General features: G+C 46.6%; 2 protein-coding genes, 3 long non-coding RNA genes and 3 pseudogenes across 20 annotated transcripts; 4 read left to right on the top strand and 4 right to left on the bottom strand.

The window, feature by feature from the left end:
* Positions 1-19995: 19995 nt before the first annotated feature.
* On the top strand, positions 19996-26271 carry LOC135918286 (piggyBac transposable element-derived protein 4-like). Its single transcript, XM_065451945.2, has one exon. The coding sequence runs from the start codon at positions 24494-24496 to the stop codon at positions 26114-26116; it is 1623 nt and encodes a 540-aa protein (XP_065308017.2). The 5' UTR covers positions 19996-24493; the 3' UTR covers positions 26117-26271.
* Positions 26272-26959: 688 nt separating this feature from the next.
* Positions 26960-423140, bottom strand: LOC139047307 (ribosome-binding protein 1-like). 14 transcript variants are annotated; one of them, XM_070521124.1, is made up of 25 exons: positions 422985-423106; positions 421232-421323; positions 381056-381258; positions 374879-375062; positions 330777-331001; positions 303830-304046; positions 298242-298489; positions 284740-284808; positions 277696-277793; positions 277180-277402; positions 247604-247771; positions 242127-242303; positions 241571-241657; positions 229471-229548; positions 193722-193931; positions 174451-174597; positions 151625-151741; positions 119849-119923; positions 110667-110750; positions 99450-99479; positions 89762-89863; positions 86523-86708; positions 82487-82588; positions 54539-54619; positions 26960-27476 (listed from the first exon to the last, which is right to left on the bottom strand). In XM_070521124.1, exons 2-24 carry the CDS (start codon positions 421244-421246, stop codon positions 54584-54586), a joined length of 3081 nt encoding a protein of 1026 aa, XP_070377225.1. In that variant the 5' UTR covers positions 421247-421323; positions 422985-423106; the 3' UTR covers positions 26960-27476; positions 54539-54583. The 14 variants fall into 14 exon arrangements, with proteins under 14 accessions (XP_070377225.1, XP_070377229.1, XP_070377222.1 ...); XM_070521128.1 differs by lacking the exon at positions 421232-421323 and having other exon boundaries at positions 422985-423140; XM_070521121.1 differs by lacking the exons at positions 421232-421323; positions 422985-423106 and adding an exon at positions 422308-422379.
* LOC139047630 (piggyBac transposable element-derived protein 4-like) lies at positions 163714-165119 on the bottom strand (annotated as a pseudogene).
* Positions 188809-189805, bottom strand: LOC139047479 (uncharacterized; annotated as a pseudogene).
* LOC139047478 (piggyBac transposable element-derived protein 4-like) lies at positions 269299-271161 on the top strand (annotated as a pseudogene).
* Positions 423141-429366: 6226 nt separating the features above from the next.
* LOC139047629 (uncharacterized) lies at positions 429367-430871 on the top strand. The gene is made up of 2 exons (XR_011507273.1): positions 429367-429493; positions 429558-430871. It is a non-coding gene; the product is annotated as an uncharacterized lncRNA (long non-coding RNA).
* Positions 430872-442371: 11500 nt separating this feature from the next.
* LOC139047306 (uncharacterized) lies at positions 442372-451735 on the bottom strand. Of its 3 annotated transcripts, XR_011507084.1 has the most exons (4): positions 451290-451729; positions 450469-450813; positions 450042-450337; positions 442372-442473 (listed from the first exon to the last, which is right to left on the bottom strand). It is a non-coding gene; the product is annotated as an uncharacterized lncRNA (long non-coding RNA). The 3 variants fall into 3 exon arrangements; XR_011507083.1 differs by having other exon boundaries at positions 450042-450813; positions 451290-451735; XR_011507085.1 differs by having other exon boundaries at positions 450042-450813; positions 451609-451728.
* Positions 451736-452485: 750 nt separating this feature from the next.
* Positions 452486-466456, top strand: LOC139047305 (uncharacterized). Its single transcript, XR_011507082.1, has 3 exons — positions 452486-453014; positions 453146-453441; positions 466091-466456. It is a non-coding gene; the product is annotated as an uncharacterized lncRNA (long non-coding RNA).
* Positions 466457-482636: the final 16180 nt, after the last annotated feature.

The following is a 482636-nucleotide window of genomic DNA, read 5'->3' as shown; positions in this document are numbered from 1 at the left end:
ACCTGTGCTGCTCGTAGTGGAGTAGTGAATTGTCATCGAATGAGCCCGACCATTTGTGCCCATTTGTACACATCTGGGTCACTTCACCACTTCGCATCGGTCGAATTATTAATTGTCGTTGTGGCAGGGTCTCGAATCGTAAATTACCAGCCATGCCTGCTGCTATGTCGGTCTGCTGTCGGTGCAAAAGACCGAAATTTAGAACGCAGATAATCAAGCAAGTTTCAAGACAGGCGAATCGGTCAGCATGGCGCGAAGTTTCGCTTACTCAGCGCGACGAACTGCAGCTATGCAGCGCGCCCGACGCTCCACTTCGTGAGGCCTTGAAGGAAAACGGTAGAATCTGATGCTGGGGATTCAGGCCTTCTTGTTCATGGCAGCCCACGACACAGAAGTAATGACGGTGACGCCTTTTCGAGGCTGGGCTAGGTCTCTCCGGATCGGCGTCACCGATTCCGTCTGCTCCCAGCATTACGTCCCACGGCACACGGAGAGTCCGTTTTCGTTAAACTATAGGCTGCGGCGAGCTCGCAGCGTGGTCGGCGTGGTCTGTGAGAAGTGACGAGCCTTTTCGCACTCGCAACAGGGCATAAAAAAGTGCGAATCGACGCAAAACTCGGCCTAGAAACGTGCTTCGCCACAGCCAGGGCTCAATACGACCCAAGCTGGTACGACCCAGATGTCGTTTCCCGCGCCGCCACCAGGCGCCGCTACTATACCTCAAACTCCAGCGCAAGACGCCCATGGGGCACCTCTATTATTTTAGGTTGTTTTGATGCATCAACACCGCATCCGGAGGCCTTGAGTGTATTGCTACAAAACATTTTCAGTGTAAGGGTCATGTTCTATTGTAACTGGTTTCCACATGTCAAGTTTGACTTTCTTTACAATAATGAAATGACGTACCGTCAGATAATAGAAGCTTGAGAATTGGAGGGTTTTGATAGCGGCCTTTCAGTGCCCTTTGCCAAGACGTACTATTGAAGCACTTATTGGAATGTATGGGAGCAGCTCATTTGCATAGTAGAAGAAATTTATAAACAGGTTATTTTCACAATTTATACACTTCGTCACCACACAAACAAAAAATAAGATTGCAGTTTATTGTTTTCAGCCTGCTATGATCTTTTGACTGAGAAAGAAATATTCAATTTGTTCTGCGAGGCACGCAATAATTGCTGTGGCATATTATTTTATTGCACAACACTGTATACAGTAGCCAGCCATTATTAAAGCTCAGAAGAACAGCACAATGCATATTATCAGGCACAAAGCATATTATTATTGCACTTTTTTAATTCATGCCCTTTTTTTAATTGCACGAAAGCTACTGCACTGAAATATTGCCACATCCTATATGGTCACCACGGGTATGTGCCAGGCGATGAGAACGACGCTGAAGTAGCGCGCGAGCGGAAAAACGGAGACGACGCGTTGACTGCTCTCATAAAAGTGCTTTTACACATCCTCTATGCCGGCTTTCCCGTCTCTTACTGGGCTGCGACACTGGTGGAGGTGCTGGGTTGGATTGCCTCATGCTCAGCACCCCTTCGCGGAGCCATACCTCGAAAGTGGAATCACCTTCGTTCGTCGAAACTCCAGTTCACCGGTACAGTCGCCGCCTGCTGGGCCTGACGCCCGAGTTCAACCCTTTGCAGGACCCTGCTGGAACGCATCAACATACTTCCGCCATGGCTACTGCAACTCCATCGCAGGTGACGCTGCAGAATCCTAAGATACCAGAAAGTTTCCATGGTGACGGTTTTGAAGATGTCCAAGATTGGCTTGACCAATTTGAGCGTGTCGCCAGTTATGACTGGGGCTCCCAGCAAAAGCTGTCTAATGTCTATTTTGCGCTTCAAGAGAGTGCGCGGACGTGGTTTGTGAACCGGGAGAGAAATTCGACCACGTGGGATGGCTTCCGCACCCAGCTGCTAGACACGTTCACTAGTAGCGACAGAAGAGACAACGTGCAGCGCCTACTCGAATCCCATATTCAAAAACCAAACGAGAGCGTTGCCATGTTTGCAGAAGATATGGCCTGCATTTTCCGCAGATCAGACCCTGAGATGCAGGCACGTACCCAGGATTTTTTTTCGGGGGGGGGGGGCCCAACCACCTCCATCATCATCATCATCATCATCCTGTTTTATGTCCACTGCAGGACGAAGGCCTCTCCCTGCGATCTCCATTTACCCCTGACCTGCGCCAACCGATTTCAACTAGCGCCCGCGAATTTCCTAATTTCATCGCTCCACTTAGTGTTTTTCGTCCTCGATTGCGTTTTCCTTCTCTTGGTACCCATTCTGTAACCCTAATGGTCCAACGGTTATCTAACCGGCGCATTATATGACCTGCCCAGCTACATTTTTTCCTCTTGATGTCAATTAGAATATCGTCTATACCCGTTCGCTCTCTGATCCAAACGGCTCTCTTTCTCTCTCTTAACGTTATGCCTAGCAATCTTCGTTCGATCGCTCTTTGCGCGGTCCTTAACTCATTCTCAAGTCTCTGCCCCATATGTCAGCACTGGCAAAATGCACTGATTGCACACCTTACTTTTCAATAATAATGGTAAGCTTCCAGTCAGGAGCTGGCAATGTCTGCCGTATGCGATCCAACCTATTTTTATTCTTCTGTGAATTTCCTTCTCATGATCAGGGTTCCCTGTGATTATTTGACCTAGGTAAACGTACCCTTCACAGTCTCTAGTGGCCGACTGGCGATCCTGATCTCTTGTTCCTTTGCCCGGCAATTTATCATGATCGTCATCTTCTGCATATTAATATTCAACCCCACTCTTACACTCTCTCTGTTAAGGTCTCCAATCATTTGTTGTAACTCGTCTGCATTGTTGTTGAATAGAACAATGTCATAGGCAAACCGAAGGTTGCTGAGATATTTGCCGTCGATCTTTATTCCTAAGCCTTCCCAGTTTAATAGCTTGAATTCTTCTAAGCATGCAGTGAATAGCTTTGGAGAAATTGTGTCTCCCTGTTTGACCCATTTTTCTATAGGTATCTCCCTGCTTTTCTTGTGTAGAATTAAGGTAGCTGTAGAACTTCTGTATATATTCTTACGCGAAGGACGAGTCAGTAAGACGAGAAACTATTTACAGATTATATTTACAACAATGGTTGCAGCGCTGACCGTTTAGATTCACAGCGCGAGCCCAGTTCGTTCTTCATCCTCTTTTCTGGAGTGATGGCGCCCACGCACCTCGTTCAAACAAACAAATACCACACGCATGTAGCAATATTTTCCAAGCCTTTTACGTGAGCGTTCTGTAGTCCTTGATTACATAGTGCCTCTAGACTGCTGGTATCTCTACTGAATCAAATGCATTTTCGTAAACTATATAAGCCACATAGAGAGGCTTATTGTACTCTGCAGATTTCGCGATAACCTGATTGATGACATGGATGTGATCCATTGTAAGGTATCTCTTCCTGAAGCCAGCCTGTTCCCTTGGTTGACAAAATCCAGCGTTGCCCTTATTCTATTGGCGATTATTTTGGCAAATATCTTATATAATACTGGGAGCAAGCTAATGGTCCTATAATTTTTCAATTCTTTAACGTCTCCTTTTTTGTGGATTAGTATAATGTCTGCATTCTTCCAATTTTCAGCGACCCTTGCAGTCGATATACACTTCGTATAAAGAGCCGCCAATTTTCCAAGCATTATGTCTCCTCCATCTTCGATTAAATGGACTGTTATTCCACCTTCTCCTCCCGCTCTTCATCGTTTCATGTCTTGCAGGGCCCTTCTGACCTCATCGCTAGTTATAGGGGAGTTTCTGTATCCTGTTCATTACTGTTTCTAAGAAAGGTATCGTGACTCCTCTGGGTACTGTATACAGATAAGCTTAGAATTTTCCCGCTGCTTTTGCTGTATCTTCGAGATTGCTTATGATATTATCCTTCTTATCTTAGTGCATTTTTTAGTGCATACATCATGGTTTGTCCTACGCCAGGTTTCTTTTTTACTGATTTCAGGCTGCGTTCATTTTTTTACGGCTTCTTCAGCTCATGTTATAGTTTCGAATATCAGTTATTTTCGTCTTGTGGATCAGTTTTGACAGTTCCGCGAATAGCGTAACGCTGTACGGCCGCCAGTCCCATACAACCGCGTAGAGCGCAGGACTCTGCGATTCTAGACGTACTGCGCTCCCTGAGAAAGGTTAGAAAAACACCCACATAAGCACAGCAGAGAAGTGGCTACGTGAGGCGGTTCGACCGATAACTGTAGAAGCGTCATTCAAAGCAAGTAATTATTCTCCACTTCCGGCGGCGTTTCCTCTACTTCCTTTTTAAAATAAAAAGATGTTGATCCATAAATATTCTCATAAACAACGGTCAACATTTTTGGTTGTTCCGTTGGCTCTCTCCCTTAGTAGATCGCTTAATTTCTCAACTCCTTGCGATTTTTGTTTCCAGTTGCCAATTTTGCACGAAAAATTAGGGAAAAACAGACGAGGTAGCGGGAGACAGTCATCTTGCTTATGGGTTTAAGGGTTATTCCAGGGTTTCATGATGGACGCTCTTTCACATTATTTTATTTCCCACCTTATCTAACTCATATCACGTGTATATGATTCCGGGCATCTGCCAGCGTCGCGGCGAGCCGTAACTCAAGGAAATAATGAAGCAAAGGGAAAAGTTAAACGCAATTGGCGTTTTCTCCGGCCGCAACTCGTTCCATGAGAGTATACAGACCAGCTAAGTAACAGCCGCATCTCTCTCCTGGTCCCAGGATCAGCCTAAACAAAGAAGGTTGAACTAACAAAAGCAACAGCTATGCGCGTGACGGTTGAATAGATGGTGACAACTGAACGCATCTCGAGTTAATCGCGCGGGTGCGGAATCTATGAGAAAACTGTCCTTCACATTACAAGAGGTGCCGATAACTACCGGCATCTAAAAGGAGTGAAAAAGGCAGCATAAGGCTGACCGATAAACAGCTGCCAAGTCTTAACATTAATCTGGCGGCGCTTTAGGAATATGTGAGGAGTGGTGGCGTGGGTGGGGATGGGGGGGGGGGAGGGTATGCCACTTGATTTCGGGGGGGGGGGGGGCCCGGGCCCCCCCGGGTCCCCCCTGGGTACGTGCCTGCTGAGATGGCTGAAGAAAAGAAGTTGCACTATATCTTGCGCGGAGTGAAGGAGGAACTGTTTGCCGGGCTCGTGAGGAACCCACCGATGACAGTGGCCGAATTTACCAAGGAGGCTACCGCTATAGAACGGGCACTATACAGCAACGGTACCGCCAATATGATCGCAAGAGCTTGCCGGTGAATGCTTCAATTCTACGTGAGAGCTGCAGCACGTCTCTGTGTGAAGTCATCCGAGAGATTGTGCGAGAGGAGATCCGGCAGCTCGGGATCTCTCCCATGGCTTCTGTCGCTGATATCGTTCGGGAGGAAGTTCGAGAGGCCTTTTCGTCGCCCGACCGGCAGGCGGTGCCGCGACGATTGATCTACACAGAAGCTGTCTGCCGTCCACCTCCCGCCACTTTGATGCTGTTGACACCGTCGACCACTACGACGCAGCCATCACCGCCGCCAACTATGCCGAATCGCCGCCAGTCGATCGCTGCGATTCGTTTCTACAGTGATTCCCCTGCCGGCTACCCGCTTCGAAAGACCGATTTGTAGCGCACCGCTGACCGCCGGCCGCTATGCTTTCATTCGAAGCAGGACATGTTTACCGCGCGTGCCACTACCGCGCGGCTGGGTATCGAAGATTTCCCAGCTGCAATTACCCTGTGTCTGATGCTTCACGTAGCTGCGACGGAAATTCTACAAACTTTCGGCCAGAAGGCTCAACGACGCCTCAATCACGTTCCCCTTCTCCGGCTCGTTACACCCCACCGACCCGTCGGGATTTCTCTGACGCCTCTAGGGGCAGGTCCCCTAGCCTGCGCCGGGGAAACTAGATGCAGTAACCTCCGAGGGAGAGGTTGCAAACCGGCTAGCTACCCAAGAGCCCCCATCAACGACGATCGACGACTCCAACAACACCTCCTGTAACCGACGCAGTCAGCGCCGATCTTGTCGTTTCCATTGACGGCCACGAAGTGGCCGCTCTCGTCAATACTGGTTCGCATTTTTCGATAAAGCTGGCCGACAGGCTGCGAAAAGTGAAGATGCCGTGGACTGGGGCCAACATCAGTACTGCCGGTGGCCAGTCGAGGACACCGATCGGAAAATGCACAGCCAGAATAGTAATCACCGGTGCAACCTTCGTCGCCACCTTCGTCATTCTCTTTGAGTGTTGTAAAGAACTTATATTGGGGATGAATTTTTTGAGAGAGTATGGTGCAGTGATTAATGTCCATGACCTCGTCACATTTTCTACGAGTTCAGACGACGTCGGCCCCACGGACCAGCGACCCCGTTACGTATCGTCGACGACGACATCACGCTTCCGCCCTGAAGCTGTTCCCTCGTGCTTCTAATCTGCAACAACTTGAACACCGGGACTGGCGTCGCTGAACACATCGAGGCACTGGTACTGATTCAAGGCGTTTCCATCGCCAGGGCCGTAATTAACGTAGACGACGTACGTGCTGAACTCCTGCTGACGAATTTTACCAGGGAACGTCGAAACATCGTCAAAATCACGGCTGTTGCTTACTTCGACGAATTTACCTCAATACAGGACTGCCTCTCAGTGGAGCACGCGACGTCCACCGTGGTTAGGCCTGCCCCTGTGGTTGACATCATTCCCGCCTTATCCCCCCCGGAATGCAACAGCCTTCTTGAGCTCATCGATGAGTTTAAGAGCTGCTAATTCTCATCCATATCACGAGTTAGCCAGACGACGCTCACTAAGCACCGTATTGTCACCGAAGCCGACGCGAGACCAATTCGGCAGAATCCTTATCGTGTAGGACCTAAAGAGCGTGAGGCAATACAAACACAAGCGAAGACCATGCTTGAGGACGGAGTTATTCGGCCCTCTAAGAGTCCTTGGGCATCGTCTGTTGTATTGGTGAAAAAGAAAGACGGCAGCCTGCGCTTTTGCGTCGACTATCGAAAACTCATCCAGATCACAAAGAAAGACGTTTATCCGCTACAGTGTATCGGCGATTCACTGGACAGGCTACGAAACGCACGTTACTTTTCGTCGATGGACTTGAAAAGCGGCTAATGGCAAATAGAAGTTGATGAGAGAGACCATGAAAAGACCGCTTTTGTGACGCTCGACGGACTTTATGAATTTCAGGTGCTCCCCTTCGGTGTGTTCTGCGCCGGGAAAGTTTCAACGACTAATGGACACGGTACTCTCAGGCCTCAAATGGAACCTGTGTGGTGTACCTCGACGACAGGATTGTTTTCTTCGTCACATTCGAGGAACACTTACAGAGATTAAAGATGTTCTTTGAAGCAATACGCTCAGCTGGTTTAACTTTGAAACCTGAAAAGTGCCATTTTGGTTTTGAAGAACTTCAATTTCTCGGTTACGTTGTTAGTCGTGAAGGTGTCCGACCTGACACTGATAAAATCTGTGCCGTCACTAATTTCCCAACGCCATCAGATAAAAAGGCAGTGCGACGTTTTCTGGGCCTTTGCGCCTACTACCGACGGTTTATAGCGGAATTTTCGCGTATCGCATGGCCATTAACACATCTTACCAGAGAAGATGTCCCCTTCATGTGGGTTGAAGGACAGCAATGGGGTTTTGATGATCTACGGCAACGGCTGCTGACGCCTCCCGTGCTCGCACACTTTGATGAAGACGCCCCTACGCTTCTCCATACCGATGCTAGTAATGTCGGCCTCGGCGCAGTGCTTGTACAATGGCAGGACGGCACCGAAAGAGTGATTGCTTATGCCAGCAGGACGCTATCAAGAACGGAGGCTAACTACTCTACTACAGAAAAAGAATGTCTCGCACTGGTGTGGGCCGTCCTGAAATTTCGGCCATATTTGTATGGTCGGTGTTTCACCGCTGTCAGTGATCATCATGCACTTTGCTGGCTGACTAATTTAAAAGAGCCAGCTGGTCGGCTTGCGTGCTGGAGTCTTCGGCCACAAGAGTTCAACTTCACGGTTGTCTACAAATCGGGGAAAAGACACACCGATGCCGACTGCCTTTCTCGGTCTCCTGTTGAGACTGCAGTGCACGACGATGACACGGCTTTTCTAGGCGTGCTAGATACTGTGGCTGTTTCACGCGAGCAACGCAAGGACGCAGAACTTGTTCCTCTTTTCAATTACTTAGAGGGAAGAACAAGCAGCGTACCGAGGTTACTCGCCAGAGGGCTGCCTTCATTCTGCTTATGCCACGACGTTCTCTATACAAAGAACTTTTCACCTAGTGGCAGCAGCTACCTACTCGTCATTGCAGCATCTCTTCGCGATGAAGTCCTACATGCCTGTCACAATGAGCCGAGCGCTGGTCACTTAGGCTACACTCGGACATCGGCAAGGATTAGGCTAAAGTACTATTGGCTAAGACTTGCGTCGATCGTGAAACGTTACACACAGACATGCCTGGATTGCCAGTGCCGCAAAGCCCTACCCGGCAAGCCAGCTGGACTGCTGCATCCTGTTCAGATACCGCAAGTGCCGTTCGAACAAATTGGCATGGACCTTTTAGGTCCATTTCCACTGTCTACTGCCAGAAATAGATGGATAATCGTCGTCACGGATTATATTACTCGATACGCCGAAACAAGTGCTATCCTATGAAACGGCTGCGTTTCTGGATATCGTGTTGCGACTAAGTGGTACCACTCACCGAAAGACCACGGCTTATCATCCCCAAACCAATTGGCTGACAGAACGTATGAATAAGACTGTGGCAGACATGATGGGTATGTACATCGACGTCGACCACAAGAACTGGGACGAGATTTTACCATATTGTAACAGATACGAAAGGCACGGACAATAGAAAAGAAGGGAAGACGAAGAGGACGAAGAGTTGGAGAGGCCGAGCTGCGCTACTATCACGCTACGATCATCATCCATCGCCTGTAAATAAAACCATTTTTTCGCAACTCTTCGTAACAGTCCCTTCGCCGGAAGATTGGACGAAGACGTCGAGGAATGGCTCATCCATTATCACCGGGTGAGTGCCGCCAACAAGTGGAACAGCGCTGCTCAGCTTTTGAACGTCGTGTTGTTTCTGACGGATACTGCATTGCTGTGGTTCGACAATAACGAGGAAACCTTCACAACATGGGGAAGATTTGTTTCCGAAATCAAAGAGCGATTCAGCGACTCCGCGACGAAAAGGAAAAGGGCAGAACAGACGCTACTGCAACGTGCGCAAATGCCAGGCGAAACCTGCACGACCTATATTGAGGCGGTAATAAAACTGTGTAGGATGGTGGACTCTGGAATGTCTGAGGAAGATAAAGTTGGGAACATCCTGAAAGGAATTGCCAAAGACGTCTATAATTTCCTCATCGCAAAGGACAACCTGGCTTCCGTCACTGACATCATTCGGCACTGTCGTACTTTCGAGCAGCTGAAAACGAGGCGCATCACACCGAAGTTTGGCAGGCTAGCCAATTAACAGTTGCAAGCGTGGACAGCAACCAGCCCCTCGATCTTGCATCAACGATCAGACAAATAGTTCGGGAAGAGCTCAGCCTGCACGCACAAGCGACACATACAGCAGCCACGTCTCTACGACAGAGGCGCTACTTATGACGCTCGGCCACAACGACAGCAGCCGCGTTTTTACCCCCGAGGCCCTGTGACTTCTGTCAGGCCGCGACAAGAAGAGCACCGACCCTACTACCACGACGTGACTTATGAACGATATAATGGATTTCAGCGAGGCGCACAGACACGTTATCCACATGACAACGAACTTTCTCGCCGCCCGTAGCAGCCTAGCATCCCTTTCGAGGAAGATGCTGTGAACCGCGACCCTCCCGTGTGCTACAACTGCGGTTCCACAGGCCATATAGCACGGTATTGTCGCCAAGGCCGTCAATCACGAAGGACACCACCGATGTTCTCGCCACCCAAAACCCGTACTTCATATGACTTGCGGACGACCGATTCCCTTCCAATGGACCACTTCCCACACGAGACCAGATGCAGCGATTTGCCAACTTCTGAGCGGAGTTTGACGCCGCCAAATAATCGTCCCCGTCGCTCTCCGTCCCCTCGGCACCGTTCTTCGTCACCGCCGCCGGGAAACTAGCATCCGCGGCCAATGGAGGTGAGGTCGCCGGACGGTCTTTGCCAGAAATTCCTCTGCCTGTTGTGATGCTCAAAAACAAAGTGAATGTCTCGATTGACGGAATACCGACCATGGTGTTAGTTGATACTGGAGCGACTGTGTCTGTGATATGAGTCTCGCTTTCAAGAACCGTCTAGGCCACAAAGTTATGTTTTCTTGGAACGACGGTATTACCTTTCGTGGAGTAGGCGGCGAGTGGTTTCCTCCCCTTGGTGTTTGTGCTGTGAGTGTTTTGTTGGCTGGGAAAGTGTTTGTGTCGGAATTCCTTGTTCTTTCTCATTGTTCGCACGACGTTATTCTCGGTGTCGATTTTCTTGAACAGTGCGGCGCTTCCGTGGAATGTGGTTGTGGCGAAATCTCATTGAACAAGTTATTTATATCAGCACAATCCGAACAAAGCTTGGGTGGTGAAGACGGGGACACAGACACACTCAGTGTTCTTGATGAAGTGATTGCACCATCGTGGTGCCTGACGCCCGTTCGTGTTTCTACAACACTGTTGATGTTGATTGTGTTGACCTTGTAGTTAGGCCTCTCCGCGTAAACTGTGCTAAAAAAGATATACTCATGCCCTGCTCTGTCGTGTGCATGACGAGAGGAGTCGCCACATTGTGGGCGCTGAACTGTTCCGCCACGCCGGTTGTCCTTCCTCGCGGTATGAAAATCGCTCTTTTCGATGAAGCCGCATGTAGCTCAATAGCGGCACTAATTATACGGACGTCTCTACAGCTTGCTCTCCTTGCGATAATCGCCATTCTGAAGAGCTGATGCTTGGCATGATCAGCAAGGCTCTCAGTACATCGGAACGGCAAGCACTGGTACAAGTCCTTGCCAGGCATGAGGCTGCATTCGACTTCACGCATGGAGATGCACCCCTTCATTTACCGTCGTCCCGCGCTCGTCACAGAATAGACACCGGCTCAGCACACCCCATCCGCCAGAAGCCCTACCGAGTGTCATCGTCCGAGCGCAAAGTTATTGCCGAGCAAGTCAAGGAGATGATGAACAAAGGTGTCGTTCAAGAGTCATCTAGTCCATGGGCAGCCCCAGTAATCCTGGTCAGAAAAAAAGATGGCTCCTGGAGATTCTGCGTGGATTACAGACATCTAAACGCAGTGACGAAGAAGGATGTATATCCACTACCGCGAATCGATGACGTCATTGATTGCTTACACGCTGCTTCTAACTTCACTTGATTTGCGATCGGGGTATTGGCAAATACCTATGGACCCTGCCGACAAGGAAAAGACCGCTTTCGTGACTCCAGATGGCCTATTCGAATTTAATGTTATGCCTTTTGGCCTTTGCAATGCTCCTGCCACCTTTGAAAGATTCATGGACACAGTACTACGTGGTCTAAAGTGGGAGATATGCATGTGTTACCTCGATGATGTTGTAATCTTTGGCCGCACGTTTGAAGAACATAACGAACGCCTCAGCCTCGTTCATCGACTCCATAGAGAAAGCTGGATTGCTCCTAAACTCAAAAAAGTGTCGGTTCGGCGACCGTCAAACACTGGTCCTGGGACACTTATTTTTTAGTCGACAAGGATGGCGTCAGACCCGATCCTTGTAAGATTGAAGCGGTGAACTCCTTCAAACTACCGCAGTCAGCACGAGAACTCCGCTCATTCATTGGCCTATGTTCGTATTTTCGTCGTTTTGCTCCCTGGTTTGCCGACATCGTTTACCCGTTGACAAGTATTTTGCGACAAAATGCATCCTTCCATTGGACACCAGAGTGTGACGCATCATTTTCTCAACTGAAGCTTATACTAACGTCAGCACCCCTCTTGCGTCACTTCGATCCATCTTGCCCGACTGAAGTTCACACTGATGCTAGTGGAATCGGGATAGGAGCGGTGCTTGTACAACGTCACAGTGGCGCAGAACATGTTGTCGCATATGCCAGTCCTTGTCTGAGCAAATCTGAACGCAATTATACGGTTACGGAACAGGAATGCCTGGCAGCCGTTTTCGCCGTACAAAAGTTTCGATGTTATCTTTACGGTAGACCATTCAAGATTATCACCGACCATCATTCTTTATGCTGGCTGGTTGGTTTGCGTGATCCCTCTGGTCGCCTCGCATGTTGGGCGCTGCGCCTCCAGGAATACGACTTTGTGGTATCGTAAAAGAGTGGCCGTCGTCACGCTGACGCAGACTGCCTCTCTCGGATTCCTCTTGCGACTACCGACTGCGATGCTGAGAATTTTGACGACTGTCTCGCTGCTGTTACTCCTACGTTCCCTGACGCGGCAGACTTTGAGCGAGAACAACGGGATGATGTTACCCTTGATCCGCTTTTCGTCGCCGCCCGTACTTCTAAAGGCAGCGGTCGCTTTACTGTCCGTGATAAATTGCTGTACAAAACTAATTACTCCGGGCATGGAGCGCGTTTTCTGCTTGTTGTCCCCGAGAGCCTTCGCCCCGACGTTCTACGCGCCATGCATGACGATGTGACATCCGGCCATTTCGGTTTCGTACGAACGCTACACCGCACGCAGGAGCGCTTTTACTGGCCTAAGATGTACGAAACAACCAAGCGCTATGTCGCTAGTTGTGAAACGTGCCAACATCACAAGCGACCGACCACCGTAGGCCTTGGGTCCCCTTCGGCCATTGACACCGCCCAGTACGCCGTTCGAGCAAGTAGGCATTGACCTTTTGGGTCCATTCCCGTTATCTAACAACAAGAACCGTTGGATAATTGTCTGCGTAGACCATCTTACACGGTATGCAGAAACTGCAGCCATACCGTCTTCCACCGCCGCTTGCGTGGCGGTCTTCCAGTTGTGTTCCGTGGTCCTTCGTCATGGCCCACCACGTGTCATCATCAGCGACCGTGGTCGCCAGTTCACGGCTGATGCCATTGAAGAGTTCCTTCGTTTGTGCACTTCCCAGTTCCGTCATTCCACGCCGTATCATCCACAGACCAATGGCCTCGTTGAAAGGACGAACAGAACGCTGACCAACATGCTTGCCATGTACGTCTCCTCCAATCATAAGAACTGGGACGACGTGCTGCCCTTCATCACTTACGCATACAACACGGCGAAACACGAAACCACAAACTATAGCCCATTTTATCTCCTCTATGCAAGGTTACCGCGAAGCCCTCTGGACACTTTCTTACCCTTCGTTCTGCACAGTGATGATTCTGTATCGAAGACCTTGTGTCTTGCCAAAGAAGCCCGTCGAATAGCTCGTCTTCGTACTCTGGCCTCGCAAAGTCGTTCGAAAGAGCGATACGACGACCGTCACGTACAAGTATCGTTGAAAAAAGGTGACTTGGTCCTTCTTTGGACACCGCAACGCAAGCGTGGATTGTGCCAAAAGTTCTTGTCACAATATTCAGGCCCATTTGTAGTTGTGGACCGTCTGAGCGAACTCACTTACGTAATAGCTCGCCTCCTGTGCAATGGTCGGCGATCAAGCAGAACTCAGCTGACTCATATTGCTCGCCTGAAGCCTTTCTACACAGCTTGTGCATCCTGACTCGCCCCACGGGCTTCGTCTGCTTGCGGGGAAATGTAACAGACACGAAAGGCACGGACAATAGAAAAGAAGGGAAGACGAAGAGGACGAAGAGTTGGAGAGGCCGAGCTGCGCTACTATCACTCTACAATCATCATCCATCGCCTGTAAATAAAACCATTTCTTCGCAACTCTTCGTAACAATATGTTACATTTGCGTATAACACGGCTCGCCAAGAGACAACACGTGTGACGCCTTTCAACCTCGTTTATGGACGCGAAGTGACAACAATGTTGGACGCAATGCTGCCACACGAGTGCGGTGACAACGGGACTGGTGCCGAGGAGTTTACGCAACGCGCAGAGGAAGCCAGGCAGCTTGCACGTTTGCGAATCCAAGAACAACAGGAATACGATGCCCGACAGTACAATCATCGGCACAGACCCATCACATACAACGTTGGTGACCAGGTGTGGGTCTGGACTCCGATTCGTCAGCGGGGGCTGTCTGAGAAGCTCCTGCGAAGATACTTCGGCCCGTACACAGTTCTGCGCCACATCAGCGATGTGAATTATGAAGTTGTCCCCGAGAGCCACAACTGCTCCAAACGCCGGCGGCATCTGCCCAAGGTTGTGCACGTGCTTCGTATGAAGCCATACATTTCCTCATGACCTCAACTTTGCACCGTCTGTGTACAGCCGTCGGCGGTTGGTGCATCGGGACGATGCCTTTTTTTTTTTTTTCACAGGGGTGGCAAATGCCACATACTATATGGTCGCCTTGGGTATGTGCCAGGCGATGAGAACGATGCTGAAGTAGCGCGCGAGTGGAAAAACGGAGACGACAACGATGTCGCGCTGACTGCTCTCATAAAAGTGCTTTTACACGTCCTCTACGCCGGCTTTCCCGTCTCCTACTAGGCTGCGACAATATTATGCTAGGACATACTTAAATAGAATGATTTTACACTACGATAATAATCAATAATTCAAATGTTTATTGTAGTGCCCAGGAACAGCTAGAGAACCTTTGTACTGGTGCACTTAACGAGCACTATGCGAGAAAATATGTACAGAAAACATGAATGTGGTAGACAAAAAAATGGAAGATAGAGAAACAAATAGGGAAAAAGGAAACGAAGAAAAGTAAAAGGGAGTTAATCATACGTGGTTATCTACAGATACACAAAACACGTGAAATGAACTCTGAAGTATGTTTTGGAGTCGAGTCTTATATAGCACAATCTTGCAACAAGGCCAGGCAATGAATGTGGAATGCTACCTCACTGTTGCGGCACGAACAAATGCATATGATCAAGAAGCTTAAGGGAATGTATAATGTCATGGACCACCTTATACAGGAACAAAAGGTGTGGTTAATTAAGTCTTGAACCTAGAGGTGCGAGTTGAAGTATATTTGAGAAGGCTCAACTGTGGTCACCAGAATGGCAAAAGTGGTGCTTTAAGATAGATAATTTATTCTGGATGCGTTCAATGAGGTCAGAATTAGATTTGCTCGTTGCACCCCCTGCTACAGAGGCATACTCTAGTAGTTGGAGGCACACAGCGAAATTTCAGGAACACAACAGGTGAGTGGAAATCATGTAATATAGGGCATGCAATTCCAAGAGCATGAAGGGCATGTTGTGTAATTATCTATGTGAAGAGAAGCTTAGCATTTTGTCAAAGTACACACCAAGATCTTTCATTTCATCGACCCTAAGGAGTGGAGCATCACGTAGGGTGTATCAGAATTTCACCATGGTGCGTTCTCCATATAACTTAATGCCATAGTATGGGAAGCATTCAAGAGTACTTATTGTTTATGCACCAGTTTGACAGTGGAAAAAATTTCTTTTTGAAGTCGATGCACTGGTGAACACTGTTGACAGTCTCAAGTAGTTTTAAGCTGTTGGCACACAAAGTCACGCTGTTCATTTATTAAAATGCTCTTGGCACTAACAGAAAGCAAGGAATCCAATATCGGTTCAAACACTTTTGGCGCACTGCAAAGGATACATATAGGTCGGCACTTAGTAACTGCGCATCTAGCACCTGATTTGTGCATGGGCAATGTCCATGCTACCTTCCAAGCGCTAGAAAAGGTACTAGACTTTAGGGAGCTATTGAAGATGCTTGTGATAACAGGGAACACTTATGCTTCCATACGTCTTAACCCTTTCAGGCACCACTTTATCCCGTTGATTTAAAAGTTGCTTTCACCACATCTCTTGCATCTTCAGAATCGTAGAAAGTGTACAGCTGCAGAAAATATTAAGAATTTTCAACTGTTTAGCGAGTTTTGTCAAGTTTACAAAAACTTTCGACTCCATGTGAAAACTCACTACAGGAACACAAAATATGAGAACATGTACTATTTCGTGTTTTCAAAAGCTTGAAAAGCACTTATCCAGCCAATTGAAATTTATTCCTGGTGCATGACATTGTAAAAAACAATGAAAGAAGTGAACCCGCTACATACAACATACTGAGAGTAAAAAACACCCAGCCATCTACCTTCCCACTTGTCTTGCTAAAACATTCTGCACGTTATTCAAAATTGCAGCACAGTTCCAACAGTCAGTGTTTCAAGATGTATGAAACATTTTAAATACCATTACTTTCATCAGTGCTTTTGCTATTGATGCACTCTCCCGTCATTAACTCACGTTTATTCCCTCACCCAATCTGCTCTTTCCTTATCCCTTAACGTTACACCCATCATTCTTCTTTGCATAGCTCGTTGCGTTGTCCCTAATTTAGGTAGAACCCTTTTCGCAAGCCTCCAGGTTTCTGCCCCGTAGGTGAGTACTCGTAAGACACAGCTGTTATACACTTCTCTCTTGAGGAATAATGGCAACTTGCTGTTCATGATCTGAGAATGCCTGCCAAACGCACCCCAGCCCATTCCTATTCTTCTGATTATTTCAATCTCATGATCCGGATCTGTGGTCACTACCTGTCCTTCCAGTGCTTCGCTTCCCATCGTAAACTGCTGTTGTCTTCCAAGACATTTAAACTTTAGTTTTCTGCAGATTAATTTTTAGACCCACCCTTCTGCTTTGCCTCTCCAGGTCAGTGAGCATGCATTGTAATTGCTTTCCTGAGTTACTAAGCAAGGCAATTATTATCAGCAAATCACAAGTTACTAAGGTATTCTCCATTAATTGTTATCCACAATTCTTCCCTATCCAGGTCTCCGAATACCTCCTGTAAACACGCTGTGAATAGCATTGCAGAGATTGTATCTCCCTACCTAATGCCTTTCTTTATTGGGATTTTGTTGCTTTCTTTATGGAGGACTACGGTGGCTGTGGAGCTGCTATAGATATCTTTCAGTATTTTTATGTACAGCTTGTCTACACCCCGATTCCGTAATGCCTCCATGACTGCTGAGGTTTTGACTGAATCAAACGCTTTCTTGTAATCGATGAAAGCTATATATAAAGGTTGGTTATATTCCGCACATTTCTGTATCACTTGATTGATAGTGTGAATATGGTTTATTGTTGAGTAGGCTTTACGGAATCCTGCCTGGTCCTTCGGTTGACAGAAGTCTAAGGTGTTCCCGATTCTATTTGCGATTACCTTAGCAAATACTTTGTATGCAATGGACAGTAAGCTGATCGGTCTATAATTTTTCAAATCTTTGGCATCCCCTTTCTTATGGATTAAGATTATGTTGGCGTTCTTCTAAGATTCCAGTATGCTTGAGATCATGAGCATTGCGTATTGGCTTATAGGCATTGCGGTGGCCAGTTTTTCTAGAACAATCTGCCCACCATCCTTCAACAAATCTGCTGTTACCTGATCCTCCACAGCTGCCTTCCCCCTCTGCATAGCTCCCAAGGCTTTCTTTACTTCTTCCGGCGTTGTGGGATTTCAAATTCCTCTAGACTATTCTTCCATTATCGTCGTGGGTGCCACTGGTACTGTATAAATCTCTATAGAACTCCTCAGCCACTTGAGCTATCTCATCCATATTAGTAATGATATTGCCGGCTTTGTCTCTTAATGCATACATCTGATTCTTGCTTATTCCTAGTTTCTTCACTGCTTTTAGGCTTCCTTCGTTCCCGAGAGCATGTTCAATTCTATCCATATTATACTTCCTTATGTCAGCTGTCTTACGCCTGTTGATTAACTTGGAAAGTTATGCCAGTTCTATTCTAGCTATAGGGTTAGAGGCTTTCATACACTGGCGTTTCTTGATCAGATCTTTCGTCTCCTGCGATTGCTTAGTGGTATCCTAACGGAGTTACCACTGACTTCTATTGCACACTCCTTAATGATGCCCACAAGATTGTCGTTCATTGCTTCAACACTACGGTCCTCTTCTTGAGTTAAAGCCAAATACCTGTTCTGTAGCTTGATCTGGAATTCCTCTATTTTTCCTCTTTTGCTAACTCATTCACCGGCTTCTTATGTACCAGTTTCTTCCGCTTCCTTCTAAGGTCTAGGCTAATTCGAGTTCTTACCATCCTATGGTCACTGCAGCGCAACTTGCCGAGCACATCTATATCTTGTATGATGCCAGGGTTAGCGCAGAGTATAAAGTCTATTTCATTTCTAGTCTCGCCATTCGGGCTCCTTGACGTCCACTTTCGGCTATCCCGCTTGCAAAAGAAGGTATTCATTATCTGCATATTATTCTGTTCTGCAAATTCTACTAATCACTCTCCCCTGCCATTCCTAGAGCCGCGCGTCCGTGCCGTGCGGCTGCACGGCAACGCATAAAAAGCTTTGCCACCTTCCGTGCGATTTGAGTAGTTTCGTGCGCTGCAACCCGTCATACTGGAATACAAGTGTCAAAATGACCTGCTCCGTAGCACTTCACCGAAGTCATTAACTTAATACCCTCGAATCCCGTACCTGCAGCCCGGGGCCAATCGTTGCTACACACGCTCGACGGTCCACTGATTGCGATTTCGATGGCATTGACAGAAACGAGTTGGCGCCGCTTCCGTAAAGTTGGCTTCGGAGAGGGCAGTCGATCATGTGGCGTCATTTTGCACCACGTGATCGCGCTCGGCGAATAGCGGTGCGAGCGCGGCCAGAAAAGTTATGCGCAACTGTGCTCCCGGCGGGAGCGTATACAGAAACACTAGTGGTATGCATGGGAATGCTAGTATATTGTGACTTCGGATGGGCATCGCTTTCGGAGAGTCAGGCAAGCATCGTTCCGTTTGTCACAATGATTCATTTTCTACTAAAACAGCATGTGAAAAGCTATTTTAGCTTTATTATCACAAAAAGTTTTGTTTAACTATGAGAACTTGTTGTTGCGTGTACAATTATAGATGTAAAAAGTATCAGCGTGCCGCTAATGTTGGAGGACAGACAGTTTCTCCAAGAATTATGTTATATCATGTCTGCAGCTCGTATGTGTTCACTACATCGCATATTTTCTGAAACAATTCGCTTTTGAAACTACCGTTCATTTAATATGCCTCTTGTGCCCAACAGGTCTGGAAGCACATTGCACTTTCTGGTGCATGTGCCATTGTTACGATCGGCCTGCGGGGGCTGGCGATCTTCGGAGAAGCAACCTCCGAACCCTTCCCAACCCGCTACGACTCGCTTTGCAAGGACAACAATGTGCCACCTGAACAGCCCAACGACGCCGGCATGTCTAGTGAACGTCGGCGGACCGAATATTGTCGATTTTCTGTCGCCTTCACGGTTTGCTTGGAGCAAGAGAACCCCTGGTACAGGGTGTTTTGCGGTGCGATCTCACGGGCACCAGAAGTCGTCACAGCCAATGGACAGACGCGGCGGCTATTGATTGCGGGGTCAGCTCTGGGATCAGACCTGTGTGCAAGAACCCTCACCTTGGTGTGTTAGGTGAAACCAAAGTTTTACGGCTGGTCAGTGTGCATTCTCTTTCAGTCATGCTAGACTGATGAACTGTAACATTCTCCGCCCTTCGTGTAGATATTGTAAATAAATCCCATATTCCTCGTTCTCGAGGAGAACAAGCCCTTCCCTTCAACAACGTCCTTAGCGTGGAAGAGTCGGACGACGGAATGTGCCAGCTACCATCTATTTCATGCCCGACCCCAACTCTTACAACATGCACAACAAATGACAGCTGTTTGTTGGTTGTGGCGACATTGATTCTTAGTACAATTATTAAAATAATGCCACATAGATGTGTCATAGGTACAACCAAGAACATCTCGTGGATGTTAATGCAAGATATTTGATTTACTGGGACTTTGATCTCAGCAGTGCAATGCCGTAGCCACTAAGCTACAGTAGTGGGCCCTTGAAATCGGCAGTGAAATGACCACACAAGAGTAGTAGTTGCGTACTCTGTTTATTAGCATATATCTCCGTGCCCACTTGTCCAACAGCATGAGTGAGCAGCAGCATCTCTGCCAGTGCCAACCTGAAATTGCCTTTCATACATGTTCACACATGCACACATACACACCTTCACTCGCTGTCAAATGCAGCCTTCAATCGGCAGCCACGTAGAAGGGTTGTTTCAGCGAAGGGCAAATAAACTTAGCACAAAATACGGGACCTGTGAAACCTGCAGTGAGCTAGTTACTATTTCATTCTAGCAAAATTCTGACATTGTTTTACGGCAAACAACGAGCAGCTAAATCAGTATTGGCTGCAGAGCTCATGCAGACAACTGCAGTTCAGCTTTAAAGAACACCAAATAAATTGGGCCAACAGAATTTTCCAGTAGTCATACAAGGACGTCTTGTTGGGCAAGTTGGTCACAATTCATCTTGGGTACTGGTGCGAACACACACAGAAACGAGAAGGAGACGGGACAGTGTATACGTTCACACAATGGGCACTTGACTCAAGTCCTCAATTTACGCAATACTTTGCCAGGATGTGTTCTGGCCTGCACAATTTTACAGACCTAGCATTGAAATTTGAACCACAGCAACAGTTGGGGCACCCAATTATATTCCAGAGAGTGATCCACGATTATGTGCTTTTCCACACACCGCGGCCTAAACTTGAAGCCCGCCTGTAATCTCCAGAGTTCTGGGTGGCGTCATTTGAGCTTTGCATCAACCAAATTTCATATGCAGTGCAGTCTTTATGTTACACATTTTGCTTGAATGTCAGATGGAAAACCTTGCTGGGCTGGCTTGTCAAGCACTGCTAACTGGATGCAAAGTGCAAAAAATATGCAGAAAGGCAGATAAAACAAGCACCTTCAGTACATTAAGTTGCTCATTTGTATGCTCCTATTGTATATGTTTCTCTTTGAATGTAACGCCAACTTGGCAATAGACTGAAACCATTGCAGCAGACACCAGACAGCTTTTTTTCCCAACAGCCCGCTACCCTCAAAACCATACCATGACAGGGCATTAAGGCCTTGGAGAGCTGCAGTGTGGGAACTGCAGGTGCAGCACCCACACTGGACCGTGGGTGAGGAGAAGACAAGGGCTCTTGGAGAATGGGAGGAGAAGACTATCAAGGAGACCACTAGGCTATTAGAAACATGCAGAAAGTCCAAGTACTATGACCAAAAGGCAATTCTTCCTGCCTAGTGTAAGGAGTGAGCATTAGTCTGGCCAGCAAGAAAATTTCATCGAGTCATACTTAGCTAGACTTTCATAAACATTTAACAACACAAAAATCGCTGACACACCTAAGCTGTAAAAGGGGCACGGAGTGCGAACTGGTGCTAACAGTTGCTGACACGAAACCTGCACCTCTGAAAACACTGTCCCAGTCACTTGTGTGCCTTGAATATCGCTTCTGCTGCAACAATTTGCCACTTTGGGACATTCCCGACTACAATATAGGAGTGGCTCGCAGGTTTGCCAGTTTGCTTGGGAAGGCTTGGGAAAAATGTTGTGGACCGAAACTAGAATGGTGCCATGTTCAGATAAGTCACCTTCACAGCTACGCCTTATGCAGATCCACAGTTCATATCAGTGCATCATCCAGCAAACTCAAAAAGCTAAGGTACAACTAAACACTGTTAAGGCCATCAAACAGGTACTGTGCGTTAAACGTGCTGCAAAAGAACGCTACAAAATGAAAACATACTTAGCTGCACGTGATGCAGTAGAGGGCACTGTGCTTCACTTTGTCAACTTTAAGCATGGACCAATACGTCCACACAAAGGAGTTTTTGCATTTTGGATCCTTTAAAATGTAGTCATGTCAACTTGAAAATTGAGAAGCAAACTTTCGCAAGCAACCCATTGCCGCCAAGCCATTACAGTGGTTGACAGCTTACGCTTGTCAGCAAAAGGTAAGCATATATGTGAATACTAGTACTTCAGTAACTGCCAGCAACTCATTCTTTGCTGAAATGAATGTCAAATTGTACGAGGTGGCCACCTCTCAGAATTAGATAAGTAGGCTCCAATTAGCAACTTTATGGGGCACATTGCAGTTGCGAAATTCTAAGTGAGCCAGCATGCCAAACATACCAGTTTACAAGAAATCTTTTCCCTTCCACTAGTTTTGAGAAATATACAATCAAACTTTGCAGCCAAACACATTGGTGTTCCAGCCATAACATTTGCACATAGGAAAAAAAGTGCAGATCTCTGTACTGGCGCTACTCAGCTGGCTGTAAAAGAAAGGGGCGCACTTTGTGTTCTGGCTGACTTCAACATTGCAATCACAACAAGTTCATTTAGATGGTAGCAAGGAATTTATGGTTCAACTTTCCTGCCCATGTGCACAGATTCTGATGTCAGCTGCTGTAACAAGTGGTTTTGTTCTTTTGTGTTGTGTTCAATAAACACTGCGATAGTGAAACACAGAGTCGCAACAGTGCATGCAGATTTTTTTCAAGATGACATTTTTGCCTTACCAACAAATAGCCCATAGTATGCACTGCGCGTCATTCGACCCATACTGAAGAAATTGTCTGGCAAAAGATTATTTTGGGGACAGCCTGCGAAATTGTACGTGCAGAGATGACACCACAAATTCGGAATTACTAATGAAAGTCCTAATTATAAACGGCCTGTTTTGTTGCGCCAGCTGGCCACATCATGTGCAGTTGCATATGCCCCAATCTCATACCGCCTGCACTTCTCTTCCCTTGGCATGCATTTAGTTTCCCTAATAGGCATCCAGTTATCTAATATATGCACTGCATGCCTACCTACACTTTTCTTTTAGTCTAAAATAATATTACCAACACCCATTAGCTCTCCAATCAATACCACGGCCTTCCTGTCCCTGTCAAAATTATTGCTTAAGCCCCAGAAAGGTCTAACACCATACCACATAAAAGAATTAAAAAAAAAGACAACTAAAAACAACTAAAAAAAAAGACAACTTATATTTAAAAGACAAACAACTTAAAAGACAACTTATATTTGTGGGCACAAAGAGCAAATTTGTAAAAAAAAACGAAAATGAAATGATAATCGAGTAAAAATTGTTTAGTATAATTAGCAATTAGTTTGCTGAACTGCCTACAATCAACTGAAAACTTCTTACAGGTTATCAGAAATGCCACTATGTGCTTAGCATTAACTTTCCACCACTCAGAAGTTTGAGTTATCAAACTAGGTGCATCAAAAATAATAGACTGAATTTATCTCAACGCCCTTTGACTGGACCTCTGCTCCAGAATTTTGTTGAATGCCACAAGTATATATTTGCCAAAACATTTAATTTTCTTGTTATGCAAACATTGTTATCAATGAAATCATCATAGTTATGAAACTTAGCATGTTCTTTCATTAATAACAAGTGGTGCGTGGATTCAAATGGTGCATTATTTGAAATTTGCCAAAAGTGGGAGATCTTTATTTTTTTATATTTCTGGTGATAGCACACTTGAAGCTTACATGGCAAACATTCCAGTTAGTTGCACAGCTTGCTTATTTCCCTACACTACTTCACAAGTGGCCACTGCTCCAGTGGCCACTTGTGAATGCCGATCATATGCAAGGACGTGGGATCATTCCCCACCTGCCGCAAGTTGTTTTTTCATCCACTTTCATTGGCATTATTTTATAATTTCCTTAATTCAATAATTATGTACAAGTAGTTTCCCCTATGCTGTCCATGGTGTCTTTGTCTGTTGGCTCTCGTCATATAATTAATAAATATCGGGCCCTCGGTTAAACCCCTTTATTCATGTCTACATTTATGTAACAGTTCATATTAACAGGTTCTTTCTAATCAATAAAGTTATTTTCAACATTGTCATTATTCAGCACACTTAACCCTTTGTGGGACAGTGGGACACATACGTCCCACATAGTGCTCCACTCTAAAGGGCTCGTACGAAGCAGAAGGAAACCGGAATCATTCTTGTGATGTGCTACCACCTATTGAGAGGTTTCAGTACTTCTTTTAAATATAGTTTCAGCAGCCTCCACTAGATGAGGCAGTGAGTCCAGAACTTGAAACTTCGTTCTTTTTTTCTGATGCATTGGAAGTTTTCGACTATATGCGATCCGGCAGAAAAGAAAATCAACATGCCTGGTAAGTAATTCCTTTTTTCTGCATTCAGAGAAACAACCCTGGATTAAAATCAGCTCGTTTCTGAGATTTGAGCTTACATATAATGAGATAAATGCAAATTTTCAATACCATGCTGAAAAAAGTTGCACATTTTGCTAAGCCTAATGGCAGAATTTTGAGCGGTAATTTTCGAATTATTTGATCTAGAACTTGTCGTTGCTTTCTAATGCAGGCAAGCGATTTCTATCACAAGAAGAAGCTCTCGAGCTCTATTTTAGCATATCGGACGATCCGGACTCCAATGATTCGGATGGGGAAAGCACAGACGAGAATGTCATTCCCGAGCTTGCGCCTCATTGTACAGATGAGGATGCCAGTGCAGATGAAATGGCTGCGTCAACGAGCAGACAGGCAAAACGCAAGGCAACCTATACAAAAAAGAAAACAAAGAGGCGGAAAAGATCGCTAGACCTGTGCGACAACATCGTGGAAAATGAGGAAGAAACGCCGGGCACATGGGGTTGTGATGAGCCAGACCATGTTCTGCAAGTCCCAAAAACATGGGATCCTGAGATGTCACAAAAGTTGCCATCCAAACCGATTGAAGCTTTTTCACTCTACTTCGACGACGAAGTAATGCAGCTCCTTGTAGAGGAAACAAACCGCTTTGCAGAACAGAAAAACCGGCGAAAATGGAAAACGATCACGTTAGATGAGCTTCGGGCTTTCTTCGGCATTCTGATTCTCATGAGTGTAAACCCGAGACATCAGCTGTACCTTTACTGGAGCAGCGATAACTTTTTCAATGCACCAGAAATCTCAAAAGTCATGTCGTTCAAGCGATTCCAATCCATCATGAATTGCCTGCATTTGAGTGACAACACGAAAGAAAAAAAAAGAGGCGAAGATGGATATGACCGGCTGGCAAGAGTACGCCCTCTCATCGATGCTCTGAACAAACGTTTTCAGAAAGAGTACACGCCATCGGCTCATCAAGCTATAGATGAGAGTATGATCCTATTCAAAAGAAGATCGTCTCTGAAGCAATACATGCCAATGAAGCCCATCAAACGCGGCTACAAGGTGTGGTGCCGGGCCGATTCAGAAACCGGCTACCTGATTGCGTTTCAGGTGTATGAAGGAAAAAATGCGAAGCGTCCTGCCAACCAAGCACTTGGAGAGTACGTCGTATTGTCTCTGGTAGAAGGCGTTGAGCCTGGCACGCAACTCTACTTTGACAATTTCTTCACTTCCACTCGCCTCATGGAGGACCTTGCACAGAAAGGAATTCTTGCTGTTGGTACAGTCCGGACAAACAGGAAGGATCTGCCTGATGAATTGAAAATGGACAACAAACTCCAGAAAGGAGAATATATCTGGCGATCAAAAGGAAGCATTGTTGCATATCAGTGGCGTGACACAAAAAATGTGCATGCTTTATCGAATTTTCACCACCCAAAGGACACAGAAGAAGTTGTCCGCAAGCTTGCAAATGGGTCTTCGGTTTCCGTCCAGTGTCCAAAGGCTATATCCGACTACAACACTTGGATGGGAGGAGTAGACAAATTCGACCAAAAGCGCAATGCATACCGAGCTGACAGGAGGTCCAAAAAGTCCTGGTACAGAATATTTTATTTCTTGCTCGATGCAGCCATCGTCAACGCGTTCATTCAAGTAAATGCTGTGAATCCAATGACCTACTTATGGTTTCGATTGGTTCTTGGACGGGAACTCATCAATGGCCAGACATTCAGAACCACCGGCAGCAGGAAGCCGTTCAGAATGAACAAGGAGGGTAGAAAAAATGGCCACAAAATGGTTGGCGTATCGGATGAAGTTCGGTTCATGGGAAGAGAGCACAACCCTGTGAAAGTGGAAAATAGGCGCAGATGCCGTTGGTGTTCCACGAGGGGGAAAGAAGTGCGAACAAGTTTCTTGTGCAAGGCATGCTCAGTCCCGCTTTGTGTGACCTGTTTTGGACCATTCCATGAAGTGGTTAGTCAGAACTAACCTAGTGTGGCACCCGTGTAGGTCAATGGGATAAATACGTCCCACATTTCATTTTCCCATTTAGTGTCAATGGGACAAATGCGTCCCACATTTTTTTCTTTAACTATACATAATAAAACTGTGAAATTTGTTTAGAATCATTTCTGTACACCTCATTTTCAAGTGTAATAAAAATTTTTTTATAATTCTTGCAAAAAATATATGTTGTCCCACAAAGGGTTAAGGGCTTTTCAGACATGCATTTAGGAAACAAAATCATTTTAAACCTTACAGCTAAATTGAGGACTTTCTAGGAGATGGCAGCACACACCAGACGATGGAGGTCCACCTTTTTACATGAATAAAACTGCAGTGCCCTTCTACAACAGTTCACTCATAAGAACCAATAATACATACTCGCAGAAGAGGTGTAACACCGAGTTGCACTTTCAAGCATAGCATGATGTTCAAAGTATGGCATCAATGCTCATCACTAAAGCAACTGCTTTGTGTTAAACCTCCCAAGCAACTGCGTGTTCTTCGCAGACCAATGGCACGCAAGGAACTACGCAGGCAGCTCAACATACCGATCAGCTGAGTGATGCAATTTGTTTTGCAGTGTTTTGGGCTTGAGGCATTGCAGGAAAGCTAGCCCATTGTATAATGAAAAGGGGCCTACACAGACTTGCTGCAACTATGCACGCATCCTGCAACACCCACACTTGGCTACGCGACTAGGTGAGTGGTACAGCTACAGAGCATTGCTTTGAGGCGAAAATCAGCCATTCAGTAGCCAAGGGCACGGCCACGTCATCCTCGCACATGGAAGTAACCAAAGAAAGAAATAAAATAAGAAGCACCTCGGAAAAGCACACTGTGTAGAACTTTATGCAAAGGCATGGGGGTTACACTATAAACAAATCAACAAGGCAGAAAAAAAAATTGCACAACAGAGAAAAGTAAAAAGGAACATTGGTGGAGTAAAAAACTTCACAGGAAAATTTGGGTGTGAGGGCACAAGAACCTGCAGGCGGCGGCGGCGACTGCGGCACTTTAACAACAAGTGACAAAACATTTAAGACGGGAGACGCTCGACAAAGAAGAAGCAACCTAATCCGGACAAGATGTGCACACACCATTGCGTGGCAGAAGAGTTCTCGGGTGGGGTACGTCGTCCCGCGTCAAGTGGTCCCAGGCCTGTGTCGCACGCACGCACACCTCATTGCACAAAGCGGGAGGTGAAGCAGCAGCACGTCGAAATCTCACATCTGCCAGGGCATGCTGGGAGCGGCAGCTGCCATCCGCAACGAATACTGGGGAGCACATGGTGGGGCGGTACTTCGCTCTGGCTGGAGGGCCTTTACTTCTTGTTCGACGAGCCCTGTGAGTAGGCAGTGGGATGAGAGGAGATAGAAGAGGCTACAGAGACCGTGCAAGAAGGAGTGTGGCAGTTTCTGCGCTTCGCCCGTTTCAGAGATTTGCAAGCTGGGTCGACGATGCATTGCAAGTATCGGGACGCAACTGCAGTAATCATCTGCATTATTCGGGCAAAAAGTTAGCAAAAGGAGCTTTGTCTACAACACGCGCAATGCTTTTATCTTGTCTTCTACTACAGCTAGCATGCGAATCACCTCCGCAGCATGCCCGCAGGGGACGCACCGCCACTTTATTGCCCTACAGGGTGGCATAAAGCTGGCAAGCTTGTTCAGATTGAAGCCAAAGGTACTGTACAATGAGGGCTTGCAAATGGTGCCAGAGAACGGAAAAAACAAACGGGGAGACAATGAGATGACCACAAAATGCAATTCAAAGGTTTTTTTTATTGTGCTGGATGCGCTGACTTGAAAGCAACAATATGAGGTGGTATTCTCAAGCAATAACTTTGGCAAGAACGCTGCCACAGTTGGCTGACAGCGTTCCTGGTACTGTGCCAAGCTTGCCCTCACTGAGAATTGCCAGAAGGGAAATGCTGTCATCCATATATGTCCAGAATACCACCTGAAAACACTTCAGAAGTGTACAAGGAAAAGAAGAAGCTACAACTACAGCATGTCTGTCAGATTTTAATAGGAAGCATACATCCTTTGCTGATAACATCATGGAGGGCCATGCTAATGATTCTCCCAACAGTTTGATACCTAGAGCTTCCATAATTTCTTGTATTCAGCCAATAAACAATCCTTCGGAGAATACTAGTTCCTTTTTTTCCAACAAAGGTGGCTTTTTGTTTCCTTTGGGCCCTTCTGCTAATGTGCACATCTTGTTTATCAGTTCTTAAGCTAGTGCACATTGTGATTGTCTCAATGTCTCTCTATTTCTCCACCGAGATTTTTCAAGGAAAACTTAGTAATAGGGAACAAGTTCTCAAAAGCTACACAGTTTTACTGGGTCTTTTATTTTTCATTACGCCATGAGGGCGAAGTGGGGCTGGCACAGAACCAACCAAGTTAGCCAATTTGAAATCAGATGTACAACAGTTAATAAGACCGACAAGTTCTCCATTGCACTGTTACAGTAGTTGTGCAATGCTAGAGCTACATGTACGTATTTGTTTTTGGTCTTACTCCTTGAAGCCAATGCATTGAAATTAAAAAATGAAGTACTGCAAGGTAAAACCTGAGCATTCAAAGGTTCTATTCCTAAAAGTAAACACATGCTGAAACATGGTCCCCTACCAAAACCTCTTAGCTCACACTGAGCACTGATTTGTGTAAAAGTTAAGGACATCAATTTTACTGATTTGCTGCCTTACGAGAATTTCCATTGGTTCTTACTAATTGCATGTATGACAAATAGCAAACAGATTTTGCAATTCACTATAGCTCTGACCTGATGCACTGTGCAACTAAAACTTGCTGCAAGGTCAAGAAGCAACCATGGTAGTAATGGCTCTTCAAGCCACCAAAGAAAAAGGGAACAACACCAGCAACAAGGGTCAAAACTAGGGTTGCCAACTCTCAAGTGGGCAAAGACAGAGGGGGCAAGGATGGGGGCTGGGTGGCGATGACCAACCTTGCCAGGAGTATGTGCAACAAAGTTTAACACATATTTTGAAGGCAATGTCTTCCAGGCACTGATGTTTTTTTTTAGTCCTACAATAGGACACTAATTGCCTACCAATACAGATACCAGATACCAATACAGATAGAGGTCAATGGTTAGGGCCTACAACAGAACTGGAACCCCATCAAAATCAAAACAGCCTAGTTATGTTTGTAACAATACAACAGAACACAAAAAAAAATGTGCAAACAAGCTGTCAGGCATTATAAAAAGGAAATCTGGTCAATTTATTGTTGTATATGTAGTAAGAAAAAAAAAAAAGCAGGAGTGGGGACATTTGGCCAGCCATCCAGTCAGAACATTGAACATTTATTTAAACATCGAGTCTGTCCAGCTAAATTCAGCACGGTTGGCCAACCTAGTTAGAACACAGGCTAGAGGAGTAACTTGGAGTTCAAAGCCCCCATCTATTTTGCCCAGAAGAAACACTATACAAGTCAGTATAAGAAAACTTTTTTAACAGTGCACTGCAAAATCTGACTGCGCAGAAACAGGCACTTTATTAATTTCATAGAAAAAACAAAGGACATCCATTTACCACTGCTCTGTTCTTGCTACAATTTGGCAGTATTGCATTTTATGCTTCGAATCGTTCTATGTAATGCTTGGCATTGTTACTTGCCTGCTTTGTAAAAAAAAAACTGCCAGTTTCACTTTGTCTGCACTGCTCACAGTGAGCGATGATGTTTCAAACATAACGGCTATGTCACCTCCTCCATCTGCAGTACAGCAAAATGTGACCTCTGAGATTGGGCAACTTGGCATTTTTTTTTAAACAATCAGGCAAGTCATCATGCCAAAAGCTACACTGAACATTCTGGACCACAAGATGCCATCTTCCTAAAACATTTGATTGAGAAAACATCAATAAGCACAAAATATTTCTTGGAGAAAAGCACACACCTCAATTTGTATTCATTTGCAATCACTATTACCCTGATAAAGGGCAATAGCCCTTTATCAATTGAAATTTATCTATTGGAATTTATCAAGCGGAATTTTTCTTCAACTCCGAGGCTTTTCTTTCGAGGAACCCGTACGGGTTTCCTTTGTAGCAATTGCTACGAACGGGTGGATGTCCGATTTTCCCTTTATTAATTACTTCTCTCAACTTTGAGGGTTTTCGCAGAACTATTACGTCAAACTATTGCCCTGATCTGGACACAACTCCCTTGTAAAATTAAGTGTCACCACAAACATTCAAAATCAAGCATTTCAGAATGAAATTGTAAAGGTTGCCGGGTTTAGGCTAGAGATGCATCTTTTGCATGGCTAGACTACGAATGGGAAAATCATGTACGTGTCACCAGAACCTAGATCTTAGCCTATTGCAAACATTCACTAAGCCAGAATTACACTGTTTGCCCTTGTGTAGTGTCTTGTTCGCTGGTTCTGAGCTTAGCAAGCGTGTCGGAACTTCTCTGCTTTTTAGCCTCAACAAAAACGCAGTACAGAAGGCATTGTGAACTGACACACCCGACATGCAATACAGTGCCAGCATGGCCACTGCACCTTGTGCCACACTACATAAGGACGCACTGCCAGCATCAAGGCACAAGCTTTTCTCTGACAACTTATTCAAAAAATTGCATAAAACAACATTCATTACAATTTTTGATGCGTAAAAAAAATAGCCAAGGAAATTACCTAAATTCTCAAGTGTGCAATGCATTTCTAGTCAAGTGGCAAAGCCACTCGACTGCAGCAACGTTCTCCACTTTTAACGAAAACTGCTGAAATGCATTATATTAGCTTTACTACTTTTGCTTGAAGGTGCATTTCTCTTGTGTAAACAAAAGTGCTGTATTAGGAAGGAGCCCTGTCCATTATAGCACCCTGTACTGTAATGGTGTGAGCCAATGCAAATAAAATCAAGGGTACTGGCATCTTTTCACAGGCTCATTAGACAGCAGGTGCATTGTACAACCCCATGCCAAACAAATCAGTTACAATGCTCTTTTTTTCCCCACACAGAGCTTTGATCTTGTGAACCTCTTTGCACCTACCAAGGAAGCATGAACAGTCATGTGATTTACAACATGCATGTGCTTCACCACGAGTGCTGTGCTGCCTAAAAATGGCAAGTGCTGTGTCCACACGGACAGTGGCACCAAACTAGGAAAGAAGGCAGAATACATGACTTGAGGCTTTTAACAATTTGCAGGCATGCCATCAACGGTTTTAAGTGTGTAAGCATTATGCAACAAATGAAATGGTTGAACCCCTTGTGGCTTCCAGTAGAGAAATCTGCTAACATCATTTGCTTGCATCACTAGAACCACAGCACTAATACCAGCATCCTTAGAGACCGCACCAGTGCAAACAAACAAGGAAGTGCTGTTGCAGTCTTTTAAGAATGAACCCCGATGAACTAGCCTGACATTTCGGCAACAGCGCAAACAGTTGACCACAAAAATGGAGTAACTTGCACGCAAGCGCTTGTGTGCACGTGTCTCCCTTTTTTCTAGTCGTCTGTTTGTGCTGTTACCCATGTTTCAAGATGAAACAACTCGCCCCAAAAAAAGTATTGCTGAACTAGCCCAATCTGTGGCATTTTCGCTATTGTGGGAAATGGGAGTGTCATCCCATATGAAAGTGCAAAAGAGGGCTCAGTCATTACCGGCTATCTAGATAAGTGGTTGCCTTCTCAAAAGAAAAAGAGCTAGAGGTAGACCCACAGACATAAAAAGTACTTACCTTTCTCGTCTGATGTCAAGAAAGAAAGAAAGAAATAGAATGCACACTGCGTGTTATTACAACAGCTGTGGTAAAATGCAATGCAAGTTAGCAGAGCATGGCCACCATTAGAAAGCACAGTGCGCAGCTGTCACAGGCAATACGCACACACACTCAGAACCGGTATTCACCAACCATCAAAGCAGGCACAATTCAGCAGGTGCGATAAACAGAAATGCTCTGGTGATCCCAGGTCAGTCTCACAAGAAAAATAATGAGCGTGCCATGAAAATGAAAACAGTGCACATCTGGTGCTGAGGTTCATGCTGTTATTTTCAGCCTTTACGCATTGTTGACATATCTACAGCAAGAAATCTTCAAAACAGTTTTCACTGTTCAGTCTTTTTGCGCAGCTCCCATCAAAGCACATGCTTGTGCAGAGTTTCAGACCTTGTTATAATAAACATGTCTGTCAGTGAAAGTGAAGATGGTTGTTTTGGCTCCATGATGGTTGTTTAAACCTACTATGTGGTACGACACGTTTTCCAAGTTTGATGCCATATTATCTTATTCTTTTTATTTATGGAGGCCAATTTTAGTAGGCTTCACTGAGCTTCTATTGTTCTGTTTCATTTTTTTAACGCAGGGGTGTTTGGTTTCTGGTGCCTGATGCGGTCTGATGAAACTCCTATGCCTGCCCACCCACAAGCAATTGCTCGCTTAGTTACGATATATATATATATATATATGTGTGTGTGTGTGTGTGTGTGCACTACTAAGAAAGATAACCACTATGATCATATACCACAAGGTCTGGTCGTCACAACCCACACTGAGCACCAGTGCAACTGGATAGCCAAAGCCATCGGTGAAGCAAGTGAGGCCTTGCTTACCAACCATAGTTCCAAGCTGGGTGGGGCACCACATCACCAACATCGAATGTATTCTTTTTTGTCTTAATCCAAGAGCAAGAGCCAGGCAGTGTGTCTGCCTGGCTCATGGAAGGGGCCCTCAAACGATTTTGACATTTTGTACAAATGTACCAAGTCGTTAGGGTAGGCCCTTCTAATCATTAAGTGGCATGATTAAGTGCTCCAATTAAAGCATCTAATGTATTATCAGCTTTTCAAAATGTGCATTGCAACCAATCACATTGGCACCACTCCCCCCGAGTTTTCAGCCGCCTGTCACCTTCTACCTAGCGGTGCATGTGACGTCTGTCGGGCTAACTATCCGATTAGCTACCTAGTTTCGTCATCGATAATTTTTCCAACTTTACAGTGAACAAATGTTTTTGAAATAGTTGGAATTGCATTAGCGCAAGCTCTTAGGCCAGTTGGTGCATGCTGAACTTGAAAAAGGGGTTACCAGAGAAACACAAACGACATGCACACAAGGAAAAGGCATTAGACACGAACGGATGCATCTATTGAAAAAGGGGGTACTGTTAGATACGGGACCTTTTTCTGTGCCCCCTTCGACTTCACCAAACCACATCGAATCACACCACAGCTAATTGAGAAGCGCAGAAGCACGGATGCCACATTCCAGAGGCGTGCATGTGCAAACAAGTTGAAGGCCCCCACTTCGTACGCCGCCAGTGGAGCTATTCAATGCTTGACTCTTCCAGAAAACGAGGGGATAGCCCGGCACTGTAGCAAGTGAAGTGGGTCCCGAAGCAAGACGGCTGTGACGTACCGGGAAGGCCTGGCAGCGTAGCCCCCATATGCTCATTGTACCGACGCGTTGCAAGCCAGCGAGGCAAGACCGCAGGGAGAAGTAAGACACCGTGAAATTCTGCCCGCCTTGGTCCGCCGTCGCCCCCACCTGGCTATTGTGACGGCGCGTAAGTCAGCAAAGCAAGACCGCAGGGGGACGAAGCGGCAACTCTCTTCGCCGAGTAAGACACCATCGCACGGGCGCCTACCATTGGCTGAAAATGGCGTCATCTGAGCGGGCTTACCCATTGGCCGAACATCGTTTTAAGCCGAGACACCGAAGGGCTTAAAAGACGCAGACCGGGAGCAGCAGGAGAGCATTCCAGAGCATTTCCTGATTCATTTCTCTCGAACTTCTTGCGACGGGCCGCAGCGTCTGAGTTGCTGCCGGCCCGTAATGACTTTAAGACTGTTAATTGACTCTCACTGTAAATAATGTAACTAAACCTCCCAAGTTTTTCATCTCGACGTCCTCCTCACCTCCTACAACTGGTGGCAGCGGCGAAATCGTCCGACGACTCCTACAGTACCAGCGAAATACAAAGGACGCACACACAAGGAAAAGGTGTTAGACACGAATGGACGCATTCAACTCCGTGTGTCTAACGCCTTTTCCTTGTGTGCGCATCCTTTATGTTTCGCTGGTACCCCCCTTTTCAAGTTCAATAGTTGGAATGTTGGTTGATTTGTTTCTGTAAACAAAAGTAACAGATAGAGAATACAAAACTAAAATTTATCACTACACTCGAGTCTTCTTGTGTTCTCAGTGTTGACGCGAGCTGCGCATTCAGTATTGGTCTCAAGCTTTCTTCTTTTTGCGAGCACCATGGTTTGCCCTCGTAGCATTGCGGGTTGCAAACACAGCGTTTGGCGATACGTCAAGCTGTGACATTGTGTTCATGTGCAAGGCAGCCCATGAGCAGAGTGGCTGCAAGTGCATTGGACTGCTGGTATCCGATCAGCGCCAGGATCTATGTGTTTGCAGGTGTCACTTCCTGCCAAAGGACTGCTAGCGTAGCAGAGTTTAGCATGTCCGGTATATGAGTAAACGCAAGCACAAATGGACTGGGCATTTTAACAGATGAGTGGAGGTGCAAACATGGACGGCCTGGACAGTGCAGCCACCTGGTGGCACAGAGCTCAACCAGACAAACAGAGAGGTAATAAGGCAGTAACCAAGCGTATTCCACTTTGCTGCTGGTGCAAATGCTTGGCAGCCGCGTAAATGTGAACACTTTGTCTTCTTAAATGTATAAAATGTTTTACACTTGGTTACAGCAATACTAGCTCTGCGCCACTAGGTGGCTACGCCATGCAGGCTCCTTCGCTCATTCGTCGAAATGCCCAGACTGCCTGCCTTTACCGGAATAGCGAAACACGCTCTGCGCTGCAACAGAACACTCGCAATGCAAGCTCCTTGGAGAGCTCTTGCTGGAGATCGACGACCAGGTGGCTAATGGAGAGGTTGGAAAAACTTCGCCCGCTGGCTCCAAGACACCAGCAGTAGATGACATGATGTTACATCATGACGCAAAGCCAGTGAAGGCAGAGCTTAGCCCGGACTGCTTGGCGAATGAGTAGAGGAGGACATGGCTAAGGGGGAGGGTTGCTTCTAATCATTCGTAGCTCTCGTAATATGAGATGCTTCACTTAAATTGTGGCGCAAATGTTTTATTGTATTTTTACCCTACGCATCTACAAAACTTGTTCAAACTGTTTCAGGGACTCTAAGGGGGATCAGTATGGTGAGAAGTGAGCTTCCAATTGCAGGTAATGAAATACTTCTGCACGAAATTCAGGCACGTGGAAGAAATTTTACTTTATAAAACTGCTGCAGCATTGCATATTCCCCTGAGGACACCCAAGAAAATATAGTGGAAAGCAGATCACATGCTCAAAGTTCCTTCATGAGGAGAATGAATAGTCCAGATGACACGCATTGAAATATTTTGACCCTCTGACACTTAGCATCACTGTTTTCCAATCATCCCGTCTCTGTAAATAGAGTTGGGAGATTTGAATTCCATGTTAAGCAGCATAAAAGATGGGAATGCCCTGTCCCGTATAATTCTGTGCACACTGCCTATCACCTGTGGTGCTGTTTAATCACAGTGCTCTGCTTTATTATAAAAACAATGTGTAAATGTTCCTTTTGCAGCCCAAGGCCGCTGACTGTGTCTTACGCAAATGAAAACCAGTACTCAAGTGTTTATAAATAATAATACTGTGATGCAGATACAAACAGAAAGTCCCCACTGAAAGGCAAGGACTACACAAGACTACATTACCACAGTTTTAAGAAATACTACCTACAAAAAAACCTGGCACCACCATCTATGAACACTATGATATGGCAGAATTATGAAAAGCAATATCGCAATAGAATGTGGGATATAAAAGGTTGGCTTCTATTGAGGGTGGCTTAACCATAAAACAAGTAGGATCATGCATGTGTAAATAAGGTTATCTTCGTGATAAGCCTTCTTAGTCCTCACGATTCCACTTTTATAATTTGCCGACTTAAAATTATAACAAGCACTTAAATTAAGAAAATAGAAATGCACGTCAATGAAGGCTCACCACTCTAACCTGTTGGCTCTTTCATTCCGTCTGCGCGAGCCTGTCCATACACAACACAGGCCTCACACCACACATATAATACACATATACGCACCAAGAATCATGCCTTAAGGGCAAGTCTTTATCACAACAACAAAAAAAAAAGCCTGTCCATACTACACATTTTTTTTCTGCTCCTAATTGTGAACACTGCATCTCTGCATGCACATCCCGGCACATTGTTCATCCCTTTCAAAGTCACTCATCCATGTACTTTCTCAGTTTCATTCTTCTGCTAAGCTGCCAGGGACTAACAGCCTTCCCTTTCACATTAATGGAATCACCAGACCAATGGCATTTTCAAACTCTGAGTGCTCATCTTTGTTCATGATGGTTCTGTGATGCTGACGAGTTATTTTACACCCCACCCTTATGCAATAAGCTCTTCTCACAGGTTTCTAAGGTAAGAAAATAAAATGAAATTAACGTTGTGCACAATGATCACAGTTTCTCTGTCGCAACAGAACTGCCTGTTGGCCTAGTTGGTGCTTGCTAAAAGACATGTTATTTGCCGCAAGTTCGTGTGTAACAATAGTTTGCGTGTGTTTTAACTTGCGGAAAAAAACATGTCTTTCTCTCCTCCTTTCTCTAACTTCAGTGACCTGTCAATACTCCTATATAACTCACCTACATGGTGCTCACTGGCGATGTAATTCTGTGCGCCTGAAAAGCTATACACTAAATAGTTTATATATTGCATTATATTGACACATGTACATGTTTATCTTTCTTGGGTGACCACATCTCACCGCTTAACAAATGTTATCACGAAGGGCAGGACGCGCCTGCGTGTATAGGAAGTTTCTGGAATGTTATCGATGGTTCCATCCGTTGTCTGTCACCAAACCTTGCGTAATCTAATTGCATGTATGCGTGACGCGAATAGTGTAGAACATTGCGGAATACACGCGGGTCCCAGCGATTACTCTTGAACATTTGACGACTAATGTATAAAAGCTGACGCGCTTGACCTGCTGATCAGGTTTTTGACGATCGCCAACCGTGTTCGCCGCTATCATTGTGCTGTAAGTGTAGCCTGTTTTTGTGGGCACAGGTTCGCCCAATAAAAGTTAGTTTTGTCTTCCACAGTATTGCTACTGTGTTCTTCAACGTCACCATCACGTGACATCTGGTGGAGGTGCTGAGTACGTTCATGTATTAAACGCCCCCGCAAAGCCACGATCCAAGCCCGAAGCCCGATGACAAAACCAACATCGCCCAAGACCAGCGCCCTAGCCGCCGACTGCAAGGACTGCCCCCAGGGCACGGACTTCCGAGACAACAAAGAAGATCGTGCCCAAGACAACCCCAATGGCTGCCTCAGCGTCCCCCATTATCCTGCAACATCCTCGGGACCCACTGACTTTCCATGGAGCAGCTACTGAAGACCCAGAATCCTGGCTGGAGACCTATGAACGAATCGCGACTTTTAACAACTGGGACTCCGACGACAAGCTGCGGCATGTATACTTTGCCTTAGAAGATGCCGCCAGAACGTGGTTGGAGAACCGGGAGTCGACCTTGACGACATGGGAACTCTTCCGCACCGGCTTCCTGCGCACCTTTACGAGCGTTGTGCGCAAGGGCCGAAGCTATGCTGGACGCCTGAGTGCAGCTAACTAATGAGAATGTTGCCTCTTTATGGAAGAAATGAGCTGTCTGTTCCGCCACGCTGACCCGGATATGCCTGAGGAGAAGAAAGTCCACCTACTGATGTGTGGTGTAAAGGAGGAACTTTTCTCCGGAATGGTACGGAGCCCACCGAAGACCATCGACGAATTTCTTCGCAAGGCCACTAGCATCAAGAAGACACTGAAAATGCGGAACCCGGCAATTCAACCGCCGCACAGACTCGACAAACTACGCCGGAGTTCACTCACTTGCTACCGACGATCTGCACAAGACTATCCGAGCAGTCGTGCGGGAGGAGCTACAGAAGGTGTTCCCTTCATCACAGCCTGAAGTGGCCGCAATTGCCGATGCCGTCCATGAGGATCTCCGACAACAATTCGGAGTAGCCCAAGCAATGACATGCGCCGCTGTAGCCCGCCATCACGTTCCCTCTCCACGCCCACGGCAGGGCCCAGTGACAACGCAGTTCCGTTGTTCGCCGCCACCCCCACCGCCAGCATTCCAACCCATCGCCACACGCGGCATTCCAAGGAAGACTGACGTTTGGCGCGTCCCCGACCACTATCCGCTTTGCTATCACTGCGGAGAAGCCGGCCACATCTACTGCTGATGCCCATACCGTGAGATGGGACTTTGAGGGTTTGCCATTAACGCGCCGCGACCACAGATTGGCAAATGACCTCACGATATCGCCAACTACCTCGCCGCCACTCAGTGGAGCCCTCGACGACCGTCCCGTTCGCTGTCACCAGGCCGCCACCTGTCGCCACAGCACCGACCATACACCGGCCCAGCCCGGGGCTGCTCTGCGAGCCCATATCCGGAAAACTAGAAGCAGCAACTGATGGAGGTGCAGTTGCTGTTCGTTGAACTGACGAAGATCCTCCGCCGCCGCCGAAGACAATGAAGAGACCGTCTCGATGACTTGACGACACGCCGCAGCTGTGATCGACGCCAAGACCTAACTGCAACGCCAGACAAAGAACCATCGACCTCGACGCGCTTCTCGACGGTCACGCAAAGAAGGACGTGCATCCCCTTCCACGTATAGACGATGCATTCGATCGGCTTTGCAATGCTAAATACTTCTCGTCGATGAACCTCAAGCCTGGCTACTGGCAAATAGAAGTCGATAAGAGATTGCAAAAAGACTGCCTTCGTCATGCCAGACGGCCTCTACTAGTTCAAGGTCATGCCATTCTGGCTGTGCTCGGCGCCTGCAACGTTTCGGCGCATCATGTACACAGTGCTAGCAGGATTGAAGTGGCAGACGTGTCTTGTTTACTTGGATGACGTCGGTGCCTTCGCCGGAAATTTCGACGACCACTTCAGGCGGCTTGCGACAGTATTAGAGGCCATCAAGTCATCAGGGCCTTATCTGAAGCCGGAAAAGTGCCGCTTCGCTTACGATGAGCTTCTGTTCCTAGGCCACGTCATCAGCAAATCTTGACGCCTCGACCGCAGAAGACAGCCACCATCGCAAAGTTCCTGCAGCCAATTGACAAGGCAGTGTGCAGATTTCTTGGAATGTGTGCCTACTATAGGTGCTTTGTCAAGGACTTTTCACGCATCGCGGAGCCGCTAACACATCTAGCCAAATGTGATGTCGAGTTCAAGTGGGAAATGCCACAGGCCGACGCACTTCAAGAACTCAAATGACGCATGCAGTTGCCGCCGGTACTTGCACACTTTGACGAGGATGCCGATACCGAAATCCACACGGACGCCAGTAGATTGTGCCTCGTTGCCGTCCTAGTCCAGAGGAAAGACGGACTTGAACAGCTGATATGCTAGCCGGTTGCTGACAGAAGCAGAAGGCAATTATTCTACGACTGAAAAGGAATGCCTTGCCATCATTTGGGCTACAGCGAAATTTTGCCCTTACCTCTATGGCAGGCCATTCAAAGTCGTCAGCGACCATCACGCGTTGTGTTGGCTAGCTAACTTAGAGGACCCTTCAGGACGGCTGGCGAGGTGGAGTCTCAGACTGCAAGAACGGTAACATACAAGTCCGGAAGAAAACACTGTGATGTCGACTACTTATCACGCGCCCTCATTGATCTGCCTCCGCAAGACGACGAGGACGATGCCTTCCTTGGAATAATAAGCGTGGAAGGCTTCACTAAACAGCAACGAGCAGACCCGGAGTTAAAAGGCCTCGTCGAGTATCTAGAAGGGAACACCGACGGTGTCCCTGGGGCATTTAAGTGCGGGTTGTCTTCATTCCCGCTACAAAAAACCTGCTTGTGAAGAACTCACCAGTTCGCACCAGCTACCTTCTTGTTGTACCGTCAGTGCTGCATCCAGAAGTACTGCATGCCCTACACGACGATCCAACCACTGGGCGCCTCGGATTCTCCTGGACGCTGTCGAGGATGCAGGAAAGGTACTACCGGCTGTGTCTGATCGCCGACCTCGCCTGTTACGTCAAGACATGCCGAGACAGTCAGCAACGCAAGACACCACCGACAAGGCCAGCAGTATTACTACAGCCAATCGAACCTCCTCGTCAACCATTCCAGCAGATTGGGATGGATTTGTTGGGGCCGTTACCCGACGTTACCCGACGTCAACATCCGGGAATAAGTGGATCGTTGTGGCGACGAACTACCTCACCTGCTTTGCTGAAACTAAAGTTCTACCGAAAGGCAGTGCAGCCGAAGTGGAGAAATTTTTCGTCGAGAGCATCCTGCTGTGACGTGGTGCCTTAGAAGTCCTCATCACCGAAAGAGGAACGGCTTTTACAACAGAGTTCACCCAAGCCATTCTGCAATACAGCCAGACAAGCCACAGGAGGACAACTGCCTACCATCCGCAAACGAATAGTCTCACGGAGTGCCTGAAGAAGACCCTCGCCGACATGCTAGCAATGTACAGTCTGTTTCACACTTAGGGGAAAACTCTGAGCGCATTGCATCGGCGATGCGGCGAGCGCTGGAGTCAGACTGCGGAAGCAGTTCGCGCAGGCGCAGACGCTCTAGGGGTGGAGTCGTGATCTGCGTCGTCTGCTATGGCGGCGCGCGCTGGCCGCACTGTCGGGAAGAGTGCTACGGTCTCAGGCAGTGCGCGTATTCCATTGTTACTGCGCGAACTGAGCCGATATTCCTTATTAAGCGTTGTGCGTTGCCAAACTCTGAGCTTTCATTGGCCACGTTCGAGTTCTACAAACTTCTTTTGACAGCATGCTTCTTTCGTTCTTTCGAAAGGCCGTGGTACTTAGTGCGTGCACGTATCGCATGCAGCGACAAGAAAGGGACACCGAACTGCTCGGTCTTTATTTGACGCGAAAGGAAAACAAAACACTCAATATAATGAATATGCGAGTCGAACACGATGAAACAAACGGAGAAGAATAAAATGATGTTTAGGTTAAGGTATTGAGCTCAAAGTGTTTCTTCTCGACAATAGTTCATTACACAAAACAGGCTCTGCCAGCTGACGAGGAAATGCACGCGTCACGCTCCGAACATCCCTTAGTATCTCGTCATGTGTCCAGCGGCAGCGATGACAGCGCTAATTCTGGAGGGCAGTGAGTTGCAAATTGAGTCGCTAAGTCATGTGTTCATTCGCAGCACGTCCCACTGGCTGACGATGGTCGACTTTGGGGTGATTTGGCGCTCTTTAAACTTCTGAAGATAAAAAAGTAAATCACCTTGAAAAGTCAATGCAGCGTCATTTCCTTCCGTCGCTCATTGGTGATCGAAGAACGGTGCGGCTCTCTACAGATACAGGAAGGTTTACAGGATTCAAGATTGATCTGAATAAAGCTGACGCTTGACCGTCTTAATTCAGTCCAGCTTTTTCATCTGATAAGAACGGTGCTAAATCGTTAGCCTTGTTCACATGGCCCGTGTACCGGAGAAAGAACAACTGAAGATTACTGAACTGTGTTCTAGGAACTATAGTCAAAAGAAGATATCAGAGATGACAAGACGGTCGCTTAAAACTGTGAATAGGATACTGCAGGCCTACAAGAAAGAAGGGTGCATCAAGGATGCACCTCGCGGACGTCCACCACGGCAGTGCCTGTCTTGTGTTATGAACTATTGTCGAGAAGATACACTTTCAGCTCAATGCCTAAACCTAAAGCATTCTTTTATTCTTATCCATTTGTTTCATCGTGTTCGACTCGCATAGTCATTATATTGAGTGTTTTGTTTTCCTTTCGTGTCAAATAAAGACTGAGCACGTTGTGCGCACAGTTCGGTGTCCCTTTTTTGTCGCTGCGTGTTACGGTAACACACACAGCGAAGAAATATACGTGCACGCACTAAGTACCACGGCCTTTCGAAAGAATGAAAGAAGCATGCCATCAAAAGAAGTTTGTAGAACTCGAATGTGGCCAATGAAAGCTCACAGTCTGGCGTTGCACAACGCTTAATAAGGAATATCGGCTCAGTTCCCGCAGTAACAATGGAATACGCGCACTGCCTCAGACCATAGCACTCTTCACGACAACGCGGCCAGCGCGCGCCGCCGTAGCAGACGACGCAGATGACTCCGCCCCTATAGCGTCTGCGCCTGCGCGAGCTGCTTCCGTCACGCGACTCTAGCGCTTGCTGCATCGCCAATGCAATGCGCTCCGAGTTTTCCCCTAAGTGTGAAACAAACTGTACATCGACGTCGAGCACAAGACGTGGGACCCGGTCCTGCCATATGTAACCTTCATTTACAACACGGAGGTGCAAAAAACAACACAGATCATGCGTTCAAGTTGGTTTACGGCAGGAACCCGACGACTACTCTAGACGCCATGTGGCTGCACGTCACTGATGAGGAGAATCTTGACGTCGCTGCCTATCTCCAGCACGCCACTGCTCGCCTGTTTACGGATCAAGAACCAGCAGCGTACCGACAGCCGACACTACAACCTCCGACGATGCTACATTTAGTACCAGCCCAGTGACTGTTCAAGGTCACCAGGCTGGTACTGGTGGAGGGGGTTTGAATAATAATACCGGTGACCTTGTTTGGGTTTGGACCCCAATATGTCGACGAGGACTCGGTGAGAAACTATGGCGATGCTATTTCGGACCCTACAAGATCATCCGACGTATTGGCGCACTAGACTATGAGGTCATGCCAGACAACATTCCACATTCACAGTGGCGCCGCGCACGATCTGAAGTGGTCCACGTGGTGAGTCTTAATCCCTTTTACGCACGCTGACGAACTTCCTTAATTTGTTGTTTCTTTGCTACGGGTGTTTTTGTTTTCGTTTGTTTGCAGCATCAGGTCGATGCTTTTTAAGAGGGGGGTATTGACACGTGTACATGTTTATCTTTCAAGGGTGACCACATTTCACCGCTTAACAAATGTTAACACGCAGTGCAGGACGCGCCTGCATGTATATGAAGTTTCTGGAATGTTATCGATGGTTCCATCCGCTGTTTGTCACCGAACCTTGTGTAATCTGATTGCATGCATGCTCGACGTGAATAGTGTAGAACTTTGTGGAAGACACGCGGGTCCCAGCAATTACTCTGGAACATTCGACGGCGGATGTATAAAAGCCAACGCGCTTGACCCGTGGATCAGTTCACCCAATAAATGTTAGTTTTGTCTTTCACAGTATTGCTACTGTGTTATTCAACGTCACCACCACGTGACAATAGATACATTGGTTGAACTCAGGAAGAAAGCACATCAACCTTGGGAATCTACAAAATTTTATGCCAGCCACTCCATGATACCAAGGCACAGTCTGGGATTAGCCAAAAATGGGCCAAAGCAGTCACTCCTATCCCTGATAGTTTGGTGTTCACATAATCAGAGCGAAAGCAGTGCCTTGGCAAGTTAGAAATATACCTAATCTGAATATTGCACCAATACCCTAATAATACTTGTTGCTAGCCTCCCTTCTGGATCTGCCACTGCGTGGAGATTTAAGGATGGAGATGGTAGACTGATGTGCCTAAAATGTGCCTAAAAGGCCACCGAAGGATTAACTGTAAGCCATTTCACCACTAGACGACACATTTTCAGTGGCAAATGATCAGAAAACAAAGCAAGAGGTGCTGGCGACAAGGTAAACATTGTAGTCGACCTTGTAGATGAGAAGCGCAAGAAATATGCCCCTTCAGTTTACTGCTGGATAGCTTGTTCATGCACATTTTAGTACTTGAATTAGAGCTAGCTTATTTCCACAAGATAGTCCAGGTTATGGAGCAATATTAAACAGGAGAGACATACAGCTTCAGCAGAAATACCCATATCAGAAAGCTCCTAGGGCTCTTTCTTGTGCCAGCATTCACTACCTCTCGACAATGTGTCAGCACCGTTCGATTTCTGCCGTTACGGTTCCATTCCATTTAATTGACCTTAAGGGCTCGTAGAAATTACATGAGTGAGTGTCTGGGGAGTGTGGGGTGGAGGGGGTACATTTTTGGTTGACATGGCTTCCTAGCGAGAGAAAAAGCGGCCCATAATGACCACCGTCATCACCAACCTGCCGAGCACGTATTACTTGCTCTGCAAGACAAAGGCCTCTTTCGAAGATCTCCACTGAGCAGCCTACTGCTCATGTAGCAGCTACATGAGCAGTACTCGACATGAGCAGCTACTGCTCATGTCGAGTGTTCTGCACTGTGTGCACACACACAATGCTCGTTGCTGAGCTGCTGCATGGATGTGCTGCCTTCCGAGAACTGCCGCTAGAGTTGCATAACCTTTGTTCTTCTTTTTCCTCGTACACATTTTATCAAACGGCAGGTCGTTACTGTTGACACCACTGAGAGAAGCATCGTGCAGTTATTCCTCAGTGACAGACGCTCACTGTGCACCCACTGAACCTGACTGCATTTGTGGAAGCTATTCAGTCGTGGGGTCCAACGTCCCAAATGAATCCAGATGGATTTTTTGCTAGCTATAGGGTTTGTTAAACATGCACCCATGGCATAATGTGACTACATTCCACTCCAATCACAGTGCAGCTGCCACAAGTAAGAATCGAACCCATGACCTGTCGCATTGATGCCATAGCCACTGGTAAGTCCTGGTAGGCACCAAACCTACCCCTTTCACCACCCTGCTGCCCACTATGCCAGGAAACTTGTCACTGCATGCCCTCCCAGCGCAACTTAACTTCCTCAGAATGCACACAGCTTATCCACCAACATTACAGAAAGCATGAATTTCGTATGGCACAATTTCTATTCCTGTTCGCCACTTTTGCTTGTCTAATGAAGTGTTAATAATACATTTGCATGCAAATATACTTGCAGGAGAAAACGTTCCCAATTTCAAGGCAACCATCAACTTATTTTAGCAACAATTCACTACAAAACCAGCTTTTCATTACTGGCCGACGCTCAGTGAAAGGACTTACTCCAGATAAAAAAATGTCAGTGCACTTAGTTTTAATAGCAAACATTAAAACTGACTGAATCACTTCTTTTCAACACCTCCAGTTCTCTAAACCCCAGCATTAACTAAACCCTCCCCGCCTATTCTTTTTTAAACACCTGTGACAACCTTCCGTTGCGATTTTCGTTTTTGCACAGTTAAATCTTGTTAATTCGAACCCGCTTAATTCAAACTAACTGATGCTGTTTACCTGTCAAAGTTAAGTGAATTCTGATGGGCGAAAACAACTGGCAGTTGGAACGCGCAAGGATTTACAATGGTTAATTCGAACATACCGTGCTCCAACAATGCTCTCAGCAGTGCGCCAAATCATGCGGCAGTGCCGCTGACCAGTCTTGCTCTGACCCCACCATAGAGGAAAAGCCTGGAAGAGACCCCTCAATGCCACATGCAGAGAAAAAAAGAAGAGAAAAACCCATGGCAGAGATTCCACCCTCTCGACGCAGAAACGGCGCGCGGCCAGAGCGCCGTTTCTGCGTCTACCCCAGCCACACTAATGGCAAAACACTCACAGTGGGAGAGATTGCCACGGAGGCAAGCGAGCCATCAGTGGAGGAGACCAACAAGAGGGCCCTACAGTGGCATACTGGTGTCATGTGGACCCACCCGACTCTCTTCGTACTCGCGTCTGGTTCAGCCGGACCACTTGTTTTGCACTATCGTCTGCTTGCGTCAGCTCTTGCTCGCGCTTCTTTTGGTTGAGCACAATGCGTTGGCGGGCTAGTTGGTGCGAATCCATGAATACTTTGTTTAGCGCAAAACAACAGACACAAGAAAGACGACAGGACAAGGCGCCTTGTCCTGTCGTCTTTGTTGTGTCTGTTGTTTTGCGCTAAACAAAGTATTCATGGATTCTTTTGGTTGGCTTGGTTTGGTCTCGTTCGTGCATGTTTATTCACAAAGACAAGTTTATACCGAGACGTCCAGGTGAAAAGGTTGTTGGAGACAGTGCACCATATCCAATTCTGTATGGCAAGACAGACCCCGAAGCCCTTCCAGCCATGCGCCCCCGCCGCTTTTGCTAGGTAGCGGCAACCTTTGCTGTGCGCCGCTGTTCAATCTATTTGTCGCCTTCCGCAATTTACATTCTCAGGGTTTCTGGTTAAACCACTTCCGGTATTTCCAGTTCCCGAATTTTTGCTTGCTGTATGCTCGCACCTCTATGCAGCAATGACGTCGCTTCCGCTGAAAATTAAACTGGGATTATGCAAGTTCTGCTTGACGCTGGAAGCTAAGCGAGGGAGGAGCACAGAGAAGGAGGGTAGGTTGGTGATACTAGTATGGAGAAAGAAATTCAACAAGAGGGGACACTCAGTGAAAACTGGCAACAGGAAACCATCACGCCTAGTGTCATCCCCATCCGTTAGTTGACGTAAGCACGAATTCCGAAACACTGGGTGCTGAAAGGCCTAGCTGCATGTCCGAGGATTCCGCGCACGAATCTTAGTCGCGAAGTCCGCGTCGCCAATGCTCGGTATGCTTAGCCACGTGTCTGAGATGGCCACAAATGTAGGGATCGGCCACGCTACTGCAATGTCCATGTAGTGCCCATTTTGACATGTCGAGATTATGGCAAGTGGAGACTTCCAGGCTCGCGAGGTTCAAAGAGCCAAGCAGACGGCGTGAATGCTAGACCGATGGTGAACCGCGCTGGAGTCACGTGGCGGGTGCGGACAATCGCAGACTACGGCATGAGCTTCAATCATTTGCTTTTTGTGTGCTTGTTTCTGTACAAAGAAGATAGCTGAAGGGCACGTTTGAAGATGGAGAAATTCACCTTTCAACGAGACCAAGATGGCGGCGCTCGGTTGCGCCGTTCCAGAGATATTGTGGCTTGAAAAACGCTGTTCTTTCTTGATTTCCGCGAAATTTTACGCCACCTTGGCTGATAAAACAATTTCTTTAGAGCACTTCTACATGGTTTATACGGATGATATTTCGGAATCGGATAGAAAAAGAGCTATAGAAACTGAAAATGTGATTCTCAAAAAGTTGATTTTTTGGCTATTTCTCGCAATGTGAAAGCCACATCCCCCTTAAATTCTGCTGTGACTGAAGTTGCCTTGGAGGACAATTATTTTGCTTGTTCTACAAGCAGCATGTGTCTCGTGCATTTTTGCGCATAGAGTTTTCTGTCAGTAGTTTTTGCAAAATGCAGATGAAAGAAGAAAACTAAGCTTGCTGCTTGCCGCTTTAACAAATAAAACATATCTGCCTCATCCAGCAGTCCTGCTTGTTGCCCTGTTATCAGACTTGCATTAAGTATACTGAGAGAAAAAAAAAAAATCCAGTGCAACATTCCATTCATTTTTGCGACTTCCCCGCCTAACAGAATGAGGAGTAATTGGTACAGCGTCTTTTATTGGGTTGGACCTCGGGCGCTGAAAACAGTTTAATTAACTGTTCTATATACTAATATTTGGCCCGTAAGCCACACTAAATTTTTTTTGTCTGTCCATGCTGAAAAAAAAGAAAAAGAGAAAAAAAAAAAGAGATCTATGCAGTAGCTTAATTAGTGGAATAGTGGCTATGGCACTGAGCTTTTAAAGTTGAAGGGTTCAATCCAGGCTGCAGAATTTGGTGGGGATCCAATGGAAAAACACTTGTGCACTTATATTTAGGTACATGTTAACCCTTTCAGGGTCGAATTATATTGAAAAAAACTTTCCCAGCTGGTTAAATTACTTTATTGCAGATCTTGAATGTACAAAATGTATAAAGTCGGGAATAAATAGTAAAAAATAATTAGGAACAGTATTTTGGTGTGGGCATCATTCAGAACTGCAAAATGTTCAATAGTATTTCCGAGCGTGGTACTCCTTGAAACATGGGTTTATGCGCAGCGCCTTATCGCAGTCTGCACACCTAAAATGCGTGTCTGTTCGCTTGAAACGAGGAGTTGTGTTGGCGCACACATGACACCTCTGCGTGCGGCTGCCTTGGGCACAGGTCTGAAGCACCCTCTCGCGAAAGCGCGTTGCCACTGAGAGCGAGAATACCTCGCGAACTGTGCTGATAAGTAAGCTAAGAGCAGCGCCAATCAAGATAGAAATCAACTTCCACCGCCGTGCAAGAGAGTGCCGACAAAGAAAAAAAATGACGTTTCGCGCGCCTCCGTTGCGATCACGCAGCGAAACGGAAACCGCCAAAGGGGCGTTGCCGCAGTCTGAGCGACGTGCTGAAGCTAGCAATCAGCTCTGTTTATCTCCCCAAGAAGGTGGCACCAATTTCAAACGCATCATGTAAGTGCTAAGAGGTGGCAGCACCTCCTGGTGAGCACGCATCGTCATTATGGCGCGAAATTTCAAACGGACGGTCGGAACCGTACCCGTACGGCGAAGACCTTGCGGGACAGAAAACTGCCACCATACATGTACGGTGAAAAACCTTCAAGGGGTTAAAGAACCCTTTGTGGTGAAAACTCAAATGCCGCGGGTACCTCTCATAATCGTATATCGTTTTGTCTCATAAGAACTTAGAATCTGATTATTAAAAAAAAAAAAGACGTAGCTGTGTCCTTTCTCGCATTTGATTTGAGAAAAACAGGTTATGCTTATCTTATATTTCAAACTTGCATGTAATGTCATTCCCAACTGTACAACATGCTCAATTGAGCAGCTTGTATATATAAACAGCCGCTTTCAGGTATCCACTGCACTATCATAACGACAATCATGACGTAGTTAGAGGAATGGCACGTTTCACATAGACATAGAGAGATATACAGCTTTGCTTTGTTTGTTGAAGGAGATAGGTGTGCTACAACATGCAACCCTCAAGTTTTAATGGGACGAAAACATGGTGACTGTCCCCCAAAATTTGCTTACCTGAATCGAGTTAGCAGGTTTACAAGCTGCTCCAAAACGGGGTGTTTATGTTGACTGACAGCTAGGGAGATGTTAAGCAGAAGCTATCAAGCCCCATGCATTAATATGCCCGGGAACTAGTGAGCCTCTGCATGACATCCGCGACACGTCAGCAGCAGAATCATTCAGAACAGTCCTCACTTGCATCAGACAGACCCTCGAAAATACAAAGTGCTGCTATGCCTTAAATTTGCACAGAAACAACCATTTGATGATATCCAATAGTGAAGTGAGGAATAGCATTTGATCTGAATAGCAAATAGCATTCGATGAGACTTGTATGTTTCTACTTCATTTCACATGCTGGCATATTAAGAAGGTTACCAGACCAGCCATGGAGATTACATTGGCCTTTACTTCCAAGTAGCCCCAATTCAGTCTGAGTATATGTTAACACTGCTTTTCATATTAACATCCAATAATTTCAATGATTCATTCTCTCAGAAAGCACATTGGCACACTTGGAGTCAGTTCCATCTAGAGTATACTAGAACTGTCGTACACTAGTTCCATCCGCGATAAGACTCCAGCCACGAGCTGTCGATCAACCTGACAGGTGCGCTCCGATGAGCATGGCACCACCATGAAGTAAGGTATGGTGGTGCCACATTTGTTACTGCAAACACACTTACGCCGGTCGAGATTTATCCCTTTTTCAATCAGTGCATTTACAGTATCTCATAACTTTCTATTACATATATGTCATGAATATCTCTACGTACCATTTGATTTGCCGAGAAGTGTAGTCATGCACTTCTCTCATTCATGCCAAGCACTTTATGAACCTGGTTTATTTCGCTATAATATTGTTTTCTTCAATTATTATCTGTGTTTTTTAATATTCACCAACAAGAAGCGGGTGTGAAAGAACACAATGAAATTTTCTTACGTAGCTTGATGTTGCAGTTCGGTTTCTGCTATGACGAAATTATGTATTACTTTTAGAAATCTATCAGGCTAAGATTACATTTGGTAACAGCCGACAAGAGCCACAGAGGTGCACCATAGCAAACAAAGACATGAAAAAAAATAATGTACCATAGAAGTTATCTACAACAAAAAAAGGGCGTCCATGCAACAAATGCGCGCTTGCTAGCAGACGACACACTTCATAATGACAGCAAGATTGAAAACATCCGAGTTGTATAATCGATGCCTTGAATATATATGTTTGGCAACATTGTGTAAACATAAATAACCAGTTGAAAAAAAGCATTATTTTATGAGTGCACAATGTGCAATCAGCCTCGGCACCGAGAGTGAAAGTATGTTGAATATGGTGCAAAGTGTGTCTCCGCCCCAATCCAGTTCGCTCGCAGCAACCTCGCACAATTTTTCCACATGTGGCGCCTCGGCAGGAGAGCACTGTTCGGCCCACTCGACCTCACCCTAGTATGCTCGAATGGCACTTAAGCTGGGCGGCGAAAACGTGCAAGGAGGGGCTTTAGATTAACCCGATCCCTGAATTTTTGTTCTTATTGGGAGGCGAACGTTGGCTGGCGGGGCTGCAGTTTTGTGGTCCTTGCTCACCGTGTGCTTGCATGCCACGATATTTCACGACTCGCACCGTCTGTGCATTGTGCTATGGAGAACAAATACTTCAAGAACAAGTCCTTCTTTTACCTCACCGAGCTTATGTTTCTCACAGCTGGAGGAGTGTGAGCTACATATACACCATGTTTATTCGAATATAGGTTGATAGTATTTATTACGATAGCAATTACATTGACACTGAGGCGCATTCGCCATGCTGTCGTTATATCGATGACCCAGATGCAACCTGTGCACGAAGGGTTACGAGGTCTCCACACACACGTGGTGAGACTGGCTGCAGAAACTACAAAGCCGAGTGGATGCACTACCAATCCTCGTTTGGTTTTGCAGCAGCCGTTGGCTGCGCTGGCATGGTGCAGCTGCGTGCAGGCCACACCGACCAAGAATCGCCTCTAGCTGCCGAGGGGAGCCATTCTTGCCCAGACGACGACAGGTCACTTTGTCACAACAGTTTCAGCCAGAATTATCGTCCAATGTCTTCCGTTTATTTGCAAGATTATTGAAAAAACAGAGAGACAGCCAGAAAGATAACCTGAGTACATTGTCTCAAATCGGGTACAGTTCGTGACACAGCAAGTCACGGAAAATTTTTAAAAATTTCAAATCAGAAAAATACGATTGTACCCTACAGAAGACCTAGTCCCGCAATCTATGTCACGGCAGCAGAGCATGTATGGAATGCTAGGTCTCTTCAGCCCAATGTTGCAAAATCGTCCCAACAATAAGCAACATGTACTGTTCCATCCTGGGCCTCAACAAGGTTATACAGTGAAACTAATTCGTTACTACAAAAACCACATTAATGAACTTTTAAGAAATCCCCTGCTGACTGCTTATAGTTTCAATGCAAAAATATTTCAATACTGCGAACTTCAGAATACTGAACTTTCAGAATAACGATCCTTCTTCAGTTTCCGTGCCATGTTAAAAACGCCTCAGTACAATGCCTCAGTATATTTCAAAATCTGGGTATTTCCGTGTACCCTTTACGGCAGGTGGAAAAGTAGGCTATTAGATGACAAGGCACTAAAAGTAGATGCCGTGGTGCATGGTTTCGGAAAACCTGCGACTGCGCCAGAGGGAAATAAAAAAAAACAAGGACGCCAGGAGGGGCTTTATTGTGGAGGCCACGACATATCAGTTTTTGTGAGCGCATGCTCCGCCCAAACAAGTGTTGCCTAGCGACGAAGGTGCACCTCTTCCTTCTTTCAGCCCGCTTTCTGCACAGGCCTTTTCTTTCCTTCTGCAGCTGTACCAGCTATGCGCGCGAAGAAGTGTAACTTCCATGCTCGCGAGGATGCCACGCAGTCGCACTTTCCGGACGGTGTCATTTACAGCACTTGCACTTTGGAATAGTTGAGGTGTCCACCTTGAGCAAGACAGTTGCGGTGTCCACGGCAAAGAATGTGAAAAAACAAACAAACAAAAAGAATCATTACGCTTTATAAGCAACATGGAGCTTCTTCATTGTCGGTTGTTTCCTCGGCGTGAGCCTCTCTTTTGCGCATGCCATTCTATTGCGGGAAGTGGAAAATAGCAACCTCGTGGGCCAAGAGCCCATAGCAACATTTTCATGGATAGCTCAAATGGTGACAAATGATGAACTGATGAGTTGATGGGCGAAATGGTTAATATTGAGGCTTTCACTATAACAACCTTCCAGAATAGCGAACAATTTGCCACAGTCCCCCGAAGTTCGTTACATCGATATTTCACTAACATAGTGTGATCTTGTTTGCTAACATTATAAGGCTATACCGCTGATAGACACATATATTGTGATGTATTCTGCATAACTAATGCAGATTATCTATTCAAACAATTTGCAGAACCGATTTCCACAGGGAACTGCAGATCCTTTGAACTACAATGACATTTTTTGAACCTAGGCTTAAGTGAAGATGTTGATTGTGGGTCACGCATGGAGGAAGGGAAGGTGGGAGAAGCCCCGGCTAGCACGGATGTGTTGGAGAAAGTGCTTAAAGAAGTTTAAAAGGAACCTCACCAGGCCCAATAGCATATTTTTGGGTATACGCTGGAAGTTGTTACGTGTCCTCTAGGGAGCGTTTTGCCGCAAGAGATTGTCAAAACGGTTAATTAATAACAGAGATAGAAATATTTAAGTGCCGCAAACCCATGACTTCACAAGGTGAGCGTCACCGCTAACATAGACACTATTTAAGTGCCGCAAACCCATGACTTCACAAGGTGAGCGTCACCGCTAACATAGACACTCTCTCCACTTGGCTAGTCTAGCCTCCGCAAGTGAAATTTCTTCCCTGCATTCTCCCATTCCGGACCTGGAGGATTTTGTGATGTATATGTTACAGGCCCTGCCTTCTTTTTTTCTCGCATTTTTGCTGCATGGCGCACTTTCAGTGACAGTCTCGTGCATGAGCTGTTATGCTTGCCTCATTTTGTGCAGTGCACAATTTTGCACGCTGTGTACAAGAACTCTTGACTACCAGTAGAACAAGTCGATGGATAAAGCGAACAGTGGCGGAACAAAAAAATTTTAGGCTTCACCTTATAAGAAGGGAAGAGGTGTGGATCAGATACAAAACGAGGATAGTCGATATTCTAGCCGACATTCAAGGGAAAAAAAATGGAGCTGGGCAGACCGTGTAATGCGTACGGCAGATAACCAGTGGACCATTAGAATTACAGAATGCGTGCTGAGGGTAGGGAAGCGCCATTGAGGATGGCAGAAAATAAGGTGAGGCGATGAAATTAAGAAATTTGCAGGTGCCAGTTGTAAAAAAAATTAAATTATGGGGTTTTACGTGCCAAAACCACTTTCTGATTATGAGGCACGCCGTAGTGGAGGACTCCGGAAATTTCGACCACCTGGGGTTCTTTAACGTGCACCTAAATCTAAGCACACGGGTGTTTTCGCATTTCGCCCCCATCGAAATGCCGGGATTCGATCCCGCGACCTCGTGCTCAGCAGCCTAACACCATAGCCACTGAGCAACCGCGGCGGGTCATGTGCCAGTTGTAATCAGCTAGGGCAAGATAGGGGTGATTGGAGATCGCTGGGAGAGGCCTGCACTGGGCATAAAAATAGGCTGATGCTAAGTCAGCACCACACAAGCATTGGGAGAAATACAAGCGGATCAACGAGAACAATCATGTGCTGGAACCCGGTAGAAAATGGCGGAGAGTTTCGTTTTCCACATATGCAATTGCATGACGTGGGAACAAGCAGACGAAACAGAAGAACCTAGCTCTTGCTATGGCACGGAGTAAAACAAAGACTCGCACTCACTTGGTTTGTAGATTTTACTATTTCTCTAAACTTTAAATCGTCTAGCGAAGCAACAGGTTAAACAAATACCTGCGGTACCCTTGAATAATTCTCAAAGTCACATGTTGCGATCAGTAGTTTCAGCTATGCGGATTACGTAGGTGCATTCGTGTGTTTGACCTCGACTCTCCAGTTGGGACCGCGGCTCCCTCGAGAAGTAGGGCACGGAGCGTTTGGGTTGAAATTTAAGCTGTTTTTATGGCCCACAGCGGTGTAATACTTTGCAGACGCGATAGTCAGCATGCATTGTATACACTGTGCTTGTCTGTTTATGAACACAACCTAAAGCAAAGACCTTGCATTGTCCACTCACTGTGGAGTAACCAAAGGTTTCACAAACAGTAAGAAATTAATGTGCATTGCTGTTGTCGTACGATGCCCCCTCCCCCGCACACATACAAATAGAAGAACCACACTATGTGCATAGCCAGAGCAACCTGTTTTACTAAGCCCACAACAACAACAGAGGCTAAAAACCCACTAGTGCAAAGGAGTATTCAACTGCCACCACAAGCAGCACCCCTTGAGCCAAGCCAAGTCCAAAAGCCAAGCTGAAGTTGCAATGAGTAGCCCAGTGTTGCCAAGTTCCCACATAAGCAAGTGCACATGTGTGGAGGGGGGATAGGAATGGCACAGTACTAACATCAGCCGACAGGGGGCGCACAGACAGCTGGCATCCAACGGTGCTTCACTTTTTGCTCTTCTTCCAAAATTTCAGCCGTAACTGAAGAGGCAAAAAAAACGAAAACAATAACGAACAGGAAGTAGGGGATGCAAAAATTCTGGAGGTCCAACAGTCTCGTAGGCTGCACACGAATATTTACTCATTCCGAACAATAGCACCAGAGGTGAGACCACGCTATAAAGAACATGCACTAAAGCAGGCTGCTTTTAAGAAATAGTTCACCACATGAAGACCAAAAACATGAACACATATGCACATGCTTGGTTCTCATACGCATAACATTAATGAGGAAGTGAATAACTGAACACCAGCTGTAAATAAGTGACAGCTACACCAGTACGAACATTAGCGAAGAACAGAAGAAACAAAAAGTGATCATCAGTCAATAGATGTAATGACTGAGGCACATCAGCATATACTGCCAATCCATAAACAAAATTACAAAAATGATGTACAGGCATTCATCAGTATGGCTGCTCAAGCAAAAGAACAAAATGTCACAAATTCCCACTTCTGACTTCATTTACTGACATGCAAGTTGCATATACTCCATGCAAAGAAGTTTAGTAGGAATCACACTCTGGCTAAAACAATGCTGAAACATGATGCATATATGCATGGCAGGCTAGCAAGTATGAATGTACGCGCAGCACCTTGACAACACTGGGCTCCACAGTTTCAAACAGCTCATGGGCACACTTCTCACAACCCAACCGATCACAATACTTCCGGCTCCCATGCCATCAGCTCTGTTTACAACTTTTCACAAACGTCTCACAGACACCCCACAATGATAATTTACACATCCCTGTCACACAGACTAGGCATGTACAACATTTAATATTTATGCAGTGCTGGCACACAGGCACCCACAACAAGTCAACTGGGATCTACACGAAGCCTTCAAGGATTAAAATGACATTTCGTAAAGTTTTGCAGCAGTGTCAATGCACACTGAACAGGTATGTGATATGACAAGAAAAAAAAAAAGGCCTTACTTTATTACGTAAACTCATAGCCAGAGTCATCATTGAAAAAAAAATTATTTTTCTCTTTAAAAAAGTGAAGGGTGGCCATGCTACACTGAACAGGCACCCTGCACCCTCTTTGTAAATCCAGGCATCTAAATTTTGTAAGATTTCAAGTTTTCTGCAAATGTAATATTCTATAAACTTTCCAAAGTACATGCAAGTCATAAATGTTCAAGGTAAAATTATTGTATAACACACCTCCAAATTGAAAGGCACTGCAATTAGAACACAAACCAGTTCATTACAGAAGCCTCGAGCCAACATCTTAGGTTGTGTACAATGAACCAAAGTTTTGTGCAAAACTATTTCATGGAAGACTGTCTTACGCTTTATTTACAGTCTTGGTGGAGTAGTAAATACACCACACGCTGTATAGCACGGAAAGATTTAATCAGTGGAGGTGTGTTAACAGGCCTTGAAATTTCACCGAGAAGCAGCCTTTCACGCACACTACGAGAGCCTATGTGACCACATTACGAGGTGGTATAAAAAAATCTCGAGACTGGCTCTGTTTCAGAGATTGTAATTTATATGTGTATTCAGATGCTGTCACATTTGAAGTAGACCCCTTTCACAGCAATACTGGGCTATCAGCGTTTCTTGCCACTCTGTGAACATCGCTTGATAGTCATCTTGTCAGAATGAGTTGATCACTTTCTGGGATTTAGAAGCTTGATTTAAAGAGCCCCTTGCCAAGTTCCATTGCAAGTTTCGGTTATAAACTGGAAGCTGTTAAATGCCATCTCAAGGAGTGCTCTACCAAAATTATTGGAGGAGATAGATGAAATTGACCTCAGTAGGCGAGTGCCCCTGCCAACCCTCTCCGCCTTGACTAGCTTTTGCAAGCCTTCCCAGCATTCCCCCACACCAGACCTAGCCATATTCACGTGCGGAGCCTCACCCTGCCGTCTGCATTGGACGAGCAACCTAAGTCATGCGACATGGTGAGTGATGTAGCCAAGCAGTGTGTCACAGGATTCCGGCTGGGGATGGAGCTTCCTCGAGAGGGAGGATAAGCAGTGTTTGGTCTGAAATTGCAGCTATTTTTGTGCCGCACACAACTGTAAAACTTAGCAGATACAATTGTCAGTCGACGATATATACGCCGTGCTTGTCTGTTTAAAATGGCAAAACTTAGTGAGGGGGCCTTTCAACTGCTAGGCTTTTTTACATGCTAGTTCAGCGGACATTTCCTGCAACACAGGAACTGTTTCTTGGTTGTTGCTTTCTTCCGACGCACAATTCATCAACGGTTTACAAATGCAAAGTGCAGACAGACCTGCTATGCTGGTTTGCCACGGTTGGTCTCGCTGAGGCACCGAAAATTCACTCCACCTTTCATTAGAAATTTAATTTCCAAGTTCTAGGTTTTTTTTCAAACCTCTCTATCGATGTTAAAACAGGTACGACATGTCATTTATGCACGAGTTGCTTTTTGAGAGGCAGGGAAATCACTGAAAAGACAAAACGAGTGTGCTTGGCAGTTGCAGTCATAGGGTTAAGCAGCTGTGTCAGAAAGGTGACTTTATGGCTCGGCTTTTGATTCTGTGAAGAGAGGCAAATACTAAGCGGAAGCCAAACCTGATGAGTAGCGCAAAGGTGAAACAGAAATCACGTTGTTTCCGGTGAGAAACTCACATGTGCAGTGCTCTGTCCTCTACAGCATTCAGTTCCTGGTGTGCGAACAAAGAAAAACTGCGCAAAAAAAGGACAAGACAGAGAAAGAAGCACACGTCGTGTGCTTCTTTCTTTGTCTTGTCCTTTTTTTTGCACAGTTTTTCTTTGTTCTCATTACGTCATACCAACTAGCCCCTCACCGTACGCTTCGAGACTCCTGGTGTGCTCCAGATCAAGCTGTTTTCACACCAAACGTCCTCCCCCTCAGAAGCCCTAAAATTTCGCAGTAGGACTCGCCATTCATTGGCTGGCCATTAGGGACGAGTTCCTGTAGTACAATCCCTGAAGCACAGATTAGCACATGACTCAAGTTTTGCACCAAGCCAGATGTGGGTGGCACAGCTGACGCATTGTGCAGTCGTGAGAAAACAAGCAAATGTTTTCATGTCACCTGCAGTGCTTCCTGCAAGAGCACACATGTGCGGCCTGGCAGCTCCCAGTCGGGCCTTCTCACAAAGTGGCATGTGAAGCGCAGCATGAGAGGGGGTGGGGCTCTACTGTTGTTTTTTTCCTCAGGTGCGAATACAAGAAAGCATGCTAGAAACATATCAAAGAAAGATTTCTATCAACTCGCCATTCTTCGCAATGCTGAGAAAAAGTTCTTGGCACAGGCAATATTTACTGCCTACTATGCTTAGTTTTTATTAAAAAAAAATTTTGTTGCTTCTTTGCTTCTTATATGCACCAGATGTAACAAATTTGTATATAGCAAGCATATCTTAAAAGTTTGTTTAAATTTCTTATAGACGAGTTTAGTTGTTTTGAATTACAGTAAACGTCCATTAATTCAACTCTGCTTAGTTCAATTTTTGCGGTTCGTTCGAGCCTGACGGGTCCTGGCCAGCGCCGACGCATTTGTATGGGCCGAAGCATTCATTATTTTGATCCTAAATTGGCCTTTGCTGGATAATTAGAAATGTATCACTCAACTTGACCTAGGGGATGGCGAGACCAACATTACTAGACTGGGTTCAGTTGTTTAACTCTCTGTAGGCGCCGTATATCGCGGGCGCCCCCGAGCCTTGGCTTGCCACCAGAGGGCGGGAACGCCGCAGGTAGCTCTACTTGGGCACAGCAAGGGGGGGGGGGGGGAGGGGGGCCTTATGGGGCTTCAGCCCCCCCCCCCTTCCCGAAATTTTTTTCGTACTGTCTATGCACCGCCGACCAAAGCAACGCCTGGTGCCGGAAATCATTCTGGATTTTGTCTAAAAAAATATGCGCATGCCAGTTTAAAATATGCGAATGCCACGTAGCTGGCCAGAACCAAGGTAATGTTATTTGCCGTCGCTTGGAGATACTCAAATTATTGTTTTATCACACCTAATTAGATCATTAGTCTTAACTATTTAATGAACTTCGCAAACATTATAAACAGATTACAAGTGCCAATGAGAAAGTTGTAGAGCGATATGAAAAACTCCAGACACCGCTTTTTGTTCCTCAGTACGTGCTACAAAAAAGTATTTTTCCGAGCATGAAAGCAGCCCGGGAATGCATGCAGAGTACCTCGAGCGGCGGGATTCTTTCACACTCGGAAAAACACTTTTATGTAGCCCGTATTGAGGAACAGAAAGCTGTGTTAGGAGTTTTTCATGTTGCGCTAGAATTTTACCATTGACACTTTTCATATAATTATATATTTCAGAAAGTTATGAAATAATTAAGGCTAATGACCTACCTAGGCGGAATGAAAAAAAATACTTGAGCATCTCTAAGTGACGGCAAACAACATTACCTTGGTTTTGTTCAGCTACTTGGCATTCGCATATTTTAAAACTCTGGCTAAAGTTAGCTGAGACACCCTGTACATACAAACTATCAGAACTTCATTTCGGGTTGGAAAAAGAAATGAAGCTAGCGCCATTTCTTTCATCAGAGCACCACATTCACAAGTGCAATGTTAAAACCTACATGAGCTTTGTTCGCTTGAGAGCATACTTGTGCATTCAAGGCAGGTTCTCGCTGCAGGAACAGAGCATAAATATGCATTCGTGTCACCAAATAAAATTCGATAACATGGGCCGGGCCGTAAACTCGTCAAATTGCACACGGCATTGAAAATGCACAAGAGTGTCGCAAAAAGTACCGAGACTGCGGCAAAACATGTGTGTAATAAACACGGCTAAAATGCATGAACAGCCGTGGACAGCACTTCGCCGCCTCATCCACGCCGTGCTGACCGAGCAAAGTGCGACAGCAGCGCCACGAGATGCGAGGATAGGTGGTGGGTCCACGCAGTCACAGGAGATTGGAAACTGAACCTAGTCTAGTAACGTTGGGCAGACCGCATGTGGAGCAAGGGAGACCCCTAGGCGAAGCACTTGGGAAGGAGTAACATTTATTAAGCTGGGATTTGATACAAACACGAGTTTTATCAACACGGCCACTAACAGCGCACCGCGACAGAGAGAACACAGAACCCAGCAGTAAGAAGCTGCCTATCCTTCAGTCAGCGCCTGCCATTGTGCGGCCCACAGCAGAGGAAATAGAAACGACAGACGGACAGATGGTGGCATGATTGGAAGACGCTGCCTCTGGGCATCGAGACGACGGAAGACTGCGTGCGCCCGCCGAGCCGAAGTAACCATCATCCAGCGGGGGACAAAAGGGGCCGCCGCTGGCAGACAGGAACACGTACGCACCTTCAGACGCCCCGATGTGGTCTCCCTGCACCCCGTCTTGCGCGTGAGTACCCAGAGCGCACGCAAGCAAGGTCCGAATCCCGCCAAAATGTCGGCCAATAGGGAAAGCCTGTTGACCTTCCCGTGGGCAAGATGACAGCAGAGCGACAGCGCTGCCACCCCGTCCAGGCAAGGAGGAGAGGGACACGGAGCCTCCGGAAACACAACGCAACGGCACAACCACCGTGAGAGCCCGAACCCCAGAAGGGCTACAGCAAGTTCGTGCAAAGGACAGCCCTCCTCCCCCCCCTATGCTGTGTTCTATATGTGCGTAGTACAATGCTATACCTATGCATGGGACTTTCGAGGAGATCTTATACCTGTTGAATATACACTCGAACTCGACTATATCAAACCCGCTTACATCACATTATTCTATATATCGAACAATTTCAGGACACGGTATGGTTACAATGAGTATATATAGCAAAACTTATGCTTACATCGAACAAAAATAGCAGCGCCTCCCGATGTATCGAACGTCAGGCGGTGGAAAGTGCCCCCTGAAGTTGGCTTTCCCTCGCGGTGGCAGGAAGACCCAGCGGCGCGGCTCCATCTATCAGCTCTCCCTACCGTTACCGTTCTGCCTCAGATGAGCCATCGACAACCCCCTGCAAGAAATGATCCTGGCCCGCCCGCAGCGCTTGCTCAGACACCCAATCAGAGGCTCTTGTGCCCTCGCCGTGCAAGATGGCGAAAGTGCGAGTTGTCTCACTGCTTTTCTGGTTCATTGTGTGTGCGCCTTGTGGGCCTTTTCCTGCAGTGTTGCCATGATGAAGCAGCATTATTCGCCTTTTGTCGTGAAGCTTTAAATCATAAATCAGGTCGAATGCAGAGAGAAGTCGGATGTCCCCGCAGCATGCAAGATTCCGAGGAGCACTCTCAGCATGATCTGGAAGAATAAGGGGGAGACCAAGGCTAAAGCGGCCAAACTCGCAACCCGGTGCCTGTGGCGCCCGACGCGTACGCATGGCTGTGTACGAGTGGTTCATTCGAAATTGCTTCAGTCGTGCTGACTTCCGCATGCTCGGTGATGACTTAAGTTCTGATGAATACGACGAAGCCGTTGCCGGTGTTGCTGAAGTTTGGAGCAAGCTGTCAGAACTTCCGGAAGCTGTTGACAAATCAATGGTGGATGAGTTTGTGAGCACAAATGATGGTGTCGCGACCACAGGAGAGCCCGGAAAAAAAGACTACATTGCCGACATGGTACCGAGCACAAGTGAAAGTGGGCACAATGAGGAGAGCAACGACGGTCTTTGGCCCACATCCTCCGAAGTGATTGGTGTGCTTGCAGTAGTCCGGTGCTTCTATGCGAATGCGTAAAGTTGCGGCCTTAGCTGCTCCAACCCCTTAGACAATGCGGAAAAGTGCGTGCACTGCAGGCAGCGAAAATGCCCAAGCAGAAGAAAATACAGAACTATTTTGTGCGAAACTAAGCTAGTTTCATCAATAAAGTGTATGTGCTTTTGTGACATCCAATTAAATAGCAGGCTTATATCGAATTATGCTCTATATCTAACTGATAGGCGTTTTTCTGCAAGTTTGATATAGCCAGGTTCGACTGCAGATAATAATTGGATACATTCAAGCTTGATATATCTGGGATTGACTAAATCTAAACTATCTGGATTGACTAAATATATCTGGAACACAACTAAAAAAAAGCTACAGTAATGAGTTTCAAATACCATTTCAGCATTCAATTATCACTGTCATCTATTCTGGATTATGCTCAGTTTTGCAACATGGCACTGAGATGACACTAAATGAAGCAAAGTGACATTCACTCACAGTGAAACTACATTTCTCAGTCCGGCATGGGTACCAAATGTTCCACAGTCTATGTAGCAAGCTTGTGACGCCCCCTCCGGCATAATGTATGTTCGCCGCCAGGCTCGGTGGCCTGCTAAGCTTGGCAGGAAACATTGATCACCGCACCGCAATAAACACCGACGAGCATGGCTGCTCGGCGGTCAGTCATCGTTTAGCACCACCGCGCTGCAGAGCGTCTGTCTATCGGAGGGTGCCTCGAGCCCTCCCTTGTTCATGAACCCGGGTGGATTGTGACACTGGTGACGAGGATGGTGACAAGTACCCGTGGATCGTCCCATGCTGCCGCGAGCGGTGAAACACGGCCCCCGTTGCTGTCGCCATGCCGCTGTACGGAAGGCTCTAGCCGTTCGAGGGAGATGGGTCCGCCTGGCAAATTTACGAGGAGCAAGTCCACGTGTTCTTCCTGGCAAACGACACACTCGAGGCCAAACAGCGGGACATTTTCCTGGCCAGCTGCGGGATCCGCGTCTTCAGCCTCCTGCTCGACCTTCTCAAGCCAGCCACGCCGCACGTTAAGACGCTGGGTGAGCTGCTCGCCATACTGCGCTCGCACGTCAACCCAGCACTGTCCACACTAATGGAGCGTTTCCGCTTCAACAACCGGAGCTGCCGGAAGGAGACACCCTCGGGCAATTCGTTGCTGCGCTACGAGGGTTAGCGAGTGCCTGCGCCTTTGGGGACCAACTGGACTTGCTGCTCCGGGACCGTTTCGTCTGCGGAATCAACAACCCCGCCATGCAGACGCGACTCCTGGAGCTTTCCGACGCCTCGCTGGACGACACCGTAAAGGCAGCGCTGGCAATGGAAGCTGCCGCCAAGGACGCCGGCAAGATTTCCCGTGCGACTGGCTCACCGTTGGCGGAAGTGGCGGTCAACGAGTTGGTGACAAAGGGCAGTACCTGTGGTCACTGTGGTGGTGCCCACTCCCCTTCAAAGTGCCAGTTCTCTCAAGCGCAATGCTTTATGTGCGGGAAAACTGGGCACCTGGCATGTGTATGCCGAAGGGGGAGGACGAACAGCAAACAGCAGCAGCAGCAGCCTGATTCAAGCCCAGGTACCACACAAGGCCGCGGCCAGGGTAGCGGTCGCAAAGGTACGCGGCGGAGGCGTGCGGCAGCAAGCTCAAGTTCTTCCGCGGCCAGGCTCCACGTGGTGGCCGAGAACCCGCCGATTTTCGACATGTGGCACACAGGCTTTGTACCGTCGTCTGTGCTGCCGTACATACTGACCGTCAAAATCTGCGGGCACCCCATTTCCATGGAGCTGGACACAGGGGTCAGCATGTCAGTAATGGCTGGGAAACTCTTCAAGCGTACTTTTCCCGGCGTGTCTGTCGAAACTTCGGGCGTGATGCTGCGCAGCAAATCCGGGCAACTCTCCCAGGTGCAGGGTCAGGCACAGGTCAGCGTTCGCTTTGGCGACAGGGAGGCAACCCTTCCCCTTTACTTAAGGAAGGCCTCCTCGCCGACGCTGCTGGGCCGAAACTGGATTCATTCACTGGGCTTTCGTATGCCAGAGTACCCGAAAGCCAGCCTGCATGTGGTAGAAGACGTCCCCAGCCTCCTGACCGAGTTCAAGTCCCTGTTCCAGCCAGGGGTGGGCACATTTGCCGGCACGACGGCTGGCATCTATGTACCTGAGGGAGCCCCGCCACATTTTTCAAGCCTCGCCCACTGCCGTTCGCCCTGAAGGATGGGGTCACCCGGGAGCTGCAACAGTTACAGAGAGAGGGCATCCTGGTACTTGTCAAGACATCTGAATGGGCCACTCCCATCGTATCAGTCCTCAAGCGAGACGGCAGTGTCAGGATTTGTGGGGATTTCAAGGCTACCATCAACCCCATCGCTACCATCGAGAAGCACCCGCTGCCCCGGATTGAAGATCTCTGGTCAGGATTGTCCGAAGGACAGAAGTTTACCAAGCTCGACCTCAGAGATGCTTACCAGCCGCTGGTGCTCCAGGATGCCTCCCGGAAGCATGTCACAATATCAACAATTTTGGGGCTCTTTCAATACATGCACTTACCGTTTGGTGTGGCCTCAGCCCCAGCCATATTCCAGAGGAAGATGGACAACCTCTTCAGAGCATGAGGCACATGGCGGTGTACTTGGACGACATCCTGGTTACTGGCAGCGACGACGGGACCACCTGCAGAACCTGCACAACGTCCTGGCACGACTGCAGGACGCCGGCCTCAAGCTCAAGCTGGAAAAGTGCGTTTTCCTAGCCCCCCGCATTGAGTACATGGGACATGTCATTTCGCAGGCAGGCCTAGCCCCGGCTCCCCGCACAGTTGATGCTGTGCTCAAGGCCCCTATAAGCGTCAGAACAAGAAGGAGCTGCAGAGCTACCTCGGCCTCATAAACTTCTATAGGAGTTTTCTGCCGAACTTGTCGCAGCATCTACAGCCACTCCATCTTCTGCTTCGAGATGGTCAGCAATGGGTCTGGAAGGAGGAGCAGGACTGGGCTTTCCAGAGCAGCAAGGAGCTAATCACCAAGGCTCCAGTGCTGCTGCACTTCGATCCTGCTAAGCCTGTCGTCCTTACTGTAGATGCGCGGCCGTACGGTGTGGGAGCCGTCCCGGCACACCAGGACAAAGATGACCAGGAACGTCCTGTGTCGTTTGCTTCTCGACGGCTTCATGCTGCAGAGCAACGTTACAGCCAGCTGGACAAGGAAGGTTTGGCCCTCATGTTCGGTGTCGAACGCTTCCCCCAGTATCTGTGGGGCCGGAAGTTCGAGGCGGTCACAGACCACAAGCCGCTGTTGGGGCTGCTGTGGCCTGACAAGACAGTTCCTGTGCAGGCATCACCTCGAGTGGTACGCAGGGCCTTGAGGCTGGCAGCTAACATTTACCAGCTGGTTTACCGTCCGGGAAAGGACCTGGGACCTGCTGATACTCTGAGCCGCCTGCCCCTGCCAGAGGTGCCCGAGGCTGTTCCAGAACCTGCTGAAGTGTTGATGCTGGAACACGCGCACCCGGAGGTGCTCTCCAGATCTGCGGTATCTCAAGCAACCAGCCGGGACCCAGACTTGTCTCAGGTGGGCAAGGCGGTGTCCTGTGGAGAGGAATTGGTGCAGCAGGCCTATAGCCACAAGGCCGCTGAGCTGAGCTTGCAGCAGGGCTGCCTACTGTAGGGTTTGAGGGTGGTGATCCCAAAGTCTCCGACCCAGGGCTCTGCAGTTGCTGCACGCGGGTCATCCGGGGATAGAAAAGACCAAGATGGTAGCCCGGTCCCATGTTTGGTTGCCTGACCTGGACCAGGACATCGCTCACTTGGTGCAGAGCTGCCAAGTCTGCCAGGAGCATCAGCAAGCCTCGCGTCATGTGGAGATCACCCCCTGGCCATTCCCACAGAGACCGTGGGCCCGCCTACATGTGGATTTTGGGGGACGCTTCAAGGGCCATTACTTCCTGGTGGTGGTGGACGCCTTTTCAAAGTGGGTTGAGGTTCTACCTGTCACCACTCCATCAGCAGGCACGACCATTGCAGCGCTACGACAGGCCTTCGTCGCCCAGAGGTTGCCGGATGTCATCGTGTCCGACAATGGTCCTGCTTTCGCCAGCAAAGAGTACCTGGTCTGGCTGACGAAGAACAGAATCCGCCAGATGATGGTTCTACCGTACCACCCTGCTTCAAAGGGTGCAGCCGAGCGAGTGGTGCAAACCATCAAAGACAAGCTGAAGAAGCCAGACTGGGGATTTCGGGACATAGATTGCCCGTATACTATTTCAGTACTGGACCATGCCCCACGATGTCACTGGCCGTGGCCCCTGTGAGCTCCTGCTGGGTCGGATGGTCAAGACATCCTTGGAAGTCTTGCATCCGAACCTCCAATCCACAGTGCTCTTGAAGAAGCTGGCTGCTGACCAAGGATGCCGTCCCGAGCCTTTGCCAGAGTCAGGAGCTCCAGTTTCCGCCAGGAACTTCTGTCCTTGCCCACCCTGGTCTGCCGGACAGGTGGTGTCTCCTGCCAGCGCCTCATCGCTGCTCGTTTGCATGCCAGACGGGGCCATGTGGCACAGACACGCCGACCATGTCAGGCCTCGCCTTGGGACCTGGCCAGCACCCTCGACTGCCATTTCTGAGTTCCAGCCCGCAGGAGGACTAGCGGCAGCACCAGTCGCTTCCAGCAGAGCACCACCAAGCTCGGATGCAGCAACCGTAGCCAGTGGTGCAGCACCTGTTGCACCACTCATGAGGCCGACCACTACGGACCCTCCGGTTGGAGGGAGGCTGGCTCATGTAGCACCCGGCGTTGCCATACCCGACCTATCAACACCGGTGCCCAGGCGGACTACTCGACGGCGGAGGCCACCGGACCGTTACTCGCCTGGATAGCAGGCACCGTCGACCCAGCTAGGGTGGAGGCAGAGCCTTGTATTTTGTACATGGACGTTTGTTTTTTATTTAACAAACAAACTGAGATTAAGGGGGTGTAGCAAGCATGTGACGCCCCCTCAGGCATAATGTTCGTTCTCCGCCAGGCTCGGTGGCCTGCTAAGCTCGGCAGGCAACATTGATCACCGCACCCCAATAAACACCGACGAGCACGGCTGCTCGGCGGTCAGTCATCGTTCAGCACCACCATGCTGCGGAGCGTCCGCCTATCGGAGGGTGCCTCGAGCCTTCCCTAGTTCACGAACCCGGGTGGATCGTGACAGTCTAGTCATTTAATCACTGCCAATATCATCATCATCATCAGCAGCAGCAGCAGCAGCAGCAGCAGCAGCAGCAGCAGCAGCAGCAGCAGCAGCAGCAGCAGCAGCAGCAGCCGGGTTATGCCCACTGCAGGGCAAAGGCCTCTCCCATACTTTTCCAACTACCCCGGTCATGTACTAATTGTGGCCATGTCGTCCCAGCAAACTTCTTAATCTCATCCACCCACCTAACTTTCTGCCGCCCTCTGCTACGCTTCGCTTCCCTTGGAATCCATTCTGTAACTCTTAATGACCATCGGTTATCTTCCCTCCTCATTACATGTCCTGCCCATGCCCATATATTTTCTTGATTTCAACTAAGATATCACCAACTCGCGTTTGTTCCCTCACCCAATCTGCTCTTTTCTTATCCCTTAATGTTACACCTATCATTCTTCTTTCCATAGCTCGTTCCGTCGTCCTCAATTTAAGTAGAACCCTTTTCATAAGCCTCCAGGTTTCTGCCCCGTACGTGAGTACTGGTAAGACACAGCTGTTATAAACTTTTCTCTTGAGGGATAACGGCAACCTGCTGTTCATGATCTGAGAATGCCTGCCAAACGCACCCCAGCCCATTCTTATTCTTCTGATTATTTCAGTTTCATGATGCAGATCCGCAGTCAATACCTGTCCTAAGTAGATGTATTCCCTTACCACTTCTAGTGCCTCACTACCTATCGTAAACTGCTGTTCTCTTCCGAGACTGTTAAACATTACTTTAGTTTTCTGCAGATTAATTTTTAGACCCACTCTTCTGCTTTGCCTCTCCAGGTCATTGAGCATGCATTGCAATTGGTCCCCTGAGTTACTAAGCAAGGCAATATCATCAGCGAATCGCAAGTTACTAAGGTATTCTCCATTAACTCTTATCCCAAATTCTTCCCAATCCAGGTCTCTGAATACCTCCTGTAAACACGCTGTGAATAGCATTGGAGAGATCGTATCTCCCTGCCTGACGCCTTTCTTTATTGGGATTTTGTTGCTTTCTTTATGGAGGACTACGACGGCTGTGGAGCCGCTATAGATATCTGTCAGTATTTTTACATACGGCTCGTCTACACCCTGATTCCGCAATGCCTCTATGACTGCTGAGGTTTCGACTGCATCAAACGCTTTCTCGTAATCAATGAAAGTTATATATAAAGGTTGGTTATATTCTACACATTTTTTTATCACCTGATTGATAGTGTGAATATGATCTATTGTTGAGTAGCCTTTACGGAATCCTGCCTGGTCCTTTGGTTGATGGAACTCTAAGGTGTTCTTGATTTTATTTGCAATTACCTTAGTAAATACTGTGTAGGCAATGGACAGTAAGCTGATCGGTCTATAATTTTTCAAGTCTTTGGCATCCCCTTTCTTATGGATTAAGATTATGTTGGCGTTCTGCCAAGATTCCGGTACGCTCGAAGTCATGATGCATTGCGTATACAGGGTGGCCAGTTTCTCTAGAACAATCTGCCCACCACCCTTCAACAAATCTGCTGTTACCTGATCCTACCCAGCTGCCTTCCCCCTTTGCATATCTTCCAAGGCTTTGTTTACTTCTTCCGGCGTTACCTGTGGGATTTCGAATTCCTCTAGACTATTTTCTCTTCCATTATCGTCGTGGGTGCCACTGGTACTGTATTAATCTCTACAGAACTCCTCAGCCACTTGAACTATCTCATCCATATTAGTAATGATATTGCCGGCTTTGTCTCTTAACGCATACATCTGATTCTTGCCAATTCCTAGTTTCTTCTTCACTGCTTTTAGGCTTCCTCCATTCCTGAGAGCATGTTCCATTCTATCCATATTATACTTCCTTATGTCAGCTGTCTCACGCTTGTTGATTAATTTCAAAGTGTGAACGTGGGAATATGAACCTGGCAACGTTTAATGCTAGAATGCTATCTAGTGAGGCGAGTCTAGCAGTGCTATTGGAGGAATTAGAGGGCAGTAAATGGGATATAATAGGGCTCAGTGAAGTTAGGAGGCCAAAAGAAGCATATACAGTGCTGAAAAGCACTGCGGGCTTAGCGGAGAGACGAGAACTAGGAGTCGGATTCGTGATTAATAAGAATATAGCTGGTAACATACAGGAATTCTATAGCATTAACGAGAGGGTGGCAGGTCTTTTGTGAAACTTAATAAGCGGCACAAAATGAAGGTTGTAGAGGTCTACGCCACTACATCCAGTCATGATGACCAGGAAGTCGAAAGCTTCTATGAAGAAGTGGAATTGGCGATGGGTAAAGTCAAAACAAAATACACTATACTGATGGGCGACTTCAAAGCCAAGGTAGGCAAGAAGCAGGCTGGAGACAAGGCAGTGGGAGAATATGGCATAGGCACGAGAAATAGCAGGGGAGAGTTAATAGTAGAGTTTGTGGAACAGAACAATATGCGGATAATGAATACTTTCTTCCGCAAGCGGGATAGTCGAAAGTGGACTTGGAGGAGCCCGAATGGTGAGACTAGAAATGAAATAGACTTCATACTCTGCGCTAACCCTGGCATCACACAAGATGTGGACGTGTTCAGCAAGATGCACTGCAGTGACCATAGGATGGTAAGAACTCAAATTAGCCTAGACCTGAGGAGGGAACGGAAGAAAGTGGTACATAAGAAGCCGATCTATGAGTTAGCGGTAAGAGGGAAAATAGAGGAATTCCAGATTAAGCTACAGAACAGGTATTCGGCTTTAACTCAGGAAGCGGATCTTAGTGTTGAAGCAATGAACGACAATCTCATTAAGGAGTGTGCAATAGAAGTTGATGGTAACTCTGTTACACAGGATACTAGTAGGCTATCGCAGGAAACGAAAGATCTGATCAAGAAACGCCAGTGTATGAAAGCCTCTAGCCCTACAGCTAGAATAGAACTGGCAGAACTGCCAATATATCACTTGGCAAAACCTGTATTAAAGGACACAGGCCAAGCCAGGATGACTTTGCCAGCAATTGACTTGACACACACTTACTGGGTACATACGAGGTCAGTCTCATGTGGTTTTTCAAGCCTAGCATTGCGAAGCCAATCTGAAAAAAATTGTGTGTGGATGATGCAGTGAAGGTGCTGCCACTTTGCGAAAAATACCCGTACACCCCACGCCCGGGGCACATGCCAAGAGGCAATGCATATTTTCTAGCACTGCCTCACTATAGGGCAACCCAGCTGACCACTACGCCACCATAGTATCCATTCAGTATTCAGAACTCCAGATTGCACTGCAATGCAATCCTGAAACACACGGTTGGCTGACCAAAGCAGCTGACTTTCCACCTCAAGTTGCCACAGTTTCCAGGTGGCCTCCCTTAATAAAGCAAACTCACCGCCTATGGCTGGTTAGCAACAGTAACTAATTCATAAACAATAAGCCGTTGAAAACAGGGACAGATAAGAACATGCGCCAACTGGGGCAAACAAGAAAACAGCCACACACGAAAACATCTTTACAGTTCATCATTTGCATCATGGGTATGCCATGATATTGCCCACTTCTGCAATTTTTACTGCCTTTTCTTTACCAGCCTTTTTGCCTTTAATGTTGCAGTGACATTCTTGAATGCCATAAAGTGCTGCTTGGCAATTGCAATTGTTCTTTAACCAAATTTCTTGCTGGGCTAGTTGGTTCATAACAACTGAATACTGGTAAGCACAATTTTAAGATGGGACTGAAAGCACAATTTTAAGATGGGACTGAAGATAGACACGGAAGCACAGGACAAGCACTAACTTACAATTCAGCTGCGAGTCAAACCTTGTCATGTGCTTCTGTGTCTGTGTTCTGTCCCGTCTTAGAATTGTGCTTACCAGTATGCAGTTGTTTTGTAACTGCTGCGCACGCCCCCCCCCCCCCCCCCTATGTAATACCCTCCTGCGAGAGGGCCTTTAGGGGTATTCTGAATAAATAAACTGCCATCATGGTTGCAAATGAGTTTGTTACACTGAATGCACGGCCAATGAGCATTCCCAGAGCTTCTTTTGCTTGGTGCCTGGTCGGAAAGAGACAGAGTGCATTGCAGTCAGGTGACCACCTCTCCTTCTATAACACCTATGCCACAAGGGTGTTTGCACAGCTGCCCCCGCCAACTTGCCACAGCTTCATCCATCACAGTGACGCATTATTTCACATGCTCCAGTGCGTGCACAGGAAGAGTGTCACAGGGTGCCAAACCACTGCACACTAAGCTCACGTCTGCAGATGCATTACACATCGTACCAAATCAGTTTGCTTATAATTGTGACATTCTTCTCTCTTCTCGATTGTCTCCCCTTTTGTCATACTCAGTGAATAAAAGAACATATTGCTGCCAACGTGAGTGCAATTTTTGAGGCCTTGTGCACCCAGTTCTTGAACCCTGCTCACAGTTTAACTAAGAGTGCATTCAGATTTTCAGTTTTGCCCACCGATGAGCCCGTAATTATCATGCAGACTGTCAATGCTATCAATCCTGCAAATGTTAGAAAAGCTTCAGCAAACGAAACCACATCAGTATGCTTGTGGTCTAGGCCTAGGTCTAGGCGATGCTCTACCAATTGAGCTACTGCACTGCTGTCTTCCCATCCACTTTCCAAGGTATTTATGTGTTACTACTAGAACTAAAACTGGGAGTGTTAGGCAGCGTCACGTCACCACTCACAAACCATGGCGGTGGATGTGGAACATCCTTTCTGTTGCAGGCATCATGAGTATGTGACCTTTTTGGGTGAAGGCCAATAACCCACACATGCTACCTGAAGGCATCAATGTTGCCGGATTCTATACCCTCATTATGTAATGAACAAGAACAAAGGGGATTAATTGAGGGACGTGATTTTTGGTCAGGTGGCACAAGATTGTCAACAAGGGTCTGCCAGTAATGCAGCCCCAATCTTTCTTACTAATCACAATGCAATAAACCTTACACATTGTTTCATGTAAATCAGCTCGAGATTGTAAAGTTCTCTGAACCGCAGAAAAATATCACAGCCAGGGTGGTACAGGAATGCCAAGCAAATTTGCTCAGAAGCTACCTAGTCACATTACAAGGTAATTACTGTATGCAGAAGAACCTCATTCATAAGTTTCGGAAAAGAACTGCAAGAAAAAACATTAACCGAGAAAACGTAAAACCCGAAGTAACTAAAAAAATTTGACACTCAGCTATTGTTGACATCTACATAATGCAAGGCGCCCTGTGGATTGTTGCGGCAATATATGTTGATGCATGTGAAGCTGGTGGTGCTCTGGCTGCTCGAGCCGTGTTTTGTTGTTTTCTTATTGCGTGGTGTTTTAAGAGAATGACGCTGGATGCTACCGAAGGGATGCCCACAATGCACTGCCTGCAGCAGGGAACGGTGGCGCATTTGGATTATTGCCTACTAAAAAAAGTGCAGTGGGCTACCAATGGCATTACGCACTATAAAACAAGATGGGTGAAGACGCTTATCGCGATAGGTTTGCCGACGATAGCTGCGAATGCGGCATGCATTTACTGCAATAAGAAACTGTGCATCCCGTCATTTTCACATGAGACGGGTGGCTATACAATGTTGTCGATGGCATGCACTTCGCGCCTATTCTTGTTCACATGAGATCTAGCGGCCGGAAAATGTAAACGATCGCAGTCAGCAGCAGGGAACGGCGGTGCTTTTCTGTTATCACCGATGAAAAGCGTGTGCTTCTGACTGCATCAAGCGCTGTAAAACAGACAGGCGAAGATGCTTACTGCAATAGGTTTGGTGGTGATATCTAAGAATGCCACGTGCTACAACCCCAAAGATTTGATGGCACCAAAATGAGAAACGGAGTGTGCGCAAGCGTTTTCACGTGAGACGGGCGGGTGAGTATTGCGGTGAAGCTGCCATGTCGGGCAGCTATATACTGTTCATACGATGTATCATACTATCACAGTTTGGCGATGTACTGAAAGTCGGTGCCGAAAAATTGTGTTTTTCGGGAACGTACGAACTGGTAAAAGATAAGCGTAACTCTATTGGGTCGTTTTCTTTTTGTTCTCGTTGCAAACGTTGGTGCTGGGAAAACGTACGTAACCAGAATGTGTCAACGAGGTTCTACTGTATATATTTTCTGTTTCATCTTTATCATGCGCTTAATGATTACACACGTGATCTCCCATCAAAGACACCGAGTGCACCTAAGCACTTATAAATTTTGAATGTGAAAGCATTAATGTCCAATGAAATGCCACTGAGCAGTCCTTTGAGTGTGGCGCTGTGAATAATGTTTGCGTTAATACTTGTTCTGTCTGCCATGTGTTGGCACAGTTGACAACAATGGTGGCTTTCACTGCCTGCCTCATCTTGTTGTGTTCTTCGACTCCCTCACTTCCGTCTGCGGAGTACTGGCGTGGACGGCCACGTTTCACTGCTGCCGAGGATGCAGATGCTTCAGACTGCATAGTGGTGCGCGAGACAACAAGCGTGAACCAGCGCCAAGAGCGCGCGAGGTGTGCTCGTGACAGGGCATCGCTGCTAACGGAAAGTTAGGTGCCGCTTTTCTTTTTTGCTGCTACAGACGCCACCAGTTCTTTTGCTCAATGAGCCATTGGATACTTTCGCATCAAAATGGCTATTTTTCAACCAGCCCTAAAAAGATTTTCTAGCAATAATGTTAGCTCACAATGTCCGATTACAGTATTTACCCCCATTATAATGTGCACTTTTTTAAAAGAAAATTGGGCTGAAAATTGCCTGCACAATGCAATGAGATATGAAATCAAAAGCGCATTTGTGGCACTCATGCGCTTTACAGCATAACAGAGCTGTACAGCCACAAAGCTAGCTTTACGAAACCAGCCGTTATTGTGCAACACATATTAGGCCCTTGCCCATTGTTCTTGCTAAATGTTCGGACGCACATTAGATTTCTACTTTTTCATAAAAGCATTCATAAAATTTCTACATTAGTTTTCTACTTTGGACAAGTAGAAAGTCGATGTGCAATAAATTCAGAGGCACATTAAAATAGGGCAAATACTGCCAAATTAATCAATGGTGTGTTTTGACGTACTTTCTGCATCTTGTTTAATTTGACCCACAGGATAATGTGATAAATTTAATCAGTCCCATCAGGGTTGCAGTAGCGGAAGTTGACTGTCCTGCGTTGATGTTCCGTATTTTGCATGCCCGCCCTGTCATATCTCCTGTTGTTGAGCTGGCAGACTATGTAGTTCATTAACAAATGAAAAAAAAACAGTTACAACTTGCAGCTGCTTTTGCTGGATGCAATTACTGTATCAGAATACACAGTTTTTTAAGCAGAAGAAATGCACAAGGTCATTGTGCACCCATGGCCATTGGATTTTTCTGCATTAGAGTACAGTAAAGCCTCGTCATAACGAAGTTGAATGGGGGGTCGTAACTACTTCGTTATAACCATTAGTTCGTTAAAGCCACTATCCATTTTTATCCACAATTAGCAAGCTAGAGAGGATGTACTCACCACCAAATCTCACAGCAGCCCGTCGCGCGAAAAAGAAAACGGGCATCGCACAGAAAAAAAAACATGAAAAAAAAAAGACGGCAAGGAATTGCTACTTTATTCTCGCCAAACGGCTCATCCCTGATGGGTCAACAGAACACCAGCTAGCTCACTTCACCACCACTTCTTCACCAGCAGCTCACTTCGCAGAAAAAAAGTCCTTGGTAGATTTTGGCGCGCCTTCTTCAGGCGAATGATGGCTCTTTCACCTGCAGCCGCTATTTCGAGTCCATCCTCGCCGTCATCGTGAGCGCCAAAGAAGCGGCGCAGCAGGTCTGTAGCATCCAGCGCTTGTTCGGGCGTCTGTGCATAGGGTTCCCCAATACTAGGCTCCGGGCTATCATCTACACATTTGTCACTGTCGTCATTAGGAACCCCCGTCACCGCGGGCACAATTTTTGCCTCCGTTAACTCTTCTGTCGTCATCACATCAGCACTGGCACTGACATACGTGCAGAAGGTGTCACAGTCGGGCACAATGCCGGTGTCAAGGAGAACATCCCACAATGCTAGGGCTTGGTTGCCCATGGCAACCTCACAAGCAGCAACTTGGAGATCTTCAATGTAACCGCTGCCACGCACGCCAAATGAGGTATGCCGGAAGCAATTGATGATCGTGCTTGCTGGTACAGCCATCCAAGCAGCCTGTAGCATCTCTGTATTAAAGTGGAAAGTTGGGCTAGTTGGTATACGTTCATAATGGAAACAGCGCGAACGAGACGACGATGGAGTAAAGGACACAGGGCAAGCGCTGTCCTGTGTCCTTTCACTCCGTCATCGTCTTGTTCGCGCTGTTCCCATTACAAATGTAGCATTTCGATCGCCACGTAGAAGTCGATCGTGGACTCGCGCTTCATGCTCATATTGAGCAGAATCCGGTCTATCACATGCTTGCAGCAGCCTGACTTAAAGTTCATGATAACATCTCAGTCGAGGGGTTGCACAACTGCAGACCAGTTTGGCGGTAAGAAGCACAGCTCGACGTTTTTGAGCACAGCAGCAGTGTGGTGGGCTGCGCAGTTGTTCAGTACGAGGCATATCTTTCGGTTCAGCTTGCCCAGCTGCTAGTCCCACTCCTGCAGTCATTGTGCGAAAATTTATCTCCTCATTCAAGCCTTATGGTTGGACACATAACTCACTTGGAGCTTTGGCTTGCCTTTGAAGTATCTTGGTGATGCACTTTTGCCGACCACGAGAGCCAGCCCCTTTTCCGACCCATCCAAGCTGGCACAGAGCAACACGGTTATGCGAACCTTGCGCTGCTTACCACCCTGGCAGCGTTCACCTTTGAGGGCCAAGGTTTTTTATGGAAGTTTTTGGTAGAACAGGGCTGTCTCATCCACGCTGAACACGTCCTTGGCACTGTATTTTTCTAGTAGCTGTCCAATGTTTGTCTCCACCCGCGCCACTGCAGCTTCGTGGTTGACAGATTGAGTTTCCCCACTGACAGCCCTGCCGACAATGTCGTGGTGCTCCTTGAAGCCCTGCAGCCAGCCAACACTCGCCACAAAATCATCGTGCCCCACGATGCACGCGAAGCCCCTTGCTTTGCGCTACCGCAGTGCCCCACTCACAGGAGTTCCGCTTGCTCTTGCATCCAAATACCGCTTGGAGACCGCCTTCTCTACAGCTTTGAAAGAGGGGGCTCGCAGCATCTTTCTGTCACCTCTTACGCCACATACAACAGCACTGGTGACGGCTTCTTTGCTACTGAAAATCGTGAACAGCGTGCTCAACGCTATGCTGAAATCTTCGGCCACTTTTTTTTCTTATTCACGCCGGACTCGACAACTTTCAGCATAGCCACCTTCTGCTCGTTTGATATAGTTTTGCACTTCCATTTGCTGTCGTCCATCTCTTTTCTGGTGGCGGGAACTCGCACGAACGAACCAATAGAAATACTGATGTTGATGCGCAAGGAGGTAACGACAAGCAACAACAAAACTGCAGTCGGCGCCACTCTACGCACGCAGCGGAAAAGTGGACGGGTCACCAGTTCCACGGAAAAGGGAAGGCCGGGAGACGCGCACGGGAGACATGAACGTCGCGTGCTATAAGAGATTGACCTGACAGGTAGCAAAATGGTCAGTAAATGCTCGTTGTGGGAAAAAAAAAAAAAAATTGCCAATGATTACGTTACTTCCTAATGCGAAATTTGAGCGTAGCTCTTGAGCTGTTCTATATACTAATAATTTGAGCAAGACATGTATGTACAGTTACAACTTTTTATTCTTCACTTCTTCAAAAAACACTCCACTCCCAGTTCTTGATTGTCATGAAGGTAGCTTTCTGGTCAGAGAAATGGATGGGTATATGCTAGACTTGCTGCACCAATGCCTGGTTTGGTGTAGCGCACCTCTGGATTCTGGCAGCGATGGCGCTGGGCCTCTGCTCAGGCAGCTCATTTAGCAGCAGGCACAGACGAAGGACTTCCACTGGTTGTATCGCTCATGGCTCAGAAAGAACTGGCTGAGAATAAACTACTTATATAGGCAGGTGGATTATATTATAATATAAACCGTCTGTGAGCCTCCGACAATCCGTCTGGTACAGAACACTTCACACCAGTCACCAAAAATGCAGCACAGCTTGGTGCAGCTGCCTCGCTTATCGGGTGGTTGCGGGAGGCAGCGCGTAAGCGCATAAGAACGTTGTGCACCGAAGAGATCACAGCGACTGACTGACGCCAATGACGCTGCTTAGCGAGTCAACTGAAGGTGGCTTTGTGTTTCGGCTTGGGAAGCGCGCACCGTGATCCGCTGACACCGAGCCGGTGCTTTGGCAACCGGAGAACACCGTGTGCTCTCGCACGGCCGCCGCCATGGAGGAGAGCACAGGGGGAAGGAGTACACGCAGGGCCGAACGGTAGCAGCTATTAATTTCGGCTTGGGCAGCAGCACATCATCGAGATCAGCCAGCATCGAGCCGGCTGTCCGATTGCCGCTGCACGTGGGTGGCATTGGAGGAGGAGCGAAGAGAGCAAGGCTCACGCCGTGCGCGAGAGATGGTGCCAGGAGCAGCGCGCTGGCCCCAGCTACGGAGATGGTTGTGGCGAGGCACGACGGAGCCGCGAATCGCAGTAACGGGTGCCAAAGAGCTGCACTCTAAAGAAGGTTCGTTATACCCACGGCGAGAAAATTTTAGTTTCTTTAAAACAAGGTTTTCAATACATGGGCATCCACCGGAATTTCAAGGGGAAACACGACTGCTGCGGTATATACATTAGTTCATTATAACGATGTTTTACTGTAATCGTGTCTGCCAAGTATACCAGAGTTCCGAAACAAAAGTCACCCTTATTAGAAGCATCTTCATAGCTGTTAAATTTTTGCAACAGCCTCGCAGTACGGTTCAATCTTGCGAAAGAAACACATGTAAAAGCTTTTGAAACATCACAATTCTGGAGATACGCAATGAAATGTGTCCATTTCATTGATCAACAGGAACAAATGGCATGACAGCCTAATAAAGAGCATGATGCAGTGCCTCAGCTACATTAGAGGTCTTTTCGAGGACTAAAGTACGGTTGCCAAGTTATTTTTCAGAGGGGACTGCTAAAACGTTAGAATAAGAAGGTGCCTAAATTCTGGCTTGATCATTACCGCAGACTGCTGCAGAATTAAGTGCGTGCCACAATGACACAGCCTAGCAAATGTGCTGTTGACCCTAGGAAGCTTATCAAACTTTGACATCATGTCCAGAAAACCGAGCATACTGCAGTAAAAGCTTGTTAATTCATAATTCGTTAATTCGAAATTTTGGATCATTCGAAGTAGCCGCCGTGGTCTGCCCAGCAATGTTTTGAAAGCAACACGTAACACCTCTCGCTAATTCACACTGAAATCCGCACTGTCACCAACAATTCAAACTCCGTGCCATCGTGGGAGCATGTTGGCGGAGCAGTGTGCGGGAGCATGTTGGCGACGTTTCCATCGGCGGCCCTTTGCTGAGGCCCGACTGGAGAGAGATGCATTTGCACCTGGTCAGGCATGGCCAACGCCTCTGTTGCAGGTCACTCAAGCTCAAGAGCAAGCTCAAGCTTACAGGCTGCAGGTCCAAAGCTGAAGAGTGATAAAATTGTCGCCATGTGGATGGATGGATGGAAACAACTTTATTCTGAATCCGGCAAATTTGACGACCCCGGCTCAGGTCTCCCATGAGGGGACTTCGAGGCCTTGCCTCGTCGCCGCCTCTCGGGCTTGCTGGACAGCCCACTCTTGTGTCTTGAGGTTGGAGCTGCGCAGAGCGGCGGCCCACTTCGACGCAAGAGCCTCCGGAGCTACTGCCATTGTAGCTGATGTAACCCGACACTCCCACAACATGTGTGACAGCGTCGCTCTAGTTGCCTGACATAATTTGCAAAGAGCAGTCGGGTATTGCGCGGGGAAAATGTGCTGCAATCGCACCGGACTGGGGAAGGTTTGTGTTTGCAATTGTCGCCAGATGACTGCCTGGCGACGTTTCAGCATGGGATGAGGTGGGGGTAGCAACCGCCTGCCTAGCTGGTAGTGCTTGGTGATGTCATTGTACCTGACCAGGCGTTCTCGCGTGTTTTGAGCCAGCAGTTCTGAACTCGAAGAGGCGGTCTCCGATTCTGCGCGGCGGGTCAGTTCTCGCGCAGAGCGGTGTGCTACCTCGTTCAAGTTAATGAGGCCCTCATCGGTGGGGGTGGCGACGTGCGCTGGAAACCATATGATGGCGGTGTTATCGCAGTGCTGTCGACCAGCTTTCCTTAGAATCTGGAGAGCTTCGGAGGAAATGCGCCCCCGCGCGTAGTTGCGAACTGCAGATTGTGAGTCGCTAAAAACTACCTCGCAGAGGGGGTCGGTAAGCGCAAGCGCAATTGCTACCTCTTCTGCTGTTTCGGGGTATTCTGTTGCGACACTACACGCGTGCGTAAGCCGGGAGCTAACGTCTACGACTACCGCCGTGAACCGGTGTTCTCGTGTGTATTCTGCGGCATCTACAAAGCGTGTAGTCCTCTTTCCACCCAAGGAGCGCAGCAGTGTCTTGGCACGGGCCTGGCGTCGGCCCCGATTAAATTCGGGGTGCATGTTTCGAGGTATAGGGGCGACAAGCAGCGTGTCGCTGAGGTCAGGTGGAATGACCTGTTTCTGACTGTGTTGGACGTGGTAGTTGAAGCCGAGTTTCTGCAGGATGTAGCGGCCCGTGGCTGACAGAGACATGCGTTCGAGTTGAGAGGTTCTTTGCGCATCCACAATTTCCTCAAGCGTATTGTATACCCCCAGCTGTAGCAGACGAGCAGTGCTTGTGGACTCCGGTAGGCCAAGGGCGATCTTGTAAGTCTTGCGTATAAGGGTGTTGATTTTATCCCTTTCAGTGACATTCCAGTTGTGGAAGGCAGCCACATAAGTGATGTGACTGATTGCGAAAGAGTGTATGAGGCGCATGACACTGTCCACAGCGCCACTGACACTGACACAGCGCCATGTGCTGTATGCTGTATGTGCGAGCAAAAGCATGTGAGGGCGAGCTGGCGTTCGTGGCTCAATCTCGCGTGCCCGAGTGAGGAAGGCAAGGCGGATGCACGCCCTCCTCTGGCGGCTGCTGCCTACAGTGTGGCCATGCAAGTGCCATATCTCGAAAAAGATCTGCGGCGTGCACGCCCGCGTGGGCCTCATCTTCAAAGCGATCTGCGATGTTTGCAGAGTTCGCATAATGCCGGTACCTTCATATGCGATGTGCTTTCTACGTTTCGTTTGCGTTCAAGCGATAGCTGTACGAAGGTCAATCAGCTCGTTGCTACTAGTGCGATTCTCTCACTCCAGCGTCTTTCAGCAAGTTTCCGCAGTCATCAAGCGATATGTGTTCACGTTCACCTGTGCACGTGTCATACCGTACTTGTTAATTTAGTTAGTAAGCGAATTTTTACAAGTTTATACAGTCACCGACCGTTTATTTGAACTTCACGGGGACTGTGGAAATGTCCTAATAAACAGGTGTCCGAAAAAGCAGATTAAGGAAAAAAAAAAAAAGAAATCCTTTATTTCTATGCACTTATTCGTGCTCGGCAATAGGCTTGAAGAAATCGTGAATGCGCCGTTGCACACTGTTCCGTTTACGTGTAATCAGATAAGCCTGAATCTCGGAGAGCGTCGTACGGTCACTATAGGTGGCTGAAAGCACAGTCACTGCTTGTACACGCTCCGCATGCGATGGCAGCGTAGCACATGGTGCGTAACCTTCTGGCTCGGAGTCACCGTCCAGCGGGGCAGCAGAAACCTGGCGAATGATCTCGCCATCATCGAGTTCTGCGCATGTGAGTACAGCAGCGTCAGCACCTGTGAAACTGTTAAATGAGATGGCGTCTGGAATCGCAATGCAACCACTGCGCAGGTCTCGGCAGAACATTTTCGACGTCAGTAGGGAGCACATAGGAAGGCGACAAATCCTAGGCCTTCTGGTGGCCCCCACTTGCCAGCATTCCCCAGTGCAGTCTGCACAGGCATTGTTGGCGCCACTAGACACTCGACGCGATGTTTCCGCATGCCGTGTTGGATCACCACCACCACGCCGTCACGCTGACACCAGTCGCACGAACGAAAAGCGTGGCCTACTCGCAGCGTCGTGCACGAAGAAACAAATCAGCTGCTGGATTGTCTTGACATGGCTTACTAAGCTGATACTGGAACTGCTGTAGCCACTCTATAGAACAAGGCAGAAATGATGATGATAGAGGGGATTTGCAGTAGCGCCACTTCGAGGGGCAGAAAGGAGGCTCCATTCAAAACAAAAATGGCGTTCAGCAAGTCGAACCATGCACCCATGCATGTACCGGTCAGAGTCGGTGCATGGTGCTTTCGATCGAGTTGGCTCAAGGAGTGTCCGAAATCAGACGAGAGGTTGCAAGGTGTCCGAACTTTTGGCAGTTGTTATAAATTATGGTCTATAGGGAGAATGGCGGTGCCGCGAAGCAGACCGAATAATCAAGCATGTCTGAATTTTTGGAGTCCAAAAAAATCAGTCGGCGACTGTACAGCCAATAAAACTGCTACCCTTACTTCGTACAGCTATCTCCTAATTTGCTATCGCTATCGATGCTTCGCTTTTCAGGCGAAACTGTGACACTTTTTTTTCTCTGCACTAGTCGGAGCGACGAACGTGCGGATGGAGCAAGAGTCATCTTGACGGTGGACCGTGTTGGCCCCATCCGCTTTCGTTGGCTGTGCCAGTGCTTCGGAGTACAGACACTGTTCATGCCAATGTGACGTAGCATGTGTGCGTGCATGGTCAACCTATATTGCGTTATATGTACGCGCCTTAACCGAGCGATTTTTTTCTCTGGTTTTCTTTAGTTTGAATTTCGTATAATTCAAATTAACGAGCTTTTACTGTACTGCGTCTCTGAGCTGAGCTGTTTTATAGGAAGCTTCGTTTCCCCCTATGGCAAGTTGATCACTGAAGGCAAGGGTTTGGCAATAGGCTGACCAAGCTTTTTTCCTTGCAAGCCTTAGCAACCGAAATAACATACAGAATGCTGAAAAATTGGATTGCCAATAAAATCAAAGCACAGGAGGTAATCAATACGCCTTCGTTCCCAACACAGATAATTGTTTCGTTGCATGTAGGGATCTTGCCTGAAAAATTATTATAACTATGAGACTGCATCCAAAGACAGTTGCCATTATAGTCCAGCATGACAGTGCTATGACAAGTCAACAGGTCTGAAAAATTGGTCGGGGACTGTGTACTAGTGAAGTGTCCAGGCAGCCCCTAATGCTGTGCTGTGAATAGTATGTTGTTCAGTGTACTTGTTCAGTGTAGAGTGAATTTTCAAACCCAGCCTATGCCCCTTGCAATCGTCCTTGCCCAACAGTGGCAGTAAAAAGGTGACCCTAGAAATGCAAGCATGTTAATTAAGCTCCTCACTAGCACCACTAGCACTAGCAGCTAGCAGCACCACTAGCAGCTTTGTCTGCAGTGGCTCTGCGTGCGTCGTGATTCGGCAGCAATACACTGCCAGATCGGCAAACCGTCCTGCTTATGAATCAAACGATGCACAGCCCACGTGGCAGTGCACATTTGGGCACCAAGGGTGCACCACCACTGTTTGACCAACGCCTCCTATAACTATATGCCTGGAACGTCGCTCTCTTTTCCATAGGGAGCTCTCTGCCGAGTGTTGCGACCATGCGCCGCAGGACGGCGCGCGCCACCGTACCGGTCCCCATGGCAACCACCACCGCCGCCGCCGAAAGCTCACGACGCGCCAGCCGCTTGGCTGCCGACGTCGCTCCCGGTAGCCGCGCCACCGGCGTGTTTACAAGGGCTGGTCGCAAGAGGCGCTCGCCACCGTACCAAAAGGAGGAGAGTACAGACGAGGGAAGGGCAGCACGTTTGCGGCTCACGTTCCAGGCATAGTACATTATAGGAGGCGTTGGTTTGACACTGCCCGTTTGCAACAAGTGACAAGTAGATGACAAGGCGTTACAGCGAAGGTGTTGTTAGCAAGGACAGGGCGAAGAAAAGGAAGATGGCGACTCACCCGCACCCGCTTCTTAGTTCGGTTGCCGTTAGTGTTTTTAGAGCAGGGTGCGTCACCCGATGGGCGTGCAATGGTGTCGCTACCCAGCTCAGAGCACTCCAGCTTCACGGGGCGTTAGCGGCAGCAACAGCAGAAGAGACAGAGAGAGAAGAGAGCCCAAGCAGATGCACATCAGTGGCAAGAAGAGAAGACAAAAAGCACAGACGAAAAGAAAGCCAAGCTTGTTTCACCACCCTCTCATCAGTGCAGAAGCACTTTATGGCCCCTCCCCTGCCAGGCAACTGTGACTTTGCTAGCGATTACCAGTGGTCGAGCGAGAGATGTCCCAGGAGTCAACGTTTTGACCAAGCAACTTGCCTATGTCTGGATCAACAGGCACATTCCCACAAGTCCCCTTATCGAAACGGTTGCTGCACACACATCCTTTGTTCAACCAATGGTCAGCACGTCAAGACTGCACCTTCCCGTGAACCTCTGTCTTTAAGATTTCTGACTTCAATAGCTTTGCACCCATAAACTGCTGGACATAATTTTAAAAGAGCAAGTCTGATGCTCTAAGCTCAAGACATAGGGACAACCAGCTTGATTGCCCTGAAAATTCTTGGGTGGTGAAAGAAAGCATCTTCGAACGGGACACAAAGCAGATGATCTGCACAAGTGCCTACTAGCAGCTGTAATATTTACAATTAGGGATGTACGAATACCAAATACAGTCTACGCTTGTTACAAAGGACCCGCACACAATAGACTTTCGGATATAATGGGCTGTATTTCAGCCTTAGCTTGTTCTACCTATTTTATTTATGCAACGAAGTTCGCTTTTATTGGACCGGGATACAATGGACTATCAGCTACAGTGGAGGAACTTAAAAGCAATCTTTTTTCAAAATCGGGCGAACAAAACATACGACACGGGCTGACAACAGTCTTGTGAGGGTCAGTTGACGGCTCAATATTGCGCGCACAAGGGAGGAGAGAGGCTCCACTCCGGTGGCTTATGGCGCAGCTGCCGTATCTTGAAAGCGATGTGGACAATGTGCATCTAGTGCTGGTGGCCTCTGTAGGTGCTCTGCTTTTGACGTTTAGTTCGCGTTGAAGCGACAGACAGCATGAAGGTCAATTCACTCGCTCCTGCTGCAACACTTATTTTGCTTAATTGGCTATCACAAATGATGCTTCACCTTTTGGGTGAAACTGCAATGCTTTTCTTTGTTTTTTACTTTAAAAATTCATCCCCACTCTTTGCAATAAAGTTGTTTGACATCCTTTGTAGCACTTAGCTATGTTTGGGTGGATGTCTCATTTTCCCTTTATAATTGTGACGAAAGATTCGGTAGTGAGGCATTTCAGATAGTACAAACTTTGGATAAAACGGACATTCTTTTGTCAGATTATCACGGTCCGTTGTAATGAGAGTTGACTAATACATTTTGAATCGAATATCGAATTGAATCAAGAAAAAAAGAAGCAAAATATCAAACATCAAAAATTGCTTCACAATATTTAATGCTTACACATTTTTACAAAAGCTACAGTGCTGTACATGCTCAGAAGTGGCCTAGCATTGTATAAAAAGAATGCAGCAAGCCATCAGTAACCTGGGTGCACTAAAATCAAGATATGCAGTATGGTCTACTCTTATGAAAGTTAATGCCAAATCAGTATGCCAGCACTGGTTACAGCTTGGTTCTAGTATATGAAAATCTGGAAAATATGCTTTTTTATCAATAGAATTTCTGTCAAATAGAACCAAGTGACACTCTGTCAACTAAATAGTTTAATAGTGGATCTATGTTTTGTGGCAGTCTCTTATTTATTGCATAGAAAGTTTTGCTTTCCAGTAGTTCTTTAAAATGCCGGAGGGCTATCTAAACTTAACGGTAGCTGGTTTATCTGCGCGACAGACGAAATGACCACGCATCATGTGATTGATCCCTGCTCCACGCATCACCAGCGCAGCCAGTAAAGAGCAGGCACCATCTAGTCATGTGACCGGTTGTTCGAAGCTACAAAAAGAGACCGGCATACGTCTACTAACGCTGCCGAGGCTTGGGAACGAGAGACCGCCGTACAATGTGTCTCAAAGATGGTGGCAGTGAACAACTTCGTTGCCATCCCGAACACTTGCTTTCATTTGTGAAACGGTTCCTGGGCGTTCCGAGTGTCGTGCGGCTACTGCGAATAGATCTACGTCGATCCGGCACCAAGCCGCAACTTTAGTTGCCTACATCTGATAAAGCAGTACTATTAAGCCTAATGGCCTAGGCAGTGCTACAGTCCATTACCACATCAGCCAGCAGAGCAGTTTTGTCACTGCAAGCTGTCGCGGAATGCTTGCTGCTAATATGTTCATATGGTCAACGCGTCCCCGATTGTCCCGAGACGATGCATGTGGGTTAATACGACAGTTGTTGAAGCGCGTGAGGTTCGTCGCCGTGTATCGAACACAATCAGTGTGTTTCAATCAGTGTGTTTCAATCAGTGGCTAATCAACTCTATCTTCGCACATGCCTTCGCGCTTGACGAAGTACGCGCTGTTCGTCACCGCGTATCGAACACGATCAGTGTGTTTATCGGTCGCTAATAAACTCGATCTTTGCACATGCTTTCACGCTTGACGAAGTACGCGCTGTTCGTCACCGCGTATCGAACACGATCAGTGTGTTTATCGGTCGCTAATCAACTCGATCTTCGCACATACTTTCGCATTTGATGAAATACGCACTGTTCGTCACCGCGTATCGAACACGATCAGTGTGTTTATCGGTGGCTAATCAACTCGATCTTGGCACATGCTTTCACGCTTGATGAAGTACGCGCTGCTCTTGCTGCTATTTCATTTGCCTGCACTGCATTATCATTTCGATCGGTCCTGTCAACGGGGACGATCCTTGTACCGATAGAGGGAGCCTTGACCATTGTGGTTCGGGTGCCGCCGTGTGCGTGATACCGGCATCGGGCCGATGCCTGGAAGCGCTCACAGTGACCAAGTTCGTGCCAGCCGAGGTGGCAGCCCATTCGGGCAGTGTTCAGTGCTCCTTCTGTACTGAAGTGCCTGCTTGGACGGCATGCGGGGCTCTGTGGCACACACTGTGCGGGCCTTTAAACCGAATACATTGAATAGTCGAAAAATCGAAAGTATAGATATTCGAATCGATGATATTCGAGTATTCGTACACCCCTACTTACGATTCCTAAAAGAGTTTGTGTGTGTGTGTCGTTTGTGCTATGTACCGTTAAGTCCAGATTAGTGCATCTACTTATTAGCATTTCTTTCCAAGTGAGAGACTCTTGCAGGCCTACAAGTATTTTGTCTGACCACTGCAATGACATCACAATCTGAATTTCTCTCGCTTAAGTGTCCGAATTTCAATGTGCCGCAAGATCGCCACAACTAGCCAGGACAGGAGTAGAGGGAGCTGGCACTTCAGCACTCAATATTGCACAGTTTGAAGTGGGTGATGCGCCTATCTCAAGCTGCTAATTCTGGCCACTACCCTATGCTAGAGGCGAGTCTTTCCCCAACCAATGCTTGGACCAAGGACGCCTCACGTCCCGGACACGAAACATTGGTCAGTGCAGCCAGCAGCAACAGCTCCACTGACAGGAGTGACGCACAACATTCCACAAGTACAACCACATTTTGCAGCACTGCCAGAAGGTAATGCAGAAACACTCCCTTCGTAAAACTTCAGACGTATTTTCTAATGCTTAGTGATGAAATTTGAGGCAAGATGCAAAGGAGATGGAACACACAAAAGAGCTTAAGAGTTTTTCAAGTAACTCAAAGGTCTGGTCGCTGCTTGCCGGCAAATGCCACCGACTTTTTTCGTCTCTGTTCTGACCAAATTTGGCAAGTTTCATTGGGTACACACTCCAATTTAATGTGTGCTGTTGAGATCAATGTGACATCCGATCCATGGGGATGACTGCGTACAAATGTTATGGCAAATGCACACGCACCAGTGTGAGCATCCAGGCACGCCCTGCATGGTGGCCCACGAGGAGACAGCGAGAGAGATCAGTGCGTGCTCACCTTGTCGTCCTTTTCGGCGGGAGAAGGTGCAGCTGAGGGGCCATTGGTAGCCAGGGATACCGTGTCGGGCGTTGCCTTGGCGACGGGCAATTGTGCCGAGGGGCTGTGGTTTGCTGCCCCTTCCTCGTGTGCCTTGGCCCCGGTGCGTCGGGCCTCCACCAGCTGGGCCTTCACGTTGGCCAGCTCCTGTGGAGAGTGCAGGGGCAGAGCGGCTATGGTGATGTGCGAAATTAGACCACTGGAAGTTTCAAAGATACACTAGGGCATCTGGGCTATGTGCAGTTGCCATGCGGCACCACCTGTGGTGAGCAGTGCAACTGTGGCATGCAAAGCAGACACTGCAATGTAGAAAACCTGGGGGGCATATTGCAATCACAATGTTTTCCCATGTTTGCCTCAAGTTACTTTTTCAGAATAAAAAAAGCTGATAGCCTGGCTGTACAACAAACCATGCATTCATCAGGCCAAGGTATATAAAAAATGAATTAAATATAAAATCTGTGGCAAATAAAAAGCACAATTCATAATCAAAGGTGAAGCCACGCATATTACTATTGAGATAATGCCACTAGCTTCCATAACAATCTACACATATTGTTCCCGACATAATCGATTAGCTTCCACATCACTTTGCCGCTCTTGCTTGGGCCTATCAAAGCTGTTAGATACGGGACCGTTTCCTGAGCCTACTTCGAGTTCACCAGACCACATCGAATCACACCACAGCTAATTAAGGAGTGCAGAAGCATGGATACCACATTCCTGAGGCGCGGCACGTGTAAACAAGTTGGCGGCCCCCACTTCGTGTGCCACAGGTGGAGCTATTCACTGCTTGACTCTTCCCGAAAGTGAAGCGAGAGCCTGGCACTGTTGCGGGTAAAGTGGGTCCCGAAGCAAGACGGCTGTAATGTGCCGTGAAAACCTGGTGGCGTCGCCCCCATCCATCTATTGTGACGGCGCATTGCAAGTCAGCATGGCAAGACCGCGGGGAGAAGTAAGCCCTCGCTGATTGGCCGAAAATTGCGTCACCTGAGCGGGCTCTCCCATTGGCCGAACGTGACGTGTCTTCGAGACACCGAAGGGCTTAAAAGACGCAGACCGGGAGCAGCAAGAGAGCATTCCTAGAGCATTCCTTGATTCTTCTCTTTAGAGCTTCTTGCCGCGGGCAGCAGCATCGGAGTTGCTGCCAGCCCGTCATGACTTTAAGACTTAATATACGCTCACTGTAAATAATGTAAATAAACCTCCCAAGTGTTTCATCCCCACGTTCTCCTCAACTCCTGCAAGGCCTGCAGTAGGATGTGGACAAAAATAAATGTACTCATAGCAATACTTCTTTCTTCTGCTTAATTAGGTAGCTGCTATCTTTTAACGACGATACCAAAGTTTATTTCCTTGGAACAAATTTAAAATGGGTACAATATTAAATACTAGGGGACTGTTAGCCTCAGCCAGAAATACCAACATGCCACAGTACTTGTGGGTTGTGTTAAATGTATGAAACACTGCATGGTTCAAGCCACCATCCTCACTTTATTAACGTACAGAGATGAGCAGAATTAAGGGGAACCGGGGTGAACACGCGAGCGTGTGGCACGCCCTATGGAGCGTCGATGCAGCCGTGTGTTGAAGCAAACTTGCACAGGTGCTGTAACGCCTGCAGGACTAAATTGAGTCAAGGCTGCGTGCACTGAATCTAATGTTGCTTGCAGCAGTGCTGCACGACAAGAGTCGTAGCCCCAAGCCAGTCTCGCATTTTCACGTTGCATGTGAACGATCGGCAGATGCTCCACTCTGAGCCCTGTGAAGCATAGAGTTTCCTACAAAATTACTAGAGGGAACTCTGGCGCTAGTGTCTTTGTGAGCTACAATGGGAGCGGTTGTCCCAGCATGGGAATTATGGGAAGTACATGGATTTGCCTAAACTTCGTCATTTTGGCTTCAAACGGCTTTGTGACTTTGTAAACTCGTCATTTTCAACAGTTTATTGCGTAATAAATAATTAAATAAACATCATTTAAATTGCCCGACGGCAGGATTCGAACATAGGGACTCTAGTACAGAAGCCTGATATTGAAACCACTAAGCCACGGATGCATGTATCGACAAGCGAATGAAACGCACTTATGAACTTCTCGCAGGCATGCCAGTGCTTTGAGACGCTTGGCGCGTTTCGATTTGGGCACATCACAGACAAGCTCAATTGTTGCAATTAATAGCAATTGTACGCGTTCCCGGCGTCTTCTGCACTTCGAAGAATATAGATTGCGCTGAAATATACAACAATAAGATTTATATAGCGTAATATAGAAAGCCACAAGAACGTTTGAATCCATAAGCACGAAGATCAGACAAATCCATGTACTTCCCATCATTCTCATGGTAGGACAACGACTGCAGCGCCAGAGTTCCCTCTAGTAATTTTGTAGGAAACTCTATGCTGTGAAGTGCATCGACTCCAGCCATAACCAGTGAATTAAAAAAAAAAAAAAAAAGGTGCATCTTGCCACATCAAGTGGGCTGCAATGGGAACGAACGTGACAGTTGTGGTTGCATTCTCGGCCACTTGGCTGGTCTGAACAGAGCTAGCTGCAGGAAACGGGGCGCATCGGGCGACTGTGTTCCAAGCGCATTCCGGACGCATTTTCTATGCCAATCCCAGACAAACAGTCCAGACAGGTTGCGTGGTGGTGAATGACACCATTTTCGAAGCACGCGTCAAGCCGCACCTTTCTTTTTATCCAGCGGCCGTGCTCCAGCAAACAGTCTTGCCTCGAGAGCAAAAGATTTGGTGCCTTTCGTGAACAGCCCGAGATGACGAAAGGGGCCAAATGGTTTATGGCATTTGTGCAATTCGTTTAGGCCCAAAGTGGCGTACCGTTTTAAAGGCTGTGCACAAACACAAGGATGGCTTCGCAACAACGGCAATTTGGTACTGGAAGTCGAACTCGTCCATGTAACACAGGCTTGGTGAGCCTAAGAAACTACAGCAGGTGATACACGAGGCCAGCAACACTGCACTTGTGCAGGTTTGCTTAGACGAAGGAAGGCGGGGATTTTAGTTTGGGTAATAAGTTTTGTGAAATAAGGTTAAGCGCACATACTTGTGGTGCGACTGAAGTGTCAGCAGACCTAAATTAGCACCCTTTGATGAAACGTCGTTAGCACAGTGGGAGAAATTGATGCGAAACACCTTGCTGTGCCATTGTAGGAACCCTCCCAACAACCTGTGCACGCACCTGTTTCAGGAGGTCATAGTCGTCCCGCATCAGCTTAACCTCCTCGAGCTCACGCACTCTGCTCTCAAGGTGAGTCCTCACATCCTGGGCATTGCGACTCACCTGCAAAGGTGTTGGTGGTCACAGTGAGCCAGCGAAAGATGCACCAAATGCTACCAGCAAAATTCACACCCAGAGTTTGACCAGTCCAAGACAACAGTCAACGTCTGTGCACTAACTTGTCAGACGTAGATGTCAGCCAACTTGATTCTCTATTCTGCTGCTGGTTACTCCATATTAGGTTAATGTTGCTTTCACTGCTCCCAATAAGCTAGGTAAGATATGCGGTGTCGTACAGAGGAAAAAGGAGCAGGTAAAAGGCAGAAAAAGAACAGATATTTGTCTAGAGAAGCACAATAAGCACAATAAAAAATAAGAATAAGAGGTTTTACTGACTGTCATATGGGTGTGGTTTATAAGATTCCCCTTAGCTGTGGCCAGTTCTACGTAGGGCAAACGGGACGGTGTATCAATCAGAGGCTAATGGAACATAACAGGTCGTTAACCGGTGGATCGCCTTCTGATCTTTCCCTACATTGCCAAGATTGTAACTGCATGCCAGAGTTAGATGAATGCGCAATATTGTACAGGCATAAGAATGAAGATACGCGTCTTATGGTAGAGGCATGGCATATCTGTAATGGTGGAAGTGCATGCGCGAGTCAGCCTTCGATGCCTTAACAGTTATCTCTCACATAGACTGGCGCATGTACCCGACTGACATGTGGCGATACCATTCCTGAGCTTGCGCAGTTGAGTTTTGTGTCTTCTTTCTTTTTCCGCCTCAGTGCTCCCTTCAGCTGATAGTTGGCGTATGTGTTGTCCACTTCTCTACTCTTGTGTACTGTCTGCACGCCTCACCTCTTTTTTGAATAATGACATTTCCAAATTTCCAGAGTTTTCCAGGTTTTCCCTGAGTGCCTTTGCAAAATTCCTTGAGTGACACAGAACTTCATTTTATGTCAAGACGGGTTCACACTGTCGGCCGATGCTGCCACTCTCAAGTAAGTATATTACAAAATATAAAAATGACTTAATACAGTTTGAATAGAAAGGACTAGTGTTTATTTATTATTATTAGTGTTTATTTTATTTAAAAAGAAGGCAGAATGGAGAGGTTAGTAAAACGTACACTGAATAAAATATCGTTAAAATATGGTAAAAACTATTGCAAATCAAGTCGAAAATATTGAAATATGAACAGAAAGGAGATCCGTACGGAAGCAAATATTTTTGAACATGAGCTATATTTATCAACTGATAGCAAGCTCATTGGTACGAGGCCTGAACGCTGTCACAAGTGAGATTCTCTCTGAACAGTTGGTAAGCCAACCTCAACTGTCCTGACATACTCTCAGCCTGTGCACAACATCTCAGTGTTGTGTTTCACTCCTTTAAAGAGTTTATTTTGGTTTGGATCAGGGACACCTGCATCTCGGCATCAGACAAAGTTTGTTTTTTTGAGCTCAAGCTCCTTCACAGAAGCAGTGGCACGCTTCCTTTCCTGTTTATTCTTCATTGGAAGGTCCTTTCTGTTCTCATCATCCTTCTGCCGTGCGTTAACCCCACGGACCATTTGAAGCATCCTCTTAGTCAGTTGTACAGTCAACGTCCGATTTTTCAGACTAACTAGGGGCTGCGAAAATGACCGAAAAATCGGGCAGTTCGCAAAAAATGAAGGTATGTCTTTTACTGTCCGTAAAGGGCCCCTTACCAGGCCACATAGCACATTTCGTTTGTACTCTGGAAATTGTTACGTGCCCTCTAGGGAGCGTTCTGCCGGAAGAATTTTTCAAGTTTGTTCATTATTAGCCGAGATAAACATATTTCAGTGCTCCAAACCCATGATTCCAGGAGCCAAGGGCCACTGCCAAGAGAGACACTTTCTCCACTTTCCCCATCTAGCCTGCGCAAGCGAAATTGCTTCCCTGCATTCTCCCATACTGGAGCTCAAGGATCGCATGACGCATACGTCACGGGACCGACCCTCTTTTTTTCCCCCTTGCTTTTTTACTGCAAGGCATATTTCTCCTGACGGCACCGCGCGCAAACTGTTGCATTCGTCTCATTTCGTGCAGCACACGATTTTGCAAGCTGTGCACAAGAACTCCTGCTGACCAGTGGTATAAGCCAGTGTTATGCAAATACCGAGGCACTGTCTGACACAGACACATGCAGTTCATAGAGCATGATCGCGCGATGGAACATGGTAGAAAATGACATACTTTCGTTGTCTGCGCTCACAACTGCAGGATGTGGGAAGAAGCATACAAAACGAAATTACATCTCTCTTGCTGTGGTGCGAAGTAAAAAAAGAACACATGTGCACAGGCATTCAGTTTGCATGTTTTATTATTTCTCTAAACTTTAATTCGTCTATTTGAAGCAACAAATTACACAAATAATAGCTGTTGCTTTGAATAATTCTCAAAGTCATGTGTCACTACGAGCGATGTCACAGCAGGGCGATGTACGTAGCCATACCTGTGCGATATACGTCGACTCTCCGGCTGGGAGCGCGGCACCCATGAGGAGGAGGGCAGACGGCGTTTCGCTTGAAATTTCAGCTCTTGCCGCGGCGCGTAACGATGTAATACTTAGCAGATGCGATTGTTTGCGAGCATAGTATGAACGGTGCTTGTCAGCTCAAAATGGATAGAACTGGTGAGGGGCCCTTAACCCTTTGAGGGTTTTCGCCGTACATGTACGGCAGCGGTTTTCTGTCCCGCAAGGTCTTTGCCGTACGGGTACGGTTTCGACCCTCCGTTTGAAATTTCGCGCCATAATGACGATGCATGCTTACTGGGAGGTGCTGCCACCTCTTAGGTCTTACAAGAAGATAAACAGAACTGACTTCAAGCTTCAGCGCGTCGCGCAGACTGCGCCCACACCCCTTTTGCGGTTTCGGTTTCGCCGCGTGATCGCAACGGAGGCGCGCGAAACGTCATTATTCTCTTTGTCGGCACTCTCTTGCAAATGCTGTGGAAGTTGATTTCTATCTTGATTGGCGCTGCTCTTAGCTTGTTTATAACCCCCGCTCGCGAGGTATTCTCGCTCTCTGCGGCAATGCGCTTCCGCGGTTTCGGTTCCGCCGCAACGGAGGCGCGCGAAACATGATCTTTATCTTTGTCGGCACGCTATCGCAGGGGCGGCGGAAGTTGATTTCTATCTTGATTGGCACGGCTCTTAGCTCTTTTATCACCGCCGCTCATGAGGTATTCTCGCTCTCTGCGGCTACGCGGAGACTCGTGTTTCAAGGAGTACCACACTCTAAAATACTATTGAACATATTGCAGTTCTGAGTGATGCCGACACCAAAATACTGTTCCCTAATTTTTTTTACTATTTATTCCCGACTTTATACATCCTGTACATTCAATATCCGCAATAAAATAATTTGACCACCCGGGAAAGTTTTTTTCAAAATAATTCGACCCTCAAAGGGTTAAAAGGCACTCAAAACGCCACAGGCGCACTCGAAAAAGCTCTGAAGGCCTGCCAGTACACTTATTAGGCACATCGGTGCTCATACTGTGACAGGACGTGGAGGGTGCACTCGTGTATAATTAAGGAATACACACCGTGTCCAATGACAATTACCCCTTGCCACTCTTGTTATGCGTCACTGCAATACTTTCGGATATGCTGCACCACGCAACATTGCTGTACTGAGGTGAAGCTGACTTTCAGGAACCGGCACGCAATGCGTTGTGTTTTCCGTGCGAGAACCACAAAGGCAGAGTCGGTGCCTTTGCAGACAGCGGCAAATTCTTTTAATGAAAAACACAGCGCAGAACTTGACAGCGAACATCGAAGCAGCTAGGCCTAGCATTGCCGTGGTAATGGCTATGGCTGCAAGCAGATCCGTATGCGAGAGCGCCGGTTCGAGGTGGCAAGGTAATCAAAATGGTGGTGATGATGGTGGCTTTTATTATTGCCATTTTGGACCAGTGATCATGGCAGAAAGTTTAGAAAATGGGACAGTGAAGGGTTCTCACGTCTCAAATTTCAGACGTTTTTATACATTGACTCTATGGGGGAGGTGGTTGTGCCACGAAGCCGTCCAAACTATCAGGTGTCCGGAACGTCTGCCGCTAACAGTACACTGGCAACTCTCCAGCTGACGACACGGCGTCAAAGAGGATTAGTTATGATTCCTCTATGTTACTCGAGACAGCATTACCGTGACTTTCCTTCCCTTTCAATAAAATCACTGCTCAATTTCCCTGATAGAAGCAAAAATTCCCTGAGTTTTCCCTGAGTGTTTTCAGACTATTGAAACTCCCTGAGAATTCCCAGTTTTCCCAGTCGGTAGACACCCTGGGCCTCCTCTGGAGATGGTCTGCGATTGGATACAGTAGACTTCCGTTAGTTCAACTTTAGCTAATTTGATCCCAGCTGAAAGTACCAGCCTGTATCCAAGCATTTCCATGGGCTCAAAGTTGAGTTGTTTTGATCCTAAAATTGGCCTTCACCAGATAATTTGAACTTCACTAGCCTAATCCCTACAGTGAAATAATAGGGCCCCCTTAAGTGGCAGTGTCTGCTTCAACGGACAGTCAACATGTTCAAAACGCGTCATCTGTTGAAAATAACCATTTTTGGCCTGCCTGAGGAAGATTTTAGATCAATAATTGTAGCTCACCATGTCTGACTGCGGTACTTACCCAATTCTAATGCACATTTTCTTTTTTAATAAAGATGGTCCAGGAACTGCCTGCGCAGTACAATGAGATACAAAACCACAATCGCCCATGGGATGTGCATATGCTTTAATGCACAACACTGATGCACTCAGCGAAGCTGACAGAAAACTGGCCACCATTGTGTAACGGATATAGGAAGCCTGCACATTCCCCCCAAAACATCAGGTGTGCGTGGCATTTCTACTCTGCTTAGGAGCTTTGTTAGTTTTCTACTTTGGACAGTTAGAAAATGGGCACTCCTTTGGTTCAGAGATAGGGAAAATAGTTAAACCTGTATATAACGAATTGGATAAAATAGGCAATTTGCTTCATTATACTGACAATCAACCTTTTGCGAAAACACGTACAGTGCCCAATAGATTTTCATTTACAGAAGGGGCTGCCAGATTTTCCGAATTATAAGGCATTTAGAAAAAGCAAATCTCAATGAGAAAAAAAATTCATTCTGTTGAATTTGAGTCAACGACAGAAGAATAGTTTTGTACTGCATTGACAATATCTTTAACCTTGGCGGTATGACGTGAAGCCAGCGACGCTTTCGTGTCCATTCTGCACCTACATATCCCTGTCGGCCGCGGGCGACAGTGGGACACAGCTACTGGCTGGCATCAGGGAGCCTCTCCAAAACTCGAGGTTAGGCAAGCTCCAGCATTATAACGCACGACGGTGCACACGTTACCATGACATCCCCGACTACCCACTCCCATGCGCTCAGCCCCGCCAACAGCCATGCATAGCCAGAAAAGGAGACGGGCGCCAGCAGCTGCCAGAAGGCAGGGCTGTCGTGTGTTTCTTTCTTGCATGTTGTTAAACTAAGACGTCGCTAAATTTTCGCTAAATCTTGCTTCAATGTCGCTAAAATTGACACTAAACTGTTGAGCGAGGTTTAAGTAACTTAGAGATGTTGGAAAACTATATGAGCTATATAAAATATGAGCTAATGTAGCGTAAATCATCTACCAAAGCATTTCATGTCTAGGGTCCGTGCAGGTGAGGGTCAAACAGCGAATTTACCGATAGTGTGTCCACATAACTGATTAATTAAGTTCGCACCTAGGATGAAAAAAAAAAAAAGAACAACAACAAGAGAACTGATTTTCTTAGCATGAAAACTGAAGACTCAGACCAGATTACCCAGCCAATTTTGTAATTCTCGGCGTTTGTGAAAGGAGAGCAAAATTCTTCGGCTAGTGCTTGGTCGTATGCTTTTATACAGAAATAACAATGACATAATCCTTATGTGGTTCAAATACTTTGATTCTGCCCCTGGACTCACTCGAATGCTTTGAGCAGCCGAAAGCTTTGCGATATTATCGAAAGCCATGAGAAATGTGAGTGGTGCATTTGGATCAGTTTCACCGCCCCAATATGTGCAACTTTCTACAGTCGATCTGTGATTATGCACCTGCTGCTTTCTAGATCTCACAATGCGCTTTATTCCAATAGCTTTGGTAAATTAGTTTACTGCTATGGTTGCAAATGTTAGCCGATCAAACATATTTATTGAAGCTACAGAAACTACAATGCTAGGACCCATTTAAATCACTTTTGCAAAAAAAAATTTTCATTTTCTGAGCTGAATATGATGGCTGCTTAGATTACTGTGCTGTGAAGCACAAGCATCATGCAAACACCACTGCTGTTGTGACCACCGTTTCTTTATGGTGGTCACAGAGCAACCCGCGCTGTACAGGTTATTTGGGCCGCTAACTTGTAGTTTTTAAATAATAATGTGTGCTCTAGAAAGCCATCATTGAAGGAATGTTCCTAACTAAGCAATGGTTAAAATGACCCCAATTTTTCTGTAATGTTGCTAGTCCCCGGTCCCTGTACAGAAAAATGTTGCTGAAGAATGAATGAATGTGTGTTGTTTAGTGGCGCAAAGGCCAGGTATCGCCAAAGAGCGCCATGACGGTGTTAATGATTTCGCAGTGGAATGATGAGTTCTGTGAAGTTGATGTGACGTAGCTGTAAAGGGGCCTAAAAGATAGGCGCTGTAAAGTGCGTAAAATCTACGTGCAATAAGATTATGGCGATGACTAATGACGAGTACTACGAGCCTTACACTACATCGCGGAAATGATATGATGTACAAAACATGTGAGATCCAAAAATTGGCTACAGCACAACTGTTTCACTAGAGCCCTTGAAACACAAGGGCCTGGAGGCATGTGCTATACAGTATGACTATTACAGCGGCATCTTCTGAAGAGAGGAAGTGCTACGAATGTATGGGACTAATAACATGCAAGACCACAGACAAAGTTACTAAATCCAGTGACAAAATCACTAAATATGGCAACACAGCAGGGCTGTGGAATGCACTCGATGCAGGATGACGCCATTTGGGTTCATAGTGGCAAGTGTGGCAGTGCCTCTTGCAGCGACTTCGACTAGACACACACAGCTGCACTGTGAAACGTAGATTCTCAGTTTGGAGTGTCACACTTATTTTACTCGTTTAAGTGCGTACCATACTTACCTACCACTATGGCCAGAAGATAGTCAAAATTTATAAGCATGGTCTTATTGGCCCTTGTCATAATTCGCTGCCACTGTTGGTCCTCCATTTTTTGGTTAGAATTTGTTGATTTTTCTATTAGAACCAAGTGAGCATGATATTTTGCGCACCCCGACCTTAGCAGACATTATTTGGGACGTGTTCGTGATACTTTCGCCTAATCTGCACACCTCCCATTTGAAGCTCTATATTAAAGAAGAAAAAAAGGTGCACAAATTACGCGAGTTAATACGGTAATAAGATTATTAAGAACTGATTACACCTCAAATAAATTTTCAATTAGACTTAGGAGAAATAATGGCACTATAACCATTAAAATATTTAAAGCCAATTGTAATGCCAAGATTTGTGGTGTCAGCAAAGTAATCTTAAATTCTAAACTATATTATATCAGACACAATTTGACGTCAATGATGGCTCAATGCTAAGTGTGCACTTGTAAAAGGCTGCTAGAAAAAGAGCTAATGCTTAGCAAGAGGCCTAATGTGTCAACTTAATGTGAAATTACACAAGGAGGAACTCAGAATGACACGTGAAACATTCAGACATGATCATTGCCACTAACTTCTTGGGTAAAAATTTTCAGAATAAGTAGATAGTCAATGACCGATTTTTCTGACATGCCCGATAAAGAGGATGCCCTTCGCTGCACACCCACATACTCCACCGAGCCAATGTAAACGACGTCTGAAATTTCAGACGCCAAAACCTTTTCCTGTCCAATTTTCCAGACCTTTGTGTGACCACAGGTTTGAAATGGCATTATTTGAAGTGCCCACCACTGCTGTTTCAATTACTTCACAGCCTAAAACCAACATTTTCGCACGCCAATCTGCTGGCAGCCGTAGCCACCACATCAACTTTAGGCCTAGCTGCTTTGAAGTTTGGTGCAAAGCTTCTCGTTATTTGATGCAGTGTTTTTCATTGAACGGACTCGCCACTGTAAACAATGGTGCCAACTCTGCTTCACTGATGGCTTCGAAGTGCGGAAAGCACAGCAAGGGTCAATCAAGTTGGTCATAATGCCAGTTCCCAAGAGTCTGCTTTGCTGCAACATGACAATGTTACTTCGTCAAGCGATGAAGCATAACAAGAGCTAAAAGGGGGCCACCGTTGCGAGACCCAGTATGCCTTCCTCAATTATACACATGTGAACCCACTGTCGCTTGCCACATTACGAGCATCGATAGAAGTGTACTGGCAGGCCTTCGGAGCCGTTCTGGATACGCCTGTGTCAAGCCTTCGGGGGCAACAAAAGGCCCGCATTGAATTTTTCAGACTGCCCGATTTTTGTTTTTGCAGTACCTAGGGAGTCTGAAAAATTGGATGTTGGCTGTATTCTTATTTGTGTGCAAAAAAAGAAAATGCTCATAAGATGCTGCTTTCATTAGCCTACCTCTACTGACTGCATCCATTCTTACCTTACTTTTTTTTTTTTCAAGGTTTAATGTTGTTCTGAGTAATTCCACTTAAAAAAAAAAACTTTCTCTGCCAAGTCCCTCGCCCTCACTCACTCTTGAAAACCACCATAATTTCTTGATATGTATTAAATAACAGATTCTTTCCGAAAAGCTTTTATTGTTTCAATAGCAGCAGCTGATTTGCTATTTTTTAGTATCTGTTAAAGTGCTTGACATTTCTTGGAGCAAAAGTCAACATACTTTCCTTATCCTCCATGCGAGGCATACAAGGAAATCATAGTGGCAATGGCAGCAAAGTATTTCGGTTTCGCCCTGTTCATATGCGAGAGGCCGCCAGAGGCTTCTTTGCAATTGGTCAGTACTAAGCAAGCTTAAGCTCTGAATATGATTCACTAAGCTTCATGGGTTTGGTGGTTTACCTAAGGAGAGAAAACATCCAAAAGACACGTCATTCTCGGCATTAAAGGAGGGTGGCTGAGGTTGCTAGAGCTGCTTATTTCTGTTCAGTTATTTTTAAATCCTATGGGAGCCAGACTTTCACTGGGTTTTTTCCACCCGTGCTCACAAAAAAATTTTCTGCGAAGCTGCCGCCATCTAGCAGAGTAGCATTCAACCCAATATGATGAAACGACTGCCACTTGTCTGTGGCACTGAGTAGATAAAAGAAAATCCCAAAACAAGCAAGTCTCATCCTTGGCACACAAGGGTAAATAAACTTTGAATGTAGAGAGCAGACCTAATCAGTTGCTTCATATTCACGATAAATGCATGCTCCCACCTTAATATTAGGTGCAACGTGGCCTAGTTGCCTTCACACGAAAACAGCCAATCTAACAGTGTTCTATCGAGGTTTGGCTCTTAGTGTATATGGCGTGCAGTTCTACCACAAAGCAGGCCATCAGGCAGGCAAGGAAAACAGTGACATACCTAAGCAAGAAAGCAAGCAAGCATGCAAACAAGCAAGCAACCACGAGAACACTGAACCCAAGGTGAGTGGTTACCTTTTCAAGAAACTCTCCGTAGAGATTGGCCTACAAGCACAGAGAGGGCGAGAGGAGGAACAGTGTCTTAGCGCAAACCTAGAAGACCACTGGCACTACTCCGCAGATGCACAAAGCAAAGCATCCCAGTGCAGCAACATCATTTCACCAGAGTTTCCCTTTAAACTGAACACAACACACAATGCCGCCTCTCCAACAAAATTTCATACAACAGTTTAAGTGGTGTTGCCATGAATACTTAGTGCTTCTATTTGGTAGAGTAGCTACAAGTAATTTGAAATGTACACATGATGGGGGCATTCAAGCTGTTGGACCTCTGCATCACCACCTTCACTCTGATGTGCTACCCGTAGCCAATAATCACTCATTTGCCAATGAGCGCCTCCTGCCATCGACAGGAGCTATGTTCCCTCACTGTTGCTCAATAAGCTCTGCTGCTGGGCAACTGTTCAGTTGACCAACAGCAAAGCTTATTTGCAGCACGAAACTGCGGGTGAAGACCTCTCCTCACAACTTCTTCCTATAAACCGTAGCATTTCAAATGCTACCCTTCGTTTGTGTCCTGTGCACATCATGTTCATGCAATACAAACTGACCCAATTTTCTGTACTAAGCAGCATTCTGGTGTTGGCAGGTGCCAATTGCACATGAAGACAACCGAGCCTGCATTCAGAGCGTTGAAAGCACGAGGTTACCGTAAAAAGTGTGATTGCAGTTTAGACAAAGATGCACTAAAACGAAATCACATCGGTAACGACACCCAGGTTCATTAATTGGTAGTGCGGCCAAACTGATGTTAGCACTAAGTACTCATCATCATCATCAGCCTATATTTGGTCCACTGCAGGGCGAAGGCCTCTCCCCGCGATCTCCAATTACCCCAGTCCTGCGACAGCAGATTCCGACTAGCACCCGCAAATTTTTTAATTTCGTTGCACCACCTAGCCTTTTGTCTTCTACTGCGCTTCCACTTCTATTGGTACCCATTTTGTCCCCCTAATGGTCTAACGGTTATCTACTCTACGCATTACATGACCTGCCCAGAGCCATTTTCTTCTTTTCATGTCAATTAGAATGTCGTCTATACCCATTTGTTCTCTGATCCAAATCGCTCTCTTTCTGTCTCTTAAAGTTATGCCTAGCATTCTTCGTTCCATCGCTCTTTGTGCAGTCCTTAACTTGTTCTCAAGCTTTTTTGTCAGTCTCGAAGTCTCTGCCCCATATGTCATCACCGGTAAAATGCAGATTGTATACCTTTCCTTTCAATGATAACGGTAAGCTTCCAGTCAGGAGCTGACGATGTCTGCCGTATTCGATCCAACTCATTTTTATTCTTCTGTGAATTTCCTTCTCATGGTCAGGGTTCCTTATGATTAACTGACCTAGGTAAACATACGCCTTCACAGACTCAGGAGACTGACTGGCGACCCTGAATTCTTGTTCCCTTGCCCGACTATTCATTATCTTTGTCTTCTGCATATTAATCTTCAACCCCACTCTTACGCTCTCTCTGTTAAGGCCCTCCATCATTTGTTGCAACTCGTCTGCAGTGTTGCTGAATAGAACAATGTCATTGGCAAGCCGAAGGTTGCTGAGGTATTTGCCATGTGATCCTTACTCCTAAACCTTCCTAGTTTAATAGCTTGAATATTTCTTCCAAGCACGCAGTGAATAGCATTGCAGAGATTGTGTCTCCTTGTCTGACTCCTTTCTTTATAGGTATCTTCCTACTTTTCTTGTGTAGAATTAAGGTGACTGTGGAATCTCTGTAGATATATTTCAAGATATTTGCGTAAGCAGTCTGTACTCCTTGATTACGTAATGGTTCTTTGACTGCTGGTACCTCTACTAAATCAAATGCTTTTTCGTAATCTATGAAAGCCATATTGCGACTACGGCTACCCTTTCATGAATGCTGTAGAATTCGTCAATGTAGCCCGCTATGTCCTTATGGATTAAGAATCCTATTTTGTATTGCTTCTTATCAGGGACACCTCTATGGCAGAGGACATGGCTGTTATTCAGCAATGTATAAGCCTCACCAGTTCTTCTAATCGCACTAAGGCCGATGATATTCCAAACAATGTCTGATAGTTCCTTGAACAGTACTGCTAAGCTAGCCTCACTCGATAGAGTTCGGCAATTAAAACTTGACAGGGTCAGTTTCCATCGGTGGCCTGTCCGGACCCAGAGATACTTAGCACCTTCTGCTGCATTCTGCTGCGGTCTGACCGCCGCCTTGAACAGGTGCTCCACAGCTGCTGGGGACTGAGGGCCGTGAGTAAATTGTAGATATCAGTGGGGAGGTTGTGGCCGGATACAGCAGCAGGGAGGCCAATTCCTGTTCTGGTGAGGGAGTGTCTTTGTTCGAGCTTCCTATTTGGTTGTACCTTGATTAATATAGTCCCATTCACTCTTGGCATCTTTCGCCGGTGTCAGGCACCACTCCAAGCCTGCAGATGTAGACTGAGTAATAATACAGTATAAACTCTGTTTCTGAAAAAAAAAATGCAAGAAAGAATGTTCTAATGGGAAATCATACGACACGACACAAGTCGCTAACAAACTTGGCATACTCAACTACAGCCGACACCTACGCAACGTAAAACATTGCCCAAATTGTTGCAGGGCGAGATGCTGATGCGTGGCCAACATGCTCAGCTAGTGGGGCCCAAGAGGGACATTGTGATTTTTGCCGCTTCTGCAAGCTTACGTTCGCACTCCTCGAATTCAGCCTGGTTGAGCAGCTTCGTTGGGAGGGGCACCTAGGCAGGAAGTTGAGATGTGCCTACTGATCGAGAATTGTTGCAGTAAGAGACCCTGACGTCAAGCTAGTGGATCCCCGAGGGATCCGAGACGCACTCTCTTGTTTTCCTATTGTCTCGTGTTTTAAGACGACGACGAGAAACCGAAATGAAATCGAGGTGGTGAACAATGCTGGAATGCAATGCTGCCAAAACGAAATATGACACTTACCTCACGCCACTTGGAGCAGGGAACAGCAGCGCGTTACTGCTAGGCATGTGCACATACCCAAATAGCATTGAATCGAATCAAATAGGGAACATCTGAATAATTAAATTCGCAAATTGAATACCTATATTAGATATACAGAATATTCCATATATGCGGTGGAACACTGTGTAATCTGTGCTTTGTGTGCGCAGCCTTTTCGTGGTGCACGGGGTCAGTTCAAGGTTCGTCAATCGGCAGGGCCAACTGAAGTGATAAGGATTGAGGACAAAAGCAGTGCGTCTTTTGCAAAGCGCAGAAGCATGTGCGATTAGATGCCAGAAAGCATGCAGATTACATCAGATACACGTGCTCACACAATTCAAAGCTTTCTGTCCACACACGAATTTAAGTGCACAGGCAAACCTGCTACGCATGTCCGTGGACCGGCACGCCACTTTAACAGCCATCAGTCAGGCTCTTAGACCCGATTGATGCTACTTCGACCATCAGACGTTCATGACATAAGTTTTGGTTTGGTGCTGAATTGACACAGATATATCCAAAGCATTTGCACAATATTTGGAAAGCAGACAAACAGCCTCTAACAAAAGCGAGCGTACGGGACGGCACCAACATTGTTCCTGGCCACCATCTTTGTGACACACCATAAGGTAGCCTCTCGCACCCGACACTGTTCGCAGACGAACATCAGTTTTTTTTTTTTTTTGCCTATTCGAGCAACCCCTCACAAGACTAGCTTTAGATCTACAAAATGGGTGCGAAAGTGTATGCTACTACTAGTGTGCTGACCGCCAGTCTGCAGATGTCTGTGCGGACGGCCGGTCGACACGGAGGGAAGGGTGTGATTGCCTCCTGCGAGCTTGCCATGGCTCTCCCAATTTCTGAATGTTTGCCAGGTGGCAAATGACGCTGAATCCAACAATGAAAAGGCCCCTGCTCTTTACTGTCGGCAGGACCATGGATCGACCCAGGCTGACGGCAAGGGAAGTGGTGAATGAGTGATGTGATCTGTGGCTCACACTTTCGTCTGTTGCAGAGCCTGACCTTCACGAGCTGGCGATAACCCGCAAAACTCATCTGCCCCTAAAGCTAGGAAAACCCTTCTGTATTTTGGAGAAAAACGGAAAAGGAAAGCCTTGTTTGCAAGAAAAGATTGCCACGAAACAGAGGTCCACTATAAAACTGAATATCTTTTAAAAAATTTAGTACAAATTCACTTCTTCAGCTTCAGAGGGCTTCGGATAGCATTTGATCAAATACTACAAATGTTCTATCGAAAAAAAAAAAAAAATCCAGATCTTCACGTGTTTTAAGCTTCATGTAGAGCTGAGCTGTAATTACAGGGTGAGGTGTGTATTCTCTAAGCGTCCACCTAGTGGACATGCCCACTTTGTCTGATGCTGAAATTCTGATTGGCTGGGCTGAGGTAGAAGTGGGCATGTCCACTAGATGGATGCCTAAAGAACAACCCTCCAGTACTGACATACTAGTTTGGTGTTCTCCTTAAGAGTAAACCTCTTAAGGGGAACACCAAATTACTGTCTACACTCGTCACGACGGAACCAGGTACAACAAGGTTTCGGATATAACGGACCACATTTCAACCTTAGTTTGCTCTACCTATTTTATTAATGCAACAAAGTTAACTTTCAAAGGGCTACAGCAGACAAAATTAGCTGCAATTTTTGTCAAAATCAGGCGTATGAAATGAACTTTTGCCATGTCGACATGGCCTGACAACTGACTTGCGAGAGTCAGATGACGATTGCGGCTCAATGTCGCATGCACGAGGGAGGAAGGAGGGACGGAAGCGAGCAGTCTTCTTTCACGCACAAGACCTGGGGGGAGGGGGATGTTTCCACTCCGGCAGTTGCTGCTTACAGCGCGATTATATTGAAAGTGATCTGCGATGTGGACAAAGTGCACCCAGTGCTGGCAGCTTTGTATGTGCTGTGCTTTCAACATTTAGTCCACATTAAAGCGAGATACAGCATGAAGGTCAATTCCCTCGCAGCCCGTAAGTCAACCTCAACTGCCCTGACACGCTTTCAGCCTGTGCATAACGCCTTAGTGTTGTTTCACTGCTTTAAAAAGTTTATTTTGGTTTGGATGAGGGACACCTGCATCTCGGCATCAGCCAACACTTCGTTTTATGAGCTCAGATGGGCGGCAGCATGCTTCCTTTCCTGTTCATTCCCCAATGTGTAGGTTATTCTTGTTCTTGTCCTCCTTCCACCACTTGTTCGCCCCACAGACCATTTGAAGCATCTTCTTGGTCAGTTGCACAGTCCAAGCCCGATTTTTCGACTCCCTAGGGGCCGCAAAAGTGTCAGAAAAATCGGCCAGTTGGAAAAAATAAATGCATGTCATTTACTGCCCTTAAGGGCTCAATCTGCCACAGGCACATTCGAAAACGCTCTGAAGGCCTGTCGGTACACGTATTAGGCATATTGGCGCTCGTACTATGACAGGAAATACCGGGTGCACGCATGTATAATTAAGGCATACATACTGTGTCCTGTGGCAATAGCCCCTTGCCACGCTTGTTATGCTTCACTGCAATACTTTTGCGTATGCTCCACTGCATAACATTATTGTATCGAGGCAAAGCTGACTTTCGAGAACCAGGATTGTATGCAACGCATCGTGCTTTCCTAGATTCGAAGCCAATCGCGAGGACCACAAAGGCAGAGACGGTGCCGTTGCTGACAATGGCAAATTCTTTCAATGAAGAACATGGCACCTAACGGCAAGAAGCTTCATAGCGAACGTCGAAGCAGCTAGGCCTAGCGTTGCCGCAGTGGTGGCTACGGCTGCCAGAGGATCTGTGTGCGAGAGTGCCGGTTCGAGGCGGTGAGGTAATCAAAATGGCAGCGGTGGTGCCTTTGATTAATGCCGTTTCGGACCTGCGGTCAAGGCAAAACGTACTGAAAATCAGACGGCGAAGAGTTCTTGCGCCCGAAATTTCCGACGGTCTGATTCATTGACTCTATGGGGTACGTGGTGGTGCCACGAAGCTGTCCAAATTATCAGGAATCCAGAAAGTCGGTCGTTGACTGAACACTGGGCTTCTTCGATTTTCAACTTCTGGCTACCCGCGGCCTGCCAGAGCTAGCCAGAGCGTCTTCGTTTTTCTCGGTTTGCTCCGCCCACCGCGCTACGCACTTCAGCCGGGTGTTCGTTTTGCTCGCGCTGGACGGTTCTGGCTACCCGCGGGCTGCCAGAACCTGCCAGGACGATTTTCGTCTGGCTGCTGACTTCACAAATTGCAATGCGGGTGCTTGAGGACTTAAATTTACCTCGCTCACCCAACTGTCTACGGTCATCTTCGGATTTCCTTACTTCTAATGTTATCTTTTTACGTGCTAACGCTCCGTTCCTCATCACGAAGCGGTGTGATACGAGCCTTGGTGAACCGTTTGAAGCTTTTGTGTGTGTGTATATGGGTGTGTCCCCTGATTGCTTCTTTGCGGCGGTGAACAGCGCGCCGCGCTCTCATGCGTGCATGTTATCTGCATCGTGTTCCACGCAAGTTGTAGACGCTCATTCACACATTGCGGTACATTTTGGGTTCGTATTTCTCTGGTGGCGTTCCTTTTGACATATCTCCTGTACGTATATCTTTCCTTTCTCTGCAGTTAGCGAAGGCTTTGCAGCTAGCCCGTGTTCGCTCCGCCTCTCCGTCGTATGCTTAGGTGGCAGCTCAAAACCGATGTGTGTTTGAACTGCAGGCCGTTGATCTAAGAATACACCAATTGCACTCGGTACATTTAGACACACGTACATTGGCTTATTGCTCTCATGACTGCGACCAATGTTGTTTTTCGTGTAGAACGTTTCGCTGGTCACAGGCGACGTGCATTTTCATGCGCCAGCCGCGTCCCCAGCTCCTTAAATGAGAAGCACCATAAGCCGCAACAAACTTTCTGAAATCGAAGCCCAAGCAGGTTGGCGCGAAATCTTATGCTTATGAGACGTACCCGATAACCTGCTTTTTCATGTCTTGTGATGACACAACGCTAACTCATCAATGTCGCCGGTGGTCGACGTGATCGCTGCGAGCAGGGATCCTCCAGCCATCGCTTTCGAGTATACAATCACGATTTCGTGTCTTGTCATCCGCCGCCTCAGAGGCTATCTGTTGCGCTGCGCAAGGCGAGGTTGTCCGAGTAGGCATCTTGCGCCGAGTCGCGCGAAATTGATCGTATCCCCGAATGCAACTATATATATTCAAGCTGGCAACGCATAAATAGGCCGACTAGGCCAAGCGTGCACCAGCCTCACCGGGCGCTGCCATGCTGGTAGCATGTTTACATTTGGCCAGCTGTACCAGCGTTCGATTTTGCAAACTTAGGGCAGGTTCGGGTTATCTTGGGATCCCAGCCCATGTGACTTCCTGTCAGAACCGGAACTAGCTGGCTGCCATCTGGCTGCCAGCGGGGGGCCAGAACTCCGAAAATTGAAGAGGCCCACTGGCAACTCCTCCAGCCGACGACAGGGCGTCAAAGACGATTCACTATGATTCCCATCTGTTACTGAAGCCAGCATTACCGCGACTTTCGACCCTTTCAATAAAATTACAGCTAATTTTCCCTGATAGAGGCATAAATTCCCCAAGATTTCACAGACTACTCAAAATCCCTGAGAATTCCTGGTTTGCCCAGTTGGTACTAGACACCTTGTTGATATGTTCGTACCCTTAGGCGATTGCATAAAGGTTGCCATAGGCATGCGAGATCCAGCACACAGGCTGCACTGATGGATGCGCGAGTGAAACGGTGTTTGAGTTTGAAGGCGATCAGTCGTCAACTATCGCGAAAGTTCTCACGTGGACAAAATGAATGGCCTGAACTGAATTTGCGGAACCAGCTTACATTGACAGCGTCGTCAAGATCGTACACGTGACATTTGCACTTCTCAACGACGCGCATAGTGACAGGCGAATGCAAAATGCACTTGCTGCCTCAACCGTCACGAAATTTTGGAAATTCATTTTTTGAGCTTGCCTGATTATTTACCTGCTTTTGCGACCCCAACATTGTCGGGAAAAATCAGTAGGTGACTATATTGCTTTCTGCACACAAGCTGAACAGCCAAAGAGCGATAACGCTAATCCACATTCAGTGCGATGTGTGCACCACTGACAAGTGACTAGAGCAAAGGCTTCTCCCTCGCCTAGGGAACCCACATGTGCCCGTCAAGTGGACACGTACAAGGCACTGCTGCCTTGCTCATCTGCTCCTCGTCCGCAATCCCCTCGGCCACTCTTGTCGGCCAGTGCACCCCGCTGAGAAGGGCACTTGCCGCCGCGCATTTCTGCGAGATTTTGCGGCCACCGCATCATTATAACTGGTATTTTGCTCTTGCAGATGCACTATAAGCGGTATGTGTACACCGTTGAACCTGGTTATGTCAAACTTGGAAAAAAAAAAATGCCCATTAGTTCTATATAGGGTATAATTCATAAAGGGAAAATCGGACATCCACCCGTTCATAGCAATTGCTACAAGGGAAACCTACACGGGTTCCTTGAAAGAAAAGATTTGCAGTTGAAAAATTTGTCCTGGTCCAGGACACCGAACCTGGGACCACCACCTTTCCGGGGCAGCCGCTCTACCATCTCAGCTAAACAGGTGGCTAGCAGATGGAAGGGTGCAGTCGAATTTGTGAACAACTCGAACCAAAGGCAAGATCTGGACCTAATAGTTCTGCAGAAACCCGCAAGGTGGAGAGAAGCAATTAAATAAGGTAAATCTTGCCTTTGCTTCGAGTTGACAAATTCAACTTCGCCCTGCCATCTGCTAGCCACCTGGTTAGCTCAGATGGATGGATGAATGGTTTATTTAAACATCAGCTCAAGCATACATATCCAGTGGTACAGCAGGGAAAGGGTGGAGAAAAGGCAACTGAATGCCTGACAATGCGCCAATCCCCGCCCAGATGGCACAGCGTCTGCCCCGGAATGGCGGTGGTCCTGAGTTCAAGTCTCGCACCAGGACGAGTTTTTCTTTAACTGCGAGGTTTTTCTTTCGGGAACCCATATGGATTTCCTTTGTAGCAATTGCTACAAATGGGTGTATGTCTGATTTTCCCTTGTTTAATTACTTCTTTCCACCTTGCGGGTTTCCGCAGAACTATTACATCAAAACCTTGCCTTTGCTTCGGAGTTGTTGAAAATTTGACTTCACCCTGCCATCTGCTAGCCGCCTGGTTAGCTCAGATGGTAGAGCGGCTGCCCCGGAATGGCGGTGGACCCCGGTTCGAGTCCCGGACCAGGACGAGTTTTTCTTCAACTGTGAGGTTTTTATTTCGAGGAACCCGTATGGGTTTCTTTTATAGCAATTGCTACGACTGGGCGGATGTCTCATTTTCTCTTAGTTTCTTCTCGCCACCTTGCAGGTTTCCGCAGAACTATTACGTCAGGCTAAACCACACTGAGGATGTGTCGGCGGGTTTCCCAGCCGCTGTGAGGGAAAGTCAACTTCTTGGGGCACTTTTGCTTTTTTTGCTTCACATTCAATATAACGGGAGTCACTGCTATTGTTATTCGACGTAAACAGGTTCGATACAGTCCGGTTCAGCTGCACATGGTGTTCTACAAAAGGGTAAACGGGAGTCAGAAAAGTTATATAGTCAAACCTCGATATATCAAACAGCACGGTGATTGTGAAATAGTTCGATATTACCAGAATTCAATATAAAAAAATCACATAAAAAACGTGTCGGGACCTTCTGGAAATCAATGAACCAAGGGCACGATTGGGATCATTGTTCAGAGTGTGCGTTCGGTTGCGCCGCACACAATTGGCCTAGGCCGCTTGCTTTGAATGTGTATTCCAAACAACGATCCCCGATCGCGCCCCAATCGTGGTGCAGTAAATGCTCACTCGAAGCTTCACACAAAGTATTTATTTGGCTGAAAGTACTGCAGCAGTGTAGCCTGCTTCTTATTGACAGCCACATGCTTAAACAAAGAATCCTCAACATAGTGTAAACGATCCACAATATAGGCCGGTGCTTTCTACTGCGCTACAGTAGTGGCGTAGAAGGGCCATGGAAACATCAGTGCTTGCAGGATCAACCTCGGCAGTGTCTTCGTTTGGCCACTACTGCTGCGATCTCCAAGTCCATTAATCGAAGCATTTTGAAACACTGTCAATAACGAAGTATTAATTGGCATCTGCTAAGGCCTATCTATGAGTGAGCCCAGTGAGCATGTGCTTTCACACGTCTCTGCGGATGTACACTGCCACTCCTCGCGAGGCGCAGCAGGCACAGAGCGCGGCACCAAGGAAGAGTCAGTGTGGCAAATGCAATGCGTCGTTGTCGTTGCCGAACTAGCCAAGCTGCCGCATGCGTACACCGCTACGTTCAAATGGTGCCCTCAGCGCAATCGATGTGCACAGCTATAATATGTAGGAGTCAGGAATGCCCTTCACGCCACTGCTATCTTCGAGGATGTTGCGGTAAAGCTCACCGCTAGCTAACAGAGCGCACGTGGTCTGGGGTGGCGGAGTTCGATAAATCTATTTTACGTCCGACCCCGTTCGAAATAAAAATTTAAAAGGCATGCGATTTTCCAGGTGATATAGAAAGTGTTCAATATATGCAATTATTAAACATATCTGTGTTCGATATATCGAGGTTTGACTGCACTTGGTCCTGCACCATGAACGATTACATTAGAAGTGGTCCGTACTGTAAGTGAAGATGTTTATTGCAATAGGGTTTGTGGCGATAGCTGGGAATGATAACCTGGGATCTGCGAGGGGATTTGCTGGTGCCAAAAGAGGAAATTGAGTGTGTGCCGGCATTTCCCCGTGACATGGGCGGGCGAGTACTGCGGGGAAGCTGCAGTGGCAGGCACCTACACTGCTCTTGATTGTGGCTGCCCTGAGCATTTTCTAAATCACATGGGATCTGGCAGCCAGAAAACTTGTACAATTGCAGTTTGGCGATGTACTGAACATTAGTGCTGAAAGATTGTGTTTTCTAGGAACATAACAACTGGCAAAAGAGAAGCATAACTGTATTGGGTCATTTCTTGTGTTCTCGATTGCGAACGTTTGCATGGGGAAATCGTATGAAATGGGATCATATAAACAAGGGTCTGCTGTAGTTGAACTTGTCTCAAGGAATTTAGTGCTATGTAGTTGAGGTAGGTTAGTTAACAAATTTGCACTCCGCTGGCAAGGTTCAAGAAATAGTGCTGCCCCAAGAATAACCAAAGTGTGCACGTACCTCGTCGTACTTCTGCTCCAGCAGCTTCTTTTCCCCTTCCTCATCCTGCAGCTTGGCTTGCAGTTCCTTCAGTTTGGCTTGCATCTGAATGTACGTTGCAAGGTCCAATAGAGCGGCAGCAGCCGAATAAATACAAGAGTTTAACCGATCAAGACGCAATGCGAGCCTACTTCCAGCTGCTGCCTCCACCTAGAAACTTCCCAAATGTCCTTGCAATGTGACTGCATAGATTACTGCTCAGGTTGAAACAAGGCAGGACCATGCTAACCAAATGAGCTTCCTTACAGACAACATTTTTGACCGACTGTTTTCATGTGCGCTAATTAAGTCAAAACCCTCTGAACACTAGAAAAAATATTGGTAAGCTTTGGTGCACCCTAATAATGTAATACCATGAAGCAGTTTCAGTCTGAATACCAAGGAGTTCAGTCTTTAGACCCTTCAGAATACAATGCACAGTTAAACCTCGACATAACCAAGTTGCTAAAATCAGCAATCTGCTTACGTTAATTACGTTATACTGAAACTTAATGTTCCATACAAATAAGTACAGTCGCCAATAGATTTTTCTTACATGGAAGAGGCTGCAAAATTTGCCGACTTAATGAATTCAAATGAGGAAAAAAAAACAAATTTTGTTAACTCTGAGAGGCTGCGACGAAAGATAAGTGTGTCGACGGCATCTTCACATTGGAAGTCTGATGTGAAGTCAGCCATGCTTTCGTGCCCACTCTGCCCCTGCTGCTGATAGCCTGCAGTGAGATGACGCTATCGTAAAAAGCCTCAACAGTGGTAGCAAATGCTTCACCTGCCTCCCGCTTCAACATGTCTCCGAAACTCTAGATTACACAACCTCCAGCACTAAAGGCACGGGAAGGCAGCGCACACGATGCCAAGCCACCTCGGCATGCCCGTGCTTGGCAGACAACCTCCAAAACAGGGTGTGCAGGCTGCATGGCTGCTTGCAGGCAGCTGCTTGTAATTCAACCATTTGGCCATCTGCATCCGCGAAAGCTTGAATTTGTTGTCTTGGTATTCCTTCACAACGGCACTGAAATTTTGTTATACTGAAATCGTGCACAAACACACTTCGTTTTAAATACGTGGTGTTCTATGGACAAGAAGTTATAAAAAAAGTGAAATTCTTTGTTATTTCGAGAACTTCATTATATTGAGGTTTAACTGTCCTACATTTCCACAAATAAACAATAAGCTAGGCTCAAGTTGGTTCCCTAAATTCACAACATTGTGGCACCAGTGTGGAAACTTCAAGGCCGTGCCGCTATCCGTCTTTCTCTGGTTACAAAGACTCCCATCGCAGTAAGGGCTGCCGTTTTCGTATTGTGGAAGCATAATTTACTAATACAGCCCAGATTAAACTCATATGTAAGTCGTTTTTGCACATGCAGACACACACAAAAAAATATCCAGTGTACTTCAGAAGTTTTTGAAATTTCTGCATTGCCTTAAAAGGCTTATTGAAATTTGAACATTTTGGCTTCTGCCTGCAAAACGCCTTTTGAACATTGTTATTCTCACTTTTTTTTGGCAATAATCCCACTTCTGACGAACTTGCTACTACCTGGTCAGACATGTATATTCCCACATGGCCTGATGTTAAAAAAAATTAAATTATGGGGCTTAACGTGCCAAAACCACTTTCCGATTATGAGGCACGCCATAGTGGAAGACTCCGGTAACTTTGACCACCTGGGGTTCTTTAACATACACCTAAATCTAAGTACACGAGTGTTGTCGCATTTCGCCCCCATCGAAATGCGGCCACCGTGGCCGGGATTCGATCCCGTGAGCTCGTGCTCAGCAGCCCACCATCATAGCCACTGAGCAACCACGGTGGGCGCTGACCAGATGTGACATCAAACCACAGAGTTCAAACAGTTGCTCGCACCAATAGATGTCCTACAACAGTCTGACAACTCTGAGCACTGAAGAAGTAAAACGAAGCACTATCAGGTTAATCCGAACTGCACTAAGAATGTACATCTCCAAGAAATTGAGTTCACCTTATGTTATGAGTAGCATAGCAGCTACATCAAAGTCACATAATGACATGCTACAACGTGCTGTGCATCCTTGAATAACTGATCAGCAAATGCAATTGGAATGCATTACCCTCAGAGTTTCATACCAGGATTGCTAAAAAGAAATCCACTGTTCCTATAGGTCAGTCACTAGAGAATCACGGGTGGTACATGGATTTGTCGACAATTTCTGTATGTCAAGTCCCAAGCTGTCGAGCTTAAATGTTTCTAAATGTCATCCACTGGAGGGTAGCATGAAGCTAGAAAGGAAACCAAAGTTAAGGCATCTTCAGATGATCTCTGTGATCCTTCGAATTCGAGTGCTGCAATTCTGGAGGCACTCTGCATCCAAGTACAAGATATCTTGTGCCAATTTAACAGCCGGTTGCTTTTAGGAGTAGTGAAAAGGGAGAAAGCGAAAGCTGAAGTGAACTGCTGGAAACAGACCCCATGCCATTTTGATAATACAGTGAAACCTTGTTAAACCGGAGTCTGTCGGAGCTCGAAAAAAGGATGCATAAACGGTAGTACTGCTTAACTGAAATAGCATGAGATCGCCCACTTACCTGTCAAAAACGCAACTCACAGGGAGTGTGACGAAAGGAAAAAAGACATGCAGTATTTATTCACTTCGCGCAACAAAAGTGTTATTTTCGTTTGATGCCGCCGTGGCCTAACAGCGACAACCGTGGCCTCAAACTTACTGAAGCTGCGAGCCATCGTTTCGGCCAACCCCCTGTTCTTGGCAAACACACGCATGGCATATTCCTCATTGGCATTGAATATACTGTGTGCAAGGGAAGCATAGCAGAATATGAATGCGCTGGGGTGTGTTTGGGAGGCACTCTGAGATCATGAACAGCAGGTTGCCATTATCCCTCAAGAGAAAACTGTATAATAGCTGTGTCTTACCAGTACTTACCTACGGGGCAGAAACCTGGAGGCTTACGAAAAGGGTTCTACTTAAACTGAGGACGCAACGAGCTATGGAAAGAGGAACGATGGGTGTAACGTTAAGGGATAAGAAAAGAGCCGATTGGGTGAGGGAACAAATGCGAGTTAACGACATCTTAGTTGAAATCAAGAAAAAGAAATGGGCATGGGCAGGACATCTAATGAGGAGAAAAAATAACCAATGGTCATTAAGGGTTACGAACTGGACTCCAAGGGAAGGGAAGCGTAGAAGGGGGTGGCAGAAAGTTAGGTGGGCAGATGAGCTTAATAAGTTTGCAAGGACAACATGGCCACGATAAGCACATGACCGGGGTAGTTGGAGAAGTATGGGAGAAGTATGCCCCGCAGTGGGCGTAGCCAGGCTGATGATGATGATGATGATTCTCCGTGCATGGGCGCGGTAGCGCTGTAGATGTCATGGGGCGCCTTTTCCATTGCAGAGTGCTGTTCTCGTCATGATGACTGAATTCATGAGGCTGATGTAACGCGCAGCTCCTGCCACTGTCAAGCCTGAATTCCCTGTGCTGTCACTTTCCGTGTCGTGCTCATCACTATCGCCAGGCGACACTTCGGCAACAGAGGCAACGATGGCGAAAAGTCGAACCTCATAGCTGACATCTCTTCGCAGTCGCAGCAGCGGTGCCGAGCAACTTTGCATTCCAAATGCCACACACCGTAGTCAACAGTAGATCCCTGTCGCATGCCAGCGTCGACTTCTTTGTGTCATGTTCGATAGCACAAACAATGTCTAATTTTTCTTCTAATGCTGAGCATCCAGCGTCTTTTTTTTTTTTTAATCCAAGCTTCGGCATGACACGAGTCCTTGTTTGCACGATGCCACAATGCTCTCTGGCATGGCACAGAAATGATGGTGATGTTGATGTGGCTTCACGTGCAAACCAACAGGGCACCTGGAGGCCGTTGTTCTAATACGCAATTCTGAACTCTGAGGCTTGTTGTTCTGCTGGGAGACCAGTTGGAGATAACACACTGTCATGTTTGCGCGTCAAAAAGTGGAAACCGATGCAAAAAAGTTAACCGATGCATTTGCAATAAGCTGGTACGGTTTAGGCGGATGCAAAACACATTATGTTCAATGGCTGCTGAGTCGGGGATTTGACTTTACTACTTTTAAGACGAAACTACTGTTTGTCGATACAAGATGTGGACGTGCTCAGCAAGCTGCGCTGCAGTGACCATGGGATGGTAAGAACTCGAATTAGCCTAAACCTGAGGAGGGAACGGAAGAAACTGATACATAAGAAGCCGATCAATGAGTTAGCGGTAAGAGGGAAAATAGAGGAATTCCAGATCAAGCTACAGAACAGGTATTTGGCTTTAACTCAGGAAGAGGACCTTAGTGTTGAAGCAATGAACGACAATCTTGTGGGCATCATTAAGGAGTGTGCAATAGAAGTCGGTGGTAACTCTGTTAGACAGGATACCAGTTAGCTATCGCAGGAGACGAAAGATCTGATCAAGAAACGCCAACATATGAAAGCCTCTAACCCTACAGCTAGAATAGAACTGGCAGAACTTTCCAAGTTAATCAACAGGCGTAAGACAGCTGACATAAGGAAGTATAATATGGATAGAATTGAACATGCTCTCAGGAATGGAGGAAGCCTAAAAGCAGTGAAGAAACTAGGAATAGGCAAGAATCAGATGTATGCATAAGGAGAAAGCCGGCAATATCATTACTAATACGGATGAGATAGCTCAAGTGGCTGAGGCGTTCTGTAGAGATTTATACAGTACCAGTGGCACCCACGACGATAATAGAAGAGAGAATAGTCTAGAGGAATTTGAAATCCCACAAGTAACGCCGGAAGAAGTAAAGAAAGCCTTGAGAGCTATGCAAAGGGGGAAGGTAGCTGTGGAGGATCAGGTAACAGCAGATTTGTTGAAGGATGGTGGGCAGATTGTTCTAAAAAAACACACCACCCTGTATACGCAATGCCTCATGATCTCGAGCGTACTGGAATCTTGGAAGAATGCCAACATAATCTTAATCTATAAGAAAGGAGATGCCAAAGATTTAAAAAATTATAGACCGATCAGCTTACTGTCCATTGCATACAAAGTATTTGCTAAGGTAATCGCAAATAGAATCAGGAACACCTTAGCCTTCTGTCAACCGAAGGACCAGGCAGGATTCCGTAAAGCCTACTCAACAATAGACCATAATCACACTATCAATCAGGTGATAGAGAAATGTGCGGAATATAACCAACCCTTATATATAGCTTTCATTGATTGCGAGAAAGCGTTTGATTCTGTCGAAACCTCAGCAGTCATGGAGGCATTACGGAATCGGGGTGTAGACAAGCTGTACATAAAAATACTGAAAGATATCTATAGCAGCTCCACAGCCACCGTAGTCCTCCATAAAGAAAGCAACAAAATCCCAATAAAGAAAGGCATTAGGTAGGGAGATACAATCTCTCCAATGCTATTCACAGCATGTTTACAGGAGGTATTCAGAGACCTGGATTGGGAAGAATTGGGGACAAGAATCAAGAGAGAATACCTTAGTAATTTGCGATTCGCTGATGATATTGCCTTGCTTAGTAACTCAGGGGACCAATTACAATGCATGCTCAGAATCAGGGTGGGTTTAAAAATTAATCTGCAGAAAACTAACGTAATGTTTAACAGTCTCGGAAGAGAACAGCAGTTTACTATAGGTAGCGAGGCACTGGAAGTGGTAAGGCAATACATCTACTTAGGACAGGTAGTGATCGCGGATTCGGATCATGAGACTGAAATAATCAGAAGAATAAGAATAGGCTGGGGAGCGTTTGGCAGGCATTCTGAGATCATGAAGAGCAGGTTGCCATTATCCCTCAAGAGAAAACTGTATAATAGCTGTGTCTTACCAGTACTTACCTACGGGGCAGAAACCTGGAGGCTTACGAAAAGGGTTCTACTTAAACTAAGGACGCATCGAGCTATGGAAATAGGAACGATGGGTGTAACGTTAAGGGATAAGAAAAGAGCAGATTGGGTGAGGGAACAAATGCGAGTTAATGACAACTTAGATGAAATCAAGAAAAAGAAATGGGCATGGGCAGGACATCTAATGGAGAGAAAAAATAACCAATGGTCATTAAGGGTTACGGACTGGATTTCAAGGGAAGGGAAGCGTAGAAGGGGGTGGCAGAAAGTTAGGTGGGCAGATGAGATTAAGAAGTTTGCAGGGACGACATGGCCACAATTAGTACATGACCGGGGTTGTTGGAGAAGTATGGGAGAGGTATTTGCCCTGCAGTGGGCGTAACCAGGCTGATGATGACGATGGCTGTTTAAGCGTATACGGTTTAACAAGGTTTTACTGTGATAGTATCTGCAAACGAAACGAGACTCCTCCATTTACAAGCGCGCAACTGTGGAAAAGGGCGGAGTCATTTGATTGGAAAGCGACCAGATTTTTTGCTGCTATGAAGGCCATACTGGTATCGCCGACACTGATTGGGCAAACGGAAACGAACATCTGAATGCAGCTGGAGCGCCCCTTCTAGACATGAATGCAGCTTTTTGCACACAAGACGAGGACGAAGAAGAGGCTGAGACACACGAGCACAGACTTGCTTTATCTTGACGCAGGTGACCACATATACAGCAGAATCTGTGACACAGCATGTGTGCGCCGTCCGCAGAAAATGCCTATTACTGCGCAAGAAGGATAGCTCCTTGCTGGAAAGGGCGATGGACGGTTTTGACACACAGGTGTCACCACACCTGTCAATCGATTCCGCTTCAATGATTTCCAGGGTTAACTGATTACGATTTCTGCCGGCGATTGAGCATGCACTATAAACCAGTTTACATGGGACCGTGTTTGCGGCGTTTGCCTGGTCACGCATAAAATTTCTATAGAGGGCGTGTAAAAACCCCCTTTCATTTCTAGCACACTGTAGCGATGCTCCCGTAGGCAGTCATCGTCCACTCTGACCAACAGTTATACCCACAGTTCAAAGGCAGATTCTAAACTATTCCTTCTGCCCATTAAACGAATTTTGACTAACGTCTCTTTTTGCAAGCAGGCTCTTTGGGGCACACACAATAGTCAATCTGCACAAAGATTGCAGTTTATCGGGAGCGAAAAAAAAAAAAAGAACACTTTTACATTGGCCTGCTGGCCAATCCTTTTCAGTCGGTGCGATATGCCATGGATATACGGAACAACCACGACGTTTTTGTAAAGCGTGGAAGACTGAGTGCAATTACTTGGCATTAGTTTGCAACACATTTAAAGTACCTTAGCAAAATGAGTTGGAAGGTGGGTTTTCGCTCTTAGTGTTGTGTAGCGGGTTCACTTCCTTTCATTGTTATTGAGAATTTTTAACGCTGTACATATTTCTCAACAGATTGGATAGGTGTGTTTTAACGTATACTAGACGTGAAGTAGCTGATGTTTTTGATGCGAGTACTAGCATAGAGAACACACTCTGTAAGATTCAGAAAACTCACTAAAGAACTGAAAGTTCTAAATTAGTTATGGTGCTGTTCACTTTTAGTGATTCCGAAGATAAAACAAATGTAGTTAAACTAAATTTACAATGACAGAATTATTGGCATCCAAAGGCACAAGCTCATAAGCTGTTCCTTGATGAAGTTATTCAATCATTCCAGTTACAGAACTAGCCATAAAACCCACATTTCAGAACCTGAGCATGGTGAGCAGGTGAAAAGCATGGCTACCTGCAGATTAGTGCATCGCTTATCGAAAACAAAGCTAACTACTTAATGGCAACTTCTTTACCAAGCATTGCCAAGGGCATAAGAAAAAGAATGTGAATCTACGAACACAATGCAAGGAAAACCAAATAAACAGCATTTCTCATTAGCACCTTTTTTTTTTGGTACCAGTCAGATTTTGCCATTTGAGTATAATTTATCAGGTGACAGACTGGAGAAGCAATCGGTCAGTTTAGGCTTAGTTGGTGCTTGTTGAAGAGTAAATGTTGCCAAAACATGAAACCAAATGTTGCCAAACATCGACAGAAGTGACTCACTTTTCTTTTTTCCTGTCCGTCTGTGTTTCTGGCAGCAATTATATCCTCTCAGCCATTTTTTAACTGGTTATATGCAAGTCAGAACAACCACCTGGACTGATACTTGGAGCACATGCGAAACACAATGCAGAGCTCTGCAACTGGTACAAGCGAACAAATATGGCTATTCAAGCCCTTCCTTGTGTTGAGAGAAGGCAATTTTACTCAAGAGAGAATGAGAGTGTGTAGACCCACCTGAACATCACCGCCTTCTAAGTTGTCTGTTTTTTTCCTCAGAAACCTTCACATGGAATGTCAATGCAGTTATCTTTCTTGGGAAACCCCAGTTTCTTGCTTGTGCTACTAATCTCGTAGATTGCACATGACCTCTCTCAATTCCATTCGTCCTATTCATCTACATCACATGATTTCTGTTAAAGGATAATCAATTTTTTTTTATATTACTGCTGCTACTAATACTACTGCTGGTATATACACCCTGTTTAGGGACTACAAGGGATATTTGAGAGTTTCAGCGCTTCTGTAAATGTATCGCAGTTTAGTGAGTACAGTCAGCAGAGAAGTCTGCGCGAGCAGCCGAGTTGGTGGTGCAACTTGCGGCCTAGAGTTTAAACATACCGGACACAGAGCTATTATTGAAGCAACATTCTACTTAGAAGTTGGTGTAATGAATTGACAGTGACATTATATTAATAAGCAGTTATTTTTTTGCATTGCAGACAACACTTATGTAAAAGAATGATTTCTACCATACTGTGGATGGACACAGTGTAACAAGATAGCAACTGCAGTACATAGGTCAGGTATTCCATAAATGGTAATACATTTACATAGAAGCTAGAACTATCCATTGGTTTTGTCCCTTACGATTCATGAAAAATTTAAGCATGAAAGAAAAAGAAATTCATCAGTGACAATGAAAAAAAAAAGGCCTTAGGAGACATGCAGTTGATTTCCCACCGTCTGTGCAAAACATGACTGCCCAGCGTGCGTGCCATTCCCCCTTAGCAGCCAACACAGCCTCCTGCTCGTCCATGCGATGCCATCCAGCAGTCTAAAGGCGACAACCATCAGTCCCAGGCAGCCCCGCCTCCATGTGCCGTCCACTGGTGCGTCATCCCTCACCTCAGGCACACAAGGTCACTGACCCTTGATAGCAGTGTACTACCTCATTCACTAGGCTGGGCAATGTCCGCTCTACGCAGGAGAAGGCAAACTGCACACCACATACCTCGGACGTCGTCTGCACACAGAGAAGACCAGAAGGCATATACATACACACTTAGGCGCACTGCATACTTTAAAGCTCTGAGAGATGTTACAAATGGAGCCGAAATATTTAGTCAGCAAGAAGGACAACGAGCAGAAAAGTTGAAATCTGAGTTGTCTGCTTTATTGCTGTTAACTTGAAAACGGTGTGAAATAACAATAAAAAGGTGATGTTAGGTGCGCAATTTTTATTGCGACAGCAATTATATGGACACTCTAGGTGAATTTCCTTCATCAGTATCCCCGTGAGGCTCCATATAAAGTCCAAGTGCGATAAGATCATGACCGCAGGTCGTATGCTGCAGGTGCAAGGAAAGCATGCAAGGGTGAGCCGCGAAGGCTTTCTGCAGCGGCGTCTTCTCGTGCGCGTGGTTGGAGGTCAGGGTAGTGTGCACCTCTACTCTGGCTGAAGCTGTGCACATTTTATCTTGGAGGTAATACGAGCTGGGTACGAAGGCTAGCCAAGCCGAGATAGCTGATGGCTTCGTATGCGCCATGTTCTCACGTCTAGTGCGCACTGAAGCAAGAGGTGGCGGCACGAAGGGGAATTGGTTCGCTGCTGATGCCGCTCTTCATCACAGAACGTTCTGAAGGGAAGGCCCATGGCCATGTTTGCCTGTGCCAATAAGATATCGGGCAAATGTTTAGAGCAGTTTACACAGTTGGTAAAACAATGTATAGCTGCATATCACTACAGCAATTAGTGCTTTGCCTTTTGAGTTTATATTTTGTTAGTTATAACCAGGGTGTCGAACCGAGCGCCAACAGAAAACTGTACCGAAACTGAAATTCTCGGCAGAACTGAACCCAAATCAATAGAATGTGCCTGAACTTGAACTGAACCTGAACTGGAAGAAAAATACGGTTACCAGTTCAGCATGAAACACTTCAAGCATACAACGCAACAATGGGTGCTTGATAGTTTGCATGATCATTCGAATAACTGCTTCAATCAGAGCCCCCCCAATTAGCAGATTGTCACAACTCTGAAGTTGTGTGCAAGAATGGGGATAGACGATGAGTCATCATCATCATCAGCCTGGTTACGCCCACTGCAGGGCAAAGGCCTCTCCTATACTTCTCCAACTACCCCGGTCATGTACTAATTGTGGCCATGTTGTCCCTGCGAAATTCTTAATCTCATCCGCCCACCTAACTTTCTGCCGCCCCCTTCTACGCTTCCCTTCCCTTGAAATCCAGTCCGTAACCCTTAATGACCATCGGTTATCTTCCCTCCTCCTTACATGTCCTGCCCATGCCCATTTCTTTTTCTTGAATTCAACTAAGATGTCATTAACTTGCATTTTTTCCCTCACCCAATCTGCTCTTTTCTTATCTCTAAACGTCACACCCATCGTTCTTCTTTCCATAGCTCGTTGCGTCTTCCTCAATTTAAGTAGAACTCTTTTCGTAAGCCTCCAGGTTTCTGCCCCGTAGGTAAGTACTGGTAAGACACAGCTATTATACAGTTTTCTCTTGAGGGATAATGGCAACCTGCTGTTCATGATCTCAGAGTGCCTGCCAAACGCACCCCAGCGCATTCATATTCTACTGATTATTTCAGTCTCATGCTCCAGATCCACGGTCACTACCTGTCCTAAGTAGATGTATTCCCTTACCACTTCCAGTGCCTCACTACCTATCGTAAACTGCTGTTCTCTTTTGAGACTGTTAAACATTACTTTAGTTTTCTGCAGATTAATTTTTAGACCCACCCTCCTGCTTTGCCTCTCCAGGTCAGTGAGCATGCATTGCAATTGGTCCCCTGAGTTACTAAGCAAGGCAATATCATCAGCAAATCACAAATTACTAAGGTATTCTCCATTAATTCTTATCCCCAATTCTTCCCAATCCAGGTCTCTGAATACCTCCTGTAAACATGCTGTGAATAGCATTGGAGAGATCGTATCTCCCTGCCTGATGCCTTTCTTTATTGGGATTTTGTTGCTTTCTTTATGTAGGGCTATGGTGGCTGTGGAGCTGCTATAGATATCTTTCAGTATTTTTACATACGGCTTGTCTACACCGATTCCGTAATGGCTCCATGACTGCTGAGGTTTCGACTGAATCAAATGCTTTCTAGTAATTAATGAAAGCTATATATAAGGTTTGGTTGTGTTCCACACATTTCTCTATCACCTGATTAATAGTGTGAATGTGGTCTATTGTTGAGCAGCCTTCACAATAGACCATGTTTACACCATATTCATATCGGTATGTGCTGTTAACTACGGCCACCTCGACAGAGACACTTGCATTTCTGAATCGGCCATGCAGTTGTGTTCTGCAGCTGAAACCTTGCTTTAACGGGCTCCGTGGAAACAAGATTTCTGGTGAAGCTCCCGATTTGGCTGTTAGGTCTAAGCTAGATAAACATTCAGAGTGGAAAAGACAATGTCATTGAGAAGAGATATCAATGAGATCAGCTGCTCGACTTACTGCAACCATACCACTGCGGTTGCTAATGAATGCTGTTGCCTTTTCAGTGAGCAGTAACTGCAGCTGTAAACGGCATGCAAAATCTAGTTTTGTTACATGCTATGGTTCAAACCATTTTTAGTGCTTAGCCATGCAGAACACAATGCTCTTTGAACTGTAAAAATTGGGGGTGTGCGTATACAGAATAGTAGATTTCGAATCAAATCAAGAAATAAAAGCCAAATATTGAATCAGAAAATTTTTCATGTAATTTATTGCTTACAAATTTTGGACAAGCAAATATGGTGCTGTACATGCTCCGAAGTCCACTAGCATTGCATAACAAAAATGTACAGCACGGTCTGCTTTCATTAAAAGGAACATCAAATTAGTATGCCAGCACTGATTACAGCTGAGCTCTAGAACAAAGGTGTGGAAAATATTTTTTGTTAATGGAATTTCTGTTGAATAGAATCAACTGCTTTCTTTTCCTCTAAAACTAATGAATTAGTGACTTTCTGCTGTACTGAATACCAGTGACATTCTCAGTTTATTAGTGGACCTGTGTTTTGCAGCAAGCCTTTATTGTATAGAAAGTTTTGCTTTCCAGTTTTTCCCCAAATTGGAGAAAGGCTATTACAACTTTACAGCAGGTGAGTAATTTTAAGGAAAACGATTCCTTTTGTGTCAAAGACGCATGCGCGAGTGAGATTTGCAAACCATGATGTTAGGACCACTTAGAATCGACATTATATTGCGCAACCTATGACGATCAGCAAAATGCGCAGAGAGTGGCTAAATCAACAGATCTCTTAGGCATCAAAGCTTTACGAAAAGGACTTTGCAATACACTAGTGACACAGCCTGCACATACTTTCTAGTGACAACACTAGAAAATATAACGTGGACAAATTACTAACATCTGCACATGCCAAAATTGTCTCTCTGTAAGCCTACATACATACAAGCTTGCTTATAATCTTGCAAACGTATTCGGGGGACCTAATACGTGAAATAGATGTTAGCACTGCACACTCCCTAACACTACAAATGTTCAAGAAAATATCTGCAGAAACTTACAAAGGGCGTTGCCAAAACGGGCTTTTTTTGATGATGCAAAATTTTCACACAACAGGAACAGAGAAAAGTGACGAGAAGGTTTCGCAGTATTCATGCAAAGAATAAGGAACAAAAATGCACGTAGCGACACCACTCGTAAAGTTAACACACAGTTTTTGATCACGCCAGAACGACCGTATTTGTGCCCATTCCTTTCGTCTACATTTACAGTTAGTATTTATTGCATATTTTTGTTTGTATTCCCGGGAATTGTATTGCGAGCGCGGCGGTAGCAGGGCCGTCAATTGCTTCCACGCACGAAATGTTCAAACCATATCTGACTGATCGAAGACGGCACTACTGAAGGTTAAATGAGGCATACCATTTCTGACTTCCTAACGTATGTTCAACGAAGTCTGTTGAGTGAGACTAGCTTAGCAGGGCTCTTTGTGGAAGTATCAGATACTGTTGGGGATATCATTGACCTTAGTGAGATTAGAAGAACTGGTGAAGCTTATACAGTGCTGACTAACGGCCATGTCCTCTGCTATAGAGGTATCCCAGATAAGAAGCATTACGGGTAGGATTCCTAATCCATAACGACATAGTGGTCAACATTGACAAATTCTACAGCATTAATGAGAGGGTAGCAGTAGTCGTAATCGAACTCAATAAGAGATATAGATTAAAGGTAGCATGAAAAAATGAATTGAGTCGCGCTGATGATGAAGTAGATCAGTTTCAAGAAGATGTTGAATTAGCGATGAGAAAAGCGCAAACTCAATATACTGTAGTAATGAGTGACTTCAATGCAAAAGCAGGGAAAAAGCAAGCTGGTGAACAAGCAATTGGCAACTATGGCGTTGATTCTAGGAATGCTAGAGGAGAGATGCTGGTAGAATTCGCAGAAAGGAATAAGCTGCGAATAATCAACATTTTTTTCAGGAACCGTATCAACAGAAAGTGGGCCTGGAAAAGCCCTAATGGTGAAACAAGAAACGAAATTGATTTAATATTTTCTGATGATCCCAGCATAGTGCAGGATGTAGAAGTGATAGGTAGGGTAAAGTGCAGTGATAATAGGTTAGTGAGGGCTAGGAATCACCTCAATTTGAAGAGAGAAAAGGTAAAACTGGTCCAGAAGAAACTGGTCAACCTACAGGCAGTAAGGGTAAAAGCAGAAAATATATATTGATGAAACTGGAATACGGTCTCTTCTTGAACGTATAGACTCCAGTAAAGCAGGGGGGCCTGATGGATTGACGGGCGCTTTTCTCAAATTGTGTGCGTCGTTCATCCCTCCCTTTCTTAAGATACTGTACTCGAAGTCATTGAACACCGGGGTCCTACCTAATGAATGGAAGATGGCGTGCGTTGTTCCAGTGTATAAATCGGGGCCTCGCGAACTGGTCGGCAATTACAGACCGATATCTCTAACAAGTATTGTCTGCAAAGTATTAGAGCACATCTTGTGCAGTAACATAATGACACACATTACCAATCATAACCTCCTGAATCAGAAACAGCATGGTTTCAGGCAAGGGCTTTCCTGTACAACTCAATTAACAGAATTCGTTCATGAAGTTTGTGGTGCACTGGATGCTCGTTCTTGTGTTGACTCGGTGTTTGTAGATTTTAGAAGAGCTTTTGACCTGGTGGATCACAAATTGCTTGTATGTAAACTACGCTGGTTTAATATCAATGAACAAGTAATTGCATGGATTCAGGAATACCTTTCTTTGCGGTTCAACATGTAGTGGTAAATGGCGCAGAATCTAGTGCGGCCCGCGTAACGTCTGGCGTCCCCCAGGGCTCGGTATTGGGCCCATTGCTTTTCTTATTGTTTATAAATGACCTTCCCAACACTATTGTTTCTTCCGTAAGATTGTTTGCTGATGATCTGATAATATATAGAGAAATTACAAGCATTGCCGATACTGTTATTTTGCAAAATGATTTAGTTGAACTACAAAACTGGTGCAGAGAGTCACATATGCAAATAAACACACAGAAAACTGTCCACATGCGCTTTACTAAAAAGTGTATGCCAGAAGCCGTATATTATCTCTCCGGTTTCCCCATTGCAGATTGTTCACGAGTACAAGTACTTGGGTGTATTCCTCACGCCGTCCATGTGTTGGCACAGGCATGTTGATTTCATTACAGCAAAGGCATGCAAAGTGTTAGGATTTCTACGGCGCAATACAAAACTCTTTCCCCAGCAGGCTCGCGATCTTCTATACAAAAGCTATGTTAGACCCATTTTAGAATATGGATGTACCGTATGGGACCCTCCTACGTGTACCGACCGAGATAAACTTGAGAGAGTTCAGAATATAGCAGCACGGTACGTAATCGGCAACTATGACAGAAACCTTAGTATTACTAGCGCAAAACAAACATTAAAATGGGACACCTTAGAAAAGAGAAGGCAGGCATTACGCTTGCAACTTTTTCACAATATATTTTATGGCCAAATCGGAATAGACCGTAATAAGTATATTCTTCAGCCACATTATATATCCAGACGAACAGATCACGAGCTCAAGGTTAGGGAATACACTTGTAGAACTAAACTTTTCAAAAGCACCTTTTTCCCCAAAACCATTTTAGAATGGAATCGACTGCCTGCTGCCGTAGTTAGTATACTTAATAATGAACATTTTGCAAATGCTCTTTGAAATTTTCTTCTTTATTTTTCAGTATGCAGTAATTGCAGAGTTTGCTATCATTATATAGTGCTTTATTACTTAATTCTATGATGCCGTTTCCTGCGTGCTGTACATTGATATCCTGATGTACCATTTTTGTCATGTCATTTTTGCGTTTTTTTTCTCTTTTTCTCTTTCATTGTATTGTATAGCATAATACTGTTTATTCGATGCCATAAGCTGCTTACATTGATGTATGTAACCCCCCCCACTGTAATGCCTAAATGGCGCTGTGGGTATGAGAGTAAATAAATAAATAAATAAATAAATAAATAAATAAATAAAAAAGCAGATAAATTCAGGCTGTTACTTACAAACAAATATGCAGCTTAGAACAAAGAGATGAAGAAGACATAGAGGTAATGAATGATACCGCAACTAGGCTGGCTTCAGAAGCAGCAATTGAAGTTGGAGGCAAGGCACCAAGGCAACTGGTAGGCAAGCTCTCCAAAGTAACAAATGACCTAACAAGGAAACAACAAAACATGAAAGTGTCCAACTCAAGAGATATGATAGACTTTGCATAACTGTCAAAACTGATCAGCAAGGCAAAAACAAGGGATATTTAGAGTATAACTTGAGAAAGACTGAAGAAACCGTAAAAAATGGACGCAGCCTGAAATCGGTGAGAAGGAAACTTGGTATAGGACAAACCAAGATGTTTGCACTGAAAGATAAGCAGGGTAATATCATCAGCAATCTCGAAGGCATTGTAACAGCAGCGGAAGAATTCTATACTGACCTGTACAGTACCAAGAGGAGTCAGAATGTTTATATTGGAAGCAGTAATAAACAGGATACAGAAACTCCTCTTATAACTAGCAATGAGGTCAGAAGGGCCTTGCAAGAGATGAAACGGGGAAGAGTGACAGAAGATATAGAATAACAGTCGATTTAATCAAAGATGGAGGAAACATAATGCTTGGAAAACTGACGGCTCTCTAAACGAAGTGTCTAGTAACTGCAATGGTCCCAGAAAACTGGAAGAATGCAAACATACTAATTCACAAAAAAAAAGAGAAATTAAAGAATTGAAAAATTATAGGCCCTTTAGCTTACTCCCAGTATTATATAAAATATTCACCAAGATAATTTGCAATAGAATAAGGGCAACATTAGACTTTAGCCAAACAAAGGAACAGGCTGGCTTCAGGAAGGGATACTCTACAATGGATCACATCCATGTCATCATCAGCTAATAGAGAAATCCGAAGACTAAAATCTGCCTCTCTATATGGCTTTCCTAGATTACGAAAAGGAATTTGATTCAGTGGAGATACCAGCAGTCATAGAGGCATTACGTAATCAAGGAGTACAGAATGCTTACGTAGATACTATGGAAAATATCTACAGAGATTCCACAGATTTCTGCACAAGAAAGGTAGGAAGACACAATCTTTCCAATGCTATTCACTGCGTGCTTGGAAGTATTCAAGCCACTCAACTGGAAACGCTTAGGAGTAAGGATTAATGGCGGATATCTCCGCAACCTTTGGTTTGCTGATGACATTGTTCTATTCAGCAATACTGCAGACGAGTTACAACAAATGATTGAGGACCTTCACAGAGAGAGTGCAAGAGTGGGGTTTGAAGATTAATATGCAGAAGATGCAGAAGACCAAGATAATCATGAATAGCCGGGCAAGGGAACAAGAATTCAGGACTGCCAGTCAGCCTCTAGAGTTTGTGAAGAAATAGGTTTACCTAGGCCAATTCATCACAGGGACATCTGATCATGAGAAGGAAATTGATAGAAGAATAAAAATGGGTTGGATCGCATACGGCAGTCATTGTCAGCTCCTCATTGGAAGCTTACCATTACCATTGAAAAGGAATGTGTACAATCGGTGCGCTTTACTGGTGCTGACATATGGGGCAGAGACTTGGAAACTGACAAAGAAGCTTGAGAACAAGTTAAGGACCGCGCAAAGAGCGATGGAACGAAGTATTCTAAGCATAACTTTATGAGACAAAAAGGAAGCGGTTTGGATCAGAGAGCAAACACGTATATCCGACATTCTAATTGACATTAAGAGAAAAAAATGGAGCTGGGCCGTTCATGTAATGCGCAGGTTAGATAACCGTTGGACCATTAGGGTTACGTAACGGGAACCAAGAGAAGGGAAGCGCAGTTGAGTACGGCAGAAGACTAGGTGGGGCGATGAAATTAGGGAATTCGTGGGCGCTAGTTGGAATCGCTTGACGTAGGACACGGGTAGCTGGAGATTGCAGGGAGAGGCCTCCATCGTGCAGTAGACATGAAATGGGCTGATGATGAAGATATCATATAGCCAATCTGCACGGCAGACAAAAGGACCGTGCATCACATGACTCACGTAACCGGCACATCCAGTAAAGAGCAGGTGGCATACACATTGTTTCACTGTCAGGTTCGGCACGATTTGCCACATGTCAAAGATTCTGAAATCTGGAGGATCAAGGCAAGCTTGCGCAGCATTTTCTTTCCTCGTTCATCTGCAATCCGTACTAATACATGCAACCAGGTCATGGCACTTCTGTGCCCGCTGTGCAAATCCAAACCAAGTGTTCAGACAGGTTGCGTGAAGCTGAAAAATATATCTGAACATATAAATAAATGTATAAAGATTGATGGGCAGCTACAAACGGTGTGGGTAAGGAGAGACCGCCGTTCCGTATGTAACAAAAATGTTGTCTGTGGACAATTTTGTTGCCATCCCATGCATTCGCTTTCATTTGTGAGGAGGTTCCTTCGCTTTCCGAGTGTCGCATGGCTGCTGCCAATAGATCTGTATCGATTCGGCCCCAAACACCAACATTCACCGACATTCAATGGTGGTGCCAGTTTTCAACGCTGATTAGGCCTAATGGCCTAAGCGGTGTGTCCATGATGAAAATTTGCCACTGGCCCACCATTTTTATTCACATAATAAACAGACTTGCATAATGAATGCAGCCCCTACTTTTCCAGTCAAGAAGTTAGTTTTTCGTTTTCTTTCTTCTTGCATAATGATCGCACCCTGAACTTGCTGCCATGAAACAGGAGACATATGGTACGATTCGGCATCTGATACGGCGTCCGGCGGGTGCGATTGGTCGCGAGGCAGTATCGGATGCCAAATTGTACCGCGTCTCCTACTTTCATTGCGCTAACAAATATACGGACCTTTCAGGTGCATTTTTGCTGTCGTCGTGTGCCGCATGGTGTAGGTGTGAGTAAAAGTACGCAAGGGAAGCCAACGAATCTCGCGTGCCAATTTTTGTCGCCCAGAAGGCCCCGGGGAAGAGGGGTGGCAGCATGGTACTCTGGCAACTGCGTATTGCACAACTGCGATCGAGGAGCGCCAACGTTCAGCTCAATCCCCCACATACAAGGGATTAAATCGGGAAGGAAACATGCAGTCTTCTGTCGCGAGCTCAGCAACGTGGAAGGGGGGGGGGTTACTTTGGCAGCAACTGCACATTGTGCAGCTGCAGTGTGCCCTGTCTTCAAGGCGATCTGTGTCGGGGCCGAGTCAATGACGGCTCATACTTTTGTGCGTGCTGCATTCTCGCTGCTCAGTTCGCGTTGAAGCGAATGTTTGCAAGTCTTGCAAATTTATACAGCTGATAAAACTACTATCCTTACTTCGTGTAGCTGTCTACACATTTGCTATTGCAATGGGTCGCAAGCAGTCACGGAATGCTTGCCGCTAGTATGCTTTAGTGAAATGTCAAATGCAGGCTTCTTTCTTTGCTACAGACTAGAAGTTGTAATACAGTCAAACCTCTATATAGTATGGACATATCGAAGTATTGCATATATCGAACACTTTCTATATCCCCTAGAAAATCGCATGCATTTCTTTTTTTTTTAAATTTCGAATGAGGTCGGACATAAAATGGACATATCGAACTCCGTCATTCTAAACCACGTGGGCTCTGTGGAGAGGTGGTGAGCTTTCTCGCAACACTTTCAAAGATAGCGGTGGCACGATGGGAGGACTTACGGAGTCGCCATCTGTCGGAAGCGCCTCCCTTGCGTCGTATAAGGGGTCATGCGGCACACTCCTCACAGGTTTGGCTTATGGTGCTCAATAAGAACACCACATGGCAGCCCTCCTGGACATTTATGTAAGCACTCTCAAAACGAGGGAAGTTCTTTGCTGTTGAAATAATAATCTTGGGCAAACTGAAAGCACAGAATCATTTACAGACCCTATCTCTTTACCGAATAAGTACAGTGAACACCACTGTGTGCGGTCGCCACGATGGAGCCTCCCGAGCCGGCTTCTTGCGTGAAAGGTTGGCAAATGCTGAAAGTAAACTATGTGAAATATGTTCTTACAGTGGGCTCTCTGTATGTATTTTTAAGCGGAGCATAATAGAATGAAGCCTCAATGCAGCGATTGCACGGGTTCACAGCAACTGAGAGCGCGTCTGCATGCATGTCCGCGCACAATGTTCCGCTTTCGCTGTGTGCACATTTTCACACCATGGCGTGAGCTTTAGGCCACAGAATATGAGCATTTGACAGTACACAAGCAACCATTGTTACGTGGACACTATAAGAGCTGCTCAAAAATAATTTCACTACAGAGACTTCGATGTCTACGGCGGCTGTGATGTGCCGTCGCGATGAATCAATCTTCTTTTTTCGTTGAAATTCTTGGATATCTTTCATTTTTCAGGTTGCGTCGCACTGCATGTTTATCAGTCTTCTCGGCATGCCATTTCCCGCTGCTTCTTTTTCACAATCCAGTGCATTAATTCATAACGCCAACATGAACATATGCCACACTTTTTTTTAATGTGCTTCTTACTGCTCCCTTTCCATTTCAGTGAACTTGCCAGAATCTAGTATCAACGAGTTCACAGACCAAACTGTCATGACACTAGCCGGGCAGCGGGCGCGGGCGAGCGTCTCAGTGCGCGTTTTCTGCTACTCACCGAACATCGCAGTCCCACTACCTTAGCAGAAATCTTCCTCGCGTCTGTGGTTGTTGCATACCCGAGTTGTAGCTGATTGCTTCACGCAGTTATCGGCACCGGCGGTACAAAGCTCACAAATGGGGTGGACCATGGCAGGTTCACAAGACAGTCATGCGGCAAGTTCGCTGGCCTATGCGATAACGAGCCACAAACCGTCACGGAAAGCTTGTCACTAATACCGTATTTACTGACGTAATGAATCCACCTTTCTTCCAAAAACTTTAATTTCCATTTGAGGGCAGGCTTCATTACCTGGGAGAAAAAAAAAATAAATAAAGTTACGACTAAGAGTTGAAATTTCCTACGACGATGTAGATGAGATACTCGCTATAAAACTTTACCCTTTTAGTAAAAGCATATGCAACGAATTTTCTTTATTCATGTCACTAGCCGTCGTTTGCTGGGGCTCCTACTCGCAACTAGAAATCACTGACATCGCTTGCTGCTTCTCTGTTGTTGTTGGCCATTTCATAGTCTGATACCAACCGTTGGCATAATGTTGTGTGCCTTCAAAGGCACAGCCATTTTGGTACATGAATCTCGTCCAACCACTGCTGGCTCTAAAATCGCAAGCAGGAATGCCGCGATTTCTGACTGTGGCCCACACATGGTGCTGAATCGGCTCGTGGGAGAATGCACAGCCCAAACGAGCCTCTTGACATAGTCCAGGAGTTCGTTCTCCACAAGAAAAAACTTGCTTTGCTTTGGCCCTTGAAATGCGTGGCAATCTTTTTAAAGTGAAGCTGTATAGCTCTACCTCCCAATGCGTCTGCCATGTCAGTAGGCAAAAAATCTTGAGGCACTTCGTGCATCTGCGGCTGTGGCAGCTCCGACCTTGCAGGGGAAAGAAATAAAAAAAAAGAGCAGGCCTTCACGCATAGCGTTCGGTGCAAGTGTTTCCCGGTAAAAATTGCGGTTGCATAAGCTGCAGCTTTCCGGAAGTGGCAACTGTAGCATACAAAGCAGGGAGTGATGTAACTACACTTTCATATGTAAAGAAAGAACTTGCCTAGCTATATATATATTGGTACGGAAGGATGAAAGAAGAGAGAGGACGAAAAAGATCGGAGACGCTGGCTGCTGTGTGTTTTTGGTCAGCCCTCTGACTCGGCCTGTATATATATTGCCAGCCTCAGCCGCCGATCCCATGATACAGAAAATGGTTGCGACGGACCTGTCTTCTGCGCAGGCTGAAGACCTTTACCAAGTAATATCATCCTAGAAAGATATTTTTGACTTCGACGATCGCCCTTTAGGCCAGACGCTCGCGGTCAAGCATCGGATTCTTACTGGCGATGCTACTCCTACTCACCGATGACCGTATCGAGTTTCTGCATCGGAACGACGAGTAATTCAAAGCGAAGTCAACAAAATGCTAGGCAAAAACATCATTCAGCCTTCTTTGAGTCCCTGGGCGTCACCTGTAGTGTTGGTTAAGAAGAAGGATGGGACATGACGTTTCTGTGTAGACTACTGCCATCTGAACAACATTACTAAGAAGGACGTCTACCCGCACCCACGTATACATGACACCCTTGACTGCCTCCACGGTTCCAGCTATTTCTCTTCTATCGATCTTCGTTCTGGATACTGGCAAATTGCTGTTGACGATATGGACAGAGAAAAAAACGCGTTCATCACACCTGATGGCCTGTACCAATTTATAGTAATGCCGTTTGGATTATGCAACGCCCCTGCCACCTTTGAGCGTATGATGGACTCCTTGCTCCGTGGTTTCAAATGGTCCACGTCTCTGCTACCTCGACGACGTCATCGTCTTCTCGCCCACGTTCGACACTCACCTTGAGCGTCTAACAGCTATACTTGATGTATTTCGAAAGGCGAAGCTGCAATTTAACTCGTCGAAATGTCATTTCGGCCACCGCCAAATTACTGTTCTGGGCCCCCTCGTTGATGCTTCCGGAGTACAGCCTGATCCCAACAAAACTCGCGCTGTCCGAGGCTTTCGGGTTCTGAAGACAGCCGCAGACATTCGAAGTTTTGTCGGGCTGTGCTCGTACTTTCGTCATTTTGTTCAAGATTTCGTGGCAATTGCTAGACCCCTCACTAACGTTTTGAAAATAGGCGTACAATTCTCATGGGGTACTGTAGAAGCCGCCACCTTCTCTCGTCTCGTCACTCTTCTCTCCTCAGCAGCCATTCTCACCCACTTCGACCCTGATGCCCCTACAGAATTACGTACAGATGCCAGCGGTCATGGCGTAGGTGCCATCTTAGCCCAGCATCAGCGTGGCCAGGATCGCGTTATTGCTTATGCAAGCCGCCTCCTCACACCATCGGAGCGCAACTATTCTGTTACGGAACGAGAATGCCTTGCTGTAGTCTGGGCAGTTGAGAAGTTCCCTCCTTACCTCTACGGTCGCCCTTTTTCTGTAGTCACTGACCATCATGCTCTCTGCTGGCTCTCATCCCTAAAAGATCCTACAGGCCGGCTTGGTCGATGGGCTTTGAGACTACAAGAATTTTCGTATTCTGTGGTCTACAAGTCTGGCCGCCTGCACCAAGATGCTGACAGCCTGTCGCGTTACCCTGTTGACGACCCTGACTCCTCCAATATTACCAGTGCTGCTTGTGTATTCTCTGTGTCGCAGCTGCTTCATTTCGCCAACAAGCAATGTCGTGACGCCAACATCAGAGGACTCATCGACCGTTTTGAACACTCTCCGGCCGACGCCACTCCACGCCTCTTCGTCCTCCGCGATGGTACTCTGTATTGTCGTAACCTTCATCCAGACGGCTCTGAGTTCCTACTTGTCATACCTAAACACCTCTGCTCAACCGTTCTAGAACAGCTCCACGACGCACCAACGGCAGGACACCTCGGCGTATCTTGAACCTATGACCGTGTACGTCGCCGTTTTTTTGGCCGGGCCTTGCCCGTTCCGTATGACGTTACGTGGCTGCTCGCAAACTTTGCCAACGACGCAAGAAGCCTTCCCAGCCCTCCGCTGGTTACCTGCAGCCGCTCGACATCCCTGCCGAGCCCTTTCATCGTGTTGGCTTAGACTTTCTTGGCCCATTTCCAGAATCTACACCAGGAAACAAGTGGGTTGCAGTCGTGGCTGACTACGCGACCTGCTCAGGGTGTCTACCAAGTTGACATTTCCAAATTCCCCGAGTTTTCCAGGTTTTTCCTGAGCACCTTTGCGAAATTCCCTGAATGAGCCAGAACTTTGTTTTATGTCAAGACAGGCTGACACCACGTTGCTCGATGCTGTCACTCTCTAGTAAGCATGCTGAAACAAAAAAATGACTTAATCCAGTTTGAATAGTAGGGAGTAATATCTATTTTATTTAAAGAAAACAGAACGAAGGTGTTAGTAAAATGCACAGCGAAAGAAATGGTAAAGCCCATTCCAAATTGAGTCAAACATTTTCAAATACGAATGAAAAGGAGATGCATACATAAGTAAATATTTTTTAATATAAGCTATTTCTATCAATTGATAGCAAGCTCATCTGTATAAGGTCCTGATCATTGTCACAACTAAGGTTCTCTCTCAGCAGCTGGGAAGTCAACCTCAACTGTCCTGACATACTCTCAGCCCGTACACAACATCTCAGCGTTGGGTTTCACTGCTTAAACAATTTATTTTGGTTTGGATGAGGGACACCTGTGTTTCAGCGTCAGCCAACACTTAGTTTTTTTAGCTCAAGCTCCTTCAAAAAGGCGGCGGCACCCTTCCTTTCCCGTTAATTTCTCAGTGTGTCGGTCCTTTCTGTTCTCATCCTCCTTCTAGCACGCCTTCACCACATGGATCATCTGAAGCATCCTCTTGGTCAGTTGTACAGTCAAAATTTGATTTTTCGGACTTTCGAGAGGCCACAAAAAAAAAAAAAAAACGAAAAAAAAACACGGGCAGTCTGAAAAAAATTAATGCATGTCTTTAACTGCCCCCCCCCCCCCTTCCCCCCCGAAAATTACCACAGGCACATCTGAAAAAGCTCTGAAGGCCTGCCAGTACGCTTATTAGGCATATCACGGCTTGTACTGTGACAGGAGATGGGGTGCACGCATGTGTAATTAAGGAATACATACTGTGTCCCGTGACAATTGCTTCCTTCCCACGCTTGTTATGCTTCACCACCTAACACTAATGTACTGAGGCGACGCTAAATTTCGGAGAGTGGCATTACGCAACGCGCTGTGCTCTGCGAGCTTCAAAGCCAATCGCGAGGATTACAAAGGCGGAGTCGGTGCCATTGGTGATAGCGGCGAATTCTTTCAATGAAAAACACGGCACCGCACGGCAAGAAGCTTAATAGCGAACATAGAAGCAGCTAGGCCTAACGTTGCCGCGGTGGTGGTTACGGCTGCCAGCGGATCTGCCTGCGAGAGTGCCGGTTCGAGGCGGCGAGATAATCAAAATAGCGGCTGTGGCGGCTTTGATTATTGCCATTTCAGACATGCAGTCAGGGCAATATACATAGACTATATGAAGCACGTGGTGGTGCCGCAAAACCGTGCAAATTATCGGACATGTCCGAAAAATCGGGAGTCTAGAAAATCGGTCGTTAACTACTCTGGCAATACATCGTGCCGATGACACGGCATCAATGACGATTCGTTGCGATTCGTCTGTTACTGGAGCAAGCATTAACACGACTTTCGTTCCCTTTCAATAATGTTACAGCTAATTTTCCCTGATAGAAACACAAATTCCCTGAGTTTTCCCAGAGTTTTTCGAGACTGTTCAAATTCCCTCAGAATTCCCGGTTTTCCCGGTTGGTAGACACCCTGCTGCTGCGCCGTAACCCACGCTCTTCCGACCAGTTGCGCAACTGCCGTTGCGGACTTCCTTCTACATGATATCATTTTGATGCATGGTGCTCTGCGCCAATTGCTAACAAACCGCGGCCGTACGTTTTTGGCGAAAGTCATTGATGACATCATGCAGACCTGCTCCATTCAGCATAAATTTACTACCTCCTACCACCCTCAAACGAACGGCCTCACTGAGCGTTTGAATCGCACCCTTACAGACATGCTATCCAAATACGTTTCAGATGACCACCGTGACTGGGACCTGGCTCTACCCTGCATTACCTTTGCATACAATTCTTCCCGTCTTGAAACTGCCGGCTTTTCCCCGTTTTACCTCTTGTATGGCGACGAACTGACGCTACTAGTAGACACCGTGCTTCCGTCCGCCACAGCTTCAACTAGCGCTTATGCCCGTCATGCAATCGCTCATGCTGACCATGCTCGTCAACTTGTGCGCGTTCGTCTACAAGTCTCTCAAGACAAACAGAAGCGACGCTACGACTTCCGTCGCCGTGATGTCCATTTTGCGCTCAGCACCCTTGTGTTGCTTTGGTCACCATCGCGTAAAGTTGGCCTATGTGAAAAACTGCTTTCCTGACAAGCCCATATTGCGTGCTCCGCAAAGTGACCGATGTCACCTATGAAATCGTTCTAGCCACGCCCACTACGTCCTCCGGTGTGACAACCAGTGACATTGTCCACGTCACCCGACCGACTCAAGCCCTACAACTCTCCACATGCCTTGGATATTTAAAAGCACCGTGACGGCGCTTTTGCCGCCAGGGGGTAGTATTACGATATTATCGGTAGATACCCAAGAGACGAGCCGCCGCAAGAACGACGACGAAGTGGGTCTGTGCCCTTGGCGCGAGAAAATGTCGGCCTGGCGCTCTGGCCCCAGTCCAGTGTAAATAGCTTGTAAATAGCCTCTTCCGTCTGTACCTTTCTACACGTAACAATATTGTAAATATAGTCTTTCTATACTCGTAACATCCCCGTAACACTATATTATGGGGCTTTACATGCCAAAACCACATTCTGATTATGAGGTGCGCCGTAGTGTGGAATAATTTGAACCAGCTGGAGTTCTTTAATGCACACCTAAATCTAATACACGGGTGTTTACGCGTTTCGTCCCTATCGAAATACGGCCGCCATGGCTGGGATTCAATCCCACGACCTCGTGCTTAGCAGCCCATTTCCATAGCCACCACGACAGGTGCCTCACCTAGCAAACCATTTGTGTTGCGACAGTGCTATGGGAAGGCCACATATAGGACTCCTGAAGAGCAGCGTGCATACTAGGCACCTCGAAAGTACGGTTAGGTGCATTCCTCCACTATCTGGTCTACTCTTTGTAGGTGCGCGAAGTGACGGCGCAAGTTGCAGGCTGTTGAAGTGTTACAGGCTAATAATCAGGTAAAGTGCATGTGAATGTCACCACGTGAATAATTTCAAGCTACGTCATAATAGGTAATTGTTCTAGCAGTTGTTTACAGCTTCGCTGTCCAAACACCTTCAAAGCGAGGACTGGCGACCAATTTTCTTTGTAGCGTGAAACTTGTACTGTTTTTGCCAGTAGTGTACACACATAGGATTGACAATGAAATGCCATCCAGCCACACAGTTGCCAGGCTGAACGATGCTCAATGACCTTGAGTTTAAAACTGGCAACATAGCTAGTGTACTGGCCCATCGTAGCTTACGCAGCAGGTGCCTCAGGATGTTTTCCGATAAACACAAACAGAAGAAGTAAGTAAACGGTTTATGTTACATACTGAAAAGATTTTGCGCCAAAAAAACAACACACACAAGAAAGACGACGACACCTTGGTGTCGTCGTCTTTCTTGTGTGTGTTGTTTTTTTGGCGCAAAATCTTTTCAGTATGCAAGATCACCAACTAGCCCAGCAGTTAACACTTCTAAAGGTTTATGTTACTATTGAACACACAAAAGTTTGTGGTGGGGCAGCTCTACCTTTCAGATCGGATTATTGTAAAAATTGGTAATGCTATAAGCAGGCTCAACTGCAATTCTTCGTCTAAAATCTTCAGATATTTGACCATTCCAGCTATTTTTACCTGAAAAAGATGTCGGACTGAAAAAGATGTCTCAATTAATTGAATGCCAAATTATCGAGGGTGCCAAAAGAACTAAAAACAAATGCTTACCAGGTTAACGTGCTTTCATTTACTGAGTGAATCAGCAAATCCGGGTCGTTTTGCACAAAGGGAGTGTGGAAGCTGCAACTATCATCATCTCATGATAGATCGGTGCTTGCAGTGCAGTGGCTAAGACTTCGAGACTTCCTCCGCAGCATGGTCACGGCCCCAGCCGAGATCACTACTGCACGCACATCCCGATTACTTTTTACCATTGTCACTAACGGATCATCTGTCCATCACAGTGTAGCCAGCCCTCTTCACCTTTGACAGCTTCTGCCATACTTGTGGCATTGTGCACTCAGCCAATGCATCAAGTCAAAACGAAACTTGCCACAACCGCAGCGGACCAAACCACAATTGCTATAGACATTGTGATGAATGGCAACCATGCAGTTCAGAAGGCTGACACGGTGCTATGGGCTGTGGCAAACGTAAGAATAAAAGCTATAGGAAACGCACAAATAGACACAAAGCATCCTGGCATTCACGAATGATTGCAGCTGACGGCTATGGTGGGCTGTGCCGCTTTGTTTCAGTGTTGGACACCAGCGCCGCTTTCACTCTATAGCGTTGCCCATTTATTTATTATTTTTTATTTATAGAATACTGCAGAATGGATCGGTCCAAGCAGGAGAGGGTACATACATTTGTTAGTAAGCACTATGCTTTAGGATCAGCAACAATGGTGAAGTTACAATTTACATCCAGAAAATATAATAACAAAACTAAACAAGGTTACAAAGCAAATACACCTTGTAAGAGTACATGCCCCAAATACAGCTACATAGACAAAGAAGCACACTATGCACAGTTAATAAGCAATCACCATTTCTAACCATACATATACATACTTCTATACAGGCTCTCAAAAAGTTGAAGAAAGGAAAGGTACGTCATGAGGCAGGGAATTCCAGTTGGATATTGTTTTCGGGAAAAATGAATGCTTGAAGAAATTGGTGTGGGCAAATATTGGCTTGATGCTATGACTATGTTTATGTCGTGAGGGTCTGATTGTGTCCCGTTCGAAGTAGTCCTGTGGCTGAATGCGTAGTTTTTGAAAATACAAGGAGTGAAAAAAATCGCAGCCGGGCAGCCTTTCTTCTTTCAGCTAATGGCTCAAGGGCTGCCTGATGTAACATAGCGGACGGAGAGTCCCTCTGCTTATACCGGTTATATATAAACCTTACTGCTAATCTCTGGATTTTTTCTAATTTATCTATGTTGATTGTGGTGTGTGGGTCCCATACTATGCTGGCGTATTCAAGAGAAGGTCTAACAAATGATTTGTACGCTTGAAGTCTAAGTACAATTCCCTAATTTATGTTTTAAGAAGCCTAGCTTTTTTCCTTGCAGAGGAGCAGATGTTGGAAATATGGGATGACCATTTAAGATCAGATGTTAAGTCACGCCCAGGTATCTGTATTCTTCCACTTGACTAATTAGGTTGTCCCCAATGCCATACAAAAATTTGATTTTATTGATCTTTTTCGTAGCACATAAATAGACGGTTTTGTCATAAATAATTGTCATATCCCACTCGTTACACCACTCTACAAGGAGCTTGCCGCGCTTGCCGAGCTCTGAGAGTTGTCTGAATTAACGCGAGTTTGAACCAAAAAATAACACTTAAGCCTGCCAGGACCTGCAGACGAGCCCAAGTTATCCAATCTTCCAAATGAACAAAAGTACACTTAACGAGGTTTTACTGTACAAGTGGTTTCACCTGCTAATTATATGGTCAATAATCTTTATGGTTTATTATACTTTAAGGGCTCCAGCAGGGCCCTTAAAGCCCCAATTAAAGGTAGCAAAAATAACATACTTGTTGTCGCTAGCTGATAAAATAAGATCTAATCCTAAGGAGCTATGGCGATATGTCAAAAGCAACAGAAAAGACAGTGTCGGCGTTCCGGCTCTCCGGCATGAAAGTGATATGTTAACTGATCACACAAAGAAGGCTGATTGCTTTAACGAATATTTTCACTCCGTTTTCACAGCACGTCGTCATACTCCGATACCTGAATTACATGAACAATTACCTCAAATGCATGACATCGTATTAAATGAGGCTGGAATTAGGGCTCTGTTGTGCCACATTAATCCTCATTCTGCTCATGGTCCGGATGGTATATCAAATCACGTCTTGAAACGCTGTTCCCACAGTATTGCTCCTATCTTGGTTGAATTATTTACCAAGTCAATAAGTTCTCAACAATTACCTAATAACTGGAAAATGGCCAATGTAACTCCTATATTTAAAAGTGATCGTCGTGATTCGGCAAGCAATTACAGACCGGTGTCTTTGTCATCTGTTTGTTGTAAAACACTAGAACATGTTATTAACGCTGGTCTTATTAAGCATCTTCATGACCATAATTTTTTCATCCCGAACCAGCATGGATTTCGCATGGAATTATCCTGTACCACTCAACTTGCTGAATTCATACATGACGTTGCACTCGGCTTTAACAATAGTACAGAGATTGATGCTATAATTATTGATTTTCGAAAGGCGTTTGATGTAGTCCCGCATGACTTACTTTTGCACAAACTATAATTTCTTGGCCTCCCCGATTCACTTTACGGTTGGATTAAAGATTATTTGTATAAACGGCAGCAAAAAGTGGTTCTGAATGGTGCGACGTCGAGAATGGTTAATGTTTTATCAGGTGTGCCTCAAGGGTCGGTCCTTGGGCCGTTCCCGTTCCTCATATTTATCAATGACTCAAGTGAAGGCTGTGTTTCAAATATCAGACTGTATGCGGATGATTGCGTTGTGTACCATTCTGTGTCTTGTGCCGAACATACGAGTGTGTTGCAGTTTGATCTCAAAAACGTTGTTCCTGGTGTGCTAAATGGAAAATGGATTTGAATGTAGCAAAGTGTTATGTTAAATTTAGGAACAAAAAGAAAAAGGTGCCCAGTTCACACTCAATAAATAATGTTTTAGTACAATGCGTTGACGAAGTCAAATACCTGGGCGTCACATTAACTGCGGGATTAGAGTGGACATCCCACATTGACACAACAAGCGCTCAAGCGTGCCGCCTTTTGCACCTTTTCCACAGAAACTTCAAGTATGCGCCAAAACCATTGAAGGAAGCTTTATATCTTACAAATATTAGGACGGCGTTGGAATACGCTTGCGCAGCATGGGACCCCTTCACAAAAGTGCTGCAAGATTCGTCACGGGCATTTATGACTACACAATTAGAGGTTTGCAAATCAGGGAAAATCTAGGATGGAAGTTGCTGTCCACACGCAGAAATATATACAGGTTAAAGCTTTTACACAACATTAACAGCAGTAACACAGGAATCGATAAGAACTTATATTTAAAACCACCTCATTATTAATCTAAAAGACGCGACAATTCGAAGAAAATAATGGCCTACCAAAGTCGTATTAATGTATTTAAGTTTTCATTCTTTCTGCGAACAATTGCAGAGTGGAATTTGCTCCCGGACGAGATAGTGTCTGCACCCAATTTTTCATCTGCTATAGAGAACTTAATGTGAATCTGTTTTAGACAATATTTCCAGTGTGCCATTTTATGCATTGTGTAACAAATTTGACAACCGGATGTTGTTAGTATTGGATGTGTTGTCTTTCTTTACTAATTACAATTATTGTATTTCTAATACCACAGATGATATGATGCCTGTGGTATCCTGTGTTAACTTCTGGTTTCAGTTTTGGGTCTTTACATCAGGGCACCACTCAGCGCCAAACGCTGTAAGTTGCCTCCTGCTTCCCCTCGGAGAAATAAAAGTGCATTCTTCGTCTGGTCCCCGACTGGAGCAGTCCGGCTCTTTCTTGCGGCGCTGCGCGCCCCGGCCGTTAGGCCTCATGCCGTAAACCTTTCATCCGGCCGCCCCGTCGAAGCTACAACAAACTGGCGACGAGGTAAACCATTACTCTGCTTCCTACGTGCCCTTGCCATACTACTTCTGCTCCTCCTCCTGCTACCGGCATGCAAGACGCTGCAACTACGTCTCCTCTGTCGGCCGCAACTCCTCCGCTTATGTTTTCGGTGCCCGGCATGGCGTTCGTACCCCACATGCCGCCTTTCCTTGCATTACCCGGTACTCCTTCGGTACCGTCGTTCACATGGAAACATTCTTTTTGCACGTTTCTTCAGGCGACCGGATGCGAAGCATTACAAGACGAGAGGAAGAAAGCCATTTTACTGAGTAATTCAAGCTTTGAGGGGCAGCGTCTCTACTATGAGATCGTGTCGCAAACGGACCAGACTGCCGCTACGTTCGAAGACATTCTTCGCATCTTCGACCAGCACTATGAAGAAAGCTCCAATCCCCTGGTGCACCGCATTATCTTCCAGGACAGGAAGCAACTACCTGGGGAAACCTTCCAGGACTCCGTCACTGCGCTACAAAGGCTAGCGCCTGCTTGTGCGTTCAGCGCTTGGCACGACGAGTCTCTTCGCGACCAAATCCTCCAAGGCGTCGCATCAAAAAGAGTACGAGAACGGCTACTTTACAAAGGATTGTCCCTCACGCTCAAGAAGGCCCAGCAAATCGGACGAACCGTGCAACAAGTTCACAAAGAACTTCAAGTCTTTAACAGCTCGTCTCGACACAACACCAAGATGCCGTCGACAGCCATCACCTTCCTCGCCCGGGCGTGCAAGATGGCGGTTCCCTTCTCCCTCGACCTGTCGGCTTCAAGATGGCGCTCGGCGGCATGGCGAAAAGTCGCGACTTGGGGAGACCGGCCAAAATGGCGCGCGGCCCGAACTTCGCGAAGTCAGTCGAGACATTGCAAGCCATTGCTACCGATGTGGTTCACCTTACCACATCGCATCTGATCCAGGCTGTCCAGCCAAAGCACGTTTCCTGCCGTGCGTGTGGAAAAGTAGGACATTTTGCTTCAGTTTGCCGTTCGAGGAACCGAGAGCATCGACAGTCGCCTGCTCGTACGCAGCTTGATTTCGCTACATGCCAACAAGTGTCAGGAGTTCCAGCTGACCCAAGCGTTCAGTTTCCGTCTCTTCCGCATAATGCTCCCTCGGAGTTCGCCCAGCTGTACTCAGGACAATCGGGACTTGTAAAGGACTTCATCCACGTCATTCATCTTCGAGCTTCAATGCAACCAGTCTCGGCGAAACTGCGTCCTCAACCTCGGGTTCTCCGTGAACAAGCCTGCGCTGCAAACGGTATTTCGCCGCTGGAAAACAAAGTTCAGTCAGTTGCTGAGGCACTGCAGCCAACTGAAAAGAAGTCGCTGCATTCATTTCTTGGTGTCACGCGATACTACGCTAAACTGATCCCGCAGTACGCTGAATTGGTAGAGCCGCTTAAGAAAGTGCTAAAGCAAGGAAAACCGTTTGTCTGGGATCAGGATACCGAGCATAGCTTCCAGACTATTAAGGAGGTAATTGCATGCGAATTCGGCTCTTACGCCAAAAGGGTTAAGACGTACGTGGACCATCGTCGTGCATCAAAATGCCCTCAATTTCGTCCAGGAAATCTTGTCCGAGTACGCAACTCGAGAAAGTCCGATCCTAAATACTCGGGACCATTTAAGATTTACCATAGGGTAGGTCGCAATACTTTCACGCTTGAAAATGGCAAACGATGGAATGCATCCAAACTTGTGAAATGCCCTACACAACAGGATTTTCTTGGAAAATTCACTGAAAAGAGTCGCTCCAGTGGCTACCCTTCCCTTGATTATTGTCTCCCACTTTTTCTTCCAGTTACTACTGGTATAGAGGATACATTACGTTTTTTGTAGCGTAATTGTGCAGTACGCACATCATTACCATGGTGCTGACCGCAATACTAACTTGTCTTTCATGCCAAAAAGTTTTCAGCATTAAAAGTCGTTACCATTCTTACGGGGGGACTATGGAGTGTAAAGTGCTTTTACGCACAATGCCAAATCCACGACAGCCACAGAGACTGTCTCGAGTCAGGCTCAGGGCGAATGAGCCACCCATCAGTGCTGTCCCAGGGGGCACACAGATGTTTGTTACTGTCTACTTTTGTAATTTGTGAATTCTTTGTGTTATCGGTGTCTGCAAGGCTGCATCTCGTCATCCGCCCAAGACGGGTACTGAAACTGCAGAACTGGAGTGCAATACAGTGAAATCTCGGTACAACGAACTTCAGGGGACCGCGGGAAAATGTTCGTTATTCTGAAAGGTCGTTATAGTGAAAGCCCAAAAATTAGCCATAACAATAGCATTTCAGTAACGCAAGCGACCTGCCTTTGAAACGGTACCTCCTTGAACTCGTTTCTCACACAATGCACACGTGATCGTCAGACAAGGCACATTTATTTGAAATAGTCCGTGATCGTCTTCTGACGGGTGCAGCACAGACTCTGCAGCACGAACGATTCCAGACCGTCCGCATTCTTATGCACGCCTTCGGTCGCTGTGCCGCTTTTGGCTATAAATATGCGGAGTTTTCGCAAGCAGTCCAACACATCTGTGGCCGACACGGACTCGTCGCGGTCTTCGGGTGCTGCCGTAACGTGCAGCAAGATTCTTGCTGGTGCTTAAAGATTTTCTGCTTATCTTTGAGAATCGTGGCGATCGTCGACCGCGCCACTCCACGTTCTTTAGCCACGACGGATTGTTTCTTCCCGTCTTCTATCTCGCGAAGAATCTCTACTCTCTCGCTCAAAGAAAACTGCTTTCGCTTCTTCGCCGTGGTTAGAGTTGTTGAGCTCATGGCAACGCAAACGCCGGCACGCACTTCTAACACAATAATATAACCAGAAGAAAAACAAGATGGACAGGCCTGATACGGGTGACAGCACGCGAACAACTGAGAAAACAAGCAAGAAAAACGTGATGCATCGTCACCTTTGCAACAGGAAAAAAAAAAAAAGGCCCACTTCAGCGTTAATTACTACTTTTTTTTTTTTCTTCTGCCGCACCGTCTCAGGTTTTACGAGCCCATGCTCCCCGCCTCTCCACTCAGAAAACCTGGTGCGTCGTTGCCTCCACAACGGAGAAGGAAAAAAAAGAGTCTCCGCCCGCATCTTTCTCCTTCCGCGCCATCTCAGGTTTTTGCGGGAAGCAAGTTGCAAGGCGGCCCGCTCTTCGCGCTGCGTCGTCTGCTAGCTTAGAGCTCCGACTGCCGTGACGGACACACTGAAATCTAAGAATCCTTGCATTTCGGGATATGCGTTCGTAGTACTGAGGTGTTATTAAGATGACACGGAAATTAAATAACGATCGTTATTCTGAAGTTCGTAGTAGTGAAATATTTTTACATTGAAACTATAAGCAGTCGGCACGGGATTTCATAAAAGTTCGTTAATCTGAAATGTTCGTTAATGTGGTGTTCGTTGTAACGGGGTTTGACTGTAATTCATATTCAGTTTTCATGTTGTGCGTTTTTTTAAATGGGGAAGCCAAAGATATCATTTTCTATTGTGCAAACATGTGTTCTTTGACTCGTGACTTACTTTTGTTGCAAGGAGAGCGAGTAGAGCATTTTTCCTTTCAAGGGAGAGGTGATGTGGTATCCTGTGTTAAATTCTGGTTTCGGTTTTGGGTCTTTACATCAGGGCGCCACTCAGCGCCAAAGGCTGTAAGTTGCCTCCTGCTTCCCCTCGGAGAAATAATAGTGCATTCTTCGTCTGGTCCCCGACTGGAGCAGTCCGGCTCTTTCTTGCGGCGCTGCGCACCCCGGCCGTTAGGCCTCATGCCGTAAACCTTTCGTCCGGCCGCCCCGTCGAAGCTACAACAATGCCGTTGTTCGCGAAGTTGACATTTATGTTTGTTATTAACCCCTCTATGGTAATGCCCAACTCGGGCGCTGTAGGTATTTGTAATAAATAAATAAATTACACGAGGAGGGTGGTGATGTGGCAGTACAGACATTTTAGTGGAATTTCTGAAGTGGGTATGGTCAGTCATGAACAATACAAAGAAAACAGACAACGAAGCCTGAGAGTCTGCATAACCGATCGTGTACTGACTATGCCATCGGAGCAATGTCATTTGAAGCACTTCTACCCGTGTCACCACCGCCGCAAACAAAGCATTTCTAGAGGATGAATCAACGACTACTGACTTGCAAGTGCTCCTAAACAAACTCGATAACAAAGGCCATTGCCTCACTGAATTAACGCCAAAATTGTAGAGCTCGTGACCAACGGTGACAAATATGAAGCCGAATTCACCTATGTGCTTGATTAGCACGAAAAGATCCACTACGCCATCAGCCAGCCTCATTTTCGTCTTCATAGCCACACCGACACTAGGATCACTGTAGACTGCCCTTTGCGAGCACAGCAGGCAGTACATCCAGTCTGTCAATCTGGTAAGCAGGCAAAAGTCAGCGCAAATGCCAGACCACCGACCCTGTGCGTACAAAAACGGAAACTCCAAACCAAGGCGAGGGTACAGCGTCAGTTCATCCTGAACGAGAAGGTGATCGCGGACACGAGCCTCCAGATCACAAGCCAAAAACGAAGTGGAATAAAAAAAATCTTGCACTATCACCTAGGTAGGAGGATTTATCCTCCCCCTCACAGCAAACTGGCTAGACCTCTGGCATCCACTTTACGCATGCTTCAGAATAAGTGCTATCCAAACCTGGCCCTTTTCCACACGGTCACTCCAGGGGCTTTTAGCTCTACTTTCCCCGACTGTGGGGCTGTTAGCAATCTCGCACACACGCCCTGGCGATGTCCCTCGTTACAGGGACCCAATCGCATCACAGAAGAATGGAGCTCTGCCATCCAGAGCTCAGAGCTTTCACGTCAAACCTGGGCTGTTCAGAGAGCCCACGATGCGGCGGTTAGGCTCGGCCTAGCCGTCCCCACGTGGGAGCGGCCCGCAGCTCTACCCTAGGGCAAAGCTTCTCAGGACCTTGTAATTAACGTTCTTTGTCTGTCTGTCTGTCTGCAGAGACCGAGAAAGATGCCTCATGCCACTTGAATGACCTGCACGAAGTAGACGACATCAAGGCTCCTGACAAAATGCACAAGCAGAAAGACATCCTGTACTTCCAGATGACGTCTCCTGAACGACATGACATCTCCCGAACGACATGACGTGATCACGTGCAAGCCGTTGAGCCTTAAGCAAGGAGATCAAATACAAAACAGCGAACCGAATTGTCACTGCTCTTGCTCCTCTAATGACCACCACTGCAGTGCGTAGACCGACCATCGCCAGCTTAGCAGCTCTCTGAACCACTGCTTATTAACAGTGTTGAGGTCTTCTAAAGCATTCTTTTACATTAGTGTGTCACTTGTGCTTTGACACTTGTGTTTGTTTATCTTTCTCTGGTGACCATTGTTTCCTGGCTAGCAAATATTAAACGTTATCGCTCGATGATTGCACGATTTGGAATTTACACGAATAATATCGTTCATTCTATCTGATGTGTATGTCCGCGTGAACCCTTGTACTTTCAGATTGCATGCACGATACGAATTCTGTAGCAGTTTCTGGAAACCACGTGGGCACCAGCAATTACCCTAGAATCTTCGACGAGTGATGTATAAACCTGACGCGCTTGACCCGCTGGTCAGATCTCGACAATCACCGAGTGTGTTCGCTGCTGTCATTGTGCTTTTAAGCACAGCCCGTTTTTGTGAGTACAGGTTCGCTCAATAAAACTTAGTTGCATCATTCACAGTTTTGCGACTGTGTTCTTTACCACTACGTGACAACGTTCAGTGCAGAGACCTGCACAGTGCCACATGTTGCATGAGCCCCTTGTACTTGATGTTGCCCAAGCAAGCGTTTCACTTTGTTTTCAGCACAGCAGGAGCGCGCCTCGTATGGGCTGCCCCGGCTGACGTGGCTGCAGACTGTCACTTCGAGTGCTCCCTGACCCAGTGTGGAGATCGCACACGCGCACACTGTGCCCAAATGCTGCAATTTAGAGAATGGTGCCGCAATGGCCGGTGCGCTTCTGTCGGTACAAGGTCTGTCCGGGTCGACAGGATTGATCGAAAATGACAAAACGACGCGGACAGAGAGAATGGCAATAAAAGCAGTGTTTTTTGTAAAGTGCGAAGATCGGGCCGATTAACCACCATTAGGTATATAGATCCCATTGGATAACACGGCACCGAAGTTCACACAACTTCAACAGCCGTCGGTCACCGATTAGCCACTGGCATAAACATATTAACCCTTTCGCTGCCACGGACGTACCGGTACGTCTTCGCGCTTCCCCCACAGAGTGTCACTGACCTGCCGGTACGTTCTCTATCGTGCGTTCAAAATTTCGCGCCTGAGCGCAAAGCTGGCGCTCCTGGGCTGGCCACGCCATCTGCTGGCTCTTTCTACAAGTTCGTATTTTCGCCTCGACCTGTGTCAGTACATGTATTGAAGAGTATGGTGCAACTGCCACTTGCACCTCTCTCTTTGCTGAGTGGCGCGGTGGCTCCGCGTTCGCTGTATCATGCATCGCGCGCGTGTGGTTATGGGTTAAAGGGTTGTCTGCCATCTCCGCTGGTTTGAAGGTTTTTATTTTTCTTCTGTTGGTGTGTCTGGTACGGCACGTCAAGTTCAGAGGCACGCCCAACGCCGTTGCCTCTCCGAATAGAGTGACTCGATTGCTGCTTTCACTCTCTCGCCGCACCCTCGCTTCTGACTTGCAGCAGTAAACAAAGCCCTTTGAACTTTGTTTTAGCCTTTTTCTATCTCCCTCTGTCTTCTTGATCACGCAACGTCCCATTTCTCTCCGTTGTGCGGGCGACAAAGCGCATCCTCTCTGTGCGCGGTTACTTTCGGATGGCTGAGCGCGCAGGCCTTCGTCTGCTCATTGGAGCGGTGGCTCAATTCCAATTCAGAATACGACCCGAGCTCGGATTCGAACTCGGACAGTCTCATGCGAGGAAGAGGAGAGTTCTGCATCGTCAGATTCGGATACTGAAACGGATGTTACAGTCAGGCTGATGATGATGATTACTAACAACAGCTGCAGAACACTGAAATGTGCATATTGCATTGACTATATTGTTTGTACACCAATCATAATCAAAAATAAATTGCTATGTTCATTCCCTGTTATGCTCGTTCCCTGATACCAAGCTGACACTGGGGGGGGGGCATCACGGCCAGAAAGGTCCGACAGCGAAAGGGTTAATGGCAAGCATTCTACGACAGCTTGTGAACCCCGTTACCACATCGGCCAGCGGTGAATTTCTGTCACAGCCACAATGCCTCAGGCCTAATTAACACTGCTTCATCGGGCGTTGGCGACTAAAGTTGCTAAATTGACGTAAATCTATTCGCAGCAGCCATTTGACACACGGAAAGCAGAAAAACGCCTCGCAAACGAAAGCGAGAGACTGCAGATTAGCGAGGGGGAGAGGGGCAAGCATCGCGAAATCTTGCCACGACCCCCCCAGATTTCATTTTTTGACACGCGGCAAATCACACTGAACCTGATCATGAAAAGGCACAGACGGTACCAGCTCGTTACCGTCAGTGCTATGCACAGAGCGGTGATTGAGTCACGTGATGCACGGTCCTTTCATCCGTCGCCAAGATTGGCCTTGTGATACGCCAACTGCCGTAAGGTTGATTTAGCCCTTCTGTATTTTAACAATTGAAAACCTTTAGTGTAATAAATAAAATATTGCTGCAAGACACAATTCCATTATCAAACTGAGAAGCTCACTAGTATTTAATACAATAGAATGTCACTAATTCATTAGTTTCAGACGAAAAAAAAAAGCACTTCATTCCATTTAACAGAAATTCTTTTGATAAAGAAAATGTTTTCCAGACCTTCATACATCAGGACTGAGCTGTAGTCAGTAGCGCACTAGTTTAGTGTTCCCTTTAAGAGAGTAGACTGCACTGTATATCTTGATAGCTGTGCTAGATTCTTGTTATGCAATGCTAGGAGACTACCGAGTATTTGCAGCACTGTATTATGTTGCCCAAAGCTTTCATAGAATAAATTTGGCGAAGCATTTTTTCATACTCGATTCAATATTCAATTCGAAATCTACTATTCGGCATTTGCACACCCCTGGTATTTATGTATGCATACGAGATTAGCACTGCGAGTGTCAGTGCCACTCATGGCAGTGGACTCTGAACATCTTTAACTGCAGGCAAGAAATTTGGTGACAAATACTAAAAATTGTTTCATGACCAAAGGTGTTGACGGTTTACAAAAACTTCACAAACGTTCTTCTGTAAGGACACTCCGTTCTATAGTTGAGGCCAGAATGACCTAAGTAACTGACAAACGGAAATTTGTCTGAAAATTCAGTTTTTATGCTTCACCCCAAAATCATGGCAATTTACTTATAAAAAGTTAATGTACCGTAAAACCTGACTATAGGTCGGACCGGAATATAGGTCGATCCCCCAACTAACGAATTCTAAAACTGAAAAAAAAAAAAACTTTTTTAATGGCAAAAGTACTGAAAGACACCCTTACCTTGAAACAAATGCGACTCAGCCGGTTGCACAATGGTGACAGTATTTATTTAAACACTGCTCGCATGTGCACCTGGCCAAGTTTTTAACAGTATCGCACGACCATCGACCCGCGTGATTGTCAGCACCTTATTAACGGTGCTGAGCGGCAAAACCAAAGAGATACGCGCATGTGTACACATGCGCTTACTTTCGCTATTTCGCCACTCCGTGCCGTGATGATAAGGTGCTGACAAACACGCGGCTCGATGGTCGCACGATACTGTTAAAAACTTGGCTGGGTGTACAGTACACAGAAGGGCACGAAGTGCACAAGCACTACTCTGAATCAGAGCAACGCCTTTGGTCGGAGTCATCCGAACTAAAGTCAGATGACGAGTGCTTCTCGCTGCCCAGTCCAGAGGTGCGCACGATCTCTACCGCTTTCAAACGGATCATTCGGCAGTCACAGGCAGCCATCTTACACGCAGCTCCCGCACGAACTCTGCAACCTTGCCTTCCTGTTCTGCGGTCCGCCCACGAAATGACGTTTTCTTTTGGTTGCTGCAAGTTGTAATACGTTACTTCTGCCTCCGTCAGTACCGAATGCCCTTTTCGGATACTCCGAATTTGCGCTGTGCCGCCAGGTTGCCGTGGGCGTCCGCGCACTCAATCGGCTTTTTCTTGAAGGCGACGGTGAATTGCCGTCGGCTTCCACTCATTTTGAACCAAAATGTGAAAAAGCAACCTTTAACCAATATAACTTTGTGACAATGGAAACGCAAAATGCCGGCGATGTCGCCATGCCGTGCTGCTGCTGATTGCGGCTGTTTACTTCATCCGCCCATTGTTGCAAGACTTCCGTAGTTTTTCCGCCAATGTCCGGTATACAAGACGAGGGTCGACTTTTCGCAATGGTTTTTTGAAAAAAGTTAGACCTATATTCCGGTTTTTACGGCAGGAAGTTCCAAAGCTTGGTATGCAAGCGTTTTCGCATTCTACCCCTATGCAATTTATGTTGCCACAATTTAGGATGATGATGTGTTTAGTGGTGCAAGGGGCCAAAAAGCACCAAGCAAGTAGTCATGAGTTGTCAGTGGAGAAATGAACTGCTATTGGTACATGTGACAGAATCAGTGGCCAGAACTTCAGTTTAAAATTCAAGCCGTCAATCCGTGGCGGCCCCGAAAAAGTCTGCAACACCCACCTCCTGGAGTCCATGCAGTTGCCGGAGGTCTGCTTCAAGGACAGCACAGCGCTCTTCCAGCCACTGCTCCCGCTCCGTTGGGCCAGTGCTCTTCTGCTGCGATGCCTCAGCTTGGGCCTACACCATACAAGAGCCATTAGAACTCATTCGAGACTCATTCAGGACCAGCAAGCAGCATTGCTGACTAGATCATCAAGGTGCTCAGATGAATAAGCACAAACTCTGAATGATTAGTTTGACGAGTGTGTAACTTACTTATGTTGTTTCTGCAGCCCAGACCAATGTTACGCTGCACATGTATCCTTATAGGGTGTCGAGTTGCACCTTCCACATCATTAAACATATGCACCAGCGAAACGGATTGGGAATTTGAATCTTTCAGCTACTTCTACGGTGTCTGGTGTGATGTCCTGTTTCGGTATAAAGTTTTGGTTTTGAATGGTTATGACTGCTAGTGCCACTCAATGCTGTAAGTGTACCCTGCCGTGTTTGCTTCCTGCTCACTGGAATAAACGCGTTTTTTGTCTGGTCCCCGACTAGACAGTCTGGCTCTTCTCTTGCGGTGATTCGCGCCCAGCTGCTAGGCCTCAGTTGTAGGTCCCGCATCTGGTCGTCCCATCGAAGCTACCACTAACTGGCACTGAGTCCTTTCGTGACCATATCTTGCAAGGCGTCGCATCAGCAAGAACACGCAAAAGGTTAGTCTATGAAGGACCTTCTCTCACGCTCAAGAAGGCCAAGGGAATCGGACGAAGTGTGGAGCAAGTTCCCAAGAAACTTGAAGTTTTCAATGGCTCGCACGCTTATCGCGTTTCGACACGATGGTGCCAATAACCATCACCTTCCTTGCCCGGGTACGCAAGATGGCGGCCCCGCCAGCCTTCTCCTTCGACCCGACGGGTTACAACCTCTTGTTTCACACCCAGAACCGGGTTCACCCGATGCAGAAGAATCTCCTGAGCTTCCGTCTGACACTCCCTCTCAAAACAGTGCTCCTGAAAGCACTCAGGACACCAACACGCATTCCAATTCATTTACGAGTAATAATTTCTCTGGCCCTACTCCACAAACCAGAATCAGTTCTCTGTAGGTCTACACATACCAGACAACCCAGTACGGTTTAAGGATTATGTTTCCAAGTAGCTTTACTGCCTTGATTTATTTTCTAGTGAAGTTTCAACCCTCCCATGCGAATTCGGCTCTTACGCCAAAAATGTGTTTCCTTGCATGTTTGTTAGGTATATACTAATATACAAGTAGTATCCTTCAAAAGAGGGGTACATGGATGTGTGCATTGCCAGTTTTTCGTGTATTCATTGAATTCTTATTATCATGTATGATGTATTTGCAAGTACACACCCTTTCGTTGTCCTCCCGAGACAGGTACTTTTGTGAACTTCAGTGCAATTGTGTTGATGAAGTTGTGTGCATTTTCAGTGTCTTAATATTGTATTCTTTCTTAAAAAAAATTATTCATTGTATATCTGCTTACACTTCTGTGTTCTACAAATTGTGATGCTTGCTTTTTTTGTGTGTGAGGAGAGCGAGTGGCGCATTTTCGTTTAAGGGAGAGATGATATCCTGTTTCGGTATCCAGTTTTGGTTTTGAATGGCTATGACCGCTAGCGCCACTCCACGCCCAACGCTGGAAGTGTACCCTGCCATGTTTGCTTTCTACTCACTGGAATAAACGCATTTTTTATCTGGGCCCCTGACTTGAGCAGTCCAGCTCTTCTTTTGCGGCACTTCGTGCCCGGACGATAGGCCTCATGCTGTAGAGGTCCCGCACCCAGCCGCCCCGTCGAAGCTACCACATCTGGCACACAAATTAGTTAAATGAGAATATACTGTTAACAAAATTTTTATGCATATTCATTTTCATTATTATTTATGATTCTGATGCATCACCTTGGTGTGTACAATTGTACATCAGCTTCTCATGCCTGCATAAAAGAGCAAGAAAAAAAGAGAAGCCTTTTCGGGGGTGTAGCTAAGGGGCTCTATACAGCAACCGACAACCGCTCTCTAGGCAGGCAACCCTGAGGGGCTGCAAACCTGGATGTAGAAGAGGAATAAAGAAAAATTACCATTGTGCACACGCCATTGCAGGTGGTGTGCACCGGTTGCACGTTACTGCTAGTGTTGTGGTCTTGTCAACGACTCTCAAGGAAAACATAGCTTGTCCATACAGCCCAACAGCTACCACAATACACCACTCAAAAGGCTTTTCTTGCTATTTCGCATGTTTTCCTTCAAATTTTCTGGGAAGGACGTCTGGTAAAACACGTCTTTGAACGATTCTGCTACTCCAGAAAAGCCCATCTTGCTTTTTCTTAGCATGCGCATACATTTATGTTCTCACTTCTTGCAAGCAAGGTCAGAGCACTTGCTACAACTGCACTATGTCTTGAAGGGCTGTTATACCCAGACTGATTTCAATAAGCCATCTCTCACGCCATCATCATCAGCCTATTTTATGTCCACTACAGGATAAAAGCCTCTCCCTGCGATCTTCAATTACCCCTGTCCTGCGCAAACTGATCCTAAGTAGAGCCTGAGAATTTCTTAATTTCATCGCCCCACCTGGTCGTCTGCCGTCCTTGACTGCTCTTGCCTTCTCTTGGCACCCATTCTTGCAACTACAATGGCCCAATGATTATTTGCCCTACGCATTACATGACGTGCCTAACTTCATTCTTTTGTTCTTAATGTCAAGTACTGCTCTCTTCCTGTCTCTTAATGTTACACTTAGCATTCCTATCTACAACTATGTAAACTTGGTTGTTATATATGGGTTTGTTACTAGTGGGCTTGACTGTACTCCTATACTGCAAGACATGCTCTAGCTATATTAGAACTTCGCAAATGTATTCAATACTTCAAAAGTGAAGCACTTGTCTAGCGAGATTGTAAGCATAACGCTAACAGTACCATCAATCTACGAAAGCACCACTCACTGCTTTAGAATGCACAGCGATGCATGTATATCATGTCAACAGACCTGAGCAGTTCGACTTGGTTTAGAGACTACCGATTGTTCTGGCTGCCACTGTCACCCCTAAGGATTCCTGTGCTCCCTGAATTAAGGAATACATACAGTATCACGTGGATATAGCCCCTTCCCAGGCTTGTTATGCTTCACTGCAATACTTTTGCGTATTCTTCCCCAAGTAACATTTCTGTAAAGAGGCTAAGCTGACTTTTGGGAACCAGCATTATACAACGCACCGTGCTTTCCAAGCTTCTAAAGTCAATCGCGAGGACCACAAAGGCGGAGTCCGTGCCATTGCTGACAGCAGCGAATTCTTTCAATAAAAACCCAGCACCCAACGGCAAGAAGCTTCATAGCGAACATCGAAGCAGCTAGGTCTAGCGTTGCCTCAGTGGTGGCTACGGCTGCCAGGGGATCTGCGTGCGAGAGCGCTGGTTTGAGGTGGAGAGGTAATCAAAATAGCAGCAATGGTGACTTTGATTAACGTAGTTTCGGACCTGTGGTCCCAGCAAAACGTCCAAAAAATCAGACGGCGAAGAGTTCTTGTGTCAGAAATTTCCGACGTTCTGATACATTGAATCTATGGGTTACGTGGTGGTGCCACGAAGCTGTCCAAATTATTGGGAATCCGGAAAATCAGTCGTTGACCGTACACCAGCAACTCCTCCGGCCGACGACAGGACGTCAAAGACGATTCATTAAGATTTCTCTCTGTTACTCGAGCCAGCATTACCGCGACTTTTGACCCTTTCAATAAAATTACAGCTAATTTTCCCTGATAGAGACACAAATTCTCTGAGTTTTCCCCGAGTTTTTCCACACTTCTGAAAATCCCTGAGAATTCCCGGTTTTCCCGCTTGGTAAACACCCTGCTGGCTATATTGGCTACAATCTGTTGGCCAAGCTGGCACAGGGCCAAGCCTGTCTGCACCACTTATTACAGCCAGACAGGAGCATATGAGCGCGAGCGTGCACTCTAGCCTTGTTGTGCAAAGCAAATGCTGCAGTTGCATGTAGCTGTAATCTGCTACGTAGTATAAACATCACGGATGCCGCGGGGTGCCATGACGAGTCCACTGGCTGAGCGAACTGCGGCTCGCTGAGGACAACCACGTTTGGCTTGCATGTGGCGCATCGCAGGCACCAAAATCAAAAGTTGTGGCATCTACGTTAACATCTAAAATCAAATTTGAACTGCCTGCCATGTTCAGTAGGCTCCGCCGCAGCCTTCACAGGGCAAATCTTTTAAGAAGGAGCAGAAGCACTGCGTAGGGGATGTTTCATTGCCAATAACTCTGTTTCTGCTGAACGCATTGAAGAAATTTTGTGGGAAAGTATTTCTGAAAGAGTGTAATTTAACTTCAAATGAATTTTTCAATTTCGATAAAAAGTGGTTCAGGGCTATTTTAAATAATAGTAGACTGCATACAGTAAAGCATTGTTAATACATACCCACCTAATAAATAATTCCAGTGTAAATATCGTTGCGATGAATCTCCTGCCCTCTCGCTATTGAAACTAATATATTGGTTGACCGCTTAAGAAGAGACCCGAGTTTTTGGTACCAAAAATCAGACCAAAATTCGAATTTAAAATTGTTATTTTCTGCGTTCCTGACGTGATTCCGCGCCTATCTCCAAAATTTGTTTACAAAATACTGCGCAGTTGTTTTGTTATCGTGATATAAAAAGATGAATCCGTAAGCGTTGCCCTTTAAATTGGGAACAAATCACGCCCGATTTTCATCGCACATAACTCGGTAACTAAGCACTCTGCCAGCGCCATATTGGTATCATTCAAAAGCTCACATTTCTGGCTTTCTTTACCTATCAGTCGGCAACATTGCCGGCACTGTGGTCATGAAAAAAACAACTGAAATGATTGGCAGTGCCTTAGCTCGACTATGTAAGGATACGCATAGCGAAAGCTAACGCATGGTTAGCCTTGGTTGATCTTGATTGCAAGTTCAGGTTAGTCTGGTTGTCTAGCTATGTTGCGGTGTTTAGCCAGTCGTTCGGTGTGCTGTTCGTCTGTTTACGGTGAGATTCGTTTCCCCTTCATCTCGTTCCGATGTCGATTCCAGGCCTCCTCCTGCTTATCAGGATTGTTGCCGTCCATACTGCCGCCTCAACTGTGGTTGCAGCACACGCGAGCTCTCCTTTTCAATTCACCGACATGTTATCAGGCATGAGACGCAGCCGATGAAGCGAGCGGAGGCGAGCACGACGACGAGGAATGCGGCATGAGGTCCTACCAAACGGCGGCGGTGTAAAGCTGCGGTGCTGCGCAGCGCCGGAACATCTGTAGCTTGGTGCTACTAGCGGCGCATGCACAGTAGTGACTAGGGAGCGAGAGAGAGAAATATCTGCGGCGAGGCATGCACTGTGACGCATGCCTCGCCTCCTGTGCCTCCTTGGAGCACCGCCACAGCGAAACCGCAAGTTCGCGGCCAGTAAAGCTTTCACTTTAACAGAAATTTGGGGCGCGTGCTATTACTGGCTAGTTTGAGCATGTGACCAAGATTGCGAGTCATGACTGCTTCCAAGGACCACGAGCGCTGAAACGACGAAAACAGCTGCCATTTTGTCTTAGTCTCGCAACTGCGACACTGGAAATGCTGGAGGTCTGACGAACTTCCATTCCCCAAATCATTACGGGCAGAAACGTACGAGATGCAATGAACTTCCGAAAGAGATTCCGTCGTCGCAGTCGGCACAGGATAACCGGCAACTCGCCGCTCAAGTCATACTGCCACCGAACGTCGACGCCTTAACTGCTTTGCAGAATCACGCATATTGACATGCGTATTTGTTTATCTTTTCTGGGTGACCGCTTGTCACCGCCCAACAAATGTTATTGCACTGCCGACGACGCGCCTGCATGTATAGGAAGTTTCTGGAATGTTACAGATGGTTGCATCCGCTGTCTGACACTGAACATTGTGTAATCCGATTGCATGTATGCCAGGCGCGAATGGTGTAGAACCTTGTGGAAGACACGCGGGTCTCAGCGATTACTCTGGACCATTTGACCACTGATGTATAAAAGCCCGCTTGACCCACTTATCATATTTTGACGATCGCCGACTGTGCTTGCCGCTGTCGCTGTTTTTAAAGTGTAGCCTGTTTTTGTGGGCACAAGTTAGCCCAATAAAAGTTAGTTTCGTCTTCCACAGTATTGCTACTGTGTTCTTTATACGTCACTCACAGGACATCTGGTGGAGGCGCTTTTCGCTCATGTACCGCACGCCCCCAACAAGCCCCCAACAAGCCCCCAACGACAACGTAGTCCTGGACCATCGAGCAAGCAGCAGCCTACAACAGCTGCCCCCAGAGCATGGACTTCTACCTGAGAAGACCAAGATTGTGGCCAAGACAACCACAACGGGAACCCCAGTGTCACCCATCGTACTTCAACAACCCAGAGAGCCCCCTACCTTCCATGGGGCTATGTTGGAGGATTCGGAAACCTGGCTCGAAATCATTGAAAGGATCTCGACCTTCAACATCTGGACCTCTGAGGATAAGCTACGACATGTGTACTTCTCCTTGAAAAATGCAGCGAGGACTTGGTTTGAGAACCGGGAGTCCACCTTTACAACATGGGACCTGTTCCACAGTAACTTCCTGAGGACGTTCACGAGCATTGTCTGAAAAGAAAGGGCCGAAATTCTGCTGGAAACCCGAGGGCAACTACCCAATGAAACCACTGCCATCTTCACGGAAGAGATGACTCGTGTTTTCCAGCACGCCGACCCGGAAATGTCCGAAGAGAAAAAGTTTGCTTCTTGATGCGAGGCATAAATCAAGAACTTTTCGCTGGACTGATCCGAAACCTACCGAGGACCGTAGCCGAGTTCCTGACAGAGGCAACAACGATTGAGAAAACTCTAGAAATGAGCACTTGGCAATAAACCCACCCAGTGCTCATGCCGCAGTGTGCCACCCAAGCACTGGGCTCCAGTGATCTCCAAGAGACCGTCAGGGCCATCGTGCGCGAAGAACTGTGCAAGATGTTTCTTTCGTCGCAACCTCACGTGTCCTTAGTCACTGACATCGTCAAGGACAAAACTTTGACGGTCAATGAGCGTTAACGAAGTGCAGCCCAAATCGTCGCTTTCCGTGCCGGAAGCGATGACCTACACCGCCATCGCCCGTCATCAAGATCCCCTTCCGCAGCCGTGCCAGGGCCGTGTAACGCCACAATTTTGTTGTCCACCGCCGCCAGGACGCCCACCGATCGCCCAGCTACGCTACGCGAGGAAGAGACATTTGGCGCGCCCCCGGCCATCGCCCGCTCTGCTATCACTGCGAGGAAGCCAGACATATCTACCGCCGATGCCCATACCGCGAAATGGGACTACGAGGGTTCGCCGTCAACGCTTTGTGCCCGTAGCAAGGTAAACATTCTCATGACATCGCCAACTACCTCACCGCTACTCATTGGAGCTCTCGACGACCGTCCGGTTCGCCATCACCAGGCCTCTACCTCTCGCCGCAGCGCCGGTGGCACAGCCTGGGGCCGCTCTGAGAGCCCATATCCGGAAAACTAAAAGCAGCAAGCGATGGAGGTGCGGTTGCTGTTCGTCGAACTGGCGAAGATCCTCCGCCACCAACGAGGACGCTGAAGAGACTATCTCAACCACATAACAATGACATGCCGCCATGCCGATGAAGTCTAGAAGCAAAAAATACACCGACACAAGACAACCTGACGACGCCACGTACCAGCCACAGGTCAACGCGACGCAGCCGTGATCCGACGCCAAGACCTAACTGTAACGCAAGACAAAGAACCACCGACCTCGGCGTGCTTCTCAACGGCCACGCAGTCACCGCCTTAGTGGACACAGGGGCCGATTACTCCGTCATGAGAGGACACATCGCCACCAAGTTAAAGAAAGTTAAGACTGCATGGGCAGGCCCTCAAATTTGCACCGCTGTAGGACACCTCATTATGCCAACTGGAATCTGCACAGCACAAATTACCGTTCCTGATAGAACTTATGCTGCCACCTTCGCTATCCTCCAACAGTGTTCACGAGACGTCATTTTCGGCATGGACTTCCTGAACCAACACGGTGGAAATCGATAAAGATAAAGATAAAGCATTACCGCCGGAGAGCTCTCGTATCCACCAAGCCTTGAGTGTGCTCAAAGATCAAGTGAGGATCCCACCACGCTCCAGGAGTATTATTTCCAACTGCACCGAAACACCCGCTGACGCAGAAGGTGTCATTGAGGGTGACCAACATCTACTACTAGACCGTGAAATTTGTGTCGCAAGAGGGATCGCTGGACTGCATGGACGAAAAACGAAGGTGTTGCTGACAAACTTCAGTCAGGAGTTCAAGTACGTCAACAAAGGCACTACAATCGCATATATCGAGGAAATTGCGGAAACCAGCAATGCGTTTGTCCTCTCAGATTCTGCCGCATCTACCCTGACGAGCATAGTTCCCGAAGCAGACTTCGACATAAATCCAAGTCTCCCCATGAGTAAGCAGCAACAGTTCAGAAGTTCCTCTGGCAATACAAAGAGTGTTTCTCGACGTCATTGAGGATTTGACCAACACCAGTCACAAAGCATCGCATAATAACTGAAGAGTGTGCTCGAGCACTCTGCCAGAGCCCTTACCGAGTTTCGCCGCGAGAATGTGTTGCTTAAGACAACAAGTCAACGAAATGCTGTGCGACGACATCTAGCCGTCGAAAAGCCGGTGGGCATCTCCTGTAGTCTTGGTGAAGGAAAAGGACGAAATCCTACGTTTCTGCGTCGATTATCGTCGACTGAACAAGATCACGAAGAAGGACGTATACCCCCTTCCACGGATACATGGTGCTTTGGATTGGCTCTGCAACGTTAAATACTTCTCGTCGATGGACCTCAAGTCTGGCTACTGGCAAATAGAAGTCGATGAGAGAGACCGTGAAAAGACCGCCTTCGTCACGCCAAACGGCCTCTACGAGTTCAAGTGCCATTCGGACTGTGCTCCGCACCTGAAATGTTTCCGCGTGTCATGGACACAGCGTCGGCAGGATTGAATTGGCAGACGCGTCTTTTTTACTTGGATGACGTTGTCTTCGCCGGAAATTTCGACCTTCACCTTAGGTGGCTTGCGACAGTATTAGAAGCCATCAAGTCATCAGGGCTCACTCTGAAGCAGGAAAAGTGCCGCTTCGCTCATGATGAGCTTCTGTTCCTAGGCCACGTCATCAGCAAATCTGGAGTACACCCCGACCCTGAGAAGACAGCTGCCATCGCAAAGTTCCTGCAGCCAATCGACAGTGCGCACATTCCTTGGCATGTGTGCCTACTACAGGCGCTTTGTCAAAGACTTTTCACGCATCGCGGAGCCCTTAACACATCTAACCAAATGTAACTGCGAGTCGGCCAAGTTGGAACAGATTCATCTTAAAACTTTTTGTGCGCAAACAAACAGGGACGAAGAATAGGGGCAACACAAGGACGAGCGCTTTCTAACAACTGGTTTTATTTTTGAAGAACCACCTGCTTAAAAACCCACAGACCTGTGCAATCTAGTCAACTGAGCATGCCTATAGGACGTATGATACCCGCAGATCTGCGCGATCAAGAGAGCACATCAATAGTACATATAACACTTGTGATAAAAAAAACGTGGACAAAAGCCACCCGGTCAACATAAAAACAGCAAGGTGCATAAAACAACCACTTACAATAAAATGCGTTAAAGATGTGATGATAGAAGCAAATTTTCTTTATCCAACAATGAAACAGAAGGATGGCTGATGCATTTTTCTTTTTGTTTTTCAATCCAGTGTGCTTTCACAATTCCTCTAGCGGTTTGATTCCTATGCCTATACAAAATGTCTGTGCTACTAAGACAAGGTGAGCAATCATGTTCTTGGCAATGCATTGCCAAATGCGTACTGAGGCGACCTTTCAGACTAGACAAATGCTCCCTTAACCTCGTGTTAATACATCTCGCAGTCTGCCCTAAGTACACATGACCACACGTCATGTGGTCATGTGTACATGACCACTGAATAGAAGGCGTCCAGAGGGACGCCTTCTGTTACTAGTGGGTGCAACAGTGGAAGAACGGCATCAACAGGTTCTCAAGTTGGGGCCAAAGTTCTGCGTGGAGCCAAGGATCGACATCGTCGACAGGTTAGCACTTACAAGGGACATTGCCAGGAGCGTACCAGAGAAAGAAAAAGAACGATGTGTGGTGGAATGTGTCGACGTGGTGGCCAAAGCTTCGGTAAGCGATAGATCCAGACCCAATGTTGATAGGACTGCTAAGTATTTGGTTGAGAATAATCTGCATGTTGTTCAAGCAGACAAGGAAGGCTTTCTGGTTGTTCTACCAAATGATTGTTACTTAGAAAAGGCTTTCCTAGTGGTGAACAAGTGCTTTAAGAAATGTGATGTGAATGTAGAAAACGTAAAAAAGAAAGTGTTGGAGCTATTGAAAAAATGTGACCAAGATAAGCTTGCGTCACGTGTAAAGAACTCAAAAGGAATGAAATTGGAAATATTTTTTACCGCAAAAACCCAAAAGCAAGAAATTCCGTTTAGGCCAATTGTGTCCGAGCGAGGGTGTTGGCAGGTTCTGGTCGCGGAGTTCCTGCAAAAAATGTTGAATTCTCTAGAAGTACAGGATCCGTACTTATCGAAAAACTCTGAAGGCCTTGTGAATTGTCTGGCATCAGATAGTACAAGCTGCAGCTGGGGATTCAGCATAGATGTTCAAGATCTCTACTATTCCTTACCGCATGGGCCCCTAATGTGCAGTGTTAAAGATTGCATAACAAATGAGAATGACGAGGTGTCATTCCGCAATACGTGCGGCATGGCCATTGAATCCTTTCTTGAACTTGTGCATTTTTATTTAGCGAATACACATGTAGGATACTGTGGTGAAACGTATATACAGGCAAGGGGTGTGTGCATTGGGTCAATGGTAACTCCCATACTAAGTAGCATTTTTTGGGGAAGCATAGACAGAGAGTTGGCCAAAGATTTAGAAGGTGTAGTAAGTAAGGTATACAGATATGTCGATGACTACTTGATTTTAGGCTGTCGTCATGTCGACAAGGGTGTTTTCAGGAATAGGGTTGTAGAAGCCTTCAATTCTCTGGGCAAGTGCTTAACATTTACTTTGGAAGTACCGGTAGATAATAAGCTACAGTTTCTTGATGACAAGTTAAAATTCCTACCGGAACATGTGTGTTGGTCATTCTCACCCCGAGCTGGAAAACCGCTAATGAACTATGCCTCAAACTATTCCAGGCTTGTGAAGAATGGGATAGTCATTTTGTGTTTCCGGTCAGCGTTGTTGAAGTCATGTCACCACACTGTAAAGATTGCATTTTTTGAGCAAGTTGATAGGTGGAAAAAGGCTGGGTAGCCGCTCGCTGTGATGCTGGCGTCATGAGCTAGACTAATGAAAGAACTTAAAAAGGATAAAGGACAATGCACAAAGAATCAAAGGCAGAAGGATGTAGCTTTCAAGGTTTCAGTGATTCCGTATGTGCACGGCCTTTCACACAGACTTAAAAAGGTGGCTGGTAGTTATGCCATAAAAGTGGTATTTTCGGCAAAAAACAAAATAGGTAGTGTGTGTTCTAAGGTTAAAAAGAAGTTCGAAAGTAAGGCTGATGTAAAGAAAGAATGTAGTGTTAAACGTCCATGCAAGAACCAATTTGTTGATTGCGCGAGGAACGTTGTTTACCAGATTCCTATGACGTGTGGTCATGTTTACGTAGGGCAGACTGCGAGATGTATTAAGACGAGGTTAACTCTTTCCTTACCGCAGAAAACGGCCGTTTTTGCCATGTGTCTACATATTTTTTTTTCTTGGGAAAATTTTGCTGTACAATGGATTGTTATATATGAAAATGTAGCTGATTGTTTTGCTTTTTAATTGTAATAACACACAAAGTAATCACTGCGACATTTTTTTAATATTTTATCTCTGAAAGTTGAAGAAAAGTAGGGAAAACATACATGCGAAGACACAAAATTGACACTACACTTCACCACACATAGAAGAGAAAAAAACTGGGATAAACAAATGATTGTCCGTGAACTCAAGTACACTTGCTGAAAATCTGAGCACTCTAGGTAAAAAATTATATTTTCTAGCGACCTTTGAACTCAGCGCCCATGACGCATGTGCCAATCGGCGAAACAGTTGCGCGTAGTCGTAAAACAAAGGTGCGCTTCACAGGTGCTGCAAAAAACATTTGTCTTCACTTCTTTCTTGGTTTTCTCATAGCACTGCTTACAGTTCCTCCTATTGTCAACTTTCTCAGGCTTGTGGCGAACCCAGTCGGGTGGCAGATAAGAGATGCTGGCCGGTTGATCATCATCAAGATTCAAAATTTGCTTGATGAGCATCTCTCAGAATGAAAGTTGGTCAAATCGGGCACTCAGACGTAGCTCAGCAATATCGGTGTGCCCTTTCCTAAGCTCTTGAAATAGGATAAAACTATTTACACAAGCAATATCTATGCAGTGGAAAAAGAGTGTTTTCCACCAGCGCACACATTTACGAAGCACGTTGTACGTTCCAATAATCTGGTCAGATTTGTCAACGCCCAGCATACCTGCATTGTACTCATGTACCAACAAGGGCTTTCTTATGGTTCTCTCGCTCCACTTGTTGCCCACTTTTGTACGTCTCTTTGCAGGCACATGTTCATTGGCTGTATGGATGGTGCTCATAAGACTTACAGCCTTACTGTCCTTCCACTGAAGAAACAAGACGTTTCCATCCCTCATCCAACGTATGTCTCCACGTTCAGCTTTCTTTTCCCATTTTGAATCTTTCAGATCACCAGGGAAGCCTCGACGATCTTTTCTCGTTGTTCCACATGCCAGCGTTTTGCACTGAAGAAGGTGTTCGAAAAGGTGCTTCGAAGTATAAAAATTGTCCATGTAAATTTTGTTTCCCTGTCCTAAATATTTATCACAAAGCTTACCCACTACATCAAAAGCCAATCCATGTGGTCCCGGTGTCTCCCGCTTGCCCGTGTACACGAAGAACTGTAAGGTGTATCCAGTTTCTGATTCAGCTAAAACCCACAATTTATAGCCCCACTTCGTCACCTTGTCCCGAATATATTGCCCGATTCCCGAGCGTGCTTTCGATTTCACCATCCTTTCATCGACTGAAATGGCTTCCCGTGGCTGAAAAAATCGTGCCAACGCCTCGTTGATCTCTCGAAGAAGTGGGAGTACCTTCCGCAGTTTGCCAGCTGAAGCAGCACTGTCATCCTCAGGGTCCGAGACATGCAAAAAAGCAAGCAGGGAGAAGAAACGCTTCCTGCTCATGATCTTCCCTGGAAGTAGACCGCCGTAGAGTGTTCCAGTGTTCCAATACAAGTGGAGTCTAGGAAGTTGCACGATGCCCATGTAAATCAATAGCGCAATGAAGCGCAACATCTCAGGGGGCGTGACCTCTAGCCAGTAGCCATCTGGCTGAGCATAGCTTGGTTTCTCAAAAATTTTCATCCACGCGTACTTGTTCGTGTGTGCAAAGAAAGCGGAAATCATGTCAGCCGCAAAAAACATCATAAACATGTCCAGTGCACCAAGAAACCTCCGCGTCTCACTCCGGCGCCTCACGTCCAGGTGTACGCCAAGTGCGCGATTCGGTGAAAACCTGACTGGGCACGGCATGTTCGGCAAAATATCGCCTCCATATGTAGTTGACACCCTAAAAGAAAAACGTAAACAGGTGTGGTCATTTACAAAGCATACGCATCGTATAACAACAACACTGACATCCGAAACTATGCTTACCTTGCAACCCTAGTTGAAGGTCCGGGCTGCGTAGACGAATCATCACTGTCGGAGTCGAAATCCGATGATGCAATGTCCTCTACGGACTCCTCACTACTGCTCATGTCGATAATATGAGCATCAGAAGCAGCGGAATCACTTAGTGAAGACTTCTTTTTCAGCGGCGCGCCACGCGTTTTCGGCGGCATGTTGCGAGAACTCCGCGCTACCTTCTCCGCTGCTTTTTTTTTTTCTCGCGGGAGCCTTCGTGCTAAAATGCAAAAAAACACAAAGAAAGTGCGCAGTAGTAGTTCTATTACTTGCCAGATGGCGCCACATGTCCGTAGGCGCGGAGTTATATTTTTGGCGGGGCATTCAAAACCATCGATCCATAGTGATCGATGCTCTATGGCGTGGTAAGGAAAGAGTTAAGGGAGCACTTGTCTAGTCTGAAAGGTCGCCCTAATACGCATTTGGCAATGCATTGCCAAGAACATGATTGCTCACCTTGTCTTAGTAGCACAGATATTTTGTATAGGCATAGGAATCAAACCGCTAGGGTAATTGTGGAAGCACACTGGATTGAAAAACAAAAAGAAAAATGCATCAGCCATCCTTCTGTTTCATTGTTGGATAAAGAAAATTTGCTTCTATCATCACATCTTTAACGCATTTTATTGTAAGTGGTTGTTTTATGCACCTTGCTGTTTTTATGTTGACCGGGTGGCTTTTGTCCACGTTTTTTTTATCACAAGTGTTATATGTACTATTGATGTGCTCTCTTGATCGCGCAGATCTGCGGGTATCATACGTCCTATAGGCATGCTCAGTTGACTAGATTGCACAGGTCTGTGGGTTTTTAAGCAGGTGGTTCTTCAAAAATAAAACCAGTTGTTAGAAAGCGCTCGTCCTTGTGTTGCCCTTATTCTTCGTCCCTGTTTGTTTGCGCACAAAAAGTTTTAAGATTAACCAAATGTGATGTCGAGTTCAAGTGGGAAACGCCGCAGGCCGACGCATTTCAAGAACTCAAACGACGCATGCAGTCACCGCTGGTACTTGCACACTTCGACGAGGAAGCCCATATCGAAATCCACACTGACGCCAGTAGCCTAAGCCTCGGTGCCCTCCTAGTCCAGAGGAAAGACGGACTTGGACGGGTGATATCTTATGCTAGCCGGTCGCTGTCAAAAGCGAAAGGCAATTATTCTACGACAGAAAAGGAATGCGTCGCCATCATTTGGGCTGCAGCAAAATTCCGCCCGTACCTATATGGCTGGCCTTTCAAGGTCATCAACAACCACCACGCGTCGTGTTGGCTAGTTAACATAAAGGACCCTTCAGGACAGCTGGCGCAGTGGAGCCTCAGACTGCAAGAATATGACGTCATTGTAATCTACAAGTCCGGACGAAAACACTCTGACGTCGACTGCCTATCATGCCCCACCATTGATCCCCCGCCATAAGACGACGAGGACGACGACGCCTTCCTTGGAATAATGAGCGCGGAAGACTTCACTAAACAATCAGCCAACCCAGAGCTAAAAGGCCTCGTCGAGTATTTGGAAGGGAACACCGACGTTGTCCCTAGGGCATTTAAGCGCGGATTGTCTTTGATCATGCTAGAAAACAACCTGCCCGTTAAGAACTTCTCACCAGTTCACACCAACTACCTTCTTGCTGTTCGGTCAGCGCTGCGTCCAGAAGTACTGCACGCCTTACATGACACTCCAACCGCTGGGTACCTCGGATTCTCCCGGACGCTGTCGAGGATAAAGGAAAGGTGTTACTGGCCGCGCCTGACTGCCAACGTCACCCGTTCCGTCAAGACATTTCGAGACTGTCAGCGATGCAAAACACCACCGACAAGGCCAGCAGGATTACTACAGCCGGTCGAACCTCCTTGCCGACCATTTCAGCAGATCGGGATGGAGTTGTTGGGACCGTTTCCGACATCAACATACGAAAATAAGTGGATCGTCGTGGCGACAAACTATCTCACCTACTTCGCTGAAACTAAAGCTCTACCGAAAGGCAGTGCAGCCAAAGTGGCGAAATTTTTCGTCAAGAACATCCTGCTGCGACATGGTACCCCAGAAGTCCTCATCACTAACACAGGAACGGCTTTTACAGCAGAGCTCACCCAAGCCATTCTGCAATACAGCCAGACAAGCCACAGAAGGACAGGTGCCTACCACCTGCAGACGAATGGTCTCACGGAGCGCCTGAACAAGACCCTCGCCGATATGCTAGCAATGTACGTCGATGTCAAGCACAAGACGTAGGATGCAGTCCTGCCGTATGTAACCTTTGCTTACAGCACGGTGGTGCAAGAAACAACACAGATCACACCATTCAAGCTGGTTTACGGCGGGAACCCGACGACGACTCTCGACGACATGCTGGCGCAAGTCGCCGACAAAGAGAATCTTGACGTCACTACCTATCTCCAGTGCGCCGAAGAAGCCCAACAGCTTGCCAATTTACGGATCAAGAACGAACAGCATACCAACAGCCAACACTACAACCTCCCATGAAGCTACGTCCAGTACCAGCCTGGCGACAGTGTTTGGGTTTGGACCCCAATACGTCGATGAGGACTCAGTGAGAAACTATTGCGACGCTATTTTGGACCCTACAAGGTCATCCGACGTATTGGTGCACTGGACTATGAGGTTGTGCCAGACGGCATTTCGCCTTCACAGCGGCGCCACGCACGATCTGAAGTGGTCCTCGTGGTGCATCTTAAGCCCTTTTATGCACGCTGAAGAACTTCCTTAGTTTGTTGTTTCTTTGCTACAGGTGTTTTTGTTTATTAGAGGCTTGATTGCGCAACATTTGGACGACACACAGAAGAGAAATTACTGTTTATTACTTTCATTTGTTTGCAGCATCGAGTCGATGCTTTTTAAGAGGGGGTATTGACACGTGTACTTGTTTATCTTTATCAGGTGACCACGTTTCACTGCCTAACAAATGTTACTGCACTGTGCAGGACGTGCCTGCATGTCCAAGAAGTTTCTGGAATGTAATCGATGGCTCTATCCGCTGTCTGTCACCGAACCTCGTGTAATCCAATTGCATGTATGCGCGACGCGAATGGTGTAGAACTTTGTGGAAGACACGCGGGTCCCAGCGATTAATCTGGAACATTCGACCACTGATGTATTAAAGCCAACACGCTTGACCCGCTGATAAGATTTTGACTATCATCGACTGTGTTCGCCGCTGTCGCTGTTCTTTAATGGGTCCTTAAAATTTTTTTAAAAATTTTTCGACATACGTTGCTTAAATTTTGTGTGGAGATATATTGTAGAATGCTGATTTCAAATATGTGTTTAGATTTAAAATATCTCACCTGGAAGAAAACATATGACAGAATAAAATACTCATATAATTAGGTCGGTCCTTACGGACCTTTTAATAATTTCTCATTACAAGAAAGTGTTGTTAAGAATGTGTAGACATTTCCAAAGGCCCATTGCATATCCTAAAGCTAAGCAAATACCAATAAAGTAATTGTGATTATCACAAATAAATCGCAAAGTTCAGAAATAAAGAACAATGTGGCAGTAATTAGCCCTCACATTTATGAAGAAAGGGAAAGCTTTAGGATATAGGCAAGATATCAATAAAAAAAAATGATACTTAGTTCACTGAAATCAGTTGACGTAAACATCATCAAAACTTCCGTAAGGCGAAAGCACTTGACGAGAAAAAGAAAGCTGAGAAAATTGCATTTACAGTTTTTTAAAGTTTTACTGCCACTAGCTCTTTTGTCTACTGAACAAATGGAAAACCTCAGGGCTCTAACATGTTGCCCAGGAGTTGCTGAGCATAAGAACACCAAATTTACCGAAATCAATTCATGGAAACTTTATCAATATAAGGCAAACGGATTTGACGAAAAAAAGAAAAACACCCAGAAAGTCAGTTTTCGAATGCTCTCACAAGTTCACACAAGACCTGGGCAGTAGTCTTGCGTCCTGTCAGGCTTGTGCTTTTTCGCCATTCTCTTCTTCATCTTTTCAGTCTCTTGTTTGACCTTTCTTAGATCTGTAAAGCCTTTGTTTATCCTTTTCAAGGCTCCTTCGAATGAGGGAGCTGCCAGGACTATAGCCAAGCTGCACTGCAACAGCCTTGATGGTTTGCGTCATTCCCTGATCGTAGCGTGACACTGCTTCAGCAACACCCCTTTCCACAGCCAGCAATGAGTCGCGTCTGTTTTTGGAGCTTTGGGCCCCGATCACAAAGTGCAGGCATTCAATGGCCTTTTGTGTCATGTGATCACTGCAGTGCTGTAAGAGGGCCTGGTCACCTAGCCTTGCAAAGACTGGCTCTAGTGCATTGCGAATAAACCTTGGCAGAGGGTTTTTATGCGGTGGTGGCTCCTCTTGGTTGGCCAGGACACGATTGAAGAAGCACCAGGACAATGACTGATCAGGGGATTTCAATAATGCATCCCACAGCTATGTTAGAATTGTGGCCACGGGTTTTCCAGGTGCCATCAAAAATGACGTCCACGTTTCCTACAGGGTTGAGGAAGTCCTTGTAGACGGTTCTGACTACTTCCACACTTGCTGCATCTGTGGCTGTAGCTACTGTCTGGCAAGCTCACACCATGGTTTCCATGTGTCCCCTGAAGGTCTTGTGGTGAAGGCCCCAGTGGGAGAGGTTCAGGGTGGCCCAAAAGTCCGCGAGGGCTGTAACTTCTTTTCCTATATTTTGTATGCCTTTTATTGCCCTGAGGTTAACCTCAAAGGGCATGATGTTTGATGGTGCGGTGACTGGTGGCGACGAAAAGTGCCGCTTCACGAAATCACAACTTGAGCACGTGAGCAGTAGCCTCACCGCTAGGCCGTACTGTTTCTCATTGCACTTTTTGAGCTCGATAGTAGCCATCCCATACTTGCTGCACGTTGCGGACGCGAAAAGCGTTTGCAAAACTTTCATGTCCACAATGATGTACCCCATGCCGCGATCATCGTCGTCACTCACCGCGCCGACGCCTAGAAGCTCGAACTTCTGTCAAGGAAGACTTCACGTTGTCTGCACGTTTTTCGCACTCCGCACACTCAGCCTCCATGTAAAACGTGTTGATGCGATGCGCACGTGAGCTTGGTCCAGCTGGGCCCACCAGCGATGCTGAAGTTAACGGTCTCGAGGAGCTCGAAGCAGCCGCATCGACCCGGAGTGCCATGGCTTGCGGCAACACCGAAGTTATCGAGGAGCTTGGAACAACGGCGTTGATCTGTGATGCGATACTTTGCAGTAACACCAAACTTGACAATCTGGGTGAGTGTGGCGCAGCAGCCCAGGGGCAACACGGTACTGCGGCTTGCGACAACACCGAAGTGGCCCTTCCCGGTTAGCCCGGCACAGCGGCGTTGATAGGTGGTACTGTTGCTTGTAATGAAAGTGAAAGTTTATTTTCTTTTCAACGAAAAGAGGGCGCCAAGACAAAAGGCAAGAGCCTGGCAAGGTCCCAGTCACTGTAAAACAGCTGGCATTGTGCATAAGCACTTCACAACAAAATACGCAATGAATTTCTCAAGCATTGTAAAAGCATGAAGCAGTAAGTTAACATGCACAAAATTTGTATAAGAAAAGAATAAATTGAATACACAACTTATCGTATTAGTGGTGTAAAGACACAATATCTTTGGTGTCAATTTTAGCACCAATAGCTTTGGTGTCAATAATGACACCAAAGCTGCCGTAGTCGTTTTCGACGATGCAGTTATCTTGTTCCAAGCATGTCTCTTTTTGCGGACCACTTTCCACCTGCTTGATTTCAAACGCGAGTCCCGCCCCATCAGAACAGCACAAAAACATGCACGCATGTACGCACGGCAGCCTGGCTAATAAACGTAGTAATGAAAGTGTGAGGTAAAAGGGAGCGAATTAACGATGAAAATATTTACATGAAAGATGCGAAAAGAGACGGTGGGGCGCGAAACACTGCACACCAAAAAGAAGCCTTGGGTGCACGCAGATGACGCGAAGGCACCACGCCGTCAGCACGCGGCCTTGCTGGCTCGAGAAGGAGAGGAGGCGCGTGCCAAGGCCAATCGAAGGGCTGCACCTCGGAGAAGCGTGCACTTCGCCCAATCAGTGTCGCTCTTTCCGAATTTCACCCTTCAAAAACGTCACTGATACCGTCGCTCACAGAATGCCTTCGTCGTGTTGAAAGGTGCCAAAATGAAGTACGGGAAACCAGCTTTCAAACGAGACCAAGATGGCGGCGATCGCCCTACATCGTCCGGAGCTTTGGTGGCTTGAAATTAGGGCACATTTTAGCTGGGCTTTCAATTCCGGCCCACCGACGCTTACAAATTTCGAATCTCACGCAAGAGTATTTTGTCCACAATATCAATTCATAACATTGCTGTGAGCTGAATTCCATGCAAAAATATCCCTTTTCTATCGCAGTACGTAGCTCTTTTTCTATGCGCGCGATCACAGCCATCTTGGTCTCAATGGGAAGGAGGAGCCTTCCTTCTTTAATTTCCCGCCAAAAGTGACTCCGTCGGTACGCCAGTGACGTTGAAATCCGGAGAGAGAAAAAAAGCCAGAATGCGCGATCCGATTCATTGACTAGTGCACGAGACCAAAAACGCGTGCTGTGGTTGGCTGCGCGAGGTTCCCATCGTCTGCTCCACTTCGCAGGCGACACGACGGCGCATCTCGTAGGTTTGTTGGCACATGCCCAACTATGTCCGATCCACCGGGGAAGTTCACCAAGAGGCACAAGTTCGGCAAAAAGAAGAAGCGATCAGCTTATAACTTTCAAAAGCGCTCTATTCCTTCAGAAAGCATCAAGAATAGCTCGCTGCCAACCGCAAATGATGCCGAAGCCGCGGACGATATGCCGAAGTAGGCCTAGGCAGCTTACAAATTAGTGAAATCGTTATGGACAGCGGCCGCATTCCGCGTGACACTGCAATGCTGCAGCTTGCGGATTTGTTGCAGAGGGAGATGAATGCTCAAAAAACTTCAAGTTCTTGCATCAATGCCAGCAACAAAGCGAGTGTTGGATTTGCTCACTCGCGCCGACGTTGCAACTGGCGCCGACTCGCGCCAGTCGACGCTGGGGCAGGCTTCGCTATACTCAGTAGCACTTCGTGAACACACTGATGTCGTTTGTAAAGTGCAAGGTGTGCGGCGGCAGCGTCGCAGTAGGCAAAAGCGAACGGTAATCAGGCCTCGCCATAAAGATTGTTATCACGTGCGCGTGTTGCGGCGATATTGCGTCGGCGTGGAGCTCGACCCGCGTGAACGACAACTTTGCCGCGCGCGCGATGCAAGCCATCGGAAATCGGTGAACGGCGCCTAACTATGTTTTTGCCGCATTTGGGTGGCTGTGGTCAGAGCAACAACATTCACACAACTAGCATAAAGCTTGTAACAGACTGTTTCCTAATAACATCATCTTCATGATGGGCTTCTGCGAATATAAGAAGCGAAGTCAAAGCAAATAGTAATTACAGTTGAATAATTTCAATACGAAACGGTCCTCAGTCTAGCCTGTGTGCTTGATCTGGAGCCACATCACCAATGAGTGAAAAACTTCTTGCAGCAGTTTGCCTTTTGCCCCAGCGCCCGTCTTGGCTCTTAGGCCTAACCAGCGCTCTTTTGCCAGGTGTCGGCCACCGAAGTTGCAGGTTAGTGGTGCATGAACGCAAATCTATTCGCAGAGGTTGTATGGCTCTTGGGAAACCGTGCGGCCGTCGTAAATAATATGCTTGAATAATACAGCGGGTGCAGAAAGCCTTATTTTTGGCTGCGAGCTATGCAATGCAACTTGCTCACCAAAACCGAAACTTGATTGTTTATAAGGTTTTTATTGATATGTGCCAAAAAGTTACACAATTTAACAGTAAAATTGGGATGCAAGTTACATGCGAATCTTTACTTGAGGCGTGGCTTCATGGTATTGCGAATTTCGCCTCGAGGTGTGGTTTCACTGATCCGTGAGCCCCACTGCTGTGAAACCACCTTCAGGGCAAAGTAATGCACCCTCAGTATCGCTGAAGAAATGAGCAACAGAGCTGCTGGCCAAAGATACGATGTAGGCGATTTGTGAATTCACGAATGGAGACTGTCTCTAGAAAGATTTGGGCATTGTACGTTGTTATTTCTGCAGTTTAGACACACGGATATTTTTCTCTTGGGTTTTTTTAATTGGGGGTACAGCTTATAGGAGGAAAAATAAGTATATTTGTTCATTTTGAATATTTTGAGATCTTCAAATACTGAAATTCGAGCCGGAGCAAATATTGAGAAACATGATATTCAATCAAATATGCAAAAATAATGAGTATTCCCACAAGCCTACCTTTTTGAGCGACTTTGCTTTGCAAATTTCACACACTTCAGAAAGTTTCATTATGCAAAAAAGTGTTGTCCACTTCTTTTGTGTCCTGTCTGCACGCCTCACTTTTTTTGCATAATGAATCCAGACCAACTAACGCAGCTTTCTGTCGTTTTAAGCTTCAGAAACTTGTACAAATAAACTTGCTCAAACCAAGTACTCGTCTACTGTCCTTTCAGAGATTACTTCTAAAGGTATCGACATATTGAAGAGCGACATTTTTAGTACAAATAGCTTTCTTTGGCTCTTTCACCCATTTTCGTGCTTTGGTGGCTGGCGGTCAGAGGCTAGAAGAAAGGTGCCAACGCAAAGGGCACGCACACCGATGTTGCAGGGTACGTTTGGCAATGACTGCTAACTGTCGCAGCTCTCACATGCATGTTATGTCTACCTATACTACTGCTAGGGATGTGCTGATAAGTGGCTGTGTTCTCTGTGTAATTACACGAAACAACAAACGCTGCCTAAATATCCTCACTGCAACAAATTCATGTCACCGAGCAGACTATTCCTTTAATCGAACAGCTTTTTGGAAGTCTCTCGCTATTCGCTTCTATTACGAATCTTCGAAATGTAAATTATACCTTACATGTGTAATTTGCAGGTACACCTTTCAGAAAGTTTGGATGATCTCCGATAACAGGCCTGCCGGCATTACAAAAAAGTGCGATGCTGAGACCTCTCCCCCACCTGAGTGAGCTGCTGTTGCCAGAGTAGTCGCTCCTTGTGGTGACCTTCCTCCTTCTCGTGCCACCGCTTCTCCTCCTCCTCAACCGACCGCTGAAGGTTCTGCAAGATGTCCTCGGTCTGAGACAGCACCTGCTTGTAGTGAGACACCTGCACATCGATGAAACCATTGCCTTGTTCACAGCCTGAAAGCAGCCCCGACCGATTGGTTGGTGGGGCTTAAATAGAAATGCAAGGGAAGGGAAAAAAAGGAAAATGTGCAATTTCACGTTTGGTTGTTGTCTAGTGATATAGGAGCTGAGACTACTACTAAAATAAAATTGGTTCTTCTTGTGCACCTCAACATCTATTACCTGAGTAAACCCTCCAGATTATAGTTCTAGCTATCTTTCTTTCTACTATCTATCTATCTACTACTATCTACTATTCTACTATCTATCTTTCTACTTTCTTTATGCCTGGAATTACACACACCGGGCATTCGCACGGTTAGGTGGCACCGCACGGCCTGATGAAATTAGGCGAGCAGGCACACCATCGACACCTGCTGTGGTGACGCTAAAGGTGTACTGAATCATCAGTGTTATGGATGCGTGCGTGGCTGAGTATCCCGCTCGTGCAATTTGTTTATTTGTTAGCATGGGTGCATAGCTTGGGGACGGGTTTTAACCAATTGCAAGGTGATGTGCTCGTTTCATATAATGGATACACAAGATTGCCCATTTTCTCATAGATCAAGTTGGCAGAGGACACGAACTCCACCAGAAGGCAATACTAATGACAGGAGTCTCGACGATGACAATAAGTACATATACTGACTTTGTGGCACACCGTCTCTGATTCCACGGGACTAGTGATGACAAGACAAAAAGTGCAGTCACTCCAACCCTCTTACAAAAGAAAAGATGGAGTGGGCGAAGACATTAGGAAATAATGAGTATTTGAGGATATGAAGGAGCACAAGAGGAGACTGCTCCAAAGCAGAGTGGCCTCATCCGTGAAAACATTCCTAGTGGCGGAGAGGAGGAGTCTTGCAAAACTAGTTCCAGCGGCGGGCGTTAGCACGAGGGCGCCTGGCACTGGCCACTAGTAAAAGACACACGGCAGAGGTGCTAACAACCTAACTGTAAACGACAGACCATTTCCACATGCTTCAAGTGCAATGTTTATTTCCACTTCAAAAAAGACATCATCTCCTTAAATTTCCATCAACACTTGAACCAACGACACCATCATTACAAGTTTTGTTGTGAAGAAAGCTTTTCAGAAGACAGAGACGAGGCAGCCTTTTAAGTATGTGCCCACTGGCACAAATTTTCAAAATTGTTGAAGCCTGAACCTAATGTCGTATATCAGCAACGTAGCAATTTTGAGAAATAGAGTGGTGCCATGAAGTTTTCAGTGCAGTTATTGGTGACAGGTGTGGAAGCTAAATAAACCATCAAGATTAAAATAAATCAGGCATCAAGAGGCTAAAGCCAACTGCAAGGAAATGTTGGACCTTACAGAAAATACAGTATAACTTTTTCCTTGCCGTACCACTAGGCATTGACTAACGGCAAACAATGTTTGTGAGTGTCTATTTAAATAAAAAATGAAGACCATTTCACTCTGTGAATACAGAATGGCCGCGAAAGCTGATGACAGTTGAAGCTCTCAAATGAAAAGCAAAGTGGAATGTTTGTGCGTTCCATGAGGATGCACAGTCTCTCCAATCCCGGCTCCAGGATGTCGATGTACAGTAGACTCGCGATAATTCAAACTCTGATAATTCGTACTTTCAATTATTTCAAACAAAAATCAAATTTTTGGTTGGTTCGCCATGTTTTCAATGTATTTTAAGGCCGCTTAATTCAAACACCGCAATTCGGTTATTTCGCACTTTTTGCTTGTCCATACTGGAAAATTATCGGCTATCGTTGCCACCACTGGTGAAAAATCTGACTTCTTATATCACCACAACAGCGGAAAATGTTAAAATAAGCGCACTATGGCCTAAAAAAATAAAAGAAAGCGAACAAGAGCGTAACAAACAAACGTTCGAAACAAAACAAATGAACGCATGCAACGCTGTACACAATGTACCGCACCACGGCAATGGCTACGAACGAAAGAATATCCGCGGGAAATTTTGCTCTCTTTCGCGGAATCATGCTCACATGCTAACGATTGCTTAGTATTGCTGCGGAGCGTGGCGTGTTTTCGCGAGAAATGTAAACAAGAGAGGAGAGCTGGCCCGATAGGCGGAGTAACGCCACGAGCAATGCCAACTTCCGGCTTCACTTTAGCTTCACAAAGAGCGAAGTCAGGGCATCTTCTTAATTTTTTTCCTCCGTGGCCTAGATACATCTTTCTTTTACTTGGCAAACAAGGAACTACATCAAATGGACTCGTGCAGGAAAGCAGCACAGGAAGAACAGTGCCAAGAACAAGTGAAGAAGCGAAAGTGTAAAATAAACATTTCTATAGTGGAATACAACTTAAAAAGAAAAAAAAAAAAACACGGCAGTTAGCCTGTGGACCTCACAGGGTTGTGTTACTCCGCCAGCCAACCACAGAAGCAAAAAAATCGTCATGCGGCCTTTTCAAAATGGCGTCGAACTTGATAGCTCCGGAGAGTCTGCTGTTCTTGAAGAGTATTTTCATCGGCAGAAGCAGTGAGGTGCGTAACAGACATGGACAAAGTGTATGGAGTCTGAGAATTTCTCTAAAAGTCTGTGGTACAGTTCATTTCACATCTGAGCCCATTTTACTCATGAAACTTCACTACATAATGAAGTGAAACATGACAATAAATAGTTGCAGTGAAGCAAAGATTTTATTTCAGCTCAATAAAGAATAAGGCTTTCACCATTCCACTATAATAGGCAAGGAAAACTGTATAAGAATGCACTAATAATTTTATTTTTGTTGTCTGTGCCTTATTTGGGTAACAGGAAAAGTTTGTACGAATTATTTGCAGCCTCGCAGAGGAACAATGACTCGTGGTTGTGAGGGCGTGGGCGGGGCTTCACTGCAGACTTAAGTTGTATCGGACTATAGTAGCGTCTTTTATATTAGCTCTGAAAGAATTATAGATAAACAAATATTTGTGGAACAATCACAGTTCTTTTGGATCCCTTGTTTACTGCTCTACCTAGTGCCAAAATCAACTCCTATTTTTATTCAGGAAGTTGCGCAACGATCAGTGGCCACATGTCCCGTACAACTGCGCAGAGCGCAGGACGCTGCAGTTCTAGAGGTTCTGCGCCCATCGCAAAAGGTTAGTAAAACACCCACATAAGCACAGCAGAGAAGTGGCTTTGTCAGGCGGTTCGACTGGTAGCTGTAGAAGCGCCATTCAAATCATACGGAATTGTTCTCCACTTCCGGTGGCGTTTTCTCTACTTCGTTTTCAAATAGAAGGATGTTGATCTATAAATATTTTCATAAGCAACGGTAAAATTTGTATATTTTTGCTTTTCCTTCCTGTTTGGCTGTTGCCTTGGCTCTCTCCTTTCGTAGATCGCTTAATTTCTGAACTCCTTGAGACCCTTGCATCCAATTGACAGTTTTGCACGAAAAGTGCTGTACAATTAGGGAAAAAACAGATAAGGTAACGGGTGACCGCCTTGTTGCTTATGGGTTTGAAGGTTATTGCAGGGTTTGATGATGGACGCTGTTTCGCATAATGTTATTTTCCACCTTATCTAACCCACATCGCAGGTATATGGTTCAGGGTATCTGCCAGCATCGCGGCAAGCCGTTACTCAAGGAAATCATGAGGCCAAAGGAAATGTTCAATGTATTGGTGTTTCCTCCAGCTGGAACTCGTTCCACGAGCACACAGACCAGCTGACTAAAAACCGAATCCCTTTCCTGCTCCCTGGATGAGTCTAAACAAAGAAGGCTGATCTAACGAAGCAACAGCAATGCACGTGGCCTTTGCAATACATGGTGATCAACTCAAGGCATCTCGAGTTAATTGCATGGGCACCGAATCTATGAGAAAACCGGCCTTCCCATTCCAAGAGATTCCAATAACTATCAACATCCAAAAGGAGTGAAAAAGGCAACAATATGTTGACCGCTGAATAGCTGTCGTCTTAACACTGACTTGGCGGCGCTTTAGGAATGTGTGAGGAGTGGTGGCATGGTCGGGGAGGGGGCAGGCCCCCCCTGGGTACCTGCCTAGGGTTCTTCACCAGGTCTGGCCAACAGGAGCTGACAAGCAAAGTGCACACAATGCGCACTACCGATAGCGTCTGCCAAGTCTCACATTCCCGTGCGCTGCGAAAAGAGCTTAGCTTTCATACCAAACCCCGTTTGCCCTTCTTACGGGTGCAATGCCCCCAGCTGGAGAGTCCACGTTTATCGCACAAGTGCGCCTACACAAGTGGCAGTGCTGTGACGTCGCTTATAGTGGCACGTGACTGAGAATTGTCCAAGGCAACGTTTGTTATTTGTTTGATCTGCTGCTTCAGTAGATGAATTAAGGTTTAGAGAAATAATGAAACCTAAAAACCAAATGTCTGCATGTTCTTGTTTCACTCTGCACTGCAGCAAGAGAGATGTACTCGTGCTTTGTCTGCTTGTTCCCATGTAGTGCAGTAGCGCGTCCAGACGCAGAAACTGTGCCGTTTTCTACCATGCTTGGGATCAGGCTCTAATCTGCTTGTGTCTGCCTCAGTATTTGTGCGGCACTCACCTATGCCGCCAGTCGTATGTTGCCGTGCACAGTGTGCAAAATCGTGTGCTATGTGAAATGATGCAAATGCAACGGCTTGTGCGCGATGCCGCCAGCGAAAGTGCGCTGTGAAAAAAAAAAAAAAAAAAGAGGGTGAGGAAAAAAAAGGGGAGGTGGTGCCCGTGACGCATGCATCACTCAATCCTCCAGCTCTGGTATGGAAGGAATTTCGCTTGCAGAGCCTAGATGGAGGCAAGTAGAGAGAGTGTTATGTTGGTGGTGACGCTCGCCTCCTAAAACCATGGGTTCGCGGCACTAAAACATTTCTATCTTGGCTATTAATGAACCAATTTTAAAAATACTTGCGGTAGAACACTCCCTAAGGACACACAACAACTTCCAGCATAAAACCAACATTTGCTATGTGGTCTGGTGAAGGGCCCTTTAAGAAATGGCTGATACCCCTGTAAGCAACCAAAAAAATATTACGTACCAGAGAGTTTACTGATCTTGAAGATGGTGCCTATTGATAACTAATCCGCTGAAAATGCACATCCAAGTGATGAGGCGTATAAGCTTTTGCGCAGAATGAAGTGATTTTGCATCAAATTTGGGAGTCGAGTTGTTGCACACATACCGTATTTACACGGTTGTAAGTTCATTACATTACAGTCGCTGGAATTACATTCCAGCGAATAACGAACAACAGACTGACTGTGTATTCTTAGATTTTTCCAACGAATTTGATCGTGTCGCTCATTGTCGCCTCATCTCAAAAATATCTGCGCTTTGACTGGACTCATTAACTTTATCTTTGGTCCAAAACTTTCTCTCCTTGCGGCAACAGTTTACTGTTGTTAATAACCACGCACCGCTTATTTCTGATGTTACTGATGTTACTGTTACTGTTACTGATGCAGTGTCCTTGGTCCTTGGCTTCTTAATTTTCATTAATGACCTTCCACAAAACATATCATCGCACATAAGGCTTTTCGCAGACGATTGCATTTTATACCGTACGATAAAAACATTTGATGAACATTTAGTATTACAGAACGACCTTAACCTTGTCAGTTCCTGGTGCAGTACATGGCAGATGACCCTGAACTCACACAAATGTAAAGTTATGTCCCTCTCGTGAAAACATTCAAACTCTCGCTTTTCTTGCATCCTAAATAACACCGCCGTACCTCCGACATTGTCCTGCAAGTACCTTGGCATTGAACTTGCTACTCATCTTTCCTGGAGTACACACGTAACAGCTATCTGCGCAAGAGCTTCAAGAACTCTGGGATATCTTCGACGGTACTTGCGGGAATTCCCTGCTACAGCTCGTAAATTAGCATATGAGACTTTTGTTCGTCCACAGTTAGAATTTGCATCATCTCAAAATTATTTAGTTGATATGCTATAATCAATTCAAAACAGAGCATCGCGCTTCATCACAAGCAACTACGACAGAACTTGCAGCGTAACTAAGATTAAAGCAGATATTTCGCTCCAGCCACTTGAAGCTCGTCGCACAATAAGTCTTCTTTGCCTTTTCCATAGATACGTCCATGGTAATCGACCTCACGTGTTGCCGCTTGAAGTACCAGCGCGCATGTCACGTCGCCTTAACAATAGCCATAGTTTCAAGTGCATATTCGGCAATACACTCATTTAATGCATCAGCACTGCCACGTGCGATAACCCTATGGAACAGTCTTCCTGATAACATTGCGTGCTTAACAAATCGCGACTCCTTTTGCGAAGAATTGCAAAGCTTCCCGTAGAAACATTGTATAAGGTTGTTATTTGACCTGCTTTCCTTGCCTGGTTTTCACACTTGTATTTTTGTATTTTTTGTGTGTATGAGTATATTATTGTGTTTACGCTGTCTAAAGCTTAGCCTACACAAACATTTTTTTTGAACTTTGCTTTACTTATCTTGTGACTGCCTGTATTGATATTTATATTGTTTACTCCTGTTGAAATACTCTGTGTACCCCTGTCAGGAGTGACAAGCGCCAACAAAGAAGGAAGACGAGGAAGAAGGAGTGAAGCGGGCGCGTGGAGCCGCCATCTTGGAGAAGGGGCGCGCGCAGAGAAGGACGTGGTGGTTCAGCGGCACGTTCAGCGGCACAAACGCTGACATGACCTGGCAGGTAGGTCCGGGCCAGCTGTAGTTCCGGGGACGTAGGACTTCTGCTCGCCGAGCCTGGTACTCGGGCGGGACGTCCATGTGTCGCCCAAGATCTAGGGCAGGACCCAGACAGGCGATCTCCGGCCGTCTTCTGGAACGCTGCGCCCTGACCACCACGTCCTTTTCTGCGCGCGCCCCTTCTCCAAGATGGCGGCTCCACGCGCCCGCTTCACTCCTTCCTCGTCTTCCTTTTTTGTTGGCGCTTGTCACTCCTGACACCCCCCTTACCCAATGCTTTCAATTGGGCCTGTAAGGTATTTGAAATAAATAAATAAATAAATAAATAAATAAATGCGGGCACATTCCATTCCATAAAACCTGCGGGCACATTCCATAACGAAAATTTATTAGTAGCTGGCATGGTCACTGGACTACTCATCTTCACTTGTGCCATCGACCTCACTAGTGCTGCCATTGTCATTGCTGCTATGGTCCTACAGCACGCCGTCATCCAGCGAAATTCCGCATTTGCATACATAAGTCCACGCCGGAAGCACCCAACCATACACAGCCATCAGGGAGGCTCTATTGACATGTCCGGTAGGCATAAGTTCGGGGTCTTATGCCGCCAGCCACTCGTATTCACGGTGGAGCAGGTTCTTAATAGGCAAAGATTGGCTTGTCTCATGACTATGTCGCACGACACTGGCAGGCACCGATCACAGATTTCAGCGACGTGCGCCATAAGCTTGGCGTCCAGCTCCGGAAAGCGTCCTAACTTCGGCCCGCGGAAACCTCTTCACTTGACGTCACAGGGGAAAATTTTGCTTCGCTGCAGTCGCCACTATTAATAAACATCAAACTTGCGGCCCACTGCGCAGCTATTTGTTTCTTCAGCATAAAGGATGGCAGCCCTCTTGAACGCTGCTAGGACCGAGTGCCGAATGTTTAGCGGACTCTGAGCACTCGTGACGACTGAGGAAGCACAGAAGTAGCACGTGGCCAGCAGCCAAATTGAACGCATGAAGCTAAAGACCTACAGGGAACTACAGGGAAAGAGAAACATGTGAGCGATGTCTGCCCTTCCATGAACTATCGGTACTCCCCGCAAGCGCCACTGTTCTGAGGGTGCCGCCGCAAATGGAACAGCGCCACTTCTATGAACTATCAACCCTGCCCCCATGAGTGATGTGTGAGCTGTAAAACACTCAAACATGTTGAAAAACCCTTCCAAAAAGCGAACAAATGCGTGGGATAGCGGAAAGCTACGGGTAGGGCCATAGAATAAAAATGGTAACTATGTTGCAGCTCCCCTAATATCTCGTTGGTCTTGCCTTTTTCGCGGTGCCATTGTTTGGTTTCGAGTGCAAGTCAACCCCCTAATTCAGATTTTCCTATTAAAAAAAAAAAAGAAAGGTCGACTTACAATCATGTAAATACGGTAGATTTGTCGATGGACACAAAAAATCCACAGAAATCTAGCATAAACACCTTCACTGTGAAAGTGAGGTTTACACACAAATCAAGACGCCGACTACCAGAAGTAAAGCAACACGACAAATTGCAGTCGCTGCCTGCAGGGCACCACTTTCGGCGTTACAGGAGGAGTCGAAGAAAGACGCAGCAGAAAGTTGAAGTATTTGCAATTAAGGCAAAGCTATGACACACAGGAAGACCTTTTGACCAGTTCTACAACTCAATCCCAATGCAGACATCTGAAGAATACTGCACTTCAATGCAGCTTTGTTGCAAGACTGTTAGATGGGATCTGTGCCCATGCCGGAAGCACTGCTAAAAATGACCTTGGGCACCAAACACACAAACTGCATTTCTGGATCCTCCTTGAACACCTCGGTGCAGCTATTCAAAGCATCTTCACGGACGCTGACGTTCGGTTGGACACGACCGGAAACAAGTGCGACACGTCAGGTACGATGGGCCACCGAACACGAACGCAAGCTGGGACGAAGGCTGTAAGCGAACCTGCACATCTCTCATGTCACTGCCTGGCGAGAGGCAGGCAGTGACATACTGTGGTATTGACCGAAGGTGGAAGTCAGACTCCAGCCGTCCCGAAGTAAAAAGCCGTTTATTTAGCATATACAACCAAATATATAATGAAGAACAGAAGCGCCCCCTGGGGAATAAAGAACTGAAATGAATAACGAAACTGAATATAACATACTACCTCCCTTATTTTTAGTGGTTAGTTGTTAGTAAGTATTAGTAACGAAAAACCCCAAAGCATGCACACTGTACTTATTTACACATATTTACAAGCTATGTACACAGTGACAGAACACATATTTACAACACAATGTCAGACCGCGAACTAATTGGTCTGATAGTCTCGGAGCCAGGCCGGTGGCCGGCGCTCTCGGCTTGGCCGCGATGGACGTCGCACTGGCGACGGGCTCCTTGACTGCTGCTGTGGTATGCCAGGAGACAGCGCCTGTGTACTAGGAGAAGGAGGCTGTAGCACAGCAGGCTGCAACACATCGGGAGACAGCGGCTGCGGCGTGGCAGGCTGTAGCGCCTCGGGAGACCGCGGCTGCGGCGTGGCAGGCTGCAGCGCCTCAGGAAGCTGCGACGTGGTGGGCTGCAGCGCATCAGGAGACCGCGGCTGTGGCGTGACAGGTGGGCCTGGTCCCCAGGTGCCCCTCTCTGGAACCCTGGAAAGCTTGGAGGCATTCCACGTACGGCCGTCTCCAAGTCGGAAAGAGGCTGGTCCGCTCCTCTTGACCACCTCAGTTGGTGAAGAAAAGGCGCAGTCTCCCTTGAACCGAACGGACGGTTTTTTGATGCGGACAAAATCGCCTACGGCTATCTTCGTCTTCTTGGCGGCTCTCCTTTTGTCCGTGTAGTGCTTGCTGCTTTGCTGCTGACGCCGAACCCTTTGACGAAGTCGCGTCAACTCCTTGGCTGGATCTTCCGCAAATGCTGGTGCCGAGAAACCCACAATATCCAGCCTGGTTCGGGGCATTCTACCATGCAGCAGAACTGCTGGGGCGACCCCGGTGGTGGCGTGTGGAGTACAGCGGTAAATGCCATGGTATTCTGTGACAGCTTGTCGGAGTGGTCGTCTTTCGAGGAGTGAGACTTGAATGAAGTTTTTCAATGTGCGATTGAAACGTTCTATTTGCCCATTGGCTTGGGGGTAGTATACCGAAGAATGTGAAAGACTGATGCCTCAGTTTTGCAGGAAAGTTATGAACTCACGCGAAGTGAACTGAGGTCCATTGTCACAAACAATCTCTTCCGGGTAGCCTTCACGGGCAAAAACACTTCTTAAAAAGTCTTTCACGGTGCTCGTGGACACTTCGCTGCAAAAGTACACTTCTGGCCATTTAGAATGGTAGTCAACAAGCGTTATAGCAAATCTGCTGTTGTAAGCTGCATGCTCCAAAGGACCAACAATGTCTAGGCCAAGCTTTTGCCATGGTCGCTCAGGCCATTCAACAGGTTGCAACGGTGCTGGTGATGTTTTGGCAGACTTATCTGCCTCCAGGCAGATATGGCAGTTTTTTACTGCCGTTTCCACTTGCTGATCCATTCGTGGCCACCAGAACCGCTCACGCAGTCGCGCCTTCGTGCGCGTGATACCTGGATGTGTCTCGTGCGCAGTGCCGATGATCTGAGCCGTGAGGGAGGACGGAACAACGAGGCGCTCTCCACGCAGAAGCAGGTTATCGACAATAGAAAGTTCTTCCCGAATGGCGTAAAATGGTTTCGCCTCTTCTGGTATGAACTTCTTTGGCGGCCAGGAACTCAGCACGAATGACTTGACAGTTTCTAGGCAACTGTCGTCGAGGGCGGCCTGCCTGAACTCCTCCTTTGTCACGCAGGCTGGCTCAATGAACGAGACAATTTCTTCCTCCTTAGCAATCTCTGCCTCCGAGGTAGGTGCTGGTAGCCGAGAAAGTGCATCTGCTACAGTGTTTGTGGACCCCTTGCGGTATTCAACAGTGAAATTGTAGCAAAGCAGTCGTGCATTCCATCGTGCAATTCGGAGTGGGCGTCTTCCATGTCCTTGTGACGACAGCAAGGACACCAGTGCCTGGTGGTCTGTTCGAATTGTGAAATGGCGACCCCACAAGTACGTGTGCCATTGCTCACACACCCAAATGCACGCAAGAGCTTCTCGTTCACCGACTGAATATTTTCTCTCTGCAGGCGAGAGTGTACGAGATGCGAAAGCGACTGTGCGGAGCTCGTGGCCACTTTGTTGCTGCAGGACTGCTCCCAGCCCACAGTCGGACGCATCGGTCGATACAATTACTGGCAATGACGGATCGAACATCTGGAGGACTGTACTTGACGAAAGCATTTCCTTGACCCTCCGGAAACTGCTGTCTGCTTTGGCAGACCAGAAGAATGGCTCATTTTTGCGAAGTAAGACTCTCATAAGCTCAACCACTTGTGCCAAGTGTGGAACAAACTTGGAGTAGTATTCTACCAGGCCCAGGAACGAACGAAGGGTGGCCACATCAGTTGACACTGGTGTGTTAACTATGGAGTCTACTTTCTCTGGAATTGGCGAGATACCACGTGCAGTGACCTTGTGCCCTAGAAAGGCAAGTTCTGGAATGTCGAAAAGGCATTTGTTGTTCAGTTTCAGACCTGCGTTCTTGATCTTTTGCAGCATAGTCTTCAAGTTTGAAAGGTGTTCTTCTACGGTCTTGCCAAAAATGATGACATCATCAATGTAAAACAATACGCCAGGGCAGCGGTCAAGGATTTTCGCCATCATCTTCTGAAATGCCGCTGGGGCAGAAACTAACCCAAAGCAAACTCTTTTAAAACGGAAAAGGCCATTATGGGTGATGAAAGCTGTCAGATCCCTGCTGTCAGGGTGCAAGAGAACCTGACGGTAAGCGGAAGCCAAGTCAAGTTTGGAGAAATGTGTAGCGCCTACCAAAGCGTGAAGCAGCTCCTCTGTATGGGGCAATGGGAAACTGTCTGGAACAATAGCTTTGTTCGGCTCTCGAAGGTCTACACAGATCCTGATGCTACCATCTTTCTTGTTAACAACAACAATGGGGGACACCCATTCAGAAGCATCGATGTGCTCGATGATATCAAGGCTCAGCAAAATAGAAGTGAGGCGTGCAGACAGGACACAAGAGTAGAGAAGTGGACAACACGAACGCCGACTATCAGCTGAAGGGAGCACTGAGGCGAAAAATGAAAGAAGACACAAAACTCATCTGCGCATGCTCAGGAATGGTAACACCACGTGCCAATCGGGTACACGTGCTGGTCTACGTGAGAGATAACTGTTAAGGCACTTAATCTCTTCCTTATGTAAAGTAATCGAAGGCTGACTCACGCACGCACTTCCGCCATTATAGATATGCCATGCCTCTACCATAAGACGCGTATCTTCATTCTTATGCCTGTACAGTATCGCGCATTCATCTAACTTTGGCTTGCAGTTACAATCTCGACAATGTAGCGAAAGATTAGAAGGCGATCCACCGGTTAACGACCTTTTATGCTCCATTAGCCTCTGATTGATACACCGTCCCGTTTGCCCTACGTAGAACTGGCCACAGCTAAGGGGAATTTGATATACCACACCCATACGACATTCTGTAAAACTGTTGTTCTTATTGTGCTTCACTGGACAAATTTCTGTTAGTTTTTTGCCTTTAACCCGCTTCTTTTTATTCTGTACGGCAGCGCATATCTTACCTAGCTTATTGGGAGCAGTGAAAGCAACATTGACATCATATCTACTAGCAACTTTTTTAAGCCTGTGCGACACTGAATGAATATACGGAATAGCCACTACTCTTTTTTTGCGATTACTGCTTTCTGTAATTACGTCCGTCCCCTTCGAAACCGACTTCTTTAGGCGCTCAGCTACAGCGGCCACCGCTACATTAGGATAACCTGCTTCTAATAGGCGCCGGACCTGCGCATTAAAACTGGCGCTCATTTTGTGCATGCAAGATCTTGTGAGGGAAGACTTAAGGCACGACATGGCAATTCCGTTTTTTACTAATTTAGAATGCTTGGATTGAAAGTTTAGCAATGGCTTCGAAGATCTTGGGGAGTACTGCCAACAAACATGATTTTGTTCGAAGATCAAGGAAATGTCAAGAAACTGAATTACGTGTCTCTGAGGTAATTCCTTGGTAAACTTTAATCCTCCCCCATAAAGTTTAAATTGCTCACTTACTGAGGTAGCAGCCGAGTCTAATTCTTCCCTATTGCAGAAAATCAGGTAATCATCAACGTAACGAAATATCTTGATAATGCTATCACCTAAGGCTTTTTCTAAGCAGTTGTCAACCTTACTCAGGTAAATGTTGCTAAGAATAGGGGCAACCTTTGAGCCAATGCAAATGCCTGATTTCTGCAGAAAAACGCGATCTCTCCACCCAATCAGCGTCGACTTCAAGTACATTGAAAGAAATTTTTTTTACAGGCATAAGAATGAAGATACGCGTCTTATGGTAGAGGCATGGCATATCTATAATGGCGGAAGTGCGTGCGTGAGTCAGCCTTCGATTACTTTACATAAGGAAGAGATTAAGTGCCTTAACAGTTACCTCTCACGTAGACCAGCACGTGTACCCGATTGACACGTGGTGTTACCATTCCTGAGCATGCGCAGATGAGTTTTGTGTCTTCTTTCATTTTTCGCCTCAGTGCTCCCTTCAGTTGATAGTCGGCGTTCGTGTTGTCCACTTCTCTACTCTTGTGTCCTGTCTGCACGCCTCACTTCTATTTTGCATAATGAATCCTTACCAACTAGCTCAGCTTTCTGTCGTTCTAAGCTCAGCAACCTCTGCAACCTCTGAAGCTCATTTGATACTGGTGACCGGAGAGAATACGGCAGACGGCGAAGCTTCGAAGTTACAGGCTGCACGCCTTGCCGTGTCTTCATGCGATGCGTGAACCCCTTAGCAAGACCCAACTCTGGACTGAAAAGTGAACTGAACTCATTTGCCAAGGCTGGCGGAAGAGCTTTGTTACGGGGCTGCGTGCTTGACGGTGTGGAAATAGAACAGGATAGCGGGTCAACAACAGTCGGCTTTGGAGCAATGGACGTGTACAAGCACTTGAGAGCAGAACCCTCAATGCGAAGATCCAAGGCTTTAATGCCGTCAAGACCGATCAGAGAAGTGCCTCGGTGAACAACATAAAAACGTAGCGACGCTGTGCGGCCTTTAAATCGAACGTCTGCTTGGAAACAACCTAGCACTGGAATCGGCCGCTGAGAGTAGTCAAACAAACTAACATGCGGAGCAGGTAGAAGCGGAACACTCTGAAAATATCGACCGAATTCTTGGTCCGACAGGATTGAAACAGACGACCCTGAATCAACAAGGAATGTCAAAGTGACATTCGCGACTTGCACTTGAATATGAATACCGCTACGCGCGGAACGTTGCACAGTCAAAACTTTCTCAGCACTGCTGGAAGACGAAACATCTTCATGAAATTCAACTTCACGGACTCGACCTTGCATATGGGTTAGCTAGCGGTTGCATACCCTTTGAAAGTGGCCCTTGCGACCGCAAAATGAACAAGTCTTGCCATGCGCTGGGGACTGCGGCGCTCACGCGATGTGGTTCCGCGAGCCGCATCGGAAACAAAGTGGCGAGCCGGAGCGGCTACTCTGTTCTCGGTTCCGCTGAGGGGGGCGGTTCCGCTGCGGCGCACGAGAGCAGCCCGCGCTCCTCGTTAAATTCTGCTCTAAGGTGGCTGCCGGTTGTGAATTCCTTTTTTTCGAAGAATGCGACGATGGTTTTCGACGCTTCCACAATGAAATTGCTTCGACCGAAGCAGAAAGCTCCTTTAGCTCTTCAGCCGCCTGCTCAAACTGAAGTGCAATTCGAACAGAATTCTCGAATGAAAGTGCGGAACCCTCGAGCAGTAACCGCTCACGTACGCGAGTGGAAGCTACACCGGCAACGAATTGGTCTCGCAGAGCATCATCTTGCGAGGCAAACGAACAATGTGACGCTAGCTCCCGTAGAGCGGCAACAAAGTCATGAACGGACTCGCCTGTGTGTTGGCTGCGGCGGTGAAAGCGATGACGCTCGATGATAACGTTTCGCGACGTCGAAAACTGGTTCCGTAATGCGGCGAGTGCAGAGTCGTATTCGTCAGGAGGGGCCACGACAGACTTGTCAATGGCGAGGGCTGCGGCACTTGGCGCGGCCGGTGCTGCGGCGCTGGTCCCTGCATGTAGCGTCTGATAAATACGCTGGCCTTCCGCCCCCAAACAATGCAAAAGAATAGCCTTGCGTTGCTTCGGCTTGAATGCGGCGGCTCCGGATACCAGCAAGTACACGCTGCTCCCATGGCAATGACGGACGGCCGGGCGTCGGAAGGAAAAACGGTGGCGGAGCAAGCCCGGTGAAGCTCATGGTGGGCGGATACGGACGGCGCAGCGGGGCTGGAGGTACGTTCACGAAATCCTCGTCGCCAATGTGGTATTGACCGAAGGTGGAAGTCAGACTCCAGCCGTCTCGAAGTAAAAAGCCGTTTATTTAGCATATACAACCAAGTATATAATGAAGAACAGAAGCGCCCCCTGGAGAATAAAGAACTGAAATGAATAACAAAACTGAATATAACACGCACCTTTGTTCTAAACGTTGATGGCACTCCACACGGACAACATGGTATAGAGTGCTACACTGCAGCAAGTCGCAGTGCACACCATCTCGCCAAAGGGCAAGTGCCACAGGTGCAATCCGACCTCTGGCCAATTCTACACTTGGGCCTGGCTAGCACCATGCATTTTTCGTGCTTGGACAAGAGATTGTGGTACAGCATCGATACAGAACTGAACTGCAGCCCCGCTTTGTGCAGTGCAAGCTGCATACCTAGGTTCGGCTCTTCCTGCGCCCTAGCTTCTCTTCTCGATGAGCCAGTTGCTGCGGCTCGTTCACCTCGGGGCTACACTCATTGCACACCCCAACGGGTGGGCACGTGCACCATCAGCTTGGATTAGAGCCAAACCAGCAATGGCATCCATGGGCTTTCTTAGCTGCTGTTCTCCCATTCGCGACATACTAGTCATTTATAACACATTTAGCCAAAGTGAAATTTTGTTGCAGTTGGTAATTGAAGTGATCGACCTGGCCAACATTTTCCATTTTAAAATCTTAAGTTCAATACAGCTCGGTGTCTACCAAGTTGACATTTCCAAATTTCCAGAGTTTTCCAGGTTTTCCCTGAGTGCCTTTGCAAAATTCCCTTAGTGATACTTGATGTTTATGTTATATGTTTCATGTCAAGATGAACTGAAACCAAATGGCCTGATGCTGTCGCTCTCTGGTAAGCATATAAAAAAAAACTAAAAAAGAAGGAAAACTACTTCATCCAATTTGAATACTAAGGAGTAGTGTTTATGTTATTCAAAAACAGAATAGAAGGGAGGGGTTAGTAAAATGCCCAGCAAATAATATGTCTCCGAAAAAAATTGCAAATGAAGTCGGACATTCTCAAATACACATAAAAAGGAGATGCATAAAAAAGAAAATATTTTTGAATATGAGCTATTGCTATCAACTGATAGCAAGCTCAGTGGTATGAGGCCCGAATGTTGTCACAATTGAGATTCTCTCTCAACAGCTCTTTATTCAACCTTAACTGTCCTGATATACTCTCAGCCCGCGCACGATGCCTCAGTGTTGTGTTTCACTGCTTTAAAGAGTTTATTTTGGTTTGGATCTTGCATCTCGGCATCAGCCAACATTGTTTTTTTAGCTCAAGCTCCTTCAGAATGGCAACAGCACGCTTCCTTTCTCGTTCATTCTTCAAAGCATAGGTCCTTTCTGTTCTTGTCCTCCTTCCGCCACTCCTTTGCACCACGGACCATTTGAAGCATCTTCTTGGTCAGTTGCACAGCCCACGTTTAAGTTTTCGAACTCCTTAGGGGCCGCGAAAATGTTTGGAAAATTAGCCAGTTGGAAAAAAATAAGTGCATGTCATTTACTGCCTTTAAGGGCTCAAACTGCCACAGGCACATTCGAAAACGCTATGAAGGCCTGTCGGTACACGTATTAGGCATATCGGTGCTCGTACTGTGACAGGAAATACCGGGTGCATGCGTGTATAATTAAGGAATACATACTGTGTCCTGTGGCAATCACCCCTTCCCATGCTTCACCAAGTAACATTTCTGTACGGAGGCAAAGCTGACTTTCGGGAACCGGCATTATACAACGCACCGTGCTTTCCAAGCTTCTAAGCCAATCGCGAGGACCGCAAAGCCGGAGTCCGTGCCATTGCTGACAGCAGCGAATTCTTTCAATAAAAAACACGGCACCCAATGGCAAGAAGCTTTATAGCGAAGGTCGAAGCAGCTAGGCCTAGCAGTGGTAGCTACGGCTGCAAGTGGATCTCCATGTGAGAGCACCGGTTTGAGGCGGCGAAGTAATCAAAATGGCAGTGGTGGTGGCTTTGATTAATGTCGTTTCAGACCTGCGGTCACGGCAAAACGTTCGGAAAATCGGATGGCGAAGAGTTCTTGTGTCAGAAATTTCCGACGTTCTGATACATTGACTCTATGGGTTACGTGGTGGTGCTACGAAGCTGTCCAAATTATCAGGATTCCAGAAAGTCGGTCGATGACTGTACACTGGCAACTCCTCCAGCCGACGACAGGGCGTCAAAGACGATTCATTACGATTTCTGTCTGTTACTCAAGCCAGCATTACCACGACTTTCGACCCTTTCAATAAAATTACAGCTAATTTTCCTTGATAGAGGCACCAATTCCCTGAGAATTCCCGGTTTTCCTGGTTGGTAGACACCCTGCAGCTACCTTAAATGCTCGAGCAGGCAAAGAGAATGTCAGCTCACAGTAAATCTAAGCTCTATAAAAAAAGAGGGCCTAGTTAGGCCTTGTCACCCATTTCTCTCGTTCTTAAGTGCATGTGTGGTGAAACCTCGCTAAACCCGAAACTCACTAGTTGCCCGGAGCTTGGAAAAAGTACATACTAAACGGTAGTACTGCTTAACCAAAATAGCACGAGATTGCCCACTTATCAGTCAAAAATGGAACTCTGAGTGCGATGAAATGGGAAAAAGACATGCAGTATTTATCCATTTTGCGCGACAAAAGTGTTAACTTTGTTTGATGCCGCAGCAACCTAGCAGCGACGACAGCAGCCTCAAACTTGCTGAAGCTGCAAGCCGGCTTTTCAATCAGCCCCCTCACCTCGGCAAACACTCACACGGCAAATTCCTTGTTGTTCGTTGCATATCCTCCGTGCACAGGCAAGGTAGCGCTGTAGAAGTCAAGGGCACCTTTTTCATAGCAGGTTGCTGCTCTCATCGCGACGAATGCATTCATGAGGCTGACGTAACCTGCAGCTTCTGCCACTGTTGGGTCCGAATCACCCATGCTGTTGCTTTCCACGTCGTCGTCATTACCGTCGCTAGTTGACACTTCGGCAACAACAGAGGCAAGGATGACGAAAAGTCTAACCTTGTAGCCGACATCACTTCGTGGTCGTAGCAGCACTCCCGAGCAACTTCTTCGCATTCCAAATGCCACACACCGTAGCCAACGGTAGATCCCTGTCGCGTGCCAACGCCGACTTCATTGTGTCACGTACGATGTCCAATTTTTCTTCTATGATGAGCGCCCGCCGTCTTTTTTATCTGAGCTTCGGCATGGCGCGAGTCCTGTTTGCACGATGCCACAACGCTCTCTGGCACAGCGCCGAAACGATGATGTGGCTTCACGTGCAAATGCACAGGGCACTTGGAGGCCATTGTTCTGGTCTCTGAGGCTTGTTGTTCTGCCGGCCTGCCCGATGGAGCCAACGCACTGCCGTGTTTGCGCAACGAAAAGTGGAAACACTACGTGTTAACCGATACCATAGTCCTTCCATTTTTTTTCTGGTCACGAAACTGCCGCCTCAGTTTCATATAGAGCCAGCACCCGCCGCTAGAGGCGCAACCGTGCATGAGAGGGCATGCGAACGCCGCTACCGCTGTGGTTGTGTGTGGGGCAGCCTCGGTATTCTAGCTTTCTCAACTTCCTCAACCGCCGCTTTAGTTTCACGTAACTATTTTTAACATTGAATATGCGTAAATTACTGCCTGAGCGCGTCTTCTGCCATGATATGAGCGCCCGGGAGGAAAAAAAATCACTCAGCTCGCCTCGCACTGCGCACGCGTTTCGGCACGCGAACGATGCCCTCTGTGGCACAGTGGCGCCGCATCGTGGCACCTTTGGGCAGTATATGAACCTCTCCCATAGCGTGACGGTGGAGTTTCGTGACCAGAAAAACATGGAAGGACTCTGCCGATACGTACGCAATAAGCTGGTACTGTTCATGCTGATGCAGAACCCATTATGTTCAATGGCCTCTGAGTCATGGATTTGACTTTACTACTTTTAAAACGTAACTACTGTTTAAGCGGGTACGGTTTAACAAGGTTTTATTGTACTGTCACACACTCGAATAAATTTCAATGTGAAAGATGGCGGCAGTGGGTACTGACCTCCTTGTCAAGCTTGGCATTGGCCTGTGCAAGCTGTTGCAGGTGCTCTACGTCTTCCAGGGCTCCACTGGTTTGAGACTGTGTAGAGGCAGACAGCGGCTGGTGGTCACCCATGCCTCGATGCTGCTGCTGCTGCCTCTTCTGCTGCCACTGGTGCACTTCCCTTTCAAAGTGCACCAGCCACTCGGAATGGCTTAGTCTAGCGTCAACCTGCAGACAAACCGTCAAGCTAGATTAAGAGATTAGGCTTCTGTAATAACCAATTGCCATTCGTAGCAATGACAAAAATTAAAAATCCGGGTGGCGCCCCGGCTGGGGACCACTCGGCCACTTTTGTGCATCAAAACTGGCTGATTTGCAGAGAGCGGCGCAGAGGAAGGTGATGCGGAGGTTCAAAATAAGGAGCAGCAGTAACCTTGGCGGCAATTTTGTATGCAACAAAGCGATATTTTGGCACACAGAAAATGATGACAGCATTCTATGGATTGCGGCAAAAGTTTTGCACTCAAATAAGAACCCATACATGTTCTACACTCACAAACCTAAGTCTGCTTTTCGAAAAGTCTACATTTTTCTTGCACGAATACAAGCCTCAAGTTGCTTCAGAATGCATTGATGATGGCACAGATGTAGTCTATGTCTAATTTACTCCACACTTTTTCCAATCTGCGACGAAGAGCAGCCAAACTGCCATGAAAAGTAAAGAAGACTGCGCTTTTTAACACAGACCAGACATAATAGTCAAGCAGATTTGTATTTGGGCTGTTTGGGGGCCATATTGAGGAGGGAATGAAATTGGGTAAGTTTTTAATGTACCACTGTTGCGCCACCTTCGCATTGTGAGCGAGCACGGAGTTCTGTAACTACGTCCACTGATGGTCCACAGGCAGGTACCCCGTTTTCACGACTAGATAGGCTGTGCTTTGGCTCCCTGTTCCAACCAGCTGTACATTTCCATCAGAAGTCATCATCATCATCATCATGGTTACGCCCACTGCAGGGCAAAGGCCTCTCCCATACTTCTCCAACCACCCCGGTCATGTACTAATTGTGGCCATGTTGTCCCTGCAAACTTCTTAATCTCATCCGCCCACCTAACTTTCTGCCGCCCTCTGCTACGCTTCCCTTCCCTAGGAATCCATTCCGTAACTCTTAATGACCATCGGTTATTTTCCCTCCTCATTACATGTCCTGCCCATGCCCATTTCTTTTTCTTGATTTCAACTAAGATATTGTTAACTCGCGTTTCTTCCCTCACCCAATCTGCCCTTTTCTTATCCCTTAATGTTACACCTATCATTCTTCATTCCATAGCTTGTTGCGTCGTCCTCAGTTCAAGTAGAACCCTTCTTGTAAGCCTCCAGGTTTCTGCGCCGTACGTGAGTACTCGTAAGAAGTGATCGCCCTCAAAACCATCACCGATTGCAGGCGAGGAAGCCTTCATGGAATCTTTCGCCTGATGCAAACTTTTTTCGAGGCTTCCCGTCAATACCCTCTAGTTTAATGGTTTAAAAACTGCCCGATTCTGAACACTGCCTCGTCTCTGAAGAGACTGCTGCGTTGACATGCCACGCTGCCAAAGCATTTGAGCAGGTCTGTGCATCTTATGATCCTGGTGGTTGAGTAGAACTTGTTGCTGAGCGAGTTGGTTGGGATCTAATGAATACATTGTTGCGCCAAAAAAAGGAAAATAAAGACTTGGGAAGGAAGAGTACGCTCAATCTGTCGTTTCGTACTCTTCCCTCCCAAGTCTTTACTTTCCTTTTTTTGGTGCAACAATGTATTCGTTAGACCCTGATGGTCTTTCTTGTGCTCTGTGAGCTTTCTGAAGCAGCTTCTCTTTCACACTTCTTTGGACAGAACACTCAGAAATTACTTCGGTTTGGGCTTTTCTGGAGAGTGCAGGAACTTTTGCACTGCTTGAATCTGCTTTTTGCACTGAACGTAATATTCGAACTTATGTAAAACATCACGTCAACGAGACTATATTTCTTACGCCTACGTCTGAAACAGATTTTTTCTGTTCTTAATTCCTTGAGTAACAAATCAGCTGCTGGCGAGGATGACATTAAAGCCCTGTGTAGTATAGTGTCGCCCCCTGTCAGATCTCCGTGTTATCGCACATTTATGTTTCATAGTAGTTTAGTACATTTATGTTTCATAGTAGTTTAGCTAGATGGCGCACCCCCCTTCTGTCTTGTGACGAGCTGGGACCAATCAGGAGGTGTCATCTGGCATGTGAAGTCCTTTTTAGCAATAAACGGCCGCGGGTCGGCTGAGTCTTCATCCGGTTTTCATCAGGAGCAGTTGGCTCCACGTCTCCTTTACTGCGTCGGCGCTCGTCGCGCGTTCGCTGGCCGGGGGCCCCCACTTGCCTGCTGCTGCCGACACAACATCTTTTGGCGACGAGGATGGGATTCCCGCAGCGGTTCCGACCGAAGCCCCGGGAAACCAACGAGCTTCGCCCACCTCGAAGCGGCTGGCGGTGGCAACTGGACGGATGCACGACGAGCGTCCGCGCTCGTCAGCGTTCTCGGGCGTGAGGGACAACGAAAGTACTTTGCAGACGAGGAGCAGGAAGCAGCAAGGCAGTTAACCGGCGCAGCGTCAGCGTCAAGCGAAGCAGCAAGGCAGTCAACCGGCGCAGCGTCAACGTCAAGTGATGCGGCCCCGCCAGCGTCAGAGTTCCAGAAACTCTTGCAGCGGCTTGACCGGCTGTTTGCTGCATCAATAAATGTTCTGGCGGAGAGGCACGAATTCACTAGTCGAAGGCAGTTCGAGGGAGAAGGATTCCTGAAATTCGTGACCGCATTGAAGGAGAAGGCGGCACAGTGCAACTTCGGCACAAGCTACATTGAGTGCGTCCCAGACCAAATAATACATGGGGTAGCGAACGTCAGCGTTCGTGAAAAGTTGCTGGCTCGTGGCAAAACCCTGACCATGGACAAGGCAGAAGAAATTGGAGGCTCGTTAGAAGCCCTGCATCGAGCGAACCGCGCGTTCGGCTCCGAAAATGTACGAAGAATCGAGGCATCTTAACTTGGCATTCCCTCGACGGGCCAAGATGGCCGACTTCTTCCGGGGAGCTGCCAAGATGGCCGACTTCTTCCGAGAAGCCGCCAAAATGACCGACTTCTTCCGAGAAGCCGCCTAGATGTCCGACTTCTTCCAAGAAGCAGCGAAGATGTCCGACTTCTTCCGAGAAGCCGCCAAGATGTCAGACTTCTTCCGAGAAGCTGCCAAGATGACCGACTTCTTCCAAGAAGCCGCCAAGACGACCGACTTCTTCCGAGAAGCCGCCAAGAGGGCCGACATTTCGCACATGGCTCCTCCGGGAACCGTGGTGCATGCGATCGGTGTGGCAGCACGAAACATATTGCAACGTACAGGAATTGTCCAGCAAGGAACCGGCGGTGCAACGCCCGCCACACGTTGGGCCATTTTGCATCAGTATGCCGAAAAACCCGTATTGTTCAACACGTCTCTTCCGCAGAGACGCTGTCTTCAACTACCGCAGGGCAGCCGTCCGCGTCTGTTTTGACGGTAAGCGCTTTTGAAACTAAAAAAGATTTGGAAGTTCCCGTCGTAGTTAACGGCATCTCCATGCGACTGCTGGTGGATACGGGAGCATCTGTGTCATTGACGACGGCCGAAGATTTTAGAAATCACTTTGGTCGACAGCACAGGCTGTCACAAGCAACAGTGGACTTGAGAAACCTATCCAAGCCACGCATCGTCATTCAAGGCCTGTTTCAAGCCACTGTCCAGTTTTTCCAAAGGTCATGCTCCGTCATGTTTCACGTAACGACTACAGCAACATCACTGCTGGGTTTAGACGCCATCCAACACTTGGGCATACAGATCGACGGTACGTCGCTGACATGTCTACCATCGCTTCCTTCAGTACAGAGCCCCACAGGTGTGCCTCCAGGTTTTGATCACCTCTTCAGTGACGAGTTGGGTCTCGTCAACAACTTTGTGCACCGAATTCATCGGCAGCAATATGCGAAACCAGTATCTTCAAAGTTGCGCCGACTACCCCTGGCTCTTCGTGACCAGGTAATAAATGAATTGCGACGTCTCGAGGACTGCGACGTCATCGATCGTGTCGAGGCTTCTGAGTGGGTGTCTCCACTCGTGGTGCTGCGCAAGAAGGATGGAACCATGCGGCTCTGTGTAGATCTACGGGAACAGGACAGTCTTGTGTCTCAAGTTCAAGAAAGGGTCTTGGAGAAACAGTGGCAGACTCTACAGTACGTAGACAAACGTAGAGGTGCTCAGGCAACTCGTGTCAAGGTGGGAGACACCGTCAGAATAAGATTTAAGAGGAAAGGATTTTTTAAGTACAGTAAACCTCGTAAAGTTATGGCCCAGATAGGACCATCTATTTTTGTACTCAGTGACGGGAAGACGTGGCATGTGTCTAAGTTAACTCTAGTGATAAAGGATCCAGCAGATAGTACATTGCGTACAAGTGATAGAGACTTTTTGTATTCGTATTCAAATCTGGATAGTCATTCCGATGACTCGTCTGTAGTGACAGCGTCTTCTCATAGTTATGAGCATCAGCTAAGTAGTTCGTCTGACTGTATTACTTCCGAGTCTGCACAGTCAGCAGTCGTCTCTGATTCCGTGGGGAAATCGGTAGCCTCCCAGGACTTGTTGGGACGTCGAGAGGAGCTTAATGGGCAACTCTCTCCAGCTTTGAGCGACAACCACATTCAGTTTTCCAACCAGGGGGAGGGAAATAGTAGTGGGACGACTAGGTCTTTAAAGTCGACCGATACACGTGGCAACTCCCAGAGTTCTTCTGAGGTACGCACGCGTCCTCATCGTGACAAAAAACGGCCTCCGTGGCTCGATGATTTTGTTTCTATAGTGTAGAGTGTATTGCCGTCTTCGAAATGCCACGGCTAGGGGCCACGCTGTGACATTTAGGAGACAGTCCACATGTTTCAGTAACACAGGTATAAAGTGCTCCTTGTTGCGGTGCAGTGAGGTTTGTGCCGTGTTCCTTGCCAGACTTTGTTTGAGTGACTGCCTGTATTCTGGTGCCCAAGACTGGTGCGCGTATATGTGAACTTGGGCGGGGACGGACCGAATTTGTTGTGGACTTAAGTGAGTGCTCTGTGTGCGACTGGTGCGCGTGAGTGAACGTGGGGGGGAACGAACTGAAATTTGTCCTTGGACTTAAGTGCGCGTTTCACTGTATGCTTGTTTTGTTTCCAGGGGGGGATGATGTAGTATAGTGTCGCCCCCTGTCAGATCTCTGTGTTATCGTACATTTATGTTTCATAGTAGTTTAGCTAGATGGCGCACCCCCTCTTCTGTCTTGTGACGAGCTGGGACCAATCAGGAGGTGTCATCTGGCGTGTGAAGTCTTTATTAGCAAGTAACGGCCGCGAGTTGGCTGAGTCTTCGTCCGGTTTTCATCAGGAGCAGTTGGCTCCGAGTCTCCTTCACTGCATCGGCGCTCGCCGCGCGTTCGCTGGCCAGGGGCCCCCACTTGGCTGCCGCTGCCGACACAACACCCAGCCTATTAAAGCAGTTGCTCACATAATCTGTGGCCCCATGGCACACATTTGTAACAGTATATTATCAAGTGGAATTTTTCCTAAGACAATGAAAATAGCTCGGGTCGCTGTAATCTTTAAGGGTGGAAAACACAATGACTTGAATAATTATAGACCAATTTCGGTATTGCCGGTATTTTTCAATGTGGCTGAACGTATTATATATAAGCGTCTAAATAGTTTTTTTCTGGATAAAGGCGTTATCTTGGATAAGCAGTATGGTTTTCAGAAGAGTAAATCGACCGAAATGGCATTATTAAGAGTCGGAGATACAATAATAAACAACATCGAAGAAAGAAACTTTACCATTGGTATATTCCTAGACTTTCGCAAGGCTTTTGATAGCATAAAACAATATATTACTAGAAAAACTCCAAGTTTATGGCATTAGAGGCATAGCATTAGAACTTATGCATAGCTACCTTGAATCTAGATTTCAGTACACTTCCTTGAAAGGTTACAGTTCTGAAAAGAGCATGATTAAATATGGGGTACCACAAGGCTCCATTTTAGGGCCATTATTATTTATTATTTACATAAATGACCTAACTAACATTCCATTGACAGAGGAAATCATACTGTACGCTGATGACACTAATGTCTTTTTTCCGGAGCAGACCTTCACGAACTGGAAGTTACTGCAATCCATTGGTTACAAGAACTTAGTGAGTGGCTCTATCTAAATAAACTTGACTTAAATGCAAAAAAAAGAAATTTAGTTTTTTATTCCAAGAATAAGCAAACAGATTACGACGTAAAGCTTTTTTATTCTGGATCGCAACTTGAACATTTCTCAAGCCATTCGTTTCTGAGTGTTACATTTCACAAAAACCTAAGCTGGACAGAACACATAAATAAGGTACGCACTAAGGTTGCAGGATCTGTTGGCTTGTTATAACGGATCCGATACATTGTGCCTATCAGGCTTCTCATACAATTGTACTTTTTGTTTGTGCACTTGCATCTTAGCTACTGCCTCTTAGTATGGGGAAACTGTAATAAAACAGATATAGAAAAATTGGCAGTTTTGCAACGGCGAGCTGTCCGGTTGCCGAACTTCTCGAAACAATGCATAGGATCTTCTATACTAATGATGCGCTACAACATTCCCAATATTACAGACTCTTACAAAACAAAGATCTGCATGCGGCTATTTAAGGAGATCTCCAGCAACAGGGAACTATTTTCAACTCTTTACCTGAGTAGGGACACAGGATACAACCTACGTCACACATCAATAGTAATAAAGAAACCAAGGACAAGATATGGCACGCAAACGATCGAATATGAAACCATTTCTTTATGTAATGTGTACCCTAACATTGTTGACGAAACTATAAATTCTAGAACAATTCACAAATTTAAACATGCATACAAAACATAATATTTTCTGATCACTGTGTGTTTAACGAATGTTAATAAAGTTTCTTTGTTTAATATCGACAGTAATGTTATATATGTTCTATTCTGAATGTATAACTTTTATTAATAACAGAATGTTCTTATTTTTCCTGTGCTGTATTTATTCAGTTATTTGCTATTTGGCAAACGGTTGATACTTTTCATTGTGTTTAAAATTTTGCTGTAAATAGTTTTGAAGTTCTGTGTCTTATTAGTTGTACTATGTTATCAGTTGACTGCTACTTCTGCTGCTCCAGCGAGGTAAAGGCCTTAGTCAGGAGGATTACGCCCTCCTTTTGCCTTACCTTGCCGGCAAACCTTGTATTTATGTTGCCCAAATAAAACTTTGTACTTTGTACTTACTTTTACCACACCCTGTAGTTGAATAATGCATCTATCTCACACAGCAATGTTTTCTTTCAGTGTACCTCTAAAGTTTAGTGTTGTGTAGCATGTTACATACTTTTTCTAAACCAGCTGCCAACTGAAAACAGCCTTTAATTCAACCAACCCACATACATAATTGTGCACTGATGGTGCCCTCTGTTGACAGCAACATAAACCTTATACAGACACACCTGGTGTCTGTGTTGGTGACTCGCCTGAAGCAGGTACGTAATGCACAACAAGATTTAGCAATGATTTAAGCATACATCCCACAGATGATGTGTCATTACTCTTTCAGGCCTAGTAGACAATCTAAAGATGATGTGGAATGCATTCTGAACAAAGCAGATAACCCTGCTCAGTCACTGTATCCCGACTCACAATTTCTTAGAAGCACAGATAAGGCTACGAGGCTCTGCACAGAGGTCAGTACTGTACACGTTCATAGGATCCCTTCTACAGTTCTGTGTGATTTGCAGTGTACCACTATTTATATTCATCACTAAGCCAAATTCCCTCGGTTTAAGAAATTCCGTTCCTTATTGCATCTTTTCCGTCCACCGTGTGCTACTGGTGCACCCAACAGCCGAAGAGACACGAACAAAAAGGAAAAAAGGAGAAAGTACCTGCGAGCGCTATTATGAATGTCACGAAACCCAAACACTGCCAGGATAAGTGCAGCAAACACTCTGCAAGGCTACCTACTCACTTGTCCAGTGCTACAAGACCGAGTTTTGGTATTTTCCTCTCGGGTGAAAATAAAAATAAATGATTTCAGCACCAGACCATTCACCAAATATTTACAGAGCGCTGACATATCCCATGGTTCAGAAATTAGCACAATGCTGATTGATCGTGAATATATGCAAATAAAGATATCTTTCTACCTTTCTTACATTGAATTGAACAAGACAAAGGTAAAGCTTGCTGTGGGCAAAAATAATTTCATACCACGGTGAATGTTTTCGAGAGCACAGGATGCTCCGCTGCAGGATGACGAATGGTGTCTACTGCAGACAGACAGAATGGATTTGTGGTCGGATTCTCGATTTGGTGCCACCTACTGTACAAGAGTCTTGGAGACAAAAAAATCACTAAAGACACCTATTTTTCAATCCTGGTATTTTTATAATTTTCATTTCATGACGCACCTGCCAGGCACATGCCAGGCCAAACTTAGCTTAACCCTTTCGCTGTCACGGACGTACCGGTACGTCATCGCGCTTCCCCCCCACGGTGTCACTGACGTACCGGTACGTTCTTTATCGTGCGTTCAAAATTTCGCGCCAGAGAGCAAAGCTGGCGCTCCTGGATTGGCCACGCTATCTGTTGACTCTTTCTACAAGTTCGTATATTCGCCCCGACCTGTGTTACTCCATGTAGTGAAGGGTACGGCGCTTTGCTGAGTGGCGCGGTGGCTCCGTGTTCGCTGTATCATGCGTCGCACGCGTGTGGTTATGGGTTCAAGGGTTGTTCTGCCATCTCCGCTGGTTTGAAGGTTTTTATTTTTTCTTCTGTTGGTGTGCCTGCTACGGCGCGTCAAGTTCAGGCGCACGTGCCGTTGCCTCTCCGAAAAGAGTGACTCGTTGCTGCTTTCGCTCTCTCGTCGCACCCTCGCTTCCGGCTTGCAGCAGTAAACGTAAAGCCCTTCGAACTTTCTTTAGCCTTTTTCCATCTCCCTCTGTCTTCTTGATCACGCAACGTCCCATTGCTCTCCGTTGTGCGGGCGACTGAAAGCGCATCCTCTCTGTGCGCGGTTACTTTCGTATGGCTCAGCGCGCGGGACCTTTGTCTGCTCATTGGAGCGGTGGCTCCATTCCGATTCAGAATACGAGCCGAGCTAGGATTCGGACTCGGACAGAGTCGCATGCGAGGAAGAGGGTTCCGCATCGTCAGATTTGGATGTTGAACGGATTTTATAGTCAGGCTGATGATGATGATGATGTTTACTGACAACAGCTGCAGAACACTGAAATGTGCATATTGCATTGACTATGTTATTTGTATACCAATCATAATAAAAAATAAATTGCTACGTTCATTCCCTGTTATGCTCGTTCCCTGAAACCAAGCCGACACTGGGGGTGCGTCACGGCCAGAAAGGTCCGACAGCGAAAGGGTTAAAGGGCAACCCCGGCGATATTTCAATGTCGATAGATCTCGATAAAACTTTGAATATATGTTCTCTTTTGCACTCCGATTATCTGTGCCAAACTATATGGCTGCAAGTAATTTAGTTTTCCTGAAAATGAATTTTAAAGATTAGTTGCGTGCATGACTCATAAGTTTCTGCTGGCCACCCTGTGTTTAGGACACCCCAAGACTACACCACCACTGCCGTTGAAATCCTTACTTAAATCATAGGCTTCGCTTCTTCGGCATTAGGGCCAGTGTACTGCATGTTTAGCACGCATTTTGTGTATCTACATTATGGTAATATAGGATTTGACGTCATCGACTCATCGTGCCGTCACACGAATCAGCTACACGTTTCGGTCTGTTTCACTTTCTCGTTTGTTGGTTATTTAACATTATTGATGAATTTCTAAGCAAATTGAATCACCCCACCGGTGACAGGACTGTCAGTGCCATCTGACATCCTCTGTGGCTCCTAGGTGGTCCTCTAAATTTCTGGAGTGGCACTGCGTCCCTGCTACTCATTCAGTTCTCTTCATGTTCCTTTTTTCCATGATTGCAGGCAAGCTGGAGAGTGCATGAAAACTATAATATAGCATTTAAAAACACTTCAACATTTAAAAATCTTGTAGAAATCAACAAAAATTCACATTTCTACAAAGTTGCAACCTTGGAATTTCATAACTTCAGTTAAAATACAGATACAAACATTTAAATGCCAACTTGCACTCAGGAACATATCTGCTTAATTTTATCTTTCTTTCTGCAGTAGGTTTTCTGCAGATCCCATCGCAAATATTTAACAAAGGAATTTTAACATTTTTTATCATCATCAGCCAATTTTATGTCCACTGCAGGACAAAGGCCTCTCCCTGCAATCCCCGATTACCCGTGTCCTGTGTCAACCGATTCCAACTAGCGCCCATGAATTTCCTCGACTGCGTTTCCCTTCTCTTGGTACCTATTCTGTGTCCAACGGTTATCTAAGCTGAACATTACATGACCTGCCCAGCTCCATTTTTTTCCTCTTAATGTCAATTAGAATATCAGATACACCCATATGCTCTCTGATCCAAACCGCTCTTTTTCCGTCTCTTAACGGTATGCCTAGCATTCTTCATTGCACCGCTCTTTGTGCGGTCCTTAACTTGCCTTAACTCCCTTGCCCAACTCTTCATGATTATCTTTGTCTTCTGCATATTAATCTTCAACTCAACCCTTGCACTCTCTCTGTTAAGGTCGTATATGCTGTAACTGGTATGTTGTAACTAGTCCACAGTATTGCTGAATAGAACAATGTCATCGGCAAAGTAAATGTTGTTGAGATATTCGCCGTTGATCCTTACTCCTAAGATTTCCCAGTTTAATAGCTTGAATACTTCTTCCAAGCATACAGTAAATACCATAGGAGATATTGTGCCTCCATGTATGACCCCTTTCTTTTATTGTAGAGTATCCCTTCCTGAAGCCAGCCTATTCTCTTCGTTGGCTAAGGTCCAGTGTTGACCTTATTCTATTGGAGATTATTTTGGTAAATATTTTATATACTACTGGGAGTAAGCTAATGGGTCTATAATTTTTTAATTCTTTAACATCTCCCTTTTTGTGGATTAGTATAATGTTTGCATTCTTCTAGTTTTCTTGGACCATTGAAGTAAATAGACACTCCATATAAAGAGCCGCCAGTTTTACAAGCATTATGTCTGCTCCATCTTTAATTAAGTCAACTGTTATTCCATCTTCTCCTGCTGCTCTTCCTCGTTTCATGTCTTGCAAGGCCCTTTTGACCTCATCGCTAGTTGTAGGAGGAGTTTCTGTATCCTGTTAAATACTGCTTCGAATGGAAGCATTCTGACTCCTCTGGGCACTGTACAGGTCAGTATAGAATTCTTCCACTGCTTTTACTATACCTTCAAGATTTCTGGTGATATTACCCTGCTTCTCTTTTAGTGCATATTCTATCTTATCTCTTAAGATGGACACTTTCATTTTTGTCGTTTCTTTATTAGGTCCTTTGTTACTTCGGAGAGCTTGCCTACTGTTTGCCTTAGAGCCTTGCCTCCTCTGAAGCCAGCCTAGTTATGGTTTCATTCACTGCCACTATGTCATCTTCATCTCTCTGTTCTAAGGCTGCATATTTGTTTGCAAGTACCAGCCTGAATTTGTCGGCTTTTATCCTTACTGCCTCTAGGTTGATTTCTTCTTGACCAATTTTACTTTTTCTCTCTTCAAATTGAGGTGAACCTTAGCACTCAGTAACCTATGATCACTGCACCTAACCCTACCTATCGCTTCTATATCCTGCACTATGCTGGGATCACAAGAAAGTAGGAAGTCAATTTCATTTCTTGTTTCACAATTAGGGCTTTTTCCGGTCCACTTTCTGTTGCTACACTCCCTGAAAAAGATGTTGATTATTCGAAGCTTATACCATTCTGCGAATTCTAGAATTCATTCCATTCTGCGTTCCTCGAATTCTGAATTATTCTGTGTTCCTAGAATTGACGCCGTAGTTGCCAATTGCTTGTTCATCAGTATGCTTTTTCCCTACCTTTGCATTGAAGTCGCCCATTACTACAGTATACTGAGTTTGCGCTTTTCTCATCGCTAATTCAACATCTTCATAGAACTGATCTACTTTATCATCATTGTGACTGGATGTTAGAACATAGGTTCATACTACCTTTAATCTGTATCTCTCACTAAGTTCGATTACAACTACTGCTACCCTCTCATTAATGCTGTAGATTTTGTCAATGTTGCCCGCTACGGTATATTGTCACGTGGTAGTGACGGTGAAGAAAGAAGCAGTACGGTGGAATACAAACTAGCTTTTATTGGGCGAACCTGTGCCCACAAAACAGACTAAACTTATAGCACAACGAAAGCGGCGAACACGCTCGGCGATCGTCGAAAATCTGATCAGCGGGTCAAGCGCGTCGGCTTTTATAGAGCAGTCGTCGAATGTTCCAGACTAATCGTTGGGACCCGCATGCCTTCTACAATGTTCTACACCATTCGCGTCAAGCGATGAAATCAGATAACACAAGGTTCGGCGACAACAGACCGCGCATAGAAGCATCGATAGCTTTCCAGAAGGTTCGGATACATGCAGGCGCGTCCCGCGCTGTGCAATAACATTTGTTAGGCGGCCAAACGTGGTCGCCCGATAAAGATAAGTATACGTGTCATTACCCCCCTCTTAAAGAGCATCGACCCGATGCTGCAAACAAACGAAAGTAATAAATAAGCACTCGTTGCAAAGAAAACAAAATAAGGGAAGTTCGTTAGTGTCCGTAAAACGGTTTAAGACGCACCACATGGACCACTTCAGGTCGTGCGCGGCGCCGCTGTGAATGCGAAATGCTGTCTGGCACGACCTGATAGTCCAGTGCGCCAATACGTCGGATGACCTTGTAGGGTCCGAAATAGCGTCGCAGTAGTTTCTCACTCAGTCCTCGTCGGCGTATCGGGGTCCATACCCAAACACGGTCGCCGGGCTGGTACTCGACGAAGCGTCGTCGGAGGTTGTAGTGTCGGCTGTCGCTCCTCTGCTGGCTCTTGATTCGCAGGCGGGTGAGCTGTCGGGCTTCTTCGGCGCGCTGGAGATAGCTAGCGACGTCAACGTTCTCTTCGTCAGTTACGTGCGGCAGCATGGCGTCAAGCGTCGTCGTCGGGTTCCTGCCATAAACCAGCTTAAACGGCGTGATCTGTGTTGTTTCTTGCACCGCCGTGTTGTACGCGAAGGTGACATACGGCAGGACCGCGTCCCACGTCTTGTGTTCGACGTCGACGTACATCGCTAGCATGTCGGCGAGGGTCTTATTCAGCCGCTCCGTAAGACCATTCGTCTGCGGGTGGTAAGCCGTTGTCCTCCTGTGCCTTGTCTGACTGTATTTCAGAATGGCTTGGGTGAGCTCTGCTGTAAAGGCCGTTCCTCGGTCGGTGATGAGGACTTCTGGGGCGCCATGTCGCAGCAGGATGTTTTCGACAAAGAATTTCGCGACTTCGGCTGCACTACATTTCGGCAGTGCTTTTGTTTCAGTGAAGCGGGTGAGGTAGTCCGTCGCCACGACGATCCACTTATTTCCGGTTATTGACGTCGGAAAGGGTCCCAGCAAGTCCATCCCTATCTGCTGGAATGGTCGGCGAGGAGGCTCGATTGGCTGTAGTAATCCGGCTGGCCTTGTCGGCGGTGTCTTGCGTCGCTGACAGTCTCGGCATGTTCTGACATAACGGGTGACGTCGGCGGTCAGGCGCGGCCAATAATACTTTTCTTGTATCCTCGATAGTGTCCGGGAAAATCCGAGGTGTCCAGCGGTCGGATCGTCATGTAGGGCGTGCAATACTTCTGGACGAAGTCCTGACGGGACAACAAGAAGGTAATTGGCGCGGACTGGTGAGAAGTTCTTATTCACGAGTAGACTGTCTTGAAGCGTGAAGGAAGATAATCCGCGCTTAAATGCCCTGGGGACAACGTCGGTGTGCCCTTCCAAATAATCGACGAGGCCTTTAAGTTCCGGGTCCGCTCGTTGTTGTTCGGCGAAGTCTTCCGCGCTTATTATTCCAAGGAAGGCGTCGTCATCCTCGTCATCTTGCGGCGGCGGGTCAATGGGGGCGCGTGATAGGCAATCGGCGTCTGAGTGTTTTCGTCCGGACTTGTATGTTACAGTGATGTCGTATTCTTGTAGTCTGAGGCTCCACCGTGCTAGCCGTCCTGAGGGATCCTTTAAATTCGCTAGCCAACACAAGGCGTGATGGTCGCTGACGACTTTGAATGGCCTGCCATATAGGTAAGGGCGAAATTTCGCTGTAGCCCAAACGATGGCGAGGCATTCCTTTTCGGTTGTAGAATAATTGCCTTCCACTTTTGACAACGACCGGCTAGCGTAAGCTATCACGTGTTCATGTCCATCTTTTCTCTGGACCAGGACGGCGCCGAGGCCTAGGCTACTGGCGTCAGTGTGGATTTCGGTATCGGCGTTCTCGTCGAAGTGCGCAAGTACGGGCGGCGACTGCATGCGTCGTTTGAGTTGTTGAAATGCCTCGGCCTGCGGCGTTTCCCACTTGAACTCGACGTCACATTTAGTTAGCTGCGTCAGCGGCTCAGCGATGCGTGAAAAGTTCTTGACAAATCGCCTGTAGTAGGCACACATGCCAAGAAATCTACGCACTGCCTTCTTGTCGATGGGCTGTGGGAACTTTGCTATGGCAGCTGTCTTCTGCGGGTCGGGGCGGACTCCAGATTTGCTGATGACGTGGCCTAAAAATAGAAGCTCCTCGTAAGCGAAGCGGCACTTTTCCGGCTTCAGAGTAAGTCCTGATGTCCTGATGGCCTCTAGTACTGTTGCTAGCCGCCTAAGGTGAACGTCGAAATTTTCGGTGAAGACGACGACGTCTTCCAAGTATACGAGACAGGTCTGCCACTTCAATCCTGCTAAAACCGTGTCCATCACGCGCTGGAACGTTGCAGGCGCCGAGCACAGTCCGAATGGCATAACCTTGAACTCGTAGAGGCCGTCTGGGGTGATGAAGGCGGTCTTTTCGCGATCTCTTTCGTCGACTTCTATTTGCCAATAGCCAGACGTGAGATCCATGGACGAGAAGTATTTAGCGTTGCAGAGCCGATCCAATGCGTCGTCTATCCGTGGGAGGGGGTATACGTCCTTCTTCGTGACCTTGTTCAGACGCCGATAATCGACGCAGAAACGTAGGGTTCCGTCCTTTTTCTTTACCAGAACAACAGGGGATGCCCACGGGCTTTTCGATGGCTGGATGATGTCGTCGCGCAGCATTTCCTCGACTTGTTCTCTTATAGCTTCACGTTCTCGCGCCGAAACTCGGTAAGGGCTCTGACGGAGTGGTCGAGCGCATTCCTCGGTGATTATGCGATGCTTGGCGACTGGTGTTTGTCGAATCCTCGATGACGTCGAAAAGCAGCCTTTGTATCGTCGGAGCAGACTTCTGAGCTGCTGTTGCTTAATCATAGGGAGATTTGGATTAATGTCGTAGTGTGGTTCAGGAACCATGGTCGTCGGGGTAGATGCGGCGGAATCCGAGAGGACAAACGCATTGCTTGTTTCCAGAATTTCCTCGATGTACGCGATCGTCGTGCCCTTGTTGATGTGCTTGAACTCCTGGCTGAAGTTTGTCAGCAACACTTCAGTTTTCCCTCCATGCAGTCGAGCGATCCCTCTTGCGACGCAAATTTCACGGTCTAGCAGTAGACGTTGGTCGCCTTCGATGACGCCTTCTACGTCAGCGGGTGTTTCGGTGCTGACCGAAATAACAATGCTGCAGCGAGGCGGGATGCTCACTTGATCTTCAAGCACACTCAAGGCGTGGTGACTACGAGGGCTCTCCGGCGGCATTGCTTTATCTTCCGACAGCGCTACTGACTTCGACTTGAGGTTGATGATTGCGCCGTGTTGGTCCAGGAAGTCCATATCGAGAATGACGTCTCGTGAACACTGTTGGAGGATAACGAAGGTGGCAGGGTAAGTCCGGTCATGAATGGTTATTCTTGCCGTGCAGATCCCAGTCGGCGTGATGAGGTGTCCTCCAGCGGTGCGAATCTGAGGGCCTTCCCATGCGGTCTTCACTTTCTTCAACTGGGCGGCGATGTGTCCACTCATTACGGAGTAATCGGCTCCTGTGTCCACTAAGGCGGTGACTGCGTGGCCGTCGAGAAGCACGTCGAGGTCGGTGGTTCTTTGTCTTGCGTTACAGTTAGGTCTCGGCGTCGGATCACGGCTGCGTCGTGTTGAACTGAAGCTGGAACGTCGCGTCGTCAAGTCGTCTTTCGTCGGTGTAGTTTTGGCTTCCAGACTTCGTCGGGACGGCGGCGTGTCGTCATTAGGTCGTCGAGATGGTTTCTTCGTCGTCTTCGTCGGCGGCGGAGGATCTTCGTCAGTTCGACGAACAGCAACCGCACCTCCATCGGTTAATGCTTTTAGTTTTCCGGGTATGGGCTCGCTGACCGGCCCCGGGCTGGGCCAGTGTATGGTCGGCGCTGCGGCGACAGGTAGCGGCCTGGTGATGGCGAACGCGATGGTCGTCGAGAGCTCCACTGAGTAGCGGCGAGGTAATCGGCGATATCGCGTGGGTGCTCGCCAAGCTGTGGACGCGGTGCGTTAACGGCGAACCCTCTCAGTCCCAAGTCGCGGTATGGGCATCGGCGGTACACATGGCCGGCTTCTCCGCAGTGATAGCAGAGCGGGCGGTGGTCGGGGGCTCGCCAAATGTCTGTTTTCCTCGGGTAGCTGCGCTGGGCGACGGGTGGGCGTGCTGGCGGCGGCGGCAGTGGTCGACGGAATTGCGGTGTTGCAGGACCTTGGCGCGGTCACGCAGGAGGGCCTTGACGGCGGGCGACGGCGGCGGCGTAGGTCATTGCTTCCGGCTGCGGTGGTTCTGGTTGCACCTCAGGAACTCCAAGGGATCGGTGCACCTCTTCTTTCACGATGTCGGCGATAGAGGCCACTTGAGGCTGCGACGAAGGCAAGACCTTGCGCAGTTCTTCACGCACAATGGCCCTGATAGTCTCACGCAGATCGTCCGTGGCCAGTGATTGGATTCCTGCGTAGTGGGTAGAGCTTGTACGGCGGTTAAATTGCCGGTTCCGCATTTCGAGTGTCTTCTTGATGCTGGTGGCCTCGCGAAGGAACTCTTCTACGGTCTTCGGTGGGCTTCGTATCATTGCGCCGAAAAGTTCTTCCTTCACACCACGCATGAGAAGGCGGACTTTCTTCTCCTCCGGCATATCCGGGTCGGCATGGCGGAACAGACGTTTCATTTCTTCCGTGAAGATGGCGACGTTCTCGTTAGGTAGCTGCACTCGGGCGTCCAGCATGGCTTCGGCCCTTTCCTTGCGCACGACGCTCGTAAAGGTGCGCAGGAAGCCGGTACGGAAGAGGTCCCATGTCGTCAAGGTCGACTCCCCGTTCTCAAACCACGTTCTGGCGGCATCTTCTAAGGCAAAGTATACATGCCGCAGCTTGTCGTCGGAGTCCCAGTTGTTAAAAGTCGCGATTCGTTCGTAGGTCTCCAACCAGGATTCTGGGTCTTCAGTCGCTGCTCCATGGAAGGTCGGTGGGTCCCGAGGTTGTTGTAGGATAACGGGGGACGCTGGGGCAGCCATTGGGGTTGTTTTGACCACGATCTTCTTTGTCGACTCAGGTAGAAGTCCGTGCTCTGGGGGCAGTCCTTGCAGTCTGCGGCTAGCACGCTGGTCTTCGGCGATGTTAGTTTTGTCCTTGGGCTTTGGGCTTGGATCGCGGCTTTGCGGGGGCGCTCGGTACATGAACGCACCAGCACCTCCACCAGATGTCACGTGGTAGTGACGGTGAAGAAAGAAGCAGTACGGTGGAATACAAAACTAGCTTTTATTGGGCGAACCTGTGCCCACAAAACAGGCTAAACTTATAGCACAACGAAAGCGGCGAACACGCTCGGCGATCGTCGAAAATCTGATCAGCGGGTCAAGCGCGTCGGCTTTTATAGAGCAGTCGTCGAATGTTCCAGACTAATCGTTGGGACCCGCATGCCTTCTACAATGTTCTACACCATTCGCGTCAAGCGATGAAATCAGATAACACAAGGTTCGGCGACAACAGACCGCGCATAGAAGCATCGATAGCTTTCCAGAAGGTTCGGATACATGCAGGCGCGTCCCGCGCTGTGCGATAGCATTTGTAAGGCGGCCAAACGTGGTCGCCCGATAAAGATAAGTATACGTGTCAATATTCTTATGGATTAGGAATCCTACCTCGTATTGCTTCTTATCTGGGATACCTCTATAGCAGAGGACATGGCCGTTATTCAGTAATGTGTAAGCCTTACCAGTTCTAATCTCACTAAGGCCAATAATATCCCTAGCAATATCTGATAGTTCCTCAAAGAGTCCTGGTAAGCTAGCTTCACTCGACAGAGTTCGGTAATTAAAGGTTGACAGCATCAGTTTCCATTGGTGGCCTGTCCAGACTTGGAGATTCTCAACGCCCTCTGTTGCGTTACAAGTCTGACTGCTGCCTTGGACAGGTGCTCTGCAGCGGCTGGGGAGTGAGGGCCATGGGTTAATTGTAGGAATTATGAGGGAGGTAGCGGCCACATACTGCACCAGGGAACCCAATTCCTGTTGTGGTGAGGGAGTGTCTTTGTTGAAGCTTAGGGGCCTTCCTAATTTGGTTGTACCTGTATTTGTATAGCCCCACTCGCTCTCAGCACTTTTTGCTGGTGTCAGGAAGTTGAAGTCAGGCACACCATCGTTGGATGCTTAAAAAAATTTACATATAAAGAGAGAGGATTCGAGCTTTCGACTATCGCGACCAAGCATTCGACATAGCTCAGCCAGATAATCCCGCAGGCGGTGAAGCTACCTTATCACCGAAACGTACAGCCCTGAGGGCCCTACATGCCCAAGAGATCTGTTGATTTACCCGCCCTCTGCGGGTTTTCCTGATGGTCATAGGTTGCACGATATAGTGTCAATTGTTGGTGGTCCTAACATTGTGGTTCGCAAATCTCATGTGCGCATGTGGCCTTGAGCGTGCCTAGGTACACAATATATTTGCGGTGAATTTTAACAGCACTTAAAACTTGTGTGAAAATAAATGAGAAAAGGAAAAAAGTTTTCAGCGCTTAGAGAGAAGCCCCAAGCCGCTTGTCACCCACTCGACCTTGTGCCTGCCTGCCTTGACCATCCGAAACTTCTGCTACTGGGTGAAAATTAAGAGTGGCTAGACAAGCCGTGCAGAACAGTACGACTATGCGCCTCCCGCACAACAGACGACCTTGACAGTTCCTAGGCGACTTTGGCCTTTCTACAGCTTTGGACAGCGCCTATACTACCGATGAGGAAGTAGATCCGTTTTATGAAGATGCTGATTTAGCGATGAGAAAAATGCAAACCCAATATACTGTAGCAATGGGCGACTTCAATGCAAAAGTGGCGAAAAAGCAGGCTGGTGAACAAGCAATTGGAAACCACGGTGTTAATTCCAGATATGCTAGAGGAGAGATGCTGGTAGAATTCACAGAAAAGAAGGAACTGCGAATGATGAACAACTTTTTAAGGAAGCGCAGCAACAGAAAGTGGACCTAGAAAAGCCCTAATGGTGAAACAAGAAATTAAATTGATTTCATACTTCTACATCTTGCACTATGCTGATCCTAGCATAGAGCAAGATGTAGAACTGATAGGCAGGGTAAAGTGCAGTGATCATAGGTTACTGAGGGCTAGGATTCACCTCAATTTCAAGAGAGAAAGAGCTGAATTGATCAAAAAGAAACAGGTCAACCTAGAAGCAGTAAGGGTAAAAGCAGACAAATTTAGGCTGGTAATTGCAAACAAATATGCAGCCTTAGAACAATGAGATGACGATGATGACATAGAGATAAGGAATGAAATCGTAACGAGGCTGGCATTAGAGGCAGCAATTGAAGTGGGAGGCAAAGCACCACAGCAACCAGTAGGCAAGCTCTTCCAAATAACCAAGGATCTAATAAAGAAACGACAAAAAATGAAAGTGTCCCAACTCAAGAGATAGGATAGAAGTTGCAAAACTGTTAAAACTGATCAACAAGGCAAAAACAAGGGATATTCAAAATTATAACATGAGAAAGACTGAAGAAGCCATAAGAAATGGACGCCGCCTGAAATCAGTGAGAAGGAAACTTGGCATAGGACAAACCAAGATGTGTGCATTTGAAGATAAGCAGGGTAATATCATCAGCAATCTCGAAGGTATAGTAAAAGCAGTGGTAGAATTCTATACTCACCTGTACAGTACCCGGAGGAATCAGAATGCCTTCATTCAAAGCAGTGATTAACAGGATACAGAAACTCCTCCTATAACTAGCAATGAGGCCAGAAGGGCTTTCAAAGACATGAAACAGGGAAGAGCAGCAGGAGAAGATGGAGGAGACATATTGCTTGGAAAACTGGCGGCTCTCTATACGAAGTGTCTATCGACTGCAAGGGTCACAGAAAATTGAAACAATGCAAACATTATACTAATCCACAAAAGGGAGACGTTAAAGAATTGAAAATTATAGGCCCACTAGCTTACACCCGGTAATATACAAAATATTCACCAAGACAATCTCCAATACAATAAGAGTGACACTGGACTTAACACTCCTGTCTGTCTGTCAACCAAAATAATAGGCAGGTTTCAGGGAGGGATACTTTACAATGGATCACATCCATGTCGTTAGGTAATTGAGAAATCCGCAGAGTACAATCAGCCTCTATATATGGCTTTCATAGATTAGGAAAAGGCATTTGACTGAGTAGAGATACGAGCAGTCATAGAGGCATTATGTAATCAAGGAGTACAGACGATTTACGTAAATATCTTGAAAAATATCTAGAGATTTCACAACTACCTTAATTCTCCACAAGTAGGAAGTTACCTATAAAGAAAGGGGTCAGACAAGGAGACACAATCCCTCCAATACAATTCACTGCGTGCTTGGAACAAGTATTGACGCCATTAAATTGGAAACAATGTCATCGGCAACCTTCGGTTTGCCGATGAAATTGTTTTATTCAACAACACTGCGGATGAGTTACAACAAATGATTGAGGATCTTAACAGAGAGAGTGTAACAGTGGGGTTGGAGATTAATATGCAGAAGACAAAGACAATGATGAATAACCGGGCAAGGGAACAAGAGTTCAGGATCGCCAGTCAGCCTCTACTCTGTGAAGGAGTACGCTTACCTAGGTCAATTAATCACAGGGAACTGGGATCATGAGAAGGAAATTCATAGAAGAATAAAAATGGGTTGGATCGCATACAGCAGACATTGTCAGCTTCTGACAGGAAGCTTAAAATTTTCATTGAAAAAGAAGATGTATAATCAGTGCATTTTACCAGTGCCGACATATGGGGCAGAAAAATGGAGACTGACAAAGAAGCTTGAGAACAAGGACCGCACAAAGAGCGATGGAACAAAGAATGCTAGGCCTAACCTTGAGAGACAGAGAGCAGTTTGGATCAGAGAGCATACGAGTATAGCTTATATTCTAATTGACAGTTCTAATTGAAAGAGAAAAAAATGGCCACTGGGTAAGTCATGTAATGCACAAGTTAGATAAACCTTGGACCATTAGGGTTACAGAATGGGTATCAAGAGAAGGGAAAGTGCAGTAGAGGACAGCAGAAGACTAGGTGGTGCGATAAAATTAGGAAATTCGCGGGCGCTAGTTAGAATCAGTTGGCACAGGACAGGAGTATTTGGAGATCGCAGGAAGAGGCCTTCGTCCCGCAGTAGACATAGAATAGGCTGATGATGATGATGACCTCATCACCATCGTGGCTGGATATAGGAGGGTAGGTTTGTACTACCTTTAATATATATGTGTTATTAATCCTTCGAGGGTGAATGACGTAAATATACAGCGCTGAAAACGAAGCCCAAAATGGTTGAAGGCTTATATTTACAGTGCTGTCTGTACTTTTAAAAAGCGCGCTGATTTCCAAACTTTTTCTTTTCTGTCATGTGTTGCCACTATGTGGGGTTAAAGGGAATTTTTTTCGCACGCCTCCCTTTCTCGGTTTTTGTTGCACGGTTTGTTATAGCACTAGTTCGCTGCCGCGCGTCTATATAATACTGCTCACGCATTGGTGCACACGTGGGCGGGTGGCGGTTTGGGTATTCTTCCACGGGTGGTTTCGGGTTCTTGCGCTGAAAAAGTGTTGGCTATCTCGTTACTGATCACTCAAAGGGTGACCGCTTGTTTCTCGCTTGTTTAGTGCTCACGAAGGTGCGCAAAGGAAGGATGCCACCGTACATGCATTTCCATTGCTTTTCCTTCGGGGGGGGGGGGGGGGGGGGGGGGGGGGGGGGGGGTAGACTGGCGAGAACTAATTGCCATTGGTTGGTGATAAAATGAAATGAAGATTAACGGAAGTTTGTCATGTTTTGCTTTTTTGATGGGCACACAACCACACAGTTTTCTTGAGTCCGCGAACCTACGCAGTTCGATTACGCGAAGCATGTACATATTAGTGTAAGAGCAGGAACATTCGAGTCTTGCAAAATATTCTCGTGTGTGCATTTTCAAAGCCTTGAACTATAACAATGTATTCAAATTTTCAATTCTGATAAGTTTATTTCCTTTTTATAGTTATTAATGAAGAGTACATATTTACCAACGCAAAATATTTTTTTCTCACTTTACTGTCACCCTAGAAAAATTGCGGTGAATTTTTTTTGAAGTAAGTCCCTAAGAAGAATTGGAATCTGCAATAAAGAAAATTGACCCTAGGCGGTCGCATATGGCGAAAAAATCGACCCTGAAAGGGTTAAGCTTGATTACGACTACTGCTACCCTGTCATTAATGCTGTAGTATTCGTCAATGTTGCCCACTATGTCCTTATGGATTAGGAATTCTACCCCATAATGCTTCTTATCCGGCAGACCTCTATAGCAGAGGACATGGTCGTTAGTCAGCACTGTATAAGCTTCACCACTTCTAATCTCACTAAGGCCAATGATATCCCAAACAATGTCTGACAGTTCCTTAAGGAGTCCTGCTAACCTGGCCTCACTCGAGAGAGTTTGGCTGTCAAAGGTTGACAGGGTCAGTTTCCATTGGCGGCCTGTCCGGGCCCACAGATTCTTAGCACCCTCTGCTGCGTTACAGGTCTGACTGCTGCCTTGGTCAGGTGATTCGCAGGTGCTGGGGACTGCAGGATATGGGTTAACTGTACGAATCATGAGAACGGTGTTGCCGAATACTGCACCAGGGGGCCAATTCCTGTTCTGGAGAAAAAGTGTTTTTGTTGAAGCTTAGGGGCTTTCCTAATTTAGTTGTACCTGGATTAGGACTCGCTCTCGGCACCTTTTGTCAGTGTCAGTCGTCCCTCCAAGCCTGCAGAAGTAGAGCACTAGAGAAGGTCAAAATCAGGCATATGTGTAGCAAGCACGTGATGCCCCCTCAGGCATAATGTTTGTTTGCCGCCAGGCTCGGTGGCCTGCCAAGCTCGGCAGGCAACATTGGTCACCACACTGCAATAAACACCGACGAGCACGGCTGCTCGGCGGTCAGTCATGGTTCAGCACCACCATGCTGTGGAGCGTCCGTCTATCGGAGGTTGCCTCGAGCCCTCCCTTGTTCACGATCCCGGGTGGATCGTGACACTGGCAACGAGTACCCACGGATCGTCCCACGCTGCCGCGAGCGGTGAAACACCGCCCGCCGTTGCTGCTGCCATGCCGCTGTACGGAAGGCTCGAGCCGTTTGAGGGAGATGGGTCCGCCTGGCAAATTTATGAGGAACAAGTCCACGTGTTCTTCCGGGCAAACGACACACCCAAGGGCAAACAGTGGGAAATTTTCCTGGCCAACTGCAGGACCCACGTCTTCAGCCTCTTGCTCGACCTTCTCAAGCCAGCCAAGCCGCACGTTAAGACACTGGGGGAGCTGCTCACCATACTGCGCTCGCATTTCAACCAAGCACCATCCACACTAATAGAGCGTTTTTGCTTCAACAACTGGAGCCACCGGTTGGAGAGACCCTCGGGCAGTTTGTTGCTGCGCTACACGGGTTAGAGTGCTTGCGCTATTGGGGACCAACTGGACTCACTGCTCCAGGACCCTTTCGTCTGCGGATTCAACAACCCCGCCATGCAGACGCGACTCCAGAAGCTTCCCGACCCCTCGCTGGAGGATGCGGTGAAGGCTGCGCTGGTAATGGAAGCTGCCACCAAGGACGCCGCTAAGATTTCTCGTGCGACTGGCTCACCGTTGGCGGAAGCAGTGGTCAAAAAGCTGGCGGCAAAGGGCAGTACTTGCGGTCACTGTGGTGGTGCCCACTCCCCCTCACAGTGTCAGTTCTCTCAAGCACAATGCTTTACGTGCGGGAAAACTGGGCGCCTGGCACGTGTATGCCGAAGGGGGAGGACGAACAGCAAGCAGCAGCCTCATTCAAGCCCAGGTACCACACAAGCCCGCGGCCAGGGTAGCCGTCGCAAGGGTATGCGGCGGGGGCGTGCGGCAGCAGGTTCAAGTTTTCTTTGTATGCGCTGTAAGTGACGATTGAGATCAAGTTCTTCCGCAGCCAGGTTCCACGTCGTGGCCGAGAACCTGCTGTTTTTCGACATGTGGCACACAGGCTTTGTACCGTCGTCTGTGCCGCCGTTCATGCCGACCATCGAAATCTGCGGGCACCCCTTTCCCATGGAACTGGACACAGGGGCCAGCGTGTCAGTAATGGCCGGGAAACTCTTCAAGCGTACTTTCCCTGGCACGTCCATCGAGGCTTTGAGCATGCTGCTGCGCAGCTACTCTGGGCAACTCACCCAGGTTCAGGGTCAGGCACAGGCCAGCATTCGCTTTGGTGACAGCAAGGCAACCCTTCCTCTTTACTTAACGAGGGGTCGTCACCGACGCTGCTGGGCCGAAACTGAATTCATGCACTGGGCGTTTGTATGCCAGAGTACCAGGAACCCAGCGTGCCAGGAACCCAGTCGTGCCCAACGTCCTGGCACGACTGCAGGACACCGGCCTCAAGCTCAAGCTGGAAAAGTGCGTTTTCCTAGCTCCTAGCGATGAGTACTTGGGATATGTCATTTCCCAGGCAGGCCTAGCCCCGTCTCCCCCCAAAGCTGATGCTGTGCTCAAGACACCTAAGCTCCAGAACAAGAAGGAGCTTCAGAGCTACCTGGGCCTCATCAACTTCTACAGGAGTTTTCTGCCGAACCTGTCGGAGCATCTACAGCCGCTCCATTTTCTGCTTCAAGATGGTCAGCAATGGGTCTGGAAGAAGCAGCAGGACCGGCCCTTCCAGCGCAGCAAAGAGCTAATCACCAAGGCTACAGTGCTGGTGCATTTCGATCCTGCCAAGCCTGTTGTCCTTACCGTAGATGCGTCACTGTACAGTGTGGGAGCAGTCCTGGCACACCAGGACAAAGACGGCCAGGAACCCCCTGTGTCGTTTGCTTCTCGTCGGCTTCATGCTGCAGAGCAACGTTACAGCCAGCTGGACAAGGAAGGTTTGGCCCTCATGTTCGGTGTCGAATGCTTCCACCAGTATCTGTGGGGCTGGAAGTTTGAGGCAGTCATGGACCATAAGCCGCTGTTGGGGCTGCTGGGGCCTGACAAGGCAGTTCCTGTGCAGGCATCACCTCGAGTGGTACGCTGGGCCTTGAGGCTGGCAGCTTGCAGTTACCAGCTGGTTTACCGTCCAGGAAAGGACCTGGAACCTGCTGATGCCCTGAGCCGCCTGCCCCTGCCGGAGGGGCCTGATGCTGTGCCAGAACCCGCTGAAGTGTTCATGATGGAACACGCGTACCTAGAGGTGCTCTCCAGATCTGCAGTATCTCAAGCGACCAACCGGGACCCAGTCCTGTCTCAGGTGGTCAAGGCGGTGTCCCGTGGAGAGGAATTCGTGCAGCAGGCCTATAGCCACAAGGCCGCTGAGCTGAGCTTGCAGCAGGGCTGCCTACTGTGGGGTTCAAGGATGGTGATCCCACAAAGTCTCCGGTCCAGGGTTCTGCAGTTGCTGCACGCGGGTCATCCTGGCGTAGAAAAGACAAAGATGGTGGCCCGGTCCTATGTTTGGTGGCCTGGCCTGGACCAGGACATCGCTAACTTGGTGCAGAGCTGCCAAGTCTGCCAGGAGCATCAGCAAGCCTCGCGTCATGTGGAGATCACCCCCTGGCCATTCCCACAGAGACCGTGGTCCAGCCAACAGGTGGATTTTGGGGGACCCTTCAAGGGCCATTACTTCCTGGTGGTGGTGGACACCTTTTCAAAGTGGGTTGAGGTTCTACCTGTCACCACTCCATCAGCAGGCACGACCATTGCAGCGCTACGACAGGCCTTCGTCGCCCAGACGTTGCCGGATGTCATCGTGCCTGACAATGGTCCTGCTTTTGCCAGCACAGAGTGCCTGGCCTGGCTGACAAAGACCGGAATCCACCGGATGATGGTTCTGCCATACCACCCTGCTTCAAATGGTGCAGCCGAGCGGGTGGTGCAAACCACCAAAGGCAAGCTGAAGAAGCCAGACTGGGGATTTCGGGACGCAGATTGCCCGGATACTATTTCAGTACCAGACCATGCCCCACAATGTCACTGGCTGTGCCCCCTGTGACCTCCTGCTGGGTCGGATGGTCAAGACACCCTTGGACGTCTTGCATCCGGACCTCCAATCCACGGTGCTCTTCAAGCAGCTGAAGCAGAAGCTGGCTGCTGACCAAGGGTGCCGTCCCAGGCCTTTGCCAGAGTCGGGAGCTCCAGTTTTCGCCAGGAACTTCCGTCCTGGCCCACCCTGGTCTGCCAGGCAGGTGGTGTCTCCTGCCGGCACCTCATCGCTGCTCGTGCACATGCCAGACGGGGCTATGTGGCAGAGACACGCTGGCCATGTCAGGCCTCGCCTCAGGACCTGGCCAGCACCCTTGACTGCCACTTCTGAGTTCCAGCCCGCAGGAGGACTAGTGGCAGCACCAGTCACTTCCAGTGGAGCACCACCCACCTCGGAGGCGGCAACCGTAGCCAGTGGTGTGGCACCCGTTGGACCGGTGTCGAGCTCGGCGCCACTCGCAAGGCCGACTACTACGAACCCTCCGGATGGAGCAAGGCTGGCTCAGGCAGCACCTGGCGTTGCCACACCCAACCCATCAACACCGGTGCCCAGGCGGAGTACTCGACGGCAGAGGCCACCGTACCGTTACTCGCCTGGATAGCAGGCACCGTCGACCCAGCTAGGGTGGAGGCAGAGCCTCGTATTTTGAACATGGACATTTGTTTTTTATTTAACAAACATACTGGGGGTTAGGGGGTGTAGCAAGCATGTGACGCACCCTCAAGCATAATGTTCGTTTGCCACCAGGCTCGTTAGCCTACGAAGCTGGGCAAGCAACGTTCATCACCGCACTGCAATAAACACCGACGAACACGGCTGCTCGGCGGTCAGTCACCGTTCAGCACCACCACGCTGCGGAGCGTCTGTCTATCGGAGGTTGCCTCGAGCCCTCCCTTGTTCACGAACCCGGGTGGATCATGACAACAGCATCGTCAGATATATATATATAAAAAAAAAGGATTCAAACTTCTGACTATCGCAACCAAGCATTCGACATAGCTCAGTCAGCTAATCCTGTAGGCGGTGAGGCTATCTTATTGCCTAAAAGTACTGTAAAAACTCGCATATATTATGAACCTGCATACAGTACGAGGTAAAATTTTTGGGACGCAAAATGGAAAAAGTTTTATTCCCATTTAATACGAGTTAGGAAAACTCGAGGAAAACATTTATTTAAATTGCATTCTGCACTTAATCACTGAGCTCTCTTCGGATAGTTCCTTGTCGGACATATCTTCCAAGAGGTACTCATCCTCTGTGCCATCCAACGCATTTAAGATGCCACACTTGAATGCGTGACGCACAAGGTCCTCTGGTATGCTGGCCCATGCGTCCACAATCCACTTGCATAGTTCAGCTGGCGAAACTCGCTTCAGCCACCCAGTCGGCATCACTGCAGGCTCACCCGAACGCATCCAATTTGCGTAACACCGCTTGATTGCGTCCTTGAATGCCTTGTTCACGCAAACATCTAAAGGCTGCAGCTGAGATATCATCACACCTGGGACAACGACTTCCGTACTGGATTCACGCTACAGCCTCTTCACTGAGTCAGTTAAATGGCAACGAAATGCGTCCAGCACGAGGATGGATGGGAACAACAACAGTGCGCCGGGGAGCCTGCACCGGACGGACTTTCTCCAGTCGAGCAGAAGATTCTCGTTCACCCAGCCTTTCTCATGGCATCTCACGACCACATTTTTGGCAGCTCCTCACCTTTAGGCCCTGTACTGCGCTTGAAGACGACATAGGGCGGAAGCTTGCGTCTGTCTGCCGTGCACGACAACATGGCGGTAACTTGCGTTTTCTCGTTGCCAGTGGACCGCACATGAAATTGTTTAGAGCCCTTTTCGTGTATGGTGGGGGACGATGGCATGTCCAGATAAACCGGTGTTCGGTCAGCATCATTGCCAATTTGCCCTAACTGGAAGTCTTTTGACATGCTCAACAAAGTAACATGGCACTGGAAAGCCACAAGCAGCTGTTCGAACGATTCGGGCAGCTTTTGCGAAATTGAAGTTCAGTGGCATAAGGAAAAACCAACACGGCCCATGTAGCAATAAATCCAGTGCTTGCTCACTTTGAAGGCGGAGCTCGGTAGCACTTTTTCTCTTGCAAGCTCCTTAGCTTTTGCCTGCAAAGCTCCACGCTGACAGCTAGATGCGAGGCTCGCTGCAGGCATGCGAACTCCGTCAGGGCGAGTTCGATTTCCGGGAATGTACCACTCTTTGGGCCGCGAAAGCTTCTTCGCGTCCCGCTGCCCGTAAAAAAAGGCTTCCTCCTGTCGACGCCATCCACAAATCATCATCATCATTTATTATTCCCTTAAGGGTCCCTTCGACGACATTACATAAGGGAGGGGAAACAGCGATGTTAAAGTGCCAAACATCAGCTCAAAAGGAAAAAATGCAAACAAAGGCAACAGAAAAAATAAATAATAAACTGTAGAAAACATCAGGTATAAACAGAACAATGAAAATATCTCAAACTGAGTAGCAATAAATTAAAAGTAAAGCGTACACGTAAATGTGAAACATGCTAAACATAAGTGGCAAAAAAGAAGAAAAGGAAAATAGGCGATGACACAAGCAAGACGGATTGCTGGGAGAGGAAATGTGAGGAAAAGTGGCTATTTTGGGTTGAAATGGTCCGATAGTAACTGTCTAAATTTGGAGGGATTTGACTCTAAAACCAGGGCTTCGGGAAGATTGTTCCATTCTTTTATGGTGATGGGGACGAAGGATTTGTTGAAGGCGTTGGAAGAACCATGCAAACGCTGTATACTAAGGGAGTTAAACAAATGGTGAGATGAGTGTATCGGAGCATGTAATAAGTTCTTGTGCAGTGCAGGAAAGTTAAGTATAATTTATGAAAAAGACAGAGCATTGCCAGTTTCTGGCAGAGTGCTAGGGGTTCGAGTCCGAGAGTCAATTTCACGTCAGTAACGCTGTGCCAAGGTGAGTACTGGGAAGTTATGAAGCAGGCTGCCCGGTTCTGAATGGCTTTGAGCGATTGAATCAAGTAAACCTGGTGAGGGTTCCATATGGCTGAGGCATACTCCATTTTAGAGCGGATGTATGTTTCGTATGCTAGTTGCCTGATGGATGGAGGGGACATAGCCAGAGATCTTCGGATGAAACCAAGTGTTCTGGAAGTGTTAGCACAGAGTTTCGTGATATGGTCCACCCAAGTTAGCTTGTTAGTTATTTCGACTCCTAGGTACCTGTATGAGTTTGTTACTGATAGCGCCGTGGAGTTCAGCGAGTACGGGAAACGGCTAGTGGAAAGTTTACGTGAAATGTGCATGCATTTGCATTTCGAAATATTAAGCTGCATAAGCCAGTCAGTACACCATTTCTGGATTTTGTTTAGGTCGTCTTGTAATGATTCCTGGTCAGTATTATCGGAGATGCGGCGATAAATGACGCAATCGTCCGCAAAAAGACAGACGGATGACGAAATCCCAGATGGCAGGTCGTTGATGAAAATTAGGAAGAGAAGCGGAGCAAGGACGGAACCCTGGGGAACTCCAGAGATAACGTCCGTAGTTTTAGACGCATGGCTGGCGATGACTGTGAACTGTGAGCGGTTAGTTAAAAAGCAGCGAATCCAGGATAAGATAAGAGGGTCGAGTGATAAGCATGCAAGTTTACACAATAGACGTTCGTGAGGAACGCGGTCAAATGCTTTTGAAAAATCTAAGTAGATGACGTCTGTTTGGAATGAAGAATCTAAATTAAGGTGAAGATCGGTTGTAAATTCGAAAAGTTGGGTTTCGCACGAGAAGCCTGCCCTGAAACCATGCTGCTTGGGGAAGAAGAAAGAATTGTGATCGAGGTGATTAGCAATAAGGGAGTAGAGTATATGTTCGAAGAGCTTACATGAGATGCATGTTAGTGAAATGGGACGATAATTAGAGGGGTCAGCACAGTCGCCGCTTCCTCGTTTGATGCTTCCCTCGTTGATGCCAAACTGCCTCCCGGCTCCACTGTTGCCGCTGTCCTGTGCGGCTAAAATAGCCTTTCTCTTGAAAGCAGGTACTGTTTTTGTGGTCCGGACAAATTGGTCCTTCAATGCAGAATAGAAAAGATGCACTTCGCGAAGCATGGTTTACACATGTGCTGTCATGGTGCGCACTCAACAATAATGAAACAATGCTGTATTCACGCGGTAATAACGAAACCAAGCTGTAGCCACATAGCAATAACGAAGTCAGAACTTCTAGCCCAAATTTCCGACTTAAATTTTTGTTCGGATATGCATTTAGTACGAGGCGAAAATTCGGGACGCTAATAATAGGAAAAAACCTAGTATTATACGCAGGTTTTTACAGTACAACCCAGAGGGCCCTACATGCCCAAGAGATCCGTCGCTTTGTCCGCCCTCTGCGGGTTTTGCTGGTCGTCATAGGTTGCACGATATAGTGTTAATTCCCAGTCATCCTAAAATCATGGTTCGCGAGTGTAATGTGCACATGTGGCCTTGAACGTGTCTGGGTACACAATATATTTACGGTGTTTTAACAGCACCAAGAACTTGTGTGAAAAAAATGAGAAAACAAAGTTTTCAGCGCTCACGGAGAAGCCCCGAGTCGCGTATCGTGCGCTTGCTGTCGTGTCTGCCTGGCTCTTGGCGTAACATTTTTGAAATTGACATAAAAAACTAATCGCATATTTGTAATGAACACACATGATTGAATATTCCCAGAAAGTTTCATGTGACTAGAGTCGATAACAAAAATGTTTGTACTAGATGCTATGTCGCCCCTTAAGGAGAGACGCGGGTCTTGAAACGGCAAAAAATCACAAAAAAGTCGATTTTCTGAAAAGTGCATTTTTGCCATGTTTATACATTCAGGAATGCCTCTGAGAAATCCAGAAGCTAAATTTTATCAGAAAATAATGAAAAATCGCACTTATACGGGCCAGGGTGGACGCGAAATTAGCAAAAATTGGCTAAACATGTTCGAACTTCGCGCCGCCGCCATTTGCGAATATGGTGGCCGGTGGCCGGCGGCCGCCATTTTGGGCTTGTTTGGAAGCTGTTTTCCTTGTGCACATCTTGCGCCGGTTCAAAACGGCGTCGGTGAAGGGAAACCGTTGCTACTACATCATTTCTGTCACGATCCACCCGGGTTCGTGAACAAGGAAGGGCTTGAGGCACCCTCCATTATACGGACGCTTCGCAGCGTGGTGGTGCTGAACGATGACTGACCACCGAGCAGCAATGCTCATCGGTGTTTATTGCAGTGCGGTGACCAATGTTGCCTGCTGAGATTAGCAGGCCACCAAGCCTGGCGGCGAATGAATATTATGCCTGAGGGGGCGTCACATGCTTGCTACGCACACCCCCTGTGTGTCTCGCTCCTATTGTTCTCGCTCTACTTGGCGCCCGTTTGACTGCTTTCGTGTTTTGCTACATTTGTTTGACAGGTTTCATTGCACCGCTGTGTCTACATTTGTTCAGCCGCTTGCTTCGCGACAATGTTAGATAAGGTGTCCATTTCGATGCCAGAATGGCTGGAGAAGGTCGTCATCTCAAGGCGACTAAACGTAAAGCGTTCGCGAAAGCGGCCGTGGAATGCGCGACGGAAGGCGGCTAGGCATGTCATACTGCAGGAGTTGCCGGTTGCTGCTGCTGCCTGGAGATTCTGCCGTACCAAGTTCCAAGCTGCAGCCCGGCATGTCTAACGTCAATGCTTCGTCCGCCCATGCCTCGTGTGTTAGCACAGATCATGTAGACACAGTTTTCTTCACGACCGAAGAAAGTAGCGACTGCCGGAAAACGCTCATGGCGTCGCAGTCTGCAATGGAGCGAAAGTTCGAGCTGCTGGGTGCCAACACGAAAAAGGACATCAATGATAGCAGAACTGAATTTGCGATTGTGGGTTTGTCGTACAAGAGTTCGTTGGATGGGTGCAGCAAGAAAGTGGTGATGCCTTCAAAGGACCCTGCCAAGGAGTATGGGCTCTCGGCAGATTTTGACTACTGTTGTAGAAGTCGCAGGCTGATTTTTTCATCGTTGGGTGCTTCTGTCGTTGCGATGATAGATTGGATTTTTTTTTTTTCCATGTACTGCTCCAGGAGGGCACCTGAGATTATAGTAACGCTTTGTCTAAAGGTACATTGGACATACTTGCTTTGCTGCTGTTTCACCAGCTTTGCGGCTCCCACCTACAGATTATTGCACATGTTTTTGCAGAAGGACGTTTACAGTCGCCGACTGATTTTCCAGACTCCAAAAATTCGCACTGCTTCGCGGCACCGCCATTCTCCCCATAGACCTTAATGTATAACAACTGCCAAAAGTTCGGACACCTTGCAACCTCTCGTCTGATTTTTCGGACACTCCTTGAGCCGACTCGATCGAGAGCACCATGCACAGACTCTGACCGGTGCATGGTTCGACTTGCTGAATGCCATTCTATTTTGAAAGGAGCCTCCTTGCTGCCACACGAAGTGGTGCTATTGCAAATCCCCGCTCATCACCAGTTCCGGTTTCAGCTTAGTAAACCATGTCAAGACAATCCAGCAGCTGGTTTATTTCTCCGCACACGACGCTGCGAGTATGCCACGTTTTTCGTTTGTGTGACTGGTGTCGGCATGGTGGTGTTTGCTTTGTGTGCTGTGTCGAGGTTCCAGTGATCCAACGCGGCGTACGGAAACATCGCGTCAAGTGTCTAATGGTCCCGACAGTGCCCACGCAGACTGCACTGGGGAATGCCCACAAGCAGGTGCCGGGAGGCCTAAGATTTGTCGCCTTTCGATGTGCTCCCTACTGACGTGGAAAATGTTCTGCCGAGACCTGCGCAGTGGTTGCATTGCGATTCCGGACACTGTCTCATTTGACACTTTCACAGGTGCTGGCACTGCTGTACTGACATGCGCAGAACTCGACCACGGCGAGAGCATTCGTCAGGTTTCTGCTGCACCGCCAGACAATGACTCCGAGTCGGAAGATGACGCACAATGTGCTACGCTGCCGTCGCATGCAGAGCGTGTACAAACAGTGACTGTGCTTTCAGCCGCCTATTGTGACCGTACGACCCTCTCCGAGATTCAGGATTATCTGATTGCGCATAAACGGAACAGCGTGCAACGGCGCGTTCACAATTTCTTTAAGCCTACTGCCGAGCCAGAATAAGTGCATGGAAATAAAGGATTTTTTTTTTCTTCATCTGCTTTTTCGGACACCTCTTTATTCGGACATTTCTGCAGACAGCAGTACCCATGAGGTCCGAATAAAGGGTCGGCGACTGTATTTAGCTCAAAGCATACGAAAAGCAATGACACGAGCAAAGATACTGCTCCAGGAGAACAGGCCTGGTCTCTGCTGCAGCCCTTACTGCTACCACGGGAAAATCGGTGAAGCTTGTGCTGAAGTGCTCCACCTGTGGCATGCGCGAATGGTGCACCGAAGCCTTGCAAAGGCTCATCGGAGGCTTCGCAATAAGGACTACACGAATAGAAATGCTGTGACAAGCAAGCTTGCAAAAAGGCACAAGCCAGCAACAGACTGCCTACAGTCCTGGGCTACTATGGGTCTAGGTGCGACCTGTGCTGAATGCACAATTGTGTGAATGTGCAAAAGATAGTTTTTGTTTATCTGAAATCTGCTATTTTATGTGCCAGAACCACAATATGATTATGGATGAATTTTGACCACCTGGTATGCACAAAACGTGTACATGCACTTTTTACATTTTGGCTCCATCGAAATGTGGTTGCTACCGCTGGGATTTGATCCAGATATTTTGTTGCAGCCACAACCTTTTCTCAAGGGACATATTTTGTTCTGGCCATGAACTCTGTGCAACTTTATCTGCACAGAAGTGCCATTTGTGTGCTTCCTGTTCGACAAGGATCTAAAAGAGAAATGTGAAGTGGGTGCTGCTAGCTTTCTCGCATTGCTTTCAATGACGATGCATGATGTTGCAACAAATATTTCAGTGTTATTTTTGCACAGTGGCTACATACATGTCATGAACTTGGTGCTGAAGGACAGCGCTACATGGTTATGCAATTCTTATTGCCATATTGCTAGGCCAATAAAAGTTTCAGTGAACTGAAAGTTTACATTACTTTTCTCAGTTTCATTTCTTTCGACATTGCATACTGCCTTAATGGAGAATCTTCGTATGTTCTTTCTACGTACAAGCAAAATGTTAGGTATCAATATATTCGTATTCATCTAGCTGGTGATGCTATCTATTTATTTCTAAAGTGGTCTGCTAAATTTTAATTGCCACCAATTGTAAATAAACATTAGCAAGGATATTGCAATCAAGTTTACATTTTGTTTTTTTTTTTGCATCTTAAGTGCATTGAGAACAATATAATTACCATCACCGGCTACAGCTACTCTCTGGCATTCTTGCCATATACATTGCTTTTGCTTTGGACAAAGTAACGTTTTTGAAAAGTCCCGTAAGAAATCGACTAAACCCACATGGGTTCCAAAGCCAATTTTGTCAATTTTGGTATGAATTGAATGATATTGAACAGTATTCAGTTTTTTTTCTGCTGATTGCAAGTATCTAATTACATTTTGTATATCTGCATTAGAACAAACAATACCAAGTTTTTAATATAGAAATTTAGTCGATTTCTTGCGGGACTTTTCAAAAACTACTTTTACAGAGGGCCTCCACCTGGTCCTGCCAGCCATCAAAGGTGCCGGTCTCTCGAAGCGGGCATCATAACTGCTGCGTCGTTATAAGGTCGCGAATGAATGGAGTGTGAAAGGCCGCAGGGTGCTGCAGCACTGCGACATCTGTCACAAGCGCAGCAAAAACGGTGTCCATTCAAAGAAAATGGCAAGTTGCGACTTGGGTCGACTTGTCTATGGATTGGACCTCAACATAAATGTACAGGCTGCCAATGCAATGTTAAAGACTGCAGGATTTAGAATGTTTGTTTTAAAATGGTCAATTTTGGCATTATTCAAATGCAACGCGACGGTGTACAAGGAATGGGGATCATGAAAAAGGTTGCATTACGATCAAGTGAATACGGTGCTCATGCTCTGGTTTCGACACAAGATCTTAATGAAAATTTGGTTATGAAACAGTAGTCAATCTACCTACACCCCTTAGCCGACCGGCGACAAATTCGGATGAAAGCTGAGCTCTGGACAGGCATCACAGCGAGAGCTCACCTTGATGGCGGGCAGAAGGCGCTCCAGCAGCTCCCGTTCCTTCTTGTGGTGCTCGTCCAATAACCGTTGCTGCAGGCTCTGCGCACACACATTTCAATGGATGTGCAGATCGACTCAATGAAGGGACCATTTTCTAAAAACAACTTCCGGGGTTTTACGTGCCATAACCACAATCTGATTATGAGGCATGCAGTAGTGGGGAACTGTGGATCACATTTTGACCACATGGGGGTCTTTTCAATGTGCACCCAAAGCAAGGCGCGCGGGCATTCTTGCATTTCACTCCCCCCCAATGGAAATGCAGCCGGGATGGGACTTGGGCCGAGCAGACCAACAGCGAGGCGAGGGCTGTTCTCTACAGCGGCCTAATGAATCCCACGGACTACACTGAGCTTGATGTCTCAAAATTCCGACATAAATGCAGGAAACCTAAAGAATAACATGCACTAGAGTTTTTGGTATGCTGGGGGGTATATTACGGAGAATTTTCAGTTGCGGATAATTCAGCAAGCCAATTACAAATTGATTACCGTGGTGGTAATCAATTTTACCACCATGGTACCGGTATTTGAGTAAAATCCAACTTTTACTCAAATACCATTTCATTGTTGTCTTTTTGTACTCTCCGTGGTCAAAAACAACCAAAGTGAACAATTTGTTACAATTCATCTTGCTGCAAACAAATCAATGTGATTTTCAAATGAAGCCACTGCCTTCTTGGCTAGCGCAGCCTGCTGCAGATTATGCCAAGATGTGGCTGTGCAGATAGCCCTGCATAGCCCTGGCAGACACGCACTCACCTTCCCCCCACTCGCATCCACGGAAAATTGGACCTTGCCTGCCAGCAGCTCTCTGTTGCTGAGGTGCATTCACAGGTAGCCCCATGTCATTTAGGCATTATCTGTACCCACTGCAGTTTCCATTTACTGCCTCGATATACCTTTGCAGCAGTAGAGAAATTTTCGTGTATGGATGAACCTCGCAAAACCAATTTCAACATAACTAAATTCCCGATATAACAAAGTATTTGACTTTTTATAATTTCTTGTTTATTGAACACTATGTACAGAACCTCGATACAGTAAAACCTCGTTAAGCCGTACCCACTTAAGGGGAGAGGCTACCCTGGAGACCAAACTTTTTTATTTTTTAAAATATCCAGATGAAACTTTCAGGGTACGTTCACACTACCGAACAATGAGGAAGTACCCAGTTTCGAGAAGATGTGTTTATTAGTTCCAGAGTTATTGAGGTTTAACTAGGTGGTTCATGTATATGCCTGAGGAAGAGCCTGGAGAAATCCCAAGACATCGTAAGAACCTGAAATTCACTCTGATGATCCCTTGATAGATATCCCAGGCGGCTACAAAGCCCTTTCTTTAATTTCCCCTCCAAAAAATTTTAACACAACTTTGAATTTGATGTAGCCAGTAATGAACACGTTCATCAAAAATTAATTGCATATTGTAAGTTAACTGCACCAGCTTTAAAAACAAGATAACCTTGTTACACCCTGGCAAAGTCATTCAGGAACAGAATAAACACGGCAGACAAACCTGAGGAGCAGTTCTTGAGATATCGCCTTCCCCAGCACCACTGCTAGCAAAAAAATCAATTCTGAGAAAACAGGCCTTAAAGTTGAACACATGTGTTTTTATTAGAAAGCTCCAGCAGAGCTTCTAATTAGCTCTTGCGGCTCCAGACACGCTCAATGTGTTGGATTCTTGACTGGTGACAGCCGACAGCACAGTTCTGCCACTGCAAGCGTCTACACAGTCAGCACTCACCGCGGAAGATTGGAAGTTCGACGCTCGGACAAGTCGCATATCGTGCATTCGCGCACAGACCATCGCACTGTCTTGGCCTTGGTTGCGCCAGCACTGCGTGCAACAAAGCACTGGCAAAAGAAAAAGAAAGGAAAGCTGAGAAAATCTAAAAGATGGTGTAAGGCGATGAGCAGCTCGCAAGCAGACGTCTGTTGAGGCAGACGGAACAAGGGGCAACAACGACGCAAGCGCGGCGGGCGCAGCATCGAACGGAGCAGCCGCTGCCACCACTGCCTGCGCAGCAGCCGATGGCAGGTGCACTTTAGTTCAGTTCAGTTTATTATCTTAAAAGTCTCCTGTAGGGGGCATTACATAAGGGTTGGGTTTTTATAAGATAGCGAAAACATCGTGAGAAATAATTATTTACCAAACTGGTCGGTTACGAGTTCAGTGAACGAAGGTGAACAAGTGGTATTAGCGATGTTGGTGGGAAGGCCGTTCCAGTCTGTGGCGGTACGGAAGAAAAAGGAGGCTGTGAAGGTGGTTGTCCGTGCACGTGGGTGCGCTACTTGAAGTGGATAGCCCACGGGGTTTGAACGTGCGGCTCCGGCCAATCAGCGCTCCGCATCGCATCGCGGGAAAACGCCAATAGTGCCTCAACCGCGCCGACGATGCCCTTTTGCAAGGCGGTAGGTAAAACAGACACAAAGCATTCACGGTCAAAACAACACCAAGATGGCACAGGCAGGCCGCATGGGCCGGAAATGGCAGGTACGCAGGCGAAGTTTGACTTCATTTTGGCATTCTTTCGTGCACCGTGGTGGCCTCAAAAGTATTTGTACTTTGCAGTTGAATTAGGTGCTCATGATTACAGAACAGGTAGTTTATGAGACATACAACCCAAAAATATTGTTTTTCAAAAATAGACTTTTTCGCTATTCTTCAGTTTTCGAGGGCCGCGTCCCCCCTTAAACGTGGGTCCTAATAACTTATTTCTTATTTTTGGGTGAATCTTTAATAAACTCCACTATCTGGGGTAATTTTTCGTGCTGATTTCAGACCTAGTTGATGTTCGCCTCGATGTCAGTGAGGGAAACTTGAAGATATTGTGGATGTCGCGAAGTCACCTTACGGTAGGCAAGCCAGTGACGTTGATTGCAACGGGGTTAACTGTTTATTAAAATAGAATATGCAAGCATTAGAAAGGAAACTATTTACACGTACATCACCACGAGTAACATGTTAGAATTTTGGTCTTCTTTCTCAGCCGAATCCGCTCCAACGGCCCCGCACGCACCTAAAAGCATTCCCAGCAACCCCCTCGCCCTATCGTTCGTCCAATCACACTGCGGTGCGCGCAGTGTGCACACAACGGGGCTCCAAGGTGACACTATCAGGAGTTCCAATACGTCCAGGCCGTTGCCACAAATCCCTTGCAGGGCAACAAGTCCCCTTTTGTCTCACAACCTCGCAAAAGACACACTTCCCCGAAGAAAGCACTTCCACGCTCTGTTCGGGCATCTGGACAGCTTGCGAATGTCTCGGCATAGTGTGGTTCAGCGACGAGGGGTTGACTTCAAGGCCAGGGCTCTGCTTCCGCGAACCGACTGGCGGAAGCCCGACACACAGTCACCCCTCCTACGCGCTTCTTCGTAGACCGCGGGTCCCCCACCCCCGATGGCTATAAATCGCCGCCGTCTTGGTGTCGAACCACTCGTCTCTTTTGACCACCCCGCGCGACCCTTGCATGCAGCTGTCCGCACAAACAACGCCGAACTTCACTGACCTGTAATTAGATTTTTGATAGCTGTGGCAGTTCAAAAAATATTGAGGTCTGAAGCAAATTAATTTCAAACTCGTTACGGGGCTTTTTGATGATTCCTCCTTGCTAAACCAAAACCTAGATGCATGACACCATTGCTAAAGACCTATTGTAAGAGGTGATGCTATTTTTATTCATTTGGAAGCATTTTACGGACAAGAAAAAAATTTTGCATTTATTATGAACATTTTTTTTTAATTAGCAGCGAGTACTATACCCAAATGTAATTTTCATGACGGTGCAAGAGTAATAAAGATAGCATCACCCCCCCAGATCATTTTAATACGAATAAAACGATACCACCCTTGTCATTCTTGGCCAAAAACAACCCAGACAAAACACCTGTAAGGCTGAGTACGGTGTGCAAAAACATCGAACTGAAATAAACGCATTTGAAGTTTCAAACAAATGTACCTTTCGCTGAAGTGAATCTACAGCAATACAAATGGCACCGTTTTGAAGCTCTATATTTTGTTAGAACAGCCATACTAAATGTGTGACTGCACACTCTCAAAATAATAGCACACTGGCCACTGAACTAGCACAAGAAACTTTATTAGGCACCATTCTCTACAAAGAGCATGGTGCCTGGGTTTTAAACTGAGGTGCAGAACTCTGTGTGGGCATGAATAGTCCCAGTGTTGTACCTGCAGGCTTCCTGATTGATAGTAGTCTCCAAAACAATCAGTGAGGCATTTTTTTTTTTTCATTTTGTAGAATTGACCATGTTACTGAACAAAGGCTCTGAGTGTAAGTAGCCTTCCAAGTCATCTTCACCTAACAATGGCTTTGGAACTTAAGATCAAAGAGCCAGTTATAGATATGCAGCTGCTAGGTGCTTTCCAGAATTGTACTTTTGTATGATGCCTCGATCACTTCTGCAGCCAGATGTTGTACCAGCCCAAGGGGCCTAGTGAACAGAGCTCATGATGAGGTTCTCTTTACGAAGGAGGAGGGGGGGGAGGGGACATGATAGATATTGTTACGTAAGAAGACGCAAACGAAAAGCTATATACAAGTATATTTACAACGTAATACGCCGCACTTGGCCAAGAGGCAACAGCTCGCGCTAGCCTCCAGTCGTTGTCGTCGTCTTCTTCCTGCTCAGCTCTTCGTCAGTGGGAACATACCCCGTAGCACTACCCCCGGCGGCAAAAGCGCCGTCCCGGAGCTACTAAAGGCTGGACTCTGAAGCAGTGTAGTAGCTCTTGAGCCTACTGACGTGCACGACATCACTAGACGCCAGAGTAGATGACGAGGTTGAGCTCACAGGAGCAATTTCATAAGTCACAGGCGTCACCTGGCGCAGCACGCGGTAGGGTCCTGTGTATCGCGAAAGGAGCTTTTGTGAAAGTCCGACGTGACGAGAGGGCGACCACAAGAGCACGAGCGCACCAGGCGAAAACTGTACGTCACGGTGGCGGGCGTTGTACTGACGCTGCTGAGTGGTTTGCGAGTCCGTCAGTCGAGCACGGGCAAGCTGGCGTGCATGGTCGGCGAGAGCGATGGCGTCGCGCGCATACTCGCTTGTTGAGATCGAAGTAGGAGGAAGTGCCGTGTCAAGGGGCAAGGTCGGTTCGCGACCGTAGAGCAGATAAAAGGGAGAAAATCCGGCGGTGTCGTGCCGGGAAGAATTATAAGCGAATGTGACGTAAGGAAGGGCAATGTCCCAGTCGCGGTGGTCCTTGGAAACGTACTTTGACAGCATATCGGTGAGAGTACGGTTTAACCGCTCTGTCAGGCCATTGGTTTGAGGATGGTATGAGGTAGTCAGCTTGTGTTGAGTGGAGCAGGAACGTACAATGTCGGCGATAACTTTCGAGAGGAAGTTACGACCACGGTCAGTGAGCAGCTGTCGCGGGGCGCCATGAAGTAAGATAATGTCCCGCAAGAGAAAGTCCGCGACGTCAGTGGCGCAACTGGTAGGGAGAGCCCGCGTGATAGCGTATCGGGTGGCGTAGTCAGTTGCGACGGCTACCCATTTGTTCCCAGAGGATGACGTGGGAAAGGGACCGAGGAGGTCTAATCCAACACGAAAGAATGGTTCCACAGGGACAGTGATCGGCTGGAGATGACCGGCAGGTAGCACCTGAGGTGTTTTCCGACGCTGGCAGGTATCACAGGCAGCAACATAGTGTCGGACAGAGCGAGCGAGACCAGGCCAATAGAAGCGGCGGCGGACGCGGTCGTACGTGCGGGTTACGCCAAGATGTCCTGCAGTAGGTGCGTCATGCATCTCAAAGAGCACAGTCTGTCGTAGATGTTTTGGCACGACAAGAAGAAGATCAGATCCGTCAGGGAGGAAGTTCCTTCGGTACAGAATGCCGCCCTGGAGGACATATCGGCGAACGGATGCGTCGGTAGGTGTAGAGCGCAGACGCTCGATGAGTACTCGCAGCGATAGGTCTCGGTACTGCTCATCGGCGATGTTAACGAAGGCAGACACAGAGAAAATGCCGTCGGCAGTACTACTGTCGGCGTCGTCAGGCTCGTCTACCGGGTAGCGAGACAGGCAGTCAGCGTCCTTGTGTAGTCGGCCAGATTTGTAGGTGACAGAGAACGAATATTCTTGGAGGCGTAGGGCCCAGCGACCAAGTCTTCCTGAAGGGTCTTTCAATGAGCATAACCAACAAAGCGCGTGATGGTCTGTGATAACGGAAAAGGGTCGGCCATATAAGTATGGGTGGAACTTCGCAACCGCCCAAACTAGGGCCAGACACTCACGCTCAGTGATGGAATAGTTGCGCTCCGCGGGTGAGAGGAGCCTGCTAGCGTAAGCGATAACACGGTCGTTGCCGCGCTGGCGTTGTGCCAGTACTGCGCCAATTCCGTGACCGCTGGCATCAGTACGAACTTCGGTAGGCGCAGACGGATCGAAATGGGCCAGAACGGGAGGCGTTGTGAGAACGTCGATTAGATGCGAGAATGCAGAGGCCTCGTTAACGCCCCACTGGAAAGGGGCGTCTTTTTTCAAAAGTTCGGTTAGTGGTCGTGCTATGGCCGCGAAATTTTTCACGAAACGGCGGAAGTAGGAACAAAGGCCGATGAAGCTGCGCACATCCTTGACACACTTCGGAACAGGAAAGTGCGTAACAGCATGGATCTTGCCTGGGTCCGGTTGCACTCCGTTCGCGTCAACGAGATGCCCAAGCACGGTAATCTGGCGACGGCCGAATTGGCACTTCGATGCGTTCAGTTGCAGACCGGCGCGACGAAAAACTTCCAGGACTGCCGAGAGGCGCTCGAGGTGCGTAGCGAACGTTGGGGAGAATACTATGACGTCGTCCAAGTAGCACAGGCATGTGGACCATTTGAAACCGTGAAGAAGGGAGTCCATCATGCGTTCAAAAGTGGCAGGAGCGTTACATAGACCAAACGGCATTACTTTGAATTGATAAAGACCGTACGGAGTTACAAAAGCAGTCTTCTCGCGGTCGAGATCGTCCACAGCAATCTGCCAGTAGCCGGAGCGGAGGTCAATAGAAGAGAAGTAGCGAGCACCATGGAGGCAGTCAAGGGCGTCATCGATCCGAGGTAGGGGATACACGTCCTTTTTGGTAACCCTGTTAAGGTGCCGATAATCCACGCAAAAGCGCCATGAACCATCCTTCTTTTTTACCAGTACAACCGGTGATGCCCATGGACTACATGAAGGTTCTATGATGTTATTGGCAAGCATTTTGCGAACTTCAGCGTGAATAACTTGACGCTCAACTGGTGACACTCGATACGGACGGCGATGAATAGGAGGGGCATCACCGGTATTAATGCGATGTTTAACAGTTGTAGTTTGGGCCAAAGGACGATCGTTAAAGTCAAAAATATCGTTGTAGGAAAGCAGAACGCGGTAGAGCTCACGAGCGTGCTCGGACGGCATGTCGGGCGCAATCATTTTCTGTAAGTCGGCGATGGAGCAAGGTGTCGACTGAGATGGTAGAGGAGGATCGGCTGAATTGCTGTCTACCTCAATAGATGCTAATGAGTGATCTTCGAATGAGCAAAGCTGGGCCAGAGACATCCCGCGGGGCAGCACTTGTGTCGTCAAGCCAAAATTGACCACTGGCAGGCAGACGCAATTAGCCGTAATAGATAAAACGGTATGAGGTACCGTGATCCCGTGTGTAAGGAGGACGTCTTGTATAGGAGCTGCGATATAGTGACCGTCGGGCACTGGTGGGGATGACACTAGGTCAACGTAAGTCAGTGCCGTAGGTGGCAAGCGAACAAAGTCGACGGAACTGAGGCGACTGGGGTGTGGTTCAGCGGGATCCAGAACAGGCAGGTCAAGGCGGAGAGTACTGGCGGAACAATCAATGAGAGCAGAATGTGCGGAGAGGAAGTCTAAGCCGAGGATGATGTCGTGGGGACAGTGGGCGATGACTGTGAATAGCACGACTGTTGAGCGATCGGCGAAGGAGACGCAGGTGGCACACATACCAATTACGGGGGCGGTTCCGCCATCGGCGACACGGACAACAAGCGTCGTGGCGGGCGTGATTATTTTTTTCAGGCGGGTACGAAAGTCCGCGCTCATTACCGACAAATGCGCCCCAGTGTCTATAAGAGCAGATACAGGAACACCGTCGACTTGCACGTCAAGAAGGTTCAGATGAGTGGGCAACGTCAGTGGAGGATTTGGCGGCGTAGGGAGCAATGCAGCGTCACCTCAAGGCGCTGCATCATTCAGTTTTCCGGCTGGGAGCGGCGTCCGAAGGGAGTCGGCGAAAAGGAGCGACGGGGCTGGGGAGAGCGAGATTGTCGTCCTTGGGGCGAAGGTGAACGAGAATAGGGGCGGTTCGGCGCAGGAGAGTCAGTGGCGGCATTATCGGAGCGTGCGGTATAAGGACGAGAAGGGCCACCCGAGGGGCGAGAATAGGCAGTATAAGCAGACCGGGTCGGGGAAGTCCAGCGACTTCGACAGTGATGAGAAATGTGCCCGATGCGACGGCAGTGAAAACAAATGGGCTTGTCGTCAGCAGTGCGCCATTCAGCTGGGTTGCGGAAACGTGGTGGGTAAGACGATGCGGGACGGGGCGGAATCGAAGAAGCCGGATGGGTATCAGGGTGATGGGCCGAGCAGATGGTGTGAAGGCCCATGTTTTCGAACTCCTGGCGGACAACTGCCTGGATCAGGGAAACCGTGAATGCCGGTGCGTTGGTGGGGCTGGAGGCGAAGGCAGCCGGATAGGCGGCCTCAAGCTCACGCCGAACGATGTTGGTAATATCGCCGGTGTTGTTGGGACGAGGAGCGTCGGCACTGGAAGAAGTCGCTGGGGTGTTGGGCAGACGGGCAAACTGCTGATCGATACGTCTGCTTTTAGCGAGTTCCAGGCGGCGGCACTCTTTGATAACAGCATCCACCGTCGCGACGTTGTTGAATACGAGCAAGTTGAAGGCGTCATCGGCAATGCCTTTGAGGATGTGGGATACCTTGTCTGACTCAGGCATGTGTGCATCAACTTTGCGGCACAGAGCCAGGACGTCCTGAATGTACGTGACATAGGGCTCTGTTGACGTCTGCACACGGCCGGAAAGCGCCTTCTGCGCGGCCAGTTTGTGACCGTAGGGGTTGCCGAACAAGTCTCGGAGCTTTTGCTTGAACGAATCCCAACTGGTGAGCTCCTCTTCGTGCGTCCGAAACCAAACTCGAGGTGTGCCACCGAGGTAAAAGACTACGTTGGCGAGCATGATAGTAGGGTCCCACCGGTTATTGCGGCTGACGTGTTCGTACAGGCTGATCCAGTCGTCGACGTCGTCCCCATCTTTGCCCGAGAATACGCCAGGATCACGAGGAGCAGGGAGAGAGATGTAGGTCGTCGAAGTGGCAGGAGGGGTCGGAGGCGGCTGAGTCGAATTGTCATCGCCGGGAGCCATGAAGCTAGGCTCGACGTACCGTCCACTGCGAAGCTCCGTGACGAGGTACAGGGAACGTCCACCTCCACCAGATATGTTACGTAAGAAGACGCAAATGAAAAGCTATATACAAGTATATTTACAACGTAATACGCCACACTTGGCCAAGAGGCAACAGCCCGCGCTAGCCTCCAGTCGTTGTCGTCTTCTTCCTGCTCAGCTCTTCGTCAGTGGGAACATACCCCGTAGCAATATTGTTACAAGCTATCGTGACAATATGATCATAGAGTGAATGCGCAATATGCATGGTTGCGGGTCTGAGGTGCCGATGCGCGAAATACCTAGACGCGAGATCGAGGAGTCGACACTCGATCGAGGAGTCGACACACCTGTTTATTCGGACATTTCTGCAGACAGCAGTACCCATGAGGTCCGAATAAAGGGTCGGCGACTGTATTTAGCTCAAAGCATACGAAAAGCAATGACACGAGCAAAGATACTGCTCCAGGAGAACAGGCCTGGTCTCTGCTGCAGCCCTTACTGCTACCACGGGAAAATCGGTGAAGCTTGTGCTGAAGTGCTCCACCTGTGGCATGCGCGAATGGTGCACCGAAGCCTTGCAAAGGCTCATCGGAGGCTTTGCAATAAGGACTACACGAATAGAAATGCTGTGACAAGCAAGCTTGCAAAAAGGCACAAGCCAGCAACAGACTGCCTACAGTCCTGGGCTACTATGGGTCTAGGTGCGACCTGTGCTGAATGCACAATTGTGTGAATGTGCAAAAGATAGTTTTTGTTTATCTGAAATCTGCTATTTTATGTGCCAGAACCACAATATGATTATGGATGAATTTTGACCACCTGGTATGCACAAAACGTGTACATGCACTTTTTACATTTTGGCTCCATCGAAATGTGGTTGCCACCACTGGGATTTGATCCAGATATTTTGTTGCAGCCACAACCTTTTCTCAAGGGACATATTTTGTTCTGGCCATGAACTCTGTGCAACTTTATCTGCACAGAAGTGCCATTTGTGTGCTTCCTGTTCGACAAGGATCTAAAAGAGAAATGTGAAGTGGGTGCTGCTAGCTTTCTCGCATTGCTTTCAATGACGATGCATGATGTTGCAACAAATATTTCAGTGTTATTTTTGCACAGTGGCTACATACATGTCATGAACTTGGTGCTGAAGGACAGCGCTACATGGTTATGCAATTCTTATTGCCATATTGCTAGGCCAATAAAAGTTTCAGTGAACTGAAAGTTTACATTACTTTTCTCAGTTTCATTTCTTTCGACATTGCATACTGCCTTAATGGAGAATCTTCGTATGTTCTTTCTACGTACAAGCAAAATGTTAGGTATCAATATATTCGTATTCATCTAGCTGGTGATGCTATCTATTTATTTCTAAAGTGGTCTGCTAAATTTTAATTGCCACCAATTGTAAATAAAAATTAGCAAGCATATTGCAATCAAGTTTACATTTTGTTTTTTTGCATCTTAAGTGCATTGAGAACAATATAATTACCATCACCGGCTACAGCTACTCTCTGGCATTCTTGCCATATACTTTGTTTTTGCTTTTGACAAAGTAACGTTTTTGAAAAGTCCCGTAAGAAATCGACTAAACCCACATGGGGTCCCATTGCTAAAATCTGCTTGCTAAGTCTGCTTGTTCCCACGACGTGTAACAAGCAGACGATACGGAAGTACATCTTTCTTGCTGCAGTGCGAAGTAAAACAAAAACACACGGACATTCCGTTTGCGTGTCTTACTATTTTTCTAAGCTTTAATTCATCTATTCTACCAACATATTACACAAATAACAGATGTTGCCTTGAACAATTCTCAAAGTCACATGTCTCTACGAGCGACGTTACAGTGCGAGCGCGTGTGCGTAGGTGCACTAACATGTGTACGTCATACCCAGGCTTGGAACCCTGGCTTGGAATGTAATACTTTGCAGATACGATCGTCATTGCACATTGTATGCTCTGCGCTTAACTCAGAACGGCCAGACCTGGTGAGGGGCCGTGTAAGTCAGCTTAGCCACACGTTATTTAAAGCCAACTTCGCCGCAATGCATTGGTGTTATGAAGCAAAGCACGTGAACGTTGCAATGGCAGTTATGGTTTCATGTGCGATTGCACTGCACAGGCAATTTTCGGCTCAATTTACTTTGAAAAAGGCGCACGTTACAATTGAGTAAATACCGTAATCAAACATAGTGAGCGACAGCTATTGCTTGAAAATCTTCCTATGGCGGGCCGACAATAGGTGTTTACGACAGGACATGACATGTTTTCAATGCATGCCAAAACAGACGCTGCAACTAAATGGGTCACTACCAGGGTCACAATAAGGGTCGGGCACATGTTTGCCAACTGGTCAAGCTCAAGTTATCCGGCAAAGGCCAATGTTAGGATCGAAATAAGAAAAGTTCAGGCAAGGGTGCCAACCAGGATGTTCAGCCGGGATCGGACTAACTGAAAATTTGAATTAACCGTAAGTTTACTGTATTGAGGTTCGAAATACGTGTTTTACGGACAAGACGTAATAAAAAGTTCAACGCTTTGTTATATAGAGATTTAACTGTGATCGAATAAGTGGCACATATATTCGCCCCGAGGGTACAGCCCATCCTCCGCTCACCTCGACATCCTTGGTGTGGCTAGCCTTGAGCACCTCGAGCTCCTTGGTCAAACTGGCCGCTTGTGCCTCGGCCTTACGCTCGGCTGCCTGCACCAAAATTGCATTTTATTTTAATTAGGCCCCACACTACTCGGACAGGCACTTCCCTGTTCAACCTAGAAGAGAGTCTAAAAAGCAATTCCTGCATACTCTGAGAAAGCTTCATTAGAAGATGAGCACTCGTGCCGAAGCTACAGAAGACATAGAATGGGACAACACGTGAATTCGCACGTCAGCTTAGTGCAGGTTACAGGTACGTGCAAGTTGCAAAAGGGTAACTTACCAATATCTTTAGATAAGAAGTTTACGACCAACTACCAGTGCCAGCCTAAGGAACTAACCTTGGCGCAAGCCAATAATATAAGTGCCAGCAGGTGCGTATTCGCCGTGCTGCAAAACATCCTGCATGACAAACACCTACTTGCACGCTACCGTCAAGCCAGGCGACAGAAAAATCCTGCGACGATGTGCAAAGGGTCGCAGAAATGCCCAAAACATGGCGAGCAACCGAACACACCCGCATGGCCTCGACAGCCTCCCAGTTCTTGGTGCGCAGGTCATTGTTCTTGGCCCGCTGGTCATCCAGCTCTCGCCGGAGCTCCTCCACAGCAGCCTCGTGCGCCTGGACCAGCTGCTGCTCGGCACCCTCAGCCGCAGCCTCTGCCTCCGCCTTCTTGCGAGACAGCTCGCTCACCTGCAGACCAACAACGGCTCATCAGCGAGGGGAGAGCCTCCGAGTGAACAGAGTTGCCCCCGTTGCCCGCACCTCTACGGGCACGCACCTTTGTGGACAGAGGCACACTCCTTTTTGCGAAGACAATGGTTGTCTGCTCTATTAGTCTGAACTGTTTCCTACAAAACCTATTGGAGTGAGCTCTATCACTGCGATATTGTCCAGCTGCCGTCACAGAAACAATGAGTAGCGCATGTATTGGTCTAACCTTGGCCAATAATAATAGCACGAGGAAGACATAATAATAGCACAAGGAAGACAAAAACAGAAAACGAAGGGACCACTGAGGTGAACTCACAAAAACTCACCTAAATTTGAGTTCTTGTCTAATCTTTATGCTTATGGCTTCAGACATTTTTGCATTACTTTTTACACTTCACTTATTCACCTTCACCAATACTATTCAGCTTTATAAACTTCCAAGCAAGAAGTTATTTTTTGAACACTGCAAGACGGCATGTCTCTGAGCACAAATGCAATCATTGCGAATTGGTGCATTTATGGATACAATGTTTATTGAAAATCATCAATTTGAAAGGTCACAAAGGAGCAATAAAACCAAATAGAAAAAAGAAAGAACAAGTTTACAGTTCAACTTGACCATTTTCACTGGAGCTTTTCCCGTGATTAATTTTTAGGAGTGTGTGAATACTCGAAATTTGATCTTGAATACTACTGTAGTGAACGTTGCAATATTTCGATTCGTGAATTGCACGTTTACAATTAGATTTCTTAAATATTCGCTTTTTCAAGTATTTCGTGTGTTCCATGAATGACCGGGCCACAATGGGTGTCTCGACACGCACAGCGTTCCCACAGGACGTGATCTCCATCCTCCGACCAGGTCAACCAGACTGAACCAAACAATTAACGGTACGCGAACCGAGGGAATAACTCAAGCAGTGGGTATGGAAAGCACGTGCAAAGATCGGGCCGAGTAGCCACCGGAAGGCATGCTGTTCGCATCGGATTTCATGCTCAGTGATCACAGATTTTATTCAGATTTATTTATTCACATTTCCTGCAGTGCCGTGAAATTGCATAATTACTGGGGGGATACAAACACACAATATTGCAAGATAGTCATGCGCCATGGGCTCAACCTCTGGTAAAAAGAAAAAAAAATGAAAAGGGTCGTCCAATATGAAATCGTATCAGTTAATGTAAGGAAATAAGGAAAGGGAATACGAAGAGCGGGTAACAGTAGCTAAGCGCATTAAGTAAATTAGATTATGGGGTTTTACGTGCCAAAACCACTTTCTGATTATGAGGCATGCCGTAGTGGAGGACTCCGGAAATTTCGACCACCTGGGGTTCTTTAACATGCACCTAAATCTAAGTACACGGGTGTTTTCGCATTTCGCCCCCATCGGAATGCGGCCGCCGTGGCCGGGATTCGATCCCGCGACCTTGTGCTCAGCAGCCTAACACCATAGCCACTGAGCAACCACGGCGGGTCGCGCATTAAGTACATCAGATTTCTGACAATAGTTCTAGAAACCTTACCTCGGATTGGCATTCTATTACAGAGCGAGGCAGCTTGTTCCACTAATTGATGTCACACGTAAAAAAAGAGCGTTTGAGGACATCAGTATTTTACAGCTCTTCCATTTGTGGTCACATCTTCTTGATATAAAATGTGGTGGTAGCAAATATATTGCAGAGTTTATGGCAGTTTTATTAAAGTACATCTGGTAGACAAGGTCTAGCTTAAGTTGTAATCGGCGCTTTCCCGGTGTGTCCCAGTTCGACTTCTGCTTGATGCAGCTACTATCGACATTGCAACAATATTTGTTTGTGGCAAATTGTGCTGCACAATTCTGAATACGCTCCAGCATAGCACAATGGGTCCCGACTTGAGGGTCCCAGACTGCGCAGGCGTTCTCCACAATAGGTCTGATGTTTGTGAAATACAAGATTTCCTTAACCTGCTGAGGAGCCCCTCTAAAATTCCTCTTAAAAAGTAAAACATCCTTGCTGCTTTTCAGGATATATGTGTATTTTCCAAGTCAGGTCAGCAGAAAAATAAACCCCAAGATATTTATAATCGGTTATTTTATTTAAAGGTTGGTTGTTTAGATGGTAGTCAGACAAAATTGGAGTGCGCCTGTGCGCAGAAGAAACACAGTAACATTTTGCAGTATTCAAACACATCCTCCATTTATCACACCAGAGTTGAATGTGGTCCAATTTTTTCTGAATATTATCTGCGTCACATGGTGCTTTAAGAGGACAATACAAAACACAGACATCCGCGTATAACCTTACCTGGCAAGTCACACTTTCCACTATGTCATTAACATAGATTAAGAACAGTAAAGGCCCCAACACAGACCCCTGCGGGACACCAGAAGTGACCAGTGCAATGTCTGATATGCGCCCATTTACTAAGACACGTCGCTTGCGCCCTTGAAAGTAATCTTTAATAATCCATTGAAGCAATTTGAATTGTAGGACAAGAAACGATAGCTTATGGAGTAATAGGACGTGGAAAAATGTGTCGAAGGCCTTTCTGAAGTCTAAAAATATGCAGTCTACCTGCACGTGGCTGTTGAAGGTCATGGTCATGACTGAATGGCCATGGTCATGGTCATGACTGAATTCGGTTAATTGTGTTATGCATGAACGGCCAGACGTAAAACCATGTCGGGAGTCGATGATGAATTTATTGCTTTCGAGGTGTTTCATCATGGAACTGTAAATGAAGCGCTCCATTAATTCGTGACAAATACAAGTAAGAGAGATAGGCCTGTGCTTAACAACACTCATCTTTGAGCCAACTTTGTGAATAGGGACTACAGTGTCCACTTTCCACTTGCCAGGAAGAGAGCTGGTTTTAAGCAATTTGTTGAACACAATAACTAGGTGGTGATCAATCACATCAGAGCAGGCCTAAAGGACATACGAATAAAGACTGTCCGTCTGGCCTAAGTGCAGAACCAGGTTTAATATCTGGCGGAGCAGTTTTGAGACACCACTGTGCGTAATAACCAGGTCAGGGGTATCACTGGTTAGTGCCTCACGCACTGGAGGGAAATTGCCAGAATAAAGCAGAGTGAAAACAGATTGGAAGTAAGAGTTAAATAAACAGGCCTTGTTATAATCACCATCCACAACTATACCGTTACAATTTAGTAAGTTTGAGATACCAACGGGTTCTCTTCTATTTAAGAACTTCCACATTTCCTTAGAGTTAGTTTGCAGCTTAGCAGCCAAAGCATAAAAATAATTATGCCTGGCTGCCTTGTTCTTAATTTTCATGGGTGCCTCGACACGCACAGCATTCCTACAGCACGTGATCTCAATCGGTGCAAGATCCAACCAGGTTGACCAGACTGATCAGAACAATTGACTGTGTGTAGACACAGGGAAAGACTAAAACAGCGTGTACAGAAAGCACGGAAACACGTACAAAGGATCGGGTTGACTAGCCACCTGTACACGCACTTTGGACCTTTCTGTTCACAGAGGAACCTGGCACGCATGCTTGCGGTAGCTGCTGGCCCGAGGACCCAAACGGCACTTGAATGGCCATCAGTCCAACCCGTACGCATGATTTCGCAACCAATCATTGAAAAGTGACCCATAGAAACATATTAGAGACAAGCTTTCCTGCTATTGCATTGGCCAGTGGCGAATTTTTGTCGCAGCCACACCATTGGCCACTGTTAGCCCGTCAGGCCTAATCAGAGCTGTGTCGTCAGGTGACAGTGATTAAAGTTACCGTTTTGAACCAAACCAAAGCCGACCTATCAACAGCCGTCACATGACCCTCAGATATTCAACAAACTGCCCCACCAGTGAAAGCGAGTGAACGGTCGTTCCCGGCCGCTATATTTGTGCACGACGGCACGGTGGCCCCAGCTCATTCCGAACGTCATGCGGAGGCATGCATCGGTCTCTTGTGGTAGCTTCGAGTGACCCGTCACAAGACTAGCCTTGCATTTACATTGGCTGGATCAAAAATGTGCCATCTGACTAGAGCGTAATATCACCAAGCTCGAGGGGTGGTTCAGGGACCTCGTTTAACGGCAACATCCAGCTATTTTTCAGTGTCCACTAACCTTAATAAAGCTTTGAATATGTGTACTCCAATTATCTTTTCCAAATGATGCGAGTGCAAGTGCTTTCCAGAAAATTAATTTCCCGACTCATTCCCCCAAATGTGTAACTGTTTACTGGCTCCCCTTTTACGGTGCCTGCGACATCAGAGGCTACGGTGCCACCCTGGCCAGAAATGACAAAGTAGGTACATTTTTCTATGATACAACAGACGACAATCATCGTTTTGACGGATCTGATAACCGGTACTTGTCTTTTGTCTTGCTACACCACAATGTGCAAAGTTTGGCGCACGTCAGCTGTCTTCAGCGGAGGCAGGTCATAATCAAACGCCAAACCTTTAATCGTTGCCGTCTAGTTCAATACAGCTAGTTCCCCTTGTATTTGGAAGACATCGTCAGCTTCACTTTTTTTGGCATCAGCCCCACGTGTACTGTGTGTTTAACATGCGTTCTGCGTGTTTACATTACCGTAGTATAAAATAGGACGTCATAGACGTCGCAAAAAGCAGCTACCGGTTTTGGTTTCAGTACCTTTTGGTAATATTGGTTATTTAAAATTATTCATTACATTACTATTGAAGATATGTCCTACTCTACGGATTGAACCAAAGACTTTCAAGCTAACCAGGACAACTTTCTCTGGCTACAAAAGCAAAGCTACAGGGGCAGAGCGACTGTAGAGCCTCTGTAAACAAGCTCCTGCGCGAGTTAATCCGGCAGTGTTTGGCAAGCACTTTTGCTTTCTTGTAACAGATATAGATTCAGCGTAGCTTCCACGTGTGACAGTTCCGCATTTGCCCAAACATGAAAAAAAAAAGAAGCAGGAAAGTTGGTTAAATTAACATTCGGAGGTGTATTTTGCCTTATTTTGCTGAAGTAAATATAACCTTTGTTACAAGTGCAGCCAAGCAGTGCAGAGAGGTTGACCAACTGTGCGGTCGCCGTCAAACATTGCACTCAAGGAACTGGAACCAATGAATGTGGAGCTGTTAGTTCCGTACACTGCCTCTGTAGCTTTCCGTTCATTGTCTGCAAGTACAGCAGTTTAGAAACAATTTAATTTTATTTTCATTGCCACATAGACCCACGTGGGTCTTCACTGCAGCTTCGTGCTACTGCCGTTAACCGCAGCGGGCGACCTCTTGCCGTCTGCCCCCACACGGATGTGTTTTTTGCAGGAGCAGCTGCGGCACGCACCTCTCGGCTGTGTGTCTGCACGGCCTCGGCCAGGCGTGTCCGCAGCTCCTCGGCCAGGTGGGCCTGCTCCTGGCAACGCTGCTCCAGGGTGCCCAGGCGCCGCTGGTGCTCCACCCGCTCTGCCTCCAGCTCCAGCTGGTGAACCTTGCTCAGCTCCTTCACCTTGCCCTGCACCACATGGCAAAGAAACAGAATTCACATGACTCCCGTCACACACTCAGATCCTCCCACTGCATCCAAATTGACAGGAAATCCACACACTGAAGTGGCAAAACATTGCACACGGTCAAAGCGCAGTCATTTCGGCTTTTTGTTCTCCAGAACTATGGAAGTAAATTTCTTTTATTGAACGGCAATTTTTTATGAATACTTAGTGCCTAAGCTATCTTTTCTAAACAATTTTCTCAGTTTATAAACAACATATTGTCACGTGGTAGTGACGGTGAAGAGAGAACACAGTAGCAGTACTGTGAAAGACAAAACTAGCTTTTATTGGGCGAACCTGTGCCCACAAAACAGGCTACACTTAAAGCACAACGATAGCGGCGAACACAGTCGGCGATCGTCGAAAATCTGATCAGCGGGTCAAGCGCGTCGGCTTTTATAGATCAGTCGTCGAATGTTCCAGATTAACTGATGGGACCCGCGTGTCTTCCACAAAGTTCTACACCATTCGTGTCACGCGATGAAATCTGATAACACAAGGTTCGGCGACAACAGACACGCGGATAGAAGCGTCGATAACTTTCCAGAAACGTCGGATACATGCAGGCGCGTCCCTCGCTCTGCGATTACAGTTGTTAAGTGGCGAAACGTGGTTGCGCGATAAAGATAAGTACACGTGTCATTACCCCCCTCTTAAAAAGCATCGACCCGATGCTGCAAACAAACGAAAGTAGCAAAGAAAAGCACTCGTAGCAAAGAAAACAACAAACTAAGGAAGTTCATCAGCGTCCGTAAAATGGTTTAAGGCGCACCACGTGGACCACTTCAGATCGTGCGCGGCGCCGCTGTGAGTGCGAAATGCCGTCTGGCACGACCTCATAGTCTAGTGTGCCAATACGTCGGATGACCATGTAGGGTCCGAAATAGCGTCGCAGCAGCTTCTCACTGAGTCCTCGCCGGCGTATCGGGGTCCATACCCAAACACGGTCGCTGGGCTGGTACTCGACGAAGCGTCTTCGGAGGTTGTAGTGTCGGCTGTCGGTACGCTGCTGGGTCTTGATCCGTAGGCGGGCGAGCTGTCGGGCTTCTTCGGCGCACTGGAGATAGCTAGCGACGTCAACATTCTCTTCGTCAGTGATGTGGGGCAGCATGGCGGCGAGCGTCGTCGTCGGGTTCCTGCCGTAAACCAGCTTAAACGGCGTGATCTGTGTTGTTTCTTGCACCGCCGTGTTGTAAGCAAATGTCACGTACGGCAGGACGGCATCCCAGGTCTTGTGTTCGACGTCGACGTACATCGCTAGCATGTCGACGAGGGTCTTATTCAGCCGCTCCGTAAGACCATTCGTCTGCGGGTGGTAGGCCGTGGTCCTCCTGTGCCTTGTATGACTGTATTTCAGAATGGCTTGGGTAAGCTCCGCTGTAAAGGCCGTTCCTCTGTCGGTGATGAGGACTTCTGGGGCGCCATGTCGAAGCAGGATGTTTTCGACAAAGAATTTCGCCACTTCGGCTGCGCTACCTTTCGGCAGTGCTTTAGTTTCAGCGAAGCGGGTGAGGTAGTCTGTCGCCACGACGATCCACTTATTTCCGGTTGTTGACGTCGGAAAGGGTCCCAGCAAGTCCATCCCGATCTGCTGGAATGGTCGGCAAGGAGGCTCGATTGGGTGTAGTAATCCGGCTGGCCTTGTCGGCGGTGTCTTGCGTCGCTGACAGTCTCGGCATGTTCCGACATAACGGGCGACGTCGGCGGTCAGGCGCGGCCAATAATACTTTTCTTGAATCCTCGATAGTGTCCGGGAAAAACCGAGGTGTCCAGCAGTCGGATCGTCATGTAGGGCGTGCAATACTTCTGGACGAAGTCCTGACGGGACAACAAGAAGGTAATTGGTGCGGACTGGTGAGAACTTCTTCTTCACGAGTAGACTGTCTTGAAGCGTGAAGGAAGATAATCCGCGCTTAAATGCCCTGGGGACAACGTCGGTGTGCCCTTCCAAATAATCGACGAGGCCTTTAAGTTCCGGGTCCGCTCGTTGTTGTTCGGTGAAGTCTTCCGCGCTTATTATACCAAGGAAGGCGTCGTCATCCTCGTCATCTTGCGGCGGCGGGTCAATGGGGGCGCGTGATAGGCAATCGGCGTCTGAGTGTTTTCGTCCGGACTTGTATGTTACAGTGATGTCGTATTCTTGTAGTCTGAGGCTCCACCGTGCTAGCCGTCCTGAGGGATCCTTTAAATTCGCTAGCCAGCACAAGGCGTGATGGTCGCTGACGACTTTGAATGGCCTGCCATATAGGTAAGGGCGAAATTTCGCTGTAGCCCAAACGATGGCGAGGCATTCCTTTTCGGTTGTAGAATAATTGCCTTCCGCTTTTGACAACGACCGGCTAGCGTAAGCTATCACGTGTTCATGTCCATCTTTTCTCTGGACCAGGACAGCGCCGAGGCCTAGGCTACTGGCGTCAGTGTGGATTTCGGTATCGGCGTTCTCGTCGAAGTGCGCAAGTACGGGCGGCGACTGCATGCGTCGTTTGAGTTCTTGAAATGCCTCGGCCTGCGGCGTTTCCCACTTGAACTCGACGTCACATTTAGTTAGCTGCGTCAGCGGCTCAGCGATGCGTGAAAAGTTCTTGACAAATCGCCTGTAGTAGGCGCACATGCCAAGAAATCTACGCACTGCCTTCTTGTCGATGGGCTGTGGGAACTTTGCTATGGCAGCTGTCTTCTGCGGGTCGGGGCGGACTCCAGATTTGCTGATGACGTGGCCTAAAAATAGAAGCTCCTCGTAAGCGAAGCGGCACTTTTCCGGCTTCAGAGTAAGTCCTGATGTCCTGATGGCCTCTAGTACTGTTGCCAGCCGCCTAAGGTGAACGTCGAAATTTTCGGCGAAGACGACGACGTCATCCAAGTATACGAGACAGGTCTGCCACTTCAATCCTGCTAAAACCGTGTCCATCACGCGCTGGAACGTTGCAGGCGCCGAGCATAGTCCGAATGGCATAACCTTGAACTCGTAGAGGCCGTCTGGGGTGATGAAGGCGGTCTATTCGCGATCTCTTTCGTCGACTTCTATTTGCCAATAGCCAGACTTGAGATCCATGGACGAGAAGTATTTAGCGTTGCAGAGCCGATCCAATGCGTCGTCTATCCGTGGGAGGGGGTATACGTCCTTCGTGATCTTGTTCAGACGCCGATAATCGACGCAGAAACGTAGGGTTCCGTCCTTTTTCTTTACCAGTACAACAGGGGATGCCCACGGGCTTTTCGATGGCTGGATGATGTCGTCGCGCAGCATTTCATCGACTTGTTCTCTTATAGCTTCACGTTCTCGCGCCGAAACTCGGTAAGGGCTCTGACGGAGTGGTCGAGCGCATTCCTCGGTGATTATGCGATGCTTGGCGACTGGTGTTTGTCGAATCCTCGATGACGTCGAAAAGCAGCCTTTGTATCGTCGGAGCAGACTTCTCAGCTGCTGTTGCTTAATCATAGGGAGATTTGGATTAATGTCGTAGTCTGGTTCGGGAACCATGGTCGTCGGGGTAGATGCGGCGGAATCCGATAGGACAAACGCATTACTTGTTTCCAGAATTTCCTCGATGTACGCGATCGTCGTGCCCTTGTTGATGTGCTTGAACTCCTGGCTGAAGTTTGTCAGCAACACTTCAGTTTTCCCTCCATGCAGTCGAGCGATCCCTCTTGCGACGCAAATTTCACGGTCTAGCAGTAGACGTTGGTCGCCTTCGATGACGCCTTCTACGTCAGCGGGTGTTTCGGTGCTGACCGAAATAACAATGCTGCAGCGAGGCGGGATGCTCACTTGATCTTCAAGCACACTCAAGGCGTGGTGACTACGAGGGCTCTCCGGCGGCATTACTTTATCTTCCGACAGCGTTACTGACTTCGACTTGAGGTTGATGATTGCGCCGTGTTGGTCCAGGAAGTCCATACCGAGAATGACGTCTCGTGAACACAGTTGGAGGATAACGAAGGTGGCAGGGTAAGTCCGGTCATGGATGGTTATTCTTGCCGTGCAGATCCCAGTCGGCGTGATGAGGTGTCCTCCAGGGGTGCGAATCTGAGGGCCTTCCCATGCGGTCTTCACTTTCTTCAACTGGGCGGCGATGTGTCCACTCATTACGGAGTAATCGACCCTGTGTCGACTAAGGCAGTGACTGCGTGGCCGTCGAGAAGCACGTCGAGGTCGGTTGTTCTTTGTCTGGCATTGCAGTTAGGTCTTGGCGTTGGATCACGGCTGCGTCGTGTTGAAATGAAGTTGGAACGTCGCGTCGTCAAGTCGTCTTTCGTCGGTGTAGTTTTGGCTTCCAGACTTCGTCGGGACGGCGGCGTGTCGTCATTAGGTCGTCGAGATGGTTTCTTCGTCGTCTTCGTCGGCGGCGGAGGATCTTCGTCAGTTCGACGAACAGCAACCGCACCTCCATCGGTTGCTGCTTTTAGTTTTCCGGGTATGGGCTCGCTGACCGGCCCCGGGCTGGGCCAGTGTATGGTCGGCGCTGCGGCGACAGGTAGCGGCCTGGTGATGGCGAACGGGACGGCCGTCGAGGGCTCCACTGAGTAGCGGCGAGGTAATCGGCGATGTCACGTGGGCGCTCGCCAAGCTGTGGACGCGGCGCGTTGACGGCGAAACCTCGCAGTCCCATCTCCCGGTACGGACATCGTCGGTAAACGTGACCCGCTTCTCCGCAGTGGTAGCAGAGCGGGCGGTGGTCAGGAGCACGCCAGATGTCCGTCTTCCTCGCGTAGGTGCGCTGGGCGACGGGTGGTCGTGCTGGCGGCGGCGGCGGCGGACGACGAAACTGTGGCGTGACAGGGCCCTGGCGTGGTCGCGGAGGGGGTCCTTGACGGCGTGCGACGGCGGCGTAGGTCATCGCTTGCGGCTCACGCTGCGGCGATTCAGGGGCTACTCCAAGTTGTTGTTGGAGTTCCTCACGCACGGCGTCGGCAATCGAAGCCACTTGAGGCTGTGATGATGGGAACAGCTTTTGTAGCTCCTCCCGCACGACAGCTCGGATAGTCTCGCGTAGGTCGTCGGCGGCCAGTGATTGAATTCCTCCGTAGTGGGTAGAGCTTGTACGGCGGTTGAATTGCCGGTTCCGCATTTCGAGTGTCTTCTTGATGCTGGCGGCCTCGCGAAGGAACTCTTCTACGGTCTTCGGTGGGCTTCGTATCATTGCGCCGAAAAGTTCTTCCTTCACACCACGCATGAGAAGGCGGACTTTCTTCTCCTCGGGCATATCCGGGTCGGCATGGCGGAACAGACGTTTCATTTCTTCCGTGAAGATGGCGACGTTCTCGTTAGGTAGCTGCACTCGGGCGTCCAGCATGGCTTCGGCCCTTTCCTTGCGCACGATGCTCGTAAAGGTGCGCAGGAAGCCGGTACGGAAGAGGTCCCATGTCGTCAAGGTCGACTCCCGGTTCTCAAACCACGTTCTGGCGGCATCTTCTAAGGCAAAGTACACATGCCGCAGCTTGTCGTCGGAGTCCCAGTTGTTAAAAGTCGCGATTCGTTCGTAGGTCTCCAGCCAGGATTCTGGGTCTTCAGTCGCTGCTCCATGGAAGGTCGGTGGGTCCCGAGGTTGTTGTAGGATAACGGGGGACGCTGGGGCAGCCATTGGAGTTGTTTTGACCACGATCTTCTTTGTCGACTCAGGTAGAAGTCCGTGTTCTGGGGGCAGTCCTTGCAGTCTGCGGCTAGAACGCCAGTCTTCGGCGATGTTAGTTTGGTCCTCGGGCTTCGGGCTTGGATCGCGGCTTTGCGGGGGCGTTCGGTACATGAACGCACTAGTACCTCCACCAGATGTCACGTGGTAGTGACGGTGAAGAGAGAACACAGTAGCAGTACTGTGAAAGACAAAACTAGCTTTTATTGGGCGAACCTGTGCCCACAAAACAGGCTACACTTAAAGCACAACGATAGCGGCGAACACAGTCGGCGATCGTCGAAAATCTGATCAGCGGGTCAAGCGCGTCGGCTTTTATAGATCAGTCGTCGAATGTTCCAGATTAACTGATGGGACCCGCGTGTCTTCCACAAAGTTCTACACCATTCGTGTCACGCGATGAAATCTGATAACACAAGGTTCGGCGACAACAGACACGCGGATAGAAGCGTCGATAACTTTCCAGAAACGTCGGATACATGCAGGCGCGTCCCTCGCTCTGCGATTACAGTTGTTAAGTGGCGAAACGTGGTTGCGCGATAAAGATAAGTACACGTGTCAATATTCTCCTATTGTATGTGGTAATTGTATACTCGAGTTATTACCAATTGCTGCGATTATTGTGTTTTCTCTCATTGGTGCGTGCATGTGCGTGTCACAATATTCTAGTGTTATGCAGCTACTGTGTGCCCATCTTTTTATTTATTGGCTTTTTTGATTGTCAGCATGACACCAACTTTGCACAGCACGCTTGGAGTACTGCATTCGCTCTATTTTAACTAGTGTTTTCTTATTATATGTCTTTTATTATTTCTTTTGCTTGAAGTCGACCCTCCTGTTCTAGTCGAGTGACAGCAAAATTGAAAATTTTGAAAGAAATATTCTTAGTCCCGCAGCTTTTAACGTTACATTTGGCAACCTGCATCCATTGACAAGTTGACAAAGGCCAGAACTTGTTCTTTGTTGCCACAACCGTATAAGTTTGCTCTTCTCGATTGCAGTGATTGCACTGCAACACTGTGATCAGGAGCAATGGCTGGTGCATCGAGACAAAAAAAAAAAAAAAATGCATGGCTGGCAGCACACAGGTGCTCATGCACTTGTTTTTGCAGAAATGCCCCAAACACATAAAGTCACTTCACTCCACCAACACGGAGATGAAGATAAGCACCAGAACACCTGCTATTTTTTTATTTTCCCGCCCTCACTCAGTGGTGGCAAGATAACAAAATGACACTACTTTGTTTTGTATTCAGCGGGCTTAGTCGGAACTCATCAATTCCTGCCTGCCTGTTGACTGATCAATAGCATGTGAACATCACCTGGCATGACACTACCACACCGGCAAATGTTCACTTGCAGCCTCCCACTCAGTTACAAGCTATTAAATTATTTATGCTGTTTATCAGGGTCTGTACAAAACATTTCACTCAAGATTCAAGGACAATTGCAAGGATTGCGAGGATGCCCAAGGCCAAAATTCAAGGCGGGAGAAACAAACTTTATTCATGCAGACACTGAAAAAGAGACATCCTTTTTTTCTTAGCTACAACTTCTCGCAGCTAAGACGCTGCCGAGTTGGACACAGGCTTCAATGTCTTCACATTGCTCTTTTAAGTTGACTTTCCGATTCTAATGGTGGCAATTGCCTTCTGGCTTGATGGTTGATTGCAGCAGACATCAGCTGAAGATACTCGTCGTATTGCAGCCAAATTGAGGAAACGTGCTTTCCACCATGCATTTCTTCAGCCTAGAGTTTGGAAATAAAGCCATGGTGGCTGCTGTATGAACCAACTAGCAAAACAACAAAATGTTGGCACGGATTGGCCACTTAATCTGGCTTTGTCTAGCTCCACAATGGCAACAGTGATTTTTAACAAGCCGGTCGTTGGTGGCTGTAGGCCCAGCATGCACATTGCGATTGTTTAGTGGCACCATCAAAGCAAAACATCCCAGACTGGTTCCCAATAGAGGGCGCCAGTGCCATACCTAAGGTGAGTTGCTTTGAATGTTCGAAAGTTGCCCTGAACCCCAGTTTTCAAGGAATTCAACAACCACATACCCCAGGTGCATTAAAGGCCCCACAACTACTTTTTCCAAATTCTAGGGTTTTCTAGTATTTCAAGATGTACGTGCCCTAGTGGATGCAAATGCATCTGCCATTTTGGCATTTGTCACCGAGGAAATATTTTGAGGTAATTTTGTATCTTTCTACTCAAATTGACGGCATCCGCAGCGTTTATCAGCGGTTCGTCGACAATTTTTTTTGCTGACAAAAGCACACTTCTGATCACCCATGCGAGGGAAAGCACACAGTTCACTTTACAAACTTTTATAAGATTGCACCCCAAAACAACAAACACCCCAGGGGTTATATTCTCAGTGAATTCCTGTAGGCAAACACCTTACGGAGATTTCGTGTGACTCAGCATCGGAACCATACAAGCCTATGGGCAACAGCACCTCTAGCACCATGCCAAACACGCCATACTGTCACTGTGCCAGGAACGTCATTGCACATAGACATGTTCGGTACCAAGCCATGCAAAGCTGATCAAATACCCAAAAGTGGTTGATTGAGTATACCACTCTGGAATGTATCAAGGGTAGCGCTATAATTGACATGGAGCACAAGAAAGACAATAGACGGGCAAAGCGCTAACTTTCAACTAACCAATTTTATTCAGTAAACATTTACATATCATATTTATCCGACTCTACTAAACTGTAGGGTTGGGTTAGATTCGAGTATCTTCAAAAGCATGCCAGTTCATAATTAAAAATGATAAATATGGTGAATAGCTAGCACCATCTAGAAAAGTGAGTATCACAGCTGCTATTAGCCACACCAGCAGCCAACTGAAGTACATGGGCGACGTCGCTATTTTGGCCTGTGTCGTATCGGCTTGCGGTGTGGCCCATAGGTGCCGTTATCGTAATGGCACCAAATAGACGATGCCACTATACAGTCGAACCCGGCTATATTGAACTCTAAAAAAACGCCTATCAGTTCGATATAGAGCATAATTCAATATAAGCATGCTGAATAATTGGATGACATAAAAGCACATACCATTTATAAAATCACTTTATTGATGAAACTAGCTTAGTTTCGCATGAAATAGTCCTGCATTTCTTTCTGCCTGGGCAATTTGGCTGCCTGAGATGCACGCACTTCTCCACATTGTCTAAGGAGTCGGGAGCAGCTGAGGCCACAACCTTACGCATTCGCGCAGAAGCACCGGACTAGTGCGAGCGCACCAATCACTTCGGAGGATGTAGGCAAAGGAACGTCATTGCTTTCCTCATTGTGCCCACTTTCACTTGTGCTCGGTACGATGTCGACAATGTAGTCTTCGTTTTCGGGCTTTCCCATGGTCGCAACACCATCATTTGAACTCACAAACTCGTCCACTGTTGATTCATCAACAGCTTCCGGAAATTCTGACAGCTCGCTCCAAGTTTTGGCAACACCGGGAACGGCTGTGTCGCATTCATCAGACTTTACAGTCATCGCCGAGCAAGCGGCAGCCAGCACAGGCGAAGCAATTTCTGATGAACCACTCGTACACGGTCGTGCGTACGCGTCGGGTGCCACGGGCATCGCCGCTTTAGCCCTAATTTCCCCCTTATTCTTCAAGATCGTCCTGAGAGTGTTCCTTGGAATCATTCACGCTGAGGGGACACATCCGACTTCTCACCGCGTTCGACCCGATTTATGATTTATGATTTTGAGTTTAATGACGAAAGGCAAATTCTGCCGCTTCATCACGGCGACACCGCAGGAGAAGGCCCACAAGGCGCACAACACAATAGACCAGAAAAGCACCAAGACAACTCACACTTTCTCTATATTGCATGAAGAGGGCACAAGAGCCTCTGATTGGCTGTCTGAGCAAGTGCTGCGGGCGGGCCAGGATCATTTTTTGCAGGGGGTTGTCGATGGCTCGTCCAAAGCAGCGCAGTCACGGTAGGGAGAGTGGTTGGATAGAGCCGCACCATCAGGTTTCCCCGCAACCACGAGGGAAAGCCAACTTCTGGGGGCACTTTTTCGCCTCTCGACGTTCGGTATATGGGGAGTCGCTGCTATTTTTGTTCGATGTAAGTGTAATTCTTGCTATATTGCATCCACTATAAATATTGTACATTGGTATTGTAACTATACCGTGCCCAGAAATTGTTCAAAATATAAAATAATTCGATGCAAACGGGTTTGATATAGTCGGGTTCGACTGTAGTGCCACTTTCAAACGAAAAGTTGTGCTAGCCACAGAGGCATTGTCAAACGTTAAAGCCGGGCGGCACTTCAGCATCGATGAGAAAAACATCCGTTGTTGGAGGGGGCAACGAGAGACGCTTTTTGTCTGTGCCGCAACTAAGAGATGACAGCCATAAGGAAGATAAGCACGTGATAACAGTGAGGAGCTGTTCATCGAGATTGCGCCGCAGTTTGTTGCGTGCGAGCCATGCCGTAATGTCTGCGCATGCATGGATGCACCGACACGAGCTTGCGCGCATCTGCAAGCGTGCGTGTGGTCTGGCTAGCGGCGATAACGTAGAGTGAGCTCGGCATGTTCATATTAAATAAATGCTGTTTTCATTCTGTGAACGCTGTCCTCACTTGCCTCATTTGAGGAAAGTTTTTGTTATTTTTTCTGGCTTTGGACATTTGGCGGTCGACTCAGAATCGGGGCTGGCCTACATTCAAGTAAATACGGTGTGTCACTCGCTAACTGTGCAAGCCACTATGACAGGAAGCAAAAGAAAGAAGAAAAAAAGAAGGAGCAAACACGATTGGTTAGCGTGCACTGCGATAGCTGCAAATTGTATAGAAAAAGAAAGACTGAACATTTTTGTTGTCCAAATATCTGAAACAGCTAATTCACAGTCCAAAAGGTTTATTGACGGCTGGCTCACACATGTAGTATTATTTTTTCCTTATATAGAAAGCTTCCACAATTTCTCTCCCTACTACCTGTTCTCTGTGGTGAAACAGCACCTGCAGGACCACACACACCACCCAATATGTGCCATGCACATGTGCAGTGGTGGAAGAAATTACACTCACCTGTGGACATCTCTACACCAGCTTGACGATAATACTGTCGAACCCAAGTATAACAATCCCAGATACAACGATCTATCGGTTATAACGACTACATTTCAGTGCATTTATGATTTTACAACTCCCTATGGAAGCGGCTTCCAGATATAATGTTCTTTAAATCACCGTACTGGTAGAACGAATGCTCCGAACCCGGTCACAGTAAAATAGCGGCACACGCGAAGTGCCAAAGCACGGCCAAAGTGAACGCACGGCAGCGCAACGTTGCTAGACTAGCTTCAGTTGTAAAACTCTCCTCCCGCGCGCTTACAGTCGCTGTCGCCACTTCTGTGACAGCCGCAAGATGGCAGGGCCGTTCCATTGAGCTCCACCGCAGACCGTACGGTCTGCGGTACGGACGGGCAGTTTGCGCGTTTTTCACGCTCGCTGGCATTCTCCCTTGTCCGAATAGGTGATACCATAAGAAAGCGGTATCCACCTACAGCAATAAGATCTATCGAGCCAGTTGGTTCATACTGAAAAAAGGGTAAACTGCACGAAAGGAAGAAATGCATACAGCGAAGGGCAGAAGCTGCGTTTCTAAATGTCGTGTGTTTCTTCCTCTCGTCTTAACGTTTCGCGCAGTTTAGCTCAGGAACCTGAAGATCTGGCCAAAAGGCGTGATTGTAGGATGAACTTCATCCCCACCGAAGCTTCTCACCATGCCAAAGAAGCGCTACAAAAAGAAAGATGAGGTCAGTCTTTGAACACACACGCCACAAAAAAAAAAAAAAAAGATCGCCGGCTGTTCCACTCCGTGAAGATGGTTAACCGGAGTAGCTGAAACGTGCGGCCCCTGTGTTTATCACTGGGTTAATCCCGAGGGTTAATTAAATTATTTATCAATTATGAGGTTACACACACAATCGGCTGCGACGGAAAGAACGACGTCACTGACGGTATGCCCACAGTCTGCCGTGGGCACTTGCGTTCGATGTTTCAAGTTTGCTCGGCGGTGTGGTTAGCAGCCTTCGCCCGCCATTTGCCGCTTGTGATTATTCGAAATTAAATTTCTTCAAAATTAAATCTGTCCGTTACGTAAGACAATGAGTAGCTCATGGTCCTCCCATGGGACATCCGCGTCAAGATCACGGTCCGACCTATACCCAAAAACTTACACCCCGAAAACAACAGAGGCAGACGACAAGCGAGAGGACAATTCCTCCTTAACCAACCCCTTGGCGAACCGCGAACAGGTTGCGATCGCTGTCGCGCTCACCGATGACAATCTTTCTCACATCTACAGCGACTCCATAGCCGCTATCAGAGCTTTCCAAAAGGGCACGGTCTGTGCAAAGGCTCTCAGAATTGTCACAAAAAAAGAGATTAAGAACCACGTCATATACTGGTTCCCGGCACACTAAGGACCAAAAATCGGCGACGTCCACAACCTTAACGAGGCGGCACACGAGGCTGCGCACGCGCTTACAGACCGCGCAGCTTCACCCGACCACTCGGAGAACAAGGACGCCCCAACTACATACAATGAAATCACTAAACACTACAACCTACAACGTAGAGAGTATAGCACGCCACAACGCACGCTCACTCGAGCTCAAGCGGTTACGCTCAGAATGCTAGACAGACACATACCCCACGCAAAACAGACTACACCACTACATGCCTGAGCTCTATAACAAATATTATATAGCACCGATTGCAATACATCCCTTAACGTCTATCATTTACTCTGGCCGTGCTCGCAAGCTCACATAAACTACGAACCGGACAAGGCAAGTTTGATGAAGCAATGGGGAGCGATCGAAGAACTCGCTCCCCAACTCTGGGCTGTCCAGCAGGTCCACGACGCCCCCAGAAAACTCAACCTCCCGGTTCCGTCGTGGGAGACGCCCACTCCAGGAGAGCCTAAAGCTCTCGTGGCCCGCAGGAATTTGAATAAAGTTGATTTCCTTCCTTCATACTTCCTTAAGCAATGGCTCATACCTCCATAAATGCGGCCTCCCCATTACGACGACAGAACTGAAATTCTACGCTGGAATGATGAACGGCAACGCAGACATCTGTGGTAGATGACGAAGGCGGGAGCAGTGGCACGAGCGCGTGCCGTGGATTTCGCAGAGTACTCGGTCGGCAGGACGAATCGCTCCGTTTCACGCCGAGCGTAGCGCCGCATTGCTTGGAGCACAGAAAAAGTGGCGCGCTGAACTGTCGACATCGTTCCTATAGCTGCCTATGCAGCCAGGTACGCAGCACGTCGGCGTCGTCTGCTGATATTCTTAACAAACTCGGCGAAGGCTAGTTTAGTGTATGACATGCTTGCTGAAATTCGCCATCAACAACAAACCACAGAATACACCAACGCTGCAACCGCATGCTTAGTCCAGCCCGTTTGCATAGCTGGCTATTGAGGAAGTGAAGCCGGGTGCGACTGCAGCGCCACGAAGGAGCGGGCGGGTGGTGGTTCCGCGCAACGGCACCGAGTTTGAAAACTGAAGCTAGTCGTGCGCCTCCCTCCAGTCCAACTGTCACAGCCTTTAGTTTTGGAAAGAAGGTCACGAGTGGTCAGGCGTTTTCAAGGCACGCCTCCAGGACGGAGGCGCACCGTGTGCAGCATGGCGTGGGGCATGCACCGGTGCGACATTGGATGCCACGATGGAATCGCTCTCAATTTTGCACTACTGTTTGTGCGGCACCCCGTGCATTATACCTGTCTCAGCTGTTTGGATCGATCATCTATGCACCATGGGAACAACGGTCGCTCAAATGTTCCTGTCGACACGGTCCGCGAGAACACTTGCATCACGCGCTGCCACGACGCAATGTTGCAAAGGATTACTACACCATTATCAAGAGATCATGCTTCTGCAGCATTTTGTTTACGCATTGCCGACAACGGTTCACAGTGACGTTTTACCTTCTGAACATCGAATTATTTTTTTTTTTGCCCAACGGGACATAGAGAACGTAATGGTACAACTCTCGTGTGGCCGCAGTCATAGTGCCAAGACTTTTGCCGAATGGTCTCATGCCGCATTAGCTTCTGAAGTTTATGCTTGTGGCCAACTAGAGAGCTTCGCTGTTACGTGCAGTATACAGTCTAGTCGCGATGGTAGCAAAATATATCAAGTTCTCGAATAAAAAATGGCGGCTGCGCTTGCAGTTTTGATATGACAAGTAATCAGAACCTGGCGCCGTTTTGAAAGAGCTACACGAAGCCACATTTCGTTCTTTAAATGAATGTTTCTAGCAGAGATTTACAGTAGGCATGGGAACGCACCGAGAAGAAAAGTGACACTGAAAATCTAGTTTTCGAACCAAAGTGCTGCATAATTAACTCTTGATACCAGCTTTAGTGTGGTTAATTTTTGAGCATATTTAGCTCTTTAGATACCGCGAGAAAATGATCACTGTTTATAGGTCTCAGAAAAAAAGTTCTTTACCACAACAAATAATATTCCAGCACACATTGCAGCATAGTATATTGTGCATAATGAAATGCTCCTTCCAAAGACATACGTTCCAAACGAAAAATTTATTATGTAAAACAAAAATTCTAGAAAGCTTTGCTGCCAGTTGATAAAAACAATAAAAACATGATACCAACAAAAACATTAATATCAAAGGAAATTCAGAATATACATTTTAAAGATAAATAATGAATGAATAGTGTGAAAAAATAAATGCTCAGTACACCGCAGTCCTTCGGATACAAAAAGAAACTAAGACCAGAAACTGCTTCATTGTCTGTGCCATGTGGTGAAGCAGTTCCTGGATTTCGGACTCCGCACTTTTCCCACAAAATGTCCAGTTTTTTTTCAGCTTTGCAGCCCTCTTAACACATTTCGCAGTTCCTCCTTTCTGGCATCTTCTGGGGATAGTCCGATGGGAAGTCCAAGGAAAGTATTTCAGCAGTTCATCTGAAGTCATGCACCTCTTTCCAGGCTCGATCACTCTCACCGTAACTGGGCAATTACAGAATTTTCGCGGATTGCCTTTATCACCTCTGCAGTGAAGAAGAGCAGAAAGAAACCCCACGCCGTTGTAAACTGTCTTGCGCTGATCCATAGTGCTGGGCCACTCAAGGAAGTAGACCGCTCAAGGTCATAAGCGAAACTCCCCGGTGAACAGCTATGGATGTCCCATGCTGACTGAAAACATTGTGTCGCTGCACAGCTTGGATTTGCTCTGAGGTCGTTTTGGAATCGCAACTCAAGCTTTCATCACTAAACTCAAGTGCCGGTGCAGCACAGTACCTATTGCCATGCTTTTCTCATAACGCAGCCACGCGGGACGACGCCATGGTAGCGACTTTCAATAGCTGCGCAGTGACATCGGCAGCGCCCCTTGACTGAATTTTACAAGAGAACCGAAGCTCTTGGACACTGCTTGAAAATGCCAGGTCTACATGTTGGACATGCAGCGGACCTTCAGCAATACACTTTGGTAGAATAAAATGACACGGACCCCAGACCAGAGCTCACCATTGAACAGGTGGCGTCATTTTCAGTTAATTATCGCCGCTCAGCACTCTCAGATGGCAAAGCTGGCGATATATAATTTAATTTGTGATGCGCCGCAAGTGATTTCATTAAAAAATTTTGATGCTAGTGCAGCGTAATCGTGAGTAGCATGCTTTTTTTTCTCAATCGCGGCAGAGGGTGACAGCGACGCCCCTTTTCGCCACAACTAGGCACATTCGTTCGCAATAAGGTCAGTCAGAAATCACAACATCGCCAGATTGGGATAGTATTGTGCTATCTATTATGGTTTTTGAGTTACAAGTTACAAAAGACAGCCTCTAATGATCATCTCCAAATTAATTAATTACACATAAGTTCGCCAAGATTTTTGCATCTGCATGTTTACAAAAGCCCAATCTGTGCGATAAAGCTATTGGTTTATTTTTTGAATGCTGAAATGAGCATGCAAATATTTTTTAACGTTCTTATGCATATTTTGTAACAACATTAAAAAAAAATTTTTTTTATAAGGTGCACTTAAAAATGGACAGCTTTGTTGCACTCATTAATGTTTCAAAATCTAAGTGCTAAAGACAATGATTTTGTGTTCATTCGTTGTGAAATGGCACTGGGATGACAAAGCAACCGCACAAAAAAATGAAAGCTGTGAAAACGGAGCTCAAAGTTTCATTTGTTGTAATCATTTATATGTTTACTTCACCACCTAAAACCCTCCTGGGATGTAGTTCCTTGCCTGCGAGGACACATTTTCTTTACATCTCGATCTAGTTTTTTTGTTCTTGCAGCAGTTTCGTGCTTCTTAGTTGCGTTTTTGATCATCAAGCATCCATCCGTCGTGCATAGGTGGATGACAGCGCATTCAAAACGTCTGCTCTTGTCTCCCGTTGCGCAACGCTTCATTAGTGAGTTGGAGCTGAAATCCGCAGTTGAATATTTGACGCGAAAACTTCTCCTCCGCCGATGTCGCGTTGCCGTCCCGACCACACGCGGACACGCCGTCACCATCGCTCACAGACGCGCCTTCACCATAGCCCACGGCAGTGTTGCCACGACACATTAAAAAACAGTAGTAGATTTTTTCGCGAAAAATCAGTAGAAATCAGTAGATTTTTAACTTCAATTTTTGCACTTAGTTTATGAGCCCACGAATTCAGCGCTTATATTAGTACACTGTTGAAGTATTGTAGCTTCCAGGAAATATAGTACAAAAATTCACCCAGAGATTCTAAGCGATACTTTTGAAAAACCCGGGGATCCAGAGAGCCATTGTCAAGCACGAATTTAAAAACAGCGAAGCCCTCCGATGGCCTATTCAAAGGCGTCAGATAGTAGTTAGTACCTGAAAGCTTTAGAGTATAGTATCTTCCAGACAGGGGTAATTAGAGATCGCTGGGAGAGGCCTCCATAGAGGCCTCCGTGCTGCAGTGCACATAAAAATAGGTTGGATGATAATGGTCGTTTCATAGTTGTGGAGTTCGGTAGTGCACCCACTTTCACAAATTCACCGCCTCACCGTTTCCCATAGAGCATAGAAACTCTATGCCTTTTCCCCACTTTGCTCAAAGACAGAGGTAGCGCCACGTTTGAGAGTCTGGAAACGCAGGATTGTATGTTAACCTCGGAGCCAACCACGTTTTTTTTTTTTTTTCTCTCGCTAGGTGGCATCACATTAATATAACATCTGTAACCTCTATGACCATCCGTCCATCCATCCCCTGTACTGAAATAGTTGCAGATTTCGCTTTCGTTTCAGTAGAAAAGCAAGAAAATCAGCAGATTCAAGCGCTTTATCACTGAATCAGCAGAAAATTTTAATCAGTAGATCTACTGACAAATCAGCAGCCGTGGCATCACTGGCCCACGGTCGCGTCGTCAGCACTGCACGCGGACGCACTTTTCCAGTCGCCCACGTGAGTCTTTTTCACGCCTCTTGTGGTCTACCGTAAATGTAGGCTGTTCGGAAGTTCATTCCTTTGGGGCTCATTACAGAAAATGTGTGTAAGCTGCCACAATCGTTGATCACGTTGATCGGAACGCGCAGCACGCTGCTGCACAAATGCGCGAGAGAGAGTTTGTCAGCAATTCAAATCAACAGCCAATAGGAGCGAGCCCTGTGCTCCACGTGACTACTGCGCCCAATTGCAATGCCACATTTGCCTTTTCTTTCACTTGCGTTTACTGGTTTATTTCTCAGTGGAGAAATATGTCGCTCTGGTTAGCTTTAGCTCCATCTCTCGTATTTACGATACCAAGCTGGCGGTGCTGCGTCAATGGATGGCTGGGCATTCTGTGGTGCGACGGGGCCTTCAGAAGGCCGTTTTTTTTTTTTTTCTCGCAATTTTTGCTAACAGCGGTCTAGGAAAGCGCGGTTTGCTCAAGTTCTACCGCATATTTTTTATAATATTGCACCGTGTGGAAAATAAACGGTTGTGGATCGAAAAAAAAAATTAATAAATCAGAAACTCAGAAATTTTTGACAATTTGACCACCTTTTTATTTATCACTTTACCCACAGCGCCACGCATTACAGTGGGGGGGGATATAGTACAATGAAGGGGGAAAAAAATACAGGTGAATCGTCATGTGCCCAAAACATTACGATAACGTACACACATGAAAACAAGCACTGCACGAATAAACTTTAATTGCTACGTTTCCCCTTAAGTGGATAACAAACGGCTCCAACATGCTGAAATCGGCAATTTAATGTACTGATCACGAGTGATCAACCTAATAGGTGTGGTAACAAAAGAGTTCAGGGCGAGCCCATATACAGTGGACTCTTTAAATGGAACCTCAAGGGACCAGGGAAATTTGTGCCGTTTATCAGAAGTTCCACTTACTGAGAGAGAGGGAGAGAGAGAAAGAAACCTTTATTTGAAGAAGTGATTTGTCAGTTGAGGTGGGAGGGTCCCTTATTCCAGGAACTCTCTGGCTTGGATCGTCCTCCGGGCCCAGGCAACGAGTTTGCGCTGGTCGACCAGGTCCGGCTTGGAGATCGCAGCCTCCCACATTTCAGCGAGGAGGTTCGGGTCTGCGTCTGTTGCTATTAGTTGTGGCGCTGTGATGCTTGCTCGGGCGTTCTTGCATTGCATGAGGAGGTGCGCCAGGGTGTCTGGCACGTTGCAGTGTGGACAGATGTAGCTGTATAGCGTCGGGTGGAAATGATGCAGTAAGCTTCCGTGGGTAAAGGTATTGCTCTGGAGTCGCCTGTAGTCGGTGCCTTCGTTTCTCGTTAGTTTTGGATGTGGTGGAGGGTAGACCCTGCGTCCAAGCCGATAGCGTTGTAGCAGTGCTTGGTAAATTAACGGTATTGTTTCCGTTTCCTTCTCTGATTTGGGTGGGTGGGACCTGTCTAGTATGTCGTGCAGGGAAGCCCGGTTGATGCTTGCGCGGGCCGCTGCGTGTGCCGCTTCATTCCTCTCGAGTCCCTCGTGTCCGGGAACCCACATGATGCAGGTGTAAGGGGGAGGAGTATCGCCACGTTTCAGTAATTTATCGCTTCGATGGAGATCCTGCCCTTCATGTAGTTGCGTGTCGCTGTTTTCGAGTCGGTGAAGGCCACTATGGCATCCTCGCTAGCATGGGTGGCGAGTGCTGTAGCGGCCTCTTCAGCTGTCTCCACACGTTTGGTGAGAATTGTCGCCAACGCCAGTGTCGTCCCCCTGTAGTCTGTGACGCTGATGGCAAAGGCGTTTCGGCCCGGATACTTGGCTGCATGCACGTAGCGCGCCTGCGGGTCATTAGGGTGCTTGTGTCGGATGGCGTTTACCCTGGCGAGCTGTCTGCCTCGATGGTGTTCTGGATGCATGTTCCGAGGGATCTGAAGAACTTGTAGACATTCTCGCAGATTCGATGTGATGTTTTCTTTGCGTTCTCCATCGTGTTCTAGATTGGTTGTGTATCCTGTGCGTCGGAGGATTGCTCGGCCTGTGGTTGTGAGCTTGAGTCTCTCGATCTGGTTGATGAAGTGCGCTTCCGTGAGTTCTTCCCAGGAGTTGTGAACTCCCATGCGAAGCAATCGGTCAGTGGAGGCGGTTGTCGGTAGTCCTAGGGCGAGCTTCGTGGCCTTTCTTATTAGAAGGCTTAGCTTCTGTTTCTCGGCTGTCTTCAGGTTGAGGTAAGGAGTTCCGTATGTAATGCGGCTGTAAAGGAGGGCATGTACCATTTGCAAAGTGTTGTGCTATTTGAGGCCATTGCGGCGATTGGCCACTTGTCATATCAGATGAGTAAGCTGTGCCACGGTGTTGTGTAGCCTGGGGAGTGTGGCGGCGCCGGACCCGTCCTTATGTATATGGACCCCGAGGACTCGAAGTGAGTCGACCTTCGGTATCGGGACTCCTTGAAGAAGGACTTGTGGGTCGGGTGCGTCGTGGCTTGGGGGTCAGTCCCGGGTGCATGCCCAAAATACTAACAGCTCGGATTTATCTGGAGCACAGTGGAGGCCGCAAGTGTTGAGGTACAGTTCGATGATGTTGACCGCCTCCTGAAGACGGGCCTCCTATTCACCCGTGCTCGCGTCTCTTGTCCACAGTGTGATATCTGCATATAGAGCATGGAATATCCCTGGGACGGTGTCTAAGAGGCGGGGAAGTTTGAGGAGGGCCACGTTGAAGAGGAGTGGCGAGACTACCGACCCTTGTGGCGTACCCCTATTAGGTAGGTGAAATGCCTTGCTCCGGAGGTTGGCAATCCCCACCATGGCCGTACGGTTGGTGAGGAAAGCGCGCATGTAGGCGTATGTTTTGGCACCGCAGCCGATATCTTCTAGGTTACGAAGAATGGCTTCATGGCTCACGTTATCAAAGGGGCCCTTTACGTCTAGCGCTAGAATGGAAGACTTGCTGTGTTTGCTCAAATGGTCAAGAATATTTTCCTTTAGCTGGAAGAGGACGTCCTGCGTGGAGAGCATCTGGCGGAAGCTGAACATGGTGTGTGGATAGCGATCGTTTTCCTCGAGATGTGTGGTGAGCCGCTCGTTGACCACGTGTTCAAATAGTTTCCCGGCGCAGGTCATAAGGGAGGTGGGGCGGAGATTTGCGATGGAGATGGGTTTGTTTGGCTTGGGTACCATGGTTACCTCCGAGTGTTTCCAGGCTGTTGGTAGCTCGCCCTTAATTCAGCAGTCGTTATAGTACCGAAGGAAAGCCGTCAACGCCCCAGGGGGTAGCTTTTGAAGGTGTTTGTTGGTGACTCTGTCTTTGCCCGGGCTCGTATTGCGTGTTAGGGCCGCCTGCAACTCTGCCTGTGTGAAAGGCCGATCTAGCTCTTCGTTCGGCGCTCCTTGGTACTCCCTGGGGGTGGAAAGGTTGGTGGCAGTGGTTTGCAGGTTAGCTGAGCCGTGTAGCTTTGTCTGAGGTTTTTGGAGTAGCTGTTCCTCTGTGCCGCCATAGTTGTGGATTAGTCGGTGAATTGTATGTCTTTGTTGAGTTTTGGTGTGGGTGTCGTCAACCAGGGATCAAAGCATATGCCAAGTCTTCTTTGTGCTGAGGGTCCCTTGAAGTTGGTTGTAGAAGGATCGCCAGTTCTGACTCACTAGCTGTTCAGCATACTCCTGTGCCTGCATGCTTAATAAGGCAATTCGGTGCTGGAGCTTGCGGTTGAGCTTTTGGCGGCGCCATCGTTTGAGGAGCGATCGCCGAGCCTCCCATAAGTGCAGTAGGTGGTTATTGACCGCCGGATTGTCCTCATCTAGTTGAATCGTCCTGGTGTGGCCGTCAGCCGCACCTGTGATACCGTTTGGCCAAGCTTCAACGTCTTCGATGTCGGAATCGTTGTGAAGCTCATTCCTATACGCATTCCAGTCAGTGGGTCGCGCCTTTCCTGTCTTGTGCGCACGGTGAGATTGTTCAACCTCGATTTGAATTATGTGGTGATTGCTCCCTAGCGTGTCCGGGAGTCGGGTCCACGTGGCCTTTCGCACGTCTCTAGTGAACGTGAGATCAGGATTGGTGTCCCTCGACACGCTGTTGCCCACTCGGGTGGGTTGGAGCAGGTCATTTCATAAAGTAAAACCGTGCTGCTGTGCGGCGTCGTGAACCCGTGCCCTTTTCTTGCTGGTATTGGGGTAGCCCCAGGCCGTGTGTGGGGCGTTAACACTTTCCTGTCCGCGCCTATGCCCATCGACAGTATGTTGTCGATGGTTTCAACGTCGATTTTCTCCCGTTCGGAGCGCTTACGGACAGCTAGCGCCATCCAGCGCATAAAAGGACAACTATTTTTCAAGTTTCCCTTTTGTGTTTCCTTTTTTGGCCGCGGGAGGGATTTTTAAAACGCCTTTGAATCGCGCCTGACGAGCGCGCTTAGTTTCGGATATGGCGTCGACGTCCCGCGCAGCTGCTCCTCGGAAACGGCGAGTTTCGACGGATTCCGATGAGTCTGCATCAGAATTTTGTGATGGTGGTAGCAGCGGAGACTCGGGAGATGACTTTGACTCATCCAACTTCAGCACGGACGGTGAAAGTGCGTCAAGTAGCCCCGGAACGTCGACAGGTATCCGCCGGTAAGTTCCGTTTTCCACTCCGAGCCATTTTATCGCGGCCGCGATCAGATCTAAAGACATGCGGCGTGTTCTAAAGGCTACGGCTCTTATCTGCAGGGTGTCAACGTCGTTTGGACAGGACCACTTGTCGGCGGCGGCACAAAGAGTGGAGTTTTGCGCGAGAAGACGGCCGGGAGTCGACCTCGGCACTGCGCTCCGTAGTGCCACGCGGCGCTTCGCAAGAGCCGTCGACTTCTTCGCGCTGTTCTTCACGGCGGAAATAATCACCGAGATACGCAACATGACAAATAAATATGCGTGGATGCATATTTTGGAGAAGCAATCATACAGTGAGAGAGACGGCTCTTGGAAGGAAGTGATTCCCGATGAGATGAAGAAGTTTATCGGACTTCTCATTTACATGGGTATTGTACAAGTACCGCGCTTGCACTGCTACTGGAACACGCGGAAATTATTTTCTGGTCTTCTTCCGCCTTCGGTAATGCCAAGAAATAGATTCAAAGCGTTGCTTGCATTCCTGAGTGTGTCCGACCCTGAGAAGACAACTGCCGCATCCCATGGCAAGCTGCATCGCGTAGCTTCGCTGCTGAAGCACATCAACGCCTCATCCGCCCAATTTTTCCAGCCTGATCGGAGCCTCTCCGTTGACGAGAGGATGGTAAAATCCAAAGGCAGATCCGGAATTAGACAGTACATGCGGGACAAAGTTATTAAATGGGGGTATAAATTGTGGGTTTTGGCGGACTCCAAATCTGGTTACACTGTTCAGTTCAGTGTATACACAGGAAAGCGTGAAGCACCTAGCGCACGTGGGCTGGCATTCGATGTTGTGACGCGACTGGCAGAGGACTACCTAGATCAAGGGTACATCATTTATTTAGACAACTTCTACACGTCGACATCCTTGTTCGTACACTTGTTGGAGCGCAAGACGCTTGCTTGTGGCACAACGCGCAAGGATCGTCGGGGCTTTCCAGCCGAGCTCAAGGACACCCAATGGGAAAAAAAGGCAAAGAGAGGAGATGTTCGCTGGCTACGGGAACAGGACGTACTATATTTACAATGGAAGGACAAGCGTGTTGTTCACATGATGTCGACAGCCCACACAGCCAACAAATTCGTACTTGCGAAGCGCAGAAGGAAAGTGGACAATAAGTGGGAAGAACTATCGGTGAAAAAGCCAATGCTGATTGACAAGTACAATGTGGGCATGCTCGGCGTCGATAAATCGGACCAGCTGATTGGGACATACAATGTTCTGATGAAGTGCGTGCGTTGGTGGAAAACGCTGTTTTTCCACAGTATAGATATTGCTGTTGTCAACAGCTTTATTCTATTTGATGAGCACCGTCGGCAACATCCCGAAGTGCCTGAATTGTCAAGAGGTTCGCGCTTTGATCAGTTCGCGTTCAGGCTAGAGCTGGTAGAGCAGCTCATAGGGCTTGATGAGCAACAACATCCAGAACCCAAGGCTCCTCCTGCTGTTCCCGCTTCATGTGCCCCTAAGGATCAAAAGCACAAGCCCCAGAAGCTACAAAGATACAGGAACTGCAAATAGTGCTATCAAGAACGGAAAGTGGAACAAAAAACGAATGTTTTCTGCGAGACGTGCTCCGCAAACTTGTGCTTCACCACATCACGCAACTGCTTTGTGCGGTGGCATGATAGCCACTAGGGATAACCTTTTCCTTTGTAAAACAATAACTTGTACAGATAGAAAGTTTATATTTGCAGGAATGTTGTATACGGCCTGTCCCTTCAAAATGTATATTTCGAATTTTTTTTATGTTGTCTTGGTGCAAAGCAGCATCGACGTTTTTGCAGAGTTTCCTCGTTTTTGTTACAAATTTTTTATTAAGTGATTTTTTTTTCAATTCATTGGTAATAAATGTTTGCTTTCAAACAACACTATTAAAAAGCACATTCCCTCTTCTACAAATTGATACTAAACATTTTAATATCAAACAGTTGGTGTAGCAGCAAAAAAAATGTTTACTAGACCACCCAAAAAGTGCTTATTTTCCCACGGACAGGAAAGTGTTAAAGTCCCCTACCACAACAAGCCGGTTGACGTTAGCATTCTTGCGAAGGTCCCGGACGAAATGGTTGTAGTGGAGTAGCTGCTACCGCGGCGGGCTGTAGAGATTGGCCAGGTATAGGCTCTGTTGATTCTTGCGAGTCGGCAACACCTCCACTACGGTGTGTTCGATTTCAGTGTCTTGAATTTCGTGAGCCTGTGCAGTTAGTGTCTTTTTGACAAGAATTGCGGTGAGGGCAGTGTGTGTCATAGTGTTGTAGCCGGGGAGCTTTATTTCCTTGGTGTTGGTTTTCTGTAGCGCGATTATGTCTGGATTGTTTGCTTTGAGATAGTCTTGCAGGTTGGCCGAGCTAGGACTATAGGATCTGCAATTCCAGTGCCCAATGCGGAGGGTGGGAAGCGGCTCGGTATGTCTACGTTTGCTAGCTGCCATGTTGGTGGTTGTCCTCCACCTGGAGTAGGTGGTTTGGCATTGTCGAGCTAGAATCCTCCGCGGATTCCCCTCGTACTGTCCTTCGTCCTTTGCGTTTGGTTCCTAACTGCTCCGCCAGATGTTCATGGGTCACGAAATTCTTGTAAGCATAGGTCATGAATTTGTGTTGTTGTGCCATGAAGCCGCCCAGTTTGGCGTCGAGTGTGGTGACAGTACAGGTTACAGTGGAATCTCGATGATACGAATCTCACGGGGTCACGGAAAATATTCGTATTAGCCAAAATTCGTATCATCCAAACAATTAAATCTAGCTAAATTAAAGAGTGAGAGGTGAATTCACTCAGGCACACTTACGTAAAAAGCATTTATTTCTTGAAGGAAAAGTCTCCGATGTCCTTCTGCTTCTTTTTATTTGTCAAGTCAATTAGCAGACTTTGTTCAAATCCATAAAAACGCGTACACATGTCGTCGCTGATTTTATCCGCGGCCATAGCACGCCTCAGAACTTCGAGCGCATGCAGCGTTTCAGCCGCCCGTGGTGGTCCTTTGCCGTCGCCCACGTCAAAGTCAAGAACGCGGCTAGAAGCACAGCAGCCACTCCGTCCGATGGCACGCGGAGAAGGAGGAAAAGCACAAAAGCAACAAAAGTGCCACTGCTTCAAACTCTTCGCGCCCAGTCGCGGCCTCCGCGCTGTCCGGCGCCACGTCCGCGCCTCCGCACCAAAAGAGAGAGGGAGAAATCGCGTAATTGCGCGCTGTTCTCTTTCACTGTCGTCGGTGGGGCTCGCGGTCGCGTCCGTCCGTGCGCTGGAATGGTGCCAGCTGTGGCCTCTTCTCCGCGCAGCGGCGCAACCTCCTCCCCTCCTTAGCAACCGGCGCGCCAGACGGGGGCGCAGCTGCGCATAGCAACTGTGACGTCACACAGTAGCGGTAGAGCGAGCGCGCAGGCGTCGGCAGTGGCAGCTGCACCGCCGCTCCGAAGCGGCCCAGTGATTGCGCGCCAAGCGGTTCTGGAAGCGGCAGTGGACGCCGGATTCCCCCAACATCAAACACCAGAACAAGGAGCGAATGCGCGTGTGACGAATGAACATGTAACCAGATGCGAAAGCAAGGGAGGCAGAACGGAAACGCCAACAGCGACTGATTAGATCGCCGGATACTAAAGGCAGGGAAGCGGAACGCAAGCGGCAGCAGCGACAGGCGATATCGCCGAACACCAAAGCGAATGAATTGGAGCGCAGACGGCAGCAGTGACCGGCCATTTCACCGAACAGTAAAGCCAGGGAAGCGGAGCACAGACGGCAGCAGCGTCTGGCCTTCGCCAAGCACACTTTAAAATTTCCAAAGTATCTTCGGTAATATTTGTATCAACCGATGCGGGTCGTAAATTGATTCGTAACAACCGTTCTCTAGCACATTGGAAAGTAATGGGGCTCGACCGAGACCACAGAAAAATTCGTATCATCCAGAAATTCGTATTAGCCGTGATCGTATCATCGAGATTCCACTGTAGTGGCTCTGCCTTTTCCATGATCTTAGTTACCACTGTCTCTATGGTTCTGTCTGCTGATGCGAGAAGTTTTGTAGTGAGGGTTTCCTCGAAGACTTGAGGGCGTCATTCAACAAGATCGAGAATCTTCACTTCATGTGCTTGCAGCCGTTCGTCTACCCGCTTCATTATTCTGGTTTCTACATGTTTTAGTATGCTTTCTTCTACTCTCTTCGCTACTCTTTCTTCGAGTTCTGACATGTTGCACTCAGCTACCGGTTGTTGTTGTATCGTCCTCTGTAGATCCTGTACTTTGTGTTCGAGAGTCCGTATCGTCGCTGTCTCGCCTGAACTGCTCGGGTTGTGTGAGGAATTTGAGGCGCTGCTTCCGTTCGCCGCGGCGACGTAAGTGATTCGCCTAACAGAGCGAGACCGTGACCGAGAGCGGGATGTAAAGCTTGATCATAGGATGGAGCGAGAGCGTCTCCGGCCAGGTCTTTGTCGAGGCGAGGGCCCCCGTGAGCTGTCCGAGGCGGTAACCAGCGCGGGGAAGTCTTCGGTGCTCGAGCTCCAGTGATTCTCTCGGGCGCGAGCGTTAAGTTGCTGTCTTCTTACTTGGTAGGGAGGCGGGTTGTTGCGGAGTTTCTTCTTGCATTCCTTGCCTGCCGTTTCGTGGTCTCCACTGCAAATTTTGCACTTCGGGTGACAATCATGTTCTTCCGTGACCCCATCACGCCCGCGTGACCAGCAGAAGTTGGCTCTCGGCTGAGGACAGATATCCTGTCGGTGTCCAATGGCGCTGCAGGTTCTGCAGTATTGGACGGATTTTCAGTAGGGCTTGCATCTGTAGTCACCGCTCTGGTATGTTAGGTAATAAGGGACGTGCTGTCCGTCGAAGGTGATAACCGCGGCTGTTGAAGATCCTAGCATGCGCGCGCCCAGAACCGTGTATCTTGAGTCCACCCGAAGGCCGGCAACAATCTCCGCAGGACTTGTACCCGGTCCGAGGCCGTATATCACCTCGCGGCACACATCGTCTGGATGTCGAATGTGGGGATTTACTTGATAGACGGTTCCGTTGAGTTGTATGGTGTTCATATGCTGCAGTTTGGAAGCTCGTTCCGTACTTGCCGTGCTCGCGATGATCACATTCTCTAGTTTCTGCACTTGTACTCGGACATTATCGTGAAAGTCTTGCTGGGCCAAACCACTGGATCTTCCGATGTCATGTGTCACTGCGATGAGTGTGTGCTTCGAGAGGTCAAGACCTGCTTGAGGGCGGAAGACGATCTTGAAGTCGTCAGTAGGAAAGGAGCGCATCTTCAGAATGCGTTGACGTAGGGGCAGTGGTTGTGCTTGTCTGGTTTCAGGACTTCCGTGGCTCTTTCCTCGGTGGATTTATTGTCTTCTTTTGCTGATCTGCCTTTACGATCAACTAGTAGCCACTCAATGTGGGCTTCACCAGTCGTTTTGCCGCTATTCACGCCGTATGTCCACTGTGGTATGGTATCGGAGTCAGCCCCGGTCACCTCCATACGCGCCGTTGTCGGCTCTTGTAAAGCGTTCGTCATCTGTGTTTCCAGAAAAGCAGGCGCGCTTCACCTCAGATGCTGCTTCTGCGTGATTCACTCCTACTGCGAGAGCGCCGTGTGCGTGCACCGCGGGCATGCAGGCGCGAGCCGCTGGTCTCCCGCTCGTGCCACGGGTGCCCCGGCGTTAGGGTTATTTTGGAGCGCACGGTCACAGAATGTTCAGGGTTTGGTTATTCGAGTAAAGGTCTACTCATTGCGTCGTGGCTGGTGTCAAACGATGCCTTGCAACTTCAGGAACCTGAGGTTACCAAATTCGCCGAGTTTCCAAGCAATGTTCCACACAAAATAGCGAGAAAAGCAGGAGCCCATGTGAGCTGAATACAATTGCACGAATACAATATCAACCAACCATGAGGATGGTGTTCTGCTTAAGAGGCAGTTGCAAATACCATATTTACTCGCATAATGATCGCACTCGCATAACGATCGCACCCCTGAATTCTGTCGTCAAAATTCGATTTTTAAAAATTTCCCATGTAATGATCACACCCCGAACTTTCCGCAGCGATATGTTGTGTGCCAAGTCTAGCTGATAATGATCGCGCTTACCATCTGTCGAATGCTACGCGAACGACTCGCCTGCACGCACCAAACATTCTTAAGTAGATGCCTCATTTCATTACCTTCATCACTTTCTGCACTTCCATGACAAAAAGAGGTACAACCAAACTTGCCTTTATTATGGGTAGGCTTTATAATGGTTGTGGTCAACAAAAACAAAAAAGGCACCTTTCGATTCTTCTCATCTGCACTCGCGAAGAAGCAACAAATCGCGCGCGGCAATGATAGTAGACACGTTTACACTGGTACGTTAAAAGTGTACCCTATTCATACGTGGACGCTTGTAACACAGCTAAGATATTCGCCTACCCTTAGCGGAAACATGCCGTGTTAGGATAGTAGTGAAGACAGACGCCGCAGTTTCCGCAGCACGCCGGCCATGAGTTTCTGTCACTGGCAGCTATGTGCGCCCATCTGTTTCTGTCCCCTCAAAGTGGACATGGCCACGTTATTGCCGCAAACTTGCCGATATTAACGATACTATTCATCACTGATACGGAAGAAACTGTTTCAATGCACGTAATGTACTCACGAGAACAAAAAAAAATCGCATTCGGCGCGTTTGGCTTGCTCCGCCGGCCGCCATTGTTGTTTTGGTGCCCCGCACCCGCATCCCACAGCAAATGTGGGCTGGAAAAAAACACCTTGTATCGCGGGAAATTTAACCCGCGTAATGATCGCACCCCTGAATTTGCGTCAATTTCTCTGACAAAAAAGTGCGATCATTATGCGAGTAAATACGGTAAGTGACTTCCGTTAACAAGATTCCACTGTATAACAAACAACTGATATAATTACCACTTTTTGTGGTACCATCGAGTATGTTATAACGGGTTCGACTGCATGTACAAACAAAGCGCCCTGCAGAGGGTGCGTGCACAACCCAATCCCACCTGGCAGTGCGCTGTCAGGACTGCATGTGCCGACTGTAATTTTTTGTGTAGGCAAGTGCAGGTGCTGTTACGTGCCACTGCCACATTGCAGAATTTTGTTTGTGAGCCATTCTATTCATGGCCATGTCAGGCCAGAAAAGTTTTTTTCTTGTTTTACCGTGTCAGGACTGCATCTGCCGACTGCAATTTTTTGTGTAGGCAAGTGCAGGTGCTGTTACGTGCCACTGCCACATTGCAGAATTTTGTTTGTGAGCCATTCTATTCATGGCCATGTCAGGCCAGAAAAGTTTTTTTCTTGTTTTACTGTGTCAGGACTGCATGTGCCGACTGCAATTTTTTGTGTAGGCAAGTGCAGGTGCTGTTACGTGCCACTGCCACATTGCAGAATTTTGTTTGTGAGCCATTCTATTCATGGCCATGTCAGGCCAGAAAAGTTTTTTTCTTGTTTTACCGTGTCAGGACTGCATGTGCCGACTGCAATTTTTTGTGTAGGCAAGTGCAGGTGCTGTTACGTGCCACTGCCACATTGCAGAATTTTGTTTGTGAGCCATTCTATTCATGGCCATGTGAGGTCAGAAGCGTTTTTTTCTCGTTTTAGCGTGTTTATCTATTTTACATGCATAGAAAGATAGGACAAATCATCTCGCCGGATGAGAGCAGCAGTACTCCCTCGACCAGCCTCCGTACCTCAGAGGCGTTCCTCTGGGCGGCCAGGTTCTGTGCTTCTTGGTCAAGCCGTTGCCGGAGCTGGGCGCAGGTGGCCTCCAGTGCCTCCGCCTGCTGCTGTGCCTGTGCCAGCCGCGTCTCTGCCTCCCGACGCTCCCGCTCCAGGGCCTCGCGGTGGACCTGCTCGAGCTCTTCCTCTCTCGATCGCACCCGCTCGCACACCAATGCCGACGACTGCTGCAGCCTGCGTGAACACACGTTGCTCACCCCAACTGGCATTTTCCAGTGGTAGCAACACATGGCGCACAAAGCACACCGGACATTTTAACGAGACAGACTGGCACAGGAGAACAGAGACTGAAGTAATTATGGGTAATAGGATGGATAGGTGGGCTACTCGCTATTGCATCCTCAGAAGACCTAGAGCATAGAAAAGAAGACAGATGAAGAAAGTGACATTTCTTTCCTGTGCTTACTTCATGAGTGATCAAAAGTGTTAAACGTGCACCCAGGAACAGACATCTGTGTGTCACTCACTCAGCCTCCAGCTGGTGCACCCTCTGCTGCAGCTGCCTCGACTCATCGCGCAGCCTCTGCAACTGCGCCGTCTGCTCTTCCATTGCCTTCTGCTGGGTCTGCAGGAACAAAGCCAGTGAAGAAATTAAAGAACGATGGCAGTTGACGAGGAGACGACTGCAACAGCACTTTGACAAATATCAGCACACTATAGCCATTCCTCTGGCTTCGAACTAACTTGAATTTTAGCATTTTCAGTGGCACTCCAGTGACTGTGTACAGCACTGAAATTGCACCCACCCATGTTTAGATTTACTGTGCTGTTTCATTTGCTTGTTCTGTACTTGTGCCCACTTGCCATGAGGTGTGCGTGTTGCGTTGAAAAAGAAAGGCGAAAACGACACCGATGACGACAAAGGCTTGAGCGTGATCGTGCAATTGCACCAGAAAAAAGGTGAAAAAAAAAAAAAGAACTCCTGAGAGCCTCGTGGCACGAGCATGGAATGCGGGAGGGGGCCTTGGTGATATAGGAATCGGAGTGAAGAAGACCCACAACGGAAAAGCAGCCCATTGGCCCATGGGTCCAGGCCCCTGCCTATGTATGGCGTTCCTGAGCCTACGCCTCAACGTCTCACGCTGGCGTTTGTCTGCGAGCCGTCCAGCGGAGCACCAACCACAGCTTCTGTAATGTTCACTAGAATTACATCATAAATGGGTAGCATCATAAATCATCATAAATCGCCAGCATCTCTCCCATAAAATAAGGCGATGACAATGTGACGTGGGCTTCGGGAAGAACGTGGGTCGTTCCATCAACCGGTACCACGGGCAGTTGCTCGCCGGTGAAAGCTTCCTGGGGAACCAAGCTGTGGCGTACCATGACGGTATTGCTGCCTGTGTTCCGCAGAACTGAAACTCTGTATCTGTTTAACACTCCCCATATCACAGGCATATTACTGGGATGATTATCTTCCTTTTATCGATCAAGCATTGTGCTGACCAGATATCTGCGAGGAGTCCGTGAATCACTTTAATCTCCTGGAGTCCCTCCGGCCGGCACATGCTCGACATCGACTATTTCAGGCATAGGCGTGGACTTGGGTGGCGTGTTATCTACAAAACAAGACGTTTCATCCTGCCTCGATCCTTTCTCTGGGCACTGTTTTGCCTCATGACCGTCTTGATGGCATTTCGGGCAAAATGTTCTTGTTTTGGCCAATTTTTTGACTCTGAGTGTTATTCATTCCTGAATCTTCTTTAAAGTGATGCAAGTTTCTTTGTTGCTGTGCGTCTATAAATATATCAGCTGCTTTTGTAGCAGCACACAAGGTACGGCAATCCCGCTCGCAGAGAAACTTGGCAAGCTTTTTATTGCAGTTAGCTAGGAACTGTTTCATCATGACCAACTCAGCCAGGCCCTGGAACATCTGAGGGGCCTCTAATAGTTCTATCCACCTATCGAAGTAGCCTCTAATCTTAGCTGCACGCTGCATAGCAGTCTCTCCGTTCTGAGGCGTGGACGTGCGTTCACGATAACCTTCTGCCGTGAAGCAAAAAAGTTGCAGCAAAGCTATTTCAACTTTGCCACACTCTAAGCAGTCTTGCGGAGACAGTGCCCCTTCAGTGCTCCCCTCGTGGGGCACCCGCTCAGTGCCCACTGCGACTTGTCCCCGCCTCCTTGGCTGGTACCATGACGGTATTGCTGCCTGTGTTCCGCAGAACAGAACTGGTGGCGGTAAGCATCCAAATCGTCTCGGGTGTCCTCAAACTGTGCCCTTGCGCTCATTAGCTAGCCGCCTGGTTAGCTCAGATGATGGAGCGGCTGCCCCGCAAAGGCATTGGTCCCGGGTCGAATTTTTCTTCAACTGTGAGACTTTTCTTTCGAGGAACCCGTACGAGTTTCTTTGAGGCAATTGCTACAAATGGGTGGGTGTCTGACTTTCCATTATTTAATTACTTCTCTCCATCTTGTAGGTTTCCGTACAACTATGATGTCTGAAAGGCACTTGGTTACAGCAATGTTAGCTGTGTTTGTCTGGTCGAGCTCTGCGCCACCAGGTGGCTGCACCATGCAGGCCATTCACCTTTGCACCTCCACTAATTCGGTACAACGCTAAAGGCACGCTAAAGCTCTCCAATCTCTCTCTCTCAGCGAGAGTGGAAATGTGCCGCAGAAGAAGCCCTGAAGCAGCAGTAGCAGCCAAGTGCACAGTAGAGCTCTACCAATTAAGCTACTGCGGCGCCGTTTCCCCATCCGCTTTTGTTCCCCACCTGCGGCAAGTTGCTTTTTCGTCCACTTTCATTTCCATTAATTTATCATTTCTTTTTTTCATTTATTAAGCACAAGTAATTTTACCTATGTTGTCCTCGGTGTCAGTATTTGTTGGCTTCTTATGATATGACCAATTTTACAATGCTAACATGAACCAAATACACAATCCTTTAGTATAACTGCTTACTATTTTTTTTACCAATGACACTATAATTACAATGTTCCAGAATCATATTAAAATAAACCAGCTTGCTAATAAATGCATGTGCATATCATTATTCAATATTCGATGCTAAGTTTTCGTATTCGATTCCTATTTGAAAAATGTAATATTTGCATACACCTAGTTAAAACCAGTATCGTTATAAGTGGGTTTGACTGAACAGTGGTGTGAAGTTCCTTTATCGACAGTATTGTAGGAACGTACGAAGGACCCTAGGTTATCTTAGAGAAGAAGGGGAACGAAAGGCTCAATTTTGTTAGTCACAATCGTATAAAGCCAAGGAAAGCATCGGGAAAATTATGTGAAATTGAAATGTAGAATATAATAAAGGGAAATGAAAGTTCACGAAAAGATAAGGTGTTGCCAGTGGAAGCCGAATGGGGGCGGCCATCCACCAACCGGAGGCGCGCATGCTTGCTGGATGCAACCCCAGGGGTGTTGCCCAGCAACACTCGGAGACAAGGTGGGTGGATGGGGAACATCCTTTTTTGAACATCCACTTTCCCTTTCTCTATTACTTTCAACATTTCAATTACAGCTAATTTCCTTGATGCTTCCCTTGGCTTTATTGTCTCCCGACTTTGACAGCCAACGGTCCCACGAGCAAGTTCACACGTGCCGAGAAAGGAAAAATTGAGACACCCACCCAAGCGTACCCAAGTGCTACGGAGGATACAGTCAATGACCGATTTTTCGGACCCTCTAGGGAACGTAAAAACGTCCGAAAATTCAGGCAGTACGAAAAAATGAATGCATGCAAAACAACGCACTTTTTTTCCTTTTTTCTCAGATCAGAGGTAAAGGGCGAAGTACCAAGCTTCCGAAACCCTGCCAAAGCATCAGTGAAGTGGCTATAAAAAGAGGCATTCAAAAACTGTATGCAGCCGACTGCCGGTTTATTATGTACATGTGCATCGTCGGGCAGCCGGTGTTATTGCTGCAGTGGCTTGAAGAACTTGTTGATTGTTGTTTGGACGGCATTCTGGTTGCATGCGATCATATTCGCCTCGATCTGAGTAAGGGTCATGTCAACACTGTACACCGATGAAAGAGTCAACAGTGCTCATGCCAACTCGGCACTTGTAGGCGGCGCAGGCATTGGCTCCTCATTTTCAACATCGGAGTATTCTGAATCCCCCACAACCTGACGGGCTATTTCCTCGTCAGTCAGTTCTGCACAGAAGTCGAGCTCGTCGTCAGCGTCAACAGACTGTCAACAACAAACCGACGGTACTGCTTTCCGCGCTTCGATGCCATCGGCGAGGACGACGAAGACGGAGTGGGGGCCATCGAAGGCGAGCGAAATCTTGAAGTTGCAAACAGTGGAGTTCGCTGACGAGCGTCGAAGCACCTAGGCCTAGCGACGCAGAGTACACTTGACACAACAGCACAACCACACACCACGCTCGCCAAAATGTGGCCTGCGCATGCCTGCGCGAACAAACGAAATGGCGCCGCTCCGGAAACTCCGCCGGAGGCGGAAGTGCGGCGATGAACACAGCCAGCCTGGCCAGACCAAATCGGTGTGTGACGGCTAGATTCGGCTAGTTGTGGTTGAAAGCGGTGATATGCTTCGGCTGCATGTCGATTTCCTTCACAAGGGTGCTGTGGGTTCACAATATCAGGCATGTCCGAAAATTTGGGCGTCCGAAAATTCAGTCGTTGACTGTACCCATACAGGTTCCTCGAAATAAAAGCTTCGCAGTTAACGAAAAATTCGTCCTGGTTCGGGACGAATTTTTCTTTCGAGGAAACCGCATTGGCTTTCTTTGTAGCACTTAACTACGTTTGGGTGGATGTCTCATTTTCCCTTTATTAGCTACTTCTCTCCACCTTGTCGGTTTCCACATAACTATTACGTCATGCTGAGACATGTTCTAACTTATCGCTGGCAGCACAAGCTCTGTACTTTAGCTTCTCCTGGGCTGTGGGAGTAGAAAGTGCTTGCACTGCTGCTGTGGCCACAAGTGGATTGCCAGGCAGTTTTGTGCGCAAGTGCAACTGGCCAGCTCTTTAAGTTGGCGGGAGACGTGCGACACCGTGAAGCAGGTGAACGACGAAGGTGCCTGGAGGTGAAGTATAAAGGAGCCAGCTCGCCCGGCAAAGCACTGCCACCTTGTGTAGGAAACGTTGAGCGAAGTGGAGATGGAGAAACGAGGCAAAGCGTCGTGGAGAAAGAAGGTAGGCAGATGAGCGCTGGGTTGAACTCCTCTGGCAGTTGCTACTTGTTTGCGATGCATACGTAGTGGGTTCGTCTCGTGGTAACATCGTCCTCATGCACCGTACGCTGTGTGTTCAAGTGAAAGTGTGCGATGGTGAGCCGACGATGGCGGCTAAATCGTGTGCGCAAGGGAAGAAAGTGCGCCTTATTCTATCGCACATGTTGCACATTGGCACCGGGGGACGGAATGGACCGCGAACGTTGTACTTCGGCCACGCGCAGTCGCACAGGCTTTATCTTGAAAGCAATCTGCTTTTGGGCCACAGACTAGGTGGGCCGACGGCTATTAGCTTGGCGTGCATTGTGTGCTGACCGCTGAGTTTGCATTAAAGCGACAGACAGCCCGAAGGTCACAATGCTTGCTGCTGCAATTCCTCATGCCAGCGTTTTGACAGTGAGTGTCCATGGCCATCAAGTGCGAAGTGTTCCCATTTGCTTGTGTGTGCAGACACCATGCTAGGTAATTTATTTAGTAAGCAAATGTTTACTATGGGGCGTCCTACTCTGGTGGCTGCTGCGTAAGGCGCAGCTTCCCGAGCCCTGTTTTGAATACGATCTGTGATGCGGACAGTGAAGGCATCAAGGTGCACTGAAGGCCGATAGCGTCACGTGCGCTACAGCACCCATGCACTTGCCTGTCACCCGCGTTCATGAAGTGAAACGTGACTTAACTTTTTCACCGCCACATTTTTTGCACATGGTTTTAGTGTGAATCAGCACCTGGAGGAAATGGCTCCTGCGCAGGGGGATGACTGTCCCCCTGCGCACAACAATATTCGGATGGCATCGGCAGTTCCAGAGAGAAAATTTAAACGCGGAAGATCCTCCAAGGTCAGCTTTCCCATTTCATCTGTCAAGGAGAACGTAGTATCTTTGCTCCGTGCAAGATGCGCTAGGCCGACGGGTGGGCGACGTATCGCCAAGTAGAAGAGACTGAATATTCATACACTGGTGATTAAGTCTGCTCTACATGAACACTTCCAAGTGAGAAAAAGCCTGTTCTCTTAGGGTGTCTCACGCCTTTACCATGAGCAGGTCACGTGACGTGCTTCATGGTGCCACGAGATGCTCAAGAGTTTCTAAAATGAGACTTCTCACAATGCCAACAGGTGATGAAACCTGGTATCTTAACGCTGTGCTCCCTTAAGCCGAGAACGATGTCTGGTTTTTGTTGACAGAGCAACACCCATGTGTGTGCAAAAATCAAGATCTATGGAAAAGAGAATGGCTGGCGTTTTTATTATTATTTTTTTTTATTCAAAGGTGTCATGGAGCGTACAGTGCTAAACGCACAGAAGAGTCACAGCAAAGTGGTGCATTAGAAGAATCTCTGCTCAGCATTCAAAAACATCCGTCTACACCCAAGGCGAGACACATGGCTTCAGCACCACTACAATGTACCTGCATACCGTTCCAAGACTTGCATAGATTATTCAGCAAGTACCAAGCTGAAGCTGGAGTAGCATCCTCTTCACAACCCAGACTTGGCTCCATGCAACTTCGCTTTGTTCCCCGATGTCAACAACAGGCTGAAAGGAAAGAGTTTTTCCGACGACGACGAGCTTCAGACGGCTTGGGATGATGAGTGTGCTCATCATTCCTGGAGAAACATGGAAGACTTGTCCCGAAGCATGCAGAAGTGCATCGATTGTGGTAGAAAATACAGTAGAACCTCATTGATACATTCTTGCATGTTTTGTTTTCCCCAGCTCCTACGCTCCTGAAAGTTATTCTCGTTTCGTTGTTATAGGGTTACATGTTTTAGCTTCCTGCTGTTTTTCCTTTCCTGGTTGTAACGTCCAAAAACTGCCGTGCCAGACTCACAAAGCGAAACACTGCACTCCTTCTGGAAGTGCTGATTTCAACGTCTGGAGAGACAAGGACAACTTGCAACACCAGCGGAAATGCCGACAGGTACAGAAGCTTGAGAATGCTATGACACAATGCCTTCGACACCTTGCGTGGTTACTGCACAGAAACTGAGGAAGGTCGCAAGTGCTGAAAAAGAGGTTATTTTTGAGCAGCAGATACAGATGGCAGGATGGAAATTACAAGCTTAATTTAGTGCGATTTAGGGCTACCACCACACACAGTGTCTGATGTTCAATGCAACCGTAAGGCAGTGATAGCAAGATTTATTTGGTGGGTTTTGAATAGCTTGTTCGCTTTCTACTCAACTTCAGATAGAGTACTATGCAAGAGTAGCTTTTTCCTTTATCTGCAGTGCGGCTGCAAGCGTTATCGGATGCCCAGATAATCTGTGTAGTCTCTCAATAAATGCATCATTATATTTCGAGCAAAGTAATTTTGCACAGCTTTTCTAGTGATCTATATTGTGTTATGCTTCACCTTAAGGTTCCTCTCCTGCTGCTGCACCCTAGTCAGCTGCTGATTCAGCTCCTGCCTGAGTTCCTTCACCTGCATACACACACAGCAAAGAGAGAGTCATTTTAGACTAATAACAAACACTTCGAAAGCTCTATTTTTGTTACTTTCACAGTAAGAAGCTACTTACCAGAAAAGGAAGTCGTGAGCAAAGTTTCATTTTCTGTTTACTCTCGCACCAGAACCCCAGCACCAGTAGGTCAGTGTAACGTCATGGATTTCGAAGCATCTTTTTTGAAGTTTAGGCTGCTGTAACACAGAAGTTCTTGAAACTTGCTAGGTTCAGTCTTTGGCACTTTTAGAATATAATGTAGTACATCTTCGCCATAACTCGAGGTCTGGGTAAATGCCACCGATACCTAGCACATTCCAGCGAGCTGTTCCAGGAACTTTGGGCGGCCCGTTGCCATCCGTGTTTTCTTTCTGTACCTTTTCTGGCCTCTCAAACTTTTTCTTCCCATAGTGACTGCTTTGGTACTGTGGATGACTGACATGCTTATCAGAGCTTAACTCATTTAGTGTCCCTTTAACGGGCAACTCTGGGAATTTTTCAAGGTCAATGCATGTCAATGAAATTTGCTCGCAATGTTCCTCTGCACACTTCCATAATTTTTTCAAAACAGCAGGTTCGAGAGAGTTCATAAATTTTTCAATCAATAAATTTCATTAACCCTTCGCAGGTCAATATCTTTTTCCAAATGCGACCCCCTCCCCCCTAGTCAAATTTCTCTGTACAAATTTAAAATCTTCAAACTCGCGTATTTCAAAAAAAATTTAAGGAAATTTTGTTTTTTTGTGCACCCATAAAGTGACAAAAGAAATCATTTCCGTGAGTAAACCTCCATTGTTTATTCATGAATACAGACCGACTTGCATCAATACTTATAACAAGAACAACACTGAAGCAGAAAGATTCCCATTTGGCAAAAGAGGACGACTCGCCTGCAGGAGAGCGTGCAGTATAATTGAACCGCACGTGTGAGGGCATGCAAGAAAGCTCTACGGTTGTGTGCTTGTCAGAAAAATGAAACTGGTGAGAAAATTGCGGCAACACTTTGGAGGGGCAGTCGGTTTTCGAGAAAAGAAACGCAGGCATAGCAGCATCGCTCGTACATGGTGGCATCATTTGTATATATTGGCGCCCAAGTAATTGCACTTCTACGTAATTGCGCTTCTATGAGCAATAAACGAGCGAGCATCTAGCGGTGACCATTTGAAAGATTAGAAACCAGATAGCCAACAGTATTTACAAGCACAATCAATGGAAACCAAAACTAACCACTGTGCAAGCGGTCACTGAAATGCCAACGTAAAGAAGCCGTGGAATGAAAATTAAAAGGCGAGGGAGTGAAAAAAAATTCCTAGTATCCACACAGGGTGGCAGCACTTGCTAGGCAACAAGGAGACTGCCTTACCTCCTCCTCACCTACAAGGTGACATTGTGTTATATAAATGGTGGCATACGCAGACACGCCATGAATTAATGGCAGATGACACCACGAAGGAGCCAGCAAGTGTGAGCTGTTGGAATAAGTTACGTTCTGTGTGAACGAGCAAGTGATGGGTGGGCAAGTGGCGCTGCATTATGGGCTGCACAGACTCCAGCCCTCGCGAGCTGCACGCACAGTTTGAGCAGTTGCGGATTTCATGCGTCCACACTACTGGTGGACCCGACCTGAGGCCATCAAGAGGAAGAAAACATTTCTATAGTTCGAGTTTCGACCTGACAGATTTTAAATTAATCATTTTGTACAGTGCACAGACAAATCAAAAAGTGGTGACACAGCGCACTATCAACACTGGTGCATTCTCAATGGCTGCCAGGCTGCACGTGCCAGTGCTTACATAAATTAAATATGCGACTACGTAGGTGGTAGTATTTGTACGACTTGTTATGCCGATTCATTCTTTAACTTCTGAGATGCATTGTTTGCCTCTTTTTAAAAAAGAGGTGGATCCTTCAATACAAGAACATACGCGTGCCTCGTTCAGCGGCCAAATGAACGAGGTTACGCATCTTTTCCTAATGTAGGTCATTATGCAACACATAGGCGCCGACTACGGTAAGGGGAGAGGGGGTGCTCCGGGGCCCCAGCCCTATCCGCTGTTTTCCGAGGGGGGCCCCACTCCTGGTGATGACGAAGCTCACCCCTCACCCCCCCTTCCACACACACACACACACACCTAAAGTGCCATTACCAGAGTTCTGTCACCCAATTCATGGGCACTTGGCAGCAGCAAGGGCACCAAAGTTCGTTCCTCACACGCCTGCTTTCGCTTACTGCAGTTGACGGCGCGCTGGCAAAATCGACGCATCCACATGTGGTCTACTGACAGTACTGCCACGCATTGCTGACTGCACCACACGTATCGAGAGGCAAATCGACGCATGTTGAGGCACGAACACTGCCTGACGAAGCAGGGACACTACCGACGCAGGGCACCGCCAGGGGAAACCTTCCTATAAAACCTGCTGCATTGGAGCCCAGCACTTCACTTGGCAGCAGCGAGGGCAGTGAAAGTTCATTCCTCACACGCCTGCTTTTGTTTATTGCAGGTCAGCAATAATTTTTCCTACTACACAAGTATTATTCAAATTGCTGCCTCTCTGCTGCCAAAGAGATAATTTGGTGTTGTGAATATTAGTGAATTAGCAAAGTTTCGAGAAGAGATGAGAAAGGAAATGCTTGAATTCAAATCTGCAATTGACAGAGAACTACGGAAGGAAATAAGAGACCTAAAAAGCAGTGCGAGTTTCTTGAATGAAGAAGTCCAAAAATTAAAGGGAGAGAATGTTGATCTTGCAAGGGACAAGTTTCTAAGGAGCATTAATGAAAAGCTAACAACTGAGTGCGAAGCGTTGAGAAAACAAATGTCTTCACAGGATCAGAGGATCACTGCCTCTGAACAATACTCTGGAAAATGTAACCTTGAGATTAAGGAAATACCCAAACTTGCTGATGAGGACCTTCCTAGTACCCTACACGAGATTGGTGCACTGTAATGTTCTCATCTCGAAAGATGATGTTGAGAAGTGTAACTGTGTACCTGCAAAAAATGCCACTTCAAACCGGAACATAGTACCAATTCAAAAGCCGCTCCAAACGCGATTCGGTGCTTCAAAAACCAAAGAAAATGCGCATCTCGACAAAGGGCCTTGGCCACTCCTCTAACACCCCTGTGTTCATCAATGAACACTTATGCCCAGATTTAAAGCAACTTCTTGGCATGACAAAAGCTAAAAAGAAAACAGCAAACTACAAGTTTGTGTGGACGAACGATGGGCGTATTCTTGCACGGAAAGATCAAACCCCCCTGTTCTGCACATTCATGAACCATGTGACATTGAAAAGATTGCTTGGAATTGCTGTGCTCTGTTGTGGTGCATCTTTTCTTTCGCCATGGCGATATCATATCGTGACGTCAATAATCTTGTAGCGAGTTGCTTTCGTGACAAACTGCACTGCTTTCTGAACATTCGTTCAGGACGACACAAGGAAGATGAACTATCTGCTTTTCTTAATACTTTTTCTTTTACTTTTGACATTATAATGATTACGGAGACTTGGTATACCCTAGAAGACCAGGTTTACAGGCAAGATAGTCGTAACACTTACTTCCTCAACTGTGCAAAGAAGAAAGGTGGTGGCCTTGCCGTTTTAATAAAGAACGGTACACTCTCAGATAGTACCAGAATTTTCTTATATTAATTCATCAATTCTGACATTGAATGCCTAATTCTAACGTCACAAAATTACGTTTCCTCTGTCATATACAGACCACCTGATTGATCTGTAAATAATTTCACCAGTGTCTTTGAAAAATTATTCAATTACGTAAATAACAACAGCTTAAGACTAATTCTTGGTGGCAACATTAACATCAACGTACTGGAGCCTTCTCCCCTCGTAACTGAGTTTGTGGCCACGGTTGCGTTAAATGGTTACGACATAGTAGCACTTGTATCCCACCAAATTCAGCAACTTTAATTGATGTTTTTGTCACCAACAAAAACAAGGTTACCGTGGAGTAAGGTGTATTGCGCTGCGATACGAGCGACCACCTAGCACTTTATTTTATTACAGACGGTGCTACCAAAAACCCTATGGAGTTCCCGACTAGAACAGTTCAAGACATCACGCTTCTTAGCTGCTTTTAGCACAAGTCTGTCCCAAACAAACTGGAGTACAGTCTACCTTTCATTAACTGCAGATACAGCCTACGAGACATTCATAGCTGTCTTTAAATAAATTTATCTTAAGCATTTTAAAGAAAAGGTTGTCAAAGAATGCTGTAAAAATCGAAAACCATGGATAGATCATGCATGAATGTTTAAAAATGATCAAAAACGAAACGAAACTCTTTAGAAGGTTTTGAAAACTAGAGAATTATCAGAAACATTTAAAGAATTCCGCAACAAAGTAAATGCATTTATTAGGAAAGAAAAAAAGAAATGATTTAAGTCAAAAATTTGATCCAGACTGCTGCAATGGGAGTGCAAACATCTGGAAGAAGCTTAATACGTTACTTCACAGGACACCTATTTGCTCAGGAATTACGGAAATAGAAATAGATGGCTGCATTGCTAAAGATCTAGAGCTTGCAGAAAAATTTAACCACTTTCTCATAAAGGTTGTACAGGCAACGAAAAAAATTACTGCCAACGGCAACTCGTGCAGAGACTACAGAAACGAACAGCATCCTTTTCGGACCAACCGACGATCAAGAAAAAGCCTTAAAGTTCGCTGCACTAAAGAACACCAGCGCGCGTGACATATATGGCTTTCAGATATCTCCGATCAAGCATGTATTCCATATTATAGCTCCTGTGCTCACTCACATTTATAACCTGTCCTTATTGACAGGCTGTTTTCCAACACAAATGCAAACGCCTGTTGTCACTGTGCTATATAAAAAAGGAGACAAAGATGACCTTACGAACTACCGACGCATTTCTATATTACCAGTATTTTCAAAAGGCTTTGAAAAAATTATTTTTAAAAGAGTGAAACTTTTGCACCAAATTTCACGTAATAACAAAACCACAATACGGTTTCATGAAGGGCAGGTGAACTGAGACTGCTTTACTAGCCCAAAAAGAAATAATTATAAAATCTTTTGAAGATAAGAAACTCTGCATTGGAATCTTTGTAGATTTTTCCAGGGCCTTTGATCATCTCTGTCATAACACTAATAGAAAAACTAGAAATGTATGGTATTCGTGGCACCCCGCTTTCACTCTTGAAATCATAGCTTAAGTGGCGATCACAGTGTGTAAAAAATTAAGAATTACTTCTTTTCAGCCGATAATCACTGGGGTACCACAAGGTAGCATTTTAGGGCCGCTGCTTTGCAACTTATATATTAACGATATTGTAAAAATTTGTGATAAACCTTAATATACAATCTATGCCGATGACACTAGCATTTTCTTCAACGGTAACAATATGGGTGCATTGACTACACTTATCAACACTACATTAGAGAGCCTAAATGCATGGGGTGAGCAAAAGTCATGTCATTAACGCATCAAAAACAAAAGCTGTGATTTTTCACTCACAGATGCAGATTACTTCTCCAGGTGACGCCTTACGCTTAGGTAGTGCGACAATTGAAATTGTAGAGACGGTTAAAACTTTAGGAGTGTTTTTTAATTGTATAATGTCATGGGAACCACAAACTAATAAGTTAATAACTAATATTTTCAATGTGTAGGTATACTTGCACGACTGTGTTTCTTGCTTCCGGTTCAGTAAAGATAACACTTTATAAGAGCTTGTTTTTATTGTATGCCAGTTATTGCTTTCGGGTACAACAGCAAAGAACATTAATAGACTATACAAACTACAGAAAAAAGCGATTAGGCACATTGCTAATGCTGACTATTATCACAGGTGAATTATTTAAGCGGTTTACCATTATCCCAATTAACCAAGCTTTACGAGTATTACCTAGCAATAAGATATAAAAATCCCTGTTCAATAGCAATCGCGCTTTTTTGGACATTTTTCAACTAGAACCATACATCATCGCATTCCCTACTTGCCACCAACAACACTGGATCATTCCATTGTGCAGAACACACTTTGGTCGATAAATGCTTCGCTTCACTGTTCCTGTTTTATTAAACAAATTAATTCAAAAAAAGGATAAAAATTGAAGAATGTGGTGCACATGTCATAGGGAAGCACTTTTATCCTGAAATCAACGCAATATTACTTATCCCTAGACAGTTATAGTTTAGCATCGCTACTATACCCGACTGGTGTAACGCCATGAAACGGCGGGTTGCCACTGCGCATGCGCAGAACGCTCAACGACCCACAGCGTACGCACACTGTTTCTAAGATTTAGCGCCAGCGTCTGTATGTGGTTTGCAGAGTTTGCATAAAACATGGCGGCGGTCCTGGCAGCCCGCTTCAAAGAACTTGGCGTAGCTTTTGTAAAATGCACTTTCTTCGTAGCAAACGACTGTGTGAATGGCTTTTGCTTAGTCTCAGGCTGCTTCAACAAGGGTATTATGGATAACCTTGTGGTGTTTTCGAGATCATTTCTCGTTTCGAACGAGTTGAAGCATAACGAAAAATTCGAAATGTGAGCGCCACCTATCGCTACAGTCAGGAGATAGCTGCAACGACGGCATATGGCCTCTGAGATCCGAAGATCTGGCAGGCCAACTAAAACTAAAAAATGTGCGCTGCTTAGCGTATGCTACACTATAGGATACGCTATAAGTTGCGTACGCTAAACTAAAACTGTCTACAAACTAAACTTGCAGTGTATATTGTAATTTGTCTTATGTATTGTACTGTGTAATTTAACCGTAAAGGAATCTATGTATCTATATTTTGAGTTCATGATGAATCATGTGTATGACGACTTGTAAAATATTAACCCTTTCTTGGTGAATGAATTTTGTTCGTCTGTCCTCAATGCTTTCCATGTATCAGGGAGGCTCGCGTTCCTCTCAAATGACTAATGTCACTTTTATCCCGAGCCTGCCCTCATCCATGAGATTAAAAATAAACTGATTAGATTTGATTTGGGGTTTCTTTTGACTTGCCTTTACCTTTTCACCTAAATATTTATTAGAGCCAATAGCTTACTGCATCATTGTTGGTGTGGACGTGCACAGCTTCTAATTCATTATTTCGCTTTATTTCTTCAAGCCCTGACAATAGGATGACAAGTGCTTTAGAAGCGTCAGCGGCGGCTGGCTCATCCGTATTTTCTCACTTCAACATTGTTTTAAATTTCCACGGTAAACACCATGCACATACACAACATATTTAAATAGATACACGGGACAAAGTTTATTATAGTTTTGCAAGATGAGGAGGTAGCCAATTAACAATTATTTCTAAAGGTATGGAGAGCCTTTGCCTAGACAATGAATATGTTGCTGTACGTTCACCTCGCTTCAAAATGCTTTGCGTGCTTTTTTGACCGTGAAAAAAGCCTGCAGACTTTAGTGACCCCTTCGGCAGAGTATCTATTCAATGGCGTATGAAGTGCATGTGAAAGATGTGTTTCAGTATTGCTTCTCTTTGTAGTAGGCAATTCTCAAGACTCGTGAAAAAAAAAAAGGAGAAACTCTTCTAATAAGTTACAACATTTATGAAGGATGGAAACATCATCACTTGCATGCAGAGGTCACAAATACATACAGGGTGTCCCAATTACCTATCACGCACCAACATTTAAAAAAAAGTGTAATTGGATAACTCCACAAAAACCTAGTGCATATTGTTTCCAGTAGAGTGCAGTACACACCAGTAATTTATTCGTTACTGAGATTTATTTTATACAAGCGTCAATGAGGTTTTCGTAGGCCCAGACAAGGGATATCTAACTGCGATATTTTCAGCAATGTACCAATTGTGTACAAATTTGTTCCGACTGATGAATAAACCCCACGAAATAGGGAAAATACCACACGGCTGCACACCCACGTGCATTATAACGCAGAGCCCTTGAACAGGCTCCCTCTAAGTTAGCCAGAACAAATAGGAAATAAAGAAAAACATTGTGATCGAGCTAGTGCCTTATTTGCCACCCCTTGGCCGAAGTAACAAGTCGCATTTGGTGTTTGTTGGAAACAAACTGTGATAGCTGTTGTCTTAGTGTAGATAAAGTGCACGGATTTTTTTGTGCCACAATGCCTATCACCACCAAAGTGAATTCATAACGTGAGTGCTAAGATTTAAAGGTGTGTTTTGTTTCATCCCAGTCACCATGTCCTTCTCTAATGAGCAGAAGGAAAACATGATCCTTGCCTTGGGAACTGCAAATGGCAACAAGAGGAAGGCCGCAAATATATATCAGTTATGGAAGTGTGGCGGTATACCAAACGCATTGACCATTAGAAATTATGAAAACCTGAGACAAACCAGCAGCTTCCAGAAACAGATGTGGAGGACTATCTTTGAGTCCTAGCCTACGCACGAACGTTCAGGCATTTATGGCCTCAAACGGGGCCGGGTCACGAAGGACTTGGTTGAAGAAAGGAAAGATGGCCCTTGAAGAAGAAATAAACTGAATTAACAGCCGAAACAACATTAATTTTCAGATTTACAGTTAAGATTAATAGCACAACATATTTGTTGGCAATATAACACCAGGACAAGCAAACCAATTCTGAACTATGCATCGGCACACTCAAAACTAGTGAAAAGAGGCATTGCTATGACGTGTTTTAGTTCCACACTTAGAAAGTTAGGCCACCACCTCACCAATCTGAGCTTTTCGCAACAACTTAATCATTTAGAGAATGACCAGTTTTCCAAAATCTATTGTCGTATCAATATGTGAAGGGCTGGTGAAAAAAATAAAAAACGGGCAAGCATCCCAGACAAAGATCGAAACAGTAAAGAAGTTTGCAGTCATCCCTTATGGACATCAGATGAGGCATGGGTTAAAAAATACAGCCATGAAATATGTTGTTCAAGTGGTCTTTTCAGCTAAAAACTCATTAAACAAGAATTGCAATCGAGCCTCTAAACCTAAACAGGCGTCCAAGGCCACGCGCCGCATCAAACATACGGGGCAGCTCATGGCATGCTTGGTGGGAGTGGTCTACATTATTCCACTTTCATGTGTTTCTCCGCGCTGCTGCCTTAACATCTGCCTTAAGGAGCACTAAGGTGTTATCAGGAATGCAACAGGCTAAAATCTGGCTGCACATTGTAGAAATTTCCCATGTAAATAATTTTTTGAAAAAAAAATTGAGATATTGTATAAAAATCGAAAGCAAATCAACCACAACACTGTGGAAGCCTACTTCCTGCATGTCAACTCAAGCGTCAGCCAGACTTCACAGGATGCCAGAAGCGCCACGGTAACTGCCGATCTCCAGGAGTTGTCGCTTCTCACCACCGGTCATGTTCACGCCGAAGGTTATTGATATTTGATTTTTTTCGTGCTTACCACCGACACGTTTTATGTTTAAAGGGACACTAAAGGGACACTAAAGGGACACCAAAGACTTGACACCAAAGGACACCAAAGACTCCAAAAGACACCAAAAGACACCAAAGACTAAAGGGACACCAAAGACTTGAAAAATTATAGACCGATCAGCTTACTGTCCGTTGCCTACAAACTATTTACTAAGGTAATCGCAAATAGAATCAGGAACACCTTAGACTTCTGTCAAGCAAAGGACCAGGCAGGATTCCGTAAAGGCTACTCAACAATAGATCATATTCACACTATCAATCAGGTGATAGAGAAATGTGCGGAATATAACCAACCCTTATATATAGCTTTCATTGATTACGAGAAAGCGTTTGATTCTGTCGAAACCTCAGCAGTCATGGAGGCATTACGGAAGCAGGGTGTAGAGGCGTATGTGAAAATACTGAAAGATATCTGAAAGCCCGTCGAAAATTCTAACTTTTGAGACGCTGCAAGTCGCTTCGGATTCCGTGTCGTCGGAAGCGGCCGAGCCGGCTGACCTAAGCCTAACCTCGACTTCGGCGTTTCCGCACGCCGCTTCGGTGCCGACGGACGCGGCTGAACCGAGCTCGCGTGCTCAACGCTTCGACACGGTGTTTTGCGCCGAGTGCGCGGGGCGTGAAAAGTACGCAGACAACATTAAAACTTCATTGGCGAAGAAGTCCGCGACTTCCCGCAAGTTCGAGCTAATGAACGTCGGCACAGCAAGTGACGACAACTTTCTGAGCTTTTTTTTTTTTTTTTGTCAAGTGCCAATGCAATACAGAGGTTTTCACAATCTTTACATGAACAGATTTCTGTGAGTTTGGTGTTATTGTGTTCAGTAATGACTGGGCTGCATGCTAAAGCATTAAATTTTTCCATGTGATTGGTAAACAAAAGTGGCAGAGTAAGCAAAACTTTGAATGCAATTTTCTCAGCTTTGCTTTTTCGATCAAATGCCTTTGCCTTACAGAACTTTTCATAATGTTTGCATCAACTGATTTTATTGAATTAGGTATCATTTTTTTCAGTAAAACCTCAGCTACATCCTAAAGCTTTCCATTTTTCATTAAACCCAATAGAATAGCAATTAGGTCAGATGTAAGCTAATTACTCCCGCATTGTTTTTTTCTTCCTACTTTGTTATTCATTCATGACCCATATGATCACTTTTTAAAAATTTCTTTAGCTTTAGGATGTGCAGTGGGCCCTTGGAAATGACAGCTATTCTTTGAAACTAGTTTTTTTAATTAAGAAATTATCATAATGGCCCGTAAGAAAAGACCTATGTGGGATAAATTATTTTGCAATATCTTCATTTCTAGATGAGGTATATAAAATCTGAATATATATTTGGGATCAGCATTCAAAGATATATCTGCATGCCAATTTTCAGGAAGATATGTTAAGAAATAAAACAAAAGTTTTCAAGACCCTCATCCCCCCTTAAGTCTAGGCTAATGAAGCGCTGTTGAAGAACCCTGCAGGCAGTCATTTAAAAAAAATTGTTTGATTATTAGATGAGAAAATGAAGGTCCAAGTATTAGCATTTGAATTTCGCGCCGAAACCCCAGCGGCAGTATGTCAGCGTGACGTGAGAGATGCCGAAGTACGTTTTCGCAGTTGGGCTGCGTTGGCTGAATAAAAGTTCCCGAAACTTGCCATGTTTAATATTTGGTTCCTTTAGAAGACAATGTAGTCAATCTGTACCACTATATGTAATTAGTAGGCCCTAGAAGATGCTATCAAAATCCAAGACGTCACAGCCCCCAGATGCGTGAACTTAAGTAGGCGTCGCCCCCCGTATTTCATTTTTGCACTTTTTCTGGCTTACCAAACGTCTTATCGTTGTAAGAGTGGTGTTTTTGGTGTTGTAGAACGGTAATTTTCTGATGCGGAAGAAATCATTTTTCACTTTAGTGTCCCTTTAAATGCTAGTGTCCTGTTAGGAAGCAGGCAGCAGAAAAGTGCCGATTAATCAAAATTAAATATGCTGGGATAGGTTGCCAAGGCAAACGGTCATTCTGCCACTCGTCGGTGCCATCTCTACTGCAGCAGCCTCGCCACATACAGCTATTCCGACCATGTCGTGGCAGGCTTTGAATCGCAACTGTTGCTGCAGGCAGAAGAGCCACTGCAGTTAAGCTGATCCACGAAAAGTTTGCACTTTCTCGGCCAGAAGAGGACCACTGATTGGCAAGTTCCTCCGCACCTTCTTCAACCAAAGCAGTAGCGCTTCTTCCACTTCAGGAAAAGTCGAGTCCCTGTTATGGCAACTATTCAAGTTGTTCAACTTTTCGCAAGTGTTCCACACATCGCACACAGTTGTCAAGGGCAAGTTGTTTTCACGGGCAACCACAGATTATTTGTCCCAATCCCAATGCTGCGAATTATTTCCAGTTTTTCTTTCACACTCAGAACATGATACTTCGGCACAATCCAATCTTCAACAGCACCCCGCGCACACGACCCAAGAAAAAAATACAGTAAACATGGCACGTCGCAGCAAAGATTGTTGAACACTCGCAACACCCCGACCGCAAACACACTGGCAAAATGAAGATAAAAAAACATGCTTCTGCGCGATTACTACTTGGATTGGATTCAACGGCTACAACGAATTCGCACCCCTACCGGCAGCTTCTGCGTGTTACCGGAAGGCGATCTCAAAGGCCACACTTTTGTGTGCTGCAACTGGCAGCACGTGTAGGAGCAGGAAATACGTCACGGTGGCCATGTTTTAAAGGGACCCTGAAACGATCTTGACGATTTTCTACGAACGTACGGAGTCGTTGGAGTAGGTCCCTCTGATCATTATTTGACCCATCTAAGTGCTCCGTGTAAAGCATGTAATTTATTATAAGGTTTTAAAAATGCACATCGCTACCGATCGCCGCACGCAGCTCGGCGGAATTTTAAGCCGCCCCTACCCATATGACGGCAATCACCCATATGACGTCAATGGGGCGAGCTATCCGATTGGCTGACCAGGGCGCGTGATCGATAATTTTTCCAGCTTTATGGTAAACAAATGATTTTTGTAATAGTTGGAATGTTAGTTCATTTGTTTTTATAAAAAGAAAGTAACATAAAGAGAATGCACAACAAACAATTTTTCAGTACACTTAAGTACTTCCGGCGCACAGCAAGTGTTGTCTGCTTGTGTTGCACATACTCCATTTTGACGAGAGCTCCGCGGAGGGAACGTCCACCTCCACCAGATATGTTACGTAGGAAGACGCAGACGAAAAGCTATGTACAAATATATTTACAAGGAAAATACGCTGCGCTTGGCCAAGAGGCAACAGCCCGCGCTAGCTTCTAATCGTCGTCGTCGTCTTCACACTGCTGGCCTTTCGTGATCGCACATATTGTGCCGTAGCAATATGTAACATGCTATTTTTCAGTCACGAATGGGAGCAGTTGGAGAAATGCGTCAAGTTCTCGTAGCGCTGGCAGCTGTGCATGAAGTGTGGGCTGCGTTCCAGTTCAGGCCAGCACTGTAGACGGTCGACGTAGAACTAAGGAGACAGCTTTGAGCCCAATTGTTGGAACTCGTTGGAAACTTGTCGTGCCACAAGAAAAAGCTAAGAAAAGCCTTTAATACCACTGTATTTTTCATCTTTGCGTGCGTGGACCTGTGACAGCCTGGGATGCGAAGATCAGATCACGAAAACAGTGAAAAAAAAAAGTGATTTTTGGAAGCCATGTGTTTCTGCATCCTAAGCAGTTAATTAAGCATGTAGGAAAGCGCAACTACATTATGTTGCACACAAATGACCTTATTTTCAAGCTTCCGAGCTTCTGTCGGCCGCCATCTTGTTTGGGCAGCAAAATCACCCTGCGCATTTTTTTATTTTGACAGTGTCTTCGTGAAGCTGTTGTTTTTTATGGCTTTGGCAGAATTAGAATGACACTTGAGGCAGTTGTCTACTTAGCAGTGCATTTTGCCATTTTTGTTGAATATTGGAGAACAGCACAGGCACACAGAGGGAAACCCCAGAGAAAGCGCAGACACACTGTCCCACCTTGGTCGCGTGCGAGAGCGCGTGCTGGCGCTCGGCCTCGAGGTCTCGCTCCCGCTCGGCCAGCAGGCGGCGCAGGTGGGCCTCGGGGTCCGGGCCCCGCTTGCGCCACTCGCCCGCTGGCTGCCCCGCCCGGTTGAGCAGCTCCTCGACGAGCTGCTCGAGCTCCTCCTGCTCGGCCACGAAGCGGCTGCTGCCACGCACCAGGGACAGAAGCTCTCGGGCACACACCTCTCGTGCAGGCGTGCTATCTGCAGGCACGGTTCGACCAATGGACTTGCTAATTTACCAACATTGCAGAACTAGGTAACTACACAAAACGTAACCAGAAAAAAACACAGACGGCAAGCACACCAAGTGTCTGATCTATGAAAGTGCTTTCCTTTTTTTTTTATTTTTTCAGGTCATAAGACAGCGCTTTTAAAGACAGCACACTGTAACAGCAGTTCAAAGTGCGCTTGTGTGGTCTCTCTTCATCTGTGTCCCTTATGGGAACCACAAGTAACATGTTTTGTGTGCTCGCTTGTAGACGGCATGCTCTGTGTGTGACCACACTTCACATTCCTATTCCATGCTCCCATATTCAATACCATGACCACATTCAAGACCATCTGCATGCCTTCCAGTGGCCAATCAGTTCGATATTTGCACGTGCCTTCAAGCTTTCTATATACCGGAATTTTCAGCGCCAGTAGGCGACCACGTTTTTGTCAAGACGATGGTAAGAGGACTGCCGAAGTAGCACGGGTGGCAGCAGGCCAAAGCGCGTTTCCGGTTATCGGTTGCCAGCAATGGCTGCTTCCGAAAGCACTGCAGCCGTCTCGTCTCCGAATGCTGGTAAATATGTATTCTTTAATGCGATCACATTTCAAGACACAAAGAAATATACTACATAAATGCGCAACGTCGTGCAGTTCGTCATGCTTTCTTTGTGCGAAATCTGTGTAACTATATACATGTTTTTTTAGGGCTTGAGGCACTGTATGAAAGATACTAGACAACATCTAGTAGGCTATACTTTGCTTTTTGAAGGATCGGTATCATATTTGTGCCACGTGCTAGTGCCTTACATTGTGCTGCATTTTTACCCTGCTTTGTCATCCCTAATGTTGCGCGATTTTAGCATACCATAATCAATATGAGTACAATAAAGTTATTTTCTGTGTTTTGCACACTACATGCATTCACAGGGAAAACTAGCTGTTGCATTTTTACATGAAACTAATACGAAGCAAGTATGAGCAACATTTCACACTGACAACGTACGCGCCCTGTAACAACCAATTAGTCAGAAGGTGCATTGTGCACAAGATGAAAGCATTACGTTAATAAAGCATTAGAAATGCTTTATTTCCTCCCTTGCATTCAGTATGTAGAGAACACACAATAATTTGCACATTCATGTAATCACTGAAGTGGGCACCAACTCTGTTTACAACGGCTGAGCACGTTTCTTGTGTGGCTAAGTGTGAGCATTGCACAATTATAAAGTTCAAGTGCCTGCACAATGTGTGAAAGGAATTTAAAAAAGATCAAGCGAGGCATCGACGTGCATGCAGCCCTATTTCTGTGTCATATGCTGCTTTCTCTTTTTGCGGTCAGAAATGCTCCAATGCGGCTCATTCATGTACACAGAAAGCACCGGACACGAAAACTGTCAAGTTCTGTATAGTCTTGTGTATCTGGCACAACGGCACAATTGCTCCCCAAGTTAGGAAGTCGACAATCACACCTAACGCTTTCTGCTTACATTTCTGCATTTCATTTCTACATTTCTGCAAAATGCAGTTCTGGGCAAATGTTGAGCTTCGTGGACTTCCCGTTCGGAAAGTAAACAGAGCAGACAGAAAACCGAAAGGTCGTAAATGGCACTGTTGTGCTGCTATGGCAGGCTCACAGCGCGGGAAGGCAAGACGTACGCTATGGCAAAGTTCACGAGAACACAATGAATACCCGCCCGAGCAAGCTTGCTGTGCACGGAGTATTTCCTATTTAAAGTCAATATCCTATGGTTTCATTTCTCAGGCACCGCAGGAGCCTTGTGTGCACAGCAAATGCACTACAAACAGACACTAAGTGCTTGTGTCTCCATGAACAACAATCGCACGGCTCTTGAATGAGCAACTTCCACATTTGCTAGTTGTTGGTGCAGCCGACGATGGCAGAGTGCCGCTTGGACGAATGACCTTAGTACATCTTGCTAAGAAGATGCAGCTGATTAACACAGATGAACACTGTTGCAGTTGACACTAGTATTACGAGGCTACAAAAAATTTTGTCTACGCAGGCTGGGGCAGTATTCTCGAGTGATCACTAAAGACATTTTCTCTCTTGCAAGGCTCGGCACCAGGCGCGACGAAGTGTATGGCCGATAGCACTCTTGGCACTATGCAGACTATGCGAAGGCAGCGAGCTTGGCACAGATCCATAAACGCTGTCGGCCTTATACAATAGTATCTCGGTGACAAGATCCTGCCCAATACAAATTTCAGAATGATTTATTTATTTATTTAGGAATACTGCAGGCCTTAGAAGCCCAGGCAGGAGGGGAAAGGTACATACAAAAAAAGAAAACACAATAGATTGACAAAGGAGTAAAAAAAAGAAAGCTCCGGAAAAAATGTAATAGAAAGTACAATCGCATAATGAGTAAAGCACCCCTAAATAATGCATAGAGAGTGGCAGATACAAATTGAAACACTGTTTCACAAGCAAAATTTCAAGGCACAGGAAATGTAACAGAAAAAAAAGGAGTGCATAATTCAAGATTACTACAACGCGCAAATGAATAAATATTGGACAATGATACAAATTGAAACGAGATTTCGTAAGAACAAGCACTAAAATTAGATAGTATTAGACGCTATTGAGTCAGTGCTGATAAGTTTGTTATACGGTAGGCTGTTCCATTCCGTTACTGTTCGAGGAAAAAAGGAAGACAAAGACATTGGTTCTACCATTATAAGGCGTGAATGATGCAGCGTGGCGATGTCTTGTTCGGCAAGAAGTAAGGGGTGTTATGTAAGGTTCGGGAGAAAGAGATAGTTTATTGTTACTCAGCAAGAAGAGAAATTTAAGCCTGTGAATAGTTGCAAAGACTGAATATTGTGTTCAGCCATTAACTGAGTTGGGGAATCACTTGTGCGATATTTAGAGAAGATGAACCTTACTGCTTTACGTTGTATCATTTCTAGCGCATCGATGTTAGTTTTAGTATAGGGATCCCATACAATAGCTGCATACTTGAGTTTAGGAAGGACAAGAGAGGTGTAGGCGATAAGACTGGTTTCAGAAGGAGCATGTTTTAATTTATGCCTGAGGTAGCAAAGCTTCTTAAAAGCCGAGTCGCAAGGATGGGAGATGTGCGAGTTCCAACTAAGGTTACTGGCTATTGTAACACCGAGTATTTAAAAGTCTCGGCCCAAGTCCGCTAGCTTCCGTGCTAAATTTCAAATGTTTCCAAACTGTTTTTCGTGCCATGGCAAATGCTACAAACAATCGAGCCACCGCAAAATCTCCGGCGAAGCTGGCAAGGAGGTCCCTGCTAAGGCAATGCCTCCAAGATAACAAAAGACTGGTGCACTGCTATGCATGACATATGTTAAAGCAAGATCCACGACGTCCATCCCCTATCCATGACGTCATGCTACCTTGCCCAACTTCCATACAATCTGATGAAAATGCTCCCAAGTAAGCCAAGGTGACCATGTCACCGCGTTCACCTGGACAGGCTTGGCAATGGAAATTTTTGTCTATGTAGCATGACGTCACAAAGCAGAAAGCACAGGCTTGCTATGTAGGAGGCATTGACTAGGGCACCTCAATGTCCTCCTCGCATGCCAAGGCACCCTAGTCCCAGCACACTAGTAGCGCCAGACATTGTCAGCCTCGCAGAGCAGCCATGCCAATGTGGCATCACATTCTTATTGCCAGAGCGACTATGAATATACCTCCCCTTACTTAAAAAAACACCAATTTTGCTTTGTGCAGTACCATGCAACTTTTTGGCCGTTTTGAAACGCCTTCTTATTTTATCAGGAGCCTGCATCACACGTGACTCAGTCTTGCTGCATCAACAAGATCGGCAGTATTAGCTTTCACGGGTAGCTTTACCTCTGCAGTATTCCTCGCTTTCAATTATCTTCAGCACTCAATGACCATTTGAACCTAATCTGTCAACTAGGGTGGTTGCTTGAGCTAGTTGGTAAACGTTATTTTTAATCTGTCAAATTGCACAATACAAAGTAGTTTGCTGCAAAAAAAAAAAGAAAAGTAAACGAATTCCCTTATCTTGCACAAATCACATTCTTATCACCATCAGGACTCTGCAACAAGAGAAATTCGAGCCAAACAGGCAGATCTCCAAATGTGCACGAAGCAAGCGACTCAAATTTGCCTTGGCTGAAAATAGCCCTTCCCTGCATGCAGGTGACTGCAGTAACGAATTCGTTTTTCCTTTTCAAGCTCACTTTTGTTACTTTTATTTCTCCATGGAGAAATGCAGCTCCGCATCTATCCGAGTCTATGCCGTGTTCATGGAGATACTAAGATGGTGGCGCTGTGTCACCGGAAAGTCGTGCAAACAGCGGTGCAGGATCATTTTTCAAAGTCTGGTTTCAAGCCCAACACAACAAAAAAGTGAAATTTTTCTCAAATTCTGCTGCACTTCCAAATAGTTCACACTGAGATAATGGAAGGATGTGACTGATTGTGGCAATTTTTTTTTTTTTTAATTTTGAGCCCGTTGGCCATTTTGTTGCCATGTCCCCCTTTTAATTTTCCATTTTTTCAAATGCTTTTCAGTCATACAAATTTAACATGATACAAATCTTTGCAGTCTCAAGAAATTAAAATTAAACTCTGGGTTTTGAGGTGCCAAAACCAGGATATAATTGTGTGTGTGTGGGGGGGGGGGGGTCTGGATTTATTTTGACCACCTATGTAACATGCACCCAATGCGTAAGCATTCTTGCATTTCCCCTTGCCATTGGGCTTAGCAGCACAACGCCAAAGCTACTACGCCAGCACTGCAACTGAGAGAATTGCATCATTGAGATTCTACTGATACAGATGCATCCAGTTTCGATACTGCCGATTCATCTCATGAAAGCAAAACTATCTCCAAAAGTGAGTGCCCGGTTGAGAGGGGAAGGGAGGTGAATGATGAGAGGCCCACGTACGCAAGAGGAGGACAAGGACAATCGGAGCTCTGTGCATGCAAAGGGGCACCTACCCTTTTCGATGGAGGTGAGAGCATAGTGAAGGAGGTGCCCGAGGCTGGTAATGCTTCTAGCCCATCTGCCGTCGAGCTCGCAGTTTTGTGTAGGTCGTTGCGAGACGAGACATGCGTAGTCTCGAGTCGTATAATTTTTCAATGCCTTTTCTCTATTGGGATTTCACCAGGACTGCACTTATCCGCTGTTAAACCTGGGATATCGCAAAACGGGGAACGCATAACCAGGGTTCTATATATACTACTCGCATATAACGAACTTAGCAAAAGTGAAAGTTCATTACACTTGGCCTTTAACTACAATGAACAAGGTCTAACTTGCTCAACCCTTAGCCTTGCTTTGAGGACAGACACTGACCACTGGTCACTGCAGAAGCTGCGTCCTGGCCCTTAGACTTGCGGCTGCGCGGAGGCTTCTCACGGAGCGGGGAGCCCTTGGCAGCCGCAGCTGTAGGGTTGGGTGGCGAGGGTGGTGCTGCTGCAGACCAGGATGATGCTTCGGCCACCTCCTTTTGTTGTTGCTGCTGCTGTTGTTGCTGAAGCTGCTCCTGTAGGTGCTTCAGCTCAATTTCATCCTGTACATGTAAACCAGGAGATATGGTTACAATGCAGGAACAGCACTCATCAGCGGTAACATCACCATGCAACAAAGCACCCCTGCTGCGCCACACAACAAGGACACATGCAAAGCCAGACGGCACAGTGCTGAAGCAAGAAGCCCCACAGTTACCAGGCAGTGCCAGATGTGATCGGCTTGAACCAAAGCACACTTGCACTGTCAGAGATACTCGGAACATCACTCAGCAGTGGTCACCGTATTATATACTATTAGCCATAGAACTACAAGTTCAACAGTGCTACAGACGGACCAGATAAAAGAGCACAAGACTACAGAGGGCTATAGTCAAAACAGGATATATTAAACTTGAAGGAAATCGCAAGATAGTTCAGTGCATCGATAATTCGAAATATAAAATATGCCTACCTGAAGCTTGTCAGGAATGTCACAAAATTTCCAGAGATTGTGAAAACAAATAATTTAACAATTTGCTTCTCCAAGGACGTGTTGAGTGCACAAGAACTTATTTTTTGGATGTGACTGCTGAAAGTCACTCATGCTGTGGAATGGTCTGACGTACAGGCAAACCCTAAAAGCCTGTGTTGCTCAGATGCACAAACGTGGTGCACCGAACAGTGGATTTTGGATTGAATTAGGAAAATGATTTAAAACCGCAAAAACCGCTTTCTGATTATGAGGCACGCCGTAGTGGAGGACTCCGGATATTTCAACCACCTGGGGTTCTTTAACGTACACCTAAATCTAAGTACATGGGTGTTTTCGAATTTCGCCTCCATCGAAATGCGGCCGTAAGAAAATGATGAGATAGTTCAAGTGGCTGAGAAGTTCTATAGAGATTTACACAGTACCAGTAGCACCACGACGATAATGGAAGAGAGAATAGCCTAGAGGAATTTGAAATCCCACAAGTAATGCCGGAAGGAGTAAAAAAAGCCTTGGGAGCTATGCAAAGGGGGAAGGCTGCTGGGGAGAATCGGGTAACCGCAGGTTTGTTGAAGGATGGTGGGCAGGTTGTTCTAGAAAAACTGGCCACCCTGCATACGCAATGCCTCACGACCTCGAGCGTACCGGAATCTTGAAAGAATGCTAACATAATCCTAATCCATAAGAAAGGAGTCGCCAAGGACTTGAAAAATTATAGACCGATCAGCTTACTGTCCGTAGCGTACAAAGCATTTACTAAGGTAATTGCAAATAAAATCAGGAACACCTTAGACTTCTGTTAAGCAAAGTACCAGGCAGGATTCCGTAAAGGCTACTCAACAATAGACCATATTAACATATCAATCAGGTGATATAGAAATGTGCAGAATATAACCAACCCTTTTATATAGCTTTCATTGATTACGAGAAAGCGTTTGATTCAGTCGAAACCTCAGCAGTCATGGAGGCATTACAGAATCAGGCTGTTGACGAGCCGTATGTAAAAATAGTGGAAGATATCTGTAGCGGCTCCACAGCCACTGTAGTCCTTCATAAAGAAAGCAACAAAATCCCAATAAAGAAAGCAGTCAGGCAGGGAGATACGATCTCTCCAATGCTATTCACAGTGTGTTTACAGGAGATATTCAGAAACCTGAATTGGGAAGAATTGGTGATAAGAGTTAATGGAGAATACCTTAGTAACTTGCGATTCGCTGACGACATTGCCTTGCTTAGTAACTCAGGAAACCAATTGCAATGCATGCTCACTGACCTGGAGAGGCAAAGCAGAAGGGTGGTTCTAAAAATTAATCTGCAGAAAACTAATGTTTAACAGTCTCAGAAGAGAACAGCAGCTTACGATAGGTAGCGAGGCACTGAAAGTGGTAAGGGAATACATCTACTTAGGGCAGGTAGTGACCGCGGATCCGGATCATGAGACTGAAATAATCAGAAGAATATGCTAGGGTCCGTTTGGCAGGCACTCAGATCATGAACAGCTGGTTGCCATTATCCCTCAAGAGAAAAGTGTATAACAGCTGTGTCTTACCAGTACTCACCTACGGGGCAGAAACCTGGAGGCTTACAAAAAGGGTTCTACTAAAATTGAAAACGACGCAACGAGCTATGGAAAAAAGAATGATGGGTGTAACGTTTAGAGATAAGAAAAGAGCAGATCGGGTGAGGGAACCAATGCGAGTTAATGGCATCTTAGTTGAAATCAAGAAAAATAAATGGGCATGGGCAGGACGTAATGAGCAGGGAAGATAACTGATGGTCATTAAGGGTTACGGACTGGATTCCAAGGGAAGGGAAGCGTAGCAGGGGGCGGCAGAAAGTTAGGTGGGAGGATGAGAATAAGAAGTTTGCAGGGACAACATGGCCACAATTGGTACATGATCAGGGCAGTTGGAGAAGTATGGGAGAGGCCTTTGCTCTGCAGTGGGCGTAACCAGCCTGATGATGATGATGAAATATCAGAACATTTATCCCCACAAGATATACAGCTTGAAAATTTTGTGCAATAAGACATGAAGCTGCCTATGGTTGGGAGTCTCCTAGCATCACATAACAAAAAAGTAACCCACTATGAGTACCTTGAGTGCATGAATCAAGATGTACAGTACGGTTTAGCCTTAGTAAGGGAACTAGTATGCCAGCGCTGATTACACCTCAGTTATAGTTAATGGTGTGTAAAGCATTTTTCGTCAATAGAATGTCTGTTGAATAGAATCAAGTGCTTTTTTCCTTCTAAAGCTAAACAACTAGCAGCATTATGTTGTACTGAATACCAATAAGGTTTTCGTTCTAACAGTGGACCTTTGTTTTGTGACAATCTTATTAAAGTCAAACCCACTTATAATGATAGCGGTTTCAACAAAAAATCGGTTATAACAATGAGAAGCTGCTGCAACTTTTGTATGTGTTACATGGTGAAATAACTGCTTACTACAGTGCCCTGATGCCACATCATCAGTTATAACCATAAAATCTGGCTGCTGGGTGTCTGAGCCGAAAGGTAGTGAAATGCAAAATCCTTGAAAAGAAAAAAAGAGAAAAATTCGAGCCACTGCAAGATGGGCCACAGCTCCAACAGCTGCCGCGCGCTAATTTTCAAGCCATCTCTGTGCACCTCTCTCCCGTTGCCCTTCCACTCCTCCGAACACAAATGGGCTGCGCCCATAGCTCTAAGCCACCCCACCATCCAAAACACGAATGGACCGTGTCAAATGCACTGCTCGCAGGTTGCTCGCATGTTGCTCGCTGTCTCCTCATTCAGCGCAGTTCTGCAAACAGCTCAATCACTCGCGTTCGTCTTTATTCGTTGCGTTGAAATCGTTTCTGGCCACGCGGTTTCTCAGCATCGTTTGACTCCCCGCTGAAGCGGAAGATGGCTGATCCGCCTGCTAATCTTTGGCAATGCACAACGTTGATTGCACAACAAATGCACAACAAATGTTTGGAAACTAAGTGCTTCTAACCGATGAGGCGATCGTCGCGAATGTGGTTGCCTCAGATAGCGATGGCGACAACGGCAGCGATGACGCGGTAGAGCAGGCTGCTTCAACATTGTCCTCGCAGGAGGTCCGGCAGATGATTCGGTCACTCCAGGGCTTCATTTTCACGAGGAACCTTCTGCTGCACTACGTGGAGCACCTGGATGCCTTGGAGGATGTAGGCAAGCTTCGCGTAAAGCATGCAAGCCTGACAGACATAGGGTGTTCTCATGCAAGCCAGTGAGATGTGCATAGTGCGGCGATCTTGCCTCAGCGTTTCTTCTGGATTTCTAACCCGACAGGCTGCTACGGCAGCCTTCTTGCAATGTTTAAAAGGCCCCTTTTGGGGCCTATAAAGCGATGCCTCAGCGGTGCTCGCATATCGCGTGCCACCGGTGACCCCTCTTTGCAGTTGTTATAGCAGTGCCATTCTTTAACACTGACAGCCTCGGCTTGTTATACGCGATCGGAGCTCCCAAGAAGCAGTTGAACGAGTGAACACAATCATCAGCTGGATGATGGAAGGCACTGGGGAGGGGCACTGACCTCCCTGCTATTACAGTTTTCTCACATCAACTCTGCGATCCCCCTATTTTGATTTTTTCATGCAACCCAGTTATAACAATTATTATAACAATGGAATTTTCGTGGCACTTGAATATTGTTGTAAGTGGGTTTGACTGCACATGGAAAGCTCTTCCTTTCCAGTAGAACTTGTTGCAGGGCGAGTTGGTTGGGACCTAAAGAATACATTGTTGCGCCAAAAAAGGAAAATAGACTTGGGAAGGAAGAGTACGAAACGACAGATTTAACGCTGAACTGCCAACATACGTGGTCTTTGTCAAAAAATAAAGACATCTAAAAACTGAAGAGTGCCATGGAAAGGGATTTCATGTGTAACTAGCATGCCCTTCCCATGTAGTCTAAAAACATCTAAGACCTGGCTAATGCACTGGTCAACGGTAAAATCATGGTTACTTTTTAAAAGAATTAAAAAGTTATCGACATATCTAAAAGCCTTAAGGTAGAACCTATCGTCAAAGGAACTGTGCAGGTCGCGGTCAATTGAAGCCAAGAAAATGTCACACAGCACAGGAGCGACGCAGGACCCGATGCATATCCCTTGTTGTTGAACATACCATTCATCGTTAAAAGAAATAAAAGTAGACTTTAAGTAAAATTCTAATAAAACCATAAAATTGTCAACGGATATGCCCACTAGATTCTGAAAATCTACTGGGCCGTTGCGATCAATGCAATCCCTAACGGAGGCACACATTTCCTGTTGAGGCACTGAGTAAAACAAATCAACCACGTCTACAGAAAAGGCATGTGCAATAGAGGCGTTTCCTTTCAGGAATTGAATTACTCTCTAGAGCTCTTAGTCGTGAAAGGATCATTCACTTGTAACGATTTCAAGTTTTTTAAAAGAAACTGTTTAACTATCTGCTGCCAAGAGCCTTTCTCGTTTACGATGGCACGGAACGGAATTCCTTCCTTGTGAGATTTTGCTGTGAAAAACAGGGTTAAGGAAGCACCTTTACAATCACTTATTGCCTTGACTAACCTCGAAAGATGAAGTTCTGTGCAAAGGGCTACAGCTTGTTTCTTGACTCTTGTCGCCTTTTCTTTCACTAGGACAAAGTTCTTATCTGCAGCTTGTTGTGCCTTGTCGCTAAACGCACCTCCTGAGAAGACCACGAAACATCCTTCCTTATTCTTATAAACGTCCTTCCCTTCCCTATTTTCCTTTCCAGTTTTCCTCCAAAGCATAGAAGGGCTTTCTCATCTTTATAGAAGGTGGGTTATATTAAAGTGAACCTGCATGACAGACGAAAACACAGCCTGCACATCACGTGACTTAATCACCACTCCACACATAGACATTGTTGGTGTCGTGCGCTGTCCACCGTGGTAGGTGCCGACGGTGAAAAGGCGCATTTTCGTTGTGTTGTTGGGTTTGGCACGATTGCCCACCTGTCAAAGATTCTCAATTTGGGAGTGTCATGGCAAGTTGTTTTAGGAGATGGGGGCAGGGTCAGGCCGTGTGCCCCCCCTTCCAGCCCCCCGCCCCCCCCCCCCCCCCCATTTTCTTCAGCCATGTGCTATCCACATAGTATTTTGTATTCCAATGTGCCTACATGCCCGGGAACAAGAAAAGGTTTTGCGTGATGCCCCTCCCCCCTTTCCTTAGGGGAGGAGGCACACCTAGCACTGCCTTGCTCATACTTGCAACAGATACCAAAGGCCGCTTGAGACAAATCGGTGTTATGAATAATCCCAATTAGTGTTTCATTTAGCGTCCCTCTAAGGTCTTGAAAACAGCATTTTGGCATTCCAAGATTTTTGAGGACATCAAGGACCACCACAAACCTTGCATGACACACATCCATCTGCAAAACAGTCAGTGCCACCACTGGTGCCCCACCCACTGCAGAAGCGCATGGTCTACAGTGTTAAGGTTAACCGCAGCATGCTGCTTTCAGGCCATCCTGTGTTTCACGTACCTGTGAGGCCTCCATGACGGGACAATGCATGAAGGTTGGCGAGGTTGGGTTAGTGGCCACACAAGGAAAGAAGAGAAGACACCGCAAAACACATTAACTACTACAACTGTGTGTATACAAAGGCACAAAAAATGACATCTAACTGCTCAGTGCCTAAAGTTATGCCCTTAAGTGCAGTGCCCACATTGACATAAAGACAAATAAACAAACAAGCTTAAAGAGCATTAGAACTTAATACATACCTGCCAACCTAAAGATTTGGAAATTCGTGAAACTATCACGGAAGGGGGCGGGGGGGGGGGGGAGTTGCATGGCAGCACTTTTTTTTTTCTTTAAGGGGATTTACCTTTTTCGACACGCTTACATGTTTCCACAACCACAAGTGAAATCAGTGCCTTGGAAAGTAAAGAGCGAAAACTCCACTGGGGCATTTTTGCAATGACTTGGGTGTTGCCGACTACCTGCTTCAAACTTCTCCGTGTAGGTTTGCTCAAACCTGCTGCCTTGACCATCAGCAGACTTTCGAGTGTTTTCTCACACACAGATGAGCGAAACTCCCGAGTTTTGCTCACAGTGCTGAATATTCTCTCACATCCAGCGTTGCTGTGGGGAATGGAGAGAATAGCCAGCATAACCTTTGAAATTCTGTGCAACCTGAGCGATCCGTCGACACTTTGAACGCTTCGTAATTGTGACCACTGCACGTCACACCTTGGCCGATTCAATATGTCGGCTGGAACCTGATATGCTTGCAAGTTAGCAAACCCTACTTCAAGTGCGTTGACTGCTTCTGATTCGCCACTCTGCTGGGGTAGGATAGCCAGAAACGCCATAATAAAATGATGTATGCGGTTGAACGAAGTAGTTTTCAGAGCTTGTACTCGAACAACTTCAGCCATCTTGAGATTGACGTCTTCTAGTGGGAATTTGTGGCAGATGTAATCGCATGCTGCCGTTAAGTACAGATGTACAGCAGAGAAAAACTGGTCTCTCTCAATGCAGCTCAGTGTCTTAACCGAAGAGTAGGTTGTGCTGCCAATGAGTATGTCTTTATCACCTTTCTGGTTCTCTGCAGCTCCATAGTCAACTTCCAGCAATGAATGACATGCCTTGACAACATCTGGGTGTTCAAATCAAGTCGGGAAATCCTCGAAAAGGCGGTTCAAGAGGCCCCTCAGCATTTATCACCACCATTATACAATTATACAATGACATGTTTTTTTTTGCCGCAATTGAACACTCACAAAAGGAAGACGCATAAAGACAACACGGGTGGCACTTCCAACTGGTTTATTTTGGGCTGTGACTCAAGAATATATATATATTATATATATATATACATATATATACACACACATTGACACATGCGCTGCCTGTTCAGATCTACGTAACCCAGCGGTCAAACAATCTAGTTTCCGATTTATAGAGCATGATAGATGTATCACTAATGCAATTTGCACCTTTCTTTTTTATATAGTAGGCTTCCATCAGCTCACATGCTGTTTGAAATCTACTTCTGCCAAGAATCCTAATCTCAGAAAACCGTGGTTTGCACATCCAGGCCTTGCAGTGCGCAGGCAAATGTGCCACTCCATCTTTCATTAGATTTAGTTCGTGTTCCCTGGCTCATTCATTTATGCAGCGTCCAGTCTGTCCTATATAGGACTTGCCGCACTCAAGGGGAGCTTCATACACCACACCTGTAGCGCATCTCCCGTAGGACGTGCTATGCTTCTTGCCACAGCCTTGCGAACCGGTCTCCTCGCGTGTGGTTTTCGAACAGAGTCGACCCAGTTTGACGGGGGCAGAAAAGACAATGGGTACACCATACCGGCCTGCCATCTTCTTGAGGTTATGGGAAACCTTATGAACATAAGGAATCACTGCAGGTCTTACAGTTCTGGCTCTATCTTCCTCCCTTGTGGCGCTGGTACCTTTAATCTTCCATAAAAGGCTTTCGGTGACTGAGGTCTCCAACGAGTCAGGGAACCGTGCTTCTTTCAGTCGCTTAATCTGATTATTGAACAAGGCCTCCATCACGTGTGTACATGATTTTTCGAGGGCAGACTCCAGGCACAGCATAGCAATTCCATGCTTGACAATATTAGGATGGCATGAATTATACGGCAGCAACCCTTTCTTGGCACGTGGGAAATATTGCCAACTAGCTTGTCCATCATGAAAGGTTAATCTTAAATCTAAAAATTGCAAGGTGTTACGCTGTGGCACTTAATGCATAAACGAAAGCCCTTTACCACTGTCCCTAAAAATGTTCAAAATATTATCGCAGTGCTTCAATGAGCCCTGTTTGTTAAAAAGGATTAAAAAGTCGTCCATTTACCTAAAAACGTTTAAAATGCTTAAAGTGCTGTCCTGTTTACAAGCCTCTTCGAGCAGGCGGTCAACACTAGGTAAGAATATGTTGCGCAGCAGCGGCGCAACACACGAACCAATGCAAATGCAAGAAAAGCTGTTTGTCAAAGGAAACAAAGGTACTATTAAGATAGGCTTCCAATAATGTTAAAAAGTCCTCAAGCGTAGCTGCATTTTGAAAAGCTATGATGCCGCTTTCTTCTATGCACATCTTTACCGCAACAAAAAGTGCATCATGTGAAATTGAATAAAACAGATCCTTAACATCCACAGAAAACGCATTGCCTATGGATTGTTTGTTTCGTAGAAACTGCACTATATCTTGTGAATTGCCTGTTGCGAAAGGATCATTTACTTTAACAGTTTTTAGCACCTTTAGAAATTGCCTACTAAGTAACAACTGCCAAGTGCCACGTTCGCTCACGATGCTCCTAAACGGCACATTGGGCTTGTGCGTCTGCACTGAAAAATATGTTTAGCGCTGTAACTCTCAGATTGTTAATATCTTTGGCCAACTTGTCCGATTGAACGCCTTACATAGCCTGACAACTTTTCTCTTTACCTTTGATTCAGATTTTCTAATCTGTACAAAGTTTTTGTTTACAGCCTCTGCGGCTTTCTCATTGTACATTCCTCTAGGAAGTACCACAAAACACCTCTCTTTGTCTGCTTCCAAAATAACTAGGTTATGATCTCTGCAAAATGTAACAGTCTTCCGTATAACAGCAGCATCACAACTTGACCTACACCCTGAACCTACACCCTGAAACGCTTTTTTCTAGACTGTCCACACCATCAAGCAAACATCTTTCTTTGTCCTCCTGGGGAGCTTTCTTGGCCACATTTCTGTTAAACGCTGCTAGTTCATGCACAAGAACGCCGGGCTCAATGCTGTACTTAGGGTCCTTTCGTAAGAGGATTTGTGGCATCCTCAGGAATGCTGGCATTTCCCAGCAGCACCAGGTTGTTCGTTGCTACTGTTGTCTTCGTTTCACTATAGGCTTTGCGGAGCTGTCCTAGGGCTTGGTTCCACCAGTACTCCACCATGTGATGGATGACGCGTCTAGACGTCTTCGGCTTCCTCTCTGCTAGCCAAGTAGTATCTTTGTTAAAATGAACTATACGAAGCCAATCATTAAGCAAACGTACTTGTCTCCAAAGTTCAGAACGTAGTATTTTGCACAGGCGGTTACTGTGTCCTCTGGACACAATAAATCAGTTGGAAGTGCCACCCGTGTTGTCTTTATGCGTCTTCCTTTTGCAAGTGTTCAATTGCGGCAGAAAACATGTCATTTAGCAAGCACCACAAGGCCAACGAGCAGTTCTGTTGAATTATACAAAGGATGAATGAAACGGATTGCTGGCGACCGAGGTGGGAAGGTGGTTCCATTCGGATGCTGCCTTGGGCAGAAATGGACTGAAGAAAAGGTGTGTACGGCAACTTCTTACTTATATCTTGACGTTGTAGTCGATTCGCGATGAAACATGAGGGGGTCAATTTAAGGGGGTCATTTAAAAAGGTTATTCCTTAATTATAGGTACATATAATGAAAGAGTGATAACCGGGCGAGTTTCCTTCTTGATGACAGGTCTGGCAGATGAAGGCTAGTTTTGATGGCAGATACACTGGCTCGAGAATAATTGCATGCAATGAAACATGCAGAGCGGCTCTGAATGGCTTAAAAATTATGGGGTTTTACGTGCCAAAACTACTTTCCAATTAATGAGGCACGCTGTAGTGCGAGACTCGGGAAATTTTGGCCGCCTGGGGTTCTTTAATGTGCACCTAAATCTAAGTACACAGGTGTTTTTGCGTTTCGCCCCCATCGAAATACGGCCGCCGTGGCCGGGATTCGATCCCGTGACCTCGCGCTTAGCAGCCCAACACCGTAGCCACTAAGCAACCACGGCAGGTTCTGAATGGCTCCAAGAGTAAACATGTTAGCTGTACTGTAGAGGGATCCCAAATTGATGAAGTATACTCTAGACCTCACTAATGTTTTATACAATGTAAGTTTTAGAGAAGAGGGCGCGCAAGAAAAATTGCGACGTGAGAAACCTAGTGTTCCATTGGCAGAGTTTGTCCCATATTCAATGTGAGTTTGCCATGACAGATTGTTAGTAATGTGAACACCTAAATATTTATAGAAAATAACAGAGGACAGAATAGAGTTGTTAATTTTGTATGAGGATGTAGAAACAGTAACTAGTACGAGAAAATTTAATCATTTTACATTTGTTGACGTTGAATGTCATTAACCACTGGTTACACCACAAAGAAATGGTGTTAAGCTCAGACTTCAGTAAAAAGGAATCATCTGGGCTACAGATGTTACACGTTAATTTCTCCGGCAGATCGTTAATGTAAATAACAAATAAAAGAGGCCAAAGGACTAAGCCTCGTGGCACACCAGAAGTTACGAAACAGGTTGGTGAAACGGCTAGCAGATACGAACTGAGTTCGTTTGTCGAAAAAGCATTCAATCCACTTAAGTAAATAGAGGTCAATGTTAAGTCTGCTTAATTTACATGAATCTGAGGAGCCTGTGCCTAAAGAAGGCAGTTTGCCTTCTCAAAAGGCAGTTTAACATTTTTGAGAAAAAGACAGCATGCCCTGTTTAGCTCCAATGACAAAAAATAAAACAGCTGCTCCTCATGGGTAATGTGACTGGCTTCCCCAGAATCCTTGGTATCAAGTTCAGAATGAGCTCCTTTCCTCTTTAGCGAGAGTTCATCGCCGTCAGGGCTTTTTTTTTTTTTTCCGCCGAGGCCTGCTGCAGTCTTGTGAAGATGTGTAGCTGACTTTGGGGTCAGTGCAGGGTTCTTGGGGGTATCTTACCTTGCTGGTGAAGCAGCGCACTGACACGGACACAGAGAAGACAAACAGAAAAAGACGACACTCGCTTTCTGTTTGTCTTCTCTGTGTCCGTGTCAGTGCGCTGCTTCACCAGCAAGGTACGATGTTCACTCACCAACTAGCCCAACTTTCGACTTTACCGGTTCTTGGGGGGTTTGTGAGGAAGTGTTCGGAATTTGGTGCGACTCCAAAAACAAGCTCTGCTTGTTGCGCTGCTTTATTTCAGATAAAAAAAAAAAAGCTGACTAGTGGTTTTCGTTGGTCGAGCAGCCTCTTTAAACACTTTCCCAATGACAGCCAACGTGTCAGCGAATGCTTCAACAGCTTTCTGACTTCGGTGTCATGCATTTTTTGGAACTCTTAAGTCTATCTTTCCGTTTCGAGCTTTTCTCTAGGTAAAAAAAAAATGTCAGCAAAAGCCTCATCAACCTTAACAGGAAGACATGAATCTCCTTTTTGGGTGGCCAAGTTGATGAGATGGCACGGGCAACCAACCCCTATCAAACCTGGTGGAGCCTCTCTCAATACAGCAGAAACTTTTTCTTGCCCATCATGACATTGGCATTGTCCAAACACATAGTGAACAGGTTTCCAACAGGTTTCCAAAAGGCAAATTCTGAGACTTTTCATCATGTCCAGAAGCAGATTTGCAATCTTGTGACCCGTTGTTTTGACTTGGATTGTCCCGAGGCAAAGAAGGTGGCTTTCGACTCTACTCGTTTCTTTAACGAAATGTCTCGCAACAATAGGGTAAAGTTGCATATCCCTATTGTTACCACCATCCACAGCGATCGAAAAGACTTGCTGTTTTAGGGCATCGAGCAAAGGAGTCTCGACATTGGCGGCCATCTCCCGAACAACTGACGTCGTCTTTGACTACAGGCGTAGCATTTCGCATCTTCGCACTTCGGAAACATCTTCTGGAAAAGCGGTCCGGCATTATCGCTGACACTCAGTGGGATGTTGTGTTCAACTAAAAACGCCGTGAAGAGGCATTCTGCATGAATCACACCAAAATTGTTGTCGCTGCATACAAAACTTGCTAGGCTTGGCTGGCTGTCCGTGGCTCGCATCTATCCGGTGCTTTTTCGAAGCGATGTGAACCTTGATGTCACACTTGCTGCCATGCGAGATGTTCATATCACAAGCACAAGTGGTGCAGAATCTGAACTTCTTTCTTCAATGGCATAAAGCACGGAAATTCTGCCGTATACGACTTTAAAAACACCTGGAAGTACTGTCGGGGCTTCGAGCCCGCCATTGCACTGCAAAGCCGCTACAGGCTGGAGTCGCACCGCATCAAACGCGGGAGCTAGTCACACAAAAGGCAAGGTGAACACTGCAGTGATTGAAGCTGATTGAAGTCCAAACCCACACACCTGCGTCAACAAAGGCAACATCACAGCAAGAGGTTTGCGAAGCCACTATCGAACTTTGGATATGGATTCGTGACCTCCCAGTAGATGACAGAAGTCATTACAACCTTGCAGCTGCTGATGATGACACCACGCACACGTATTGCCCCCTCGTGATGGCTCAAGGTACCAGGGTGTAGGTTTACTACATTCTCACTTTTTTTTTCACAAATAAAATTTTTTCTGAAAAATTTCAAGATTCATAAAATCATATAACGGCTCGAAATTTCTCCATTTTAAAGAAAATTCGGAAGAGTTGGCAGGTATATTAATGTCATATGTGGCATAGTGTACTCCCCCTCCCATTGTTGAACAGTTACGACTGCGCACAAAAAAAAAAAACACGTCCAAAGTAACGTAAAACAATTCTTCATAAAATGTGCCTATTCACCTTTCGACTATGGTACTGCAATTGGTAATCAAACTTATTGCTTTCACTGCCCCTAACGTAGACTTCAATGAGATAAAAAATGCACATGAAGCAACTTTACATATAAGGGCATTAAAAAACTTGGTCATAGGTTCCCAAATGTCTAACCTTGCCCATATCATGAGAAGCTAACAATCAGACACCTGGGAAAACATATGGGAAATTATTTGTACTTATTAATTGAATAAAAAAATTAATTAATGGCAATGAAAGAGGATGAAAAAACAACTTGCCGCACGTGGAGAACGATCCCACGTCTTCGCATTACGTGTGCAATGCACTAACCAACTGAGCTAATGCAGTGCGGTTTCCCCATCCACTTTCTCTTCATCTCTCAGCACTATAACGCAACTGACAATTCGTTCACAACGTCAGCAGCTCTTTAGACATAGGTGACCAGATTGATGCTATCTTTATAGACTTTGCAAAGGCTTTCAACACTGTCTCACACACTTATGCACAAGCTGTTCGCTATACCAAAAAATGCACCTTTGGTTGACTGGATATCGGACTTCCTTTTTCCCAGCGCTCACAGTATTGTTGCAACGTCACAACAGGGTTTGTAGAGCACTATCCAAGAGGCACAGGAGCAGGTTGCCCTTTTAATACTGAGCACAACCGCGACTTCTTCACTGCGCCTTGACAAAAACGCTCATGCACACTCGCGTTGTCCTCTTTTTCATCGGAGTACAGGCGCAGCATTTGAAGGAAGCATTGCCCCGATACGCAATTTAAACGTATGAGGGCGGCGTATAACAGCACAGAGTTAAACACGGGAAAAAGAAAAAAAGACACTGGTGGAGGTGCTCGAGCCTGCAACTCCATGCAGGCAACCCCTATTCGGAGCTGTACACCCAGACCTTAAGCTTCACCTCTCATAACGAATCCAGTGCACAGTTTCAGTCAGCCCCTGCTCGGCCTGAGCCTGGACGTTGCGACTCCCATCAGTGTGGCTATATCATCGCGCTTCTCCCTCCTTCATAGATGGCGCCTAGCCTTTCCAGGTGACTTGAATAGCCTCACATCCCCGAAATATTCCACAGCGATGCTTTTGAACATGTCGAGGACTGGCTTGACCAATACGAACGCGTCGGTCTGGTAAATCGCTGGAACGAAGAACAAAAACCTGCACATGCCTATTTCATGCTAGAAAACAGCGCTCGTACTTGGTATGCAAACAGGGAAGCGAGCCTTCAAATGTGCGACAATTTTCGTCATAAGCTCCTCAATACATCCTCATTTCATTTGTTATCACCTTGAAGGCCCGAAGGCATTACACAAGAGGGGACAATACAAACACGTGTAAGAGTGGCTTCGTGCGAAACAACGAAAAAAAAAAAAAACATTGCTGATTTGGCACGACTTTGAACAATCCAAGAAAAAATTCGAATTGAAAGAAGTAGCACGGAAATACATTCGTAGTAAAAGAAACAAAAGAAAAAGACTAGGTGGAGGGGGTTGACAAGGGTAGGCTATTCAGAGTGGTTTATGATGGGTTCATGAACGATGTACACTGGGAACAGAAAGTTATTCAAAGTGATTTGTTAGGTATTCACGAAATTTTTTTCGGTCAGTACAGGTAATGAAGTTGTCAAGGAGCGCATTCCAATAAACGATTGCATCAGGAAAGATGGAAGTGGTCATGGCAGATGAGCGGCCGGGTAAATGTGCTATGGCAGAGCTGTGACTTATGCGAGAGGAAGTTCGTAATGGTGGTTTAAGAAGGTGGTGCCTTGAGCGTGGATTGTAAATAAAAAGAGTGCAGCAAGCAAAGACGTGATCTGAGGCAACGAGACTTCAGTGTTGGCAGACTTATTGTTTGCTTCAAAGAAGTGACACTAGTGTACCGTGAATAATGTGAAGTGATGAAGCGGGCGGTCCGGTTTTGAACGGATTCCAATGATGCAGCTAGGTAATCTTGAGGTGGATGCCAGACAGCAGAATCAAATTCGAGTTGTGAACGGACAAATGTCACGTACGCCAACTTCTTTACCTCTGGGGATGCCTTCTTTAGATTTCTTTGTAGATACCCGAGTGGGCGCGCAGCTTTGCGACGTATTGTTTCAATATGTGTTATCCAAGAGATTGACGACATCAAAATAAGACCCAGGTACTTGTAAGATGAAGTGGCGCTGATGTCGACAGAGCTAATGCGATAAGTGGACTGAAAGGGACTGTGCTTTTGGGTAAAAGACAGATTTGCATTTCGATAAGTTGAGAGGCATGTGCCATTTTTCGCACCCTGACGAGATGGCATCGAGGTCACGCTGCAGGCAAAGAATGGGTGTCAGAGGAGTTAACAGTGTTGTAAACTATGCAGTCGTCTGTGAAAAGTCATAGTTTACAATGTATGCTACTAGGCAAGTCGTTTACATAGATTAGAAATAATAAAGGGGACAGACAGGCGCCCTGAGGGACGCCCGAAGTCACATCGGTAAGAGGTGAGCGGTGATTGTTTGTGGAAGTGTATTATGTACGCCTGGACAGGAATTGTTCTATCCATCTGAGTAAGTTATTACAGATTCCAAGTCCAGATAGTATTTGCGGTAAGAGCTTGTGAGGCATCTTGTCAAAAGCTTTTGAGTAATCTAAGAAAACGGCGCCGATCTGCAGGTTCCTTCCATGATAAGCAGAACGACGTGGGTGAATTCGGCGAGTTGGGAATCACACAATAAGTGTTTTCGGAAACCATGCTGAAATGGGTAGAAAAAATTGTTGCTTTCAAGAAATTTCTTTAGGCTATAATGTGTTCTCGTAATTTTGAGGGGATGCTTGTAAGGGAGATTGGGCGGTAAATGGTAAGGTTCGAGCGGTCACCTGATTTAAAAATAGGCAAGATATTAGCTTTCTTCCAGTCACCAGGAATGGTCCCCGTTTCTAGCGATTGTTTGAATAGTACGCAGAGTATTTGTGCTGATACACGAGAGGTGCTCTTCAGAAGTTTACTACTAATACCATCACAGCCAGCAGAAGATGATCGTTTAAGCCTATTAATTAGGTTAAATATGCCCTCCGCGTATATGTCTAGGTCTGGCATAGTTTGCACTGAAGTAAGTGTGGGCAAGTCAGATACGTGAATGGGAGCAGTAAATACAAAAAAAAAGTAGTTATTTACGGCGGTTACACATTCATCATTATGGATAGGTTCACCATCAAGGTCAATGAGTTCGATGGTGTTAGATCTGTCTTTAGTGGAGAGCATGCGCCAAAATTTATTTGGATTTGATTGGAGAATGGAGAGTAGATCGTGACTGTTAAATTTATCTTTAGCTTGACTAACCTCCTGAATATACAGTTTTATGCAAGCGCAATACTTTTCCCACGCTGCAGTGTTATTACTTTGATTTCCTTTCCTGTAGAGGCGTTTATGTTTAAGAAGAGATTTTACACGTTTAGTGAACCAAGGGTTGATATAGTCTGATTTTGCAACAATTGTGGGTATGTACTTATCTTTTAGCTTTAACACTACATTTCTAAATAGCTCCCAGTTGGAGTTCACTGAGCGTGACCAAAAAGTGGTCTGAAAATTTTGCCAAAATGACTGGTCCACTGCTTATGGCCTCATAGCTCTCCGGGAGTCTCAAGCTCGAACCGGAGAGATTATGCGCAACAACCTATTGAGGCTTGCATACAGAAACCCAATGAAACCATTGCCATGTAAGCGGAAGATATGGCCCGTCTGTTTTACTGAGCTAACCCCGATATGACTGAGGCAAAGTGCGTCATCTTATGCGGGGAATTAAGGAACCACTATTTGCTGGTCTTGTAGGAAACTCGCCAACAATGGACGATGAATTCATCAAGAAAGCGTCTGTCATCAAGCGGGCGCTTCAACAACATTGCCACCACTCCGACTGCCAGCCCAACCCCATGCCAGTACGCTCCCAGCTCAGATTGTTGACCACAATTCTTTATGGGACATGATTCGGGACATCCTGGGTGTAGAGCTGAGAGCCCTCAGCATTTTTCCTACAGAGTCGCAGTCGTTTCTGCTGCCGAAGTCATGCGCCAGGAGTTGCGGCAAGCCTTCTCCTCACCAGCCCCATGTCCAGAAATACGTCTGCTGACCTATGCCGACATAGTCCGACATCCTCCCTCTTCACCGCCGGCAATGCCATTTCAGCCACGGCCATTCCCATGCCGTGGTGGCAACGGGAGTGTGAAATGACCTGCAGTTTGCCGTACGAACTTGTGGCATACGGCCGACCGTCGACCACTCTGCTTCTACTGCGGCGAACCAGGCCACATTGCCCGTTACTGCCCCCATCCAGATGCTGGAGCCAGCGCCTTTTCACCTGCCACTTCTCTGCACTTCTACGACCGTTGCAACCCGAACAGTGATCAGCTGTTGCCCAGCACCTCCACCAGTGTCACAACGTCAAAACAGGGATCGTAGAGCACTGCTCAAGAGGCACAGCAGCAGGTCACCTTTTTAATACTGAGCGCAACTGCGACTTTACTGCACCTTGACAAAAACGCTCATGCAAACTCGCTTTGTCCCCTTCTTCATCAGAGTACAGGCATAGCTAATTGTACGTTTCAACTATACTAACTCACCCGTGAAGCCTGTTTCATCATGGGTTCCTCAAGGCTCAGTACCAGCTCCTCTTCTATTTCCGCTTTATATTAATGATCTCCCCTTACGCATCTCATTTAAAATATGCCTTTTTGCAGACGATTGTGTTTTATATCACACAATCAAGTCTCCTACGGATCATATTGTCCTCAATACTTTTGCTGACTTCTGTAATTGGTCCAAAGCACAGCAAATGAACATAAACTTTTCCAAAACTGCCTCCATGTCCTTTACACGACGCTCATGCCCTTCCTTCTTTGCCTATACCTTTGATCAAATTAGTTTAAAGGGACTCTGAAACGGTTTTGATGATGTTGTACAAACATATTGAGTCGTTAGAGTAAGTCCTTCTGATCATTAATTGACGAATCTAAGTGTCCACATAAAGTATGTAATTTATTATATGGTTATAAAAATGTAAATCGCTGCCGATCGCAGTACACTGCTCAGCGGAATTTTCAGCCGCCCCTACCCACATGACGTAAGTAACCCAATTGACGTCAGTAGGGCCAGTTATCAGACTGGCTGCCCAGGGCGCATCACCGATAATTTTTCCACCTTTATGGTGAACAAATTAGGTTTGTAATAGCTGAAATGTTAGTTAATGGGAAGCTGAAACAGTTTTCAATTTCCATGAATTTTTGGGATTGGGAAGAACAGACCTAATTATTTACGGTTCCGAAAATTTTTTTTCGTTTTGTTAATATAAGCGGCGAAAATCACTTTCTAAATCACCCGCGCGGACACGCCCCCATCGCTTCCCGGAGCGCCGGGTGAGGTTGTTGCCAGAGGAGAGAACCGGCGAGAGTGACGTCATGGGCGGAGACCGGGCCAACCGAGCTGCGGACCGGCGTGCTGACATGTGCTAGCATGCCTCTTTCCGTCCTGCGCTTTACTGAACGACGCTACGAGAGATCTGCCGCCGCCGCTCACGTTTGTTTTGCGATTTTCGTAAACTGTTCTTTCCTTCGGTGCTGCGTGAGTGCCTACAGCCAAGGGCGCCCAACATGCCCTCGTTCTGTGCAGCATTCGGCTGCGCGAACACAGGCGGGCGAAACGATGTGGTGTTTCACAAATTCCCGAAGGAAAAGAAGCTTGCCGCGCAGTGTGTACGTGCGGTGAGGAGAGATAAGTTCGTGCCGACGAAATCAACTGTGCTGTGCTCGGACCATTTCCGCGACAGTGACTATCATCGGAGCTTGACAACGTTGCGGGCAATCGGTATTCCAGTTTAATCGGCGCGACTGAAGCCCGGCGTTGTTCCGTCTATATTCTCCTACAAGAGAAACACCTCGCCACCTCCAAAAGCGGCCTTCGCCAAGAGGAGAAAGCGTGAGGTAAGGGTTTTAATGTGCACACGGGCAATTTTTTACCAGATGATCACCTTAGTGTCGAACAAACGGTCTACGACGAAGCGAGGTGGAGGCACAGCCGGGAATATGCACCTACGTGCAAAGTGCTTGCCGTTTTTATCCTGTTTTGCCTCTCCGCCTTGTCACGGAACACTGTACTACAGCTTTTTGTTCGGCGCTGTTCTGATACGGTGAAATAACTGGCCGGGGGTACGCTTGCGCATTTTTTTTATTGAAATGAATATTAGGAGAGGTTGGCGCCTTTATGGTGGCACCGGCTACTCCTCGTCATTTGGCAAAGGAAACAAATTTACGTAAAAAAGGAGAATAGCGACACGAAATATGGCACTCAGTAGAACACTGGATGAATAAAAAATATACAGTCCAACAGTACATGAGTCGCAAAGTTCTGTGCGCGTTCATTGATATTTGTTATTCGTCCTACCTCGCGGTGCCCGCAGATTTAGCTGTTCAGCATTCGTGTTCAAATCGCACGACATGAGGCGTTACGGTAATATTTTCATGCTCGTGTTAGAGTAGTTGAACTTGGCGTGTAAAAACTTCGTTCCGTAGATTCCGCACTCACAGCTTGCTACCAGCAGTGAAATGCCGCAAAAGCGAGCGTCGGCACAGCCGCGCCCGTGGCAAGGCGAACGAGCTCAAATAATGAAGTAACGTTGTGAGGTATTGAAGTTATCAGCGTTCGACGTGGTCTAGCCCAATACAGGCATCGCTGCTTGGCAAAAAAAAATTTTTCTTGGCCTTGTTCCTAGGGAACTAGCTATGCATCACGCATGGGAAAATTATTATTTGAAGGTAATTATATTACATTACTCATTACTGTCTTATTACGCTCATTGATTTGAATTACATTACCAATTACCGCCTTAAAAAAAAGTAATGGTATTACTTTACGATTACTTCCAAAAAGTTTTCATGCATACAAGAAGCAAAAAGCAAAGTATAAAGGGACGCCAACCTTTCTTTAAGGTAAGATACACTTTCATGCCCTTCCCCCATGTTTCTCAACGACACCTCACCACATTACCAACATTCTGACGCCGTACACAGCTTACTGGTGCATATTTAGCGCAATTACTAAATTGCTTTAGCCATGAAATTACAGACAAAATATTTCACATTACTATCACTAGACAACTAATCCATCACATAAATTACTGAAAAAGTATTTCAATTATCGTAAGTAATCCAACTGCTGTCATGTATACTGATATGCTGAAATTCATGACATCCATGCCTTGCACTCTTTCAGATACTAGCAGAGCTCCTTGAGAACCGAGCCCCTGATGAACTTGTTCCACTACCATCACCAATCGAAGATTTTGAAGCAGCCAGTGTGACACAGGCATATACACTCTTAGAAAACTTTACACCCTTTGGGGCCTATCTTGTCCCACAACAATAATCGTCATCCGTCTTGCCCGCGTTTCCTTTCTCTAACGCGGCGAGCCTGGTACTTTCCAGTCACGAACGGCATGCGCCTTATCAGTGTGACGCAGCATTCTCGACAGGAAAGTAGCGAGCGCCGAGTTTTCAGGAAAGGAAACGCAAGCAAGGCAGATGACGATTATTGTTGTGGGACAAATTTACACCCCAAAGGGTGCAACAGTTTTAAGAGTGTAATGAAGAGTTTGAAGCTAAGATTTCCAGCGCGCGAGAAGGTACACACATCGCTCTCGCTGTTGGCACACTCAACATCGTCGTTGCCGCCGTTGCCGCCATCGTTTTCCATATCGGCTGTGGGTTCAAACATGTACGGGGAAAATACAAGCTGTCGGAGACAGCGAGAATGTTCTATCTTACAACTCAGCTATGAAGCCAGAACAGCAGAACCGCGTGCTACCAGAGAGAGAGGAATGGTGCTACGCTCTGAAACGGAGACATGCGGCGGCGCCGACCGGCAACTACCGCCAACGACGTCACAGCGGCCCCGACCAATCACGGGCAACAGCGGCGTTCGCGCGATGCCCTGAGGCACTGGTGCGCGTTTTCTTGAAAAAACAGCCGCTTGCGTTTGTTTCCGCCCTTTTTGAACCAGATATTCGTGTTCAGGGGACTCAAAACTGTAGAATGCCGCAGAGAACTCATTTTTTTCGAAAAGTGTTTAAGCTTCCCTTTAAGTTGCTTCTATAAAGAGAAAGTAACAGAAAGAGATTGCACACGACCAATTTCTCACTACACTTAAGCACTTCCGGCACACAGCAAGCATCATCTGCTTATGTTACAACGAGCTCCATTTTGACGAGAGCTCCGTGGTCAGAGTCGGTTTCAGTCTTTTCGCGAGCACTACGGTTCGACTTTGTTGCATTGTGGATTGCAAACGTAGCGAGTGGCAATATGTCAAGCTGCGACATCGTGTCCCTCTGCAAGGCAGCAGACGAGCACACTGGCTGCAGCGCATCGTACTGCCGCTATCCGATCAGCGCCAGGATTTGCGTGTTTGCAGCCATCACTTTACACCCGAAGATTACTAACGCGTTTCGCGAGTCCGGTATTGGGGTCAATTCAAGTGCAAGGGGACAGGGCCTGGCCACTTGACCATGTCATCTCACGGGATGAGCAGAAGCACAAATGTGACTGGTCTGAAAGGTGCAGCCATCTGGTGGCACAGACCAACCACACACAGTAGCAGTAACGAAAAGTATTCTTCTTTGCTACTGGTGTAAATTTTTCACAGGAATGTAATCGTTAAAATGCTCTTCTTGTAAATTAAAAATTTTTTAGACTTAGAGCAATATTAGCTGTTTGTTTAGCTCGTTATGCTCTGAGCCAACAGGTGGCTGGACCATGCAGACCAATCAGACCGCTCACGTTCGTCTACGCTAAAGTTCCTTCATCAGCTTGACTTTATGCCTCTAGCCATCCGTTGAAACGCCCAGCTCGCCTGTGGTTACCAGAATACAGATATGTTCAGCGCTGCGACAGAATGTTCGCAATGCACGCTGCTTCGATAGCTCTCGCTCGGGGCGTACTGCCTTGCTGCCGTAGAGGCTGGAGAGGCTTCGCACACTCGTTCCTAGAAAACCGGAAGTCGACGGCACAACATGCCATCATGATGAAGAGCCAGTGAAAGTTGAGCTTAGCTCCAATCACTTGGCAAACGAGTTGTGAAAATGCACGACTATGGAGGAGGGTAACTTGTAATCGTCCGTAACTCTCTTAATATGAGACGTTTCACACAAATTGTGGTGCGAATGATTAACTTTAGCTCTACCCTACGCGTCTACTAAATTTGTCCGAACCGTTTAGGTGGCTCTTTAAATAGGGTGTTCAAATTCAAATACTTAGGCATTCTAACACACAATTTTTCATGGTCGAAACCGATTGATGTCACCTGTCCTGTAACAAGGCCTTTAAAAAACTAGGTTACTTATATCGTACTCTGCACCTTGCTCCTCAAGAAACTAAACTTCTCACATATAAAACCCTCATTCGCTCCATCCTCAAATATGGCTTCGTTGTATGGAATCTATATACAGTGAAACCTCGTTAAACCGTAGTTGGCCAGAGCTCAGAAAAAGTATGTGCTAAACGGTAGTACTGCTTAACCAAAATAGCACGAGATTGCCCACTTACCTGTCAGAAATGGAACTCGGAGAGAGTGCGATGAAAGGGGGAAAAAGACATGCAGGATTTATTCACTTCGCGCGACAAAAGTGTTATTTTCGTTTGATGCCACGGCGGCCTAGTAGCGACGACAGTGGCCTCAAACTTACTGAAGCTGCGAGCCAGCTTTTCAGCCAGCCCCCTCTTCTAGTTAAACACTTGCATCACAGATTCCTCGTTGGCGTTGCATATTCTCCGCGCACGAGCACGGTAGTGTTGCAGAAGTCCTGGGGCGCCTTTTTCAATGCGGGGTGCTGTTCTCGTCGCGACGATTACATTCAAGTGGCACAGCTTCTGCCACTGTCGGGCCTGAATCGCCTGTGCTGTCGCTTCCTGTGTCGTCCTTATCACTCTCGCTAGCTCACACTTCGGCAACAACAGAGGCAACGATAGCAAAAAGTCGAACCTCGTAGCCGACATCTCTTTGCGGTCGCAGCAGCGCTGCTGAGCAACTTTTTCACATTCCAAATGCCACATACCGGAGTCAACAGTAGACCCATGTCGCGTGCCAGTGCAGACTTCTTCGTGTCACGTTTGATAGCACGAACAATGTCCAATTTTCCTTCTATGCCGAGCACCCAGCGTCTTTTTTTTATACAAGCTTCGGTAATAATGCGAGTCCTTGCTTCCACGACACCACAACACTCTCTGGCACGGCGTCGAAATGATGATGTGGCCAAGCCCGTGACATTCCCATAAGGCGAATGGGGCCGATTTTCGCAGGCTACGCTAGTCGCCTGGCCGCCGGCCCCAGACGGTCTTGATCCTATCCACCCTCAACTCCGCGGACATCCACCCTTTCGGTACCCTGACGTAGATGTCTCGAGGGAAATTTCCCTTTTAGAGCCTCTTATAAATAACGTAAGGCGGCAGTTTGCGCCCATTAGCAGTCACTGCCAACATAACAGTACATCGTTCTTTTTTCACGCCAGATGCTCTAATAAGCACACTTTGTGCACCTTTCTCCTCTACAGTCATGTTTCTCGGCACGTCGAAACAGGGGGAGGTCTGATCTGCATTCCAAATCTGGGACAAAATGAAGTTCTTTTGCTGCCAGAGCCGTATAACAAAACGGTGAAACTCCAGTACCTTGTCCTTGTATACTGAGGGAACACAACGCTGTGCGCCTTCTCAGGGCGAGTCCATGGCATCACATAAAGCGCGTTGCCCATCCGGAGCTTGCCTTGAAATATTTCGCTTCGAAACCTTGCACTTGGGCAATTCCGCGCACCTCAGTCTGCACTATGTTGTGGAACATGGCACAACTGTGCTTTTGAAGGTCCGGTATGAGATGAATGAGTCGCTCCTACACTTGCGGATACTTTCCGCACTTTGAAACGCGGAAGGCCAGTCTTGACTTGTTGGTGGCCTAAAGTCTTTCCTGCTGACCTCGTTAGTAGCAAATGCTGGTTTCTCCGATACTGAAATGTCTGCTTGAAGCACAGTTCCCTTGCTCGAGTGCATAGTGCACAGCTTGCAGTTTGAATGCAGCCGTGTAGCTCCCATACTTCCCCGTTGCGGAACACGTGACCACATGAACTGCACGTCACTTTCAAAATGGCAAGATTTGGCATTTTTTCTTTGCCTGTGGGGAGCATTGAAGGCGATGGCACTGTTGCTTGTGTTGAGTCGCCCGACCTCCAAGAGTCGTCCAGCTCGAAAAGCCGGCCGACTACACCCACACGGCGGTCTGGGGGGGGGTATCGACAGTTGATGGACGAAACATTTTGACGGAAGCGTTCACTCGCATTTCATAGCAAGCTCACAGTCACCAAATGAGATCTGTTAACGTATGCTGAGTGTGCGTGACACCGATAAAACCATGAATGTTACTTAGCGTAGTTGTCTCTTTGCGCTCACCATCAATCGCCTTTCTGGCGAAACTGCCTTTCTTTTTTCAGGGAAAATATCTATGTTTTCACAGTTTTGTTTTTGATTTGTGGGCACCAGCTGCGGGCAATACCGTATTTATTCGAATCTAGGCCAATAGTTTTTTCAAATAATCGTATTCCAAACTCTAGGATTGGCTTGGATTCGAGGATTTGAAAAAACGCGCCAGTTTTTCATTGAAACTGCTAAATACTGTACATAGCTAGTGCCACCTAGAAAAGTCGGTACCACAGCTGCTACTAGCCGTGCCAGTAGCCAACCATATACAAGCGAGGTCGCCATTTTGACCTGTGTCGTGTCGACCGTATCGGGGTGCGGCGTGGCGTTATTGCGATGGCACCAAGCAGGAGATGCCACTACAGTGCCGCTTTCAAGCGAAAAGTTGCGATAACCGCAGAGGCATCGTCGAATCTTCAAGCCGGGCGGGACTTAGGCATCGACGAGAAAAACGTCCGTCGTTGGAGGGGGACAACAGCAGTGTTTTGCATGTGCCGCAACGAGGATGGCATTTAGCGGACCAAAGAAAGGCCGTCACCACGAAGTGGAGATGGTTTTGGCCAACTTTGTTCGGACGCAGCCAGCAGCTGCCCTTGCAGTGACAACAGAAGTGCTCCAGGCGAAAGCTAGGGAACTTTTGAGGGAGCGAGGCCTAATGCCAAAGGATTTCAAAGCCAGCCGGGGCTGACTTCAGAAATTCATGAAGCGCTTTGGCTTCAGCCTCCAACGTCGCACTTCAATCACCCAGGAGCTGCCAAGCGATTTCGATGAAAACCTGATAGCTTTTCAGCGCTACATGCTGCGAAAGAGAGAAGTGGCAGGCTACAACCTTGGGCAAATCGGCAACGCCGACCAGACGGCTGGGTATTTTGATATGCCAGTGGCGTGCACCGTGAATGAAAAGGGTGCCAAGGAGGTTAAGGTGCGCTCTGTGGGCTACGAGAAGCAGCGCGCAACTGTGATGCTGTGCTGCACAGCTGATGGACCTGGAAAAGCTGATGGACAACTCCCTCCTTTATGATATTTAAAAGGAAGACACTGCCTGCTTGAGAAACTTTCCCATGAAATGTAATTGTGCGGGCAAATGAGAACGGGTGGATGACGGGTGCAATGGTGGAAGAGTGGGTTAAGCTTGTGTGGCGACGGCGTCCAAGAGCCCTTTTGACAAAGAACTCGCTTCTTGTCATCGACTCTTACCATGGGCACTTGACCGACAACGTGAAGGCTGTGCTCCCACAAGCGAGCACAAACCTCGCTGTCATACCGGGCGGCATGATGGGCCAGTTGCAGCCACTTGATGTCTGCATCAACAAACCTTTCAAGGATCGTCTGCGGAAATATTACACGGACTGGTTGACTGATGAAGACCACATGCTAGCGGCAACGGGCCTCATCAAACGTGCATTGCTATCCCAGCTGGCAGGCTGGGTAGCTGCAGCGTGGGACAACACCCCAGGTAGTTTGATCGTGTGCGCCTTTAAAAAGTGCAGCATATCTAATGCGCTTGACGGTACTGAAGATAGTGCACTGTTTGAAGGTGACAGTGACAAGGAACACAGCGATGACAATGTTGAATGAGCTCTGCACGTTCACATTCAATAAATGCTGTTTGCATTTTGTGAACGCTGTCCTCGCTTCTTTTGTTCGGCCTACAGTCGAGGTAATATTTTTTCTTTTTTGGCTTCGGACTTTATGGGGTCGGCCTAAATTCGAGTAAGCACGATAAGTGCAGTCAGTCATGGCATCTAACATTTACAACGCCGCGCAACACAACATGCTAATCTCGAATGCCGTGAGCCACGTCAAAGCATTCCTCTCGGCGCGATCCACACTGCACTGCATGCACTCGTACTCATAACCACCCACGGCCTGCCCTTGCGATTTTGATATAAGTGCTTACTGACAAGATACTACCCGCCAGGAATGCTCTGAGAATTTGTTAAGTTTTACACTGCAAGTACAACTTTATTATATCAACGTTTGACTGTATATACCTTGCCTTTTGGATGTGAGTAAACAGTTGTTAGCACATGATCTTGTCTGTTTTTACTTCGTCTGTGATTCATGAAACCATGCATCGCAACTTGGCTTCAATGTCTAAGAACCAGCAACCCTACACACAACTGTTTGCCTATTGTTGCATGCATTTGACCTGTTTCATCAACACTGTGCTTGACAATGTTGGCAAACATGCTGACTGAGTAAGACTTAGGCAACAGACAACCCTTAGCAGCAACCGTGTCGAGCGAATGGACAAACTTAACAGCAGACAAGAATGGCACCTTGGGAACGATGTCCTTAAAGGAGTTGCGACGCACAGGCTTGGGTGATGGCTCCAGCACCACCGGTGCAACAGGCTGTGCGGCCAGCTCTTCTGGTTCTGGTGGTGGCTTGTGTACCAGAATCGGCTTCTGTGGGCGCCTGTTGCGCACCAGGGGAACGATGGGTGCAGAGCGTGGGACAGCGTCACAAGTCAGCTCACCATCCTCCTTGGGAATCAGCACCACCTGCCATTGCATGCAAGCACAGGTGCCAAGGTTTGAATTAGGGAGCAAACAACATGGGTACAACTGATGGTCTATACTTCCCAAGACTTGGCACAGACTAGCTGGTACATGCTGGGAATGGGATAAGGCAAGAACAGGGACAACAAAGCGCTATGATGTAACTACTGCTTTTGCACATAAATAAGGGGATCGTGACTGTAATCCAAAGGGAGCACTTTCAGTCTCTCAGTAAAAGAAAAATACAAGTACCGTAGTCACAATTTCTTTGTTCGATTGTAACTTCGATTGTAACTGTTGCGGACTGCCATTGCAAAATACAGTGAAAGAAAAAGTGTATGCACAATTTAGTCATTACTGTTGATGTCGTTTGTCACACTCTGCAAGGATGCCATCGTCCTCCATGCCACCAAAACTATTGGACAGACGGTAGTTCAGAAGGGCCCACAGCACAATTGGACATGGTAATGACGCATTTGATATCGTGGGTCATAACGCGGCTCTGTACGCAGTGGTGCCTAGTGGATTAGCTCACTCCAGTTTGAAGTGGCAGATATTTTTTTTTAAAACTCTGTTATATTCATGCCATAAAACTGAATCTAAGGGAAGCGCACCCTGAAGCTGGAAATTTAAAAAAAAAAAGAATTCAATTGTATTTTTGGAAATACAGTAATGCTTATGCAGTAGACTTCCATTTATTCGATGTTCAGGTCTTGGCCAATGACTTTACATTTCTATGGGACCAAACTACTGTCATTTTGATCCTGGAAATAGCCTTCTCCTGAAAATTCAAACTTGACTGGTAAGCGCACAAGGGCCCAGCGCCAAGGGTGATCAGAGTGGAGATTTCAACAGTGGCACCATCTGTATTGGCAGCATTTGTACGCCAAACACTGATCCACAACGCCTATTTTGGGCTTGCCCAGGAAGATATTGAATTAAAAACGTTAGATCACAAATTATTTATTGTATTATTCACGTGATCTAATGCGTTTCTTTTTTTGTTGGCTAAAGAAAATTGATTCAGAAATCCCCTAAGTGATGCAATCTGATATGAAACAAAACCTTGTTTGTGGGCTTCACAGCAGCCTACCAGTAAAACAAACCTAGTCATCAGTGTCATTGCGTTGGCCATCACAATATGGCGACCATGGATCGCGACAAATTTTCACGTAGCATGACGATGGTGATGATGCACCGCTTTCAATGCGATTATGAAAGCTCACTTATTAGATAATCTTATTTATTGATCCACAATACTTTTCTGGCCTATTAGGCTATTACTGGCCTACTAGGCCTATTAAGGGCACTGAATGCTAACTAGTGGCAACAAGTCACATTATATGTTTTTAGTGTCCTGGAGAATTACAAGCATCATGGGGCAAATTAGCACAGTGGTTACTCTAGGAGTGTGCCACTCTCCCATTTGCAATTGTTGCAGAGTTGTTTGATACATGCAGAATATAAAACACACTATGGACCGTACGGAGGATGACAGGCAGTGGTTCTTCGTAGACAGCGATGACTGAGGACATCCTACATGCCCTGTCACCAAACTAATACTGACTTTTTATGGAAGCTAAGTAGAAAGTAAATTTCTATTCTGTTTGCTGGTATCATCTTCACATGAGTCGAAGGCATACAATATTTCTCTTTCTGAAGTACAGGGCTCGCGTTTGACTTGTGATGTTGTATGGTGTTTAATGGCACACAGGCCAGCTATGGCCAAAGAACGCCATTACATATGGTAATGAATTGTGTAATTATGTAAGATCAAACAGAGTTGAAAACGTAGATGCAATGTGGCTGTAAGGAGGCCTAAAATATGGGTGCTGTAAACTGCATATATATATGCATCAAAATAATGACAATAACAATAAAATAGGGCATAAAAGTTTTGGTATGCAGAAGTGGCATAATAGGACGCATACTGCTACCGTCACAGTGCTCTGAAGTAAAGCAAGAGCTGAGAGGCATGTGCTGTAAATATCAGTGCAGCTACAGCCTCAAAGGCGAGGTTGTGCTAAACATGACCCTGTCAATGGGTTAACTTCAAAAGGTGAAGTTAACTGTTTCCAGGTTAGAAAGCACTAACAAAAAATGCTGGTTGAAGTGGAATACGTTGATGATACGCAGAATGAAAATACTTATTACACTCAGTTTCTATTTCCCTGTGCTGGACGTGGACATGGAGAAGTGTAAGGCTGTCACCACACTTTCAACATGACAGAGGATCACTTCCAGTTAGTAGGTAAGAGTGAGTGCAGAAGGTATGACCTATTCTTACTCAACAAAGGAGCACTTCCTTGTATCATGTTTTCTCCATTATCCAGTGCCCTAAGCGTTTGATTTCTACTGTATTATGGAGCTCTAATGTCATATGTTATACTCATGGACAACTTTGTGTTGCTATGAAGGGAAAGGTACGGTCGCATGGCTGCGGCACATGTATTACCGTGCCAAGTAGTTCGGCAGCGCTTGACAATGCTTTTGGTTGCTCAGAACAGGCGCTGAATCAAAGCAGCTTCAACGTGCGATGGTTTCGCGTATGCTCAGATGCGGAAGGGAAAACTTGCAGAATAAGTAAACATTTACACTCAGTGGTGTATTCTGTCTTATTTAACTATTGCTCATAAGGTCTTTATGTTTTCTCTTCCCCAGCCTAAACTTACGAGGATTAAAATGTGGGATTCCTTTCATAAGTGCTCTCACTTGTGCTTGAGTGCAAGTATAGTTTTCTGCTTTGCACTAGTAAAAAGTAGGTGTGTATTCGATTTCACGGTGTGTTAGAATCAAGAAAAATATTGCTGCCTGAACGAACAGTGTGTTTTGCCATTTCAATGATGGAAGTGGCACTTGGTCTGTTGGAGCAGAAAAAATTGCGGTTTGGAGCAAGAAAAAGTTTTGGAGCAGTAACTTTCTCCTCTGGTGCAAAGAGGAAGCTCTGTATAAGTTGTAAGGAAGTTTATTGGGTGAGTCCAACAAATGGGCAGTAGCTTAGAACAGTGAGCAGGGAAAACAAGATGGTGGTGTTCGAGCGCCGGTCTCGTGCCCTCCGCTCTTGATGATGATCGGTATGTCATTCTCTTCCTTTCTTCCATACAATTGCCCCCATCGAGAAAGGTGGAGCCATCCTGGCGATCTAACAGGTGGGTACAAGAGGGTCGAAGTACGGCTTGAGGCGGTCTACGTGAACAACATCACGTGCACGTCGACGACGGTCGCCTTGCAGCGTAAGAGGTTCAATGACATAGTTTACGCAGGAAGTACGCTCGACGACGCGGTAGTGACCATGATAATTTGGGAGCAGTTTGGATGACAAGCCAGGTGCGCAGGGTGGTACACGCAGCCACACAAGTGCTCCAGGAGCGAATGTTGCAGCAGGAGAGTGATCATCATCGCGGGCGCTTTTCTGGCATTGTTGGTCGGCTGTAGTAAAGCGCTTGGCTAGTTGTTGGCAGTCTTCAGTGTAACGGGCCGCTGCTGACACGGGCGTGCACTCTGAGGCATCTGGTGCATATGGCAGCAACGTGTCGATAGTGTGCGTCGGCTGGCAACCGTACAAAAGGAAGAAGGGGGGAAAACCCGGTTGTGACTTGCGTAGCAGTGTTATACGCGTATGTCACAAATGGAAGAACCAGGTCCCAGTTTGATCGATCAGATGCAACATGTGTCGCAAGCAGGTCGCCCCGAGTCTGATTAAACCGCTCAGCGAGACCGTTCGTCTGAGGGTGGTAGGCAGTACACGTCCTATGTACAATGTTGCACTGGTGGAGAAGTGCTTGAATTACATCGGAGAGAAATACGCGGCCACGGTCACTGAGGAGTTCGCGAGGAGGACTGCGCCAAAGCACAAAATGCTTGAGGATGAAAGAGGCGACGTCCTGTGCTGTCGCCGTGGGAAGAGCAGTGGTTTCGGCATATCATGTAAGGTGGTCGACAGCAATGATAGCCCATCAGTTTCCCACCGTGGTCAAAGGTAAAGGTCCATAAAGGTCAATTCCAACGTGGTTGAATGGACGGTCTGGGCACGGAAGGGGCTGCAATGAACCTGCCGCAGGATGCGGCGGTTTTTTTCGTCGCTGACACTCGTGGCAGCCGCGAATGAACTTGCGGACAAAGTGAAACATTCCGCGCCAGTAGTACCTTTTCGTAAGCATTCATAGGTCTTGAAGACACCGCCGTGAGCACACTGCGGGTTGGAGTGAAAGGAAGCGCAGATTGTAGAGCGCAGCGTTCGGGGGATAACTAGGAGCCACTTCCTACCATCTGGCGAGTAGTTGCGCCGGTACAAGAGGCCATCACGGATGCTGAAGTGCGAAGCTTGGCGTCGCAGTGTTCGAGTGGTCGAAAGAGTGGGTGCCTCAAATAAAACGTCAAGAAGCGAAGCGATCCAGGGATTGTAGCGCTGTGCAGAGGAGACGGTGGCGACGTCAAGAGCTGACAATGGGTGGTCTATAGTGGATATGAATGCAGTTTCGGTGGATAGTGGTGACCGCGACAGTGCATCAGCATCGGCATGCTTGCGCCTGGAACGATATACAATGGGGATGTCAAACTCTTGAAGTCGAAGAGCCCAGTGGGCAAGGCGACCTGACGGATCCTTCAATGAAGACAACCAACATAATGCATGATGGTCCGTAACTACATCAAACGTGCGGCCATATAAGTAAGGGCGGAACTTGACAAGCGCCCAGACTATTGCCAAGCATTCTTTCTCGGTGAGGCTATAGTTTGACTCAGCCTTGGTGAGCGTTCTGCTGGCGTATGCGACGACATACTCTGCGAACCCAGACTTTCGTTGCGCGAGAACAGCACCGAGGCCGACACCGCTGGCGTCTGTGTGCACCTCAGTTGCAGCCGTAGGATCGTAGTGGCGCAGTATAGGTGTGACGTCAGGAGACGTCGAAGGGTGGAGAAGGCTTGGTCACACTCGGAAGACCATGACGAGATATTGGAGGCGCTGCTTAGAAGTTGGGTCAAAGGCGCAATTATAGAGGCAAAGTTGCGCACAAACTGACGAAAGTAGGAGCATAACCCTATGAAGCTTCGCAACTGCTTTAGAGTCGTCGGTTTGGGGAAGTCAGTCACGGCACGTAGTTTAGCTGGGTCCAGAAGCACACCATCCTTTGATACGACGTGACCAAGAATTGTAAGTTTTCGCACAGCAAAACGGCACTTCTTGAGATTTAGTTGCAGCTGAGCGGTCTTCAGACACGTCAGGACATGGTTGAGGCATTCGAGATGGGTTGCGAAATCTGGCGCAAAGACAACAATGTCGTCGAGATAGCAGAGACACATGTGCCACTTCAAACCTCACAGAACCGAGTCCATCATGCGTTCGAAGGTAGCAGGCGCATTGCAGAGGCTGAAGGGCATGACAATGAATTCATACAGACCGTCAGGCGTGACGAAGGCTGTCTTTGAACAGTCGGCCTCTGCTAAAGGCACCTGCCAATACCCGGAACGGAAATCTAAGGACGAAAAAAACTCGGCACCTTGTAGGCAATCAAGGGCATCATCAATTCTGGGTAAAGGGTACACGTCTTTTCAAGTGACCTTGTTTAGGCGCCGGTAATCCACGCAGAAGCGAATTGATCCATCCTTTTTTTAAACGAGAACCACAGGGTATGCCCACGGACTTTGTGAAGGGCGAATAACGTCGCGTTTAAGCATATCATCAACCTGGTCGGTAATAACTTGACGTTCCGCAGTGGAGACGTGGTAAGGGCGTTGTCGCCCTGGCGAGTTGGAGCCGGTGTCGATGCTGTGAAAAATGGTAGAAGTTCGACCAAGGGCACGTTGGGCAACATCGAAAGAGTCGCAGAACTGGTAGAGCAGCTGGAGAAGAGCAGAATGTTCAAATGGTGACAGTCCGTCTGCGATCGACGAATCGAATAGGTCGGCAGCTGGTACCATCAGAAGGACTAAGAGCACTGATGACGTCGAGGACGCGTCGAGCAGAATCTTGCTGCACGGAAAAAATTTGGCCGATATCAATGGGTTGCACGCATCCAAGGGATTCACCTTTAAGCAGTCTGATGGGATATGGAAGAGGATTTGTGAGGCAGAGAGTGCTTGTTCCATTCGAAATAGAGAGGGTCGCATAAGGCAAAAGAAGTGGCTTCCGACTTAGAAGGCGTGATGGTTCAAAGAATGCAGCTTCATTACATATGCTGTTGCAGAACACGGGGAGCAAAACAGCTGCTGTCGGCGGAATTTCTGTATCTTCTATGACGACTATTTTGTGTGCGGCTTGATGAGCGGGGTTGTATAGGACTGGTCACACAACGGGAAGAGCTCAAGTTCAGATCTGGCACAATCAATAACGGCATGATTATACGATAGAAAGTCAAGTATGATGAGCCAAGTATTATGAGCCAAGTATGATGTCGTGCGAGCAGGATGAAAGGACGATAAACTCAACAATGTAGTGCTCTTTAGCTATAATAAGTCGAGCAGTGCAGGCAGCTATAGGCCGAACAGGGTCTCCATTCGCTGTATGTAAGGGCATCATCTCAAGAGGCGTGGTTACCTTCCGAAGCTTGCGGCAAAGTGTGGCGTCTATAACAGAAATGGCAGCACCGGTATCGACAAGAACATATGCACGGGTGCCTTCTACAAAAACTTCGACAATATTCGACGGCAAAGTTCGAAGACTTGAGCATTTCGACAGTGCAGTTCTTGCCTCAAGAACTGCGGGGGCTAGTTTCCCTTATTTTCAGGGGCTGGTCGACGACGCATGGGCGACAAGGAGCGGCGATGGGGTGAAGGTGAGCGACGAGACGTGGGTTGTGGATAGTCACGTGAAGACATGCTTGTTTGGGGACCCAGACTTTCATAACGAGAGCGGGGATGATCCATGTAGTTCGGTGAATGGGCGTCTGAGTATCCTGGCGCGCGACGGCGGCAGAATCGGGCGATATGACCAGGGCCACCGCATGCAAAACAGATTGGCCGGTTGTCACGCGTTCGCCAGCGATTCGCAGGGATGGGAGCAGCCCATGTCACAGACGGCTGAATCGGGGCTGCAGCATACGACACACCATGAGGTGGTGAGGGCTGTTGAAGCTGCTGCCGCTTTACTACCTCAGCGTAACTATGAGGCGCGGCGACAGGTTGCTGCTGAATGGGCACCGGCATGGCCTTGGAAATCTGCTCTTGAATGACGTGTCGAAGCACGGGAGCCAACGGGATTGGTCGCTGCAGTTGCTGCTGTTGTGGGAGCTCCTGACGCTGAGCAAACGGCAGGAGAGACAACTGACAGGCCACCTCCTCACGCACGAATTCTTTCATTCGTGCGATAAAGGATGACTGGTCAGGCATGATGTCAAGTGCTGCGAGCGGTTGATGGTACATCTGAGATGAAGTCGGGTGAGAGCCTGCTGCCTTCTCAACTCGTCATAGCTGTGGTACAGAGTTACAACTTCAGACAGTGCCAGGAGACTTCGCAAGAAGCATCTGAAAGACATCGTCGTCGACGCCCTTCATAATATGCTGTATTTTGGCACTTTCGCTCATTGAGGTATCGGCGCGCCTGCAGTGATCGATTACGTCCTGAATAAAGGCGGTAAAAGTTTCATTCGGTTCCTGTGCCCGTGTGCGCAGCCGTTGCTTGGCGCGTAACTTCCGCACGGCAGGGCGACCGAAAACGGCAGATATTGCCTCCTTGAAAGCAGACCAGTTCTCAAATTCCGATTCGTGGTTCGTATACCACAGCTTTGCCACGCCAGCCAAGTAAAAGTTCGCGGTACTCAACTTAGCAGCGACATCCCACTTGTTGGGTCCACTAACTTTTTCGTAGGACGACAGCCAGTCCTCGACGTCCTGGTCTTCCGTACCCGAAAATACCGGAGGGTCTCGCTGGCGAACCGGGCCGGGACAAACGGCGGCCGGGAGAGGTGGCGGCTGTTGGGCTGCATCAGCTTGCATGGTCGAGTGCAATGTGCGGGATCGGAGTTCCAGGGTGCCGCGCTGCGAGTACCCAGCACCTCCACCAAATGTAAGGAAGTTTACTGGGCGAGTCCAACAAATGGGCAGTAGCTCGGAACAGTGAGCAGGGAGAACAAGATGGTGGTGTTCGAGTGCCGGTCTCGTGCCCTCCGCTCTTGATGATGATAGGTATGTCATTCTCTTCCTTTCTTCATTACAACGTTAGTATTTCCTGAAACATTACATTCAATATGTATTATACAAAGATGCAAGTACTATTTTCTTTTCGATTTACTGTTCCATTTTATTGTTACTATATAAAAAGACGAAGCGCAAGCTTAATCCCAAATCACAGTTAATTTTGCATTTCAACAGAAACTATATTATATTAATTGACCTCGTAGGTGTAGGTTGAATAGTATCTGCGTTGTACAACTTGTGCATCCACGACTACTTTCCCGTCCCTTTCTTGAACTTTTTTCTATGTTGGGGCTGCCTAGGTGTAATAAAAGGCACCTTAATGCACTTGTCGCAATACCATTAAACAACCACGAGAAAAGTGTGATCAGCAGCTATGCCCTTACAATCGTGCATCACTATAATTACATAACAATTATTATTGCAATAGCACTTACCATATTTACACGCATAATGGTCGCACTCACGTAATGATCACAACCCCGAATTTTGTCACCAAAATTAGATTTTTTTCTTTCCTGTGTAATGATCACACCCCGAACTTGTCGCACGATATGTCGTGTGCCAAGTCTAGCTAATGATGATTGCGCTTACCATCTGTCAAATGCTGTCAAATGTTACGCAAACGACTCTTGAAGACATACCAAGTGGTCTGCACGCACCTAAGACTCTTAAGCAGATGCCCCATTTCATTCCTTTCATCCCTTTCTGCACTTCCATGAAAAAAAAAAGTGCTACAACCAAACTTGCATTGGCTTTATTACTTGTAGGCTTCACAATGGCTTTTGCCAACAACAACAAAAAAGGTGCCTTTCGATTGTTCTCGCCTGCACTCGTGGGCAAGCAACAAATCGCGAGCGACAACTATAGTGACCACATTTACACTGATACATTAGAAGTGTGCCCTATTCATACGCCGACACTTGTAACATAGCAAAGATATTTGCCCACCCTTAGTGGAAACGTGCCATATTACGACAGTAGTGAAGACAAATGCCACAGTTTCTGCAGCATGCCCGCCATGTGTTTCCATGTCACTGGCAGGGCAGGTACCCGCGCCCATCTCTGTTTTGGGTCTCTCAAAGTGGACATGGCTACGTTATTGTCGCAAACTTGCCGATATTAACAATGTTATTTATTACTAATATGGAAGAAACTGTTTCAATGCGCGTAATGTACTCACGAGAAGAACAAAAATCGCGTTCACTGCATTCCGTTTGCTCTGCCGGCCGCCATATTTGTTTTGGTGTCCCGCACTGTTACAGCAGCAGCCTGTTGACCTGTTGTCATCCGGTTTTTGCATTTTACTCCTATCAAAGTGCGGGATCGACCCCCCATCCTCGAGCTGAGCAGAGCAATGCCATAGCCATTGTGCTACTGCAGTCTGTCGGGATGTGTGAATATGCCTCAATATATAATACGAGGTGAGGAATGCAGAGGTGAGGTGCACTACACATGTTCATGCTACTTTTGTAACGTCATCGTTTTTTCATCAACTTTCGAGACCCACATAGAGTGCCTCTCAGCTGTCCTCGACGTTTTTCGTCGGGTCGACTGCAGCCAAACTCGTCCGAATGTAATTTTGGCTCCCGCCAAATCACAGTGCCTGGCCATCACGTAGGCGTTAAAGAGACCCTGAAACGCTTTTGATGATTTTCTACAAACGTACTGAGTCGTTAGAGTAGGTCCTTCTGATCATTAATTGACACATCTAAGTGCTCTGCGTAAAGCGTGTAATTTATTATAAGGTTTTAAAAATGCACATCGCTGCCGATCGCAGCGCACTGCTCGGCGGAATTTTAAGCCGCCCCTACCTATATGACCGAAATCACCCATATTACGTCAGTGGGGCGAGCTATCTGATTGGCTGACCAGGGCGCGTGATCGATAATTTTTCCAACTTTATGGTAAACAAATGATCTTCGTAATAGTTGGAATGTTAGTTCATTTGTTTTTATAAAAAGAAAGTAACATAAAGAGAATGCACAAGAACAATTTTTCAGTACACTTAAGCACTTCCGGTACAGAGCATGTGTCGTCGTCTTGTGTTACAACGTACTCCATTTTGACAAGAGCTCTGCGGTCAGAGTCGGTCTCAGTCTTTTCGCAAGCACTATGATTCGACTTTGTTGCCTTGTGGACTGCAAACGTAGCGACTGGCAATATGTCAAGCTGCGACATCGTGTCCCTCTGCAAGGCAGCGTACGAGCGAACTGGCTGCTGCGCATCGGGCTGCCGCTATCCGATTGGCGCCAGGACTCCCGCGTTTGTGGCCATCACTTTACACCGGAAGATTACTAACGCAATAGCGTTTCGCGAGTCCGGTATTAGGGCAAACGCGAGCGCAAGGGAACAGGGTCTGGCCGCTTGACTGTGCCGTAACGGGATGAGCCATGAGATGAGCAGAAGGGAAAATGTGAATGCCTGCACGGTGCAGCCACCTGGTGGCATGGAGCCCAACCACACGCAGTAGCAGCAACGAAGCGTATTTTTTGCTGCTGGTGCGTATTTCTCGCAGGAGTGTAATCATCAACACGTTGTTTTTATCAATGTTTAAAATGTTTAACACTTGGTTAGAGCAATATTAGCGCTTTGTTTGGCCGGTTAAGCACTGCGCCAACAAGTGTCTGGACCGTGCAGACCGATCAGGCCGCTCACGTACGTCTACGCCAAAGTTCCTTCATCAGCTTCAGTTTATGCCTCCAGTCATTCGCCGAAATGACCAGCTTGCCTGTGGTTACCGGAATACCAGACACATTCGGAGCTATGACAGAATGCTCGCAACGCACGCTGCTTCGATAGCACTCGCTTGGGGTCGACGGCCAAGCGGCTAGCGGAGAGGTTTCGCGCGGGCGGGGGCGGGCTCCAAACTGGAAGTGGACGATGTGACGTCGCATCGTGACGCAGGACCAGTAAAGGCGGAGCTTAGCCCCGCTCGCTCGGCGAACGAGTTGAGGAGGAAAAGCATGGCTGGGGAGGAGGGTAACTTCTAATCGCTTGTAGCTCCATTAATAAGTAACGCTTCACTTAAATTGTGGTGCGAATGTTCTACTTAAGCAGTACCCTACGCGTCTACAAAATTTGTCAAAACCGTTTCAGGGGCCCTTTAATGGCGAACAACGAGACCAGGGAAAAATCTGCGCAGTCAAGAAGTTCCTTGTTTATAGATCTCCAAAGAATGTCCGTAGCTTTATAGGGCTATGCTCGTACTTCCGCCGCTTCATAAAGAATTTTGCGTACATAGCGAGGCCACTTACTGAGCTTTTGAGGCAAGACATGCCCTTTTCATGATGAAAAGGCTAAGAGGTGAGGAATGCAGCAGGATCTGATTGAGGTGGACACTTTTCATAGTTGTGCGATGTCTGGACCTGTTGGGGCAACCACAGGAATTCGTTCCCACTGCAATACCAATTCCCCATTTGCTACTACAGTCGACTCCCATTAATTTGATCTAGAACGAGATCGGTGAAATTGGTTGCATTAGCTAGAGGGTGGAATTACAGAAGAGCCAGTAATAAATGCACCAACACATTGCCGGTTCATTTGGAAGTATTCTAACACGCCCTGGTATTGAAGACACATCCAAACAAAGTAGAAATCCAACGTGTGCCCATTCTTTAGCATGAGAAATGTAGCAAGTCTTCTACTCTAGCAATAAGAAAATAATCAAACCAGCAAACTTTGCCCTTAAAACCGAAATTTATTTTCACTTAAGGTACATCGCCATGACCTTCAGACAGCAGTCTGTTGCTGTCATGTAGCCTAACATGTTCTCGCATGGTCTATTGTGCATTTATCACATAACTTCACAACAATTGCAAACGAGATGGTGAGGGCACACCTAGCTTAACCCCTTGGCTAGATCATCCTGCAACGCATGCCATTCTACAGAATGCTAAAAATGCATACTGTGGCTTGTTGCCCCTAGCTCAACACTTAATGGAACTTTTTGTTTCAATGCGCTTTCGTAATCTAACTCAGTGGCACGTTATCAGCGTGTTATGCTCATGCTATTAAGAACTACTTCTGTAGTCATCGTGTGATGGAGATTGTATCACGCTGGATAGGCGAGCTCTGACGGTAGGTTCTGAATGCATTAACTAGAATTGGGTATAAACACTGTAATCATTCATTGTCAGCTGCTGTTCTTGCTTGAAAATCTTCCTTTGGCAAGCAGAAAGTAAGCATATTCAGAAGGGAACGATGTGTTGGAGTCATTCACTCTTCTCTAAGCTTAGCTAAGAAACACTACCACTAAAAGGGTTGCTATTGGGGTCATTAGGGTCAGATGTGTGCATGTAGACCAGTCAAGCTCCAATTATCCGGCGACTGCCAATTTTAGGATAGTTATAACAAAATTCAAGACTCATAAAAATGCACAGGGGCTGGCTGTGATCTTCAGTTGGGAATCAATTAACCGGAGTCAAATAATCGAGGGTATACTGTACTATGCATATAAATACAGTAGAATTCTGCTAATTTGACTCTGGTTAATTCCATTTTTTGTCATAATGCAATGAAGGGGTAAGGCATGCAAACACGGACACAAGAGAAGTGGACAACACGAACGGCATTCGTATTGTCCCCTTCTCTTGTGTCCCTGTCTGCACGCCTTACCTCTTCTTTGCATTATGGTTCCTTACCAACTAGCTCAGCTTTCTGTCGTTCTCACCTAGATGTTTTGGTTAATTGAATCCTGAATGAAGGTCCTGGCCTGCGCCCATATATTTCTATGGGCCCAAACCTTCGTTATGGGTGAGGTGCATCATAAGATGCGTGAAAAAACTGGATAAGAATTTTTAGAATTAGTAGTACTGCGATATATTTCGTTTAGGATCGCTGCGTCTTTCAAAAAACTAAAAACAGATGACGTTCCTACAAGTGGGCTGTCTCCTAAAAGTAGACTGGGACGGAAGGGAATGTGTTCATTGTAAAATACAGTAAAATATTTTTTCCTTAGCCGTTTGAGTTGTGTGCACGAGAATAAAATGTGATTTACAGTGAGTTAATCTCCACATTTCTCACATAAGGGTTTGTCTTGTTTTGTCAGTAGAAAGTTATGTGTTAGGCGTGGGTGTCCGATGCGCAGGGGGCATAAAATTACTTCTATAAAACGTTTCTGATGCCTGCATGATCTCCATCCTCCCAGAATAGGTTTTACTAAATGTAGTTTGTTATTTTCTTCGCTATTCCATGTACACTGCCATTTTTCTTTAAGCTTATTTTTTACTAACTTCATGCAATCTGCATAGGGTATATTTACAGTACTGACATCCTTATGGCAGGCTTGAGCGGCGCACGCGTCAGCTCTCTCGTTGCCTCTAATTCTGTGATGGCTTGGTATCCAACAGAGCTTAATTTCATGTCCTTGTGTTTGAGCAGTTATTACGTTATGGATTATATTTCCTATTAAAGGTTCCCTTACGTTTCCGGCATTCAGTGCTGTGATTGTACTCAGCGAGTCCATGTAGATAATGCTGTTTTGAATGTTCATCTCGACTGTTTTTGATACAGCAACCGAAATGGCATAACATTCGGCTGAGAAAATTGACGCGCCCTGAGGCAACCTGACTACCTTTTCCCATTTATCTTGCACTACAGCACTTCCGACGTAAAGTGATGTTTTAGGACCGTCAGTATAAAATGCTGTGTGTTCTTTGTACTTTTCGTCTAGTGCCGGAAATTTATGTTTTATATGTTCACGTGGAGTTTGCTTTTTATGAAATTGTGTCAGTGTGTAGTCACCTACACTGGGAAAGGTGTGCCAAGGTGGCAGGGGTTCGGGTCTCTGGGCAACATCAGGCAGTGTGTCTGGAATACCTAATTCCTGGCAAATTTCTTCAAATCGGAGAATAAGGGGTCTCGTCACATTTGGTTTCTTGTTAAAAAGCTGCTTAGACGGGCATTTCATAACTGTGGAGTAGCAGAGATGTTTTGGTAGTGAACGGGTTTTTAGGACATATGCACATGTGAGCATGGCTCTTCTATCTGCGAGGGCTGGTTCGTTACATTCGACATATAAGGCTGTCTATAGGGGGGCGTGAAACCGGCGCGGCCATGACTGCGTCGCTCACGAACTTCTTGTTCTTCATGCAGGTGCTAATCGGACAATTTTCGTGGCAATGCCCCATCGAGAAACAGCTAGCCGGCCTAAAGGAATCTACGTCACCGGACATCGATTCATGGTGCCGTTCGTGGCGCTGTGAAGGGATCGACGAAAGCAGCCGAGAGTTCACCGGCAAGGAATTCTGCACCGTCGCCTCTTTTGGTCGTTGCCCGCTGCTAGTTAGACAACCATGGTCCAACATCGAGGACGACTACTGCCTATATAGGCAGCTGATCTTCAGTTCGCCTTCGGGGCGTGAAACCGGCGCGGCCATGACTGCGTCGCTCACGAACTTCTCGTTCTTCGTGCAGGTTAGTTACGATGATGTATGTTGCACTCATCCTATTCTTGCGCTGCCGGTTTCACCCCCTGTACTTTTTGCAAGTGTCAGTTCAAACTCGAATGTGCAAAGAAAACTTTTCCGTAGGCGTCACCGTTTCTCTCTTTTACGGCGGTGTGCATTTTATTTTTTGTTATTGCTCTTATGCGGCGACGTTGAAAGAAACCTGGTCCCAGAGACGACATTCTAAAGCAGCTTTTGAATGGACAGAAAGAGATAAAGAGCTATTGAACAGTATCAAGTTGATAATAAAAAGGCAATGTGTGACCTTACCGCACGCATGACTAAACTCGAATCGCAAATAACTAAGCTAGAGGAACTGCAGAATACTGTCAGGGAGTGCAAAGAAATTAGTGAACTGCAAGAAGCCAAGCTGGAATCCCTTGTTAACAAGGTAGACAATCTCGAGACCGGAGCAGAAGGAACAACTTGCTTTTCTATGGTGTCCAAGACAACGAAGAACATGAAAAGTATCAAGTTTCTGAAAAACACGTTTAGGAAATCTGTTGGTCTACATTGGAATGTGACACTGTAATCATTGAAAGAGCCCATCGCCTTGGAAGGTACCAGTCTGGAAAAAAACGACCAATAATCGTCAAATTTACCACGTTCAAAGACAAGCAGGCTGTACTGGCAAATGCAAAAAAGTTGAAGGCGACAGAAATTAGCATATCGGAAGACTTTTCGGAAGGTGTGCGGAAAAAAAGGAAACAGCTGTGGGAGTACGCGAAGGAGCACCAAACAGAAGGCGATAAGGTAAACCTAAAGTATGACACACTATACTTAAACAAGACGGAGTATGTATATGATGAATCGCTCAAACAGGTTGCACGGTTTGCTTGACAGGCACGGCCACAGTACTCCGCTTTCACAATACTCGTAGTAAACTGCAGAAGTATTCGCAACAAAACCGACGACTTTTTCAGTCTTCCGGAAATTGCAAAGCCAACTGCAGTAATTGGAACCGAGTCATGGCTGGACGGCGATATAGGTGACACCGAAGTATTTCCCGAAGGCTACGTCTGTTATAGGAAGGATCGCGGTTGTCGTGGAGGAGGCGTATTTATTTTAATTCATGAGGCAGTCGACTCCCGGAAGCTGGACGTTGATGTTGGCCAAAACGAGTCAGTATAGGTTCAACTTAGGTTACAGAACGGGAAATCTCTTGCATTGTGTTCGTTTTATCGCCCACCTGGAAGCCCGGTTAAAGTACTGAGTGACCTGTATGATACCATGGAGACAATAGACGCCGATATCTTATTCGTAGGTGGTGACTAACTTACCTGAAATTGATTGGTCCCGACAAAGCATTACAGGTAACTTAGGAAATGCGTCGAGTAAAGAAATGATAAGAATATGCCACTCCTTCGCATTATCTCAACTGGTGCTAGAGCCTACTCGAGGAAATAATATATTAGATTTGCTGTTCACTAACCTTCACACGGTAGTGCACTCTACAATGATAGTACATAGAATAGGGGATCATAACGCTGTCGTTTGTAACATGCACCTCACATACGTCAAAATTGTTAACTGCAGCCAGCGACGCATATATGCTTACAAAAAAGCCCGTACACTTGACATATGTCGAGCACTAGACGCATATTACGATGTCTTTGAAACCTTATCAGAACCTAATGACGTGCATGAACTGTGGCGCATATTTAAAAGCAAAATCTTTGAATTGCGGGAACGATACGTTCCATCGTGGTTGATGATGTCATGGCGTGGCAAAAGTAAGCCATGGTATACAAAGGAAGTATGCAAAATCGCCGAGCGAAGGCAGTATGGTTACGCTAGCTACAAAATGAACCAGTCGGCCACAAGAAAAGTTGAATTGCATCACCTTACAAAAGAAATGAAAATTGCAGTGAAACAGGCCAAGGAAAAGTTTTTCGGCTCTTTCCCCTCGCGAATTAAAAACCAGCCTAAAGTATTCTGGAAGCTTATCAAAATGAATAGAAAGGATGACTTATCAATTCCCCCCTTAGACGATGCTGGCATCGTTCACGAAAATCTGGCTAAAGCAAAATGCTTCAACTCATTCTTTGCTTTGGTGTTTTCTGCACGTGGAAACAGCAGCAAAATGAATATGAATTTTGGCAAAATGGGTGGTGAACCAATGGAAGACATTTTGATTGATCAGATTGAACTGATACTAAAGCGGTTGGACGTTGGTAAGGCTTGCGGTCCTGATGGCTTACCTGTTGCATTACAGTGGAATCTCGATGATACGATCACGGCTAATACGAATTTCTGGATGATACGAATTTTTCTGTGGTCTCGGTCGAGCCCCATTACTTTTCAATGTGCTAGAGAACGGTTGTTACGAATCAATTTACGACCCGCATCGGTTGATACGAATATTACCGAAGACACTTTGGAAATTTGAAAGTGTGCTTGGCGAAGGCCAGACGCTGCTGCCGTCTGTGCTCCGCTTCCCTGGCTTTACTGTTTGGTGAAATGGCCGGTCACTGCTGCCGTCTGCGCTCCAATTCATTCGCTTTGGTGTTCGGCGATATCGCCTGTCGCTGCTGCCGCTTGCGTTCCGCTTCCCTGCCTTTGGTACCCGGCGATCTAATCAGTCGCTGTTGGCGTTTCCGTTCTGCCTCCTTTGCTTTCGCGTCTGGTGACATGTTCATTCGTCGCACGCGCATTCGCTCCTTGTTCTTCTGGCGTTTCATGTTGGGGGAATCCGGCGTTCGCTGGCGCTTCCAGAAGCACTTGGCACGCAATCACTGGGCTGCTTCGGAGCTACGGGTCTCACTCGACTGCAACGAGACGTCTGACAAAGGAGCGGCGGTGCAGCTGCCACCGCCGACGCCCGTGCGCTTGTTCTACCGTTACTGTGTGACGTCACAGTTGCTATGCGCAGCTGCGCCCCCGACCAGCACGCCGGTTGCTAAGGAGGGGAGGAGGTTGCGCCGCTGTGCGGAGAAGAGGCACCATTCCAGCGGCATTTGGCACCATTCCAGCGCACGGACGGACGCGACCGCGAGCCCCACCGACGGCAGTGAAAGAGAACAGCGCGCAGTTACCCGATTTCTTCCTCTCTCTTTTGGTGCGGAGACGCGGACGTGGCGCCGGACAGCGCGGAGGCCGCGACTGGGCGCGAAGAGTTTGAAGCGGTGGCACTTTTGTTGCTTTTGTGCTTTTCCTCCTTTTCCGCGTGCCATCGGACAGAGTGGCTGTTGTGCTTCTAGCCGCGCTCTTGTCTTTGACGTGGGCGACAGCGAAGGACCACCACCGGCGGCTGAAACACTGCATGTGCTCGAAGTTCTGAGGCGTGCTATGGCCACGGATGAAATCAGCGACGACACGTGCACGCGTTTTTATGGATTTGAACAAAGTCTGCTAATTGACCTGACAAAGAAAAAGAAGCAGAAGGACATCGGAGACTTTTCCTTCAAGAAATAAATGCTTTTCACGTACGTGTGCCTGAGTGAATTCACCTCTCACTCTTTAATTTAGCTAGATTTAATTGTTTGGATGATACGAATTTCGGCTAATACGAATATTTTCCGTGACCCTGTGAGATTCGTATCATCGAGATTCCACTGTACTATTATCGTGTGCTCACTCTGTCTTAAAATATCTTCGTGTTATTTTTGATAAATCATTACAAGAAAGTGCCTTACCTGATTATTGGAAATCTGCAAATGTTGTCCCTGTGCACAAGTCTGGACCCCGTAACAGTGTATTCAATTATCGACCCATTTCTTTGACATGTATTGTTTGCAAAGTGTTTGAACATATCCTTTTTACTATAATTATAAACCACTTAAACAGATACTCACTTCTAAGTCCTCAGCAACACTAATTTCGTACAGGTTTTTCCTGCGTTACCCAGCTAACAGAACTAACACATGATATAGCAAGTGCATTAGATAACGGCTGCTCTGTTGATTCGGTTTTTCTCGATTTTGAGAAAGCTTTTGATGTTGTTCCCACGACTTAGTAGAGAAGTTATCATGGTATAATTTAAACACATCAGTTATTGTTTGGATTAAGGAATATTTAAGCTCAAGGCACCAGAAAGTAGTTTTAAACAGCCAACACTCGGATAACATTGAGGTAACATCAGGAGTACCACAGGGGTCCGTCCTGGGCCCTCTCCTATTTTTAATCTACATGAATGACATATGTGTTGATATTTCATCTCCTATACATTTATTCGCAGATGATTCTGTGTTATATAGAGCTATTCATAATGAAAATGATTGTCTTGCCTTGCAAGAGGACCTGAACAAGGTTACGGATTGGATCAAAAATTGGAGCATGCGTATAAATTTGCAGAAAACTGTTCACCTGTCTTTTACAAGAGAACATACTCCTCATCAATTCAAATACCAAATAAGCACTCAACAGCTGTCATCTGTATCCGAATTCAAATATCTTGCTTTTTTTTACCTCCAATCTGTCATGGCACCGACATATTGAATACATTTCAGCCAAGGCGTGTAGGGTAACTAGGTTTCTTGCGACAAAATGCAAAACAATTTCCTTTGGAAACTAAGCAACTCCTGTATAATACGAATGTTAGATCTGTCCTCGATTATAATAATAATAATATTTGGGGTTTTTACGTGCCAAAACCATTTTCTGATTATGAGGCACGCCGTAGTGGAGGGCTCCGGAAATTTCGACCACCTGGGGTTCTTTAACGTGCACCTAAATCTAAGCACACGGGTGTTTTCGCATTTCGCCCCCATCGAAATGCGGCCGCCGTGGCCGGGATTCGATCCCGCGACCTCGTGCTCAGCAGCCCAACACCATAGCCACTGAGCAACCACGGCGGGTCTGTCCTCGATTATGCTTGCACTGTATGGGACCCTTGGCTTAAGGTTGACATACAAAAGTTAGAACGAGTGCAAAATTTAGCGGCTCGTTTCGTGTTCCGCAATTACTCTTTTCGTGTTCCGTAATTACTCTAGGCATTTCAGCGTATCACGTGCGAAAGAGAATCTTGGCTGGGAACTATTAGAGGAACGACGAAAATCACTCAGGTTAAAGTTCTTTCATAACATATTTCATTCTAGAACTGGTATTGAACGCGATAAGTACATACTTAGGCCTGATTATGTATCTTTACGTCTAGATCATGTGAATAAGGTTAGAGAAATAAAATGCAAAACCGAAATGCTAAGAATGTCTTTTTTCCCCAGGACAATTTCGAACTGGAACAGGTTACCGCAGGACTCTGTAACAATTCTGTCTAACGATGCATTTTTTTCCTCCTTGTTATAACATGTTCTTTTGATGAATGAAGTTGTGCTCTAAGGACCAATGCTGTCTGACGATGTATCTTTCTTTTTCTTCATTAAGATAACATATTCTGTTATTTACTGAAGTTGTTTCTCAGGATGTATATGTTGTGCCGTAAATTATTTTGCATTTATTATGAAATGACTTGTACTGTTTGTTGTATATACTATTTGACTCCCCCCCTGTAATGCCACACTGGCGCTGTGGGTTCTGTAATAAATAAACAAATAAATAAATATGGGTGATGTCCTATATGCCCCACTTGCAAGGCCCAGACCAGAGTTATGTACTGGATCTATTTGCTTCAGGTAGGACGGTTGAGCTGAGTTGTATACTATGCACCCATAATCGAGGCAAGAGCGAACTACAGTGAAACCTCGTTAAACCGTACCCGCTTAAACAGTAGTTTCGTTTTAAAAGTAGTAAAGTCAAATCCCTGACTCAGTGGCCATTGAACATAATGTGTTTTGTATCCGCATAAACCGTACCAGCTTATTGCGTACGCATCGGTTAAAACGTAGCGTTTCCATTTTTCGTCACGCAAGCTCGGCGGTGCGTCGTCTCCATTGAGCGGCCCAGCAGAACAAGCCTCAGAGATCAGAACAACAGCCTCCAAGCTCCCTGTGTGTTTGCGCGTGAAGCCAATCAACAACAACATCATTTCAACGCCATGCTATGGCCGTGCCAGAGAGCGTTGTGGCATCGGGCTAGCGAGGACTCGCGTCATGCGGAAGCTCAGATAAAAAAGATGCCGGGTGCTCAGCATAGAAGAAAAATTAAACATCGTCCGTGCTATCGAACGTGACACGAAGTCGGCACTGGCACGCGACAGGGATCTGCTGTTGACTACGGTATGTGGCATTTTCAATGCGAAGAAGTTGCTCGGCAGCGCTACTACGATTGCTAAGAGATGTCGGCTACGAGATTCGACTTTGCACCATCGTTGCCGCTGTTGTTGCCGAAGTGTCAACTAGCGACAGTGATGAGGACGACATGGAAAGCGACAGCACGGGCGATCCAGGCCCGACAATGGCAGAAGCTACGCGTTACGTAAGCCTCACGAATGCAATCGTTGCGACGAGATCAGGGGCGCGATAACGTAACTCTATTCCAAACGAAAAGTATTCCAAACTCCGGCACCCAGCAATAAAAAAGGCGTCCCGGGACTTCTGCAGCACTACTGCACGCGTGCACGGAGAATACGTAACGCCAACAAGGAATCTGCCATGCGAGTGTTTGCCGAGAAGAGGAGGCTGGCTGAAAAGCTGGCACGCAGCTTCAGTAAGTTTGAGGCCGCTGTCGTTGTGCTAGGCCGCCGCAGCATCAAACAAAAATAACACTTTTGTCGCGCGAAATGAATAAATATTGCATTTCTTTTTCCTTTTTCATTGCACTCTCCGAGTTCCGTTTTCGACAGGTAAGTGGTCGATCTCGTGCTATTTCGGTTAAACAGTACTACTGTTTAGTACATACTTTTTCCAAGCTCCGGCCAACTACGGTTTACCGAGGTTTCACTGTATACTGCGGTAGATGTGTAAAAGGCAGGTCCTATCAGCCCCCCAGCGTTTATGTGAAAGCACCTTTAATATGCTTAATGATTGGAAGGTTTTCTTCTTCAGGTTCTTTTTGTGTGGCAAGAAGGTCAGTTTTCTGCCAATAGTTATGCCCAGAAATTTGTGTTCACTTTTTACTGGCAATTCCGCTTCGTTCAGGTGTAGTCTAGGATCTGTCTGTAGGCCACGTTTGAGGGAGAAAAGGATGGCCACTGTTTTCTGTGGGGAGAACCCGAAACCATTTCGGTCAGCACACGTTGAAAGTTTATTTTTAACTGCACTTGTCCTTCGCATGTTGGTATGTTTGAGGACGTGCAAGGTATCTGAAGATCGTCAACATAGATGGGATACATAATTGACCTTGGAATTATTTTACTGATTGAATTTTTTTTAACAAAGAGGGTCATGCTTAAAACACTCCCTTGGGTCACTCCATTTTCTTGAACGAAAATTCTTGACAGGGTTGAACCGAGGCGTACATGGAATGAGCAGTTTGACAGGAAGTCTTTTAGGCAGTTCAGCATCCTGCCACAAATGCCAAGTTCAGCCAAATCGTGAAAAATTCCGTACCTCCAGGTTGTGTCATAAGCTTTCTCTAAATCGAAAAAAACAGCAAGACATTTGTGTAAAAGGCTTCACGGACAGTATTTTCAAGACGAACCAGGTGGTCTGTTGAGGGGCATGCCTTTTTGAAACCGCACTGATGGACACCGAGAAGCTCACGGGCTTCTAGCACAAAGGTTAATCTCATATTCACGATACTTTCAAAGGATTTTGCAAGGCAGCTGGTGAGCGCTATGGGCCTGTAACTACTGGGAGAGGTTGGTGGTTTTTCGGGCTTTAAAAATGGAACAATGATGGCCTTCTTCCAGGCTTCGGGTAGTTTACCCGATACCCAAACCTTATTAAAAAAACTTAAAGAGTGCCTCTACGGCAGGTTCAGAGAGGTGGGACAGCATTTGATAGTGTATTCCGTCAGGGCCGGGTGCAGTCTGTTTACCAGCGAACAAGACTGTGTTGATTTCTTGAACTGTGAATAATTTATTATATGGTTCATTTGTATATCCACTTGTAGGGAGTCTGTTTCTCGGCTGTGTTTTGTACATAGTACACATCCCTTAATTATAGAGGCACGCACGCATCGTCTCTGGTCACAATACGAGCACCTAGATGCTTCAGAAGTGCGTTGGCAGCCATTCAAAGTTGTTTCTGTCATTGCTGTGGCTATCTGAGCCCTCGTTTCACCTACTATGCGTGTCTCATGTGTGCCAACCATGCGACTTAACGGGGCCTACCATGTTTTCCTTAAACAAACGCGTGCACCATGCACCAAGAAGCGGAGAAAAACCATCTGTGTTTTGGAAAAGCTAGCCAAAAGGAAGGTGGTAAAATGAAATAACTCCAAAAATCGAGGGGACATTTAAAGCCAAATAAACGACGGGGCTCTACGTAAAGCTCTGCCAGTAAACGTGTTAGGCATCTCGGCGCTCGTACTGTGACGGGAGATGGCGCATGTGCGTGTGTAAATTAAGGAACACATGCTATGTCCCGTAACAGTGGCTCATTTTCATGCTTCACTGTACAACACGGCTATATTGTGGCAAAGTTAACTTTAACGACATACACTGCCACGTGAATTAAGGCACTTTTTCTGCCACCTTCCGGATGATTCATCCAATTTTGTCAGACCCATCAGGATCAAATTAATGTAAATTGACTGTACACTGTAGTGGGGCCCGCACAAGGGGAAGAAAACCTGGACAAGGTGATCACATATAATTTTACATTAAGAGCCACTAGCCCAGCTATGCACAAGGACAAACAAAATCTAATCATTCAACCTCTTTACTTTAGTGATTAATTGAAGGCCTGCTAATGAATGCTGTAGCTTTCTTTGGTATTCTGCACACTCTGTAGACTTTGCACATTCTCTAATTCGCATAGTATAATGGTTGTGCTGCTCAGACGCAGAAAATAAAACACTTTGTTGTCGTGTTCTTGATATGCCTCCTTCACACTGTTTTCATTCCAGTACTATACTTTGCTTCATACTTAGCAGGCAATTCCGCAGACTAAAGAAGTAGCGCTCTCACTGCAGTAGAACCCACTTATATTGGTACTAGTCTTAAGGATCTATTGGATTTAAAAATGAGCAGACAATTCACCATTAACTTTTGTATGTTGTATGTGTATGCGTATGTTTTGTATGTATGTCAAAATAAACCACTTACTACAATGCTCCCATACCAGGTTATCGGTAATAGTAAAATCTTACTACTGGGTGAGTGTGCCGGAAGAAAAACAAATGCAAAAGCCTAAAAAAAGGGAAAAAATGCCACTGCCCTCGCCTGCATGCCACACACAGTTGCCACACCTAGCACGGGATGCCTTCATCACATTGCCGGCGCCTCCACTGTCCCTCTTCCACCCCTCCAACCTCGTCGAGAGGGTGAAAGAATGATGGAAGAGGGGTCGCACCTTTTTCTTTTCCTGGATTTCGCACATTTCTTTTTTGTGCAGACACCTAGTAGTCAGGCTCAATTGCTATAGCCAATGATGCCTCACGGCAATACTGTAGTAGGCAGTTTATTTTATCATAGAACACACAAGTTCGCAGTGCAGCAGCTGCCCATTGTTACATTTAAGTATTGTTAAAGCTGGTAATGTTAAGTGGGTTCAACTGCACCGCTTTCTGTCTAATTAAAATGTTTGTCCCCTCTCCTTTTTGCATGCAATCCAGTTATAACAATTATCAGTCACAAGAATGGTGGGTTTGACTGTATACCCGTTTCGCAATGTGCCTGTTATTTCAACCATGGCCTTTTTGTATGAAATAACTTCATTGTCACGATTTTATTCTGAATGAAGCAAGTCACAGTATGCTGGCTTTATATCTCCTAGACTTTGAGAGCGATGATGACAGAAATCAACCCGGATCTTCAGGATGCACCACTAGTTCGTGCTTCTCCACCCACTAAAGCCATTCAGCATTCGCCAGCTAACATGAAGGCATACCGAAACTGCAAGAAATGTTGCGACAGCAAAATGCAAGAAAACGAGTTCATTACAACATTAGCTACATTTCTTTATGTTTCACATCGAGGAACTACTTTGCTGCATGGCACGCCCAACTGTTAGGCTATGCTCACACTTGGCGTCGGATCGTTCTTTTTTTTTTTTCGCTGGACTGGCATTAAACATCAACACATAAAATTTAACATGGTGCCAAAAGTGTCAGCTGTGATGCCGATCGACGCGATAAGCACCACTCTGCACTCTATGACAAGAGTCACCACCAACTTTACGAGACACGTCTGTCAGCATTACTTACTCGTGATAGTACTCAACATCGTGGGACTGGAGGTGCGGCAACAAAGCACTGACATGACCCAACTTCTCACATTTTTGCAAAGCCAGGTGAACCCACCACAGCCACCGCTTCCGAGTTGTACACTTCTCCCGTTGTTCATTGCAATTATTTTTCTTCGACATTTTAATTTTCATATTTACATTGTTAATCTAATGTCATTGTTGTCCTATTACTCTCACTGAAAACTAACCTCGTAATACTTGCAGACTTCCCCTTCCTGCACTCCCCAACCAGATATTTTCTGAGGGGAGCTGCATTTGCCTCCATGTTTACAGCAAGAAATTCAAAGTGCATTGTTCAAATAGGCTTTCTTTTATAACAGAATGAGCCATTTTCTTAAAATCTCAATAGAAGCAGCATTAACGCTTTGTCAAAGTTTGTTTTCAAGTTAAGAGCGCGGGAGGTCTTTCGGGCAAAATAGCTAGATATGCTTTAGTTAATGCCTTAACGTTAACGCACTTTTCACTTCAAGCAGCACTTTCTTCAAATGTCACTTCCCACTAACTTCCTCGTAAGCATTTGCACTCTCCTTTTTGTAGTACACTATTGTGCTATGTCACAATTTTTAAGTGAGCTAGTAGACCTTGTTGCAGTAAAATTAAATTATGGGGTTTTACGTGCCAAAAACCACTTTCTGATTATGAGGCACGCCATAGTGGAAGACTCCGGAAATTTTGACCACCTGGGGTTCTTTAACGTGCACCTAAATCTAAGTACACAGGTGTTTTCACATTTTGCCTCCATCAAAATGCGGCCGCCGTAGCCGGGATTCGATCCCGCGACCTCGTGCTCAGCAACACAACACCACGGCCACTGAGCAACCATGGCGGGTAGACCTTGTTGCAGCCCAGACTTTAACCACGAGGAGAAAAGAAAGGAAACTACAGATGTTACAAAAGCACCTGCTCGATTTTTTTTTTTTTTTTGAGGAGGTCCCGAGGTCAAAGACTGTAATGGGACTTGCTTTGTTCTTGTGAAGTAAAGAAAGAACAGCCAGAACACATTGTTTTAACACTGCCTGTGGGGCCCTATAATGTGAACCCACTCATCATGCCTCACACCATTTTAGACCCCACAAAACAATTTTTTTTTGCTCACACATAATATTTTGGGTCTTAGGCACAAGTGTATACAGTGACTAACCATTTTATTTTGTGTGCAGCTGGAGCTGCTGTTTCCGAAGATGGGTCGCTTGAGTCAACATCCAGTCCGCAAGCATTTCCAGTTTGATGTCGAGAAAGGACAGTCCATATGATAAATTGGGGAATGTCAGACTAGGTTATCAGCATAGCAAGCTGCCAACATTGAACATCACGTGCAGCGACATCACAGCACAGAATACCAGTCACTAGTCCTGGAGAAGTTCGTTATGTAGGAAATCCTCGCAAGGGTCTAGCAATGAGCAGGTTCTCCGACTACAGAAGGGCAAGGAAAAGAAGCAGACACAACTCCCGCATGCATTGCAGGTGAACATGAGTGTGAGCGTAAACATAACCAGAGAAGCTGTCATGAATGCTTGCATCGAATTGGTCACTACGAATGGTTGGCCATTTCGCATGATTGATGACTGTGGGTTTTGAAAAATCATTGAACCTATATTGCAGTGCCTTAAGAAAAGAATGACTGTAAGTGCCAAAAGCGTTCAATACGAGTGGCTTAAGACGCAAGCCAAAAAGTTGACTTCCCAGTCACTTCAAGATCGTCCTGTTTTGCGAAAAATGGACAGTGCTAGACGCTTTGATCGAGCAATCCTTGACATCAATATACAATTCAGTGAAGATGGCAGGATCCGCCTGCAGACACTGGCTATGAAATAACTTTTTGAGCGGCACACTGCGGAAAACTTAAAGCGTAAAGTTCTTGGTGTGCTTTCTGAATATGGAATAAACGAGAAGGAAAGGGATTAACCGAGGAACCCAATTCTTTTATTAGTTATATCATAAGAAGCAAAGAAACACTGACACCAAGGACAACATAGGGGAAATTACTTGTGCTTAATAAATGAAATAAAGAAACGATACATTAACGGATATGAAAGTGGATGAAAAAGCAACTTGCCGCAAGCGGGGACCGAACCCTACTAGGGTTCTACTAGGAAACATGAAAACCCAAGGAAATGAATGAAGAAACGGAGCCGCGGTAGCTCAATTGGTAGAGTATCACACACGAAATGCGAAGGTTGTGGGCTCGGTCCTCCCCTGCGGCAAGTTGTTTTTTCATCCACTTTCATTTCCATTAACCCTTTCGCTGTCACGGACGTACCGGTACGTCATCGCGCCTCCCCCCCACAGTGTCACTGACGTACCGGTACGTTCTCTATCGTGTGTTCAAAATTTCGCGCCAGAGCGCAAAGCTGGCACTCCTGGATTGGCCACGCTATCTGTTGACTCTTTCTACAAGTTCGTATATTCGCCCCGACCTGTGGTACTCCATGTATTGAAGAGTACGGGCTGCGCGACTGCCACTCCCCACTTTTTCTTTGCTGAGTGGCGCGGTGGCTCCGCGGTGGCTCCGTGTTCGCTGTATCATGCGTCGCGCGCAGCGTGTGGTAATGGGTTCAAGGGTTGTTCTGCCATCACCGCTGGTTTGAAGGTTTTTATTTTTCTTCTGTTGGTGTGCCTGCTACGGCGCGTCAAGTTCAGGCGCACGTGCCGTTGCCTCTCCGAAAAGAGTGACTCGTTGCTGCTTTCGCTCTCTCGCCGCACCCTCGCTTCCGGCTTGCAGCAGTAAACGTAAAGCCCTTCGAACTTTGTTTAGCCTTTTTCCATCTCCCTCTGTCTTCTTGATCACGCAATGTCCCATTGCTCTCCGTTGTGCAGGCAACTGAAAGCGCATCCTCCCTACGCGCGGTTACTTTCGGATGGCTCAGCGCGCGGGACCTTCGTCTGCTCATTGGAGCAGTGGCTCAATTCCGATTCAGAATACGAGCCGAGCTCGGATTCGGACTCGGACAGAGTCGCATGCAATGAAGAGGGTTCCGCATCGTCAGATTCGGATGTTGAACGGATTTTATAGTCAGGCTGATGATGATGATGTTTACTAACAACAGCTGCAGAACACTGAAATGTGCATATTGCATTGACTATGTTATTTGTATACCAATCATAATAAAAAATAAATTGCTACGTTCATTCCCTGTTATGCTCGTTCCCTGAAACCAAGCCGACACTGGGGGTGCGTCACGGCCAGGAAGGTCCGACAGCGAAAGGGTTAATGTATCGTTTCTTTATTTCATTTATTAAGCACAAGTAGTATCCCCTATGTTGTCCTTGGTGTCAGTGTTTGTTGGCTTCTTATCATACTCTGAATATGGAACAGCTCTAGGCCAAGTGTGCACTGTAATGACAGACACTGGAGCAAACATGGTCAGAGAGCAGTTGCCCTTCCAGCAGGGCCAGCATACGAAGACGTGTGGCACATGCCACTGTCCGAGGAGTGGGATGAAAATTTAAGTGACAAGCCTTGCCTAAAGAGTTGGAAGGAGACTTCACGTTTTCGGGTGATGGACCACTCTTTCATGGGATGAGGTATTCCGCTCCCTCACTACAACTTGCAGTGCACGAAGCGCTGAAATGTTCAGCAGCAAAGGACCTTGTTATCAAAGCATGTAACATAGCGAAAAACATGCGGGCACCAGCGATGATGTCCCTGCTTCACAAGCTAAAATTGAAGTAAATTTTGGACCGACTGACATGGCGGATGTCGACAAGCACCATGTTTGAACGGTTGCTGGAACTCCCAGAATTCTGCAACATTTTTAGCCATGAAGGTGAGCTCTTATGGAAGACTGGCAGGGAATCAAAGATGCGGTGGCTGCACTGGCTCCCACTGAGAAAGCCACTGCTGAACTGCCAAGGGAGCAGCTCACGATAGGTAATTTTTACGGCATTTGGCTCAAATGTCGTCTAGAGGTTTCTAAAGTGGACATTTCAGTTGGCAACATGGCAATGGCTATGAAAAGGCGCGAGAAGTTGTTGCCAGGCTGCAACCTATTCTGTGCAGCTATTTATCTAGATCCTCCCTACCACGTAACATTGACTAGTGAGGAAAGGTGCTGAGCAAAACAGCATCTAGTGACCACATGGAGGTAGCTCTGTGGGATCATCAGAGGCAATCAAGCAAAATTAATAGTGGCAGCAGAATATCCCTCTAGTAGCTTACAAGCTGGGGATGAACTTGAGGAATTCCTTGTGGAAAGAGAAGAGTACTGCCTGCAACCAGAGAGCAACAGTTCACTCTAAGTCAAAGAAGTACATAGCCTACTCAATGCATTCAAGAAGGTGCCTAGAGCAAGCAAGGATTCGAATGTACTGGACTATTGGGAGAAAGAAAGTCATGGCGCCCAGACCTGTATTGACTTGCCACAGTAGCGCTTGCGGTGGCGACCACACAAGTTAGTGTTGAGAGGGCATTTTCAGGGCTTAAGTACGTCCTGTCTAGTCATCCAACGATGTTGAACCCAACAACCCTTGACGACATCCTTTTCCTTCGCTCTCTTTATTCTGCCTGTGAAGAAGAAGACGCGCATCGCGGCACAGCTGCATCGCCAACATGCGGCTCGTCTTGGCTCGCGCTGTTGATTGCTGGCGTCCATTTGGACAGCGCTTCGGGCTGCCTCGCCGTTCCAGGTTGCTGTGCCTTTACATTAGGAGCCGCCAATAAACCTTTTCTCAATTGGTGGAGGTGCTGGGACTCAAACCCCGTCGCTTGAAACCCTGGACCTGAGCTCAAGAACGCTACCACCCGCCATGGCCGACAACTCATCCCAAACGGCACCGACGCCACAGTCCGTCACCTGCACCGCCGTTCCACGACAACGGGACCCCAAGGTCTTCAGCGGTCCAGACGACGAAGACGTAGAAGAGTGGTTTGCGTCATATGAACGGGTGAGCGCACACAACAAGTGGGATGATCCAGCCAAGTTAACCCACGTCATCTTTTATCTGGCTGGTATTGCCCAACTGTGGTTTCACAACCACGAAAGTGACGTACCCACATGGTCAGTCTTCAAGACAACCTTTACAGAAGTGTTCGGCCGACCCGCTGTCCGCAAGCTGCGTGCCGAACAACGCTTGCGCGCCTGAGCACAGCAGATGGTAGAAACGATCACAAGCTACATAGAAGACGTCGTGGACCTCTGTAAACGAGTCAACGCCACAATGCCCGAAGCTGAGCAAATTCGCCATGTACTGAAGGGCATCGATGACGGCACATTCCAGATGCTCCTAGCCAGGAATCCGCGCACTGTGTCTGAAGTTGTCAGTTTATGCCAAGGTTAAGATGAGTTAAGGAAGCAACGCACTTCGACTCGGCGCCCTTTGGGAAGCGACGACTTGTTGGCGAGCCTTGACAACATGTACGACCCATCCTCATTCTTTCAGCGGGTCAAGGACTTGGTGCGTGAGGAAGTTGCCCGCCAACTTTCTTTAGTCCCCTTCACTCAGGAGCCCACCTCCCGTCTTCCAAACACGCTCCGCACCCTCATTTCCCAAGAAGTTGCCCAAGTTGTCCCTTCCGCACACCATCAGCCGCCTGCAGCCCCGAATCTCAACTCTGCGCTGGCAGTGCAGCCTGTTGCCACGCCTCTCACCTAACCTATGCGCAGCCAGTCCTGCCTGTGGCCGCACACACCTCTTACGTACGCGCAGGCAGTACGCAGGCCTCCATAGGTGTCTTTCGCGACCCAGTCCCAACCGCTGCCACCGGAAGCCCATGCTGCCTCTTGGACCGCGAGCTAATCCTTGGAGGACACCTGACAATCAACCCATCTGTTATTGCTGCACTCCAGGACACGTCAGCCGATATTGCCGCCGTCGCCCTCAAGCGTTCGGCGACGCCTCGCGGCCCTTCCAGTACGGCAGCCAGCCATTTCACCAATACACCGCTCCTTCCCCCCAACCGTACGCTCGTGCCGACATCCCAGAATTCCCTTCGCGTTGCTCGCCATCCCCTCGCCGATGCTCGCTCTCCCCAATGCATCGGCGACCCGCACCACCTGACCAGGAAAACTGAACGTCGCAGTTCAAGAGGCAAGAACTGCGCCCCATTCGAACTGTCTAAGTCCTCGCGCCTCTCCTGCTAACGTGGTCAAAATTTGTGTAGAAGGTATTCCTCCATTCACTCTTGTGGATACCGGCGCAGCCGTTTCTGTGATAGCCGCCAAACTGTGCCGTTCGCTGCACAAGGTGACCACGCCGCTTTCTGGACTGTCACTTCGTACGGCAAGCGCGGCACGTCACTCCGCACGCAGCCTGTACTGTACGTGCGCTTTTTCACGGCATTGTTTACATCGTCGAGTGTATTGTTCTTCCCACCTGCTCGCATGACGTCATCCTTGGGTGGGACTTCTTATTCAGTCATAAAGCCGTGATCGACTGCGCACGCGCCGAAGTTGAATTTTTCCCTTGTGACGCACCCTTGGACGAAGATTGTGACCGCCCTTCTAAACTTGCCGTGCACGAGGACACAGATATTCCACCTGGCTCCTATGCCCTCGTACCCGTCTCTTGCGATGCCATCGCTGATGCAATGGTCCTCTTCACACCGTCCGACGTCTTCATGAGCCGTAAATCTCTCCCACTACCCTTCGCGACGCTTGACATGGCTGGCAGCTGCAGCAATATATACTTTTACAATCCCCTCTGTGCGCCTATTACGTTGCTCGTTGGTGAATGCCTTGGCTTCGTGAAACTCCTCGACTCTTCGTCTTTGGTTGACGTCCCCGGAGACTCTTTTGATGTCGACTCCGGCCAACCATCTTCGATGTCCGCGCTTGAGGAAACGTCCAGGGATGTGTACTCGAATGCCATCGCCGATACCCTCAACTGCCGAACGCACCGACCTTCTTGATCTCCTGCACAAATTTAGAAGTTCATTCGACGTTTCACAACCTCACCTGGGCCGCACGTTGGAAGCGCAGCACTACATTGACACCGGTTCACATCAGCCGTTACGTCAACGACCGTACCGCGTCTCTGCCGAAGAGCGTCGTGTCATTACCACCCAAGTCGCAGATATGCTGCGCCGTGATGTTATTCAACCTTCACACAGTCCCTGGGCATCTCCTGTCATTCTCGTTCGCAAGAAGGACGAGTCTATTCGCTTTTTGCGTCGACTACTGTCGGTTAAATAAGGTAACGCACAAAGACGTCTATCTTTTGCCGCGCATCGACGACGCCCTCGACAGCCTTCAGGGAGCAGTATTCTTCTCGTCCCTTGACTTGCGTTCAGGGTACTGGCAGGTCCCGATGGCTGTGGCCGATCGCCAGAAAACCGCATTCATTACGCCTGACGGCTTATATGAATTTAAGGTGATGCCTTTCGGGCTTTGTAACGCACCTGCCACCTTTGAACGACTCATGGACAACGCGCTGCGTGGCCTCAAGTGGTCTATATGTCTGTGTTACCTCGACGATGTCGTGGTTATCTCGCCTGATTTTCCTGCTCACCTGCTCCGCCTCAGACAAGTTTTTACCTGTCTAACGAATGCTGGCCTTCAACTCAACCTCAAGAAGTGCCGCTTCGCCGCGCGAGAGCTTACCATTTTAGGCCACGTTGTGTCCAAGCATGGCGTTCTGCCTGATCCTGCAAAACTTCGAGCAGTCGCTGAGTTTCCGAAGCCTCAGACCATCAAAAAACTTCGAAGCTTCATGGGCCTATGCTCATATTTCCGGCGCTTTGTTCGAAATTTCGCATCGATCATGGCGCCATTGACTCAGCTTCTACGCGGTGACACCACTCTCTCCTGCTGGTCCCCTGCATGTGACTCCGCCTCGCATCGATCATGGCGCCATTGACTCAGCTTCTACGCGGTGACACCACTCTCTCCTGCTGGTCCCCTGCATGTGACTCCGCCTTTGCTACGCTGCATCTTCTCATCTCCCATCCTATTATTCGCCATTTCGACCTGTCAGCTAAAACTGAAGTACATACAGATGCCAGCGGGGTCGGTCTCAGCGCCGTACGCGCCCGACGAAAGCCGGGCTACCTCGAATATGTAGTCGCCTATGCGAGTCGCACACTAACGAAGCCCGAGGCCAATTACAGCGTGACGGAAAAAGAGTGCTTGCCTTTAGTATGGGCACTTGGCAAGTTCCGACCATATCTGTACGGGCGCCCCATTCGACTTGGTCACAGATCACCATGCGCTTTGTTGGCTCGCCAACTTGAAAGATCCCACTGGCCGCCTAGCCTGTTGGGCACTACGCATCCAGGAGGACGATATTCGCGTCGTGTACCGCAGTGGACGCACACACTCCGACACAGACACCTTGTCTCGTTCACCTTTACCTCCAGACTCGGCCTGCGGAACAACTTCCGCACAGTCCGTGTCATCTCTCGACATGGACTCCTTTGCCACCGCACAACGTCGTGACCCATGGATCGCTTCTCTTTTCGACGATCTTTCTGGATCGTCGACCATCCCTGTATCGCGAACCCTCTGACACCAAGCAGTTCATTTTGCCATTCGTGACCAGCTGCTGCACCGACGCAATTACACTCCTGAAGGTCGTTGGTGATTCTGGTGGTTCCCCGCAGCTTAAGGTCTCAAATATGTGCCGCTTTCCACAACGATCCGCAGTGTGGCCATGCCGAAGTCTTCAAGACGTACGAACGAATTCGCCAACGCTACTACTGGCGCGGCATGTACAATTTTGTACACAAGTTTCTTCGGTGCTGTCTTGACTATCAACGCCGCAAGTCGCCACCTTTACGCCCGTCTGGTGCCTTGCAGCCGCTCCCGTGCCCTGCCACACCCTTCGATCGCGTCGGCATCGACCTATACGGCCCGCATCCTATGACACCAGACGGCAATCGGTGGATCGTAGTTGCTGTTGACCATTTGACACGCTACGCCGAAACTGCTGCTTTACCAAGTGCTACAGCGCGGGATGTAGCCTCTTTCGTCCTACATCGCTTCGTGCTTCGACACGGCACACCTCAATAACTCCTCAGCGATCGAGGTCGCGCCTTCCTCTCCGAAGTCGTCGAAAGTTTGCTTTCGGAATGCCATATTATTCATCGGACAAGCATGGCATACCATCCACAGACTAACGGGCTCACAGAGCGATTTAACCACACACTTGGTGATATGCTCTCTATGTACGTGGCATCTGATTATGGTAACTGGGACCGCATTCTTCCATTCATCACGTCTGTGTACAACATCGCGATCAAGGCCACTACAGCATTTTCACCTTTCTTCCTCCTGTATGGCCGCGAGCCTACGCATACCACTGACACGCTCCTTCCATAACGTCCCGACGCCGCCGAGTGTCTACCTGTTTCTGACGTCGCCCGAAAAGCCGCAGAATGCCGCCAGCTAGCGCACTCCTTTACGGCAGAGCAACAGCAGCGCCAGAAAGAAAACCGCATCGACACGCTTCCAAACACCACCTACGCTCCAGGTGCTCTTGTGTGGTTGTCGGTCCCTTTCCAAACGCCGGGGCTTTCCTCGAAACTCGTCCCAAAATTCGAAGGGCCTTACTGAGTCTTGGAGCATACATCGCCGGTGAATTTTCTCATTGAGCCCGTGTCACCACCTGAAGACTTGCGCCGGCGTGGACGTGACATTATCCACGTCTCACGTCTCAAGCCCTACCACGACCCTCTGCCTCCCAATTCTTAAGGCGCCAGGATGGCTCTTTATGTCCGGGGGAAGATTGTGAAGAAGAAGACGCGCCTCGCGGCACAGCCGCATCGCCAACGCACGGCTCGTCTCGGCTCGCGCTGTTGATTGCTGGCGTCCGTTTGGACAGTGCTTCGGGCTGCCTCGCCGTTCCCGGTTGCTGTGCCTTTACATTAGGAGCCACCAATAAACCTTTTCTCATGCCAAATAAAAATTTACAGCGTTGACTGATAATAAAACGTTTGGAAGCAGCAAAGGTGTCACATTAAGCTTAATGGTAATCGTAGAAGCCAACACTGCACTCTAACCTAAGAGTGGTTGCGGGGAAGATGCACTAGAAGACTGTTCCGAGAGCTTGAAAAAATCAGCACGGAATAAAATTGAGAAAGGTAATACAGTAAAACCTCGTTAAACCATACCCGCTTAAACAGTAGTTTCGTTTTAAAAGTAGTGAAGTCATATCCCCGACTCAGCGGCCATTGAACACAGTGCTTTGTATCGGCATAAACCATACCAGCTTATTGCATATGCATCGGTTAAAACGTAGCGAAGAAGCGTTTGAAATTCGCGCTAGCTTCTTGGGGAATTCTAGCTTCAGCGCGTCGCGCACATTGCGGCAACACCCCTTTTGTGGTTTCGGTTTCGCTGCGTGATCGCAACGGAGGCGCGTGAAATGTCATTTTTCTCTTTGTCAGCACTTTTTTGCAGGGGTGGCAGTAGTTGATTTCTATCTTGATAGGGGCTGCTCTTAGCTTGTTTATCACCACCGCTCACAAGGTATTCTCGCTCTCTGTGGCAACGCGCTTACACGAGAGGGTGCCTCAGACCTCTGTCCAAGGCAGCCTCACGCAGAGAAAATGTCATCGCCAACACAACTCGTCGCTCCAAGAAGAGAACAGACCAGTAAAGTGGAAAGTTGGGCTAGTTGGTGTGTGATCATGATACCTTGCTGGTGAAGCAGCGCACAGACACGGACACAGTGAAGAGAAACAGGAAAGGTAATAGCGAGTAGCGAGTAGCAGCGAGTGCCGTCTTTTCCTGTTTCTCTTCACTGTGTCCGTGTCTGTGCGCTGCTTCACCAGCAAGGTATCATGAAGAGAACAGACATGCATTTTAGGTGTGCAGACTGCGATAAGGCACTGTGCGTAGAACTGTGTTTCAAGGAGAACCACACTCTGAAATACTATTGAACATTTTGCAGTTCTGAGTGATGCCGACACCAAAATACTGTTCCCAATTTCTTTTTACTATTTATTCTCGACTTTATACATTTTGTACATTCAAGATCCGCAATAAAGTCATTTGAACACCTGGGAAAGTTTTTTTTAAAATAATTCGACCCTCAAAGGGTTAATGATGCCCATAAAGTTGTCGTTCATTGCTTCAACATTAAGGTGCTCTTTCTGAGCTAAAGCCGAATACCTGTTCCGTAGCTTGATCCGGAATTCTTCTATTTTCCCTCTTACCGCTAACTCATTGGTCGGCTTCTTATGTACCAGTTCTGTTCTCTCCTCAAGTCTAGGCTAACTTGAGTTCTTACCATCCTATGGTCACTGCAGCGCAGCTTGCTGAGCACGTCCACATCTTGTATCGACAAACAGTAGTTTCGTCTTAAAAGTAGTAAAGTCAAATCCCCGACTCAGCAGCCATTGAACATAATGTGTTTTGCATCTGCCTAAACCGTACCAGCTTATTGCATATGCATTGGTTAACACGTATTCGTACATCGGTTAACACGTAAAGCATGTGTTCCGCTTTTTTGTTTTTGGAATTGGAGTCGCCAAAGCAGGCTTTCAATTCCTGCACAAAAGTTTCCAAAGTGGTCAGCACGCGTTCATGACTGTCAAACCAAAGTAGAGCGGCTCCGGCAAGAAAAAATGCAACGTTCCCAAGTTGCGCTGACATACTCCACCCGTTAGGCCAGCTTACTCTCTCAGTGTCTCAACCAGTCATCCACGTCTTCATCTGTTTTATCTGAGAATATACGTGGTTCTGGCACCCAGTAGCTAGCAGGGGCGTAGCCATGGGGCGAGTGAAAGCGTAGGGGGGGATGGATGAGCCAACGATGGCGGCTTAGTCTTGTGTACGCAAAGGAGAAAAGCAGGGAGGAAACGTGCCGCCTTCCGTCGCGCGCGATACGCTGGGGGGGAGTGGATGGAATGGGGGCGGAATCTAGGATTCTGTGAATCTGTGATAGCGCAACATGTTTATTTGCCTTGTTTGATGCATTATATACAGCAATTCTTTCTTAGATACGTATATTGATTGGAGACTTATACATATATGTGAATATCTTGTTGCAAGGTTTTGTGAATACAAGCAGTGAACTTTGTTTCCAGTGACACTTTTTTTGCTCTTTATCAAGCTGTATCTTCGCATTTGTATATTCTATTGTATCTTCGCATTCCTAATATACGAGGGCAACCCAAATGAAAGCGAGCTTACGCACCCCGCACAATAATGGTATCGTTCATTATATGCGAGGCATGCGCGTAGTACACAGGCATCTCTCATTTACAAAAGCAACACGCAGGTGTGAGGATAAATGTTCTTTAATGCTCTCATACAATGGGTTGAACATAGTTGAGTGACATAATGGACGCTCCAGAAGTTGAGCAGCGTGGTGCAGTGAGGTTTTTGACAGCTGAAGGTGTTTTCTAAAAAGGAATTAGTCGCCGTATTGCTGCCGTGTATGTTGAACATTGCATTTCATTGGCCACTGTGAAGCGTTGGAACAAACGGTTCAAAGAAGGACGTGAAAGTTGCAAATACTATCCAAGACAGGGCCAAAGCCACCGTGCAATCACCCCCAACAAAGATGCAGAGGTTGATAAGCTGATGAGACCAGAATGGAGGATAAGCATCGATGAACTGGCAGAGCGTGTGATCAGTCACGGTTCGGTTCATGCCATAATTTATGAACACCTCAGTTATCTCTTGTGTGTGCAATGGATTCCCAAAATTTTGAACCACCGCCATAAGACGGAGAAGTTTAGCGCTACCTTGACTCATCTGATCTGGTATCGCAGTGAGGGTGACGACTTCTTGTCTGCAACTGTGATCGGGGACGGACCACAGTGCCACTACTACGAGCATGAAACAGGACGACAAAGCTTACAGTGGAAATATTCGTATTCACCACCCCCAAGAAACCAAAGGCCGTTGTTCCCACCGGAAAAGTGGTGACCCCCTTTTTTTTTTGATCGTGAGGGGCCATAATTGATAGAATTTGCTAAATCTTGAAAGACTATCAATTGTTTCCGATATCGTGAAATGCCGGACCGGCTGCGTGTCGCAATCAAGGACAAACGACGTGGAAAATGACGAATGAGGTCATCTTGTTCCACAACAATGCCCGTCGCCACGTCGCTGATGTGGTTAGTATAAAACTGGCAAAGTTTAAGTGGGAAACGCTGCAACATCCGCCATACAACTTAGACCTGTCAACTTGCAACTTCCACATTTTTGGGCAACTGAAAAAACAGCTCAAGGGAACCAGATTTACGTCGGACGATGACGTGAAAGAGTCAGTTGCAGACTTCTTGAAGCAGCAACCCAAGCAGTCCCAAGACGGGAATCACACGACTCGTTAGTCAATGGGACAAAAGTCTAAATGCTCATGGACACTACTTTTAAAGTACCCCACTTGTCATATATTCCCATTGGCTCACTTTCATTTGACTCGCCCTCGTATATTTTGCAGAACTCCAGCTTTTTATACATGCTCTCTGTTGCGGTGCAATTACTCACGGTACACGACCGATGCCAGATGCTCCTGCGTAATACAGTGGAACAAATGACAGCGTCATTGATATATTACAGTGGCCGTTGCATGTGTAAAAGGCTGTAAAACAAGGTTCTTGAACGACAAAGTTTCATTAACATGTTTGTCCTCAACTTGTTCATTTCATGGCCTTTGCATTTTTATATCAGCAGCATGCACTGCTGCAATGGTTTCGAACTGATATAGTTCTAAAGATCGTGTGTTATTTTCTTTACTTATTAAATATACAAAAAACATGGAAGCATTGATATAAGTTATTTTGGGCACAATTTTTGGCCCATACGAGTATAGTCTTTTAATAAAAAGTGCACAATTTGCTTGTTTTGACAGTGCGTAGCATTCAAGAATTTGTTTGCAGCATCTTTGGAAATGGCAATGCAGTTAAGGTATTTGATCGCTCGACAAATTGTTTAAGAGGAAGCTTTAGCTCGGGCCCAGCTGCTATTCAAGTACATGTAAAACGCCGAAACGATTTTCTGAGATGACCCCTGGATCGCTTTTAATGAAATTTGTCGCATTTGAGTCGAATTCTAGTGTCTGTTGGAAGAGGAATTTTGATTTAGGGCCTGAAGTTTGTTGAAAATATTTTTTTTTAAATGGAAAGTTAGAAAAATAGAAGCATGACGTTTACTAACTAAAAGCTCTGCATCAAGAACAGATATAGCAGTTCTGTAAACAGCATCTACTTTAACAGTCAAAGCGGACAAATTTGGTGTCTCAATTTGCATCTTACGTGAATTGGTTATGTTGTGTACAAGGGTTCTGCAAAAGCCGTATTTCCACACTTAATTTTTTTACATTCATGTGTAACACATCAATTTTGTCCACTGTTGAAGTACTGTTAGATGCAATTCACCCAATTGTGATATTATTTTTCATTGTTGAGTTACAGTTTTAAACTTGATAGTTTCGCTTTCTGAAAATTTGCAATCTTTACCAATTTTTAATAAAGAATTGACAACCTGAATGAAACATTCAGAACAAACAGTCATTAGAAGTGAATTATTTTTTTTTTTATGCAACAAACCTTGTCAAATTTGGTGCAGCGGTTGTCGAGAAAAATGAATTCTCCTTCTACAGTCGCCGACCGATTTTCCGGACTCCGAAAATTTGGACATACCCGATTATTCGGTCAGCTTCGCGGCACCGCCATTCTCCCCATAATGTACAACAACTGCCGAAAGTTCGGACACGTTGCAACTTCTCGTGTGATTTTTCGGACACTCCTTGAGCCAACTCGATCGAGAGCATCATGCACCGACTATGACCGGCGCGTAGTTCGACTTGCTGAACGCCATTTTTGTTTTGAACAGAGCCTCCTTGCTGCCCCACGAAGTGGCGCTACTGGAAATCCCCGCTCATCATCATCGTTTCTGCCTGGTTCGATAGAGTGGCTCTACAGCAGTTCCGGTTTCAGCTTAGTAAGTAAGTAGTAAGATTTCAGCTTAGATTACACACCTTCGAGGAATTAGTGACCATAAAGTCATTCATGCTACTTTCTCTTTTCCTGTAACACCAAATAAGACACATAAGAAAACTATAAGGCTTTACGAAAAGGGTGACTATGACGCAATTAAATGCGAACTTCAGACCTTCTTCCCCACGTTTGAAGCCGCGTATCGCAATCGGTCAATATTCCATAACTGGTCGATGTTTAAGGATAAGCTAACAGATTTGGCTAACAAATATATTCCTAAAGTTCACATTCGCCCCAATAATCAAAAACCTTGGTTTACTAACGCCTTTAAAAAACTAGAAAATAAAAAGAAACGTCTTTACCGAGTGGCTACAAATAACGGGAAATAATTCGCATCGATGGGAAATGTACTACAAAGCTGAAAGCGAATATCTGATTGCAATCCGCAGCGCAAAGCGTTCCTTTTATGGCACTACACTCCCTAATTTACTGCGCACTAACCCAAGACAATTTTGGCAAGTAATAAATCCTCATCCTGTTCACACTATTACGTTCACAAATGACTCACACGAGACAATTACCGATACTGAATGCGCTGACACTTTTAATTCCGCATTTGCAACAGTATTTACGAAAGAAATCGAACCAAACATTTCTTTACCTTTGTACAACATTGAAGGTCACATGCCATGCATCACATTTTCTGCTGACGGAATTTCGTCCATAATCCAGAAGACTAAGCTATCATCGTCATTTGGCATTGATGAAATTAACTCTAAACTTCTAAGAAACACAAGACACATGGCTGCATCATACTTATCCTTACTATTCTCACAGTCACTCTCTTCAGGAAACATGCCGGGTGATTGGAAAGTGGGAAGGGTCATTCCAGTCTACAAAACCGGTAACAGGAATTCCCCATTAAATTATCGACCCATCTCACTAACAAGCGTGCCGAGCAAAATCATGGAACATGTCATCTACTCTCAAATCATTGCCTTCTTGGACAGTAATAACTTTTTCACCCTTCACAACATGGTTTTCGCAAAGGTTTCTCTTGCGAAACTCAATTAGCTATTTTCGTTCATGACTTGCATACTAACTTTGACATCAATGTACGAACTGACGCAATCTTTTTATATTTTGCAAAGGCATTTGATAAAGTATCCCACCAACGTTTGCTACTAAAACTTCAGCTGTTGAACTTGGACCCTAACGTTCTAATTTGGATAAATGAATTTTTGTCTAATCGCACACAAATGGTTTTTATAAACGGTAACCTATCAAGTCCCCTCCCAGTAACCTCTGGCGTGCCCCAAGGATCTGTTCTTGGTCCCCTGTTATTTTTAATATATATTAATGATTTACCTCAGTGTGTCTCCAGTAATATACGCATGTTTGCAGACGACTGCGTCATCTACCGCTCTATCTATAACTCATCTGACCATACTACACTCCAAAATGATCTTAACAGTGTTCTAGAATGGTGCAGCAATTCGCTGATGACCCTTAACGCCAAGAAATGTAAATTCGTGTCCTTCTCCCGCTGTCACAACCCTTCCTTCTTCCCATATGAAATAAATACCACACCATTAGAATCAGTACAATCCTACAAATATCTAGGTGTAACCCTGTCTCACGATTTGTCTTGGCGCGCACATGTCACTAGCATTATCTCTGCAGATAACAAAACCTTAGGTTTTCTAAAACGGAACCTATGGCAGGTCCCATCAGATTTAAAATTACTAGCATATAAGTCACTTGTCAGGCCGAAACTCGAATACGCGTCAGCTATCTGGAACCCGCATCAAGCATATCTCACCGACGCATTAGAATCAGTTCAAAATCGTGCTGTTAGATTCATTCATACCTCATATTCATACGACATCAGCGTTTCATCACTGAAATCAGAATCGGGCTTGTCAATACTTTCATGTCGACGTCGCATTTCCAGTCTTTCCCTGTACCACAAGTTCTTCTTTTCTTCCCTTAATCAAGAGCCTTACATAACAGCAGCAGCACGCATATCTCATCGCACCAGCCATCCACTTCAAGTGGCACGCCTACGTGCACGGACAACCACTTTCGCAGCCTCCTTTTTCTTCCGTACCGCCACAGACTGGAATGGCCTTCCCGCCAACATCGCTAACATGACTTGTCCATCTTCGTTCACACAACTTGTAACCGACCATTTTGTTAAATAATTATTTATGACGATGTTTTGCTATCTTATAAAATCCCACACCTTATGTAATGCCCCTACGGGGGACCTTTAAGGTAATAAACTCAACTGAACTGAACTGAACCATGTCAAGACAATCCAGCAGCTGATTTGTTTCTTCGCGCATGACGCTGCGAGCAGGCTACGTTTTTCGTTTGTGCGACTGGTGTCGGCACGGTGGTGTTTGCTTTGTGTGCTGTGTCGAGGTTTCGGTGATACAACGCGGCGTATGGAAACATCGCGTCAAGTGTCTAATGGCGCCGACAGTGCCCGTGCTGACTTCGCTGGGGAATGCCGGCAAGCGGGTGCCGGGAGGCCTAAGATTTGTCGCCTTCCGATGTGCTCCCTACTGACGCGGAAAATGTTCTGCCGAGACCTGCGCAGTGGTTGCATTGCGATTCCGGACACCATCTCATTTGACAGTTTCACAGGTGCTGACACTGCTGTACTGACATGCGCAGAACTCGACGACAGCGAGATCATTCGTCAGGTTTCTACTGCACCGCCAGACGATGACTCCGAGTCGGAAGATGACGCACCATGTGCTACGCTGCTGTCGCATGCGGAGCATGCACAAACAGTAGTGACTGTGCTTTCAGCCGCCTATAATGACCGTACGACCCTCTCCGAGATTCAGGCTTATCTGATTGCGCATAAACGGAACAGCGTGCAACGCCGCATTCACGATTTCTTCAAGCCTACTGCCGAGGCCGAATAAGCGCGTGGAAATAAAGGAATTCATTTTTTTTTCTTAATCTGCTTTTTCGGACACCTGTTTATTCGGACATTTCCGCAGTCCCCGTGAGGTCCGAATAAATGGTCGGCGACTGTACATGTATTTAGATTGGAGCACACGAGCTAAGGCTTCCTTTTAAGGAGGAGGCCGAGCTGCACCCTGCTTGCTTCTTATTGGCAGCCGCATGCTTAAACACTGAGTCCTCAACATAGTGTAAACAATCTACAAGCGATAGGCCGGTGCTCTCTATTGCGCCTCAGTAGCAGCGTAGAAGGGCCAAAGCAGCGACAGCACCAGTTGAAGTCGGGAGCAGGGCAACATCAGCACTTGCAGAATCAACCTCGGCAGCGTCTTCGTTTGGCTGCTACTTCTGCTGCTATCTGCAAGTCCATCAATCGAAGCATTTTGAAACACTGTCGATAGCAAAGTATCAAGTGGCACCTGCCAACGCATCCATGAGTGAGCCCAGTGAGCACGTGCTGTCGCACATTTTTGTGGATGCAAACCGCCAGTCCTCGCGAGGCGCAGCAGGTGCAGGTGGCACCAAGGAGTCAGTGCGACAAATGCAATGCATCATTGACGTTTTCGAAATAGCCAAGCTGCCGCATGCGTATGCTGCTACATTCAAATGGCACCCTCTGCCCAGTCGCAGCAGTCGGGAATGCCCATTGCGCCACCACTGTCTTCGAGGGTGCTGCGGGAAAGCTCACCACCTGTCAACAGAGCGCACGTGGTCTGGGGTGGCGGAGTTCGACACATGCATTCTATGTCCAACCCCATTCTAAACAAAGAAATGAAAATGCATGCGATTTTCCAGGTTACATTGAAAGTGTTTGATATATGCAATAATTTGATATATCCGTGTTCGATATATCAAGGTTTGACTGTAGTCTCTAAAGTACAAACAAAAATGGTGACCTGACATACCACCGCTCGTTGACTGGTCCCTCGCGCCATAACATTTCACTCTTTCTCAAAGCGACGTAACAGCCAGAGTGAACCAGTTCCAAAGCAAATCATTACAAAATACGGCAGCAGGTTAATAACTGAATCCCCCGTAATAGATAGTGCCAAAAATGTCTTAGTATTTCTTCGTAACCTTTATCGAGAAAAAAAGTGTCACTTCTCGCTGGCTCACTGTATGCGCATGCTTAATATTTGTCTTGGGAATATGACCCTCTGATCCGGGTTCTTGTATACCACTGTTGAGAACAGCACTTGTGTGCATCTCGACTTGTCTAGAATTTCTGTGCTGAGAACTAGAAAATAATGTCCCATCACCATGCGGACCAAAATTCTACCTTTGCCAAGTACAGATCTCGCTGCTAACCTCAGCCTCCTCCTTGAACTCGACGTGTTCAGGCATGTGTTGGATTGTCCCCTGCGTTGGCGAAGGGGGACAGGCCAAGGCAGTCTCGTTGGTTCCTGTCGAGGCGCTGAGCTCGGGTTCTGCTGGGCTCTCTTTTACCTTTGTGCGACCCCAGCGACCCTTGACCTTCTTGTTGGCACTGTCTCTGCAGCGAAATCAACAACTTGCTTACTAAAAGGCACCACGACCTGTGCAAGACAATTGGTGCCTATCAATAAATATTGGTTTTCAGAAAGTATTTGAGTAAATAGATGTCTCAAGGGTACACTCAAGAGAAAACACTAAATCAGTTTGTACTGACAAAGCTTTATTTCAAAACTATCTTTGATAATTCAGCGCTAAGGGATTATATTTAAAAAAGAACTAAGTTCTATTTCTTGAATTTTGTGCCTAAGCCGCAGCACCGGTAGCTCAGTGTGACATCGTAGGTGTCAGAATGTTTCTTCGCACTGGGCAGGCGTGACTCGGCAACAATTCTTGAAGATTGCAGAGTTGTTTTTATCAAAAAACCAATTACGAGGAGACGCCGCACAAGTCCAAAACATCATGGTAAGCTGGTGCGGCATTGCCACCTGTCTGTGGTGTTAACACTCAAATTAATTTCTCCCTTTAGTGTCCCTGTAATGAGTCTCCTTGTCCATTTTTCCCCCTACAATCTGTCATGCTTTACAACTTTCACCATGGACACACAGCTGCACCTGAAACAACTGTGCATGACTTAGAAAGGTTGCATGCTTTCCAGGCTCACTGCTCACAAAGCTTTCTAGCTAGAGGTAAAAAGCTGCTTTATTCCTCTGGCACAGAGCGTATAGTGGAGCTTGCCTGCCTGGTCTGGAACCCTCAATCTGCAAACTCGTGCACTAGGTATGAACGTGCACAGAACAAAGCTGCACAGTTTATTCAAAACAAGAACCATCATTTTATTTACAGCCTTACATAGATAAAAGCGGCCTTAGAATGCACTTGCTTGGGTGGAAGGCAACTCTGAAAATAAATGGATACAGAGAAATCCTTGCTTTCTCCCAGTCTCATTTGTATTTTGTCACTGGAACAATGACAAAGGTTTCTGAAATGCAGTGCTGTGCAATGCTTGCACAGGCTTAAATAACTTGCAGCACATGACACAGGAAAAAGACACATTTGCACACAGCACAGACTTTCAACTGAAACTTCAAGCATTGGCCAACAATGTCGAGGCTTTATCATCCATTACAATGCCCCATAAAAACGTCTAACTTCTATTCCAGAGACACACCGAAGGGCTGCTGACACAATCGGACTGCATAAAAGGCCGATATTACCATAATGATTCTACTGAAAGTTGGAGCTGTACAGCAGACTACCATTAATTTGACTACGGTTAATTGATTTTTCGGTTAGTTCGATCATGGCTGAAGGACACGGCGGGCGGCTGTGCATTTCTATGGGCCCAAACTTTTGTTATTTCAATCCTTAATTTGGCCTTTCCTAGATAATTCCAACTTGACCAATCTGCATGCACAAGCCTGACCCTTATCGTGACCCGGACAGCAATCTCTTAAGTGGCAACGTCTGTCTAGGCAGAGCTTAGGGGACAGCAAGTGCATTCGAGGGTGTCTACCAAGTTGCCATTTTCAAGTTCCACGAGTTTTCCAGGATTTCCCTGAGTGCCTCTGAAAAATTCCCCGAGTGACGCAGGAACTTTGTTTTATCTCAAGACGGGCTGACACCATGTCGCCCGATGCTGACACTCTCCAGTAGTAAGCATGTTAAAATTTTTTTTCAAAAAGACGTCTTAATCCAGTTTGAACAGTAAGGAGTAATGTTTATTTTATTCAAAATAGAAAATTGAAGGGAGGGGTTAGTAAAACTCACAGCAAATAATATATCTTCGAAAAGAAAATGGTAAAGCCCATTGCAAATCGAGTCGAACATATTCAAATACAAATGATAAAGAAGAGGCATACACAAGCAAATATTTTCGAAAATGAGCTATTTCTATCAACTGATAGCAAGCTCATTGGTATTAGGCCCGAACTTGGTCACAAGTGGGATTCTCTAAATAGTTGGAAAGTCAACAACTGTCCTGACATACTCTCAGCCCATACACAATGCCTCAAAGTTGCATTTCACTGCTTTAAAGAGTTTATTTTGGCCTGGGGCTTCATCCAACACTTTCGTTTTTGAGCTCAAGCTCCTTCAAAGAAGAGGCGGCACAGTTCATTTCTCGATTTCTGAATGCGACGGTCCTTTCTGTTCGCGTCCTTGTTCTGCCACACGTTACTCCCATGGATCATTTGAAGCATCTTCTTGGTCAGTTGTACGTGCAGTCAACGTCCGATTTTTCTGACTCCATAGGGGCTGCTAAAGCTTCCGAAAAATCGGGCAGTCTGAAAAAATGAATGGATGTCTTTTACTGCCCTTAAGGGCTCAAATCACCACAGGCATGTGCAAAAAAGCTCTGAAGGCCTGCCAGTACACTTATTAGGCATATCGGTGCTCGTACTGTGACAGGAGACCGCAGGTGCGCACATGTATATTTACAGAACACGTACTGTGTCCCAAACAGTTGCCCCTTCCCACGCTTGTTAAGCTTCACCGCAATGGTTCCCGTACGCTTCACTGCATAACATTGCTGTGCTGAGGCGAAGCTGCCTTTCGGAAACCGGCATATGATTATGCAACGCATCGTGCTTTCCGAGCTTCGAAGCCGATCACGAGGATTAGAGAGGCAGAATCAGTGCCATTGCAGACAGCGACGAACTCTTTCAATGAAAAATATGGCACCTAACGGCAAGAACCTTAAAGAAACCCTGAAACGATTTTGGCGATTTTCCACAAACGTACTGAGTCGTTTGAGTAGGTCCTTCTGATCATTAATTGACGCATCTAAGTGCTCTGCGTAAAGCGTGTAATTTATTATAAGGTTTTAAAAATACACATCGCTGCCGATCGTAGCACACTGCTCGGCGGCATTTTAAGCCGCCTTTACCCATATGATGCAAATAACCCATATGACGTCACGTGGGCGAGCTATCTGATTGGCTGACCAGGGCGCGTGGTCGATAATTTTTCCAACTGTATGGTAAACAAATAATCTTCGTAATAGTTGGAATGTTAGTTCATTTGTTTTTATAAAAAGAAAGTAACATAAAGAGAATGCACAAGAACAATTTTTCAGTACACTTCAGCACTTCCGGCACACAGCAAGTGTCGTCTGCTTGTGTTACAACATACTCCATTTTGACGAGAGCTCCGCGGTCAAAGTCGGTCTCAGTCTTTTCGCGAGCACTATGATTCGACTTTGTTGCCTTGTGGACTGCAAACCTAGCGACTAGCAATATGTCAAGCTGCGACATCGTGTCCCTCTGCAAGGCAGTATACAAGCGAACTGGCTGCTGCGCATGGGACTGCCGGTATCCGATCGGCGGGATTTGCGCGTTTGTGGCCGTCACTTTGTTTCGCGAGTCCAGTATTAGGGCAAACGCAAGCGCAAGGGGACAGGGTCTGGCCGCTTGACTGTGCCGGGATGAGCCACGAGATGAGCAGAAGGGCAAATGTGAATGGTCTGCACGGTGCAGCCACCTGGTGGCACAGAGCTCAACCATACACAGTAGCAGCAACGAAGTGTACTCTTCTTTGCTGCTGGTGTGTATTTTTCGCAGGAGTGTAATCATCAACACGTTGATTTATAAATGTTTAAAATGCTTTACACTTGGTTAGAGCAATATTAGCGCTTTGTTTGACTGGTTAAGCACTGCGCCAGCAAGTGTCTGGACCGTGCAGACCGATCAGGCTGCTCACGTACGTCTAGGCTAAAGTTCCTTCATCAGCTTGAGTTTATGCCTCCAGACATTTGCCGAAATGACCAGCTTGCCTGTTTTTAGCGGAGTACCGGACACGTTCAGCGCTACGACAGAATGCTCGCAACGCACGCTGCTTCGATAGCTCTCGGTCAACGTCCAAGCAGCTAGCGGAGAGGTAGAGAGGTCTCGCGCGGGAGGGGGCGTGCTCCTAAACAACCGGAAGTGAACGATGTGACGTCGCATCGTGACGCTGAACCAGTGAAGGCAGAGCTTAGCGCCGCTCGCTCGGCGAGCGAGTTGAGGAGGCAAAGCATAGCTAGGGAGGAGGGTAACTTCTAATCGCTTGCAGCTCCATTAATACGTAACGCTTCACTTAAATTGTGGTGCGAATGTTCTACTTAAGCTGTACCCTACGCGCCTACAAAATTTGTCCGAACCGTTTCAGGGGCCCTTTAATAACGAACATCGAAGCAGCTAGGCCTCATGTTGCCGCGGTGGCGCTGTGGCTGCCAGCAGATCTGCGTGCAAGAGCGCCGGTTCGAGGCGACGAGGTAATCAAAACAGCGGAAGTGGTTGGCTTTGGTTAATGCCGTTTCGGACCTGCGATGAGGGCAAAAAGTCCGGAAGATCGGGCGGAAAAGGGTTCTTGCTTCTGAAATTTCAGACGTTCTTATACAATGACTCTATGGGGTATGTGGTGGTGGGTCCGAAAGATTGGTCGTTGACTCATCATCAGCCTAGTTACGCCCACTGCAGGGCACAGGCCTCTCCCATACTTCAACAACCCCGGTCTTGTACTAATTGTGGCCAAATCGTCGCTGCAAACCTCTTAATCTCATCCGCCCACCTAACTTTCTGCTGCCCCCTGCTACGCTTCCCTTCCCTTGGAATCCAGTCCGTAACCCTTAATGACCATCGGTTATCTTCCTTCCTCATTACATGTCCTGCCCAGGCCCATTTCTTTTTCTTGATTTCAACTAAGATGTCATTAACTCACGTTTGTTCCCTCCCCCAATCTGCTCTTTTCTTATCCCTTAACGTTACACCCATCATTCTTTCCATAGCTCGTTGCATCGTCCTCAATTTAAGTAGAACCCTTTTCGTAAGCCTCCAGGATTCCGCCCCGTAGGTGAGCACTGGTAAGACACAGCTATTATACACTTCGGTGTACGGTCGTTGACTGTACACTGGCAACTGCTCTAACCGACGACACGGCATCAAAGCCAATTCATTACGATTACTTTCTTTTACTCCAGCCAGCATTAAGGCGACTTTCATTCCTTTTCTATAATATGACAGCTAATTTTCTGTGATAAAAGCACAAATTCCCCGAGTTTTTTCAGACTATTCAAAATTCCTGAGAATTCCCAGTTTTCCCGGTTGGTAGACACCCTGCGTTCAATACCTTAAACTCTATTCGAAAACGCCTACTTACGTTTCGCCCTATGAAAATTTTAAAGCAACTGTAGAATGCTTAATTATGGTATTTACACAATTCTAATGTGCGGCTTCTTTTTTAAAGAAAATTGGGCAAAAATTGTCTGCCCATAACAAAAATCCTATTCGCAACGTTCGTATGCTTTGCCGCACAGCACGCATGTATTACGGAGAAGCTGACCTCAAAAACGAGAACTACGTGGCGAAACTGACTTTAGAAAATCTATCCCCATTGTACAACAATCTTTCTTGCTTAAGAAACAAAGCAAATTAGTGCGCGGGATATTTTTACTTTGTTTAGGAGCTTTAATGCCATTGATACCTAAGTTTATTACTTTGGACACATACAAAGTGTTTTATTCAGGGGCGAATAAAACGCATCAATAAACATTTCATTAACTCAAGCAGGCTAGGCGACTCCACCCTACTTCAAAGGGGATGCCCAAATCATCACCACCACCCTACTTCAAAGGGGATGCCAATGAATCATCATCATCATCATCTTGACTGGATTGTTAGAATCAGGCAAATACTGCCAAATGAATAAGCACTTTGTTGTTATGGTTCTTTGTTTTGCATTTTGTTTAATTTGACTTGCCAGGTAATTTGATTTCATCACTCTTTTCAGGGTCCAACGAATGCAAGTCAACTGTGTGTGTGTGTGAGAGAGTGTGTGTGCGTGTGTCTACTATGTCATGCACCAGAAGTTGTTGATCATGTACCAACTAGCCTGACAGGCTATTCCTACAAATCGTGATCTTCCCACATGCCAAACAGCAGAGAAGTGTTGCTCATTGGCAGTCTGCTAGGCATCCTTTATTAGTTGAACTTGCTTTCCAACCCAGTTCCTTAACTATCTGTTTTGCTTAGTGGCCAGCCTAAGTGCCAATGATGCACAGGTGACAGGTGTGCGTACCGCTTGTGGTGCTGTCGGGCCTGCTGGAGGGCAGCATCCTCTTCCAGGGATCGCCGACGTGCTTCAGCCAGTGCCTCCTCGTAGGTCTTTTGGCGGGTACCCACGACCGACACAAAGTACACCACCACTGCCGACACCACAAAGATGGCAGCTGCACAAAAGGCCAGCTCCATTGCACCGCCCCCCACCTGCCACCACACCACCTGCGCACAGTCAAAGCAGGGCACATGATACAACTTCACAACACAAGGCCGACAAAAATGAAAATTCAGACAGAACAACTGATGATCAAAATGAAAATTCATTATTCAGGCTCTGTAATGTTCCAGGTAGTATAGAGAAAGTGGTCCCATAGTCAAAGACTGTATGGGTCCTTCAGTATAATCATTTATCGCCCCACCTAGTCTTCTGCCATTCTCGACTGCGCTTCCCTTCTTTTGGCACTCATCATGCAACACTAATCGTCCAGCAGTTATCTAACCTACTATTACATGACCAGCCCAGCTCCATTTTTTTTCTATTAATGTCAAATAGAATATCGGCTATCCCCATCTGCTCTCTGATCCACAATGCTCTCTTTCTGTCTCTGGCCTCGCTCAAAAACCACGTTGACGTTCAGAGGCTCGCCGTGCAAAGCTCCAGTACTATTGAAACTTTAGCCGACAGGATTGACAATTCAGAGGACCACGCTTGCCGGTGAAACCTTCTATTTCTTGGCTTTGATGATGACATGAAGGAAACATGGCCACAATCTGTAGTACTAAATCTAACGAAACACTTCAGGTATCACTCGAGTCAAGAAGCACGGAGCACGCTCACAGAATAGGCTGGTTCCAACTAAACAAAAAGCGACCAGTCGTGCGTTTCGTGCAGTACAATGACAAAGAAAACATTCTTTCAAATACCAAGAAGCTGAAAGATTCCAACTATAGTCCATGAATACATTGTTTATTGCAAAACAACAAACACAAGAAAGACGACAGGAAAAGGCGCTACTCTCAACTGACATCATTTTAATGCGTCACTCCTTTATGGACAGCTGAAACTAGAGGAACATGTGCAGTGTGCGCCAAGCGGTGGAGCCACCAACATCCGATCCCAAGAGCGCACTCATGCAACAGAATCCGAAAAACCAAATTCAGCCCTGTACAAGGTTAAGGAAGGCACACTAATGCACTGTGACGCCAATGACTGAATGAAGAATGCTTCCGATAACTCTCGGGTGGTGGTGTCACAGCTCTTTTTCAAAATCGTGGTATCATGAAACATGGGTTTTCACATGCATATTTTACAACGCTGAGCCAAATGGAAACCTGTGCCTGTTAGTATGGATCGCTCATGTTCTCTAAGGCGCTCCTTAACACAGCGGCCTGACTGCCCCACATAAACTTTGCCACATGACAAGGGAATCTTATAAACCACGCCGACGCTGCAATCTACAAACTTCGCGTGGTTCTTTTCACAATCTGGTTTTTTACTTGTTTTACAAATACGGCTGCACAACATTGACAGTTTCTGAGGAGCGGAAAACACTACCGAAATTTGGTATCTAGTGGCAACATTCTCTAGATGGCAAGCCACTCTGTGGCAATACGGCACAACTTCAGGCCTCTTTTGTGTGATGCAGTTACTTTTGTGCCGCTTCCCTTTCAGTTTCTGAAGCAATACCTCCGAGACTGACGTCACCACCACACTTAGGTAACCAGCAGCCTGCAGCCTATTTGACTGTGCAATGAAACTCAGGTTCGCAGCGTGATGACATTTCATTAACAAAGATTCTAAACACATCAAGGCAATGGCGCGTTTCACAGTCTATGAGTGCGCAGACGCATAAGGCAGAAGTTCCTTAAGTGCATGTGGCGAGTACATCCAACAGGCGTGGCCTGTTTGTAAGGATAGCTGCAAATCTAAAAACTGGAGTTTACCGTCCCTAGATAGCTCATGTGTGAAAGTTAAACCTCGAAAAGCCTCGATTGGAAGTTAACACACTCGAAGCTGTCGAAAACCGTGCGATAAGATTAGTTTATTCAGATTATTCATACTACACCAGCGTATCTGAGATGAAATCCCGCACCGATATTAAAACCTTAGCCTCGCGACGCAAAATTTTTTCCTTTTGTCTTTTTTATAAATTCTATCATGCATCGCCTTCCCATCTGCTATCACTCCTACCCATCGGACTTCATGCTGTACCAGCCATGGAAAGGCAGTTTATCCACCAGCAGCTCGTCCTTCAGCCCATCTGCTTTCATTTTTTGTACAAACAGCCAAAGACTGAAATAACCTGGCCATCGACGCCATGCACCACTCAGACCCCAGCAAATTCCCGGAATTCATCAATCACCTTATCTACAGATGTAACAGCCCACCCCTCATCTAATACTTCTCAACGCGGCATTTGAGGTATAATAAAATAAATAAATAAATAAATATGCCTAACATTCGTCGTTCCATCGCTCTTTGTACAGTCCTTAACTTGTTCTCAAGCTTCTTTGTCAGCCTACAAGTCTCAGCCTTATATGTTAGCACCGGTAAAACGCACTGGTTGCACACATTTCTTTTCAATGATAATGGTAAGCTTCCAGTTAGGAGCTCACAATGTCTGCCATATGCGCTCTAACCCATTTTTATTCTGTAACTTTCCTTCTCATGATCAGGGTTCCCTCCAAGTAAGTGACCTAGGTAAATGAACTCCTTCAAACTCCAGAGGCCGACTGGCAATTGGCCAAACTCTTGTTCCCTTGCCCGGCTGTTGATCATTATCTTTACCTTCTGCATATTGCTACGGAACAGTGTTTACAATGACGAAAAGGCGAGCCGTGAGAAGACGACGACGACGATCAGAGGCTAGCGCGGGCTGTTGCCTCTTGGCCAAGTGCGGAGCATTCTCTTGTAAATATACTTGTATATAGCTTTTCATCTGTCTTCCTATGTAACATATAGTGGTGGAGGTGGACGTTCCCTGTGCCTCTTCAAGGAGCGTCACAGTGGATGGTACGTCGAGCCTTCCTTCATGGCCCCCGGCCACAACTCGACTCTGCCGGCTCCAACACCTGCTGCCACTTCGACGACCTACATCACCGTCCCCGCTCCCCGTGATCCTGGCGTATTCTCGGGCAAAGATGGGGAAGATGTCGACGACTGGATCAGCCTCTACGAACACGTCGGCCGCAATAACTGGTGGGACCCTAACATGCTCACCAACGTAGTCTTTTACCTCTGTGGCACACCTCCAGTTTGGTTTCAGACGCACGAAGATGAGCTCACCAGTTGGGATTCACTTAAGCAAAAGTTCAGAGACTTGTTCAGCAACCCATACGGTAACCAACTTGCCACGCAGAAGGCGTTATCCGGCCACATGCAGACGTCAACGGAGCCCTACGTCACGTACATTCAGGACACCTTGGCTCTGTGCCGCAAAGTTGACGCACACATGACTGAGTCCGACAAGGTCTCCCACATCCTCAAAGACATTCCAGATGACGCCTTCAACTTGCTCGTTTTCAGCAACGTGGCGACGGTGGATGCAGTTATACAAGAGTGCCGCCTGGAACTCGATAAAAGCTGACATATTGAGCAGCAGTTTGCCCGTCTGCCCAACACCCCAGCGAAATCATCTTGTGCCGACACTCCTCGTCCCACCAACAATGGCGATGTTACCCAGATCACCGGCGCGAGATCGAGGCCGCCTATCCGGCTGCCTTCGACTCCGGCCCCTCCAACGCACCTGCAGTCACGGTTTCCCTAATCCAGGCAGTTGTCCGCCAGGAATTCGCAAACATGGATCTTCACACGATCTGCTCGGCCCATAGCCCTGATAACCACCCGGCTTCATCGATTCCACCCCATATGGCATCTTATTACCCACCACGTTTCCACAGCTCATCTGAATGGCGCACTGCTGACGACAAGCCTATTTGTTTTCACTGCCATCGAATCGGGCACATTTCTCGGCACTGTCGTAGTTGCAGGAGTTCCCCGACCCGGTCTGCTTATACTGACTACTCTCGCCCCTCAGGCGGCCCTTCTCATCCCTATGTCGCACGCTCCGATAATGCCGCCACTGATTCTCCTGCGCCGAACCACCCCTATTCTCGTTCGCCTTCGCCCAAACGACGACAATCTCGCTCTTTCCAGCCCCGTCGCTCTTTTTTGCCAGCTCCCTTCGGACGCCGCTCTCAGCCGGAAAATTAGACGATGCAGTGCCTCGAGGTGACGCTGCATTGCTCCCTACGCCACCAAGTCCTCTACTGACGTTGCCCACTCATCTGAACCTTCTTGACGTGCAAGTCGACGGTGTTTCTGTATCTCCTCTTATAGACACTGGGGCGCATTTAGTTGTCAGTAACGAGCACTGACCTTCGCATCCGCCTGAAGAAAATAATCACGCCTGCCATGGCGCCAGTTGTCCATGTCGTCGATGGCAGAACCGCCCCTGCAATTGGTATGTGTGCTGCCCACGACTCTTTCGTTGATTGCTCCACTATCGTACTATTTACAGTCATCACTCACTTTCCCCACGACATCATCCTCGGCTTAGACTTCCTCTCCGCACATTCTGCTCTCATTGATTGTTCCGCCAGTACTCTCCGCCTTAACCTGCCCGTTCTGGATCCCACTGAACCACGCCCTAGTCGCCTCAGTTCCGTCGATTTCATTCGCTTGCCACCTTTGACACTGACTTACGTTGACTTCGTGTCATCCCCACCAGTGCTTGACGGTCACTACATCGCAGCTCCTATGCAAGACGTCCTACTTACATACGGGTTCACAGTACCTCATACAGTTTTACCTATCACGGCGAATTGCGTCTGCCTGCCAGTGGTCAATTTTGGCTTGACGACACAAGTGCTGCCACGCGGCGTGTCTCTGGCCCAGCTTTGCTCATTCGAGAATCACTCAGTAGCATCTATTGCAGTAGACAACAATTCAGCTGATCCTCCTCTAACATCGCGGTCGCCAACTTGTACCATCGCCGACTTACAGAAAATGATTTCGCCCGACATGCCGTCCGAGCACGCTCGTGAGCTCTACCATGTACCGTTTTCCTACCACGATATTTTTTACTTTAACGATCATCCTTTGACCCAAACTACAGCTGTTAAACATCGCATTAATACCGGCGATGCCCCTCCTATTCACCACCGCCCGTATCGAGTGTCACCGGCTGAGCGTCAAGTTATTCCCGAAGAAGTATGCAAAATGCTTGCCAAGAACATCATTGAACCGTCATGTAGTCCATAGGCGTCACCTGTTGTACTGGTGAAAAAGAAGGATGGCTCATGGTGCTTTTGCGTGGATTATCAGCACCTTAACAGAGTTACCAAAAAGGACGTGTATCCCCTACCTCGGATTGATGACGCCCTTGACTGCCTCCACCATGCTTGCTACTTCTCCTCTATTGACCTTTGCTCCGGCTACTGGCAGATTGCCGTGGACGATCTCGACCGCGAGAAGACTGCTTTTGTAACACCAGACAGTCTTTATCAATTCAAAGTGATGCCATTCGGTCTATGTAACGCTCCTGCCACTTTCGAACGCATGATGGACTCCCTTTTTCACGGTTTCAAATGGTTGACGTGCCTGTGCTACTTGGGGAGAATACTATAACGTCGTCTAACGTTCGCTACGCACCTCGAGCGCCTCTCAGCAGTACTGGACATTTTTCGTCGAGCCGGTCTGCAACTCAACGCATCGAAGTGCCAATTCGACCATCGCCAAATTACCGTCCTTGGTCATCTTGTTGACACGAACGGAGTGCAACTGGACCCAGGCAAGATCCATGCTGTTAAGCACTTCCCTGTTCCGAACTGTGTCAAGGATGTGCGCTGCTTCATCGGCCTTTGTTCATACTTACACCGTTTCGTGAAAAATTTTGCGGCCATAGCACGACCACTAACCAAGCTCTTGAAAGAAGACGCCCCATTTCTAGTGGGGCGATAACGAGGCCTCTGCATTCTCGCATCTAATCGACCTCCTCACAACTCCTCCCGTTCTGGCCCATTTCGATCCTTCTGCGCCTACCGAAGTCCGTACTGCTGCCAGCGGTCATGGGATTGGCGCAGTACTGGCCCAACGCCAGCGTGGCAATGACCACGTTATCGCTTACGCCAGCAGGCTCCAGTCACCCACGGAGCGCAACTATTCCATCACTGAGCGTGAGTGTCTGGCCCTAGTTTGGGCGGTTGCGAAGTTCCGCCCATACTTATATGGCCGGCCCTTTTCCGTTGTCACAGACCATCACGCGCTTTGCTGGTTACGCTCACTGAAAGATCCTGGAGGAAGACTTGGTCACTGGGCATTACGCCTCCAAGAACATTCGTATACTGTCACCTACAAATCAGGCCGGCTACACAAGGATGCCAACTGCTTGTCTCGCTACCTGGTAGACGAGCCTGACGTCGCCGATAGTAGTACCACTAACGGCATTTTCTCTGTGTCTGCCTTCGCTAACATTGCCGATGAGCAGTACCGAGACCTATCACTGCGAGCACTCATCGAGCGTCTGCACTCTACACCTACCGACGCATCCGTTCGCCGATATGTCCTTCAGGGCGGCATTCTGTACCGAAGGAACTTCCTCCCTGACGGATCTGATCTTCTTGTCGTGCCAAAACATCTACGACAGACTGTGCTCTTTGAGATGCATGACGCACCCACTGCAGGACATCTTGGGGTAACCCACACGTACGACCGCGTCCGCCGCCGCTTCTATTGGCCTGGTGTCGCTCGCTCTGTCTGACGCTATGCTGCTGCCTGTGATCCTTGCCAGCGTCGGAAAAACACCTGCGGTGCTACCTGCCGGTCATCTCCAGCCGATCATTGTCCCTGTGGAACCATTCTTACGTGTTGGATTAGACCTTCTCGGTCCCTTTCCCATGTCATCCTCTGGGAACAAATGGGTAGCCGTCGCAACTGATTACGTCCCCCGATTTGCTATGACGCGGGCTCTCCCTACCAATTGCGCCACTGACGTCGCGGACTTTCTCTTGCGTGACATCTTACTTCATGGCGCCCCGCGACAGCTGCTTACTGTCTGTGGTCATAACTTCCTCTCGAAAGTTATCGCCGACATTGTGCGTTCCTGCTCCACTCAACACAAGCTGAATACCTCATACCATCCTCAAACCAATGGCCTGACAGAGCGGTTAAACCGTACTCTTACTAATATGCTGTCCAAGTACGTTTCTAAGGACCACCACATCTGGGACATTGCCCTTCCTTACGTCACATTTGCATACGATTCTTCCCGGCACGACACCGCCGGATTTTCTCCATTTTACCTATCATACGGTCGCGACCGACCTTGCCTCTTGACACTGCACTTCCTCCTGCTGCGATCTCAATAAGCAAGTATGCGCGCGACGCCATCGCCCTCGCCGACCATGCACGTCAGCTTGCCCGTGCTCGACTGACGGCCTCGCAAACCACTCAGCAGCGTCAGTACAACGCCCGCCACCGTGACACAGTTTTCGTCTGGTGTGCTCGTGCTCCTGTGGTCGCCCTCTCGTCACGTCGGACTTTCAGAAAACCTCCTTTCGCGATACACAGGGCTTTATCGCATGCTGCTCCAGACGTACCAAATTGCTCCTGTGAGCAATTTGTACGTCCTCTACTCTGGCATCTAGTGATGTCATGCACGTCAGTAGGCTCAAGGCCTACTACACTGCTTCCGAGTCCGGCCTTTAGTTGCTCCAGGATGGCACTTTTGCCGCCGGGGGTAGTGCTACGGAACAGCGTTTACAATGACGAAGAGGCGAGCAGTGAGAAGACGACGACGATTAGAGGGTAGCGCGGGCTGTTGCCTCTTGGCCAAGTGCGGGGCATTCTCTTGTAAATATACTTGTACATAGCTTTTCATCTGCGTCTTCCTACGTAACAATATTAATCTTCAACCCTACTCTTACACTTTTTATGTTAAGGTACTCGATCATTTGTTATATCATAAGAAGCCAACAAACACTGACACCAAGGACAACATAGGGGAAATTACTTGTGCTCAGTAAATGAAATAAAGAAACAATAAATTAATGGAAATTAAAGTGGATGAAAAAACAACTTGCCGCAGGTGGGAACCGAACCCACAACCTTCGGGAACCGAACCCACAATTTTCGGGAACCGAACCCACAACCATGCGAAGGTTGTGGGTTCGGTTCCCACCTGCGGCAAGTTGTTTTTTCATCCACTTTAATTTCCATTAATTTATCGTTTCTTTATTTCATTTACTGAGCACAAGTAATTTCCCCTATGTTGTCCTTGGCGTCAGTGTTCGTTGGCTTCTTATGATATGACTAATAAAAATCGGGCCCCTCGGTTAACCTTCTTCTCCTCGATCATTTGTTGTAACTCGTCCCCAGTGTTGCTGAAAAGGACAATGTCATCTGCAAACTGAAGGTTGTTGAGGTATCTGCCGTTTATCTGCACTCCTAAGCCTTCCCAGTTTAATAGCTTGAATACTTCTTCCAAGCATGCAGTGAATAGCATTGCAGAGAGTGTGTATCCTTGACTCTCCTTTCTTTATAGGTATCTTCCTACTTCTTTTGTGGAGAATTAAGGTAGCTGGGGAATCTACAGATTTTTCCCAAATATATACGCAAGTGTCCTGTACTCCTTGATTTTGTAATGCCCTTATATCTGCTGGTATCTCTACCGAATCAAATGACTTTTTGTAACCTATGAAAGCCACATGGAGAGGCTGATTGTACTCTGCAGATTTCTCGATTACCTGATTGATGAAATGGATGTGATCCATTGTAGAGTATCTCTTCCTGAAGCCTGCCTGTTTCCTTTGTTGACTGAAGTCCACTGTTACCCATATTCTATTGGAAATAATCTTGGTGCAGCTAATGGGCCTATAATTTTTCAATTCTTTAGTGACTCCCTTTTTGTGCATTAGTATTCAAGGGTCCCAGTTCTCTGGGCTCCTTGAAGTCAATAGTTTGTATAAAGGGCCACCAGTTTTTCAAGTATTATGTCTTGTCCACCTTTAATTAGACTGATTCCATCTTCTCCTGCTGCTTTTCCCCATTTCATGTCTTGCAAGGCCCTTCTAACTTCATCGCTAGTTATAGATGGAGTCTCTGTAACCTATTCATTACTATTTCGAATGGAAGCATCATGGCTGCTCTGGGTACTGTACAGGTCAGTAAAGAATTTCTCCACTACTTTTACTGCATCTTCTAAATTGCTGATGATATTACCCTGCTTATCTTTAAGTGCACACATCTTGGTCTGTCCTATGCCAAGTTTCTTCTTACCGATTTCATGCTGGTTCCATTTTTTACGGCTTCCTCAGTCTTTCTCACGCTATAATTTTGAATGTGCTTTATTTTCTCCTTGCCAATCAGTTTTGACAATAATGCAAATTCTATCTTATCTCTTGAGTTGGACACTTTCATTCTTTGCCATTTCTTTATTAGGCCCTTTGCGACTTGGGAGAGCTTGCTTACTGCTTGCCTTGATGCCTTGCCTCCCACTTCAATTTCTGCCTCTGAAGCCAGCCTAGTTACGGTTTCATTCATTAGCTCTATGTCATCTTCATCTCTGTTCTAAGGCTGCATATTTGTTTGCAAGCACCAGGCTAAATTGAGCAGAAGAAGAAGAGAACACGCAATGCTTTGTCCGCATCGGCTCCCGTTTTTTGGGAAGTTTCTGACCGGATTTTTTGCTTGTGGGTGCCTAATTTCATCGTCGACGGATTCGTGAAGTTGTGAGCTCCAACTGGATACCAGACTGTTGCCAGTGAGTGGACTTTTTCAAATTTTACGGCTCGTTTCACTTCGACCGCGTCGCCGGTGGACCATAAGTGTTCGTGGCAGGAAACCGCTCTCGGCCTTTTGGCCGCTCAGCGAGACCTCTTATGGAATATACAGTGCAAGGGGAGGAGCTACCACCCGACGATTTCCTCGAGGATTCCGGCTGGCAATTAGCTGGCCGAAGACACCATTTGACGAAATCGTCCATAGACAGGCCCGGCAATGGAGCCAGGCCTAACGCGGTGCCCGGGCACAACAATCATGGCAGGACTGGAGCTGGTGTCAAGAGCCGCATTATTCGTCGTGGAAGAATGCCGCCGCTTCCCAGGGAGGACATCAAAATTGTGATCAGAGTGAGGGGTGGCCTGAATATATCCAAGATAGGCCCGACTGTGGTGGCTGATGCTATCAACACCGCTGCTTGCATCGAAGGTTCGAAGCGTGAAGCCGACACGATCTGTCCTAACTATCAACAGAATATAGTCGTGGTCAGTACTCCCGAAGAGGAGAACGCAACCAAATATGTGAGAATCAAGAATATTTTGGTGGCGGGTCGCCTGCACGAGGTAGCGGCATACCGCACCACACCACATGCTACGTGCAAAGGTGTAATACGAGACGTTGCCCGTTGTGACGGGCCAGAGGTGTTGCAGCGCAAGATTGTTAATGCAAGAAACCCCCTGGCGCTGGCAGCCAAGAGGATTAAGGACACCGGCACCGTCATAGTTGCCTTTGACGGATACCGGGTACCTAACTACGTCAGGTATGACAATGCATTGGTCAGATGTACTTTATATCGTAAGCAGATCGACATCTGCTACGTTTGCGGACGGCTTGGCCATCGTGCCGACGTCTGTCCGACACCCAGCGAAGCCGTATGCAGAGGATGTGGAGCCTCGAATCCAGACGAGCAGCATCAGTGCACGCCTAAATGCAAGTTGTGCGGTGAGGGCCATCTCACGGCAGGAAAGGAATGCAGACAACGCTTTAAGATCCCATACGTCGTTCGACGTCGCCGAAAAGAACGAGCCAGAGCCGAAAGGAGCCGGATGAGAAGCCCTACCCCGGATTACCGCGGTCCTGAGCTCCAGTTCCCGGAGCTCGACCAGCATCGGTCCCAGCATACAGCCCCCGAGGGAGGTCGCCGTCACTCGAGATCGCGGTCTAGGGATCGTGACCGTTCCTGGAGTTTATCCCGGAGCCATTCCCGTGGTCGCTCCAGGGGACGATCTGCTTCCATGGTTCGCTTCGAGTCCAGAAACCGGTCCAGGTCGAGATCCAGAGCCCGGGGACATGCTCATCAGCATCAGGTGGTCCACAAGGAGGGCCGTCCCACTTGGGCAGATCGGGTCCGTGGAGGACCATCAGAGGTGATGTCGAGGTCGCTGCCAGAGCATGATGATAGTTTGGAAAAAATCACGAGATTAGAGCGCGAGAACGCGGCCATGAGAGAGAACATTAATAGGCTAATGGCTGAGATAGCAGAGATTAAGGGCGCTAGGAACTCGCAACCCACCGCTACCATCAACGCGGAAATTCTGGAGGTCCCGATGGCCGAGGGTAGCGACGGGTCACGACCACCGAAGAAGAGGGCAATAGCTTGTGATCAGGAGAACGTGTCACGTAAAGCTAAATCAGAAGTGCGCGAGATGCTAACCGCTCTCAGCGAAAGTCTGAAACAGTTAGGTGATAGGATCACTGAGATGCAAAGCAAGATGACGACCTTAGAAGCAAACACCAACCAACGGTTGGCCAAAATGGAATCCTTTCTCGAGTTTGTGGTGGGCCCGGTAACGCCACCGAACCCGCCGATACGTCTTTCTGAACCAACAGCTAGCAACGTAGCCCCGATTCTAGCCCCACCTAGAGTCGGCGTTCAGCTCGTAAGAGATGGCTCCGCCCCTTGAGACATTCCGAATTTGGCAATGGAACTGTAGGGGCTTCTCTAGGAAGAAGGCTCCCCTACAGCAATATCTACGCAATTGTGAAAAGATGCCCCAGGTTATCTTATTACAGGAAACCCTCTCGCCTGGCATCTCGATGGCTGGGTTTTGCTCGGTCGCCGTGCAGTCGGGAGGGAGGGGGTTATGTACTCTTGTTAGTAAGAAACTCACTCATGTGACACATGATCTCAAATTGGCTGGTAGTAATATTGAGTATATTATGGTAGAGGTCATACCTGGTCGGGTCAACCGAGGCAGCATATATGTTCTTAACATATATAGTAGTCCCAACGAAAAAAGGCAAAGATTTAAGACTCTGCTCCGCAAGGCCATAGACATGGCAGGCTCAAGCCCTCTTATTGTCGCAGGGGACTTTAATGCCCCGTTTCATGCCTGGGGTTATAAATATGATACCAATAAGGGTAAGCATCTCTGGCAGAATGCCATGGATCTGGACCTGACGCTGATCACTGACCCTAACTTTCCTACCCGAATCGGGACATCCACGTGTAGAGACTCTACCCCCGATCTCATCTTCGTTAAGAACGTGACTGAGGCCAAATGGAATAACTTGGCTGAGAACCTTGGTAGTGACCACTATATTTGTGAGGCCCAGCTTCCTATCGTGGGTAAAAAACAGCGCGAATTCTCGTACACGGACTGGGATAAATTCCGCAAGCTTCGGGAGGAGAGGCCTCCCTCAGATTCCCGACCTACTATAGAGCAATGGATGGTTCAGGTTCAAGATGACGTTCGGCGTGCAACCTCTAAGGTCTGCACCGACCTTCCTGTTGAGAAAATGGACAGCAGGCTAGCCCATCTGTTAGAAGCCAAACAGTCCATTCTCAACAGATGGAAGTGTCACCGACTTAATCGTAGGCTACGCAAAAAGATATCTGAGTTAAACAAACACATTGAGGAGCATTGTGCAACCCTCTCTAAACAGCAGTGGGACGAGGTTTGCAATTCGATAGACGGCCAAATGCGCAATGGTAAAACTTGGAACTTGCTTAAGCATCTGCTTAACGAGACCAATACTAAGTCCAATCAGAGGCATGTCATTGCTAGAACCATACATGAGGCTGCACGAATGACCTCTGAGGACGAACTAATCCGCACGCTTGCCAACAAATATCTCCCAGTCGGCTCAGGGCGGTCTCCTGTACATCTCGATTACCAGGGCCAGGCCAATTCCTACCTGGATGCAGAGTTTGGCGTTGAGGAGATTCGAAGTGTTCTACATGGACTCAATGGTAGATCCGCACCAGGGCCGGATGGCATCTCCAACAAGGCGTTGCGAAATCTGGATGAAAAATCAATCGCATACCTCACAGAGGACATTAATGAAATTTGGAGGAGTGGAACCGTCCCGTTACCTTGGAAGACTGCCCTCGCAGTACTCATACCCAAACCTGGAAAAACACCTAGCGTTGACAACTTGAGGCCCATCTCGCTTACATCCTGTGTGGGTAAGGTAGCGGAGCACGCGGTCCTGAATCGACTCTCCCGGTTCCTGGAGAATAACGACGTTTACCCCCATAGTATGATAGGATTCAGACCAGGCCTATCCACACAAGATACCATGAAACTGATTAAGAATCAAATCATAGACAACGACTCTAGCGACACTCGAGCCATTTTGGGACTTGATCTTGAAAAGGCCTTCGACAGCGTTCTACATTCGCATATCCTAGCCTCGATATCTCGGCTCAATCTGGGTGAGAGATTTTATAACTATGTTAGATCGTTCCTCTCGGATAGGAAGGCTACCATCCGGGTGGCCGATCTCGAATCCCAATTACTGGAACTTGGCGAGAGGGGCACCCCACAGGGGTCCGTCATTTCCCCCTGTTTATTCAATATAGCCATGGTTGACCTAAGCAGAAAGCTTCTCGAGATTGAAGGCATCAAACACACTATGTATGCTGACGACATAACTATATGGTGCACAGGAGGCAATGACGGTCAGGTTGAGGGCGCCTTACAGGAGGCAATAGACACTATTGAAACCTATCTAGAACCCACCGGTCTCAGATGCTCCCCCTTGAAGTCGGAACTTTTGTTGTATAGTCCCAAGAAACGCGGTCCAAGGCCCAAGGGATGGACATCGTTAGAAGACAAAGATATTAACTTATGTACAAAAACCGGTTGTCGTATACCCAAAGTCGATTCAATCAAGGTCTTGGGCATGATCGTTGAGTCAGGGGGTACAAATGGCAAGACTATACGCAAGCTAATTACTAAAACTGAAAGTGCTGTTCGTTTAGTCAGGAGAGTATCAAATCGGCATCATGGACTCAAGGAGGATAACCTCATTCGACTAATGCATGCCTTCGTTCTGTGCCACTTTAGATACGTGGCAGCCATGCATCGATGGAAACGGGCAGAGAGGGATAAACTGAATGCACAGCTTAGGAAGATTACCAAACGGGTTCTCGGGTTACCCGTATACACTTGTACAGAGCGATTAATGCAGCTTGGCATTCATAACACTCTTGAAGAGATCGCAGAGGCCCAGGAGCGCGCACAGCTATCTCGCCTCACAACAACGAAGGCAGGGAGATCTATCTTGCAGGAACTCGGATATCACCCCGATAGAGTAGCAGAAGAGTTCTCTGACGTTCCTCCGTCGATTCGTGAGAACATTACGGTCGCGCCAATACCTAGGAACATGCACCCCGATCATAATCGCGGTAGAAGGAGGGCAAGGGCGGCCAACCTCCTTAGGCAAATACACAATGATCAGCGACAGGTCAGCTTTGTGGATGCCGCTTCTTGTAAGGGACGTCAGGCGTTCACCATCGTCACTGTTGATGGTCGCCAAGGAATCACCAATGCTGCCTCGGTTCGGACGAGGGACTCCGAAATAGCTGAACAAATGGCTATTGCACTAGCCCTGCTAGATAGCTCACGGGATGCCATCTATAGTGATTCAAGATCTGCAGTCAGAGCATTTGAAAAAGGCACCATTTCCAAACAGGCCCTCAGACTTCTTGGGGGCAAGGCAATCACGCACCACTTCATTTATTGGTTTCCGGCACATCAGGGTCAGATAAAGGGTGCTCCTCCCAACCTCAATGAGTCGGCTCACGGGTCTGCGCGTGAACTTGCCCACCGCGCTACCCTCGACCAATCGGAAGCCGACTCACTAGAGAACAGGGACACGCCCTCCACCTACAACGAGATAACTAAACACTACTATCTCAGCCGTAGAACCTACTTTGTTCCTCATCCGCGCCTCAATAGAGCTCAAGCATTAACGCTCCGTCTACTACAAACGAATACCTATCCGAATCCATCGCTCTTAAATAAAATCTATCCGCATACTTACACCAACGCTACCTGCCACGATTGTGGAGATATAGCCACGTTAGACCATATGCTCTGGCGGTGTGCTCGGTCACGCTCTATCATCGCTAACAGCTCGGCCAGATGGGAGGCGGTTCTCCGCAGCCCTCTTCTGGCTGACCAACTCTGGGCTGTCCAGCAGGCCCACGATGCGGCCGAGAGGCTCGGCCTTCCGGTTCCCACGTGGGAGCGGCCCGCTTCGTGAAGACTCACGATCTGCAGGACTTTAATTAATAAAGTTTTACCATACCATACCATACCAGGCTAAATTGGTCTGCTTTTACCCTTACTGTGTATAGGTTGGCTTGTTTCTTCCTGACCAATTTTACTGTTTTTGTCTCTACAAATTGAAGTGAATCCTAGACCTCACTAACCTATGATCCCTGCATTCTACCCTACCTAACAATTCTACATCCTGCACTATGCTGAGATCGGCAGAAAGTATGAAATTTATGTCATGTTTTGTTTCACCATTAAGGCTTTTCCAGGTCCACTTTCTGTTGCTATGCTTCCTGAAGAAGGTGTTGATTATTCACAGCTTATTCCTTTCCGCAAATTCTACCGGCATCTCTCCTATAGCATTCCTAGAATCAACACCGTAGTTACCAATAGCATTCCTAGAATCGACACCGTAGTTACCAATCACTTGTTCACTAGCCCGCCTTTCCCCACTTTTGCATTGAAGTGGCCCATTACTACAGTATAGCGAGTTTGCACTTTTCTCATTGCTAATTTAACATTTTCATAAAACTGATCCATTTCATCATCACCATGACGGGACGTTGCAACATAGGCTTGTACTACTTTTATTCTATACCTGATATTAGGTTTTATTATGACTACTGCTACCCTCTCATTAATTCTGTAGAATTTTTCAATGTTGCCTGCTATGTCCTTATGGATTAGGAATCCTACCCCGTATTGCTTATCTGGGAGTCCTCTATAGCAGAGGGCATGGCTGTTAGTCAGCACTGTATAAGCCTAACCGGTTCTTCTAACCTCACTAAGGTCAATGATATCCCAAACAATGCCTGATAGTTCCTCAAAGAATCCTGCCAAGCTAGCCTCACTCGAGAGAGATTGCGCGTTAAAGGTTGCCAGGGTTAGTTTCCATTGGCTAGTACACAGAAATAAACACATAGAATAAAATGGAGAATTGACTATGAAGAATAAGGTTTTAGCACATTACATGACAGCAGGGCATAACCAAAAATAAAACCAGTGGGTATGAAATAAAAAGAATCCCTAGCATTGTGTAAAGATCACTAATCGGAAAGAAAAAAAATGAATAGAGCAAACCTCCTGTTAGTTTCTATAACAAGCTTTTACTCTTTTTAAATATCGCACATCTTTCCAATCACCGTGAAATTTTTCAGTCCACCTGAATCTCATTTAAAAATTAAGCTCAAGTGACATCGCAGTTAATTGTTTCAGCAGCATATACTAGCACGGACCCCAGTCAATGTAATACCCCTGTCACACGGCAAATCTAATGTAATTTCCAACAAATTACATTTGTTGTGATTAACGTCATTATCACAGTGCGCTGTCACACGGCGAAAACTAATGTCATTTGAAAATGATGACAATGACGATAGTAAAAAAAAAGACACGCCTCAAACCCACTTTTGTCCAATAATTATTTTCCAATATGCTAAATTCCACTAGAATATGTGATCGTTGCTTTCAAACCGTAGCGTTCGATTACTAACTTGTCGACATTGCCAACGAAGTCGAGTCGAGCTAAGGCAAGCAACAGGGCGAAGAGAACGATAGGCGCGTCCGCTACATCTGCTAAAGTGGTACGGGAAGGGCAGTTGCATGTCATCGTCTTTCTGACGTGCATGCGAGCTTCTAATATCCTCATTCTTGGCGCGTGCCACAGGAAAACACGCGCACGCTTTTACGCCAAGTCAATTGAAGTGGCCGCGGCCAATGCTCCAGTGAGAACCAAAACAACTGCTGCAGCGAAAGCTAAAGATGGCTGTCTGGTCACTGGACTGAGAGTAGTTTTCTGTATTTACCTATGTGATGGACTTCAATGTCGTTAAAGCAATAATTAGGTAATAGAATGGATAGAATAATAATGATTTTTTGTTAAAACAGAAAAAGAAGCACATACTGTTTGCGAAACACTGGTAAACTCGTGGTGTCGAGGATTCACATTCAGTTCCAAACGAATGCGAATGAGTTTGGCGAACTGATTTGTTTGTAAATGTCATTTTCGAAAATGTCCTTACGTTTTACCGTGTGACACGAAAGAAATGGCATTATCAGCGAATGTCATTCGTTGTAAATGACATTAGATTTGCCGTGTGACAGGGGTATAAATGAATGAAATTAAACGTCCTGTGCTTTCAAAGTGTCAATCAGTCAGTCAAGAACTTTATTGAGGTCCTGAGGGGTCTAAGCCGTTGGAGATCGCACGCGGCGAGCTCCTTGGGCCGAAACCGTAGGCGACGCCCAAGTCGGGACGGGAACGTGGTGACGCTCCGCCAGTTCTTGGGCCCTCTGGACGGCCTTGAATTGCAGTTTGAGGTCCGGGCTTTTGAGGGCTTCTTCCCATTCGCGCTCACTGGAGAGAGGACACTGGAGAGTGTCAAAAGTTTTTTTTTTTCCCCTCTTTAATGGCTTTTGCAGTACCGACCAACAAATCGGTCGTGGCTCACGAGTATATGGGTGCTCAACAAGCAGCCCACATCTGCCCTTATTGTCCACGAACACAAGGTATACCTACTTTTCCCTCGAACTAAAATATATTCAATCACTAATAAAAACAAAAACAAAATGACCTTTAGTCTTATCAATAAATAAATGGAACGCCCTTCCGCAATCCATTGTGAACATTAAAGGGACACTAAAGGCAAATATTAGGCCAGACTAAAGTGACGAGGATGCCTAAGGCATCAATATTATAGCAAACAAAGTTTTAGTGATTGTGAAATTGAGGCAAATGGAGGACACAATTCACAACTCGCCAGGGATATTCAAGTACTAGCCCGACGACGAAGACACTCCTAATTTTCCTTGTCGCTAGAAATCAACTTCTTGTAATAAAAAGATAATTGCATTGCATCATAAGACGGAAGAAAATGCTACATGTCCAGTTCTATTCTACATTTAGAAAAAAGAACTCATTGATGTTACCCTTGACAATGACGTGGACAGTTGAAAGGTTTTGTTTTCACTCAACTCAGCACCGCTCGCGCCTTCACGTTTCAGTAGTTTCATTATCGCGTAGTGCTGCGCTGGTTTTGCTGGCTTGTGAAACTCCCACAACATCAACTCCAAGTCACTTAAGCAAAAGCAGCTGCAAGGGTCAATCCAACGTTCTGTCTTGGCTTGGTTTCTCCATCGCTGTGCATTTGCATATTGCACAAAAAACCATAGCGCCGTCTGTTGGGTGCCATTTTACTCCAGACGGCTGCTGTAAAGGGCAGAGATAGTGTACGCAACGTCACCACTCCCCCACTCGCGGGCGGGCGATTTGAATTGCGGTAAAGGTATCCGCATCCTTCAGCCGCAATTTTCTCTTAAGCAAAATCTGTCCTTGGCGCTAAACAAGTGCTGAGAAGTTTCTGGAATGGTACTGTGACAGTCCACGTTGACTTAAGTGTCGCTTCAGTGTCGCTTTAAGGAATTGCCTTGTTTCCAATTACTAACCTACCTTAATGAGCAAACCTGCCATACCAGTTCTTTTATAAACAACCATGTTATCCTGCTTGCACGCCTTGCTACCTTTGAACACAATCATGCATTATATTCATAGTGTTGTAGCCTGATTTTGTATTATTGCATTACACAGGGTGTCCCAGCTAACTTTAGCCAGAGTTCAAAATATGCGAGTGCCACGTAGCTGGACAGAACCAAGGTAACATTTACCATTGCTTAGAGATACTCAGATTACTTTTTCATTCTAATTGCTCAGGGCCCTTACGTAGTCAGTCGCACGGCAATTTTGTGTGCATTTGCGGGCTTCTTTCACATTCGCAAAAACACTTACGTAGCAAGCATTGAGCAAAAAGCTGTAATGGGAGTTTTTCATGCTACTCTACAGTTTTCTAATTGGCACTTTTCATCTAATTACAGTACTTGAGAAACTGATTAATTAAGTATTTATATATAGCTAGGCGTAATGAAAAATAATTTGAGCATCTCCAAGCGACGGCAAACAACATTATCTTGGTTCTGTCCAGCTACGTGGCATTCGCATATTTTAAACTCTGGCTGAAGTTAGCTGGGACACCCTGTAGTCATTAATTCAAGCTACTATACTAGATGCACTGTATCTCTTTAATGCTGAAAACATTTGTGTTCTTTAATTGTTTTATTTTTCATGCTTGTAACCACCTTTTGAAGTTCCTTGTTACCTCCCTCCCCCCATGTAAGGCCAGCTTGGATAAACAAGTGAAAATGAAAAAAAATGCATTAGGAAGATTTCAGTGCAAAAAGTCAACATTCACATTATTTCTCATTGTCAGTCCCTGCATTCATATTGTTACGCAAATGAGGGATTACACACTGAAAGCTATTTACAGTGTACATTTACAAAAACTGCAGCGCTGGCCAGTTCAGCGAACAGCCTTGAGACTCGGGAGCAGTTCCCCTTCGTCGGGCGGCCTGAATGCATCGCCCAAAAGAAGCATACAATGTGCAGGTAGCATTATCCCCAGCGGCAGCACCATCCCAGTGCACCTAAATATCCCCCCGTTCACCCCCCCCCCCCCCTCGTTGTCAAATTATCGTCATGGAATTTTGTACCAATATAACTAATGACTATAGCCATGCATAAAATTTGTCACACAATGAACCTTTGATGACTGCACTCGTCCTGTTGCACCTAGTTGCGATTCCTGACACTAGCAGGCCACACTTGTCCATGTTCTGCCATTTGTGTCTCGCCTTTCATTATTCTGCCGCCTCTGACACCCCCACATAAAACATGGCCGCCTCCTCAAAGCAAGGCAATGAAAGCGTGGGTAAAAGAACATATTTTCACGACTCATTAGACCATAGCTCTGTACAGTTTCGGTTGAAAACAGAAAGCGATGTGTTCTCATCTGAGGAGTATGATGACTATTCTATGGATGGCCCGGAGGACCTCGTGGCTGCCTGTGAGTCTACCATACGAAGATGACCCAACTGCTTTAGAAGCTGCATAATAATAGCCACTATTCATGTGCATGTTTTTGCAACATTTAGGTTATTTTTTCTTCATATTCTCTTTTTCACAGTGTATCTAGCCCTGCAAAAAGTTTTTTTTTTTTTGCAAGGCACCAGGGTCACGCAGTGAAGCCTTCTTCAACCTATTTTCTTACGCAATTTGTGAAATGAAGGAACCCCACTGAATTGAAGTAATGGTGCCTTTTAATAAAAACGTCTACAAACTAAGCAAAAACAAAATTTACGGTAAATTTGGTACAATTTTCTGCATTTTTTTGCAGTAGGGAAAGGGTTAACAGGAAAGTAATAGGGTTCGAGGCGCGCGACATGCGCGTCAGTGGAATGCAGGGCAGATGAGGCACTGGTGTTGATTGGGGTGATTCCATTTGTAACTGGAGTAACGGCACACAGCCCTCAATTAGGCTGTCCAAAACTATTCTTGGTACACAGGCCCCTGTACTGAGGAAATAGTTTTTTCGGACAGTCTGACATGACAGGTCGGGGGAACACACCAATACCAGAGAACGACGCAAAAAGGTGCACGTGTCTGTGTTAACCATCGTCGCACAATTGCCGCTGGTTCTCTTGGGAGGCCAGGAGGTGAACATGGGCAATTTCGCATGCTTGAGCTGCTCTGGTGATGGCATCAAGGGCATATTCGCTGGCCTCTGCTGCGGCGGAAGAAGGGATGTGTCCTGTGGCAATGTTGCTTTTCAGCCGACCAAGAGAAAGAAAGGGGTATATAACCAGCAGTGTCATGGCGCAAAGAATTGCAAGCAAATGTAAAAGGGTAGAGCAAGGTCCCAATCAGTACGGTCGGTCAAGACATCCTTTCCAAGCACGTCTGTCAGGGTTCAGTTCAGACACTCCATGAGACCATTAGTTTTCAATGGTACAATGTAGTCAGCTTGTGCCTGGTTAAAGATTGCAGGATGTCGGCGATGACTTTTGAAAGGAATGTCTGGCCATGGTCAGTGAGCAGTTGGCAAGGAGCTCGATGCTGTAAAATCACGTAGCGTAGAAGAAAATCAGCGACATCGGTGGCGCAGCTTATCGGGAGCACTCTGGTGATGGCATAGCATGTAGCATTATCTGTCGCCATGGCGACCCGCTTGTTGCCAGATGATCATAGAGGGAAAGGGCCAAGTGAGTCTAAGCACAATGCGTTGGCAGGCTAGTTGGTGCGAATCCATGAATACTTTGCTTAGCGCAAAACACACACAAGAAAGACGACAGGACAAGGCACTACTCTCAACTGACATCATTTTATTGTGTCACTCCTTTATAGAACAGCTGAAACTAGAGGAACATGCGCAGTGAGCACCAAGAGGTGGAGCCACCAACATCCGATCCCAAGAGCGCACTTATGCGACAGAATCCAAAAAACCAAATTCAGCCTTGTACAAGGTTAAGGAAGGCACACTAATGCACTGTGACCCCAATGACTGAATGAAGAATGCTTCCGATAACTCTCGGGCGGTGGTGTCACGGCTCTTTTTCAAAATCGTCACTCAAATCTGTGAAATCTGTGAATCACTCAAAGACTGTGAAATGCGCCATTGCTTTGATGTGTCTAGAATCTTCGTTAATGAAATCTTGTCACCACTCGGCGAACCTGAGTTTCGTTGCAGTTAAATATGCTGCAGGCTGCTGGTTACCCAAGTGTGGTGGTGACGTCAGTCTCAGAGGTATTGCTTCAGAAACTGAAAGGGAAGTGGCACAAAAGTAAATGCACCACAAAAAAAGAAGAGGCCTGAAGTTGTGCTGTATTGCCACAGAGTGGCTCACAATTAAAGAATGTCGCCACTAGATACCAAATCCGGTAGTGTTTTCCGCTCCTCAGAAACTGTCAATGTTGTGCAGCCGTATTTGTAAAAGTAAAAAAAAACAGATTGTGAAAAGAACCACGCGAAGTTTGTAGATTGCAGCGTCGGTGTGGTTTATAAGATTCCCCTGTCATGTGGCAAAGTGTATGTAGGGCAGTCAGGCCGCTGTGTTAATGAGCGCCTTAGAGAACATGAGCGATCCATACCAACAGGCACAGGTTCCCATTTGGCTCAGCATTGTAAAATATGCATGTGAAAACCCATGTTTCATGATACCACGATTTTGAAAAAGAGCTGCGACACCACCACCCGAGAGTTATCGGAAGCATTCTTCATTCAGTCATTGGCGTCACAGTGCATTAGTGTGCCTTCCTTAACCTTGTACAGGGCTGAATTTGGTTTTTCGGATTCTGTTGCATGAGTGCGCTCTTGGGATCGGATGTTGGTGGCTCCACCGCTTGGCGCACACTGCGCATGTTCCTCTAGTTTCAGCTGTTCTATAAAGGAGTGACGCAACAAAATTATGTCAGCTGAGAGTAGCGCCTTGTCCTGGTCGTCTTTCTTGTGTGTGTTGTTTTGCGCTGAACAAAGTATTCATTAAGACTAAGCCAACACGAAAGAACAGCTCCGATGGGACGTTGGGCAGTTGAAGGCACTTCTTTTTGATAAGCTTCAAGTGAACGATCAACTGTATATATGGAATGAACTACAGAAATGCAGGCTACTTTTGAACAGCCTACATCGCGACGACGCCGGGAAGTCCAGTGCTGACAACGCATGACGAGCAGGAGTTGTAAATTCACTTTCTTTAGTATGTTTTAATGCAAGGAGCATTGTTAATAAAACTCAAAAATTAGAAGATATCTTGCTTACTCTCCTGACATTGTCATAACGAAAACATGGCTGCACGCTGATATTCATGATTCAGAAATAGTTCCTCCGTCTTATTTTCTTCTTCGCTCCAACCGCGACAGCCGCGGGGGCGGAGTCGCTATAGCAGTACAGCAGGGCTTATCTTTTCGCAAAGAGCAAGGTATTCCAGATCATGAAAGTGTGTGGTGCACTGTATATGTCCACGATTCACCTGTACTCATAGGCGGTATTTATAGGAAACCAAATGCGTCCGACGACTACGTAATGAAAATTCACGACTTCCTTTGTGGCAGGTTGAAAGATCGTACTAAGTTAATTCTTACTGGCGATTTTAATCTAGCCACTATTGATTGGAGTATGTTGACAGCCGGCAGCAGAGATGTTAGTTCTGAACTGCTTTTGAACATGGCGTTTAATTTTTCGTTATCTCAGCTTGTCACAGAGCCAACGCACATTCAAGGGCAAACATTTTCAATACTAGACCTTGCATTTGTCTCTAATCATCTAACAGCCAACATCACGCTCAAAGAGGGCATATCAGATCATAAACTGCTGCTGCTAACAATTACTATCGGCGCTAGCGGACCAGTTCCAGAATCACGTGTAGCTGTTAAAAACTACAATAGAGCTGACGTCAGCATGAAAGCAGAATGATGTTCGTTAATTACCACTTGTTGCCTTCTTGCCTTAAAGTAGCTGCGGATGAAGTGAAGCGCATTTTTAACGATACCATAAGATTCCAGTTTTTCTAACAGTATGGAGTGACAGATTGTATTGAACGCCTTTCTTATATCAAGAAATATTGACAGAGCAATGTTATTCTTGTTAATAGCAGAGTTAAGGTATTGTGAAAGTGTTAAAACTGCGGTTGATGTAGACTTACCTGCAACAAAGCCATGCATCTGCGGGCAGCTGTTATTGCTTACAAGGAATGCCTTTAACTGTAGTACAATGAGCTTTTCAAATAGTGTGTTAACTACACTAAGAATTGAAATTGGTCTATAACTACTCAGATGGTTCGCATCGCCAGTTTTGTACAGGGATAACCTCCGACACTTTCAGTATACTTGGGTAAACATTACTTCTTATCGCATGGTTAAACACGAGACAAAGGGGCACCCATAAGACATCAATACTGTTTTTCAATATCTTAACCTGAATATCGTCAAGTATGGATGCCTTATTAGCCGATAACTTGCCTAGATACTTTAATTCCTCGGGAGTTATTGCACGAAACGAAAAATCACTTGTCACTTCTCTGGATTCTGGTGGTGGGAATTGCAAGAACAGAGTTTATATATATTGTCACCAATTTTTGAGAAATAATCACTGAAGTCATTAGCAATCTGCGGGGACAAATTTTCGGGAGTAACATTGTTTATCCTGTAATCCTACTACATCTCCGACGATTTTCTATGTTTGGCTTCCATTGCCATTTAGTTGTTTAATGAAGTTTGTATAATAGGCCTTCTTTGGTTGCGAATTAGCATAACTGATTTGCTTCGAAAAAATTTTCACTGGCTTTTGTAGCAGTCATTAGTTTTATGTTTTAATTTATTATAATAGTAGTCTTTCCTCTTTAGTAGGGCAAGTATGGACTCATTTATCATGGGCATATGGCGTAATCATAGCTGTGTCATAAAGCGTACCACAATTATTCTATCACGTTTATAATGCAGTCAATAATGTTTTGACACTCCATGTGAACTTTCGTCGTTGTAGAGGTTATTGAAATTTATAGTAACTAGGATGCTGCGTACACATAAGTAGTTAAGCCTTATCATATATTTGTGGTGCGTTTGGCGAAAAGGACGCAAACAATCCCGAGGCAGAAACAAAAACGTTGGACAATGATCAGCAATTGTGGTGTCAAACACCTGCCTGTAGATCGATATCAATATTGCACAAAACATGATCGACGAGAGTTGAAGACATGTTGCAAACACGAGTTGCGAAATCTCGCCCCCTTCACACCCTGGCCTGTAGCCTGCTTTAGCACTGACAGCACCAGATATGGCCCAGGCATCACCAGCATATGCCAACCATGCAAGCAACCAGGGTGCAAAGCACAGCCAGTTTTTATGTGCGCAACGTACAATGTAAAACTCTTGCTGAGCAAAAAATGTCGTGTCTTCACTATATTCAACAGCCCTAGCTTACCAGACAAAGGCGAGCTGGCCATTCATTAAATGTGTGGTCATCTCTAGCTCAAAATAAACAGTCTTTTGCAAACCAGTAACTACCTCAGACACATTTTTTAACGCGATCTGTGAGGAACATCTTGTTTCTCAATCGCCAGATTTCACAAATTTGCGATATACTCCCCAAGTTCCCAGAAAATTCAGCCTTCACACAAAGTAATAATGCTTGCATTCAATTAAGAGGGCTGAATGAAATTATGATCTCCTGCAACATTTTTTTTTCCAACATGCTTTAAATAATTTTGGCATTAAAGGGTTAAAATTGTATAGTTCTCTTACAAGACTACTTGCATGTCAAATGTCTCAAGCTGCAATTAGGATATTTTGTAACACCATCTTAAAGGCCCCTCGCCAGGTCTGGCCATTTTGAGCTGACAAGCGCAGAGCATACAATGCACGCTAATGATCACGTTTGCAAAGTATTACATCGCTACGCGCTGCGGAAAGATCTGAAATTTAAATTCAAGCGCTGCTTTCCCTTTCCCTCACAGCGACCACGCCCCAAGCTGGATGGTGACATACTCATGTCCCTACGCCTTTGTACTCGTGTCCGCAGTGTGACGTCAATCATCGAGACACATGACTGAGAATTATTCAAGGCAACAGATGTTATTTGTGTGATGTGTTGCTTGATTTGACAAATTCAAGTTTAGAGAAATAATAAAACACAAAAACGGAATGCCTGTGTTTTTTGTTTTACTTTGCACCAAAGCAAGAGAGATGTACTTCTACTTTGTCTGCTTGTTCCCATGGCCGTGCAGTCACGTGCGCTGGTACCGAAACTCATGTTCTACAGTGTTCCAGTGCGTGATCTTGCTCTGCGATCCCCTTGTGTCTGCCTCAGTATTCGTGTAGCACTGAATTATGCCGCTAGTCACGTGTCCTCGTGCACAGCACGCAAAATCGTGGGCTGCGCAAAACAAGACAATCACTACAGCTCGCGTGCAACGCCGTCAGCAAAGTGTGCAATGCTACAAAAAAAAAATGAAGAGAAAAAAAATGAAGGCGGGGCCTGTGACGAATGCATCACGCAATCTTCGAGGTACGGTATAGGAGAATGCAGGGGAGGAATTTCGCTTGCGGAGGCTAGACAAGGCGAGTAGAGAGAGTGTCTCGCTTGGCAGTGGAGCTCGCCTGCTGAAATCATTAGTACATGGCACTGAAATATTTCTATCTCAGTTATTAGTAATAAGCCAATTTCAAAAATTTTTGCAGCAGAACGCTTCCTGAGGACACGTAACAACTTCGAGCGTAAACCAAAATTTGCTGTGGGGCCTGGTGAGGGGCCCTTTAAAGGGGGCAAGTTGTTACATCATGCATGGTCGGTAATCGAAGTTCAATCAATAAGCATACAGTTAATGCAAGCTTGCGTTAAAGTGCAGAATTATCAATAAACTGCCATGCACTGTACTGTTATATGCAGACTATGATGCACTCACAGTGCCTACATGACGACCCAAAATTGGAATTAGTTGCGAAAACGACATTTATAACATGTTGCATACATGCTAGGTTGCACTGCAAATTTGATTATGCACAAAGTGCACTAAGAATATAGTGGGAACAAAAACTCGTCTCGGGAGGCAGGGCATTTCATGACTGCACTGAACGATCAATAATGGCACTCTCACACAAGTTCAACCATGGAATCCACAGCTATGTATGCAACTCCCTAAAGAAGTGAAGTTTTGGATTTGTTTGCACTATTTCACGAGTTAGTTCCACGTTTTAAGTTTCTTAGCAGCTATTGATTTGTACATGTTTCAAGCTCTACAGGTCCCTTTTCTAAATTGACTTCCCTATAGTAATGATGCCAATTACCTTACTGCATTAGTAATGTCAGACCAGCCAAAGATACCAGCAGTTTCAAGCCAATTGACTGAAACATACTTTCTTCCAGGCTTTTCTAGAGCCTAGGATTAAAAAATGGATCCATGATGTACGCAGTGTGAAACAACTAGCAAAACAACAAAGCATGGCATGGTGTAGCTGCTTGGTCTGGTTTTGCCTTTGACTCCACAATGGCAATGGTGATTTAAACACAAGCCCACGTTGGTGGCGGTGTAGATGTCACATTGCAATCATGCAGTGGCCCTATCGAAAGAAAATATATGGGACGCTTTTCCAAAAGGCAGTGACCCCGGTATAGACTATAAATGGAGTTTGTTACCTTGAATGGTCAAAAGTCACCCCCCTCAGTTTTCCAGGTATTCAAGGAGCACACATATTTTCAAGAAGCTTTAAGGGCTCTTGAATCTATTTCTACATTCAAGGGTCTTCAAGGATTTCAAGGCGGTTTAGAAACCCTGCATGCCTTTCGTATCATCCACTGTTCACGACTGGCCAATAAGTCATAACTAGAGACCAAATCATAGGCAAATGCCCATTCGTTCCCATGTTCCTGGGTGATGCATTGGCCCGAATTATGGGTTAAGTAGCATAGCATTGACATTACAGTGCCTATAAATGCCTATTTCCAAGGTCTGCACCTGTAAACGCTTACCTTTACTTTTAACACCTGAAAATGTCTTTTGGAGGCAGTTTTTTTATTGCAATAGCAATATTATGGGCACTCAAAGCGAATTTCCACCGTCATTGTCAATGTCACTATGGGGTTCCACATCCAGTCCAGAAGCGATGAGATCGTGCCCTGCATGCTGTAGATGCAGGAGAAAGCCTGCGACGATGAGCCGAGAAGGACCGTGGCTTGATACACACGGTCTGCTCATGCATGCAAGGAAAGGTGGGATGGGGGGGGGGGGAGCAGGTGAGCGCACATCCCTTCTAGCCCGGTTGCAGCTAGACAGGAGGTGCATGAGCACACCATGTTGAGCCTTGCTAGTGCCTCTGTGTCTGTGGTGTTCCTGTGCCCCTATCATGCGCATTGGAAATGAAGGGGAATTTGCTTACCACTGCTGCCACTCTTCTTCACAGCAGCTTTGCATCAGCGAGTGCTCGCAATTATCAAGAGATCTGTTCACGTTTGCCTGGGCATGCGCGACACCATGCTTGTTAATTTACTTGTAAGCAAATGTTTATTACAATTTACACGGCCAATTAAAACTACAAGCCTTACTTCATGTATTTGTTCAATACTTTGCTACTGCTATCAATGCCTCGCTTCTTGGCGAAACTTTTTCTTTTGCTTCGAAATCACATCAGCTAACATATTTTCACAAGACCTAGTAGCATTGACACTGCTGCTAATGGCAATGCACCCAACAATCTGACCTAGCAAATAAGCACGCGTGTAGACAAAGGTTGTGAGGGTCTCACTATTTGCCCGAGACTTGGCAGGTTAGCAGTGCAAGAGAACAAGAGCACTGAAGTTATCCTTCTTCGGTAGTGGGCGAGAAATTGCAGGCAGGGATTTGAGAAAGGTGCTGCACTGAGAAAGCCGCACTGCTGACTGCTGTTGGATACGGACCCTTTTCCTGGCATCACTCAAGTTCCCCGCCCACATCCAATCGCTGTCACATTCCAATTATGGTGCGCCGAGGCATGTCTACCAAGTTACCGGACCTGTCAGACAGGTTGGCGACCCCCACCCTATGCGCCACACGTCGAGCTATTGTTTCCCCCCATGCTAGACTCTTCCCAAAAGTGCAACGGGAGGCTGGCATGGTTCCAGGTAGCTGATCTTGGTACTGAGCAAAGCTGTTTTGCAGCTCTGGAAGGTAGTTTGAGAACAACCCATCTCCTCCAGCTGAGTGTTTCCAGGCGAGGCGGCATTCGGAGGCAAGTCAACCATCGGTCAATGGAGCCCTTGGAGCGTCCCCATTGGCCGAATGTGACGACACTTGCACGGGCGCCTACCATTGGAGGAAAATGATGACACCTGAGCTGGCTCGACGAATGGCTGAAAATGATGTGACCACAAGAGACCTAAGGGGTTATAAACAAGACAGGGAGAATAATTTTTTTCGTTCATCTTGCCACGGGCCGCAGCGTCCGATTTGCTGCCGGCACTCAATGACTTTATGACTGCTCATTACTTTGTGTTATTACTGCAAATAATGTAAATGAACCTTTAGCTCTCAAAATCCTCCTCAACGTCAGCCAACTCCCGCACTCAACAGCAAGATCTAATACTGCCGATTGGAAAGACGACTGTAGACTGAGCTGCTCGTGTACTAGGCAGAAGCTTGCAAAGTTCATTGGAAGTACTGTCGACTGTAGTTACACGGTCGCCTTTTTCAGTTCTTCTCCTTTTCTGGTCGTGCACCTGCCAATGGCAGCTCACCTGAACTCTACAGTAGACCAGCAACTAACTTTGCTCCTCTGCAATGAACTGTTTACCACACAGCTCTCCCTGCACTTGAGCGACTTTCCTACGGTATTTTGCATTTTTCATGCTTACTCCACTTGATGCATCAGCGTAAGCAAGCAAGTTTGGCTACTGAATAAACACGATACCTGCTCACAGTATCAAGACCTGCTCACAGTATCACAGTATATTAGGCGTGTTGGCTGGAGTAGACGGATTGAACAAAAAAAAAAAAAAGTGGCCTCTCAACTGCCCAGCAAAGCCCTGTAAGCAACAGCTTGCACAATAGGGCTGCTGCCTTTAAATCTCTCAAGTGAATGCCATGTCAATTTTCATAGCATGAAAATGGGCTACACACATTAAATACATAAAACAAGTTGTTTGCGAGCAGTTTATAGTGCCTATTTTGGCTCCTATAGTGCTTAAAATGAGGTTTTAAGTTCCTGTACTAGGGCTTAAAACCCAGATTTTTAGTGCCTAAAATCCACCATCTCGCTATAATAGAGAGGTTTAGAATAGGGGCCCCAAACGTTTTGGGGCCCCAAAGAAATAGCGTCGAAGCCACTGCACATGCGCGAGACACAAACTGCGTTTGAGTTTTGCGTTGGGAACGCTATTTCACCAATTTAGCGGGAGCCCAAATAGCAGCCCAAAAGCTTTGCGTCAACAAACATGGCGGCACCCATCGAAGCGACGGCTCTAACCTAGCACCAACCTGGGTTTGATTCGCGGTAACGCGTGAAGTTCGCAAGCTAGGAGAAGTGACTGCGGTTATCGCTTTCTCTCAACTAGCGTGCGTTATGAAGATTGATTCATTAGACGCCGCCGATTTCGAATTCGAGTGCGGATTTCGTGGCTCGTAGGCCTAACATGGCTAAGCTTGGCTGGTGAAGGCACATAAAGTTGGGTTTGTTGCTCAAAACTAAACGCAACTAATTGTTTGCTGCTTGAAGAATAACCTCTAAACTGTAATTAAACGCGAATACACGCAAGTCAAAATCACTATTCCTATCATAAAATGGTATATTTTATTTAATTATTTCTAATAGCTTTTCTTAGACGCCGTAGTGGCGCTGTCAGCGCAAGACGCTATCCGCAAACGCAAAGCCCTATTCTAAATCTCTTCCCTCCTGTGTGCCGCAACGCTAACACCCGCAAAGCTTTTTGGGGCCCCAAAATATTGGGGCCCCTATTCTAAAGCTCTCTAATGTAGGTATAGCGTTGCTCGGACCCCCTGTGAAGCACGAAGGGGAATAGCACTGGAGTAACCAACTGTTATATTATCCTGGCTCAATATTCAAGGTCACAGATATATCTCATGCAAGCCACTCAGAGCCTTTTAATTCCTCAGATCTCCGCTTTGAAAAAGTTGCAAAAGGAAAGAACCTGAAGCACTACAATAGGGAATGTCTTCAGAGCTTCTGCTGCTTTGCCCTTCAAGTCCCCTTTGCCCACAAGAGGCCAACACAGGGTTCCCTCCACAGAACACCCTTATCTCATACCAAGGCTATCATCACTCACAGCTCAAGCGGCGAGGTACTCCAGGCTCCTGTTACTCGAAAGAAGACCCATGACCTCCATTTTACACTGTGCTTTTAAATTGCAATAAGGAGAGCATTATATGTGGGAACAGTGCCAGAAATGAGGTCAGAGGCAAAAATGTTTTTTGATGATGCTGAAGATGCAACAAATCAACCTAATTTGCTTTATTATAGCAACACTGAGCACTCATGTCATCCATCTCCGGCCTTGTTCTCTGCTCTATTCCCGTACCTCCTAAAATAAACCAATTAGCCCAATGTCGTCACTTTTGCAATAAGGACAGCAACCGAGAATATTTCATTTTGAAGCAGTCCTTTAAAGAAAACAGTCTTCCAAAGTGCTCGTCTCTCTCCTATAGCCATCTGTCGGGCCCGTTTAACTCTGACGGCTGCTGTAAGGGAGGAGATGGCATATGCAACGTCACTACTACTCAGCTCCTAGGCGGGCGATTTGAATTGCGCTAAACGTAACCAAACCCTTCAAATGCGATTTTCTCTTAAATTGTTTTTTCTTGGCCCAGAACAAGTACTGCGAGGTTTCTGGAATGGTATTTTAACAGTCCATGTTGACTTAATATTTGTGTCCCTTAAAGGACAGAACTTTGATTGTATATGCCATGAAGGTCAAACAGGCTACTACAGTCGAACCCACTTATACGAGTTCTAACCACATATCGGGTATAACAATGAGAAGCTGCTGCACCGTCGACTTTTGTATGCTTTCTATGGTGAAATAAGCCGGTTACTACAATGCCCCGATGCCGCATTATTGGTTGTAACGATGAAGTCTGGCTGCTGGGTGTCCGAACCGAAAGGTAGTGAAATGCGAAATCCTTGAAAAGAAAAAGAAAACGAGAAATTCGAGCCGCTCCATGATGGGCCACTGCTCCAACAGCCACCCCGCTCTCATTTTCCAGCCATCTCCGCGCGGCTCTCTCCCATTGCCTTTCCACCCCTCCTAACACGAATGGGCTGTGCCCGTAGCTCTACGCCGCCCGACCCACCAAAACACAAATGGACCGCGCCTACTGCGCCGCAAGCAGATTGCTCGCATGTTGCTCACTGGCCCCTCGTTCTGTGAAGTTTTGCGAACAGCCTACTCGCTCGCGTTTGTTTTTGTTGGTTGTGTCAAAGTAGTTCCTGGCCGTGCAGTTTCTCAACTTCGCTTGACTTGCCACCGAAACGGAAGATGGCTGATCTGCCTGCTGATCATAGGCAATGCAAGACGTTGCCGGTGAAAAGAAAGTGCACTACTATACATTTGGAAACCAAGTGCTTTTTACCGATAAGACGATTGTTCCAAACGTGCTTTCATCGGATAGTGATGACGGCAGCGATGACGCCGTTGGGTAGGCTGCCTCAACGTGTTGTCCTCACACGAGCATGCCAAAGGTCCTTTGAAGTTAAAGGGAAGCTGAAAGGTTTTCGGATAATATGAGTGAAGAGCAGTACGCCGTGGTTTTCAACCCTCTGAATTTGATTATCGCATCAAAATTGAGTGAAAGAAAGCGCAAACATATTTTATTTCGATGAAAAGTGCAGCAGCAGACACGCCCAGCTCGCGTGCCTCGTTTCCGCCTGTGATTGGTCGGGCGCCTCGTGACGTCAACAATGGTTTGGCTTGCAGACGACAAGTGAACGCGACAGCCATCGCCTCGCTTGTAGCGCTGTCGCTGTCACGTGCAAGATCACTTGTAAGGGGATTTATACTTGTACATGCTACACGTACGTACAGTGCTCACGGAATGAAACGCGTCAATTTAGGGCTAAGTAATGCGCATACTTTCATTTCAACCGGCTGTAGTTCGTGTGACATCGACGTAATTCTGGCGCATACACTTACATCGGAGTCATCGTCACCTTTGGTGACCTAATTCCTAGCGACATGACATGGTGCTCTCGCGTACTTTGCACATATATAGGGTTCTACTAAATGCTCCACGTCCTATTTCATTCCGTGAGCATTGTACATACTTGTACATACTACATGTACGAGCTGATTGCGAAGAGCCGGCCTCTCCAAGAAGCAAAAAATGCTGGTGCAAGCACTGCTTTCCACGCAAACGAAGGCGAAGTGTTCGTATCTCTTTGTGTTGGAAATGTTCTTTGGCAAGTATGTTTTTTGCTAAGCTGCATTCAGCGTTCCAGTGAGTACGTTTCCGGGCAAACAACTGTAGTGTTATGTTCCTGCATGCCTCCTCGTAGAACGTAAGCAGTGATGCGATCTTCAGCATTTGTGCACTGCCCCAAAGCTGTCGGCAATCTACACAGACGGTTTAAATGCGGGGAAAGTTTACCGGCTGTTGAAGCACGTGTAGTATAGAAGCTTCATCAGCGCGCCATCCGCACGCTACTCGTAACCGGCGAATTCCGTCGGCTACGCGAGATGGTCGGTTTTTTATGTGTGCGAGAGAAGGGGAAGTGCAGCGTCTTGGCGTGAGCAGGCTTTCTAACACATGCAAACTTTACGCTTGCACTGCGTTATGGTAGGTCCATGCAGGCTGTTTCCCAACACACGTGCGAATAGAAAATTCGCGGCGCTTGGCGATGAATACTGCGTCAAGGGTGGGCGATAAGCATGCACCTTCCGTTCAGCGTGCTAACAATTTTTTTAAGGAGAACCCAAAGCACGCATTATCGATAAACTCCGGTAGTAATCGTCACGGAAGTGGTTAGAGCACAGCACTTGTTCTTGAGCGCTTGAAATTGTTTCGCTTCACAGCAGCCTCCCACTTAGCTAAAGGCTTCTTGTCTTGCAGGAACTAATGGAACATCGGAACATCGTCACAGCCGCTGGTGTTCGTGCAAGCGTAGGCTGCACAGAACGCCGGCATGATCGGCCTACAAGTTCAATTGATGCTGCGCACGTCAACTACCACTCCTATATACACACAAATAAAGGAATGTAGGGTCGAGCGAAGCAGATTAGAACGGCACGCACGCAGAAATAAGCCCGGTCAGGCACGGTCATGGAAACTGCAAAGGAGCGGAATACCAGTGTTGACGTCACTAAGCCGCGGTTTCCGGTCTCCGCTCGCATTGTCAGCGTCAGCAGCAGCGCGCGGTGCTCGACGGGGGGCGGAGCTACAGCGTAATTTTAACTGACGACTGCATCACTCCTAAGTGAAAAATCCCCCCCAAAATTTTACCTTCATGGTTTATAAGGTTCCTGCATCCGTATATGAGCGTCTTATTGAATTCGACAGACTCTTCAGCTTCCCTTTAAGGAGCGTTAACTTTCAAATGCACATTAGTTCAAGGGATATGTGTCACTGCTACACAGTCTCCAGGTGGTCTTCGTTGAAGCTTTTAACAGAAACTGCAATGTGTCCTTAGCGCTGCCTTCGCCTCGAAAGTAAAAAAATATGGCCCAAATGCATCTTATAATAAATTTGTCATATTTTTTTCAGCAATATTTATTTTTCCTAATATACACAAACATCAAAACAAAATGCACGCGTAGTAAAGGCATTACTTTATGAAATACAGATGTATTTATTGTAATGATGGCCACCATGTGTGCCGCTTCATAGACCGCATGTTGGCATCAATTATTCATCGTTGCCCTTGCTTTAAGCTGCTTTGTTTAATTCCTTGTGTGCTAGGCAGCGGTAGGTATGCATAAACATGGTAAAATATAGAGCTACAAAACAAAAGTGACGAGGGAAGACGCGCAGAAAAAAGCCGAGGAGACGGATGCCTAGCAGCCGCTCACCAAAGAACAAAATCGCACATGGCACCCGTGTTGCGTCGATGTTGCTGCTGACGACAGGCCGTGCCGGCGCTGCTGTACCGGCGCGTGCATGATGGAGATTGCGGGTTTCCCGAAAGTGTTTAGTACTTTAGTAATAGTATTCAGTACTTATAAGCTTGTTCTGAAGAGGTAAAAATTTGAACTTCCATATCTTTACAGATTTTTTTTCTGCTGTCGGATGCCCTCTAGGCTCAAGAGTATTCCCTTGAGGTTTCAAAGGATGAACGTGCATTCCTTTGACTCAAAGCTCCCTTCCAGTAGGGCTCCTTTGCTGTGCCTGTGTGACAGTGCACATTCTCCCTTGAAGTAAAGGATCTTTGGTTCAAAGGACTTCAAAAGTGCCCCTGGACCGGGGTACGGGCTTCGTTTTCGTGAGGAACCTTCCGTTGCACTACATGGAGCACTTTGATACCTTGTAGAAGGATTTCGGCAAGCTTCGCGTAAACCATGCATGGCTGATGGACACAGGCTTTTCTCATGCAAGCCAGTGAGATGTACGTGGTGAGATGCTTGTGGCGATCTCTCCTCAATGTCTGTTCTGGATTTCTCAAGCTGACAGGCTGCCACTTCAGCCTTCTTGTAATTTTTAAAAGGCCCCTTTTGGGTCCACCAATGCGATGCCTCGGCGGTGCTCGCATATCGCTTGCCACCTGTAACACCTCTTTGCAGTTGTTATAGCAGTGCCATTCTTTAACGCGACAGCTGCGGCTTGTTACACGCGATCGGAGCGCCCAGGAAGCAGTTAAACGAGTGAAGACAATCGGCAGCTGGGCAGGGGAAGGTGGTGGAAGGGGCACTGGCCACCCTGTCTATATGGTTTTCTGATATAAGCTCTGCCATTTCCTTATTTTGTTTCATGCAACCCGGTTATAAAATTATCGTTACAACAATGGAATTTTCGTGGCACTTGAATATTGTTATAAGTGGGTTCGACTGTATAACTTGTGGTGATTAATACTCCAGTTACAGGGGTGAAGTTGGTGCCCCTTTGAGCAAGTGCGCTTTGCCATTAGCGTCATTCACTGGCTGTGGTGTGTATGTGCCAGTGAATGTGTTCAATGAATTCACTTTGCCGCACTGAAGCGAGTAGCCTAAATAGCAGTGCTTCAGGAATAAATAATTAAAACACTCAAGGCAGAGTTAAAGCCAATTTCTTGTGATTTACCCCTTTCAGTGGCGGCCTCTTTTGAAGGTACCGCACCCACACCATTGCAATTTTTTTCTCGTAAATATTAAAACGAGCATGTTTCAGAAGTGAAAAAATGCATGCTAATGAAAAACACTCTCCGAATGTGGTCCTCACTATAGAGTGGGCAATGTATCGGTATGTCATGGTTACATGGTAGGGAAATGTACCAGTATGTCAGTGACACTGAAAGCGTTTGAGCCACCATTTACACCATCACCATTACACCTTGACCAAACACATTTTGGATATGTTTCTATCTTGTATGTGCTCAAAACAAATTGATGTGTTCATGTAATTATAGCATGGTGATGATGATTTGGTACTTTTTGGCACAAGGACCAGCTACGGCCCTTGTGTCTGGTAAACAAAAAAGATAATAAACTTCCTTGGATTAAATAGGATATCTTGCACCTGTCATGGTGTGTAAGTAGACTATGTAAATCAAAGCATTCTAATCCTGCACTTCATGTTCCTTTAAAAAAAAAAACCAAGGAGGAACTTCACACTCATACTAAAAATGTTAAAGATTTCTATATTTCAGTGCAACTCCCTATATTTCTTAAATCATATCCTCAAGGGTTCTGGACATCAATTTTACATAGTGCAACGTGCAGTACCTCTTTCCAAGACTAATGACACTATCACTAACGACCCCACCATAGTTTCAAATGCTGTTAACTCATATTTCAAATCTGTTTTCACCCTTGATAACCATGTAGCTCCAAAGTTTAGTTATGATGCACAACCTAATAAACTAGGCAATACCGTAATAAGTTCTGATGGTGTCTTAAACCTAATCCTGAAACTAAAAAGTATACCGGTTCAGATGGTATCCCAAATTCTTTCCTTTCAAGATGCTCCCTATAGGCAGCGCAGTACCTTACTGTAATCTTCCAGAAATCCTAAGACTCTGGTGAAGTACCAACTAAATGGAAAACAGCCAAAGGAAACAGCTAATGGAAATGGCCTCTGAATAAATCAGGTGGTAACTTCTAAGGGTGATAGTTTGGGCTAGATAGTTTTCCATTTTAGATTGTGTGGTACCGCGCGAAGCAGGAACAAGGAACGCGATAAAAAAATTAGGACCAGCGCTAGTCCCCATTTTCTTCTCGCGACCCTTGTCCCTATTTCGCACTGTACCACACAATCTAAAAAGGTAACTTCTAACTACAGGCTAATACCTCTCCCACCCCAGTCATGCAAGATGTTAGACCACATTATTCACAAACATTATCAAATTCCTTAACTCTAATGATGTTTCAACATCTGCCTATCATGGTTTCCATCGTGGTTCTAGCCCTAACGTAATTAGACGATTTTGTTCATGACATCACTTCTAACCTAGACATAGGTAATCAAATGGTTGCCATCTTTATTGACTTCACTACAGCTTTTAACTCTGCAATTCATTCTAAACTACTGATAAAATCGAACACCATATTCAATTATCTGTCTTGTTTGTTGGATAGCCAGTTTTATTCGTTGTTGCTCACAATTTGTTCCTTTTTAACTCAGTGGAATCAACTCCTGTCTACGTTAAGTGACGCATTCCTCAGGGATCCATATTAGGCTCTTTATTATTTTTAATATGTATTAATGATTTACCTCGTAGCACCTTAACTGAAATAAGACATTATGCAGATGACTGTATTCTTTGAATCTATCAACTCCACTGATGACCATCACCATCTTGCCCAATCGCTTATGTCTTTCTGCGCTTGGTGCAAAGTATCGCAAATGAACATCCATTGTTGGTAATAACAGTTGTGATGTCATTAGCCGATAGACAGAGCCCCCTCATTCAATTATTCTCTGGATGGCATCGAACTTTAAAGTGTGTCTCATTATAAGTACTTAGGTGTCATTCTAACGGAACATCTTTCCTGGTCTAAACACCTCAAATATGTAAACAGGAAAGCTCTAAAAAAAATTAGGTTATTTGCACCATACTTTAGCTGAGACCCCCGCGATACTAAACTGGTATAACATAAAACGTTAATTAGCTCTGTTCTAGAATATGCACCTGTTTGGTTCCACTACAAACAATGTGAAATAAACTGGCTCTATAATGTTCAATGAGAATCTATCCGTTTCATTTGCCAAAATTACAGCTGCAGTTTCTCACCAACACACGCTCGACAATCTTTGAACAATGAGCCATTACTTTCCTGTTATTGCATTGAAGCCTTAAAACTTTTATATGCAATTAATAACTCAACCTCTCGTATTTCTGATTGTAACTATATCCCACTTAACTGATAAGAACCGAGGGGCCCGAATTTTATTAGTCATAACTTAAGAAGCCAAAAAGCACTGACACCAAGGACAACATAGAGGAAATTACTTGCACTTAATAAATGAAGTAAAGAAACGATAAATTATTAGAAATGAAAGTGGATGAAAATACAACTTGCTGCAGGTGGGAAACCATCCCACAACCTTTGCATTTCGCGTGCGATGCTCTACCAATTGAGCTACCACGGGGCCGGTACCTCATCCACTTTCTTCGGTATTTGTTTCGTAGTAGAACCCTGGAGGGGTTAGCCAGCGTCACCACTCGGAGACCTTGTCGGCAGATGTGGAACATCCTTTCTGCCGCAGGCGTCACGAGAACGTGATCTTTTTTGAGTGAAGGCAACCGATCAATAAACCCACACATGCTACCTAAAGGCATCAGTATTACCGGATTCAAGACCCTCATGATGTAATAAACGAGAAGAAAGGGGGTTAACCGAGGGGCTTGACTTTTATTAGTCATAACATAAGAAGCCACAAACACTCACACCAAGGACAACATAGAGGAAATTACTTGCGCTTAATAAATGAAGGATGGAAACGATAAATTATTGGAAATTAAAGTGGATGAAAAACAACCTCACCTGCGGCAAGTTGTTGTTCATCTCTGCGGCAAGTTGTTTTTTCATCTATGTTCATTTCCATTAATTTATCATTTCTTTACTTCATTTATTAAGCTCAAGTAATTTCCCCTGTGTTGTCCTTGGTGTCAGTGCTTGTTGGCTTCTTATGTTATGACTAATAAAAATCTGGCCCCTCAGTTAACCCCTTTTTCTCGAATCTCTTATTACTCGAATCCAGCAACACTGATGCCTTTAGGTAGCACGTGTGGGTTTATTGATCAGTTGCCTTCACTCAGAAAAGATCACATTCTCGTGACACCTGCGGCAGAAAGGATGTTCCCCATCTGCTGACAAGGTCTCCGAGTCGTGACGCTGGCTAACACTCCCGGGGTTCTACCAGGAAACAAATACCAAAGAAAGTGGATGAGGAACCGGCACTGCGGTAGCTCAATTGGTAGAGCATCACACATGAAATGCAAAGGAAGTGGGATCGTTCCCCACCTGCAGCAATTTGTTTTTTCATCCACTTCCATTTCCAATAATTTATCGTTTCCTTACTTCATTTATTAAGCGCAAGTAATTTCCCCTATGTTGCCCTTGGTGTCAGTGTTTGTTGGCTTTTTATGATACAGCCACCAAATGACACTCAGTGATGCAAAAAGCACTTGCTCAAAGCGTTACTAAATTTTCTCATCTGACTTGAGTATCCGAACGAGGAACGCAATTATAGGAAACTTTTCGATAGAAACATGTCTTCAGAAGGGTAGCAAATGCTTTTCAGCAAAAAAATAAACAATGGGCAGCAACTGAAAAGCAGTTGCTGTCCTTGCAATGACAAGGAAACGTTGGCTTGGCGACATTCCTTGTCCCTGTGCTTAGAGCTGACGATTAATTCTCCTCATGCTAGAATATGCTAGCCTCCTGGTTAGCTCACATGGTAGAGCGACCTTCCCAGGAAAGCTTCATCGGCGAACCAGGGCAAAATTTTTCAACTGTCAAGCTTACTTTCTGAGAAGCCATAAGGGTTTCCTTTGTAGCTCTGTGCTACACTTGAGTGGATGTCATTTTTTTCCCTTTGATAAACCTTCCTCCACCATGTGGGATTTCGCATAACTGATGTGCCACATTCCATGCTCTACCACTGTTAATCGCTTTTTAAGCTTCGATCTTCCGGTGATCCTCTTTCTTGTTTTGAATAACCACACACTGCCAGTTCATGAAGCTAATTGGCACTTTCACTACACAAGGCAACTGACCTCCATAGCCACAACTTGAGAAGTAAACAGAAGTTCGTTTTTCACTTTCAAATCATAATGGGCAACCATCTATTAAATAAGGCAGCCATATACGAGACATTGCAATCTTCAAAAGACAATGTAAGTAAATAAACTATTCTTAAAGGTGTGTTTTAGCCCTAGATTTGTTTATTCTAAAAGCAGTACAAAACAGGACAAAACCTTTTCGTGAATCATGAAGAGTTTTCAATTTCCCTTGATTGCTGTACAGACATCCAAGCTTCTGTCTAGAGCACTCAAGCAGTGCTGCAGAGCTGAGAGTAAAAGCACAGCAACATCACAGTAAGTCTCAATCGCACCTTGAACAGGTCAGAAATGCACAATTATTTCTTAGAATCACAGGGAAGAGTTTTGGCACTTTTTATAGAGTGTGTACTTTTCAACTACTGCGTTATTGTTCAGCACTTTCTGAACTCTTGGCCCACCATTTGTGCATGGCTTTGCCAACTGCAGTGGGAGTTGGCATTCTCATTTACGCATCGTCTGTGGAGTGATAAATTTCTTTACATATTGCCTGGCGACTGACCCTGCATGCAACGGCCATAAACTGTGGATGCTACATCTATGGCCTACGGTCATGGAACCCAGTGGCTAGTGATACGAAACTACAGACAGCTGAATCACCATGGAACCAAAAATGGCCTAAGAAAAGGCTATCCACATTCAATTTACTTTCAGTACAGGCTGCTGCATCATCGTGCATGCGTCTGCACGGCAGTCGTAACTGAAGCCCTGCTACAACTGAACGGTACACGAGACAATTCACGCGAGCGCGAAAACCGGCGATGACAGGCTTGTCAAATAGCGCGCCCTGGCACGCCCCCTAACCGCCGGGGAAACAACAGCCGAAGAATGATGGTGGCGAACTTCGAAGCCGACTCCTCTGGTGTCTACATGCCTCGGAGGGTGCGCATATGAGCGCAGGCACATGTCGCGCTAGGCTAGCATCATACACAGCGAGCTCATCACGTAAGTATGCGCGCAATTGAGCCTGTGACACGTACGCTAGCAGACGACGGAAACCACCGTCCGAGCAACGAACGACAAAAAAACCTTCGCCCTACTTTTTTGACACTTCGGCCTCGTCTCTGACGTCGACGTGGTGGGAACTATCGGAAAACATAGACGGAGAACACGGGAGAGCGTGTACCGCAGCAGCAGTAATCACGTTTGCCAGGAAAAGGTGCGTGACGCTCCCTGCCAGAGATTTTCCCGACCATAGGCTCCACGTCGTTTACCGCGAGGCGCTGTTCAGGAGAGTGCACCGGGAACCGCCTCACTGCGATCGGCTCCATCCGCTTGCCGCCACAAGTCCCACGCAATTGAGATGCGGAACGTCGCACGGTGCCTGCTGCGCGGGCAAGCCTTCCGAGCAGGTGGCGCGACCCTAAGGTGCCGGGCCTGTGAATGGATGCGGCATGCACACATTCTCAGGGGATCGCGGCAAGAACGCGAACCCTCGATGCAATAGGCAGGTAGAATAATGGGAGAGGCGTGCTGCGACGACTGCACGTCCGGCCTGTCAAATCGACATGCCCGACAAGCTACACCACCGCGCAGCCGGAGCCGAAACATAGCTCTCAGCCCTATGCATATCCGACACCAGTACATCGCCGCGTTGTGTCTGCACTCAAATCGAGCCACGACGAGTATCCGCTTGCAACGGATACGCGATGTAGCCGACTGGGCCTGGGAGTTTGCATCGGTACGCGGCGACTGCTGGCCCCGTTGCCCTCGCCGGCACCTCAATCGGCCCATCAGCAGTATTACTACACGTCTAGGCCTAAGCGAAGCCCGTACTGACACATCGGGTCGCCGAAGTGGGGCTGTCGGGCGCGGCTAGAAACGCACTTCTTTTAGAACCGCAAAGCATCAACCTTCTCTGGCGACAACGAAATCAGCGACAGCGGCTCACCTTGACTATGCAGAGTTGAGCGTATCTGCTGTCGCCGAACAGGTGCAACACCGCCTTACCAATGCCACACGAACACACGCACGAGAAGTGGCACCGCGACGACAGCGGACCAAGTGGCAGGCGATTGGCTTATCTTTGCCCACGTGACCAAAAGTGCTCCGTCACATTGGCCCATTCGTGCTTCAAACATCACTCTTATTCGTCAACATCTGCCACGTTGCGACGCACGCCCGAAATCCCCAGCGCGCATTTAGCTGCAAGGCTGTAATGTTTGGTGGTTTCGGTATTGCAGTTTCGGTATCAACGATGCTGTTGGCGTGCGATGCGTCCCCTCCTAAGTGCGAAGAACGTAACGGAGAATGGTCTAACATCCTTACAATGTGAGCGGTTGTTTTTACACAAATAAGATGCTTTATTAAGCTGTACGCTGCAACATGACAAACTATTTGTTGTATAATGGACACGATGAACATATCGAGTTCAAAAGCAACATCATATATAATAATACCACATATGAAATAGATTTAATTACCTGCATACGCTTCATAATAATTGTACAGCTTTTCTTTTTCCTGATGTATCTCTCAACTCGTGATTCTTGAAATTCACTTCCGAATAAAATAAAGTCCTCCTGACCCCCCCCCCCCCTTCTCATTCTCACAATCTGCTGATACGCGGTATGGTTTGCTGCTGCAACAGGTTCTCTAATCTGCCTGCGTCTAGGATAACACTGAAAATAGAATTTCTTCTAAACATAACCACAGCACTTGGAATATGCTAGTATATATTCTATCTGCGGCAAAACTCACTACTGGTGTCACTAGAGTCTATTTTGGTAAACACATTCAGAATGTCTAACTCAAGAACTTTTCTAGATCTTTTTGTCTAAAAGTGCATAAAATGCCAAACGACGTGTTAAAAGTGCGGTTACCGTCGGCCGTCGGCGTTAGCGAATAAAAAATGCCACAGACAAATTGAACTCGTTGGAAGCAACATAAGTTAAAGGGCCCCTGAAACGGTTCGGACAAATTTTGTAGGCGCGTAGGGTACAGCTTAAGTAGAACATTCGCACCACAATTTAAGTGAAGCGTTACGTATTAATGGAGTTACAAGCGATTAGAAGTTACCCTCCTCCCTAGCCATGCCTTTCCTCCTCAACTCGCTCGCCGAGCGAGCGGCGCTAAGCTCCGCCTTCACTGGTTCAGCGTCACGATGCGACGTCACATCGCTCACTTCCGGTTGTTTAGGAGCACGCCCCCTCCCGCGCGAGACCTCTCCGCTAGCCGCTTGGCCGTCGACCGAGAGCTATCGAAGCAGCGTGCGTTGCGAGCATTCTGTCGTAGCGCCGAACGTGTCTGGTATTCCGTTAACCACCGGCAAGCTGGTCATTTCGGCAAATGACTGGAGGCATAAACTCAAGCTGATGAAGGAACCTTGGCGTAGACGTACGTGAGCGGCCTGATCGGTCTGCACGGTCCAGACCCTTGCTGGCGCAGCGCTTAACCAGTCAAACAAAGCGCTAATATTGCTCTTACCAAGTGTAAAGCATTTTAAACATTTATAAATCAACGTGTTGATGATTACACTCCTGCGAAAAATACACACCAGCAGCAAAGAATACACTTCGTTGCTGCTACTGTGTATGGTTGAGCTCTGTGCCACCAGGTGGCTGCACCGTGCAGACCATTCACATTTGCCCTTCTGCTCATCTCGTGGCTCATCCCGCCACAGTCAAGCGGCCAGACCCTGTCCCCTTGCGCTTGCGTTTGCCCTAATACTGGACTCGCGGTTTGCAGGTCGCTAGGTTTGCAGTCCACAAGGCAACAAAGTCGAATCATAGTGCTCGCGAAAAGACTGAGACCGACTCTGACCGCTGAGCTCTCGTCAAAATGGAGTACGTTGTAACACAAGCAGACGACACTTGCTGTGTGCCGGAAGTGCTGAAGTGTACTAAAAAACTATTCTTGTGTATTCTCTTTAAGTTATTTTCTTTTTACAAAAACAAAGTAACTAACATTCCAACTATTACGAGCATCATTTGTTCACCATAAAGTTGTAAAAATTATCGACCACGCGCCCTGGTCAGCGAATCAGATAGCTCGCCCATGTGACGTAATATGGGTTATTTGCATGGGCGGCGCTGGGTGCATGCGCGTGGCAGCAGACGACTCCAAGTGGAGTCCGCTGCTGCCATGCATGATGACGTCACAAAAAGAAAACTTAGTAAAAAATACATGAAATGCTAACGTTATCGTTTTGTTGTTAAATACACTACGCCTAAATAAATGAAGCATTTATTTTGTGCTGCGTTTTAAAAGCGAAAATGACTGTCGGTGCCTACACACGCGTGCACGCAGTGGGAGGACCGTTGCGATTCCTTGTGGCTGTGTGGTGTGTACTGTAGTATTGAATCACTGTGTAATATCGGCGAGTACGAATAACGTTGCCGTTACGAAGCTACAGAAGCTTCGAACGAACTGTGCTGCATCCACGAAACAGCACGACATGTCGCATCATTTGGACTGTCGGTTTCGAAGAGTCGTGGTAGCACAGCGCCGACTGCATATTGGGTCACTGTGTAATATCGGCGAGTACGAATAACGTTGCCGTTACGAAGCTACAGAAGCTTCGAGCGAACTGTGCTGCATCCACGAAACTGCACGACATGTCGCCTCATTTGGACTGTCGGTTTCGAAGAGTCGTGGTAGCATAGCGCCGACTGCATGCATATGGTGCCGACACGGATCATGCATATTGCAGAGTGTGTCGTATGTAGCGATTCTTTAAGTTGTGTGTACGCCTTCTGGCAAAGTCGGATGCCTGTTTGGCCTTGGACACCACGTTGACACACTGCTCTCGAGCTCGAAAACGCAGAAGTGGTGCGCGTCGGCATTGACGTCGATGTAGGGTGCATACACATTTCCAAATCGCTGTGCAAAGTAAGGGCGCCTTTTGTCGATGAGCAAAGTGCATTCAAACATTTCGCGTCGCCTTACGCGCGCAGAAGCCTAGTAACGAAATCCTGGACGTGAAACGTGAATCTAACAGAAAGGCCTGTTCCCGCCTGAAGGCAATGTCAGCAAGTGGGCAGAACTCTGCCCAAGACCACACTACCAACCATAAACGCGCTCCAAGGCATAAAGAAACGAGCTGCTCCAGCGTTGCGCCCAAGTGTGGCTCGAGATCGCAAGTTCGAACACCATCCGGTTCTTCCAGCGCAACTAACTAGAACAACATTCTATCACACAACACAGTAAGAAACCGTAAAATTGTGTTTTAGCTAAGCTGAAAAGCTGAAGCAGCTCCAGCAGCGCGCGCAAAACTATAAACCGGAACACGCCATACTTGTTTAAACAACGTCATCATAACTGTGACGTCACTTCCGTGCGTGGCAGCAGCGTTTTAGTATGGCATTTCGCTTCTACCACGCGCGTGTCACCAGTTAAGGCCTATTTGCATCATATGGGTAGGGGCGGCTTAAAGGGCCCCTGAAACGGTTCGGACAAATTTTGTAGGCGCGTAGGGCACAGCTTAAGTAGAACATTCGCACCACAATTTAAGTGAAGCGTTACGTATTAATGGAGCTGCAAGCGATTAGAAGTTACCCTCCTCCCTAGCTATGCTTTTCCTCCTCAACTCGCTCGCCGAGCGAGCGGCGCTAAGCTCCGCCTTCACTGGTTCAGCGTCACGATGCGACGTCACATCGCTCACTTCCGGTTGTTTAGGAGCACGCCCCCTCCCGCGCGAGACCTCTCCGCTAGCCGCTTGGCCGTCGACCGAGAGCTATCGAAGCAGCGTGCGTTGCGAGCATTCTGTCGTAGCACCGAACGTGTCCGGTACTCCGCTAAAAACAGGCAAGCTGGTCATTTCGGCAAATGACTGGAGGCATAAACTCAAGCTGATGAAGGAACTTTAGCGTAGACGTACGTGAGCAGCCTGATCGGTCTGCACGGTCCAGGCACTTGCTGTCGCAGCGCTTAACCAGGAAAGTGTCTGCGTTCACCCGGTGAACGCAGCGCAAGCGTTAGGTTCACCCAAACGTCACGTCCGGGACGCCACATCCGGTCTTTGTTTTTTTACGTCCGTGATGTCACATCCGGCTTTTTTGGCGGCATAATATGGGCCGGCGTTGGGCGTACCCGGTGGTTCTAACGGGTACGTTGCGTTCACCCAAATAGCCAACTTATTACTGATTTGGCTTGGCTCCCGTTGGATTTTTAAAAGGCGGCGGTAGTGCGCTTTAGACATTTCTTGAATTTCTTGTGAGCGTCTGTGCAACAAGGTCTAACCTTTCTCTATGGTGAAAACTTTACGAGGTGTTTCTGATCAGAGCAGAAACAAGTGCTGTAACCTACCCCGGTTATTGTGTAGGCGTCAGCTCTCGAAGTATTGGTCAATGCACGGTGGGAGCCCGTTTTATCTGCGGATGCGTGCTTGCACCAACTCTGACGAAACTCTGATCATTCGGGACCTATGAAAGCAGTGCTGTGTTGTTTTTGTTCCCTGCTTAGTTCGCCTGTTTACATACTCGCCTGAATGTGTGCTATTGTGGTTTTTAAGTTTTCCCCCGTGGGTCTGTATCAGATACCTCGCATTCAGCTGCTTGTCACCTGTGGTCGTTTATAACTTTGCTGCAGAATTTTGTCCTTAAGTCGAATAAACTTTGGAAGGAAATCGTGAAGCTTTGCTCCCGGAAAGCGCTTGTACGTCCATAGAATTTACAGTTCAAATGCAACACATATCCTCATTTAAATTTTAGAAGAATTTATAGTTTCCGTAAATTGAAATTGCAGATAAACAGAATTCAATAAATTGAAGATTTCTATATGCACACCAAATAAGTTCTGCAAAGTAAAACGGTTTGTTACATTACAGTTCAATATATGGAATTGTACAAAATTGATTGATATAGGGGTTGATTGGATACAGGGTGTGCATATTCACACGCCTGGTTCCGTAGTCAGTTGTTACGTGCCGCTCTACTTGGGCAATAAACCAAGCAACAATGTTAATGTTTTCGAACTGTTCATATATCGGGAGCACACCAAGAAGGTGATCTAAAACCTCTAGGCATATGGTGACTTTCTGTTCCAAAAGAAAAAAAAGTAATAGTAATAATGTGTACAGTGGCATAGCAGAGTAAACAAACAAAAAAGCTGTCTTTTTAAGACAATGCTACATTTTTTTTCCTAATTACAGCAGCTGTGCAAGGTGTTCTAGACCAGTTAGGATATTTGAAAATTCAGTGTGATGGGCCAGTCTGTTTCCCTTCCCAAGTAACCACGGATATCCGTGGGACGTCCACCATAAGTCCCAACGTCCATCCATCCGGATATCCAACACGGACGTCCGTGGGACGTACATGAAAAGTCCATATCCTGTTTGGATGTTCGAAGGACATCCCACCGGGATGTCCATGGGACATCCCATTTTGAACGTCCGCTGGCTGTCCATAAATAGGCATGCCCAGGATATACACTAGTGAGTTATATATAAACTAGCATAAATATATTGCCGGAAATTTTAGTTTGTTCATATTATATCTGTTTATTTTTGTTCTCTATCGGACACAGTTCATTCTTTTTTTCAAAGCAAAATAAATATATTTCCAACTTGATATAAATTCTGCCCACTTTAACATCGCTGTATTAAAATACGATTTTTTTTCTATCGGTGGGTCATACAAACAATTTGTAGTTTGCTTTAAAAAAATGCTTGTGGATGACTAGCAGAATATATAAGCGCCCATTTGAAGCCACTTATTCGACCTAGAGCCAAGCACTCAAGTTACCCCTCATTATGAAAAGTTCCTGATCATAGAGTTTTGGTCCTGACCTCCTAACATGTAGGTTCAGGTTTATCATTGGAACAGGAAGTAAAACACGTTGTTGGGCTAGTTGGTGCATTGTATTAAGAAAAAAACCAGCAAAAAAAAAAGACGGACACAGGAAACATACACAAGACAGGCCTCTTCCAGCCTCTTTCCTGTCTTCTCGTATGTTTCCTGTGTGCGCCTGTTTTTGGCTGGTTTCTTAAAACAGGAAGTTGCCTGCAGTGTTCAATTGTGCATACAATAATATCATTATAGGTAACAAAAACAAATCTCAAAGGCTACGCTTTTGGTGGCTGCATGCGTTGAAAGCGATTACGAAAGCTATAATGCGTCAGAGCCGCCATGCATTGACAGTAATCTCAAAGGCAATGTTATTCTGGCGCCGACAGCTTTAGCAGAAACTAAAAAAACTCGAAAATCAGATACCGAATATTCCCAGAATAAGTAAATATTTAACTGTGTGATAATAGAATATTTTAAAAACCTATTTATGTTTGCGTAGATGCACGTGGAAGTGTTAGAACCTTGGCAAAGCAGAACGCTGCAGTCATCCAATCCAATCCAAGCTCTAGCCATCGTCGCCACGCCATTTTTTTCATTCTGCGATCGTTTTAGGGCAGCGGAGCAGCGTTTGTCACCTTCCGTGCCTGCCGAAGTCTCCTACTCAGCTACCAAGGTATGACAGCTACATCGATTTCTTTTTTAATTCGTTTGGGTATTGAAATGTATTTTCTTCACAGGTGCCAGGATGCCTAGACTGCGGGAGAAGCCGCACGCGCGAAAAAAGAGCGTCGCTGGAAACAAAGACGATATTCGAGGACTTCGGATCTCGCACCGGCAGCCAGCAGTCAACAGCTCGAGAATTCGCAAGTCTAGAACTGTGCAGTGGCGCGTATACCCCGCACGCATGCATTAACATGTGCGGTCGGGCTGTCCCTGCAAACATTTGTACGCCTTGTGATGTTGGTCGCTGCACCGAGGCGACATCGGAAGTTCAGGACGGTGGTTGTGACACTACGCTCACTAAGGACAATGTGCCTTGTTTCCCTGATGGATATACTCTACGTGACGCTTCTGATGGTTCACTTCGCTGTGAGAACGGAACAGGATCCGTTAGGAGAGGTGTACGCACAAGTCAATGCGGGTTTTCTGGTAAGCAGGACCCCGGAGTCTACATTTTTCTTTAGCTACCGCGGACTCTTCATTGGCGCCCTTTTGATTCTCCTGGCAAAGAGCTTCTCCTGGCTAATGCGCTCATGATCAGAGCTGTAGCCGTCAGTAGCAGCAAGATCGCCTGCTGATCTCTACGAAAAATAAAAAGCTCCTTTTAAAAAAGTGAAGAATATATTAGTTGTTTTTATCTACAAGTTTGTTTAATATCGTGAGAATATAGTCACTACGGCCACGGCGGGGACATTGTAAACGAGAGTACGCATTCGATGGCCAAGTGAGTTTTAATAATTGTAAGAACGCACTACGCCACGAGAAAGAGCTATTGTTTAAAGAAAATGAAGAATATATTGATTGTTCTTCACTAATAGTTTGTTTAGCTACGTCAGAATGTGGAGACATTGGGAACGAGAGTACGCATTTGACGGCAAGTTGACTTACGAGAACGCACTACGTCGCGAATAACATTTAAGCTGCAATACCATTAAGCATGTCCGTGTGGCACCCCGCGAATGACATTAAAGTTTAAGGCATTAGCCAGTTAATGTCATTTTTTGTGCCCGTGTCGCAGAGTGCTAGTGAAGTGATGTAGTCAAGATTAATTCCTTCATGTCATTTCTGTTGCTTTCGCTGCTTAATAATGCTAATTGATGTATTTTTGCTCTTTCTTTTTATTCCATGCTGCAAACACAAATGTCAAAGCAGGGTGGGCAATAAGTATTTTTTGTTCTGCTGTTCTCTACCTTGTGTTGTGCTATTGAAATTGCAAGTTTTCTTCTTTATCCGTGTATTTATTTGTTCTTTGAACAGTACGCATATATCTGCTTATTGGTCTTTTTATGTATATGTATAAGGTGACAATAAACGTTTAATTGTATTTGGAAGTTGGTGTAAGTTCATTTCTCGTTTATTTAAAACAAGAATGCATTCAAACATTAGACCAATGTAATATATGTATATATAATGGTCCGGTGCTTGAATGTGTCCCGGCCACTACTGTCGCTTCAAGGCATGTGTATATCTGGAATATCCCCGGGAAGACACACACACACACACACACACACACACACACACACACACACACACACACACACACATATATATATATATATATATATATATATATATATATATCCTGAACGTCCCCTGAATGTCCATGCTGGATGTCCGCGTCGGACGTACTACGGATGCCAAAGCGATTACCTTTGGATTCCCCAGGGACGTCCCTCGGACGTACGTCGGACATTCATGGATATCCCACGGACATCCCGAATATCCAGAAAGGACGTCCGTCGGACGTCGCCCGGATATCCGTGGTTACTTGGGTTAGTGTTATAATGGCCTCATATTCTTGCGAAGTTAATCATATGACTCCTGTATCCTTACTACATTGAACTCCTGAAATGTTTTATTCCGGCCACTGCTCCTCATCCACCATGCTGCTTCTGCTTAATAGTTCTCAAGGCAATTATATTGCCCTCCTCTCCCTATTATTCAGGCAGAGAAACAGATCCACATGGCCATCACAAACTAATTTTCACTTGCACATGCCCTGACGTTCAAAACATCGCAGTTGAGCTGGAAGCTAGAAGCTAAAGGGAAGCTAGAATTAGCACTAGTGAAATGTGAAGGTTGTTAGCAAAAGTGCCCACAGTGTGTGAGGCCACAGTTTATGCGAAGATAAAAGTTTTGAGAAAAATTGTATAAATTTTGCAGTTGATATTGTTGTTTTATTAATGCTGCTCTTGCTTTAGTTATCCTTTTTTTTAGTCACCATATGTGTTAAATGTCACAGCATTTGATATTATAGCATTGACATATATCAGTGGGGTGGGGGGTCCTCATCTGGATAGTTCATTTCTAATGCATACACTTTGCATGGCTTGTTCGCGTTGCCAACACCTACTGTATTACTTTGCTATTAAAACCTTCACAATTGTTTTTCACACATAAATAAAACAAGCAGTCTAAAAATGCTCCTTTGTCTCATGCAATATAGCGCTCCTCTCAACTAAAGCTGTATGTTCTCGAGACACAAGTTGACAGCTACATGTTAGCTGCAAAACCTCTTAAATTTGCAACAATATTGAATATATTGAGACAAAAAAGCTATCTTGGTGAACATAATGCTGCAGATGCTGACCAGCACTTGAGTAGTGCTTCTTTTATTACAAACATTTAATCACATTGCAGAGAGTGTGTACCACTTAAATCACAATCATTTTATTGAGATATTTTTGTGTCATTTGCATGTGGCAGAAGCAGGAAATAGTAAGCTGACTCTGCCTTAAAGCAAACATATGCATGAGAGAGCGCTTAAAGCATTACTTGTTCAAACCGAGGCTTTGGTGTCTAGATTTCACGACGAAGAGAGTAAAATGTGAGGTCACACACCCTGTATTCTGAAACCATCTATGACTGGAAGCTTCATTCCACTGAGATGAGCCCAGTGCCACCCCTTGACTGAAGACGACACTGTGTTTCACAGTAATTGACATGAAGTTTAATTAAAGCTAAGCAACCGCCTGTGTCAAGGAGTGGGGCTGCTGTGCATTTGAATCCAGGTGGAGGGTTGAGTGGAGAATACAGAAGTCAGTCACCTTTACCGATCCTTGAGCCTCTTAAGAGATTTCCTACAACATCTAAGCTCAGCCTTTCTGTTTTCTTACGGCATGGTTATTACAGGTGGTACAAAACATTCCATTGTACAGTTTCTATAATTCTTTGGGAAAACATACATCACCTCACTAAACAGTAATAGGCTCAATAGGTTCACTGGTATCATCTATAGTGTTATAATCCAAGACCTATTGCTATTACAAGGCATTGCAGACATTCAGTGACGTAGCCAGAAATTCATTTCAGGGAAGGATTCTCCACTGGTCACTACCACTCCCCCATCACCTCTCTCTCTAGCACTACATAAATGTGTAGTGCTAGATCACACCAAGACAAACTCCTAGCACTCCCCGGACAGGAATGCTTTAGCAATGAGGATGCACATTTTTACGTTGCCAAAACTTTGCTTAACTTCTGACAAAAGTTTTTCATTGCTAAGACTACGCCTAAAATTATGCTATCATCCTTGTGCTGTTTTTAAAAATGACTATATTAAAAATAACATTTTGTTTACAAATTGATGTATTTATATAATGTATATTATGACCTTGTTGTTACATTACTTAGGAAAGTGAACTGTGCTAAAAACATGACAGCGCTCTGTCTTGTGTCTTGTTTGCAGCCCAGACTTGTTGCAGCCCAAGTAACAGTGAAGATCAGCGTTATTTTCTTACCAGATTTCCTAGTGAGTGGTTCAGCCATGGCTGTGTATGGAAGAGAGCGGGCACTATTTTGCAAGTCGCCTATTACTTAATTGCAGGCATTATGGGCATGCTTCCCTGACACCTGCCTATTCTAAAGACTGCAAAGCAGCAAGCACAGCACATGCTATGACAGGGTAGGTGAATCTCAGCTAAGGCAACTGGCCACAGCCATCTGGTGTTGAGCGATCGAGCAGTGATGAGACAATCCCCCTATGTTCCATAATTTTTCACTTCATTCTTGATGCCCTTAATGCATGTCACCACCCTAGCCCCCTTACTGTATCATCCTCCCCACTCCCTGGAGCTCTCTGAAACTCTTTTCAGCTAATCACTGTCCCACTTTTCAACATTCACGGGGTTGTTGAATGACACAGCATTCTATAACATTCCTATATTTATGTTTCTGTGTGGACATCGAAGCCATTCACCTAGCTCCCATAGTTTGTTGTGGCGGCTTCTTAGCTTCCCTGGTCCAGCACCTCGTCCTTGATATAGATTGCCGCGCGCAAATCAGCATTCTGTAGGCCTTTCTTTCTTGTCCCGTTTTCTCTCCATTTTTTCATTCTTAGCAGTGTGTACAAACTAGCCTGAGAGCAAGCTCTTCTGAAGTTTATTAGCATAATGAAAGTCAGAGTCAATGGAAAGTAAAAGAAGAAAGAAGAAGGTGGGGGGAGTGTTTTTTATGAGTTTTCTAAACAAGCAAGTTGATATAAGTAAGTTGTATAATAGCAAGCACCAAGTATGAAAGAATAAAAAACACATTTGCACTTCTCGTCTGACGAAATTTACTGTGCTTTTACAGAAATGAAAATCATTGAAAAGGAAGTAAGTGTTTACGTTGAGATACGAGCACGTAATCTGTAAGCCTCGTAAGCTTATGTCAAGTAAAACAACATGAAATCCTGAGATATTGAGCTTCTTAAGTACACGTGTTATAATAGGAACACCAACCTTCTTCAGTATGATAAAAGCACTGTAGATCAAGGTTCTCCACGTAGTGGAAACATTGTTAAATCTGTTAAGATGTGAATGTGGGCAAGTTGGTAACAAAGTTCTAACTTGCTAAAGCATATTACTGTCCTCATCGAACTAATGACTATAGTTTCTTGTACATGTGTCTTGATCACATTCAGCACAACATTATGCATTTTTAGCTTTCTTTAATACATTCTGTAGCCCCTCAATGGATTCAAGATGCTAGAAACCTATGTTGAACTATAAAGTGCTTGCAATTAAAAAAGACAAGAAGTCAGTTCCTGTGTTAGAAATATTTATTAGTTAGAGAAAGGCTAAAATTTAGTATGAACATTAGCCATGTCTTGAAGTTTTCATCCTACTCATTTTACAGTTGAAGCTAGCTTGCTTCTCAGGTTACTTGTGCTTAGAATTAAAGCACAACAAACAGATGAATGGCTTGCCGGGGCGTTATTCACAGAAAGTGGTCGCTTTTCTCACTCTCTCCATAGAGTTTGGGCTACTGCTGGTACTGTTGGCCGCATAGCAGCCAGTGCAGAGCCACTGAGTGTCGTGTGCCGATGTGCCAGTTTTTCTTAGCATGTGGACACTTCTCCCACGAGTTTCTTCGATGTTGTCTTGACGAGGGCCGAACAGTGAATGAATGAGCCAGTTCATCTTGAAATTTTATAATTGGCGTAGAGTTTCCTTCAAGCATGCCACGAATGTTCCACGCATTTATGATGACACATCCAACAAGCAACTCAACAGCTACCTTTCTGTACCACTTGAGTCCTTTTCTAAGGCAGTTGTGGTATAACGTCATTTGGTCACTATAGTCGACGCCCTTTTTTGCTGCATTGTAATCGAGACCGGCCTGATGTTTCATGATTGGTGCACCGTCCCTTGTTTTCTTCCCACTGTCCACCAAAGTTGCTTCATATTTGGCGACAGATGTGAGTATCAGAACAGGCCTCTTGTCCATCCACTTCAGTGCCTTCACTCCATTTTTGGACTGAAGTTCGGTAACACTGCCATTTGCAACCTTTACTTCAGTGAGATCTTTTGGCAGCCCTTTCCTCACTGAGCGAACTGTGCCACGAATGAAAGTGTCTTCCTTTAGAAGGCGAAAAGTGAGCGGCAAGCTCATGTAGAAGTTGTCTACGGACAGTGGGCACACAACTTCCTTGTAATTTTGCAGGAGTTTCAAGCATACATCTTCGGCATGTCCGATGCCAATTGTTCAGTCACACTTTCCGGCATATACATCAACCTTTAGCCTGTAACCGTCTTTGGTACATGCCTTGAACAGCCTTACTCTGTAAGAACGAAAGTCTGCCACACCATGGCACTATTGTTTCATCTATCACAACCTCCTTTCCTGGCTCAAGCACAGTGGCAAAAATTTTGGTTCAATTTCTCTACCAGAGGATGGATCTTAAAGACATGATCCTGCAACTCTGCAACCAGTTAATTGTCCGCAAAATGCCGGAAGCTCAAAAGTAGGGAGAAGGCGGTCACGGCTCATATTTTGATGAATGAGTTCAACACCATACAGGTTACTTTTTGCCCAGTAGTGACTCGGATAGGAAGATGGACGAGATTAATACAAATTGGTATTCCAACAAATGCTTTCGTTTGTTGGAGATTGGTTTCCATCTAATTTTTCCACTTTGATTTAGATTTGGGAGTAGGAAGACGGAGGAGACCAATACAAATCAGTATTCGAATAAATGCTTTAATTTCTTTGGCATTGGTTTCCGTCCAATTTTTCAAGCGTGATTTAGATTTAGGAGTAGTTGACTTCAACACTTGTGTGAACCTGTTTGTTTCATTGACCATCATTTGCCAAATGTCATCCGTAATAAACAGTGAACATAAAGATGGGGCACAACGGCTAGATGGCAACTGAATGATAGTGGGCGGCCTAGAGTACGTGTGGTGTCACACTAGGCGAAGTGGTTGTTGCCGGTGTCCATTTCTCTAGAGATGGGCTGAGAGAAATGAGAGCATTGTGTCCTGAATCATTCACCTCAGAATCATCAGTCAGGTCTGACTCTCCATTCGACATGCTGGCTGAGGTCTGTGATGGTTCGTAAACACTATCTTTGTCACTGATTTCACTGTCCACTGCTGAACATCTGACACTGAAGCACTTGACTCATCCGCTGGTGATCGCGAAGTTGCTGGTGCATTCTTCTGGCCCAAAACTAAGTTTATTTGTTTCCTCTGCATTGTGCTTTTTTTTTTCATCCGTAAGGGGCATGAGGATCTATCTATTAGACACGCTGAAAAGTTTGGGAGTAGCAAGAAAAATGCAGGTACTTATTCCAATGGCACGTATTTCAAAGACTGCTGCGAAAGTTTGCAAGAAACCCAACTGAGAAATGCGCCGCCACTCCACTCTCCGAAACAAACATGCCACCCCATGTCCAATGCAATAAAAATATATATTAGTTGCAATTTCAAACCTCAGATGGCAACACAAGAGCAAGAATTCTTGCGTGTGGGTCACTGGTGAGTCACGCCACACACAGTATAAAAACGTTTTCGTTGAGTGCATCGTGGATTGCCAGTGTTTCATAGCATTTAACATCAGACAAGTAGTCTACTGGCTATCTATAATCTAACACAACAAAAATCGTACCTCTGAGTTAAAGTGTCATAATGTTATCGCAGCAGCAAGCAGATGAATGCCCGTAACTTTGCTGCTGCATAGGAGCACAGGCTGTGCTGTGATGGCACTCAGAGTGACACGTGGCTTAGATTCAAGGCAGCATCAGTTATTTGTTGAATCTGTTGCTGCAGTGAACTAATTAAAGTTTAGAGAAATAATGAAAAATACAACCCGAATGTCTGGGTGCTTTTGTTTTACTTCGCACTGTAGCAAGAGAGATGAATTTCCGTTTCGTCTCCTTTTCCCGACGTTTGCACGCGCGCAGAGAATGAAACTATACGTCATTGTCTACTGTGTTCCAGCATTGCGATCATGAATGCTCTTTTATCCTCTCGCGTTTGCCTCAGTGCTGGGGCACTGACTTATACCGCTAATCACGTGTTCTCGTGTAGAGCGCGCACTATCGTCCGCTACAGGAAACGAGACAAGCGCAACAGCTCGCGCGACACCGTCACCGGAAGTGTGCCGGTGACGGTGAAAAAAAGAAGACGGCAGGGTATACCCGCCGCGACCCCTCGGCTCCGGTATGGGAGAACGCAGTGAAGGAAATTTGCTTACACAGGCGAAACGGGGAATGTCGAGAGAGTGTTTATATAGGCGGCGACGCTCGCCTCCTGAAATCATGCGTTCGCGGCACTTCAATCATTCTCTATCTGCTGTTAATGAACCAATTTGAAAAATGCTTGCGGTAGAACACTTCTTATAGGGCACGTAACAACTTTCAGTGTATAACCAAAATTTGTTATGTAGCCTGTGAGGGGCCCTTTAAAACAAACTCGGTAAAAATCGGGTGTACTGTGGGATGTTGTTACAGCTGCGTCGAGCTTCACAGCCCTCTACACAAGCATTGCTGTGAAGCCTGTGGCAGAAATAGAGTTTTATTCAATCAAAGGACTGCATAGAGCGCGCTCTCGTGTTGTGCTACGTGAATTAAATCATTCGTTTCCTGCCTGCACAAACGTTTGCATCTCGAGTGGATTTCAAGCACACAGTATAATAACGTGCAGTTCCGTCGTGCTTCGCAGCACTATACACAAGCACTGCCGTAAAGCTAGTGGCAAAAGTACGATGTCATGAAACCAGATCAATGCATATACCTCGCTATTTTGGTGCGCTGCGTGAATGGAATCATTGCTTGCCTGCCTGCACAAATGTTTGCATCTCGAGTTAATATCAAACAAATCATATAATATGTGCAGTTTCGTCGAGCGCTTCACCGCACTGCATGCAAGCATTGCCGTAAAGCCTGTAGTATAAATAGGGTTTCATGAAGTCAAATTAATGCGCAAACCTCGCACTTGTGGTGTACAAGGTAAACAAAGAATTCGTTGCCATGTCTCCGCAGTAGTTGGTCACGTTGATTTGTGTGAGCATATTGGTTCATGTGCCCCATCTACCTCTGTGATGAGAAAATAAGCAAGAATATCAGCTGCTATGTGTCGATGCATATGCTTTTTATTATAAGGTGTAGGAGCAGTACATCTTACTGCATGAGTAAACCACTCATGGAAACAGTACGTTCCTTGAACATTGTAGCTATTTAATAGCCTAGGAAGCGCGCTATATTGGAAGTTGCAATTTTTTTTCTGTTCGCAAAATTCAATAACTCGATGCTTTTTCTAAAAGCAAAAAATTATAAATTTCGCAATGATACGTATGCTGAGTCAGTAAGTTAAGTAGGCAGCACATAATTAGGCTAAACCAGAGGAATATCCGCAGGTAGGGATTTATACAAATGTACAAAGTATTTAAAAAAAATGTTTTCAGTGTGGAGTAAGGAGTTGCATGTGCGTCCAGCGCTGATTTCCAGCGCTTAATTTTTGTTGAACCTTGATGTAACAAAGACGTAACACTCAGCACTCTATTTTGTTACATCAATTTTTTTTTTTTACAATGGAACACTGCATTCTACTATAGGTGCCGCTCATGCGCCCCAAAATTTTGGCCCCTCTAAGGAAGTCACTGTTCTCTAAGTTTCGCCCGAAACTTAGATATCGCTACTTCCTATTGACACTCGTGAAACCAGCAGCCACGTCGGCTTGCCGCCTTTACACCGGCCGCAAATTACTTTTAAAAAATGTGGCACGCGCGGGCCGTGTATATGCACTCTGCTGCGCGCGGACAGCCATATGCACGGGCACGGCCAGGCAAGAGACGTCGCGCGCTCTCTGACCCTAGCGCGCACTTGATCACGGGACGTGGACAGCGCGCATAAAGCTGCCATCCTTCTCGGCTCACAATCGCACCCTTTCATTCGCAATTAACCCCAGCATGTGGGATGCAACGGAGCACTATAATTTTTGTCACACTTGGACTTTAAACCAAACATCAGGGCGATGGCGAAAATTCGCTTAGGGTGTCCAAAAATTGCTATCGCAATAATACACTATGGAGAAAGGTATTATGTAAATTATCTGTGGATGGGTCGAAACCCCCTAATTTCCCAAACACGCACCCATCCACTGGCACGCTGCACACATGGATCCCGCGCGGCACGCTGCATCATTAAGGCGTATCGTTCTTCGCTAGCTCTATGATCATTTATGCAGTAGTCACTTGGCGAGAAGCTTAATTTCCAACCTATGCGCAAGTGTCGTAGCTGAATTTCGAAAGTACACGGACCATATATATGTTGGAAAAATAATCGGAACTCACTATTTAGACTCGCCAAAATTATAATTAGCTGCTCACTTGAACTCATAAGAACATACTTCTCAGCCGAGCTCACTCGGGCTCAAACTCGCCAAAATACTGCTCAGCTGGGCTCACTCAGACTCATGGCATGATCTCAGGGAGTTGACTCATCAGTGAGTTTGCCAGCGTATGATGTGTGCTGAACCACAAACCTGGCTTTCTTGAATAAAAACAGTTGGTCGCTGCAGCATATGGATGCACATAACTGTAATTCAGAGAGCGCGGCATTGTAAAGGCTGCCACAGTTACCATGCCATGCTGCAGCTCATTTCAATCATGTCAAATGCAATACCCCTGCCAGCTTTTAGTCATTCGATCAAATGTGATTGCTATTTATCTCATCACAACACCTCATTTTCCTGCCTAAGGCTTTGGGTGAATTTTCCTTGGCATCCATTTTGTTACTCTAACAGGTTACCAGTTATCTGTTGCCTATACGAAATTTGAAGTTGTGCACATGTCATGTGGAGTCCATGCCAAACTCGTAGTACTGCATCCGTTTTTGCAGTTAGGTCTAGAGTTACAGAATCGCATGTGGGAGTTACTTTAGTTAGCAGCTGTAGCTTTGGAACAAACACGTGCATGAGAGTGTGCTTAAGTGTTACCTGTCAAGACTGGGAGCACCAAGGCAACTTGTGCAGTAAAGGCATGGGCAGTACGAGCCCACAGATTTTACTAAGTGTGGCTGAGGTGATGCGTCTAGATTTCACTATGAAGAGAGCCAAATAAAAGGTTGCCTATCCATCATACCTATTCTGGAGCCTTTTCTTGAGCTTTTCTAAAACATTAAGCTCAGCGTGTACACTTTATCACAGCATAATTATTACATGTGATATAAAACATTGTATTGTGCAGTTTCTCCAACTCTTCGTGAAGGCATCTATCCATACATTAAACAGGAATAGGCTCAATGTTGACATATCTCCACAGTAGGATCTCCAGGACCTCGTACTGTCACAATGCATCACAGACATTATTTAAGTGAACTCCAGAAGTGAAGCTCTTCGTTAACATTGGCTAAAATTGTATTTTTATATAGCAAAGTGATCATGCATAAATCTGTATGTCATGACAGAACACTTTGTTTCTCACGGACTTTAGTTTACAATTGTTTTCAAGATCAGGAAAATTGTGCAGTGTGCTAGTTGGTTCAACATACTTAACACTGTTGTGCGGAGTGACGAAGGGACAGGACTTGAGCGAGAAAACAATAGACACCTGAGCACAAACTATCAACTTGTGATTATCACAAGGCAATGATTCTGCTGAAAAGTAGGAACCAAAGGAAAAGACAAGTCGTGGAAGCATACAACCTCAAGGTGGACCCACAGGGCTCATGTGTCAGCCCGCCGTCTATTTCACTCAGCAATAAAGAGATTAGCATAATCACCGACAATAGAGGGTGTAGGTAGACCGGGAAGAGGACTCCTGTGCATGCGTGTAGGCTTTATGTACGCTTCACTTGCAGAAAAATAAACCAGTTCATAGTTTGCGCTCAGGTGTCATGTGTTGTTTTCTCGCTCAAATCCTGACCCTTCATCGCTCTGCGTAACAGTGTTAAGTTTTCAGGTTGTTCACTATGTGATGTAGGAAGGGTAAAATTGATGGGAAATCCCAATATTCTCGGGCATATCGCGAAAAATATGGCCCAGGTCAAGTGTCATTTTAGGCTTCACTGTCCCCTTATATAGGGCAAATAGTAATAGTTTGAATTCTATGGACGCTGGTTGCTTTTTCTGACTTAACCTAGGCAGTGCTCAGCTCTCAGTTGAAAGGAACAGGTAAACAGGAGGACTTGCCACATAAGCAGAAGGTAGCACTCCAGACTTAAGCTTAATATACTGCGTGCTTCCACAGCCCTAGGGGGCTAGTCTGTAAGTGTTGACTAAGTGGACTGTCCATTCCAGTACACGCTGAATGAATAGAGCACGAGAGCCCATGGTGATGATTGTCACTTGCTCTACCAGCTTATAGCTCTACCTAATCAATGTGTGCTGAAACAGTCCACTTAGTGGATCCTTACAGAATCCTTCCCTAGACTGATGTTTATGTTGGTAGGTTGCAAGTATTGCACTTTCTTTCCTTTGATGTGGGCAGTTCCCACATATGGATGCAATTTAACATATTGTATTCATATTGCCTTTGGTCTATACATATCTAATTCATGCTTATAACCAGGCCTACAAGCTCTTGTCCTGCATATTTATATAGCCTTCTCATTGGAGAATGGAGTCATTTTCCATTATACCCTCAAGCACTTGAAGTAGACACTGCAATAACCCCAAGGGAGGGGGGACAGTAACGCAAAAACCTTACTGGGCTTGTGGTGCTGCTGAAGGATGCACACATACCATTTATGCTAAAATTCCCAGCAGACATTCCAAAGTTTGTACGAGTTCGACTTTAGCTGGCTAAACTGAATGATTCATATTGAAGGCAATTCTTGCAACATTTGGTCAAACTGAATGAAACTGGACAGCACAATTAGCTGTGTTCATCTACCATTTATACGACTGCTGCCCCGAGCATTTTGCCTGTTACTTTGCCTTTCGTTTCTGTACTATCAAGTTCAAGTACACATGTACTTTATCACTGTACAAGTAGAATGGCTTCAAGGCTTTTCCTGGGCATTCAACAGTCACTATTTATTCCTATAAACCTTCCTGCATGTGAAGGCAAAAGAAACTTATTAATTCATGCTGGAAGTATAAAAAGACAGGTATTTGCACAGAAAATGTTTATTTTGAGCACCAAGGTTCTTGCTGATGTAGATATGGTGCTGGCTCCCTCCTTGCCCGAAGCATGTGCTTGCTGTACACAGCACCAGATGATGGCTTCCTAGGTCAAAAGATCAAAGTGAAATAAGAGGCATTTTGTTTTAGCCCCGGAAAGAAAAAGCAGGATTGAGACATTAACATGTACAAAAAATACTTGCCTAAAGAAAAATTAATACACAAGCAAATTCACTAAAGAGGTTCACTTTCAAGAGCGAAAGTATGGTTACGATGAAAATTACAAGGAAGCTTCACTGCTCATTGAGGTTTCGGTTCAGTACGTAGTTGTTGAGCCACGAGGGTTAGCATGCTACATCTTGCATATTATGTTTTGTAGAACAATATTGCACTTTGAACAATGTAGTGCCTATTTAAATGAACTGACAAGGAACGCTGAAACTCCAGGCTAGTTTGGTCTGCACAAGATATGATACAGACACTGTACTGCATTCATTTAGTGTTTTTGTCACTGATCTCGTGCACAAAGGTCATTCACACCTATCCTACATGAAATGCAGTTACTTCTTTGAAGCTTCATCTAGTCCTTGAATTTGCTGCATGCTTATGTCTAAGGGAGTTCGTTTGGTTCCTGTTAATGTAGTACATCTTAGCAACTGTTATCAAATGCCCATAGTGTTCCCTTGCATGTACAAAACATTTTTGGCCCTTTCAATGCACAATACTCATTACATTTGACACTTGGGACTCGTGCAAGGCGCCATTTAGTATTATATGCTTGTCCACATCTGATAATACTTTCATAGCTGGGTCATTCCCATGCCAAATGCCTTGGTTATTACTGTGACCATCTCACACTTTTCCTTTAGAATCTTCTTGTCCACTTTTAAGGAAGCACCCCACGACACAATGTCTCCATCCTAGTGGTGCTAGGGAGTTAACTTATGTGCTAGTTGTAGCAGATGACGTCAACTGAAGGCCACTGAAGATAAAACTCTCTGCGACAATTCCTTTTACACAAAAAATGCAAACAATACAGAATAGTCAAAATGTAGTTATCTGGCAAGACTGGCTGCATCCATCATCTTTGTTTGGCGCAATTCTGAGGTGGCTCCATGTTACAAGACGCTTGGCGATTATTGCCATGTGACTGTTTGGGACTCTATAAAACACAAGAATTGCCTTACTCCGGCCTTTCTCTTTGTGCAGCGGCCAAGGTTATTATTCGTCCAATCGCACCGTGTCCTGTTCGTGTGTCCATAGACTAAATTCTTCACCACATTGTTTTTGCGGTATTTCGTGAGTGACCCATGAACTCATCTTGGGGTGGGACTACTTATCTTTGGCGTTTGCTTCTATCTCTTGTCATCAGCGCCTCACACAACTGGATGATGCCACTGGCAATTCTCTTCCTAACCACGAAGAATGCATTCGTCTCGTCACCTCTTCCGATTACGTTCTTTGGCCACCTAGAGAAAAGATTATAGGTGTCAACTCCTGTAACATTGTGGATGGCGGCGTATTCATTCTACCCTATGACCATACCCTATCTCGAGCAATTCTGATTACCCCTGGCCTTATTCGCTTCTCTGAGGGGTCTGCATTGCTTACTGCAATAAACCAAATCGAACCCCAACTGTTGCCTCGTGGATCAACTGTCACTTGAGCTGTTGACACTCATGTCGTTGCAATTGTCACGAAGACAGCTCAGTGTGTTCTTGCGTCTGTTACCGTGCGCTGAACAAAATCGTGCGCAAAGATGTTCACCCTGTGTCACGGATGGATGATGCACTAGATTCACTCCACGGTGCTGAGTATTTTTCTAGCCTTGACTTTAGACCAGGCTACTGGCAAATACCGATGTCCAAATCCGACAAAGCAAAAACGACATTTGCTACCCCTGATGGGCTCTACGAGTTCAGTGCGATGCCTTTTGGACTCTGCAATGTGCCTGCCACATTCGAACGCATGATCGATAAGTCTTGTGTGGCTTGAAATGGAAAACCTGTCTGTGCTATCTCGACGACATTGTGTTTTCAACCATGTTCTCACAACATTTGCAACATCTTGATGAAGTCCTTGCCTGTCTTGCAAATGCTGGTTTGCAGCTCAACACACGCACACGCGCACGCGCACACACACACACACACACACACACACACACACACACACACACACACACACACACACACACACACACACACACACACACACAAATGCAGTTTGGCCAGCAAGGCCATCAAAGTTCTGGGGCACATAGTCTGCAAAGAAGGTATTCGTCCGGACCCCGAGAAGCTTACTGCCATCCTCGAATTTTGTGTCCACTGCGTCAAAAAGACATGCACAGTTTTCTTGGACTTGCTTCTTCCGGCACTTCATATGCAACTTCGCTACACTTACGTCTCCGCTCCATCAACTCCTCCCCAGTAATGCACCCTTTGTTTCGTCCGACGAATGTGAACATGCTTTCCTGCTTTTGCAACATGCCCTGACGTCAGACCCAGTACTGCGCCACTTTGATCCAACCGCGCCCACCATCTTTCACACCGACGCTAGCAGTCAGTCCCGGTGCCATTCTACTACAATGCGACAACACATTCCGCGAACGAGTAATTGCTTAGGCTAGTCGTGCACTAACCAGTGCAGAAAATTACTACACCATAACCAAGCAGGAGTGCTTTGCTGTTGGGCCGTGCTAAAATTTCACCCATGTCTTCATGGCCGCCATTTCACAGTTGTTACCGACCATAACACACTGTGCTGGCTTTCATCGCTAAAGAATTTATCAGGTCACCTGGGTTGCTGTGTGCTTCACCTACAGGAGTACGATTTCAATGTCACCTACAGGGCTGCAAAGAAGCATCAAGACACCAATGCTCTCTCTTGCTACCCTCTGCCGAATCATGACGATTCACCATAACCTCTCCGCGATTGTGTACGTCCTGAGTCCTCTTCATCGGCTTTACCCATTGTAGCCCTCGAATGGCTAAGACACAACAGCCCATCTGTCCTTGTGTCCCACTAACGCATCGACCCATACTGCTGAACTATTCTCCAACGCATGGAAGATTCTTCGTCACCTCCAAACGCCTGACTTCGTCGACAACTTAATCAATTCAAGCTGCACAATGGGGTTTTACATCGCAACATTTATCACATCGATGGCAACAAATGGGTCCCGGTCATACCATGTTCTCTGCAATGTGAGGTGCTTGAAGCCTTTCACGATCATGCGACGACTGGTCCTCTAGGCTACACAAGACTTACAACAGAATATGAAGTTGCTGCTCCTGGCCTGGCCCATCTTCAGACGTTGCGAAGTATGTTGCACCCTGCGTTCATTGTCAAAGCAAACCCAACAGCTCCTTCTGGCTCTTTACAACCTCTGCCTTGTCCCGCTTCGCCTTTTGAAGTAGCTGGAATAGACTTGTACGGTCCTCTTCCCATGACCTCACATGGAAATCGTTGGATTGCAACGGCCATAGACCATCCAACACGCTATGCGGAGACAGCATCTCTACCATCCTGGACTGCTGCTGAAGTCGCCGATTTCTTTCTACAGAACATTATCTTACACCGCAGCGCTCCGCGCGTTCTCCTCAGTGACCGCAGCAGTCTTCCTCTCTTCTATCCTTACCGAAGTTCTGTGCGCCTCTAACACAATTCGCAAGACGACTTCCTGTTACCATCCGCAGACCAACAGCTTGATGATTGCGATGTACAGTCACGTGCAATATGAATTGCAACACCGGTGCCCGTGGTCGAAGGGGTTCCAAGGCTGTACGGCTGTGCAGACACATGGTAAGTTCCAGACCGAAACACAGCTTCAATTAGTGGTGTCTATTAAACTGCTATTTCGAATGTCAGAGCTGCTGCGCAGCCGTGGAGCCCCTTCAACAACGAACAAGAGTGTTGCAAGTCATATTGCATGCGACTGTACATCTACCCTGGCCACACGAACGGGGATGCAATCCTGTCGTTCATGACACTCGCCTATAACATGGCTACGCAACGTACCACTGGATTTTAACATTTTTTCTTCATCTATGGCTGTTCACCAAGTTTCATTCTTGATGTATCATTCCTTTCGACTCCTGTACCCCCTTCAGTTCCTTTCTTGGAACAGTTTGTGTCTCGCCTCGCCCCGCTTAACACCGACGTCTCCCAGGACGCTCGCAAGTTTCGTTACGACTCGACCCACTGTGCTGTAACTTTTTCTCCTGGTGACAAAGTTCTTTGGACTCCTGTGTGCGTTCCTGGCTTATGCAAAAAATTTTGCAACACTTCTTGCTTATGCAACACTTCTTGAATGTCCACACCACCGTATCGTCGGGCAGCGAGCACAATCTGCGACACCCATGTGGCCACAGTGACGAGAGGCGGCCTGCACAGCTGGCCGGTTGGGGTCATCAGGTTGTCGCCGGCCATCCACTGATTATATTGTTCACGGACAGGGTCTTTAACAGGCTTGTTGAGCACGACGTCCAGTGGCTGAAGTGTTGACGTCATGCCTCCCGGAATGACGGCGAGTTCCGTCCTCCCGTCGCGGAGTGCCAGCTTCAATCCTGCGGTCAAGTGCCCGCGAAAGGCATCCAAGACGAGCATGCTCGGACACCGCAAGAGTGCCCCTGGTTGCCGATTCCAGACGGTCTTAATCCAATTGAGCATGAGGGCCTCGTCCATATAGCCCTTTTCATTCACGCGAACGACATCCCGTGGGAAAGCCTCTTTCGGCAGCGTCTTCCTCTTGAATATTATGTATGGGGGCAGCTTTCTGCCATCTGCAGTACACGCGAGCATCACCGTGAATGCTTGTTCCCCGTAGAAAGAAGCTCGACTTCTTTTGTGCCGCGTTCGCACACTGTGGTGAGCGACGGCATGTCGAACCACACCGGCATTTCATCAGCGTTGCCGATCTGTACCAACATGTAGCCATGCTGCTGCCGGAGACGGATAACATAGCGCTGGAATTCAACCAACTTGTCCTCGTATGCCTCTGGCTGCTTCTGCCAGATTGATTTGCGCTGTTGAAGTGCGAATCCCTTGCGTTGCATGAAGCGACGAACCCAATAAATGGAGCCCTTGAATTGTTCCTTGGGCAGTCCGGATTCTCGGGCGATCTCAATAGCTTTGATGCAGATGAGTTCTGCTGTGACTGGCAAAGATCTGGCACGATGCTCGCGGACAAAATCCGCCACCTTGTCTTTGAGCTCCGGGTGCACTGCGCCATAGAATAAAGAACTTCGTCAGAATAAAGAACCGCGCAGCGCCCGCGAGTTGGGCCGCGTCGGTCACCAAGGGGGCGATAACAATGTGGATGCCGAAAGGTCTGCGCTCCTACATGCTGCCAGACGACTATTCATGCTGTGCCAAGGGCCGGTATGTAAGTCAAGGGGTGAACTTTTAGTAATATTTTTGGGAAAAAACCTCAACCTATATTCCGCACTATACGGTACTCGCACTGCTGGAGACATATGCCGTGGTCGAGAACCTACGGCTTCCCGACTACTCGGGTGCCACCACCTGTGCCACACGCAGTTGCACTGCGGCACCCTGCCTAGATGGAGTCCATAAGCCAGGAAAGCCACGCACGGCAATCTATGTCCGCAGCACCCTGGCGCGTGCTGTTCTACCTGTTACTGACATCGCCGGTGGCCCCTTGGAGTCATGCGCTGTTGTGGTACGCCTTGGCAGCCAGGACACGGCTGTGGCGAGCATCTGCATCTGTCCAGGAAAGCCGTGGGATCTCTCCAGCCTCATCCAGCTGGCTGTTCACCTTGGTGGGCATGCAGTCCTGTGCAGTGACTTCAACGCACACCACACGGATTGGGGAAGCCGCAGCTGCACCCGCTGAGGCAAAGGCCTCACAGATGCCATGAGCTGAGCTGGCCTGCTGACCTCGGAACACCAGGGAGCCCACCTACGTCTACCGCAGAGCTCGCACGGCCATTAGACAGTTTTAGTATAGCGTACGCTATTCCATTGCGTACGCTAAAAAATAGCGGGTCGTCACTGCGCATGCGCTGACCACTAAACGAAATAGCGGGTATAGCGGGCGTACGCAACGCAAACGAGTTAGCGTTAGCGTTTTTGCGGGGCTTGCGGAGTTTGCGGGAAACATGGCGGCGATCCCGGCTGCCCGCTTTGAATTGAATTTGGCGTTGCTTTTGTAAAATGCACTTCGTTCGTAGCAAATAACTGTGTAAACGGCTTTCGCTTAGTCTCAGGCCGCTTCGACGACAGAGTATTATGGACAACTTCGTGGTGTTTTCGAGATCGCTTCTCGTTTCAAACGAGTCGAAGCCTAACCAAAGAAACGTTCTAGATGTCAGCGCCACCTATTGCTACAGGCGCGAAATAGCCGCAACGACGGTATACGGCCTCAGAGATCTGAAGATATCGTCGGCCAACTAAAATTGTAGAAAACGTGCGCTGCTTAGCGTACGCTATTTTATAGCGTATAGCGTACGCTATAGTTGCGTACGCTAAACTAAAACTGTCTATTGACCTCTCCCTCAACACTGAGCAGTGCTCCTACTCCTGGGCCACAACTTCGGACAAATGGGGGTCTGACCACTTCCCTATTGTGATCAGCCCCAGGTCTGGGAGAAGGCCTATACATATCAAGAACTTACGTCACAGACTGGTCCCTGTTCCGGAAGCACTGCAGCAAGTTGGACGATGGCCGTGACTTCCTGAGCGCCATCGTGGATTGTGCTCAGGCTGCCACCGTTCAGTGCTCTACCCAACCAGATACCCCCGCTCCGGACCTCCACCTGCTCAACATTCGTGCCTCCAGGCGCCGTATGGAGCGTGGAGCAATCCGGACGGGCAAGGCAGAGCATTGGACCGAGTACAGACGTGCAGATGCCCGCTGCAGACGCCAAGCCCGGCGCAGGAGGAGCCTCTGCTCTGCCATCGAGGGCAGGTCCAGGGGACCCCTGGCTTGGAGACTGCTCAAATCCCTCACCAGCAGGAGATGAAGCCTACAACCTGTCCTCGCCGTGGCCATCACGCTGAGCATCAGCGAAGAGGCCCTTGCGGAGCTCCTCGCCAACCAGTTTGCGCTGGCTGTACCACGCACTGCAGCCATCCTGAAGGTAGGGCAGCCTTCCATCAGCCTGCCTAGCTGCCTGCACAACCACCACACAGGGTCTTCGCTTCTGTAAATGGCCTGTCATCCAGTCTTGGGAGCCTGGCCTCACAGTACAACGGCCCAGAAAGCAGTCTGAGCGCTTTTTCGCTGCCTGAGGGCAACAGACTTGAGTGCCCGACTATAGACATCCTACACTTAAGTTCTCTCTCTTCCTCTTTCACTCCCCATTCCCCTCCCCACGTGTAGGGTAGCAAACTGGACTCAGCCTGGTTAACCTCCCTGCCTTTCCGTCTTCCCTTCTCTCTCACCACCCAGGGTGGCCATCGAGCCAGGTTATGGCTATCTACCAGGATCCGCTGACGCTGCACGAGCTCCAAGCATCGCAGTGCACCAGGAGCCCAGTGCACCAGGAACCCAAATGCTTCGCGACCTGGCCGCCAGCGAGCAGCTGCACCTGCTTGACTGCTTAAACATCTGGCAGTCAGGGCAGGTGCCGGAGTCATGGCGCACAGCCTACGTGGCCCCCATCCTGAAGGCCGGCTGAAAAACGTGAGCTCCTATCGGCCAGTCTCACTCACCTCTGCTGCTTGCAAGCTGATGGAGGCCATTGCTTTCTGGCCGATGAGCAGATAGGCTTCCGGCGGAGCTGATGCAGTGCGGACTCCATCGTGGACGTGGTCTCCACGCTGGAAGAGGCCAAGGCCTGCGGTGACGCCGTGCTCCTGGTGCTTATCGGCATGAAGGGGGCCTTTGACGGCCTGCCCTATCCAGTCGTTCAGCAGGCCCTGGACCTATTTGGTAGAGGGCGTCCCACAAGGATCAGTGGTGAGCCCTTTCCTGTTCAACCTGGCCCGACTGCCTGCTGTCCTGCAGACTGACCCCCACAACCACGTGAATACCTCCATCAACGCGGACCACATCGCCCTATGTGTGCGAAATCCACCACACAGCCACAGCAGTGCGCGCTCGGCTCTGCAAAGAGCCCTCGACACCGCCGCTGCTTACCTGAGCTGCATTGGCCTTGCCATCTCGGCAAGGAAGACGGAGGCCATGCTGCTCCACCCAAGAGCAACCGCCCGCTGCACAGCTGCAACTGGAAGGCGACCTTGAAGCCCGGCAGTGACGTACCCGGGGCTACACGTTCATCACCGGCTGACCTGGCTGCCTGCTGTCAAGACCCTGCATGTCCAGGTCCTCCGGGTCCACAAGGCAGTCTCCCAGCTTGTTGCCCGAGGACAGAGCTGCACCACTAGGTGGGCTCTGCGGCTGTACCATGCAGTAGCCACCTCACGCCTGCGGTACGTCCTCCCACTCGTGGCACTACCACGTGCCCGTCTCAAGAAGCTGGAGCTGCAGCATAGGGCCGAGATTAGGTTCTGCCTGGGCGCTCCCTGCAGCTCTGAAATCGCTGCAACCTTGGCCGAGGCAGGAGCATGGTCCCCATCACTCCTGTCACAGCCCACATTCTACAATCAGCCACAGCTGTGCACATCGCTGAATGACACTGCGTTCAGGAATATCGGTCACATACCGACCGCACACACAACCCCCATCACATCTGCACTGAGCATTACGCTGCGGAGAAAGCTTATCAGTGAATGGCTACTGACAGCGCAGCGAAATTTTGGTTCTAAAGCAATTTTTCCCGACCGTGCAATGAGGCCGCAATGCGAGACCGCAACGAGGCCGCAATTTGGTGACTTTATTCACTACCCTACCGCCCTTAGCCGGCAGATCTGAACCATGCATCAGGAATGTGCATTTCCATTGGGGAACAATAGAAACTCTTATTTAGGCTAAACAAGCGCGCATACGTACGTACTTACATGCCGCACTCGGGACATCTGCCATTCAAATATTCTGCCATGTAGCAGCACCGTAACCAAGTAATGTTACTGTTACGTGCTTCTGACAAAGACTCAAATAACTCTGAAGGAGCGCAGTTCCGTGTAATATACGTTCTCTGCATTAGGACACTGTAGCACTGGCTGGCCGGTGTGGCGGTCCCTGCAATGCATCACAAAAGCTCGTGAGGAACCTGGCTATAAAGTATCATCACAGAACACCTATATATGGCATCATGCAGTCGAAAGATTAGCTACGCGTAGTAGATGCACATCAAACGCAAAGACGAAGTATACTTACGAGAAGCAAAAGCCCGAAAAATAAGCGATCCACCGCTTCGTGCACTCCGAGCCTGCCATATGCCATATTATGCCGCCAAAAAGGCCGAATGTGACATCACGGACGTGAAAAAACAAAAACCGGATGTGGCGTCCCGGACGTGACGTTTGGGTGAACCTAACGCTTGCGCTACGTTCACCGGGTGAACGCAGACACTTTCCATAATATGGCATATGGCAGGCTCGGAGTGCACGAAGCGGTGGATCTCTTATTTTTCGGGGTTTTGCTTCTCGTAAGTATACTTCGTCTTTGCGTTTGATGTGCATCTACTACGCGTAGCTAATCTTTCGACTGCATGATGCCATATACAGGTGTTCTGTGATGATACTTAATAGCCAGGTTCCTCACGAGCTTTTGTGATGCATTCCAGGGACCGCCACACCGGCCAGCCAGTGCTACAGTGTCGTAATGCAGAGAACGTATATTACACGGAACTGCGCTCCTTCAGAGTTATTTAGAGTCTTTGTCAGAAGCACGTAACAGTAACATTACTTGGTTACGGTGCTGCTACATGGCAGAATATTTGAATGGCAGATGTCCCGAGTGCGGCATGTAAGTACGTACGTACGCGCGCTTGTTTAGCCTAAATAAGAGTTTCTATTGTTCCCCAATGGAAATGCACATTCCTGATGCACGGTTAAGATCTGCCGGCTAAGGGCGGTAGTGAATAAAGTCACCAAATTGCGGCCTCGTTGCGGTCTCGCATTGCGGCCTCATTGCACGGTCGGGAAAAATTGCTTTAGAACCAAAATTTCGCAGCGCTGTCAGTAGCCATTCACTGATAAGCTTTCTCCGCAGCGTAATGCTCAGTGCAGGTGTGATGGGGGTTGTGTGTGCGGTCGGTATGTGACCGATATCCTGAACGCAGTGTCATTCAGCGATGTGCACAGCTGTGGCTGATTGTAGAATGTGGGCTGTGACAGGAGTGATGGGGACCATGCTCCTGCCTCGGCCAAGGTTGCAGCGATTTCAGAGCTGCAGGGAGCGCCCAGGCAGAACCTAATCTCGGCCCTATGCTGCAGCTCCAGCTTCTTGAGACGGGCACGTGGTAGTGCCACGAGTGGGAGGACGTACCGCAGGCGTGAGGTGGCTACTGCATGGTACAGCTGCAGAGCCCACCTAGTGGTGCAGCTCTGTCCTCGGGCAACAAGCTGGGAGACTGCCTTGTGGACCCGGAGGACCTGGACATGCAGGGTCTTGACAGCAGGCAGCCAGGTCAGCCGGTGATGAACGTGTAGCCCCGGGTACGTTACTGCCGGGCTTCAAGGTCGCCTTCCAGTTGCAGCTGTGCAGCGGGCGGTTGCTCTTGGGTGGAGCAGCATGGCCTCCGTCTTCCTTGCCGAGATGGCAAGGCCAATGCAGCTCAGGTAAGCAGCGGCGGTGTCGAGGGCTCTTTGCAGAGCCGAGCGTGCACTGCTGTGGCTGTGTGGTGGATTTCGCACACATAGGGCGATGTGGTCCGCGTTGATGGAGGTATTCACGTGGTTGTGGGGGTCAGTCTGCAGGACAGCAGGCAGTCGGGCCAGGTTGAACAGGAAAGGGCTCACCACTGATCCTTGTGGGACGCCCTCTACCAAATAGGTCCAGGGCCTGCTGAACGACTGGATAGGGCAGGCCGTCAAAGGCCCCCTTCGTGCCGATAAGCACCAGGAGCACAGCGTCACCGCAGGCCTTGGCCTCTTCCAGCGTGGAGACCACGTCCACGATGGAGTCCGCACTGCATCAGCTCCGCCGGAAGCCTATCTGCTCATCGGCCAGAAAGCAATGGCCTCCATCAGCTTGCAAGCAGCAGAGGTGAGTGAGACTGGCCGATAGGAGCTCACGTTTTTCAGCCGGCCTTCAGGATGGGGGCCACGTAGGCTGTGCGCCATGACTCCGGCTCCTGCCCTGACTGCCAGATGTTTAAGCAGTCAAGCAGGTGCAGCTGCTCGCTGGCGGCCAGGTTGCGAAGCATTTGGGTTCCTGGTGCACTGGGCTCCTGGTGCACTGCGATGCTTGGAGCTCGTGCAGCGTCAGCGGGTCCTGGTAGATAGCCATAACCTGGCTCGATGGCCACCCTGGGTGGTGAGAGAGAAGGGAAGACGGAAAGGCAGGGAGGTTAACCAGGCTGAGTCCAGTTTGCTACCCTACACGTGGGGAGGGGAATGGGGAGTGAAAGAGGAAGAGAGAGAACTTAAGTGTAGGATGTCTATACCCAATGGGCATTCGAACTCCTCTGGACGTCTACTGGACTACCACTTCTGGATATCTTGGTCATCCATAGGACGTCCGCAGATCGCCTAAGGGCGTACGGCGGACATCCACAGGACTAGCAGGCGCATACTAATTGGCAGTCCGAGGGGTGTCCCGTGGATGTCTAGAACGGATATACGGATGTTCCTCGGACGCAAGAATTTGTTTAGGTTTTCATTGCTAAACGTCCGTCAGACATCCGTACGACGAACTGTGGACCATTAAGGGATGTCTGCAGGATGTTCATTTTTATTTAAATGGGCTGAATAGCACAGTTAGCGTAAACATTGGCTTTGTGTAGAATCTGTGCTGCAAAGATGATGCAGTATACTGACATGCACCACTGAAAATACAACTTGCACCCATGGAAGAAAGATTCCAAAGCAAGCTAAGTTTACATAAAATGGACAATCACTTTCACAAAAATTTTTATTCATTTCCATTACAAAAACTCGATTTAATACATGGAGAGCCGGTATAGTGATGCAAGTGTTACAAGTACTCAAACACAGAACTGGTCACGAGACCATTGATATACTGCAAACCTGTAACATTCAGAGAAATAATATGTGACAGTCCTGCATAATAATAAAAGCCAACAACTTATTAGCACAAACTAAGACAAAGTCTGCAGGTGACAGCTTTTACAGCAGTACATTAAAATTTCCAGCCCCCAAGTGCTATAAGAGTGTTTACTAAGCACCACTATCGGTAGTATATTTTTAGAAACATCAAGGTGGGCAGGGCCAGGTGTAGCACTCAGGGTACTTCAAAAGCATGGTACACTTCTTTCACTATAGTACGATTATTCTTCACCTTAACATCAGGGAGCATGAGAAAAAAGCTCAGAATGCCACATGGTATACGAGATATGAACAGAGCGCAGGTATTCACTGTTTCATTAGCGTGGATGAGTCTTGAGGTGAGGCTCGTATCCCCGAAAAAAAAGCTGGCGATCAGTACGCTATCGCGTTTCACTACATTCAGTAATGAGTATACAAGGAACATAAAGGTACTAGCAATCCTCACACCTAAAATATCACACAGCTGAGACATAAATTATCTGGACTGTGCCTTTTTTTTCATATTCTAGCAATACCTTGGAAACGGCAAATGATCCCTCCTTGGTTTACACATGCATATGAACAAAACTATGCAAACAGTAGCTGAAATGCGACAAACTTGCAATGCACTACAAATAAAATACAGTTTCTTCTCGAAAAAGTAAGTCACAGTAAAACAAAATGCAAATGAGAACTGAAACAGTGATTCTCGCTATGCACTAGATAAAAACTCTGGGCTGACAGCAAGAAAACAAATACAACGCTACGCATAAAAGTAAAACGACTAGAAGAGAGCAGACTTTTTGCTGCCAGCAAAGACCAGCATAAATGATAAATACTTCACAGTAAAATAACTATCAAGGAAATTATTGTTTGTAACAAATAAACATAAAACTGGAAGTGACACAGAATGGTTAAATGTGAAATATGTGTAGCATTGACTTGCTACATGCTAGTAGCCCTGCCACCTCTTCCTGAGGAAAAGAAGTAAATAGCAATGAACGGAACGGTTGATACATACTGAAACTGGAGTCCTCATGCAGTACTGCTCAATATAGTGCAGCCTTTCCGACTCACGGCCACATCGTAACACAAAAGAGGTATAATAAAATGTAAACAAACTGTTTCGTAGCCTCACCTTGCAACACACTAGAACTTAGCCATCACTTGAATTGTGAAAGATAGTAGTAAGCTTACACTTTAGCATGGTTCCTACAATACCACGTAACATGACAATGGACAACAGGAAGTACACACAAGTGGTACTGTGCATTTATGCATGTTGTGCTGTATGCAAAAGTGTGAACATTTACCAGCTAGTTCAGCTTTCTTTAGTGGTAACACAAACTGCAACGGAAGTAGCCGCATAAGACTGACAAAAATACTGCAATGGAATCGATTACAAAATAATAGAAATATAGTGAGAGAACTACAAGAAAGGAGTCATGTCAGCAGCAAATCTATTAAGATCGATACACACAAAAAAGGCCGTTCAGAAGCATGCAGCCATGACTTGCGAGAAAGAAAGACTGCAGTGGACTGGCAGCCCTTCACTCAATGAAGTACTCAGTGAAGACAAAATGCCCACTGATGCCTTGATGCCTTCTATTTCACACCCTTTTGTCACTCAGAATCTGAAAAGTGACATAAATATCAGCAATCAGTCATTCAAAGGAGAAGAAAACTGTGAAAACAATGAATTTAAGCACAAAATTGTGCACAAATAATGTTACAATATCAAATGATCAACTGCAGTCTATGAAGGCACTACTCCAGCCAATACACCAGAAAAGGAATTTTAAAGTCACAAGTATTCTAGCCCGCAGCAGTGGTTCAGTGGTATTGGCGCTCGGCTGCTGACCCAGAAAATGCGGGTTCGATTCCTGCTGTGCCATTCGCATTTCAATGGAGGCAAAAGGCTCATCTATTGTAATGTCAGTGCATGTTAAAGAACCCCAAGTGGCTGTAATTCATTCGGACCTCTCCGTTACATTGTCCCTCGTAGCGTGAGTCACTATGAGTTTGATTTTATTTAACCACATATGGTACATAAGAAATGTGCATTTGTGGTTGGGTATGACAAGAAAAAGCTATTTTTATTAATAATATCATTTAAGAAACTAACAATGACACCAAAGACAACATGGGTGAAATTACTTGTACTGACTAACTGAAATTAAAAAAATTATAAATTAATGGAATCGAAAGTGGATGAAAAAACAACTAAAATGACATCCAAAACATCCAAAATGAAATTTAAACTGCGTGCCACAGTGAGATTTAGAAGGTCGAGCGTCGTGGGCACGCCTCACTGCGCCGTAACTTCGCAGTGCAAAGGATTGAAGAAGAAACGGGTGCACAGCGGAGGTCGTGTTTGATTTCCAATAACTCCGCTTCTGCTGAACCCATTGAAGTACTTTTTGCGGCAAAGTATTTCTGGAATAGCCATTTTCACTTCAAATACATTTCTCCCCTTCGATAAAAAGTGGTTCACGGCAACGCTACTACAGGGCCCCTTCAAGTTTTAAAAAGCTCCAAGGCAACTAATAGGTATCTCCCAAAAAAATAATTGCGATAAACAAATTGCAAGGACTTCATTGCATAAGGGAAACAATCATACTTACCAAAGTACAGCTTGGCATTGTTAGCATGCGTAAAGGCAACTGCTAAAAGTGTTATACAATTTGTTGGCATATGCTGAAGTTCGGTATAGCCCAAGGCTCGTGGGGGAACAATGGAACAAAGTTTCTATTATACAGCAACACAAATAATGCCTCAATTCCGAAAAAGAGATTTTTCCAAACAGCACAAGTTAGATTGAATGCAGCTCTGGGACGACCACAAACTGCTTCTTCCATGGGAGCCTGATCATTTTTCGAGCATTATGCAGAGGCCACACTTTCAGTTCCGAAAGATCTGAAACAATGTATATGCCCAGTCTCGAAGACTGAAAAGGCACTGTGTAAAGGTCTTCCTTTCGACGAAACTCTTGACTAATGATACAGAGCTCCTTAGTTGACTTTAAGCAGGCAATGTTTCGTATAATAATAATGTGCTCATCCAGCATACAGCAGTTGTCTTGCCTGTCCAAGCTCAGGGTGAAACTTGAGCATTTCACACTTTGAAAGCACGGCACACAGCACTTGGAAGGAAGTGGACCATTTTAATGACGGCAACCGGGTGTTACAACACTGGCTTCCTCACGAAGCTCTCCGACACTGCTTGACCGTGCTTCAGATAGCCGCTTTCCAAGTTGCTGCAAGGGTTTTCTATGCTTGCGAAGCTGCTTTTTCAGGTGTCGCATGTTGTTTTCAAAAGGGAATGCACTGAAGCAATCCAGTGCCCCATGATACTTTACATCGTCAGGCAGGTGTAACAGGCAGTGAACATTGAAAGACACATGGTCTTTTCCATAGAAATTAGCAAATGTATTTACAAAATGCTTGAGAAGATCTTTTGCATAGTCAGCATAACGAGCACATAACTGCTTGCTGGCTAGAATTGAAAGTGCGGCATGAAGAACCAAAAAATTTTCATAGAGGTAATCTGGAAGAATGAGTATGAGCAATACTGGCCCTGTGTAGAACAAAAGAAGCCGGAATTCAACCGCCTTCCAACGATCTAGCTCATCAAGTCCCCGTGGCTTCCGGGAAAATTCACGTGGGATATGTCGACGCAAAGTACTGCTTAGTTAATTGAACTTGAGATGAGAAAGTGGACCGAACCGAACATTCAAAGGTCCTGATACCCATATGGAAAGGAGCTTTCTCACAACACCGAGAAGGACAACATGCATATAGTCAAGAGGAACATCACGTACTGTATCAAAGGGCAACTCGGGGAGAATAGAGGTTCCTCTGTGATGTTCGGGATCATGCTGTTCCCTGAAGCTTTCATCAGTGCGCAGAGGGCTATCTGAATCAAGAAACACAACCTTGCCTGCCACATAAGAGCCTTCAACAGTGCACTTTGGGCACCCGTTGTAGCCACTATGACCTTTCGACATCATTATGTAGGACCGTGCAGGGGCATCACACACTAGTGCCTTCAGTCTCAGTTCAATCTTTTGGTTATCGACAACAAGCCCATGTGTCAACAGATGCTGCATTTCGTCAACGAAAGGTCTGAGGAAGTCATTTGAAGACAGTGGCTTTGAAGGCCCTGCATAAGAACCAATTACAAATGGTGAGGTAACAGCGCCGCAGTTGCAGACCTGGCACTGAATTGGTCACTGTTGCATTTTGGAACTCTTTGCAAGCGGTAATCCATCCACATTCAATGTGAGTTTAAGAATGCGTGGGGGCTGTTTCACGGCTCTCAGAGAGTACCGCAATCCTGCAGCAAGACCATAATGACAATATTCACCTGGCTTCAGAGCAGTTACCGGGTATTTACCTTGCGTACAAGGTGTTCTCAAGAGGGTACCCGCGTCACCGGGAAGGTCCAATTTAGAAAGGTCTTGGGACTTCAGAAGCTTCAGTAGGTCAGTAATGGCCTTGCTTTTAATGTTGTTTTCAATTGCCCATAGACGCAGGGAATCTCGAAAACGTATTTGTGGAATTACCACATCAGAACCCGATGAAGCTATAGGACTGGACTGACGAAGTGGAATGCCATCCGCACCAAATCTCAATCGCCTGGAGTAATCGCGGTCACGGAACGTGGCGTCTTCTGAAAGTGTGTCATATTCTGACGACTCGGGTTCCTGAACAATTTCGTTCACGTTAACACGAGGTACGGTTTCCAACCGTTTGCACAAGGACTGCGAAACAACAGATGGACTGGTCGAAGAACACTCCTGCCCGGTGCATGCAGAATGGAGAAGTTGAAGGGATTTTTTCGTCTCCCGTGCCGCTTTCTCTTCAGCAAATCTCTTGCGAGCTTTCTGCATACTTTACGTGCACTACACCGTATTAACAGTGAGTAGCAGCTGCCAGCGACATATGCGACCGCAAGCAATCGCGTACAGCAGCACCTCCTTGCACATATGCGACTAAAAGAAAGGCGCTCACGCGAACTACTGTGCATATGTGGCCTGTAGACCATACCGACAACACATGGTATAGTATAAAGTCCAGGCACGCTTCATCTTACCTTTACTGCGGGGCCAACCCGGCCAGGAGCTCAGGAGAAACAAACAACAGTCTTGACCACCTTGCACAGCCGTAGTGACAACTGAAAATGGCGCCTCTGCACTCACAATAAGCGCGCGAAACGCTCGCCTTCGCGCCTTTTTCGCAGGCCAAGTTTCATCCTAGAGGCCAGCGCTCGCATGGTGCTCGCTTCTCTGCCGGCGGAATGATTTCACCTCCCACAGGTGTACGTTTTCGCCGCTCCCCGTCAAGGTCGCGCCCGCGCTTGGCTCGCGCTGCGCGCGAAACGTCTCTTGTTTCCGACGGCGCCTCTTCGGATGACTGGAAATTATTGTGTTGTTAACTGTCACAACATCAATGTAAACACGAAAGGGTTAATGCCACCATTGAAATTCTGCCGATGCACACTTCCAAAAATATTACCGGAAAGAACCCGCACTATAAAAAGAAATAGCCTCCCGCAAAAAAAAAATGCGGGGTATGCTAAGCTTCAGAAAAGATTGCGCTGGTAGCATAATGGGTATGCTTGCGGCGCGTTTTCTGCATCTTTAGAGATGATCGAAATATTTATGAAGTTTCCAAATGTGTGGCTGCTGTTAATTATTATTTGAAAAGCGTCGTGAATGGACGTCAACTATACAATGGCGCAGTTGATCTCTGGTCACATCGATGTCTGGCGAGCGTGATGGCTCACAAAGGATATGCGTGATAACGCGTGAGCACTGTAAGCACAGAAATCATTCTGTGGCTCTGCAAGTAATAATAATGAGGCGGTCACATGTGCATGCACGTACCTTTTACGATCACGCTGTGCTTTATAATTAGAACCAGTCCACTAACCTGCCTCCGTGGGTACGTGTACGCTCTCCACCAGAAGAAGAAAATCCCATGGGCGAGTAGAATTAGATCGAATGTGGTTTATTTTATGCTGCATGTTTGAAGACTCGTTGATATTTCGCCGACAAACGTTGATGCCTCTATTGAACAAAGTTAGCTGTGGCTATAGCTTGAATGAACTCGAGGTCAGTTCTACGTTGGTATTTGCAAGCGCAGAAATGCTCAGCAAGGGAGCAGTTCATCACTCAAATCCGAACAAAGTCATGCTCAGGAGATTGGCGAAATGTCCAGCACGAATGACCTAAGGATGTCCGCAGGAGGATAAGAAGTGGATGTTAAAATTAGTCCGATAATGATATCCCCTGGATGTCCCCAGGACGACTGCTGTAGGACTTGGACGTCGGGATATTATCCGGACGTCCGAGGGAGTTTCAATGCCCATTGGGTAGTCGGGCACTCAAGTCTGTTGCCCTCAGGTAGCGAAAAAGCGCTCGGACTGCTTTCTGGGCCAATGAACTGTGAGGCCAGGCTCCCAAGACTGGATGACAGGCCATTTACAGAAGCGAAGACCCTGTGTGGTGGTTGTGCAGGCAGCTAGGCAGGCTGACGGAAGGCTGCCCTACCTTCAGGATGGAGGATGGCTGCAGTGCGTGGTACAGCCAGCGCAAACTGGTTGGCGAGGAGCTCCGCAAGGGCCTCTTCGCTGATGCTCAGCGTGATGGCCACGGCGAGGACAGGTTGTAGGCTTCCTCTCCTGCTGGTGAGGGATTTGAGCAGTCTCCAAGCCAGGGGTCCCCTGGACCTGCCCTCGATGGCAGAGCAGAGGCTCCTCCTGCGCCGGGCTTGGCGCCTGCAGCGGGCATCTGCACGTCTGTACTCGGTCCAATGCTCTGCCTTGCCCGTCCGGATTTCTCCACGCTCCATACGGCGCCTGGAGGCACGAATGTTGAGCAGGTGGAGGTCCGGAGCGGGGGTATCTGGTTGGGTAGAGCACTGAACGGTGGCAGCCTGAGCACAATCCACGATGGCGCTCAGGAAGTCACGGCCATCGTCCAACTTGCTGCAGTGCTTCCGGAACAGGGACCAGTCTGTGACGTAAGTTCTTGACCTAGGCCTTCTCCGAGACCTGGGGCTGATCACAATAGGGAAGTGGTCAGACCCCCATTTGTCCGAAGTTGTGGCCCAGGAGTAGGAGCACTGCTCAGTGTTGAGGGAGAGGTCAATGGCCGTGCGAGCTCTACGGTAGACGTAGGTGGGCTCCCTGGTGTTCCAAGGTCAGCAGGCCAGCTCAGCTGATGGCATCTGTGAGGCCTTTGCCTCAGCGGGTGCAGCTGCGGCTTCCCCAATCCGTGTGGTGTGCGTTGAAGTCACTGCACAGGACTGCATGCCCACCAAGGCGAACAGCCAGCTGGATGAGGCTGGAGGGATCCCACGGCATTCCTGGACGGATGCAGATGCTCGCCACAGCCGTGTCCTGGCTGCCAAGGCGTACCACAACGGCGCATGACTCCAAGGGGCCACCGGCGATGTCAGCAACAGGTAGAACAGCACGCGCCAGGGTGCTGCGGACATAGATTGCTGTGCGTGGCTTTCCTGGCTTATGGACTCCATCTAGGCAGGGTGCCGCAGTGCAACTGCGTGTGGCACAGGTGGTGGCACCCGAGTAGTCGGGAAGCCGTAGGTTCTCGGCCACGGCATATGTCTCCAGCAGTGCGAGTACCGTATAGTGCAGAATATAGGTTGAGGTTTTTTCCCAAAAATATTAGTAAAAGTTCACCCCTTGACTTGCATACCGGCCCTTGGCACAGCATGAATAGTCGTCTGGCAGCATGTAGGAGCGCAGACCTTTCGGCATCCACATTGTTATCGCCCCCTTGGTGACCGACGCGGCCCAACTCGCGGGCGCTGCGCGGTTCTTTATTCTGACGAAGTTCTTTATTCTATGGCGCAGTGCACCCGGAGCTCAAAGACAGGGTGGCGGATTTTGTCCGCGAGCATCGTGCCAGATCTTTGCCAGTCACAGCAGAACTCATCTGCATCAACGCTATTGAGATCGCCCGAGAATCCGGACTGCCCAAGGAACAATTCAAGGGCTCCATTTATTGGGTTCGTCACTTCATGCAACGCAAGGGATTCACACTTCGACAGCGCAAATCAATCTGGCAGAAGCAGCCAGAGGCATACGAGGACAAGTTGGTCGAATTCCAGCGCTATGTTATCGGTCTCCGGCAGCAGCATGGCTACATGTTGGTACAGATCGGCAACGCTGATGAAATGCCGGTGTGGTTCAACATGCCGTCGCTCACCACAGTGTGCGAACGCGGCACAAAAGAAGTCGAGCTTCTTTCTACGGGGAACGAGCATTCACGGTGATGCTCGCGTGTACTGCAGATGGCAGAAAGCTGCCCCTATACATAATATTCAAGAGGAAGACGCTGCCGAAAGAGGCTTTCCCACGGGATGTCGTTCGCGTGAATGAAAAGGGCTATATGGACGAGGCCCTCATGCTCAATTGGATTAAGACCGTCTGGAATCGGCAACCAGGGGCACTCTTGTGGTGTCCGAGCATGCTCGTCTTGGATGCCTTTCGCGGGCACTTGACCGCAGGATTGAAGCTGGCACTCCGCGACGGGAGGACGGAACTCGCCGTCATTCCGGGAGGCATGACGTCAACACTTCAGCCACTGGACGTCGTGCTCAACAAGCCTGTTAAAGACCGTGTCCGTGAACAATATAATCAGTGGATGGCCGGCGACAACCTGATGACCCCAACCGGCCAGTTGCGCAGGCCGCCTCTCGTCACTGTGGCCACATGGGTGTCGCAGGTTGTGCTCGCTGCCCGACGATATGGTGGTGTGGGCATTCAAGAAGTGTTGCATAAGCAAGAAGTGTTGCAAAATTTTTTGCATAAGCCAGGAACGCACACAGGAGTCCAAAGAACTTTGTCACCAGGAGAAAAAGTTACAGCACAGTGGGTCGAGTCGTAACGAAACTTGCGAGCGTCCTGGGAGACGTCGGTGTTAAGCGGGGCGAGGCGTCTGCACTCTGCGAGGCGAGACACAAACTGTTCCAAGAAAGGAACTGATGGGGCTACAGGAGTCGAAAGGAATGATACATCAAGAATGAAACTTGGTGAACAGCCATAGATGAAGAAAAAATGTTAAAATCCAGTAGTACGTTGCGTAGCCATGTTATAGGCGAATGTCATGAACGACAGGATTGCATCCCCGTTCGTGTGGCCAGGGTAGATGTACAGTCGCATGCAATATGACTTGCAACACTCTTGTTCGTTGTTGAAGGGGCTCCACGGCTGCGCAGCAGCTCTGACATTCGAAATAGCAGTTTAATAGACACCACTAATTGAAGCTGTGTTTCGGTCTGGAACTTACCATGTGTCTGCACAGCCGTACAGCCTTGGAACCCCTTCGACCACGGGCACCAGTGTTGCAATTCATATTGCACCTGACTGTACATCGCAATCATCAAGCTGTTGGTCTGCAGATGGTAACTGGAAGTCGTCTTGCGAATTGTGTTAGAGGCGCACAGAACTTCGGTAAGGATAGAAGAGAGGAAGACTGCTGCGGTCACTGAGGAGAACGCGCGGAGCGCTGCGGTGTAAGATAATGTTGTGTAGAAAGAAATCGGCGACTTCAGCAGCAGTCCAGGATGGTAGAGATGCTGTCTCCGCATAGCGTGTTGGATGGTCTATGGCCGTTGCAATCCAACGATTTCCATGTGAGGTCATGGGAAGAGGACCGTACAAGTCTATTCCAACTACTTCAAAAGGCGAAGCGGGACAAGGCAGAGGTTGTAAAGAGCCAGAAGGAGCTGTTGGGTTTGCTTTGACAATGAACGCAGGGTGCAACATACTTCGCAATGGCTGAAGATGGGCCAGGCCAGGAGCAGCAACTTCATATTCTGTTGCAAGTCTTGTGGTAGCCTAGAGGACCAGTCGTCGCATGATCGTGAAAGGCTTCAAGCACCTCACATTGCAGAGAACATGGTATGACCGGGAACCATTTGTTGCCATCGATGTGATAAATGTTGCGATGTAAAACCCCATTGTGCAGCTTGAATTGATTAAGTTGTCGACGAAGTAAGGCGTTTGGAGGTGACGAAGAATCTTCCATGCGTTGGAGAATAGTTCAGCAGTATGGGTCGATGCGTTAGTGGGACACAAGGACAGATGGGCTGTTGTGTCTTAGCCATTCGAGGGCTACAATGGGTAAAGCCGATGAAGAGGACTCAGGACGTACACAATCGCGGAGAGGTTATGGTGAATCGTCATGATTCGGCAGAGGGTAGCAAGAGAGAGCATTGGTGTCTTGATGCTTCTTTGCAGCCCTGTAGGTGACATTGAAATCGTACTCCTGTAGGTGAAGCACACAGCAACCCAGGTGACCTGATAAATTCTTTAGCGATGAAAGCCAGCACAGTGTGTTATGGTCGGTAACAACTGTGAAAGGGCGGCCATGAAGACATGGGTGAAATTTTTGCACGGCCCAACAGCAAAGCACTCCTGCTTGGTTATGGTGTAGTAATTTTCTGCACTGGTTAGTGCACGACTAGCCTAAGCAATTACTCGTTTGTGGAATGTGTTGTCGCATTGTAGTAGAATGGCACCGAGACTGACTGCTAGCGTCGGTGTGAAAGATGGTGGGCGCGGTTGGATCAAAGTGGCGCAGTACTGGGTCTGACGTCAGGGCATGTTGCAAAAGCAGGAAAGCATGTTCACATTCGTCGGACGAAACAAAGGGTGCATTACTGGGGAGGAGTTGATGGAGCGGGGACGTAAGTGTAGCGAAGTTGCATATGAAGTGCCGGAAGAAGCAAGTCCAAGAAAACTGTGCATGTCTTTTTGACGCAGTGGACACAAAATTCGAGGATGGCAGTAAGCTTCTCGGGGTCCGGACGAATACCTTCTTTGCAGACTATGTGCCCCAGAACTTTGATGGCCTTGCTGGCCAAACTGCATTTGTGTGTGTGTGTGTGTGTGTGTGTGTGTGTGTGTGTGTGTGTGTGTGTGTGTGTGTGTGTGTGTGTGTGTGCGCGTGCGTGCGTGCGTGCGCGCGCGTTGAGCTGCAAACCAGCATTTGCAAGACAGGCAAGGACTTCATCAAGATGTTGCAAATGTTGTGAGAACATGGTTGAAAACACAATGTCGTCGAGATAGCACAGACAGGTCTTCCATTTCAAGCCGCACAAGACTTATCGATCATGCATTCGAATGTGGCAGGCACATTGCAGAGTCCAAAAGGCATCGCACTGAACTCGTAGAGCCCATCAGGGGTAGCAAATGTCGTTTTTGCTTTGTCGGATTTGGACATCGGTATTTGCCAGTAGCCTGGTCTAAAGTCAAGGCTAGAAAAATACTCAGCACCGTGGAGTGAATCTAGTGCATCATCCATCCGTGACACGGGGTGAACATCTTTGCGCACGATTTTGTTCAGCGCACGGTAACAGACGCAAGAACACACTGAGCTGTCTTCGTGACAATTGCAACGACATGAGTGTCAACAGCTCAAGTGACAGTTGATCCACGAGGCAACAGTTGGGGTTCGATTTGGTTTATTGCAGTAAGCAATGCAGACCCCTCAGAGAAGCGAATAAGGCCAGGGGTAATCAGAATTGCTCGAGATAGGGTATGGTCATAGGGTAGAATGAATACGCCGCCATCCACAATGTTGCAGGAGTTGACACCTATAATCTTTTCTCTAGGTGGCCAAAGAACGTAATCGGAAGAGGTGACGAGACGAATGCATTCTTCGTGGTTAGGAAGAGAATTGCCAGTGGCATCATCCAGTTGTGTGAGGTGCTGACGACAAGAGATAGAAGCAAACGCCAAAGATAAGAAGTCCCATCCCAAGATGAGTTCATGGGTCACTCACGAAATACCGCAAAAACAATGTGGTGAAGAATTTAGTCTATGGACACACGAACAGGACACGGTGCGATTGGACGAATAATAACCTTGGCCGCTGCACAAAGAGAAAGGCCGGAGTAAGGCAATTCTTGTGTTTTATAGAGTCCCAAACAGTCACATGGCAATAATCGCCAAGCGTCTTGTAACATGGAGCCACCTCAGAATTGTGCCAAACAAAGATGATGGATGCAGCCAGTCTTGCCAGATAACTACATTTTGACTATTCTGTATTGTTTGCATTTTTTGTGTAAAAGGAATTGTTGCAGAGAGTTTTATCTTCAGTGGCCTTCATTTGACGTCATCTGCTACAACTAGCACATAAGTTAACTCCATAGCACCACTAGGATGGAGACATTGTGTCGTGGGGTGCTTCCTTAAAAGTGGACAAGAAGATTCTAAAGGAAAAGTGTGAGATGGTCACAGTAATAACCAAGGCATTTGGCATGGGAATGACCCAGCTATGAAAGTATTATCAGATGTGGACAAGCATATAATACTAAGTGGCGCCTTGCACGAGTCCCAAGTGTCAAATGTAATGAGTATTGTGCATTGAAAGGGCCAAAAATGTTTTGTACATGCAAGGGAACACTATGGGCATTTGATAACAGTTGCTTAGATGTACTACATTAACAGGAACCAAACGAACTCCCTTAGACATAAGCATGCAGCAAATTCAAGGACTAGATGAAGCTTCAAAGAAGTAACTGCATTTCATGTAGGATAAGTGTGAATGACCTTTGTGCACGAGATCAGTGACAAAAACACTAAATGAATGCAGTACAGTGTCTGTATCATATCTTGTGCAGACCGAACTAGCCTGGAGTTTCAGCGTTCCTTGTCAGTTCATTTAAATAGGCACTACATTGTTCAAAGTGCAATATTGTTATACAAAACATAATATGCAAGATGTAGCATGCTAACCCTCGTGGCTCAACAACTACTGAACCGAAACCTCAATGAGCAGTGAAGCTTCCTTGTAATTTTCATCGTAACCATACTTTCGCTCTTGAAAGTGAACCTCTTTAGTGAATTTGCTTGTGTATTAATTTTTCTTTAGGCAAGTATTTTTTATACATGTTAATGTCTCAATCCTGCTTTTTCTTTCCGGGGCTAAAACAAAATGCCTCTTATTTCACTTTGATCTTTTGACCTAGGAAGCCATCATCTGGTGCTTGTACAGCAAGCACATGCTTCGGGCAAGGAGGGAGCCAGCACCATATCTACATCAGCAAGAACCTCGGTGCTCAAAATAAACATTTTCTGTGCAAATACCTGTCTTTTTATACTTCCAGCATGAATTAATAAGTTTCTTTTGCCTTCACATGCAGGAAGGTTTATAGGAATAAATAGTGACTGTTGAATGCCCAGGAAAAGCCTTGAAGCCATTCTACTTGTACAGTGATAAAGTACATGTGTACTTGAACTTGATAGTACAGAAACGAAAGGCAAAGTAACAGGCAAAATGCTCGGGGCAGCAGTCGTATAAATGGTAGATGAACACAGCTAATTGTGCTGTCCAGTTTCATTCAGTTTGACCAAATGTTGCAAGAATTGCCTTCAATATGAATCATTCAGTTTAGCCAGCTAAAGTCGAACTCGTACAAACTTCGGAATGTCTGCTGGGAATTGTAGCATAAATGGTATGTGTGCATCCTTCAGCAGCACCACAAGCCCAGTAAGGTTTTTGCGTTACTGTCCCCCCTCCCTTGGGGTTATTGCAGTGTCTACTTCAAGTGCTTGAGGGTATAATGGAAAATGACTCCATTCTCCAATGAGAAGGCTATATAAATATGCAGGACAAGAGCTTGTAGGCCTGGTTATAAGCATGAATTAGATATTTATAGATCAAAGGCAATATGAATACAATATGCTAAATTGCATCCATATGTGGGAACTGCCCACATCAAAGGAAAGAAAGTGCAATACTTGCAACCTACCAACATAAACATCAGTCTAGGGAAGGATTCTGTAAGAATCCACTAAGTGGACTGTTTCAGCACACACTGATTAGGTAGAGCTATAAGCTGGTAGAGCAAGTGGCAATCATCACCATGGGCTCTCGTGCTCTATTCATTCAGCGTGTACTGGAATGGACAGTCCACTTAGTCAACACTTACAGACTAGCCCCCTAGGGCTGTGGAAGCACGCAGTATATTAAGCTTAAGTCTGGAGTGCTACCTTCTGCTTATGTGGCAAGTCCTGTTTACCTGTTCCTTTCAACTGAGAGCTGAGCACTGCCTAGGTTAAGTCAGAAAAAGCAACCAGCGTCCATAGAATTCAAACTATTACTATTTGCCCTATATAAGGGGACAGTGAAGCCTAAAATGACACTTGACCTGGGCCATATTTTTCGCGATATGCCCGAGAATATTGGGATTTCCCATCAATTTTACCCTTCCTCCATCACATAGTGAACAACCTGAAAACTTAACACTGTTGCGCAGAGCGATAAAGGGTCAGGATTTGAGCGAGAAAACAACACATGACACCTGAGCGCAAACTATGAACTGGTTTATTTTTCTGCAAGTGAAGCGTACATAAAGCCTACACGCATGCACAGGAGTCCTCTTCCCGGTCTACCTACACCCTCTATTGTCAGTGATTATGCTAATCTCTTTATTGCTGAGTGATTTAGACGGCGGGCTGACACATGAGCCCTGTGGGTCCACCTTGAGGTTGTATGCTTCCACGACTTGTCTTTTCCTTTGGTTCCTACTTTTCAGCAGAATCATTGCCTTGTGATAATCACCAGTTGATAGTTTGTGCTCAGGTGTCTATTGTTTTCTCGCTCAAGTCCTGTCCCTTCGTCACTCCGCACAACAGTGTTAAGTATGTTGAACCAACTAGCACACTGCACAATTTTCCTGATCGTGAAAACAATTGTAAACTAAAGTCCGTGAGAAACAAAGTGTTCTGTCATGACATACAGATTTATGCATGATCACTTTGCTATATAAAAATACAATTTTAGCCAATGTTAACGAAGAGCTTCACTTCTGGAGTTCACTTAAATAATGTCTGTGATGCATTGTGACAGTACGAGGTCCTGGAGATCCTACTGTGGAGATATGTCAACATTGAGCCTATTCCTGTTTAATGTATGGATAGATGCCTTCACGAAGAGTTGGAGAAACTGCACAATACAATGTTTTATATCACATGTAATAATTATGCTGTGATAAAGTGTACACGCTGAGCTTAATGTTTTAGAAAAGCTCAAGAAAAGGCTCCAGAATAGGTATGATGGATAGGCAACCTTTTATTTGGCTCTCTTCATAGTGAAATCTAGACGCATCACCTCAGCCACACTTAGTAAAATCTGTGGGCTCATACTGCCCATGCCTTTACTGCACAAGTTGCCTTGGTGCTCCCAGTCTTGACAGGTAACACTTAAGCACACTCTCATGCACATGTTTGTTCCAAAGCTACAGCTGCTAACTAAAGTAACTCCCACATGCGATTCTGTAACTCTAGACCTAACTGCAAAAACGCATGCAGTACTACGAGTTTGGCATGGAGTCCACATGACATGTGCATAACTTCAAATTTCGTATAGGCAACAGATAACTGGTAACCTGTTAGAGTAACAAAATGGATGCCAAGGAAAATTCACCCAAAGCCTTAGGCAGGAAAATGAGGTGTTGTGATGAGATAAATAGCAATCACATTTGATCGACTGACTAAAAGCTGGCAGGGGTATTGCATTTGACATGATTGAAATGAGCTGCAGCATGGCATGGTAACTGTGGCAGCCTTTACAATGCCGCACTCTCTGAATTACACTTATGTGCATCCATATGCTGCAGCGACCAACTGTTTTTATTCAAGAAAGCCAGGTTTGTGGTTCAGCACACATCATACGCTGGCAAACTCACTGATGAGTCAACTCCCTGAGATCATCCCATGAGTCTGAGTGAGCCCAGCTGAGCAGTATTTTGGCGAGTTTGAGCCCGAGTGAGCTCGGCTGAGTAGTATATTCTTATGAGTTCAAGTGAGCAGCTAATTATAATTTTGGCGAGTCTAAATAGTGAGTTCCGATTATTTTGCCAACATATATATGGTCCGTGTACTTTCGAAATTCAGCTACGACACTTGCGCATAGGTTGGAAAATAAGCTTCTCGCCAAGTGACTACTGCATAAATGTTCATAGAGCTAGCGAAGAACGATACGCCTTAATGATGCAGCGTGCCGCGCGGGATCCATGTGTGCAGCGTGCCAGTGGATGGGTGCGTGTTTGGGAAATTAGGGGGTTTCGACCCATCCAGAGATAATTTACATAATACCTTTCTCCATAGTGTATTATTGCGATAGCAATTTTTGGACACCCTAAGCGAATTTTCGCCATCGCTCTGATGTTTGGTTTAAAGTCCAAGTGTGACAAAAATTATAGTGCTCCGTTGCATCCCACATGCTGGGGTTAATTGCGAATGAAAGGGTGCGATTGTGAGCCGAGAAGGATGGCAGCTTTATGCGCGCTGTCCACGTCCCGTGATCAAGTGCGCGCTAGGGTCAGAGAGCGCGCGACGTCTCTTGCCTGGCCGTGCCCGTGCATATGGCTGTCCGCGCGCAGCAGAGTGCATATACACGGCCCGCGCGTGCCACATTTTTTAAAAGTAATTTGCGGCCGGTGTAAAGGCGGCAAGCCGACGTGGCTGCTGGTTTCACGAGTGTCAATTGGAAGTAGCGATATCTAAGTTTCGGGCGAAACTTAGAGAACAGTGACTTCCTTACAGGGGCCAAAATTTTGGGGCGCATGAGCGGCACGTATAGTAGAATGCAGTGTTCCATTGTAAAAAAAAAAATTGATGTAACAAAATAGAGTGCTGAGTGTTACGTCTTTGTTACATCAAGGTTCAACAAAAATTAAGCGCTGGAAATCAGCGCTGGACGCACATGCAACTCCTTACTCCACACTGAAAACATTTGAGAAAACATTTTTTTTAAATACTTTGTACATTTGTATAAATACCTGCGGATATTCCTCTGGTTTAGCCTAATTATGTGCTGCCTACTTAACTTACTGACGCAGCATACGTATCATTACGAAATTTATAATTTTTCGCTTTTCGAAAAAGCATCAAGTTATTGAATTTTGCGAACAGAAAAAAAATTGCAACTTCCAATATAGCGCGCTTCCTAGGCTATTAAATAGCTACAATGTTCAAGGAACGTACTGTTTCCATGAGTGGTTTACTCATGCAGTAAGATGTACTGCTCCTACACCTTGTAATAAAAAGCATATGCATCGACACATAGCAGCTGATATTCTTGCTTATTTTCTCATCACAGAGGTAGATGGGGCACATGAACCAATATGCCCACACAAATCAACGTGACCAACTACTGCGGAGACATGGCAACGAATTCTTTGTTTACCTTGTACACCACAAGTGCGAGGTTTGCGCATTAATTTGACTTCATGAAACCCTATTTATACTGCAGGCTTTACGGCAATGCTTGCATGCAGTGCGGTGAAGCGCTCGACGAAACTGCACATATTATATGATTTGTTTGATATTAACTCGAGATGCAAACGTTTGTGCAGGCAGGCAAGCAATGTTTCCATTCACGCAGCGCACCAAAATAGCGAGCATTGATCTGGTTTCATGACATCGTACTTTTTCCACTAGCTTTACGGCAGTGCTTGTGTATAATGCTGCGAAGCACGACGGAACTGCACGTTATTATACGGTGTGCTTGAAATCCACTCGAGATGCAAACGTTTGTGCAGGCAGGAAACGAATGATTTAATTCACGTAGCACAACACGAGAGCGCGCTCTATGCAGTCCTTTGATTGAATAAAACTCTATTTCTGCCACAGGCTTCACAGCAATGCTTGTGTAGAGGGCTGTGAAGCTCGACGCAGCTGTAACAACATCCCACAGTACACCCGATTTTTACCGAGTTTGTTTTAAAGGGCCCCTCACAGGCTACATAACAAATTTTGGTTATACACTGAAAGTTGTTACGTGCCCTCTAAGAAGTGTTCTACCGCAAGCATTTTTCAAATTGGTTCATTAACAGCAGATAGAGAATGATTGAAGTGCCGCGAACAGATGATTTCAGGAGGCAAGCGTCGCCGCCTATATAAACACTCTCTCGACTTTTCCCGTTTCGCCTGTGTAAGCGAATTTCCTTCAGTGCGTTCTCCCATACTGGAGCCGAGGGGTCCACGGCGGGTATACCTTGCCGTCTTCTTTTTTTTTTTTTTCACCGTCACCGGCACACTTCCGGTGACGGTGTCGCGCGAGCTGTTGCGATTGTCTCGTTTCCTGTAGCGGACGATAGTGCGCGCTCTACACGAGAACACGTGATTAGCGGTATAAGTCAGTGCCCCAGCACTGAGGCAAACGCGAGAGGATAAAAGAGCATTCATGATCGCAATGCTGGAACACATGTAGACAATGACGTATAGTTTCGTTCTCTGCGCGCGTGCAAACGTCGGGAAAAGGAGACGAAACGGAAATTCATCTCTCTTGCTACAGTGCGAAGTAAAACAATAGCACCCAGATATTTGGGTTGTATTTTTCATTATTTCTATAAACTTTAATTAGTTCACTGCAGCAACAGATTCAACAAATAACTGATGCTGCCTTGAATCTAAGTCACGTGTCACTCTGAGTGCCATCACAGCACAGCCTGTGCTCCTATGCAGCAGCAAAGATACGGGCATTCATCTGCTTGCTGCTGCGATAACATTATGACACTTTAACTCAGAGGTACGATTTTTGTTGTGTGAGATTATAGATAGCCAGTAGACTACTTGTCCGATGTTAAATGCTATGACCCACTGGCAATCCACGATGCACTCAACGAAAACGTTTTTATGCTGTGTGTGGCGTGACTCACCAGTGACCCACACACAAGAATTCTTGCTCTTGTGTTGCCATCTGAGGTTTGAAATTGCAACTAATATATATTTTTATTGCATTGGACATGGGGTGGCATGTTTGTTTCGGAGAGTGGAGTGGCGGCGCATTTCTCAGTTGGGTTTCTTGCAAACTTTCGCAGCAGTCTTTGAAATACGTGCCATTGGAATAAGTACCTGCATTTTTCTTGCTACTCCCAAAAATTTCAGCGTGTCTAATAGATAGATCCTCATGCCCCTTACGGATGAAAAAAAAAGCACAATGCAGAGGAAACAAATAAACTTAGTTTTGGGCCAGAAGAATGCACCAGCAACTTCGTGATCACCAGCGGATGAGTCAAGTGCTTCAGTGTCAGATGTTCAGCAGTGGACAGTGAAATCAGTGACAAAGATAGTGTTTACGAACCATCACAGACCTCAGCCAGCATGTCGAATGGAGAGTCAGACCTGAATGATGATTCTGAGGTGAATGATTCAGGATACAATGCTCTCATTTCTCTCAGCCCATCTCTAGAGAAATGGACACCGGCAACAACCACTTCGCCTAGTGTGACACCACACATACTCTAGGCCGCCCACTATCATTCAGTTGCCATCTAGCCGTTATGCCCCATCTTTATGTTCACTGTTTATTACGGATGACATTTTGCAAATGATGGTCAATGAAACAAACAGGTTCACACAAGTGTTGAAGTCAACTACTCCTAAATCTAAATCACGCTTGAAAAATTGGACGGAAACCAATGCCAAAGAAATTAAAGCATTTATTCGATTACTGATTTGTATTGGTCTCCTCCGTCTTCCTACTCCCAAATCTAAATCAAAGTTGAAAAATTGGATGGAAACCAATCTCCAACAAACGAAAGCATTTGTTGGAATACCAATTTGTATTAATCTCGTCCATCTTCCTATCCGAGTCACTACTGGGCAAAAAGTAACCTGTATGGTGTTGAACTCATTCATCAAAGTATGAGCCGTGACCGCCTTTTCCCTACTTTTGAGGTTCCGGCATTTTGCGGACAATTAACTGGTTGCAGAGTTGCAGGATCATGTCTTTAAGATCCATCCTCTGGTAGAGAAATTGAACCAAAATTTTTGCCACTGTGCTTGAGCCAGGAAAGGAGGTTGTGATAGATGAAACAATAGTGCCATGGCGTGGCAGGCTTTCGTTCTTACAGAGTCAGGCTGTTCAAGGCATGTACCAAAGACGGTTACAGGCTAAAGGTTGATGTATATGCCGGAAAGTGTGACTGAACAATTGGCATCGGACGTGCCGAAGATGTATGCTTGAAACTCCTGCAAAATTACAAGGAAGTTGTGTGCCCGCTGTCCGTAGACAACTTCTACATGAGCTTGCCGCTCACTTTTCGCCTTCTAAAGGAAGACACTTTCATTCGTGGCACAGTTCGCTCAGTGAGGAAAGGGCTGCCAAAAGATCTCACTGAAGTAAAGGTTGCAAATGGCAGTGTTACCGAACTTCAGTCCAAAAATGGAGTGAAGGCACTGAAGTGGATGGACAAGAGGCCTGTTCTGATACTCACATCTGTCGCCAAATATGAAGCAACTTTGGTGGACAGTGGAAAGAAAACAAGGGACGGTGCAACAATCATGAAACATCAGGCCGGTCTCGATTACAATGCAGCAAAAAAGGGCGTCGACTATAGTGACCAAATGACGTTATACCACAACTGCCTTAGAAAAGGACTCAAGTGGTACAGAAAGGTAGCTGTTGAGTTGCTTGTTGGATGTGTCATCATAAATGCGTGGAACATTCGTGGCATGCTTGAAGGAAACTCTACGCCAATTATAAAATTTCAAGATGAACTGGCTCATTCACTGTTCGGCCCTCGTCAAGACAACATCGAAGAAACTCGTGGGAGAAGAGTCCACATGCTAAGAAAAACTGGCACATCGGCACACGACATTCAGTGGCTCTGCACTGGCTGCTATGCGGCCAACAGTACCAGCAGTAGCCCAAACACTATGGTGAGAGTGAGAAAAGTGACCACTTTCTGTGAATAACGCCCCGGCAAGCCATTCATCTGTTTGTTGTGCTTTAATTCTAAGCACAAGTAACCTGAGAAGCAAGCTAGCTTCAACTGTAAAATGAGTAGGATGAAAACTTCAAGACATGGCTAATGTTCATACTAAATTTTAGCCTTTCTCTAACTAATAAATATTTCTAACACAGGAACTGACTTCTTGTCTTTTTTAATGGCAAGCACTTTGTAGTTCAACATAGGTTTCTAGCATCTTGAATCCATTGAGGGGCTACAGAATGTATTAAAGAAAGCTAAAAATGCATAATGTTGTGCTGAATGTGATCAAGACACATGTACAAGAAACTATAGTCATTAGTTCGATGAGGACAGTAATGTGCTTTAGCAGGTTAGAACTTTGTTACCAACTTGCCCACATTCACATCTTAACAGATTTAACAATGTTTCCACTATGTGGAGAACCTTGATGTACAGTGCTTTTATCATACTGAAGAAGGTTGGTGTTCCTATTATAACACGTGTACTTAGGAAGCTCAATCTCTCAGGATTTCATGTTGTTTTACTTGACATAAGCTTACGAGGCTTACAGATTACGTGCTCGTATCTCAACGTAAACACTTACTTCCTTTTCAATGATTTTCATTTCTGTAAAAGCACAGTAAATTTCGTCAGACGAGAAGTGCAAATGTGTTTTTTATTCTTTCATACTTGGTGCTTGCTATTATACAACTTACTTATATCAACTTGCTTGTTTAGAAAACTCATAAAAAACACTTCCCCCACCTTCTTCTCTCTTCTTTTACTTTCCATTGACTCTGACTTTCATTATGCTAATAAACTTCAGAACAGCTTGCTCTCAGGCTAGTTTGTACACACTGCTAAGAATGAAAAAAATGGAGAGAAAACGGGACAAGAAAGAAAGACCTACAGAATGCTGATTTGCGCGCGGCAATCTATATCAAGGACGAGGTGCTGGACCAGGGAAGCTAAGAAGCCGCCACAACAAACTATGGGAGCTAGGTGAATGGCTTCGATGTCCACACAGAAACATAAATATAGGAATGTTATAGAATGCTGTGTGATTCAACAACCCCGTGAATGTTGAAAAGTGGGACAGTGATTAGCTGAAAAGAGTTTCAGAGAGCTCCAGGGAGTGGGGAGGATGATACAGTAAGGGGGCCAGGGTGGTGACACGCATTAAGGGCATCAAGAATGAAGTGAAAAATTATGGAACATAGGGGAATTGTCTCATCACTGCTCGATCGCTCAACACCAGATAGCTGTGGCCAGTTGCCTTAGCTGAGATTCACCTACCCTGTCGTAGCATGTGCTGTGCTTGCTGCTTTGCAGTCTTTAGAATAGGCAGGTGTCAGGGAAGCATGCCCATAATGCCTGCAATTAAGTAATAGGCGACTTGCAATATAGTGCCCGCTCTCTTCCATACACAGCCATGGCTGAACCACTCACTAGCAAATCTGGTAAGAAAATAACGCTGACCTTCACTGTTACTTGGGCTGCAACAAGTCTGGGCTGCAAACAAGAAGACACAAGACAGAGAGCTGTCATGTTTTTAGCACAGTTCACTTTCCTAAGTAATGTACCAACAAGGTCATAATATACATTATATAAATACATCAATTTGTAAACAAAATGTTATTTTTAATAAAGTCATTTTTAAAAACAGCACAAGGATGATAGCATAATTTTAGGCGTAGTCTTAGCAATGAAAAACTTTTGTCAGAAGTTAAGCAAAGTTTTGGCAACGTAAAAATGTGCATCCTCATTGCTAAAGCATTCCTGTCCGGGAAGTGCTAGGAGTTTGTCTTGGTGTGATGTAAAACCCTCCACACATTTATATAGTGCTAGAGAGAGAGGTGATGGGGGAGTGGTAGTGACCAGTGGAGAATCCTTCCCTGAAATGAATTTGTGGCTATGTCACTGAATGTCTGCAATGCCTTGTAATAGCAATAGGTCTTGGATGGAAACACTATAGATGATACCAGTGAACCTATTGAGCCTATTCCTGTTTAGTGAGGTGATGTATGTTTTCCTAAAGAATTATAGAAACTGTACAATGGAATGTTTTGTACCACCTGTAATAACCATGCTGTAAGAAAACAGAAAGGCTGAGCTTAGATGTTGTAGGAAATCTCTTAAGAGGCTCAAGGATCGGTAAAGATGACTAACTTCTGTATTCTCCACTCAACCCTCCACCTGGATTCAAATGCACAGCAGCCCCACTCCTTGACACAGGCGGTTGCTTAGCTTTAATTAAACTTCATGTCAATTACTGTGAAACACAGCGTCGTCTTCAGTCAAGGGGTGGCACTGCGCTCATCTCAGTGGAATGAAGCTTCCAGTCATAGATGGTTTCAGAATACAGGGTAAGTGACCTCACATTTTACTCTCTTCGTCGTGAAATCTAGACACCAAAGCCTCGGTTTGAACAAGTAATGCTTTAAGCGCTCTCTCATGCATATGTTTGCTTTAAGGCAGAGTCAGCTTACTATTTCCTGCTTCTGCCACATGCAAATGACACAAAAATATCTCAATAAAATGATTGTGATTTAAGTGGTACACACTCTCTGCAATGTGATTAAATGTTTGTAATAAAAGAAGCACTACTCATGTGCTGGTCAGCATCTGCAGCATTATGTTCACCAAGATAGCTTTTTTGTCTCAATATATTCAATATTGTTGCAAATTTAAGAGGTTTTGCAGCTAACATGTAGCTGTCAACTTGTGTCTCGAGAACATACAGCTTTAGTTGAGAGGAGCGCTATATTGCATGAGACAAAGGAGCATTTTTAGACTGCTTGTTTTATTTATGTGTGAAAAACAATTGTGAAGGTTTTAATAGCAAAGTAATACAGTAGGTGTTGGCAACGCGAACAAGCCATGCAAAGTGTATGCATTAGAAATGAACTATCCAGATGAGGACCCCACACCCCACTGATATATGTCAATGCTATAATATCAAATGCTGTGACATTTAACACATATGGTGACTAAAAAAAAGGATAACTAAAGCAAGAGCAGCATTAATAAAACAACAATATCAACTGCAAAATTTATACAATTTTTCTCAAAACTTTTATCTTCGCATAAACTGTGGCCTCACACACTGTGGGCACTTTTGCTAACAACCTTCACATTTCACTAGTGCTAATTCTAGCTTCCCTTTAGCTTCTAGCTTGATTCTAGCTTCCAGCTCAACTGCAATGTTTTGAACGTCAGGGCATGTGCAAGTGAAAATTAGTTTGTGATGGCCATGTGGATCTGTTTCTCTGCCTGAATAATAGGGAGAGGAGGGCAATATAATTGCCTTGAGAACTATTAAGCAGAAGCAGCATGGTGGATGAGGAGCAGTGGCCGGAATAAAACATTTCAGGAGTTCAATGTAGTAAGGATACAGGAGTCATATGATTAACTTCGCAAGAATATGAGGCCATTATAACACTAAGGGAAACAGACTGGCCCATCACACTGAATTTTCAAATATCCTAACTGGTCTAGAACACCTTGCACAGCTGCTGTAATTAGGAAAAAAAACGTAGCATTGTCTTAAAAAGACAGCTTTTTTGTTTGTTTACTCTGCTATGCCACTGTACACATTATTACTATCACTTTTTTTTCTTTTGGAACAGAAAGTCACCATATGCCTGGAGGTTTTAGATCACCTTCTTGGTGTGCTCCCGATATATGAACAGTTCGAAAACATTAACATTGTTGCTTGGTTTATTGCCCCAGTAGAGCGGCACGTAACGACTGACTACGGAACCAGGCGTGTGAATATGCACACCCTGTATCCAATCAACCCCTATATCAATCAATTTTGTACAATTATTTATTTATTTATTTATTTATACAAGTACCTGCAGCGCCACAAGGGCATTATTGCAGGGGGGGACAAATTGAAGAAAAGTGAACATGTGACAAAAACTTGATACAGCAGAGCACAGGTGGTAAAAGTAACAAAATACGTAACATAGATGAGTCATCTCGACGGCAAAACGGTCTTGTGAAATGCGGTGCAAATTTGCAAGACAGAAATGGAAAGGGTACACTATGCCAGTCAATGCCAGCCAAGTGATATAAAGAAAACGGGATAATATACTACGACAGACTGCGTGACAATAAAGACAGAAATTCTGAACACGTTTTACATTCACCAATGCTCCTGGGAAGCCTATTCCAGTGTGAGGAAACATGCGGAAAAAATGAATTACGGTAGACATCAGTACGACAGCGCATTTCAAGGACTTTTAGCTCGTGATCACATCGTTTAGAGATGAAGTGGGGAGGGAAAATGTACAAGTTCTTGTTTATTCCTGTGAGATCAAAGTAGATTCGGAAAAAAAGTTCTAATTTTGCAGTTAATCGGCGGTGTGCTAGTGGTTTCCAACCAAGGAACCAATTAGACCTCCATATATTGAACTTTAATGTAACAAACCGTTTTACTTTGCAGAACTTATTTGGTGTGCATATAGAAATCTGCAATTTATTGAATTCTGTTTATCTGCAATTTCAATTTACGGAAACTATAAATTCTTCTAAAATTTAAATGAGGATATGTGTTGCATTTGAACTGTAAATTCTATGGACGTACAAGCGCTTTCCGGGAGTAAAGCTTCACGATTTCCTTCCAAAGTTTATTCGACTTAAGGACAAAATTCTGCAGCAAAGTTATAAACGACCACAGGTGACAAGCAGCTGAATGCGAGGTATCTGGTACAGACCCACGGGGGAAAACTTAAAAACCACGATAGCACACATTCAGGCGAGTATGTAAACAGGCGAACTAAGCAGGGAACAAAAACAACACAGCACTGCTTTCATAGGTCCCGAATGATCAGAGTTTCGTCAGAGTTGGTGCAAGCACGCATCCGCAGATAAAACGGGCTCCCACCGTGCATTGACCAATACTTCGAGAGCTGACGCCTACACAATAACCGGGGTAGGTTACAGCACTTGTTTCTGCTCTGATCGTATAGTGTTCGAATGATGTCGCGACAACGCAAGTACTTGCAATAGGGGCGACGACCTTCCACAACTCCAGAACATCACAAAAGACCGTTTGCACATGTACTAACCAGCCAAACAAACTAACCACGGCAGCGAAGACCACTTAAATCGAACATACAACGCAGAAACACCTCGTAAAGGTTTCACCATAGAGAAAGGTTACACCTTGTTGCACAGACGCTCACAAGAAATTCAAGAAATGTCCAAAGCGCACTACCGCCGCCTTTTAAAAATCCAACGGAAGCTAAGCCAAATCAGTAATAAGTTGGCTATTTGGGTGAACGCAACGCACCCGTTAGAACCACCGGGTACGCCCAGCGCACTCGTTCGAACCACCGGGTACGCTCAACGCCGGCCCTTAACCAGTCAAACAAAGCGCTAATATTGCTCTAACCAAGTGTAAAGTATTTTAAACATTTATAAATCAACGTGTTGATGATTACACTCCTGCGAAAAATACACACCAGCAGCAAAGAAGAATACACTTCGTTGCTGCTACTGTGTATGGTTGAGCTCCATGCCACCAGGTGGCTGCACCGTGCAGACCATTCACATTTGCCCTTCTGCTCATCTCGTGGCTCATCCCGGCACAGTCAAGCGGCCAGACCCTGTCCCCTTGCGCTTGCGTTTGCCCTAATACTGGACTCGCGAAACGGTATTGCGTTAGTAATCTTCCGGTGTAAAGTGACGGCCACAAACGCTCAAGTCCTGGCGCCGATCGGATACCGGCAGTCCCATGCGCAGCAGCCAGTTCGCTTGTATACTGCCTTGCAGAGGGACACGATGTCGCAGCTTGACATATTGCCAGTCGCTAGGTTTGCAGTCCACAAGGCAACAAAGTCGAATCATAGTGCTCGCGAAAAGACTGAGACCGACTCTGACCGCGGAGCTCTCGTCAAAATGGAGTACGTTGTAACACAAGCAGACGACACTTGCTGTGTGCCGGAAGTGCTGAAGTGTACTGAAAAATTGTTCTTGTGCATTCTCTTTATGTTACTTTCTTTTTATAAAAACAAATGAACTAACATTCCAACTATTACGAAGATTATTTGTTTACCATACAGTTGGAAAAATTATCGACCACGCACACTGGTCAGCCAATCAGATAGCTCGCCCACGTGACGTCATATGGGTTATTTGCATCATATGGGTAGGGGCGGCTTAAAATTCCGCCGAGCAGTGCGCTACGATCGGCAGCGATGTGTATTTTTAAAACCTTATAATAAATTACACGCTTTACACAGAGCACTTAGATGCATCAATTAATGATCAGAAGGACCTACTCTAACGACTCAGTACGTTTGTAGAAAATCGCCAAAATCGTTTCAGGGTCCCTTTAAAATTCCGCCGAGCAGTGCGCTGCGATCAGCAGCGATGTGTATTTTTAAAACCTTATAATAATTTACACGCTTTACGCAGAGCCCTTAGATGCATCAATTAATGATCAGAAGAACCTACTCTAACGACTCAGTACGTTTGTAGAAAATCGCCAAAATCGTTTCAGGGTTAATTGGCTTTAATGTTAAATAATATCACACCAGAACTTCAACAATCAAGGGCGTGTTATTATTTTTCATACGGTGCGCGCACACGACGCCTGTAAACCATTAGCAGCAGCAGCGAAACGCCGGCGTTGCACAGCGGCGTCACAGAGCCACCGCGCTGCGATTACTTCGGCGGCACAGTCCAAATTTGTCAGACGTCTCATTCCATGCTGGAAACACTGGGTAGTAAGAAGAACTTTATGGTAAGCATAGAGTTTCTCACTACATTACCTAGAGGGAAATCTGGCGCTGCTGCGCTGTGGTATGCATGGGAATGCCGGTATATTGTGACTTCGGATTGGCATCGTTCTCGGAGAGACAGGACACCTTGAAGGCGCGCTTGGCAAGCACCGTTCCGTCTGTCACAATGATTCATTTTCTACTAAAACAGCACGTAAAAAGCTGTTTTGGTTTTATTATTACGCAATAACATGTTTTGTTTAACTATAAGAACTTGTTATTGCGTGTACAATTATACGTTACGTAAAACGTATCAGCGGGCCGCTAAAGTTGGAGGACAGACGACGAGGTCCGCACTCGCTTTGAGACCGTTCGTCGTCTGTTCTTGCTTTTCTTCGCTTGGTCATGTATTGTAGGTGAGTAAAGATGTAATATGCGTGAATGGAAACATTTTAAGAAGATTTTACTTTAAGAACGCGTTATTTGTGTAGCCAAATCCACGTTTTAGACGAAGCCTCTTACAACACCAGCCAACACGAGCCTCGCAGACACATATACCGTCATTCCCATGACGGCACGGTACCCCCTTAAGAAACTCCCATAGACGGTGGCGCCAGATTTTCCTCTAGGTGTTATAGTGAGAAACTCTATGATGGTAAGAAGGATTATAGTGCCTAGAATATACTGGCTAGTGTGCCGTCCGCGGCCTTCCGGGTGGCACC

Source organism: Dermacentor albipictus, chromosome 7, assembly GCF_038994185.2.
Source record: "Dermacentor albipictus isolate Rhodes 1998 colony chromosome 7, USDA_Dalb.pri_finalv2, whole genome shotgun sequence".
NCBI lineage: Eukaryota > Metazoa > Arthropoda > Arachnida > Ixodida > Ixodidae > Dermacentor > Dermacentor albipictus.
Note: the sequence above shows the minus strand (reverse complement) of the source record. Positions and strands in the feature narration are given on the sequence as shown.

Excerpts from the sequence above, each read along its gene's own strand:
- LOC135918286 (XM_065451945.2), top strand. The coding sequence starts at position 24,494 with ATGGCTGCGTCAACGAGCAGACAGGCAAAACGCAAGGCAACCTATACA.
- LOC139047307 (XM_070521121.1), bottom strand. The coding sequence starts at position 422,364 with ATGGAGCCGATCGCAGTGAGGCGGTTCCCGGTGCACTCTCCTGAACAG. Across the intron at positions 304,047-330,776 it reads TTAAGGACATCGTTCCCAAG|GATGAAATTGAGCTGAAGCA; the intron begins GTGCCATTCTTG and ends TTACATGTACAG. Across the intron at positions 277,794-284,739 it reads AGCAGGAGAGGAACCTTAAG|ACCCAGCAGAAGGCAATGGA; the intron begins GTGAAGCATAAC and ends TTGTTCCTGCAG.